Genomic DNA, 576,716 nt, shown 5'->3' on the forward strand with positions numbered 1-576,716 from the left:
TCATAGACCCCCTGGTGTAGAGGGAGCTTTACTCTATCTAAACCGTGTTGTGCCTGCTCTGGGAGTGTTCAATTAGACAATGTAGAGGGAGCTTTATCTAACTCATATTTAAGCTGCCCGGGAGGGTTTTGTGCTGATACTCTGTGCCTGAAATGGTTAATGTTCTGTATAACATCCTTCACTTTACTTACATATTTTCAAGATAGAATTACGATTGCCAGACTAATGTCTGTGTTGTGTTGAGCTGACAAGAGTTAATTTGCAGCCTTCTCTGGTTAAATTCCAATCGACTGTTATTCTTCTTTCGCATTGTGTTCCATTCTAGTGCTTGGGTTTGCTGTCCTCTAGTGGTCTCACTGTTAATGCCTTTACGTTTCTTTTAATTTAAATTATTTTGAAACCTTTCTACTTATTCAACAATGATTCCGTCTCCAACCTGCTTTTCTTTTCTAAGGTCCGAATCACATGGTCAGCACCCTGCTGAATGCTATCTTGGATGCCACCCATTGTCACCTAGCACTGCTATCAAAACTGCCTGTGCCCATGGGGTGATATCTCTTCCTGCTGCTTGATGTCTCCACAGCTTTCTACGTGATTGACATGGTGGTGTCACCATCACATGGTCCAAATTCTTCCTGTCCTCCTGTATAAAGCAACGGCTTTCCTTTCCCTGTCCTCTTCCACAGTCCGCCACCACTGCTACCCCAACCCCCCCCAACTCCTGGTGGCACATGGTTCCATCCTAGTGTTCCCATATTCCCTGATGATATGCAGCTTCTTGCCAATATTATCCATAAAAATGGGATCAGCTTTCATACTTTTTGTGACGATGCCCAGCTCGTGCCATTCCCTTTGTGACTAACCCAACACTCCAAACATCAAAAACATTGGTGAGCTACAATTTGTCCCAACTAAGTATTGAGAGGCTGTACGGCTAATTTCCCACCTGATACATCACAGCCTTGATCCAAATCCAACCCCTCCGCCCCCCCCACCCCACCCCACATCACATTCTCATTCCACATCCCTCCCTGACACACCTCCCCCACAAAAAACCCGTTCCCCAACACAGCCCCTCTCCCGCAGCTCCATCTTTCCCTGGCAGACCTCCAGGAGTAACTGAGTTGCTCTTGCCAAGAGCTGCTACAGACATGTTAGAACAAATGGCCTCCTTCTGTACTGTAACCGTTCTACCTAACTAGCTCCACCGAATTGCGAATGTCTGAGTCGCTGCATGCTAAGCCTCAGTTCTGTGACAGTGCACCCTTAGAAGGAATCAACTCCTTGGAAGATTGGTCATCAGTAAGGCCCGTGTTCTCCAAATGCACACACAAAGGCCCTGGTGAAGAGGAAAGATATGAATTAGTCCTGTTGCAAGTTATCATTATGAAGATGATCATATCTCACTCGCTGTTGAAATTAAATCAAACTGACGCATAGACTAGACTCATAGACATTTACAGCACTGAAGGAGGCCGTTCAGCCCATTGTGTCCGTGACGGTGAACAAAGATCTGACTACACTAATCCCATTTTCCAGCGCTTGGCCCATAGCCAAGCTATGGCAACACAAGTGAATATCTAAATACTTCTTAAATGTTACAACAGTTTCTGACTCAACCGCCCTTTCAGGCAGTGAGTTCCAGACTCCCACCACCCTCTGGGTGAAAACGTTTCTCCTCAACTCCGCTCTTAGCCTTCTACCTCTTATCTTAAATCTATGCCCTCTGGTTATTGACCCATCTACTAATGGAAAAAGTGCCTTCCTATCTTCCTATTCACCCTATCTATGCCCTCATAATCTTTTACATCTCTAGCAGGTCCCCTCTCAACCTTCGCTGCTCCAAGGAAAACAACCCCAGCCTATCCAATCTTTCCTCATAGTTCAGATCCTCCAGCCAGGCAGCATCCTGGTAATTCTGGAAAAACTCAGCAAGTCTGGCAGCATCGGCGGAGAAGAAATCAGTCAACGTTTCGAGCCCTCATGGCCCTTCAGCAGAACTGAAGCATAGTTTCAACAAGGGAGAAATATAAATTGGTTTAAGGTGGGTGGGGGGGAAGAGACACATTGAGGGTGTGGTGTGAGCAGATAATCAAAAGATGTCAGAGACAAAAGGGTCAAAGAGGTGTTGAAGGTGGTGGTCTTTGTCTGAGAAAAGTGCTAATTAAGAATGCAAGACAGGATATTCAAAGTACAGCTCTAGTGGGGGTGGGGTGGAAAGACTAAAGGTTTTAGTTTTAGATTTAAAAATAATGGAAATAGGTGGGGAAAGAAGAATCTATATAAATTATTGAAAAAAAAGGCGGGTGGGGGGGGGGAAAGAAACGGGGTGGGGATGGGGGGAGGGGGAGTTTAAGATCTAAAGTTGTTGAATTCAATATTCAGCCCAGAAGGCTGTAAAGTGCCTAGTCGGAAGATGAGGTGCTGTTCCTCCAGTTTGCGTTGGGCTTCACTGGAACAATGCAGCAAGCCAAGGACAGACATGTGGGCAAGAGAACAGGGTGGAGTGTCCGACATCTTTTGATTATCTGCTCACACCACACCCTCAATGTGTCTCTTCCCCCCCACCCACCTTAAACCAATTTATATTTCTCCCTTGTTGAAACTATGCTTCAGTTCTGCTGAAGGGCCATGAGGGCTCGAAACGTTGACTGATTTCTTCTCCGCCGATGCTGCCAGACTTGCTGAGTTTTTCCAGGTAATTCTGTTTTTATTTTGTTTTGGATTTCCAGCATCCGCAGTAGCTTTTAGCTTTTTGTTTTTATCTTTGTGTTTGATTGACTGCCACCTCTCTTCAAAAAAATGCCCTCTTGGAAGAAATATGGTTCTGTCCTCCGACAGGATTTCCGACTGTCTCTTCTGCCCTGCTCACCTTCATTGCTTTCCATTTCTCTCCTGGTGTTTGACAAGGTGTTTACTAAAACCCGCTTTCACAGCCATATCTCCTTTCTCAGTGACTGTCTCCGTCTCCGACTCACCCCACGTGGATTTCAACTGAAATTCCATCCCTCTTGTTTCGAACCCACCCAGGATTACAGGTATCTCCGGGACATAACACGTTTCTCGGACTGCTGTTCCCGTCGCATTCTGAGATCCACACTCAGTGCCATGCGCCGCCATATGAACACACTTGACCTCTCCCTCCAGCAGCACCGCCGCACCCTTTTTCAAAGCTGCGCGTGCCCCCAGTTTCATTTTATTCTTCGCCTCATCCGTCGCCTCAACAAGAAACTTTTTCTCTTTCTCTCAAGTGCTAAGGAACGCAAGCTCCAACAACTCATCGACTCCAACACCCATCGGGGACCCTCCACCCCTGCTTGTCCCTCCGTCCTCACCCCATCTTCCAATCCCAGCCCCAGCCGCGTATTCACTATACCCCCTGACCTTCCCCTCTCCGATGCTGAACGTTCAGTGCTCAGCAAAGGACTTAGTTTCATACCCTTACGCCCTCATCTCAATGAATTTCGGGCTCGGCATGATGCTGAACTCTTCTTCCGCCGTCTTCGTCTCCGTGCTCACTTCTTTGGGCAGGAGTCCTCTCCCCGTTCAACGGATCCTTTTACCCACCTCCAATATTCTCCCTCCACTTGGACCCCTCCCTCTGGATTCTTACCTTCTCTTGATCTTTTCATTGAGAACTGTCGGCGTGACATTAGCCGTCTCAATTTCTCTGCTCCTCTCACCCATTCTAATCTGTCTCTCTCTGAACTCACTGCACTCCGTTCTCTCAGGTCCAACCCCAACATTGTCATCAAACCCGCTGACAAGGGTGGTACTGTTGTTGTCTGGCGCATTGACCTCTACCTCGCGGAGGCTGAGCGTCAACTCGCAGACGTTTCCTCCTACCTCTCCCTGGACCATGACCCCACCACAGAACATCAAGCCATTGTTTCCAGGACTGTCACTGACCTCATCTCCTCTGGAGATCTTCCTCCCACAGCTTCCAACTTGATAGTCGCCCAACCTCGGACGGCCCGCTTCTACCTCCTACCCAAAATCCACAAACAGAACTGTCCTGGCAGACCGATCGTGTCAGCCTGTTCCTGCCCCACGGAACTCATTTCTCATTATCTTGACTCCCTTCTCTCTCCCCTTGTCCAGTCCCTTCCCACCTACATCCGTGATTCCTCTGACACCTTACGTCACATCAACAATTTCCAGTTCCCTGGCCCCAACCGCTTCCTCTTCACCATGGATGTCCAATCCCTCTACACCTCCATCCCCCACCAGGATGGTCTGAGGGCCCTTAGCTTCTTCCTTGAACAGAGGCCCCAACAATCCCCATCCACCACTACTCTCCTCCGTCTGGCTGAACTTGTTCTCACACTGAACAATTTCTCCTTTAACTCCTCTCACTTCCTCCAAATAAAAGGTGTGGCTATGGGTACCCGCATGGGCCCCAGCTATGCCTGTCTCTTTATGGGGTATGTGGAACATTCCTTGTTCCAGTCCTACTCCGGCCCCCTCCCACAACTCTTTCTCCGGTACATCGATGATTACTTCGGTGCTGCTTCATGCTCTCGTCGGGACCTGGAAAAATTTATTAATTTTGCTTCCAATCTCCACCCCTCCATCATCTTCACATGGTCCATCTCTGACACTTCTCTTCCCTTCCTTGACCTCTCTGTCTCAATTTCTGATGATAGACTGTCCACCAATATCCATTACAAGCCTACCGACTCCCACAGCTACCTCGACTACAGCTCCTCACACCCCGCTTCCTGTAAAGACTCCATCCCATTCTCTCAGTTCCTTCGCCTCCGTCGCATCTGTTCTGATGACGCTACCTTCAAAAACAGCTCCTCTGACATGTCCTCCTTCTTCCTTAACCGAGGTTTTCCATCCACGGTCGTTGACAGGGCCCTCAACCGTGTCCGGCCCATATCCCGCGCATCCTCCCTCACGCCTTCTCCTCCTTCCCAGAAACATGATAGGGTCCCCCTTGTCCTCACTTATCACCCCACCAGCCTCCGCATTCAAAGGATCATCCTCCGCCATTTCCGCCAACTCCAGCATGATGCCACCACCAAACACATCTTCCCTTCACCCCCCTTGACAGCATTCCGTAGGGATCGTTCCCTCCAGGACACCCTGGTCCACTCCTCCATCACCCCCTACTCCTCAACCCCCACTTATGGCACCTCCCCATGCCCACGCAGAAGATGCAACACCTGCCCCTTCACTTCCTCTCTCCTCACCGTCCAAGGGCCCAAACACTCCTTTCAAGTGAAGCAGCATTTCACTTGCATTTCCCCTAACTTAGTCTACTGCATTCGTTGCTCCCAATGCGGTCTCCTCTACATTGGAGAGACCAAACGCAAACTGGGCGACCGTTTTGCGGAACACCTGCGGTCTGTCCGCAAGAAAGACCCAAACCTCCCTGTCGCTTGCCATTTTAACACTCCACCCTGTTCTCTTGCCCACATGTCTGTCCTTGGCTTGCTGCATTGTTCCAGTGAAGCCCAACGCAAACTGGAGGAACAGCACCTCATCTTCCGACTAGGCACTTTACAGCCTTCTGGGCTGAATATTGAATTCAACAACTTTAGATCTTAAACTCCCCCTCCCCCCATCCCCACCCCGTTTCTTTCCCCCCCCCCACCCGCCTTTTTTTTCAATAATTTATATAGATTCTTCTTTCCCCACCTATTTCCATTATTTTTAAATCTAAAACTAAAACCTTTAGTCTTTCCACCCCACCCCCACTAGAGCTGTACTTTGAATATCCTGTCTTGCATTCTTAATTAGCACTTTTCTCAGACAAAGACCACCACCTTCAACACCTCTTTGACCCTTTTGTCTCTGACATCTTTTGATTATCTGCTCACACCACACCCTCAATGTGTCTCTTCCCCCCCACCCACCTTAAACCAATTTATATTTCTCCCTTGTTGAAACTATGCTTCAGTTCTGCTGAAGGGCCATGAGGGCTCGAAACGTTGACTGATTTCTTCTCCGCCGATGCTGCCAGACTTGCTGAGTTTTTCCAGGTAATTCTGTTTTTATTTTGTTTTGGATTTCCAGCATCCGCAGTAGCTTTTAGCTTTTTGTTTTTATCCTGGTAATTCTCCTCTGCACCCTCTCCAGTGCAATCACATCTTTCCTATAGTGTGGTGACCAGACTGCATGCAGTACTCCAGTTGTGGCCTAACCAGTGTTTTATACAGTTCCAGCATAACCTTCCTACTCTTGTATTCTATGCCTCAGCTAATAAAGGCAAGAATCCCATATGCCTTCTTACCCACCTTATCTACCTGCCCTGCTACCTTCAAGGATCTGTGGATATGCACACCAAGGTCTCTCTGATCTTCAGTACTTTCCAGGGTCCTACCATTCATAGTGTAATCCCTTGCCTTGTTTGCCCTCCCCAAGTGCATTACCTCACACTTTTCCGGGTTGAATTCCATTTGCCACTACTCTGCCCACCTGACCAGTCCATTAATATCCTCCTGCAGTTTATGGCTATCCTCCTCACTATTTATCACCCTACCAATTTTCATGTCATTCATGAACTTGTTGATCATACCCCCTACATTTAAGTCCAAATCATTTACATACACCACAAACAGCAAGTGCCCCAGCATCAAGCCCTGTGGAACCCCACTGGAAACAGACTTCCAGTCACAGAAACATCTCTCTACATCACCCTCTGCTTCCTGCCTCTCAGCCAATTTTAGATCCAACGTGCCACTTTGCCTTGGATCCCATGGGCTCTTGCTTTCTTGACCAGTCTGCTATGAGGGACCTTTTCAAAAGCCTTGCTAAAGTCCATGTAGACCACATCAAATGCATTACTCTCATCAATACTCCTGGTTACCTCCTCAAAATATTTGATCAAATTTGTCAAACACGACCTTCCCTTAACAAATCCATGCTGACTATCCCTGATTAATCCATATCTCTCCAGGTGCAGATGTATTCTGACCCTCAGAATTCTTTCTAGTAACTTCCCCACCACTGAGGTTAGACTGACTGGCCTGTAATTTCTTGGTCAATCCCTTCCTCCCTTTTTTAACAATGGGACAACATTAGCAGTCCTCCAGTCCTCTGGCACCTCACCTGTGGCCAGAGAGGATTTGAAAATTACTGCCAGGGCCCCCGATACCTCTTCCCTTGCCTCCCTCAACAGCCTGGGATACATCTCATCCAGGCCTGTGGATTTATCCACTTTTAAGGCCGCTAAACCCACTAGCACCTCCTGTCTCTCTATGTTAATTTCCTCTAATATTTCACATTCCTCCATCCTGATGTCTATACCCGCGTTGTCCTATTCTATTGTGAAGACCGACGCAAAGTATTCATTGAGGGCTGTACCCACATCTTCGGGGTCCACACACACATTATCTCTAATGGTCCCTAATTGGCCCTACTCCTTCCCTAGTTATTCTCTTTCTCTTTACATATTTAAAAAACCCCTTTGGGTTTTCCTTTATACTACCCACCAATGCTTTCTCATGTGCTCTCTTAGCTTTCCTAATTTCCTTTTTAAGTTCCCCCCTGCACTTTTTCTACTCCTCTAGAGACTCTTCCATATTGAGCCCTCGGTATGTGCCATTAGCTTCTCTTTTTTTCTTAATCCTAACCTTTATGTCCCTTGAAATCCAGGATTCTCCATACTTGGTCTCCTTCTTTGTATTCACGGGAAAATATTTGCCCTATACTCTTGCTATTTTCTCCTTGAATGCCTCCCAATGGCTCTGACACAGTTTTATCTGCAAGTAGCTGCTCCCAGTCCACTTGGGCCAAATCATATCTCATCTTAGTAAAATTAGCCTTTCCCCAGTTTAGAACTTTTATTCCCAGGCCAACCTTATCCTTTTCCATAACTATCCTAAATCTAACTGAGTTATGGTCACTCTCTCCAAAATGCTCCCCCACTGATACGCCTTCCACCTGCCTGGGCTCATTTCTGAATATTAGGTCCAGAACTGCCCCCTCCCTTGTTGGGCTTTCTACATACTGGCTAAAAAAGCTCTCCTGGATGCAACTTAAGAATTTTCCTCCTTCCCTACCTTACATACTAAAACTATCCCAGTTAATACAAAAACAAAAACAAAAATACCTGGAAAAACTCAGCAGGTCTGGCAGCATCGGTGAAGAGGAGCACAGTTGACGTTTTCCGTCCTCATGACCCTTCAACAGAACTAAGTAGAAATAGAAAAGGGGTGAAATATAAGTTGGTTTAAGAGAGGCGGTGGTGGTTGGGACAAAAAGAGCTAGGTAGAGGGCCAGTGATAGGTGGAGATAACCAAAAGATGTCACAGACAAAAGTACAAAGAGCTGTTGAAGGTGGTGATATTATCTAAGGAATGTGCTAATTAAGGGTAGAAAGCAGGACGAGCAAGGTACAGATAGCCCTAGTGGGGGTGGGGTGGGGTGAAGGAATCTAAAAAGGCTAAAAGGTAGAGATAAAACAATGGATGGAAATACATTTAAAAATAATGGAAATAGGTGAGAAAAGAAAAATCTATATAAATTATTGGAAGAAACAAAAAGGAGGGGGAAAAAATCGGAAAAGGGGTGGGGATAGAGGAGAGAGTTCATGATCTAAAATTGTTGAACTCAATATTCAGTCCGGAAGGCTGTAAAGTGCCTAGTCGGAAGTTGAGGTGCTGTTCCTCCAGTTTGCGTTGGGCTTCACTGGAACATTGCAGCAGGCCAAGGACGGACATGTGGGCATAAGAGCAGAGTGGAGTGTTGAAATGGCAAGCGACAGGGAGGTCTGGGTAATGCTTGCGGACAGACCGAAGGTGTTCTGCAAAGCGGTCACTCAGTCTGCGTTTGGTCTCTCCAATGTAGAGGAAACTGCATTGGGAGCAATGAATGCAGTAGACTAAATTGAGGGAAGTGCAAGTGAAATGCTGCTTCACTTGAAAGGAGTGTTTGGGCCCTTGGACAGTGAGGAGAGGGGAAGTGAAGGGGCAGGTGTTGTATCTTCTGCAGTTGCATGGGAAGGTGCCATGGGAGGGGGTTGAGGAGTAGGAGGTGATGGAGGAGTGGACCAGGGTGTTACAGAGGGAACGATCCCTACGGATGCCGCCGGGGGGGGTGAAGGGAAGATGTGTTTGGTGGTGGCATCATGCTGGAGTTGGCGGAAATGGCGGAGGATGATCCTTTGAATGCGGAGGCTGGTGGGGTGATAAGTGAGGACAAGGGGGACTCTATCATGTTTCTGAGAGGAAGGAGAAGGTGTGAGGGCGGATGCGCGGGAGATGGTCCGGACACGGTTGAGGGCCTTGTCAACCACCATGGGTGGAAAACCTCAGTTAAGGAAGAAGGAGGACATGTCAGAGGAACTGTTTTTGAAAGTGGCATCATCAGAACAGATGCGACGGAGGCGAAGGAACTGAGAGAATGGGATGGAATCCTTACAGGAAGTGGGCTGTGAGGAGCTGTAGTCGAAGTAGCTGTGGGAGTTGGTAGGCTTGTAATGAATATTGGTGGACAGTCTATCACCAGAAATTGAGACAGAGAGGTCAAGGAAGGGAAGGGAAGTGTCAGAGATGGACCATGTGAAAATGATGGAGGGATGGTGATTTGGAAGCAAAATTAATAAAAATTTTCCAGGTCCAGACGAGAGCATGAAGCAGCACCGAAGTAATCATCGATGTACCGGAGAAAGAGTTGTGGGAGGGGGCCGGAGTAGGACTGGAAGAAGGAATGTTCCACATAACCCATAAAGAGACAGGCATAACTGGAGTCCATGCGGGTACCCATAGCCACACCTTTTATTTGGAGGAAGTGAGAGGAGTTAAAGGAGAAATTGTTCAGTGTGAGAACAAGTTCAGCCAGACGGAGGAGAGTAGTGGTGGATGGGGATAGTTCAGGCCTCTGTTTGAGGGAGAAGCGGAGAGCCATCAGACCATCCTGGTGGGGGATGGAGGTGTAGAGGGATTGGACATCCATGGTGAAGAGGAAGCGGTTGGGTCCAGGGAACTGGAAATTGTTGATGTGACGTAAGGTGTCAAAGGAATCACGGATGTAGGTGGGAAGGGACTGGACAAGGGGAGAGAGAAGGGAATCAAGATAGCGAGAAATGAGTTCCGTGGGGCAGGAACAGGTTGACACGATTGGTCTGCCGGGACAGTCCTGTTTGTGGATTTTGGGTAGGAGGTAGAAGTGGGCCGTCCGAGGTTGGGCAACTATCAGGTTGGAAGCTGTGGAAGGAAGATCTCCAGAGGAGATGAGGTCAGTAACAGTCCTGGAAACAATGGCTTGATGTTCAGTGGTGGGGTCATGGTCCAGGGAAAGGTAGGAGGAAGTGTCTGCGAGTTGACGCTCAGCCTCTGCGAGGTAGACGTCAGTGCGCCAGACAACAACAGCACCACCCTTGTCAGCGGGTTTGATGACAATGTCAGGGTTGGACCTGAGAGAACGGAGTGCAGCAAGTTCAGAGAGAGACAGGTTAGAATGGGTGAGTGGAGCAGAGAAATTGAGACGACTAATGTCACGCCGACAGTTCTCAATGAAAAGATCAAGAGAAGGTAAGAATCCAGAGGGAGGGGTCCAGGTGGAGGGAGAATATTGGAGGTGGGTAAAAGGATCCATTGAACGGGGAGAGGACTCCTGCCCAAAGAAGTGAGCACGGAGATGAAAGCAGCGGAAGAAGAATTCAGCATCGTGCCGAGCCCGAAATTCATTGAGATGAGGGCGCAAGGGTATGAAACAAAGTCCTTTGCTGAGCACTGAACATTCAGTGTCGGAGAGGGGAAGGTTAGGGGGTATAGTGAATACCCGGCCGGGGCTGGGATGGGAAGACGGGATGGAGACAGAGGGACAGGCAGGGGTGGAGGGTCCTGGATGGGTGAAAAATTTATTAATTTTGCTTCCAATATCCACCCCTCCATCATTTTCACATGGTCCATCTCTGACACTTCCCTTCCCTTCCTTGACCTCTCAGTCTCAATTTCTGATTATAGACTGCCCACCAATATCCATTACAAGCCTACCGACTCCCACAGCTACCTCGACTACAGCTCCTCACACTCCGCTTCCTGTAAGGACTCCATCCCATTCTCTCAGTTCCTTCGCCTCCGTCCCATCTGTTCTGATGATGCCACTTTCAAAAACAGTTCATCTGACATGTCCTGCTTCTTCCTTAACCGAGGTTTTCCACTCACGGTGGTTGACAGGGGCCTCAACCGTGTCCGGCCCATCTCCCGCACATCTACCCTCACACCTTCTCCTCCCTTCCAGAAACATGATAGGGTTCCCCTTGTCCTCACTTATCACCCCACCAGCCTTCACATTCAAAAGATCATCCTTCGCCATTTCCTCCAACTCCAGCATGATACCACCACCAAACACATCTTCCCTTCACCCCTCCCCCCGGCGGCATCTGTAGGGATCGTTCCCTCCGTGACTCCCTGGTCCACTCCTCTATCACCCCCTACTCCTCAACCCCTTCCCACGGCACCTTCCCATGCAACCGAAGAAGATGCAACACCTGCCCCTTGACTTCCCCTCTCCTCACCGTCCAATGACTCAAACACTCCTTTCAAGTGAAGCAGCATTTCACTTACACTTCCCTCAATTTAGTCTACTGCATTTGTTGCTCCTAATGCGGTTTCCTCTGCATTGGAGAGACCAAACGCAGACTGGGTGACCGCTTTGCAGAACACCTTCGGTCTGTCCACAAGCATTACCCAGACCTACCTGTCGCTTGCCATTTCAACACTCCACCCTGCTCTCATGCCCACATGTCCGTCCTTGGCTTGCTGCATTGTTCCAGTGAAGCTCAACGCAAACTGGAGGAACAGCACCTCATCTTCCGACTAGGCACTTTACAGCCTTCCGGACTGAATATTGAATTCAACAATTTTAGATCATGAACTCTCTCCTCCATCCCCACCCTCTTTCTGTTTATTTCCCCCTCCTTTTTGTTTTTTTTCCAATAATTTATATAGATTTTTCTTTTCCCAGCTATTTGCATTATTTTTAAATGTATTTCCATCCATTGTTTTATCTCTACCTTTTAGCCTTTTTTAATTACTTCACTCCACCCCACCCCCACTAGGGCTATCTGTACCTTGCTCGTCCTGCTTTCTACCCTTAATTAGCACATTCCTTAGATAATATCACCACCTTCAACAGCTCTTTGTACTTTTGTCTGTGACATCTTTTGGTTATCTCCACCTATCACTGGCCCTCTACCTAGCTCTTCTTGTCCCAACACCGCCTTAAACCAGCTTATATTTCACCCCTTTTCTATTTTTACTTGTTGAAGGGTCATGAGGACTCAAAATGTCAACTGTGCTCCTCTTCACCGATGCTGCCAGACCTGCTGAGTTTTTCCAGGTATTTTTGTTTTTGTTTTTGTTTTGGATTTCCAGCAACCGCAGTTCTTTGCTTTTATCCCAGTTAATACTTGGGTAGTTAAAATCCCCTGCTATTACTGCCTTATTATTCTTACACTTCTATGAACTTTGATTACATATTTGACCCTCTATCGCCCCCTGACTGTTTGGGGGGCTTATAGTACCCACCCAACAGCGTGTTTGACCCTTTTGTGTTTTTGACTTTTTCCCATATGGCCTCATTTGATGATCCTTCCAAGATATCATCCCTCTTCACTGCTATAATTGATTCCTTAATCAATATTGCGACCCCCCCCCTCCTCTTCTACCCCCTCTCTATCTCATCTGAATACCCTATAACCAGGAATGTTGAGCTGCCAATCCTGCCCTTCTTTTAGCCAAGTCTCAGTCAGAGTTATGATATCATACTCCACATGCTTATCTGTGCCCTCAGTTCATCTGTCTTATTCCTCAGTCTCCTTGCATTAAAATATATTCGATTTAGCTTTGCTAAACTCACTTCTTTCTTATCTAGCCTATGTTTCCTCTACTTTCCAAACTCACTTACTAGCATTTTAACTTCTAACTCCATTTCAGCTTCTCTCCCCTCTGAACTAATTTTAAGGATCCCATACCCCTGACAATTTAGTTTAAATCAGCCCCAATGGCATTAGCAAACCTACCCGCGAGGATGTTGGTCCTGTTCCTGTTCAGATGTAACCTGTCCAACTTGTACAGATCCCACCTCCCCCAGAAATGGTCCCAATGCCCCAGGAATCTAAAGCCTTCCCTCCTGCACCATCTCTCCAGCCACACATTCTTCTGCTCTATCCTTCTGTTCCTTTACTCACTATTGCATGGCACCGGGAGTAATCCGGAGATTACTACCTTTGAAGTCCTGCTTTTCAATTTTCTACCTAACTCCTTAAAGTCTGCTTGCAGGACCTCATTTCTCTTTCTTCCTATGTCATTGGTCCCAACATGGACCACAACCCCTGGTTGTTCACCCTCCGCCTTCAGAATGTCCTGCAGTCCTTGACCCTGGCACCCGGGAGGCAACATACCATCCTGGAGTCACGTCTACAGCCGCAGAAGCACCTGTCTACTCCCCTCACTAACGATTCCCCTACCACTATTGCCCTTCCACACTTCTTCCTCACCCCCTGAGCAGATGGACCACCCACAGTGCCATGGCTCTGGTTGGCCTCCACAGAGGAACCGTCACTCTCACCATTTCCCAAAGCCGATAAATGGTTTGCGAGCGAGATGCACTCGGGGAATTCCCTCACTACCTGCCTGGTCCCCTTCTTCTATCTGGCGGTCACCCATTCCCTCTCTGCTTGCACTTCCTTAAGCTGCGGGGTGACCATGTCCTGAGATAGGCTATCCACGAAACTCTCAGCCTCGTGAATGTACTGTAGTGCCTCCAGCTGCCGCTCAAGCTCCAAAACCCGGAGCTCGAGTTGTTCCAGTCAGAGGCACCTCCTGCACACATGTTCACCCAGACCGCCAGGAGTGTCTACGATTTCCCACATAGCGCAGGATGTGCCAATCACAGGACTGAGCTCCCCAGACATATCTTAACTAAATAGAATATGGACTCTTGCTTTTATTTTACCCTTACTCCTACTTGAGTATTTTTTTTTGAAAAATATACTTTATTCATAAAATATCTGGACGTTGGTGGATCTGACTGCGAACGCATGGGACACAAACAGGAAGTCTATCCTGGAATGGATGGACCCGTCTGGCCGCGACCAGGTGTATCTACGCTGCGCTCCATCTGCAGGGTTGCTGAAGACATTGTGCAGCTTGGCATCCTTAACTGTTTCCATCAGGGATCTGGACGTAGCGTCCAATCTGCTGTCGGCCCTGCCGGATCGTCCAGCCACATCGATGATGCAGTTGAAGTCACCGCCCAGAATGACCATCCTGGAGGTCACCAGCAGCTGTGGGAGCTGCTGAAAAACCGCCAGTCGCTCGGCCTTTTGTGCCGGGGCGTACACGTTAATTAACTGGAGTGGAGCATTCTTGTACATTACGTCTGCTACAAGGAGGCACCCGCCCACCACCTCCTTAACCTGGGAGATGGTGAAGTTGCCTCCCCGCAGCAGATACCCAGGCCGGAGGAACAAGAGTCGTTTCCGCCCGACCAGATCGATGGCCCGTGGGACCACCATTGTGACCATTGCCTGTAGGAGCTGAGGTGCGGTATCGCACACTCCTGCAGAAACAACAGGTCAGCTTTGACCTTGGCAAGGTAGTCCAAGCTCGCAACACATTGCGTAGTAGATTTAATGCTCCGCACATTTATGGATACAATATTTACACCCATTTTAAAGCATTTAGTCTCTTACCAAACCTGTTGCCTCTGAGAGTCCCAGACCTTTGGTCTGCTCCTACATACCCATAGTGTTCACAAATTGCCTCACTTTGGATGGGCTGAGGAAACTGCCCTGAACCTCCCCATTGGCAATGTTCTGTTCAGGTGGCATCTGGGGGTTCGTGCAGAGAATGGGATTTGAAATGTCCTCTGTTAGAGAAGCTCCTCCAATCCTCTCCCCCTCTGGGGTGTTGCTGCTCCCAGATTCCTGGGGCTGGGGTGCACTGGCCTCTTCGGGTTGTGGGCAAAGTTGGGGGGCGCTGGTCTCCTCATTGTCTCCAATGGTCTGGAGCTCGGGTGTCTCGTCCTCCAACTCCCTAGAGCTTTGCCGCTTCTTCTGTCGGTGCCGCCCTGTCAATTCTTCGTCCGAAGAGCAGCTGCCCTTGTCATCCGTGTCGGATGGGAGACGCCTCTTGCCACTTGTCTGGGAAGTGGCTTGGTCCCTTCTTGGTCCCTTCTTCCTTTTGGCCCTCTTCAGCAGCTGCCACTCCCCCTGCTGATTTTCTGCTGCTTCCTCCTCCATTGATTCGCTCTCCTGAGGAGTGGGAGCTTCAGGGGGCAGTGCTGTTGATTGGCTGCCTGCTGCCTCAATCTTTTCCTCCACCTTGTCTCTCTCTGTGCCCTCCTTTGTCCCGTTGTTCTCACTGGGGGCCATGGTGGTTGGAGTGTTGCAAGTGTCCTTGGTAGTAGTGACACGAAGCATTTCCTCTGCTTCCCCCTCGTTGGCTTTGGCTGCCTGTGCATAAGTGAGGCAGCGTTTGCGGCAGGTCCTGTAGAGGTGACCTGCTTCGCCATACAGGTTGCAGCACTTAGTCTGTTTGCAGTCCTTTGTCTGGTGTCCTTCCTGTTTGCAGTTCTTGCAGAGGGCGGCGCTGCAGTTGGCCGCCACATGACCAGACTTGCCGCATGAGCGACAAAGTTTGGACTGCCCAGCGTAGACATGGTAGCCACGGCTTCCCCCGATAGCGAAGCTGGAAGGAGGGCGGAAGATGGCTCCCTTTACCGTCGGTCTTGAGCGTGACTTTAACCTGGCGTTTGCATGTCCAAATCTTGAAGGCGTCTCTAACCTCGGTGCAGTTTCCGACCTTGTCGACGTACCTGGCGAGGAAGGTGAACACGCTGGCGGCAGGGATGTGGGGGTTGTAGAGATGCACCATCATCACCCGGTCCCGTTGTGATGGCAGAGCAAAGAGCGGCTCCACCGTCAGGATCTTCATCTCCGGCTGGTCTCTCTTCTCCTCGAACACCTTCAGGAACTTGATGCAAGCTGCCACACGCTTGAAAGTCATGTTGAAAAATCCAGCGCTGGGGAAGTCTTGCAGGGAGTAGATCTCCTCCGCTTCAAATCCACACGCCTTCAACAGGATCCGCTTGATGAAGAAGGCTCGATCCATGGGTGCTCCTCCTTCGCTGTCCTTCACCGTGACCCAGACGGTGTTAGGTACCCCACGGTATGGGGCTCGACTGGTTATAGCCATCGCTTCATGACTACACTTGATCTTAGCCCTACTTGAGTATAGACTAGATGCTAGACCCTCTAGATAGACTAGATAGACTCGATCCTCTAGCTGCTGCTGACTGCCTATCCCAGGGTCCTCCTCCTGCACTCTCCTCTAGCTGCTGCTGACTGCCTGTCCCAGGATCCTCCTCTCACACTCTGCTCTTGTGTTTTATGATGTGTGGGTCTCTGATATTTACTTGTGTCAGCAGGTAGCTGGGAGTCCCCCTTCTTCCCCATCTCCAATGGCCAAGGATGTCGAAATGCCAAAAATATCCAGCGCCTTCTCCTCTGCCCTCGGAGCTGTGGGATCTGTGGAGAGCTAACTCCGGTTATTTCCCAATATCACACGTGTTCTTTGCTCTCTTCACTGAGAGAAAATAAAAGACCTATTAGTGAGCATGTATTCACCCAATGGATGGAGACAAGGGCAAAGGCATGACATTGCATAAACATCAGGGTAGGTGGCAGTGGTGAATGGATAGATGGGGATGTAAGGAAGTGTATGGACAGAGACAGGTGAGTGTGCTTGCAAGGTAAGTGGGTGTGAGGAATGATGTGATGGAATGAGCTTGACAAAGCAGATTGCCAATGTGCATAGCAGGATGTAAGTGAATGTGCAACTGTACTCACCTTCCCTGACCTGGCAAGGTCATTAAAGCATTTCCTGCACTGAATCCAGGAACATGGCACAATGCTCCTGCTACTAATGTCCTGGACAACCTCTAGTCACACTATCTAACCTTCAGGTTTCTTCCAGGTGAAGAATATCTCTCCCTGGCTCCACACTGAATCCAGCAGCACATCAAGGGAGGCTTCATTGAAGAGGAGTGCAGTTTTTACCCATCTCAAATCCATCAACAAATTTATATAGCACCGTTAACATGCTTTAAAGGAGGATTATAAAACAAAATTTGACACCTTGCCGTAAGAGATACTCAGGCAGATGACCAAAAGCTTGGTTAAAATGGTAGGTTCTAATTAGTACCTTAAAAGAGGAAAGAGAGATAGAGAGGCAGAGAGGTTCAGGGAGGGTGTTCCGAGCTTGGGGCCCTGAGAGCTGAAGACACAACCGCCAATGGTGCAATTAATTTAAAATCAGGGACGCTCATGAGGCCGGAATTGGAGGAGTGCAGATATCTTGGAGGGTTATGGGGCTGGAGGAGATTACAGAGATAGAGAGGGACAAGACCATGGAGGGATTCAAAAACAAGAATGAGAATTTTAAAATTGGAGTGTTGCTTAATCAGGAGCCCATTAGATCAGAGAGCACAAGGATGACGGGTGAACAGGATTGGTGTGAGTTAGATCGCAGGAGCAGAGTTTTAGATGGCCTAAGTTTGCAGTAGGAGGCCTGCCAGGATTGTGTTAGAATGGTCAAGTGAAAGTGTAACAAAGGCACAAATCAAGGCTTCAGCAGCAGATGAGCTAAGGCTCAGACAGAGTCCAGCCATGTTACAGAGGTTGAAATAGGCCGCCTTATTGATGGTGCAGATATGTGATCTGAAGTTCATCTTGGGGTCAAGGTTGCAAACAGTCTGAGTCACCTTCAGACTGGTGCCAGGGAGGAAAGGAGTCGATGTCATGGGGACCACAGACCACGGCTTTACTTAATTCCCTTTCATTAATTTAATTTCGTCACCCTTTGTGGCATACCGGAGTCGAGATTGTCTCATGTATGGGTCCTCATGGCTAATTGGGTGACAAACCCAGAGAGAGATAAAATGATGGCAGCGGTAAAGGCCTCTGACAGACGCATTGAACATTCGGGTTTCCCATATGGCATGGCCCGAACAGGTTCTGAAGAAGTCGTATTCGACTCAAAACCTTAATTAGCACTTAATTAGCACTTTTCTTAGATAATATCACCACCTTCAACACCTCTTTGATCCTTTTGTCTGTGACATCTTTTGATTATCTGCTCCTATCACTGCTTGCTTGTCTCTACAACCACCCCACCCTCAACTTCTCTCCCCCTCCTAACTATACTTCAGTTCTGTTGAAGGGTCATGTGGACTCGAAACGTCGACTCTTTTCTTCTCCACCGATGCTGCCAGGCCTGCTGAGTTTTTCCAGGTAATTCTGTTTTTGTTTCAAAACCTTAACTCCGTTTCTCTCTCCACAGACGCTGCCAGACCTGCTGAGTTTCCCCTCCCACTCCCCCCCACCCACCCACCCCCAGTACTTTCCGGTGTTTGTTTGAGATCCCCAGCACCCGCAGTGTTTTGCTGCTGTGACATTGGCGTGTGTGTGTGAGGTCTGTGCAGGGAGCCTGGGTGGGTGGGTGTAACTCTTTCAGAGTTAAAACAATAAACTAAATTAACACAATAAGGGATAAATCAAGCACAGCCCCTAAGTCAGGTCAGCTGTCAAAATCAAGAAAAAACTTTAAAGGAACCAAAATGTGATTAAAGGGGGGTCAACAAAACACCCCAGTGGTGGGTGTGTGTACAGTCACACTGTGGGTGCACAGTCAGATTGAGTGTGAGTGTGCACAGACACAGTGAGTGCACAGGTGTTACGTGTGCACCAGGTACAGTTTCAATTTCCGGACGGAGGTTTCGTGGACGGAGTTTTTGGGTCAGGCAAAATTATGAAACAGGGACTTGTTTTTGCAACCAGGAGGCGCGCGGGGCCAATGAGGAGCCGGGGAACCAGCACGTGGGGCCAATGAGGAGCCAGGGAACCGGCACGTGGGGCCAATGAGGAGCCAGGGAACCAGCACGTGGGGGGTGGGCTGTGCTCCCTGTCACTGTTTATGTAACGGGTGCTTTATATAAAAGAAAGGGGACCTGCAGCCCTGAGGGTGATTAAGCGGGAGACTGACCCGGCTGGAGCGCTGATGCCGGGGAGGATGGAGCGGGTGCTGACGTGCCCCCGGTGCCGCCGCCTGCTGCGGGAGCCGGTCACCGCCGCCTGCGGGCACTCGCTGTGCCGCCGCTGCTACTGCGGCGTCAGCCCCAGCCCCAGCCCGAGCCGCTGCCCGGTTTGCTGGGAGCCGCTGGAGGAGGAGCCGGAGCCGGCGGAGTCCCCGCCGCCGCCGGGCAGCCGGCTGAATGTGCTGGCCAGCGGGCTGCTGCAGAAGTGGTTCGCCCGGGAAGGGAGGCTGGACCCGGTGGTGGTGGGCGGTAAGCGAGAGACCTCCGGCTAAAGACCCTGGACGCGCCGCAGGGCGGGCGGGGAGGGAGTTTATGTAACAAGACATCGGGTCATAGTCCACATAGGAATAGAGACATCACCTCCAACACCAGCTTCCCTGGCTCTGTCCTACCGACCCAGGACAGCGTTTGCCCGGGGAACCTCATTCCGGTTTAATAGGGTCTCTCCTGAGTCACTGTAAATGCTCCAGGGAAGGCTATTCGGCCCTTTTGTGCCGTGCAAGCCCCTTTCGTGTGATGCTGAGGGGTTGGGGGGGAAACACTCACCTGCTCTTCCTCAAAATAAACGCTACCTGACACTTTTTTTTATGAAGCATGCACCCAAAAGGCAGGTTTAACATCTCATCCGGAAGATGGTACCTCCACTGCTGCACTGGAAGTGACAGCTGTGATATTTATTTTTTTGTGTGTGTGCTGGAGTGAGACTTGAAGCCACCCCTGTCTCAGAGAAAAGAGCTTAACCACTTGCCTGACGTCACTGCTGGTGCACAGAAAGCTCCCACAAAGATCAATCAGGTCAATGATCAGGCAGCTTGTTCTGGTGATTTTGATTGAAGGACACTGGGGGGAAATCCCCTGCTCCTCTTTTAAATCCGTTTGACTTTTCAGGCAGATGTTAAGCTGAGGCCCCACCTGCCTTAATTGGTGGACAGTGTGTGAGAGAGAGCGGGATGGGACAGTGTGAGAGAGAGTGGGATGGGACAGTGTGAGAGAGAGTGGGATGGGACAGTGTGAGAGAGAGCGGGATGGGAGAGTGTGAGAGAGAGCGGGATGGGACAGAGAGAGAGAGTGGGATGGGAGAGTGTGAGAGAGAGAGCGGGATGGGACAGTGAGAGAGAGAGCGGGATGGGACAGAGAGAGAGAGTGGGATGGGAGAGTGTGAGAGAGAGAGCAGGATGGGAGAGTGTGAGAGAGAGCGGGATGGGAGAGTGTGAGAGAGAGCGGGATGGGAGAGTGTGAGAGAGAGAGCAGGATGGGAGAGTGTGAGAGAGAGCGGGATGGGAGGGTGTGAGAGAGAGCGGGATGGGAGAGTGTGAGAGAGAGCGGGATGGGAGAGTGTGAGAGAGAGAGCAGGATGGGAGAGTGTGAGAGAGAGAGCAGGATGGGAGAGTGTGAGAGAGAGCGGGATGGGAGGGTGTGAGAGAGAGCGGGATGGGAGAGTGTGAGAGAGAGAGCAGGATGGGAGAGTGTGAGAGAGAGCGGGATGGGAGAGTGTGAGAGAGAGAGCGGGATGGGAGGGTGTGAGAGAGAGCGGGATGGGAGAGTGTGAGAGAGAGAGCAGGATGGGAGGGTGTGAGAGAGAGCGGGATGGGAGAGTGTGAGAGAGAGAGCGGGATGGGAGGGTGTGAGAGAGAGCAGGATGGGAGAGTGTGAGAGAGAGCGGGATGGGAGAGTGTGAGAGAGAGCGGGATGGGAGAGTGTGAGAGAGAGAGCGGGATGGGAGAGTGTGAGAGAGAGAGCGGGATGGGAGGGTGTGAGAGAGAGAGCAGGATGGGAGGGTGTGAGAGAGAGCGGGATGGGAGGGTGTGAGAGAGAGCGGGATGGGAGAGTGTGAGAGAGAGCGGGATGGGAGGGTGTGAGAGAGAGCGGGATGGGAGAGTGTGAGAGAGAGCGGGATGGGAGAGTGTGAGAGAGAGCGGGATGGGAGGGTGTGAGAGAGAGAGCAGGATGGGAGGGTGTGAGAGAGAGTGGGATGGGAGGGTGTGAGAGAGAGAGCAGGATGGGAGAGTGTGAGAGAGAGAGCGGGATGGGAGAGTGTGAGAGAGAGCGGGATGGGAGAGTGTGAGAGAGAGAGCAGGATGGGAGAGTGTGAGAGAGAGAGTGGGATGGGAGGGTGTGAGAGAGAGCGGGATGGGAGGGTGTGAGAGAGAGAGCAGGATGGGAGAGTGTGAGAGAGAGAGTGGGATGGGAGAGTGTGTGAGAGAGAGAGTGGGATGGGAGGGTGTGAGAGAGAGCGGGATGGGAGGGTGTGTGAGAGAGCGGGATGGGAGGGTGTGAGAGAGAGAGCGGGATGGGAGGGTGTGTGAGAGAGAGCGGGATGGGAGGGTGTGAGAGAGAGAGCGGGATGGGAGAGTGTGTGAGAGAGAGCGGGATGGGAGGGTGTGTGAGAGAGAGCGGGATGGGAGAGTGTGTGAGAGAGAGCGGGATGGGAGGGTGTGAGAGAGAGAGCGGGATGGGAGGGTGTGTGAGAGAGAGCGGGATGGGAGGGTGTGAGAGAGAGCGGGATGGGAGGGTGTGAGAGAGAGAGCAGGATGGGAGAGTGTGAGAGAGAGAGTGGGATGGGAGGGTGTGAGAGAGAGAGCAGGATGGGAGGGTGTGTGAGAGAGCGGGATGGGAGGGTGTGAGAGAGAGCGGGATGGGAGGGTGTGTGAGAGAGCGGGATGGGAGGGTGTGAGAGAGAGCGGGATGGGAGGGTGTGAGAGAGAGTGGGATGGGAGGGTGTGAGAGAGAGCGGGATGGGAGAGTGTGAGAGAGAGAGCGGGATGGGAGGGTGTGTGAGAGAGTGGGATGGGAGGGTGTGAGAGAGAGCGGGATGGGAGGGTGTGTGAGAGAGAGCGGGATGGGAGGGTGTGTGAGAGAGAGCGGGATGGGAGGGTGTGAGAGAGAGCGGGATGGGAGGGTGTGTGAGAGAGAGCGGGATGGGAGGGTGAGAGAGAGAGCGGGATGGGAGGGTGTGAGAGAGAGCGGGATGGGAGGGTGTGAGAGAGAGCGGGATGGGAGAGTGTGAGAGAGAGCGGGATGGGAGGGTGTGAGAGAGAGCGGGATGGGAGGGTGTGAGAGAGAGCGGGATGGGAGAGTGTGTGAGAGAGCGGGGTGGGGGGGGGTTGTGAGTGAGAGAGGGGGGTGGGGGGTGTGAGAGAGCAGGGTGGGGGGTGTGAGAGAGGGGGGTGGGGGGTGTGAGAGAGCAGGGTGGGGGGTGTGAGTGAGAGAGCAGGGTGGGGGGGGTGTGCGTGTTGGAGCGGCTTGGGGGGGAAGTGGGCTGGAGGGAAGTGGGGTGGGGGGGTGGGCGTGGGGTGGGGTGGGGTGGAGTGGGTTGAGGTGAGTGGGGTGGCAGGGAAGTGGGGGGACTGGGGTGGAGGGGTGGGGGGTGTGTGTGGGATGGGGTGAGGGGATTGGGGTGGGGGGATGGGGTGAGGTAAGCGGAGTGGGTTGTGTGTGTTGGAGTGGGGTGGGGGGTGTGTTTGTTGGAGTGGGGTGGGGGGGGTGTGTGTGTGTGTGTCGGGGTGGGGGTGTGTGTGTGTGTCGGGGTGGGGGTGTGTGTGTGTGTCGGGGTGGGGGTGTGTGTGTGTGTCGGGGTGGGGGTGTGTGTGTGTGTCGGGGTGGGGGTGTGTGTGTGTGTCGGGGTGTGTGTGTGTGTGTGTGTCGGGGTGGGGGTGTGTGTGTGTGTGTCGGGGTGGGGGTGTGTGTGTGTGTGTGTCGGGATGGGGGTGTGTGTGTGTGTCGGGGTGGGTGTGTGTGTGTCGGGGTGGGGGTGTGTGTGTGTGTCGGGGTGGGGGTGTGTGTGTGTGTCGGGGTGGGGGTGTGTGTGTGTGTCGGGGTGGGGGTGTGTGTGTGTGTGTCGGGATGGGGGTGTGTGTGTGTGTGTGTGTCGGGGTGGGGGTGTGTGTGTGTGTCGGGGTGGGGGTGTGTGTGTGTGTCGGGGTGGGGGTGTGTGTGTGTGTCGGGGTGGGGGTGTGTGTGTGTGTGTCGGGGTGGGGGTGTGTGTGTGTGTCGGGGTGGGGGTGTGTGTGTGTGTCGGGGTGGGGGTGTGTGTGTGTGTCGGGGTGGGGGTGTGTGTGTGTGTCGGGGTGTGTGTGTGTGTGTGTCGGGGTGGGGGTGTGTGTGTGTGTCGGGGTGGGTGTGTGTGTGTGTGTGTCGGGGTGGGGGTGTGTGTGTGTGTCGGGATGGGGGTGTGTGTGTGTGTCGGGATGGGGGTGTGTGTGTGTGTGTGTCGGGGTGGGGGTGTGTGTGTGTGTCGGGATGGGGGGGTGTGTGTGTGTCGGGATGGGGGGGTGTGTGTGTGTCGGGATGGGGGGGTGTGTGTGTGTCGGGATGGGGGGGTGTGTGTGTGTCGGGGTGGGGTGGGGGGGGGGTGTGTGTGTCGGGATGGGGGGGTGTGTGTGTGTCGGGATGGGGGGGTGTGTGTGTGTCGGGGTGGGGGGGGTGTGTGTGTGTCGGGGTGGGGTGTGTGTGTGTGTGTCGGGGTGGGGTGTGTGTGTGTCGGGGTGGGGGTGTGTGTGTGTGTGTGTGTCGGGGTGGAGGTGTGTGTGTGTGTGTCGGGGTGGGGGCGGGTGTGTGTGTGTCGGGGTGGGGGGGGGGGTGTGTGTGTGTCGGGGTGGGGGGGGGTGTGTGTGTGTCGGGGTGGAGGGGTGTGTGTGTGTCGGGGGTGGGGGGTGTGTGTGTGTCGGGGTGGGGTGGGGGGGGTGTGTGTGTCGGGGTGGGGTGGGTGTGTGTCGGGGTGGGGTGGGTGTGTGTCGGGGTGGGGTGGGGGGGAGTGTGTGTCGGGGTGGGGTGGGGGGGGGTGTGTGTGTCGGGGTGGGGTGGGGGGGGTGTGTGTGTCGGGGTGGGGTGGGGGGGTGTGTGTGTCGGGGTGGGGTGGGGGGGAGTGTGTGTCGGGGTGGGGTGGGGGGGATGTGTGTGGTGGGGTGGGGGGGGATGTGTGTCGGGGTGGGGTGGGGGGGGTGTGTGTGTCGGGGTGGGGTGGGGGGGGTGTGTGTGTCGGGGTGGGGTGGGGGGGTGTGTGTGTCGGGGTGGGGTGGGGGGGGTGTGTGTGTCGGGGTGGGGTGGGGGGGGTGTGTGTGTCGGGGTGGGGTGGGGGGGGTGTGTGTGTGTCGGGGTGGGGTGGGGGGGGGTGTGTGTGTGTCGGGGTGGGGTGGGGGGGGTGTGTGTGTGTCGGGGTGGGGTGGGGGGGGTGTGTGTGTGTCGGGATGGGGTGGGGGGGGTGTGTGTGTGTCGGGGTGGGGGGGGGGGGGTGTGTGTGTGTCGGGGTGGGGTGGGGGGGGTGTGTGTGTGTCGGGGTGGGGTGGGGGGGGTGTGTGTGTGTCGGGGTGGGGTGGGGGGGGTGTGTGTGTGTCGGGGTGGGGTGGGGGGGGTGTGTGTGTGTCGGGGTGGGGTGGGGGGGGTGTGTGTGTGTCGGGGTGGGGTGGGGGGGGTGTGTGTGTGTCGGGGTGGGGTGGGGGGGGTGTGTGTGTGTCGGGGTGGGGTGGGGGGGGTGTGTGTGTGTCGGGGTGGGGTGGGGGGGGGGTGTGTGTCGGGGTGGGGTGGGGGGCAGTCGCTGGACACTTGCCATTTTCACAAGGACAATCTTGTTTTGGGAAAGGAGAGTTTACAAAAGGGGCAGTGATAGGCTAATGGCACATGTCAGTGATTCCCGTGATGTTTAATCCCAATTAATGTTCCTCATGCCTCTAATAACAGCCTTGTATAACTGACATGACATTGCAAGGGTGGAGACTTAAAAGAAGGACATGACTGCCTTGCAATGCTAGAAGAATTATGTATATGGAACATCTTGTAGCAGTTGATCGGCGCTCGGTTTCATTCCTTGAATTGCGGTTTGCCAAATGACTTATGGCCTTTGAATTCCATGTGTCCCTTCAGTTGCATAATGCTCTGCCCAAACCCCAGCTGGAGTAACTGCTTAGTTCTGGGCACCCCACCTCAGGAAGGATATATTGATTGGGCTTTGAGGGAGAGCCAGTTCCATAGAATAGGCTAGTAATGACCTATGTTTAGAAGAAAAAGGGGGTGATATGACTGAGATGTTAAAAGGATTCAATAGGGTTGATAGAGAGGAACAATTCCCTCTGGTGGTGGAGGTGGGTGATGGTGTCATTTCAACAGCTCTGATTTCTGCTCTCACCACCTGTCCATAAACGAAAATGTGTTTTTGATTTCCCCCTTTATAAGCATTGGCGTATCTTTCACTAACCCTTCAGCTCGGGAGTGATCCAATCCTCTACGAGTAACTCCACAGCGAACTCAGGATAGGGTTAGTTTATTTCACATGCACTCGAAATGTGGGAAGGGCGTTTTTCAATGTCCGCCCCCTTTTTGCATTTATACAATAAGAGGGATAAGGGAAAGGAAGGGGTTCAGGGCAAAGACGGCAGACAAAATAAGAATTATTCACATGAGTCCAGAGTCCAGTAACTCAATGTCCATTGAAGGTTCTATCAGTTGGCTTTGACTGACAGAATGCCTAGTCTTGGTCCTAGGAACTCGATTGCAGGTTGAGTCCATTGAAGATGCAGCAAAGTATTCTTGAATCCTGGGAATTAGTTCATTTTTGTAGGTGAAACAGTGTTCTTTCTGGAGGTCGGACCTGGAGAGAGATGGTCTGAGCCGCAGTCCAGTTTTCTCCTGAGGTTAAACCGCAAAAGAAGATGGAATCTGAAAGCTGTGTAATTAAAACAATTCAAACAGCTTCAGTCTCGGTCACGTGACAGGGTGGTTTCAGGTCGAGCCATTCTGTTAATGAGGCCCCCTTGTTAAAACCCATTGTGTTTTGAGCAGGTAACTGTGGAGCCATGAGCACAACATTGGAGATGAGGAGTCATAAATAGCTCTGCCTTTGTCCAGAGCTGGCTGGCGTAGATGGCCCTTCTACTATCCTTGGTGTTGGCTTGTCTGGAACGTTTATACAATGCAAGGAGTGTTGCATTCCAGGGGTTTGCTAGGTTAGTCTTTGTCCATTTTTAAACAGCGCAGAAACTTCCAGAACTACTGTCATGTGGTCAGTGGTGGCCATTTTATTAGTGCGGCCATTTGTCCGTTTTAAAGAAAAACAGGATTTAAACAAGAGAATGCAGAAAAGAAACAGATTTCTTTGAGATTTTTTTTATTCGTGTGGACCAAAATTTTTCCAGTTCTGATGCAACTATTTTTTCACAGATGCTGCCAGACCTTTGTATTTACAGCATTCTCTGTTTATATTAACACTTTTTTGTGTGGTGTTTTTTTTAATTCATTCATTTGTGGGCATTGCTGGCTAGGTTAGCATTTATTGCCCATCCCTAATTGCCCTTGTTGACAGCACTTTTATGAGTGAACCATGTTGCTGTGGTTCTGGAGTCACATGTAGGCCAGGCCAGGTGAGCACAGCAAATTTCCTTCCCTAAAGGACACGAGTGAACCACATGGGTTTTTATGATAATTGTTTAATGGTCATCATTAGACTTTTAACTCCAAATATTTATTGAATTCAAATTCCACCACCTGCCATGGTGGGATTTGAACCCAGGTCCCCAGAGCATCACCCTGGGTCTCTGGTTTAACCAGTCCAGTGACAATACCGCTACGCCACCACCACCCACTTCTAACACCAGCTCAGTGAGATGGACCGGAATTAGTCGTAACACTGATCCGGTGCTCGGGCCTTGGAGGGAGGAACACGTGCTGCAAATCGTCAAAAAGGATTTCTTAAGTTTAATATCAAAAACCTTCATCTGAATCTCGATTTAATCCCCTGTTGTGGGAGGTGGTCAGGGATGCCAGTTAGCCTTGTTGGCTAATGTGTGGTTCAGAATAACACCAACAGTATGGGGTTTGATCGACTGTGGGCTTGCCCCCTGTCCCACAGGAAAATCATAGCATGAGCCATAGTTCAGCAGCCCTCAAACAATCGAGGATGTTATCTGGAGAAGAAGAAATCTCCTCTTGCCTTCTTTGTTCCAGTGGCTATGTACCCAGCATCTGAAAAGTCTCTTTTTATGACTACAGTTTCCCACTGCTGTATACCCTACATTTTACTTCAGCCTTATCCCTACTTACAACGAAACCGTTTAATTTTAATACATTACCCCATATCGTGTTGCTAAATAGTTTGCTGTATGAATATTATCCTCACCTATGTCTGCCTTTCACTCTCGGCTGCTTTTTTTTCTTTCCCAATCCTTCCTTGTTTGAACACCTTGTCACCTGCCTATTTCACCATTTTGCTCAGAAATTCACACCCTCCTTGTTCAGCGTAGCCAGCCTTACAGAATACCTCCCACTTGTCCTAGAACTAGTGTCAGTTCCCAGTAAGTTTCACTTCTGGATACCACTCGTTCTTCCTTATTGGAGCACATGATTGGTCCTGCACTTGCCTGGATGAATGCAGCTCCAACAACATTCGAAGCTTGAAACCATCCAGGATAAAGCAACGCGCTTGATTGGCACCCCATCCACAAACATTCGCTCCCTCCACCACCAATGAACAGTGGCAGCAGTGGCACTGCATGAACTCATCAAGCCTCCTTAGACAGCACTTTCCAAACTCTTGACTGCTACCACCTAGAAGGACATGGGCAGCAGACGCACAGGAACGCCACCACCTGCAAGTTCTTCTCCAAGCCACACACCATCCTGATTTGGAAATATATCGTTGTTCCTTCACTGTCGCTGGGTCAAAGTCGTGGAACTCCCTTACAGTACTGTGGGTGTACCTACACCACATGGACTGCAGCAGTGTAAGAAGACAGTTCACAACCACCTTCTGAAGGGCAATTAGGGATTGGCAATAAATGCTGGTCTAGCAAGCCACACCCACATCCCATGAATAAAAAAAGTAATCCTGAGAATCTGCCCCCTATGCAGACCTGTTCAAATCTAGTTTCCTGATCCCCTAAACTCATCCTGCTCGATTTCAGAACCTTATCCATCTCTCTGGCCCTCTCTGTGGCCCCTTCATGGACTGATTACTTCCCTTGTGTAACCTTTCCAGTTCATGTCCTTCAGAGAATACAAAGGATCTGTAATCGTCAGTCTGCATCACCGCGTAGTTCTCTGCCCAAACTATAAGCCAAGCTTTGTCCTCCTGAAGTCACTTTTGGTCCTCTTTGCCATTAACCATGCTCCCTATTTTTTGTGATTGCAAATGTTAATATTCAAGTCCTGACCTTTACTTACATATGAAAGGCATCTATTACCCATTACTCCTTTCTGTGCAGTAACCAAAACCCACCATGCTACTATATTCCCTTTAATACCACAAGATTGTGTACGTGCATGGGCTTTCACAAGTTCACAAAGTCTATCACATTTTTTTACCAATGCGTTGCTATTTTCCCAACAAACTATTAAACTTTTCAGACGTGACTTGCTGCAAAAAGTCTACATTAACTATTTAATTAACTTGTCTGTCTCTTGGAGAGTATGAATTTCATCTATTTTATGGCCTCTGGAGTCTCTTGCGCCTTCAACGTGTCTGATTATGGTTAGATCCTGCAAATCCATTGGCAGGATAAGCGCACCAACAACAGTGTTGTCGCTCAGGCCTGTGACAGAGGCTGTAGGTCGCGCATTGGACTCTTCAGTCACCTGAGAACTCATTTTCAGTGTGGAAGCAAGTCATCCTCGACCCCGAGGGACAGCCTAAGAAAGAAAGAAGAGGATTATAGTTACCTGGTTTTATTCTCCCTTTTATAACAATGACGCCCTCTAGTCCAGTTCTTTGGCATGATTGCAACACAAAATATTCTCCCTTCATCACACTTCCAAAAATATTATTTTGATGGCATAAAAAAATTCATAAAAAAGACACGCCATGTCATCAGTTGTGGATCACCAAGACACTGGATACTTAGGATAAACCAGGCTACTGTGTGTATTGGCAGTGTGGGGAGAGATTAAATGGGTGGGTAGAGTCCTTAATAGGGTAGAATGGGCTGTTGGAGGACAGTATTTCATGATTTGTTTTAAATTCACGCTGACAGAAGTTTTCCAAACTTACTGAAGTCAAACTAGTCAGAATTGCACAAATCAGGGTTCATTACTGGTCTGTGTCATTATTTATCCGATACCAGGCAAGAACGTAGCAGGGCATTTGAAAACAAGCAAGTAAATAAGTTCCCAAAATAGAGGTAATTGGGTGAAGAGCATCAACCAGGAATGCTAAGGCTGCTGCTCTCTCCAGATGTTGCCTGACATGCTGAATGTTTTCTTTTCCTGTGTTTATTCTGGATGCAATTAGATATGCTGGATAGGGAAATGTGATTGTGCAGCATTTTTTTTGCAACAAAACTCCCCCTTGCTGTTCCTGAAAGATCTTATGTTCTCTAAACCGAGGGAGATGGAGGAAGCTCTTAGTATTGATTCATTCCAGTGCACATTTCTTACAGAAAATAACACTTTTGGGATCCGGCGTGTTAGTAATTGGAGATGGTCTTCTTCATTTGTCTGGCTGGGTTTAGGGCAACAACTATAATTTTACCTGAAGGTGGTCAAGCCAGGATTTTACATCAGGAGGGGTGGTGCGTATCGCTGTAATACCGCCTTCGTGTTTATGAGTCGAGCATTGAGCCGTTATGTGTTCCATGGCCTGTTCCAGGTGACCACACTCACCGACAGGAGAGTTTTTAAGTTTCAATTTGTGCATCAGGTATCCACATCTGCCATGGTTCGTATGGATAAGGTTTAGGGACGTGCACGAGCTTCGTGGGAGGTCAAAACCAGGAACCTTCCCTGTCGGGTCTTTCACAAGGTGTATGTTCATGACTTCTTCTGAGGACCATTCATTTTCTCCCAGCTTATTGGAGACAGTGTCATGAGTGTAGGCTGTTTGGGAGGAACCAGGTAACTTTGGTCGTCTGGTCCCTATAGATCTCCACCATTGTGGAGGATTTTCTTCACCTCATGTCTGGGTCTATTGCAGACTAATTGATAGAGATTGATTGCTGTAATTAGACAATAACTCCATGACTGTATTACGTGATTACAAGGATGGCAGAAGGTGAATTAGATACACCTTGGTATTTCTTTGTCCAGCAATTCCTGTGTCCCATTAATGACAGAAGGTTGCAGAGGTAGTCAGCCTGACTTACCATTCATCTTGCACCAACAGCATCTGATGGACAGCCCAAACCCCCCCCCACTCCCCCCTGCCCCCGAGCTGAAACACAGGGAGGGAGCCCAGGCGGCGGGGGATGGACTGGATGATTTGGAAGTCGAGTGTAAAAGAAATAGAGGGTCTTGAGCAGGGCGCAAGTTTCAGCTCCCTGTAAGTGGACCAGGATTGGACCTGGAGCAGCAATACCGAAAATGTTCCCCTGTGGCTGCTCTTTCACTGTTCACTTGTTTGTTGAGCTTGGCCTGCTGCCTGGACAGCGTGTCTGAGTGTAAATTTTGGGGAATGTCCAGAACTTAAACTGGTGGCTGTGTTAAAGATGTAATGTATTGTACCTTCTCCTCCTTTTCCTCTACTGTAGAACCTGTCACTGGAAACGACAGGGCATCTGCAGGGCGCACGAGTGTTTTTAGCGCAGGGTGTCCACAGTGGGAAGTGTCTGATGGTCCTTCACCCAAGAGAGAAAGAGGCAACAACCAAACTTTCTGCAGAAAAGATGGTCACATCAACTAAAGTTAAAAGTAAATGTTACACTACCTGTCACACAGCAGGGCAGAAGGTGTAATGTGCAAATGTTGGGAGCGCTCCATCTTGTCTGCTTATAGCTTTGTCTATTATTAATATAAAAATGCTTATCTCCTCTCCAGGTTCTGATGAGGAGGATGTCCCAGACTCCTCCTTCTGCTCCCAGTCTGTGCCTCCTGATCTCCTTAGTATCTCGGATTTTGAGTGCTCAGTCTGTACAAGGTGAGTGGAATTATTTGCTGAATAATTAGTGAAGTGATCCACACCCAGCAGTCTCCCTGAGACTCTGTCAGAGGGAAGCTTGCGCTGCTGCCTTCTTTTATTGTAATGTGGTTGGTTGATTTGCTTTCAGTCATGCATTTGAGAGAAAACACAAGACAAACAGAACGGTAGGAGGCTATTCGGCTCCTGGAGGCTATTCTACCATTCAGTGAGACCGTGGCTGATCTGCATCCATCAACCCACCTTGGCTCCTTGTCTCTTATTACCCTCAACCAACAAAAATCTATTGATCTCAGATTTGAAATTATTAATTGAGTGGGCACTTTTTGTGTGAACAAAGTGTTTCCTAACCTTTCTCTTAATGACCTAGCTTTGATTTTAAATCTATTTCCTGTTGTCCTAGACTTCTCCCAACAGTGGAAAATGTTTCTCTCTACTCCATTCGTCCCTTCCAAAATCTTAGAAACCTTAATTGCCCTTAACCTTCTCTATTCCAGGGACACCCCAAGCCTAGCTTATCTAATCTCCTGTCTTAATTTAACCCTTAGAGTCCTGGTAACATTCTGGAAAACTGCACCGCACTCTTTTTCCAATGCTGGTGTGCTGTACGCAGTCCTTCAGATGTGCTCTGACCAGGGCTTTGTATAGCTTTAGAAAAACTTACCCCCCACCCCTCCCCCGATTTATATTCTAGCCGACTAGTTATAAAGGTTAATATTTCATTAGCTTTATTTTGGTTTTTTTTGTACGGGGTCCGCTCAATCTCTTTGGATCTCCGCTGTTCAGTTTTTCACCATTTCCAAAAATACTCAGATCTATCCCTTTCTTTTGTCCAAAATGGATAACCTCTTTCTTGCCTGCATTGAAATCTGTCTGCCACAAATTCATCCATGCACTTAATCTATCATAGTTTTATACTTTTATGTTCCCACCCTTACTTTTATTTTCTTTCATGGGAGGTGGGCGTCTTTGGTAAGACCAGCATTTGTTGCCCATCCCTAATTGCTCTTGAACTCAGTTGCTTGCTCGGCCATTTCAAAGGGCAGTTAAGAGTCAACAACATTGCTGTGGGCCTGGAGTCGCATGCAGGCCAGATCAGGTAAGGAACAGCAGATTTCCTTCCCCTGAAAGGACATTGGTTAACCAGATGTGTTTTCACAATAATCAATGATGGTTGTCACGGTCACCATTACTGAGACTAGCTTTATATTTCATTAATTTCATTATTTGAATTTAAATTCCTCCAGTTACTGCAGTTGGATTTGAGCCTGTGTCCCCAGAGCATTTGCCTGGTCCTCTGTCACCATCTCCCCATCTTTCCATCAATCCTTTGTGTCATCAGCAAACTTGGATATGTTATCTGAGTCATTAAAAGATATCATGAATAGTTGAGGCCCCAGCATAGATCGTGTGGGGCACCACTAGCCATTTTCTTCCAGTTATGCCCATTGTCCCTAATCTAGAGCTCTACTGCCTAGTCAATCTCCTAACCTGGTCAATAATTTGGTTTCAATTTCAGGAACCTTAAGTTTAGCGAAACATTATCAAATGCCTCCTAGAAGTACATATACACTACACCCATTCCTTGTCTACTACTAGTTACTTCCTCAACAAATTAAATTGTGTTCATCAGGCATGACTTACCTTTTACAAATGCATGTTGGCTCCCTGTACTATGCTCAGTTGTCTATTGAGTGCCCAGTGGGCCTGTCCTTAATTACAGATTCCAGTTTACTTCCCTATGACCAACGTTGGACTAACAGGCCTGTAATTATAGGAATTGACTAGACTGAATGAGGGCAGCCCTAGAAGGGCTGTACCATTATTCAAGGAGGGTATACTGGATAACGAAAGAAAGAAAAAGCTTTTTAATTATTGGAATGTGTGAAACGGGGAAGCCAAATTGCGTGCAGCAGGATCCCACAAAAGAAGTGAGATAAATGATCACATCATCAGTTTTTGGAGGCATTGTTTGTGAGAGCAATTTCAGTTAGATCACTGGGACAACTTGCTGCTCTGTGTGATAGGGCTGGGAACAGATTTGCAAGGGGCATGGAGTGGCAGTGGGGACTGTTGTGTGGGGCTGGTGGGGCCTGCAATGGGTGTGCTGGGTGGAGTCAGGTGTGTAACTGGTCTCGCATCAGCTCAGCAGTGGTTCATTGTCTGACGTGTGAATTGTTGCTTTCCAGGTTACTGTTCGAACCAGTCACCACCCCCTGTGGCCATACCTTCTGTAAGAAATGTGTCGAGCGATGTTTGGATTACAGACCCTGCTGCCCCCTGTGCAAGGAGGATCTGAGAAAGGCAAGTTTAGGAGAGTGGGTTCATATCCATGTATGAGGTAACGGGCATATGCACAGGGCCCATATGTGCACATGGAGGCGTGGGCAAACACAGTACATAGACAGACACGGTCATGGGGGCATAGGCTCACAACACATGGACAAATACAGTACATGGAAGCACAAACTCATGGTACATGGGAAGCTGGGACTGTCTGAAGTTCTTCCCTCTGTTGTCCTCAGTTCCTGCAGCAGAGACAGTACCGGGTCACCCAGCTCCTTGACAGCCTCATCACCATTTATTTCTCCACGGAATTCGCAGAGAGGAAACGGCTGAATGAAATGGAAATGGCCGAACTGTCCAAGTACGTTACAACAGCTGGAGGGGGAGGAAAAGAGAGTGGGAAGGGGACAGTTAAGTGTGGCAAAAGGGGAGGGTTTTGCTGAGAGAGGGAGGTGGGGTGGTCATGAGAGAGTGCAAAGGGTAGGGATGAGGGAGGGAGCAGGTGGGTGGGGGGTGCTGGGGAGGGTCGCGTGGTGAAGAAGGGAACCCAGGCCAGCTGTTTATAAAGTGGTGTTGGGGAGTGGTGGGAGCTGGCAAAGAGTGGAGGTAGTTGGAGGCTGATGTGAGGCATGGGGATTATGGAGGGTGAGGAAGGAGAGTGGGGTTGAGATGTGGAGGTGGTGTATTAGGTTTGAGATGGGAGAAGGGATATTGGGAGGAGTATGAGACTGAGGGACAGGGAGAGCTTCATGGGAGAGGACAATGGGGAGAGAGGCAGAGGTGAGGTGGTCTCCTTATTTAAGGAAGAATGTAAATGCATTGGAGGCAGTTCAGAGGAGGTTTACTAGATTGATACCTGGAATGAGGAAAGGTCACACAGACTGGGCTTGTTTCCACTGGAGTTTAGAAGAATGAGGGGTGATTTGAAGTAAGTGAGATCCTGAATGGTATTGACAAGGTGGATGTGGAAAAGATGTTTCCTCTGGAGGGTGAGTCCAGAACAAGGGGGTACTGTTTTAAAATTAAGGGTTACCCTTTTTGGGCAGAGAGGAGGAGAAAATTTTTTTGAGGGTTGTGCAACTTGGGAATTCTCTGCCTCAGAAGGTGGTGAAGGTGGGGTCATTGAATATTTTTAAGGTAGAGGTGGATAGATTCTTGTTAGGCGAGCGAATCAAAAGGTTATCGGGAGTAGATGGGAATACGGAAATCAAAACGCAAACAGATCAGCCGCGATCTTATTGAATTGCGGAGCAGACTCAAGGGGCCGAAAGGCCTAATCCTGCTCCTATTTCGTATATTTGTATGTATTGTGTTGAGGTCAGGGGGATGTTTGAGTTGGATTCTGCTGCCAGTAATCAGAAAAACATGAACTGAGTCAATTTTCTTCTCCTAGTTTGACGAACAACATTCCAATCTTTGTCTGCACAATGGCATTCCCAGGAATCCCCTGCCCACTGCACATCTTTGAGCCCCGTTACAGACTGATGTTGCGACGCTGCCTGGAGACGGGAACTAAAACATTCGGGATGTGTTTAAGCGATCGTGGAAAAATGTACGTGCACATGTTTGGAGCTGACACCATTACTGTTGCTGTAGAAACTGCCTCATGGGGCAATTGTACACCACCTAAGACACCATGTCAAAATTACTTCATCCCAACGCAGGCTTCACAGAGTATGAATGAGCCGGTCTCTTTGGATTGTTAATGCAGTATTTAGATGATTGAATGGAGCTATGTGACTAAATTCAGTCTGTTGTATATTGGTAGGCTTAGTCTGATGTGATGCAGATGTTCTATGTAAGGTAGATTATAGAACGTTACAGCATGGAAAGAAGTCATTTGGGCCCATCTGAGTCTGCACCGACTCTTTCAAAGAACAATCCTGTTAGTTCCGTTCCCAGTTCTTTTTCCATAACCCTGAATTTTTTTTTCCTCCAAATATTTATCCAATTCTCTCTTTGAACGCTGCCATTGAACTAATTCCATCACCTGATCAAGGCAGTGCATTCCAAATCCTAACCACTCATTGCATTTAAAGAAAAAGCTTTTCTCCGTGTCTTTGGTTCTTTTGCCAATCGCCTTAAATCTGTGCCCTCGGTGCATCGACCTTTCAGCCATCGCAAACTGTTTTTCCTTACTTATAGCCGTTTGGTAGTGTAGAACTTGAGTATTGCTGAAAAAGGAAATGTATCAAAACTTTTCGTCTTGCACTTATCAGGACACTATGCAAGAATACCAATATAAGGGGAAAAGAACAATTTATACTATGTGAAGAGAGTGCTGATTAGTTGGCAAGTGGCATTGCCAAGGAGAATGCACTGCTGATGATGACTGACAGTTAACTGCCAAGCATTGTTTGAAACATAAAACAGGCAGCTCTTTGAAAGAGCTGGTGCAGACTCAAATGGGCCAAATGACTTCTTTCCGTGCTGTAACACTCTATAAACCTACCCTACACAGAACTTCGTGATTTTCAAACATCCATATCAAAACTCCCGTCTGCCTTCTCTGCTCTAAGGAGAACAGCCCAAGTTTCTCCAGTCTCTTCACATAACTGCGCAAATAGAGATGAATTGTTTAGATCTAATCACCATTACAGACACGTGGCGACCAAGGTTTGGAAATAAATATTCCAGGGTACACAAGATTTTGGGGGGGGGAGGGGAAATGCACACACAATGGCAAAGGAGGAGGGGTAGTCCTGACAGTAAAGGATGACATAAGGACATTAGTGAGAAAGGATCTTGGCTCAGAAGACCATGAAGTAGAATCAGTATGGGTGAAGATTAGGAATAGTCAAGAGTCAGAAAACAGTGGTGGGTGTAGTTTATAGGCCCCCTATTTATTTATCATTGGACGGAGTATTAAACAAATTATTGGTGTATGTAATAATAGTGGGGGAATTTAATCATCTTATAGACCGGACCTATCAAATTGACAAGCGTGGCTTGGAAGGTGAGTTTTTAGAATGTTTTCATGATAGTTTCCTGGAGCAATAAGTGTGGAGCCAACTAGGGCTAAAGCTATTTTGTATCTAGTATTATGCAAGGAGGCGGGGTCAATTAATAATGAGGTTATTTTATTTGTTCATGGGATGTGGGTGTCATTGGCTAGGCCAGCATTTATTGCCCACCCCTCATTGCCCTTGAGAAGGTGGTGGTGAGCTGCCTTCTTGAACCAGCTGCAGTCCATGTGGTGTAGATACACCCACAGTGCTATTAGGGAGAGAGTTCCAGGATTTTGACCCAGCGACAGTCAAGGATTTTGACCCAGTGATATAGTTCCAAGTCAGGATGGTGAATGGATTGGAGGGGAACTTCCATAGGAACATAAGAACATAAGAAATAGGAGCAGGAAGAGGCCATTCGGCCCTTCAAACCTGCCCCGCCATTCAATAAGATCATGGCTGATCTGCCCCAGGCCTCAAATCCTCTTTTGTGCCAGCTCCTCATAGCCCTCAACTCCCCGATATTTCAAAAATCTATCTACCGCTTCCTTAAATACTTTCAGTGATCTAGCCTGCACAGCTCCCTGGGGTATGGAATTCAAGACATTAACTACTCTCTCAGAGAAGAAATTCCTTCGCCATCTCAGATTTAAATGAGTGTCCCCTTATTCTGAAACTATGTCTTCTAGTTCGAGATTCCCCCACTAGTGAAAACATCTTTTCAACATCTGCCCTGTCAAGCTCCCTCAGAATCTTGTATGTTTTAATAAGATCACCCCTCGTTCTTCTAAACTCAACTGAATAAATGCCTAACCTGTTTAGCTGTTCTTGATAAGTCAACCCCTTCATCCCAGGAATCAGCCTAGTGCATCTCTATTGAACTGCCTCCAATGCCAGTAAATGCTTTCTCAAATACGGGGACCAAAACTGTACACAGTACTCCAGATGCGGCCTCACCAACATCTTGTACAGTTGTAACAAGACTTTCTTATTTTTAAACTCCAACCCCCTAGCAATGCAGGCCAAAATTCCATTTGCCTCCTTAATTACTTGCTGCACTTGCATGCTAATCTTTTGTGCTTCATGCACAAGAACACCCAGATCCCTCCGTGCTGCACTTTTTTGGAGCCTCTCTCCATTTAAATAATAGTCTTCTTTTTGATTCTTCCTACCAAAGTGCATGACCTCACACTTCCTACATCAAACTCCATCTACCAAGTTTTTGCCCTCTCAACTTATCTATATCCCCTTGCAGATCCCTTATGTCCTCATCACAATATGCCTTCCCACCTATTTTTTGTATCTCAGCAAATTTGGATACATTACACTCTGCCCATTCCTCCAAGTCATTAATATAGATAGTAAATAATTGAGGCCCTAGGACTGATCCTTGTGGCACTCCACTGGTTACATCTTTCCTACCTGAAAAAGACCCATTAATCGCACTGTCTTCTGCGTGTTAACCAATCTTCTATCTATGCTAATACATTGCCCCCAATACCGTGAGCTCCTATCTTGTGCAATAACCTTTTCTGTGGCACCTTATCAAATGCCTCTTGGAAATCCAAATACACTACATCTACCGGTTCTTTATAAACTCTGCTTGTTATATCCTCAAAGAGCTCTAGCAAATTTGTCAAACATGATTTCCCTTTCACAAAACCATGTTGACTCTGTTTGATTGCCTTAAGCTTTTCTAAATGTTCTGCTATTTCTTCCTTAATAATGGACTCTAGCATTTTCCCAACGACAGATTTTGGGTTGACAGGCCTATAGTTTCCTGCTTTTTTGTCTCCCTTCCTTCTTGAACAGGGGCACCACATGAGCGGTTTTCCAATCCGCTGGGACCCTCCCAGAATCCAGAGAGTTCTGGAATATTTTGACCAATACCTCCACTATCCCTGCAACTACTTCCTTCAAAACCCTTGGAAGCAGGCCTATTTCCTTTTAAAACCCTTGGATGCAAGCCATCAAGTCCTGGTGACTTGCCTGCCTTTAGTCCCATTAGTTTGTCAAATACTTTGTCCCTCATGATAGCGACTGTCAGAAGATTGTTCCTCCCATTAGCTTCTTGCTTATCTAATATCCTTGGGATGTTTATAGTGTCCTCCACCATGAAGACTGATGCAAAATATTTATTTTAAATTATCTGCCATTTCCCTGTTCCCCGTTGTCAATTCTCCAGTCACATCCTCCGATTCCCACGCTCACTTTAGCCACTCTTTTTATACACCCATAGAACCTCTTGCTGTTTGTTTTTATATTTCTTTCCAATTTACTCTCATAATCAATTTTCTCCCTCTTTATTTGCTTTTTAGTCATCCGCTGCTGGTTCCTAAAAAATTCCCAATCCTCTGGCCTACCACTAGTTTTCGCCACTTTGTATTCCTTAGCTTTTGATTGGATACTCTCCTTGACCTTTGTTAACCACCGGTGGTTCATCCTTCTCATCGAGTCCTTCTTTTTGACTGGGATAAATTTTTGCTGAGTGTTATGAATTATCTGCTTAAATGTCTGCCACTGCTCATCCACTGACCTTCCCCTTAGTCTATTTTCCCAGCCCGCTTTAGACAACTCTTTCTTCATACCTCTAATTGCCCTTATTTAAGTTGAGGACAATGAAATTCAAGCAATTTGAACAATTCAAACTGAATTTGAAATTCTACCATGTTGCGATCGCTACCCCCTAAAGGACCCTTAATTACAATATCTCTTATTAATCCCACCTCATTACACATTACTAGATGTGGTGGTATTCCCATGTGTCTGCTGCCCTTGACCTCCTAGATGGTAGTGGCTGTGGCTTTTGAAGGTGCTGTCTAAGGTGTCTTGGTGAGTTGCTGCAGTGCATCTTGTAGATGGTACACACTGCTGCCATTGTACACTGGTGACGGAGGGAGTGAATGTTTGTGGATGGGGTGCCAGACAAGCAAGCTGCTTTGTCCTGGATGGTGTCAAGCTTCTTGAGTGTTGTTGGAACTGCACCCATCCAGGCAAGTGGAGAGTATCCTACCACACTCCTGACTCCTGCCTTGTAGATCATGTACAGGCTTTGGGGAGTCAGGAGGTGACTTACTCACTGCAAGATTCCCAGCCTCTGACCTGCTCTTATTAGCCACAGTATTTATATGACTAGTCCAGTTCAGTTTCTGATCAATGGTAATCCCCAGGATTTCATAGTGGGGGATTCAGCGATGGTGATGTCATTGAATGTCAAGGGACGATGGCTAGATTCTCTTGTTGGAGATAGTCATTGCCTGGCATTTGTTACTTGCCACTTGCTGCCCAAGCCTGGATATTGTCCAGGTCTTGCTGCATTTGGGCATGGACTGCTTCAGTATCTGAGGAGCCGCGAGTGATGCTGAACATTGTGCAATCATCAGCGAACGTCCCCACTTCTGACCTTATGATGGAAGGAAGGTCATTGATGAAGCAACTATAGAAGGTTGGGCCTAGGACACTACCCTGAGGAACTCCTGCAGTGATGTCTGGGAACTGAGATGATTGATCTCCAACAACTACAACCATCTTCCTTTGAGCTAGATATGACTCCAACCAGCAGAGATTTTCCCCCCTGATTCTCATGGACCCCAATTTTGTTGGGGTTCCTTGATGCCACACTCGGTCAAATGCTGCTTTGATGTCAAGGGCAGTCACTCTCGCCTCACTTCTGGAATTGAGCTCTATTGTCCATGTTTGAACCAAGTCTGTTATGAGGTCAGAAGCCGAGTGGCCCTGGCAGAATCCAAACTGAGCGTCAGTGAGCAGGCTATTGCTAAGCAAGTGCCGCTTGATAGCACTATTGATGACCCCTTCCATTACTGATGATTGAGAGTAGACTGATGGGATGATAATTGGCCGGGTTGGATTTATCCCGCTTTTTGTGTGCAGGTCATACCTGGGCAATTTTCCATATTGCTGGGTAGATGCCGGCGTTGTAGCAATGTTGTCATGGTTCAAGATCTGCTGGGAGCTGATGATCATAATAGAATTGAATTTCATGTTAAGTTTGCAAGGAAATACAGTGGCTTAGTGGTAATGTCACTGGACTAGTAATTCAGAGACCCAGGCTAATGCACTGGAGACGTGGGCACAAATTCCACCATGGCAGCTGGTGGAATTTAAATTCAATTAATGAAATCTGGAATTAAAAGCTAGTCTCAGTAATGATGACCGTGAAACCATTGTTGATTGTTGTTTTAAAAACCCAACTGGTTCATTTAAGGATGGCAGTTTCTCTTCCCTACCTGGTCAGGCCTGCGTGTGACTCCAGACCCACAGCAACGCAGTTGACTCCTCACTGCCCTCTGAAATGGCCTAGCAAGTCACTCTGCTGAAGGGCAATGAGGGATGGGCAACAAATGCTGGTCTTTCCAGCGACACCCCCATCCCATGAAAGAATAAAGAACAAAGTGACACACTTCATTTACAAACAAGAATCTTAAAAGCCAATTGAAGGGAGAATGAAACCAAAAGGTATGGCGGTAAATAAACAGTGCGAAAAAGTTAAAGAAACAATCCAAAATATTCAATAAAAATACACTCCATTGAAAAACAAACACTCAGCAAGAAAGATCCACCTGTGGCGTACTCAGGAAGTTAAGAATAGCATTTGATTAAAAGAAGAGGCTATAAGGGGATAAAGAATAGTAGGTCTGAGGAATGGGCGTGTTTTAGAAACCAGCGCAGGGTGACCGAAAATTTGATGAGGGGAGAAATGGAATGCAAGAGTAAACTAGCCAGGAATATAGAAACAGAGTTCCAAGCATATGAAAAGGAAGAGACTGACTATAGTAAACATTGTCCCTTACATTCAGAGACAGGAGAAATTATTATGGGGAATGAGGAAATGGCGGAGACTTTGAACAAATATTTTGTGTCTGCCTTTTTGTTTGTTGAACAGCTATGGGTTTGCTCCGCTGCTAATGAATTTAACCGGTCTGATTCTGTGTTCCAGTGAGTTCAGACCTTAGGCTGATTGCTGGACCCTCAGTTTTGCAGATTATGGCTGTATGCTGAAGATTGAAGGAAGTCAGGCCCTCCCAGATGGTCGGTCTCTGGTCAACACTGTTGGCGGACGTCGCTTTAAGGTGTTAAGAAGAAACCAGAGAGATGGCTATAACACAGCCGATGTTGAATACTTGGAGGACAAAACAGTAAGTGTGCGCAGAGCTCACAGTGAGGAACACCATGTCCTGGCCAGCAGCAGGGTCAACCCTCACTGTATGAAAGGCTGCATAGGTGTCACAGAAGAGAGAACAGCACACGAGTTTCAGCTCTGGGAGCTGCTGGCAAATGCTTAATGTGAGACATCATCAAAGGAAACTGGCCATGCAATGGTGCATCAACCCTCCCCTCCAACATATCAATACTTCCTGCTTCAACCACTCCTTGTGGTAACACGTTATCGCTCTGTGTTTTTTTTTTAAATTCCTTCTTAATTCTTTTTTACATGTTAATGATCTTGTATTTATGTCCTAAAATAGAAATAAAATACTGCAGTTGCTGCAAATCTGACATTGAAAACAGAAAGTGCTAGGAAATACTCAGTAAGTCTGGCACCATCAGACCTGCTGAGTATTTCCAACACTTTCTGCTTTTATCTTGTATTTATGTCCTCTTGTTCAGGACTCCCCAACTAGTGGAAACAATTTCTGCAGATCCACCCTGTCAAACCCCTTTGTCATTTTTAAAGACCTGAATCAAGTCTCCTCCAACCTTCCCTTTTTCATGAGGAAAGAGTCCCAGTCTGTTCAAACTTTCCTGATGGTTGCAGCCTCTTGATTCTGGTGACGACCTTGTAAATCTTTTTTTGTATTTTCTCCACTGCCTCCATATTATTTTTAAGGTATGGATACCAGAGCTGTTCAGAATGTTGTCTAACCAAAGTTCGATACAAATTTATTGCCCCTGTTCCAGAATACTTTGCAGTTTTTTAGTGGTCTTATTGGCTCACGGTGCTGCTTTTTGTGATTTACGTCTTGGTGTTCCTCAACCCCTTTGCACCTCTATCCCATGTAATTTTTCATTATCCACGGAATAAGTGACCCTCCATTTGCCTCTCCCCAAAACAAGTCTCGCGCATTGTGTGAAATCAGCCCTGAACAATTGTGATAAAACCCTACCATTGTCATCAGAGCAACATTTATTTACCATAGAATCATTAGAATGGTTACAGCACAGAAGGTGGTTATTCAGCCTGTCGTGTCTGTGCCAACTCCCTGTACCTAATGCCACTCCCTTGCCTTTTCCTTGTAGCCCTTCGAATATTTCCCCTTCAGGTAATGATCCAAGTCTCTTTTGAAAGCTGCGATTGGTCTGCCACCACTACACTCTCAGGCTGTGCATTCCAGATCCTAACAACTTCTTGCATAAAGACACTTTTCCTCCATTGCTTCTTTTGCTTATACCTTAAATCAGTGACCTCTGGTTCTCGATCCTCACACCAATGAGAATTTCCTTATCTACTCTGTCCAGATTCCTCATGATGTTCAATACCTTTGTCAAATCACCTCTCAACCTTTTCTCCAAGGAGAATAGCCCCAGCTTCTCCAATCTATCAATAACTGAAGTTCCTGATCCCTGGAACAATTTTCGTGAATGTGTTCTCCAATGCCCCTCTGTAATGCCTTCACATCCTTCCTAAAGTGTGATGGCCAGAACTGGATGCAATACTCCAGTTGAGGCTGAACAGTGTTTTATACACGTTTAACACAACTTGCTTGCTTTTATACACTCTCTACCCCAAGTTACAAAGCCCAGGATCCTGTATGCTTTATTCACCACTTTCTCAACCTACTCTGCCACCTTTAATGACTCAGGCAGATATGCCTCCAGGTCTCTCTGCTTCTGCATCCCCTTAGAATTGTTATATTGCCCCTTCCTGTCCTTCCCACCAAAATGAATCACTTCACACTTCTCTGTATTAAATTTCATTTGCCATCTTCTACTTGTCTGCCCATTCTATCAACCTGTGCCTGTCCTTTTGAAGTTCTACACTATCCTCCTCATAGTTCCCAATACTTCCAAGTTTAGTGTGTCAACAAATTTTGAAATTGTGCCCTGTAAGTCAAAGTCTAGGTCATTAATGTATATCAGGAAGAGCAGGGGTTGTAACACCAACATCTGGGGAGCCCACTATAAACCTTCCTCAAGTCCGAAAAACAAAACAATTGTGCACCATGGCTCTGTCACTTGGCCAATTTCTTATCTATGTTGCTACTGTCTCTTTTGTTCCGTGAGCTCTAACTTTGCTGACAAATCTGTTGAGCTGCACTTTATCAAATGCCTTTTGGAAGTCCATGTAAATTACATCAACAACATTTCTCTCAACAACCGTCTCTGTTGCCTCATGAAAAACCTCTAGGAAGTTAGTTAAACACAATTTGCCCTTAACAAATCCATGCTGGTTTTCCCTAATTGACCCGCGTTTTCCCAAATGATTAATTTTGTCCCGAGAAAGCTTCGACATCGCTGAGGTGAAACTGACTGGCCTGTAGTTGCTGGGCTTATCCTTCCACCTTTTTCTGAACAAGGGTGCAACATTTCCAGTTCTCCCGCCCCCTGGCACCACCCCTGTATGTAAGGAGGATTGGAAAATTACAGCCAGTGCCTCTGCAATTTCCACCCTTGCTTCCCTTAGTCCCCTTGAATGTATCTCATTTAGCCCTGGTGACCTATCAACAAGTGCAACCAACCTATCTATGCCTCCTTATCAATTTTGCTTTTGTCTCGACTAATGTCTTAACTACCTGCAGTTTCACCATGACTTTGACAGCATCATCTTTTTGGTAAAGACCGGTACAAAGTATTCATTTAATACCTCAGTGATTTATTTTTGTTTGTCTTTTTTTGCCCCAGTCCCACCTCCATACATAAATTCTCCATTTCATCCCTATTCATCCCGACTCCTAACCAGCCTTTTACCCTCTTACCAGCCTTTTACTACTTGTGTGCCTGCAGAAGACTTTTGGATTCCCTTTTATGTTAGCTGCCAGTCTCTTATCATACTTTCTCTTGTTTTCAATTCTCCTCTGAACCTTATATATTAAGTCTGATTCTCAATTTTATTATCCACCTGACATCTGTCATAAGCACACTTCACGCTTCATCTTATTCTGTCTCTTTCCTCATCCAACAAGCTCTGGGTTTGTTTACCCTGCCTTTCCCCCTCATGGCAATGTACTTTGACTGTAACTGAACTATCTCCTTTGTAAAAGCCACCCAGTGTTCAATTATAGTTTTGCTAGCGCATCTTTGATTCCAATTTGTCTTAACTCTAACCAAATAGATTCTGTCCTTGACCCCTCTGGAACATCTTTCTCCAGCACTGCAATGTTCTCCTTAATACCCCCAACCCTCCTCCTTTCTTTTCCTTTCCTGTCTTCCCTGAATGCCTGTACCCAGGAATATTTAATAAGACATAGGAGCAGAAGTAGGCCAGTTGGCCCATCGAGTCTGCTCCGCCATTCAATGAGATCATGGCTGATCTGATAATCCTCAATTCCACTTTCCTGCCTTTTCCCCATAACCTTTGATTCCCTTACTGAAAAACCTGTCTATACCTGGCCTTGCCCTACCATACCTCTTGATATCACCACAACATCATATTTCTATGTGGCTATCTTCACCTGCAACTCAGGGACCACTTTTACCACACTGCATGCATTCACATGAAGCATGAAAAGGAGAGAGGGAGGGAATTCTGGAGATTGGGACCAAAGCAGCTAATGGCATGCCTGCCAATGGTGGAGTAGTTAAAATCAGGGATGCTCAAGAGGCCAGACAACTCTGAGGGTTGTGGGGCTAGAGGATATTACAAAGATATGAAGGGATTTGAAAACAAGGATGGGATTTGAAAACAAGGATGAGAATTTAATCATGGAGTTGTTGCCAGACTGGGAGCCATTGTAGGGAGGCGAGTACAGGTGTAATGGCTAAACCAAAGTTGGTGCATGTTAGGACATGGGCAGAAGAGTATTGGATGAGTTCAAGTTTAGAGGGTAGATCATAGGAGTGTGTTGGGCGAGTCAAGTCTCGAGGTAACGAAAGTCATGGATGAGGGTTTCAGCAGCAGATGAGCTGAGGCAGGGGTGGAGTTGGGTGATGTTGTTGGGGTGGAAAATGTTGGTCTTATGTGGGAAATTCATCTTGGGGTCAAAAACGACAAAGCCTGGTTCAGCATCAGATAGTTGTCAGGGAAGGGAATGAAGTCTGAGGTTGGGGATTGGAGTATGTCCCAGGCACCGAAGACATTGGCTTCAGTCTTCTGAATATGAAATTGGAGGAAATTTCTGCTCATCCTGTACTGAATGTCGGACAGCAGCCTGCCCATTTTGAGAGAGTGGAGGGGTTCCGAGAGGTGGTGGTGAGGTAAAGCTGAGGGTCCAAAGCATACATGTGAAAACTGATGTGTTTCAAATGATATCGCCAAGGGACAGCATGTAGATGAGAAAAAGGGAGCCAAGGATAGATACTTGGGGAACAGTAAAGGCAATGGTGTGGAAAGAGAAAACTCTCTGACTACCCTTAAATAGATAACATCACAATCCCAGTCCATTTTAAATTACTTACAATTTTAACCCTATACTTTATTATGAGAGGAATTAACATAAAAGTCCATAAAAGGATGTTATGCTTCAGTTATGCAGGACATTGGTGAGATCACATCTCGAATACTGTGTGCAGTTCTGGAGTGCTTATTTAAAGAAGGATGTAAATGCATTGGAGGCGGTTCAGCGGAGGTTTACCAGATTGATACCTGGAATGAGTGGGTTGTCTTATGGGGAAAGGTTAGACAGACTGGGCTTGTTTCCACTGGAGCTTAGAAGAGTGAGGGGTGACTTGAATGAAGCATGTAAGATCCTGAATGGCCTTCTCAAGGTAAATGTGGAAAGGATGTTTCCTCTTGTGGGTGAGTCCAGAACTAGGGGGCACTGTTTTAACAGTAGGGGTCATCCTTAAAGGACAGAAATGAGGAGAATTTTTGAGTTGTGCGACTTTGGAACTTTCTGCCTCAGAAGGTGGTGGAGGTGGGGCCATTGAATGTTTTTAAGGCAGAGGTAGAAACGTTCTTGTTAGGCAAGAGAATCAGAGGTTATCAGGGGTAGATGGGAATGTGGAACTCAACACAAACGGATCAGCCATGACCTTATTGTCTGGCAGAGCAGGCTTGAGGGGCCGAATGATCTACTTCTGCTCCTATTTCATATGTTCGTATTAAAACATAATTGTAGAATGACACAGTGCAGAATGAGGCCATTTGGCATTTCATACCTGTGCCTCTACCTCTTGAATGTTGTTTACAAATTCTGTCTTGCATTCTATTTTCATTTACTCGCAGGACTGTCATCACTTCATTACAACAACTGAACTTTGTCCAAAGCGACTCTGACTGACTGAACCACTTCTAAGTGTAAATCCTGAGGTTCTTGCTGGTTAGATCTGCTTCCCCACCAACATTTTTCCCTTCACAGTCCCTCCTGAAAGAGCCGAGTTCAGGAATTCAGAGGGAATTTGAGCAGTGAGTGGGGGAACTGAGAGAATGTTCCAGCAGGGCTGGTGGGGGACACTCGTTCCCTGTGAGAGTTCCTGGACTGGCCCTTGTCAGGTGAATGATTTTCTATTAATGCGCAGCGGGCTGGACTATTCAGAATAGGAATTGGTGGAAGAGTGATGGGGTGGGGGAAAAGCGCAGGAGATTTCTTCATTTGTTCATGGGATGTGAGCTTCGCGGGCAAGGCCACAAGGCCAGCATTTATTGCCCACTCCTAATTGCCCTTGAGGTGGTGATGAACAGCCTTCTTGAACTGCTGCAATCTGTGTGGTGTATGTTCAATGCTGTTAACGATTGAGAATTGGAGTCAGTGGCCGTTCCTGAGTTTTGCCCTCTCTCTCTCTCTTTCTCTCTCTCTTTATGTAGGTTGAAGGAGAAGAGCTCACTGAGCTCCGCCATTTTCAAAGGCGTGTGTATGAACAGGCCCGGACCTGGTTTGACCATCTGCCGAGCGCGCTCCAGGGACAGATCCGCAACCAGCACGGGCCACTTCCGGACCAGGAAGAGGATGTACAGGTGAGGGGAGAGCTGGTGTTTCCCAGTTTATATCAGACACTTAATCTGCCCTGTATAAAACTATTGCTGACAGGGCGGATCAACTTAACCCAGTCATGGTGTGGTTCACGGAGGGAGGGTTGGGGTGGGGGGGGGCCTTCCCAATTTTAAAATAGCAGTGGTTTGTTCCTCGGGCTGGGGGGGGATGTCATTGCAAGCAACAGAACACTTCCCGTTTTAGATATCTAGATTGACATCAAGTGTTGGCAGATCATGGATGCTACGGTAAGATGTGGAGTAATGCTCTTTCCACACCGTTCTATTAAATAGATATAGCATAGCAAATCTACTTCTGTTCCAGGAGGGTGGGTTTAGACAGGGTGTGTATTTTTTTTTTCCTCTTTCATGGGATGTGGGCAACACTGGCAAGGCCAGCGTTTGTTGCCCGTCTGTAATTGCCTTTGAACTGGGTGCCTTGCTAGGCTATTTCAGGGGGCATTTAAGAGTCAACCACGTTGCTGTGGGTCTGGAGTCACATGTAGGCCAGACCGGGTAAGGATGGCAGATTTCCTTTCCTAAAGGATATTAGTGAACCAGATGGGTTTTTAATAACACCGATGATCATTTCAATTTAAATCCCAGCAGCTGCCATGGTGGGACTTGAACCCATGTCCCCAGAGCATTAGCCTGGGCCTCTGGATTACTAGTCCAGTGACATTACCACTATGCCACCATTTCCCCATTAAACAGCGTGGGGAGGGAGGGAGAAGACCTGTGAGCAACCAGTAACTGCTCACAAAGTCGTGATGGCCTCTCATTGCTCCAGTTTACAAACTAGGTTTTGCCTTGCCCCCATATTTGCTGCCACCCTATGCGGCAGAGTTTCTGTACCCCATTGCTAGTCACAGAGCAATGTGGAGTCGAGCAGGACGATCAGCGGAATCACAAGACAACAGGTTGTAGCCCCCTCCCCCTGCTCGCTGCAGTTTGATCATGGAGAACTGGTGGTGGATAACCTATGTCAAAAAGTTGATGCGTTGCTCTGTTTGTTGGATTTCAGGCTTCCCCAGATGGTCCTCGTTGGTGCTGGTGGCTCCTCGCTGTTCTACCGATGGACCCAGCTCTTCAGACAATGGTGTTTTCATCCATGTCGTTGCATGACCGATTGATTCACCTCCAGAGGGTCCTGGATTATTTAGCACAGAATCCAATCCAGTAACCGACCCTGGGCTTTCACTGTGAAGTACAAGGGGGATGGTAGCAACTCTTTACTATCATCCCAACTCGAACTACTAGGGGATTTGGAGAGGGCAGGTGGAAGATATCTGTCTTTTGAACTCCAGGAGGCTGCAGTCTCCACTTGTCCTGTAATGGCTTATTGAAAACTGGGGGAACTGGAATCGCTAAAATCCTCTGATTTCATAAAAGAAATGAGTAGGGCAGGAAGAGAGCAAATGACAGCAGAATTGGGTTTAAAAGTTCTTCAGTCACTAGCTGAGACAACTGAGGAGTTGGGAGGTTCTGGGATGATGTGATGGGATAGGACAGGGTGTGATTTGACCCCAACACGGGGAAGATGCAGAGATTCCTGTCGTCCCCCATTGCATCACTGAGCTGAATGCCACCCCCAACATCTTTCACTGAGCAACAGGCTAGTTTTTGAGAACTCCCCATCTCCAGTGGACAATGGCCACAAAATGGTGGCACCTGTGAAACCCTGACCTCTGCCATGGTGACGGGGGGGATTGGCGGGGTGGGGGGGAAGGCACAAAACACTTTTAACAATGTGACGCAAGCATTTGTATTTCTCAGGTGAATGACTTGACGCTGATGCGAAGTAGTGAGCATTTCCACACTTTACCCATTTCACCAGCAAATTGTTATCATCATCCTTATCTCAAAATTTTTACAGCATAGAAGGCCAATCTGCCCATCATGTCTGCACTGGCTCTCTGAATGAGCAATTCACTTGGTGCCGTTCTCCCGTCTCTTACAGTGTCTTATGCAACACTTTTCTCTTTCCTCCCCACCCCCCCAACATGTAGCAGCCTTTGTTTAAGAACTCATGAATCTCAATAATTAACGTGCAATTTTACAAACTCTCAATAGACTATGGGAATTACAAAAGGGATCAATAAAGTAATTGGTCTCATGTGTATTTGCTTGCTGAGATTCTAAATTTGGCTTCAGCTCTTAGAATTGTGCAATTCTTCAATATCTTTGAATGTTTAAGTTGCTGAGAATATGTTAAATGTTCACCACTCTGAATCCCATGCACAAATGACTGTCTTTATACAAAGTGACCACATAGGAACTTAGGAGCAAGTGTAGGACATTCAGCCCTTCAAGCCCACTCCGCCATTCAATAAGATCATGACTGATCTGGTTGTGGTCTCAATTCCACTTTTCCGTCTGCCCCCATAACGCTTGTCTATCAAAAACCTGTCTAACTCTGCCTTGAATAAATTCAGTGACCCGGCTGCACTGCTCCCTGGGGAAGCGAATTGCACCTCCTAATGACCCTTTGACAGAGAAAAGTTATCCTCACCTTTGTCTTAAATGGTATGCCTCTTATTCTTAAACTGTGCTCCCTGGTTCTAGTCTCCCCCACAAGAGGAAACATCCACCTTATCAATTCCCCTCAGGATCTAATGTATTTCAGTAAGATCACCTCTCATTCCTCTAAACTCCAGTGGGTGTAAGCCCAACCTGTTCAATCTTTACTCATAAGATAAGCCCCTTATCCCAGAAATGAGTCAAGTGAGCCTTCTTTGAACTGCTTCTAATGCAATTATCTCTCTCCTCAAATAAGGAGACCAAAACACTTCACAGTACTCCAGATGTGGTCTCACCAAGGCCCTGTACAGCTGCAGTAAAACTTCCCTACTTTTATATTCCATTCCCTTTGCAATAAATGCTAAAGTTCCATTTGCCACCTTAACCACTTGCTGTACCTGCATACTAACTTTTTGTGATTCATGTACCAGGGTGCCCAGATCCCTCTGTACCTCAGAGTTCTGCAATCTCTCTCCATTTAATTAGTATGCTGCTTTTCTATCCTGCCAAAGTGGACAAGCTCACATGTAATTTGAGGAAAATATGTTATAGAACCATAGAACACTACAGCACAGAAAGCAGGCCTTTCAGCCCTTCTAGTCTGTGCCGAAATATTATTCCGCTAGTCCCATTGACCTGCACCTAGTCCATAACCCTCCAGACCTCTCCCATCCATGTATCTATCCAATTTCTTCTTAAAACTTGAGTGAGCCCGCATTTACCACACTCTCACCACTCTGAGTGAAGAAGTTCCCCCTAATGTTCCCCCTAAACCTTTCCCGTTTCATCCTAAAGCCATGTCCTCTCGTGTTTATCTCTCCTAATCTAAGTGGAAAGAGCCTACTCGCATTTACTCTGTCTATACCCCTCATAATTTTGTAAACTTCTATCAAATCTCCCCTCATTCTTCTACGCTCCAAGGAATAAAGTCCTAACCTGTTTAATCTTTCCCTGTAACTCAACTCCTTAAGACCCGGCAACATCCTAGTAAATCTTCTCTGCACTCTATCAATCTTACTGATATCCTTCCTGTAGTTAGGTGACCAGAACTGCACACAATACTCCAAAGTTGGCCTCACCAATGTCTTATACAACCTCACCATAACATCCCAACTCCTATACTCAATACTTTGATTTATGAAGGCCAGTATGCCAAAAGCTTTCTTTACAACCCTGTCTACCTGTGACGCCACTTTCAGGGAATTATGTATCTGAACTCCCAGATCCCTTTGTTCCTCTGCTCTCCTCAGTGCCCTACCATTTACTGTGTATGTCCTACCTTGGTTTGTCCTTCCAAAATGCAACACCTCACACTTTTCCGCATTAAATTCCATCTGCCATTTTCTGGCCCATTTTTCCAGTTGGTCCAGATCCCTCTGCAAGCTTTGAAAGCCTTCCTCGCTGTCCACAACACCTCCAATCTTATTGTCATCAGCAAACTTGCTGATCCACTTTACCACATTATCATCCAAATCATTGATATAGACAACAAACAACAATGGTTCCAGCACAGATCCCTGAGGCACACCACTAGTCACAGACCTCCAATCTGAGAAGCAATCATCCACTACCACTCTCTGTCTTCTCCCACAAAGCCAATTTCGAATCCAGTTTACAACCTCTCCATGGATACCAAGTGTCTGAACCTTCTGAACTAACCTCCCATGTGGGACCTTTTCAAAGGCCTGACTAAAGTCCATGTAGACAACATCCACAGTCTTTCCTTCATCTACTTTCTTGGTAACCTCCTCGAAAAACTCTACAAGGTTCGTTAAACAAGACCTACCACGCACAAAGCCATGCTGACTATCCTTAATCAGCCCTTGGCTGTCCAAATAATTGTATATCCGATCTCTCAGAACACCTTCCAATAATTTACCTACTACTGACGTCAGGCTCACTGGCCTGTAATTACCTGGTTTACTTTTGGAGCCTTTTTTAAACAACGGAACAACATGAGCTACCCTCCAATCCTCCGGCACCTCACCCGTGGCTAAGGACATTTTAATTGCAGGGCCCCTGCAATTTCTACACTAGTCTCCCTCAAGGTCCGAGGGAATATCATGTCAGGCCCGGGGGATTTATCTACCTTTATTCGCTGTAAGGCAGCAAGCACCTCCTCCTCCTTAATCTCTATATGTTCCATGACACTACTGCTTGTTTCCCTTCCTTCCTTATACACTATGCCAGTTTCCTGAGTAAATACTGATGCAAAAAAACTGTTTAAGATCTCCCCCATCTCGTGAGGCTCCACACATAGACGACCACTCTGATCTTCAAGGGGACCAATTGTGTCCCTTACTATCCTTTTGCTCTTAATATACTTGTAGAAACCCTTCGGGTTTACCTTCACATTATCTACCAAAGCAACCTCATGTCTTTTTGCCTTCCTGATTTCCTTTTTTAGTATTTTCTTACATTTTCTATACTCTACAAGTACCTCATTTGCTCCTTGTTGCCTATACCTGCTATACACCTCTCTCTTCTTCTTAACTAGATCGCCAATATCCCTTGAAAACCAAGGTTCCCTATGCCTGTTAACTTTGCCTTTAATCCTGACAGGAACATGCAAACTCTGCACTCTTAAAATTTTGCCTTTGAATGCCTTCCACTTATTGAGCACATCCTTGCCAGAAAACAGCTTATCCCAATCTACTCTTCCCTAGATCCTTTCTCCAATTTAGAATCTCAACTCGAGGACCAGATCTATCCTTATCCATAATTAACTTAAAACTAATGACATTGTGGTCACTGGACCCAAAATGTTCGCCTACACATACTTCTGTCACCTGACCTGTCTGGTTCCCTAATAGGAGATCAAGTATTGCATCCTCTCTCGTTGGTACCTCTATATATTGATTTAGAAAACTTTCCTGAACACATTTGACAAACTCCAAGCCATCCAGCCCTTTTACAGTATGGGAGTCCCAGTCAATATGTGGAAAGTTAAAATCTCCTACTATCACAACTTTCTGTTTCTCACATCGGTCTGCTATCTCTCTACAGATTTGCTCCTCCAATTCTCTCTGACTATTGGGTGGTCTATAAAACAACCCTATTAGTGTGGTCACACCTTTCCCATTCCTCAGCTCCACCCATATGGCCTCTGTAGACGAGCCCTCCGGGCTGTCCTGCTTATGCACAGCTGTGATATTTTCCCTGACTAGTAATGCCACTCCTCCCCCTTTCATCCCTCCCCCTCTTCATGTCTGAAACAACGGAACCCCGGAACATTGAGCTGCCAGTCTTGTCCCACCTGCAACCAAGTCTCACTAATAGCAATAATGTCGTAATCCCACGTGCCAATCCACGCCCTAAGCTCATCTGCCTTTCCGACAATATTCCTTGCATTGAAATAGATGCACCTGAGAACATTTCTATCACGTACAAACCTTTGATTTCTGTCTATACATGCATTCCTCGCTTGACCTTTATTCTCCTCCACCTCACTATCTTCTCTAACACTCTGGTTCCCCTCCCCCTGCAAATCTAGTTTAAACGCCCCGGAGCAGCACTAGCAAACCTACCCACAAGGATGTTAGTCCCCCTCCAGTTCAAGTGCAAACCGTCCCGTCGGAACAGGTCCCACCTTCCCTGGAACAGAGCCCAATTGTCCAGAAACATGAAGCCCTCCCTCCTGCACCATCTCCTTAGCCACGTATTTAGCTGCATTATCCTCCTATTTCTAGCCTCACTAGCACGTGGCACGGGTAGCACTCCTGAGATCGCAACCCTGGAGGTCCTGTCCTTCAACTTTTGCACCTAACTCCCTAAACTCTCTTTGCAGGACTTCCTCCTCCTTCCTATCCACGTCATCGGACCTTACATGGACCACGACATCTGGCTGCTCACCCTCCCTCCTGAGAATACTGAGAACTCGATCCGAGATATCGCGGACCCTGGCACCAGGGAGGCAACAGACCATCCGGGATTCTCGATCTCTCCCACAGAACCTCCTCTCTGTCCCCCTAACTATCGAATCCCCTATCACTACTGCTCTCCTCTTTTCCCTCCCTCCTTTCTGAGCTGCGGGTCCAGCCTCAGTGCCAGAGACGCGACCACTGCTACTTGTTCCTGGTAGGTCGTCCCCACCAACAGTATCCAAAACGGTATACCTATTGTTGATGGGAACGGCCACAGGGGTGCTCTGCTCTTTCTGTCTATTCCCCTTCCCTCTCCTGACATTCACCCAGCTGCCTGCCTCCTGACTTTTAGGGGTGACTGTCTCCCTGAAACTCCTGTCTATTACTGCCTCTGCCTCCCGAATGATCCAAAGTTCATCCAGCTCCAGCTCCAGTTCCCTAACTCGGCTTCTCAGGAGCTGCAGCTGGATGCACCTTTTGCAGGTGTAGTCATCAGGGACAATTGTGCTGTCCCAGACTTCCCACATGCTTCATTCAGAGCACTCGACTGCCCTAACTGCTGCCTCCTTTACCTACTCCCAATTTAATTAAAGGACTTTACCCGGCCCTACCCCACTGGGAGCAAGCTCGTCTTCAGCCTCTGCTCGCCGAAGCCTCTCGAGCCAAAGCCTCAAGCTCCACTCCTTCACTGGGCCACTCACACACTGGCCGCTCCTCTTCAGCTTCCCCTCCTTTTATCTTCAAGCTCCGCGCTCTTTTTCAAATGACCTCCCCCATGTTATGCTCCATCTGCCAAATTTTTGCCTACTCACTTAACCTGTCCATCCACATCCCTTTGCAGACTCTACCTCCTCCTGACAACTTACTTTCCTGCCCATCCTTGTGTGTCATTGTTTCTGCATTCACCACCCTCAAATTTAGCTACCATTCTGTCCCTTCACCTAAATCATTGATGTAGATTGTAAACAGTTGAGGCCCCAGCACTGATCCCTGTGGCACTCTGGTTACAGCTTGATCACCCGAACTGCGCTCACTGGCACAGTGCAGCTCACTAGAGCCGAGAGACATCATACATTCAATAACTGACCATTTCCTTTGAGAACGTTCGGTGGGACAGTGTTCAAAGAGGAGCTGCACCAACTCCTGCTGAGCTGACAGGTTGTGGTGAGCTGGAGTATGGGAAAAGGACAGGAAGTGAGAGAAAGCAGAGCTGGCAAAGAGGGAGCGATCTAGCCTACATGTTTCCTTAGAGCAGAGAAGGCTGAGCGGGGCGGGGGGACCTGATAGAGGTATACACAATTATCAGGAGCATAGATAGGAAGAAACTTTTCCCCTTAGCGGAGGTGTCAATAAACAGGGGGGGCATGGATTTAAGGTAAGGGGCAGGAGGTTTAGAGGGGATTTGAGGAAAACATTTTTTCACCCAGAGGGTGGTTGGAATCTGGAAAACACTGCCTGAGGGGGTGGTAGAGGCAGGAACCCTCAGAGCATTTATGAAGTATTTAGATGAGCACTTGAAATGCCATAGCATACAGGGCTACTGACCAAGTGCTTGAAAATGGGATTAGAATCGATAGGTGCTAGATGGCTGGCATGGACACAATGGGCTAATGGGCCTGTTTCTGTGCTGTGACACTCTGTCTCTGTGCTCATGGGCAGAGAGAAGGAATGACTTTTTGAACACCTTCAGATATGAAGAGAGAAGTTGAAAGTAAAGGTTTTGGATTTGATTTTATCCTTGAACATTTTTAGAATTGCTGACCTCCCTAGAGCCAGACCTGGTCGAATTGTGCCTTGATACTGCAGGCAACTTGTCTGTTAGCTCCTTGTGTCCTTTCAACTCGCTCCCTACGAGGGTGGTGAATGCAGAAACAATCTCTGATTTCACAAGGAAATTGGATGGGCACTTGAAGGAAATAAACTTTCAGGAATTAACAAGGAGCAAGGTGATGGGGGACGGAGTGCGATTGACTGGATTCCTCTGTGGGGAGCCAGCATAGGCTCAATGGGATGAATGGCCTCCTTCTGTACTGTGAATGACTGACTCTGTCTGTATGGTGTCGGGAGCTGAAAGTTCTGATTAAAGCCTAGTCTAACTTCTGGGTTACGATACAACTCACCTCCGATGCTGATGATTGCTGTTTTACAGAGGATCCAGGCCATTATATTTGTGACCTTGCTGTTCTATACAAGTTTAATTTAACTTCTGCTTTTCAGTTCTATTTCTCTAGAAATAAAAGTGCTTAGTTTGCTTTTATTATGGCCTTATTAACCTGCATCGTTACTTGTAGTGATTTGCCTATCAATCTCCAGGCCCCTTGCTCTGCTACCCTGCTTAGACTCTTGTTATTCAAGCAATATGTGGCCTCTATCCATTTTTCCATTAATGTACCACCTCACACTTGTTTATTAAAATTCATTTGTGCACTAAACGTTCATTCTTCAAATTTATTACATTTTTTCTCTGTTTCATTGCAGTCCTCCTCGCTATCGACTATATCCCTCTAATTTGGCGTTGTCTGTAGACTGTAGCAGGTTCCGGCTCCTGAACCCAGGAGCCGTCTCCCTCTGCTGCTGCTCAGCTTCACCGATTCCTTCCTAAGCAGAAAGTTTTTCACTGCCGCTCTCGGCCCCTACTCTAGCCAGAATGCACCTCCCTTTTTACGAAGTGCAAGCCAGCTTTAATTGATACTAGCCTCACGTGAACTCGGCCCCCTGTTCAGCAGGCTGCCATTGGGCACTGCGTTTAGTGCTGGCCTGCATTTTGCAATGATGGTGAACAGCCAACATGAGGTGTGATGCAGGTAGGATGCACTGTCGTCGGCAATGGGATAATTGAGCAGCATGACCCCCCCGCCGCCCCCTCACCCACTAGTGAGCCTTATCCAATTTTTTAGCCTTTTATGTCTTCAACCTTCTACTGTTGTCGTCTGATTCAAATTGATTGATTAGACAGAGAAGGCATGAGCAGCCTCTTGTGATTAATAATTACTGCTCAAAACAAATAATTGAATATTGCTGAAAAGGGCGATGAACTTATGGTCTCGCACTCATCAGGATGAATGCAAGAATTCCAAATTTCAAACCATCACAACAATTTATACTACAGGAGAAAAGGGTGCTGATTGGTTAGCGAGTCGACTATGATTGGCTGAAGCATTGTCACGGAGAAAGCAGTGGGGAAAGAATCTTATAGGGGGAAAGGAGTGAGGGGGCTAAGAAGCAAGGATTGAGGATGAGGAGTGGGGGAGAATGAAGATGAGTGAGGTGGGTAAAGGTGAGGATCAAAGGGAATAAGGATTGGGGATGAGAATGAAGATAAGGAGTGAGGTGGATGAGGGTGAGGAACAAAGGGAGTAAGGATAAGGATTCGGGATGAGGAGTGAGGGAATGAAGATGAGAGAGGGGATGAGGATAAGGAATGGTTATGCCGTACACCAGCCCCTGGTTCTTCAGGAAGAGATGTTGCTGGGAGCTCAAGCCTAAAACTAGTCTCACTGAAGCTTTAACTCTGGGGAGTTGCAGCTCTTCAAGCTCCATTTAGCAGTGATTGTGCAGCTGTATGCGTGATGTGACAGAGTGGGTGAGAAGTTGGTCACTCGGAACCCTAGGGAACGATACTGTATGCTTTCCTGCAGCCTGAGAAACAACCATGCGTTATGACACTCTGCCTTCTGTCCCTTAACCAGTTTTGCATCCATGTTGCCACTGCCCCCTTTAATCCCCCGGGCTTTCACTCAGTCTGACTCCTTCCCTTTCTCTCCGTCACACAGTACAGAATTAACAATGCCCCTTCCTAAATAATCGGCATGGAATTGACATTGCCCCTCTCTACATTTGAACATTAGTTCTGGGGAAGTTGGTAGAATCCACCCAGGACATGTTTCCCGTAGAAAAAAAAGTGTGAGCTGATTAGAGAACCAATGTGGTGATGTTAAATGCTGGCTGTGTAATTAGAATTTTTTGAGGATGTCATCATTAGGGTTGGTAAGTGACCGCCTATATGGACTTGTAGAGGTTATTCAGTAAGGGTCTACACAAAATTACCGGCAACAATGAGAATCCATGGATTTGGAGGACTCCTTCTCAGATCGAAAGACCTTTGCTTGGTAAGGAAATTGAGGGATATGTGGAAAAACAGGTAAATGGAGTCGATTCAATGCAGTACTGGCTCATGGGAGTGAATGGACAACCGTTCCAATGTTGTTCAGCTGTAGTTATGTCTCTTAAGTAAGGTACGAGAAAAGTCAGTCTCAGCAACATCGTATTCGCTATTTATAAAGAGGTAACAGCTTGCAAACTAATGTACTGAGATTAAACAGAGGGCAAGGTGGGAGTGGGTTACACAGAGTTCCATCCCCTATCCCCACCTGCCAGGAGTTCTGCTGGCAATGGGTCAGGTTATTATTTAATGGAACCATAGAATGGTTATAGCACAGGAGAAGACCATTCGGCCTGCTGTGTCCATGGCAGCTCTTTGCAAGAGCAACTCAGCTAGCCTCACTCCCTCGCCCTTTCCCCATTTTCAGATAATTCCCTTTCGTAAGCCAAATGCAAAAAATGAGGTGGATATGTCACGAGCGACGACAGTAAGAGGGAAGCGGGTATCTGAGTGGCCTACAGTTGCTGTGGAGGGGGAGCGGGAGTCACACTGGCGATGAGCTCAATGAGGCCTGGAGCGAGAGCACCAAATTACAGAGCATGAAGGATCCAGGCCTAATGTGGATTTGGGGCTACGAGATCTGGGCAGTGAAGGAGGTGACAGGAAGAAGCTAATATGAAAACCAGAACTAATTATGGAAATATAGCTCATTGACAACAGATCACCTGGAGTAAACTGACATTTACCTTGTTCACCATGCAATACTAGTGTATCCCTCAGGGTGGCAGCCTCAGTCCGCAAATCAGTTGTAACTTTGGTCTTCCAGTCTGGCTGTTTTCTGGCCAGCTTGTTGAGTAGTTACAAAGGGGATCTTTATCGCACCAGTATTTAATGGGAGGCATGAGGGTTGGCTTCTGGGAGCAAGAGGGATCAGTCGGGTTAGTGGAGCATAAAGTGAGAAAGGACACCATTTAGGAATGAGATGGGGAGAAATTTTTTTTAAAATGAAATGGTGCAGGAAAAGCTCAGCAAGTCAGGCAGCATCTGGGGAGAGAAACAGGATTAATATTTCAGGATCTGGGACGTTAACGCTTGTTTCTTGCTCCATAGTTGCTGCCTGACCTGCTGAGTATTTCCAGCACTTTGGCCAGAATTTTCGGGTCGGCGAGTGGGGGTGGGGTCCGCTCACCGCCGTGTAAAATGACGCGCGGTGACGTCGGGCGTGCGTCATTCAGATCTTCAGTTCGGCGGGCGCGCACCGGAGTCATCTGCGCGCCCGCCAAACTGTCAAAGGCCTAATAAGGACGTTTAAACATCAATTAAAATAATTAACAGAGCTGCCCGTCCAACCTTAATGTTGGCGGGGGTGCAGGCGAAGAGCCCAGGCGGCCTTCGCATTTATCATGAAACCTCATCCACGGGTGGGATGAGGCTTCATGAAGTGTTTATAAATTGAATGAAAGTTTTTATTAAAGTCCATTGACATGTCCCAGCACATGTGACGCTGTCAGAAGATAGACAGGGGAGAGGCCCCGGTAAGATTTAAATATGCATTTAGGTGGCAGGGGAAGGGCCCGGTCAGACAGGGCAGGACATTTCTGCTCTTATTTTGAAATTAAAATCCACATAAACTCTCTGAAGCAAAAACTTGGTGAGGAAGGGGACACACAAGTATCAGGCAATGACCATCTCCAACAAGAGAGGATCCAACCATTGCCCCTTGATGTTCAATGGCATTACCATCACTGAATCCCCCACTATCAACATCCTGGGGGTTACCATTGACCAGAAACTGAACTGGACTAGCCATATAAATATTGTGCCTACAAGAGCAGGTCAGAGGCTGGGAATCCTGCAGGGTGTAACTCAACTCCTGACTCCCCAAAGCCTGTCCAACATCTACAAGGCACAAGTCAGGAGTGTGATGGAATACTCTCCACTTGCCTAGATGAATGCAGCTCCCACAACACTCAAGAAGCTCCACACCATCCAGGACAAAGCAGCCCGCTTGATTGGCACCACATCAGCAAACATTCACTCTCTCCACCACCGATGCACAGTGGCAGCAGTGTGTACCATCTACAAGATGCACTGCAGGAATCCACCAAGGCTCCTTAGGCAGCACCTTCCAAACCCATGACCACAACCATCTAGAAGGACAAGGGCATCAGATGGATGGGAAAACCACCACCTAGAAGTTCCCCTCCAAATCACTCACCATCCTGACTTGGAAATATATCGCCGTTCCTTCACTGTGGCTGGGTCAAAATCCTGGAACTCCCTTCCTAACAGCACTGTGGGTGTACCTACACCACATGGGACTGCAGCGGTTCAAGAAGGCAGCTCACCACCACCTTGTCAAGGGCAACTAGGGATGGGCAATAAATGCTGGCCCAGCCAGTAAAGCCCACATCCCATGAATGAATTAAAAAAAAACAAATAATGGTGATAATTGTTGGTTTCATCCAGTTTACGAAGCCACTCTCCTGAGTCAGGTTAGTAAGAGTTGACGATTTGGACACAACCGCTGCCCCCTTTAATTGGTAACACTTACCAAAGCAGATTGCTTTTCAAATTCATTTCCCTTTGGCGTGTTCTGTTGCCCTTGCCGGAATAGGATGATATTTTTCTGATTTCGCTCCAATTTCAGCTACTGACTTTCCTCGATAAGATTGAATTTTGCAAATCCTCTGGGGGAATTTATTCGCTACAGTTCAATCCCTCGAGAGCCCAGCGGAGAGGATTTGAAGTCCTGAGCTCACGGAGTTCTGCGAGTTGCATGTTCGGCTGGAGTTCATGGGTCGGTGAGATTCCTGAACTGGTTTGAGTTCATTGATGAGGTGCTTAAGCAGGTATAGGGGATGGCTTCCTTTATTAGCCAAGGTGTAGAATGTTAAGAGATATACTTTATACTGTGTAAAACAGTAGTTAGGTCAGAGATAAGAGTACTGTGTACCGCTCTGATCACTACATCGCAGGGTCGCACTAGAGAGGGGACAGAAGAGATTTACGAGGATGTTGTCAGGAATGGTGAATTTTAGTTATGAGGAAAGATTTTCTTTGGAACAGTGGTGGCCGAGAGGAGATTTAATTGAGATCAAATGGGAGGATGGGAAGGACCCATTCCCCTTAGTCAATAATCAGGAGACATAAATTTAATGTAATTAGCAGAAGGATTAGCGAGGAGAAAGTATTTTCTCCCAGAGGCTGATTGGGGTCTGGAACTCACTGCCTGAAAGGGTGATAAAGGCAGGAACCCTCACTGCATTTTAAAAACATACCTGGATATGTGCTTGAAGCACAGGGCTATGAACCAAGGGCAGGAATGTAGGATAAGGCTGGATCACTCTTTTTCAGCTGTCACAAAGACAATGGGCTGAATGGCTTCCTCCTATGTTTCCAGCCAGGTGTGCCGCTGGGGTTCCTCTGTCTATATATAGCAGATTGCCAGCGTGTCTTCAGTTGGGCTTAAAGCAAGTCATTCTTTTCATATTTCAAAACTTTGAGAACAAGTATGAGTGAATGACTGGATATATTAACAAACCGCATTGTCTCAAACAGATATGGCTCGCGAGAAACAAGATGCTCCCAGGCACCATCTGGTCCCACCTGCTGAGTTCCCAGATAGCTTGTTTGTTGTGTGGATTTAACCCCTTGTGTACTCAATGTAGCAGCAACATCTTGATGTCCATCAAACCATAATGCTTACGAGGCCAAATAGCCAAAGGATCTCAAATTGGGATGAGAATTAAAGGTAAATTTGTACAAAGCTTCAGTTACCTCACAGTTCGGAGACTGAGCGCAGTATTTTCTACCAAATTATAGAATCATAGAATGGTTACAACACAGCCCATCATGTCTGTCTTAGCCCTCTGAAGGAGCAACTCATTTAGTGCCTATAGAAGGGATGTTAAACCCATGAACAGTGTTCAGTGTAGATTCACTGGATGATACCTGGGATGAGAAACTGCAGTTATGAGGAGATTCTGCAGTACTGGAAGTAATGCCATTGGAGTGGAGAATTGGCCATGAGAAGATTTTATTGAACTTTTTAAATTATGAGTAACACTGACAGAATGAATGGGGGAAAACAACTTCCACTGTCTAGGGAGTCAGTGACAGGTTAACACTTTAAGACTGCCGTTGGGAGACTGAGTAGAGAAAGAGTTGGAGTGAGAATGAGCGGTTAGTAGAGAGTTAATTACCCGTTTGGAAATATTTCTCCCCAGAGAGCTGGGTCCTATTCATTAAACACCCCTCCTGGGTTAATAACTAGTCTTGAGATCGGTTGGAACCTTCTCTCTGCAAACACTCCCCGAGTCCCTTGCTGAGCTCCAGGTTCATTGTAGGAAGGTCTCAGAAGTGGACGACAAGAGGCTATTTTAAACCTCTCACTATAATTTATCCTTCAATCATTTGTCATTTGCAGCTTTCTGATTAGATAATTATCAGGGAACAGCTGCAAAACAATTGCTGTGAGACATCTTAACATTGGTGCTGAATTAAGTTGGATTACTTTACAGAGGCGCAAGCTTCACAAAAGGACAAACCATATAAGGGATGGAGTGGGTCTGATGATCTGAATCAGTAATAGTTGTCTATTATTTACAGCACAGAAATGGGCCATCCAGGCGTCCATGCTAGTGTTTACACAGCTCTATAAATTCCTCACACCCCTCCTTCATCTAACTTCCTCGTTCATATTCCACCATTCAACTCGATCAAGGCTGACCCTTATCTTAAATTCATTCATCAGCATTTCCTGATATTCTGTTCCCTCCCATACGATTACCTCGCTTGCACCTATACCATTCACCACAACTACTCCTGTGGTAGTGAGTTCCACATGCTCACCACTGTCTTAGGTTAAGAAGCTTCAAGGCCCCTACGTCTGGTCTCTACCCCAAGTGGAAACATTTCCCTGCATCTACCCTATCAAGCCCCTGCATAATCAGGTCACACCTCTCAGCTTTCTGGTGTACAGAGAAAAAAGCCTCAGCCTGGTCAATATTTCTTGACAGTTATAACTGTTAAATGGACCTAAGCCAGATGATGAAGTGTGAAACTGGACACAATCCTTTACTTGATAGTAGGTTTATCACATATCTCTGCCTTCTACCTGCCAACACCCCAGTGTTCCAGCAGTCCCTTTTTATATGTGCACAAGATACTCAATCAATACCCTCCACCTGTGTATCCTTAACCATAATAGTACAGTTAACATAACATTAACAATACCTCAGTTCTAATATAATCCTAGTAACTCTTTTTTTGCACCTTCTCCAGTGTCTCTACATCCTTTTTATAATCTGGGGACAGGAAGTGCACACAGTAATTTCCCATTAATCAGACAATTTCGGAATATTGGTCATTTTACAAGATTGAAGGGAAATGAACGACAGGATCTCGCCCTATCTTTTCCAGCCTACAACCTTCCTGTGCTGACTGTAAGAATTCGCTGCAAGCGACAGCAGGCAGAATCTTCACTCCCTGTTCCAACTCCTCTCACTTGCCCCTCCACGCCCAGCGATGGAATTAAATCAGACAAATACTTGCCTGTTGAATCAATTTAGTTGGTTTGAGTCTGTGTCACATAAAAATGAAAATGACTTTGCTGAAGGCTACAAGATGTTAACATTCTCCGGTTTTCACTCTGGGAATGTCATCCAGCTATTTTGACAGCTAGTGAATTTCCACACTCACTCCATCACTTCCAACTTATTTGTTGCTGTGATGATGGGTTTTTGTCGGCCACGGGGATTAAAGGTTACAGAACCAAGGTGCGTAACTGGAGTTAAGATACAGGTCAGCCCTGATCTAATTTATTGACAGAACAGGCTTGAGAAGGTTGAATGGCTGTGTCCTTTTCCTATGTAACGGGTTCAAGCAGGTCAATGGTCTCCTCCTGTTCCTATTCTACTGTAAGAATACAGGGAAGTTCGTTAGTAACATACCACGCAGTGGATTTGGACTTGGGTCAGGGGTAGGAGGGGAGGGGGAAGGACAGGCAGGAGGGCAGAAGGATGGAAAGGGGGGGTGGTTGGCGGCCGAGGGGAGACATTGGAAGGAGGAGGGGAGGGTGGATATCTGATGCAGCAATGTGAAAGATCTAGTTAATCCAATCCCCCTCCCCCTCCCCCTGAACCCCATTCTCCTCCCTCTGTGTGAATTGAGGCATGGTACGCATTGAGGTCTGATTTTCACAGTGGAGGTGGGGAGGGGGAGGCGTTTGAAGGACTGAGCTGCCTCCTGCCTGCTCAGTTGTTTAGCCGCCAGCCAGCTCATGCCCCAGTTTGAGTTTTTGATGCCAATTTGGCCTCTTTGCTTCTCTGCTATTTCCTGACCAGCCTCTAGCTGATTAGTGAAGTTTACTGATTAGTGAGTCAGCCTCAGTGTTTCTCAGTTGAATATAACGGTTTGTAATGATGGCGGGCTCAGCGGTCGAAATAAAATCATATCGCTCAGCTTGTGAAAGGAGAATAGAGGTGTTACGATGTTTGGTGTGTCCTCTTCGATGGAACAGTTGACACATGACATACAACACACATTATGCGACATGCGATGCTGAATAGATGACATCCCATCCATCCCCTTAAACATTCACTCCCTCCACCATTGAGCAGCAGTGTGTACCATCTACAAGATGCACTGCAGCAACTCACGAAGGCTCCTTAGACAGCACCTTCCAAAGATGCAACCTCTACTACCCAGAAGGACAAGAGCAGCAGACACGTGGGAACACCACCACCTGCAAGTTTCCCTCCCGAGCCATACACTATCCTGACTTGGAAATATATCAGCCGTTCCTTCGCTGTCGCTGGATCAAAATCCTGGAACTCCCTCCCTGACAGCTCTGTGGGTGTACCTACGCCATATGGACTGCAGCGGTTCAAGGAGATGGCTCACCACCACCTTCTCAAATGGCAATTAAGGATGGACAATAAACACTGGCCCAGCCAGCGATGCCCACATCCCATAACGGACAAAAGAAAAATGACACACAGTGGCACACATTGGGTGGAATTTAATCCAGCCTGTCACAGCAGGCAACAATGCAGCCATACCCACTTAGTTGCATGAGAGACTGGGCATCAGTCTGCCAGCAGTGGGAAACCCTCCCCGCAATTAAGTCGGAAGTGAGTGGGAAGGGGGTCCGTGTGGAAAACTGGGCTGCTTGTGGCTGGATGCCTTTTAGGCTCATTAACGAATCCATTGGCAGCAATTTATCCCTGGTCAAGTTTCTGCAGCATCACTGGGGCAGCAGTCACCGGTAATGGTGAGCTGCCTGCCTTCTCGCAGGCGGGGGTGTGCTGGGGCAAAATTTCCTAGGGGCGGGGTCCTAAAATCATGATGAAGGCCTGACGCTGGCCGGTTAAGTGCCTGAGGGGCACTTAAGGCTTTCGGACCCCCACCCCACCCCACCCACCCACCCACCCCATGGAATTGATGCCGGTTTTCCAACTGGTGGGGCTGGACCCACACCGGGAACATTAAATTCTGCCCATTGGCTCAGTCCTTGTAGGAAAGCAGAGAATGAATCCATTAGGTCCACAGCCAACAACCTGAATTAATGGATGCTCCTCTCAGACTTTTCAGGCACCATGGCTGTGACCATACCCAGGCTACACATCTCTCTTACAGTCATTGTTTTAAACTGTATCTCAGACGAGTCTGTTTGCTATTGCACTGTCAGTGAACTCTCAATTCACTCAGAGACTAATTTCATGGCAACTGACCTCAGAGATTCTATGTGTAATGAAGTGTGAAATAGTGTCAATGGGAAACTGAAAGAAATGTCATTGGAAAGTTGAATGATATATTCCAGTGCACAGTGACCTAATGGATAAATAGTCAGTGGGTCATGCAATCCCAATACAAAACAATTGGCATGTGGAAACCAAGTCACAGCTGACAACATTCAAACATGTGCTTTATAAATATTTAATTCTTTGATTAAATTTGTCTGGGATGATTGAGCAATTAGGGTGCAGTGAAGAGCATTGCTTCCTGCAATTCCCTCATGACATCTTTTAGGCGATGGTAAGTTCCTAATGTTCTGTCATGATGTGTTAAACTCAGACGTGTGACCATCAGCGTTCTTTGCAAGTTTACAATAGCGTCTGAAATTGCGAATGTAATTACTGATGGTAAATTAGCAAGTACAGCATGTACTCCCCTGGGTGATAGGTAAACCAGTCCTCTACATAAACGTTGATCTGGGGTTTGCTAACTTGTTAATCATTGAATACGCTCTTCAACAAGGAAGAAACTCATTAGGCGCCACATTCCATCCACTTTTTATGTCTCAGGAACCTGGACAATAAGTGAAGATCTGTGGAAGAAAATAGAAGCCTTTGAGATGTGGATGCAAAGACATATGCTTAAAATTCCATACACAGACCATGGAGAGGTGCTTGAAATTGCAGGAACAAAAATAACTCTTAAAAAGTGACATCCAGAAAAGAAAATGTCAGCATTTTGGGCGTTTGATCAGGGATGAAAAGCCACAGAGATCTCTTCCAGAGGGCAAAGTGGACGGCAGCAGAGAGAGGGGTCAACCTAGGCTGAGTTGGATGACAGGCATTCACAGAGCGGGTGGAGTCGAGCGACAGTGGATGTGTGAGGATGGTACAAGACAGACGTGGGTGACATACCATGATAGCAGATCTCCTGGTAAGAGTAGCTACAAACAGCAGCAGAAACTCTCTTCATACTATGGTGACGCAGAAGTTAGTACACGAATGGCCTAAAGTTACCACATAAAGAATTAGAGATTACAAAATTTTGTTTACAATCTACCATAAACTGTTGCTGAGGGAGAATCTGAAAATCCTTCAAAGAGGATTAGATCATTGCTAGAAAACGTGAGATTTGATAATATGCTAACGGCAGAATATTTGATATTCTTGTGGAGAAATTTTGGTTTTGAGCTGTAGAATCAAAAAAAGACATTTTGGCTGGAATATTCCAGGAGCTTTGATTACATGACCTACCACTCCTGACTGCCCAATCCCCTCACCATCCCACCATTGGTCACCCAACATGTCCGTCCTCTAGTGCCCCACCCCCACGCCAATTGGAAAGTAAACAGACTGTTTGGACAATGGGACAATTCTTTTCTTTTTAACCGAGTGGTCGAAACTGCACACGGCAGCTGGTGTTCAATGCGGCGAAGGGAGGTGAGAGATCATCCACCTTGGACCCAAGAAAGATGGATCAGAGAGTTTTCTAAATGGTCAGAGACCAGAATCTGTGGAGTAACAGAGATTTAGCGAAAAGCGACTCAGTGGACAGGTACAAAAAGCAACCAAAGGCATTAATGGAGTGTTGGCCTTTTTTTCCAAGGGGACTGGAATACATACAAGGGGAAAGATGCTTCCATTGTCTAACCCCTTGTTCAGGCCCCAGTTAAACTACATTCAGTTCCAGGCACTGCACCTCGGGAAGGAAGTATTGGCCTTGGAGGAGGGAGCAACGTAGATTCACCGGAATGATACTGGGCCTAAAAGGGTTAAATTATGAAGATAGGTTGCTCAGACCATGCTTGTATTCCCTTGAGTATAGAAGATTAAAAGTGTTTGAGATATTTAATTCAGATTTTTTAGATGCTTAAAGAATCAGATAGAGTTGTTGGATCAGGAACCAGAGGACAACGATTTGAGGTGAATGGCAAAAGCACCAAAAATGATATGAGGAAAATCATTTTTACGCAGTGAGTGGTTAGGATCTGGAATGCGCTGTAGATTGTGTGGTGGAGGCAGATTCGATCCTGACTTTAAAAAGGAATTGGATGATTATCTGAAGAGAAAAAATTGTCAGCACTATGGGGAAAAGGACTACCTCAAAGAGTCAGCATGGGCATGATGGGCTGAATGACCTCCTCTGTGCTGTAACTATTCTAGGATTCTATGATAGAGAGAAACTACTTCCTCTGGTGGGGCAGTCCAGAACAGGAGGACATAACCTTTAAATCAGAGCTAAGCCATTCAAGGGTGATGTCAGAAAGCAACTTCTTTACACAAAGGGTAGTGATAATCTGAAACTCTCTCCGCCCCAAAAAACTGTTGCAGCTAAGAGGGGGGCGGGTGGCCAGTTGAAAAATTCAAGACTGAGATTGATGGAATTTTGTTGGCTAAGGCTACTGAGGGTTACAGAACCAAGGTGGGTAGATCCAGACAGATCAGCCATGGTCTAATTGAATGGCAGAACGCTTTTGATGGGCTGAAGGGTCTCCTCACGTTCTTATGCTGCTGCTCCTGTGAGCACACTGTGTGGATATGTTGTCATAGGGATGGCAAGGGTAACATCTTATTGTACCATCCGTTTCAAATTACCGATGAAAGTAAACATCGAGAGCAGCTGACGTTCCTCAGCGTATCTAACAGCTGACGAGAGCACCCAAGCAGAAAATAAGGGAACAGTCGATCATCTGGTAATTATGTGGGTGATAGTGATGAATAAATAATTGGTATTAAGAAGGCAGCAGCTGTGAGTGGGCTGTGATTTCTGTTACCCAGGCCCAGCAGACCAGAGTTTCAGAGACACCGTGTAACAGATTCAGAAGTAACAGCTTGAGTCTCTGACTCTCCGTCTACTAATTCTTGGTTGTTTTAGGTGGTAGTTCAACTCCCACTGCCTCCACGACCTATTTATTTGGGGACACCGTCTCTTAATTTTCCCTTACATGCTCCTCCCACCTTCCCCGTGCCAACTGTATGACTGGGCATTGTCCTCAGGTGTCCCACACTTCCAAAAAGCCAGCTCGTTCTCCATTATCAGGCAGGTTTGTACTCTCCCACCTGTCCTAGGGACAAGCTGGTGCCCCAAAATTTGATCAACCCTGGCTTATTCGCCAATAAAGGACATCAATGCTGGTACAACAGTCCTTTGTTTTCTACAACAAGTCCTAACGCATCTCAATATTTAAGCAGTAATTTACAGAGAAACAAAGCAATATTACCCTGTTCCTCCTATGGGTGGATGGGCGTAAACAAGGAAATTGCAATTATATAGCGTCTTTCACAACCACCGTGCTTTGCTGCCAGATGAAGTAGTTTTGAAGTGCAGTCACTGTTGTAATGTGGGCAGGGCAGCAGAAAACCCTTCACACAGTGAATTTGAATTCGCACCAACTGCGACGTGATAACGTGTGTTTTTTTTAATGTTGATCGAGGTATAAATATTGGCCAAGACGCCGGGGACAACTCCGCAGCTCTTCTTCAAAACAGTGGCATGGGATCCTTTGCATCCACCAGAGCAAGCAGGTGGGTCTCGGCTTAGCATCCCATCTAAAGGGCAGCACCCCGTCAGTACTGCCCTGGAGTGTCAGCCTTGAACTTTGTGCTCAAACCCTGTAGGGGACTTAAACCTAGAAGCTTGTAACTCAGAGGTAAGAGTGCTACCAACAAGAGCCACAGCTGACACAAAGTAATCTTGACTTTGGTTATGATCCCCCTAGAGACCAATAACTTATAAACGACAGAGTTGAATTCCCAGTGACTGACTCCACGGATCACACAAGATTTCACGTCTTTAGACCTTTACTGTGACAAACAAGCTAAAATCAGCAGCAATTAAACATTAAAATAAAAGCAAAATACTGCAGGTGCTGAAAATCTGAAACAAAAACAAAAATTGCTGGAAAACTCAGCAGGTCTGACAGCACCCTTTCCACCTTTTGTCTACGACATCTTTTGCAATCTGTCCTTTGCCTCCACCTATTGCTGGCCTTCTTTCCAGCTTCGCCTGTCCCACATTTTTCACCACATTTTTACTTATCTTTAGTTCTGAAGAAGCATCATATGGACTCGAAACGTTAGCTCTGCATCCCTCTCCACAGATGCTGTCAGAGCTGCTGAGTTTTTCCAGCATTTTTTGTTTTTGTAGCAATACTTAGTAGGCAATTAACGCACTAACCTACAGAAAAGACATCCCTTATTAATGTTTTAATACACTTGAAAGCCCCACACCACCTTTAGACATTGCAGCATTCTCTGCATAGAATTGCAAGTCTTTACAGGATCCAACCCAAAGTTACTCCCAGCCTCCAATAGGTTCGCTTCTCTCCATTTTGCTGAGTTGTAACATCCAGTGACCGTCAAATGCCCCTTTGCTCAGTCTCCCGAGAAAACTCAAACCAACCTCCAGCAGCGTGGCTCACTCCGGTGATTCCTTCCCCCGGCAACGCCAGGACAAATCTTCCAGTGCCCTTAAATTTCCATGGGTACCATTTCTTCGACAGGAGAATGTCTTCTCACCCACCTTCGGTCTGGTGGCTAAAACAGAAACGGCCTTTTTCCCCTCTGCTAACCACAGCAGCTGCTGTCCCTCTCTCTCTCTTTCTGTCCAGGCTTTTTAAATCAGATTGCCTAAGAGTCTGTAAGTCTACCCAAGGGCAAAGTCACTTGACCTGGGCCGCCGGTCCCCATGGTAACCAGGTCACCAGGCAGAACTATCAGGAGGCCACATGCTCCCTTCATACCTTGAATTAAAAGAGAGAGTTTAAAATATAACCACATTATAAAACCTGTATTCTTAACATAGTCTTCCTACTTTTCCTTCTGATCAGTCTACCACTCATTACTGCACAGTGTCTCTCTTTTGTGTATTGTTTGTATCTTAGCAAATAGGACTGATTTATTATTGTGGGACAGGAACACTGAACTCTGAAAATTCTTGGGCTTCTTGGCGCCCACTTTCCGATCTCAACCTCATTCGCTTCAGCAGTGGGGAGTTCAGGTGCCATCTTATGGGAAGTGGAAAAGTAAGAGCCTGCCTCTGCGATCGACATCCAGTTAGGGATGGCAGGTTGGCCAAAGGAGACGGGAAGGCGAGTCAGGAACTGAGATGTGAGCGAGGCCAGCAGCCTGCACTGCATCTGCAGTGGAAGTGCAGCTATAGTGACTGAAACACAAGAGGGAGGAACCACATTACAGGAGGAAAGGGAGACTGAGACTGAAGACACCGCAAGGCTTGCCTCGATCACTCTTGGTGGCAGTAGTCTACAAGGGCAGGCCTGTGTGTGGGGATGATCACTATCTTTCTGTTTTCAGCAGTTAAGGGCTAGATTACATGTAAACAGCTGGGGACTCCTGTGAGCTGTCAACTTCTGCACACTGCAGGGAGCTTGCCCAAATCTTCCTTTTGCCATTTTCCTGGCTCCCTCATCTCCAAGGTAATGGGAAAACTCCCCCAAGACTCCCAGAAATGGGATAGATCTTCACAGAACTCTACATGCTGAGCCCGTTTCATGTTAAGCTCATAGTTAATCACTACCTTAGGCCCATTGTTCTCTCACAAGGCTGTCTTGTCTCACAAGGTGGTAATTATGTCTAGTGAGAAGTCACACCTTAGCACATTTTTCTTTTCAATTGAACGAGCACGTTAATGCTGAGGCATTAAGCACATCATACACTCTTTATACCCTGCTTCCTCATTAGCACCCTTTACAATTGACATTCACAACTCGAGGAATATGGAAATATAAACAGGAAATGCCTAATGGGTCAATGAGATGGTGAAATGGAAATGGAGTTGGTGTTTGAGGATGTGAGTTTACATTTACAGGCTGAATTTTACTCTCCTGACTGTCATCCTGTCTGTCCCCAGTAGCCCATGTTCCTGCTTCTAAAGCGACCTGCGGTTAGTTCTTTGCTGTCTGGTTTCATAACCCAGTCTGATCAACATTCAGGTATTGTGCTGCTCTTTCTGCCTAGGATTCCCTCTTGAGTTCAATGACATCAGCCACTCCAGCAAAGCCTAATTTTAATGGGGTGGACCTACACTGCCTCATACCAATGGACACAATTTAATGTCCTTCCTCAGGTAGGAGGGTGGCACATAGGGACCCCGTCACTTTCCAGCCTCTGTCCCAATTAAGTGCTGGACAGGAATGCAGGACAGGTGTATGGTCTTCCCGCCTCACTGCCAATTGAGGCCCTTAAGTGGGCAATTAAAAAAAACACTTATGAGCCTTAAACCACCAATGCTGGTATTCATCCTGCAGCGGGCGGGAAACTGGCCAAGGAAACCCTGTCTGGGTTGCTTGCAGGCTTTCAGTGGGGCTGTCTCATTAAAAAGACACTGGATTGAGGGACTCGGCATCGGGAATGGGAAGGACCATCTGAGAGCCATTTACCCCCGACCTTGCTGCCTACCCTCTCCACCGCAACCCCCTCCTCCTTCCCCGCCATCACTCACCTGTGCCTGGGTCTCTCGGCGACCCTGGGCCTCTGGTGGGTGTAGCACTGGCAGCAGTGTCACCTCCCCGGTGGCGCTGCTGAGCAATGAAGAACTGCAGGCCTCTCTGATTGGCTGGCAGCCCTCGGTGGGTGGGACTTCGATCCCGGGGTCCTTTATCCCAGGGTAGACCTGCCGCTACCCAGTGAAGTGACTGATTGACACTTAAGTCAGCGGGCTCTCCCAAAAAAAGGCAATGCAGGCCTCTTGGCGGATCTGTAGCCAGAGGGCGAGACCCCCAACACCTCCATTACATACTGCCCTACATGGATGGCAATGGGATACAAGGCATGCAAAGTAACATCCTTATGAACTGTACGGAGTCATTCCAATTACGAACCAAGTTCAGACAGGATGAGGCAAAGTTTGGTTCAAGTTGCGAACTGTTTTATTCTACGGTTATGGTAAATTGTCCAGAACAATGTGTGTGACTTATATCCATAAGTGAAATCGGTACAAATTATGATTGCTTACTGTTAGGGCCACAGGGGGATGGGTAAAAAATGACCCTCCTATCATACAACTCCAAGTTTGACCGTAACACGTTTTAGTTGTGAATTTAGAGAGGATGAAGGCATTTACTCACTGTCTGTGCTTAACCATTTACATGCTGGTTGTAAAAAAAAAACTAGCCTGACTGGCTTTCTTGAATTTAAAACAAAAAGGGCTTAGTCTTTATTGAGTTAAAAACCCACCCAGATAAAGATATAAAAATATTTAAAAAGGTAAACCCCCGTCTCGACCTTCGCAACCCACATATACACACAAATGCTTGCAAAATTTACAAGTTATACTGTTGGTAGTTACTTTCTTACCCAATTTAAAGTTCAATGCTGAAAGGTAAAAAAAAAGGAGATTTCACAGTTTGTGAGTCCTTGCCTGCGGCAGAGTTTTCTCCACTGTGGTCTTGAGGTTTCAGGAGTTGAAGCCCATGTAAAGCTACAATTTCCAGAGATAATTTCTCTTTAAAATGTAATCTGTCTTCTCCAGAGGTCAATGATTTTTGCACCTAAGATTCCTTCTGATGGAAATTCACTATCTCTGTGCTGGACTTTTAAATTAGGATAGAGATAGGGTCTTAACTTGGAAGAGAAGAGGAGGGGGTTTGTTACTGCTTCATTTGCGGCTTTTCCAGACTACTGTTTTAGCAGCTTGTGTGCTGTAATCAAAGAGATTTCAAACATGATTACTTCAGTTATATGACCTCTCGCCCCATAATTGTTTCAAAAGATGTTTGCTTAGCTGATATCTGGACAGACTGTGGCTTTTGTTTCATGGCTGAGTTGATGAGATTCTGTAATGTCCCAGTCATTCACTCCTGAATATGCATTATCCATCTTCCCATGTAGCTGTTGTCCTAGTTTGTCTCCGTTTGAGAGGTAGCCTCATAGAAATGCAAATGTGAGGTCCAGTGCATTTTCCAAGTAAATCCTTTTGAAGTAGGCATGAAATCCCATGAGGGTGTCCTGGAATGTCTGAATTGTAATTCACATTGGAACTTTCCAGAAACTGGTTAACTTGCAGTACCAGATGCCAGGTGACTTGTGGCAGTCATCTTAAATCAGTGTTTTTTTTCTTGTTTTTAAAAAGTCCTTTTAAAACAGTTCAATATATGTTTGATCAGCTGATGAAATTACAGATTGATATCACTCATGCACAAGTCACATAATCATGACATTACTGATATAAAATAAGTACTCCACTTTGAATGCTATTCTTACTTAAACAGAATGATGTATCAGCATGTCCTAATGCCCAGGACAGCTGCCATGGTAGTGTGTGTTCCAATTTTTAGAAGTTTCTCTCACAGCTTTCTGAAATCAAATCATTGACAAATGCTAGGTTCAGACTCTATTCTTTTACACCCTGAGACTGGGCATAGTAGGCCAAAAAAATCATAGAATCTTACAGCACAGAAGGAGGCCATTTGGCCCTTCATGGCTGTGCCAACTCTTTGAAGGAGCATGCCAAATAATCGCATTGCCCCGCTCCTAAATTCCTTCTCCAACTCAAGTACTTATCCAATTCCCTTTTGAAAGTTACTATTGAAACTGCTTCTACATATCTTATCACAACTCACTGCTTAAAACATTCCCCTAACCCTCCCTCTGATTCTTCTGTAATAATATTAAATTTGTGTCCTCTGGTTACCGACATCCTGTCCCCAGTGGAGGAAACTCCTGCTGCAGGTAAGAATGTAAAATACCTAAATCCTGAGAGGAATAAATGGCTCCCTGTTAATGCATATTGCAGGAATGAAATTGAGCTGGATTTTACAGGCCCCTGCCGACATGTTTGAAGGTGGGGGGGGTTGCTCAAAAAATGTAGCACGTGGTCTGTCTGCCTTCCTGCCCCCCCTGACCTGTCTCCCATTTTATGGAGGGGTGGGGTGGGGGGAGGGGGATGCCGGTGGAATTTTATGGTTGACTTACCCGCTGTCTACCCGCTCGCCCTTGACCTTGCCACAATTTTAAGGGCGTTGGACGAGATCTAGAGCTGTCCGCCTGCCCTCACCCAGTTGAGGCCCTTAAAGGGCACTTTTTGCTCCAGCCACAATTTTTTGGCCGACGGGAGGAGATAGGAGACGGGTTGGGGGACGGGGTGCCCAGCAGGTTAGCCTCCTCGGACTTTGACAGGGAAGGGGCCTCCCCACCAAGGTCTGTCCCCCTGAGTGTGCCCTCCCTCTCGGCACCCCATCCCTCACTCCCCTTGACCACCTCTGCCCCAACCCCACCCCTCTCAGCTAGGGCTAGGTGGCACTGCTGGAACCAGAGACAAGCTAGCCAATCAGATGGCTGGCAGCTCTCGGAGGCGGGGCTTCTTCCCCAGGTAGGGGCAGAGCAGGGATGAACTCCCTGATGACTTTCTCCGGGGCAGGTCAGGAAACCCTGCCACCCATTAAATTCTGCCCGTTAACTCTATTTCCCTCCCCTCAGCTGCTGACACACCAGCTGAGCATTTCCAGCATTTTCTGTTTTAATCCCTTTTGACATTATTTATGCATTAAGCTTTTGCTCCCTTTCAAGGCGTTGAGTGTTCCAGATCCTGACAACTCTTTGAGTGAAACAAAATTCTCTTTGTCTTTCACTAGATCTTTTGCCATTAGTTTTAAATCTCTGACCTATGATTAGTGACCCACTTGCCAGAGGGAATAGTTTTTCTTTATCAAAGCCTCTCATCATCTTGACACCCTTTATTAGGTAACCTCTTAACTTTTTCCATTCCAAGGGAAACAGGCCTAACTCTTTCGATCTCACCTCATGAATGAAGTTTCCCATCCCTGGCAACATCCTTGCAAACCTCCTCTGTACCCTTTCTAAGGTCTTTACATCTTTGCTGAAGGATAATGCCCAGAAATGTCCTCAATGCTTCAGCTGTGGTCTAATCAGTGATTTCTAAAGCTCTGATCTCTCTTTTTATATTCTATTCTTCTATACCTAAACCCATACATACTCTATAATGATGCTCCTTACACCTGTGTCTAGACTGTTTATAAAAATTGAACAGAGTAATGGACACAAAGATGACCCTTGGGGAACCATTGTAAAAACATTCATTCACTACCACCCTCACTACCATCCTCTGTTTCCTGTCACTGAATCAATACTGTATCCTTACCATCACTTTTCCTTTACTTCTACGGACATCCATCTGCTTAATAAGGCTCCTGTGTGGCATTTTGTCAAATGCCTTTAGAAAGTCCAGAAATACCACGTCTCCCGCACTACCTTGATCAACCTCCTCTGTTACTTCATCAAATAATTCAACCCAGTTAGTCAGATGCATTTTGCCTTCAAATTTGCCTCTCTCCTCGATTAACCGATGTCTTTCCAGATGAAAGTTTATTTTGTTCCCGATAATGGTTTCCCCTAATTTCCCCACCTGGAATGTTAGGTTGACTGGCCTGTAGCTTGCTGGTTGATCCTTTCCCTTTTTTTAAATGGTGGTATAATATTAACAATCCTTCAGTCTTCCAACACTAGGTGAGGATTGAAAGATTGTGACAAATGCCTCTGCTATTTCCATTCCAAAGAAAATTCCAAAGCTTCAAAATCTTTGGAATTCTCTACTCCAGAGGGTTGTGGATGCTCCATCATTGAGTATACTTAAGGTTGAAACAGACAGATTTTCTTTTGCCTGCTATGGAATCATGGAGATATGGGGAGTGGATGGGAAAGTGGTGTTGAGGCCAAAAGTCAGCCATGATCATATTGAATGGAGTGTTATTGTGCACAGTTATGATTTTAGAAATTTTTAGAAAAACTCTTCTGAAGGTCACATTGTTGAAAAAAAATAACTTGAACTGAGTTTAAGGGCTATTCTCAAAATGGCTCCAGGCTACCAGACAGAAGTGTGGATTTCAATCATCTTTCTCTTAACTCCCAAGGAGATAAGGATGCATTCCTCAGACATATAGATTTAAAATTCAATGAGTGTTCCAAAAGAGTAAACAGACTTATTAACTTGATGGCTTTTCCTCCAAACATAAAGACTGATAAACCACTGCAAGTTGTAAACAACCTTGACCCTTTTGACCACTACAGGGGTCAAGGAGACTTCGGATAACTGTAATGGAATTACTACTTGCCTTATGTGGAAAGTGAATCGGCAGTGTCATACACTTCATATGATATTGGTGGCCAACTTGCCTTACCTGCAATAAGCATTGAAAAGGGCAGGAGAAAGGTAGATTCACAGAGAACCATTGAAGAGAAAAGGCTTCAACCCAGGGGGAGAGAGAGAGAGAGAGAGAAAAGCATCTAAAAACAGCTAATGGTCTGCTGTCAAGTAACTAGGCAGCTAAAAGTACCATGCTGCAGAACTTAAGTACCTTCTCTCCTCCCTGTAAATCTGATTCAACCTATTAAGCTCACTTGCCAAAGTAACTTCTGGCAATTTGACAGTGAAAGCCATCACAGCTGCAGTGACAACTCTACAACCTTAAGACCTTTGCTTCAGACAACGCAACCTCTCCACTTCAAAACATATCAGATCTGCACCTAATTTGGACTTATTTTGATTTATGTTTATAAGTATCATTTTATCTTCCCTTTTAACTAATCTTTGTGTGTGTGTGTGTTAGTAACTTTATCTTTTCTTTGGTAATTTAGGAACAGGCTTGGTCTATGCCTGCTCCTATTTCTTATGTTCTTATGTTCTTATTTCTACCTTCACTTCTTTCAGCAATATAGGATACACTGCGGGTGTACCTACATCACATGGTTCAAGAAGGCGGCTCACCACCACCTTCTCATGAGTAGTTAGGGATGGGCAATAAATGCTGGCCTAGCTGGTGATGCCCACATCCCGTGAGAGAATTTTTAAAAATGTTACATTCCATCTGAACCAGGTGACCTACCAACCTTCAGTAATGACAATCCGCTTAGTAATTCTTTATGTATTGCTATCCTGTCCATATCTTCCTTCCCTTCCATATAGTGTAGCCTTCCCTACATCAGCTTGCTTTGCACAGAGAGATGTAAAATATTTATTTAATGCTTTAGCCAGGTTCACTGCCTTTATATGAAAATTTCCCTTTGGGTCTTTAATAGGTCCAAATTTTTTTGAGCAATCCGTTTATATTTTATATGTATATGAGCTGTCTTAGTGTGCAATTTAATGTTGCCTGCTAATCTTTTCTTGTCGCCTCTCTTTGCCTCCCATATTAATTTTTAAAATTCTCTTCTGTAGTTTCCATAATCTTGCTGGTTATTAACTGAATCTTGCTCCTGACATTTGTCACAAGCCTCCTTTTTCTGATTCATTTTTTTTAAAGTTCCTTTGTTGTCCAGGGTGCATCAGCTTTGGCATGGTCTTCAAAGGCATCAGACTAGTTTGTGCCCCAGCTATCCTCTCCCTGAGTGCTCCATTATTCTGTGACTGCTTTACCTTGCAATCGCCTTTTCCAATCGACCCGTGCTAGGCCCTGTAGTGAGTTCACACTGCAGTTCTTGGAAGCATTGCTGACTCCAGTTAACAGGAATAGTTAATAAAATTTAAAAATGTTTAAGAAATGCTCCCAATAACTTTAAACAAAATGACAAACTGCAAAAGGTCAGTGCAGAGCCTTCTCCTCACCCAGCCTTCCCAGCCCCGAATTCGGAGCATAATTAAACCTTGGGTTCTGGTAACACCTTTTCATAATTATCTGGTGACTCACTCTCTTTCAGTTCACCCACTTCAATTCTTTACACTTCAGCTTACTCTTTAGATAATAATTGTGACCTACAGCTGGTAAATACTGCAGAGTTTAATGAACACTTTAATCCCCGAGAAGAAAAGAATCGTGGAATCATGGAATGGTTACAGCAGAGGAGGCCATTCGGCCCATTGTACCCATTCCAGCTCTCAGCAAGAGGAACTCCAGGACAAAAGGCACCCCTTCTACCACCTTCAGCATTCACTTCCCCCACCATCGGCACGCAGTGGCAGAGTGTGTGGTGGTAAACTCCTCGTTATTCGAGTATGTCCAAGCTATAAGTGACTTAATCATCTTTTGTCCATCCTCTCATGACTGAAGAGTTCGATGTGGATGTCCACAGAACTGGCAGTTTATGTTGGCGTTGTTGACGCTTGGGGGAACTCCTACAGCTGCGGCACCTCTGGCCTTCCTCTGGGCAGGTAGGATGTTTCGAGTTTGGTGTAGATGATCCTGGAATCAAATTTCAGCGCTCGCCCCCATATGGTCCAGTTGGCTGTAGTGTCTTCCCACGAGAGGTGGCCTGCAATGCAGAAGTTTGTAAGGCTTTTTTTTTAGGGTGTCCTTGTATCACTTGTACTGGCCAGCTTGACGTTGTCTGCCCTGAGACAATCCCCCATAGAAGATCTGCTTGGGCATTCTGTAGTCACCCGTGCTGGAGACATGGGCTGTCCATCTAAGTTGAATTTTTCGGAGCGTGATCTCCATGCTGTTGAGACCTGCATGCTGAAGGACCTCATTGTTTGTGATTTTGTCCTGCCATCGAATTCTCATGATGGAGCTTAGGTGTCTTCGATGGAAGCATTGCAGAGTGCGTGGCACCTATAGCAGGCCCAGGTTTCTGTGCCTTACAACAGGGTGATAAGGAGAATGGCCTGGTGGAGTTTGATTTTAATCTTCAGCTTAATGCCATGCTGCTTCCTGACATAACTGAGGAGTCGACCATAGGCTGAACTTGCATTCCGGATGCATACTCTGATATCTCCATCAATAGTGGCACCCTGGAGACACAGTGCCAAGCTATGGGAATTTTTCTACAACCTTAAGACTGTTTCCATCAACATGCCTGGTGCTTCATGGTGTGTGCCTGGTGCTGGCTGAAACATAGCCTTTGCCTTGAAGATACTGACCAAAGTTCTGGCAACGCTCGAGAATTTGTTTGCCTCAGTCTGCATGTCTTCCTTGTTGTGGTCAGCTAGGCACAGTCATCTGGTGGCATCTTCCCGTCTTGTAAGAGGATGGTTTGTGTTTTGGTGGTCAACTCTTGTGTTAAGAATCGACTGATGTGGTTCAGGAGCCCCAATCTAACATGGTGGTCTCTGCCACGTTTACTGCAGGGAAAGACATTGGGCTGAGAAGGTGCACAATTCGTTGGCCTCAGTTTTCTCCGGACCCTCTTTTCAGCCAGCCGAGTTTTCCGTTTCTGCTCACCTCTTTCAATGTCCCTCCAAACAGTCAGCCTCTAGAGGTCACGGCCGTCAGCAATTGTCTCCCAGTTTTCAATGTCAATGTCCGGCACCTTCATACCTCACTGGCAGCGGAGGCATGGGCACCCAGGAGGTTGTGTCCTCAGTCAGGCTGCTGTCACCCCACACTCTGTTACTCAGCTTGGACATAACAGCTGCAGCTTTTGCGATGTGTGTGTTGATTTCAGCATCAAATGACAGATTGTTGGTGAATGTGGAGCTTAGATATGTGAAGCTATCATAACCTCCAGTGTCACATTGTCAATGCTGATAGACGGCGGTATGGCAACATCCTGGACTATGATATTCTTCTTCCTGATGCTGATGGTCAAACCAAACTCTTTACAGGTGTGAGAGAGTCTGTCCATTTGCTGCTAAAGATGTTCCTCAGTGTGGAGTGCTAGCACGGCATCGTCAGCATAGAGCAACTCTCTGATGTGGACCTGGCACAACTTTGTCTTGGAACTCAGGCGAGCAAGGCTGAAGAGCTTTTGGTCAGTTCTGGGATGTAAGTAGACCCCCTCCCATCCCCTGCTGTAGATGACCTGTATGTGACAGCAGCAAGGAGAAGAATATGCCAGAGTGTTGGTGTCAGAATACAACTCTTTTTGACCCAAGTACAGACCTGAAAGGGTCCTGCTGTTGCCCCATCATAGCTGACCTTGCCCATCATGTTATCATGGAGAGAGGAGATCACACTGAGCAGCTTCAGAAGGCAGCCAATTTTCTCCAGCAGCTTAAATAGACCACCTCTGTTCACATGGTTGAATGCCTTGCTGAGTTCAATGAAGGCGATATATAGTGGTCTCCTTTGTTCATGGCATTTCTCTTGCAGCTGCCGGACTGAGAAGACCAGCCTGCGCTTGTAGATCTTCTAGTTCTGAAACTACCGTGGGATAGATCTGTTCAGCCAAGACCTGCAGCCTGACAAGGGCAACACAGGCAAATAATTTTCCCATGATGCTCAATATGGAGGCACCTCGACCGTCGTTGCAATCACTGCGATTGCCCTTGTTCTGGTACAGGGTCACATGTTTGCATCACACGTATCCTGAGGCACTGCCTCCTCTCTTCCAGCAGAGACAGAGAAGTTTGTGCAGATGTTGCAGGAGTGCTGGTTTCCCATGCTTGATCAGTTCAGGCTGTGTAGCAATTAGAACCTGGAGTTTTGCCCATGGCACTGAAAGATGCCCAAAGTGACATTCTGCCTATCACATAATTGGACAACATCGTGCATGAATTTCAGTGCCAAGCCGTGGCCCCAGTGATTGGCTGATCGAATCAAACAGCAAGTTCCTTTGTTTGTTCATAATAGGCAGAGTATAGACCAGCCTGCGCTTGCAAAACCCAAAACAAAACATCTACTGTTAGGTGTGATCCCATGATTGGGCAGAACATGCTGAACAATCCTGAGTGCGCTAATAGCTACACTAGCAACCAATTTAAGATAACCAGTCAAACTCATAACATGGCTCATTTACATTTGCTGGAAGTGACACGCATTCATACGCAGGGACCTGTTCTCTGCAAACAAAAGGAATGTGATCAGCTTTGCACCTTTTTTGAATTACCCGGGAGCTTGGGGAGCCTATGGTTTCCTGCTGATTTCTCCATGGCAACATCTTGGCCAATCAGATTTGACTTGCCAACCAATCAGAGCCTCTTCTCCTGTCATATAAATTGTTGTGATTATTTGAAATTTGGCATTCTTGCATTTGTCCTGATGAGTTCAAGATGAAAGACTTCAGCAACATGTCTCTCTTTTCAGGAATATTCAAATTAACCAGTTATGAAAAGGTTACTTACATGGTTAAATTCAAGCCCAACTTTCTGTGATTGGTTTAACAGGTGCAAATGTGCAAATTCAGCAAATTATTTAAATTACGGGCAGGCTTATGTTGAGATGCGGAATGATGGGGAGGTGGTGGAAGAGTGGTATTGTCACTGGACTAGTAATCTAGAGACCAGCGTAATGTTCTGGGGGCCTTGGTTCAAATCCCACCGCTGTTGGTGGATTTGAATTCAATAAAAATCTGGAATTAAAAGGCTGGTGATGATCATGAAACCATTGCTGATTGTCATAAAATCCCGTCTGGTTCACTAATGCCCTTTTGGGAAGGAAATCTGCCATCCTTACCTGGTCTGGCCTACATGTGACTCCAGACACACAGCAATGTGGTTGACTCTTAAATGCCCTCTCAACAAGGGCAACTAGGGATGGGCAATAAATGCTGGTCCAGCCAGTGACATCTACATCCCATGAATGAATTAAAAAAAATGTAAATCAGCCAGCAAGTTCCAGAGATTTGCTGTCTACAAGAGTGGGTGAAGTAGAGGCAATCAATGATTTTGAAAGGAAATTGAAGGGCACTTGTGGGAACTAGACTTGCATGGATATTGGAATAGAGTGGGGTAATGGGACTGATATGATTGCTCTACAGAGAGCTGGCAGAGGCCTCATTCAATACTCCCCAGATCGTGTGTCACTGATAGTGGTTGTATGTTGCGCTCTCCACAATCTGGTGTGGAAAGGAGGGCGCAGTGGAGGAAGCAGATCTTGATGCAGCTGCACAGCCAACAGGCGATGAGTTCAGTAGTGAGTCCGAGAGTGAGCACGGTCAGGAGAACGCTGAGGGTGCAGATGCTGATCTGGGCAACCACCAGGGAGGCAGGGACACCCGGGACCCTTTGATCCAACGCTCCTCAGCTAGCCTACCAAATAAGAACCATCACCACATGCCAGGGCTGCAGGTTCCATACTTGATTCCTGACAGGAACATTTGCTTGGTCAACATTATGCACTATGTGCCATTTCAATAAAAATTAATGAGAAACAAGTCAGTCATAACATCATTGCTTACCTTACACCTGCAGAATAAATGAAGCACCCGGAGGCTTGTTGTACAAAAACATATTTAAAGAAATGGTGCCTGGCAGACATTCTACAAACTAACATTGACAGTGTTATCCATCACACCAATGAACCATGAACGTAAAAGTGGGGGAAACAAATATCACCCATGATCAGACCATGTTGTGCCTAAGGTGCTTTAAGTTTGCGCTTGTGGTGCTACGTCTAGGTGCTCCCCCCTCACTGGCACCGACTTTGGAGACACCCTGCTCACTCTGCCATCCTGTTGGCCTTGATGACTTTGGCAGGCGTCTTCTGGCCCATGGACCGTGTGCTGGCCCCGCCTGGGAGGGAGCAGCCAGTGCCACAGCTGGCATCTCCCCAGTCGCTGTGGTCCCACCGGATGCCATGGTCACTGGCAGAGGGGTGGAGGAGTCACTCTGTCCATGGAGGAGGCATTGCACTCGGCCATGAGGGTCAATGCATTGCTCACGCTCTGCAAGGACTCCTCCACAACGGAGAGCATAGCACGCATTCCCTCCTGTATCTCCGCCAGATCCTCCCACACACCCTGCTGGACTTCCAGCATCTGCTGCCTCATGAACGACTCCAAAGGCACATCATCAGCCACCGACTGAGCATGTTCCTGGTCCCCAGCAATCCTCCGGCTGCTGGCACCCTGGGCACACTCTGCCTCCGCCTGCACCTCAAGCGAGTGTGAAGTGCCCTCACTGATGTGCACCAAGATACTAGCCGGCAATCTAATGCCCACCCATCTGCGCTGGTGTCTGTTTGAGAGAGCGGATGTGATGGAGGTGCGTTGCGATGGGTGTTGTCCTCAGGGGTCAGGGGTGGGCCTTCAGTCTCCTCATCCCGATGGGCTGCTGGTGAGCCCGAAAGGAAGAACAAGGGCAAGACATTAGTTGAAGTCATTACCCTGTTACTGTGCATGCCTGGCACCCGGATGAGACAGAGATATGCATCAGGGTGCCCTTGTCTTTCCATCAACAATGGGGATTCCAGGTTCAAGGCTCACATCAATATAGAGACTATAGTGGAATGGCTGCGATTACCGACATTCTCACCTCAGTGCACTGCACTCTTGCCTCCCTGTGGCACCCCAACCTCACCGCAGCCAGTTGACCGAGGCACACGGCACCTCTCCAGCTCCACTGAGTGAGGATGGGTAGGTGGGGCAGTCCCCTGCCAGTCCACGGCCTCTCTGCCACCTCCCCCAGGATGGCAGCGAGGCACTCATCAGTGAAACGCGGGGCCGAATGCCCTGCCGAGCCGCCCACCTGCCTGCCATGTCCGCCCGCAACCCTGTCCGTCCCGAGTTCAACGTCCTTCACCGGCAGCCTTCCAAGGGCTGCCACGGCCGCATTTGAATCAGCTGCCGGGTGGCCATTGGTGCCGGTGGACATTGAGCACCCACCCCCCGCCCGCCCCTTCACGCTCATTCCGCAGCCACGCCTTATGCTGGGTGGGCCTTAATTGGCCAGCTCATGTAAAATCGCGGTGCGGAGCCCATCGCGGTAGGCGGTCAGGTTCTAGGCCTCCCCCGCCTGCCCCTGCCAAGCACCCCTGGCCAAAGGAAAAATCCTGCCCTATGACTCACAACTCACAGTGAATCTCTTAACTGCATTAACTTTCCACCCTGTATTTATCATTGATAACAGCACTGTTACTACTCCAGGCAGATTTGCCCTGATTTGTCGAGGTGGTGGATCAGGAGCAATGCGGACAATATCAGCACTGGAGGCCCAACACTCAGCATGCTGCCTCGCAATTCCACAATGTTAAAAAGAACTCAGCATCTCCTGCAGGATACACACTTGCATAATTTAAAAATTAGTCAGATTATATGTGTTGATCTTCAAACAACTTTTCTTAGTGGAAACATTTGGTTTTATTTACAAGACAGCAACAGCAGTTACACGCTTCCATCAAACTCCATAACTAAAGAAAGACTCTCTTCTAGAGGCCGCCAAGCTGCTAACACATTGGTTTGCACAGATCGTGTGATCTTACAGCACAGGATTATTCTTAAAGCTACAGTCCAACATTTCCCAAAACTATAATGACTACATTCCTCCCCTTTTAACTTTTCTGTACATTTTGTATTTACAAGGATATTTATCACATGACATTACAATATTTACACAGGTCATGAAATTACAAGTTCAGTCTTTCAGGAGGAACGTTGCAGCTCCACAACTCCACGACTTCAGATCCTTTGGTAGGAAAGACATTCTCTGGAACCACATTAACATCAGATACCTCATTAGGCACATGCAGTTCAGTGTCTTCCACTCTGACAGAGACATTAGGCATGTCTGTCCTTGGTTGAGCAACTTCAACAGGAACCATTAGTTCAGTAATTGTTACAGGTGGAACAATATCTTGTTGGGGTATCTCTCTTTTTCTTAAATGATCTACACGCTTACGGGCGATCTGGCCCTCCATTTCCACGTGGTACGACAATGGCCTGGTCATTGAACTTACTTTACCAGGTAACCACTTTGGTCCTCCACCGAAATTCTTTACATATACTTCTTCTCCAACAGTAAATTGCCACTCACGACTATGCAGATCATGAGTCGCTTTTTGGCTGCCTTGACTTTTCTCCACCTTCCCCTCCAAATTGGGAAGTGTTAGGCACAATCGCTGGGTGAGGTACAGCACCAAACCTGATTTATGCTCATCACCAGTTTGTTATAGAGTTGATCTTCAGACGACTTTTCTTAGCGGAAGCATTTGGCTTTATTTTCAAGATAGCAGCAGCAACTACATGAATCCATCAAACTCCACAACGAAAGAAAGACTCTCCTCTAGAGGTTCCACATGCTGTTAACACAGTGGTGTACACAGATCATGTGATCTTACAGCGCAGGATTATTCTTAAAGCTACAGTCCAACATTTCCCAGAACTAAAATTACTACAATATGGAATTGGTCGCTTCCTTATTTTGCAAGAATCCTGGTTGCTTATAATCAGGCTGGTATGATGGGAAAAACGGTTCACGCCAAAACAGGGGCTACTCAGTGTTGATGCAAGTCCTGTGGATCTGCTTATTTTTCCATCCGATGCTGTCTCTGCTCAGCAAGCAGACGGCTGCATTATTGTGGACATTAAAGTAAGGTTGAAACAAAAACAGAAAACGCTGCAAAAATTCAGAAGGTCTAACAGCATCTGTAGAGAGGAAAACAGGGTTTGTTCAACTTTGTTTTTCCCTCCCCTCAGATGTTGTTAGACCTGCTGAGTTTTTCCGGCATTTTCTGCTTTTGTTTCAGATTTCCAGCATCCACAACATTTTGCTTATATCTTAAAGTTAAGGTGGGTTTGATTGATGAAGATGGAAGCCACTGACCTCGAAGTCAGTTTTGTGCCTGTTGGGCTCAGTGCAAGCCAAATTCTGAAAGACAACTTCAAACAGGCGTTAGCATCTTATTTGCATATTTAAAGGGCCTGACTCAGAGTCAAGGAACCTGGCTGTGTCCTTTGACGCCCAGACTCATACGGTGGTCGGCACACTTCTGGCATAGACTGTGTGCCTGCCGCTTGCCATACTGGTCACCTTAGCGCCTGTTTAACACCTTCAGAACACAAGAACCTTTATCCCATCCCAAGGGCCCTTACCTCCTTGAATGACCTCCTTTTATTCTGTGATTCTACGATTCTTCAATCGAGAACGAAACCTAAGCAGAAGGGAGGAGACGGGGAAGTAAGGATCTGACTGTGAGCCTCAGCGACATGTGTCACTAAGCCTGCCCCCTGTCACAGAAATGTAAACACGAGCATCTTCCCTCCCTGCAGGGGCAGGTCGGGCAGCGAGTGAGCCCTTCACTAAAAATAGACTGTCATGTCAGTAGCTGTCAATCAAATAGCATATGGCCATCCGTGTAAAACCTGCTGTCAGGTTCTAAGCTCCAGCTCATTCCTTTTTTTAAATGCAATTCAGTTACAGGTTGGCAAACGATCCCAAAGCGAATTCCGCTGTTTACCGGACGATGGGTTCACTGAGGTAAAGGGCAGTGAGCTCCAATAAAATCAAACTGTTTTTTTCTTACGAGATGCAAATGTCACTGGCAAGGCCAGCATTTGTTGCCCATCCCTAATTGCCCTTGAGCTGAGTAGCTCGCTAGGCCATTTCAGAATCAACCACTTTGCTCTCTGGGGGTCACACGTAGGCCAGGCCAGGTAAGGACAGCAGGTTTCCTTTCCTAAAGGATGTTAGTGAACCAGATGTGATTTTTAACAACGCTCAGTGATCGCTTTAATGGTCGCTATTACTAAACTAGCTTCCAATCCCAGATTTATTAATCAGCTGAATTTAAATTCACCGGCTGTCAAGGTGGGATTTGAACCTGTGGGCAAAATTTTGCAGTCGCTTTCTGAATGGCTTGCAGCATTTTACAGCCCCGTGCCCGCAAAATTCCACGCCATGTCCCAAAGCATTAGCCTGGGTGGGATGTGAACCCATATCCCCAGAGCATCAGCTGTGAAAGTACTGGGGCAGTGACATTATCACTCCAGCACCATCACCCCAGCCTATTTGCTTGACTATTTATTTAAGATATTATGACTTTAGCTAATAAACGCAGTCAGCCATCACAGTCATCAATTCAACAAATAATATTGTTGATAAACAATGAAATTAGTGGCAGCAATTCTACATAATTAATGAAACTGCTGATAAATTGATGGCGATGGTTTATTAATTAGAACTAAATGGCTGAAATGAAACTTGAAAAGCGGTGGATTCATGAATTAAAAAAATCAAAGTGACTGCATTTCCCTTCACTGAATGATAGGATTTTTAATTTCCCTTTTGTATTGGTGTTACTCCTAGTCTGCACTGTGACATAATCATATGTATAGAACGTAGGAAAGCAAGCAGGGCCCTGATTAATGAATTGATGCTTCTCTGTCATTGCATAAATACTATGGTTGTGTTTGATTGGCCAATCTTCCCGTGCCCTTGCGTTTATCCTACCGCCAGCCCATATGAGTTTTTCTATTTTTACAATAAGCTCTGGCATTGGTTTGAGAAAAATTGTAAAGGAATGGTAAGAATTTCAGTTTAAGTTTGAGGGCGAGCAACTCAGATCTCAACCCAGAGAGGAGGCTTAATAGAAGTTTTCAAAATCATGAGGGGGCTGGACAGAGTAGATAGGGAGAAGCTGTTCCCACTCATGAAAGGATCAAGAATGAAAGGGCACAGATTTAAAGTGATTTTCAAAAGAAGCAAATGCGACGTGAGAAAAAAAACCTTTTCACACAATGGGTGGTTCGGGTCTGGAATGCACTGCCTGGGAGTGTGGTGGAGGCAGGTTCAATCGAGGCATTCAAGAGGGCATTAGATGATTATTTGAATAGAAACAATGTGCAGGGGTACGGGGAAAAGGCAGGGCAATGGCTCTAGGTCATAATGTTCATTTGGAGAGCCGGTACAGACACAATGGGCCAAATGGCCTCCTTCTGTGCTGTTAAGATTCTGTAATTCTGTGATTCAGTGCCCTCAACTTAAATAAGGGCAATTACAGAGGTATGAAGAAGGAATTGTCTAAAGAGGGCTGGGAAAATAGACTAAGGGAAAGGTCAGTGGTTGAGCAATGGCAGACATTTAAGCCGATATTTTATAATGCTCAACAAAAGTTTATCCTGGTCAAAAAGAAGGACTCGATGAGAATGATGAACCACCTGTGGTTAACAAAGGTGATCAAGGAGAATATCCAATCAAAAACTAAGGCATACATAGCGACGAAAACTAGTGGTAGGCCAGAGGATTGGGAATTTTTTAGGAACCAGCAGCGGATGACTAAACAGCTAATAAAGAGGGAGAAAATTGGATTATGAAAGTAAATTGGAAAGAAATATAAAAACAAACAGCAAGAGCTTCTATGGGTATATAAAAAGAAAGAGTAACCAAAGTGAACGTGGGACTCCTGGAGGATGCAACTGAGGGAAATGGCAGATAGTTTAAACCAATATTTTGCATCGGTCTTCACGGTGGAGGACAAGCTAAACATCCCAAAGATATCAGGTAAGCAAGGAACTAATGAGGGGAACGATCTTGTAACAGTCATAAGGGACAAAGTATTTGACAAGCTAATGGGACTACAGGCAGACAAGTCACCAGGACCTGATGGCCTGCATCCAAGGGGTTTAAAGGAAGTAGCTGCAGAGATAGTGGAGACATCGGTCAAAATATTTCAGAACTCACTGGATTCCAGGAGGGTCCCAGCAGATTGGAAAACTGTTAATGTGACGCTCCTGCTCAAGAAGTGAGGGATACAAAAAGCAGGAAACTATAGGCCAGTCAGCCTAACATCTATCATTGGGAAAATGCTAGAATCCATTATTAAGGAAGAAATAGCAGGACATTTATAAAAGCTTAACACAATCAAACAGAGTCAACATGGTTTTGTGAAAGGGAAATCAATGTTTGACAACTTTGCTAGGGTTCTTTGAGGATATAACAAGCAGGGTTAATAAAGGGGAACTGGTAGATGTAGTGTATTTGGATTTCCAGAAGGCATTCGGTAAGGTGCCACCTAAAAGGTTATTGAACAATACAAGAGCTCACGGTATTGGGGGTAATGTATTAGCATGGATATAGGATTGGTTAACGCACAGAAGACAGAGTCAGGATTAATGAGTCTTCTCCAGATTGGAAAGACATAACTATTGGAGTGCACAAGGATCAGTCCTAGGGCCTCAATTATTTACTATCTATAATTAATGACTTGGAGGCGGGGTGGGGGTGGGGTGGGGGTGGGGGGGTTGCGGTGCAGGTAGAGTGTTATGTATCCAAATTTGCTGATGATACAAAAATAGGTGGGAGGGCAGATTGTGATGAGGACATAAGGAATCTGCAAGGGGATGTAGACAGGTTGAGTGAGTGGGCAAAACCTTGGCAGATGGAGTTTAATGTAGGAAAGTGTGAGGTCATGCACTTTGGTAGGAAAAATCAAAAGGCAGACTATTATTTAAATAGAGAGAGACTCCAAAAAAGTGCAGCACAGAAGGACCTGGGTGTTCTTGTGCATGAAACACAAAAAGTTAGTGCAGGCGCAGCTAGTAATTAAGAAGGCAAATGGAATTTTGGCCTGTACTGCTAGGGGGTTGGAGTTTAAAAATAGGGAAGTCTTGTTACAACTGTACAGGGTATTGGTGAGGCTGCACTGGGAGTAGTGTGTAAAATTTTGGTCCCCATATTTAAGAAAGGATATACTGGCATTGGAGGCAGTTCAAAAGAGATTCACTAGGCTGTTTCCTGGGTTGAAGGGGTTGACTTATCAAGAACGGCTAAACAGGTTAGGCCTTTATTCATTAGAGTTTAGAAGAATGAGGGGTGGTCTTTTTGAAACGTACAATATTCTGAGGGGGCTTGACAGGGCAGATGTTGAGAAGATGTTTCCACTAGTGGGGGAATCTCGAACTAGGGGACATAATTACAGAATAAGGGGACACTCATTTAAAACTCAGATGCGAAGGAATTTCTTCTCTCAGAGGGTAGTGAATGTCTGGAATTCTCTACTTCAGGGAGTTGTGGAGGCTAGATCACTGAAAGTATTTAAAGAGGAGGTAGATAGATTTTTGAAATATCGGGGAGTTGAGGGCTATGAGGAGCTGGAACGAAAGAGGATTTCAGGCCTCGGGCGGAACAGCCATGATCTTATTGAATGGTGGAGCAGATTTGAGGGGCCGAATGGCCTCCTCCTGCTCCTATTTCTTATGTTCTTATAACCCCTAACTAATTCTCTAAAACCTGTTGCTGTAATGTTGTGGTCATGCTGAAGGAATTGATTGAAATTACAACAAAAAGTAAGTCCATTGCACAAATACTGCCAGCGCCAACTCTTCAACTGAACCTTTCTACTCTAATCTTACCCTTGCTTTTCCCCTGTATCCCTCCAGATTCGAGATACCAAATTCCCTTTTACACTAATGTTGCAGTCTCTGTCCCGATAACCCCATCTCTTACAGCACCCCTTCATACAATAACCTGTTGTGTGTAGATGGGAGTGGTAATATGTTACAGATCCCTCCGGAAGTCACATGCATTTTTCCACGCATATCATAGTCCAGAGCTATAGACAGAGATAGTATAGGTAGAGGCTCCAAATTCCTTTCCATCGGATGCCTGGCCAAGAATCTCTCAAACTGTTACCACCTGCCTTAGGCTTGTGTTGGAAGGATTTACAGGTTGATACTCAACCTGTTTGGCTGCATTATGAATGTACCTTGTAGTTGGGAGTAGGAATTATAAAGGGACATTGATAGACTAAATGAGTGGATAAAGCTATAGTAGATGGAGCTCAATGTGAACAAGTGTTGAGGTCATCCACTCTGGACCTAAGAAAAACAAGTCAGAGTATTTTCTTAATGGTAAGAGACTAGGATCTGTGGAGCAGCGGTGGGGTTTAGGAGTCCAAGTGCTCACCCCACTAAAAGTTAGTCAACAGGTTCAAATAGTTATCAAAATTTCTAATGGAATTGCGTCCTCTAATTCAAGGGTTCTGTAATTTAAAGAGGAGGAAGAGGTTCCTTGACCAGACCACAACTGGAGAAACTACATTCAGTCCTGGGCACCACAGCTTGGATCTCCCGGCCTTGGAGTGGGGCGGGGCAGGGGGGTGGGGTAGCATGGGTGGGCGCAGCGCCATTTCACCAGCATGATACTCAGGCTCCAAGAGTTAAATTACGAGGACAGGTTGCATGGGCTTGTGTTCTTTTGAGTTTAAAACTTTAAAGGGTGGTCTTATCGAGATGTTTAAAATGATAAAAGAATTTGTTGGTGCAGATCGAGAGAAGCTGTTTCCTCTTTTGAGGAGTCCAAAGCAAGGGGACAAATCTTAAAATTAGAGCCAGGCAGTTCAGGGGTGATGTCAGGAAGCAGTTTTTTGATGGGGGTGGGGTTTCAAGCATTCTGGTGAGTACCTACCAGAGGTTCTGAACAGTAGGTGTGGTGATCATCTCCCTCTGGGGCCCCTGCAGGGTCTGTGGGCATCTATGGGGATATATTGGGGATGTATGTCTGTGAGTGTCTGTGGGGGTTCTTTGAGAGTCTGTGGGGATCTGTGAGGGTTTGTGGTGTTCTGTGGGTGTATGGGGTTATACAGGGGGTATGTGAGGTTATGTGGGGATATGTGGGAGGTTATGCGGGGATATGTGGGGGTCTGCGGCGTATGGGGTGTATGAGGGGTTGTGGGGTTAATTGAGGGTACATGTGGGGGTCTGTGGGGCCTGTTTGGCAGTCAGAGGGAAAACTACCTTCTACTTTACCCTAAAGAAAGAAGACAGAGAGAAAGAGAGAGAAAAAGACAGGAGTGAGAAGCATGAGAGTGAGAGGGAAATGAGTGCAAAATGAGATAGAGAGGAAAAGTATGATATAAAAAGAAAAATGATGAAGAGAGCAATAAAGAGAAACAAACCTGGTGAACAGTGTCATGAACATTCCTTCTATGGCCATCAAGTCACGCAGGCCTGGAGGCCACTTTAATCAGAGCTTCTCGATCAGAGACAAGGGCGATACCAACTGAGCCACATGGCCTCTTCAAAGAGCAAGTGAGAGGCAGAAAGAGAGGAATTGGGAGGGAAAGAAAGAGAGAGAGAGAGGGAGGGAGAGACACAGGGATGGATTGTTCTTCTCATTATTCTTGACCTGTCTGCGGCCATCCTCCTCTAACAGTTGCCCAACTGGGTGGGCATGCACATACCTGGTTTCATTCTTATCTATCCAATCAAAGCCAGAGTATCACTTGCAATGGCTTCTCTTCCTGCTCCTGTACGCCTCTGGTGTCTCCAAAGGATCTATCCTGGGCCCCTCCTATTTCCCATTTACATGTTGCCCCTCCACAACATCATCTGAAGGCACAGCATTAGTTTTCACATGTACGCTGACAACACCGAGTTCCACCTCAGCGCCTCTCAAAAACTGTCTCTCAGTAATCAGGCTGCTTATCTGACAGACATTACTGGATGAACAGAAATTTCCTCCATTCAGTTATAGGGAAGACTGAAGCCATTGTCTTCAGGGAGTGACACAGTGAGAGAGTAAGAGACTGGGGAGAAAGGGAGAGAGTGAGAGAGCAAGTGAGAGAGATGGAGAGGAAGAGGCGTGAGAGAGAGAAAGAGACAGACAGAGAGGGAGGAGGGGATAAGTTTATACAATAATAAAGACTGGGTTAAAAAAGAACCAATGCGGTTGTTGGAAATGAATGAATTTCTGTTAAACAGGTCCAAAGGGAAATGAATTTCTGTCACAACAGTGACCTGGACTTGTGTCAACTTAGTCATTTAGGATTAATTGCCTGAGCTTAACCTGAATTATTCAAGATCCATACTGATCACATTTGCTCAGTTTATTGTGATTGAGAACACGGGGATGTCAGAGGTTTCATTACACTAATGAAACACAGCTACACAATTCAGACTAAAATAGCAATATTTATGCAAAGTGAACACAATCACATTCTCAATTGCAGTCACGCTGCTCCCAGCATTGTGACAGGAAGGGAAAATCTGAGCAAATTATTTATAAAGAAATAATGTCAAAGCAAAGTTATCACATGATCCATCAGCAACTGTGGAACTCGTACCCCAGTGAGAGTCAGTATCTGTGGAACCCGTATCCCAGTGAGAGTCAGTGTGTGTGGACCCCGTACCCCAGTGAGAGTCAGTGTGTGTGGAAGCCGTACCCCAGTGAGAGTCAGTGCCTGTGGAACCCGTACCCCAGTGAGAGTCAGTGTGTGTGGAACCCGTACCCCAGTGAGAGTCAGTGTGTGTGGAACCCGTACCCCAGTGAGAGTCAGTGTGTGTGGAACCCGTACCCCAGAGAGAGTCAGTATGTGTGGAACCCGTACCCCAGTGAGAGTCAGTGTGTGTGGAACCCGTACCCCAGAGAGAGTCAGTATGTGTGGAACCCGTACCCCAGTGAGAGTCAGTGTGTGTGGAACCCGTACCCCAGTGAGAGTCAGTGTGTGTGGAACCCGTACCCCAGTGAGAGTCAGTGTGTGTGGAACCCGTACCCCAGTGAGAGTCAGTGTGTGTGGAACCCGTACCCCAGAGAGAGTCAGTGTGTGTGGAACCCGTACCCCAGAGAGAGTCAGTATGTGTGGAACCCGTACCCCAGTGAGAGTCAGTGTGTGTGGAACCCGTACCCCAGTGAGAGTCAGTGTGTGTGGAACCCGTACCCCAGTGAGAGTCAGTGTGTGTAGAACCCGTACCCTAGTGAGAGACAGTGTGTGTGGAACCCATACCCCAGTGAGAGTCAGTGTGTGTGGAACCCATACCCCAATGACAGTCAGTGTGTGTGGAACCCATACCCCAGTGAGAGTCAGTGCGTGTGGAACCCATACCCCAGTGAGTGTCAGTGGAAGGAGTTTTCTGCTCCCGTCAGTGGTGGGACTCATGACGGGCGGGGGCTCAAAATTTGGAGACTTGGCAAAAGTCAGTTTCCTGAAATTAGTTTAGAATTTTGTTCTGACTTTCTTAGTGGGTCCATGTCAGGAACTATATTTGCAGTGCCTTTGCAACTCATGAATGCTCATTAATAATGCAATGCGCCGGAATCACGTTCTCCCTCTAAATTTGAAAGCCCCGCCAGCGGGTAATTAGAATGGCCTGTTTCGCGACCATATTTAAGTGGCGTGCACCTGGCATCCTTCACTTCACTAGCAACCTGGAGGTACATCGGCACTCCTTTAGGGTGCTTTCAGGTGGGTCTATGAAACTGCACCAGAGCTGCTGGGCAGGAGGCAAAATCGGGCTCCGAGTGAGGAGGGAGAAGGCAGAGGCGTGATTGCAGGGGAGTGAGTGGAACACAGGAGGCAAGGCGGGAAGGTACAGGCATGACGGGGGGAAAAGTGAATGAAGCACGGGAGGCAAGGGGAGGACACGGGCACATGACTGGGGGTGGGATGGGATGGGATGGTGGGGGTGAGGGTGGGGTGGCATTGTCTACTTCGTTGTCTCACGCTACTACCCAAGGTACAGAGGGTAGTTGTGTGAGATAGTCCTGGGGCTGAGGCCACACTGACGAGGTCAGATTCAGAAGGACCGTCCTGAGGCTGAGCGGGCCACACTAGAGGGCTCTGCATGACACACATGTCGAGGTCCTGGTGCTGGGAGGGGAAAGGACTACCTGGGCAGGGCACAGCATGCTGTGCAGAGCATGGTCAGTGCGCTGCAGAGGTTGGTCCTGGGGGTTTGAGGAGCCAGACGGCACAGTCACGGTCAGGCGTGGCATCAGCACCCAGTAAAGTGAGGGCTGGGAAGTCATGGATGGGTATTGGGAGGTCTCTTGGGGTGTGGCTGGGAGGCAGGATTCCCTGAAAGTCACGATGCATGTGGCCTCAAGAAGAGGAGGGGTCAGGCCGACAGAGGGCATGGGGACATCTACATTAAATCGTGCTGGTGCAGATACGATGGGCTGAATGGCCTACTCCTGTGCCGTTAAGTTCCGTGATTCTGTTACCACTGCCTACTCTTGCTCACCTACAAAGTGTGAGTAACCAGATGAAAACACATCTGCTAAACTGATCCCACTGAAATGTAAGTATCTGAGCTAGTGCATGGTAAACCTGAGTCCTGTGGCAGTGCACTCTCAGAGGGAATCAGCTCCTCAGGGGACTGGCATCTGTAAGACCCATGTAGTCCCTGGTAAAGAACAAAGACATGAATTTGTCCTGTTGCAAGTTATCATTATGAAGATGATCATATATCAACTGCTGTTGAAATTAAATCAGACTGTGTTATATGATGTGTGGTCACTGATATTTGATTATGTCAGCAGGTAGCTGGGAGTTCCCCTTCTCCCCATCGCCAATAGCCAGGAATGTCAAAACACCAATGATCTCCAGCACCTTCTCCTCTGCCTTCTGTCCTGTGAGATCTGTGGAGGACCAACTCCCGTTCCCTCCCACTCTCACACGTGTTCTTTGTTCTATTTTCCTGCAACGAGGGTAATCGACCTATGAGTGAATATAATGGCATGTGTTCAACCAATGGATGGGATGCATTCGAAGAGGGTGTCTATCAGGGAGAGGCAGCAAATGGCACGAGGATGAGGGTGAGTGGCAGTGGTGAATGGATAGACAGAGATGTGAGGAAGCGCATGGACAGAGAAGGGTGAGTGTGCTCACAAGGTAAGTAGTGGATGTGAGGAATGAAGTGATGGATTTGGCTTGACAAAGCAGATGGGGAATGTGCATAACAGGATGCAAGTGAATGTGCAACTGTACGCACCTTCCCTGACCTGGTAAGGTCATTAAAGCACTTCCTGCACTGAATCCAGGAATGTGACACAATGCTCCTCCAACTGACCTCCTGAGCCACCTCCAGCCCTGCCACCCTGGCTTTATCATCAGGTTCTTTCCTCCCACCTGCTGGGCAAGAGTATCTTTCTCCTGCGCCTCACTGACTCGAGCAACACATCAAGGGAGGTATCACTGAAAAGGGGCTTCCCGAATCCATTATCATACCTTACCTTCTCTTGTTTTCAATTCCAACTTCCATTTTTGGATTGACTCTTATCAGCACTCTGGTTGCATTATGCGAGTCCTCAACATGTTCACTGCTGCTGATTGGATGGCCAACCCAGAAGTAAAATGATAATGAGCCGACTGCGTTAAAAAGCCACTGACAAGGTGCTGAAATTAACTACTAGATTTCCCATGTGATGTCAGACACCACTATTCTATAGCAGGTAATTCAATCCTGCAAGCAGGGAAAGTGAAAACATAAAACAAAAACAGAATTACCTGGAAAAACTCAGCAGGTCTGGCAGCATCGGCGGAGAAGAAAAGAGTTGACGTTTCGAGTCCTCATGACCCTTCAGCAGAACTGAGTAAAGTTAGGAGAGGGGTGAAATATAAGCTGGTTTAAGGTGGGGGGGGTGGGGGGAGAGAAGTTGAGGGGTGGGGGGAGAGAAGTTGAGGGGGGGGGAGGTGGTGGTAGTAGGGACAAGCAAGCAGTGATAGGAGCAGATAATCAAAAGATGTCACAGACAAAGGAACAAAGACGTGTTAAAGGTGGTGATATTATCTAAGAGAATGTGCTAATTAAGAATGGATGGCAGGACACTCAAGGTACAGCTCTAGTGAGGGTGGGGCGGAAAGACTGACAGGGCATTACAAGTATAGATTTAAAAATAATGGAAATAGGTGGGAAAAGAAAAATCTATATAAATTATTGGAAAAAACAAAAGAGAGGGGGAAGAAACGGAAAGGGGGTGGGGATGGGAGAGGGAGTGCAAGATCTAAAGTTGTTGAATTCAATATTCAGTCTGGAAGGCTGTAAAGTGCCTAGTCGGAAGATGAGGTGCTGTTCCCCCAGTTTGCGTTGGGCTTCACTGGAACAATGCAGTAAGCCAAGGACAGACATGTGGGCAAGAGAGCAGGGTGGAGTGTTAAAGTGGCAAGCGACAGGGAGGTTTGGGTCTTTCTTGCGGACAGACCGCAGGTGTTCTGCAAAGCGGTCGCCCAGTTTGCGTTTGGTCTCTCCAATGTAGAGGAGACCGCATTGGGAGCAATGAATGCAGTAGACTAAGTTAGGGGAAATGCAAGTGAAATGCTGCTTCACTTGAAAGGAATGTTTGGGCCCTTGGACGGTGAGGAGAAAGGAAGTGAAGGGGCAGGTGTTGCATCTTCTGCGTGGGCATGGGGAGGTGCCATAGGTGGGGGTTGAGGAGTAGGGGGTGATGGAGGAGTGGACCAGGGTGTCCTGGAGAGAATGATCCCTACGGAATGCCGCCAGCGGGGGTGAAGGGAAGATGTGTTTGGTGGTGGCATCATGCTGGAGTTGGCGGAAATGGCGGAGGATGATCCTTTAAATGTGGAGGCTGGTGGGGTGATAAGTGAGGACAAGGGGGACCCTATCATGTTTCTGGGAGGGAGGAGAAGGTGTGAGGGTGGATGCACGGGAGATGGGCCGGACACGGTTGAAGGCCCTGTCAATGACCGTGGGTGGAAAACCTCAGTTAAGGAAGAAGGAGGACATGTCAGAGGAACTGTTTTTGAAGGTAGCATCATCAGAACAGATGCGACGGAGGCGAAGGAACTGAGAGAATGGGATGGAGTCCTTACTGGAAGCGGGGTGTGAGGAGCTGTAGTCGAGGTAGCTGTGGGAGTCGGTAGGCTTGTAATGGATATTGGTGGACAGTCTATCACCAGAAATTGAGACAGAGAGGTCAAGGAAGGGAAGGGAAGTGTCAGAGATGGACCATGTGAAAATGATGGAGGGGTGGAGATTGGAAGCAAAATTAATAAATTTTTCCAGGTCCCGACGAGAGCATGAAGCAGCGCCGAAGTAATCATCGATGTACCGGAGAAAGAGTTGTGGGAGGAGGCCAGAGTAGGACTGGAACAAGGAATGTTCCACATACCCCATAAAGAGACAGGCATAACTGGGGCCCATGCGGGTACCCATAGCCACACCTTTTATTTGGAGGAAGTGAGAGGAGTTAAAGGAGAAATTGTTCAGTGTGAGAACAAGTTCGGCCAGATGGAGGAGAGTAGTGGTGGATGGGGATTGTTCGGGCCTCTGTTCAAGGAAGAAGCTAAGGGCCCTCAGACCATCCCGGTGGGGGATGGAGGTGTAGAGGGATTGGACGTCCATGGTGAAGAGGAAGCGGTTGGGGCCAGGGAACTGGAAATTGTTGATGTGACGTAAGGTGAAGTGAAAACATACTCCAACAGGAAGCCGAGTAATCAAGTCTGGGAATTCAACAGTGGTATATTGTAGGAGGGAGAGGATATCAAGGGTGGGCTCAAGGCTCAAGGCTCAAGGGAGGAGAGACTGAAGAGGGGACTGACGGAGGGGAGGCCAAGGGAGGAGAAGCCAAGGGAGTAGAGGCTGAGGAAGGGAGTGCAGGAGGGGAGACCAGGGGAGTCTCCAAGAGAGGGGAGGCTCGGAAAGGGATCTAGGGAGGGGAGGCTGAGGCAAGAATTGAGGGAGGGGTGATTGAAGGAGTGGAGATTGAGAGGATATTGAGGGAAGAGAAACTGAGGGAGGCAAGACGGAGAAGAGACTGAGGGAAGAGAAACTGAGGGAGGGGAAAGGCCGGTGGGTGGCGGGGGTGATGGACCGAGAGAGGAGACAATCACAGTCTCCCACTGTATGGACATTCTGTACATCACTTGTGCATCTGAGTGAATTGGTGGTTATCAGCGTAATGACCCTGCAGGATGACTGTTCACCTTGCCCTCTCCAGATAACAATGATTAAAATTAAACCATTTATTGGGTGTCAGTTTCAAATGTCCGAGCTTATGAATTATTCAAGAGTTTAACATTCATTAGAGTCATGATTTGCGCATATTAATGAGACTGGGAATGAACTCAGGGCGACTGCAATATTCAGAGTCAAGCAACATTAAGATTAAAGAGTCTTAATTCAACTATTAATCCATTTCCTGTGATATCCTTCACGGACAGAGAAGATAAATGAGGTGTTCAGCTGAAGTGGGTGATATGACAGAGGAGTTCTATTGCTATTCAGTCTCCATTTTAGAGTCATGTATTCCTTTTTAATAATATTTTGATGTTACTTATTAATATTTGTAGATTAACAACAAAAATGATATAAGTTTGGGAAGAGGAGCTGGTAGGTTGGAGAGATGCAACACTAAGGCACTACAGTGCCACCACTGGCGGGCAGGAGGTAATTGCCATATGACATGTTTACAGAGGACAGGATTTTCGGGTTGGCGAGCGGGGGGGCAGGGCCCGCTTGCCGATATGTAAAATGATGCGCGATGACATTGGGCGTGCGTCCCAACATCATTCCAATATTTCGTTTGGCAGGCGTGCGTCAGAGTCAGCTATGCGCCTGCCGAAATGTCAACGGCCAATAAAGGCCATTAAGGAGTCAATTAAAGCAGCTTAGAATGCTGCCCGTCCAACCTTAAGGTTGGCGAGGGGGCGAAGAGCCCAGGCGGCCTTCGCATTTTTCATGGAACCTCATCCACGGGCGGGATGAGGTTTCATGAAGTGTTTAAAAATTGAATAAAATTTTTTTTAAAAATTCATTGACATGTCCCAGCCCATGTGATGCTGTCACATGAGGGGACATGTTTTAAAATTTTTAAATGTCTTTATTTAAGCATTTTAAACTTAAACTAATCTCCCTGAGGCACAGAGGCATGTGTGAAAGAGCACAGGCCTCGACTCAGGGATTCACCCCCCCCACTGCCCGCAATGGGAGCGCTCAGCTTGTCCCGCTTAATTGGCCCACCCATGTAAAATGGCGGTGCGGACCTGATCGGGGGTGCCAATCAGGTTCGCGCCCGCCCTCGCACAACTCCCCCAACGGGGAGGACAATTCCCTCCCCACAGACTATCTCCATTATTAAGAGAAAAAGAACGTTATAATGCAAAAGCTTCCCTTAAAGTCTGACAAGAGCTTTATAAATAGAGGCATGCAGTGCAAAAGCAAGAGAATTATACAAATTTAAATCTTTGTAACTCACTGGTTAGGCGTCAGCTGGAGTTTGTGGCCAATTCTGGGCAGCACACTTTAGGAAGGATGTCCAGGGTTTGGAGAGGCCACAAGTGAGAAGTACTGTGGTACCAGGGATGAGAAACTTCGGACATGTGGAGGGACTGGGGAAACTGAGGTTGTTCTCCTTAGAGCAAGACAGTTAAGGAGAGATATAATAGTGTTTAAAATCATGAAGGATTTTGGTAGACGAAATAAGCAGAAAGTATTTCCAGTGGCAAGAGGTGGGTAACCAGAGGGCACAAAGTTAAAGTGATTGGCAAAAGAACCAGAGGGGAGATGAATATTTGTTAAGCAGCGAGTTGTTATGACATGGTATGGGGGATTGTGGTAAAAGATTCAACAGTAGCTTTCAAAAGAGAATTGGATAAGTTCTTGAAGGGGAAAGAAACATTTGCAGGGCACTGGGGAAAGAGAAGGTGGAGGGAAACTAATTGGATAGCTTTACCAAAAAGCTGGCACAGGCATGATGGTTTAAATGTCTTCCTTCTGTGCTTATCATTCTATAATGCAGTGTTTCTATGAATTGCATGCAAATATATATAATATATTGGTAACATAAAATATAAAAATATTAATACATTATAAATGTGTGTGAGAGAGACATTAATGATGAACTCACATACATTACTGCCTTACGATATCCCAACCCTGTTAGATGAAGCATTCGTTCAGTTTTCAGACATCAAAAGAGGCAGTTATAATGTATATTTAGTTTAATGTCCTTGTACAAACAATTATATAAAACTGTTTTAAACCACTCCAAAGTGCAACTGAGACGATAGAGTGTTCTGAATGACATCTGTTGTTAGACTGTTGTCCATCTCTTGGTCCTGTGCCTGCTAACAGATGGTTAACTGTTAAATGAGTCTCTAGAAACACAGAAACAAACATCACCACCAATGACAAGCTGTAAAAGCCGATGCACAATTCACAGCATGTAACAGCAAATAGCAACTACTAACAGGAGAATCCTACACAGAGACAGAAATACTGCTTCATTAGGCAAGGTTGTTAAAAACTTAACACTTTTTGTCTCTTTAAGGTGATTTGAAATAATATTTAGCAAAGTCACTTGAAGTAAACAATGGCCTTAAGAAGCTGTGTTTAATATTTCAAAGGCAGGACATTCATTTTCTTGGCATTTTGTAATTATCTGATAGCTTTAATAAAAGCAAAACCTCAATCAGCACAACATCACTAACATCCCTCCCCCTCTCAGCACCAGCATTTCATTTCTTTATTTTACTTCATTCTTCCCTTCGCTTTCCTATTTTTTTTCCCCAGCATTTTATTCTGATTTGTTTTATTGACTCATTAACTCCCTGCCCTTTGCTTCTCTGCACTGATTTATCCTAAAACTGGGGCGAATGCAGTTGGAAATATTTATGAATTGTGCGAGAGCCTGGAAGTTGCACTGGAAGCAGATTAGTGATCAGTAGGAATGAGCTTCTCTGTGACTAACTCCGCCAGGCACAGCAGTTAATGCAAGACTGTGATTCCTGTCAGAAATACTAAACACCAACTAGAAAGAAATGGTCCACCGAAGATGAACAGACACAGTTCTGTTCCCACGCGGAATAGTTTGATATAGATCTTACTCTCAGAGTCCTCCTTCCAATTATTGCAGCTTTACAATATTTCGCAACAATTTTTAATATTTCCTTTATTGAAGATTGTTATTAAAAAGTCCCCGTAACCTTGTTTGTTCAGTTCACTGAGCCATTCCTGGGTTTGTTTGTGTTGCTTTGTGATGTTATGAGATCCCAGTCGCGCCGAGGCTCATTCCACTTGTGTGGCTCATGCGAGGTAACGTTTGCATGGATTTGCTGTAATCATGAGTTACAAGTCGCCCGTTCTCCCCGGTGCCTCCCTGTGCCGATGCCCTCTCCGTGGCCCTCATCGCTTCACTTATCGAAAGCTGCTGAGAGAGGGAAGCAAATACCAGATAAGATAATGGAATCCATAGCCAGGAGTTGAAGGTTACTGGTAGGATATGAACCCACTGACACGCAGGTAACAGAACCGACTTAACCACAATATCTTCGCTGACATCTCAAGGTCTAGAGTGTTTGGACTCCAGAGTTCCTGCAGCAGGACACTCCAGGATCTTGGGACTTGGAATAAAACCTGGGGCAGAATTTTCACCTGGACGGGTGGGCGCGTGCCCGACCCGCTCGAGCATGAAATGACGTGCGATGACACCGGACGAGCGTCCCGACACCAACACGCAGCCGCGCGATATATTGGTCGGTGGGCGGGCGCGGGGATCAGTAGTGCACCCGCCGACAATTAAAAGGCCTATTAAAGTACCGACTAACTTAAATTGTTCGCTGCCCATCTAACCGTAGGGTCGGCGGGCAGGCGAAAAGGCCAAACGGCCCTTTGCATTTTTTTTTTTTGGAAACCTCGTCCACGGGCGGGATGAGGTTCCCTACATCAAATAAAAATAAAATAAAATTTAAAAAATTTCATTTATAATATGTTTCCTATTCACGTGGCAGAGTCACACGTTTTATAACGTTCTTTAAATCTTTTATTTCTAATTTTTACAACTGTTCGTCTTCCTGAGGCAGCTCTGTGCCTCAGGGAGATTTTCAAGCGTTCGCTCGTGCACATGTGCGAAGTTCCCCGCTTGGCCCGCTCGCTTCTTTGGCCCACTAGCGTGACATCACGGCCCAGCCCCGATTGCTTCCTGACCGCCCCTGTCAAGCTGCCCCAAGAATGGAAAATAAACCAGCAGGAAGGCAGCATTAATATCAGGGTGGGGAATGGGTGATGTCATGGTGGGCAGAAGATAATTGGGCTCCTGGGGATGGGTGGTTGAGCCATGGGGATGGGTGGTTGAGCCATGGGGATGGGTGGTTGAGCTATGGGGATGGGTGGTTGGACTCCTGGGGATGAGGAGCTTGTTTTTTTATCCGAATATGGCGTTGGGATCCTGGGGATGGGGAATGGGGTTCCAATTTATGTGCTGCCGAATTCCTGGGAATGGGTCATTAGGTTTGGGGATGGGGAAGCGGGTTCCGGTGAAGGTGGAGTTGGGGTGCCTGGGGATGTGCAGTGACTCTCAATTCAGAGAGGACATGAGAAACAACTGGAAAGAATTGGCCGAATGCTTGCTCAGCGAAATCCAAGCCACAGGTAGTGAACGTGAGGCCTTTGTGAGTTTTCGCCACAGTATCTGGGATGCCTTTGAGTGAGAGACAGGGCTCCAATTCGCCCATGCATCAGACAGATTAAAATCAGATTTAATGAAATCTCAGGGAAATATAATTAGAGGTAATTGGAATGAGTACCCGGGGAGAAGATTAGGCTCTATCTGTGACAGAAGGAGACAGCTGTCTGGTAAACGAGGATCAATTATAAATGAAAGGTGGAGAATCAGAACCACAGGAGCTCTGGGGGCTGCTGAGTGTTGCACTCCGGGTGACATGATTGAGCTTTCCTAATTGTTATTGAGCTCCAGGAGGAAATGGAGCAGGTTTTTCTGCAATTTGTTTTTTGCATAAGCTTTTGTAAAGAGTATATTTAAACTCAAAGTGAATTGAGTGTTTTTCTGAGGGAGGGATCACCTGTGCACCTCAGCTGTGTGTCTGGGTCTATTATCCATCTCTTACACCCAGCGTCATTTTAAAAAATTCATTCATGGGATGTTGGCTTTGCTGGCTAGGCCAGCATTTATCGCCTATCCCTAGTTGCCCTTGAGAAAGTGGTGGTGAGCTGCCTTCTTGGATCGCTGCAGTCCGTGTGCTGCAGGTACACCCACAGTGCTGTTAGGAAGGGAATTCCAGGATTTTGACTCAGTGATAGTGAAGGAACGATGATGTATTTCCAAGTCAGGATAGTGAGTTCTTTGGAGGGGAACTTCCAGGTGATGGTATTCCCGTCTATCTGCTGCCCTTGTCCTTCTAGATGGTAGTGGTCATGGGTTTGGAAGGTGCTGTCAAAGGAGCCTTGGTGAATTCCTGCAGTGCATCTTGTAGATAGTATGCACGGCTGTTACAGTGCATCGGTGGTGGAGGGAGTGAATGTTTGTGGATGGGGTGCCAATCAAGCAGGCTGCTTTATCCTGAACTAGAACAGCTTGGCTAGGGGTGCGGCAAGTTTGAGAACACAAGTCTTCAGCACTATTGGCGGAATATTGTCAGGGCCCATAGCCTTTGCATTATTCTACCGATACTGTCATGGACAGATGCATCTGCGGCAGGCAGGTTGGTGAGGATGAGATCAAGTATGATTTTTCCCTCTTGTTGGTTCCCTCACCACTGGCCACAGACCCAGTCTAGCAGCGATGTCATTTAGGACTAGGCCAGCTCGGTCTGTACTGGTGTTGCCGAGCCACTCTTGGTGAAGTCGCCCACCCAGAGTACATTCTGTGCCCTTGCCACCCTCAGTGCCCTTGCCACCCTCAGTGCTTCCTCCAAGAGGTGATCAACATGGAGGAGCACTGATTCATCAGCTGCGGCAGGGCGCGGTGGGCAGGCTACATGGTAATCAGCAGGAGGGTTCCTTGCCCATGTTTGACCCGATGCCATGAGACTTCATAGGGTTCAGAGTTGATGTTGAGGACTCCCAGGGCAACTCCCTCCCGACTTTATACAACTGTGCTGCCACCTCTAGTGGGTCTGTCCTGCCAGTGGCACAGGACGTACCCAGCGATGGTGATGGTGGTGTCTGAGACATTATCTGTAAGGTATGATTCCGTGAGGATGACTATGTCAGGCTGTTGCTTGACTAGCCTGTGAGACAGCTCTCCCAATTTTTGCACTAGCCCCCAGATGTTAGTAAGTGGGACTTTGCTGGGTCGACAGGGCTGAGTTTGCCATGGCTGTTTCTGGTGTCTAAGTCAATGCCAGAAGATCTGCCGGTTTCATTCCTTTTAGACCTTTTAGCGGTTTGTTACAACTGAGTGACTTGCTAGTCCATTTCAGAGGGCAGTTAAGAGTCAACCACTTTGCTGTGGGTCTGGAGTCACATGTAGGCCAGACCGGGTAAGGACGGCAGATTTCCTTCCCTGAAAGGCATTGGTTTGGGTTTTAACAACTATCAATAATAGTTCCATGATCACCATTACTGAGTCGAGCTTTCATTCAGATTTTTTTTGATTCATTAATTGAATTTAAATTCCATCAGTTGCTATGGTGGGATTTGAACCTGTGACCCTAGAGCATTAGCCTGGGCTAATTTCTAGTCCATTGACAGTACCAATATGTCACTATCTCCTCATCTCCTTAAACCTCTTCTGTCCAAAAATCTGCCCATCCCATATCCCTCGCTCAAACTTCCCAACCGACTCTTGTCTCTTCCCCATTCCTGCATCCCATCTCTGTGCCCAGATTCCCCTTTCCCACCCTCCTATTTAAAACACCCTCCATCCCACCAGCATCCCACCATTCCTCCCTCCGACCACGAGGTCCAACCCCGCTCTCCCAAACCCCCTCTGTCCCACCCTCCTGTCCCCACATCTGTCCTGCACCCTCCTTCCAACCCGTTCCAAACCCCATCCCAAACACCTCTCCACCCCACCCGGCCCATCCCTCCATCAGTCCCGGCACCCCCATCTCAAAGCCCCCCCCCCCCCACCTCACCACCCACTCCCTGTCGCACCCTTAGATCTCTTCACCATGTCCCACACCCATTTCACACCCCCCACTTCAACATGGGAACAACATTAGCTAAATTAAGCATCAAGAACTTGGGTTCCTTCAGCTTATTTGTTTTCCATCCCAAACGCTTCGCAACTTTGATAGATTTGCACTCGCCCCCGAATTGGGTCAGGAGGTCGTGTAAACAGCTCTTGAATGATTTGTCACCTTCATTCGTGTCGCTTCAGTCCTTGACTTGTAACAAAACTCCACCAGCGCCACGAGCATCGCCAGTCCGAGGCCACCGATCAGGATGTAGAAAACCCCTGCTACATTACTCAGACTCAATGCACTCGTCTTGTCCTGAATGAGGTGAAGGAAAAGGTAAATTCACTCAGAGTAAATTCAAAACAAAACAAACTTAGAAGAATAACCTGAGTGATGGGCTGAACTTGGCTTTGAATCATGATGTGAACGAGGTGACAGTGGGTTGGCTGTCGGGTAAGAGCGGGGGAAAGAATTGGAAATAAAGCTGGGGAGAGATGTCAAATGGGATGACCTATTTTACTTGAATGCAGAAAGCCAAGATCGAGCCCACACTGCCCCGTTCGCAAATTCCATACATTTAATCTCAATCACTAACTTGCTTTCTGAATCCAAAGGTCACACTGCCTTTACTCTTGTCACATTCTGATATTTCGGGGGATTTAAAAGTGACATAAATGTTCCCATGGAACGTCGTTTTGGATTGAGTGTGGGGACTGTAAAGGGGCTGAGTGTGGGGTCTTTAGGGGACTGAGTGTGGAGGACTGCTGGGGAGTGGGTGTGGGGACTGCAGGGGATTGATTGTGGTGATTCAGTGTGAGGGACTGTCTGTGGGAGACTATAGGGGAGACTGTGTGCAGGGACTGTGTGTGGGGACTGTGTCTGGGAGACTGTGTGCAGGAGACTGTGTGGGGGAGACTGTGTGCAGGAGACTGTGTGTAGGGACTGTGCAGGAGACTGTGTGTAGGGACTGTGCGGGAGACTGTGTGTGGGGACTATGTCTGGGAGACTGTGTGGGAGACTGTAGGGGAGACTGTGTAGGGGAGACTGTGTAGGGGAGACTGTGTAGGGGAGGCTGTGTAGGGCAGACTGTGTGCGGGGATTGTGTGCGGGAGACTGTGTAGGGGAAACTGTGTGTGGGAGGCTGTATAGGGAGACTGTGTGCGGGAACTGGGTGCGGGGACTAAGGTGCAGGATTGAGTGCGGGGAATGTGTAGGAGACTGCTCAGTTTGTAAAATATGATTCATTCTAAAGAATAAAGCACCAGTGAACGCAAACAGACCATGCTTCACTTATTGATGAGGCCCCCTGAAACTGCAATGAGCACTGCCTGGCACCCACTCGAGGGGTAAAACATATCAGACAAACAGCTCAGTCTCTCAGACGCTCACGTACTTTGTGTCCCCAAACCGTTGGTTTTGTTCAAAATATAACTGTTTGTTTCCTTTAATTATTAACACCAATTAATGACTGAGCTATTGATCTGATACCTGACCACCTGTAGATGGGACATCCTGGTGCAGAGGTCCAAGTGAGCTCGAAAGATCAGCCTGAATTGGCCACCAAACCACTGGACACACATGAAACCCCAGCCAGGGCCACTCTGGGACACCGCACCTCCCACTAAGTTATTTTAAATTCAAAAGATCACTTATCCCTGGCAACGTGTCGACTCCTCAATGTGTCTGTGGGGACGGAGGATTATCAGTGTCTGGGACCCCTGGGGTTTGTGAAAGCACAAGGGCAGATGAAGGGTTAAGAAACATCCGCCCGTCGCTCGTCACTGCTAATGGTCCACGTTAGTGGGTAGATGCTAATTTCCCAAACACCCTACCCTGTTATCACAGTCTAAACTGGCTGCAATCTTCAAAAATGCCCAGGTATGCACACGATATGCAACTGGCTGCAAAGATGTTAGATTGCAGGGGGTCCTAACAGGAAGGATGTATGAGATACATCTGGGTGCGGATATTCCTTCCCAGAGATTGTGCAAGGAATGGGTGCATAGTGAGTGTTGAACAGTTACACTGAAGCTGGCTAATGTACACAAACAGCTTTTGAGTAATAGATCGAAACAGGCCTGGGGGACCAAAGTGAGAGAATGAGAAGCCAGTGGAGACACAGCAGCTTCACTGTGACCGGCAGAAATCGGGTAATGTGTGATTCTGGAGATAATAAAACCCATTACAGGGAACTCAAACAGTGACAGTGCCACAGTAAATAGGAAACTATGTTACCCTAACTATCAGGAAAGGTTGAACAGGCTAGGGCTCTTTTCTCTAGAACAGTGAAGACTGAGGGCTGACTTGGTAGAGGTCTTTAAGATTATGAAAGGGTAGGCGTAGAGAAGATGTGAGGAGACTGGAGGTGAGATTGGAGGAGACCAAAGCTAGGGACCAAGAATATAAGGCCCAAAAGGGAATTCAGGAGAAGCCTTTTTATCCAGAGAGTGGTGAGAATGTGGAATAGCCCGGAAGCACTTAGGGGGAAAGCTAGATACGAACATGAGGGGAAAAAAAGGAATAGAAAGATGCATTACAAAAATAGAAAATGTTGCAATCACTCAGCAGGTTGGGCAGCATTGTGGAGAAAAACAGGTTTAACATTTCAGGCCAATGATGCTTCATCAGAGTTCTGATAAGAGTCATTGATCTGAAACGTTAACTCTGTTTCTCTCCCTACAGCTGCTGCCTGGCCTGCTGAGGGTTTCCAACATGTCCTGCTTTCTTTTTCAGATCTCCAGCATTTGCAGCATTTATAGCATTCGTGGAAGGATATGTTGATGGGGTTCGACGAAGGAAGTTGGACGAGGCTCTTGTGGAGCAGAAGGAAGGGCTCAGACCCGTTGGGCTGAATGGCCTGTTTCTGCACTGTAGATTCAGTATAATTCTACGTTGAACCCTACAGAGGGATGGTGATCATTCTCTACCAATGTTGCGGTGCCAGGTCTGTGAGTTTTCCCTTTCAGCCTTTCCGAGACATTCTCCCAGTTGGCTCCTTCACTGACCGATTCAGAGCCATGTGAGTGCGTGTTCTGTGCTTTATTAGCGGGTTCCCCTCCAGTTAGCATGCGTTAAGTGCGCTACGGTGCGGCGACTAACCTTACTGCTGGAGTCCTTGCTTCCACATTCACCTTTATCGTACCACCATTTGTTTTTCAGCTTGTCTAAGATGCCTTGCTCACTGAGTTTCAATACTGCAAGGTTTACTCGATTTCTTCACGTGAAACATAACATAAATAACATTATCAATGTTATTTTATGTTATCCATTACAAAATACATTACTGATTCACAATTCCAAGTGATAGGTACTCAGTGCTCCATCTGGCTGGGTGGCTGAGTTCCTCCCACCTGACCCACTTTGCCCAGCGAGATGTGCAAAACTCTATCACTATGCGTAACCAGCAGCCTGCAGCCAGCACTTGGTGAAGCTTGGGAGCTAAAAGCAGATACATGTCCTCGGCTGGGACACAGCAGGCCACATGAACACAATAGACATTGAGAAACAACACCAGGGACTCTCAGGGTCCGGGGCGGGGGTGGGGGGGGTAAAGGCACTTACGCTCCACTTAAGCTCCACTTACACTCCACTTGGCTTATAAGAATTCGAAGCTGCCAATTAGCTCTTTCACACGATGCAGGTTGAGACAGAATGAAGGGTTCGGAGCCCCGGAAACAAACTAAGAGCAGCCCTGTGATTGGGACATCGATTAGTGCAGCGCCTGATGATTAAGTGTCCCCGCCACATCTGCTTGGATCAAGTCCTCTCCGGCGCTTTCACTGTTGAGTGCAGGTGGGTTGAGGCTGCCTCACGAGTCTGTCGCAAATTGGTTTTCAAACTGCAGCCCTGGCTCAACAAACAATTCTGACAGTGCGTCCCCGAGTTTATCTTCGGGTGGTTTTGAGTGATGAGGTTATCAATTAGAAATTCACAGACTGTCTCCAGAAAGGAGGATCAGGGTATGCTAAGTCCTGAGCTGCCGCGATTAAATCTCATATGCCGGACTCACCGCCAATTCCGGACAGAAATTTTGGAACATCGCACAGCTTGGAGGATTTCCCAAAGAGTGGGGATTGGTACCTGGCCGGGTGGCCGGGGGGTGGGCAGGGACTGGGGGGAGGAGGTGGGGGCCTCTTCAGAACCTGGTCAGCTCCCAGTCATTTCCCATTCAGCTCCCAGTCATTTCCCACTCAGCTCCCTGTCATTTTCTGGTCAATCTTCAGTGAGATCGCGGTCAGTTTCCATTCAGTTCCCAGTCAAGTTCCTGTCAGTTCCCATTCGGCTCATGTTCAGTTCCTGGCCAGGTTCCGGTCAGCTCCTGGTCAGGTTCTGGTCAGTCCCGGTTGTGGTTCTGGTCAGTCCCGGTTAGGTTCTGGTCAGTTCCCGATCAGCTAATGGTCAGTTCCCAGTCAGGTTCCGGTCAGTACCCGATCAGGTTCCGGTCACTTCCTGGTCAGGTTCCAGTCAGGTTCTGGTCAGGTTTCGGTCAGTTCCTGGTCAGGTTCTGGTCATTTCCAGCTCAGGTTCAGTTCAGTTTGTGGTCAGGTTCTGGTCAGTTCATGGTCAGGTTCCAGTCAGTTCCTGGTCATGTTCTGATCAGATCCGGGTCCGGTTCAGGTCAGTTCCCGGCCAGATTCAGGTTCATTCCTGGTCAGGTTCCGGTCAAGTCCTGGTCAGGGTTCGGTCATTTCATGGCCTGGTTCCGGTCAGTTTCCGGTCGGGTTCCAGTCAGTTCGTGATCAGGTTCCGGTCAGTTAGTGATCAATTTCCAGTCAGGTTCTGGCCAGGTCCTCGTCAGGTTTTGGTCATTTCCTGGTCAGGTTCCGGTCATTACCTGCTCAGGTTCTGGTCAGTTGCCGATCTGTTTCAGGTCAGGTCCTGGTCAGGTTCCGGTCGGTTTCTGGTTCGGTTCAGGTCAGTTCCCGGTCAGGTTCGGGTTCGTTTCTGGTCAGGTTCCGGTCAAGTTCTGGTCAGGTTCCGGTCATTTCTTGTTCCGGTTCCAGTCAGTTCCCGGTCGGGTTCCGGTCAGTTCGTCATTAGGTTCTGGTCAGTTCCTGGTCAGGCTCAGGTCAGTTCCTGGTCAGATTCTGGTCAGTTCCCGTTCAGATTCTGGTCCGTTCCTGGTCAGTTCGTGGTCTGGTTCCAGTCAGTTCCTAGTCAGGTTCCGGTCAGGTTCTGGTCATTTCCTGGCCAGGTTCCGGTCAGTTCCTGGTCTGGTTCAGGTCAGTTCCTGGTCAGATTCCAGTCATTTCCTGGTCCGGTCCGGTCAGTTCCTGGTCAGATTCCGGCCGGTTCCTGGTCAGGTTCAGGTGATGTCCCGGTCAGTTCCTGGTCAGGATCCAGCCAGTTCCTGGTCAGGTTCCAGTCAGTTCGTGATCAGGTTCTGGTCAGTTCGTGACCAGGTTCAGGTCAGTTCCTGGTCAGATTCCAGTCATTTCTTGGTCCGGTTCGGTCAGTTCCTGGTCAGATTCCGGCCGGTTCCTGGTCAGGTTCAGGTGATGTCCCGGTCAGTTCCCTGTCAGGTTTAGGTCAGTTCTCGGTCAGGTTCCCGTCATTTCTTGGTCAGGTTCTGGTCAGTTCGTGACCAGGTTCTGGTCATTTCCTGGTCAGGTTATGGTCAGTTCCCGGTTAGGTTCATGTTAGTTCCTGGTCATGTTCAGGTCAGTTCGTGATCATATTCCGGTTATTTCCTGGTCCGGTTCCGGTCAGTTCGTGATCAGATTCTGTCACTTCCTGTTCCGGGCAGTTCCTGGTCCAGTTCAGGTCAGTTCCTGGTCAGATTCCAGTCGGATCCTGGTCCGGTTCAGGTCAGTTCTGGTCAGATTCTGCTCGGTTTCTGTTCAGGTTCAGATCAGTTGCTAGTTAGGTTCTGGTCAGTTCCTGGTCAGGTTTCAGACAGGTTATGGTCAGGTTCTGGTCAGTTCGTGATCAGGTTCTGGTCAGTTCCTTGTCAGGTTCTTGTCGTTTCCTGGTCAGGTTCTGGTCAGTTCCTGGTCAGGTTTCAGACAGGTTATGGTCAGGTTCTGGTCAGTCATTATCAGGTTCTGGTCAGTTCCTTGTCAGGTTCTGGTCATTTCCTGGTAAGTTTGCGGTCAGTTCCCGGTCAGGTTCATGTTAGTTCCTGGTCTGGTTTTGGTCAAGGTCTGGTTAGGCTCTGGTTGTTTCTTGGTCTGGTTCCGGTAAGTTCCCGGTCAGGTTCTGGTCAGTTCCTGGTCAGGTTCAGGTCCGTTCCTGGTCAGATTCTGGTCCGTTCCTGGTCTGGTTCCGGTCTGTTCCTGGTCAGATTCCGGTCAGTTCCTGGTCAGGTTCAGGTCAGTTCCAGGTTCGTTCCTGGTCAGGTTCCAGTCAAGTTCTGGGCAGGTTACAGTCATTTCTTATTCCAGTTCCACTCAGTTCCGTCGGGTTCCGGTCAGTTCCTGCTCAGGTTCAGGTCAGTTCCTGGTCAGGTTCTGGTCATTTCCAGGTCAGGATCCGGTCAGTTCTTGGTCAGGTTCTGGTCAGTTCCCGGTTGTGTTCCGGTCAGTTCGTGATCAGGTTCTGGTCAGTTCCTGGTCAGGTTCTGGTCATTTCCAGGTCAGGTTCTGGTCAGTTCTTGGTCAGGTTCTGGTCAGTTCCCGGTCGGATTCCGGTCAGTTCCTTGTCAGGTTCCAGTCACTTCTTGGTCAGGTTCAGGTCAGTTCCTGGTCAGATTCTGGTCAGTTCCAGGTCAGGTTCAAGTCAGTTCCTGGTCAGGTTGTGGTAAGTCCCTGGTCAGCTCCCGGTCAGTTCGTGGTCAGGTTCCGGTCAGTTCCTGGTCAGGTTCTGGTCAGTTCGTGATTAGATTCCAGTCAATTCCTGGTCAGGTTCAGGTCAGTTCCTGGTCAGGTTCCGGTCATTTCGTATTCCAGTTCCAGTCAGTTCCTTGTCAGATTTCAGTCAGTTCCTGGTCAGGTTGCGGTCAGTTCCCAGTCAGGTTCAGGTTCGTTCCTGGTTAGGTTCTGGTCAAGTTCTGGTCAGGTTTTGGTCATTTCCTGGTCAGGTTGCGGTCAGTTCCCAGTCAGGTTCATGTTAATTCCTGGTCATGTTCAGGTCAGTTTGTGATCAGATTCCGGTCATTTCCTGGTGCGGTTCCGGTCAGTTCCTGGTCAGGTTCTGATCAGTTTCTGATTCTGTTTAGGTCAGTTCCCGGTCAGATTCCAGTTGGTTCCTGGTCCGGTTCGAGTCAGTTCCCGGTCAGGTTCAGGTTTGTTCCTGGTTAGGTTCTGGTCATGTTCTGGTCAGATTCTGGTCATTTATTGTTCCGGTACCGGTCAGTTCCCGGTCGGGTTCCGGTCAGTTCGTGGTCAGGTTCCGGTCAGTTCCTGGTCAGGTTCTGGTCAGTTCCCACTCTGTTTCAGGTCAGTTTCCGGTCAGGTTCATGTCAGTGCCCAGTCAGGCTCAGGTTAGTTCCAGGTCAGGTTTCAGTCATTTCTTGGCCAGGTTCCGGTCAGTTCCTGGTCAGCTCCCAGTCCCTTCCTGGTCAGGTTCAGGTCAGTTTCTGGTCAGTTCCCGGTCAGTTCATGGTCAGGTTCTGGTCAGTTCCTGGTCAGGTTCAGGTTAGTTCCTGGTCAGGTTCCGGTCATATTATGGCCAGGTTCCGGGCAGTTCCTGCACAGGCTCAGTTTAGTTCCTGGTCAGGTTCTGGTTATTTCTTGGTCCAGTTCCGGTCAGTTTGTGATCAGGTTCTGGTCAGTTCCTGGTCAGGTTCTGGTCATTTCCTGGTCAAGTTCCGGCCAGTTCTTGGTCAGGTTCTGGTCAGTTACCGGTTAGGTTCAGGTCAGCTCGTGAACAGATTCTGGTCATTTCCTGGTATGGTTCCGGTCAGTTCCCTGTCAGTTTCAGGTCAGTTCCTGGTCTGGTTCAGGTCCATTCCTGGTCAGATTCCGGTGGGTTCCTGGTCCAGTTCTGGTCCGGTTCCGGTGAGTTCCTAGTCCATCTCATTTCAGTTCCTGGTCAGATTTTGGTCAGTTTCTGGTCGGGTTCCGGCAGTTCCTTGTCAGGTTCCAGTCAGTTCCCGGTCAGGTTCTGGTCAGTTGCTGGCCACTTCCCAGTCAGCTCCCAGTCAGGTTCTGGTCCGTCCCTGGTCCGGGTCAGTTCAGTTCCCTGTCAGATTCAGGTCAGTTTTCAGTCAGGTTCCCGTCATTTCTTGGTCAGGTTCTGGTCAGTTGCTGGTCATGTTCAGGTCAGTTCGTGATCAGATTCCAGTCATTTCCTGGTCCGGTTCCGGCCAGTTCCTGATCCGGCTGATTTCAGTTCCTGGTCAGATTCTGGTCGGTTCCCAGTCTGGTTCCGGTCAGTTCCTGGTCAGGTTTTGGTCATTTCCTGGTCAGGTCCAGGTCTGTTTCAGGTCAGTTCCCGGTCAGGTTCAGGTCAGTGTCTGGTCCGGTTCAGGTCTGATCCCGGTCAGGTTCAGGCTCGTTCCTCGTCAGGTTCTGGTCATTTCTTGTTCCGGTTCCGGTCAGTCCGTGATCAGGTCCCGGTCAGTTCCTGGTTAGGTTCAGGTCAGTTCCCATTAAGCTCCCAGTTAGGTTCTGGTTAGTTTCTGGTCAGGTTCTGGTGCGGTTCTGGTCAGTTCGTGATCAGGTTCCGGTCAGTTTCTGGTCAGATTCAGGTCAGTTCCCGGACAGGTTCGGGTAATTTCCTGGTCGGGTACCGGTCAAGCGGTCAAGTTTTGGTCAAGTTCCAGTCATTTCTTGTTGCGGTTCCAGTCTGTTGCTGGTCAGGTTCTGGTCCGTTCCCGGTCAGATTCTGGTCAATTTCTGGTCAGGCTCAGGTCAGTTTCTGGTCAGATTCTGTTGGTTCCTGGTCAGGGTGTGGTCTGGTCCAAGTCAGGTTCTGACCAGTTCTCGGTCAGATTCAGGTCGGTATCTGGTCTGGTTCAGGACTGTTCCTGGTCAGATTCCGGTCAGTTCCTGGTCAGATTCCGGTCAGTTTCCTGTCAGTTTCAGGTCAGTTCCTGGTCAGGTTCAAGTCAGTTTGTGATCAGGTTTCGGTCATTTCCTGGTCCAGTTCCGGTCCGGTTCTGATGAGTTCCTGGTCCGCTTCGGGTCAGTTCCTGGTCAGTTCCCAGTCAGTTGCTGGTTAGATTCTGGTCTGTTCCTGATCAGGTTCCAGTCAGTTCCTAGTCAGGTTCAGGTCAGTTCCCAGTCAGGTTCTGGTCAGTCCCTGGTCCGGGTCAGGTCAGTTCCCTGTCGGGTTACGGTCAGTTCCCGGTCAGGTTCTGGTCAATTTCTGGTCAGGCTCAGGTCAGTTTCTGGTCAGATTCTGTTGGTTCCTGGTCAGGGTGTGGTCTGGTCCAAGTCAGGTTCTGACCAGTTCTCGGTCAGATTCAGGTCGGTATCTGGTCTGGTTCAGGACTGTTCCTGGTCAGATTCCGGTCAGTTCCTGGTCAGATTCCGGTCAGTTTCCTGTCAGTTTCAGGTCAGTTCCTTGTCAGGTTCAAGTCAGTTTGTGATCAGGTTCCCGTCATTTCTTGGCCAGTTCCTGGTCATGTTGAGGTCAGTTCGTGGTCAGATTCCCGTCATTTCTTGTTATGGTTCCGGTCAGCTCTCTGTCGGGCTCCGGTCAGTTCATGATCAGGTTCCGGTCAGTTCCTTCTCAGGTTCCAGTCAGTTCCTGGTCAGGTTTTGGTCAATTTCTGGTCAGGCTCAGGTCAGTTCCTGATCAGATTCTGTTGGTTCCTGGTCAGGGTGTGGTCTGGTCCCAGTCAGGTTCTGGTCAGTTCTCGGTCAGTTTCAGGTCCGTTTCTGGTCTGCTTCAGGTCCGTTCCTGGTCAGATTCCGGTCAGTTTCTTATCAGGTTCAGGTCAGTTCCTGGTCAGATTCAAGTCAGTTTGTGATCTGGTTCCAGTCATTTCCTGGTCAGGTTCCTGGTCAGTTCCTAGTCAGTTTCCGGTCAGGTTCCGGTCAGTTCCTGGTCAGGTTCATGTCACATCCCGGTCTGTTCATGGTCTTGTTCCGGTCAGTCCCCGGTCAGGTTCCGGTCAGTTCCTGGTCAGTTCCCAGTCAGTTTCTGGTCAGGTTCAGGTCAGTTCCTGGTCAGGTTCCTGGTCAGGTTCAGGTCAGTTCCTGGTCAGGTTCCGGTCATTTCGTATTCCAGTTCCAGTCAGTTCCTTGTCAGATTCCAGTCAGTTCCTGGTCAGGTTGCGGTCAGTTCCCAGTCAGGTTCAGGTTCGTTCCTGGTTAGGTTCTGGTCAAGTTCTGGTCAGGTTTTGGTCATTTCCTGGTCAGGTTGCGGTCAGTTCCCAGTCAGGTTCATGTTAATTCCTGGTCATGTTCAGGTCAGTTTGTGATCAGATTCCGGTCATTTCCTGGTGCGGTTCCGGTCAGTTCCTGGTCAGGTTCTGATCAGTTTCTGATTCTGTTTAGGTCAGTTCCCGGTCAGATTCCAGTTGGTTCCTGGTCCGGTTCAGGTCAGTTCCCGGTCAGGTTCAGGTTTGTTCCTGGTTAGGTTCTGGTCAAGTTCTGGTCAGATTCTGGTCATTTATTGTTCCGGTACCGGTCAGTTCCCGGTCGGGTTCCGGTCAGTTTGTGATCAGGTTCCGGTCAGTTCGTGATTAGATTTCAGTCAATTCCTGGTCAGGTTCCAGTCAGTTCCTGGTCAGTTCCCTGTCAGTTTCAGGTCAGTTCCTGGTCTGGTTCAGGTCCATTCCTGGTTAGATTCCAGTTGGTTCCTGCTCCAGTTCTGGTCCGGTTCCGGTGAGTTCCCAGTTCGGTTAATGTCAGTTCCTGGTCAGTTCCCGGTCGGGTTCTGGTCAGTTCCTGGTCAGGTTCCAGTCAGTTCCTGGTCAGGCTCAGGTCAGTTCTTGGTCAGGTTCCCGTCATTTCTTAGTCAGGTTTTGGTCAGTTGCTGGTCATGTTCAGGTCAGTTTGTGGTCAGATTCCAGTCATTTCCTGGTCTGGTTCCGGCCAGTTCCTGATCCGGCTGATTTCAGTTCCTGGTCAGATTCTGGTCGGTTCCCGGTCCGGTTCCGGTCAGTTCCTGGTCAGGTTTTGGTCATTTCCTGGTCAGGTCCCGGTCTGTTTCAGGTCAGTTCCCGGTCAGGTGCAGGTCAGTGTCTGGTCTGGTTCAGGTCTGATCCCGATCAGGTTCAGGTCAGTGTCTGGTCCGGTTCAGGTCTGATCCCAGTCAGGTTCAGGCTCGTTCCTCGCCAGGCTCTGGTCATTTCTTGTTCCAGCTCCGGTCAGTCCGTTGATTAGGTCCTGGTCAGTTCCTGGTTAGGTTCAAGTCAGTTCCCAGTCAGCTCCCGGTTAGGTTCTGGTCCGTTTCTGGTCCGGTTCTGGTGCAGTTCTGGTCAGTTCGTGATCAGGTTCCGGTCAGTTTCTGGTCAGATTCAGGTCAGTTCCCGGTCAGGTTCAGGTAAGTTCCTGGATGGGTTCCGGTCAGGTTTTGGAAAGTTCCGGTCATTTCTTGTTGCGGTTCCAGTCAGTTCCCGGTCAGGTTCTGGTCCGTTCCCGGTCAGGTTCTGGTCAATTTCTGGTCAGGCTCAGGTCAGTTCCTGGTTAGATTCTGTTGGTTCCTGGTCAGGGTGTGGTCTGGTCCCAGTCAGGTTCTGGCCAGTTCTCGGTCAGTTTCAGGTCGGTATCTGGTCTGGTTCAGGTCCGTTCCTGGTCAGATTCCGGTCAGTTCCTGGTCAGATTCCAGTCTGTTTCCTGTCAGGTTCAGGTCAGTTCCTTGTCAGGTTCAAGTTAGTTTGTGATCAGGTTTCGGTCATTTCCTGGTCCAGTTCTGGTCCGGTTCTGATGAGTTCCTGCTCCGCTTCGGGTCAGTTCCTGGTCAGTTCCCAGTCAGTTGCTGGTCAGATTCTGGTCTGTTCCTGATCAGGTTCCAGTCAGTTCCTGGTCAGGTTCAGGTCAGTTCCCAGTCAGGTTCTGGTCAGTCCCTGGTCCGGGTCAGGTCAGTTCCCTGTCAGGTTACGGCCAGTTCCCTGTCAGGTTCTGGTCAATTCCTGGTCAGGTTCCTGTCATTTCTTGGTCAGGTTCTGGTCAGTTCCTGGTCATGTTCAGGTCAGTTCGTGGTCAGATTCCCGTCATTTCTTGTTCTGGTTCCGGTCAGTTCTCTGTCGGGCTCCGGTCAGTTTGTGATCAGGTTCCGGTCAGTTCCTTCTCAGGTTCCAGTCAGTTCCCGGTCAGGTTTTGGTCAATTTCTGGTCAGGCTCAGGTCAGTTCCTGATCAGATTCTGTTGGTTCCTGGTCAGGGCGTGGTCTGTTCCCAGTCAGGATCTGGTCAGTTCCCGGTCAGTTTCAGGTCCGTTTCTGGTCTGCTTCAGGTCCGTTCCTGGTCAGATTCCGGTCAGTTTCCTATCAGATTCAGATCAGTTCCTGGTCAGGTTGCTGGTCAGTTCCCAGTCAGTTCCCGGTCAGGTTCCGGTCAGTTCCTGGTCTGGTTCAGGTCACATCCCAGTCTGTTCATGGTCTTGTTCCGGTCAGTTCTTGGTCAGGTTCCGGTCAGTTCCTGGTCGGATTCATGTCACATCCCGGTCTGTTCGTGGTCTTGTTCCGGTCAGTTCCCAGTCAGGTTACGGTCAGTTCCTGGTCAGGTTCTGGTCAATTTCTGGTCAGGTTCCCGTCATTTCTTGGTCAGGTTCAGGTCAGTTCCTGGTCATGTTCAGGTCAGTTCATGATCAGATTCTGGTCATTTCCTGGTTTGGTTCCGGCCAGTTCCTGATCCGGCTTATTTTAATTTCAGGTCAGATTCTGGTCAGTTCCTGGTCCGGTTCCGGTGATTTCCTGGTCAGGTTTTGGTCAGTTCCCGGTCAGGTTCAGGTCTGTTCTCGGTCAGATTCAGGTTCATTCCTGGTCAGGTTTTGGTCATTTCCTGGTCAGGTCCCAGCCTGTTGCAGGTCAGTTCCAGGTCAAGTTCAGGTCATTGTCTGGTCCGGTTCAGGTCAGATCCCAGTCAGGATCGTTCCTGGTCAGGTTCCAGTCAAGTTCTGGTCAGGCTCCGTTCATTTCTTTTTCCGGTTCGGGTCAGTTCCTGGTTGGGTTCCGGTCAGTTCTTGGCTGTGTTCCGGTCAGTTCATGACCAGATTCCTGTCAGTACCTGGTCAGGTTCTGGTTGGTTTCTGGTCAGGTTCAGGTCAATTTCTGGTCAGATTTCTGTCGGTTCCTGATCAGTTTCCAGTCATTTCCCGGTAAGGTTCTGGTCAGTTTCTGGTCGGTTTCCGGTCAGGTTTAGGGCATGTCCCGGTCAGTTCATGGTATGGTTCCGGTTATTTCTTGGACCGGTTCCAGTAAGTTCCTGGTCAGGTTCCGGTCAGTTCCTGGTCAGGTTCAGGTTAGTTCCTGGTCAGGTTCAGGTCAGTTTGTGATCAAATTCCGGTCATTTCCTGGTCCGGTTCCGGTCAGTTTCTGGTCTGTTTCAGGCTAGTTCCTGGTCAGGTTCAGGTCAGTTCATGATCAGATTCCGGTCAGTTCCTGTTCTGGTTCTGGTAAGTTTCTGGTCAGGTTCCGGTCAGTTCCTGGTCAGTTCCTGGTCAATTCCCGTTCAGGTACCGGTCAGTTCCTGGTCAGATTTCGATCAGTTCCTGGTCAGGTTCAGGTCAGGTCCCCGTCAGTTCCGGGTCAGTTCCTGGTCAGGTTCAGGTCAGGTCCCGGTCAGTTCCTGGTCAGTTCCTAGTAAGGTTCTGGTCAGTTCCTGGTCAGTTTCAGGTCAGTGCCCAATCAGGTTCCGGTCAGTTCAAGGTCAGGTTCAGGCCAGCTCTTGGTCAAGTTCTGGTCAGCTCCTGGTCAGGTTCAGGTCAGTTCCAGGTCAGGTTCAGGCCAGTTCCTGGTCAGGTTCCGGTCAGGTCCCCGAGGCAGTTAGATAATGAGAAATTCTTTGCTGCCCACCAGTTTATTTTGCATTGGCCAATTCAGTTAAAACCTGTTCAAGTATTAATTTGAACGTCTTGGTGAACCTGTTTATTGAATATCAGGATAAACTGGGTAGGTCCTTTACAGCATTCCTGGTCGGAATGTTGGGGGTTGAGGGAAACCAGAAAATGCCATGAACAAATTGGAACAGCATTCAATTTCTGTTCAGCCAGTCCCTGACAGGGACTGTACCCCCTGAGTATGGACTGTGACCCTGCCCGCCCCCATCTCGAATATGGACTGTGCAGCGCCCCCATCCCGGATCCAGGCTGTACCCCCACCCAAGTTCTGGATAGAGATTATACCCACTCCCCTGTCCCAGATACAAACTGCATCCCCCACCTCTCCTGGATACGGACTGTACGCCCTCCCCTGTCCTGGATGGGGTCTGTACCCCCTGCCCCATCCTGACAAAGACTGTACCCTTTCCCCCTGTCCTGGATGGTTACTGTACACCCTCCCCATCCTGTATATGGACTGTACCCCCTCTCCTGTCCCGGAGTGGGACTGTACCCGCTCCCTGTCCTGGACAGGGACTGCACCCACTCCCTTGCCCCTGTGAATGACTGTACACCCTCCCCTATCCTGGACAGGGACTGTACCCCCTCCCCTCTCCTGTGTCTGACAGGGACTGTACCTCCTCCCCTGTTCTGGATAGAGATTATACCTCCCCAGGGCCTCATACTGTTCACCCTCACCAAACCTGCAGCAACAAAGAGCGTTGGACCCCCAGCAGTCACGGAGACAGAGACACACACAAAAAACACCTGAACAGCATGTGGAATGAGTGTTGACAATATCACTGCATTTGTGTAAATGGCTGCACCTCTAAAGATGCCTTAATAACGAGCATGGAGATGACTGAAATGGGGTAAATTTCCTTCCCATTGCTGAGGCCCAGGTGTTTGGTTGAATTTGCTGGTTACGCAGTTATGTTCATTCTTTACCCACTAGTTTTCCACACTGAATCTGACCTTGGAGTCACTGCCTCCACTGCCGCACTCCCCCTTGTCGTACCACCATTTGTTTTTCAATTTGTCCAAGAGGCCCTGCTCGTTCAGTTTAAGAACTGCCAGGTTTACGGGATTTCTTGAAATGATAAAACATACTCATCAGTCGTGAGCAAGAAAAAAAAAAACCAGCAGTCAGAATCGGAGTCATTCAGTTGCACAGAGCTAAAGTGGGTTAAAAGGTCAAAACATTCACAGGAAGACAAGGAGGAGTGACACAAGATGTTGAGGTGAAGTTAATTGTGTAACCCTGGAGGCGCAAAGTCAAAATCACTGGCTGGAGGGAACTTTCCGCACTGCCAAACTAGTAAACTCCCCGTGTCCTGGATCACAGCCCCTTACAACAGGGAAGCAGAGACTTTATCCGGTATTACTTTCACCTTGTGTACAACCCCCTGCTGCAGTGACCCCATAGTGAGTTAACCATTAAACGCTCAGGAGCATTTGCTTATCACACTGGGCTCCAGTCTCCTGGGCCACAAGCTAGCACATGGCCCGAGTTTGCTGCTGTCTGTACCGGTTACACCTTTATGCTGCACTCTGTACACGGCAGCAAGCTTCTCCACCTGTCCAGTGACCTCCTGGGCTCTTCCCTACAGTAAGTGAGCGTGGCTCCAGCAACCGTCCCCACCCTGACATGGCTGTGGACTTCTGATCTTCATGGCAAAGTGGAGGAAGTCAGAGAGAGAGGAGTAGGGATGGAGCTGGAAGTGTCTCTGATGAAAGATAGAAGTGGCAGGAGGTGATGGGGGTGGGGGTGTTGGCAGGCTGGGGAGGGGGTGATCCTAATGTGGGATGTGAAAAAGAAAAAGAGAGTGTCCTCGTGTCAACTTGCATGACCCAATTGGCCTTGACAAAGAGACAAGTGGTGGGCGCAATCCACAAAAGGAACACCTTGGGTTCAGTGCAGTGGACAGAGATGCCAACTCTCCCGTGTTGAGTATCAGAGTGGCCCAAAGATGGACACGACAGCTGTGTCATATGGTAGAAAGGTCAGAACCTTTAGAAAGCTAAGGGGATAGGTGTTTTTTCTATATTTGTTCATGGGATATGGGCATCTGGTGGCTAGGCTAGCATCCCTAATTGCCCTTATTCAGAGGGTATTTCAGAGTCATCCACATTGCTGTGGGGCTGGAGTTACATATAGGCCAGGCCGGGACAGCAGATTTCCTTCCCTAAAGGACATTAGTGAGCCAGATGGGTTTTCACAACAGTCAACAATAGCTTCATAGTCATCATCAGACCTTTAATTCCAGGTTTTTTTTACCATCTGCCATAGCAGGATTTGAACCCAGGTCCCCAGATCATTACCCTGGGTTGCTGGAACACTAGCCCATGACAGTACCACTATACAACCACCTCATAATTAAAGAAAGAAAGACTTGCATTTTTATAGCACCTTTCATGACCTCAGGGCGTCCCAAAATGATTTCCACTAATGAAGTGCTTTTATTTTTGAGTGTTGTCACCTTTGTAATTTAGGAGAAACAGTGGACCATTTGCGCACAGCAAACTCCCCAAAACAGCCATGTGATATTAGCTGGATCATTTGTTTTCAGTGATGTTGGTTGAAGAATAAATATTGGTCAGATTACCAGGGAGAACACCTCTACTCTTCTTCAAAATAGTGCCATGGGATTCTTGCATCCAGCAAGAGAGGGCAGATGGGGCCTTGGTTTAGCGTTTCATCTGAAAGATGGTACCTCTGACAGTGAAGCATGTCCTCATTCATGGGCATCGCTGGAAAAGCCAGGAATTATTACCTATCCCTAATTGCCCTTGAGCGGACTAGAGTGACAGCTTTAATTTACGTGCTCAAGTCTTTGGAGTGGGTAGGGTTGCCAAGAACTCCAGGATTGGCCTGGAGTTTCCAGGAATTGAAGATCAATCTCCAGGACGCTACTGTGTGCAACCCTGGAGAAAAACCATCAGGATATTAAAAAAAAGATTTGGTTTTGTCATTTTCTTTGAACATTTCTCTTTACCAGATATAAAAATATTGAAAATGTTGGAGGGGGGGAAGAAAGGCTGTTTGGCTTACGGTCAAGCAACATCCAATTGGGTAATGAGTCTTTTTGCTTTCCAATTGATGTAGGAAGACAGTGTGTCACAAGGGTGGATGTGTTGGCCGACTAATAGCTGGAAAGTGGAGGCAAGGCATGTGTGAAAAAAAACTGTAGGAGTGGGACTTGAACCCATGACTGTCTGGATCACAGGCAAAAGTGCTACCTGCTGAGTTATGGCTGAGGAAAGCTTTAGTCTGTTTAATGAGCCTTGAAATGTTCTCTCCACAGACGGCTCAGATCTCAGCGTCCAATCAATGGCTGCCTCTCGGCAACACATCCCAGCCTTGAACCAACTGCCTTTAAACTCATGAGAATTCTCTCCCCTGCTCACAGCCTCAAGCAAAATAAAACTGACAAGCAGCTGAAAAAACAAACTGAGGAAGAATCCAGCCCCAGGAGCCTGCGTATTTATCGCCATCAGTAATTGGAGCTGGAGCAGGGGCAGTGGAGGAAGGGGTTTGCTGGGAGGGGTGTGCCACACGGCATGGATGGGAGGAACCAGCTAGCAGTGGGCTGAGGGGGTTGCAGAGGGGTTGGAATGGAGAAGAGACACTGGGATGGGAGAGGGGAGAGTGTGGGGATGGGGATGGGAATGGGGGCGACAGCGCAGTTCCCTGGAACCAGCGCAGTTCCTTGGACAGGATTCAGTCCCCAAATGCTGTAACCCGGGATTTCAGGCCCTGATGAACTGCCGTCACTGTGAGGTGAAGCGGACAAGGCTCGGTGAGGTCCCTGAGCAACACTGAGAGGGAGAAGTCATTGTTTTTTTAGTGGCAGAAATAAAACGAGGCTTAAGTAGCACCAGGAAATTCTGGGAATACTCAGCAGGCCAGGCATCATCTGTGGAGAGAGAAACGTTTTGGCTGATGACCTTTTGTCAGGACTGAGCATTAACTTGGTTTCTCTCCACGGAAGCTGCCTGACCTGCTCAGCATTTCCAGCATTTTCTGTCTTGATTTCAGATTTCTAGTGTCTGAAGTATTTTGCTTAACTATAAGGTTTGATTTTTCCTAACATATGAACATGCGAATTAGGAGCAGGAGTAGGCCACTACAACACTCAAGCCTGCTCCGCCATTCAATAAGATCATGGCTGATCTGAATGTAACCTCAACCCAACATTCCTACCTACCCCCGATAACCTTTCACCCCCTTGTTAATCAAGAATTTATCTAGCTCTGCCTTTAAAATATTCAGACTCTGCTTCTACCGCCTTTTGAGGCAGAGAGTTCCAAAGACTCACACCTCTGAGAGAAAAAAAATTCTCCTCATCTCTGTCTTAAATGAGTGGCCCCTTATTTTTAACCAGTGACCCCCTAGTTCTAGATTCTCCCGCAAGAGGAAGCATCCTCTCCACATCCGCCGTGTCAAGACCCCTCAGGATATTAAAGGTTTCAATTAAGTCGCCTCTTACTCTTCTAAATTCCAGTGGATTTGTCTTCTGTGCTGGTCTGTAGTCAACCTTGAGCAGCAGATGGTGCAGCAGAACCTCTATGATTCCAGTTGTGGGAATGACTGATGAGGTGAAGTCACTGAGCACCTAACTCCAACCCAAACATCTAGAGCCTGTCCCATCTGGGCTCCAGGCAATGTGGGAGAGGCAAGTATGCTTGGTCCAATAGCACAAAGAAACTACGTGGAGGAAAAGGAAGGGTCTGTGTAGGAATCACAAAGGAGAGGCACAATGGGCTGAATGATCCCCTTCAGTGCTGTATGATTTCATGAACAGACTGATGGCCAATAGAGTATATTCAGAATTTGAAGCTTTCACAGTGTCATTTGGAATGAGCTCAGTGGATAAGGGGATGCTGAATGTCGATTGAAGTTGATTCATGCTATAAAGTTCCCCTCCAAGCCACTCACCACCCTGACTTGGAAATATATCGGCCGTTCCTTCACTGTCGCTGGGTCAAGATCCTGGAACTCCCTTCCTAACTGCACTGTGGGCGTACCTACACCACATGGACTGCAGCGGTTCAAGAAGGCAGCTCACCACCACCTTCTCCAGGGTAACTAGGAATGGGCAACAAATGCTGGCCCAGCCAGCGAAGCCCACATCCCGTGAATGAATAAAAAAAATGAACAGTGAGCATCTAGCACATCAATAGTATGTCCCAGTAGCTTGTCACGGAACAAAAGAGTTGAAACTTCCTGGTCTTGGTCTCCATTCAAGGGAATGGATTCAGGGCACGGAGATGGCTCACACAGCTATCAGAATAAGAGCTCAGATCGGGGCAGGGTAGAGCTGGGCAAGCAGGGCTGGTGGCTTAGGTCAGGGCAGTGGGGGGCTGGCAGGATAGGGCAGGGCGGGGCAGGTATGATACGGAAGGGCCGGGCAGAACGGGGCTGGTACAATATGGCCAGCAGGGCAGAGCAGGTCTGACAGGATAGGGCCAGGGCAGGTGAGGTTTGGTTTTTCATGCCTGTCTTTACATTCAGAACATTGAAGCATATCTCAAAAAACAAATTGCATTATTACCCAACATTTCTAAACCAATTGACTTCTTCCAAACAAGGGGATTGTCCCGGTTACAAGATGCACTGCGGATTTACTCAGACAAAAAGCTGAGAGAGATTAAGTACAAAGGTCAATAAAACTCATCGACTTTCAAAATGTTCAGAAGGAAGCAATCCAATCTCATTAACAAATCGGTCAGCGGAATATTACAGACATTAGCTAGCTGTATTATACTGTTACTGTGTTAGCACTATTCTATAACTGGTTGAGTTAACAATAACGTTAATTAATTTTATTGTATTGTAATGCTGTCAGTTACTTTTCTAGCTAATACTGTCACACTATCAGAGTGTTAGTTACAATCATTACACTATCAGAGTTAGTTCCAAGTGTTACACTATTAGTGTGTTTGTTCCCAGTGTTATCCTAGTCCACCCACCTTAAGGGAGATCCTTTTGGTGTAGCCACTCCGTATCCTTTGGAGTCGAGATTACCTCCAACCTTCATGGTATCGCAGGGTTTCCTCTGTTCAATGTACTCATTCATGGTCGACTCCAGGAGATAGGCATACTTCCCTTTGGACTTTCTCACCCGGGTTACACCTTCCTCAGTGGTTTTAACAAAGACTGAAGGTTCAGCAGACTTCATATAAGCCCACATCTTCTCAAAGACGGCAATCTTTGATCGCTGTGCAAGATGAAGAGAAAGTGAATAGGATGAGTCTACCTCAGCACCAAGTGCGGAGCTTCTTTCTGGGAACATGGGCTTTCTGCTCCTGCCAATTGTTCATTGGTCGATCACTATTATCCAGCTCAGCAACACTAACTCATGACCTTCATTCAGGAGGTGATTAACTTCAGCAGCTCCCAGTCTAACACCTTGACCTCCTTTAGGTGAATATAAATCACCTTTCAAGGATTTGTATTTGCTCCAATCTCAGGAGGCCCCTAAGTCACCTGCAATGCCCAGAGCCCCGATCACAGGAGGACTCCTATGCCTGTGTTGTATTTCCATCCCCCGTTCCAACGGTCCTGAAAGCCTAAGCCAGAACATTGATACGATGTCCAATTATTAACCTTCAATGCTGTAATCCCAGCCCCCTCAATGAGCCCAAACCATAGGATCTTTATAGCAAGCGAGGTGATTGTCTCTTCAACCTGGGATAGATTCAAGTTTAGGGGGAAGACAAGAACACAATATAGGAGCAGGAGTAGACCTTAACGCTGGTCGATCCTGCTCCGCTATTCAATACGATCATGACTGATCTTGGGCTACAACTCCACTTTCCCACCTACTCCCCATATCCCTTGATTCCCTGTGAGACCAAAAGTCTGTTTATCCCAGACTTAAATGTATTCAACGATGGAGCATCCATAACCCTCTAGGGTAGGGAATCCCAAAGATTCACAACCCTTTGAATGAAGTAATGTCTCCTCATCTCAGTCTTAAATGGTCGGCCCCTTCTCCTGAGACTGTACCCTGCAGACATTCACCCCAAGAATGAGGGCTCATGTTAAATCCAGGGGGAGGAGCTGCATTGATGGGGAATGACTGGGACAGATTAGTATAAAATAATAATCCCCTGGATTCTTCGGTGGGTGCAGTGGGTTAAACAGCACCCACCAATGTGCTCTTTAATACAAATATTTCCTTGAAACTTCCTACCCCACATAGCCATTGTGATCGCCCCTTCCCCAAAACATCTTCCAGCTCCCGGTACTCACATTTCAATGGGGACTAGTCAAAGGGCAACTTTGAGATCCATTGCCCTTCAGACGGGTGGGTTATCCATGGGGCCGTGACATGGACAACTCACATCTACAATGTTGCTAAAACCCAGGGATTCATTTCGGGATGGCCTTGTAGCTCCTGGTTGGGGTGCAGGCTGCCTACTGGCCATGGGATCTTGCTGTGTCCAAAGTTACAACATGTGACGACACCTCAAATGTCCTTCATTGGCCATTACTTTGGGAAGTCCTGAGGTGTTTAACGGCACTAGAGAAATGTAAATCTTTTAAACGTGTTGAACGCCGTAGTTCTACAACTTAGAACCATAGAACACTACAGCACAGAAAAACAGGCCATTCGGCCCTTCTAGTCTGTGCCGAAATATTATTCCACTAGTCCCATTGACCTGCACCCAGTCCATAACCCTCCAGACCTCCCCCATCCATGTATCTATCCAATTTATTCTTAAAACTTAAGAGTGAGCCTGCATTTACCACGTCAGATGGCAGCTCGTTCCACACTCCCACCACTCTCTGAGTGAAGAAGTTCCCCCTAATGTTCCCCCTAAACCTTTCCCCTTTCACCCTAAAGCCATGTCCTCTCGTGTTTATCTCTCCTAATCTAAGTGGAAAGAGCCTACTCGAGTCACATGTAGATCAGACCAGGTAAATGTCTTTTTTAATATTCTGCAGGAGGGTGCAGTACTGATCTTCACCCATTTTGTTTTAATAGCTGTCCCACAGTTAGGGCAACAAGCAGAAAGGCATCGTACTCACCCTGAAGAACTCTTTTGTCGATCCAGCGTCGAGTGTTCCATAGGCAATCTCTGTCTGCTTTGCGAGGTCCTCTGCGCTCTCAATGGGTGACACCATTCGTTCGACTGTCAGGAAGGCAGCCAGGTTGGCAGTGTAGGATGAGATGATGATCAAGGTGAAGAACCACCAAACTCCACCGACAATTCGACCTGATAGAGATCTGGTGGGGCGGGGGGGGGGAGGGTGGGGAAGGAGGGGGGTGGGGGGTGGTTGGAGGAATGACATGAAATGAAATGCATTAAAAAAATGACAGCAGATTACTAGTCTTGCGTCCGTGTGTGTGGTCTAAGGATGTTCATAACCGTGAAAACACAATGGCTTACATAGAACCATATCCTGCTCCTGAGACCCTACCGCCCCCAGGCACATACTATAAGAGTTGAGTGTTGGCGAATCACCGGGATTTCAATTGTTCCATCCTGATCATCAGCAGAAATATGGCGATGACACCCAACAATTCATTTCTTTAAACATGAGCTGGCAAGTCAGAAGCTAATCATGTGAGGAGTCGTGACTCCACCAGCACCTTCGCGGGGGCAATTAGGAATGGGCAACAAATGCTGGCCTTGCCAGTGATGCTCACACCCCAGGAAAGAATACAAAAAAATTGCAGGCACTTCTCAATCCTGTAGTTTGAAGGTGGGCACTTCCATGCCTCACCTCTCTTCCTGCTAAAATAATTGGAATGTGCCTAATCTTCTGTCTTTGCCATTGGTGTTCTGGAGGTATGGGACACTGTCTCTGATCTCCTTCCCATGACAGCTGGGGCCTGGTTATAACTCCATGCATGTGGATGGGTTTTGAGTTAAAATCGCACCCCAGTCTCTGCTGGCTGATCCCTCCCTTCCCTGGCTCAGAGAAGCAACCCCATCCAAAGTGCCTTTCATCCCTTCACTGCATGGAGTCTGCTGCAGCACTAGTAATCCCTCACCCAATCTGTACACTCGGTTTTAGCACCAACCCTCTTTTGCCTGCTGCTGCAGGACTGCCATGAGTCACAAAACACACCTTAGTCGATCAGCCACATTAAATGCTGCTGTCCAAACAACCAACCTGCTCCCCAGCTAACAGCCTGCAGCTGGAACCCCTCCTCAACCTTGTGAACCATAAAATGGGCTCTTGACCAATAAAGAAACAGATAACCTCAACAACCCATTGTATCAGCCAATCAAGTCGCAGCCCCCTCTGGCTCAGTCATCTCCCTACCCATGGTGTACACTTATTCAATGAGTATAATTGACACGTTATGGACTCAGAGCTCAGACTCTTCATTCACACTGGATTTCAGTCTCTGGAACTCTCTCCTCTAAACAGCTGTGGATGCTGAAGGTCAGTTGGAGCTTTCAGTAGATTTTTATTGAATACGCGTTTTGAGGGATTGTGGAGCAAAGGTGGGTGAATAGAGTTGAGGTGCAGGTCAACTACCATATGACTGAATGGCGGACCAGGGACTGAATGGCCTCCTACCATTCATACCTAGTCTGTTCGCAATGAGTGACACTTCCAAACTGCGTTAGATAGGAGCAGCATCTTGATGGAGCTAAAGCATGGACAGAATGGTTCACTGATGTCCTTTAGGGAAGAAAATCTGCCATCCTTACCTGGTCTGATCTACATGTGACTCCAGACCCACAGTAATGTGTTTAACTCTTAACTACCCTCTGAAATCGCCTAGCAAGCCGCTCAGTTCAGGGGCAGTTGGTGCTGGGCAACAAATGCTGGCCTTTTCAGCGACGCCCAGGAAAAACTGAAGAAAAACAAGAATGATCGCCGTGCTCGGTATGAAGCCCTGACGCCTGTTGCAGCTGGACTCCTCCGTCCTCTGAACCGCTGTGTGCAAGCTCGCTGGCAGGCTGCCCAGTCACTCAAGCAATTCCTCGTAGATGCCCACCAGCCTCCTTCAGTAGACCGGGCCCTTGGAGCCAACATCTGAGATCCCCCCGAAGCAGAGGCAGTATTTGGACTCACACCTTGTGGTATCCTCGCCCTCTGCCCTGGCTCTTGCACACCTGTGCCCAGTGACTTACCGCGTGAAGACCTCTGCCCTAGACCAGCCTCAAAGACATGTACAGTGCCAGTTTCTGAGCGAGTGCTTGCGAGGGTGAAATTCAGTGAATATCTTCAGGAAGGCTGACCTCCTTTTCCTCCATTGGCTGACGAGTTTCCATACCTTCAGCAGCTGAAATGAAAAAATGGAAGAAGAATTAGGTTTCAACGTTAAGGGAGGGCAGAAGACAGAAAGAGAAATGTATGGTAGACTATATAAAGTTCGTTAAGCAAAGAGTGCGGTGCGAGATAGAAGTGAAAAGAGAAAAAGAGGATGAGGTGTGAAGCAGTCCTTCTTGATGTCTCCTCCAATGTTGTCACTTGCTAGGGCCATGACTCTCCTACGGTCCGATTGACCAGAGTGCTTTTTCTGTGGGGAAAAAGGGAGTGCAGATGGGTTCAGGCATCTCCTGTGGAAGCCTCCTGTCTCAGGAGTATGTTAGCGATTGGCTGGTGAGGTGCTTCAGGAATGTCCCGATAATGGATGAATAGCAGAGGTGCAGTGTGCCAGATTTGAGGTGTGGGGAAGAAAGGGTTGCAATAGTGGTGAGTGCGAGATTATGCTGTGAAGGAAGTGTAGTGATAATAGGAAGTAAAGGGGAGTGGGGAAGTGAGTATTGAGGCTGGAGGTGGTGGTAATCGAGCAGAGAGCACAAGAACAGGCTTCTTACCTTGACAACACTGCTCAGGTCATTGAACCTCTTTCACTCCCATGTCCTGGGAGCTAACCTGCTGCGTTAGCCACCTCAGCAACCTCTTCATCCTGGAGGTGGAGAAGTTGCCTGGAGGGATTTCTGCCCCTTGGGGAGGAAACAAGCATCTCACCGTTCATCCATTGTCTTGACCAGACCATCCAAGGCTGCATTGGAGACACGTTGCATCGGTGCCCACTCAGTCCTTGCTCCAGATGTTTCTCTAGTCATGTGTTTCCCTGTTACCTAGAGCTAGAATGCAGCTCCCCATTTAACAAGCTGGCTGCGTGAAGTGGCATCAGAGAGGCACAATTTCAGGCCCCGTATCAAGCATCCAGCCAACAAATGGCAGGGATGGGGCTTGATACATACCTGCGTCTTTATAGCTGACAGGAATCTTACGAATGCAGAGGGACAAAGGGACATCCAGTATCTTCTTCAGTTCTCGGCCCGAAGGCAGGTCTGACCCACAGCACCATGACCTCCACCACAGGTAGGGCAAGGACGGAGGTCCCGAATCCACCCCAGGCAGATAGGGGATCGAACCCTGTACTGTCGGCACCAATCAGACCCCCGCCAGCTGTCCAACGAACTGAGCCAACTGTCCCCCAAGGAGTCTAAGTTGCTGTGGCAACAGATTCTTTTTCATGCATGTTGTCATATGGAGCTATGGATAGTGATGGTAGAGGCTACAATTTCTTTCCATCACATAGCTGACCAGGAATCACTCCCACTCTTACCACCTGCCATTGGCGTGTGTTGGAAGGATTCACAAGTTGATAACCAATCTGTTTGGCTATGAGAGAGAGAGAGAGAGACACCCAGTAGATACAGTATAAACATGGAGAGAGACACTCAGTGTATAATATATATATATATACATATATATAAATTATATATAGTGTAAACAGACAGAGACATCCAACAGAATGGTTAGCATAATAGAATGCTTACAGCACAGAAGAGACCATTTGGCCCATTGAGCCCATGCCAGCTCTCTGCATGTGCAATTTACTTGTCCTACTCCCCAACCTTTTCCCCGTAGCTTTGCAAATGTTTTCTTTTCAAGTGTTTATCCAATTCTCTTTTGAAAGCCATGATTGAATCTGCCTCCACCACACTCTCGGGCAGTACATTCCAGGCCCTAACCATTCACTGTGTAAACATGCTTTTCCTCTTGTCACCCCTGTTTCTTTTGCCATTCATTTTATGTGTCCTCTGGTTCTCAATCCTTCCGCCAACGGAAACAGTTTCTCTCTATCTGATCTGTCAAGACGCCCCATGGCTTTGAACACCTCTATCAAATCTCCTCTCAATCTTCCCTTCTCCAGGGAGAGCAATCGCAGCTCCTCTAATCTATCCATGTAACTGAAGTCTCTCAGCCCTGGAACTATTCTCAGAAATCTGTTCTGCATCCTCCCTAAAGACTTCACATCCTTCCTAAAGTGCGGTGCCAAGAATTGGACACGAGATTCAAGTTGAGACGGCACTAAGTATTTTGTAAAGGTTCTTGCCTTTATACTCTATGCCTCTATTTATAAAGCCCAAGATCCAATGTGCCTTTTTCATCATTTTTTCCAGCCACCACCTTCAACAATTTGTACACATATACCCCACTTCTCTCTGCTCCTGTTCCGGCTTTCGAATTGGACAATGTATTTCATGTTGCCCCTTCTCGTTCTTCCTACCAAAAATGTATCTCTTCACGCTCTTCTGGATTAATTTTCATCTGCCATGTGTTCATCCATTCCACCAGCCTCTTGAAGGTTATTACTCTCCTCCCCACATTATATTTCCAAGTTTTGTGCCACTAGCAAGTTTTGAAATTGTGCCCTGCACACCCAAATCTAGGAAAGCATTGTTCCTTGTACCACCCCTCGGGAAGCCCACTGTATACCTTCCTCCAGTCTGAGAAACAGCTGTTCACCAATACTCTGTTTCCTGTCACCCAGTCATGTGCCTATTGTCCCTTTTATTCCATAGATTTAAATCGGCAATGCTATTGTGTAGCATTGTATCAAATGTGTTTGTACATGTAACCGCATTACCCTCATCAACCATTTCTGTTACCTCATCCATAGCTCAATTAAGTTAGTTAAATGCAATTTTACCTTTAACAAATCCATGCTGTTTTTCCTCAATGAATCCATATTTGTACAAGTGACTGTTAGCTTTGTCCTGGATTAGTATTTTGAAAACCTTCCCCATCACGGAGGTTAAACTGACTGGCCGAAAGTTGCTAGGTTTATCCTTATACACTTTTTTAAAGAAGGATATAACATTTTCAATTCTACAGCCCTCTGGCACCACCCCAGTATCAAAGGATGGGTGGCAGATTATGGCCAGTAATAGGCATGTGCCTAAGGGCAGGTCCTCCCCTCATTGCTCCATGCCTCGTGGACTTTCACTTTCTTCTTCAGTGGCTACTAGAGACCTCCCATTTTCAATTTCAAGTTGTCTAGCAATCTTTTTCTCCCTCTGGTTTACGTTCCTCTGATCTTTCTTCAGTCACCTCCTTCAGCAAGTTTTCATGCCATAGAATGTGATTAATTTAAACCTGTTTGCCTTTCTTGATGATGCGCACGCGTGATCTTTCCTCCTCCACTTCATTGCTCTTGTGTTCTCTCCTCCTGAACCACTCCCTCCTTCTCCAGAACTACATTTCACAACGTTATATAATTTAGATGCATCATTGGATGCATCTGATCCAGTCCTGGTGACTTATCAGCTCTAAGTACAGCCAGCCTTTCTAAGATCTCCTTTTTATCAATTTTTTAACCCATCTAATGTCTCAGGTTTCTCCTCTTTCACTATAACTTTGGCAACTTCTTCCCTGATAAAAACAGATCCATCTGTAGGTCCCCATTTAGGTGTCTAATTGGCCCCAGCTCTCCTTTTACTAACCTTTCACTATTTATATATCTATAGAAGACTTTGAGATTCCCTTTTATGTTAGCTGCCAGTCACTTCTCATGCTCTCTCTTTGTAACCCTTATATTCTTTTGCAATTACCCTCTGAATTTTTTATATTCAGCCTGGTTCTCACTTGTACTATCAACCTGATGTCTGCAATACACTCCTTTTTTCCTGCTTCATCTTATTCCCTATCTCTTTCATCGGTCAGGAAGCTCGGCTTGTGTCACCCGACCTTTCCCCCTCATGGGAATGTATTTTGACTATATCCAAACCGTCTTTAAAGACAGCCCATTGTTTGATCATAGATTTGCTTGCCAATCTTTGACTCCAATTTACTTGGGATAGATCTGTTCTCAACCCACTGAAATTGTTTCTCTCCCAATTAAGTATTTTACTCTAGATTGCTCCTTGTCCTTTCTCATGGCTAAGCTACACTCTGCTGTTCTATTCCAGGAAGCTATTTGATGAAGGATAGAACTGGAGCCAATCTTTACACATTTTTGTATTTATTTACAGAGTTGTATATTATAAACATATACCTCTTAACTGCAAAAAATACAATTTTAGTCTGTGCCTATTTATGGGGGCTCAACTAATTCCCCAGTTAGTGCCCACCAGCTATGTGCAATAATTACAATTAATGAACAATTAACACCTCGGGCACTAAGATCACTGTTCCTTAAATGTTCCTTTCCTGGCACTTGATTGACACACCTGATTCCCCAGAACCAGATCCTGCACTGCCTTCTTCCTTGCTGGGCCAGAAATGTACTGATCAAGAAAATTTTCCTGAATACACTTCAGAAACTTTTACCCTTCTCTGCCCTTCTATTACTTTCCCAGTCTATACTAGGATAATCAAAGTCCCCCATTATTACTAGTCTATAGACCTTGCAAATCAACCAATTTCCTTGCAAGTTCTTTCCCCTTAGTTGGTAGCTGAGAGAACACACCCCTTAGTCTAAAGGTAGTTCAATTGTTTCTTAATTCTAACCAAATAGATTCTGCCCTTGACCCCTTTGGGACATCCTATCGCTCTCCAGTACGGCAATGTTCTCCTTAATCAATAGTGCTACCCTTCCTTTCTTTCCTTCCCTATCTTTTCTGATCACCTTGTATCCAGGAATATTTAATATCCAGTCCTGCCCTTCTTTTGAGCCAGGTATTGAACCACAACACCATATTCCCATGTAGCTATTTGCACCTGCAACTCACCAACTTTATATACCCCACTTTGTGCATTTACAGTCTGTAAACCTAATTTAGACCTATTGTATTCACTCTTATTTTGATCCCACTATTTCTGAGTCTAGTTCTATCTGTCTCTCCCAATTCCTTGTGGGCCTTGTCTCTTCTTTTGAATGCTATATCTTAGTACCCATGCCTTTGCCAAATTAGTTTAAACCATCTCCAACAACACTGGCAAACCACGCTACAAAGACATTGTCCTGACATTATTGAGCAATCGATCCAGCCCGTATAGGTCCCACCTCACCAAGCACAGACCACAATCTTCCAAGAGTTTGCTGTATTTTCTCTCCAGCCACACATTCATCTGCTTTATTCTCCTACTCCTGTAACAACTAGTGCGTGGCACCGGGAGCAATCAAGATTGCTACCATTGAGGTCCTGTTTAGTAGCCTCTTTTCGAACTCCATAAAACCTGCCTGCAGGACCTCACTCCCATTTCTATGTCACTGGTACCAATATGGCTCACAATCTCTAGATGTTCAAAGAAACTCTGGATGTTCACCCGCAGGCACCCCCCTCCTCAGAATGGCCTGCAGCCGCTCAGTGACATTCTGCACCCTGGCACCACTATCCTGGAATCTTGTTTGTAGACACAGAAGCACCAGCCTGTGTGCTAAATTAATCAGAATCGCTGATCACTATTGATATCCTGATCTTCCTTCCCTCCACCTCCTGTACCACTGTGACGCTGGGCTCTGGCTGCACCCCTCCAAAGGAATGATCACCCTCAATAGTATTCAGAACTGAATATAATGAGCATATACAATATAAACAAACAGAAAGAGATAGTTGATATATATATAGCATAAACACAGTAAAAGACGTCTGGTGGATAGAGTATTAACACACAGTGACATGCAGTATTTACAGTATAAGGACACAATAAAAGCCAGTATGTACAGCATAAACACACAGCGTGACACCCAGTATATACAGCACTTTTAAAAAATGTATTTGATCTTGGGATGTGGCAAGGCCAGCATTTGTTATTCATCCCTAACTGCCTTTGAAAAGGTGGTGCTGAGCTGCCTTCTTGAACCACTGTAGTACATTTGGTATAGGTACACACACAGTGCTTTTTGGAGGAAGTTCCAGGATTTTGATCCAGCGACAGTGAAGAAATGGCAATATAGTTCCAAGTGAGGATCTTGTGTGAATTGGAGGGGAACTTGCAGGTGGCGGTGTTTCCATGCAGGTGGTAGAGCTCACGGCTTTGGAAGGTGCCCATCGAAAGTGACTTGGCGAGTTAGTGCAGTGCATCTTGTAGGTGGTACACACTGTTGCCACTGCGCATTGGTGGTGCAGGGAGCGAATGTTTAAGTTGACGGATGGGGTGTCAGTCAAATAAGCTGCTTTGTCTTGGATGTTGTCAAGTTTCTTGTGTGTTGTTGAAACTTCACATGTCCAGGCAAGTGGAGAGTATTCCATCACATTCCTGACTTGTGCCTTGTAGATGGTGGACAGGCTTTGGGGAGTCAGGTGAGTTACTAGGTGCATCTTATGCCCTGCTCTCATAGTCACAGTATGTATAAGGCAGGTACGGTTAAGATTTTTTTTCCTTTATTCTTTCATGGGATGTGGGCATCACTGGCAAGGCCAGCATTTGTTGCCCATCCCTAATTGCCCTTAAACTGAGTAGCTGGCTAGGCCATTTCAGAGGGCAGTTAAGAGTCAACCACATTACTGTGGGTCTGGAGTTACATGTAGGCCAGACCGGGTAAGGATGGCAGATTTACCTCCCCAAAAGGGGCATTAGTGAACCTGATGAGTTTTTATGACAATCGATGATAGTTTCATGGTCACCATCACTGAGACTGGCTTTACATTCCAGATTTATTAACTGAATTCAAGTTCTACAAGCTGCCGCGTTGGGATTTGAACCCATGCCCTAGAGCATTAGCTTAGGTTTCTGGATTGTTAGTTCAGCAAAATTACCAACACACGACCAGTCCAATGAAATAGTGGCTGGTCTTGATCTGGAGGGTGTTGTGTTCGTGGGCTTTCAAAAAAAAGTTTGATAAACCGTCACAAAGTAGACTTGTTAGCAAAATTAAAGCCCATGAGATTAAAGGGGGGAGTGGCCGCATGAATACAACATTGGCAAAGAGACAGAAAGCAGAGAGCAGTGGCGAATGGTTGTTTTTCACACTGAGGGAAATATATAATGGAGTTCCCCAGGGGTCAGTATTCGGAGGATTGTTCTAATTTTTGCGATATATTAATGACCTTGGGAGTGCATGGCATAATGTCAGAAGATGCAAAACATAGGCCAGAATTTTTCGTTCGTCAGGCGGGCGCATGCTCAACCCGAGCGAGTATAAAATGACGCGCGATAACATCGGGCGAGTGTCCTGACGTCATCGCGCAATTTTTTTTTGAAAGCCCATGAACAAAACACCAACCACACTCTCCAGATTAAAACCAGCCATTATTTAATTAAACTGGTGGCGTCGTGGTAATTTTGCTGGACCAGCAATCCAGAAACTCAAGCTAATGCTCTGGGATATGGGTTCAAATCCCACCATGGCAGCTCGTGGAATTTGAATTCAGTTAATAAATCTGGAATATAAAGCCAGTCTCAGTGGTGGTGGCCATGAAACGATCATCGATTGTCGTAAAATCCCATCTGATTCACTAATGCCCTTTAGGGAAGGAAACCTGCCATCCTTACCTGGCAGAGAAGGTTGAAGGGAGATTTAATCGAGGTGTTCAAAATGTTGAAGGGATCTCGTAGCTTAAATAAGGAAAAACTGTTTCCATTGGCGGGAGGGTCAGTAAGCAGAGAACAGAGATTTAAGATGACAAGTTATAAAAACCAGAGGTGAGATGGGGAGGATTTTTACGCAGCAAATTGTTATGATCTGGAACGCACTGTCTGAAAGTGTGTGAGCTCGAGCAGACTCAATCGTAAAGATCAAAAGGGAGTTGGACAAACACTTGAAACTGAAATGAAAGCAGGAAAATATAATTAGTTGGATAGCTCTTTCGAAGAGCTCGCACAGGATGATGGGTCGATTGGTCTCCTTCTGTGCTGCATCATTCTGTGAGTTTTTGGGGTGGGATTTTCCTGTGCCTGGGCTTGGAGGTGGGGGTCGGGGGGTGGGTTGCTGGGGGTCACCCGTAACATAGGAGGGAACCATGTCAGAATGGCTTGCCAAAGTATCCCTGCTACTGTGGTGCTTTTCCTTGGGAACAGGATTGGCTCCACACTCCACCAAGGTGGGCAGCCAATTGAAATGGTTAAGGCCACAATTTGGGGTGATTTTGCGGCCTGGTCAGTATTTTGTCACTGGTGAGGTAGCCTCCTGCCAGGTGCAGAGACTGTCAGCTCAATGGGGGCAGCCAGGGGGAATCAACAGAGTCAGAGACTTAATGCCCCAATGATGGGGCGCAGGCAGGAATAGCCATACCTATGGCCCAAACAATTCCTTCAGAGGGATTACCCTCCACCCTAAGGAGCCTCCCGGCTTAGGCCTTCACAACCTTTGATCGGTATCACACCTCCAAGTTTGGGCACCCTCATGGTCTTGACCTGCCTCAGCAGCACTCACCATTCCCGGAGGGACTGCCAAGGCTTCAGAGCTGCCAGCCCTCTCATTGGACTGGCAACATCCTTAATAGGATACCCAGTTTGGAGAGCTCCAATTAGGAGGCAGCCTCCCCCGAGATTGCGTTGTCGGTCTCATTGCCGGCAAATGCAGGTTAGGCCCCCCAATTTGGTCCTGATGTTGGGGTCCCAAAGCCAGGTCCTAACTTCAGCCCATTGAGTCTATGATTCAGTCAGTTCCTTGGAGCATGGCTGCAGACACAACTCAGCCTTCACGATGCATTGAATAGAAATAAATAGAGAAAAGATTTCTTGAGGAAGTTAATCTGACAGGCAATTAGCCAGCTCCTACCTTATCTTTGAAGAGAATCTCTGTCTCTCTCCCTCTCCCTCTCTCTCTCTCTCTCCATTGATCTCTCATTCCCTTCCAAACCTGCGGACAATTGCCCTTCAGTAGGAATTTTCTAATTGCTTCCCAAGCCACGACGATTCTTTTTTTAAAACATTAATAAGGAAATTCATACATCAAAAAAGAAGCCTGACTTGTAAAAAAATACAGATACAACTCAATAGTGTCATCATAATATAAGTGGTCCTGCAGGGCCTATGGGTTTCACTGTGCAATGTGAACAAGGAGGAACCCCTACACAACATCCTGCCTTCCTGGTACTATAATCAATTCATGAAGAATGGGGTGTTCATGGGCAGCTAATCATCATTTTCTGATTGATTTGTGATGCCCAGTAAAAGGCATGTTAAATTTATAATTTTTCATATACGAACTTTACTCAGCGCGGAATCTTTTGAAACTCACTCTTCTTCTAAAATCGACAAAACGCGCTGCAAAGTTGGCAGCTGAGGGTCAGCTGACCTGAATCTGTGAATTCAAAACTGCCGCACTGTCTCGCAAGGACAAAATGATACATTCCACTAACTTAAGAGGTGTCAACTACCCATCTCCTGAGACCATCCAGAAGATACTTCCCGACTTGAATGGGTCTCTCTGAAACAAGGATGGTGTTTGTCACAGCCCCCAGTAACCACCACCACCCCCCCCCACCCCACCACCACCTCCCCCCGGCCCCCCACTCCCCATCTTGTGGCTAATCAACCTCAGACTGACACCATATTTAGAAAAGAGAACTGTGAGAAGCCACACGATGGGGCAACCGTGTTGGTCTCCCCTTAATGTTAAGCGCTGCCTGCGGAAAGACACAGCAGCAGCAGAAAGAGCAATGTGCCTTAAGTACTGGAGATAATAGCATCGTAAGCTCTCAAAGCCTGTTCCTTTTGAGTCCACCAACACTGACAACTGAACCTCCTGGCTACGAGACTACAAGTACCCAACTTTGTGACCTGCAGGAAGACCACCTCTTCAAGGGAATCCTGAAACAAAATTTATATAAGACCTCGGTTGTTGAATTCACCATAAACCACCCTTCGGGAGTGAAGACATCTTCTTCACCAGGCCTGCAACATGTGGTGGCGCAGAATTCTATGTTCCGGGGGGCGGGCGCCGCCTGACCCACACCGGCATAAAGTTGCGCTAAATGCTGTCGGACGAGCGTCCCGACATCGTCGTGCACTTCCGTGATATTTCGCTCGCGGGCGTGCGTGGCAGTCAGAAGAGTGACCGCCAACAATTAAGCAGGTAATTAAGCCCATTAATGGAACAATTGTCAGCAATTTTTCATGGCCCGTCCAACCTCACCGTTGCCGGGCGGGCCAATCGGCCGGGCGGCCTTTACATTTTTGATGAAACTTCACCCAAGGGCGGGGATGAAATCTCCGTTAGGAAATAAAATAAAAAATAAATACCTGGGGTCAGCATTTTTATGAGGTGTGCTTCCCGGCGCTTGATTGTACTGCACGGACATTTTTTGCAGTTTTTTTTTGTGTATCTATTTTATTATTTGGAGGTCTGCAGCTCCCTGAGGCAGAGGTCTGCCTTTAGGGAGCTCAGTGGAATTAAGTGACATCATTGCCCACCCTCTTCCCGCCCCCACCCCGGCAGCGCTGAGCTTTTCAGTGCACATTTCACGCTGGCCGGCTGCTAATTGGGCAGTCAGTGTGAAATCATGGTCAGGGGCCTGTTTCCTGATCGCTCCTGGGCCCACTAGTCACGTGGCCCAACTTGGGAAAAATTCATGCCGTGTTTTTCCAGGTTGAGCCAACCACATGAATTATGAGCTATTCCTTCTGTTTATAACTTGTAAAAATGCTCTATTCTCTTTAACTGTACTTTCCTCGAGTGTGTTTCTTTGTGTGATTGTGTGAGTGAGTGCTGTAGTGTTAAGCTTCAGGGTGAGCGCGTGAATGAACAATGCTCTTTATTTAAACCCATGGAAACCTTGCTGCTGCTTATTCAAATTCTCTGAAATGTGTTCAGGAGCTAAAAGACACACACACAAACACACATACACACAAATACACGCACACACACAAACACACGCACACACACAAACACACGCACACACGCACACACACACACACACAAACAAACACACACACACACACAAACACACGCACACACACACGCACACACACACACAAACACACACACACACAAACACACGCACACACACAAACACACGCACACACACGCACACACACACACACAAACACACACACACACAAACACACGCACACACACAAACACACACTCACAAGCACACACACACACAAACACACGCACACACAAAAACACACACTCACAAATACACGCACACACAAACACACAAGCACACACACACAAACACACGCACACACAAGCACACGCACACACAAATACATGCACACACAAATACACGCACACACAAATACACACATACACACAAACGCATGCACACACAAACACACACACAAACACACAAGCACACACACACAAACACATGCACACACAAACACACGCACACACAAGCACACACACAAGCACACACACGCACACACACGCACACACACAAACACGCACACACACAAACACGCACACACAAATACACGCACACACAAATACACGCACACACACACAAAAACACACAAACACACGCACACACACAAACACACACACGCACACACACAAACACACACACGCCAACACACACAAACATTCCTCTCAAAAGCTTACTGATTATGGACAGTAGCGAAGGAAGCAGGGATTGCAATAGTTCTCTCTTACCTTGTCTGTAAGAGATGATATCTTCCTTTCTACTCCTAACTTTGCCAGTGTTTCTTTATAAAGCCACTGGTAGGGGAGGGTGGGTGTGGGCAGAGACATAAACCACAGGGTTGGTTTTATCCACCGCTCGATATCTCTCTTCAGCAACTTCAGTAGAGAGTAAAGTCAGGCAGGTTGCAAAACCAGTGTTTCTCCCGGTCCTGATGGGGTCATTAGGTTAGAATTGGTCCCGTTACCATTCCCAACTGCAACTGCAGTGAAAGGTCCTCACTGGGTTTAACAGATAATTAATCATCCTTCCAGAACAGGTCAGAGATAGAGTAAGACGGCAGAGAGATGGAGCTGGGATTCAGCGAGAAAATGCAGACTCGGGGTTGCATCATAGGTTTCTTTCTGTTTCTAAAGCTCTTATTGATTCTTCACTCCATTTATTCCTATTGTGGAAGCGCTGTACTGTCAGAGGGCCAGTACTGAGGAAGCATTGTGTTCTCAGAGCTGAAGTACTGAGGGATCATGTACTGAGGGAGTGCTGCACTCTCGGAGCTGGAGTACTGAGGGAGTGCTGCACTCTCGGAGTCGGAGTACTGAGGGAGTGCTGCACTCTCGGAGTCGGAGTACTGAGGGAGTGCTGCACTCTCGGAGTCGGAGTACTGAGGGAGTGCTGCACTCTCCGAGTCGGAGTACTGAGGCAGTGCCGCACTCTCGGAGTCGGAGTACTGAGGGAGTGCTGCACTCTCGGAGCCGGAGTACTGAGGGAGTGCTGCACTCTCGGAGTCGGAGTACTGAGGGAGTGCCGCACTCTTGGAGCCGGAGTACTGAGGGAGTGCTGCACTCTCCGAGTCGGAGTACTGAGGGAGTGCCGCACTCTCGGAGTCGGAGTACTGAGGGGGTGCTGCACTCTCGGATACGGAGTACTGAGGGATTGCTGCATTCTCGGAACCGGAGTACTGAGGGAATGCTGCACTCTCGGATCCGGAGTACTGAGGGAGTGCTGCACTCTCGGAGCCGGAGTACTGAGGGAGTGCTGCACTCTCGGATCCGGAGTACTGAGGGAGTGCTGCACTCTCGGAGCCGGAGTACTGAGGGAGTGCTGCACTCTCGGATCCGGAGTACTGAGGGAGTGCTGCACTCTCGGAGCCGGAGTACTGAGGGAGTGCTGCACTCTCGGATCCGGAGTACTGAGGGAGTGCTGCACTCTCGGATCCGGAGTACTGAGGGAGTGCTGCACTCTCGGATCCGGAGTACTGAGGGAGCGCTGCACTCTCGGAGCCGGAGTCCTGAGGGAGTGCTGCACTCTCGGATCCGGAGTACTGAGGGAGTGCTGCACTCTCGGAGCTGGAGTACTGAGGGAGTGCTGCACTCTCGGATCCGGAGTACTGAGGGAGTGCTGCACTCTCGGAGCCGGAGTACTGAGGGAGTGCTGCACTCTCGGATCCGGAGTACTGAGGGAGTGCTGCACTCTTGGAGTCGGAGTACTGAGGGAATGCTGCACTCTCGGAGTCGGAGTACTGAGGGAGTGCTGCACTCTCGGATCCGGAGTACTGAGGGAGTGCTGCAATGTGATATGTTGACTTTGCAATATGAAGCTAATAAAAATTCCACCACAGAAGTAGATTCAATAGTAAATTTCAAAAGGAAATTGGATAAATACTTGAGAAGGAATAATTTGCAGAACTATGGGGCAAGATCAGGGACAGTGGGTCTAAATGGGTGGATCTTTCAAAGAGCTGGCATAGGCAGGATGGGCCAAATGTTGGAAAGAGAGAATGTCCTCAATGAAACAAGGACAGAATCTATTTGCTTATAGTTGAGAAGCAACAAAGGTATGATCATGTCACAGGGGGTATTTTACGTGCCTCCATAGAGTGTGAGAAAGAAAGAAATTTACAGAAATATGCAAGAATTGTGGAGTGGCGATATTGGGGAACTTTAAATACCCAAATATTGATTGGGATAATGTAAAGGGAAAGGGTGGGGGAGAGGAATTTTTGAAATGTGTTCACGAGAACCTCCTTGCCCAGTATGTGCTTGATCCAAACAGGAAGGAGGCATTGCTGGATCTGGTGCTGGGGAATCAGGTGAGCCAACTGGACCAAGTATCTGTTGGGGAGCCCTTGGGTAAGAGTGATCATCATATCATAAGCTTTAGATTCGTAATAGAGAAGAGCAGGGAACAATCTGGAGAAATTCTAAATTTGAAGGGGGCTAACTTCAATGGGGTGAAAGGGGATCTATCTAGGGTAAAATGGAACCAAACACTAAAAGGAGAAACTGTAACAGAACAATGGGTGATCTCTGAGGAGGAGATGTTTCAGGTCCAGGATAGGTACATTCTAACAATGGTGAAAGGGGAGGCAAATCCAGGGCTCCTAGGATGATGAGGGAGATAGAGATTAGGATGAAACAAAAAAGGAGGGTGTATGATGCATGTCAGGTGAATTCTTCAAGCAAGGGCCATGTCAAATACAAAATGTTGAGAGGGGAAGTGAAGAGGAAAATAAGACTGACAAAGAGAGAATATGAGAATAGAATGGCAGTCAATATAAAAGGAAACCCAAAAGCCTTTGACCAACATATAAATAGTAAGCGGGTAGTAAGAGGTGGAATGGGTCCTACTCAGTACAAAGAGGGTGATATATGCTTAGAGGCGCAGGGCAAGGCTAGAATACTTAAAAAGTACTTTGTATCAGTGTTTACTAAGGAAGAGGAGCCTGACAAAATATTGGTAGAAGGGGAAATAGTAGAGGTAATGGATGGGGTGAAAATTGAGAGGCGGGAGGAACTGGAAAGGCTGGCTATGTTTAGAGTGTGTAAGTCACCCGGTCCAGATGGCTTGCATCCCAGGTTGCTAAAGAAAGTGGGAGTCGAGATAGCAGAAGGGCTGGCCACAATCTTTCAATCTCCCCTAGTTATGGGGGAGGTGCCAGAGGATTGGAGATTGGTAAATGTGACACTCTTATTTAAGAGAGAATGCAAGGACAGTCCTAGCAACTACAGGCTGGTTGGTCTAACATCAGTGGTTGGTAAGATTTTAGAAACAATAATCAGGGAAAACAATAACAGGCACTTGGAGAGGCTTTAGTTAATTAAGGAGAGCCAGCGCAGATTTGTAAAAGGCAGATCGTGCTTGAGTAATCTAATTGAATTTTTTGGTGCAATAATGGGGAAGATTAATGAAGGGAATGCAGTGGATGCATATGGAATTAAAGAAAGTGTTTGACACATAAAAGGCTGGTTAACAAAATTGTGGCTCAAAATATGAGGATCAGTATCAGCTTGGATAAAAATTTGGCTTAAGGGCAGAAAACAGTGAGTTGTGGTAAATGGTTATATTTTAGACTGGGGGATGGTAGATAATGGTGTTCCCCAAGGTTAGTGCTGCTTTTTTGATATAAATAAATGACTTGGATATTGGAATACAAAGTTAAATTTCAAAATGTGTTACTGATACCATACTTTGTGTGGCAGACAGTGAGGATAATTCCAGTCAATTGCAATCGGACGCAGATAGGCTAGCAGCATAAGCAGACCAGTGGCAGATGGAATTTAATAGCGAGAAGTGTGAGGTGATGCATTTTGGCAGAAGGGACAGGGAGAGGCCGTATGGATTTAATGGCACAGTTCTAAAGAGTGCATAGGAACAGAGGGACCTTGGGGTTTGTGTGCATTGATCTTTGAAGGTGGCATGACATATTGGGAGAGTGGTTAACAAAGTATATGGGATCTTGGGCTTCATAAGTAGGGGGATTGAGTACAAAAGCAGCAAAGCTGTGCAGAATCTTTATAACTGGTGAGGCCACAATGAGAGTATTACGTCCAATTTTGATCACCACACTTTAAGAAGGATCTGAGAGAGTCCTCGAGAGGGTACAGAGGGGATTTACCAGAAAGGGGGTGTTTATTACAAGGTTAGGCTTGGAAAGGTAGGGGTTGTCCTTCTTGGAACAAAGGAAGTTGAAGGGAGATTTTATAGAGAGGGGGATAAGATTATGACAGGTTTAGATAAGGCAGACATAGTAAAGCTATTCCCAATAGCTGATGGTACATGAACTAGGGCAAGGTTTTGGGCAGGAGCTATGGTGGGGATATGAAGAGAATTTTTTTATGCAGTGAGTGGTAATGAGCTAGAACTTGCTGGCTAGGAGGGTGGTGAAAGCGGAGACACTGAAGGATTGACGTTCACATCAAAAGAAAATTGGATGGGTGCATGAGGGAATTAACCTTGCAGGGGTATGTGATAGAATGGAGGAATGGAACTGACTGGGTTGCTCCACAGAGAACCAGCATGGTCTCCAACTAAACTGCCTCCAACAATCAAAAAAAAAGATTAGTTAGTCATTCTTTTATTTAAGAGTGCGATTTTATGAAGAAGCTTGAAGCAGTTTGATTAATATACTCAACTTAGTTCTCCCAAACTTGTATGCTACCCGAATCAAAAACCTGAGATTTCCTATTAGAAAACTGGCATCTAATTGGCTTATATGTTGAATAGTTTTGTTGCCATCGACGCTTACCAATCACTCCCATTACTGGACTGCATGCCACTTGTAGTCTAGAGTACGTCTTCGTTAGATAAATGATAATGCAACCAAGTGAACCATTTACTATATGTTAACCTTTTTGGAACTTATCCTATGCTGCCACATGAATCCATTTCAATAAACGGGTTTTATATACAAACCAAGTCAGGTCCAAAATTAAAAGAGAACCCATTTTGCACAAATAGTCTTTAGTATACTCCTCAGTACATAACTGAAAAGTAGGGAAGTTATGCTAAACCGGTGCTGAACTTTGGTTAGACCACACTTAGAAAGCAGGCTTGAGGGACTGAATGGCCTACTCCAGATCCTGTTTCTTCTATAATATTCTTCTCAGTATTGCATGCAGCTCTGGTTGCCATATTACAAAAAGGACAAAGAGGCACTGGAGAGGGGTATGTTTAGAAAATACTTTTGCAGTCCTTTTTACGTTAGCTGCTAGTTTATTCTCATAATCTCTCTTTGCCTCTCATTATTTCCTTTTCTGTTCTCCTCTGTATTTTTGGTATTCAACTTGGCTCTCTACTAAATAATAACCCTAATATTTATATTGAGCATGCTTTCTCTGTTTCATTTTAATCTTCGACATCCAGGGGGTTATAGCTTTGGTTGCCCATCCTGTCCCCCTTGTGTGACTGGGTCTGCTCTACATTCTTTTTTTCACGTTTCCTGGTTCTATTTCCAATGCTCATAACATACGCCTCAGTTTAGTTTTCTAACTACTCCTAGCTCTTATGTTTGGATATTTTTGTACCCTTTTTAATTACAGGTCACTTTGATAAAATGATGTTTCATTTCAAACCAAGGATAGTTTTAATCAGTAAAAGTATGATTTCATTGCAGTGAAAGCCTCTGGTTAAAGTATGTTTTAATATTTTCAACTTGAGATTGTCCCTTTGTTGCATGATAAACTCCCCTTCATGTTTTAACGTACATACTTGCATTCAGAGGGGAAAAATAAGCAGTCATAAACTGTTTTAAGCATAATACGATGGGCAGCTTTCCATTTGACCCTTAATGTGAATTAACAAATCCCTTAACATTAGATAAAGAGTTAATACACAAGGCAAAATAGGCAGAGTTTTAAAAACGCGATAATAGGTTACCACAGGCAGAGTGCAGAGCAGGAACAACAAACTGTTGATCTCTACAAAATTGGTCAACAATCACAAGCGCTTTTTTGGAAATATAAAAAAGCCAACATTTCTAAAGTGATCCCTCACACCAAGACAAGTTTATTTAGCTGTCTGCAAAAACCCAAAAGGCTAGTTTTCATTTGCTATACCAAGTAGGTTCAACCATGGCAAGTGGACATTGAAATGAACACTGCACAGTTTAACTAATCTCCTTCATCATAGGCCACTGCAAATGTGTACTGGCAGAAGAGTCTCAATTCTAATGAAGCAATCAGTAGCAGCAATGATACTGAAAATATTTAATCTGCATCTCCTAGGAACCTTTGGCAAAGATCGTCCCTGTGAAACACAAGTTTGAGTTAAACCATAGTTTCTGTATACTTCTTGCTACATAAAACGCTGGATGTTTGTATTTATTTTGATAATATTCCTTGGTATATAATGGGAGCCTGCAGTGCACAACTCATAACACATTAAATGGAAAAGAAAGGCTTAATTTTCTGTAGCCTCTTTTATGACTTCAGTGTGTCACAAAGTGCTTTAAAGCTAATGAGGTACATTTGAAGTGTATACACTGTGGTAATGTAGGAAACACAGCAGTCAACTTGCGCATAGCAAGCACCCACAAACAGCAAAGATGTAATGAACTGATAACCTGATTTTTTTTTTAGAGATGAGCTTTAGTATCTTCATCGAGATACTAAACAGTGAATGATTGGTTCTAGTATATTTCTTCTGGTGTACTCCTCAATACATAAAACAGAATGATAGGCTTTAATATACCACTCTGTATGCAAACTGTTGATATAATTTTTAGTACAAAATTTTGGTACAAAAGTCAAAAATTAGCTTTAGTATATACCTCCATACATGAAACAATGGATAATAGACTATAGTATACCACTCAGCTGATAAAATAGTGAATGAAAGGAAACAGTGTATCTCTTGGTACATAAAATAGTGAACAAGAGACATTAGTATACACCTCGGTACATATAACAGTGAATTATATACGTCAGTCTACTCCATGTATATAAAGCAGTGAATGATAGGTTTTGGTGTACTCCTCAGTACGTAAGGTAGTGAATGTTAGGCTTTAGTGTACCACTCAGTTGATAAAACATTGAATACTATTGTTTAATATAGTACTTGGTGTATAATTCAAGTGAATGACAGGCTCTATCATTCTCCACGGTTCATAAGACTGTGAATGATGCACGTTAGTATAGCACTGAGCTGACAACACATTGAATGGTGGTATTATCCTAGTTCTTGGTATATAAGACCATGAAGGGAAGGATTTAGTAAATCCTCATTATGTAAAACAGAGAATAACATGGTTTAATATACACCTGTGTGCACAAAACAGTGGATAATTGGCAAACCACAGGAAAATGCGAATGATGATGCATACAGAGATGTTTATTACATTGGCAGGCCTGCTAGACAGCCTCCACCAGCTGCACACAGCATGAAGGGAGTCCGGCTCCAATGTGGCAGATGGCATCCTGCAGAGCTTGGTGCCTAATCTTCTCACCATAGAAATGGTTGGCAAATCCATGGCAGCACTCCTAGACTGACCCATGAGTCCACAAGCCACTGTCTCAGCTTCCTTTGCAGCACAGGTGGAGGATCCCAACATCACGCTGCTGCCGGGAAAGCTCAGATGGAGGTCATGAGATCCATGGTGGCTGCCATCATGGCTTCATTCTCAGTGCTTACCAGGCAGGCACGGTGCGGGGTGGGGGCATGCAGTCCAGCAATCTGTGATCCAGTAGATTACTAGGATTGCTGAGGTCCCAGCCTATGGCAGTGGCAATGGCTTTGTGGAACACAAACCTGTTGTCTTCTCATAGGATGGTTTCCCACCACTGGCACTCAGTTTATATGCATTAGTCAGACAGTCCAGGCTGCTGCCACCAACATTGGAGTCTGAAGCCAGGCCCTCTCATTGCAAGTTCTCTACCTGGAAGGAGGTCAATAGCCACATGTTGAAGGTCCTTGTGGCTGAGCATCCATCCTCCAGTGCATCTTGGGAGGCCTGAAAGCGATGGTCAGTGTGGACTGGCACAGGATAAATACATCACCAACGCTGTGAGGGTAGCGGCTGTTCACTGATATGGACTTCTTGGTGTGGTCACACACCAGCTGCAAGTCAAAGAGACGTAGCACTTGTGGTTCATGTTTCACTCCCACTGACACGGGGGGCCCCGCAGAACCACATGCTATGGTCCAGGGAAGCCCATTATCCTGGCGAAACCATGGGCTCTTACAGTTTGCTCTTCTCTTCTCATGGAAAAGTGGATGAAGACCCCCTCTCCTCACATGCAGTGCCTCTGCGATCACCCCGTGGGATCTATGAATGTCGAGCTGAGAGATGTTACTGACGTCTTGCCTGCTCCCGTCTGGAAGGATCCACTTGTATAAAAAGTTAGGGCAATGGTGACTTCCACAGCCACTGGGAGGACCATCCTCACCTGGCTTTCGGGTTCCAGTTTGGTGTTAAGGAGGTGGCAAAACTCCCTAGTGATCTTCTTGTTGAGGTGTTGCCTCCTAGGCACTGCCCCTGGCTCATTGATAAGTAGGAGTGGTGCTCCTGGAATAGTGTTTGTGGGTAAAGCCTTTCTTCCTTTCCCTCATCACAAAGCTTCCCCTCTCTGCCTCCTCTTCTCTCTGTCAGGACCGTGTTACAGACCAAGAGCTACTGCAACAACTGCCACCATACCTGGGTAAGGTACTGGTCTTTCCTCCCTTACTGTGTGCAGAACACATCTCAAATTAGCTCCAGCACAGCAACACTATACTTCCACAAACCCCACCTTAGCAAAAATAAGTCATAAGTACCTCAGCTGCAATTTGCTGAGTGCCCCTTTAATAGCTCCAGTACAGGGCCCATCTTGTTTCAGAATGCTAGTTGCTAACGAGTGACTAATGAAGATGTTGCCTGTATATACATTGACCAAATGTGGGATTGCGGCTTTGCATCAATCAGTTCAGCTGGTTGATGTGAAGATATTGCACTCTTATGGTGCCCACTACAAATGGAAATCCTAATTTGTGTCCATGATTTTTAGCATATTCCTCATAAAGGAGTGAATGATCAGCTTTAATATACACCTGTGTATCTCATGCTGTGAATATTAGTCTTTTTCCATCATCCACAGTACATATAACATTAATTGAAAAGCTTTCGTTTCCCACTCGGTAAATTTTTGAATGATTATTTTAGTATATGCCAAGGTACATAACCCTATGAATGACATGCTTTAACATGTTTTCTTTTTGCATATATATATACCCTTCTGCAAATCAATTGTTAATTATAGGCTTTAATATATCCCTTGGTGAAAGAATCAGTAGATGCTAGGCTTCAGTTCATTTCTCTGTATATGAAAACAACGAATGATCGGCTATAGTATACCAGTCAGCTTACAACACAGTTAATGACAGGCAGCAGTGTACCCCTCGGTACATAGAGCAGTGAATAATAGACATCAGTAACCTCCTTGATACATTACACAATTAGGCTTCAGTATACACAGGTAGAAAACGCAGTGAACGATAGATTTTAGTATACTCCTCAATACGTAAGGCAGTGAATGATAAGTTTTAGTGTACCATTTCATTGGTAAAATATTGAATATCAGGGTTGAATATAATTGTTGGTGCATAATTCAGCAAGTGTCAGGCTCTATTACTGTCTGCGGTTCATAAGACTGTGAATGATGTACATTAGTATAGCATTCAGCTGACAACACATTGAATGGTGGCACTATCTTATCCCTTGGTATACAAAACCATGAATGAAAGGCTTTGGTATATCCTTATTATGTAGAACAACAGGTACTAAAGTTTAATACATCTGTGTACACAAAAAGTGAACAAACGGCTTTAATATACCACTCGGCAAATTAAACGCTGAACGGTTGAGCTAGAAATTGGTTTATCTCTTGTTTCTGAGTGAAGGGTCCGCAATTTGCGACATGCCCGCACCGCTTCTGATGGAGGATAATTTTGGTGCTTCCACCTCCCCTCCGCAATTGTAATGCAGCTCTGAGTGGATCCCGTGCTGCACTCATCACTACAGCGCTGCCGATACCTGCTGTGCACTTTGACAGCAAAACACACCCTCCAGAGAGATTTCCCCTTTTTAAAGACACAGTCCTTGTGAAAGGGAAGCTGCGTTAGTGGAGAGAAGGCTGTTGGATAATGACTGTGGAAGACTCAAGCTGAAGGGGGATGTCACAAAGCCTTAGAGAGAGGGCTTTCTCATACAGTCACACCGTCCTGAAGGCATTGGCTACAGAAGTGGAGGTCAAGAGAGACACCCCATATTTCCACTGGGCGGCAGGTAGTCTATGAAGCACACTGTCAGACGGGAATGAGAGCAGGTGGTAGGGGGTGATTAATTCTCAGTGTGAAACATGGTGTAACCATGGATCTCCTGCTTTCCTTGTTTCCCTCACACCAACTCTCCCTTTCCCTGTGAATGGCACTGTGCTTCCTGCCTTACTGTGTGTAGAAAATGTCTCAAGTTAGCTCTAGCAAAGCAACACTGCTTCCACAAAACCCTACTTTTGCAAAAGTAAGTCATAGTTACCTCAGCTGTAACTTGCTGAGTGTCCCCTTCAATAGCCCCAGTACAGAGCCCATCTTGTTTCAGAATGCTAAATGTTTCAGGAATGACTAATTTGCCTGTACATATGTTGACCAAACTTGGGATCCTGGCTTTGCATCAGTTGGTACGGCTGATTGACCATAAGACCATAAGACATAGGAGCAGAAATTAGGCCATTCGGCCCATCGAGTCTGCTCCGCCATTCAATCATGGCTGATAAATGATTGACGTGAAGATATCATTGATTCATACCCTTCTGACGCATGATACAAATGGCGCTACACAACTCAATTTACACTACAGTCTTTAGTATACTCATTATACGAAGCAGTGAATGATAAGCTTTAATGTACACCATTGTACATAATGCAGTGAATATGGGTCTTTTTCCATAATCCACAATATATACAAGCTTTAGTATCCCAATCCATTGATATGATTTTGTATGATTATTCTAGCATATGCTTTGGTACAAATACTGTGAATGATCGGCAGCATTATGCTGTTCTTTACATAAAACAGGTATACTAGGCTTTAGTATACCCCTCTGCATATAAACTGTTAATTATAGGGTTTAATAAATTCTTTGGTAGAAAAATCAGTCAACGTTAGAGTTTAGTATATTCCTCTGTATATGTAACAATGAATCACAGGTTATAGTATGCCATTCAGCTTATAAAACAGTGAATGACAGGCACCAGTGTGTCCCTCAGTATTAATCAGTGAAAAATAGGATTCAGTATACCCCTTGGTATATAAGGTAGTGAATGTCTGGCTTCAGTGTACTCCACTGTTCATAAACAATGAATGGTTGTCTTTAGTATATCCCCCGGTACATAAAGCAATGAATGATAGGCTTCAGTTCACCCTTTGGTACATAAAAATGATAATGTCAGGCTTTGGTATATCCCTCAGAATACAAAACAATGAATGATAGGCTTCAGTATATTCTTCAGTACATAATACAGATAATGTTAGGCTTCATTATATCCCCCGTACACCGAACAATTGATTGTAGGCTTCAGTATATTCCTTGGTAAATAGAACAATAAATTGTAGGCTTCAGTATTTCCCTCATTATATAAGACATTGAATAACAGACCATAGTATATCCTTGGTACATAATACCAATTCATAGGCTTTAGTATACACCATGTGAGTTAACGTAATGCAAGGTATTGTATGCAAACGATGTGACTTGTGTACCACTCTGTTTATAGATCAAGCCAAATAATATGCTTCAATACACCACTAAGTTTAGGAAGCACTGAATGATACGCTGTAATGTACGGCTCGGAGTTAAGATTCATCTATTCATAGAGTCACCGGGGTTTTCTCCCGCGGAGAATGGGGCGGCCCAGCCAAAAGTCCAATGACTTTCGACAGGACTGGACAATCCCGGTGGCGGGCGGGGGACTGGACAATCCCGGTGGCGGGCGGGCGGGGGACTGGACAATCCCGGTGGCGGGCGGGGGACTGGACAATCCCGGTGGCGGGCGGGCGGGGCTGGACAATCCCGGTGGCGGGCGGGCGGGCGGGGCTGGACAATCCCGGTGGCGGGCGGGCGGGCGGGACTGGACAATCCCGGTGGCGGGCGGGCGGGCGGGACTGGACAATCCCGGTGGCGGGCGGGCGGGCGGGACTGGACAATCCCGGTGGCGGGCGGGCGGGCGGGACTGGACAATCCCGGTGGCGGGCGGGCGGGCGGGACTGGACAATCCCGGTGGCGGGCGGGCGGGACTGGACAATCCCGGTGGCGGGCGGGCGGGCGGGACTGGACAATCCCGGTGGCGGGCGGGCGGGCGGGCGGGACTGGACAATCCCGGTGGCGGGCGGGCGGGCGGGCGGGACTGGACAATCCCGGTGGCGGGCGGGCGGGCGGGACTGGACAATCCCGGTGGCGGGCGGGCGGGCGGGACTGGACAATCCCGGTGGCGGGCGGGCGGGCGGGACTGGACAATCCCGGTGGCGGGCGGGCGGGCGGGCGGGCGGGACTGGACAATCCCGGTGGCGGGCGGGCGGGCGGGACTGGACAATCCCGGTGGCGGGCGGGCGGGACTGGACAATCCCGGTGGCGGGCGGGCGGGCGGGACTGGACAATCCCGCCCATAGAATCATAGCGCCAATACGGCACTGAAGGAGGCCGTTTAACTCACGGGACGGGATTTTCCGGCCCCCTCCCGCCTGCAGGATCTTCCGGTCCTGCCGAAGCCAGCGGGGATTTGAATGACTCGCTACATCCGCGGGAGGGGAACCCGCCGCGGCGGGGCCGTAAAATCCCGGCCATTGAGTCCCATGCCAGAGTCTGCAGAGCAATCCAGTCAGCCCACTCTCCTGCTCTATCTTCATAATCCCCCAAGTTTATTAAATATAATCCAGACTCAAGCGTTTCTATTATGTCTAGAAATAAGTTACTGACAACTAATAAATAAATGTAGATTAGAAATATATAGTATTTTGGGACTACAGTATGTGTGAGTACTTGAAATGTGAGACTGTCCCGGGCAGCCACGTCTGCAGAGATATCTCTGCCTTGAATCACTCGGCCTCAGTGTTCTGGAGCTGAAATGTGAGTGAGAGACACTCTGACAGACAGAGAGAGAGAGAGAGGAATTTCTGGATCGTTTTCTCTGGAGTACAGACACACCTCAAGATGCAGGGAGAGGACAGTGTGACTGCCAGCAGGGTAACAGGAAGCAAAGAGGGGGGGAGGGGGTCAGAGCAGACGGTTCAGGCACTGGTTCTGTCCAACACATACAATGTAATTTGTACCTGTGAGGATGAGGAGGAAGATTGCAGGAAGGACAGCCAGAATGCTGACTGAAACACCAGGGAGCATGAGGTTGTCCAGAGGAAAGAGCAGAATAGAATGGTTGTAATTATAGGGTATTCAATAATTATCAGGGTAGAGGGTGTCCTCTGCAGCCACAATCGAGAGTCTTGAAGGGTGGCATTGCCTACCCGCTACCAGGGTAAAGGATATTGCAGAGCAAATGGAGACGAACTTGGAAAAGAATGAAGGAGCATCCTGTTGTGATAGTCCATGTTAGGAGCAACCAGATTAATAAGGTGAACATGTAGCTGAAGGAATGGTATGGGATGGAGGTGGTCCAGTTGGTGGGACACAAGCACCAGTATTGAGGCAAGAAGGAATTGTACCATTGGGATGGACTCCACCTGAAACAGGCCAGTGACCTAGTGGAAAGGATAAATAGGGCTGTAGAAAGAATTTTAAACCAATAAGGATGGCATTCAGGCAAAAATAAAAATAAAAATGAAAACAGCCTAAAGGTATGAAAAAGGGATGCGAGTGAAGTCCAGATAGTAAATAGTTTTCAAGGTAATACAAATTCTTCAGGTAGGAATCATAAATTCTTACATAAGGGAAGGAGGCCATTTGGCCTGTCACACCTGTGCTGACTCTATGAAAGAACTTTCCAATTAGTCTCATCCCTGTTTTTTCCATACAGCCCTGTAAATTACAAATTGTTCTTTAAATATTCTTGTGGAATCTAATTCCACCGCCCTTTCAGATAATGTGTTCCAGATCGTAACAATTCTGTAGGTGAAAAAAATTTGCATTTTCCCTCTATTCTTTGGCCAATAATTTTAAATCTATATCCTCTGGTTATCAACCCATTTACCAGAGGAAACAGTTTCTCTCTATTTGCTCTATCAAAACCCCTCATAATTTTGAATACCTCTATTAGGTCTCCCCTTAACCTTCTCTGCTCTAAGGGGAACACCAATCTCTCCACATAACTGAACTCCCTCAATTGTGGCACTATCATGGTAAACCTCATCTGTCCTTCCTCTGGGGAACTCCAAGCCTCTCCAATCTTTCCTCATAGCTTAAGATCTCCATTCCTGGCAACATCCATGTAAATCTCCTCTGTTCTCTTTTGGATGAGGGACGTCTTGTGGTGCAGTGGGTAATGTCCCTGCATGTGAGCCAGAAGCACTAGGTTTGTGTCCCAACCAAGGACTTGATGGCCAAGGAGAGCAAGGCATGGGCAGCAGATAGATCGGAACACCACCACCTGGAAGTTCCCCTCCAAGTCACTCACTATCCTGACTTGGAAATGTATCGCTGTTCCTTCACTGTTGCTGGGTCAAAATCCTGGAATTCCCTTCCTAACAGTACCGTGAGTGTACCTCCAGCACGTGGACTGCAGTGGTTCAAGAAGGCAGCTCACCGCCACCTTCTCAAGGGCAATTAGGGATGGGCAATAAATGCTGGCCCAGCCAGCGAAGCCCACATCCTGTGAATGAATAAAAGAAAAGGAGGGCATGTGGCCAAACAGGTTAAGTATCAACCTGCAAATCCTTCCCACAGATGCCTATGCAAGGTGGTAAGAGTGGGAGAGATTCCTGGTCAGCCATGTGATGGAAAGAAATTGGGGCCTCTACCATCACTGTCCATAGCTCCAGCTCCAGACTACAATGTGCATGTAAAAGTGCATGTTGCCACAGCAACCCAGACTCCCCGTGTGAACTGTAATGCACCACACGATTTCTATTGTGATCACATCCTTCTTCTAATGCAGTGAACAGTACTCTAGCTGTTACCTAACTAATGTTTTATATATTTCTAGCATAACCTCCCTGCTCTTATATTCTAATTAATGTAAATATCTTGCATTCTTTCTCTACCACCTTATCTATCTACCCTGGGATCTATGGACATGCACTTAAAGTTCTTCTGTTCTTCTATACTTCTCAGTATCCTACCATTTGTTGTGTATTCCCTTGCCTAGTTTGCCCTCTCCAAATGCAATACCTCACACGTCTCTGGATTGAATTCCATTTGCCAATTTTCTGTCCACCTGACCAGCCCATTGATATCTGAGATCAAAAGGGTTAAATTTTGGGAACAGGTTCCATGGACTCTGCTTGTATTTCCTTGAGCATACAAGATCAAGGGATGATTAACTTGAGGTGTTTAAGATGATTGAAGCAGTAAATAGAATTGGTATAGAGAAAATATATTGGGAGTCCAGAATAAGGGGGAATAACCTTCAAATAAGAGCCAAGCCGTTCAGGGGCGATGTTAGGAAGCACTTCACACAAAGGGTAGTGGAAATCGGAACTCTTATGCCCAATATGTTATTGAAGCTGGGTTTCAATTGAAGGGCTCAAAATTGAGATTGATTGCTTTATGTGTAAGTACATATGAGTTATAGAGCCAAGGTGGGTAGATGGAGACAAGACACAGAGCAGTCACCATCTAATTGAATGACAGAACAGGGTGAATGGCCTGCTCCTTTTCCGATGCTCATTGTCATGCGTTTAGTATACCACTCTGTACATAAAACAGTGAATAAGAAATAGAAAAACTTGCACCTATATTGTGCTTTTTAGAATGTCCAAAAGCACTTTACAGCTATTTACCATTTAGTTTAGAAAACAGCAACACATAAGCTTTAGTGCAATCCTTGGCATAAAAACAATGAATGTTTGAATTTTGTGTAATCCTTACGACATAAAATGGTGAATGATGTAATGCTTTAATATACCCCACAGTACATTAAACAGTTAATGATAGGCTACAGTATACCTCCTGGTATATAAAAATGTGCAAGGTAGGCTTTAGTATATGTCTCAGTAAATAAACATCAAAATTGGCAGTAGGGTATTCCTCAGTGCATAAAACGGTAACTGGTAGCCTTTAGTGTCCCTCTCATTACATAAAACATTGAATAATGGGATTAGTATTCCCTGATACAGAAAAAAAATGCATAATATGCTTTAAAATGTTTCTCTGTACATAAAACGTTGAACGATAGGCTTTGAATACCCCTCAGTACATAAAATATTGAGTGAAAGACTTTAGTTCACATATCGATACAACATTCAATGCCATTCTTTACTGTTTTCCTTGGTGCATGGAATATTGAAACAGGCTTTAACACATTTGTTGGTAATTACAAATTTGACTTACAGGTGATAGTATATTCCTCAGTACATAAAGCCCTAATGATAGGCCCTAATGTACCCCTCAGTACATAAAATAGGGCATAATATATTTTGTACACTCCTTTGCACATCAAGTACTAAATGATAAACTGTAATATACACCCTGATATTTCGAACACCGCATGGTGGGCTTTACTATACCCCTCCATATATAAAAAATTGACTGACTGGTTTTGGTATACCCCTCAGTAAATTACACAGTGAGCAATAGACTTTAGTATACCCTTTGGCACATATTGAATAATACCTTATTTGTAAAGCAAACAGTGAATGATGGAAGAGGGGTATCTGATTCGTGCAGGGATGGGAGAAGATGCTGAACATAGTAACAGTGGGGAATTTGCTGAGATTGGGAATTTGGTGCATAAGGGGAAGGTGTTGATAAATATTTGAAGCTAAGGGTCAATATATATAAATACTCAGAGTAATGAATTAGATTTCAAGGGATTTGCTGTTTAGGAGCAAACCGCTGAGAGTTCAGGTTCTTTGCTTGCTATTCTCGTACCATGTGAGAACTCCAGGAAGCTTCATGAGTGCAGGATGTGTCTCCAGTCATTCAAACTCAAGCTCAGCATTGCCGAACTTGAGGAGGGTTTGGGGTCACTTTGGGAGGTTGACAATGTCCTGGAATGCATGTTCCAGGCGTTGGGCCCCCGCAGCTACTGAGATTTCAGCAGAAAAGTAAATGTGTGGCCATCCAGCAGCGTAGGAAGAAGCAGGCAGTGCAGGAACCTCACTTTCAAACCAGTTTTCTGTGCTGAATGCCAGAGAGGGTGAAGACATAGAATCACAAATGGTTACACCACAGAAAGAACTATTTGGCCCATTGAGTCCATGCAGGCTTCTCTCTGTGACAGCAGTTTAGCTAGTCTTACTCCCCTGCCCTTTCCCTGTAGCCCTGCACTTTTATTCCCTTCAGGGTATATTCAATTTTGTTTTGAAAGTCACAATTGAATCTGCCTCCACCACACTCTCAGGCACCACATTCCAAACCCTATTCACTGGCTGCTTGAAAAGGTTCTTCCTCACTGATGCCATCGCTTCTTTTGCCATTTGCCTTAAATCGTGTCCCCTGGCTCTCAACCCTTCCCCGCAGTGGGAACAGTTCCTCCCTGTATACTTCTATCAACTCTTCTCTTAATCTTCGCTCAGGAGAACATCCCCAGCTTCTTCAACCCATTCATCTAACTGAAATCCCTCATTCCTGGAGCCATTCTCATAAATCGTTTCCCGCACACTCGCAAAGTCTTCACATCCTTCCTGTAGTGTGGTGCCCAGAATTGAAATTAGTCTTTCAAAAATGCTTATCATAACTTTCTTGCCTTTATACTCCATGCCTCTGTTTATAAAGCCCAGGATCCCGCCCAACTTTTTAAACACTTTCACAACCTGGTCTGACACCTTCAATGATTTGTGTGCATATAGCCCCTGGTCTCTTTGTTCTGCACCCACTTTGGAATTGAACCTTCTATTTTATATTGCCTCTCCTCGTTCTTCCTACAAATGTATCACTTCACACTTGACTGCCTTTTCAAGGACATAAGGTCGATGCAACCATTCACGATAAGCTAATCAATATCCAAGAGCGAGTGGATATCCTGGAGGGAGATGTGGAGAGAGGGTGGTGAGCATTGATCTGCTGGCACAGTCCACAGGGTCAGCAATGGGAAGGGTGAGGAGTTTGGCAAGTTCAGTCCTCAGCCAGCCCACTGAAAGAACTGAGTTACTCCAGTTCTGTTGAAAGGTCGTCCACTGGCCATGTTAACTCTGTTCCTCTCTCCAGGCCAGGAGGTGGCATAATGGCATTGTCACTGGACCATTGTCACCTATTACTCCAGGTACCCAGGGTAGTGCCCTGGGAACCTGGGTTTGAATCCTACCAATGCAGATGGTGCAATTTGAATTCAATTTAAAAAAGATTAATGATGACAATGAAGCCATTGTTGTCAAAGCCCACCTGGTTCACTAATACCCTTTAGGGAAGGAAATCTGCTGTTCTTACTTGGCCTGGCCTACATGTGACTCCGGACCCACAGCAATGTGGTTGACTCTTAAATGGCCTAGCAAGCCAGTCAATTTTCAAGGGCAATTATGGATGGATAATAAATGCTGGCCCAGCCAGCGACGCCCACATCCCATGAATGGATAATAAAAAGCTGAGTATTTCCAGCACTTTCTGTTTTTATTTGAGATTTCCAGGATCCACAGTAAAAGCTTTTGCTTTTCTAACAGCCTTCTGAACTTAACTTGACATCTTCAAAAATTTATGCACGTGCACCCCCAGGTCTCAAAGTTCCCTTTAAAGATGCACTATTTAGTTTCTATTGCCTCTTCTCATTCTTTCCACTAAAACGTATCATAGCATCATAAAATCATAGAATCATTTGCAGCACAGGAGGAGGCCATTTGGCCTAAGAAAATATCACTTCAAAGCTATCTGTATAAAGCACCTCACAAGAGACTGTTAGCTAAATTTGAAGCTCATGGAATTGAAAGCCTGTTTTAGAAATTGGCTGAGCTTTTTTTATTCTTCCACAGGACGTGGGCGCCGCTGGCCAGGCCAGCTTTTATTGCCCATCCCTAATTGCCCTTGAGAAATTGGTGGTGAGCTGCCTTCTGAACACTGCAGTCCATGTGGTGTAGGTACACCCACAGTGCTGTTAGGGAGGGAGTTCCAGGACTTTGACCCAGCGATAGTGAAGGAACGGTGATATATTTCCAAGTCAGAGAGTGGCTTGGAGGGGAATCTGCAGTTGGTGGTGGCCCTATGGATCTGCTGCCCTTGTCCTTCTAGATACTAGCGGTCATGAGTTTGGCAGGTGCTGTCGAAAGAGCCTTGGTGATTTGCTGCAGTGCATCTTGTAGATGGCACACGCTGCTGCTGCTGTGTGTCGATGGTGGATGGAGTGGATGATAAAGGTGGTGGATGGGGTACCAATCAAGTGGGCTACTTTGTCCTGGATGGTGTCAAGCTTCTTGAGTATTGTTGGAGCTGCACTCATCAAGGCAAGTGGAAAGTATTCCATCGCACTCCTGACTTGTGCCTTGTAGATGGTGGACAGGCTCTGGGGAATCAGGAAGTGAGTTACTAGCCACAGAATTCCCAGCCTCTGACCAGCTGTTGTAGCCAAACTATTTATATGGGTGGTCTAGTTCAGTTTCTGGTCAATGATAACTCCAGGTTGTTGATAGTGGGGGATTCAGTGGTGGTAATGCCATTGAATGTCAAACGGAGATGGTTGGATTCTCTCTTGATGGACATAGTCATTGCCTGGCACTTGTATGGTGAAAATGTGACTAATCACATGTCAACCCAATCCTAAATGTTGTCCAGGAGTGGCAGGAGACAGACACTAGCAATAATGGACACGTGTTCTAATTGCCAGGGTGTGACTAGTGGTGTCCCAAAGGGATCTGTGCTGGATCCTCAAATGATCACAACATTTATTAACAAATTGGAGAATGGGATATAGAGCCAGAGATCCAAGTTTGCTGAGCACACATGTAGGCTGCAGCCAGGCTAGGTGGAAAGGGTAATGCATGTTCCAGCTCCCCAGCGGATGAAATCGCAGACAAGTTCTGCTGTGGAGTACCCAGGGGACCTAAATGGGGCGGTGTACAAGAAAAGACTGATGGACATGCACACTGAAATGCGCAGTATTGGTAGCACGGACAGCAGCCGGCCAATGCCTGGGTGCCCTTCATGTGCACAAGTGTTTCCTAATTTCAATCCTGAAAGGTTGGTTCTAAATTTTAGACTATAACACCCCCACCCCAGTCCGAGACTCCCCAACCACTTTCTCTATTTTAATTCTATCTATTGAATTCACACGCTGGAGACCAATCGTGCAGGATTCGTTCTTTACAAGGCCAAAGCCTGCAACAACTGGTAGGTTTATTGAGAGAGGGAGAGATATTGTCCTGATCATGGTGGGATTGTCCAGGTTGTGGTGGGAGTTCCAAATGTGGGTAGGGGGTCCCAATCAAAGGGGGTAGCTGAGGGGTTTGGTGTCCAGTTGTCAGAATTGTTAGACCAGAATAGAATCAGTCCTCACGAAAGGTCAGTGACCTGACACATTAGCCGGAATTTTCCAGCCCCTCATGCTCATGGTATCTTCCATTCCCACCGATGGGAAAGGAGATTTCAATGGCTCACCAGCCCAGCCACGAGGGAACCTACCATGGCGCGGGGAGGGGGGGTGGAGGGGGGGCGGTGGGGGAGGTTGGGGGGCGCTGGAAAATTCCGACCATTAACTCTGTTTCATTCTCCACAGATGCTGTAAACCTGCTGAGTATTTTCAGCAGTTTCCCTTTCGCTCCAGGGAACTCTAGGCCAGTTAACTTAACGTTTGTGAGAACGGAATCCAAAGATGTAATAGAAAACATTTAGAAACTGAATATAATAAAGAGTGGTCACCACAGGAGTGGTCAAACAGGAAGGTCATGATTATTTAACTTATCTTGTTGAATTCTTTGAAGAGCAACAGAAAGGGTAAATAAGGTTAATTCAGTAACGCTGACAAGGGGGACTTGTTGCTGAAGCTTTTCATTTTGCACCGATCAGGACAAATGCAAGAATGCCAAATTTCAAAGGATCACAATAATTTATACCTCAGGAGAAAAGGGTACTGATTGGTTGAAGAGCTTTGGCAACAGCAACATTCAAGCTCTGTGCAACCAAGAAGAGATTGTTCCTTCTTCTTTCATAGGGTGCGGGTGCCAATGGTAAGACCAGCATTTGTTGCCCATCCATAACCACCCTTGAACTGAATGGCCTGCCATTTCAGAGGGCAGTCAAGAGCCAGCCACATTGTTCTGGATCTAGAGTTACACCAGTAAGGACAGCAGATTTCCTTTCCTAAAGGGCATTTTAAAATTTTTTTTATAGTGGATCCCCAGTGAGTGTGTGAGTATTTATAGTGGATCTCCAGTGAATGTGTCAGTGTTTATTGGTGTCTCCGGTGAGTGTGTCAGTATATATAGTGGATCTCCAGTGAGTGTTCTCAGTATTCATAGTGGATCTCCAGTGAGTGCGTCAGTATTAATAGTGGATCTCCAGTGAGTGCGTCAGGATCTCCAGTGAATGTGTCAGTGTTTATTGGCGTCTCCAGTGACTGTGTCAGTATTTATAGTGGATCTCCAGTGAGTGTTCTCAGTATTTATAGTGGATCTCCAGTGAATGTGTCAGTGTTTATTGGCGTCTCCAGTGACTGTGTCAGTATTTATAGTGGATCTCCAGTGAGTGTTCTCAGTATTTATAGTGGATCTCCAGTGAGTGTGTCAGTGTTTATAGTGGATCTCCAGTGAATGTGTCAGTATTTATAATGGATCTCCAGTGAGTGTGTCAGTTTTTATTGAGGTCTCCGGTGATTGTGTTAGTATTGACTGTTGAAAACATGGGAGTGTGTCAGTATTTATACATGCGCTTTGGTTAATGAGTCAGTATTTAAAGGGGGCCTCCCGGCAGAGTGTCAGTTTTTATAGGGGCCCTCCAGGCAGGGTGTCAATATTTATTGTGGATCAGCGGTCACTAAAGGGCATTGGTGAACCAGATGCGTGTTTACAACAATCAATGATAGCTTCACAGGTACTATTATGGAGACTGGCTTTCAATGCCAGATTTTATTAATTAATTGAATTTAAATTCCACCACCTGCCAGGGTGGGGTTTGAACCTATGTCCCTAAAGCAGCAGCCTGAGTCTCTAGATTACTAATCCAATGACATTACCATTACGCCACTGTGGGCCCTAAATTGTGGTGATTAGAATGATTTCCAGGATGAGGGACTTCAGTTATGTGGCAATACTGGAGAAGCTGGGGTTGTCCTCCTTAAGAGCAGATAAAAGTTAAGGGGAGCTCTGATAGAGGTGTTCAAATATTATAAATGGTTTTGATAGAGTAAATTAGGAGAAACTATTGCCAGTGCCAGAGGGGTTGGTAACCAGGGGACACGGATTTAAGGTGATTGCCAAAACAAACAGGAGGCAACATAAAGAAACATTTTTGACACAGTGAGTTGTTGTGATCTGCAATACAGGGCCTGAAAGGGTGGAGGAAGCTGATTTAATAGTAGCTTCCAAAAGAGAATTCGATAAAACACTTAAAGGGAAAAATTGTACAGTGAAACAACAGGGACTAGACAGTTCGACCAATGAGCCAGTGCATGGATGATGGGTCGAATGGCCCCCTCCTGTGCTGTATGATTCTAGATTCTATAGTAAGCCCATTGATGAAAGGTCATCAGCCTGAAATGTTATATCTGTTTCTCTCTCCACCACTGCTGACAGATCTGTTAGGTATTTCAGGCATTGTCTTTTCTCATTTCAGATGTCTACTACTAGCTTAAATACACTTCCATTGATACCGCTTTCTGTTAAGAGTTTATCTTCCAGTTGCTTCATCTGTCGCACTTGTTATGATGATGCCACCATTCATAACAGTACCTCTGATATTTGGCTTCTCCTTAACTGAGGAATCTCCTCCCACTGTGGATGACAGGACTCAACAGTGCCCATCCCATTTCTCACACATCTGCTCTCACCCTCCCTCCCAGAAACACGATTGGGCACAATCCCAGCACCCCCCACCCCCAACATCTCACCACCCACCCCCCCCCCCCCCCCCCGCCCCCCACTCCCCACCGCCTCCACTTTCTCCTCATCTTCCATCCCATTCCATTGGCGACACCCTGATCTGCTCTTTTAACACCCCTGCCCCCTCCCCTTCCAATGACACCTTCCTATGCAAGAACAGGAGGAGCTATACCTCCCCTTTCATCTCCTCCCATCTCACTATCTAGAGCCCATGATTTATATGTCTTTCTTTCACGTTAGTAAACTTTATTAGTGTGGCCTCCTCAGCTTTGGGGAAATCAAACACAGCTTGGGTGGTGGTTTTGCTGAATGCCTGTGTTGAAAACGTGGGAGTGCGTCAGTATTTATACATGCGCTTCGGTTAATGAGTCAGTATTTAAAGGGGGCCTCCCGGCAGCGTGTCAGTTTTTATAGGGGCCCTCCAGGCAGGGTGTCAATATTTATTGTGGATCAGCGGTCACTAAAGGGCATTGGTGAACCAGATGCGTTTTTACAACAATCAATGATAGCTTCACAGGCACTATTATGGAGACTGGCTTTCAATGCCAGATTTTATTAATTAATTGGGGATCCAGCATAAAAACTGACACACTCACTGGAGATCCACTATAAATACTGACACATTCACTGGAGAGCCACTATAAACACTGACCCAGATCTCCCAGTAACTTTTCATTTCAATTCTCCATCCCACTTCCACTCCGGCATCTCGGACTTCAGCCTCCTACACTGTTTCAGTGAAGCCCAAGGGACAGCATCTCATTGTTCGATTAGGGACTTTACACCTTTCAGGACTCAACACCGAATTCAATAATCTTAGGTCATAACCACAGAGCAAGTGCCAGTAATGGTTCTGCTGCTGCCGTCTACACCTCTTCTAGACCCATCTCTTGTTTCTGAATTTGGTCCACTACCATCTTCCTCTGACTTGATCATTATTCCTTTTGTCATTTAACCCCTCCTGCCTTCCACCCTTCCCGATTGTTTGTTCCTCCCTTCGTCCTTCCCTTGCCTAATAATGGCTAAATCTCCAACTTTTCCCCATTCTGACAGTAACTCATTGGCCTGAAACGATAACTCTGTTCCTCTCTCCACAGATGCAGCCTGAACCAGCTGAATATTTCCAGCATTTTCTGGTTCTACCCTACGCCTCATTCTAATAAATTATTGAATGATTAAAGAAAAGACTTGCATTTACATGGCGCCCTTCATGACCTCAGGAAGTTCCAATGCTCTTTACAGCCAAGGAAGTCCTTTTGAATTGTAGTCTCACTGTAATGTAGGAATGATAAGCTTTAGTACACCATCCAATTTATAAAACATTGGCTTTAATATCTTCCGCCAAATGCAAAACATTGAGTCATAGACTTTAGTATATACCTTAATAATAAAACAATGACTGATGAGGTTTAGTATACCCCTCAGTACATATGAAGTCACTGACGGTGTTTAGCATACTCCTCTATACAACAAACTGAATAATAGGCACAGTATACCCTTTAGTATACAAAACATTGAATGCATGGCTTGAATATACTCCTCGGTACATAAGACATTGAATGATAGGTTTTACTATATGCCTTGGTACATTAGACAACAAATTTCATTTATGCAGCATGTTTAATGGTGTCCCTAGGTGATTCATAGGAAAAATTATCAGGTAAAATTTGACAATGAAAGAATTAGATAGCAGGACAGGTGACCAGATACTGGTCAAGAGGTAGGTTTAAAGAAGCATCTTAAAGGAGGAGAGAGAGATAGAGAGGCAGAGATGTTTAGTGAAGGAATTCCAGAGGTTAGGGTCTTGGCAACTGAAGGCACAGCCACCAATGGTGGAGTGATAGAAATCGGGGGGATGCTCAAGAGGCCCGAATTGGTAGATGTGTCAGGGAATTATAGGGTTGAAGGTAGCTACAGCGGAGTGCTGAGGCCATGGAGGGATTTGAAAACAAGGATGGGGATTTTAAAATCAACACAATACTGGACTGGAAAACAATGAAGGTCAGTGAGCACAGGGGTGATGGATGAACAGGATTTGGTATGCGTTAGGATATGGGCAGTCGTGTTTTGGATGAGTTCGAGTTTACAGTGGGGGGCAGATGGAAGGCCACCCAGGAGAACATTGGAATAATCAAGGGTAGAGGTGACAAAGGCATGGATGGGGGTTTCAGCAGCAGAAGAGCTGATACATGAGGGGCACAGATGGGTGATGCTGGTGGTCTTGTTGATGGAACAGATATGTGATCAGAAGCTCATCTCAGGCTCAAATAGGATGCCAAGGTTGTGAATAGGACATAAACCAGGGAATGAAAAACTTTGGGACACTCTTCACAACAGCATTAGGCTCAGTATGAGTTAGGATGCGGGTAGCAGAGTTTTGGATGAGCTCAAACTTATGGAAGGTACAAGATTGATGCTGGGGTTGTGGGGGGGTTGGGCAGATGCAGTTGGAGGTGGGGACAACCATTGGAATAGTTGAGTCTGGAAGTAACAAAGGCATGGATGAGGGTTCCACCAGCCGATGAGTTGAGGCAGGGACAGAAACAAGAGATATTGCTGAGGTGTCAAAGGGCATTCTTGGTAATGATGAGGTTATGAATTTGAAATATCCACTCAAGGTCGAATATGACACCAAGGTTGCAATCAGTCTTGTTCAGTGTCAGGACAGCTGGCAGGTAAAGGGAATAGGTGGCTAAAGTGCGATGGAGCGTGGTGGGGACCAAAGATAATGGCTCCTGTCTATCCACTATTTAATTGAAGGAAGTTTCCACTCATTAAGTACTGGATGTCAGACAAGCAGTCTGACAATTGAGAGATAGTGGAGCAATTGAGAGAGGCGATGGTGGGGTAGAGCTGGGTTATCTGTGTACATGTGGAAGCAAATGCATTTGAAGATGACGTCAGTAGGCAGCAACATGAGAAATAGGAGGTAACCAAGGATAGATCCTTGGGGTATTTCAAAGGGAATGGTGTGGGAATGGTAAGGAAAAGCATTGCAGGTGATTCTCTGACTAAGACTGGATAAATGAGAAGGGAATGAGGCAAGTGCAGCCCAATCCAACTGGACGACGGTGAAGAGGTGTTGGAGAAGGATGGTGTTGTCAATTGTGTCAAAGGCTGCAGACAGTTTGAGAAGGACAAAAAGAGATAATCTACCTTTGTCACAGTCACATAGGATGTCAATTGTAACTTTGACAGCTGGTTGGGTGCCATGCCAGGGCAGAACCCTGATTGGAGGGATTCCAACCTGGAGTACGAAAAGTGAGCACAGATTTATGAGGCGACAACATGTTCAAGAACATCGGAGAGGAAAGGGAGTTTGGTGATTGGGTGGTATCCTGAAAAGAAAAGATGGGTCAAGGGTTGTTTCTTGAGGAGAGGGATATTGTTGATAGGTTTGGAACATGGTGACAGTACCTGAGGAGTGAGAACAGTTAACAATATGAGCTAACATGGAAGCCAGAGGGGAAGTTGGATAGTCAACAGTTTGGTGAAAATAAGGTTGATGGAGTAAGAAAACCACTCGTAACCTAGTGGAGAAGAGAAGCTGGGATTATCTTTGGATTCTCGGATGATCCTAGAATAATGAACAGTTTTGGCCAGATGAGAACAGAACTCAGTGTTGCTTTATGTGGGCCCGTTAGATCTAGTGATGAATGAGTATACCAGTCGTCTGTTATATTTGTTCAAGTCTGTTCCCCTTGAAATTATGGGAGTGAAGATGAGGGCCGTTCTGAAGAAATGACTATGACGAGGGGGAGTGATGGTTTTAATGTGGATCTTGGCATCAAAGATGGAAGTGAGGATTCTGGTTGAACAGATCAGTAGCTGCAGAAATTTTGTGATGAATGGATGGCCAAAGGCTAGACAGCTGGGGTTTTGAAAGTTCAGCTGTAAATGAATTGGAGTAGGGTTTTTTCCAGAGGTGGATACAGAAGGAGGTATAATTGGACCCTGCCTGGAAGGGGGATATAGGTGTAGAGTGACAGAAGCAATTGATCAGAGATGACCACCTCACCTGTGATTGATACAATGGGAATAACAATGGGAGGAACAAGGCCACGTGAGATGAAAAGGTTGAAGGGTCACCTGTAAAAATGGGTAGGGGAGTTTACATGGAGAGAGAGAGTAAGAGGAGAGAACAGCAATAAAAGCTAAGAGAGGAAAGCAGTGAAGCTATTTTAGTGAGGAAGTTAGTATGGTACAGCTGACTGGGCAGTAGAAAACAAAGATTTTAATGGATAGGCGAGAGGAGTAGAACAAGGTGAAATGCTCAAACGAGAGAGGCAGTTTTTGAGGAGTAAAGAGAAAATAAGATAAAAGTGGAATAAAAGTGATGGGCTTAGGTTCGGAGTGGTTCCAGACACCCAGGGTAATGCTCTGGGGACCTGGGTTCGAATCCCACCACGGAAGATGGTGAAATTTGAATTCAGTTAAAATCTGGAGTTAAACATCTGATGATGACCATGAAACCATTGCCGATTGTTGTAAAAACCCAACTGGTTCACTAATGTCCTTTAGGGAAAGAAATCTGCCATCCTTACCTGGTCTGGCCTACATGTGACTCCAGACTCCAGGTTGACTGTGAACAAGGGCAATTAGGGATGGGCAATAAATGCTGGCCTGGCCTGGCCAGTGACGCTCTCGTCCAATGAATAAAAAAAACAGATGTAGTGAGATTAAGTGGGTGGGGAGTGTAATGTGGAGATTATTCCATTTGGTAGTATGAATAGAAAAGCAGAATGTTTTTTTAAAAGGTGTGAAACTTGTAAATGTTGGTGTTCTGGGGAATGTGGGTCTACTCGCAGAGGGAGCACAGGAAGTTAGTATTCAGGTACAGCAAGCAAATAGGAATTCAAATGGCATGTTGGCCTTTATTGCATGGGGGTGGAATACAGGAATAAGGAATCGTGCTACAATTGTGCAGGGTCTGTTGAGACCACACCCAGAATACTGTGCGCAGTTGTGGCCTTCATATTTAAGGGAAAAATCAACAACAACTTATATTTATATAGTGCCTTTAAGGTAATGAAACGTCCCAAGGTACTTCACAGGAGCATTATAAAACAAAGTGTGGACGCTGACCAAGTTTTTGGCCATCGGACCTTCTGTGGCTCAAAGAGGTTTTAAGGAGTGTCTTAAAGAAGGAGAGTGAGACAGAGAGGTGTAGAGAGAGAACTATAGAGCTTGGGACCTAGTTAATTGAAGGCACAGCCGCCAATAGTGGAACAATTAAAATTGGTGATGTGCAAGAGGCCAGAATTAGTTAGGCCCTGGAGGGATTTGAATGAAAGGAATGGAATTTTAAAATCAAGATGTTGCTTTTCTGGGAGCCAATGTAGTCAGCAAGCACAAGGGGAACAGGGGAATGGGTCTTGCTGTGAATTAAGATACAGGAAGCAGATGACCTCAAGTTTACAGAGAGTGGAATGTAGGAGACCAGCCAGGAGTGCGTTGGAATGGTGGAGTCTAGAGGTAATGGAGGCATTAATGTCGGTGAAGTCAGGCAATGTTACAGAGATGAAAGTAGGCAATCTGAGTGATTGCACGAATGTGAGATCGGAAGCTCACCTCAGGGTCAAACATCACACCAAGGTTGCGAACAGACTGGCTTATCTCTAACTGTTGCCAAGGAGAGGGATGGAGTCGGTCGCTCGGGAGTAGAGGTTGGAACAGGGACTGAAAATGAATGGCTTCAGCCTTCCCAATATTTACTTGGAAGAAAGTCCTATTCAGCCAGTACTGGGTGTCAGATAAACAGTCTGATCATTTATCAACAGTGGAGGAGTCGAGCGATGCGGTGGTGAGGTCGAGATGTGTGTTGTCAGCGTACATGTGAAAACTAACACTGTCTTCAGATGGTATCCCTAAGGAGCAGTATGTAGATGAAAAATAGAAATGGGATGGGGAGGATCAAGCATGGATCCTTCAATCCTAGGATACATCCAAGGATATACGCGCATTGGAGTGGGTACAGCAAAGGTTCACTAGATTGGTTCCTGGACATGAGAGTGTTGTCCAATGATGTGGGGCTGAGTAAATTGGACCTGTAAACTCTGGAGTTTAGAAGAATGAGAGGTGATCTCATTGGAACATACAAGATTCTGAAGGGGCTTGACAGGGTAGACACTGAGAGGTTGTTTCCTTGGACTGGGGAATCCAGAATACGGGACCACAGACTGAGGATAAGGGGCCAAGCATTTAGGACTGGGATGAGGAGAAATTTCTTCACTCAAATGGTTGTGAATCTTTGGAATTCTCTATCCCAATTGTTGAATATATTTAAGGCTGAGATAGGCAGACTTTCAGCCTCTCAGTGAATAAAGGGAAATGGGGAGCGGACAGGAAAATGGAATTGAACTCGATCATACTGAATGGAGGTTAAGGTTCGAGGGGCCGTATGGCCTACTCCTGCTCCTATTTCTTATATTCTTATGTCCTTAAACAGAGTTAACATTGCAGGCTGATAACCTTTCACTAGAACTGGCAATCAGCCTGAAATATGAACTTTGTGTCTCTCTCCGCAGATGCTGTCTGACCTGCTGAATATTTCCAACATTTTCAGTTTTTATTTCAGATTTCCAACATCTGCAGTATTTTGCTTTTGTATTACAGGGAAAGTTATATAGCAATATTTGGATAGACTTATGCTGGTAGTTAGCAAGGAATAGGGAGGAGACAATAGAAGGGAGTCCAGAGATAAAGTCAGAGACAATGTGGTGGAATAAAGTTGATGTAGGTGGGATGGAGTCAGCATGGAGCATTAATTGAACTGATGCCTAGATCTGGAGACAGATGCAGAGGACAAACAAGCTATAAACTATGTTAACACCTAGACTAGTGCGTACAGTGTTGGTCTCCTTACTTAAGGAGTGATATATTTGCATTGGAGGCAGTTCAGAGAAGGTTCACTAGTTTAATTCCTGAGATGAAGGGGTTGTCTTATAAGGAAAGGTTGATGTGGGCCTATACTCATTGGAGTTTAGAAGAATGAGAGGTGATCTTAATGAAACATAATAAGGGCTTGACAGGGTAGATGCTGAAAGGATGTTTCTTCTCTTGGGAGAATCTAGAGCTAGGGGCATAGTTTCAAGAGAAGGAGTCTTCCATTTGAGATGGAGATGAGAAGGAATTTCTTTTTTTTATTTTTTCATGGGTTCGCTGGCTGGGCCAGCGTTTGTTGCCCTTCCTTAATTGCCCTTGAGAAGGTGGTGGTGAGCAGCCTTCTTGAATTGCTGCATGTAGTACAGAAACAGCTTCAGTGCTTTTCTGAGTGGGTCTTTAATCTTTGGAATTCTCTACCCCAGTGGAGGTAGATGCTATTCAATATATTTGAAGCTGAGTTAGACAGATTTTTGATCAACAAAGGAGTCAAAGGTTATGGAGGCAGGCAGGGAGGTGGAATTAATGCCACAATCAGGTCAGCCATGATCTTATTGAATTGCGGAGCAGGGACCAGGGGCCAAATAGAATATAGCTGCTCTTATTCCTTATGTTCTAAGGGTTGAGTATTGAAGTATCCATTCCTGTGGGAATGAAGATCGAGGAGGTGTACAGGACTGATGGGAGTGTAGGGACAGAAGGAAGAAGCGGAAACGAGTGGAAAGATAGTGGCGAGGTTGGAGGTCACCATAAGATCCAAAGGCGACAGAAAAAAATGGACTTCAACCCAGGAGAGTGAGTCTCTAGTCAGGAACCATACTGTAGCAAAATAAAGCTGAGAAACCAGTAGGAGCTGCAGGACCAATAGGACAGCCATGGGTACAGCAGACAACAGCAATGGAGGGACACAATCTGTACGTTAGTCAAAGTTATCTTAAAAACTTAAGCAACTGAATAACAGATCAAATACACAGTAGCTGCTTCTTACAGTGTAGCCTAGTGTAGTCCAGTGTATTCCAGAGATGTCTAGTGTAGTCCAGTGAATCCCAGTGTGATCCAGTGTATTCCAGAGATGTCCAGTGGATTGCAGTGCATTCCGGTGCAGTCTGGTCGAGAAACGGTCCTGATGGTGGAGATGTCCCGGAATTGGGAAGCTAAATTTGAGCAAAGTATATAAAACAGTGAATGACCGGCTTTGGTATATCCCTCAGTAGATAAAACAGTGAATGACAGAATTTAGCATATGCTTCAGTACTTAAAACAGTTAATGATAAAAAGAAAGACTTGCATTTATATAGTGCCTCTCACGACCTCAGCAAGTTCCAAAGTGTTTTTCAACCAATGATGTTATTTTGAAGTGTAATCAATGTTGTCACGTAGGAATGATTGGCTATAAAATACCACTCAATTTATAATACAGCGGATGATTGACTTTAGTGCACATCCCGGTACATAAAAATGTTAATGATGGGCTTTAGTATACTCTTCAGTACATAAAATAGTGAAAGATACACTTCAGTAAATTCTTTGTTAAATAAATGATGAATGGTGGTCTTCAATACATGCCTCAGTACATGGAACTGTAAATCACAGTCATCATAATATTCTTTAGTTAATAATCATTCCTTGATAGGTTTTAATATACTCTTCAGTTTATAAAACACTGGATGTTACAAACTTGTATATTTCTCATTAGATTGCAGGATGATAGACTGAAGAATACTCCTCAATATGTAAAATAGTAATTGCAGGCTTTAGCATACTCCTCAATGCTGAAAACAGTAGCTGGTAAAAGTTTAGTATATTTCTTGGTACGTACAAGAGTGAATGATGCACTCAAGGATTTTCCTCCACATAGAAAGCATTAAGTTTAATTTATATTCATTTATACATGAAATAGTGACATACATTTGAGTAAATTCCTTGTTGAATAAAACAGTGACTGATGGTCTTTAATGTACACCTTGTTACATAAAGCAGTGAATGATAGACTTCAGATATTCTTTAGTCCACAACCATTCAACAGTATATCAAACAGTGAATGATAGAATTTAGACTACTCCTTGGTAGATAAAATAGTGATTAATAAAACTTTAGTATATGCCCTGGTATATAAAACAACGAATGATAGGCGTTAGTTTTTTTTATATTGATTCATGACATGTGGGCATCGCTGACAAGGTCAGCATTCATTGCCCATTCCTAATTGCCCTTGAGAAGGTGTTGGTCAGCTGCCTTCTTGAACTGCTGCAGTCCATGTGGTGTAGATACACCCACAGTGCTGTTAGGAAGGGAGTTCCAGGATTTTGACCCAGCGACAATGAAGGAACAGCAGTGTAGTTTGAAGTCAGGATGGTGTGTGGCTTGGAAGGGAAATTGGATATGGTGATGTTCCCATGAGCCTTCTGCTCTTGTCCTTCTAGGTGGTAGAAGTTGTGGGTTTGGATGGTGCTGTCAAAGGAGACTTGACAAGTCGTTGCGGTGCACCTTGTAAATGGTGTGCATGCTGCCACTGTTTGGTGGTGGTGGAGGAGGGGATGAATGTTTAAGAGGTGGACTTGGTGCCAATTAGGCTGGCCAACTTGTTCTGAATGTTGTTGAGCCTCTTCAGTGTTGTTGGAACTGTGCCCATCTGGGCAAGAGTAAAGTATTGCATTACACTCCTGACTTGTGCCATGTAGATAGAGGAAGGTTTGGGGGAGTTAGCAGTGAGTTACTCACTGCACAATTCCCAGCTGATGACTTGCTGTTGTGGGCACAGAATTTATATTGCTGGTCCAGGTAAGTTTATGGTCAATGGTAACCCCCACGATGTTGAGGGGGTTTTTTGCGGGGGGTGGGGGATACAGCTATTGTAATGTTGTTGAAAGTCAAGGGGAGTTGATTAGATTCTCAATTGTTGGTGATGGTCATTGCCTGGCACTTATGTGGTGTGAATATCCCTCTGTACATAAAACAGTGAATAGGCTTGCAAAAATGCCTTGACATATAAAACAGCGAATAGTAGATTGCAATATATTCCTCAGTTAACAGCCAGTCAATGGTTGACTTTAGAAGATTCCTTGCTGTTAGATTGTGTTAAACAGGTTTACATGGTCCACATATCCCAGCTTCCTTTGCTCCAGATTTTTACCCAGGGGATGGGTTGGTGCTTGAAGGAAGCTTTTTGTTTTGTGTGAATCAGGCATTGAGGTAAGGGCTGAAGTTGCTCTGATAACAATATGCCACAGTAACCGATTGAGATCTTGTCAAAGTGGTCAGTACTATGAAGCTCGGCAAAGATTTGCATAGATGAAGATTGGCTGGCGCATTACTGTGAAGGCCAGACGGAAAAACTAGCACATTGTGTAAGCGCCTCAAGAGTTGTGGTGGGACACTCGTACTATGCATACATGCAACATAATGTGGTCAAATAATATGAGGGCAGTAGGTGGCCCCTCCATGAGTTTAGAGTGCTCCTGTGGACAATTGAAAATTCTTTCGGTTTAGCGGTAAATCCTGAAGATGCATGTTTGAACAGCTTGGAAATTTAATATAATACCACAACAACTTCGATTTATAGAGCATCTTTAAGGTGATAAAACACTTCAAAACTCTTCACAGGGCATTATAAGACAAAATATGACACCAAACCACATAAGCAATTATAAGGGTGGATGACTAAGGCTTGGTCAAAGAGGTAAGTTTTAAGCATTGTCTTAAAGGCAGAAAGAGAGGTAGAGAGATGAAGAGGTTTAGGGAGGTAGTTTCAGAGCTTAGGGCCCAGGCAGCTGAAGGGACTGATGGTGGAACAATTAAAAGCAGGACGCTCATGAGGCCAAAATGAAAGGAACACAAGATATCTCGAAAGGTTGGAGGCTGGAGAAGATCACAGAGAAAGAGAGGTGCATGGCTGTGGGGGATTTGAAAACAATTATGAGAATTTTATAATTGAGACAATGCTTAATCAGAAGCCAGTGTAGATCAGTGAGCACAGGGGTGATGGGTGAACTGGATTTGGTGCAATTTAGGACATGTGCAGCAGTGTTTTGGATGATTTCAAGTAAATGGAGGGTAGTATGTGGGAGGCCAGCCAAGAGTTGTAAAAGAACCATATTGATACTCATCAATGTACACTAACACTTCATATTTAAAACCACTGGATCACGGATAGGTTATTGTCACAGAGCTAACAGCCCTTTGTTGCTGTCTCAACCACAGGGAATCTCTAACACTTGGTACACAAAACAGTGAGTGATAGCTCTTATTACACTGTTTGTAATGCAAAACAGATAATGATAGACTTTAGTAGACTTCTAACAATATAAAATGCGTATTTAGTATATATCTTTGTAATCACCACAGTAAATGATGCACACTAGTTTATCCCTAAATACAAAACATTGTGACTAAATAAGCTTTGTGCTGCTGATCTACGTTGGCTTCTGGTCTGGCCACACCTCAATTTTAAAATTCTCATCCTTGTATTAAAATTGTTTCATGGCCTCACCTCTATCTCTCTTACCTCATGTACCCCTACAACTCTCTGCGTTCTCCGAATTCTGGCATCACTGATATCCATCACTCTACAATTTGTGGCCATGCCTTCAGCTGCTTGGGCTCAAAGCTCAGGAATTTTCCCTCCCTAAACCTTTGTGCCTCTCTACCTCTCCTTCTTCTCCTTTAAGATGCACTTTCAAACCTACCTCTTTCACCAAACTTTTGTTCACCTGTCCTAAAATTCCCTTATGTGTCAACGTTTGTATGGAATGCTCCTGTGAAATACCTCAGGAATATTAATACGTTAAAGGCACTATATAAATGTAAGTTGTTGTTGTTAGAATAGTCCTTAATAGGACCATGAATGATAGTTTTAATATATTCCTCAGTAGAAAACAAAGGAATTCAATATTTGCTATATTTATTGCAACATAAAACAATAAATAATGGACTTTAGTACATTCCGTGGTACATAAAACATTTGGTATATTCCACAGTACAGCAAACAGTGAATAACAGACTTAATAATTCTGCGGTATATAAACAGTGAATAATAAGCTTTGGTATATTCCAGGATTTTTAAAACAGTGAAAAACACACTTTAATATATTATCCGGTACATAAAATAGTAAATAATAGATTTTGGTATATTCCACATACATAAAACAATGAAATATTCCATGGTGTGTAAAACAGCAAATAATGGATTTTGGTATATTCTGCGGTACATAAAACAATTAATAATAGGGTTTGGTATATTCTGAGGTACATACAACAGTAAATAATAGATCTTGCTTTCTTCGAGGGGACATAAAACAGTAAATAACAGACTTTAGTATATCCTACGGTACATACAATTGTAAATAATAGATTTTCATCTATTCCAGGGTAGAGAAAACAGTGAATAATGGACTTTAGTATATTCCATTGTAAATAAAACAGTAAATGATAGAATTTAGTACATTCTGCCACAAAAAAACCAGCAAGCAACAGAGTTTAGTATATTCCATGGTACATCAATCAGTGAATAACAGACTTTAGTACATTCTGCAGTACATAAAACAGTGAATAAAAAAGTTAGTACATTGCGCAGCAAATAAAAAGTGAATGATAGACTTTAGTATATTTCAAAGTACATAAGACAATGAATAATAGACATTATTGTCCTCTGCGGTACATAAAACAGTAAATAGTAGACTTTAGTAAACACATTGGTACCTAAACAATGAGTAGAATGCTTTGGTATTCAGCTTGGTGCATTAAACAGTAATAAATAGGCTTTAGTATATTCCTCGGTGCCTTAAGGAGTAAATGATAGGATTTAGTGTATTCTTTGGTAAATTAAGCAGTGTAAAATTGGCTTTAGTATATCCATTGATGCATAAAGCATGCAGAATAGCCTTTCATGTATACAGATGTACATAAAACAGTGAAAAGATAATGTATACCTGAATTCATAAAGGATTGAATTAAAATCTTTAATATTTTACTTAGTACATAATATGGTAAAACAGAGAGCAGGATTTTTAGGTTGGCATCTCGGCGCAATCGGTGGGCCCAGCAGGAGCTGGGGAACGGACTACCCCCCACCATCGGCCCCCGACCGGTGATTTCACACTGGCTGGCCAATTAACGGCCAGCCAGCAGGAAACACGCGCTGAGATGCTCAGCGCTGCTGGGGTGCGGGCAGGAGGAGGGCGGGCGCTGACGTAAGCGCGGATGCGGGGAAGCGCAGAATGAAAGCTCCCTGAAGGCAGTGAGCCGCCTCAGGCAGCTGAAGAATTTAAAGCCAATAAATAAAGATTTTAAAATCTGGGAAAAAAAAAATGCCCACGCATCAGAATCAGTCACCTGAACATATACATGAAGAAAATTCTGTCCGTATGTTTTTATTTTTAAAAATTTAATAACGGAAACTGCATCCCACCCCTGGGATAAGGTTTAATCAAAAATGCAAAAGTCCGCCTGACAGATTCACCCGCCCCCGCCAACCGTAAGGTTGGACGGAGCACGAAAAATCGGGGGCAATTTGAACTTTAATGGGCTTAGTTGCCCTCTTAATTGTCGACGGGGGCAATCCGACTTATGCGCGCACCCACTGACCGAAATATCGCAGGAGCGCGGGATGACATCGGGACACTCGCCTGATGACATCATGCACTATTTTACACCCAAGCCTGCACGCCGACCTTAAATTTCTGTCCATAGACTTGGTACGTGAAGTAATGAATGATAAGTTGTAGTATACTTACTGGTGCACAAAACTGAATAACAGACTTTGGTATACTCTTTGGCAAACCAAACAGTGAATGGTAGGCCTTAGTATGTTCAATGCTACACAAATAGTGAAAAATAGGATTTATTCTATTAAATTAAGAATAATGTACTAATTGGGTACGTTATTAATGTATTAATTGGTATATTAAAGGGTGAATGATAGACTCAGAATGGACCCCGACGCTTAAAGCAGTGAATGGTATGCTTTAGTATACACCATCGTGCACAAAAATGTGAATAATCAGCATTCGTATATACCTCAGCACGTACAGTCAATAATATGATTTAGCATATTCCTCAGTACATGGCAGAGAAAATTCAGCTTTAGCATACTGGTATATAAAATAGTTGATATACAAACATAAAATGTTGGTGTATATATATATATATAAAACAGCAGAGATAAATCTTCCAAGCAGACAGCATGGACCCCACCCATTTATCTCTTAACAGTCTCAAGCCCTCTTGAACTCTCTTCAGAGTTTCTACAATTTTCCCTTACTGACTATTGGTCTCAAGCTGTTACTTAGCGTTAGAGTTTACCACCCACTTTTGGAATGCATTTACAAGGGACCCAGTTTATACCAAAGTACATGAAAAAGTGTAAGGCAGATATTCCTGAATTCATAAAACATTGAATTAAAATACGTAATATATTCCTTAGTATGTAATATGGTAAAAGAGAAACATTATTGTCCTCCTTGTTGCATGGAATGATGAAAGATTGGCTTTAATATACCGCTTGCTACATAAATAATGAAAAATAAACTTTAATATACACCTTGGTACATTAATTTGTGAATGGCTGGCTATAGTATACATTAAACAATGAATAATAAGCTTTAGTATACTCCTTGGTACACAAAAGAGTGAATAATGGGTAGCAGCATACTCCTCAAAATATTTTAAAAGTCATTAATAGGATTTGGTATATTCTCCGGTAATGAAAACAGCGAATGATAGATTGGTATATTCCCTGGTATATAAAATATTTCATGATAGGCTTTGGTATATTCCTTTGTGCACAGAACAATGAATTATCAGCTCCATTTTACACCTTGATGCATTTAACATTGAATTAAAATCTTTGATATATTCTTTAATATTTAATGCAGTGAAAAAATAGGCTTTTGTATATTTATTGATATATGTCACTGAATAAAAGACTTTCCATCACTCCTCAGGACGTAAACGGTGGAAGATAAGTGTTATTATTTCCTTGAATTCATAAAACAGTGAATTAAGAATCTATCCCTTAGTACATAATATGGGGAAAAATTATCCCCCTGTCAGGGGCAAGTGCGGGAGTGGGCGGGCGCACCTCCGATCGGCACCCCCGATTGGGGGCGCGCCACCATTTTACTTGGGCGTCTGTAATGTCTGCCAGGAAGTGCAATGCGCTCCCTGTGTGGGCGGGATTCCCTCAGCCAGGAGTGCGCTCTTTCACGCATGCACGCGAAAGAACGCACTGAGCTCCCTGAGGCTAAGTGCTGTCTCAGGGAGATTGGCTTGGAATTAAAATTTTTTATTAGAAATGATAAAAAAATTTCCCTGACATGTCCCCTCATGTGACACTGTCACTTGAGTTTGGACATGTCCATAACTTTTATTGAAAGATTTGATAAAAGATTAAATACCCTCATGAAACCTCATCCTGCCCGTGGATGAGGCTTCATGCTTTTTTCTGAAGCCCACCAGGGCTCCCGGCCTGACCGCCAACCCTTAAGTTTGGACAGGCAGGTCCATTAATGACCTTAATTAGTTTTTCAATGGCCTCAATAGGCCGTTGACAGGTCGGCGGGCGCACAGCTGACTCGGCTGCGCCCCTGCCAACCTGAAAATGGAAATGACGTGGGGTGACGTCGGGAGTTCCAGCCGACATCATCCCGCATCATTTTATGCGTCGGTGAGCGGGCCCCGCCCCCGCTCGTCGACCGGAAGATCCTGCCCATAGTGAAAGATAGGCTTTAATATACTCCTTTGTATGTGAGATAGTGGTTGGTAAGCTTTGTACACTTACTGGTGAACAAAACCATGAATAATAGACTTCAGTATACCCCTTGGTAAATCAAATAGTGAACAATAGGCTTCAGTACATTCATTGTTAGATATTAATGAATAAATAGGCTCTAGTGTACTAATTTGCACATAAAGCAGTGAATAACAGGTTCTGCGCACTTCTTGGTACATAAAGGAATAAATGATATGCTTTAGAATAAGCCTCAGTATATACGAAGGTGAATAATTGGCTTAGTCTATTCCTCAATATATAGCAATAATAATTGATTTCAATACACTTCTCAGTTTATAATAGTCAATAATCAGCTTTAGTATACTCATTGGTACAGGTACCTAAAATAGTACATAATCGTCATTCATTGACATATAAAAAAACTAAGATGAATCCACCAGGCAGACTGCAGGGACCTCAGTCTGTTTACAACTTAATAGTTTCATGCCCTCTTGAACTCTCTCTTCAAAGTTTTAAAAACTTTCCCTTACAGTTCTTGCTATCGGTCTCATGTAGGTATTTAGTGTTAGATGTAGTTTGCCACCCACTTTGGACTGGATTCACAAGTGACCCAGCAGTATACACTAAGGTACATGAAATAGTGAAAGAGAGGCAGGACTATATTCCAAATTTCATAAAACATTGAATGAAAATAATTCATATATTCCTTAGTCCACAATACAGTAAAAGGTAGGCATTAGTCCACTCCTTAGGATGTGAACCATGATATAAGAATTTGGTATACTCCTCGTTACAAAAATGCTAAAAAGCATATTTTAATATACAGCTCAGTATATAAAACTACAACCAACAGACTTCAGGATACCCCTTGCTGCACGAAGCAGTAAATAGTTAGCTCTTGTATACTCTTTGGTACACCAAACAATGAATAACTAGACTTTAGCATACTGTTGCTGCTGCTGTTGCCACTCGGTACATTAAGCAGTAAATAATCCGGTTTAGTATTCTCCTTATTACATTAAACAGTGAATAATAGGCTTAAGAATACTCCTCAGTACATCTAACAGTGAATAATATGCTTTAGAATACTCCTTGGTACATAAAATTGTTGGCTCATAAACATCAAACAGGTGTATATAATAGTTGAGTTGAACTTTCTGGGCAGACAGACTGGCACCATACACCCCAAAATCCCTCCCACCCCTTCACCATTTTCACCTTAATGGTTTCGTGCCCTCTCGAACTTTCTCTTCAAAGACTTTACAAATTTCCCTTACAGCTCTCATTGACTATCGGGTCTCAGTATTAAGTATTAGATGAAGTTTTCCAACAGCTTTGGGTTGCATTCACACGTGACCAACAGTATGCACCAAGGTAACATGAAATAGTGAAAGATAAACTACGTGTTCCTGAATTCATAATACAGTGAATTAAAATCTGTAATATATTCTTTGGTATGTAATTTGTAAAAGGATAGACATTAGAGTACTCCTTGGCACATGAGATGCAGAAAGTTAGGCTTTGGTATGCTCCTTGCTACATAAATGATAGAATATAGGCTTTGTATGCTCCTCAGTATGTTAAACAATGAATAATAGCTTCAGCATACTCCTCAGTAGATAAACTTACAAATAATAGACTTTAGTATACTGCTCATTACATGAAGCAATGAAAAAAAAGGCTTTAGTATACTTGGTACATTGAGCAGTGAATAGTAGGCTTTGATATGATCCTGGATTCATTAAGTAGCAAATAATTGGTTTTTGAGTACTCCCCAGTACATTAAACAATGGATAATACATTTTAGTGTACACCTTATATTAAGCACTCCTTGGTACATTCAGCAATGAATAACAGACTTCAGTATACTCCTCTGTACATAAACCTATGAATAATAAGCTTTAGTACATTCCTCAGTACATTATGTTATAAATGAAAGACTTTAGTACACTCCTTAGTACATTAAGCAGAGAATAATTGGCTTTAGTATACTCCTCAGTATGTTAAAAAGTGAACTCCTCAATAAGTTAAGCAATCAAAAATAGGCTTTGGTATACTCCTTGGTATTCTGGTCCAGAAAACCAGTTGGAAGGACAGAACTGGAACCAATATTTACACAGTTTTAGATTTATTTATAGAATTGCATGTTACAAACATGTACCTCCTAACCCAACATCCACAGCTTCAGCCTGCATCTATTTATAGGGGCACAAGTGAATACCCAGTTCATGCCTATCATCTGTATACACTTAAGCACATATAGTAAGCACTTAACACTTATTACATTAAGCGATGTAAGTTTAGGTTTGTAGATTTAGTATACACCTTTGTACATAAAACAGTAAATAATAATCTTTAATATACTCCTTGGTACATTAAGTTGTGAATAATTATTTTAGTATAACCCATGGTAAACCACATAGCAAATAATAGTTTTAGTATACCTCTCATACACTAAGCAATGAATAATTGGTATTGTATACACTTCGGTAAAGTAAGCAGTGTATAATAAACTTTACTGTACGCCTCAGTAAACTAAGCAGTGAAAATAAGCATTAGTATACTCCTCAGTACATAAAAACTATGAACATGCTTTAGTGTGCTGCTCAGAATATTAAGCAGTGAATAATAGGCTTTAGTTTTCTCCTTGGTATATAACAGTGAATAATCAGTTGCTGTATAGTGCATATGACAGTGAAAATTGACTTTATATACTTCTTAGCACATTAAGCTATAATATAGTAGACTTCAGTATACTCATAATTGTATACAACTCGAAGTTTATGACGGTGAACAATACGTTTTGTTGTATATTAAGCAATGAATTAGGCTTTAATTTTCTCCCCGGTATATAACAGTGAATAATCAGTTGTTATATACTCCTTGGTGTAAAAAAATAGACTTTAGTATACTCCTCAGTATCAATAATAGAGCATAATCAGTTTTAGTACACTCATTGGTCAATAAAACATGTTGAATATCATCAGCATCCACCAAGACACATTAAATGGTGAAAAATAGATAGTAATATATTTATGAATTCATGAAACATTGAATTAAAAACCTTAATATATTCTTGGTACGTAATATGTTCAAGAAATACATTAGTATATTTCTTGATATGTGAAACAATGAATGATAGGCTTTAGTAAACTCCTCAGCACATTAAACAGCAAATAATAAACTTTAGTGTACTCAGCACATCACACCGAAAAATCAGCTTTAGGAGACTCATTGGTACATGACACGGTCGGCTTATAAACGTAAAACATTGATATATATATGACAGCTGAGTCATCCTCTTGGCAGACAGCCAGCACCATACACCCCAAAACCCCTCACGCCCCTTCCCAACCCACCAACAACCTTTCACCATTTACATCTTAACAGTTTCATACCTTATTGAACTCTCTCTTCAAAGTTTTTACAATTTTCCCTTACAGTTCTTGTTGACTATCAGTCTTAGTGTTTAGCCTTAGATGGGGTTTACCACGGTCTATGGGCTACATTCACAAGCAACCCAATGGTATATACCAAGGTAAATGAAACAGTGAAAGCTAGGTTTTAATATGTTCCTGCATTCATAATACAATGAATTAAATTGTTAATATATCCTTTTGTACATAATACAGAAAAATATAGATATTGGTGTACTCTTTAGTACATGGAATGGTGAAAGTTAAGCTTTAGTATGTTCCTTGGTATGTTAAACAATGAATAATAGACTTTAGTATACTCCTCAGTAAATAAAACTATGAATAGTAGACTTTAACATACTCCTTAGTACATTAAGCTATATATAATAGGCTTTAGTATAGCATCGGTATATAACAGTGAATAATCAGTTGTTGTATGCTCCTTGATATATGTGATAGTGAATAATAGGTTTTAGTGTACTCATTGGTATATTAAGCAATGAATAATAGGCTTTGTTTTTTTCCTTGGAACATTATGCAGTGAAAACATACTTTAGTATACTCCTTTGTACTCCTTGGTATATAACAGTGAATAATCAGCAGTTGTTATGTACTCCTCAGTGTGCATGACAATGCATAATCGGCTTTAGTACACTCGTTACATTAAGCAGCGAATAATAGGCTTTATATTAGTCATTGGGGTATTAAGCAATGAAAACACGCTTTAATATACTCCTTGGTACATGAAGTAGTGAACAATAGGCTTTAGTATACAATGATGTACAAGCTGGATTTTACACCTTGGCACATAAGACATGGAACTGAAGTCTTTGGTACACTACTTCATAACTAGTACAACGAAAGATAGGCTTTAGCATATCAATTGGCACATGTAACTGAATAAAAGGTTTAAGAACATTTCTTAAGCCATGAAACAGTGAAAAATAAACTTAAATAGATTCCTAAATTCATAAAAATGTGAATTACGATTCTATCCCTTAGTAATAATATGGTGAAAGTTAGCCATTAGTGTACTCCTTGGTACGCAAAACAGTGAAAGATAGGCTTTTACTCTTGCTACATATATGGTGAAAAACATACTTCAGTATACTTCTTGGTACATTAAGCAGTAAATAACAAGTTTTAGTATGCTCCTTGTGACATCAAGCAGTGAATAACAAGCGTTAGTATACTCCCGGCATATTAAGCAGTGAATAGTGGGATTTAGTATACCCCTCGGTACACAAATCTGTGGATAATACTTTTTAGTATACTCCACGGTACATTACGCAGCGAATAATAGGCTTTAGTATACACCCTGGTACATCAAGAAATTAATAATACTTTTTAGTATACTCCTCATTGTGTAAAGTATGCTTTTTACCAAGGTACCTAAAACTGAGAAATATAAACAGCAAATAATAGGCTTTTGTGTACTACTCAGTAAATTAAACAGTGACTAATACATTTTAGTACACCGTTTGGTACATTAAATAATGATTAATGGGCGTTAGGATACTTCTTCATACATCAAACAGTGAATAATAGGCTTCAGTGTACTCCTTGACGCATGAAGCACTGAATAATAAACTTTAGTATACTCCTCACTATGTTTAAAAAGTCACTAATTGGCTTTAGTATATTTGCCAGTTATTAAGCTGTTGATGATAGACATTTTTACATCTCTATGCATTGAACAATGAATCATCAACTTCATTTCACATCTTGATGCATAAAACATTTAAATATAATCTTTAATATATTGCTTCATATTAAATACAGTGAAACATATACTTTAGTATACTTAGTGGTACACGTTACTGAACAAAGGCTTTAGAACACTCCTCAAGAAATAACACAGTGAAACAGTGACTTTAATATATTTCTGAGTTCAGAGAACAGTGGACTAAGATTCTATTCTTTAGTACGTTTCATATGGAAAGATAGGTATATATGGACACTGTGAGACCAAAACAATGATTGGTAAGTTTTAGCAAAGTTACTGATGCATAAATTAGTGAATGATAGTTTTCGGAATACCCATTTTTAAACCAAACAGTTAAAGCTAGACTTTAATATGCTCCTTGGTACGTTAAGTAGTGAATAAAAGGTTTCAGTATACCCCTCGTTCCATTAAACATCGAATGCAATACTTTAGTATACTGGTCAGTAGGTTAAGCAACGAGCGAGAAGCATTAATGTGCCCCTCAGTATATTACACAGGGAATAACAGCTCTAGTATACCCCTTGGTACATTAAGTCGTCAATAATAGGCTTTAGTATACTCCATGGTGCATAAAACAATGAATGATAGGCTTTAGTATACTCTTTGGTACATTAAGCAAGTAAATAATAGGCTTTAGTATATTCATTGCTACATAAAACTTGCAGATTGGCCTTCAGCATATACCAAGATACTTAAAACAGTAAAAAATAAATTTTAATATATTCCTGAATTCATAAAACATTGAATTATGGATTTTAATATATTCCTTAGCCATGTAATAGGGTGAACCTACTAGTGCACCCCTTGCTAAAGAAAACAGTGAATAGTAGGCTTTAGTATATTAAGCAGTAAATTATAAGCTAAGTATACTCATTTGTCCATAAAGCAGTAAATAATAGGCATTAGTATACTCCTTGGCACATTAAATAGTGAATAATAGGTATTAATATACTCCTTGATACATTAAGCAGTGAATAATAGTCTTCAGTATACCCACAAATACATTAAGCATTGAATGAAAGGCTCTGTATGCCGCTCAACAGATTAAGCGGTGAACAATAAGCATTAGTATGCCCTCAGTATGCTATGCAGTGAATAATAGGCTTTTCAATATTCATTGGTATATAAAACATGAAGAATGGCCTTTGAGATATACCAAGGTACTTAAACAGTTAAAGATAGATTTTAATATACTCCTGAATTCATAAAATATTGAATTAAAACTTTTAATATATTTCTTAGCATGAAACACAATAATATAGTATGTAGTATATTAAGGATATATGGGTTATATCATTAATACAGGCACTGCAACTGCGCATGGGTAGGAAGTGTGCCCTCTGCAGTTGTGGCATTACCAAATACAGCCATATTTATTGGTATCTGAATGATATGCTTCAGTACACTCTATGGTACATTAAATAGTTAAAGACATGATTTGGTATACTCAAATATTCATAGACAGTGAATGGCAGACTTGAACATATCCCCTATTATGTTAAACAGTGAATGATAGCTTCAATATGCTCAACATATCTTAAAACTGGGAATAATAAATGTTATACTCCTCATTGCATAAACAGTGTGTAAAATGCTTTAGTATACTCCTCAGTACACTATGCAATGAATAATTGGCTCTAGTACTCCATGATATATACACATAAAAGTGAATAAAAGGCTTCAGCATATTCATTGCGACATAAAATATGTAGAATGATCTTCAGTATACAATAAGTTACATAATACATATACTCCTGAATGATTGAATTAAAATCTTTAATATATTCTTTAGTAACTTTTACAGCAAAAGACAGGCATTAGTGCACTCCTTGCTACCTGAAGCAATGGTATACAATGGTATACCCCTCACAACATAAAGCTGAGTAATAGGCGTTATTATATTCTCACCACATTATGTAGTGATAAATAAGCTTTAGTATCACCTTTGATAAATAAAAAATTGAAGACAAGCTTTAGTATATCTATTGGTACCTGAATCTCTAAATGATATGTTTCAATATACTCATGGTTCATTAAAAAGTTAATGAGACGATTTAGTATACTCCAACGTACTAAGACAGTGAATGATAAGCTTCAAATATACTCAGTAGAATGTACAACTGGGAATACTAAGCTTTGTTATACTCCCCAATGCACAAACAGTGAAGAAAATGCTTTAGTATACTGCTCAGTACATTAAACAATGAATAATAGTATACTCCCGGTATATATAACTGTTAACATGCAGAATGACCTTCAGTATACACAAGATGCATAAAATAGTGAAACATAGATTTCAACCTATTACTCAATTAATAAAACATTGAATTAAAATCTTTACTATCTTCTTTATATATCCTTATATGGTAAAGGATAGACATTAGTATAATCCTAAATACTTGAATTGAAGGCTTTATTATACCTCTTGTTACATTAAACTGTGAATAATTGTCTTTAGTATATCCTTTGGTATATTAAACAGTACATAATAGGTTTTAGTATACCAAGGTACATTAAGCAGTATGTGGTAGGCTTTAATATACTCAACGGACGTTAAGCAGTAAATATTAAGCTTCAATATATGCTTCAGCACTTCAAATATGAATACTTCACCAAGCATATAACAGAGACTAATAGGCTTTAGGATACTCCTTAGTAGATAGACAGTGAATGATAGGCTTCAATATACTCAACAGAACTTGAAACTAGGAATGATAAACTTGGTTAACTTCCTTGGTGCACAGCAGTGTATAAAATACTTTACTATATGCCTTGGTACATTATGCAGTGAACAGCATGCTTCAGTATATCCCTCAGTACATTAAGCATTGATAAAAAGCTTTAGTATACAACTCAGTAAGTTAAGCAGTGAGCAAGAAGTGTTAGTATGCCCCTAAATACATTACACAGTGAATAATGGGATTTGGTAACTCCTCGTTACATAAAACAAGCAGTATTGCCTTCAGTATACACCGAGGTACATAAAGCAGTGAAAGATAGATTTTATAATTCATAAAATATTGAATTAAAATCTTCAATATATTTTTAGCATGGAATACGGTAAAAGATAGGTATCAGTATACTCTTTGCTACCTGAAACGGTGAAAGGCTTTACTGTATCTCTCACTACAGAAAACTGAGTAACACACTTTAGTATACTCTCAGTACATTAAGCAGTGATAAGCTTTGGTATCACCCTCAGTACATAAAATGTTGTAGATAAGCTTTAGTATATTTATTCGTACCTTAAATACTGAATGAAATGCTTCAGTATACTCCATGGAACATTAAGCAATCAATGATAAGCCTTAGCATACTCAAAGGTACAAAGGTAGTGAATCACAGGCTTGAGTATATTCCTTATTATGTTAAACAGTGAATGATACGCAACAATATACACAACAGAATGTAAAACTGAGGATAATAAGCTTTGTTATATTCCTCAATATATAAACTGTATAAAATGCTTTTGTATACTTTATGCAGTGAATAACAGACTCCAGTATACTCTTTGGTATGTTTAACAGTGAATAAAAAGCTTTAGTATACTCATTACTACACAAAGCATTTAGAATGGCCTTCAGTATACACCAAGATATATAAAACAGTGAAACATAGATGTTAATATATTTCTGAATTTATGAAACATTGACCAGAAACGTACCTGAACCAGCCAAATAAAATATATGCAAAATACTGCGGGTGCTGGAAATCTGAAATAAAATCAGCCATATAAGGAGCTGGTCAGAGGCTGGGTAGCTGCAGAGATTATTTCACCTCCTGACGCTCAAAGCCTGTCTGTCATCTACAGGCAGAAATCAGGAATGCGATGGAATACTCTCCACTTGTCTAAATGAATGCAGTTCCAACAGCACTCTAAAAGTTCGAGATCATTGAGGACAAAGCTGTCCCCTTGACTGTTGCCCCATTCACCACCTTAAACATTCATTCCCTCTACCACCGGCACACCGTGGCTGCAGTGTGCACCATCTATAAGATGGACTGCAGCATCGCACCAAAGTTCCTTCAACAGTGCCTTGCAAAGCCGCAACTTCCACCGCTTAGAAAGTAGACAGCGGCAGATGCATGGGAACATCAGCACTTGCAAGTTCCTCTCCAAGCCACACACCATCCCAGCTTGGAGCTTTATCGCCATTCCTTCACTGTCATTGGATCAAACTCTTGCGCCGCCCTTTCTAAAAGCTCTGTAGGTGTACTTACAGCACACGGACAACAGCGGTTCAAGAAGAAGACCTTCTCAAATGGGCAATAAATACTGGTCTTGCCCAGCGATGCCTACATCCTATCAATGAATTTTAAAATGCTGAGAGCAGCGTTCTCAGGGTCGGTATTAGGATCACTGCTCCTTTTGATATAGATTAATTATCTGGACTTGGGTATACAGGGCATAATGTCAAAGTTTGCAAATGATACAAAGCTCAGGAATTTAATGAGGAGGGTAGTGACAGACTTCAAGCAGCTATATATGTCATCTGTGGCTCAGTTGGAAGCATTATTACCTCTGAGCTAGAAGGTTGTGGGTTTAAGTCCCTCTCCAGGACTTGAGCACAGCAAGCAGTACTGAAGGAATGCTGCACAGTTGGAAGTGCTGTCCTTTGAATGAGATGTCAACTTGAGACCTGTCTACCCTATTAGATGAATGTGAAAGGTCCCATGGCACAACTTAAGAGAAGTGCAGAGGAGTTATCCCTCAATCAACTTCAAAAGGATAGATTATCCGATCACATTACTCTTTGTGGGAGCATGTTGTGTGCAAATTGGCTGCCATGTTTCATATATTACAACAGTGGCTACACTTCAAAAGTGCTTAACTGGTTGCAAAATGCTCTGGGACCTCCGGAGGCTGTGAAAGACGCTCTATTAATGCAAGTATTAGTTATAGAACAGTGAAATGGGCAGATGATATTTAATGCAGAGAATTGTGAAGTGATGCATTTTGGAAGGAAGAATGAGGAGGGGCAATATAAAATAAATAGCACAATTTTTAAAGGGGGTGCAGGAATAGAGAGACATGGGTAGTATGCACACAAATCTTCGAAAAAACCTTTGAAACAGGGCAAGCTGAGAAGGCTTTTGAAGAAAAATCCAGGATCTTTGGTTTTATAAATCGAGGAACTAAAGTACAAAAGAAGGAAGGCACTGGTTAGGTCTAAGCTGGAGTATTCAGTACAACTAGCAAGGATGTCTAGGCCTTGGAGAGGGCGCAGAAGAGATTTACCAGAACGGCACTAGGATGAGAACCTTCTTATATAGAAATTGGAGAAGCTGGGGCTGTTCTCCTAAGAGCAGAGAAGGCTAAGGGGAGATTTTACAAAGGTGTTTAGCTAGAGCAAATGAGGAAATACGATTTCCATTGGCAAAAGAATCGATAACCAGGGGACACAGATTTAAGGTGACAGACAGAACCAGAGGCAACATGAGGAAACATTGTCTTACGCAGCAGTTTGTTATGCTCAGCAAATCGTGGCCCGAAAGTGTGGCGGAAGCAGAGTCAATAGGCGTATTCATAACAATATTGAAGGGAAAAATATACAGGGCTATGGTTAATGAGCAGAGAAGTGAGAATATTTGGATAGTTGTACTAAACAGTCGACACAGGCCGGATAGATCGAGGGGCCTACATTAGTGAATAAGAACATAAGAAACAGGAATAGGCTAGTTGGCTCAGGTCCAACCCACAGCATCTCAAATTCCAGAACAGGCAGGGCAAGGAGGCAGGTCCTGAATACACCTCAGCCAGAATGGGAATCAAACCCTGTGCTCTGCCACCCATCTGACCCACGTTGGCCATCTAGCTAACTTAGATAACCGTGTTCCAAGGAGTTTGAGCTGATGTGGCAACATATATTTTTACATGCAGGTTGTAGTTCAGAGCTATGAATAGTAATAGTAGAGGCTCCGATTTTCTTTCCATTATATGGCTGACCAGGAATCTCTTCTGCTTTTACTGCCTGCCATTGGTGTACATATTGGAAGAAATTACAGGTTGACACTCACCTATTTGACCCCGTTATGAATGCACCTTCCTTGGCCATAAGTCCCGGAGTGAAACTTGAACACAGAGCTTCTGACTCAGAGGCAGGATGATACCCACTGCACCACATGACCTCCCCTCCCTAAATAGGGAGACCAAAACTGTACACGGTAGTCTAGGTGTGGTCTCAGCAAAGCCCTATACAATTGTTACAAGACTTGACTACATTTATACTCCATCCCCCTTGCAACAAAAACCAACGTTCTATTTGTCTTACTAATTACTTTCCATGCCTGCAGATTGGCCTTGGCAGTCACCTATGTACCCACCAGAATCCTACCGAACACCCCAGATGATGAATATGGTCATCTTCATCTCGAAGGATGAACAAGACATGCATACCAACATTTGTGATTCATACATGAGGATATACAGATCCCTCTGTCCCACAGCATTCTACAGTCTCTCTCCATTTAAACAGTATTTGGCTTTTCTATTCTTCTCACCAAAATGGGCAACGTCACATTTTCCCACATTAAGCTCCATTTGCCAAATTTTTGCCCACTCCCTTCACCTATCTATATCCCTTTGCATACTCTTTGGGCTGAATTATCATGGAGTTGGGAAGATGCTGAGGACCTTTAAAAATGGTAGACGAGCCCTAGATGTGAACATCAAGCCCCCATTTCCAGCAGATCTAATCTTTGCTGACAGGGGGAAGGGGACGGATTGTGTGATCCACACAGGAGGGAAACCTGAACTCATAGGTCCATTTGAACTCGGTGCTGGTTCAAAGAATGTCAATTTTGGCTGTTGTAAGGGTCTTAACCCACAGTGTGAGAGCCACAAGCTGGTGGCATAGGCGCACACGTTCTTGAAGGTTAGTAAAGTCTGTTTAAGTGTCATTATCTTAAGTTTTTTAAATACCATGCTCTTCAAACATGAAAATCAATAGGCTTAAGCTGTCAGTGAGGGTCCAAAAAATCCTCTGCTGGACCGCTTTTGTTGACTGGTCATCTGGTGTAGGTTAGAAGAAAAATACCATCTGGTCATTCAGTTTCAATAGAGGTCTTTGCTGACATTTATTTTTATGTCATTATGAATGTTTGGCTGAAATTCAAAGGCTACAATTATCTCAGCATGGTGTTGTAAGTTTACACTTTAATTGACAGTTTAAAGAGGATATTAAAGGATTAACTGCCTTTGATATTTTATGAGGGATTAACTATTTGAGGAGATGTAAAAGCTTTGAATGGGCTTCTTGAATGGGAGTTCATTTTACTATCAAGTGTGTATAAATGAGAGGTGTATTAGACTGTTAAAGGTCTTTTTCATCTCCACATGGCTCCATGGTGGACACTGAGTAAGTGGTTAATGAGGTGGCATGGGGGTTTGAGTGGGCATGGGAGCAGTAGGGGGCAATGGGACTTGGGAATATGAGTTGGCATGGAGTTGGCATTGTGGGTGGGGGGGACTAGAGGGCCTACCAACATGGAAAAAAAGAGGGACAAAATCGCAGAGAAACGAGTTTGGCATTCTAACCAATCTGTCTTGGCACTTGCCTACCCCATGACGGCCTAGTATCTGCTTCTGTGGTCGGCATACCTGACTTGACACTGGCCCTGCCTCCCCGGAGTGAAAATTGGGTCTAACAGGACCCTTTAAACCAAGACGAGTCTGCCAATTTGGAAAATATCCCCACTCGAGCTACCCACCTTGGTAGCCAAAATCTGGCCTTTTGTGGCCTCCTCACAACTTGCTTTCCTATCTTGTATTGTCAGCAGATTTGGCCACAATACACTCTGTCTCTTCATCATGAATTTGGATTGTAAATAGTTGAGGCCCTGGCACTGATTCCTTTGGCACACCACTGGTTACAGTTTGCCATCCTAAAAATGACTCACTTACCCCAATTCTCTGTACCCTGTTAGTTTGCCAATCCTCTATCCTTGCTAATATATTACGCCCAAAACCATGAGCTCATATCTATGTAATAACCTTTTATGTTGCACCTTATTGAATGCCTTTTGGAAATCCAAATACATTACATCTACTGGTTCCTCTTTAACCATCCTGCTGGTCACATCCTGAAAGAAGTCTAATAAGTTTGTCAAACATGATTTATCTTTCATAAAACTGAGTTGACTCTGCCTGATTGCATTATGATTTTCCATATGTCCTGCTACTACTTCTTTAATAATGGATTCCATAAGATGTTCGGCTAACTGGCTTTTGGTTTCTTGCTTTCTGTCTCCTTCCTTTCTTGAATAGTGGTGTTACATTTGTTACATTCCCAATCCACAAGGATCTTTCCAGAATCTAGAGAATTTTGGAAGATTACAACTAATGCATCCACTATCGCTGCCGGCACTTCGCTTAAGACACTAGGATGCAGGCCACAGGTCCGGGGATCTTGTCAGCCTTTAGTCCTGTTAGTTTACTATCTACCTTTTCTCTAGTGATCATGATTGTTTTAAGTTTCTCCTTCCTTTTCTCCCTTGATTTTCTGCTATTCTTGGGATGCTTTTTGTATCATTTATAAGACACTTTTATATAAGACACTGGTTAGGCCTCAGCTTTTTTTAAATTCATTCACGGGATGTGGGCTTCGCTGGCTGGGCCAGCATTTATTGCCCACCCCTAGTTGCCCTTGAGACGGTGGTGGTGAGCTGCTTTCTTGGACTGCTGCAGTCCATGTGGTGTAGGTACACCCACAGTGCTGTTAGGAAGGGAGTTCCAGGGTTTTGACCCAAGTGAAGGAATAGCGAAATATTTCCAAGTCAGGATGGTGAGTGACTTGGAGGGGAACCTCCAGGTGGTGGTGTTCCCATCTATCTGCTTCCCTTGCCCTTCTAGGTGGTAGTGGTCGTGGGTTTGGAAGGTGGTGTCTAAGGAGCCTTGGTGAATTCCTGCAGCGTATCTTGTAGATGGTACACACTGCTGCTACTGTGTATCGGTGGTGGAGGGAGTGAATGTTTGTGGATGTGGTGCCAATCAAGCAGACTGCTTTGTCCTGGATGGCGTCCAGCTTCTTCAGTGTTGTGTGAGCAGCACTCATCCAGGCAAGTGGGGAGTATTCCATCACACTCCTGACTTGTGCCTTGTAGATGGTGGACAGGCTTTGGGGAGTCAGGAGGTGAGTTACTCATCGCACGATTCCTAGCCTCTAACTTGCTCTTGTAGTCACAGTATTTATATGGTTACTCCAGTTCAGTTTCTGGTCAATGGTAACCCCCAGTATGTTGACAGTGATTGTAATGCCATTGAACATCAAGGGGCGATGATTGGATTCTCTCCTGTTGGAGATGGTCATTGCCTGACACTTGTGTGGCACGAATGTTACTTCCCACTTGTCAGCTCAAGCCTGGATATTCAAGCCCAACCAGTGGAGAGTTTTCCCTCTGATTCCCATTGACTCCAGTTTTGCTAGGGCTCCTTGATGCCACACTTGGTCAAATGCTGCCTTGATGTCATGGGCAGTTACTCTCACCTCACTTCGGGAGTTCAGCTCTTTTGTCCATGTTTGAACCAAGGCTGTAATGAGGTCAGGTGTGGCGTGACCCTGGCAGAACCCAAACTGGGCATCCGCTGGATTATTGTTTACTGTTCTGGGCACCACACTATAGAAAGGAAGGATGTGAATGCATTGGAGAATGTGCAGAAGAGGTTTATGAGAATGGTTCCAGGGATGAGACACTTCAGTTATGAGGAAAGATTGGAGAAGTTGGGACTGTTTTCCTTGGAGAGGAGAAGACTGAGAGGAGACTTGATAGAAGTTTTCAAAATCATGGGGGGTCTGGACAGAGTAGATCGGGAGAAACTGTTCCCGCTCGTAAACGGATCGAGAACCAGAGGGCACAGTTTTAAAGTGCTTCGCAAAAGAAGCAAATGTGAGGTGAGAAAAAACTTAGCGAGTATATACAGCATGATACAGCAAGTAGTTAGGGTTCGGAATGCACTGCCTGGAAGTGTGGTGGAAGCAGGTTCGATTGAGGCAATCAAGAGGGCATTGGATGATTATTTAATTAGAGACAATGTGCGGGGGTACGGGGAAAAGGCAGGAGATTGGCACTAAGTTAAAATGCTCAGACACAATGGGCCGAATGGCCTCCTTCTGCACTGTAACAATTCTGTGAATCTGTGATTTTACCATGAGGACAGATATGAAGTACTTGTTCAAAGTCCCTACCATTTCCTTGTTTCCCATTATCAATTCCCCACTCTCATTCTCTAAGGGGCAACATTTACTTTAGCTACCCCTGTCCTTTTTATATACACCATCTGTTTTTATATTTCATGTTCATTTATTCTCAAATTTTAATTTCTCCCTCTTTATAGTTTAATCAAACTTTGCTGGTTTCTAAAATTCTCCCAATCTTCTGGCCTATCACTAACCTTTGCAGCATTGTACAGCCTTTCTTTCAATTTGATACAACCCTTAACTTCCTCAGTAAACCACATCTTCTCGTAGCGTCTTTCCTTCCCAATGGAATATATCTTTGTTGAGAGTTATGAAATATCTTTTTAACTGTCTGCCATTGGTCATCGACCTCACTCTGTCTCAATGAAAGTGGCATTGGGTTCTGCCAATAATTTTCATTCAGGAGTGTCAATTTGTGAGAATTAGTATCGAGAAGGTAAGCAGATTGATATGACTCTGTCTTATTCAGATAGAGTGTTAACCTGCATCATAAACAGGTTAACCCTTCTGTTGAACTGGGAGGTGAAGTAACATCACACCAAACACAACAGTGAAGATACTCAACTGGAAGATGGCTAATTGCAATGAGTTGAAAAGGATCCAGTCCTGGTAGGTTGAAATCAAAAATTGGCAGGCAAATAAGTAAAGCAATTATATAGAATATTGCTGCACAGAAACAGGCCATTTGATCCAACTGGCCAACTGGTTATATTTCACCCCTTTCCTATTTTTACTTAGTTGTGTTGAAGGGTAATGAGGACTCGAAATGTCAACTTTGCTCTTCTCCGCCGATGCTGCCAGACCTGCTGAGTTTTTCCAGGTATTTCTGTTTTTGTTTTGGATTTCCAGCATCCACAGTTTTTTGTTTTTATCTCTGTGTTTAATTGACTGCCACTTCTCTTCAAGAAATGCCTACCGTGAAGAAGTTTTGTTCTACTCTCCGTCAGGATTTTCGAATCTCTCTTTTGCCTTGTTCACCTTCATTGATTTCCATTTCTCTCCTCTTATATTTCACCCCTTTCCTATTTTTACTTAGTTCTGTTGAAGGGTCATGAGGACTCGAAACATCAACTTTGCTCTTCTCCGCCGATGCTGCCAGACCTGCTGAGTTTTTCCAGGTATTTCTGTTTTTGTCTTGGATCCAACTGGCCTATGCTGCCAGTTATTCTTCACATGAGCATCACCCTACTTCTCTTTGTCTAATCCTATCAACATTTCTTTCTATTTCTTTCTCCCTCATGCATTTATCTAGCCTTCCTTTAAATGTATCCATGCTATTCACTTCAACTGTTCCTTATAGAGATTTCCACAGTCTCACTACTCTCTGGGTAATGGCATTTCTCCTGAATTACATATTGGATTTATTTGTGACTATTTTATCTTTAAGACCTCCAGTTTGGGACTAGCCCACATGTGGAAACATTTCTTTACGACTAACCTATCAAACCTTTTCATAATTTTAAAGACTTCACTTAAGTCGCCCTTCAGCTTTCGCTTTTCTAGAGATAAAGAGCCCCAGTCTGTTCAGCTTTTCTGATCTTATGGAATCTTAAGGCGGATTTTGGCCGGTGCCGGTTCTTCGAAAGAGTTGTTCAATTTACTCCCACAACCCCTGCTGTTTCCTCCATAATCCTGTAAATTAGTCTCTTCGTGTACGTGTTCAATTGTCCTTTGAGGGATTCCTATGAGATCTGATTCCGTCAACCTTTCGGGTAATGAATCCCACACCTTAACAACCATCTGTGTGATCAAATTTCTAGCAAAAAGGTTTAGTGGTGACCCAATAGTTTCCTTTAAAAGGGTAGATGTAGAAATATTTTAGATTTTAAAAAGTATTTTAAATCTATCACCCTATTGACCCACTTGTCTGAGGAATCAGCTTCTTCCCACTTGCCGTATCAAAACCCCATAACTTTAAATACCTCGACTAGGTCTCATCTTAACCTACTCCAAGGACAGAAACCTCCACTTCTGTGGTCTCCCAACATACCTGAAGTCCTTCATCGCTAGTACTATTCCAGTAAATCTCTTCTGCACCCTTGCCAACGTCTTGACATCCTTGCTTAAGTGTGCTGCCCACTGAACATAATGCTCCAGCTGAGGTCTAATTGGTGATTTGTTTAGGTTTAGCATAATTTCCCTGCTTTTATAGATGGTGGCACAGTGGTAAGGTCACTGGGCTAGGAACGTAAACTCAATTAAGAAATCTGGAATATAAAGCTAGTCTGGGTAACCATGAAACTATCAATTGTTGTTAAAAATCCATCTGGTTCACTAATGTCCTTTAGGGAAAGAAATCTGTCAACCTTACCTGGTCTGGCCTACATGTGACTCCAGACCCAGAGCAATGTGGTTGACTCTTAACTGCTCTATCAAATGGCTTAACAAGCCACTCAGTTGAAGGGCAATTAGGAATGAGCAACAAATGCTGGCCTTGCTAATGATGCCTACATCCTATGAAAGAATAAAAAAACAAGTATTCCACATGCTTCCTTAACCAACTTATCAATGTGCACTGCCACTTTCAAAGATTTGTGAATATCCACCACCGGATTCCTCTGCCCCTATCAAATTAGTACCATTTAGATTAGACTGGCTATCCATGTTGTTCTTCCCAAAATGCATCAGTTTCACATTTATCTGCAACAAATTTTACACATATCTGCAATAAATTTCATCTGCCATGTGTTTTCCCATTTCACCAGTCTCTTATGTCCTCCTGAAGTCTGATACCAACTTGCTCACTATTTACTACATTGTCAAGTTTTGTGTCATCCCCAAACTTCCTTTAAAGTTATCCATACTCTCATACTCTCTTTGACTATCTTAGATCCTTTCTCAATTTCCCATGGGTTTTCTTTATTTGCCCTATTTTCTGTTGTATTCTGTACCCGACATTTGTCATAATTCCCATTTTCTGTTTTAATTGAATCCTTATTTATTTTGCCGTGCAGGGAGCTTGAGTTTTGGATGCTCCATCTTTCTTCCTTATGTGAATATGTTTGTTTTTTACAGAAACTCTCTCCGCCTTCAAGGTCTGCTATTGTTCATTTACTGATTTCCTAGCCAATCATTGTGTATAGTCCAACAATGTTAGATTCTTTCTCAAATCACTGAAATGGACTCTCTTCCACTTTTTTGATTTTTGTTTGTTCCTTTCTGTAACTTCTTTAAACCTAATTAAATTATGACCACTATTGCCAGATGCTCCCCACTGCAATACACTTCACTTGTCCTCTTCAATCCCCAGAAGTAGATTTAGTACTGCTTCCTCATTGGGCTAGGGATATTTTGATTAAATTCTCCTATGCACATTTTAGGAATTCTTCACCCTTCTTGTCCTTTACTTTGTTTTTCTTCCTCAGTTTATATTAGTTTAATTGAGGTTTCTTACTATTTTTTTATATTTCTTTGAAATTTGATTTCAGATTTTCTCCCCTAACTTCCTCTCTCTATTTGAGAAAAGTGACAGCTCCCTCTTTCTTAACTCTGACCAAATAGATTCAGCCTTTGAACATGCTAATATTTCATTCCTCTGTGGAACTGTAATAGTTGATCAATGCTGCCATTCCCACCTTTTCCCTATTCCTGCTGAAGACATTGTAGCAAGGAATGTTTGGTTCCCATTCCTACACATTGTGTGTACAAACCTTGAATCTCCTCTCTACTGCTGCATTCTGCTGTCCTTCCCCCTGCTAATTTAGTTTAAACCCGCCCTCACAACTTCCCCACAAGGACATTGGTCCCAGTCCTATTGAGGTGCAAAATCTACAGCAGGTTCAAATCCTTCCTGCCCAAGAGCCAATTCCAATGTCCTGGAAATCTGAAGCCCTTCCTCCTGCACCTCAGCTCGAGCCACCTGCTTTATCTTTCTGCTAATATACTCACTAGCGTGGCCCTAAGAGTAATCCAGCAATTTCCCACCACTGAGGTCCTGTTCTTTAATTGAGTAGTGTGATGTACTGGCAACACATACTGGATAGTGTAGTATGATGCCTCATTAAAGACCTGATTCTCTGGTTGCCACAGCTGATGTGTCTAAACTGATCAAATGAATTACATCAAAAAAAGCAGGGACAACATCTTAGTGCCCAATGTGCTATTTCACAATTCTTTAAGTTGAAGCTGGAGTTTTCCAAAATTTAATGGGGGCAACCTAAAAACCTCCGAATTTTCTAAAGTCAGAGTTAGTTTGTGGAAGTTTTCACAGTTTGAGGTGTGAGTACTTCCTTAGTGACCGAAAGCAATCTCTAGCTTATTATGAGAGGATTAAGAGACATTCTGGATGGGATCTGCTCATTTCTTAATAAATGAAATGAATATAAGTGGGGCCCTAAGGAGACAGGACAATGTCAGGAGGATGGAGAGAGAGACTCACAGTCCTCAGTGGAGAAGAGATATCAGTGTTACAATGTCAGGTGCTGGGGATTGAGAAGTCAGGAGAAAAGGCTGAGGCTGGGGATAACAATGGTGCAGAACCTACAGAGCAGCCGGTGGCAGCCAGGAATGGAGCAAAGAGCTGGTGAATCCAGGAGCTAGCAGCAGCCTGCTTGCTGAATTAGCATCTTGCGGATGAACAGAACTCGAATGGTGATTTCAAAAAAGGAATACCTAAATTACAGAATGTGAAGCTGGCACTCCACCACCCAGGCATCGTGGTTAGAGGGGCCCTTACCACCTTGCATCACGTGAAGGTGGAGGTGTTAGCTTGGCCAGCAGAGACAGAAAATGATGAAGCCTGGTGGTGTTTAGAGGATGCCCTTGTCCAAAAGCTGAAAATGACATCAGCCAGGGGAGGCGGTGACATAGTGGTATTGTCACTGGACTAGTGGCGAGACAGAGACCCCAGGGTAATGCTTCACAGCAGATGGTGGAATTTTAATTCAATAAAAAATCTGGAATTAAAAGTCTGATGATGACCATGAAACCATTGCTAACTGTCATCAAAACCCATCTGGTTCACTAATGTCCTTTAGGGAAGGAAATCTTCCATCCTTACCTGGTCTGGCCCACATGTGACCCCAGACCCACAGCAATGTGGCTGACTCTAAAATGCCCTCTGAGCAAGGCCAATTAGGGATGGACAATAAATGCTGGCCTAGCCAGCAACGCCCACGTCCCATGAACGTATATTTAAAAAAAAACTCCCTTTACCCTCTCTGACTTGGGAGCCCCGAACCCACATGGTTTGAGTGACGATGTTGGGAACAGGGGAGGAGCAGTTAGATGCCTTACACTTATGACTCTACCTGATCTCTAGTAATGTGGAAGGAGATTCTTGGATGCCTAAGGCAAGAGCCTGACTTTGTATCTTTTATTGTGAAGTTAACACTACCTTTAGTAGATTATGGATTTCTGATAGGAGAGAGGAGGGGTAAGGTTACTGGGCAGGACAGGAGGACAAGGGATTGGGCAGGAGGATGTGGAGTCATACCCTACAAATGTTGTAAAAGAGCTTCATTAAAAAATCCCTGCATTAGGGAAAAGAGTTGGGAAGAAAAAAGTTTTAAAAAGCCCACAGTGAAAATTAAAATTACTGTGAGAATGAAATAGGCAATGTATTCTATTTTTATTTCAAAGAGGAAAAGATACTGCATATGGCTCTCAGTTTCTGAATGTATGAGTGTGGGGATGCTTCCTGAACTGCAAATGGAAATCTGCCTTAAAAGAGTCTGGGCAGAATTTTGCCCTTGGTGGGCGTGAGGGCCCCACCGGCTCGGCGGCGGGCAGACACCCAACCCCCGCCACCGAAATGGGGCCTGCCGCCATTTTGAGTGGGCAAGTCAATTAAGGCCCGTCCAGTGGCCTGCCCGACGGGAAGCGCTATGTGCTTCCTGTGCGGGGGAGGGGGAGGGAATCCCCAGTTGTCAAAATGCGCTCTTAGACTAAGTGCTGTCTCAGGGAGATTAATGACAGTGTACAAAACGTAAAAATTAGAAAAGTAAAAATATTATTAACATGTCCCCCTTATGTGACAATGTCACACGAGATGGGACATGTTAATAAATATCACATTACGTTTATTAAAGTTTTTAAAAAGGAACATGAAACCTCATCCCGCCAGTGGGTGAGTTTTCATGTATAATCAGAAGTCCGCTGGGGCTCCTGGCCTGCCTGCCAGCCTTAAGGCTGGACGGCCAGGGCCTTTAATTACTTTAATTACCTTGTCAATGGCCTCAATTGGCCATTGACAGGTCGGCGGGCAGACAGCTGATTTCACGGTCTGCCCGCCTTCCTGAAAATTTAAATGGACCGGGATGACGTCGGGGATTCCTCCCGATGTCGTCCCGCGTCATTTTCCCCTCGGCGAGCGGGCCCCGCCCCCAAATCGCCGACGGGAAAATTCTGGCCTCTGTGTTTGTTTTTGTATCACCCACCTTGTCCTGTTTAACCCATTGTAGCTGTTCGTGTTGTGCTATTTTAATATTGTTAATTGCCTGTCCTGTCTTATCATTTTTGAGAAACCTGAGTCATGTTTTTGGTTTGGAATTGGTTGAAACTCGTGTTGCTTGGCCCTGAGATCTGGGAATATCATGTAAAATTTGGAAATTTAAGTTTGTAACTCATCACGAGGATTAATATTTTCTAAGGTGCATGGAAGTATGGAGGTGTAAATGCGAACGTTAAATGTGATTGGTTTCGGTTTAAGATTGTGAACCCAGGATTTCAAAAGTGTTGGGTTACATTTTAAATGAAAGAAGTTGGTGTGGATGTTTCAGACCCCACGAGGTGTAAATGTTGACTTTTATATTGCAGTGAAAACGACCTTTTCAGTTTCGTTTGGTCATTCTGAACCGATAATTTGGGAAGCAGCCACTTGATGCCCTGTTGTGGGCAGGACCCGCCGTGGGTGAGGTGGCACACACCAGCTGGACGTCCATGGACTTGTAGCGGGGCCGGGAGATCCCGCGGATGTAATTTGTGTTTCTTGTAAGCATGTGCAACTGTGGCTGTGTCACTGACCGTGGCTTTACTTTCCTTTTCAAGATGTACTGTGTTTGGTGAATGGAATGATCTTCTGAATTAAATTGAAAGTACTGAGGTTGGTTGACCCGCTAAATTTAATCCCACCGCAGCCACAATAAAACCCTGGCTGTTGCAAATTTTGCGAAAGTCTCTAGCTCCAGGCGTGATAGATAAGTCACATAAATAATTGACGTTCTTGAATTTCTGACCACGTTCTCGGAGTCAGTGATTTCAGGTGGCTCTGATTATTTTATCACCTTAGAATGGAATGTGTGAGCAGAAAAGAAAAAGTGGGGAAATCTGAAGTCATCCTGCAGTTAGGTTTGTATTACAGAATTGTGCGCTTAAAGTTTTTAAGTTCACGTGGAAAGCTGAGAGAAGCTGGGTGACACAAGCTGACAATGATTTATGATGTCCGGGTTTGTCATCTTGTGAAACGCAATGTTCCACAAGCAATTCGTGTGGTTTTTGTGCTTTCCGATATCAGGTTAACTCTCTTTAATTGACCAAGCCACAACTTTAGTACTGAAAATTTATCTGAAGGTTAAGGGATCGTTCAACACTAGCTTGAGATAGGGTTTCAACATAAGAACATAAGAAGTAGGAGCAGGAGTAGGCCATTCGGCCCCTCAGGCCTGTCCCGCCATTCAATAAGATCATGGCTGATCCTCCCCAGGCCTCAACTCCTCTTTCGTGCCATGGGGTTACTGAATGCAATGGAAATTAATCCGAGGTTCTGTAGGAAGTTTGATGAAAAGTATGTGAGTGATAACATCCATCAGGGTAATGGTAATTTAACACCCTGGATGGAACGATATTGCTCATGTAATGCTGAAGTATAAAGATGAAATGAATCTGTAATTATGGGTACTGGATTCGGGAGATGGCATGTACATAATTTGCATCCTTCTTGCTGTTTTGATGTTATGAGTGATCAGATACAACTATATGTACATCTGGAAGTCAGATCTTATTCTTTTTATCAAATGGTTCTAATTGTGGAGGGTGCTAATTTGCAATTCTATTCACGTTAAATGCTGATCCAACAATGGACTTTAAAATGGCATCCTGAGAATTCAAGCTTGCAGCAACCCTATGTCAAGCCTAATCATGTTGCTATTTAGAAAGGAGATGGGGAAATGAAGAACAGTTTCAACGGCTTTTATATTTGAATCAAATGATTGTCATGGACCATCACAAGGCTGAAATTGAGAAAAACACATGTGAGCTAATGGGATTTTTTGCTTGGATGGGAAGCCTGATGAACATAATGACACTCCCAGCACTTATGTTGGTGCAGTTTTGGTTAATTGTCTGGTAATTTTGATTTACTATGGATGACTTATTCAAAAACAAGGACCGCTACTGGGCAATGCTTTTCAATGGGCTAAAACAACTGTACAAATGTTACCCCGATAAGTCCAGTTGGAAAGGTCAGGGAGAAAAAGTGGCGGGGTGTGCAAGGAGGATTCACATTATCTGTGTACCTTAATGTCCAGCGCTATTTGTGGGATTAGCTCAAAATGAGTCAAAACAGCTTTTTAATGGACATGCAATGCATTGTGTAAGGCAAGGGTTTCTTGTTAAGATTAAAGAATTATGGAATGTGGGAACGCCACTCATCCATGCTTTTGTTCTGTTAGATGTCCGTTTGAACACTGATGTTAATAGTAATGAAGCAAGGTGGACCATATAACTACAGTAACAGAAAGATCGGGAGAGATTGTGAGGACCTAAGTGCATCTTGCTATCTCCACATTGTTATTTTGATGTCACTTTTATGTACCTTTCATTTACTGTGATTTAGTGGTAGTATGCATAGATTGTAGAGATCAAAGGTACAGTTAGTACAAGAGTTGTGTGAACTATCGTATGTTGCACTTGAGTTGGATTATGCAGCATGATGTACCAGCGTACTCATGTTAGATCATGTAAATGAGCTCATTAAAGACTCATGTACACATATTGGAACCGTGTATTGTGATGCACCTAACAGTGCATACTAAATTATGTAGCATGATTTCAAATTAGAGACCTAAATCTGCAATTGTTGCAATCGATGTATGCATATTCCAGTGTTTAAAATAACAAGAAGAATTAGAACAAGAAAGCAGTTCAACAATAATGATCAGATCATTTGTTGGAGTGATATTGATTGAGAGATAAATATTGGCCAGGACACTGGGGATAACTTCCTGCTCTTCTTCAAAATATTGTCATCATTTACATCCACCATAGAGGTTACGGGGCCTAAATTGAACACCTCATCCAAAAAGAGACACCTCTACCAGTGTAGTACTCCCTCAGTAATGCACTGGAGTGTCAGCCTAAAATTTCATGCTCAGGTCTCTAGAGTGCAACGTGAACCCACAACCTTCTGATTTGGAGGTACAAGTGCTATCTACTAAGCCACAGCTGGCACTTTGCTGCTATCAGTCAGGCAGTCAACCCATACTGCTGCTGGTGATGAGGCAGTCCACAGTGAGTCTTCTAGTCCCAGAGCTGCTTGAGGTTGTCACCTAAGGCCATCCACCGTCTGCCCCAGTAAAAGTAATTGTTCGCCAGGCATGCTGCAGTTACTGGGGTAGCACTACGTAGGAGCACTAGCCCAGGCAAAGGCATCTGCAGAACAGGCACTAGGGGAATGCTCAGGGTTGACAGTTCACGTTTCTATGCAATGTGGCATGATGTAATATATTTCATTTGGATTGTTTATTCTGTGGTCACTTTTATTTTTGCATTGTGGTCAAGCAAACACTGTGATGGTCAGTGACACAGGGAAGGTAAGGTACAGAACTGTTATTGAATGGGGAATTGGTTGGAGTTACTTGTATCGTATCTGAGTTAGCTTGAGCAGAAAGGGCTGTCTAGGTTACTGCCTCCCTTCCTCCTCCCCCCGCTCCTCAGCTACTCGCTGTATAACTGGTGGCAATGGTTGTCCGATCATGTTGGTGAGGCTATACAGCGTGCAGCAGACCATCGTGAATCTTGACACCTGCTCTGGTGAGTACTGAAGGGCTCCTCCAGAAAGGCCCAGGCTGCAGAAGTGTTGTTTCAGCATGCCATGTGTCTGCTCTGTCACAATTGTGTGGAAGTATGGCTTTCTTTGTATGTGTGGGTTACACACTGCAGTCAAAAACCATGTTGTCAATGGATAGCACTGGTCATCCAATAGCCACCCCTTAGTTGCCATGCTGGTTCAAGTAGAGCAGACTGCCACAGAACAAAGACTGCTGTCAGGACACTAAGCATTGACCTACATGATTCATTGTCTACGGTTGCACACCATCTGGACATTGAAGAGCTCTGGCACATGGTAGAGTTGACATATGGCACCTGAAATGCAATGAGTGTCCAGTTGCCTCTCCTGCTCCCTATAACCTCCTCCAAACCAGAACCCTCAAGATCCACAGCCCTCCAATTCCAGCCTCTTGAGCATCCTCAATTTTAATCACTCCACAGTGGTGGCCATGCCTTCAGCTGCTAAGAACCTGAGCTCAGGAATTCCCTGCATAAACCTTTCCACATCTCTAACTCTCTCCTACTTTAAATGCTCCTTAAAACCTACCTCTGTGACCAATCATCTGCCCTAATATCTCCTTGTATGGTTCGGTGCCACATTTTGTTTGATGATGCTCCTGTGAAGTACCTTGGGATGTTTTACTACATTAAAAGGGCTTTATGAATACAGGTTGCTGTCAATTACACCCTGCAACATATGGAAACCTGTTCTGTAACCCCCGCTGATTCTCCCAGTCATGCCGAATTCTAAGCATAATGTCAACTACTTCACCCATATCCAGGAGTAACATTTTGTGCAAGAGTCTTCAGCACCAATCATCGCAAACTTTTGCAACTCAATAGAACCATGGAAGGCACCAAACAGTTGTACAGTCATAGTGTTATGAGTACAAAGTTTAGAAGGTTGTGATGTTTTGGGACTGTGTCTTTAATCTAAGGTAAAGTGGAGTAGTGAAGGTCATGTGACCTGTTCCAAATTCTGCTCGACAACAGGCCTGGGCTGGCTTGGTTGTTAAACGTTAAATGGGGGCCCAGGCTGACTTACTGAGAAGATGCAAGATGTTCACAGCCGTAAACAATAACAAGAGCAGTTGTGCTGACTCTGGGTAGACTATTAATCTCCAAGTATCACTGGGAGGTGTTAGGAATGTCATGTTTTATGATGGCTTATACTTTAAATTTCCTGTTTAATCCCAAGATAGAATGGAGTTGAGGATCTATAGGATAGATAATTAGCATTCCTGCCTGGATACAAGGCCCATGTGATTCATGCGGTCATGGAGATGACCTTTAGGAAGGAAATAGTCCATAAAAAGCCATTGTAGTATCGATTTTTTAAAAATTTATTTACGGGATTGGGTGTCACTGGCTAGGCCAACATTTATTGCCCATCCCTAAGTGCCCTTGGGAAGGCGGTAGTGACCTGCCTTCTTGAACTGCTGCAGTTCTTGTGGCGTAGGTGCACCCACGGTGCTGTTAGGGAGGGAGTTCCAGGATTTTGACCCAGTGACAGTAAAGGAACGGCGATATATTTCCAAATCAGGATGTTGAGTGCCTTGAAGGGGAACTTCCAGGCGGTGATGTTCCCATGTATCTGCTGCCCTTGTCCTTCTAGATAGTAGTGGTTGTGGGTTTGGAAGACACTGTCTAAGGAGCCTTCATGAGTTCTTGCAGTGCATCTTGTAGATGGTACACACTGCTGCCACTGTTCGTCGGTGGTGGAGGGAATGAATGTTTGTGGATGGGCTACCAATTAAGCAGGCTGCTTTGTCCTGGATGGTGTCAAGTTTCTTGAGTGTTGTTAGAGTTATACTCATCCAGGCAAGTGGAGAGTATTCCATCACACTCCTGACTTGTGCCTTGTAGATGGCGGACAGGCTTTGGGGAGTCAGGAGCTGGGTTACTCGCCACAGGATTCCTCACCTCTGACCTGCTCTTGTAGCCACAGTATTCATATGGCTAGTCCAGTTCAGTTTCTGTTCGATGGTAACCCCCAGGATGTTGATAGGGGTTTACCACTGACCAGTTACACTGTTTCCAAGATACCCAGAAACTCAGACACAAGTCAGTCGGCAGCCACTTGAGAGACAGAGAGCAGGAGATAGAGGTAGTCATTCCTGCATGTGAAGCAGAGAAATTGTTGATTGTATTGGTCACCATGCAGAATGCAAGTGGAAGTTGTTACACAGATTGAAGAGCCCGAGTTCATGAGGATTTAAGGGAGGTTGGAAGATTCGCCTAGCTTGGGTTAGAGGGAAGAATTGTTCAGTGTAACCACCATTGTGAAAATCAATTCTGGGATTAGAAATTGCCTGATTGGGAAAGGAAAAAGAAAGCAAGCCATCGGAAGTTAAGGGCAGCTTTTGACTGGTTTCTGGAGAATAAATTGTCCACTTAAAGGACAGCATAAAGTATAGCCATGGCGTGGGATTGTCAGTTATGTTAAAAGTCACATGGGGGATCTTTTCTGTCATTTAAACTATAAGTTACCTACTAACGAGTGGTTAGTCAATGTTGCTTTTAATATGTTTGTTGCAGTAAAAGTCTTTAAACTTGAAATCTTGTAATGTTACCCCATCAGTCAGTCATTGGAAATTCAAGTATCTTTTTTAAAAGTTATCACTGTCTTCGGGGATCGTAACAATAGCAACCGCTAAAAAAAGCCATGGAACAGTAGCATAGTGGTTATATCTCCATAATGGTGGTGCAAAGGGCAGGTTGAATGGTTTAGAAACATGAGACTGGATTATGTGCTGAGGGTGGGCTCCTCCCACCCCAGCATAAATGTCAGGTGCAATCCTACCTCTGTTTAGCCAGTTCCCCCTGCTTTCACTTTTTCAGGCGATGGCCCTTTAATTAGTGTGAGGTGAGATTTCCACCCAGCTTCAGGAGCAAGCCCTGCCGGCCAATCGGAGGCTGGTAGCTCTGCACACCGGCAGCACCAACAGGGGTGGTGGCCACTGCTTGTACTGCAGGCGGGCCAAGGAGCTGATGTTTACCGATGGTGCCAGACATCCAGGTAAATCTGAGATCTCACTTGGGACAGGCAGACAGACCTCAGTGAGTGGGGGTGGTGGTGGGGCATGTTGCACAGGGCAGAGGAGCAGGGGATGTGGCCGGGGTTAGGCGGGGGGGCGGGTGGAGGAACTATGCAAAGGGACCTTGATTTGCACTGGGGGGCCCAGCAAGAGGTACCACCTTCCCCACATCAACCCTTTTAATCAGCAGCCTACAGGGTTAAAACCCACTGGTCTGCATGTTGGGTGCTGGCATCTCATGCCACCTGTTACCCATTAAATCATGTTGGGGCGGACAGGCAGGTGATGAGCATACCACTCACCTGCTTTCCCACCCGCGGGTGTTAATATGGCAATCACCTTGTTAAAACCAATAGTTAGTTAAACAGGTGATGGGCATTGATTACCCCATCTAAATAGAATAAAAAGATAACAGCTGGAACACTTTGTGTGGAAGCTACTTGGAAGTCAGCAGCGCTGAGGAGTTATCTTGAAAATCAGCCAGCTTAAAACAAAAGACCAGCCTGAATTCTTCCACCACAACCTCTTATTGTGAATAACAGCGGGTGGCCTGTAAAATTCAGCCTATGATTTCACAATCTAAATTTAGCTACTAATTAAATCTGGAATAAAAAGGCTGATATCAGTAATGGTGACCACGTTACTACCAGATTGTCATGAAAGTCTATTTGGTTCACTAGTATCATTAAGGGAAGGACATCTGCTGTCTTTACCTGGTAAGGCCTATTTGTGACTCCCTGGTCCACAGCAATGTTCTTACCTCTTAACTTCCCTCTGAAACAGCCTAGTGAGACACTTAGTTAAGGGCAACTGGTATGAGAAATAAATGCTGCCCTTGCTAGCCATACCACATAGTGTGAATAAATTAAAAGAAAACTAATCAAACAGTAAATTATCTATCAGGAGTTGACGATCCCTTTAAATCACACTGGTGGGGGAATCCTTTCTGTGGCTTAACGCGCGTTCAGCTGTATGGGGTTAAGAGATGACATTGGCCTGAATATTTCAGATGGCGGGGTTTCCCTCCTCGATCCTCACCCACTCTGACTGCCCCGCAGCCATTTCACACTTGAATGAGTGTCAATTGGCTGCAGACGGGACTTGCTCCTCTCACTCAGGAGGATGTCCCGCCTTAGATTGCTGCCGGCCAATCAGATAGGCTGGCAACTCTCTAGTCCCTGCAGCGACAGGAGCTGCAGTAGGCAGGTGAGGAAGTGCTTCAACATGCCAGAGCCTAATTCCCGGGACCGGACAGCAGGGTAGGTTTTTGGGGGCTCCCAGGACAGGAAGGGTGGGATGGCCTGGAGGGCGAGTGGAAACTGGGCGATTGGGGTATCGGGGGAGAGGCCAGGGATGGGGAGCAAGGTCCAGCGGCCACTGGATCTTAAGGAGGGGGGAGGGGTGTTGCCCGAAGTCAGAAGGGGACTAAAATTGCTGCGAGGTTGAGTCAGACGATTACCCAGAGTCAATCCCGTTCTTTCAATTTCATACTCCCCCCCACCTAATAATCTGCTGGCGGGGGAGCGTGAAATTCAGGCCATTGAGCTCCAAATTACCATTGGTGGCCACAAATCAGTTTTGCATACTGGTCGGCACATAACCCGTCTGCTTTGCTTTCCAGTAGATGTTAACTACAAGCAGCTAACACCCTCACCAAGATGGCCATAGCAGAAGTTTGTGCACACACATTGGGTGCTATTTTGGTCCCTGAACAGCACCCATAGCACGTAAGCCAGAGGTGAGCTGGCAAGATGGATACAGAATTGGCTTGGTCATAGGAGACAGAGGGTAGCAGTGGAAGGGTGCTTTTCTGAATGGAGAGCTGTGACTAGTGGAGTTCCGCAGGGATCAGTACTGGGACCTTTGCTGTTTGTAGTATACATGAATGATTTGGAGGAAAATGTAACCGGGCTAATTAGTAAGTTTGCAGACGACGCTAAGGTTGGAGGAGTTGCAGATAGTGAAGAGGATTGTCAAAGGATACAACGAGATATAGATCGGTTGGAGACTTGGGCGGAGAAATGGCAGATAGAGTTTAATCCAGACAAATGCGAGGTAATGCATTTTGGAAGGTCTAATACAGGCAGGAATTATACAGTAAATGGCAGAACCCTTAAGTGTACTGACGGGCAAAGGGATCTGGGTGTACAGGTCCACAGGTCACTGAAAGTGGCAACGCAGGTGGATAAGGTAGTCAGGAAGGCATATGGCATGCTTGCCTTCATTGGCAGGGGTATTGAGTATAAATGCTGGGAAGTCATGCTGCAGCTGTATAGAACCTTGGTTAGGCCACACTTGGAATATTGCGTGCAATTCTGGTCACCACATTACCAGAAGGATATGGAGGCGTTGGAGAGGGTGCAGAGGAGGTTTACCAGGATGCTGCCTGGTCTGGAGGTTATTAGCTATGAGGAGAGGTTGGAGAAACTCGGATTGTTCTCACTAGAGCGACAGAGATTGAGGGGCGACTTGATAGAAGTTTACAAAATTGAATGGCATGGACAGAGTGGATAGTCAGAAGCTTTCTCCCAGGGTGGAAGAGTCAATTACTAGGGGACATAGATTTAAGGTGAGAGGAGAAAACTATAGAGGAGATGTGCAGGGCAAGTTTTTTACGCAGAGGGTAGTGAGTGTCTGGAATTCGCTGCCAGAGGAGGTGGTGGAAGCAGGTACGATAGTGGTGTTTAAGAGGCAGCTTGATAAGTACATGAATAGGATGGGAATAGAGGGATACGGACCCCGGAAGTGCAAAATGTTTTAGTTGATGGGCAATATGATCGGTGCAGGCTTGGAGGACCGAAGGGCCTGTTCCTGTGCTGTACTTTTCTTGGTTCTTTGTTCTTTGTTAAATGATGGGTGCTACCAAGCCCAATTTCACATCCTAAATTTCTAACCAAGAGTTCTTTGCAAACCTGGGATCTCTACCACCTGGAAGGACAAAGGCAGCAGATACATGGGAACATCACCACCTGTAGGCTCCCCTCCAAGTCACGTACCATCCTGACTTGGGAAATATATTGCTGTTCCCTCACTGTCGCTGGATCAAAATCCTGGAATTCCCTCCCTAACAGCACTGTGGGTGTACCTACATCACATGGATTGCAGCGGTTCAAGAAGGCAGCTCATCATCACCTTCTCAAGGGCAGTTAGAGATGGGCAATAAATGCTGGGCTAGCCAGAGATGTGCATGTACCATGAAAGAATAAAGTAATAGATTTAATACTTTCACTATCTTATCTAGGCCGCTCTGCCTGGACCTGTCAAGTTACTTGTTTCAGAGTTGCTGTTCCTGATCCTCAGCCATTGATCTGCTATCATCTTTTTTTGAATCTTTCTTCACCTTTCCAAATGTCTCTATTTTTGGTCTTATTAACTTGCATTGCTACTTTTAGTGATGGAAGGTCTTTAACTCCCATTCCAGCTTAAAGACATTCCGAATGCTGTGATCCTGCTCATCAACACACTTTTTTAAACCATTGGGAGGCCTTCAAAGAGGAGACAGTTTATGGACATAGTAGACACATTCCTCTTCAGGGCAAAGAAGAGCATTCAAAGGCACAGCTTCCTGGATAACTAAGGATATAGAGGTTGAAAAGAAACAGAGTAAGGAGGATGACAATAAATGTAAAGTCCACCAACTAGTAGGGACCAAGTTGAAAATAGAAAGTACAGAGGAGGTCTAAAAAATCTAAATAACAGAGGCAAAGGAACTTGTCCAGACAATATATACTGTGGCAACAAGAGCCAATAAGGAGCTGGGGATTTTGCCATGAGTAACACGACTCCTAACTCCCCAAAGCCTGTCCACCATCTAGAAGGCACAGATTAAGAGTATGATGGAATGCTTTCCATTTGCCTGGATGAGTGCAGTGCCAACAACACTCAAGAAGCTCAATATCATCCAGGGCAAAGCAGTCCTCTTGGTTGGCACCCCATCCACCATCTTCAACATTCACTCCCTCGACTACTGACACACAGTGGCAGCAGTATGTACCATCTACAAGATGCACTACAGCAAGCAAGCCTTCTTCGACAGCACCTTCCAAACCCTCTACCACCTAGAAGGAGAAGGGTGGCAAATGTATGGGAGCACCGCCATCTGCAAGTTCCCCCCCAAACCACACATCATGACTTGGAGCTATATCTCCTTCACTGTCGCTGGGTCAAAATCCTGGAACTCCCCCTACCACCCTCCCCCAACAGCACTGTGGGTGTACTAACACCATGCAGACTACAGCAGTTCAAGGAAGCAGCTCACCACCACCTTCTCAAGGGCAATTTGGGGTGGGCAATAAATGCTGGCTTTGCCAGCAAAACCCACATCCTATGGAAGAACCAAAAAAAGAATGAATATGGGAATAGATTAGTATCTAACACAAAAACGAATCCAAAAGTGTTTTATAAACATGTAAATAGTAGAGGGGTGGTCAAAGAAAGGGTAGGATAGATTAGTGACCAAAATGGATGCAGAAGGCATGGCTGAGGTGCTGAATGAGTACTTCATATCAGTCTTCACTAAAGAAGAAGACACTGCCAATGTAGCAGTATAGGAGGAGGTAGTAGAAAAAAAAAAGGATGAAAATAGATGAAGAGGAACAATAAAAGTAGAAAAATTACCAGGTCTTATTGGGGTGCATCCTATCTTACTGCGAGAAGTAAGGGTGGAAATAGTGGAGGCTCTTCCAATCCTCCTTAGATATGGAGGTGGTGCCAGAGGACTGGATGATTGCAAATGTTACATCCCTGTTCAAAAAGGGAAGAGAGTTAAACATAGCAACTACAGGCCAAGAGCTTAACATTAGTGGTAGGGAAACTTTTGGAGACATTACCCAAGACACAATTAATTGGCATTTGGAAAATCATACATTAATAAATGAAACTCAGCATGGCTTTGTTAAAGGTAAATCATGTTTGACTAACTTGGTTGCGTTCTTTGATGAAGTATTGGAGATGGTTGATGAGGGCAGTGTGATTCATGTGTATACGAGCTTTCAAAAGGCGTTTTACAAAGTACCACCTAACAGACTTGTTAACAATATTGAAACCCATAGGATAATAGGGACAGTGGAAAGATAAAAACAAAAAGCTAAAAGCTACTGCGGATGCTGGAAATCCAAAACAAAATAAAAACAGAATTACCTGGAAAAACTCAGCAAGTCTGGCAGCATCGGTGGAGAAGAAATCAGTCAACGTTTCGAGCCCTCATGGCCCTTCAGCAGACAGTGGAAAGCTTGATACAAAATTTGTTAAGGTACAGAGGGCAGAGAGTGGTGGTCAATGGGCGTTTTTCAGACTGGAAGGAATTATACAGCGGTATCTCCAGGGGTCGGTATTAGGACCACTACTCGTTTTGACATAAACGGACTTGGGTATAAAGGGCTTATTTTCAAAGTTTGCAGATGCACAACTCTTGGAAATGCAGTAAACACGGGGGAGGATATTAACAGGCTTCAGGAGGGCATACACAGGAAGGTGAAATGGGCAAACACATGGCAAGTGAAACTTAATGCAGAGAAATGATACATTTTGGAAGGAAAAATGAGGAGAGACAATTTCACCTAAATGGTATAATTTTAAAGGGATGCAGGAACAGAGAGTCCTAGGGCGAAGAGTATGTGCACAAATCTTTGTAAGTGGCAAGCAAGTTGAGGAAGCTGTAAAAAAGCATATGGAATCTGTGACTTCATTAATAGAGGAATTGAGTACAAAAGCGAGTTAGTGAAACTGAGGTTTTATAAAACAGTGGTTAGGCCTGATCTGGAATACTGTGTTTAATTCTAGGAGCCACACTTTAATATGGGCATCAAGGTGCTGAAGCGAAGAGTTATTAGAATGATAACAGGGATGAAGAACTTCAGTATGTGGAGAGACAGGCAAAGCTGTCCTTGTTCTCCTTAGAGCAAAGAAGGTTAAGGGCAGATTTAATAGACATGTCCAAAATCACAAATGGTTTTGACAGAGCAAATAAGGAGAAACTGTTTGCCGTGACAGGAGCTTTGGTAAGCTGAGGACACAAATTTAAAGTAATTGGCAGATGGACCAGAGGCAAAATGAGGAGAAACTTATTTATGCAGCGAGTTATTCTGATCTGGATTTCACTGCCTGAAAGTAGATTCAGCAATAACTTTCAAAAGGAAATTGAATAAACTCTTGAGCAAGAAATATTCGCAGGGTACAGGGAAAGAGAGGGGAAGTGCTTCTAATTCGACACCTCTTTCTAAGAGCCAATCCAGGCACAAAGGGTCAAAAGATCTCCTCCTGTGCTGTATGATTCTGATTCCATGATCCTATGCGTGTACGATACTCTGAAGTTCGCAGACAACGCTAGGCAGAGTGATATTAGAAAGTGCTGGTGCCAACCAGTCAAGAAATGTCAAAAGACAGTTTGGAATTGCTTATAGTTGCGTTATTCATCAGTAATGCTTCTTCCAGGCTAATGAACAAAGCAGCAGCCTTGTTAGACCCACTGAAATCAATGGCAGGAGACTGGGCGCAGTGCAAAACAGGCAGTACATTCTCTCTCTTTCCCATTTCACGTTCCCGACTGAGACCACTTTTCTCCTCATAACTCGGGAGTTGATTTTAACCCTGACTTAGCCCATGGGGGAGGGTGCCGGGAAAGGATCATCCCTCAACCCGATTCACTCTTCGCTTGGAGTTACGGAAAGTCAGATCAGATGCTTGGCCCAATTCCCTGCTGAGGCTAGAATTAACCGCCCCCACCCCCACTCCTTACTACACACACACACACATACACTATTGCAAGATCAGCCACCAATCATCAAAGGCCATGCACAAGATGATTGCTTTACAATCTGAGCCACTCACATGCCTTGCAACGACATAGTAACCTGCTCTCACTTTGACTCAAATTCAAGACTGCCAATAATGATAATTGTTTTGTTTTGAAATGCTTAGTTATTTATATACACGTTAACCGTGGACCGTAAAATGGGTATATGCAGCAAAAACACGGTAGCCCTCCAAGCGGACTGTGTGCCCTACACTAACTCTATGCATTTTACGGTCTCGGAATGGTGTATATAATGTTTTCTGGAAATAGATCAGCGATCGTACAAGTACATCGCTCTTCCATTTCCACTCCTGATAGAAAAACAGGGTCTTTTTTTAATTGAAATCCTTTATCTCCTTTTGGACCAGAGATTTTTTTTTTTTTGGAATAAAAAGAGAATAAAAAGGGTCTATTAAAAAAAAGCGAATAGAGATATATGCACCATGGCATCAGATTGGGACCGAAAATGCACAAAGGTGAAGGTTTAAAAGACCAACCTTGGCGAAATATCGCATCCTTGCTGCATAAAGGCGCCCAGAGAGAACCAGAGACTGTTAAATATTCCAAACTCGTTGGTCTGGTCGAGACTTTGGGTATCGGGTCCGTCTTCGTACTCCTCCGTTTGCCACTCATAGGGGCTGAATCTGCTAACCAGGAACAGGACCACACTCACGCCAATGTAGGCAAACACAATGCACATCCAGATCTCATACGCCAAGGGGTCCAGGAAGGAGAAGACCCCCGGCTTGGACTTCTGGGGTTTTTTAATCATGATGGAGATCCCCAAACTCATGAAAGGTTTGGAAAAGTCAATGACCTCCTCCCGCACCAAGGTGATGGTCAATGGGGCCACTGCGATATCGGCTTTCTGAAAGACAAAATGTGTCAGAATTAACAGTCATTTCACTGCCCGTATACTCATTCACTTACACCCTCTGATACCATGTGAAAGCTCTCCGGTATCCTGGCCAACATCCGTTCTTCAATAAACAAGGTCAAGCAAACCAAATGATCCGGCTGTTTATTGCATTGCCTTTTGTTGGATCTTGCTGTGCACGCATTGGCTACATTAATGAATACACTTGAAAAGTACTTAATTGGCTGTGGTGCAATTTGGGATGATGTGAGGCTGTGAAAGGCACCACAGAAATGCAAGTTCTTCTTTCTATTTGATCTGAGATTTTCCCTGTAGGTAGAGAGAAAGATTCCAGGGAAAACTCCTCTGCTCTTCTTCAGATAGTGTCATGGGACCCTTTACGTCTACCTGAGAAGGCAGATGAGGTTTTGGTTTAAAGTGAAAGGTGACATCTTCAACAATGCGGCACTCCCTCAGTCCTGCTCCCTTACAGTGCAGTGCTCCCCCAGTCCTGCCCCCTGATAGTACAGCACTCCATCAGTTCTGTCCTTTTGAGAAAGCAGCACTCCCTCGGTACTGTCACTTCAACAATACAACATTCCTTCAGTCCTGCCACTTCGACAATGCAGCACTCCCTCAGTACTGTCACTTCGACAATGCAGCACTCCCTCAGTACTGTCACTTCAACAATGCAGCACTCCCTCAGTACTGTCACTTCAACAATACAGCACTCCCTCAGTACTGTCACTTCGACAATGCAGCACTCCCTCAGTACTGTCACTTCAACAATGCAGCACTCCCTCAGTACTGTCACTTCAACAATGCAGCACTCCCTCAGTACTGTCACTTCAACAATGCAGCACTCCCTCAGTACTGTCACTTCAACAATGCAGCACTCCCTCAGTACTGCCACTTTGACAATGCAGCACTCCCTCAGTACTGTCACTTCAACAATGCAGCACTCCCTCAGTACTGTCACTTCAACAATGCAGCACTCCCTCAGTACTGTCACTTCAACAATGCAGCACTCCCTCAGTACTGTCACTTCAACAATGCAGCACTCCCTCAGTACTGTCACTTCAACAATGCAGCACTCCCTCAGTACTGTCACTTCGACAATGCAGCACTCCCTCAGTACTGCCACTTTGACAATGCAGCACTCCCTCAGTACTGCCACTTCAACAATGCAGCACTCCCTCAGTACTGCCACTTCAACAATGCAGCACTCCCTCAGTACTGTCACTTCAACAATGCAGCATTCCCTCAGTACTGTCACTTCGACAATACAGCACTCCCTCAGTACTGTCACTTCGACAATGCAGCACTCCCTCAGTACTGCCACTTTGACAATGCAGCACTCCCTCAGTACTGCCACTTCAACAATGCAGCACTCCCTCAGTACTGCCACTTCAACAATGCAGCACTCCCTCAGTACTGTCACTTCAACAATGCAGCATTCCCTCAGTACTGTCACTTCGACAATCCAGCACTCCCTCAGTACTGTCACTTCGACAATGCAGCACTCCCTCAGTACTGTCACTTCAACAATGCAGCACTCCCTCAGTACTGTCACTTCAACAATACAGCACTCCCTCAGTACTGTCACTTCAACAATACAGCACTCCCTCAGTACTGTCACTTCAACAATGCAGCACTCCCTCAGTACTGTCACTTCGACAATACAGCACTCCCTCAGTACTGCCACTTCAACAATGCAGCACTCCCTCAGTACTGCCACTTCGACAATACAGCACTCCCTCAGTACTGTCACTTCAACAATGCAGCACTCCCTCAGTACTGTCACTTCAACAATGCAGCACTCCCTCAGTACTGTCACTTCAACAATGCAGCACTCCCTCAGTACTGTCACTTCGACAATACAGCACTCCCTCAGTACTGTCACTTAGACAATACAGCACTCCCTCAGTACTGTCACTTCAACAATGCAGCACTCCCTCAGTACTGCCACTTCGACAATGCAGCACTCCCTCAGTACTGTCACTTCGACAATGCAGCACTCCCTCAGTACTGTCACTTCGACAATACAGCACTCCCTCAGTACTGTCACTTCAACAATGCAGCACTCCCTCAGTACTGTCACTTCAACAATGCAGCACTCCCTCAGTAATGTCACTTCAACAATGCAGCACTCCCTCAGTACTGTCACTTCAACAATGCAGCACTCCCTCAGTACTGTCACTTCAACAATGCAGCACTCCCTCAGTACTGTCACTTCAACAATGCAGCACTCCCTCAGTACTGTCACTTCAACAATGCAGCACTCCCTCAGTACTGCCACTTCGACAATGCAGCACTCCCTCAAGTCTCAAGTGCTAATATTGCCCCACGTGTGCATAGACTGGTATTAGACAAGGGGGCAAATTTCATACATTTCTGGGATGGTGGCACCCCTGGATAGGCTGGCACTTACCATCCATCCCTTGTATAACTGAGTGATTCACTCAACCACTTCGGAGGGAAGTAAAGAGCCAATCACTACAGTACCAATGTTAAATGGTGGTTGGAATGTAGCCTTAGAACTCAAGACAGATGGAGAGAAAATTGGTAGCCAAAGGTTGTTGCTTTTGTTAGTGATGGACTAAATAGTGTCAACACATTAGAATAAAGGTTGTTGAGTTTATTAGTAATACAATAAATAACGTCACAACATTGTGACTGGGTCTTTTTGCTTGAAGTTACATTTCGTGTGAGGCATGTTAAATGGCTGTACGCTCACCCTGCCTAAACATCCAGAAATCACTGCTTTACACTGAGCTTCCTCTGTATAATGGGCTCCCTCTGTATACAGGGCTGTGTGTACACTGGGCTCTTTCTGCACATGTGATGTCAGCTGTGGCTCAGCTGGTACTCACCTCTGAGTCAATGATTCAGGTCCCACTCCAGAGCTCCAGCACAAAAATTAATGATGTAAAGGAACCCATGGCAGTATTGTGAAGAAGAGCAGGGGAGGTCTCCCTCATGTCCTGGCCAATATTTATCTTGCAATCAGCATCATGATAAGAGATTATCTGGTCATTATTACATTGCTGTTTGTGTGAGTATGCTGTGTGCAAATTGGCTGCCACGTTTCCTACACTTCAAAAGTATTTCAATGGCTGTAAAGTGCTTTGAGACATCTGGCAGTCATGAAAAAAGTTATATAAGCTGCACACTGGGCTCCCTCTGTACACTGGGCTCTCTCTGTACACTGGGGCTCCCTCTGTACACTGGGCTCTCTTTCAGTATACTGGGCTCTCTTTCAGTACACAGGGCTGTCTTGCTGCACACACTGGGGTCCTAATCCTGCACCTGGTCTTCTCAATAAAAATGAAAGTGCACTTCTACACCTGAAACAAAGCAAACCCAGACGAGAAGGAATAAAAACTGGAAATGCTGGAAGAACGCAGCAGGCCTGGCAGTACCTCCGGAGAGAGAAACAGGATTAACGTTTCAAGTCTGTATGACTCTTCTTTAGAGCTCCTGCCTCTTTCTGAACTTGCTGCACTCTGTTCTCTTGGATCCAACCCTGACTTTGTTATTGTGGTAAAGTGGAGCACCATATACCTTTAAGAGAATGCAAGTGGACTAACCATGTGACAGCACTGACCAATCACTGTACAGCACAGGCTACTGGTTAACGGTAAGTCTAGAGCTGGAGGCGGTTGTGGGAGCCCATGCAAGGTTTTTGTGCTCTGCCTTCTGTTGCATTAAACAATCACAGTTTGTTCTTATGTCAGTCTCCATTATTGATGGCAAGCATCAACTAACAAGTGTATATGAAGGTGTGTAATTTGAGTTTACTTGACTAGTGAACTCATAGAATCAAGACATAAGTTATCAAACCTGCTGACAAGGGTGGTGCTATTGTTGTCTGGTGTACTGACCTCTACCTCGCAGAGGCTGAGTGCCAACTCTCAAACACTTCCTCCTACCTCCCCCTGGACTATGACCCCACCACTGTATATCAAGCCATTGTTGCCAGGACTATCACTGACCTAACCTCCTCTGGAGGTCTACCCTCCACAGCCTCTAACCTCACAGTCCCCCAACCCCATACAGCCCTCTTCTACCTCCTTCCCAAAATCTACATACAGGACTGCCCTGGTAGACCCATTGTTTCAACCAGTCCTTGTCCCACTGGACTTATTTCTTCTCATCTTGACTCTATTTTCTCTCCCTTTGTCCAGGCTAGAAGAAAGCTACCTTTTTTGTCAGTGATATTTTATCATTCATCCCAAAACTGAAGTCAGCCCCACAGAGATTTCCCAGGGACTGTGCTCAGCACTACTGTAAATGTATTTCTGTAGACCGTCTCTGTTTTTAGAGGCCATTGAATGTTTCACTAAAAGCCAACCATATACCACACAGGACCTTGCACGACTAGCCCGAGTATGGTACACAACGCAGACCCACACCAATCAATGAAACAGGCACGAGACTCACTGAATACACGAGCTCTCCGACCATGCCATTCCACACTTTAGAGTCTGGATCCCTTGCTCCGTATTTTCCGTCTGCCACGATTGCAAGCTTGTACTTGAAGCCGACGTGTTTGGCGATCTCTGCTGCCAGCTCCACACAGTAACCCTCGTATTTATCATTGCCCTCTAGCTGATCGTGATTCTTCTTCAGCATCACATAAGGGGGTTCCTGCGGACACAAACCATGCGGTCAACAGGGCATCACCTTGGCCTTTCAACCATTCCCAGTTCATCCAACACCGTCTTTAGGGAAGGAAATCTGCCATCCTTACCCGGTTTGGTCTGCATGTGATTCCAGACCCACAGCACTGTGGTTGACTCTTAATTGCCCTCTGAAATGGCCTAGCAAGCCACTCAGCTCAAGGGCAATTAGGGGTGGGCAATAAATGCTGGCCTTGCCAGTGACGCCCACATCCCGTGAAAAAAAATAAAGGAAAAAACACTCCCACTTCCCCAGTTTGCTCTCATATATGTAGAGCTGTTGACCCAAATGGTGTATTTTATTTTTAGTCGTTCATGGGATGTGGGCGTCGGTGGCTAGACCTGCATTTATTGCCCCTCCCTAATTGCCCTTGACAAGGTGGTGGTGAGCCGCCTTCTTGAACCACTGCAGTCCATGTGATGTAAACATACCCACAGCACTGTTAGGGAAGAAGCTCCAGGATTTTGATCCAGCGACAGTGAAGGAACGGTGATATAGTTCCAATATGTATAGTGTGGAGCCTAGACTGTGAGCCATCACTGGGGGCTTTACAGCTATGCCCCAAGCTGTCATATGCAGGATCCAGCAGGAGTCCTGGGGTGGAGTGTCCCAACTCAGAATAATGAAATCCAGGATTTCAATGTTCAGGGCTACATGAAAAAGGAAGGAGATTGGCACTAAGTTAAAATGCTCAGAGGGCTGGTGCAGACTTGATGGGCCAAATGGCCTCCTTCTACACTGTAACAATTCTGTGATTCTGTGGGATCAAATCTGCTGTGTGTGGAATGGGCGTCCACATTCACCCAGCCACAGACTGCTACAAACCAATCAATTATTTTAAGATCAATGGGAAAGTAAGCTGTGCGGAGGATATAAAGAGGTTGCACAGAGATTATAGACCAGTTAAGCAATTGGGTAAGAAGGGGACTGATGGAGCATAATGTGAGAAAGTGTGAAATGATCTACTTTGGTCAGAAGAATGAAAAAAAGAACATTTTTTAAAATGGTGAGCAACTGGGAAATATTGATATTTTGGAAGGATTTGGGAGTTTTTGTGTATAAATCACTGAAAGTTAATATGCAGGTAAAGCAAAAAATTAGGAAGGCAAATGGTATGTTGGTCTTAATTGCAAGGAAGTTAAAGCATAAGCGCAAGGAAGTATTTCTGTAATTATATAGGGCTTTGGTTTGACCACACCTGGGGTACTGTGTACAGTTTTGGTCCCCTTACCTAAGAAATGAAGGAAGAAAGTTCACTAGATTGATTCCTGGGATGAGGGGACTGTCCTTTTAGGAGAGTTTGAGTAGAATGGGCCTATTCACTCTGGAGTTTAGAAGAATGGGAGACGATTTCAATATAGCACAAAAAATTCTCAGAGGATGTAGATCCTCAAAAATTGTTTTTCCTGCAGAGCCTAAAACTAGGAGATACAGCCTCACGATAAGAGGTTGGCCATTCAGGACTGAGGTGAGAAATTTCTTCACTAAGAGGGTTGTAAATCCTTGGAATTCTCGGCTCGGAGGGCAATGGACACCCAGTTCTTGTCTGTGCAAGGCTTAGATGGCTAGAGTTTTGGACACCAAGGAAATCAAGGGACAGAGGGATAAAATGGGAAAGTGGAGTTGAAGTAGAAGTTCAACCAAGATCTTATTGAATGGTAGAGCAGGCTGAAGGGGCCATCTGATCGATTCCTGCTCCTATCTATTTTGTTCCTGTGATTGAATTATTTGCTATCATGTTCTCCAGTCTCCACTAACACTGAAAGTGAAACCTTTAACCTAATCCCTCAGTAGACATTTCTTGTTATTTATCAAGTGTCTTTACTTTTCACAGCTTAACCTGTTTCTTTCATTGATATCTCCCATTGATGGAACTCATGCTACGGGGCACAGATCCTGAATGGTTTCATTCACATCAGTGGCTACAAGCAAACAGTGACTAGGCTGTGCTATCCTTGCTCCCAGGGTAGGTGAGGCTGGGTGTGAGGTCATGACTCCCAGGACTTGCTACAATACACCTGAGATTCCCACACCATAAACTATTTGTGTTGGTCTCAGACCTTTGTGAGGTCAGCAGATCTGAGTTATATCGCCAGGTGCTTAATTGTATTTTGTTAGAGACAGTGTTAGTCTCCCATGGAAATAAAAAGCTTGACTCTCCGCTTCTAAAACCTGTGCTTCAATTTTGATGTTGCCTGAAAGGGTTGTTAGTTCTATCTTAACCTGAGAGCAATGAATTGAAACTGGAGATTTTCTGATTATTTGTTGATGTGATCTGTTCAAATGGATTTCATGCTAGACTTCAGTTATTCAGCAACAGCTTAACCTGTTTCTTTCGTTGATATCTCCCGTTGACGGAACTCATGCTACGGGGCACAGATCCTGAATGGTTTCATTCACATCAGTGGCTACAAGCAAACAGTGACTAGGCTGTGCTATCCTTGCTCCCAGGGTAGGTGAGGCTGGGTGTGAGGTCATGACTCCCAGGACTTGCTACAATACACCTGAGATTCCCACACCATAAACTATTTGTGTTGGTCTCAGACCTTTGTGAGGTCAGCAGATCTGAGTTATACCGCCAGGTGCTTAATTGTATTTTGTTAGAGACAGTGTTAGTCTCCCATGGAAATAAAGAGCTTGACTCTCCGCTTCTAAAACCTGTGCTTCAATTTTGATGTTGCCTGAAAGGGTTGTTAGTTCTATCCTAACCTGAGAGCAATGAATTGAAACTGGAGATTTTCTGATTATTTGTTGATGTGATCTGTTCAAATGGATTTCATGCTAGACTTCAGTTATTCAGCAACAGATGTGCATCTCAACCATAACAATAGTCTGCATTTATTTGGCATCTTTACACCAGTAAAACGTCCTAAGCTTCTTGTCAGGAGTATTATCAAACAAAATTTGATACCAAGCCATATAAGAAGATATTGGGACAGGTGATCATAATCTTGGCCAAAGAGGTAGGTTTTTTAAAATTCATTCACTGGATGTGGGCTTCGCTGATTGGGCCAGTGTTTATTGCCTATCCCTAGTTGCCCTTGAGAAGGTGGTGGTGAGCTGCCTTTTTGAACCGCTGCAGTCCACGTGGTGTAGGTACACCCACAGTGCTGTTAGGAAGGGAGTTCCAGGATTTTGACCCAGTGACAGTGAAGGAACGGCGATATGTTTCCAAGTCAGGATGGTGAGTGACTTGAAGGGGAACTTCCAGGTGGTGGTGTTCCCATCTATCTGCTGCCCTTGTTCTTCTAGATGGCAGTGGTCATGTGTTTGGAAGGTGCTGTCTAAGGAGCCTTGGTGAATTCCTGCAATGCATCTTGTAGATGGTACACACTGCTGCTGCTATGCATCAGTGGTGGAGGGAGTGAATGTTTGTGGATGTGGAGCCAATCAAGCAGGCTGCTTTATCCTGGACTGTGTGAAGCTTCTTGAGTGTTGTGGGAGTTGCACTCATCCAGGCAAGTAGAGAGTATTCCATCACACTCCTGAATTGTGCCTTGCGGATGGTGGACAGGCTTTGGGGAGTCAGGAGGTGAGTTATTCACACAGGGTTCCTAGCCTCTGACCTGCTCTTGTAGCCACAGTATTTATATAGCTAGTCCAGTTCTGTTTCTGGTCAATGGTAACCCCCAGGATGTTGATAGTGGGGGATTCAGTGATGGTAATGCCATTGAACGTCAAGGGGTGATGTTAGATTCTCTTTTCTTGGAGGTGGTCATTGCCTGGCACTTGTGTGGCGCAAATGTTACTTGTCGCTTGTCAAACCAAGCCTGGATATCGTCCAGGTCTTGCTGCATTTGGACATGGACTGATTCAGGATCTGAGGATTGCAAATGGTGCTGAACATTGTGCAAGCATCAGTGAACATCCCACTTCTGACCTTGCGATGGAAGGAAGGTCATTGATGAAGCAGCTGAAGATGGTTGGGCTGAGGATACCACCCTGAGGAACTCCTGCAGTGATGTCCTGGAGCTGAGATGACTGACATCCAACAACCACAACCATCTTCGTTTTTTCCTAGGTATGACTTCAACCAGTGGAGAGCTTGACCCCTGATTCCCATTGACTCCAGTTTTGCTAGGGCCCCTTGATGCCTCACTTGGTCAAATGATGCAGCCTTGATGTCAAGGGCAGTCACTCTCACCTCACATCGGGAGTTCAGCTCTTTTGTCCATGTTTGAACCAAGGCTGTAATGAGGTTAGGATCTGAGTGGCCTTGGTGGATCCCAAACTGGGGGTCGTCAATGAGCAGGTTATTGCTAAGCAAGTGCCACTTGATAGCACTGTTGATGACCCCTTCCATTACTTTACTGATGATGGAGAGTAGGCTGATGGGGCGGTAATTGGCCAGGTTGGATTTATCCTGCTTTTTGTGTACAGGACATACCTGGGCAATTTTCCACATTGCCGAGTAGATGCCTGTGTTGTAGCTGTATTCAAACAGCTTGACTAGTTCTGAAGCACAAGTCTTCAGTGCTATTGCTGGAATATTGTCAGGGCCCATAGCCTTTGCAGTATCCAGTACCTTCAGCTGTTTCTTGACATCACGTAGAGTGAAACGAATTGGCTGAAGGCTGGCATCTGTGATACTGGGGACCTCCGGAGGAGGCCGAGATGGACTCTGCACTTCTGGCTGCAGATTGTTGCAAATGCTTCAACCTTATCTTTTGCACTGATGCACTGGGCTCCTCCATCATTGAGGATGGGGATATTTGTGGAGCCTCCTCCTCCAGTGCGTTGTTTAATTGTCCACCACCATTCACGACTGGATGTAGCAGGACTGCAGAGGAGCATCTTAAATGTGGAGTGAGAGGTAGAGAGGTAGAGGGCCAATGGTGGTGTGACGAAAATGGGAAACGTGGAAGAGGCCAGAATTGGAGAAGCGCCAAAGTTTACAGAGATATGGAGGGGTAAGGTCATGGAGGGATTTTAAAACAAGGACGAGAATATTAAAATCCTGCAAGGCATTGTCGGACAAGAACCAATATACGTCAGCAAGTTGTAAGGCTGTTAGGTGTCTCACTAAGAGGTTTGGAGGCTTGTCTGATTGAAAATAAACCATTTATTGTTAACACACAGATATATACATATCTCCAAGGTACAGCTCTGTCTAGCTGCTATGTTAATGCCTACTTCTCACAGACTCTCGCTACACACAGTCTACCCCCATGTAACTCTCTACATTATAATCTGGGCAGTACTGTTTCCCCAGTCCCACATTAACCCTTACCGAACACACATACTACAGCGAGGAGTTCAGTTTTCATTAAACTGGGTGCAAACAGCAGCTTCTAACAACTCTCACTAGAGGAACAGTCCAAAATGCTAACAACATTCATTGCACCCTTTGGCCAGTACTGCTTCAACTGCCGACCAAATGGGGTTGCTTCTGCACCCGAGACCTTTCAACATACTATGACTGGCACTTTGGAAGGGCTGGATGGAATCATCTGCCATATATATAGTGTGATGCTGAATATAATCATATGTCAATGAGTGATGTAGGTCATGATGTAACAGTGAGATCAGCAGTCATGTGCTAGACATTCAGGAGAGAGGAAGGAACACTGTACGAATGAGACACGTGCCTACTCTGTAACCTGTCTCACATATAGGGCAGAATTTTCTGCCTGTCGGGTGGGCGGGCACGACCCAATCTCCGGCGGGCGGGGAGCTGATCCCCGCCGGAGAAGCGGGCCCTGCCGCCATTTTAAGTGGGCGGGCCAATTAAGGACCGCCCAGCGTGATGCCTGGCAGGAAGTGCTATGCGCTTCCTGTGCGGGCGCGGGGGGGCGGGGGAATTCCCCAAAAGCGACAGTGCGCTCTTTCACGCATGCACACAAAAGAGCGTACATCTCCCTGAGGCTAAGTGCAGTCTCAGGGAGATCGCTGACAGTTCTAAAAACATTAAAAATAGAAGAAAGCAAAATTCCTTAACATGTCCCCCTCATGTGACAATGAGATGGGACACGTTCATAATTAACACTAAAACTTTATTAAACTTTTTAAATCCCTTCATGAAACGTCATCCCGCGTCATTTTATGTGTCGGCGAGGGGGCCCCGCTCCCTGCTCGCCGATGGCAAAATTCAGCCCATAGTGTTAATAAACCAGTCCAAGCAAGGGGGCAATGGGTGAATGGGTCTTGGTGTGTGTTAGGATACAGGAAGCAGAGTTTTGGATGAGCTGAATGTTACAGAGGGTGTAAGGCGGCAGGGGTTCAATGGTTGGCAGAAACCTCATGGGATAACACTTCCATCTGAGATCTATCTCACGAATACTGTCTGATCCTCTGTCACTCCTCTCACCTGTCGCATAGCCTGTAGTCAGGTGGCCCACCTCAGTGCTGTGCTAGTGGTGCTAACTTTATGCACAGGTGGCTCATGTTTTAGGACTGAAACATGTGTCAGAGTCAAGTGCTCTTAAACGGAGAATTTTAAATGATAAAAGGAGTTGATAGGGTCAATACAGAGAAACTACTTCCTCTGGTGTGGAGAATCCAGGACAAGGGGAGGAAATCTTAAAATTAGAGTCAGGACATGCAGCAATGATGGCAGGAAGCAGTTCTTCACACAAAGGACAGAGGAAAACTGGAGATCTCTCCCTCAAAAAGCTGTGGATGCTGGGGATCAATTGAAAACGTTAAATCCGAGATTTATAGATGTTTGAAATGAAAACATTAAATGCTGGAAATACTTAGCAAGTCTGACAGTATCTATGGAGAGAGAGAGAGAGAGACAGAGAGAGTGAGAGAGTTAATATTTCAGGTCAATGACTTTTCAGAAGATCCCATCTGAAACCTTAACTGTTTTTCTCTCTCCACAGACGCTGCCTGACCTGTTGAGTATTTCCAGCATTTTCAGTTTTTACCTTCAGATTTGCAGTATCTGCAGTATTTTGCTATTGTTGTGATAGATTTTTGTTGGGTAAGGGTATTGAGGGTTATAGAACCAAGGCAGGTAAATGGAGTTAGGATACAGATCAGCCATGGGCTCCATGAATGGCAGAACAGACTCAAGTGGCTGAACGGTCTCCTCCTGTTACTATGATCCTCAAAACCTTTGAGAGCTCCCTGCCCTACAGAGAGCTTGTAACGTGTATTGAGGGTACCATAGGAATGAAGGGAGGACATTCAGCCCCTTGAGTCTGTTCTGTTATTGAACGAGATCATGGCTGGTCTCCATCTTATTTCCATCCACCTGCCTTGGCTCCATTTTTGGAAATGTGTGAAGTTGTTTTCATTCCAGTGTTCAGGTCACTCAGGAAGCCAGTGATGAATAACACTCAGAGCTGTAACACTTACTAAGATTGTTGTCACAAAATATGTCCGATTCTGGATGCCACTGGTGTCGTTGCCAATGTGATGGTCCCCTGTTGTTGCGACAAACTTGTCATCTTCATTCCAATAACCAATCTGTAAAATGCAGTATTAATAGAAAGGGTAATGTGACCGGGAGGTAATGTGATTTGAGATTGGCTCATCATTATTCTGTGACGCAAAGCACTAAACTAACATTGCCACAAAACAGGAATAGGGACAGTCAACAAACCTATCACCTTATACCCACCTTCTCAGAATATCCATCAGACCAGCTGCTCACCTCACCTTATCCTCACAAACCTACTCACTTTCACCCCATATCCCTCAACCTAACTTTCTCCACATGTTCCTCAGCCTCATCTACCCACCTCACATATCCCACAAAGCCACCTACCCATCTCACCACATCACTCAACCCCACCTACTCACCTTCACCCAATATCCCACAACCAAACTTGCTCCACAAAAACCTCAACCCCATCTATCCACTTCACCATATCCCTCCAACCCACCTACCCATCTTTCAGCAGATCTTCCAACCCAAACTATATACTTTTGGGGAACTTGTGGACACTTGAATAATGTTTGTGGGGGTTAAGGTGGTTTGGGCTTTACGGGTAGTTGGGGGGGTTACGTATGGTTGGCGGGATAGGCGTGGTTGGGGGGTATGCTTGGTTAGGGGGTACATATGGTTGTTGGGTACACATGATTGCGGGGTATGCATGGGAAAGTACGCATGGTTGTGAGGGAGTACGCGTGGTTGGCGGAATATGCGTGGTTGGGGGGGTAGGCATGGTTGGGGGATATGCATGGTTGGGGGAGTACGTGTGGTGGGGGGAATATGCGTGGTTGGGGGTAGGCGTGGTTGGGGAGGTACACGTGGTTGAGGGGTACGCATAGTTGGGGATATGCGTGGTTGGGGGGTACGCGTGGTTGGGGGAGCACGTGTGGTTGAGGGGTACGCATAGTTGGGGGATATGTGTGGTTGGGGGAAGTACTCGTAGTTGGGGAGGGTAGGCGTGGTTGGGGAGGTATGCGTGGTTGGGAGGGTAGGAGTGGTTGGGGGTATGCCTGGTTGAGGAGTACACATTGCTGGGGGTTAGATGTGGTTGGGGGGTACACAGGGCTGGGGAGAATGCATGGTTGGGGGAGTGCGCGTGATTGAGGAGTACGCGTGGTTGGGGGAATACTCGTAGTTGGGGGAGTACGCTTTGTTGGGGGAGTACTCGTGGTTGGGGGAGTATGTGTGGTTGGGCGGGGTAGTTTGTGAAGTTTGAGGGGCTACTGTGCACTAGGAATTTACCTTTCTAATTCCATCACTTTTCAGCTCCAACACGTTGACCGTGTAGTTGGTCCGATGTCCATATTCATTAAATTGAATGTTTCCAGTCAGCCCGTCACTACGAACCTGCAGTGCAGTCAAACACAAAACAAATTTTATCATGAACAGGGAGCTTTACTCTGTATCTAACCCTGTGCTCTCTCCTGGGTCCGTTTGATGGGTCAGTGTAGAGGGAGCTTTACTCTGTATCTAACCCCGTGCTGTACCTGTTCTGGGAGTGTTTGATGGGACAATGTACAGGGAGTTTTATTCTGTATCTAATCTCATGTTGTATCTACCGTGGGAGTGTTTGATGGGACAGTATAGAGGGAGCTTTAGTTTGTGTCTAACCCCGTGCTGTACCTGTCCTGGGAGTGTTTGATGGGGACAGTGTAGAGGGAGCTTTAGTTTGTGTCTAACCCCGTGTTGTTCCTGCCCTGGGAGTGTTTGATGGGGACAGTGTAGAGAGAGCTTTACTCTGTGTCTAACCCCGTGCTGTACCTGCCCTGGGAGTGTTTGATGGGGACAGTGTAGAGAGAGCTTTACTCTGTGTCTAACCCCGTGCTGTTCCTGCCCTGGGAGTGTTTGATGGGGACAGTGTAGAGGGAGCTTTACTCTGTATCTAACCCCGTGCTATACCTGCCCTGGGAGTGTTTGATGGGAGAATATAGAGGGAGCTTTACTTTGTGTCTAACCCTATGCTGTACCTGCTCTGGGAGTATTTGATGCGACAGTGTCGAGGGATCCCCAGAAGTGCCCAGTTGCAGTGCAGTACCTGCTGTAAAGCTCGTTGAATGTCTATCCCTTGACCCCAAGGTACGGCCGGGTTTGCCAAACAGTCTCCTGCGTTGCCTCTCCGTGAGATGTCGATCCGTGTCTTGCGTAGATATTTGAAGGCTTCCGACAGCACGAGTACTCCATCAAAGGTCATGGCTGATGTGTACTGCAGGAAGGGAAAGGGACATGGAGTGAGAGTTAGCTCCTGTCTGAGAACTGGGACTCGAGAATCTGGACAGTGCTCTGCTGAGGTGTCACAGTGCAAGCGAGAGGCTGACAGGGCGAGAACAGTGAGCTGTTGAAATCTTCAATTGCCTGAAAGGCTCACTCTATCGTCAGGAGTTTATTCTGACAGTGCTACGTGGTGCCAGAGGTGTCAGGCTCTCTCTGCACACCATGGTTCTGGGCAGCAGCTGTCAGTGGGCAGGACGCACTGAGCTACGAATTTACACACAATTACACACAATTAGGAATCACTGCGGGACCCAGAAATGATTAAACTTAAGAGGCATCCTCCACCCACTCCCCTGTCCAATTAAAAACCCACCCGGAGACACTGGCCAGCGATTGGAATTGTCCCCAGAAGGGGAGCCACACTCTATATCTAGTTCTGGGTTTTCCATCTCATCCCTGACTCCGAGGCCCTCCTCCTCCCATCCTTCAGTTCACATTCCTTCACTGGGAACAGTGTTTCCCCATCCCCTTTCCAATAACACTGACAGTGGATTGTGGGCCCGGCACACCTTGCACTGAGAATGCCGCGGAAATACTCAGCCAGGATCTACCCCAGAGCCCTGTGAACGCTCAGTCATTGAGCATGTTCAAGACTGAGACTGACAGGTGTTTACACTGTCGAGTAGGGGATCAAGAGGTGTGGGGTTTGGGCAACAAGTGAAGGAAGAAGTTTGGTTGTATGGCTGGGTACTGCACAAATGCATTTTCCTTTCTAATTCCATCACTTATCAGCTCCAACACATTGACAGTGGAATTGGATCGATGTTCGATATTCGTTAAATTTCCTCTGTCTCCTCTCTAGAGCGAACACATCCTTCCCAGAATGCAGTGGCCAGGACTGTGCGCTGTGGACTAATCAGTGTTTTATATATTGTATTCCCATAACCTGTCTGCTCTTATGCCTTATATGCCTTAGTTAATAAAGGAAAATATCCCATATGCCCTGTAAACCACCTTATCACCTGTCCTGCTACCTTCATCTTAGTGAATCGTGCACTAGGCTGGAGGGGCCAAATGGCCTATGCCTGCTCCTGTTTCCCATGTTCTTATTATCAGTCACTCTGAGTCTCGACCACATTATTCTCACTGAGTAGGGGTGACTCAGAGACTTCATGTTCATGAGGAAAGAAGAATGAATATTGGATGAGAGAGTGAGCAGTAGCGCGCTAAAACCTCCTACCTTCAGTTTATGTCCCTCAACTCCCTGATACTCTTTGCCATCCAGTTTCTTCCAACGCTGCAGGAATTTAGATACTTGAGCACTGTCAGGCCGCACAATCTGAAAGCCAGTCACATTCGCCCCTGCGTACTGGAACTTATCCAGATCCATGTCCAAGAGACCCTTCATACAAATCAAACATAAAGAAGCATATTACCTGCATGTGCCACAGGCAGCCTGGGTCTGTTCAATACTTAAAGGCAACTGAGCTGGGATTCAGGGCTGGTCTCTCGCTGACTGAGCTGGGATTCAGGGCTGGTCTCTCGCTGACTGAGCTGGGATTCAGGGCTGGTCTCTCGCTGACTGAGCTGGGATTCAGGGCTGGTCTCTCGCTGACTGAGCTGGGATTCAGGGCTGGTCTCTCGCTGACTGAGCTGGGATTCAGGGCTGGTCTCTCGCTGACTGAGCTGGGATTCAGGGCTGGTCTCTCGCTGACTGAGCTGGGATTCAGGGCTGGTCTCTCGCTGACTGAGCTGGGATTCAGGGCTGGTCTCTCGCTGACTGAGTTGGGATTCAGGGCTGGTCTCTTGCTGACTGAGCTGGGATTCAGGGCTGGTCTCTCGCTGACTGAGCTGGGATTCAGGGCTGGTCTCTCACTGACTGAGCTGGGATTCATGGCTGGTCTCTCGCTGACTGAGCTGGGATTCAGGGCTGGTCTCTCGCTGACTGAGCTGGGATTACTGAATTTCCCTCTAACCCTTCTGCCAATTACTTTAAATCTCTGCCTTTTGGTTATTCACCTCTCTGCTAAGAGAAATTGGTCCTTCCTATCCACTGTATCTCGGTTTCTCATAATTTTGTACACTTCAATGAATTCTCCCCCCAGAATCCTTTGTTCCAAAGAAAATAACCTCAACCTATACAATCTTTCCTTCGGTATGATACTGTATTCCTGGCAACATCATCTTAAATTTCCTCTGTTCCCTCTCTCGTGCGATCACGGCCTTCCCATAATGCAGTGACCGGAACTGTGTGCAGCACACCAGCTGTGGTCTAAACAGTATTTTATATTTTACTCCCATAACCTGCCTGCACTTATGTCTACGCCTCAGTTAATAAAGGAAAATATCCAGAATGTCTTGTTAACCACCTTATCACCTGTCCTGCTACCTTCAGGGATTTGTGGACATACACTCCGACGTCCCTCTGTTCCTCTACACTTCTCAGTATCCTACCATTTATCGGCATTCCCTTGCCTTGTTTGCCCTCTCTGAATGCATTATTTCATGCTTCTCCAGATTGAATTCCATTTGTCTTTTTCTGCCCACTTGACCAGTCCATTGATATCTTCCTGCAGTCAACAGCTCTCTTCCTCACCATCAACCACATGGCCAATTTCTGCATCACCTGCAAACTTCTTAATCACTCCCCCTACATTTCAGTCTAAACCATTGACATGAAGATCAAGGGGCCCAGTACTGAGTTCTCCTAAACTCCAGTGGAAACAGCCTTCCTGTCAGAAAAACACTTGTTAACCATTACCCCTTTGCTTCATACCACTGAACCAATTTTGGTTCCAGCTTGTTACTTGCCCTTGAATCCCATGGACTCTTTTCTTTCCTGACCAGGCTGCCAGGTGGGACTTCGTCAAAAGCCTTGCTAAAATCCCCGTGGACTCCATCAAATGCGCTACCCTCGTTACCTCCTCAAAAAATTCAATCAGATTAGTCAGGCACAACCATCCCTTAACAAATCAATGCTGGTTAATCCCTGCCTTTCTAAATGGCGATTTATACCGTCTTTCAGACATTTTCCAATAAGTTGCCTACTACTGATGGTAGGCTGACTACTCTGTGATTACTCCTATCGTCCCTTTCTCCCTCTTTGAACAACGATGCAACATTAGCATTTCTGCGGTAAGGCTGTGTTGTAAACCTACCAGGCTTGCGAAGATGTACTGATATCCTCGGATGTGCTTTCCGATGTTTATGATCTGTAAAATACAGAAAGTGCAACACATTCTGTTACTAGTGTAGCAGCCAGCTCAAGGCTTGCCCTATGTGATGGGTGCAAAAATATTAACCATCACAGCAGGAGAGTGACCCAGATGGCAAGCTCCTTAATCCCAGAACCCTGATCTCAGAACTCTCTCCATCCCGGAAGAATGTGTACCTTTCGAGAAGCGGTGGTGATTCTGAGGAAATCTTCCACAGAATTAGACAGCTTCAAGAATGGAGGCTGGATGAAATGAGCTGAAATAATTCTTTCTTTCTTTTAATTCATTTATGGAATGTGGCATCGCTGACTAGACCAGCATTTATTGCCGATTCCTAATTGCCCTTGCTCAGAGGACATTTTTAAAGAGTCAACCACATTGCTGTGGGTCTGGAGTCACATGTAGGCCAGACCAGGTAAGGACGGCAGGTTTCCTTCCCTAAAGGACACAATGAGCCAGGTGGGTTTTTACAACAATTGATGATAGCTTCATGGTCATCATTACTGAGACTAGCTTTCAATTCCAGGTTTAGTTAATTGAAATTAAATTCCACCAGCTACCATGTTGGAATTTGAACCCATGTCTCCAGTGCATTAACTTAAGTCTCTGGATTACTAGTCCAGCGACATTACCACTGCACCACCATCTCCCCCTGTCTACCCGAAGAGAGCTTCTGAAAGTGAATACTTCACAACTGGTAGGATTCTTCCATATATTTGCTGCTCCAGGCTCCACATTCCAACCATGGGCCACTGCTGGCCACTGTTTTATACCCACCCCTCCCATTGCCACCTCCATCCCCTCACCCGGTTGATCTCCCCTCTCTTTCCACCAATCACCCCTCCCCATCGCTTAATCATTCCTCCTCTGATTGCCCTCTTTTCCGATTGCCCCCCCCCCCCCCCCCCCCACCCTCTCTCAGTTGCCCGGTGTCTGTCCCATGCCTGCCCAGTGCCTATGCCCAGTGTCACCTGATTCATGATGGTGCTGAGTTTATCGGCCTCGCAGTCAATGATGACGTGCCGATCCTTTCTCTTGTCCAGATCTTTGAAGAGCATCCGGTAACCTTCTTCGGTGGTGGTCTCAACACTGACTGCCGTCACCTGCCAGTTCTTCTCTGCAGCCGTGTCCAGCACTTTCTGTAGGACGGACAATCCTGAATAGGAACAAAAAGACATCAATGTTCAACAAAGACTCTGCCGTCAAGCACAAGAACATTCGTCTGAGCCTTTTAACACTCTCCTCTCCACCAGGTCTCTGGTACTGAGAGATTTTTGTTAAACTTCAAAGCCTTTCTTTTTTTGAGTCACTTGTGTTCTCCCCTGAGTACAGGTGAGAAAAATTAATTCATTGTCACTTGGAAGTACATGGGATAATAAAGATGTTAAAGGAAAATTGTGTTTGACGAACTTGATTGAGTTCTTTGATAAAGTAATGGAGAGAGTTGATGAGGGCAGTGCAGTTGGTATTGTGCACGTGGACTTTTAAAATGTGCTTGATAAAGTACCGCATAATTGACTTTCTAAAAAAGCTCTGAGGATTAAAGGGACAGTGAAAGCTGGGACATGAAATTGGCTAAGAGACAGGAAACAGAGGGTAGCAGTGAACAGTTGTTTTTCGGACTGGAGGGAAGGATGCAATGGTGTTCCCCAGGGGTCAGTATTGGGACTTCTGCTCTTTTTAATATATATATTTATTGACAGAATGGGGATACAGGAAATAATATTAAGTTTGCAGATGAAATGTAAACTCAGAAGTGTAGTAAACATTCAGGAGGAAAGTAACAGACTTCAGTGGGACATAGGCCGGTGAAATGGACAGACACAAGGTAGATAAAACCTATCGCAGAGAAGTGTGAAGTGATAGGTTTGGATCAGAAGAATGAGGAGAGGCAATATAAATTAAATGGTGCAACTTTAAAGGGGGTGCAGGAACAGAGAGACTTGGGGATGTACGTAAACCAATCTCTGGAAGTGTCAGGACAAGCTGAGAGGGCTGTTAAAAAATTTCTACTCGGTTAATCATAAAAATATTCAATCATAGGATGACACAGCATGGCAGAAGGACATTGTGTCTGGAGAAGAAGAAGAGTCATATTAGACTCGAAATGTTAACTCTGTTTCTCTCTCCACAGATGCTATCAGACCTGCTTAAATTTTCCAGCATTTTCTGTTTTATTTCAGATTTCCAGCATCCACAGTATTTTTCTTTTATCTCTGTGTCTGTAACATCTCTTTGAGAGCTGTCCAATTACTCCCACTCCCCTGCAATTTCCTCATCACCCTGCAAACGTCTCCTTTGTAGTCAGACACGATGACGTACCTTTAACAAATCCATGCTGACTCTCTATGATTAGCTGATATTTATTCAAGCTCTCGGTCATTGAATCCATAATGACAGACTCTAGTAACTTCCCCAGAACCAACATTGAACTGACAGTGGAATACAGTTAACGTTTCGAGTCCGTATGACTCTTCAACAGAACTAAGGAAAAATAGGTGAAATATAAGCCGGTTTAAGGGTGGGGGGGTGGGACAGGTAGAACTGGATAGAGGGCCAGGGATAGGTGGAGATTCTCCTCTATCTAGCTAGCCCTCTATCCAGCTCTACCTGTCCCACCCCCCCCTTAAACCAGCTTATATTTCACCTCTCTTCTATTTTTCCTTAGTTCTGTTGAAGAGTCATACGGACTTGAAACGTTAACTGTATTCCTCTCCTCATGTCAGATGCTGTCAGACCTGCTGAGTTTTCCCAGGTATTTTTATTTTTGTTTTCGTTTTGGATTTCCAGCATCCACAGTTTTTTTTTTTGCTTTTATTGAACTGACAGTAGTTCCCGGTTTCTCCCTCGCACCGTTTCCCCGACGTCTGAAAATTTCCAATCTCATGCACAATTCCCGAAATCCGGAAAGCCTCAAGATCTTAATGAGTGAACAGTAAAATTTACAGAGAGGCTGCAGTGCTCACCGTGGTTACAACATATAGTCACCGCACATGGGTTGCAAAATGATTCTATGTAGGATGGGATGAAAGTTTATTTACCGCGATCAGCATCGTAAATATACACAAACTTCTGCCATTTGTAATGTTCGATGAGGCTGAGCAGAGCATTCTGTAGGTCAGGTCTCATCTGAATGACAAACTGGTTGGAGGTGTCGACGGGGAAGCTGGGAGTGATGAACGAAAGGTGCAGAGCTCCACAAAACGATGTGAGTGTGTTTACCGTCTTCCGGTCGTAAAATCCGAAGATCGCGTAGACTCCGCGAGCAAACAGCGAGCAGACTGGGGGGGTGGGGGGGAGGAGGGGGGAGAAAAAGAAGCAACACCAAATTACATTCTGTTGGTCACAAGAACTTCATTTGATAAAAGTGCGAATTTATTTGGAAGTAGCAAAAAAAGGTGTTAAAAAATCAACAATGGAAACATGGGCCAGGATTTTGCCCTCGTCTGGCGGGCTCAGCTTGGGGGGGGTGGGGGTCGAACCATGACTGCGGTTTCACGCTGGTAGGCCAACTAAGGCCCGCCCCGCATGAAACCCACGCTGCAGTGTTCAGCGCTGCCTGTGTTGGTGGGGGGGCGAGGGCGAGCGCGCAGGAAAAGCTCCCTGAGGCACAGAGCTACCTCAGGATAGCTGAAGGTTTAAAAATTAAAAATAAAGAATTTTTTGAAATGGCGAGAAACATGTCCCCTCACGGGACTCTGACACATGAGCAGGAACGTGTCATTAATGAGCTGTTAAAACTTTTATCTTATTTTTTTTTAATCGCTGTTGGAAACCCCATCCCGCCCGTGCATGAGGTTCCCTAAAAAACGCAAAGGCCGCTTGGTCTTTTCACCTGCCCGCCCACCGTAAGGGTGGACGGGCAGCGAAAAATTTCACTTAATTGGTACTTTAACGGCCTTAATAGGCCTGTTAATTGTTGGCGGGCGTGCTGCTGAGTCCCTCACCTGCCTGGTGACTGAAATATCGAGCGGCATTTCACACTTGTTTGGGTTGAACGCACACCCGCCCGACGAGTGAAAAATTCTGGCCATGAAGTCAGTCAGCGTCTGAGGGATAAATATTTCCGCTGGGGTCCTGTCCGAACAACTTAGGTCCAACAATCGAAACCTAACGACTGAGTGAAACTTTGAATTGCATTTCTCTGTGGTTGCTAAACTTTCAGACTGCTTGTTTGATAATGATCAGATAATTGGTTTTTGGTTGGCTGGTGGGAGAGCCGGTCAGAAAACTGGGAGAAATCCCTGCTCTTCTTTGAATACTGCCACGGGATTTTTTTTTTAACCTAAGAGTGCTGGCGCATTGATCAGTGCAGCGCTGAAGTGTCAGCCCAGGTTATACACTCAGATCCTTCAGAGGAGCTTCAAGTCATAATCTTGAAGTGAGGATTGTTACAACTGAACTCTTAAGGTATCAATGGATGCTGCAATGGGGCGGGTGAAAGAGGGTGAGGGTCTGTAGGACCTCTAGGTATGAACTCAACTTTTTTTTCATTATTCACTCATGCGATATGGGCATTGCTGGACAGGCCAGCATTTATTGCCCATCCCTAATTGCCCTTGTTCAGGAGGCATTTAAGAGTCAACCACATTGCTGTGGGTCTGGAGTTACATGTAGGCCAGACCAGGTAAGGACAGCAGATTTCCTTCCCTAAAGGACATTAGTGAACCACATGGGTTTTTACAGCAATCGGCAATGGTTTCATGGTCATCATCAGACTTTTAATTGCAGATTTTTACTGAATTCAAATTCCACTATCAGCCACAGTGGGATTTGAATCCAGGTCTCCAGAGCATTACCCTGGGTCTCTGGTCTAGTGACAAATACCAATGTGCCACCACCTCCTCAGAAATAGGCTGAACGTTTCATCCATATCTACCCATATCATCCATTTCTATCTCGTGATGAAGTTCATGAACAACAAACTGGGTGAAGCTTCCAGTTAAAGGATATATCCTTTTCTTTTTTCATTGTTGGGGGTGGGGGAAAGACTGCTTGGCTGGCATCCAGTACTGCAGTAGGAGAAAATTCCTCCAATTAAATATCGTGAAGATTGAAGCCATTGTCTTCAGTCCCTGCTACAAATTCCGCTCCCTAACTACCTACTCCATCCCTCTTCTCTGGCAACTACCCAGACCGTTCACAACCTTGGCGTCATATTTGACCCAAAGATGAGCTTCTGACCACATATCCATGCCATCACTAAGACTGTCAATCATCACCTCCATAATATTGCTGCATTCCATCCCTGCCTTAGCACATCTGCTGCTGAAATCCTCATCCATGCCTTTGTTATCTCTGGGATTGGCTATTCTAAAGCACTCCCATATTCTACCCTCTGTAAACTTGGGGCAAGGCAATGGCGTAGTGGTAGGGTAATGCTCTGCTGACCTGGGTTTGAATCCCACCATGGCAGATGGTGTAATTTGAATTTAATAAAAATCCACGAAACCATTGCCGATTGTCGTAAAAACCCATCCGGTTCACTAATGCCCTTTAGGGAAGGAAATCTGCTGTCCTTGCCTGGTCTGGCCTACATGTGACTCCAGACCCACAGCAATGCGGCTGACTCTTAAATGCCCTCTGAATAAGGGCAATTAGGGATGGGCAATAAGTGCTGGCCTAGTCAGTGGCGCCCACATCCCATGAACGAATAATAAATCTGGAATATAAATCTAGTCTCAGTGATGGTGACCGTGAAGCCATTGCTGATTGTCACAAAAACCCATCTGGTTCACTAATATCCTTTAGGGAAGGGATATCTGCCATCCTTACCTGGTCTGGCTTACATGTGGCTCCTGACCAACAGCAATGTGGTTGACTCTTAACTGCCCTTTGAAATGGCCTAGCAAGTGCCTCAGTTCAAGGGCAATTAGGGATGGGCAACAAATGCTGACTTTGCCAGAGATGCCCACATCCCATGAAAGAATAAAGAAAAAAAAACTTGAGGTCGCCCAAAACTTTGCTGTCCCTTACTCTCCTTACTTGCAGCAAGTCCTGTTCCCACATTACCGCTGTGCCCACATTACCGCTGTGCCCACATTACCCCTGTGCCCACATTACCCCTGTGCCCACATTACCCCTGTGCTCCCTGACCCACATTTGTAGCCATTTAAACGACATTTCAATTTAAAATTGTCATCCTTGTTTTCAAATCCCTTCATGGCCTCATCTTGCCCTATTTCTGTGATCCCTCCAGCCCATAACCCTCCAAGATATCTTTGCTCATCTAATTCCGGCCTCTTGAGTATTCCCCAGTTTTAGGTGTCATGCCTTTAGTTGCCTCGGCTCAAAGCTCCGGAATTTCCTCCCAAAACCTCTTGACCTCTCTACCTCATTTTCCTCCTTTAATGCACTTGTTGAAACCTCGCTTTTTTGACCAAGCTTTAGGCCGTCCGACCTAATATCTCCTTACCTGGCTTGGTGTCAAGTTTTGCTTATAATGCTCTTGTGAAGTGCCTTGGGATGTTTTATTACATTAAAAGTGCTATATAAATGTAAGTTAGTGTTGCAATTCATTCTGAGGATGTGGGCATCATTGACAAGTCTGGCATTTAAGAAATTGGAGGAGGAGTAGGCTATTTGGCCCCCTGAACCTGATCTGCCATTTTATAAGATCATGGCTAATCCTCAAAACGCAACTTCACTTTCCCACCCAATCTCTAGATCCTTTGAGCCTCTTATTGTCCAAAATCTATCAACTCAGCCTTTAATACACTCAATGACTGCTCTCTAGGGTAGAGAATTCCAAAGATTCACAACCTTGTTCACAAAGAAATTTCTCCTCAGCTAAGCCCTAACTGGCCTCAGCATCCAGCCTGCCAAGACCCCTTTGAATCTTACAGGGGAGAAACTTATTTGCATACTGCCACTTTTGACGTTGATTCCTTGGGGGCAGACAGCACTGTGAGTTGCTACTTGCTTGATTCATGCAATGTTCTTTAATGATAGCAATGAGGAATAGTGTGTCATTGTGCAGGTAGCAGTTCGCAGTGCTCCCTAGGCCCTCGGAGTTAACATAAAGCTGTGTAGTGCTTCTGCAAATGAATCTCCCACTCTTTCAATGAAATCACCTCTCATTCCTCCAAACTCCAGAGTGCATTGGCCCATTTTACTCAGATCTCCTCAGAGGGCAACTCTCTCATCCCAGGAATCAATCTGGTGAACGCTCGCTGCACCCCGTCTGCTGGTGCAGACATAGTGGGCCGAATGGCCTAATTCTACACCATAACAATTCTGTTATTCTGTGATCTAAGGCAAGTATAACCTTCCTTAGGTAGGGAGACCAGAACTGTATATAATACTTCCAGGTATGTTTCATCAAATTCTCTTGCATCCACCTAACTTGATCTGAGCTTGCCTGTATTTCTCAGCTCAGCTCATGGTTCTTTAAGGTACGATGTTATACTGAGGCCCTCACAAAAAATCCCATGGGCATTATTTGGAAGAAAAGCAGGGGAGCTCTCTCCAGTGTCTTGGGGCCATTATTCACCCTGCAACCAACACCACTAAATCAAATAGCTTTTCATTTGTCTCGTTGTTTGTGGGATCTCCCTGTGGGCAAATTGACTACTGTGATCCCTACATTATGATACTTCAAAAATACTTCATTGGCTGTAAAGCACCTTGGAATCGTGAAAGTTGAGAGATAAACACAAGTTCTTTCTTTTTATTTCATGAGGACTCCCCTCGCCACCCCACCCACACAGGAACAGAACACCCTAGGGTGAGGTTATGCTCACTTGTCCTGGGCTCCCCCCCAACTCCTGCCCCAACTACAGGAAATAGTTTTCCTCTGTCTAACCTTTCAACTCCTTCAATGATCTTAAACATCTCATTAGATTGCCTGTTAATCTTCTAAACTTGAGGGAATACAAACCTAGTTTATGTAATCACAATTTAACCCTTTTAGCCTGTGTATCATTCTGGTAAATCTATGCTGAACCCCCTGCAGGGCCAATGTACCCTCCCTGAGAATCAGTGCCCAGAACCGAATACTATGACTTCAGATGCAACATAACCAAAGCTTCATAAATGACTATCACCACTTTGTTAATCCTCAAGATTATATAAAAGCAAGGCTGGGATGGATTAAAACCGATGTGGTCCACCTTCAAGGTGACACTGAGATTTCCTCCCAAATACAGCTTTTGAGCCTTTGCTCCAACACCAGATACTTACACACATATCATCTGACCCACTCCTCTTAACTGGACCAGCTTCTAGTGCATACCTAATAACTGAGTGATGAACAGGGATTGTCGTACATTGAGAATTACGTTGAACGGACAGGACAGAAACAGGCCACTCGGCCCAACTAGTCCATACTGGTGTTTATATTCCACTAGCGTCTCCTCCCGCCTTTCCTCATCTAACTCCATCATCGTAGCCCTCTATTCTATTCCCCCTCAAAGGCTTGTCTTGTCTCCCCATAAATCCTTTTCAAGGTAAATTAGGGATGGGCAATAAATGCTGTCCTAGCCAGTAACACCCACATCCCGTGAAAGAGTAACTTTTAAAAATTGCTTCCAAACCATTCGCTTCAACCACTCCGTTAGTGTGTTCCATATTCTCACCATTCCCTCAGCTAACAAGTTTCCTCTGAATTCCCTATTTCATTTCTTGGCGAATACCTCACACTGACAGCCTCTAGTTTTCTTCTTCCCCCACAAGTGGAAACATTCTCTCTATGTCTACTCTATCAAAACCTTTCATCATTTTAAAGCCTTTATTAGGTCACCCCTCAGCTTTCTCTTTTCAAGAGAAAAGAGACCCAGCCTATCCATCCTCTCCTGAAAAGGTTCCATCACATTTCTGGCATCATCTTTGTAATTATCTTTGGCACCCCCTCCAGTGCCTCTATATCTTTTTTATAATATGATGACCAGGATTATAGGCACTACTCCAGGTGTGGTCTGACCAAGGTACACGTTTAACACAACTTCTTTACTGAATCCCTGAGCCCAGCTGAGACTGAAGCATGTCCCATCAAGTAGAAACCAGCTGCTATATTGTCACAAACTTGTTTGTGTCCTATTAACTATTCTGAGTTTATTCATGTGTGAAATGAATGTAAAAAGCAGTGCTAGTGATTCGAGTGTTATTGTAGACTTGAACTCTGTTCCAGTCAAGTGCTAAATGGTTTTCAACCAATATCTCACTCTGAATTATGAGCATAACATCCTCCGAATTGATCTTATTCAGGCTGGTTTGATGTTGGACACCTCAACTTTAACCACGGAAGGGCGAATGCTATATTACTCCCTCTACTGGTAGTTGGCACAGATTCCAACTAATCACCCCGCGCTTTTGTGATGCTTGGGACCGAGACAAGGATTTGACAGAGGTTCAGGTCAAAGGCACATAAATCATTCTTACCAATCCACAGCAAGTTAGACTGTCTATTCATATCTCAGTTCCCTTAAAATGTCAACGTTGTCATTATATCACAAAACTGACCCTCGGCATTTCCCAAGCATGGATTACAGGATTGCTTTGCTGAACACCTCCACTCAGTCTGCAGGCATGACCCTGAGCTTTAACACTAATTCCTAATCCCATTCCCGTGCTGCCCTATCTGTTCTCAGCCTCCTCCACTCTTCTATTTAAGCTCAACAGAAGCTTGAGGGAAAAGATCTCACCTTTCGACTGGACACTTTTCAGCCTTCCGGATTTAACATCACGTTCAATAATCTCAGATCCCTTCTCCTCAGACTACAGGGACTGGCAATGATTCTATTCTTCATTTAATCTCTCCCGCCTCCCAATTTATCACAGACCTACCCGTGTGCTGTTTCCTCCCCTCACCCTTGGGGCTTGCTTAAAGCCAAGCACATCTCTAATAGTTCTGATGAAACGTCATCTACCTGAAACAGTGGCCAGGATTTTATGCCCCGCACCCCTGGGGAGTGGTCTGGCTGGTGGGCAGGGTATAAAATCGGGTGGCATGGCAGAGGTACGTGCCCCTTGCCTACCAGCCTCCACTGGAATTTTACCGGGGTAGCCTTCCCACCTTTAGGCCAAAGCCCTTAAGTGGAGAATTTAAGGGCCCCCTCCTTCCGCCCTGGTATTTTACCAGTGGCAGGGAGCGATGAGGTGAGGCCACCAGGTAAACTCTGGTCAGTCTGGCTGTGGACTCGTGGAGGGTTCCTCCTGTTTGGGCACCCTGTGCCCAACAGAGGCATCCACCAATGGTGACCCCTGCCCACGCTTGATCCTGCCTGCCTCTAATACCTGCCTGACTGACTGGCCCTGGCAAAAACCGGACACCCCCCCTGATGTGTTGGAAGCCATGACCTTAGACACTTGACAATCAGACAGTCAGGGACACAGGGCCACCACCTCTGTGGAAAATTTCAGGCATTAACTGTTTCTATCGCCACTGGCAGTGCCTGACCTGTTGAGTATTGATAGCATTTCCTGTTTATATTTTTGATAGAAATTTTATTGGTCCACAAGGATTGGAAAAAGACTCACACACTCAGGATAAAAGCAAAGTACTGCGGATGCTGGAAATCGGAATTAAAAACAGAAAATGCTGGAAAAACTCAGCACGTCTGACAGTATCTGTGGAGAGAAAGACAGAGTTGACGTTTCGAGTCCGTATGACTCTTCATTTGAAACGTTAACTCTGTCTTCCTCTCCGCAGATGCTCTCAGACCTGCTGAGTTTTTCCAGCATTTTCTGTTTTTGTTTCACTCAATCAGAAGCTTGTGTTCAGTCTGATCACTTCAGCTCCTTTTAAACACTGATCACTTCAACTCCTTTCAAACGAAGAGGAACTTGTATATCTACAGTGACATTCACAACCTCAAGATGGCCCAAAGTGCATTACAGCCAATGGAGTACTTTTTGAAGTGTAGTCCCAGTTGTAATGTAAGAAACTTGGCAGCCAATTTGTGCACAGCAGGGTCACATACACAGCAATGTCATAATGCCAAGATAATCTGTTCTTATGAGAACACCTCTGTTCTTCTTCAGGATAGTTGGATCTTTTAGGGTAGACAGGACATCGGTTTAATATCTCATTCAAAAGACAGTAGCTTCAACAATACAGCACTCTCTCAATATTGCCCATTCATCAGTGCAGCACTCCACCAGTGCTGCCCCACTGATTGTGCAGCACTTCCACAGCACTGTCCCTCCAATGATGTAGCATTTCCTTCATATGCCCCTCCGACAGTGCAGCAGACCCTCAGTATTGCCCATCAACAGTGTAGCACTCCCTGAGTATTGTCCCTGCAACACTGCAGCACTCATTCATTACTTCCCCACTGACAATGTGGCACTCTCTCAGAACAGCTATTCTGACAGTGTAGCACTCCCTCGGTACTGTCCCTCCAACAGTGCAGCACTCACTCAGTTCTGCCCCTCAGACAATGCAGCACTCACTCAATACTGCTTCTCTGACAGTGCAGCACCCCCTCAGTACTGCCCCTCTGATAGTGCAGCACTCTCTCAGTACAGCTGTTCTGACAGTGCAGAACTCCCTTAGTAATGCACTGGGAGTTTCAGCCTGGATTATGAGCTCAAGTCTCTGGAGTGTGGGGACTCGAATCCATCAGCTTCTGACTCGGAGATGAAAGTATGTTACCCATTGAGCCATACAGCCGACACCAAGTGAGAAAGCGTCCTGATAAAAACAAGTGGAAGCAGAGATAAATAACTCTGCTACAGGATGCTCTGTTGCATTTAGTGTCATGACAGCACATCCTCACCAAATTGAGTCCTGTGTTCTGTGTCTTGCCCCTGACCAGTTAGATTTGCCTTGTGACCTCGTACCCAGCGAGCAACGCTGTGTTTACCATTTGTCTCTTGCTTGCATTCCTGATGCATCATTTGAAGCTCTGTTCCTGTGTCCAGATCCCTGACAGCTGGGAATGTGATCTTGGGTTTCACTTTCTGCCATTTAATATGCAGCATGCACCACCTTGTCACTAAATGGCTTCAACAATCACTGGCCAGTTCAACACCGGGGTTGATCAAAATTTATCTAAATCGGGTCGAAACCTGATTTGGGTCTGGATTCAGTTGCTGGGGTCTGGTTCTTCAACAATGCAATCAAATCAGCAGCAGAGACAGTAGCAATCCTACCGAACAACACCAGCGTTTCAAGTGCATCAAGGGTGATAACTGGGCTGTGGCTCACCTCTTTTAAGTCAGAAGTTTGAGAGTTCAAGCTCCCTCTCCGGAGACTTAAGCACTAAAATCTAGGCTGACTCTCCCTATATAATGTTGGAGATTCGAGAGCGGACGAATATACTGAGGTTTTGCTTTGTGGATCAGGAACATTTTATGCAGGACTTTTCCCTCATCAGATTGGAGCGTATGAGAATGCAGAGAAGCCCTTCCTGGTGTCCTGGCCAATATCCATCTCTCAACCAACATCACTAAAAAAGCAAATTATCTGGCCATTACCACATTGCGGTTTGTGGGATCAAGCTGTGTGTAAAGTGGCAGCTGTGGTTGCTGTTACAACAGTGACCACATTTCAAAAGCACCTCTGAGGTGCAGTACTGAGGGAGCTGTGAAAGGTGCTGTATTTTCTATTGTTTTTGGGATTGGACTACATAATTGGAAAGGGATTACATTACTGGGATGGATTGTATCATTGGAATGGGATAATGTTATGTTAAGTGTTTATTAATTGTGTTAATTGTACACTGGTATTGGACATTAATTGGTGATTCACTTGAATCCCTATAAATAGTTGCAAACTGAAACTGGCTGTCGGGTTAGGCGGTGTAGGCTTGTAATGTGTAACTCTGTAAACCAGTGTAAAAGTATGTAAAGATTGGCTCCAATTCTATGCTGTACCAACTGGCTTTCTGGAATGTATTATTGGGATAGGATTATATTTTTGTTCTGTTGAAGGGTCGTTTGGACTCGAAACGTGAACTGTGCTCCTCTCCGCAGATGCTGCCAGACCTGCTGAGTTTTTCCAGGTATTTTTGTTTTTGTTTTGGATTTCCAGCACCCGCAGTTTTTTGCTTTTATATTTTTGGGGTGGGTTTGCAATTTTTGGGATAGGATAATATTTTTGGATGCGATTGCATTATTGGACTGCGGTTGTGCTTTTGGGATGGGATTGCATTGATGGGATCATATATTATTGGGATGGGATTGTTTCTTTTGAATTGGATTATATATTTGGGAGGATATTATATTATTAGGATAGGATTGTGTTTTTGGAATTGGATTATACTTTTGGGATGGGTTTGTGTTTTTGAGTATATTATTAGAATGGGATTATATTCTTGGTATTGCGTTAGTTGCTATCTGAGGAGGCAGGAGAATATGGTTAGCTTCATATGGATTTCCCACTGAGCAATTTACCCTAACTTGTTACAGCTGAGCTACGCCAAACAAAACATGGCAGAGGCAAATGTCACAGGTTTCATACCTGGCCTGTCCTCCAAATGGGAATGATGGTCTATGGATTTACATGAATAAGGGTATTTGAAGAAGTCTAGAATGGCGAGGGAGAACATAAACCCGACTATATGTAAGGAGGACAATGGGCTAGGTGCTGACGGGAAGCCACAGCCCAACAGGAAAGCTGAGCACCAGTTAGCCCTGGGTCCTCTCAGCACTGAGAGTCATAGTCATTACAGCAGAGAAAGAGGCCATTCAGCCAATCGAGTCTACGCCAGCTCTCTGCAGAGCAATCTAATCAGTTCCATTCGCCACTCTATCTCTATAACCCTGCAAGTTTATTTCCCTCAATTTCCCCATCCAATTTACTTTTGAAAACATTCATTGTCTCCACTTACACCACTCCCGTGGGCAAGTTCTACATCACTTTTAAGGCAAATTCAATTTTTAGGTTTGCGCAATGCAATTTTCAAACTGGATGATGCTCACCAACACATGACAGGCAATGATTCTCCTGATGGCTTCTCCATCAGCAAAGATGATTTGATAGGACAATTGGAGCTAACATAAAAGGGAATCTCAAGGTCTTCTATAAGCATATTAATAATAAAAAGATGGTTAAAAAAAAAAGAGTAGAGCTGATTAGGGATAAAAAAGGGGACTTGCACATGGAGGATAGAGAAACAGTGGAGGTATTAAACAAGTACTTTGCATCTGTCTTTACAAAGGAAGAAGATGTTACCCAGGCCGAGGTGAGAGAGGAGGTAACTGGTGCACTAGAAGAATTTACAAGTGAGAAGAAGGAGGTGTTAGAAAGGCTATCTTTGCTTAAAATAGATAAGGTACGAGGACTCGAATGAGATGCATCCAAGGGTACTGAGGGAAGTGAGAGTGGAAATTGCGGAGGCATTAGTGATAATTTTCCGGTCTTCCTTAGACACAGGGGTGGTGGTTGCTGCGGGATGAGGTTTATGTTATTAGATAAAATAAAAATAGAAATCTGTGGACAGCATTTTTATAATCTATATGTTCAGGTGCCTGATTGTGATGCTTGGACATTTTTTTGATGATTTTTTAAAGATTATTTCTTGTGTTTCAGGTCTTCAGTTACCTGAGGCAGCTCTGCACCTTCAGGGAGCTTTCTGTCAGTGCTCGTCTATGCCCACGTTGATGTCACCGCCTTCCTTCCACCCGCGCCCCCCTCCCTCCCCCACCCGTTAACTGGCCAGCCAGCGTGAAATCGCGGTCAGGGGCCGATCGCTGTCAGCGGTCCATTTCCCAACCGTTCGCAGGCCCGCCAATCACTCTCGCACACCAAACTGAAAATTCAACCCGCAGAGTAGTGATAAATGGTTGTTTTTCAGATTGGAGGAAGGTTTGTCGTGGAGTTCCCCAGGGGTCAGCGTTGGCGCCCTTGCTCTTCCTGATTTATGTTAATGACCTAGACTGTGGTGTTCAGGGCATAATTTCAAAATTTGCAGATGATATGAAGATTGAAAATGTTGTCAACTGTGATGAGGATAGTGGTGAACTTCAAAAAGACATAGACATGTTGGTGGATTGGGCAGACAAGTGGCAGATAAAGTTCGATGCAGAGAAGTGCGAGGTGATTCATTTTGGCAGGAAGAATGTGGAGAGACAGTATAAAATAAAGGGAGGAACTCTAAAGGAGGTGCAGGAACAGATGGACCTCGGTGTATATGTACATAAGTCATTGAAGATGGCAGGGCATGTTGAGAGAGCAGTTAATAAAGCATATAGTATCTTAAACTTTATTAATAGGAGCATTGAGCACAAAAGCAAGGAGGTCATTTTGAATTTGTATAAGACACTGGGCCTCATCTGGAGTACTGCGTCCAGTTCTGGGCACCATATTTAAGGAAGGATGTGAAGGCACTGGAGAGAGTACAGAGGAGATTCACAGCAATGATTCCTGGGATGAAGAACTATAGCTATGAGGATAGATCGGAGAGGCTGGGACTGTTTTCCTTGGAGAAAAGAAGGCTGAGAGGGGACTTGATAGAGGTATTCAAGATCCTGAGGGGTATGGACAGGGTAAATAGTGAGAAGCTGTTCCCACTCAAGAGAGCATCAAGAACTAGAGGGCACAGATTCAAAATCATTGGCAAAAGGAGTAAATGTAATGAGGAAAAATCTTTTCACCCAGAGGGTGGTTGGAGTCTGGAACAAACTTCAATTGAGATATTCAAAAGGCAATTAGTTTGCTGCTTGAAAAGAGAGAATGTGCAAGGTTACAGGGATAAGGCAGGAGAGTGAGACTAGGTAGAATGCTTTTGCAGAGAGCCAGTGCAGACTCGATGGGCTGAATGGCCTCCTTCTGCACTGCAAAGATTCCGAATTCTGTGGGAAGGAAATAAAACTTTCAAAAAGTATTAGAAAAATAAAAAGATATATTATTCTATTTGGTGGGAAAAAAATGAAGAAATGCAAAACTAAAAAGATCAAGGGCTGGGAAGATTTGCTTCAACTCCCCAGGCGATTGGATCGCCAGAGGCCAATTTACAACAATCCTCAGCCTAATATTCACATGACATCCATCATTAGGCAGAGAGGCAGCAACTACCACATTCCGCAGTACATTCTGGGTATGAGCTAGAGAGATTCCCCACTGTGTGCGCGGCCCAGTGTTTCACACAGTGGGAGATATCAACAACCGAGATTTCCCGCTGACAGCACTAATGAGGGTCAGATTCTGTGAAGCCGCTGTCAATATAAGGTAGTACTTCAATTAAATGAAATACCATGTATAAATTATTAAATAAATCTAACAGCGGCCAAAAGAGAAACAACACTGGTGGGTGGGCCGGGGGTTGGGGGGGTGGGGGGGGAGGTGGTGGTGTGCATGGGGTAGCAGAGCACACATAAATAAAAATAGTGATGATCCTGCTAGATGGACTGCTGGGCGATCAAGCTGAGACTAACTGCAGTTCCAGAAAACCCAGTCTAGTCTCCTATTACTTTCTACCATGTATTTCCCGAATGCTTCTTGCATTATTTCTGTCTTTGGATATGATTTTCTTATCAATGTTGGTCTCCCACTTGACTCGATTTTAATCCTTCATCTGACCTTTGCTGTTCTCCCTTCACTCCCTCTCTCACAATTCTGAGCCGTGGCTCCGTGGGGTAGCACTCCCATATTAATATACCCGTTACCAATTGTAATACTCTTGGCAGAGATGGTGGTGTCGTGGTAATGTTACTGGATTGCTAATCTTGAGGCCCAGGCTAATGCGCTGGGGACATGTGTTGAAATCCCATTGTGGCTGCTGGTGGAATTTAGATTCAATTAATAAGCCTGAAACATAAAGTCAGTTAACCTTGACAACTATCGTCAATTTTTGTCAAAACCCATTTTGTTGAAGAAAGGGAAGGAAATCTGCCATCCTTACCTGGTCTGGCTTACAAATTACTCCAGACTCATAGCAATGTGGTTGACTCTTAACTTCCCTCTGAAATCACCTAGCAAGCCACACGGGTCCAGGGTAATGAAGATTGCAGGAGCAGCACCAGGCATACCTAAAAATGAGGTGTCAGCCTATAACACAGGACTGCTTTCATGCCAAACAACACCAGCAGCAAGTGATAGACAGAGCTAAGCGATCCCACAACCAACAGATCAGATCTAAGCTCTGCAGTCCTGCCACATCCAGTCGTGAATGGTGGTGGACAATTAAGCAACGCACTGGAGGAGGAGGCTCCACAAATATCCCCATTCTCAATGATGAGGGAGCCCAGCACATCAGTGCAAAAGATAAAGCTGAAGTATTTGCTACAATTTTCAGCCAGAAGTGCCGAGTGGATGATCCATCTCGGCCTCTTCCGGAGGTCCCCAGCATCACAGATGCCAGTCTTCAACCAATTCGATTCACTCCACCTGATATCAAGAAACAGCTGAAGGCACTGGATACTGCAAAGGCTATGGGCCCTGACAATATTCCAGCAATAGTACCGAAGGCTTGTGTTCCAGAACTTGCCACGCCCCTAGCCAAGCTGTTCCAGTACACCTATAACACAGGCATCTACCCGGCTATCTGGAAAATTGCCCAGGTATGTCCTGTACACAAAAAGCAGGACAAATCCAACTCAGCCAATTAGCTCCCCATAGCCTACTCTCGATTATCAGTAAAATAATGGAAGGGGTCATCAACAAAGCTATCAAGCGGCACTTGCTTAGCAATAACCTGCTCACTGATGCCCAGTTTGGGTTCCACCAGGACCACTCAGCTCCTGACCTCATTACAGCCTTGGTTCAAACGTGGACAAAAGAGCTGAACTCCAGAGGTGAGATGAGAGTGACTGCACTTGACGTCAAGGCTGCATTTGACCGAGTGTCGCATCAAGGGGCCCTAGCAAAATTGGAGTCAATTTGAAACAGGGGGAAAACTCTCCATTGGCTGGAGTCATACCTAGCACAAAGGAAGATGGTTATGGCTGACCCTGAGGTCAGGACATCATTGCAGGAGTTCCTCAGGGTAGTGTCCTAGGCCCAAACATCTTTAGCTACTTCATCAATGACCTTCCTTCCATCATAAGATCAGAAGTGGGGATGTTCACTGATGATTGCACAATGTTCAGCACCATTCGCGACTCCTCAGATATTGAAGCAGTCCATGTCCAAATGCAACAAGTTCTGGATGATATCCAGGCTTGGGCTGACAATGGCAAGTAACATTCGTACCACACAAGAGCCAGGCAATGACCATCTACAACAAGACAGAATCTAATCATGGCCCCTTGATGTTCAATGGCATTACCATCACATAATCCCCCACTATCAATGTCCTGGGGCCTTACCATTGACCAGAAACTGAACTGGACTAGCCATATAAATACTGTGGCTACAATAGCAGGTCAGAGGCTAGGGATTCTGCGACGAGTAACTCACCTACTGACTCCCTAAAGCCTGTCCACCATCCACAAGGCACAAGTCAGGAGTGTGATGGAATATGCCCCACTTTCCTGGATGAGTGTAGCTCCAACAACACTCAAGAAGCTTGAGACCGTCCAGGACAAAGCAGCCCACTCAATTGGCACCACATCCACAAACATTCACCCCCTCCACCACCGACGCACAGTATCAGCAGTGTGTACCACCTATAAGATGCACTGCAGGATTCACCAAGACTCCTTAGACAGCACCTTCCAAACCCACGACCACTACCATCTAGAAGGACAAGGGCAGCAGACAGATGGGAACACCATCATCTGGAAGCTCCCCTCCAAGTCACTCACCATCCTGACTTGGAAATACATCGCTGTTTCTTCACTGTTGCTGGGTCAAAATCCTTGAACTCCCTCCCTAACAGCATTGTGGGCATACCTACACCACATGGCAGCAGTTCAAGAAGGCAGCTCACCACCACCTTCTCAAGGGCAACTAGGGATGGACAATAAATGCTGGCCCAGCCAGTGACGCCCACATCCCATGAAAGAACTAAATAAATAAAAATACACCTTTTTGTTTTTTTCTAACCCCATGAGTAAGTTTGATTATTGAATCACAAGGTTGTGTGATTAAGTCCCACTCCAGAGACTTGAAATGATAAGTTAGGCTGACAACCCCAGTGCTGTTTTGAAGAAATGCTGCACTGTTGGAGATGTTGTCTTTCGGATGAGATGCTAAAACTGTCCCTGTATGTCCTTTTACATCCGCTTGATGTGAAAGATCTCACAGCCACTATTTCAGGGAAGAGCAGGGGAATTTTCCCCAGCGGCTAATCAATATTTATCCTACAACCAACATCAGTATTAACAGATGATCTGCATGGTCACATATCTCATTTCTGCTTTTGGAATCTTGCTGTGCACAAAGTGGCTGTTGCGTTTCCTACATTACAACAGCGACTAGGCCTCAAAAGTGTCAAAAACGTTAGGATATCCAGAGGTCGTGAAAGGTGTTGTATTCATTTTTTTTATTCATTCATGGGATGTGGGTGTCGCATGTTAGGCCAGCGTTTATTGTCCATCTCTAATTGCCCTTGAGAAGGTGCAATTAAGGATAGGCAATAACATAAAAACATAAGAAATAGGAACAGGAGTAGACCATTCGGCCCCTCGAGCCTGCTCTGCCATTCAATGGGATCATGGCTGATCTTCTTGTGTTTCGAATTCCACATCCCCATCTACCCATGATAACCTATGATTCCCTTGACTAACAAGAATCTTCATTAAAAATATTCAATGATCATCCACTGCCTCCTGAGGCAGAGAATTCCAAAGTCACACAAACCTCTGAGAGAATTTTTTTTCCTCATCTTTGTCCTAAAATGGCGACCCCTAACTTTAAAACAGTGCCCCCTAGTTCTGGACTCACCCACAAGAGGAAACATCTTTTCCGGGTCCACCTTGTCAAGGTCGTTCAGGATTTTGTATACTTCAGCCAAGTGACCCCTCACTCTTCTAAACTCCAGTGGAAACAAGCCCAGTCTGTTCAACCTTTCCTCATAAGACAACCCAATTATTCCAGGTATCAATCTAGTAAACCTTATCTGAACCACCTCCAATGCATTTACTTCCTTCCTTAAATAAGGAGACCAAAACTGCACACAGTATTCGAGATGCGGTCTCACCAATTCCTTGTACAACTGAAGCATAACATTCCTACTTTTATGTTCAATCCCCTTCATAATAAAGGATAGCATTCCATTAGCCTTCTTAATTACTTGCGGTACCTACATACTAACTTTTTGATACACATGTACGAGAACACCTGGATCCCACTGCACCTCAGGATTATGCAGCCGCTCTCCATTTCAGTAATACTCTGCTTTTTCGTTCTTCCTGCCAAAGTGAACAACTTCACATTTTCCCACATTAAATTCCATTTGCCGGATCTTTGTCCACTCACTGAACCTATCTATATCCATCTGCAACCTCCTCAGGTTCTCGTTGTGTCATCTGCAAATTTATCTACCATGCCTTAACTCCCCTCATCGAAGTCATTGATGTAAATCATAAAAAGTTGAGAGACCAGCACAGACCCATTGGGACTTCACTCATCACATCCTGCCAATCTGAAAAAGACCCATTTATGCAAATTCTCTGCTTTCTGCCAGCCAGCCAATCTTCTATCCGTGCTAATATGTTACCCCCTACACCAGGCACTTTTATTTTCCATAATAACCTTTGATGTAGCACCTTATCAAATGCCTCCTGGAAATCCAAGTACAGTACGGCTACAGGCTCCCCTTTATTCACAGCGCATGTTAGTCCTTCATATAACTCCAATAAATTGCTGAAACATGATTTTCCTTTGACAAAACCATACTGATTCTTTCCAATTGCCTTGAGCTTTTCTAAGTGCCCAGCTATAACCTTCTCAGAGATTGATTCTAACAACTTCCCCATGACAGATGTCAAGCCAACTGGCCTATAGTTTCCTGTTTTCTGTCTCCCTCCTTTCTTGAATAGAGGGGTTATATTTGCTACTTTCCAGTCTGATGGAAACTTTCCAGAATCTAGCGAATTTTGCAAAATTACCACCTGCGCATTGACTACCTCATTAGCCACCTCTTTTAAGACCCTAGGATGTAGTCCATCGGGACCTGGAGACTTGCCAGCCTGCAGCTCCATCAATTTGCTCAGTACCTCTTCCCTAGTGATTTCAATTTCACCAAGTCCCTCTCTCCCTTTCACCTCCTGATTTGCAGCTGTTACTGGAATGTTTTTTGTATCCTCTATAGTGAACACAGAAGCATTTCTTTCACCATTTCCTTATTATCTACTATTAACTCCCCACTGTCACTCTCTAGAGGACCAACATCACTTTACTTACACTTTTTCTTTTTAAGTACCTGTAAAGACTCTTGCTAGACATTTTTACATTTCTAGCTAGCTTCCTCTCATAGTCTAATTCCTTTCTCCTGGTTAACCTTTTAGTCATTCTCCGCCATTCTTTATATTCCGACCAATCATCTGTCCTGCCACTAATCTTTGCGGAGTTGTATGCTTTTTCCTTAAGTTTGATGCTTTCCTTAACTTATTTAGTTAACCATGGATGGTGGGATATCCCCTTAGAATTTTTCTTTATAGCAGAAATGTACTTATTCTGAATACCCTGAAATATCACCTTAAATGTCTGCCACTGCTTCTCTATTGAGTTATCCTCTAGCCTAGTTTCCCAGTTCATTTCAGCTAGCTCAGCTTTCATCCCCACATTGTGGCCCTTATTTAAGTTTAAGGTACTAGCCTTAGACCCACTCTTCTCCTTTTCAAACTGGATGTAAAATTCAATCATATTGTGGTTGTTGCTACTTAGGGGTGCCTTTACTCTGAGGTTGTTAATTAATCCTGTCACATTACACAATACCTGCTCTCTGATTGGTTCCAGGAAATGCTGCTCTAACAAACTATGTCAAAAGAATTCTAAGAACTCCTGATCCAAACTACCACTGCCAATCTGATTTTTCCAGTTTATGTGTCGATTAAAATCACCCATGATTTTTGATGTCCTTTTATCACAAGCACACAATATTCTCCCTTGAATACTTTGTCCTACACCTTGGCTACTGTTAGGGAGTCTGTAGACCACTCCCACTAGTGACTTTTTTCCCCTACTATTCCTCATCTCCAACCAAACCGATTCTACATCCTAACCTCTTGAACCAAGGTCCTCTCTAACTATTGCACCATTTCCTTCTTCGATTAACAGTGCTACCCCTCCATCTTTATCTAGCTTCCAATTCCTCTTGAATGTCATATACCCCTCATATTAAGGACCCAATCTTTGTCGTCCTGCAGCCATGTCTCTGTAATTGCTATCTGATCATATTTATTTACTTCAATGTGGGCCATCAATTCATTTACTTTGTTATGAATGCTACGCGCATTCAGATACAGAGCCTCCAGTTCTGTCTTTTTGAGACCTTTGTAGCATCTAATCTTGACTGTATTGTTGACGTATTCCTGGGTTTTATCTCCCTGTCCCTTCCAGCCACTCTCGGACCCTCATTTCTCATATTACTATTTTGCTCTCCTGTCTTGACTCTACAGTGAAATCAGAGACTTGGGACAGTTTTGTGAGACTTACCTGACTAGTGACGGAGGAAATGTTGGACAGAAAAATTCTAGTCTAGCTCTTGGATAACTACAGAACTGTTCAACACCCCATCACTCACCCCCACCCACAAATCACCCCCCTGACCCCTCTGAACCCTTGACCAACACCCCAAACCGAACCACCTATCCTTCGAGCCCATGATAACACCTGACCGCTCAACTACCCCACTACTGACCTCCTAACTACCCCTTCCCCAATCCCCTCATCTCCTAAGCCAACTGGACTATCCCTCTGGACCATGATAACCCCAGATCACCTGACAACACCCACCCCCCCCACCCCACCCCCCACCCCAACCAGACCTGACTATCCCCCGCCACCTGACTACCCCTTCCAACCCAACTATCCCCTGGCCCATCTACCACTCACCCACCTAGTCACCCTCGCCCACCTTCCACCTCACGCACCTGCCACCTCACCCACCTGCCACTCTACTTACCTACTACCCTACCCAGTTACCACCCTACTCACCTGCCACCCTACCCAACTACCACTCTACTCATCTACCATTCTTCCCACCTATGACCTTACCCACCTCATCCACCTTCTATCCTACCCATTTATCCACTTACCTCACCCACCTACCCACCCGACTATCCTGTCCATTCACTCATTCATCCATTCACTTACTCACTAGCATTCATCCTGCGCTTTAAACTTACCACACGGCAACTCGTGTTGTAAAAGGTGGGCGTGTATTGCCTTCTCTCTCGACACTACAGTGCTGCAATGGAGCTCTTTGTGGGCTCTACGCTCTGCATTTCCGAAGAAGACAGGCTCGGAAGATTCAGCCAGAAATGTGGAGCAGAGTGGGGACACAGAAAAGTACGAGCAGAGTGGCAATCCTACGATAACGGCCGTTATGTGGAAGATCCGAGCCAATGAAATGTCCCAAGGTACTTTCTTCTTCTTTTTCTTCAGTTTTCTGCCTGAAGGCAGGTTCCACCCACAACACTACAATCACCACCATGGTTAGGGCAAGGAGGGCAGGACCCAAATCCACCCTATGGAACAGGGAATCAAGCCTCCTGCTGTTGGCACCAATCTGGTCCACACTGGCTGTCCTGCCATCTGAGCCAACTGGCCACCTGCAGGCAAACCCCACTAACCCCCCCTCACCCCCCTCACCCCCCTGCCCCACCCCAATAAGCCCAATAAATGCTGGCCTAGCCAGCATCGCCCATATTCCAGGAACGAATAAAAAAATTGCAAGCACTTTCTTCCTTTCCTCATGTCCCTAACACTCTGATTTAAGAACCTTTGTTTTCTACAGTCTCTTTGTGGCCTCTGGCAATTTCCCCTCCAGCCCTACCTCTCACCTCTCACCCTTTACTGATTTACTGTAGAACCCATCATCCTGCTCCAAACTCAAACCTCCCACACTCTGTTAATCTTTTTTCAAACCTTGTTTCCTTCCTCCCCACTATCAGAATCCATCCCTCACCATGACTTCAATCATACCTGTTGCTGGGGTAATTGCCATGAGACATGTTAGAGCTCTGATATACAATCATATCCATTGTTGATCAAAGTCTTGAATCATTTTTACTCCCAGTGACTTAAACAAAAGCAAATTTGCTAGTATTTCTTGCACCGAATAAGGTATTTGTGAAATCACGGTGGGAATGAGTTCTTCGGGGATGCAAACAAAACCTTTAATACTTGTTTAACATTAGCAAAGAGGAAAAAAACACAACAAATGACATAAGATTGCACTGTGCTTGGATAATGTAACAGCTGGAAACTGTGTGAAAGAATCTCCGGAGGACAACGGCAAGTTCAGCTTCATATAAATTGTAGGTGACTTGTGTTATCAGAGAAAACCCCAGTTATCAGAACATACACCAGCATGAAGCCAGTTCCCAGAGTGAACCCCAATGATCAGAATGTACCTCTGCTGTCTGGTTGAACCCAATTATCAGGGTGAAGTCCAGTTATCAGAATAAACCCCAGTTACCAGAATGTTTCACAATAACCCAAGAGATAGGAGCAGGGGTTGACCATACAGCCGGTTGAGCCTATTACACTGTTCAATACGGTCATGGCTAATCTTGGGCTTCCCTGCCCGCTCCCCATATTCCTTGATTCTCTGAGGGACTAAAGATCTGTCTATCTCAGCCTTAAATATAATCAGCAATGGGGCATCCACAACCCTCTGGAGTAGAGAATTCCAAAGATTCACAACTCTTTGAGTGAAGTCATTTCTCCTCATCTCAGTCCAAAATGATCGTCCCCTTATCCTGAAGGTGTGCCCTGTATGTTCTAGATTCCCCAGCCAGTGGAAACAACCTCTCAATGTCTACCTTCTAAAGCCCTTTCACAATCTTGCATGTTTCAATGAGATCGCCTCTCATTCTCCTGAACTCCAGAGAATATAAGACCAATTTATACAGCCTCTCATCATACAACAACCCAGGGAGCAATGTAGTGACTCTTCAATGTACTGCCTCCAATGCAAGTATATCCTTCCTTAAATATGGAGACCAAAACTAGACAAGGTATTCTAGATGTGGTCTCACCAAAGCCCTGCACAACTGTAGCAAGACTTCTTTATTCCTAAACGCCAATCCCCTTGCAATAAAGGCCAACATGCCATTTGCCTTTCTAATTGCTTGATGCAATTGTGTGCTAACTTTCTGAGCTCCTCTCGGAACATTAACATTTACAAGTTTCACGCCTTTTAAAAAATATTCTGCTTTTCCATTCTTGTGACCAAAGTGAATAACCTCACAATTCCCCACATTACACTCCATCTGCCATCTTGTCCCCCACTAACCTGATCTATTTAGAAACCCAGGTATACTACTTTTCCAGTTTTTACAGCAAAATCCGGTAATCAGTGTGAACCCTAGTTCGAGCGAATTCCATTTTTCAGATGTGCTCCAGTTATCATGCTGTAATCCCATTATCATGCTGTAATGCGTTTAACTCAATCTTCTCTTAACTGTCTGTTTGAAGGAGAACAATACCAGCTTCCCACATCCCTCCACATAACTGAACATTGGTTCCTGTCTTTTAATACTCCTGGGAAACAGACTGTTGGCGCAGCTCATGTCACGATCACGCCAATAACACATGGGAACCTGCCTCAGCTCCACCACCCGCCAACACAGAAGCTCACACCCAGCAGGAGGGAATGAGCTGCAGGAGATGGCACCGGGTGAGTCACATTTCACAGTTAAGAGAGAACAAGCGATAACAGCCTCTGATGTGTCTCAAAACTGAACTCCTCTCAACCCTTCACCTGGCACTTAAGGACATGAAAAAATAGGAGCAGAAGTAGGCCATCCGGCCCCTCAAGCTTGCTCTGCCATTCAGCGAGATCATGGCTGATCTTTGACCTCAACTCCAGCTTCCCACACTATCCCCATATTTTAATTCCCTTAATACCCAAAAATCTATCAATCTCTGCCTTGTATATACTCAACAACTGAGCATTCACTGCCCTCTGGGGTACAGAATTCCAAAGATTCACAACTCTTTGAGTGAAGAAATTTCTCCTCATCACCATGACCCCTGGTTCTACACTCTCCAGCCATGGGAAACATCCTTCCAGTAACAATCTATCAAGCTCCTTGACTTTATGTTTCAGAAGACCACCTCTCAATTTAAACTCCAGGGATTACAGGCCTAGTCTGCTCAATCTCTCCTCATGGTACAATCCCCTCATCCCAAGAATTAGTCTGGTGAACCTTTGTTGCACTCCCCCTTAAGGCAAATATGTCCTTCCTTAGGTAAGGAAGCCAAAACTGTACACGATACTTCAGATGTGGTCTCACCAAGGCATTATATAATCGTGCTAAATTCTTTATTCTTATACTCCATTCCCTTTGCAATTAAAGTCTAACGTACAATTTGCTTTCCTAAATGCTTGCTGCACCTGTATGGCCAGGATTTTTAGGATGGCGGGGTTTCCTGTCCCATCCGAAGATTGGACATGGAACAAATCCCCATGAACACTGTCTTCTCCGCAGCAATTTCACGCCCCAATGAGTGTTCATTGGCTGCAGGCGGGACTTCTGCCCCCTCACTCGGGAGAATGTTCCGCCTGAGAGGGCTGCCGATCAATCTGATTGGCCGGCAGCTCCCTAGTCCCTGCAGCACCAGAAGCTGCAGTGGACAGGGGTGGGACTGCATGTCATGCCCGGAGCCTAAGTCCCAGGATTCCAGGAAGAGGTCATTCTTGGGAGTCTCAGGGCGGGGAGGGTAGGGGAGGCCTGGGGAGATGGACAGTAGGGGATTGGGGTGTAGGAGGACAGGCCAGTGGGGTGGGGTAGGAAGGTCCAACGGTTACTGGACTTTAAGGAGGGGGTGGGGGCGCCCGAAGTTAAAAGGGGGCTTCTGATGGAGAAGCCCATCCACCAATTTCCAGCCTGAGGCTTGGACCCGATTATTTTTGGGCTTACCCCATACCAGGAAACTCCTCCCGCAAGGCTAAAAATTAAGACTGGGTGGAAACGGCCCTATGTAGTCAATGATTTATCACTTAAGGGCCTCAATGGGGCAAGGGTGGGCGGCCTGTCCGTGACCTTATCTGCCCCAGTGTAAAATTACAGAGAGGCCAAGGTGGGCGGGAACCCAGTGGGAAGCCCATCCGAGGAATTTTACACTCCCCCCTCCACCGCCTTCAAACCTACCGGCGAGGGAGCGTAAAATTCAGGCCTGTGTTAATTTTCTGTGAATCATGCACAAGGAAACCCAGGTTCCTCTGAATAGCAACATTTCCCAGTCTTTCGGTGTTTAAAAAATATTCTGCTTTTCTATTCTTCCTAACAAAGCGGATAACTTCACACTTACTCCCTCTGCCACGCTCTAGCCCAATCACCTAATTGTCCAAAACCTTTTACATCCTCTTTATGTCCTCCTCACAGCTTAATTTCCCACCTAACTTTGTATCATCAGCAAACTGATCCCCCCCCCGCCCCCCCATCTAAGTCATTAATATAGATTGTAAAGTGAGGGGCAGGCACTGAACTCTGTGGTACCCTGCTAGTTACAGCCTGCCAACAAGAAAATGAACCATTTATTCCTACTTTTTGTTTTCAGTCCATTAACCAATCCTCAATCCATGGTAATATATCATAGAATCACAGGATGGCTACAACACAGAAGGAGGCCAAACAGCCCATCGTGTCTGTGCTGGCCCTCTGAAGGAGCAATTCACCTAATGCCACACCCCTGCCTTTTCTCCAAAGCTCTGCAAATTTTTCATTTTCAGATAATGATCCAATTCCCTATTGAAAGCCTCAGTTGACCCTGCCTCTGGCTCACTGTCAGGCAGTGCATTCCAGATCCGTGTGGGAAAAGATTTTCCTCATGTCCCCATTGCTTCTTCTACCAATTAATTTAACCTGTGCCCTTTGGTTCTCCATACTTTCTCCAGTGGGAACAGCTTCTTCTGACTCTGTCCCGACCCTTCAAGACTTTGGACAGCTCTATCAAATCTCCTCTCAACCTTCTCTTCTCCGAGGGGGATAGTTCCAACTTCTCCAATCTTTCTACGTAACTGAAGTTCCTCATCCCTAGAACCATCATCGTGAATCATTTCTGCACCCTCTCTAGTGCCTTCACATTCTAAAGTGCAGTGCGCCGCACTGGATGTAATACTTCAGTCCAGGCTAAACCAGTGTTTTCTAGGTTGAACATAACTTCCTTGCTTTTGCTCCTACTGATAAAGTCCAGGATGCCATATGCTTTATTAACTGCTCTCTCAACCTGCCCTGCCACCTTCAATGACTCATGCACATATAGACACAGGTCCCTCTGCTCCTGCGCCCCCTTTAGAGTTTTACCCTTTATTTTATATTGTCCCTCTGCGTTCTTCCTATCAAAATGAATCACTTCACACTTCTCTGCATTCACTTTCATCTGTAACTTGTCTGCGCATTCCACCAGCCTGTCAAGGTCCTTTGAAGTTCTACGCTATCCTCCTCATGGTTCACAATAATGCCAAGTTTCGTATCATCCACAAATTTTGAAACTGTGCCCTGTACACCAAGATCTGGGTCATTAACATATATCAGGAAGAGCAGGGATCCTAACACTGATCCTGGGCAACTCCAATATAAATCTTCCTCCAATCTGGAAAACAACCATTTACCACTACTCTCTGTTTCCTATCACTCAGCCAGCTTTGTATCCATGTTGCTACTCTTCCTTCTATTCCATGAGGTCTAACTTTTTCTCACAAGTTCCACAATCCCACAAGCCTTAACATAGTGTCATGACCTCTCGTGTGGCACCCGATTGGATGCTTTTTGAAAATCCAAATATATTACTTTCACCGGTTCCCCCTTATCCATCTTACTAGTTACAAACTCAAAGAACTCTAACATGAATTCCCTTACATAAATCCCCATGAATTTCTAAGTGCCCTGTTGCCACATCCCTCTAATAAATAATGGCATTTTCCCTACTACCAATGTCAGGCTATATAGCCCAGGCCTATAGTTCTCCATTTTCTCTATTCCTCTTTTCATGAACAGCAGGGTTATATTTTGCTAGCTTCCAATCCATGGGGACTGTTCGAAAATCTCAGGAATTCTGGAATATCAAAACCAATGCATCCACCATCTCTGTAACAACCTTTAAAACCCTGGGATGCAGATCATCAGATGCAGGGGATTCGTTGGCTTTTAGTCCAATTTATTTCTCTGGTGCTATTTCTTTAAGCTCCTGATTCTCATCAGACGTTTGGTACCCCACTGTTTTTGAAATGTCTTGTGTGCCTTCTACCATAATTACAGATAAAAAATTTGTTTCATATCTCTGCTATTTCCTTATTTCCCAGTATAATTTCTCCTTTCCTCTGTATGTTTACTTTTGTTAATCTCTTCTTTTGCACGTACCTCTAGAAACTTCTACAGCCTATTTTTATGTCTCTGGCTAGTTCCCTCTGATATTCTATGTTCTCTTTCTTTATCACTTTTCCCTCTGTTGAACTCTAAAATCCTTCCAGTGCTCCAGGTTACTCCTCTTGCTGGTCGCATTATAAACCTCTCCCTTCAATCTTACACTGTCTTGAACTTCTAGTTAGCCACAGTGGCACCGCTTTCCCTATGGGGTTTCTTTCTATCCCTTAAGAGAACCATTGTGTACTACTGAATTGAATCATTAAGTGTTTGTCATTGTTTATCTACTGACACACCTTTTAATTTAGATTTCTAATCAACCACAGTCAGCTCGCCCCTTTGCTCTGTTCAGACTTAAGACTGTGGTTTCAGGCTTAACAAAATCGCTCTCGGACTGAAGTTCTGCAGTGAGTCAAATTTCCAGGCTTGCTCTGGAAGCAGTCCCCGGTCATAGAATTTTACAGCACAGAGGAAGGCCATTCGGCCCATCATCAGGCTCGCCAGTTTGGACCCACACCCCCCTCCCCTTTCCCCAGAGCCGGGCAAATTTTTCTGCTTCAGGTATTTGTCCAATTCGCTTTTAAAAATGGACAAAACTGCAGTCACCTTCTGAATCCCACCACGACCCGGCCCTGAGGACTCCCGGATTACCTCTGCCTTCTACTTTACGTGCGTTTGCGATGTGAGCATATTGGAATTCGGGCAGTTTTCCCTTATTCGTCGGTCACATTTCTGTAAAGGCTGCTGGAGTTGGGGGGACAACATCACCTCAGGTTCCTGCAGCAACTTCAGGACACAGGAACCCAACCTTTACAACGAGACCATCAGGTTCACTGGGGCATTGACCTGGGAACGTTCCCAACAGCAAACTTTACACCAAAACCAAGTTCAGGGCTACAGATATCAAGGTTAAAACACGGTCAAAGAAATTAACATAGAGACACCGAACAAACTGCGGAAACCAACCCATTCCAAACCAGATAAACCAACCGATCGCAACCTAGGCAGTCCCAATCCTACAAATCAGGCAAACTGCATGAACGAGAACAAAAGCAAAATAATTAGGATGTCGGAAAACTGAATTAAACACGGAAAATTTTGTAAATACTCAGCAGGTCAGGCAGCATCTCCGCAGAGAGAGGGATGATCACCCATCGACCTGAAACGTTAACTGCTTCTCTCTCCACTGATGCAGCCAGACCTGCTGAGCATTTTGAGCATTTTCTGCTTTTAATTCCATAAACTAGAAAATGGTAGAAACCAGACTGTAACGTTGTTTCATTTTACATTTAAATTCGAAATTCTATTCTGTTCCGTGTCCTCCAAGCCCCAAGTCCCCTTTGGTTTGGAGTGGGCCCTGTCCTGCTCTGTATCTGGGCAAACAATAGAAAAACCAAGGGACTGAACTGATAACCAGATACACCGATCTCCTGGAGTTACCAAGCGATTTCTCTCTCTCTCCGATAAATGGATTACATAAATATTCCATCAGAGTAAAGCAAAAGCTTATTTAGATCCCATGTCAATGAAAGATTATAAAATTTATTATCCTACTTGGCATCTCAAAACAATACTTCACCATAAAGAACCTTGCAAACAGTTATTTAGTTTTTATACAATGCTCCCCACCCACCCCACCACCAAGTGAGACCAGCTCACATGTGCCTGGGGGAGGAAGGTCAACTTCTGAGGTCAGCTTCAGAGTTATTACAAATCAGTTTACTGAAACAAAGCCCATTCATGAAGGGTTTCACTTGCAGTGAATGATCAGTGAAGGCCACTAGACACGGGCAGCTCTGGGCCTGCCTACGATGGAGACCCTGGCCTGACCTACACTGGAGGCTTTAGCCCTAAACTGGGAGTGCTGGTCCCATGCCTACATTACCCTGGTTGGAGGGCATAGCAGTCCTGTGCAGAAGAGAATCTTCTTTGAACTCTCTATTACCAACTCAAGATCAATACTGAACAGATTCAGAAAACAGATTCTCTGCGTATCACCTGGAAATGCAGGATTAGGGCAGGAAATACAACCTAAGGCAGGAGCATGACCTCTGTCCAATCACAGAGTTTGCTATGTGAAACCAGTCTGCTTTCTAATTTTACAATGATCAAATGGTAGATGACAGGAATGATTAAAAAACAACACAACACTGGAGTAAAGGGAATATTATAACCATAAAAAGTGATTGAAACATCACACTGAGGGATTCGCACCACATGGTGGTGCTGTTAAAGCAGGAAAAAGCTTACACTATGCAGAAGTTAACCCACATCAGCTCCCTGTCACTCTGTAGAATACTCATCAAAAGGATCATACACACTGAGGTTGAGATAGAGAAAGAGGCAATTTGAGAGACAGAGAGCCAGTGTGATACAGTATGATGCATTATGAGTGAGTATGTGAGACTGAGAGAGTGTGAGAAGATTGTGAGAAAAATATGAGTCACTGAAAGCAAAAGTGTGAGAGAGTGTAAGAGACAGGTGTGAGAGAGACAGTGTGAGCGAGAGCGTGAGACAGAGAGAGTGTGAGATGTTGTGAGAGACAGTGAGAGCGAGACAGTGTGAAACAGTGTGATAGACAGTGTGAGCAAGAGAGTGCGAGAGTGAGAGACAGTGGGCAGAATTTTCCGTGCCCACTGGCATCGGGTGTGCTTAGCAGCATGAGCGGACAATACAGTGAGAAGGCCAATAATCAGTTTCACAACGTCGTGACACCAGTTTGCGATTGTTCAGTCAGCCCGTCGATGGCGGGCCACATTTCCCACCATTGGATGTTGGGAGCCTCATAATACATCAGAATATCATTATAAGACCAGCCCGCTTGACTCATTCCCCCTGTTAGGGGGAAATTAAAAATGCTAGAAGAGAATACAGTAAGAATTTATTGAAAAACTCCTAAAATCTCCAGGCATACATGGCTGCTAAACATATTAAGAGTTGAAGATTACCAGATGGACATTGCACAGCCTTGAGAGTCAGACTGGAGGCAAAAGTATGACATAAATTAGATTAAGTGTACTCCCCTCTCAGATAGGGAAGGGGCAGATGGTTTTAGCTTAGATATGGGAAGATGAACAATGGACAAAGAGGGGGCTTTGAAGAAACACAAACAGTCTTGAGTTGTAAGAACCAAGATCTTTGTATACGTGTTTTAATTTTGATTGGATAATATAATTATGTATATATCCTTTAGAATAATTGGTTAGCAAAATCACATGTTTATGTACTCAATAGGATAGAGATAATAGAACCGGTGTGTCGGTTATCGATTGGATGTATTCAAATGTACTCAAATGTGTTATGATAAGAAAAAGTACAAAAGTAATGAAATGTAATCAACCTGGGAGCTGCGACTTCATTCTTAGGGATGATTGCGGCTCCCTTGCATATGCTTGAATAAAACCGGTTAAAGGAAACCTGAGTCTCTGTGGTCGTTGCGGGATTGGAGAGTGTAACCTCTCCTCTTCACCACCCCCACGCTGGATTGTCCACCCACATCGGTGTGATTGCACACTGAGGTGTTTCACAACTGCACATAAGTGACATGCACCTGACGAGCTGCACGCCGCTCGGGACTTTGCCTACCTTGCTTCGGACAGTACTTGCAGTCATCAGCGCCAGGCTTCACAGACAGCACCACATCACTTTTAGGGGGACTCACGGGTAGGTCTCTACCTACCAGACCAGCCATAAGGCGGGGGTGGCTTTGTACAGCTGCAGGGCTAGGGCTTGCTTGGGGATGGAGGATAAGTGGCCTCAGGCAGGGGAAGAGGCTGCAGGGTGAGGGCTGTATTTGGGAAAGGGGTTTGTGTGGGGACACAAGTTGATTTGTGCAAGTGGCCTCAAGATGGTGAGGGCTGAGGAGGCAGTCTCCAGAGGAGATGAGGTTAGATGCAGACGTGAGGGTCTGTGAGAGAGAGTGAGTGGTGATGTCCCTTGAGCTGGCAGTGAGATGCCAGTGAACGTGTGATGGGCTTGTGAGTGTGTGAGTTTAGAGTGATGAGATGGTGCCTTACCCTGACGGCACAGATGAGATCATTCATCCTCTTTTTCCATTGGCTGGCCAACCTCTTCTGTGCATCATTGGCAGTGATCACCACTGCCATCGCCTATCAAGTCGGAGTGGTAATGTTGCTGCCCCTCCTGCAGCCAGAGCAGAGGTAGAGGACATCATGGCGAGCCTCCATGGCATCCAAAAGGTGCTCGAGGGACGTGTCACCAAACCTGGGGGCTGCAGTCTGCTTGCCTTTCGGGGCCTTGTCACATTGCAGCAAACCTGGGCTGGAAGCACTGAGAGGTGTGTGTGTGGCTGTACTTTAAATATGGCGCCCGGTGTGAGGAAGTGGTGAGGTGATGGTGTGGCAGGTGAATTGGAGCCCGCCATTGAAACAACGTTGTTTTACCCGCCCGCTACCACACTTAGGGTGGAATCATCCCAGATTTGCCCTTGTGTCAGCAAGACAGTGAGAGACAGAATGTGAGACAATGAGAGTGAGGCAGTGCAAAACTGTGTGATAGACAGTGTGAGCAGGACAGTGTGAGAGTGCGAGACAGTGTCAGTGAGACAGTGTGAGAGAGACTGGCTGGGATTCTCCGTGCCTGCTGGCGTCGGGCGTGTTCGATGGCGTGAGCCGATAATATGGTGAGAAGGCCACAAATCAAGTTTGCGATCACCTGCTCCGCCCACCCAGAGCTTTTCACCCCTCAAGCACAGACTGCAAAGTAATGAGTGTTTTAGTGGACTGCAGGACAGTTGGGTGACTGGGCACATTGTACAATCTCCTTGCTAAAGCAGGGCATGGAGCAGTCACTAGTGGAGGCGCTCACAGCCCCTGGCAATGTCATCATCCCGGTTTGGACCCCAGCTAACAGTGGTTCAAGCTAACAGTGCAGCCCTGCAGTGCGGGTTAGGAGAATGCCTGCGGCTGAGATGAGCATGCAGTCCATTGGGCAAAGCTGCTGCCAATCGGTCAGGTGGAGTGGGGCAGAGGTGGTGGGGTTTCGGGCAGCCATGCAGCGCACTAAACTCTGGCCATCCAAGTGGTGGCCAACATTCTCCGGGGTGCGTTAAGAGGCCTTCAGACTCAACCAAGCCAGGTTCTTCGTACACCCATGCTCACCCACGCATCTCTCTTTTGCATCCTGCAGGAGGACATCAGGATCATGGAGCCTGCTGACCTAGCTGTATGCATCACAGCTTATAGAGAGCAAAGACGACGGAGAAGAGAGCGACTGAGGCTGCTGGCTTTGCGGAGGGAGGGGCAGCACCCTCTGGAAGAAGGGGCGGCTGGTGCTCCTGCACACCCTGCCAAAAAGCCACAGTGAGCCATCGCTGGTCGGCGCCGAGCTAGACCCAGGGCCTATAGATAGTGCCTTTCATTCCTGCAGATGACTAAGAACCAGTGTCGCTGAAGACTGCGGATGTTTAGGGAACTGGTTGGTCACATCTGCCAGCGACTGCAGAATCTGACACCACGGGGACATGCAGGGCATCCACTGCCAGTGGCTGTGACAGTGACTGCGATGCTCAATTTCTATGCCAGTGGCTCCTTTCAGAGCTCCACAGGTGACCTCTGTGGGATCCCACAAGCCTCCACCCACAAATGCATCCATGAGGTCACAGATGCCATCTTCGTGAGGGCACACAACTTTGTGTATTTTGCCCGGGACCAGGAGAGCCAGGATGCAAGAGCGATTGGATTCGCCCAGATCTCGGGTTTCCCACAGGTGCAGGGTGCCATCGACTGCGCTCATGTGGTGCTCAGATCTCCATCGCAACTCGCGGTCAACTATATCAACTGCAAGGGACTCCATTCGCTGAATGTGCAGCTGGTGTGTGACCACCTCAAATGCATCCTGCAGGTCTGTGCATGGTTTCCAGGGAGTGCCCACGATTCCCACATTCTCAGTCGGTCTCAGATCCCTGACATCTTCCAGGGTCCACAGAAGCTGCAGGGTTGGCTCCTCGGGGGCAAGGGCTACCCACAGAGGATGTGGCTGATGACGCCTGTGAGGCGGCCTCAGAATACAGCAGAGCGACGGTATAATGAGGCTCATGCTGCAACTCGCACCTTGGTGGAGCAGACCATCAGGATGTTGAAAGTGAAATTCTGGTCCCTGAACCCTGCAATATAATCCCCAAAAGATGTCACGCATCATCGTCACTGCTGCGCCCTTCACAACCTGGTGCTGCAACCTGGGGAGGAGCTGCCTGAGGAGGAGATGGAGGAGCTGGAGGTCTCCTCCGATGAGGAGGACACCGATGGGGATTAGGGTGAGGGGATCCTCGGAGGCGATGATGATGGGGATGAGGCCCTCACACAGGCCATTCAAGGCAGGCACACTCGGGAGGCCCTCATGGCTGCTAGATTTGTGGAGGATGATGATGACCTACAGTGAGGAGGCACCATAGATCCTCACATTGCATCTATGAACGTTTGACTCCAGTCTGGGTTATGGCAACTCACATACCCTCTGTGACAATGCTCCTGTCATGGAGATGCAGTGGAGGCCCTAATAGTCACTCGAGTGCAGGAGGATGATGATGACATGCAGTGAGGACACTCCATAGATCTTCACATAGCCTCTCAGAATGTCTGACTCCTGTCTGGCTGAGGGCAGCTCACTTTCATTCTGTGATTAGGGTCATATCATAGAAACAGAGTCATGAAACTTCAAAAGCATCTGATCCTTTGTCAGCCTTCAGCACAGGCTGACTCCTTGAGAAGAAAGGGTAACTGGAGTGAGATCGAGCTGCCTGACACCCGTCTCACGTACACGCTCTTGGAGGCTAACTGTGGTGTCAGCGATGGAGTTCAGCCCGTGCAGCAGTGCAGGAGTGACGTCCTGGACCAAGGTCTCCATGACGGTTGCCATCCTATCAGTGTTGACATCGGTGTGTTGGCATACTGGTGCTAACACTTCAGCCTGAAGACGGACGGACTCCTCCATCATGCCTCGCAATCTGAGGAGTGCAGTGGACATACCTTCCTGATGTTCCCGAGCTTGCCTTTGCAGCTCCAGCAACCGTGACATGACCGAGTCCAGAGGCTCATCATCTGACTCGGACTCAGTAAATCTCTGGCCTCCAGCAGCCCTCCAAGTGCCGGACACCTGGGAGGTCCCAAGGTTCGTGAGGACCTTGATTTCAGGCATTCCTCCGCCGGTCTGTGACCTCTCTCTCTTGTTGTGTGCCAGCTTGTGCTGCATGGATAGAGATGGAGAGAGTGGAAGCAGGATGTCTGCCAGGCCAGATGTTAAGTATGCCTGGCCCCTGTGGGTGGTGAGTGACCCCATGGATGGGATGAGGACAATGATGGTGTGTGTGAGAGAGTGAATGGTGATGTCCCTTGAACTGGCAGTGAGTGCGGGCCCTGTGGATGTGTGATGGGTTTGTGAGTGTGTGAGTTGAGAGTGATGAGAAGAGTGAATTACCCTGGCAGAACGGAGGAGATCATTCATCCTTTAGCGGCACTGGGTGGCTGTCCTCTTTTGAAGGGCGTTGGCACTGACCACCGCTGCCACCACTTCTCAAGCCTGGTTAGTCATGCCCATGCCCATCCTGTGGCCAGAGCGGGTTAGAGGACATTAGGACGGGCCTCCACGGTGTCCAAACGACGTTCCAGTGACGTATCACAAAACCTGGGGACTATAGTCTTTTTGCCTTTCATGGACAACTTCCCTGCAATAGTCGTGGGCTGGAAGCACTGAGATGTGTGCAGGCTGCTGGGTTTTAAATATGGCACCCGGCATGATGAAGCGGCGAGGTGATGGCGTGGTGGGTGAATGAGAGTCTGCCTGCTGTCGAACTGGCGTGTTTCCCGGGAATGGATAATTAATGCGGTGGGTTTGTGACGATACGGCATGAAAAGCCGCCATTGCAGCCAATAGGTAAAACAATGTTTTACCCGCCTTCTACCGCACTTAGTGCAAATCTGGGATGATGCCGCCCTGTGAGACAGTGAGAGAAAGTGTGAGGCAATGTGAGAGAGACAGCGTGGGAGAGAGACAGGTGTGAGAGAGACAGGTGTGAGAGAGACAGGTGTGAGAGAGACAGGTGTGAGAGAGACAGGTGTGAGAGAGACAGGTGTGAGAGAGACAGCGTGGGAGAGAGACAGCGAGGGAGAGAGACAGGTGTGAGAGAGACAGGTGTGAGAGAGACAGGTGTGAGAGAGACAGGTGTGAGAGAGACAGGTGGGAGAGAGACAGTGTGGGAGAGAGACAGGTGTGAGAGAGACAGGTGTGAGAGAGACAGGTGTGAGAGAGACAGCGTGGGAGAGAGACAGCGAGGGAGAGAGACAGGTGTGAGAGAGACAGGTGTGAGAGAGACAGGTGTGAGAGAGACAGCGTGGGAGAGAGACAGGTGGGAGAGAGACAGTGTGGGAGAGAGACAGCGAGGGAGAGAGACAGGTGTGAGAGAGACAGGTGTGAGAGAGACAGGTGTGAGAGAGACAGCGTGGGAGAGAGACAGCGAGGGAGAGAGACAGGCGTGAGAGAGACAGGTGTGAGAGAGACAGGTGTGAGAGAGACAGGTGTGAGAGAGACAGCGTGGGAGAGAGACAGGTGTGAGAGAGACAGGTGGGAGAGAGACAGCGTGGGAGAGAGACAGGTGTGAGAGAGACAGGTGTGAGAGAGACAGCGAGGGAGAGAGACAGGTGTGAGAGACAGGTGTGAGAGAGACAGGTGTGAGAGAGACAGGTGTGAGAGAGACAGCGTGTGAGAGAGACAGATGTGAGAGAGGCAGGTGTGAGAGAGACAGGTGTGAGAGAGACAGGTGTGAGAGAGACAGGTGTGAGAGAGACAGCGTGTGAGAGGGACAGCGTGGGAGAGGGACAGCGAGGGAGAGGGACAGCGAGGGAGAGGGACAGGTGTGAGAGAAAGTGAGACACAGATAGAGAGAGTGAGGTGGTGTAAGAGAGAGTGTGAGGCAGTGTGAGAGACAGTGAGAGTGAGACAGTGTGAAACAGTGTGAATAAGACAGTGCAAGAGTGTGAGAAAGTGAGAGAGAGAATGAGACGGGAGAGAGTGTGAGGCAATGTGAGAGCGAGTGGAGAGACAGGTGTGAGAGAGACAGTATGTGAGGGAGTGTGAGAGAGAGAGTGAGGCAATGTGAGAGCGAGTGTAGAGACAGGTGTCAGAGAAACAGTATGTGAGGGAGTGTGAGAGAGAGAGTGTGAGGCAATGTGAGAGAGAGTGGAGAGACAGATGTGAGAGAGACAGTGTGTGAGGGAGTGTGAGAGAGAGTGTGAGGCAATGTGAGAGAGAGTGGAGAGACAGATGTGAGAGAGACAGTGTGTGAGGGAGTGTGAGAGAGAGAGTGTGAGGCAATGTGAGAGAGAGTGTGAGAGAGACAGTGTGAAAGAGAGTGAGACTGAAAGAGTGTAAGGCAGTGTGAGTGAGACGGAGTGAAACAGTGTGACACAGTGTGAGAGAGAATGTGGGACAGTGTGAGCAAGACTGTGGGAGAGAGAATGAGACAAGGTGAGAGACAATATGAAAGAGACAGTGTGAGACACTATGTCATTGTGCATGTGTGCCTGCACCTGTTTCTGTGTGCATGTGTAAACATCTGTACATGCATGTGTTATGTGTTCATGCATGAGTGTGTGTTTGTGCATCTTTGCATGTGTGAATTTGTGTGTGCATGTGTGTGTACACCAGTGCACCTTCAAGTATGTGTGTACATGTGGCTGTGTGTATGTATGTGTGCACATGTGTACCCATGCATGTGTGTGCAGTGCACATGCTTGTGTGCATATGTGTGCATGTGCAGCCATGTGTGTGTGCATGTGTATATCTGCGTGCCCACGTGTGTCTGTGTGCTTAAGCATGTGTGTGTTAATGTGTGTTTGTGCATGTGTGCATGAATGCACGTGTGTCTGCTGTATGTATGCGTGCAAGTATCACACGAGCATGTGTGTATGCGCATGCAGATGAGTGCGTGAGCATGTGTCTGTTTGTGTGTGCCTGGCTTGTGTGTGCACACAAGTTGCATGTGTGTGTGCATGTGCGTGTGTGCGTGTGCGCACATGTGTGTGTGTGCCTGTGCCTATCACTGAAAAAGAAGCATACATGAGAACTGAACATAAATCACATCAAACTCCTTGTCTGCTATTTTACCAGAGGTGTTCATTTGTTTATTCAAATTAGGAAATGTCATAGGGATATTAAATTATAGTTCTATATTCACACTGACATCCAGCAATTTCCATGACTGTTCACCCTGACAGAAAGTGATTGGGTTTTGATAGAGTAAATAAGGAGAAACTGATTCAGCTGACAGAACGGTCAGTAACCAGGGGACAGAGATTTAAAATAATTGGCAAAAGAGTCAGAGGTGAAATGAGGAGAATTTTTTTAATGCTGCAAGTTATGATCTGAAATGCATTGACTGAAAGTGTGGTGGAAGCAGATTCAACAGCAGCTTTTAAAAGGGAATTGGATAAGTACTTGAAAGGAGAGAATTTCAGCACTTTGGGGAAAGAGCTGGGGGAATGGGGCCAATTAGATAGTTCCACCAAAGTGCTGGCACAGGCACAATGGGCCAAATGGCCTGCCCCTGTGCTCTAAGATTCTTTGATTCTAGACATGATTCACAGCTCCCTGTGGAATTCAGCCAGGTATAGAACACAAGCAGATGTATTTAGCTGTGTGGCCTCTGATGATTGCTGATTATTTGTAGATAACACCAAAAGTTAGAAACATCTTTGTTAAGTGGCAGGCAAAGGACTAGGACATTAACATGTTCACCCACAAATAAGATTGGGAATTTTATTTCCAAGGCCCAAAGCTCATGGTGTCAGGTCGTGATTCAGGCTGTACATGCTGTGCCTTCAGATAACATCAATCTCAGAAGTTCATCGATCACTCATCGTTGATATTTTTAGAGCTTAACCATTGAGCCATGTTCTATACACTAAGAATGTGATAGCGATACTAACACATAGCCAGGCATCCACTTGTTTACGTGGCTTCCAATTAGAATAGTCCTGCTTAGGAGGGGCTCCACGCATCAACTTTCAAGCTCAGCAGCAATTTTTTGAGGAAGTCACTAACATAGGGAGTGTCTCTGGATGTCATCTATACAGACTTCCAGAAGGCATTTAATACAGATGCACACAAGGGATTGGCCTAAAACTTCTGATGTATGGATACAGGTTGCTGTTGCACAATGGGACCCCGCAAAACTCCTGACACACAAACTGCGCTAAAAATGCCTGGATGAGTGCAGCTCCCACAACACTCAAGAAGCTCGACACCATCCAGGACAAAGCAGCCCCACTTGATTGGCACCCCATCCACAAATATTCACTCCCTCCACCACCAATGCACAATAGCAGCAGTGTGTACCATCTACAAGATGCACTGCAGGAACTCACCGAGCCTCCTTAGACAGCACCTTCTAAACCCATGACCGCTGCCATCTAGAAGGACAAGGGCAGCAGACGCTTGGGAACACCACCACCTGGAAGTTCCCCTCCAAGTCACTCACCATCCTGACTTGGAAATATATCGCTGTTCCTTCACTGTTGCTGGGTCAAAATCCAGGAATTCCCTCCCTAACAGCACTCTGGGTGTACCTACATTACAGGAACTGCAGAGGTTCAAGAAGGCAGCTCACCACCATCTTCTCAAGGGCAACTAGGGATAAGCAATAAATGCTGGCCTGGCCAGCAACGCCCACATGCCATGAATGAAGAAAAAAAGATTGCCCGGGAAGTTTAAACTTCCGATGGATTAATTTGCACTGCCCTGGATCCCCCGCAGATGTCTCCAACACAGAGCTCAGTGCCTGAGACTTGGCCAGATATGTGGGACTTACCTGGAAACTTACCTGGGCTATGTTACACAGGTTAATATCTGGTCTAACTCAGTGATTAACTGAGCACCACTGCTGACACCCTCAATCAACCTCCCGACCCGACCCAACTGGTCCCTGAAACAACCTCCCAACCCAACTACCCTCCCAACCCAACTACCCTCCCAACCCAACTACCATTCCAACCCAACTACCCTCCCAACCCAACTACCTTCCCAACCTGACTACCCTCCCAACTCAACTACCCTCCCAAGCAACTACTCTCCCAACCCAACTACCATTCCAACTCAACTACCCTCCCAAGCAACTACCCTCCCAACCCAACTACCATTCCAACTCAACTACCCTCCCAACCCGACTACCCACCCAATCCAACTATCTTCCCGACCCAACTACCCTCCCAACCCAACTACCATTCCAACTCAACTGCCCTCCCAACCTGACTACCCACCCAACCCAACTATCTTCCTGACCCAACTACCCTCCCAACCCAACTACCATTCCAACTCAACTGCCCTCCCAACCCGACTACCCTCCCAACCCGACTACCCACCCAACCCAACTATCTTCCTGACCCAACTACCCTCCCAACCCAACTACCATTCCAACTCAACTGCCCTCCCAACCTGACTACCCTCCCAACCCGACTACCCACCCGACCCGACTATCTTCCCGACCCAACTACACTCCCAACCCAACTACGCTCTCGATCCAGCTACCCCCCCCCGACCCACCTGACACGTCTATCCACCTGACCTGACTACCCACCCAACCCTATTACTCACTCACCCATTCACCGCCCACCCACCCACTCACTGAAAGACTTGAGCTCTTTAAAAACTTACATGATTACAGCAGCTAACGTAATGAAAAGGGGGAGTGTGCTCTCTTCCCGCATCTTCTCACGGTCTCCGGATTTGTCCTGGAGAGTCTACGCTGACCCAGTTCAGCTGCAGTCAGGATATGACATCCTGGCTGAAAATGATTAATTTGTTGGGGTGCAGAATACTTTGTGTGCAGGGGCAATGCGCTTGGCATTGGCACGGATGGAAGATTTGGTCCATGATTATCAGCTATCAGAGACCATGGAATTTGATGTAACTTTGTCACGAGTTGGAGATAGTAGACAAAGAGAACTGCATTTAACTAACCCGCTGGAGACAGGCTGTGAAGCGGGAGAACTCATAAAAATGCAGTAGAAGGAGTTGGGCGGGGAGCCCAATGTTAGCCCCACATCAAGGTACATTCTCAGGGGCAGAAACATCAGCAGAATAGCCGTCTGCTGACTGGAGGTGGGTGGCCAATTAAACCAATTAAATGGCCAATTAATGGCCACTTACCACCCCTGCCAGCATTTTACCGGCATCGAGTCGGACTGCCGCCATGTGGGTAGATGCCAGGTAAAGCTTGGTGGCCTCCCATCAGCTTCCCAGGAGAGGTGAGGGGCTTCTTTATGGCCGTTCCATGGCCCACAGAGTGGCTCCTCAGCGGCAATAGCTGCCCTTGTGTCTATGGCGCTGCCACTGGAGGGTACATTCTCACCCACACCGCCATCCCTGATAGGCAGGGTTTGCCTGCCTGGCCTTTGCACGGTAAATAAAAGATTTTACCTTGTCTTCCAGGGTGTCTCAGCATGCAGGAGTTCTCTCCTTATTCCTGCAGCCTCTATTGGTGGCACTGCCAAGTCTGCTGAGCTGCCAACCCTTTGATTGGGCTGACAGCATCTCTGAGGTGGGCCACAGCCCTCCATTGAACAGCGGCCCCACCAGCGGCCTCTTAATCGGCCACCATTGGTAAAATGCCACCTAGGATCCTGCCGTCTGTCTGCACAGGCTCAAGTCCCGCTTTCAGTCCCAGCGGCCGGACTACCTACCCTTCGTTAAAGGTCCGTTCCCAGTACTCTGATTGGCAAGATAAGATAAAAGATGTTCGGAGCTGGGGCCTCAGCTTTTCACCAGACTTATCAATGACTTGGATGGAGGGATGTTTCCAAACTTTTTTTTTATTCATTCACGGGATGTGGGCTTCGCTGGCTGGGCCAGCATTTATTGCCCATCCCTAGTTGCCCTTGAGCAGGTGGTGGTGAGCTGTTTTCTTGAACCGCTGCAGTCCATGTGGTGTAGGTACATCCACAGTGCTGTTAGAAAGGGAGTTCCAGGATTTTGACCCAGCGACAGTGAAGGAACAGCGATATATTTCCAAGTCAGGATGGTGAGTGATGTAGGGGAACTTCCACGTGGTGGTGCTCCCATCTACCTGCTGACCTTGTCCTCCTAGATGGTAGTGGTCGTGGGTTTGGAAGGTGCTGTCTAAGGATCCTTGGTGAGTTCCTGCAATGCATCTTGTAGATGGTACACACTGCAGATGACACAAAGTTAGGAGACACAGTAAGTTGTGTAGGTGAGAACCACAAGTTACAAATATAAATAGGCAGATTAAGTGAATTGTCTGTGGCAGACAGTGCTCAATATAGGGAAGTGTACCTTCATCCACTTTGGATGCAGGATGGGTAAATTGAAATAATTTAATTTTGACCGATAGTGGAGGAGCAGCAAGACTAATAGGTCCAAGTATGCATTTTCCGAAATGCTCGTGGGCAGGTACAAAAAGTAATAAAATAGGCCACTGGTATGTTAGCGTTTACCTCATTAACAACTTGGATTTGTTTAGCATTTTTAATATTGTAAATGTCCCAATGTGCTTCACTGGAACTTTATCAAACAAAGTTTCACACCAAACCACACAAGGAGATCTTAAGACTGGTCAAAGCTTGGTTAAAGAGGCAGATTTTAAAGTATGGCTTAAAGGAGGAGAGAGATGGAGAGAGACGGAGAGAGATGGAGAGATTTAGGGAGGGAATTCCAGAGTTTAGGGCCAAGGCAGCCATCAATAGTGGAGTGAAGATGATAGGGGATGTGCAAGAGGCCAGAAATGGACAAGTGCAGAGATCTCAGAGAGTTGTAAGGATGGAGGAGGTTACCAATACAGGAATTGGTGAGGCAATTGAGGGATTTGAACACAAAGATGAGAATTTTAAAACTGAGGCATTGTTGGACCAGGAGTCAATGTTAGTCAGCGAGCACAGGGGTGATGGGTGAATGGTGCCAATTGGTCCATGGCAGCAGAGTTTTAGCTGAGCTCAAGTTTGCAAAGGCTAGAAGATGGGGGGGGCCAGCCAGTCAAGCACTGGAATAGTCAAATCCAGGGGGTGGCAAAGTCATGAATGAGGGAGTCAGCAGTAGACAAGCTCAGTTCGTGTCAGCATTGAGCGATGATATAGAGGTGGAAGTAGGTGGTCTTGATGATGGAGCAGATACGTGTTCGAAGCTCATCTCAGAGTCAAATACAGCCCCAAGGCTGTGAATGGTCTGGTTCAACCTTAGACAGTTAGAGGAATGGAGTTTGTGGCAGGAATTGGAGATAATGACTTCGGTCTTCTGAATATTTAATTGTAGGAAATTTCTCCTCTTTCCAGTATTGAATGTTGGACAAGCAGTCTGACGACTTGGAGACAGTGAAGAGGGTAGAGAGAGGTGATGCTGAGGTGGAGCTGGGTGCCATCAGTGACATTGTATTTTCAGATTATGTCACTGAGGAGCAGTATAAATAGATGAGAAATGAGGCGGCCGGGGAGGAAGTGATGTTTCGGGTTCTGAGCCTTGGTCAGACACCTTCCCGAGTAATTGCATTCAGTTGTGGGCAGTGTTTAAAATGATTTGGCATTGTAGATAGAGAGAATCTGTTTCCTCTAGTGAGGGAGTTCAGAACAAGGCCACACTCTTAGAATTAAAGCAAGGTAGCTTAGGAGTGAAATTAGGAAGCAGTCCTTCAAATAAAGTGTAGAGAAAATCTTGAATCCCCTGTGAATGTTTTTTTCATGGGATGTGGGTGCTGCTGGCTAGGCCAGCATTTATTGCCCATCCCTAGTTGCCCTTGAGAAGGCGCTGATGAGCTGCCTTCTTGAACCACTGCAGTCCATGTGGTGTAGGTACACCCGCAGTGTTGTTAGGAAGGGAGTTACAGGGTTTTGACCCAGTGACAGTGCAGGAACAGCGATATATTTCCAAGTCAGGATGGTGAAAGGCTTGGAGGGGAACTTCCAGGTGGTGGTGTTCCCATGTGTCTGCTGCCCTTGTCCTTCTAGATGGTAGTGGTCATGGGGTTGGAAGGTGCTATCAAAGGAGGATAGGGGCCATTTGGAGATTTCAATTCTGACTGCTAGATTTTTGTTGACTAAGGGTATTAAAGGATTTGAGGCAAAAGTGGATAGATGGAGTTGAGGTACATGACAACCATGATCTCATTGAATGATGGAACAGACTTGAGGGGTTGATTGGCCTCCTTTTTTAATTCTCTGATGGGAAGCAAGGCCAGCATTTGTTGCCCATTCATAATTGCTCTTGAACTGAGTCTTTTGGTCATTTCAGAGGACAGCTAAGAGTCAACCACAATACCCTGGAGCCACATGTCGGCAGACGAGGTAAGGAAGGCAGATTTCTTTCCCTGAAGGGCCATTAGTGAACCAGATGGGGTTTTACAACAATCAATGATATTTGTTATGGTCACCATTTCTGACTAGCTTTATATCCCAGATTTATTAATTTAATTTAATGGAATTTGAACCCATGTCCCCTGAGCATTAGCCTGGGCCTTGGGATTACTAATCCAGTGACACCACCATCTCCCCTGTTCATAAACCCCTTACCCCAGTGTATTGCATTATCTGGTGGAATAGTAATGGATGAAGAATTGGGCTTTTATAAGAGTCTGTTCATATTCAACTCATTTAACAATGGCCAAGCTTGTGATTAGCTTCAACGCTTTTTTGTAGGTCATCCCAAGCACAACTTCCATATCTACATCTGCCCCTAAAGGATTATCTCCAGGTAGTGCTGCCATTCCTCAAGAATTGCCTATGAATCTCCAGGAATTAAAATCTAATTTCCAGGACTCTGCTGGAAGCAAAACTCACGAGAATAATGATAGCAACATAAAAACTGTTTTGTTTTAATTGTCTTGGAATATTTAATTAAATATTGTGAATGGGGAAAATGCTAGTTTTGTGATGGAATTCAAATAGGTAGCAAAGATTCTGCTCGCTTTCCAATTGTCTGTGTGGTGACAGAGTGGATTTGGGGGGGTATGATGAGGTTGGACGTGTAAACCAACCAATGGCAAGAGAGTGGGGGAATGGGGTACTTTGTGGATGGGTGTGTCAGACAACCAATGGCAAGAGAGTGTTGGGGGAGGTTGGGTGGGGGGGAGCGCTGTGGGGGTGGAAATTTCAGGTGGTCAATGGTGGAAGTGTGCTGCCATGAGGATGGTGACCAATGGCAGGAGTGCAGGGGCGGGGCATTGAGTGGTTGGATGTGTCAGGAGGCCAATGGTGAGACTACAGAGTCAGGAAGATTGCAGGTGGGATGTTACATGACAAAACCTCCAGGAATATCCCCAACCAGACTTGGCAACCCCACCTGCAGCTGGAATCAGTCACACTTCCTGAAGATTAGAAGTGACTCTGAGCATTTTGAACTCCCAATAGCCATGAATGCATTTTAAAATCAGCTTTGCTACTGCAGTAGAGTTAATTTCCATAGTATTTCTAACCCAAACCCTTCCTAGCAATGTGATCACTGCAGAATAATGGCCCTAGTTGATTCCTGCATTGTAACAGGATAAGCTGTCAATCAAATCACCTTGCCAATAAACTTCCTGTGGCTGTCAATCAAACCTCCTCAGATGACATAACCCGCCATAAATTGGCCCCAGCTTTGTTCATCTTCAAACTACACAATCTCATTATTTGCAGTTTGTGTGTTTCATGAAAATAATGAAGCTGTAAAAATTGATGAAGATAAAATTGGTTTGCTTCAAACACATGAAAGAAAATGAAATCACACCATCATGTATTATTTATAGGGAAAATGCAACTGACGTTCCTCTTAAACGCAATTATATTTTTCAATTTACAATTTGCTCTTATGATTTCCAGTTCTGTAACATTCCATTTTACTTTTCCCCTTCTGAAGACATTGACACTTGTGTGTGTATTGGCCCCTTGATTTTTCAGTCTCGCAGTCACTGACACCCCCCTCTCCTGTCCTGACTCTCAGTGGGGTTCAATGCTATAGGCACACCCCCCACTCCTGTCCTAACTCTCATTGGGATTCTGTCCATCAGGCACTAATCCATCCTTCATTCTTCTGCTAAGTAACAATGAGTGAGTCACATTTGAATTCAACCATTTGATTCAAACCATTTGATTCGCATCAAAGCCCAAGCACTAGAAGAAAGAAAGCCTGCCTCTCTACAGCGCCTTTCATGATCTCAGCACAACACAAAGCACTTCACAGCCAGTGAAGTACTGGTGTGAGTGAGGAGCGGAGAAAAATCAGTGCTTCTTCATGTTGGTTTGAAGGTGAGTTTGGAGCATACGGAGAGGTTAATGTTTCCAAGGTGGATGGCAGGGCGGAGTGGTTACAGTGAGGTCAATGTTGGTTTGGGATGGAGTTACACAGGGAGGGAGCTATAGTGAGGATGATGTTGGTTTGAGGGTGAGTGGCAGAGGTGGGGAGGTGGTGGTGGGTACAGAGAGGCCATGTTGGTTTCTGTGTGCATGGAGCAAGACCATAAGGCCATAAGACATAGGGGCAGAAATTAGGCCATTCGGCCCATCGAGTCTGCTCCGCCATTCAATCATGGCTGATAAGTTTCTCAACCCCATTCTCCCGCCTTCTCCCCGTAACCTTTGATCCCCTTAACAATCAAGAACCTATCTATCTCGGCCTTAAATACACTCAATGACCTGGCCTCCACAGCCTTCTGTGGCAATGAATTCCATAGATTCACCACTCTCTGGCTAAAGAAGTTTCTCCTCATCTCTGTTCTAAAAGGTCTTCCCTTTACTCTGAGGTTGCGCCCTCGGGTCCTAGTCTCTCCTACTAATGGAAACATCTTCCCCACATCCACTCTATCCAGGCCTTTCAGTATTCTGTAAATTTCAATCAGATCCCCCCCCTCATCCTTCTAAACTCCATCGAGTATAGACCCAGAGTCCTCAAACGTTCCTCATATGTTAAGCCTTTCATTCCTGGGATTGTTCTCGTGAACCTCCTCTGGACCCCCTCCAGGGCCAGAACATCCTTCCTGAGGTACGGGGCCCAAAATTGCTCACAATATTCTAAATGTGGTCTGACCAGAGCCTTAGAAAGCCTCAGCAGCACATCCCTGCTTTTATATTCTAGTCCTCTCGAAATAAATGCCAACATTGCATTTGCCCTCCTAACTACCGACTCAACCTGCAAGTTAACCTTAAGAGAATCCTGGACTAGGACTCTCAAGTCCCTTTGCACTCCAGATTTCTGAATTCTCTCCCCATTTAGAAAATAGTCTATACCTCTATTCTTCCTACCAAAGTGCATGACCTCACATTTCCCCACGTTGTATTCCATCTGCCACTTCTTTGCCCATTCTCCTAACCTGTCCAAATCTTTCTGCAGCCTCCCCGCCTCCTCAATACTACCTGTCCCTCCACCTATCTTTGTATCATCTGCAAACTTAGCCAGAATGCCCTCAGTTCCTTCATCTAGATCATTAATGTATAAAGTGAAAAGTTGTGGTCCCAACACTGACCCCTGCGGAACTCCATTAGTCACCGGCCGCCATCCTGAGAAGGACCCCCTTATCCCTACTCTCTGCCTCCTGCCAGACAGCCAATCTTCTATCCATGCTAGTACCTTGCCTCTAACACCATGGGCTCTTATCTTACTGAGCAGCCTCCTGTGCGGCACCTTGTCAAAGGCCTTCTGGAAGTCCAAGTAGATAACATCCATTGGCTCTCCTTTGTCTAACCTACTCATTACCTCCTCAAAGAATTCTAACAGATTTGTCAGGCATGACCTCCCCTTGATGAAACCATGCTGACTTACACTTTCCTATTACTCCCTATGCTGCTGGTTTGACTGTAACAGTATCATTGGAATCTCTTGTAGTGACCCTGGACCCATGCAATAATTCTCAAAGTTTTCTCCAAGCCTTTTTGTATTGTGAGCACCACAGGGAGAAGCGAACTTGAGCCCATCACTGAGTGACAGCTCAAATTACTTAGCAATTTAATTGAAGGAAATTGGAGCATTGCAAAGCTTTTAATCTATCAGATTCCAGATGTCATACCCCGCTCATAAAATTTGCATTAAAATTCTTTCTATACTATCTGTGCTTTTCTTCTGCTGTAAAATTGTTGAATCTAATTATTGAACAGAAGTGCCCAAGGTGATACCATGTCAAACAATCTGTTACTGAACCAGAGTCAATGAAACTGTTGCCAGTGTGGGGACTGGTCAATCTGCCACCCATTTCACAGCTGGTGAATTGATTGCCAGTGTTTAAAGTCGGTGAATTTGGCACCAGTAATTATCAACATCCTGGGGGTTACCATTGGCCAGAAACTGAACTGGACAAACCATATAAATACTGTGGCTACAAGAGCAGGTCAGAGGCTGGGAATTCTGTGGCAAGTAGCTCACCTCCTGACTCCCTAAAGCCTGTCCACCATCTACAAGGCACAAGTCAGGAGTGCGATGGAATACTCTCCACTTGCCTGGATGAGTGCAGCTCCAACAACACTCAAGAAGCTGAACACCATCCAGGACAAAGCAGCCCACTTAATTGGCACCCCATTCACATTCACTCCCCCACCGCTGACACACAGTGGCAGCAGTGTGTACCATCTACAAGATGCACAGCAGCAACTCACCAAGGCTGCTTCAACAGCACCTTCCAAACCCGCGACACTTAACAGCTGGAAGGACAAGGGCAGCAGATGCATGGGAACACCACCACCTGCAAGTTCCCTCCAAGCCACTCACCATCTTGACTTGGAAATATATTGCCTTCACTGTCACTGGGTCAAAATCCTGGAACTCCCTCCCTAACAGCACTGTGGGTGTATCAACACCACATGGACTGCTGAGGTTCAAGAAGGCAGCTCACCACCTTCTCAAGGGCAATTAGGGGTGGGCAGTTAATGCTGGGCTAGCCAGCGATGCCCACATCCCATGAAAGAATTAAAAGAAAAGTAAGGGAGTCGCAGAATCTGGAGCAGCCATGGAGATGATTGTCAACAGCGAAAGCCGTTTCAACTGTCTTCTGTGACTTGCTAATAGCAGACTGGTCCTGTGCCTACTAATTCAAGTTGTCACATTAATAACCACACCTGTGTCCACTTGAATGTAGGTGACAGAAGCGTGAGAAATATATAGCAGTGACAGTCTGCTATTCCCTGCTTGTCCATGCTAATCCCAGTCCTAGTGCTGGTTCCAGCTCTTCTCCAGATCCAGCTCCTTCAGACATGACCGACTCTGTTGTATCCTTCCCCCTTCAGACTTCGTTGTCTGCTATTTCTCATAGACCAAGAGTCAATCTGATATTAAACCAATTGGATCGAGTTCAAATGGGAAGATTTCATGGTCCCGATGTGAAGGGCTTTCAGTCCAGATGTGAAGGCATACCAATTTTGAAAGTCTCACGGTTCAGATGTAAAGGTTTTGGGGTCAAGGTGTGAAGGATCATTTGCAGATATGAAAATCATAATCCAGGTGTGAGGTTCTTGCAGTCCTGAAGTGATCTCATTGTGCAGTTGCATGAGAGTTTCATAGATCAGATATGAAAGTGGCATGGTCCTCAGGACTCAGACCTGGTCTCAGTCCGACAACAACCTCTTGGTCCAGATGTATAGAACTCATAGGCTGGATCTGGTCTCTTAGTCCAGATGTACAGCTCTCAGATGTGAAGGTCAAAGGGTCCAGATACAGAAAGTTGCATCCTCTGACTGTATCTGTAGCCTAGTGCTTTCTGATTCTGGTCTTATAATCCAAAGGTTGTGAGTTTAAGTCCCACCACAACAAATGTGGAAGTGAGTGAAATGACAATGAAAAGTTATGAGCGTGTACTGGATACAGACTGCAACCTGTCACTGAGCGCTATGTCAATCAAAGAATAGATTCACCTTGATTGGCTTACCTTGGATTTTTAGTGGTGTTTCTGTTCTTTTTTTTGCAATGCAACAACTGGCCGCAGAATTCCAACCATGGGTTTACCAAGCATCCATATCATTTATGTAACAAAGCAAGTCTCTTTGCTGAATTAGTTGACCGTTGCTTTGGGTATTGCAGCAGGAACTGGGAGGCCCAGAACCTCAAAGGATGCAAGCATGAGCCCGAAATGCCCACCCCTATACAGTAACCTGATGGTTACAGAGCTGGGCTATGAACACAGAGATAATAGGATAATAATTTGTTATGGCCCGTTTATGTGTGCAGGGGTTAGGATGCACAATTAGCCCTCCCTAGGTCCCGTTGAGGCAGGCAGTACGCAAACTTCAGGCTGCCCACTCATCAATATGATCGAAGCATACAGAACAGCATGAAATGTGCAGCTGGCCGGCTGCATGCTCAACAGGGGGCCCAGTAGCATGCTTGGCTAGCACAATGTTCAGCTAGCCTGCACCTCTTAAAGGCAGGCCTTCCCTCTCTGAGGGGAGGTGATGGCGTAGCGGTAACGTCACTGGACCGGTAATCCGGAACCCCAGGGGCAATGCTCTGGGGACCTGGGTTCGAATCCCACTGTGGCAGATGGTGGAATTTGAATCCAATAAAAATCTGGAATTAAAAACCATTGCCAATTGTCATAAAAAGCCCATCTGGTTCACTAACGTGAAACCTGCTGTCCTTATCTGGTCTGGCCCTACATATGACTTCAGACCCACAGCAATGCAGTTGACTCTTAAATGCCCTCTGGACAAGGGCATTTGAGGGGGTGGGCAATAAATGCTGGCTGAGCCAGTGAAGTCCACATACATTGAACAAATAACAGCAGTTGATGAGACAGTGTCAGGAAAGCTCGTAAAGAAAAAGGACTGTTAATGGGACAGATAGTGACCTCCTATGGCTGAGTATCTGACAAGGTCTGAAGGGAAAGAGTACAAGAGAGCCCTGTCTGAAGGAGCTGGAACTGGGACTTGGCTTGGCCAAGCTGGGAATGGCAGACCATCACTGCCACATACATCCCAAGCTTCTGTTGCCGACGTTCAAGTGGACACAGATGTGATTATTAATGTGACCCAGTCTGTTATTAGCAAGTCACTGAAGTCAGTTGAAACTAAGGTCGCTACTGGCAACTGCCTTCATGGCTGCTGCTCCAGATTCTACAACTCCCTTACTTTCCTTTTAGTTCTTTCATGGGATGTGGGTGTCGCTGGCTAGCCCAGAATTTACTACCCATCCTGAAGGCACAGAAGGCCTTAGTGTTGGGGGTGGAAAGGAGGGAAGAGATGATGTTTCCACAGGTTGCCAGGAATCATTCACGGCATTCCCTCTGAAGGGAACTGAAGCAGGGGGCCAGAGAGGTCAATTCCCAGAGTCTGGTCCCAGGGAGCTGGCTGCATTGCCGTAAAAAGTGCAGTGACCTCACAGGTAGTCAAGGTCAGTGAATGCATTTTCAAACGATATCTCTTACCCACCACACCACCAACCTCTCACGCTACTCAATGCACTGCAGGGCCACCAGCAATGAGGATCCACACTTGACATTCAGATTCTCCGCCTCTCACGCTGACCAATGCTATTAGCCTTATACCTGCCTCTCATGTCTTTTACACAGTTCCAGTTATTCAGCTATGGCAGGCACATTTCAGCACACTCACTGACATCATTCCCACTCTCTCTTACAGGACAAGGTCAGACATAACTGCAGCAAGCAGCAGAGAACCAGCGCCTGTGTCACCTGAGTCCTTGGGAGGAAGCAGTGTTTTCCATTGTGGGGCTGACTGAGGCTGTTGCATCTGGTAACATTGAGAATATTCACGATGATAGTGGGCAGGATTTTCCGGCCCTGGCACTGACGGGCATCGTCAGGGCAGGATGGGAAACGCCACCCAGTACCTTTCTGTCTTATGCACTTTCTCAAACCTCACTTCACCCGAATCCTGCTCTCTGACCTGAAGTGCAAGCTGCAGATGGCGTGACCATGGACCTCTTGCTCTCCACCCTTTCCTTCTTCCTTCACCTCCAACCTCCCGTTCTGCATTTTCACTACCAGATATCCAACATTTGCTGTGAAACCAACCATTGCAGCCGCACGTGAAGGGATAAGCAACTGCAGGTGTCTGATGAAGCAGTAGTGTCACTTGATCTGACTCTCGCAGTCACCAGCTCAGATATTGGCTCTGCAGGTATGTTATTGGGTGGTATAGATGCAGGATCAGCGTGCGGCAAATCACTGAGTATGGATGCATTGCAGCCAAGACAGGGGAGAAAGGTACCACATGCGCCAGCTTACCAGGGGGGCGAGGTCGCAGGCAATTTCTGCTGCCGAGCACCCAGATGAGGACTTCAGTGGTGCAACGTTGATGTGCATGCACCCAGAGATGCTAGGTGCTTTGGCAGGCTTGCCACAGAGCTTGTTGTCACTGTCAAGGAGTATGGAGGAATCCGGGTCCAATTCTGCACAGGGTTTCGGGCAGATTTTGCAGCCCATTCTTTCTAGTGTGGGGGCGGTGGCCAACTCCACGGTAGCACTTTTAGGCACAGGCACAGGCATGATGCAGTATCTGGAGGCTGATGCCTCAGCTTCCATGTAGCAAAGGCAGAAACTGCCTAACGCCTGGGTGTTGCAGTTGAAGCTTAGACTGAAGTTTTTTTCAATCTCAGCCTGCTCTCAGTGCTAGAGGTTTGAATGCTTGCACAGCAGTGCAGCAATCTGTGCTCCATCAGATTGTGAGGATTGCTGAAGTGCCACCCTGGGAGAATGACAGCGGCTCCGTGGAGCATGAACCTGCTGTTCTCTCTAAGGATGAGAAGCATTTGTGTTCCCACCATTATCACTCTGCCAGTGCTCTTGCTGTTGCCTGTCAGCCAGCCAGCCCAGACTGCTGTCGCCCAAGCCTAGGTGGTGCAGTCCGAGCTGCTCAAGGACATCCTGTAAGGCCATTTGCAATCTCCCCCCATCAACTGAAAGTTAGCAGCCTTCCACCTGACATGCTGCAGCCACTGGGGTGGCATTGGACAGACAAAGGAGCCCACATTACAGGCACTAAGGGAATGCACAAGTGAATAGATCAGTTTTGTATTTATTATTGGAAGTGTTAGCTGCAGTTGCTTAGAATGGGATTTTTTTTGGCGTCTTTTATTTCAAGATTTTGACCAAGAAGATGGAGGGATGGTCTGCAGCAGAGGGATAGAAAGGTGTGGAATTGTAATTCGGGAATGAGCTTTCTGGGGAACTGGAGTCTGAATGACTGGCCACAGACACTTGCCTAAAACGAAAGGATCCTGGATGCTCCCTCCCTTCCTCCTCCTTCTCCTCCTCCTCCCCCTCCTCTACCGCTTCCTTTTTCCCTCTACACATCGTTTCCCCTCTCTGCTGCCTCAGCTGCATCTACAGGTCATGGCTGCGGCTCAAGAGGAACTGCAACTTCGATCCCCATTGCTAGAAGCAAGTTTTCTCTTGACAGGGTTCCCAGTTCCTCCAGCACCAAGTTAAATTCCAGCGCCACACCCACGTGAACCCCAAAGCTTTTTCCACATTCCTCCATTAACACTTAACACAGTCCGTCCACTTGCTCAAGCAGCAATAGAAAGCCAAAAGCACCTCACCATGAAGCCCTATTTTGGGCCATTTTTAAAAAATCATTCACGGGATGTGGGCTTCGCTGGCTGGGCCCAGCATTTATTGCCCATCCCTAATTGCCCTTGAGAAGGTGGTGGTGAGCTGCCTTCTTCCAGTGCATGCAGGCCACATCTAAGCTAGCACCCTTCCAGTCAGGGTGTGTCACAGCAGCTGAAGTGGAAGTGGTGAGGCAATCTCAATGAAACATACAAGATTCTTAGAGGGCTTGACAGGATAGATGCTGAGAAGATATTTCCCCTAGCTGGGCATTCTAGAACTAGGGGGCCCAGTACAGGATGATATTTTCCAAGAAGACCTTGAGAACCCCACGAGTTTCCTGGTAAATGACGCCGGAGATGCGGTTAATGCCTCCATGTCGAGCAAGGTGGCGAGTGGCGGGTTCAGAGATTCCCTGGATATTATCCCAGAGGACTTTCCGGTGCCACTTAGCACCCCTTTACCAAGCCCTTTACTGCCTTTGCCTCTACCGGACATCACACCTGGAGACAAAGCCTTGTAATAAGGAGCCGATAATTTAAGATTGAGATGAGGAGGAATTTCTTCACTCAGAGGGTTGTGAATCTTTGGAATTGTCTACCCTAGAGGGTTGTGGATACTCAATCATTGAGTGTATTTATAACAATGCCAATAGGTGTGGAGGAATCAATGGATAGGGGGATTGGGTGGGAACGTGGAGTTGAAGTCCAGAATCAGCTACCCTCCTGTTCCTATTTCTTATGCTCTTCAGTGGCCGGTAGCAATCCAGCTGCAGTTTTTGAAGTTTCAAGCTTCTGCAGGACTGGCATCAGCAGTGTAACAGAGCTGAATTCCGCAGCCAGTGAATGCATGCCCAGCTGGCAAGTAAAGACACTGGATTCAAGGCCAGTTTGTGAGCTGGAGGCCTTGCAAGTGACCAGGAAAGCTACCGCATTGTCATAAGGAGCCAACTGCTTCAAGGCAGGAAACCTGCCATCCTTAATCAGTCTGATCTGCGTATGACTCAGAATAGTCAGAGTAACTAGGGATGGAACTGCCTCATCTCCCAACCCATCCAACACCATATTAGTGTCAAGTAAGGTTAGCAGTGACAGATTTCCCCTATGAAAAGGGGAAAAAATGAAGGTCAAAAAGGCCTCGGATGTCCAGGCAAATGAATCATTAAAATGTCGTGAATGGTGTCACGATGATGCAACTTGTGCATGAGTGAGATCAATCTGTAATTTTACCAGCTGACCAAATACATACGGAACTATTTAAAAGAGACTTTATTATAAGCAGAAAAGAACAATTTCTAATGCCTTTTTCTTTCTGGCCGGATTTTAAGAAACTGTAATCCCATTATGACAATGAAAATACTGCCAGTCAGCAGGAAACAGAACTTGCATTCCACCCAAATGGGATGAAAAGGTACAGACGCTCAAAGCCCCCTGGGGAGTGTGAAATACCCCATCTCCTGTTGGCTTTTACACTATTATTTTTCAAAAGTTTCTGAGAAGTGACATTGAAATGCAAAGTGCTGGCTATTGAAACAATGGCTGCCACAGACAGACCCACCCAAAACCCCGTGGAAATACACAATGGGTGAAGTATTTCAAGGCGAGGCTGCAGCCAACACAGAGAGATTGCAAGTGACACTGGTAGTGTCAAGAAAGTTTTCAGAGGAATCCAGGTGAAATCCGCACTCTCTCCTCTCTCTCTCTTTTGGGAAAAGCGTGTGCCACCAATTCAAGACGTCAACTATCAGAAACCTACCAGCAAACCGAGATCTCATAATAATTGCAACATCTTCTACCTCTGACCGCATCCAAGAAACCAGCTAACCTAAATCGGCCGCAACATTTAAAATCTACGCCTCAAGGACAATCAAAGGACATTTAACCATATATTCTTTTCCTTTTTTTTAATTGGACTCCAATTCCCCTTATCTCTAATAACTCTGTGTATGTGAATGCTTGTGTGTGTGTGTGTGTCTGCTCATGTGTGTATGTGCACGTGTGCATGTGCCGATGCATGCACATGCATGTGTGTATCTGTGTGTGTATGTGTGTGTGTATGTGTGTATGCATGTGCATGCATGCATGTGTGTGTATGTGCATGTGTGTGTGTGCATATGTGTATGTGTGTGTGTCTGCACACGTGCATGTGTGTGTGTGTGTGTGTATGTGTGTGTGTCTGCACACGTGCATGTGTGTGTGTGTGTGTCTGCACATGTGCATGTGTGTGTGTGTGTGTGTGTGTGTGTGTGTTTTTGGACCCGAAGGCTGCATGAGGGCTGAACGCTTGATGTGTTTTTATTATTTTTTCCTCGGATTGATGGTTAATAAATTTGCTTTCTTTAACTCAGGAAAACCTTGTTTGATTGGCTCTTTAGTGTTCACAACCTAAATAGTTAAATACATTCCAATTTGGAAAAGGTATATCCTTGTGAAAAGGAAATTTAAAGCCTTTGTTCTGACCAACTGAGGGGGTTGGATAGAGGGGAGCAAGTTCATCCCTTTCCACCCAGTCATAACAAAATTGGGGGCTCGTCTGGGATTGTTCCCATAGACTGACAAAAGAATTGGGGTAGGGAAAGTAAATTGTTCCTTCAAAAGCAATTTAAAACTGCAAAAGGTTTTCTTGGGTCTGTAATACTAAACTGTAAAGTTGTCCACATTTGATGTCAATGCCTTCATAGAGCAGGATGAGATAACTGGCGAGAAGTTAAGAGCACAGCCCTTGGAAGAATTAAAAGGTGTAGCTAGGCACTTAGAGGTGGAGTTCCACCTGAAAGCCACTTAAATAGAAATTTTACAATGGGTGGAGAAACATCTAGCAGTGGAAATTGGGGACACTGAAACAGATAAATTAGCAGCAGAAGAATTAAGATTCAAGCAATGGAAGTTGGAACTGGAATTTGAGGAAAAAGAGAGAGAGGGGTAGGAACAGAATGAGGAGAGAGAATTCTGGGGAAGAGAAAAGGAAAGGAAGTTTAAATTAAAAAAGCTCAGGCTAAGAAGGAAGGGTCTCACTGTCCATTGAAGTCCCCCCCACCCCCACCCACACCCAACCCCGGTGAGGGAACCATCTCTAGTTCAGATTTAGGGGCTGAGGTTTCAAGTTTTCCCATTTCATCCCTAAGTTTGATGAAGAGATGGGTGCCTTCTCATCTCTTTCCAATGGTTGGCACAACAGTTAAGGTGGGCAATGCTGGTCTCTGCTGTTGCAAAGTAAGCTGACAGGAAAAGTTTATGAGCTTTATCTGAGGAAAACGTAACAAGCTATGAGGCAGCAAAAAGGGCGATTTTAAGTGTGTACCATTTAGTGGTGGAGGCGTACTGTTAGAAATTTCATACCTTCAGGAAATGGCCTGACAAGATGTACCTGAAATTTGATGGCTTAAGCTGCTCGCTTTTGACCAGCGGGTACGGGCGCTTAAAATTGAGGCCACCTATGAAAACTTTGGGAAATAATTCTCCTTGAAGAGTTCAAAACCTCCATACCCTTCCTGATGAGAACTCACATAGCGGAACAGAGAGTAACAGGGGCCAGACAGGCAGCAACCCTGGTCGACGATTATGAGCTTATCCACAGACCCCCATCACAAAGGAAACCCTTCCCTAGTCACCCCCAACTAACTGAGGAGGATAGACAGTGATGGGGAACTGAGCACCCATGAGAGAGAAGGGTCAGCTGGAAACACAGGGAGTCCTCCTCAGGCCAGAAAGGATGGCGCTGAGAAGAGGAGTGAGGCCAAGATGCCTGTGTGTTTTTTAACTGTAGGACACTTCCATGTCTATGGCTGGAGGTTACAGGAAAAACCCATGAGATTTGTTGGGGCATACAAACCCTACACAGAAAATGGAAGTCAGACAGAAAACATGGCAGAGCAGGCTAGACTCTGACTGTGGTAGCATAGCAAGGAAGAGTGGCTACATTTCCCAGGAGCAAGGCAAATAAGCCTACCGTGATACTGAGGGCTATAGGGGCTAGCCAAACTTTACTACTGAGAAAAGGCATGTCCTTTCTAGCAGAGTACAGTAAGTGCCAATGAGTTGGTAAAGGGTATTAAAGGAGGGTACATGCTCATCTTTTTATACTCGTGCACCTGGAGTGCAGCCTCGTGTCAGGACCTGTGACCATGGGAGTCGTCCCCAGTTTGCCTGCAGACAAGGTCGACCTGCTCCTTGGCAATAACCTGGCAGGGTTAAAAGTGACAGCACCCACAATAGTCTCAGAGAAAAGTTGACTGAGGTCAGGGAGACGGAACAGCTGCAGGAGAAAGTGCCCGGCATTTTCCCTGACTGTGCGGTAACCCAGCCTCCGAGGAGGCTGAAGTGGCAGTGCAGACAGATGGCCGCACTATCTGGTTAGCTGAGACCTTTCTCGTGAATCTTGAGGCTAGCTGGAGAATAATACTCCCCCAAGGTCAGGGTCAGTCCAGAGAGGCTGAACTGGCTGGAGGAAGTCAGCAAGAATCTTTAAGGGTACAGGGAACTGAGAGAGGTACGGACATCCTACCCGGGGGCGATAGAACCCACGAGGGTTGGAGTGGCTAAGGAAGAACTACTCGGACTTAAAAAGGCCGAAACTAGACCAGTAGAAGCAAAACGGGTCAGGGTAGAATCTGTGGGAGTTACGGCAGCTAAGGGATAGCCATTTGATTTTAAAAGGGCTGAAGCCAGGCCAGCAGATGTAAAAGAGGTCCGTGAAGGGGCCTGTAAAGGTTAAAAAGGAGGAAGAAAAAGAGCCAGTGATCACTTTAGCATGCACTTTCTTGGCAGGTGTAAATAGCGGTCAGGGAAGTTCCCAAATAGGCCAAGAAAGAGTGAGGGTAATGCCCCATTCAGTTATAGAGCCACAGAGGTGGAGAGCAGGAGCTGAACATCCATGTGGGGGCAGTAGTGTTCCGGGGACAGGGAACAGGTTAGGGGAATGCCCATTCCCAAAACAAAAGAGGAAGAGAGGAGAACCTACCTCAAAGCGGGCAATACTTGTGGAGTTCACAAGGGGAATAGCGGTAATACTCATGCAGGGTTAAACACTGATAAGCAAGATGAAACAGACCAAGTTTTAAACGTCAACCAGAACAGTATTGATGGAAAATTTACTAAAAGTGAAGTGCTGGACGCAAAACCAGAATTCCTACAGGAGAGAAAAATCCAATTACAGCTCATTAACCTTCTCGAAATCAGATTTGTAAAAGTGCCTGGATTTGAGCTAATGAATTTGCAGGTAATAGAGGTGGACAGTGAGGGGTTGAAACTGATCTGGGCAGACCAGGCTAGCAATCTGAAAAAACTGCAGATTAAAAGCCTCTGTGAAAAACAGCATGAAGATAGGGCCAGGGAGCAGCACAGGATACCCCAATGGTATCCAATAGCAGTTTGGCTGTTGCCAGCAATCTGGGAGCTAACAGCCAGGTAATCCCATCAAACCCCTTAGACAATACTTAATCCAGAGTTACAGCAAGGAGCAGGTACAGGATTACTGACAAAATTATCTGTCATGTCCACCACCAGAAACGAAAAACCAATGTAAGAACGTGTTATCCAGGGCCTAACACAGTTTAGGGTCATCTGGGTATCACAGGTACCAGTTTGTAGTAGAGCAGAATGGATGCAATTCGATTAAGAGTGTGAATGGGCGTGCAAGTGTTATTTTTAATTCTCTTAATATTTGGATGGCTGTAATCCCTTGTGATAGGGATGGTCAATAAATGCTGGCCCAGCCAGCAAAGCACACATCCCATGAATGAACTAAAAAATAAAGGGGAGGTGTCACATTGAGAGATATCAATCTGCAATTTAACCAAACACATATGGAACTGTTTAAAAAGGACTTTTTTAAAAGCAAAAAAACGATACAACTTCCAATGCCTTTTTCTTTCTGGCACAATTTTAAGAGATTGTAATCCCATTAAGACAATGGAAAGATTGCCAGCTGGTAGAAAATACAGTTTGCATTCCACCCAATTGGGAAGCAAAGCAACAGACTCTCAATTCCCTGGGGAGCGTGAAAGACCCTGTTGACTTTTATACTAGTACTTTGCAAAAGTTTCTGAGAAAATACATTAAAATGCAAAGTGCTGGATACTGAAATTATGGCTGCCTCAGACAGACCCACCCAAAACCCCTTGGAAATACACAATGGGTGAAATATTTCAAGGTGAGGCTGCAGCCAACACAGACAGATTGCAAGTGACACAGGTAGTGTCAAGAAAGTTGTCAGTAGAGGAAACAGGTTGAAAGTTGCGCTCTCTCCCTCTCTCTCTTTTAGAAAAAGTATGTGTCAAGCAGTTGGAGAAGCCAGCTATCAGAACCCTACCAGCAAACCGAAGTCTCAGATTAATTGCAACATCTGTATTTATTAATTAGTATTTTTTCTTGAGTCTAGTGGTTAATAAATTTGCTCTTTTCTTTAACTCAAGAAAACCTTTTTGATTGGCCCTTTATTGCTCACAGCCTAAATAGTTAAATACATTCCGATTTGGAAAAGGTATATCCTCGTGAAAAGGAAATTTAAAACCCTTGTTGCAACCAACCAAGGGGTTTTAATACAGAGGAGCTAGTTCATCCCTTCTCCCCAGATCATGACAACAGGTACTGAAAATAGTACAAAAGGGCTAGGGAATGCTGGCCTTTATAGCTAGTGAAATAGAATACAAAGGTGGGTAGATGTCATGTTTCAGCTACACAAAGCTCTGGTTAGGCCACACCTGGAGTACTGTGAGCGGTTCACCACACCTTAGAAAAGGGTGAATTGTTCTTGAAGGGAGTGCAGCATCAATTTCCCAGAATGATACTTGGGTTCTGAGGGTTAAATTACACAAAGAGATTACACAAACTAGGGTTACATTCCCTGGTTTTCAGAAAGAATTGATCAAAGTTTTCAAGATATTAAGGGATAGGGTAGATAGAGGGAAATGATTTCTGCTGGTTGAGGAGTCAGGTGCTTTGAGGTATAATCTAAAAATTAGAGCCTTGCACTAGTGAAATTAGGAAACATTTTGTAAACAGCAACTGATTCTAGATCAACTGTTGATGTTACTTCTGAGACTGATAGATTTTTGTTATTCAAAGATTGCGATATGGGGTAAAGGTGGGCATATGAAGTTAGATTGCAGATCAATGGTGTTTTCACTGAATGGTAGAACAGGCTTGAAGGGCTAAGTGGTCTATTCCTATTGCTATGTTCCCATAGAATCTTCGAACTGAATCACCTGGTGTACAGATACAGGTATATTCATATGTATGCAGCACTAGTTAGCACGGACATTGGAACATCCAGTACTGGATGAGCAGAAATTTCCTTTAAATATTGAGAAAGTCAAAGTTATTTGCTTCGGTCCTCAACAAAAACCCCATTCCCTAGTCAATGCTCTAACCCTTTCCCTGGCAATTGTCTGAAGCTGAATCTTGGTGTTGTACTTGACCCCAACCAAGGTGAACTTTTGACCACATACCCACGCCATTACTAAGACACATGTTTCCGCCTCTGTAGCATTGCCTGACTCCACCCATGCCTCAGCGCTTCTGCTGCTGAAACCCTCATTCATGCCTTTCTCACCTCTCGGCTCTGCTATTCCAATGAGCACCTGGCTTACCTCCCACATTCTACCCTCTGTAACCTGGAGGCCATCCAAAACTCTGCTCCCCATGCCCTAACTCGCACCAAGTCTCGTTCATCCTTCATCGCCGTGTTCAATGACCTACATTGGCTCCAGTTAATCAAGACATCGATTTTAAATTTCTCACCTGTGCATTAAAATTTCTCCATGGCTTTAGTCACATTTAATCTCCTCCAGTCGTAAACACCCCCAAGACATCAGGATTCCTCCAATTCTGGCTCATTGAACAGCCCTGGTTTTAATTGATCCACCAGTGACAACCGTTTCTTTTGCTGCCAAGACCTGGAACTCCCTCACGAAATCTCTGCCTCTCTAATTCTCTTTTCTTCTTAGGATAATTGTTACAATCAACCGCTTTAACCAAACTTTGGTCGTCTGCCCTAAAGTACTCTTATCTTGCTCAGTGTCACATTTTGTTTGATGATGTTCGTGTGAAGGGCCTTGGGATGCTTTAGTATATTAAAAGGTGCTGTATAGATGCAAGTTATTGTCGATCCACCATTCCCCTGGTCTCCATGGGCTATAAAGAACTAGAGAGTTCAAAAGAATGCCTGAGCTTGCCTTCACTTCAGTTTCTTCCTCCATCCATCTTAACATCACTCTATGTTATCCACTCAGAACTTTCCTCTTCTTCCTCCAAATCTCCTTGTCCTCCTCCTCCTTGCAACAGCAGCTCAACACTACGTGGCCACATTCAATTCATTTTCACCTATTAATTCCAAATCCTTTGTACAAACTCAGAAACAGGTGGGGGCCATTCTGCACCTTGAGCCTAATCCACAATTAAATCAAATTATGAATGATCCGTACCTGTCATTTTCCATAGCCCTTAATACTCTTAGCTAATAAAAAATTTAGTGATCTAAGACTTGATGTTGCAATCATATTTTGCTGCACTAATCCCAAAGGCTCCTGAGGCAGCACCTTCCAAACCCACAACCATCACCATCTAGCAGGACAAGGGCAGCAGACACATGAGAATGTCACCACCTGGGAGTTCCCCTCCAAGACTCTCACCATCCAGCTTGGAAATATATCGCCGTTCCTTCACTGTCGCTGGGTCAAAATCTTAGAACTCCCTCCCTAACAGCACTGTGGGTGTACCTACACCACACGGACTAAAGCGGTTCAAGATTGCAGCTCACCTTCTCAAGGGCAATTAGGGGTGGGTAATAAATACTCGCCCAACCAGCGATGTTCACATCCCATGAATGAATTTAAAAATATGGATTAACTTATATTTTGCGATACTGAATTTAGTTTATTTTCTATAAATTGTGTTGCCATTTTCAGCGAATTTGCTTCAGGGATTGATATCATCTGAACACTAACAGAGAGAAAGAGATTGTGCCTTATCACAAATGTTCACAGTCAATGAATTATACCTGAAGCTCCATCACTATTGTAATCTAGGAAGCATGGCAGCAAAACTGAACACAGCAAGATTCCACAAACAGCAATGTGATAATGGCCAAATTTTTCAGTGATGTTGGTTAAGGGATCAATATTGGGCCAGGACATTGGGGCAACTCCACCGACCATCTTCAGAATAATGACATGGAATCTTTTACATCCACCTGAGGGGACCTAGTAGGCCTCAGGTTAAAGTCTTATCAAAATACAGCACCTTCAACAGTTCAGCACTCCTCCAGTACTGCCCCTCCAACAGTATGGCACTCCCTCAGTACTGTCCCTCTGACAGTGCGGCACTCCCTCAGTACTGTCCCTCCAACAGGGCGGCGCTCCCTCAGTGCTGCCCCTCTGACAGTGCAGCACTCCCTCAGTACTGCCTCTGACAGTGTGAGCTCCCTCAGTACTGCCTCTCCAACAGTGCAGTGCTCCCTCAGTGCTGCCCCTCTGACAGTGCAGCACTCCTCCAGTACTGCCCCTCTGACAGTGCAACATTCCTTCAGTACTCCCTTTCCACAGAGCAACACCCTCTCAGCATTGTACGAAGGGAAACTGCACTGTCAGAGGGCAGTACTGAGGGAGTGATGTCCTGCCACAGAGTCAGTCTTATGCACAGGACATTGATAACAGCTGCTTGATCAGATGAATGTAAAGATCTTCTAACACTCTTTGGACAAGAACAAGGGATGCCTCCATGCCTTGGCCAACAATTATTCTTCACACAGTGCTATCTAAAACAAATTTTCTGCTCATTTAGCTCATTACTGTTTGTGGGATCTTGCTGTGCATAAATTAGTAGCTGTGTTTGCTAATGTCACAACAGTTTAAAACTATTTAATTGTTAAATCCCAAAGTGTGCCACAGCCAAGGTTATGATATGAATACAGGTTTCTTCCTCTTTGCTATTTCGACGTTCAGAATAGAGCAAAAATTGTCCCCGTGAAGGCAAGCAGACAGCGAGCTAGGCAGATGGGCGAATAGTTAGAAAGGTAGTCAAGTGGCCAGACGGAGAGAGGGGTAGGCAGACAGACAGGCAGAGAGATAGATAGGTAGATGAGTAGACACTGAGAGAGACAGACAGTATGTCTGTCCACCTGCCTGTCTACCTCTCTCTCTCTTTTTGCAGTTCTAACTACAAAGCACCATTTACAAGTTTCTGAAGTCGAACAGTAAGACCTGGGAAAGTACTTCAGAAAGCTTCACACTGTTCCTCTATGCCATATTCTGACAAACCGATTACTCCAAGAGACAAGCATTCCAACAGAGCACCAGCTGTAATACATGGGCACATCTGCACACACTACAAAATATAATTAACGACTTGGAAGCTCCACATTTCATTACTTTTAAATTGGGAAAACACTGCTGCGATTGGAAGGACTAGGACAGAAAGCAAATTAAATTGAAAATGCATCAGGTGAGTCAAGCTGTAGGAAGAAGAGAAGAATAAGGGAGGAGAAGACTTCCACAGATTGTAGATCCCAGGGAAAGACGGAGTTAGAGCGGGAGATGTTGAGGCGAGTCTGGATTTCAACACTGTTAAAATACCTGGTGGGGAAAATGTGAGTAGTGATGGAACACTAAGGGAGGCGGAGAGGGAGTGGAGATTGCTGTATAAGTTTAGCAGCATTTTGCAATTGAGGGTTAATCATAGAAAGTTAAAACACTGAATATTATAAATATGATTATGAGAAGGACCCTTAGCAACGCAGTATAAAAACAATCACTCAAGGAGCAGAAATGAAGGAGGCCTTGAGGTTCGGAGAAATATTTCTCATTTCTGCCTGGTGAACAGCTACGGATTCGAACCATTCAACAATATATATATATATATACACACACACATATATATATATATATGGTATATGTTCACTTTTTATAATTAGAAAAAATAGAAGCCTGCCTTGTTATTAATACATATAAAGAATTGTTCCAGTATCATTATCATTCTAATAAGAAAGGAAGGAAAAAAGGATATGGAGAAAGAGAGAGGGAAAGAGAGAAACAAGGGATCATGGAAAGATAGAGAGCCACCCATTTAGCCCCACTGTTTTCCCCCATTGCTGTTCAAGTTTTCACCCTTCAAATATCGATCCAATTCCCTTTTGGAGGTTACTATTGAACCTCTTCATGCAGTGCATTCTAGAGCACAATGACACAGCAACAAAACAGAAAAAGAAAGAGGGAAGGATACAAGATGCATTTATAGAGCGCCTTGAACATCCTCAACATAACGGAGCAGGCTTACCATCCAATGAGGAACGTTAGATGTGTAATCACTATTGTAATGTCGGAAACCCAGCTGCAAATTTAAACACAGCAAACTCCCACACATGCCAATGTGATAATGAGCAGATAATCTTACTTTTTATGATGTTGTTTGAGGGATTTAGGCTGGCCAGAAAACTTGGAAGTACTCCACTGCTGCAGAGTTAGGGTTGCTGAAGTGTTTTGCAACATGTGGAGATCAAGCATTGACTGCAGCTGTCACAAGCATCAGTAACATTCCCCAAATTTACTTGGATTGTTGTTTGGTCTATCAACAACTGATATAAATCAGTAATGTACAGAAACATGCTTTCAATCCACTATTTTAATTGGCTAATGTTTGTAAAACATTGTGTCGTCTATTAATTTGGCAGAACTAATGAAGTAACATTCACAAAGTTGGTTCCAAATGGAGGAAATTATTTTCTGAAAAAATTTGCCTTTCGGCTTGTGCTAACCTAGGCTTGCACAATAATACTATGAGGACAATACCCAATGACCTTGTGAGTACAATGTCAAATAACATGGTAAGTAGAATATCCAATAGCTCTATATGTCAAATATCCAATAATGTTGAGTAGAATGTGAGTTCAATGTCCAAAAACACTGAGAATGCAATGTCCAATAACCCTGTCAGTACAATTTTCCACAACCTTCCAAGTACAGTGTCCAAGAAACTTGTGAAGGAATGTCACATAACACCGTGACTACAATGTCCAATAATCCTGTGAGCAAAATGTCCAACAACACCTAGACTGCAACATCCAATCATTCTGGGTGTACAATGTCCAAAAACATTTGAGTACAGTGCCCAATACTTCTGTAAGTAGAATGTCCAATAGCCCTATCAGTTCAATCTTCGATAATCCAGTAGGTGCCATTTCTGATAATCCTGTGAGTAGAATTTCCAATGACCCAGTGATTAAAATGAACAGTAACACTGAGCTTTTCTCTACTCTTTCATGGGATGTGGGCGGCACTGGCTAGGTCAGCATTCGTTGCCCATCCCTAATTGCCCTTGAGAAGCTGGTGGTGAGCGGCCTTCTTGAACTGCTGCGGTCGATCTGGTGTATGTACGCCAACAGTGCCATTAGGTAGGGAGTTCCAGGATTTTAATTCAGCAACAATTAAGGAATGGCAATATAGTTCCAAAGCAGGATGGAGTGTAGCTTGATGGGGAACTTGCAGGTCATGGTATTCCCAAGTTCTTCTGCCCTTGTCCCTCTAGGTGACAGAGGTCGTTGGTTCGGAATGTGCTGTTGAAGGAGCCTTGTTGAGTTGCTGCAGTGCACCTTGCGTATAGTATATACTCCTGCCACTGTGCATCGGTGGTGGAGGGACTGAATGTTTAAGTTGGTGGATGGGATGTCGACCAAATGGACTGCTTTGTCCTGGAAGGTGTCAATCTTCTTGAATTTTGTTGAAGCCACACTCATCTAGGCAAGTGGAGAGTATTCCATTACACTCCTTACTTGTGTTTTGTGATGGTGGACAGGCTCTGGGGAGTCAGAAGATGAATTGCACGCCACAGAATTTCCAGCATCTGACTTGCTCTTTTAGCCACAGTGTTTCTATGGCTCACCCAGTTCAGCTTTTGGTCAATGGTGACATCCAGGATGTCGATAGTGGCAGATTCAGCGATGGTAATGCCATTTAATGTCAAGGGGAGGTGATTAGGTTCTTTCTTGTTGGAGATGGTCCCTGCCTGGCACTTCTGTGGAATGAACGTTATCTTCCACTTATCAGCCTAAGTCTGAATGCTGGTCAGGTATTGTTGCGTATGGACAGAGACTGCTTCAGTAGCTTGAGGAGTTGTGCAATCATCAGTGAACATCTACACTTCTGTTATAATAATGAAGGGAAGGTAAATGATGAAGCATCTGAAGATGGTTGGGCCTAGGACACCACCCTGAGGAATTCCTCCAGCAATGTCCTGGGTCTGAGATGATTGGCTCCCAACAACCACAACCATTTTCCTTTGTGCTAGGTATGACTCCAGCTAGTCAAGAGTTTTCTTCCTGATTCCCATTGACCTCAATTTTACCAGGACTGTTTGATGCCACACTCGCTCAAATGCTGCCTTGACTACTAGGGTAGTTATTCTCACCTCACCTCTTGAGTTCCGCTCTTTTATCCATGTTTTGACCAAGGCTGTATTGAGGCCAGGAGCAGAGTTGCCCTGGCAGAGCCCAAACTGAGCATCAGTGGGCAGGTTATTGCTGTTTCAGTGCCGCTTGATAACACTGCCAACAATACCCGGTCTCCAACACTTTGCTGATGATTGAGAGTAGGCTAATGGGGAGACAATTGGCCTGGTTGGATTTGTCTTGTTCTTTGCGGACAGGACATATCTGGGCAATTTTCCACATTGCCGGGTATTTGCCGGTGTTGTAGCTGTACTGGAACAGCTTGGCTAGGGGTGCAGCTAGCTCTGGAGCACACTCTTCAGTACTATTGCTGAAATATTGCCTTTGCAGTATCCAGTGCCTTCAGCTGTTTCTTGATATCAAGTGGGCTGAATTAAATTGGCTGAAGACTGACACCTGTGATGCTGGGGACCTCTGGAGGAGGGCGAGAAGGATGATCCACTTGGCACTTCTGGCTGAAAATGGTTGCAAATGCTTCAGCCTTATTTTTTGCACTGATGTGCTGGGCTTCCCCAACAGAGGATGGGGATATTTGTGGAGCCTCAACCTCCTGTTAGTTATTTAATAGTCCACCATCATTCGCAATTGGCTGTGGGAGAACTACAGAGCTTTGATCTGGTCCATTGGCTGTGGGATTGCTCAGCTATGTTTATCGAAAGCTGTATTCGCTGTCTGGCATGCATGTAATTTTGTGTTGTAGCTTCACCGGGTTCAGGGATATCCCAGGCCATAAGGTAACAGATTGTGGTTGAATATAATTCTGCTGTTGCTGATGGCCCACAGCAGCTCATGGATGCAAAGCTTTGAATTGCTAGATGAAGGAATGGAAGGGAGGGAGGAACTCAAGAAAAATACAGTCACCACAGAAGTGCTACCCAGCAAATTGTTGGAGCTGCGAGCTGACAAGTCTCCTGATGGACTTCATCCCAGAGTCTTAAAAGAAGTGGCTAGTGAGATAGTTGATGTGTTGGTTTTAATTTTGCAAAATTCCCTGGATTTGGGGAAGGTTCCATCAGATTGGGAAATAGCAAGTGTAACTTGTTTATTCAAAAAGGGAGCTGGAAAGCAGAAAGCTACAGGCCAGTTAGCTTAACATCTGCCATAGGAAAATGTTGGAAGCTATTATTAAAGATGTTATTGCAGGGCACTTAGAAAAATTCAAGGAAATCAGGCAGAGTCAACATGGTTCAGTGAGAGGGAAATCATGTTTAACTAATTTATTGGAGTTCTTTGAAGAAGTAACATGTGCTGTGGATAAAGGGGAACCGGTGGATGTAGTGTACTTAGATTTCCAGGAGGCATTTGATAAGGTCTCACATCAAAAGGCTTTTGCAGGAAATAAGAGCTCATAGTGTAAGGGGTAACATATTGGCATGGATAGAAGACTGGGTAGCTAACAGGAAATTGACAGTAAGCATAATTGGGTCATTTTCTGGTTGGCAAGATGTAACAAGTGAGGTACAGCTAGTAATTAGGAAAGCTAATGGAATGTTATCATTTATTGCAAGAGGCATTGAATACAAAATTAGGGAGTTTATGCTTCAGTTATACAGGGCATTGGTGAGTGGAGTACTGTGTACAGTATTGGTCTCCTTATTTAAGGAAGGATGTAAATGTGTTGGAAGCAGTTCGGAGAAGGTTTACTAAACCAGTGCCTGGAAGGGCTGGACAGGCTAGCTTTGCATCTGCTGGAGTTTAGAAGAGTAAGAGGCAATTTGATTGAAACACCTAAGATCCTGAGTGAATTTGACAAGGTGGATGTGGGAAGGATGTTTCTTCTTGTGGGGGAATCTAGAGCTAGGGGTTAACTATTTAAAAATAAGGGGTCACCCATTTAAGACAGAGATGAGGAGAATTGTTTTCTCTCAGAGGGTCATGACTCTTTGGAGATCTCTTCCTCAAAAAGATGGTGGAAACAGGGTCTTTGAATAGTTTTAAGGCAGAGGTAGATAGATTCTTGAGAAGCAAGGGGGTGAAAGGTTATCAGGGGCAGGCGGGAATGTGGAGTTGAGTTTACTCTCAGGTCAGCCATGATCTTATTGAATGGTGGAGCAGGCTCGAGGGGCCGAGTGGCCTACTCCTGCTCCTAATTGATATGTTTGTATGTTTGCATGTAGAGCTGTTTGAAATTTATCCCATTTATCACAGTGGCAATGAAAAACAACACACTGGAGGGTATCCTCAATGAAATGACGGGACTTTGTCTTCACAGGGACTGTGGTCACTCCTGCATTTACTGTCATGAAGAGATGCATCTGCGACAGGTAGCCTGGTGATGATAATGTCTAGTAGGTTTTTCCCTCTTGTTGGTTCCCTCACCATCTGCCGCAGGCCCAGTCTGACAGATATATCCTTGAGGACTCAGCCAGCTCGGTCAGCAGTGGTATTAGCTAGTCACTCTTTATGATGGGCATTGATGTCACCCACCCAGAGAACATTCTGTGTGGTGCCACCCTCAGGGCTTCCTCCAAATGGTGTAAATATGGCAGAGTACTGACTCATCGGCTAAGGAAGGGTGGTGGGTGGTAATCAGTTGGATGTATCCTTGCCCATGTTTGACCTGATGCTCTGAGACTTCATAGGGTCTGGCATCAATGTTGAAAACTTCCAGGGCAACTCTCTCCCTATGGTATACCACTGTGCCACTGCTTCTGCCAGTATACTACTGTGCCACTCCCTCTGCTGGGACTGTCCTGCCTGTGGGACAGAACATACCCAGGGATGGTGGTGTCTGGGGCATTGACTGTAAGGTATAGTTCTGTGAGTATGGCTATGTCAGACTGTTGCTTGACTAGTCTGTGAGACAGCTCTCCCAATTTTGGCACAAACCCTCAGGTGTTGGTAAGTAGGGTCGACAGGACTGGGTGTGCCATTGTGGTTTCCGGTGCCTAAATCGATGCCAGGTGGTCCATCTAATTTTATTCCTTTTTGACTATTCTATTATGGTTTGGTACCATTGAGTAGCTTGCTAGGCCATTTCAGAGGGCAGTTAAGAATCAGTCACATTGCTGTGGGTCTGGAGTCACAAGAAAGCCAGACCAGATAAGGACAGCAGATTTCCTTCCCTAATGGGCATTAGTGAACCAGATGGGTTTATACGACAATTGATGATAGCTTCATGGCATCATTACCAAGTCTAGCTTTCAACTGAAAGTTTTTTAGTTAATTGAATTTATTAATTAATTGAATTTACATTCCACTAGCTGCTGTGGCGGGAATTGAACCCATGCCCTCAGGACATTAGCCTGAGTTTCTGGATTACTAGTTCACTGTCTAATAGCACTGATTAAAAAGTGGCATACTCCTCTGAGTACAATGTCCAATAACACTGAGGGTGTAACCTCTAATCATTCTGGGTAGCGCTATGAGTACAATATCCAATAAAATTAACAGCACATTCTCCAATGACCCTGTGAGTACACTGTCCAATAATCCAATGAGGACAATGCCCAATAGTCCTCTGGGGACAATAAGAAAAAATCCTGGGAGTACAATCAATGTCCATTAAACCTGTGAGTACAGTGTCCAAGAACCCTATAAGGGTTCTGATTAAGAGTCATACGGACTCAAAACGTTAACTGTATTCCTCTCCACAGATGCTGTCAGACCTGCTGAGGTTTTCCCCGCTATCTTTGTTTTTGAACCCTATAAGTACCGTCTCCAATAAACCGGTGAATGCAATGTCCAGTTATTCTGTGTGAGCAATATTCAATAATGCTGAGCAGAATGTGGAAGTATCTTGAGTCCAATGTCTCTAAACACAGAGAGTGCAATTTCCAATTGCACTGCATGTGTCATGTCCAGTAAGCCTGTGAGTATAATTTCCCACAATGTTCTCAGCGCAATGCCCAAGAAACCTGTGAAAAAATGCCACATAACACTGTGAATATGATTTCCACTAATCCTGTCCAGCGAACCTTTGAGTACATAACATTTTGAGGGCAATGACCTCACAGGGTTAATGAACAATATCCAATAGCCCAGTGAGTAAAATGTCATTAACCCTGTAAGTGCAATGATCAATAATCTTGTGAGCAGAACCTTGTGAGATTAGTGTCCATTGAACCTTGAATACAATGTCCAATAACTCAGTGAGTACAATATTCAATAATCCATGATTATGATGACTAATTTCTCTGAATACAATGTCCAATGACCCAGGAGAAGAGTTTATAATCACTATGTAAGTACAGTGTCCAATAACCTATGCTTATATGGCCCTGAGCCAACAAGTAATAACCTTGTGAGGATAGTTTGCAATGTGAGCAAGATTTTCATTAATCTGGTGAGTTTAATCTCTAACAAATCACTGAGTACAATATCCACATCCCTGTCAGTTCAATATCCAATAATATTTTGAATATGATATCCAATATTCTTATGAGTGCAATGGCCCATAATCTTCTGAGTACAATGTCCAGTAAGCCAGTGAGAAGAACTACAAATAATACTGTGAGTACAATTTCTGTTCATCCTTTGAATGCCACGTCCAATAACCCAGTGAGTAAAACATCCAATACTGGTGAGGCCAAAATGGCACAAGGTCTGTGCACACAAGGTGCAATAATTCTGTGTACAAAATGTGAAATAACTCAGTGTACTCAAAGTGCAATAACCCTGTGAGTACCATGCCCAATAAGCCATGTACACAATGTGAAATACACTTGAATACTATTTCCAATAGCCCGGTGTACATGATGTGCAATAACCATGTATACAATATCCAACAATCACGAGTACAAGGTCCAGGAGCACAGTAAGTACAATGTGAATTACCGAGTGAGTACCATACAATGTCTAATAACCCAGTGAGTACAATGTGAAATAACCCAGTCAGTGCAATATCAATATCCCAGTGTGTACAACGTGCTATAACTGAGTGAGTACAATGTCCAATAGCCTAGTGAGGCAATATCCATTACCCAGTGAGTACAATGTCCAATAACCCAGTGAGTACAATGTCCAATAACCCAGTGAGTACAATGTCCATTAACCCAGTGAGTACTATGCCCAATGACCCAGTGAGTACAATGTCCAATAACCCAGTGAGTACAATGTCCATTAACCCAGTGAGTACAATGTCCAAAAAACCAGTGAGGACAATGTCCATTAACCCAGTGAGTACAATGTCCAATAAACCAGTGAGGACAATGTCCAATGACCTAGTGACTACAATGTCCAATGACCCAGTGAGTACAATGTCCAATAACCCAGTGAGGACAATGTCCAATGACCTAGTGAGTACAATGTCCAATAAACCAGTGAGGACAATGTCCAATGACCTAGTGACTACAATGTCCAATGACCCAGTGAGTACAATGTCCAATAACCCAGTGAGTACAATGTCCAATAACGCAGTGAGTACAATGTCCATTAACCCAGTGAGTACAATGTCCAATAAACCAGTGAGGACAATGTCCATTAACCCAGTGAGTACAATGTCCATTAACCCAGTGAGTACAATGTCCATTAACCCAGTGAGTACAATGTCCAATAAATCAGTGAGGACAATGTCCATTAACCCAGTGAGTACAATGTCCAATAACCCAGTGAGTACAATGTCCAATAACTCAGTGAGTACAATGTCCAACAAACCAGTGAGTACAATGTCCAATAACCCAGGGAGTAGAATGCCCAATAACCGGTCAGGACAGTGTTCAATGACCCAGTGAGTACAATGTGCAATAACCCAGTGAGTACAGTGTCCAATAACCCAGTGAGTATTGTCATGAAACTATTAATGTATATAATTTTATTGGAGAATATTTTTCTTTTAAAATAGCGATTTAGTCTGTGGCTGTGTCTTACTTGGTTTAAAGCCAGCTAGTCTGGGTGCTTGGAAGAGTAATAGTTTTGTGATATAAGAGAATTTGCATTTTTTGAAGGCAAGTGAAATCGGGCATGTAGCTAGCAGAGACCAAGCAATATGTTTATATTACTAATAAAATTGCTATTACGTCCAGGGGAAGGTGATGGCATAGTGGTTTGTCGCTGGCCTAGTAATCCAGAGACTCAGGATAATATTCTGGGGACCCTGGTTTGAATCTCACCATGGCAGATGGTGGAATTTGAATTCAATCGAAATCAGGAATTAAAAGCCTGATGTTGACCATGAAATGATTGTTGTAAAAACCCATCTTGTTCACTAATGTCCTTTAGGGGAGGAAATCTGCCATCCTTATCTGGTCTAGCTGACATGTGACTTCTGACCCACAGCAATGTGGTTGACTGTTAAATGCCCTCTGAGCTAGGGCAACTAGGGATGGGTAATAAATGCCGGCCTGGCCAGTAACACCCACATGCCATGAATGAATAAAATGAAAGGGGCTCTTTTGTTATAAGAGGCTGACGATACAGTGAGAATTTACATTCAGTGAGCTGTGCTAGATATAACTTCAGCAGTTTTGTGTCTGCAGAGCAGAGGCAACATAAGATCAAAGCAGCTGTAAGCCTACAACTGTCTCCACAGGAAGCAAAGTGAAAGGATCCTCATTTTTAATTTGTAAGGTGAAAATGCTTTGCTGGTGCCTGCTGAAAGTCTATGAATGTCCTTAATGTAGATTAGTCTGGGAGTTTGTTAAAAGTTATGATAGTAGTAATTTGTAGCCATGTTTATATATTTAACTTGCGAACAATGTCCAATAGCCCAGTGAGTATAATGTTCAATAAACAGTGAGTACAATGTGCAATAACCCAGTGAGTATAATGTTCAATAACCCAATGAGTATAATATCCAAGAATCCAGTGAGTACAATGTCCAATTACCCAGTGAATTTAATATCCAATAACGCAGGGAGTACAATGTCCAATAACCTAGTGAGCACAATGTCAATAACCCACTGAGTACAATGTTCAATAACCCAGCGGGTGAATTTTTCCTCTGGTGTGCAGGCTGTTCGGGGGTGGGCGTAGAGCCTCCCGCGATTGGCTCCGTGCTGCCATTTTACGCGGGTGGGCCAATTAAGGCCCACCCTGCGTGAATCGCGGCTCCCGAGAACAGCGGGAAGGGATGGGCAGCGGCTGGAGTCCAATGACCGCTGGGTCCAATGGCGACCCGGCGGCCTATTTAAAAATGGCGCAGGCAGCCTTCCAAAGGCTTCCACTAATGTCGCACAGGAGGATGTCCGAGAGCGTTCTCAGAGAGCAGGTCAGGCTGGAGGGCATGTCGGCGGGACAGTGCGCCCCAAGATTTTCGGGTGAGTGCCTCGCTGCCCACCTCGAGGAGGTGGCAACGCGCTGTGACATTATAGTGCCGAGGGAAGGGAGGAGACCCCCCCCCACCACATAACAAAACGCTCCTGGGAGGAGGTGGCAGAAAGGGTCAGCTCCTACGATGTGGTGAGATGCACTTGGGTGCAGTGCCACAAGTGGCTCAATGACCTCTTGCGATCGGGAAGGGTAAGTGCCGAATTGGCATGGGTCACTTAGCACAGCAGTTAGGTTGGCCCCCCAGCCCCCTCACCCCCTCCCCCGCATCCACCGGCCACACACCGCCCCCCCCCCACCCCCCACCCCCCAACCCCCAACTGGTAATTTTGTTATTGCATTCACTCGTTCACAGCATGTGGCCTTCGCTGGGTGGGTCAGCATTTATTGGCTGTGCCTAGTTGCCTCTGAGATGGTGGGTGGTGTTGAGCTGCCTTCCTGTGCATCCTGATCCAGGTGCCGGGCAGCACATTAACAGCGCAACGACTTCAACTAATCAAAGTCCTTGTCCTTCCTTTCAGCCTCCCCGGAGCTCACTCACACTCAGGAGGCTGAGGGACCGCCACTGACCCCTGAGGGCCCAGAAAATATAAACGCACCAGCGTCACACCCTCTCAGCCAGGCAGGCACCAGCGCAGATACCAGCACCTCGGTGGGGATAAGATCATTGGCTAGTGTCTCGGTGCACAGCGGTGAGGGCATTTCACACTCGCTTGAGATGCAGGCGGAGGCAGAGAGTGCCCAGGGTGCCGGCAGTCAGGGGACTGCTGGGGGCTAGGAACATGCTCAGTCGGTGGCTGATAATGTGCCTCTGGAGTCATCTCTGAGGCAGCAGATGCTGGAAGTCCAGCAGGGTGTGCGGGAGGATCTGGCGGAGATACATGAGGGAATGTGTGACATGGTCTCCATGATGGAGGAGTCCATGCAGAGCATGAGCAATGCAATGACCCTCATGGCCGAGCACAATACCTCCTCCATGGAGAGAGTGGTGACTCTCATGGAGAGGCTCCTCCAGGAGAACAATCAGGGCTTCCTGGGGATGCATTCGGACATGCAAGCCCTGACAGCGGCATTGACCACAGGTGGTCAGTGCCAGTGTGTGAGTTGGATTGGGCACCCAGTATCCCAGCTAGGTGTCCATCCATCAATGGTGAGCTGGGAGGTCCGAAGTGACTTCATGTTGGCGCACGAGCTGCCTGTCATCTCTGTGGGGTCCTCTCAGGGCGCTCCAGATGAGGGCAGCAGCTCCTCTGCTCCTGTGTCAGTGACCATGGCATCCGATGACGCTGCGGCGACTGGGGAGATCCCAGCCATGCCATTGGCCGGACCCTCCCAGTCAGGGCCAGCACAGGCTCCACGGGCCAGAGGTCGCCCGCCGAGGTCAACAAGGCCAACAGGACAGCAGAGTGAGCAGGCTGTCTCCAATGCCGGTGCCAGTGAGGGGGAGCACCTAGACCTAGCACCCGCAAACGTAAACATAAATCACCTTAGGCACAACACAGGGTTATCGCAAGTGGTTTTCTTTTTCTCCCCGTATCAGTTGTTTTTCAGTAGGTGTGCTGCTCAATGCCATTTGATGCACTTTCATTTCTATTTGCAAGCATGCAATCATTAAATGTTTTAGTTCTCAACAAGCCTCTGGGTGCTTCATTAGTTCTGCAGATGAAGGGGAACACATGATGTTATGAGTGACTTGTTTGTCATTGAGCTTTATTGACAAGGCACATAGTTGATATTCCAAACCAGATATTGCTCTCAGGTAGCAAGTATGGAACCTTCAGCCCTGGCAGGTGTTGGAGGTCCATCTGAGGTGGGCTAGCTTGAAGGATCGTTGGATCAAAGCCTCCCAGGTGTCCTTGCCTCCCTGGAGGTTGTCCGGGTCAGCATCTATCCCCTCAGTATGCTCCGGAGCGTGCTCATCCTCGGACTCACTACTGGACTCATTGTCTGCAGCCAGAGCATCTGCGTCTATATCTTCTTCCTCCACTGTGACCCCCCTTTCCAGCACCAGAATGTGGAGAGCGCAACCACTATCAGTGACACATGATCTAGGGGGTATTGGAGTGTGCCTCCTGAACGGCCCAAGCATTGGAAGCGCATCTTGAGAAAACCAATGGTTCTCTCTACCACAGTGGCATGGCGCCTATTGTACCACTGCTCGGCCTCTGTTCTTACACGGCGGAGAGGTGTCATGAGCCACTTTTTGAGGGGATAGCCCTTGTCACCCAACAGCCATCCATCCAGCCGGGCTGGAGCACTGAAGAGCTTCGGCAACTGGGAGTGTCTCAGGATGTAAGCATCATAGGAGCTGCCTGGGTACCTTGCACAGACTTGCAGATTCTGCATCCTATGGTCACACACTATCTGCACGTTCATGGGGTGGAATCCCTTCCTGTTGATGAAGGTACTCAGCTCACCCGCTGGCACCTTGATGGCCACATGTGTGCAATCGATGGCACCAAGCACCCGGGGAACCCAGCAATTGTTGCAAAGCCTCTGGCTCGCTCTGCCTGGCTGGCCTCGTCCGTGTGGTAATGAGTGAAAGCCAATGCACGCCTGAACAGAGCGTCTGTCACCAGCTTGACACAACTGTGGACAGCTGATTGGGCGACTCCACAAAGATCACCCAGTGACCCCTGGAAAGAGCCGGAGAAGGTGAGGGCAGCCATGACCTTCAACGCCACTGGCATGGGGTGTCCACCCACACAGTTGGAGCTGATCTCAGGGCCTATCATCTGACAGATGGAGAACACTATCTCCTTTGAAAGCCGGAGCCTCCTTCGGCACTGAACCTCAGACATACTGAGGTAGCTGCCTGTAAACCCTGAAAGCAGGATAGTGGCGTCTTCTGCGACCCCTTCCGCCTTGCACTTCCTGATGGCCCTGCACTCCTTGTACCTGCGCCTGTCCTCCCACAGGTCGGTCCCCTGGAGGATGAATACGAACTCCTGGCCTCCTCCCCCTTCTGGCCCTCTCTTCCTCCTCAGAGGAGGTGCCACCAGTGGAGAGCACAACTCCCAATCCCAGGGTAAGGGAAGGCTGCTGGAAACCTCAAGTCCCCAAGAATTATGTTTCCTCCAGAGTCCTGAACAGAAACCTGTTTTTAAAGCAGCTCTGAAGAGATTTGAAGTTCTGTTCACACAAGCCAGAACCAGTAAGCTTATAAAGTAAATTACCAACAACTCGCGTTCGTGAGCAAACTCACCCCTCTTATCCCGCCTGTGGATGAGGTTTTTAAAAATGTGGCACACCCGCCTGCCCATTGCACCTGTGTGACGCACTGAAAATCATATGGGCTGTGAAAAATCACTGTGTATTACTGCCTCAAGGGCCTTAAGTGGCCCGTTAATTAATGACGGGCGTGCCTTGGAAGTCATAGCACGCGCGCATGCGCCCTCCGAAATATCGCGAAGGCACACGATGATGTCGGGATGCACGCCCAACGTCATCGCGCATCATTTCACGCATCGGAGTGTCGGGCCCGACCCCACACGCTGAAAGCAAAATCCTGCCCAGTGAGTACAAATCCCAATAACCCAGTGAGTACAATGACCAATAATGCAGTTATCACGATCGCCAATATGGGTTAGTGGCCAATAAACCAGTGAGTACAACATTCAATAACCCTGTGAGTAGAATGTCCAATAACCCAGTGAGTATAATGTTCAATAACCGAGTGAGTATAATGTCCAATACCCCATGAGTGAAAGATCCAATAACCCAGTGAGTGCCATGTTCCATAGCCCAGTGAGTTCAATGTCCAATAAGCGAGTGAGTAAAATGTCCAGTAAGACAGTGAGTAACATGTTCAATAGCCCAGTGAGTGCAATGTCCAATATCCCAATGAGTACAATGTCCAATACCCCAGTGAGTATAAAGTCCAATAACCCCGTGAGTACAATGTCCAATTACCCAGCGAGTGCAATGTCCAGTAACCCAGTGAGTACAATTTCCAATAACACAATGAGTATAATGTTCCATACCTCAGGGAGTATAATATCCAATAACCCAGTGAGTACAATGTCCAATGACCCAGTGAGTATAATGTCCAATAACACAGTATGAATCATGTCCAATAAACTAGCGAGTACAATGTTCAATAGCCCAATGAGTACAATGTCAACAGCCAAGTGAGTAAAATGTCCAATAGCCCAGTGAGTAAAACGTTCAATAAACAAGTGAGTAGAATGTCCAATATCCCAGTGAGTAAAATGTCCACAAACCAATGAGTACAAAGACCAGTAATCCAGTGAGTACAGTGGCCAATAACCTAGTGAGTGTAATAACGAAGAACCTGGGACGGAGAGGGGGTGAGGGGGTGGTAAAATGTCCAATAACCCCATGAGGACAATGTCCAATAACCCAGTGAATACTATTTCCATAAACCAGTGAGTATACTGTCAAAGAGCCCAGTGAGTAGAATGTCCAATAGCCAAGTGAGCAAAATGCCCAACAACCTAATGAGTACCATGTTAAATAACCCAGTGAGTACAATTCAATAACCGAGTGACTGCAATGTCCAATATCCCAATGGGTACAATGTCCAATAACCCAGGGAGTACAATATCCAACAACGCAGTATGTATAATGTCCAATAAAACAGCCAGTACAATGTACAGTAACCTAGTGAGTACTATATCCAACAGCACTGAGCATTATACCCAATAACTCAATAACAATGCAATGTCCAATAACCCAGTGAGTACAATTTCCAGAAACCCAGTGAGTACAATGTCCAGTAACCCAGCCAGTGCAATATCCAATAACGCTGCGAGTTACCCAGGGAGCATAATATCCAATAAGCCAGTGAGTACAGTGTCCAATAACCGAGTGAGTATAATGTCCACTACCCGGTGAGTACAATGTCCAATAACCCATTGAGTACATTGTCCAGTAAGACAGTGAGTACAATGTCCAGTAACTCAGTGAGTACAATCTCCGGTAACCCAGTGAGTACAATGTCCAATAACCCAGTGAGAAAAGTGTCCAATATCCCAGCGAGTGCAATGTCCAGTAACCCAGTGAGTACAATTTCAATTAACCAAGGAAGTATAATACCCAATAACACAATGAGTATAATGTCCCATACCCCAAGGAGTATAATATCCAAGAGTCCATTGAGTAAAATGTCCAATAATTCAGTGAGCACAATGTCCAATGACCCAATGAGTATAATGTCCAATAACACAGTATGTATAATGTCCAATAAACGAGTCAGTACAATGTCCAATAACCCAGTGGGTACAATGTCCAACAACTCAGTGAGTACAACGTCCAATAAACAAGTGAATACAATATCCAATAACCCTGTGATACAATGTCCAATAACCAAGTGAGCACAGGGTCAAATAACCAAGTGAGAACACTGTCCAATAACCCAGTGAATACAATGTTCAATAACCCATTGAATACAAACACCAAAAACACAGTGCGTACAAAGTCCAATAACCCAATGACCATAATATTCAATACCCCAGTGAGGATAATGCCCATTAAGCCAGTGAGTACAAAATCTAATAATCCAGTATGTACCTCGTCAGTACGATGTCCAATAAACCAGTGAGTCCAATGCCCAATAAACCAGTGCGTATAATGGCCAATGATCCAGTGGGTATAATGTCCAAAAATGCAGTGTGTAAAATGATCAATAACCCAGTGACTATAAAGTCAATAACACAGTGAGTATCTTGACCAATAACCCAGTGAGAATAATATCCAATAACGCAGTGAGAAAAATCTCAAAGACTCAGTGTGTACAATCCCCAACAACCCACTGAGTAAAATCTCAATAACCCAATGAGTACCATGTTCAATGACGCAGTGAGTACAACATCCAATAACCTCATGAGTACAATGTGCAATAACCCAGTAAATACCATGTTCAATAACCCAGTGAGTACCATGCTCAATAACTCAGTGAGTGCCATGTCCAATTACACAGTGAGTACAATGACCAATAACCGAGTGAGTCCTATGTTCAATAACCCAATGAATACAATGTCCAATAACCTGGAGTACAATATCCACTAACCCAATGAGTAGCATGATAAAAGCAAAAAAACTGCAGATGCTGAAAATCCAAAACAAAAACAAAAATACCTGGAAGAACTCAGCAGGTCTGACAGCATCTGCGAAGAGGAACACAGTTAACGTTTCGAGTCCATATGACTCTTCAACAGAACTAAGGAAAAATGGAAAAGAGGTGAAATATAAGCTGGTTTAAGGGGGTGGGACAGATAGAGCTGGATAGACGGCCAGTGATAGGTGGAGATATCCAAAAGATGTCATAGACAAAAGGACAAAGAGGTGTTGAAGCTGGTGATATTATCTAAGGAATGTGATAATAAAGGTACAGATAGTCCTAGTGGGGGTGGGGGGAAGGGATCGAAATAGGCTAAAAGGCAGAGATAAAACAATGGATGGAAATACATTTTAAAATAATGGAAATAAGCGGGAAAATAAAAAATTATATAAATTATTGGAAAAAAAGGGCGATCGGAAAGGGAGTGGGGATGGAGGAGAGAGTTCATGATCTAAAATTGTTGAACTCAATAGTCAGTCCGGAAGGCTGTAAAGTGCCTAGTCGGAAGATGAGGTGCTGTTCCTCCAGTTTGCATTGAGCCTCACTGGAACAATGCAGCAGGCCAAGGACGGACATGTGGGCATGAGAGCAGGGTGGAGTGTTGAAATGGCAAGCATACCAAAAATCCACAAACAGGACTGTCCCGGCAGACTGATTGTGTCAGCCTTTTCCTGCCCCATGGAACTCATTTCTTGCTATCTTGACTCCATTCTCTCTCCACTTGTCCAGTCTCTTCCCACCTACATCCGCGATTCCTCTCACGCCCTATATCATATCAACAATTTCCAGTTCCCTGGCCCCAGCCGCCTCCTCTTCACCATGGACGTCCAATCCCTCTACACCTCCATCCCCCACCGGGATGGCCTGAGGGCTCTCCGCTTCTTCCTCGAACAGAGGCCCGAACAATCCCCATCCACCACTACTCTCCTCCGTCTGGGTGAACTTGTTCTCTCACTGAACAATTTCTCCTTAAACTCATCTCACTTCCTCCAAATAAAAGGTGTGGCTATGGGTACCCGCATGGGCCCCAGCTATGCCTGTCTCTTTATGGGGTGTGCGGAACATTCCGTGTTCCAGTCCTACTCCGGCCCCCTCCCACAACTCTTTCTCCGGTACATCGATGCTGCTTCATGATCTCAACTGGACCTGGAAAAATTTATTAATTTTATTTCCAATTTCCACCCCTCTATCATTTTCACATGGTCCATCTCTGACACTTCCCTTCCCTTCCTTGACCTCTCTGTCTCAATTTCTGGTGATAGACTGTCCACCAATATTCATTACAAGCCTACCAACTCCCACAGCTACCTGGACTACAGCTCCTCACACCCCGCTTCCTGTAAGGACTCCATCCCATTCTCTCAGTTTCTTCACCTCCGTCGCATCTGTTCTGATGATGCCACTTTCAAAAACAGTTCCTCTAACATGTCTTCCTTCTTCCTTAACCGAGGTTTTCCACCCACGGTGGTTGACAGGGCCCTCAACCGTGTCCGGCACATCTCCCGCGCATCCGCCCTCACACCTTCCTCTCCCTCCCAGAACCATGATAGGATCCCCCTTGACCTCACTTATCACCCCACCAGCCTCCGCATTCAAAGGATCATCCTCCGCCATTTTCGCCAACTCTAGTATGATGCCACCACCAAACACATCTTCCCTTCACCCCCCCAGCAGCATTCTGCAGGGATCGTTCCCTCCGGGACACCCTGGTCCACTCCTCCATCACCCCCTACACCTCAACCCCCTCCCTTGGCACCTTCCCATGCAACCACAGAGGGTGCAACACCTGCCCCTTTACTTCCCCTCTCCTCACCGTCCAAGGGCCCAAACACTCCTTTCAAGTGAGGCAGCATTTCACTTGCACTTCCCTCAATTTAGTCTACTGCATTTGCTGCTCCCAATGCGGTTTCCTCTACATTGGAGAGACCAAACGCAGACTGGTGACCGCTTTGCGGAACACCTTCGGTCTGTCCACAAGCATGACTCAGACCTCCCTGCCGCTTGCCATTTCAACACTCCATCCTGCTCTCATGCCCACATGTCCATCCTTGGCCTGCTGCATTGTTCCAGTGAAGCTCAACGCAAACTGGAGGAACAGCACCTCATCTTCCGACTAGGCACTTTACAGCCTTCCAGACTGAATATTGAGTTCAACAATTTTAGATCATGAACTCTCTCCTCCATCCCCACTCCCTTTCCGATCGCCCTTTTTTCCAATAATTTATATAGATTTTTCTTTTCCCACTTATTTCCATTATTTTTAAATGTATATCCATCCATTGTTTTATCTCTGCCTTTTAGCCTATTTCGATCCCTTCCTCCCACCCCACCCCCACTAGGACTATCTATACCTTTATTATCGCATTCCTTAAATAATATCACCAGCTTCAACACCTCTTTGTCCTTTTGTCTATGACATCTTTTGGTTATCTCCACCTATCACTGGCCCTCTATCCAGCTCTACCTGTCCCACCCCCCCTTAAACCAGCTTATATTTCACCTCTTTTCTATTTTTCCTTAGTTCTGTTGAAGAGTCATACGGACTCGAAACGTTAACTGTGTTCCTCTCCGCAGATGTTGTCAGACCTGCTGAGTTTTTCCAGGTATTTTTGTTTTTGTTTCCAATGAGTATCATGTTCAATAAACCAGTGGCTAACATATCCAATGACCCAGTGAGTACAATGTCCAATAAACCAGTGACATTGTACTCACTGGTTTTGAACATGACACTCACTGTGTTATTGGACATTGTACACACTGGGTTATTGGACAAGGTGCTCATTGGGTTATTGGATTTTGTACTCACTGGGTTGTCGGATATTTTTCTCAGTGTGTTACTTGACTTTGTACCCACTATGTCATTGGACATTGTACACAATGGGTTATTGACATTGTACTCACTGTGTTATTGTACATTGTACTCACTGGGTTATTGGGCATTATACTCAATGCTTATTGGATATTGTACTCACTGGGTTATTGAACATGGTACTATCGAATGACCCAGTGAGCACATTGTCCAATAACCCAGTGACTATAAAGTCCAAGAACCCAGTTAGTGCCATGACCAATAACCCAGTGAGTAAAATGTCCAGTAACCTAGTGAGTACAATATGCAATAACACAGTGAGTACAAAGTCCAATAAGCCAGTGAGTACAGTGTCCAAAAACCCAGTGGGTATAATGTCCAATAACATAATGCATGAAATGAACAATAAACAAGTTAATATAAAGTCAATAAGCCAGTAAGTACAATCTCCAATAACCCAGTGACTGTAAAGTCAATAACACAATGATTACAATATCCAAATTCCTACTGAGTACCATAATCAATAACCCAGTGATATTATGTCCAATAACCCAGGGAGCAATATGTCTAATGACCCAGTGAGTACAATGTCTAATAACCCAGTAAATATAATTTCCAATAATGCAGTGAGAAAAATCTCAAAAACCCAGTGAATACAATGTACAATAACCCAGTGAGTATAATGCCCAATAACCCAGTGAGTATAATGCCCAATAACCCAGTGAAAACAATGTCCAATAGCGCAGCGAGTAAAAGGTCCAATAACCGAGTGTGTACCGGTTTAATAACCCAGTGAGTAAAATATCCAATAACAAAGTCGATACGATATCCAATAATCCAGTGAGTATAATGTCCAATAATCCAGTGAGTATAATGTCCAATACCCAGTCAGTATAAAGCCAATATCCCAGAGAGTACAATGTCCAGGACCCCAGTGAATACAATGTCCAATAACCCAGTGACATTGTACTCACTGGTTTTTGAACAAGATACTCACTGCATTGTTGGACATTGCATTCACTGGGCTTTTGGACATGGTACTCACTGGGTCATTGGAGTTTACACTGACTGGTTTACTGGACGTTGGACTCACTGGGTTACTGGATATCGTACTCACTGTGTTTCTGGACTTTGTGCCCATCGCGTTTTTGGACATTGTACACAATGGGTTATTGAACATGGCATTCACTGTGTTATTGTACATTGTACTCACTGGGCGATTGGACATTATACTGTAAATGGTTATTGGATAGTGTACTCACTGGGTTACTGGACAATGTACTCACTGGGTTATTGAACATTGTACTCACTGGGTTACTGGACAACATACTCACTGGGTTATTGAACATTGCACTCACTGGGTTACTGGACAATGTACTCACTGGGTTATTGGACATTATACGCAATGGTTATTGGATAGTGTGCTCACTGGGTTATTGAACATGTACTGTCCAATAACCTCATGAGTACAATGTGCAATAACACAATAAATACCATGCTCAATAATCCAGTGAGTACCATGCTCAGTAACCCAGTGAGTATAATGTCCAATAGCCCAATGAGTACAACGTCAATAAACTAGTGAGTATAATGTCCAATAACCCAGTGAGTACAATGACGAATAACCGAGTGAGTACCATGTTCAATACCCCAATGAGTGCAATGTCCAATAACCCAGTGTACAATGTCCACTAACCCAATGAGTACCATGTTCAATAAACCAGTGAGTAACATGTCCAATAGCCCAGTGAGTACAATGTCCAATAAACCAGTGACATTATACTCACTGGTTTTTGAACATGATACTCACTGTATTATTGGATATTGTACTCACTGGGTTATTAGACATTGTACTCACTGGGTTATTGGACATTATACTCAATGGTTATTGGATATTGTACTCACTGGATTATTGAACATGGTACAATGCAATGACCCAGTGACTACTTTGTCTAATAGCCCAGAGAGTAAAATGTCCTATAACTCAGTGAATACAATGTCCAAAAACCCAGTGAGTACAATGACCAATAACTTCATGAGTAAAATGTCCAATGACCCAGTAAATACCATGTTCAATAACCCAGTGAGCACAATGGCCAATTAGCCAGTGAGTACAATGTCATTAACCCAGTGTGTGCCATGTTCAATAACCCAGTAAATGCAATGTACAATAACCCAGTGAGTACAATGTACAATAACTCAGTGAGTACAATGTCTAATAAACCAATGCACACATTGTCCAATGACCCAGTGAGTACAATGTCCACTAACCCAATGAGTATCATCTTCAATAACCTGGTGAGTGCAATGTCCACAAACTCAGTCAGTACAATGTCCAATTACCCGGTGAGTACAATGTCCTATAACCCAGAGAGTCCCATGTTCAATAACCCAGTGAGTAAAACGTACAATAAACCAGTGAGTACAATATCCAATAACCCAGTGAGGATAATGTCCAGTAACTTAGTGAATATAATGTCCAATAAGCCAGTGAGCACAAATGCCAATAACTCAGACAGTACGATGTCCAATAACCCAGAGAGTACCATGCTCAATTACCCAGTGAGTACAACGTCCAATAACACAGTGATTACAATGTCCAATAACCCAGTGGGTACAATGTCCAATAACCCAGAGCACAATGTCCACTAACCCAATGAGCACCATGTCCAATAACTCAGTGAGTACAAAGTCCAATAACCCTGGATATTGTACTCACTGGTTTTGAACATGACACTCACTGGGTTATTGTACATTTAACTCACTGGGATGTTGGACATTGTACTCACTGGGTTATTGAACATTATACTCAATGGTTATTGGATATTGTGCTCACTGGGTTATTGAACATGGTACTGTCCATTGACCCAGTGAGTACAATGTCCCATAACTCAGGGAGTACAATGTCTGAAAAACCAGTGAGTGCAATGTCCAATAACCTCATGAGTACAATGACCAATAACCCAGTAAATAACATGTTCAATAACCCAGTGAATAAAATGTCCAATAACCTAGCGAATACAATGTGCAGTATCACAGTGAGTACAAAGTCCAATAACCCAGTAAGTACAATGTCCAATAACCCAGTGAGTATAATGTTCAATAACGCAATGAGTAAAATGACCTATAACCCAGTTAGTATAAAGCCAATAACCCAGTGAGTACACTCTCCAATAACCCAATGATTATAAAGTCAACAACAGAGTGATTAAAGTGTCCAATGTCCCAGCCAGTACAATGTCCAATGTCCAAATGAGTACAATGTGCTATAACCAATTGGGTGTAATGTCCAATAAGCAAGTGAGTATAATGCCCAATAAGCAAGTGAGTATAATGCCCAATAAGCAGTGAGTTTAAAGTCAATAACCCAGAGAGTGCAAGGTCCAATAACCCATGAGCATAATGTCCAATAACCCAGTGAGTATAAAGGCAATAATCCAGTGAGTACAATGTCCAGTAACCCATTTAGTACAATGTCCAATTAGCCAGTGAGCACAATGGCCAAAAACCCAGTGAGTACAATGTCCAATAACTCATTGAAAACAATGTCTAATAAACCAGTGCATAGAGTGTCCAATGACCCAGTGAGTACAATGTCCACTAACCTAATGAGTATCATCTGCAATAACCTGGTGAGTACAATGTCCACAAACCCAGTCAGTACAATGTCCAATAATCCAGTGGGTACAATGTGCAACAACACAGTCAGTACATCATCCAATAACCCAGTGAGTATAGTGTCCAATTACCCATTGAGTAGAATGTCCAATAACCCAGCAAGTCCCATGTTCAATAATCCAGTGAATAAAATGTACAATAAACGAGTGAGTACGATGTTCAATAACCCATTGAGTACAATGACCAAAAACGCAGTGGGGGCAATTTCAAATAACCCCATGAGTACAATATCCAATACCCCAGTGAGGATAATGTCTAGTAACCTAGTCAATACAATGTCCAATAAGCCACTGAGTACAAAATGTAATAATCCAGAGAGTACCATGTCCAATAACCCAGTCAGCACAATGTCATATAACCCAGTGAGTACAATGTCCATTAGCTCAGTGAGTAAAAGGTCCAATAACCCAGTGAGCACAATGTCAGATAACCCAGTGAGTACAATGTCCATTAGCTCAGTGAGTAAAAGGTCCTATAACCCAGTGAGCACAATGTCATATAACCCAGTGAGTACAATGTCCATGAGCTCAGTGAGTAAAAGGTCCAATAACCCAGTGAGCACAATGTCATATAACCCAGTGAGTACAATGTCCATTAGCTCAGTGAGTAAAAGGTCCAATAACCCAGTGAGCACAATGTCATATAACCCAGTGAGTACAATGTCCATTAGCTCAGTGAGTAAAAGGTCCAATAACCCAGTGAGAACAATGTGCAATAACGCAGTGAGTGCACTGTCCAATAACCAAGTGAGCGCAATGCAAACTAACACAGTGAGTACAATGTCCAATAACTCATTGAGTAAAATGTCCATTAATGCAATGAGTACAATGTGCACTAGCCCAGAGAGTACAAGGACCAATAACTCAGTAAGCATAATGTCCAATAACCCCATGGGTACAATGTCCAATTACCCAGTGCGTACCATTTTCAATAAACCAGTGAGGACAATGTCAAATAACTCAGTGAGTACAATGTCAAATGACCCAGTGAGTACAATATTCAATAGCCCAGTGAGTATAATTTCCAATAACCCCGTGAATACAATGTCCATTAACCCAATGAGTACAATGTCCAATAGCCCCGTGAATACAATGTCCAATAACCCAGTGAATACAATGTCCAATAGCCCAGTGAGTACCATTGTCAATAACTTAGCGAGTACAATGTCCAATAACCCAATGAGTACAATGTCCAAAACCCCAGTGAATACAATATTCAATAACCCAATGAGTATATTGTCCAATAACCCAGTGAGCAAACTTCCAAAAAGCGAGTGAGCACAATGTCCAATGACCCAGTGAGCACAATGAGTAATACACCAATGAGTACCATGCTCAATAACCCAGTGAATACAATGCTCAATAACCCAGTGGGTACAATGTCCAATAACCCAGCGAATACAACGTCAAATAACTCAGTGAGTAAAAATTCCAATAGCACCATGAGTACAATGTCCAAAACCCCATAAGTGCAATCTCAAATAAGTCAGTGACAGTGATGTCTAATAACCCAGTGAATATAAAATCCAATAACCCATTGAGTACAATATCCTGTAACCCAGTAAGTAAAATGCCCAATAACCCCATGAGTACAATTTCCAATAACCCCTGAGTACAATGTCCAATAACCCAGTGAGTGTCATGTACAATAACCCAGTGAGTTCAATATGCAATAGGCCAGTGAATATTCAATAACCCAGTGAGAATAATGTCCAATACCTCAATGAGTACACTGTCCAATAATCCAGTGAGCACAAGGTCAGTTGCCCAGTGAGGACAATGTCCAATAAACCAGTGAGCACAATGTCCAATAACCCAGTGAGTACTATGTACAAGAACCCAGTGAGCATTGCGTCCAATAACCCAGTGTGCACAATGAGCAATAAATAAGTGAGTATAATCTCCAATAACACAGTGAGTGAGTTTCCACTAACCCAGTGAGTAAAATGTCCAATAACCCAGTGAGTACAATGTCCGATAACCTTGTGAGTACAATGTGAAAAACCCAGTGAGTAAAATGCCCAATAACCCAGTGAGTAGAATTTCCAATAACCGAGTGAATTAAAGTCCAATCTCCCAGTGAGTACAATCTCCAAAAACCCAAGCAGTACCATGTTCAATCACACCATGAGTATAATTTCCATTAACTCAGTGAACACAGTGTCCAAAATCTGAGTACGTACAATGTTCAATAACCCAGTGAGTATAATGTCTATTTTTCCAGTGAGTACAATGTCCAATAAGCACACGGGTATAATGTCCAATAAACCCATGCGTACAATGCCAATAACCCAGTGAGTACAATGTGAAATAACCCAGTCAGTACAGTATCCACTAACCCAGTGAGTACAATGACCAATAACCCAGTGAATAGAATACCCAGTAAGCAAGTGAGTAAAATGTCGAATAACCAGTGAGTACAATGACCAATAACCCAGTGAGTATAATGTCCAAAAACCCAGTGAATAGAATACCCAGTAAGCAAGTGAGTAAAATGTCGAATAACCAGTGAGTACAATGCCCAGTAACCCAATGTATTAAACTCCAATATCCCAGTGAGTACAACCTCAAAAAACACAGTGAATACTATATTCAATCAGGCTGGGAGTATAATGTCCAATAACCCAGTGAGTACAATCTGAATATCCCAGCGATTACAATATTCAAGAATCCAGTGAGCACAATGTCCAAAATCTGAGTGAATACCATGGTCAGTAACCCAGTGTGTGCCATGTTCAATAACCTAGTGAATACAAGGTCCAATAACCCAGTGAACACAATGTCCAATAACCCAGTGAGTACAATGTCCAATAACACAGTGAACACAATGTCCAATAACCCAGTGAGTACAATGTCCAATAAACCAGTGAGTACAATGTCCAATAGCCCAGTGAACACATTGTCCAATAACCCAGTGAGCACAATGTCCAATAACCCAGTGAACACAATGTCCAATAACCCAGTGAACACAATGTTCAATGACCCAGTGAGTACAATGTCCAATAACACAGTGAACACAATGTCCAATAACACAGTGAGTACAATGTCCAATAACACAGTGAACACAATGTCCAATAACACGGTGAGCACAATGTCTAATAACCCAGTGAGTACAATGTCCAATAACACAGTGAACACAATGTCTAATAACCCAGTGAGAACAATGTTGAATAACCCAGTGAACACAATGTCCAATAACCCAGTGAGTACAATGTCCAAGAACCAGTGAACACAATGTCCAATAACCCAGTGAGCACAATGTCCAATAACCCAGTGAGTACAATATCCAATAACCCAGTGAACACAATATCCAATAACACAGTGAACACAATGTCCAATAACCCAGTGAGTACAAAGTCCGATAAACCAGTGAGTACAATGTCCAATAACCCAGTGAACACAATGTCCAATAACCCAATGAGTACGATGTCCAATAACCCAGTGAAAACAATGTCCAATAACACAGTGAACACAATGAGCAATAACCCAGTGAGTACAATGTCCAATAAATCAGTGAGTACAATGCCAATAACCCAGTGAACACAATGTCCAATAACCCAGTGAGTACAATGTCCAATAAACCAATGAGTACAATGTCCAATAACCCAGGGAGTACAATGTCCACTAAACCAGTGAGTACCATGTCCAATAACCCAATGACCACAATGTCCAATAACCCAGTGAGTACAATGTCCAATAACCCAGTGAGTACAATGTCCAATAAACCAGTGAGTACCATGTCCAATAACCCAATGAACACAATGTCCAATAACCCAGTGAGCACAATGTCCAGTAACCCAGTGAGTACAATGTCCAATAACACAGTGAACACAATGTCCAATAGCACAGTGAGCACAATGAGCAATAAACCAGTGAGTACAACGTCCAATAACCCCAAGAGTACAATGTCCAATAACCCAGTGAATACAATGTCCAATAACCCAGTGAACACAATGTCCAATAACTCAGTGAGTACAATCTCCATTAGCGCAGTGTGCACAATGTACAATTACTCAGTGAGTAATATGTCCTATAGTCCAGTGAGTGCAATGTCCAATAACTCAGTGAATACAATGTCCAATAACCAAGTGAGTATAATGAGCAAAAAACCAGTGAGTACCATGCTCAATAACTCATGAAGTACAATGTCCAATAACTCAGTGAGTAAATTGTCCAATAACCCAGTGAGCATAATGTTTAATAACTGAATGGATAAAATCTCAATAACTCAGTGAGTATAATGTCCAATACCCAGTGAGCACGATGTCCAATAGCCCATTGAGTATAATGTGCAATAGCCGAATGAGTATAATGCTCAATAACCCATTGAATACAATGTCCAATAACCCAATGGCCACAATGTCCAATAACCCAGTGAGCACAATGTCCAGTAACCCAGTGAGCACAATGTCCAATAACCCAGTGAGGTCAATGTCCAATAACCCAGTGAACACAATGTCCAATAACCCAGTGAGTACAATGATCACTAACCCAGTGAGTACAATGTCCAATAAACCAGTGAGTACAATGTCCAATAACACAGTGAACACAATGTCCAATAACCCAGTGAGGTCAATGTCCAATAACCCAGTGAACACAATGTCCAATAACCCAGTGAGTACAATGTCCAATGAACCAGTGAGTACAATGTCCAATAACACAGTGAACACAATGTCCAATAACACAGTGAACACAATGTCCAATAACACAGTGAGTACAACGTCCAATAACCCCAAGAGTACAATGTCCAATAACCCAGTGAATACAATGTCTAATAACCCAGTGAATACAATGAGCAAGAAACCAGTGAGTACCATGCTCAATAACTCAGTGAGTACAATCTCCATTAGCGCAGTGTGCACAATGTTCAATTACTCAGTGAGTAATATGTCCAATAGTCCAGTGAGTGCAATTTCCAATAACTCAGTGAATACAATGTCCAATAACCCAGTGAGTATAATGAGCAAAAAACCAGTGAGTCCCATGCTCAATAACTCATGAAGTACAATGTCCAATAACTCAGAGAGTAAATTGTCCAATAACCCTGTGAGCATAATGTTTAATAACTGAATGGATAAAATCTCAGTAACTCAGTGAGTATAATGTCCAATAACCCAGTGAGCACAATGTCCAATTGCCCATTGACTATAATGTGCAATAGCCGAATGAGTATAATGCTCAATAACCCATTGAATACAATGTCCAATAACCCAGTGAACACAATGTCTAATAGGCCATTGAGCACAATGTCCAATAACACAGTGAGTACAATGAGAAATAAACCAGTGAGTACAATGTGCAATAACCCAGTGAGCATAATCTCCAATGACCCAGTGAGTGAGTGTCCAATAATCCAGTGAGTACAACATCCAATAACCAAGTGAGTACAGTATCAATAACTCAGTGAGTACAATCTCCAAAAGCGCAGTGAGCACAATGTCCAATCACTCAGTGAGTAATATGTCCAATAGTCCAGTGAGTGCAATGTCCAATAACTCAGTGAGTATAATGTCCAATAATCCAGTGAGCACAACGTCCAATAACCAAGTAAGTACAGTATCCACTAACCCAGTGAGTACAATGTCCAATAACCCAGTGAGTATAATGTCCAATAACCCAGTGAGTATAATGTCCGATAACCTAGTGAGTGCAATGTGAAAAACCCAGTGAGTACAACGCCCAATAACCCAGCGAATTAAAGTCCAATATACCAGTGAGTACAACATCCAAATAACCAGGGAGAACCATGTTCAATCACGCCGGGAGTATAATGTCCAATAACCCAGTGAGTACCATCTTCAAAAACCTAATGAGTACAATGTCCAATAAGCTAGTGAGTTCAATGTCCAATAACCCAGTGAGAACAATATTCAATAACCCAGTGAGAATAATGTCCAATACCCCAATGGGTACACTGTCCAATAATCCAGTGAGTACAAAGTCAGTTGCCCAGTGAGGACAATGTCCAATAACCCAGTGAGTACAATATCCAATAAACCAGTGAGTACAATGTCTAATAACCCAGTGAGTACAATGTCCAATAACCCCACGGGTACAATGTCCAATAACCCCATGTGTACAATGCCAATAACCCAGTGAGTGCAATGTCCAATGACCCAGTGAGCATAATGTCCAATAACACAGTGAATGCAATGAGCAAGAAACCAGTGAGTACCATGCTCAATAACTCAGTGAGTACAATGTCCAATATGCAGTGAGCAAAATGCCCAATAACTCAGAGGGTAAAATGTCCAATAACCCAGTGAGCATAATGTTCAATAACTGAGTGAATAAAATCTCAATAGTCCAGTGAGTATAATGTCCAATAAAACCACTCAGAAAAATCTCAATAAACCAGTGAGTACAATGTCAAATAACCCCGTGAGTACAATGTCCAATAACCCAGTGACTACAATATCTAATAACCCAGTGAGTATCAAGTTCAATAAACCAGTGAGCACAATGTCCAATAACCCAGTGATAACAATGTCCATTACCCAGTGAGTACATTGTGCAATAACCCAGTGAGCATAATGTCCAATAACACAGTGAGAACAATATCCAATAGCCCAATGAATATAATTTCTAATAACCCCGTGAGTTCAATGTCCAAAAACCCAGTGACTACAATGTCCGATAACGCAGTGAGAATAATGTTCAATAACCCAGTGAATAAAATCGCAATAGGTCAGCAAGTATAATGTCCAATACCTCACTGAGAAAATTCTCAAAAACCCAGTGAGTACAATGTGCAATAACACAGTGAGTATAATCTCCAATAGCACAATGAGTTAATGTCCAATAAACCAGTGAGTACATTGTCCAATAATCCCGTGAGTACAAGGTCAATTGCCCAGTGAGGACAATGTCAATAACCCAGTGATTACAATGTCCAATAATCCAATGAGCACAATGTTCAAAATCCGAGTGAGTACCATGTTCAATAACCCAGTGAGCACAATATCCAATAACCCATTGAGTACAATATCCAATTGCCCGGTGACTACAATGTCCAAAAACCCAGTGAGTATAATGTCCAATAACCCAGTGAGAACAATGTTCAGTAACCCAGTAAGTACAATGCTCAAATACCCCGCAGGTACAATTTCCAATAACCCCTGAGTACAATGTCCAATAGCCCAGTGTGTACAATATCCTATAACCCAGGGAGTACCATGCTCAATAACCTAGTGATTACAATGTCCAATAACCCAGTGAGCACAATGTTCAATAACTGAGTGAATAAAATCTCAATAACTCAGTGAGTATAATGTCCAATAAGCCCAATCAGAAAAATCTCAATAACCCAGTGAGTACGATGTTCATTAACCCAGTGAGCACAATGTCCAATAGCCCTGTGAGCACTACGTCCAATAGCCCAGTGAGTATAACGTGCAATAACCAAGTGAGTATAATGCCCAATAACCCAATGAATACAATGTTCAATAACCCAGTGAGCACAACACGTAATACCTCAGTGAGTAAAATGTCTAATAACCCAGCGAGTGCACTATGCAATAACCAAGTGAGTGCAATGTAAAATAATGCAATGAGTACAATGTCCAATAACTCATTGAGTAAAATGTCCATGAACGCATTGAGTACAATGTACAATAACCCAGAGAGTACAATGTCCAATAACCCAGTGATAACAATGTCCATTAACCCAGTGAGTACATTGTGCAATAACCCAGTGAGTATAATGTCCGATAACACAGTGAGAACAATATCCAATAACCCAATGAATATAATTTCTAATAACCCCGTGAGTTCAATGTCCATTAACCCAGTGAGTACAATGTCCAATAACGCGTTGAGTAAATGTCCATTAGCGCAATGAGTACAATGTGCAATAACCCAGTGAGTAACATGTTCAATAACCCAGTGAGTATAACATCCAATAACACAGTGAGAACAATATCCAATAGCTCATGAATATAATTTCCAATAACCCCGTGAGTTCAATGTCCAAAACCCAGTGAATACAACGTCCAATAACCCAATGAGTGCATGTCCAAAAACCCTGTCAGTACAAAAGCAATAACCCAGACAGTACAATGTCCAATAACTCAGTGAGCAAAATGACCAATAACTCCATGAGTACAATGCCTAATAACCAAGTGAGTATCAAGTTCATTAAACCAGTGAGTACAATGTCCATTAGACCAGTGAGTACCATGTTCAATTACGCCATGAGTATAATGTCCAATAGCCCAGTGAGTACCATTTTCAATAACGTAGTGAGTACAATGTCCAATAACCCAGTGAGTACAATGTCCAATAACCCATTGAGTTCAATATCCAATAGCCCAATGAATAAAATATTCAATAACCCAGTGGGTTTAATGTCCAATAACCCAGTGAGTACAGTGTCCAGTAACCCAGTTAGTACAAGGTCAATAGCCCAGTGATTACAATGTCCAAAAACAAAGTGAGTACCATGGTCAATAACCCAGTGAGTACGATGCCAGTATCCCAGTGAGTACAATGTCCAATAACCCAGTGAGTAGAATGTCAATAACCCAGTGATTACAATGTCCCATAACCCAGTGAGCACAATGTCCAAAAACAGAGTGATTACAATGTCCAAAAACAAAGTGAGTACCATGGTCAATAACCCAGTGAGTACGATGCCAGTATCCCAGTGAGTACAATGTCCAATAACCCAGTGAGTAGAATGTCAATAACCCAGTGATTACAATGTCCCATAACCCAGTGAGCACAATGTCCAAAAACAGAGTGATTACAATGGTCAATAACTCAGTAAGTACATTGCCCACTGTCGCAGTGAGTACAATGTCCAAAAACTGAGTGAGTACCATGTTTAATAACCCAGGGAGTACAATGTCCAATAACCCAGTGAGTACAATGCCCAATATCCCAGTGAGTACAACGTCCAATATCCCAGTGAGTACAATGTCCAAAAGCTGAGTGAGTACCATGTTTAATAACCCAGTGAATGCAATGTCCAATAACCCAGTGAGTAGGATGAGCAATAAACCAGTGAGTACATGCTCAATAACCCTGTGGATACAACGTCCAATAACCAAGGGGTTACAATGTCCAATAGCTCAGTGAGTAAAATGTCCAATAACTCCATGAGTGCAATCTCCAATAAGCCAGTGACTGCAATGTCTAATAACCAAGTGAATATAATATCCAATAACCCAGTGAGTAAAATGTCCTGTAACCCAGTAAGTAAAATGCCCAATAACTCCATGAGTACAATTACCAATAATCCCGGAGTACAATGTCCAATAACCCAGGTAGTGCAATGTGAAAAAAACCAGTGAGTACCATGCTCAATAACTCAGTGAGTACAATGTCCAATAATCCAGTGAGCACAAGGTCCAATAAACCAGTGAGTATAATGAGCATTAAGCGAGTGAGTATCATGCTCAATAGCCTAGTGAGTACAATATCCAATAACCCAGCAAATACCATGTTCAATAACCCAGTGAGTAAAAATGTCCAATAACTCAGTGAGTATAATGTCCAATAACCCCACTCAGAAAAAACTCAACAACCCAGTGAGCACAATGTCCAATAGCCCAGTGAGTATAATGTGCAATAACCCAGTGAGTGCACGATGCAATAACCAAGTGAGTGCAATGCAAAATAAAGCAGTGAGTACAATGTCCAATAACACATTGAGTAAAATGTCCATTAACGCAATGAGTACAACGTGCAGTAACCCAGAGAGTACAATGTCCAATAGCTCAGTGAGTATAATGTCAAATAACCCAGTGAGTATCATGTTCAATAACGCAGTGAGCCCAATGTCCATTAACCCAGTGAGTACATTGTGCAATAACCCAGTGAGCACAATGTCCATTAACCCAGTGAGTACATTGTGCAATAACCCAGTGAGCACAATGTCCATTAACCCAGTGAGTACATTGTGTAATAACCCAGTGAGCACAATGTCCATTAACCCAGTGAGTACAATGTGCAATAACCCAGTGGGTACAATGTCCATTAACCCAGTGAGTACAATGTCCAATAACACAGTGAGAACAATATCCAATAGCCCAATGAGTGTAATTTCCAATAACCCCGTGAGTTCAATGTCCAAAATCTCAGTGAGTGAAATGTTAAAAAACCAGTGACTACAATCTCCGATAACCCAGTGTGTACATGTCCAAAACCCCTCTCAATATAATAACCAATAACCCAGGGAGCACAATGTCCAATAACCCAGTGAGTACCATGTTCAATAACCCAGTGAACACAATGTCTAATAACCCAGTGAGCATAATGTTCAATAACCGAGTGAATAAAATCTCAATAACTCTGTGAGTATAATATCCAATAACCCCACTCAGAAAAATCTCAATAACCAAGTGAGTACAATGTCCAATAACCCAGTGAGCACAATTCGCAATACCTCAGTGAATAAAATGTCCAATTACCCAGTGAGTGCACTAAGCAATAACCAAGTGAGTGCAATGTAAAATAAAGCAGTGAGCACCATGTCCAATAACTCATTGAGTAAAATGTCCATTAATGCAATGAGTACAACATGCACTAACCCGGAGAGTACAATGTCCAATAGCTCAGTAAGTACGATGTCCAATAACCCCATGACTACAATAATAACCCAGTGAGTATAATGTCAATAACCCAGTGAGCACAATGTCCTAAAACTGAGTGAGTACCATGTTTAATAACCCAGTAAGTACAATGTCCAATAACCCAGTGTGCACAATGTCCAATGACCCAGTGAGTACGATGAGCAATAAACCAGTGAGTACATTCTCAATAACCCAGTGGGTACAATGTCGAATAACCGAGTGAGCACAATGTCCAATAGCCCAGTGAGTAAAATATGCAATAACCCAGTGAGCACAATGTCCAATAGCCCAGTGAGTATAATGTGCAATAACCCAGTGAGTGCACGATGCAATAACCAAGTGAGTGCAATGTAAAATAAAGCAGTGAGTACATTGTCCAATAACACATTGAGTAAAATGTCCATTAACGCAATGAGTACAATGTGCAGTAACCCAGAGAGTACAATGTCCAATAGCTCAGTGAGTATAATGTCAAATAACCCAGTGAGTTTCATGTTCAATAACCCAGTGAGCCCAATGTCCATTAACCCAGTGAGTACATTGTGCAATAACCCAGTGAGTACAATGTCCAATAACACAGTGAGAACAATATCCAATAGCCCAATGAGTGTAATTTCCAATAACCCCGTGAGTTCAATGTCCAAAATCCCAGTGAGTGCAATGTCAAAAAACCAGTGACTACAATATCCGATAACCCAGTGAGTACATGTCCAAAACCCCTCTCAATATAATAACCAATAACCCAGGGAGCACAATGTCCAATAACCCAGTGAGTACCATGTTCAATAACCCAGTGAACACAATGTCTAATAACCCAGTGAGCATAATGTTCAATAACCGAGTGAATAAAATCTCAATAACTCTGTGAGTATAATGTCCAATAACCCCACTCAGAAAAATCTCAATAACCAAGTGAGTACAATGTCCAATAACCCAGTGAGCACAATTCGCAATACCTCAGTGAATAAAATGTCCAATAACCCAGTGAGTGCACTAAGCAATAACCAAGTGAGTGCAATGTAAAATAAAGCAGTGAGCACCATGTCCAATAACTCATTGAGTAAAATGTCCATTAATGCAATGAGTACAACATGCACTAACCCGGAGAGTACAATGTCCAATAGCTCAGTGAGTACGATGTCCAATAACCCCATGACTACAATAATAACCCAGTGAGTATAATGTCAATAACCCAGTGAGCACAATGTCCTAAAACTGAGTGAGTACCATGTTTAATAACCCAGTAAGTACAATGTCCAATAACCCAGTGTGCACAATGTCCAATGACCCAGTGAGTACGATGAGCAATAAACCAGTGAGTACATTCTCAATAACCCAGTGGGTACAATGTCGAATAACCGAGTGAGCACAATGTCCAATAGCCCAGTGAGTAAAATATGCAATAACCCAGTGAGCACAATGTCCAATAGCCCAGTGAGTATAATGTGCAATAACCCAGTGAGTGCACGATGCAATAACCAAGTGAGTGCAATGTAAAATACAGCAGTGAGTACATTGTCCAATAACACATTGAGTAAAATGTCCATTAATGCAATGAGTACAATGTGCAGTAACCCAGAGAGTACAATGTCCAATAGCTCAGTGAGTATAATGTCAAATAACCCAGTGAGTTTCATGTTCAATAACCCAGTGAGCCCAATGTCCATTAACCCAGTGAGTACATTGTGCAATAACCCAGTGAGCACAATGTCCATTAACCCAGTGAATACAATGTGCAATAACCCAGTGAGTACAATGTCCATTAACCCAGTGAGTACATTGTGCAATAACCCAGTGAGTACAATGTCCAATAACACAGTGAGAACAATATCCAATAGCCCAATGAGTGTAATTTCCAATAACCCCGTGAGTTCAATGTCCAAAATCTCAGTGAGTGAAATGTCAAAAAACCAGTGACTACAATCTCCGATAACCCAGTGTGTACATGTCCAAAACCCCTCTCAATATAATAACCAATAACCCAGGGAGCACAATGTCCAATAACCCAGTGAGTACCATGTTCAATAACCCAGTGAACACAATGTCTAATAACCCAGTGAGCATAATGTTCAATAACCGAGTGAATAAAATCTCAATAACTCTGTGAGTATAATGTCCAATAACCCCACTCAGAAAAATCTCAATAACCAAGTGAGTACAATGTCCAATAACCCAGTGAACAATTTGCAATAACTCAGTGAATAAAATGTCCAATAACCCAGTGAGTGCACTAAGCAATAACCAAGTGAGTGCAATGTAAAATAAAGCAGTGAGCACAATGTCCAATAACTCATTGAGTAAAATGTCCATTAATGCAATGAGTACAACATGCACTAACCCGGAGAGTACAATGTCCAATAGCTCAGTGAGTACGATGTCCAATGACCCCATGACTACAATGTCTAATAACCCAGTGAGTATAATGTCAATAACCCAGTGAGCACAATGTCCTAAAGCTGAGTGAGTACCATGTTTAATAACCCAGTAAGTACAATGTCCAATAACCCAGTGTGCACAATGTCCAATGACCCAGTGAGTACGATGAGCAATACACCAGTGAGTACATGCTCAATAACCCAGTGGGTACAACGTCCAATAACCAAGTGAGTACAATGTCTAATAGCTCAGTGAATAAAATGTCCAATAACTCCATGAGCGCAATGTCCAGTATCCCATGAGTGCAATCTCCAATAAGCCAGTGACTGCAATGTCTAATAACCAAGTGAGTGTAATATCCAATAACCCAATGAGTAAAATGTCCTGTAACCCAGTAAGTAAAATGCCCAATAACTCCATGAGTATAATTACCAATAACCCCGGAGTACAACGTCCAATAACCCAGTGAGTGCAATGTGAAAAAAGCCAGTGAGTACCATGCTCAATAACTCAGTGAGTACAACGTCCAATAACCCAGTGAGCACAATGTCCAATAAACCAGTGTGTACAATGTCCAATAACCTAGTGAATTCAATGTCCAATAATCCCACGAGTACAATGTCCAATAACCCTACGCGTACAATGCCAATAACACAGTGCGTACCATGTTCAGTAACCCAGTCAGTACAATGTCCCACAGCGCAGGTACTACAATGTCCAAATAGCCAGTGAGTACAATGGCCAAACACCCAGTGAGTACAATGTCCAGTAACCCAGTGAGTACAATGTCCATAACCCAGCGAGTACAATGTCCGATAAGCCAGTAAGTATAATGCCCAATAACCATGTGAGTACAATTTCGAAGAACCCCAGAGCAGACTGTCCTATAATCCAGTGAGCACCATCTTCAATAGCCCACTGAGTAGTATGTCCAATACCCAGTGTATACAATATCCTATAAGCCAGCGAATGCCATGTTCAATAACCCAGTGAGTCAGTGTCCAATAACCCAGTGAATACAATATCCAACAACCAAGTGAGTACAGTATCCAATAACCCATTGCATATAATGTCCAATAATCTTGTGAGTACAATGTGAAAATCCCATTGAATATAATGTCCAATAAGCCAGTGAGCAGAATGTCCAATAAACCATTGAGTAAAATATCCAATAACCCAGTGAGTACAATGAGCAATAACCCAGTGAGTACAGTGTCCAATGACCCAGTGAGTATACTGTCCAGTAACCTAGTGAGTAAAATGTCCAATGAATCATTCAGTACAATGTCCAATAAACCATTGAATATTGTGTCCAATGAGCCAGTGAATATAACGTCCAATAACTCAGTGAGTACCATCTTCAATGAACCAGTAGTAGAATCTCTAATAACCCATTGATTGCCATGTTCAATAACCCAGTGAGAATAATGTCTAATATCCCAGTTAGTACAATCTCCAAAAATCGGGTGAGTACCATGTTCAATCACGCCGCGAGTATAATGTCCAACAACCCAGTGAGTACCATCTTCAGGAACACAGTGAATACACTGTCCAATAACCCAGTGGGTACGATGAGCAATAAACGAGTGAGTACCTTGCTCAATAGCTTAGTGAGAACAATATCCAGTAACCCAGTGATTACACTGTCCATTAACCCAATGAGTACATTGTGCAATAACCTAGTGAGTAAAATGTCCAATAACACAGTGAGAACAATATCCAATAGCCCAATGAGTGTAATTTCCAATAACCCCGTGAGTTCAATGTCCAAAATTCCAGTGAGTGCAATATCAAAAAACCAGTGACCATGATGTCCAACATCCCAGTGAGTACAATGTCCAATAACCCAGTGAGTATAATGTTCAATAACACAGTGAATGAAATCTCAATAGCTCAGTGAGCACAATGTCCATTAACCGAGTAAGCACAATGTCCAATAACCCAATAAGTACAATGTACAACAACCCAGTGAGAATAATGTCCAATAACCCAGTCAGTACAATTTCCAAATACCCAGTGAGTGCATGTCCAAAAACCCAGTCAGTCCAATGTCCAATAACCCAGTGAGTACCATGGTTAATAATCTAGTGAGTGCAATCTCCATATCCCAGTGAGTATAATGTCCAATAACCCAGTGAGTACAATGTCCAATAACCCAGTGAGTACAATGTGCAATAACCCAGTCAATGCAATGTCAATAGCCCAGTGAGTGCAATGCCCAATAACCCAGTGACTGCAATGTGCAATAAGCCAGTGAGTATAATGTCCAATACACCATTGAGTAACATGTCCAATAACTCAGTGACTACAATGCCCAATAAACCAGTGAATACAGTGTCCAATGACCCAGTGCATATACTGTCCAATAACCCAGAGTGTAAAATATCCAATAACCAAATGAGTGCCATCTTCAATAAACCAGAAGTAGAATGTCCAATAACACATTTATTACCATGTTCAATAGCCCAGTGAGAATAATGTCCAATAACCCAGTGAGTGCCATGTTCAATAACCTAGCGAGTACAGTGTCCAATAACCCAGTGAGTCCAATGTCCAATAACTCATTCAGTAAAATGTCCATTAGCGCAATGAGTACAATGTGCAATAACCCAGAGAGTGCAATGTCCAATAACCCAGTGAGTACAGTGTCCAATAACTCAGTGAGCATAATGTCCAATAACCCCATGAGTACAATGTCCAATAACCCAGTGAGTACATTGTCCAATAACCAAGTGAACGTTATGTCCAATAAGGCTGTGAGTACAATGTCCAATAGCCCAGTGGTAGTGGTGTCCAATAGCCTAGTGACTAAAATGTCCGATAACCCAGCGAGAATAATATCCTACGACTCAGTGAGTACAATATCCAATAGCCCAGTGAGTATAATGCCCCATAGCCCAGTGAGTACATTGTTGAATAACCCAGTGAGTATAACGTCCAATAAACCATTGAGTAAAATGTCCAATGATTCATTGACTACAATGCCCAATAAACCAGTAAATACAGTGTCCAATGACCCAGTGAGAATACTGTCCAATAACCCGGTGAGTACAATGTCCAATAACCCAGTGAGTACAATGTCCAATAACCAATTGAGATTAATGTCCAATAACCCAGTGAGTACAATCTCCAATAAACCAGTGAGTACACTGTCCAAAAGACCAGTGAGTGAAATATCCAATAACCCAGTGAGTACAAGATCCAATAACTGAATTAGGATAATGTCCCATAACATAATGAGTACAGTGTCCATTAACCTAGTGGGTATAATGTCCAATAAACTAGAGCATAATGTCCAATAATCCAGTGAGTAAAATGTCGAATATCCCAGTGAGTGGAATGTCAATAATCCAGTGATACAGTTTCCATTAACCCACTGAGTATAATGTCTCATAACCCAGTGAGTACACCGTACAGTAATCCAGTGAGTATAATATCCAATAGTCCAGTGAGTACAATGTCCAGTAAACCAGTGAATATAGAGTCCAATAACCCAATGAGTACAACGTCCAAAAACCCAGTGAGTACAATATCAAATAACTCAGTAAATACAATGTCCAATAACCCTGTGAGAATAGCATGTAATAGCCCAGTGTGTATGATGTCCGATAATCCTGCGATTACAATTTCCAATAACCCACTGAATATAATATCCCATAACCCAGTGAGTACAGTGTCCAATCGCACAGTGATGACAATGTCCAATATCCCACTGAGTACCTTGTCCAATAACCCAGTGAGTACAATGTCCAATAACCCAACGAGAATAATGTCCAAGAACCCAGAGAGTACAATGTCCAATTACACAGTGAGCACACTGTCCAATAACCCAGTGAGTACAATATCCAATGACCCAATGAGCATAATGTCCCATAACCTATTGAGCACACTGTTCAATAACCAAGTGACTACAATGTCCAATAACCCAATGAGTACAATGTCCAAAAACCTAGAAAGTACATTGTCCAATAGCCCAGTGAGTATAATGTTCAATAAACCAGTGAGTACAATGTCCAATAACCCAGTGAGTAAATTAGTCAATAACCCAGTAGTATAATGTCCCATAACCTAGTGATCAAAGGGTCAAATAGCCCAGTGAGTACAATGTCCAATGACCCAATGAACACACTGTCAAATAACAGAGTAAAATGTTCAATAACCCGGTGAGTGCAATGTCAATAACCCAGTGAGTAGAATGTCCAATAGCCCAGTGAGTCCCACCTTCAATAACCTAATCAAATCAAAGTCCAATTAACCAGTGAGTACAATATTCAATAACCCAGTGATTTCAATGTCCAGTAACCCTGTGAGCACAGTGTTCAATAACAAAGTGAGTATAATGTCCAAGACCGCAGTGTGTACAATGTCCAATAACACAGTGAGTGCAGTGTCCAATAACCAAGTGAGTACAATATCCAACGACCCAGTGATTATGGTGTCCTATAACCCAGTGTGTACAGTATCCAATGATTCAGTGAGTATAATATCCAATAACTCAATGAGAAGAATGTCCAATAACCCATGAGTACAATGTACAATAACCCATTGAGTAGATTGTCCAATAACCCTGTGCGCACAATATCAATAACTCAATGAGAACAATGTCCAATAGTCCAGTGAGCAAAGTGTCCATTATCCCAGTGAGTACAATATCCAATAGCCCAGTGAGTATAATGTCCCATAACATAGTGAGTATAAGGGCCAATGACCCAGTGAGTACAATATCCAATAACCCACTGAGTAAAATGTCCCAGAACCTTTTGTGTAGTGTCCAATAACCCATGCGTACAATGCCCGATAACCCAGTGAATACAGTGTCCAATAACACAATGAGTACAATGTCCAATAACGCAGTGAGTTCAATGTCCAATAACGCAGTGAGTTCAATGTCCAATAACACAGCGAGTATAATAAACAACAGCCCAGTGAGTATAATGTCCAGTAACCCCTTGAGTACAGTGTTCAATAACCCACTGAGTATAATGTCCCATAACCCAGTGAGTACAGCATCCAATAATCCAGTGAGTACAATGTCCAATAACCCAATGAATACCATGTGCAATACCCCAGTGAGTACATTGTCCAATAACCCTGTCCGCATAATGTGAAATAACTCAACAAGAATAATGTCCAATAACCCAATGAGCACACTGTCCAGAAGCCCAGTGAGTACAATGTCTAATAACCCAGTGAGCATAGTGTCCAATATCCCAGTGAGTACAATATCCAATAACCCAGTGAGTACCGTGTCTAATAGCTCAGTGTGTATAATATCCAATAATCCTGTAATTACAATATCCAATAACCCAATGAGAATAATATCCCTTAACTTAATGAGTACAGTGTCCAATAACCCAGTGAGCATAATTTCCAATAAACAAGGTTAAACTACAGAGGCATGAGGGAGGAGCTGCCAGAATTGACTGGGAGATGAGCCTAGCAGGAAAGACAGTGGAACAGCAATGGCAAGAGTTTCTGGGAGTAATTTGGGAGACACAGCAAAAATTCATCCCTAGGAAGAAGAAGCATACTAAAGGGAGGATGAGGCAACCATGGCTGACAAGAGAAGTCAGGGACAGCATAAAAGCTAAAGAGAAAGCATACAATGCGGCGAAGAGCAGTGGGATACTAGGGGATTGGGAAGCCTACAAAGACCAACAGAGGACAACTAAAAAAGAAATAAGGAGGGAGAAGATTAAATATGAGGGTAAACTAGCCAGTAATATAAGATTGCAAGAGTTTTTTTTAGATATATGAAGGGTAAGAGAGAGGCGAAAGTGGACATTGGGCTGCTGGAAAATGACATTGGAGAAGTAGTAGTGGGGGACAAAGAAATGGCGGAGGAACTCAATAGGTACTTTGCGTCAGTCTTCACAGTGAAAGACACGAGTGACATCCCCAAAGTTCAAGAGAGTTGGGGGGCAGAGGTGAGTATGGTGGCCATTACCAAGGAGAAGGTGCTAGGAAAACTGAAAGGTCTGAAGGTGGATAAATCACCTGGACCAGATGGATTACACCCCAGAGTTCTGAAGGAGATAGCTGAAGAGATAGTGGAGGCGTTAGTGGTGATCTTTCAGGAATCACTGGAGTCAGGGAGGGTCCCAGAGGACTGGAAAATCGCTAATGTAACCCCCCTGTTTAAGAAGGGAGTGAGGCAAAAGACAGGAAATTACAGGCCGATTAGCCTGACCTCGGTCATTGGTAAAATTTTAGAGTCCATTATTAAGAATGAGATTTCAGAATACTTGGAAGTGCATGGTAAAATCGGGCAAAGTCAGCATGCTTTCATCAAGGGGAGGTCATGCCTGACAAATCTGTTAGAATTCTTTGAGGAGGTAACGAGTAGGTTAGACAAAGGAGAGCCAATGGATGTTATCTACTTGGACTTCCAGAAGGCCTTTGACAAGGTGCCGCACAGGAGGCTGCTCAGTAAGATAAGAGCCCATGGTGTTAGAGGCAAGGTACTAGCATGGATAGAAGATTGGCTGTCTGACAGGAGGCAGAGAGGGGGATAAGGGGGTCCTTCTCAGGATGGTGGCCGGTGACTAGTGGAGTTCCGCAGGGGTCAGTGTTGGGACCACAACTTTTCACTTTATACATTAATGATCTAGATGAAGGAACTGAGGGCATCCTGGCTAAGTTTGCAGATGATACAAAGATAGGTGGAGGGACAGGTACTATTGAGGAGGCGGGGAGGCTGCAGAAGGATTTGGACAGGTTAGGAGAATAGGCAAAGAAGTGGCAGATGGAATACAACGTGGGCAAGTGTGAGGTCATGCACTTTGGTAGGAAGAATAGAGGCATAGACTATTTTCTAAATGGGGAGAGAATTCAGAAATCTGGAGTGCAAAGGGACTTGGGAGTCCTAGTCCAGGATTCTCTTAATGTTAACTTGCAGGTTGAGTCGGTAGTTAGGAAGGCAAATGCAATGTTGGCATTTATTTCAAGAGGACTAGAATATAAAAGCAGGGATGTGCTGCTGAGGCTTTCTAAGGCTCTGGTCAGACCACATTTAGAACATTGTGAGCAATTTTGGGCCCCGTATCTCAGGAAGGATGTTCTGGCCCTGGAGAGGGTCCAGAGGAGGTTCACGAGAACAATCCCAGGAATGAAAGGCTTAACATATGGTGAACGTTTGAGGACTCTGGGTCTATACTCAATGGAGTTTAGAAGGATGAGGGGGGATCTGATTGAAACTTACAGAATACTGAAAGGCCTGGATAGAGTGGACGTGGGGAAGATGTTTCCATTAGTAGGAGAGACTAGGACCCGAGGGCACAGCCTCAGAATAAAGGGAAGACCTTTTAGAACAGAGATGAGGAGAAACTTCTTTAGCCAGAGAGTGGTGAATCTATGGAATTCATTGCCACAGAAGGCTGTGAAGGCCAGGTCATTGAGTGTGTTTAAGACCGAGATGGATAGGTTCTTGATTGGTAAGAGGATCAAAGGTTACGGGGAGAAGGCGGGAGAATGGGGTTGAGAAACTTATCAGCCATCATTGAATGGCGGAGCAGACTCGATGGGCTGAATGGCCTAATTTCAGGTCCTATGTCTTATGGTCTTATGTCCAATAACCCAATGAGTAAAATGTCCAATACCCCACTGAATACAGTGTCCAATAACCCAGTGTGTATATTGTCCAATAACCCAGTGAGTAAAATGTCGAATATCCCAATGAGTGCAATGTCATTAACCCAGTGAATACCGTGTCCAACAGCCCAGTGAGTCCCATCTTCAATAACCTCATGAGTACAATATTCAATAACCCAGTGAGTATAATGTCCAGTAACCTCATGAGTACAGTGTTTAATAACCCAATGAGTATAATGTCCAATGCCTCTGTGTGTACAATGTCTAATAACCCAGTGAGTACAGTATCGAATAATCCAGTGAGTATATTGTCCAACAAACCTGCGAGTAAAATTTTCAATAATGCAGTGAGTACAACGTCCAATAGCCCAATGAATACCATGTCCAAAAACCCAGTGAGTACAATATCAAATAACTCAGTCAGTACATTGTCCAATAACCCAGTGAGTGCAGTGCCTAATAGCTCAGTGCGTATTATATCCAATACCCCAGTGAGTACAGTGTCCAGTAACCCTGCACGCACAACGTCCAATAACTCAACAAGAATAATGTCCAATAACGCTGTGTGTACAATGTCCAAAAACCCAATGAGCACACTGTCCAGAAGCTCAGTGAGTACATTATCTAATAACCCAGTGATCACAGTGTCCAATATCCCAGTGAGTACAATGTCCCATTACATAGTGAGTCCAATAACCCTTTGAGTGCAATGTCAATAACCCAGTGAGTACAATGTCCAATAACCCAGTGAGCACACTGTCCAATAGCCCAGCGAGTACAATATCTAATAAATCAGTGAGCAATGTCCAATAACCCAACGAGAATTATGTCCAATAACCCAGTGAACCCAGTGAGTACAATGTCCAACATCCCTGTGAGTACAATATCTAATAACCCAGTGAGTATAATGCCCCATAACCTAGTGAGTACAGTGTCCAATAACCCAGTGAGCACCATGTCCAATATCCGAGTGAGTACCGTGTCCAATAACCCAGTGAGTACAATGTCCAAAAGCCCAGTGAGCACAGTGTCCAATAACCCAGTGAGTACAATATCAAATAACTCAGCCAGTGCAATGTCCAATCACCCAGTGAGTACATTGTCCAATAACCCACCAGGTACAATGTCCAGTAATCCAATGAGAATAATGTCCAATAACCCATTGAGTAGAATGTCCAATAGCCCAGTGAGTACAATAGCCAATAACCCAGTGAGTACCATGTCCGATAACCCTGTGAGTACAATATCCAATAACTCAGTGAGTATAATGTCCCATAACCTAGTGAGTACAGTGTTCAATAACCCAGTCAGTAAAACGTCCAATAACCCAGTGAGTACAATATTCACTAACCCAGTGAGTATAATGTCCAAATAACGTAGTGAGTACAATGTCCATCAACCCAGTGAGTATAATGTACAATAGCCCAGTGAGTACAATTTCCAATTATTGGTGCACATAACCATTCTTCGCGGAGGAAGATCTCCACTCGTAGCAACCAGAAAATGTCCTCAGTCTTCAGATGGATAGGTAATGATAATATTGCTCACAATCTTTTTGGAGATAAAAGAACCATCGGTCCTGGATTGGAGTCAATTGTGCGTAAACAGTCATCTCCACAGCTGGTGCCGACTCATGAGGCAGATATTCTGACTTGGATCAGAATTAAAAAGATACCAGTAGGAGCTAGCAGCGTTATTATTATGTAGAGTCTGAATAAAGTCCCAGGATATTTAAACTAACTGCAGATATCCACAGGATCCAATGAATAATCTCAGTGTGTGCTAGATTTCAGATATTCGCAGCACATTTTGTCGTCAGATTAATCACCAATGGGGAAAATGGGAATTTATCAGCCGGAGCCACACAGAATGGGGCTCTGTCGCTCCCTCGGCAAATTATTGTATGGAAATTTGCCGCATTTGGGGATATCAGACAGTCTGGTACTATTTCCCTTAATTATCTTATCCAGCATTGAGCCCTGTATAACTCCAATAGGCAGAACTGATGGGTCTAATTCTACACGCTGGTAGAAACTACAAGCGATCTAGAATTCATTTCCCATGAACCTCGAAGAATTGTCAGTAATATTTCTCAAATGTCCTCGTTAGCCTGTGACAGCTAGTATAGTGACCCAGTGATCACAATGCACCGTTCAGGTTGTATCTCCCCGAGAATGACATAATTGAATCTCGTCTGTCTTCTGACAGCGCTGTGTGTGTGTGTGTGTAAATCTGAGAAAGGTCTCTTTGTGTACTTTGTGCGTATTCGTCTGTATGTTTGTGCGTACACGTTCATTGGGTGTACGAATGAGTGTGTTTGCGTGTATTTGTATGTTGTGTCTTTTGTGTGGAGGTTAGTGTGCGTATTTGTGTGCGTGTAATCTCCTAAAACACTGGTGATGTACCATGAGGGAAGCCGCAGCTCTGGTCACAGCCGTGAGCGAAACAGGAATTGCATGAGAGGCGACGTGGAGGAGAGTGAGATTCTAGGCTAAACTCAACGGGTTGCGCACGGAACTAACCGGGAATATGGGGAGAGGGTGGATAGTTAGCAGATGCAGACAATTGTGTTCAGTACATGACTGATTCAACAGCGGACAGAATCACACAAGATTCTTGCTGGGGGCAGGAATAACGGGGGCAAATATTTGACAAGGAAGAAAATGAAAAATAAATATTTGAATACAGCAATTGATTGAAAAAGGACCAATACAATGGGAGCAGGCTGGAGTAGAATTGCTTCAGATTATTAGATCTTATTAGCTGTTAGGTAGCTGGCGAGAGAGGTTTTATCAAGAATCTTAGCTTAGAAACTCAGATCTTAATTTTCACTCAGTAGGGACTGGAGCTGGGGGCGAGAGTCGGCTACAAATATCTCCTCACCGCATTGTAGTCTATACTCCAACTCCCCCACCACCTCCATTCACAACACGGCGTGTCACTCACACCGAACCTGGGCATCTAATATGGTTTTAACACTGAGAATGACAGCGAACAAACGCTCGGACCAGAGGTGGCTCCAGCAGCTGCTTTCTGCTGTCTCCAAATCGCTCCCAATGGATCTTCAAAACCTTCAGTCTCCCCACCCCCCCACCACCCCCCACCACCCATCCGCATTTTTACAGAAGTCTCTTGCCTTGAGCACCTTTCCCTTAACAAAGAATTCTAAATAAGCCCAAACCCACAGACGGTTTATGCGGGAGCGGTGAGTTGCTGCAACTATGCGATGTCGGCTGGTTTGTTGGGTCAACTGAGATCCTCCCGAGAATAACAGCAGCATGTACACGGCCGCTGGGTATGGGGGGTGGGGGGGGGGTGTCCGAAGCCCCCCACCCCCCCCATTGTCACACAGCTCCCAGCGTGTAACACAAACCCCAGTGTGTCACGCCGCCCTGTATCAGAATGATCAGCTCTTGCAATACCCTCACACTTGACTCCATTTCAATGATAAACAGTCACCCTTGCGAAAACTCCCTTCAATGCCCAGAACTGGAAACTACAGTTGGATTTTATCTTTGTGAACGAAACTGCAAAAACAAAACAGCTCAACTCCCCAGCCCTAACTTTAATAAATAGTAGGCAGCAATTTCCTTTTTTAAAAAAAAAATTGCCAACAGTCTTGCCAATAATGAAATCCTCAAAACTGTCGGAAGGATTTTGTTTTAAACAAATTTGGTCTGAATCTCAGGATAGAGCCAGTACTAGACTGTGCACAGGATCCCTCTGTATTTCTCTCTCTCCCTCTATACCCTCATCACCCGTCTGTAAGAGGCCCCGAGCCCTCGAATGTAATCTCTCCCGTGTTAAGGGACCCAATTATTCCTCCCAACCCTCCAACTCCCCCCCAACCCCCCCCCCCACGCCTGTCCCTTTAAGACCCGTCGCCATCCAGTCCCGGGATCGATCCCCCCCTTTTGTTTTACTCACAGGCGTTAGTGACGGCGAAACTATTGCTAATGTCCACGTTCTCCGTCTGGGTGATGAGTTTGTACAGAGTGTCCGTGTTGTAGAACGATAATCCGAATCGGAAGGCGGAATATTCCTGGGATTGTTGCTTGGGGAAGAGAGCACCTTGAAGGAGGAAGAGATTGTTAAATGGGAATTAATTGAGAGCGGGAGAATTCCAATTTCAACCCATTGACCCAACGGGCACCAAACCAAACAAAATAATGCACATTTAGGGCAGAATGCCGGAGTTGGCCGAGAGCAAAAATAAAAGCAACTTTTTTTTTCCGCCCAAGAGGTGAATGTGATGATGGATGAAAAGTGTTGAAGATGCGGACAGTGTCTGTAACTCCTTACCGATCTGCAAGCTGCTGGGGAAAGCTCCCGAAACACATCCCAACAATCCCGAGCACAGGACGGTGAGGATGGATGGCTGCATTCTGCCTTTTGCATCGGCGAGCTGGGCTGACTCGTCCTCCCCGCCGACTGGGCACTTACTCGCTGCTTAACGCCGCTTTGGATTGGGGAGGAGAATCAGCTTCCAGCTGCCAGCGCGTCCCCAGCGCGGAGCTGCGGCTCTCTCACACACACACACTCACTCAAACACACACACACACACACAGGCACAACGTCCCCAGCGCGGAGCTGCGGCTCTCTCACACACACACACTCACTCAAACACACACACACACACACAGGCACAACGTCCCCAGCGCGGAGCTGCGGCTCTCTCACACACACACACTCACTCAAACACACACACACACACACACAGGCACAACGTCCCCAGCGCGGAGCTGCGGCTCTCTCACACACACACACACACACTCAAACACACACACACACACACACACAGGCACAACGTCCCCAGCGCGGAGCTGCCGCTCTCTCACACACACACACACACACTCAAACACAACGTCCCCAGCGCGGAGCTGCCGCTCTCACACACACACACACACTCAAACACAACGTCCCCAGCGCGGAGCTGCCGCTCTCACTCACACACACACACTCACTCAAACACACACACACACACACAGGCACAACGTCCCCAGCGCGGAGCTGCCCCCAACAATGTCCCCAGCGCGGAGCTGCTGCTCTCACACACACACACACACACAAACACACTCACTCAAACACACACAAACACACAGGCACAGGCACAACGTCCCCAGCGCGGAGCTGCCCCCCAACAACATCCCCAGCACGGAGCTGCTGCTCTCTCTCACACACACACAGACACAGGCACAACGTCCCCAGCTCGGAGCAGGTCCCAGCTCGGAGCGGGTCCCAGCTCGGAGCAGGTCCCAGCTCGGAGCGGGTCCTGTTTACTGTTGCAGCTTTTAACAGGCAAATCGCGATCAGGCGCTCCCGGCTGTGAGACATGTGCAACATGACTTGATTATCAATTTACTCAGAGAAGGACCATTTCCCCCAAGCGACTGGAAGAGGTTGGGTGGTGGGGTGGGGTTGGGGGAGGGTATGAAGGATTCAAGGCAGTCGCTTTATTATACATTAAAAAAGAAATCCCATTGCAGGCATTTGCCATGAGGGAGTGTGTGTGGTGAGTTCAGGACTGTAAAAGCAGTGAAGACTCGAATCCTGTGCCTGTGAGACAATGAACCTCCCCACAACGGGACTGAATGATGTAACTGGGTGGCAGGGTTTGAAGATAGGTTAATGTAACCATGGTAACAGTTTAGATCACCCCCACCCCCCCCCACCAACTCCCCCAGCCCCCAACGCCCTACTTATGTAGAGATCTGGTTAGCGAATGAGGCTGAGAGCCCATTGTGTTAAAATGCTCGGCATTCCATCAGTCAATTCAGCAAAACAGTGAGGGGGAGAGAGTGTTGGGGGGGGTGGGGGGTGGTGCTGGGTTGGTGGGTGGTGGGTGGTGGTGGCGGGGGAAGAGAGACTCACACAATGAAGGAGGCATGAATGCTGTGGGCACTGACATTCAGTGTGTACCAGGGATCAAACAACTTCCTCATTTCGGCCACCTCGATTCACATCCTGATCTGCTTTAACAACCGTCCTCACCCCCACCCCCCACACCCCACACCCCACCCAAAAAAAGACCCACTGAGCAATCTGCATTCACAATGACCGCATCATTCATTTAAGAATTGGCAATAATGAGCTTGAAGTGTTGGCATTAAAGGCAGGAAGCAGCTTTGAATGAGGGAAATGGTGGAAATCAGGAGAATGAGAACATGTTAGATCTAATAGAGAGTTGTTTACGGCAAGGGAGGAGGCCATTCGGACCATTGAGTCTGTGCCGGCACTCTGTGGAGCAACCCAGTCAGTCCCGTTCCCTCGCTCTATCCCTGTAGCCCCACAAGTTTATTCCCCTCAAATGCCCATCCAATCCTTTTGAAATATTCACCATCTCCGCTTCCATCACCCTCGTGGGCAATGAGCTCCAGGTCATTATAATTCGCTGTGTATAAAGGTTCTTCCTCACCTTCACCCTGCATCTCTTGCCCCAAACCTTAAATCTGTGCCCTTTATTCCTTGTGCCATATCAGTTAATGGGAACTACTTTTCCTTGTCTACCTTATCCAAACTTGCCGCAATCTTGTACACCACCGTTAAATCTCCCATCAATCTGCTCCAAGAGGAGCAATCCCTGCTTCATCAACCCAGGAGTTCAAAATTACCAGGTGTTTAGACAGAGGAGATAGGGAAAAACTATTTCAGTAGCAGGACGATCAGGAGCCAAAGGACTCAGATTTAAAGTAAGGTTAGTGCTAATGTCACTGGATTAGTAATCCAGAGGCCCAGGCTAATGATCTGGAGGCAAGAATTTGAATCCCATTATGGGGGCTGGTGGAATTTAAACTCAATGAATTAATCTGGAATATAAAGTTGTCTCACTGGTGGTGACCATGAAATCATCATTGAATGTTGCACGAACCCATTTGGTTCACTAATGTCCTTTAGGGAAGGAAATCTGTTATCCTTACCCGGCCTGGTCTGCATGTGGCTCCAGACCCACAGCAATGTGATTGACTCTTAACTGCCCTCTTAAATAGCCTAGCAAGCCACTCAGTTCAAGGGTAATTAGGGATAGGCGACAAATGTTGACCTTGCCAGTGACGCCCACATCCCGTGAAATTTTTTTTTAAAGTGCCAAAAGAAGGGGAGATGATTTTTTTTTTTTAACACTGAGTTGTGATCTGGAACATGCTGCCTGAAAGGGCGATGGAAGCAGATTCAATAGCAACTTTCAAAAGGGAACTGTGTAAATACTTGAAAAAGAAAAATATGCCGGAGTATGGGAAAAGAGGTTGTAGTGTGGGATTAATTGGGTAGTTTGAACTAGGGAGACATGGGAACAATTTCAAAACTTGCAGATGATAAAAAACTTGGAAGCATAGTCAACAGTGAGACAAGGAAGTAATAAACTTCAAAACTCCAGCAGAGGTCAGACCCCCCAGCAAGGGATCACAGAACAATGCTTCACAGAGGTAGATTAATTTAGTTTCATGTGTTTCAGTCCAGGTTTGACCTATGGTTATGTGGAGTTATCTGGTCGAGTCAAGGTACAGAGAGCCAATTCCTTTTGTCAATTCCTTTTGTCTACTGGCTCTTTCTGACCCAGTTTTATCAGTGTTGGAACTCTGCTACTCGTTCAACTATCCATTTTTCCTTTGTGAGCCTCAACAGACTTACAGGCTATTTAACCATGTGAGGGACACTCCAACCAAAACCAATCCTGTCAGGTGTTGATATTCACAAATGGAAACTTGTGACCAGGAGTAACTGGACATTGATCAGATGGTGAGGGCACTGTAGGAGTCTAGCAAGACTGCAAAGGAGCTTGTCTGAGTCTCCTTTCACTGTTTCGTGGGATCATAGAATGTTCTAGCATTGAATCATGCCATTCAGACTATCAAATCCGAGCCCCGGTTTTTCTCCACCCGCCTGTTCCCACTCTCCTGTTCACTCCTCATAATCTTTAATACCCCACATAGTCTAATCCCACTCTCCTGTTCACTCCCCATAACCTTTAATACCCCATATAGTCTTATCCCACTCTCCTGCTCACTCCCCATACCTTTTACTATCCCATATAGTCTAATCCCATTCTTCTGTTCACTCCCTGTGCCCTTTAATATCTCACATAGTCTAATCCCATGCTCCCATTCTATACCTTTAAACATTCACCTCACTCCCATTCTAATCCCGCTCTCCAGCTTGCTGCCCAAAACCTTTAATATTCATTTCTTGAAGCAACTGTCTAATTACTTTTGAAATGGTTATTGGGACTCTGCTTCAACACCAGTCTGTGACAGATAATTCCACCTTCTAATCACCTCTGTCTGAGATACACCTCCCCTTTTATTCTTTTTGTGATTACTATAAATGTGTGTCCTTTCATTACTGTCCAGTAGAAACAATCCCTAATTATTTATTCTATCGCAACCCTTCATTATCTTCAAGACCTCTGTCAGGTGACCACTTAATATTCTCATCTTCAACGAAGAAAGCTCCTAATATAAAGTTTCTTTTCATAACTGCAGCCCCTATCCTCATCACTGCTAATAATCCAGTGAGGCTACACTGTACCATTCCTATTGCATCGATCTCCATTTTGCACGAGGCTGCCCCAATGCATACAATATAATCCTACTGCAGGTGAAACAGGGTCCAATAACGTTAGATGTTGAGCTCGCAGTAGGCAATCATTTCCTTTTTTCATTGCTTTACCTCCCTTCTTTGTCACTTTAGTGACCTATTTATTGTCATGCCAAGGTGTCTGAGTTCCATTTTTCAATTTTCCCAAATAAGGTGTATTTTTACCTCCAAAACGCAATACTTTATTTTTAATTGTCACTCCAATGGTAGTCACTCTGGGCTGTAGACCACTATACACAGAATGGTATCAGTGGGCTGTAGTGACACTCCAGTAATAGTTAATCTGGACTATACAGCACCATGGAAAACTGGGCACTTCAGAGACCTCTGCAGCCAAGTTACCATCAGCAGAGTTACTTAGTCTGGGATTAGCAACAATGGCAAATGTTCTGATCCTGGGCTCCAGTCCATAACAATCAGTCCAGCTTGTACTCTCCAGTGCTTGACTATTAGATTCAAGCAACCAGCTTGTAGGCTTTCAACAGCTATCAGCTCCCTGCCGCTGCTGAGGGAGCCTGCATCAGCTGATGAATGGCAGAAAAGGTGGAAAAGTCTGTCAGGGCAACATTGCATCTATCACGTCTAGCATTTGTTATGTTCCCATTGAGACTGATAACTTTTAAAAGAGTTGTGAATTTCCCAATGATCAACAGAAAGAATCGCACAAGATTTCACGTTTTAAAACTTTTACCATAAGACCAAGCTAAAATCAACAAAGATTAAACATTATTTAGTAGGCAACTAATACACTACAGAAAAGGTATTTTTCCCATTAACTAATTAATGCAGCTGAAAACCCCACTCCACGTTTATACAATACGTTGCAGCAGTCTTTGCTTTAAGTTCCAAGCTACTCCAAGCTTTAACAGGATCTCTCCTCCCTGACCCACCAGGGACTTCCAGTGTCCTCAAACAAAGTCTCCTTCACTCAATCTTCTGACCATGAATGGGTTTCCAGTAGCAGGGCACCGTCTGGTGACTCCTTGGTCTTTAACTATTCATAAGCCTAATTTTTTTGAACTGGGAATCCATCCTTACTATTATCCTGCTCAATGGGTATGTCAAAACAGTCCTTTTCTTCTGATTGGCATAGTGACATTTGGTGTGGGTATTCTTCCCCAAATCTCTCTAACAGACTCTGAGAGTCTGTGAGCCTAAGTATGAGTGAGGCCAGCTGCCTCCCCCTCTGTGTCCAGTCATTAAAACTTGCACCTGACCTTCAATAAGTTCTGACCTGAGTTTCTGTCTCCATAACAAGCAGGTCACATGGGCTTGTCCCCAGGCAGACTTCATATGAGGTCACATGCCCCATCTCCTAACTATTCCATTTTGCCTTGAATTAAAGGAGGCAGTTTAAAGAATAACTGACTTATAAAGTCCATTGTTTGTGACACATTCACTCAGATGACATCAGACCATCTCCATCTACACTTTGCTGGGAGGGCCTTCATTTGTAAACTGTTCCCAATTTCTAGCAAAAATTCTCTGGGGCCCTTCACTACTCTAACCGATCACATGTGCATGCTCAGTAGTGGTCAGTGTGTAAGGATTTTCTGTCCATTGTGTGCCATGTGGCTGTCTCTGGGGAATTACCATGGCACTCACCCTTTGCGCCACTGATTGGTTTGTGTCTCACCCAATAAATGACCAGAAAGGAAAGAAAAAGTTACATCTGTTTTCAAAAAGGGAGAAGAGAAACATCAGACAGCTTCCAACCAGTCAGACTTGCAATAAAACAATTCGGGGGAAAAAAATTAATTAATTTGGAGAAGGAGATGGACTTATCAAAAAGAGTCAACGTGGAAAAATTGGTTACGTCTAGAATTCTATTGGAATTTATCATGGGATTAGGAGATCTTGAGGCATAGTGGGTAGCATCCCTGCCTCTGAATCAGAAACTCCAGGTTCAAGTCCAATGCCAGGACTTGATGGCCAAAGAAGGTGCGTTCATAATGTGGCCAAGCAGGTTGGGCATCAACTTGCAAATCCTTCCAATGTACACCAATGACAGGTGGTAAGAGTGGGAGAGAGTCCTGGTCAGCCATGTGATGGAAAGAACGTTGGAACCTCTACCATCACTATCCATAGCTCCAGACTACAGCTTGCATGTAAAAAGTGCATGTATCCACAACAACTCAGAGTCACTGACTGAACTGTAACACACCACCACCATCATGGGATTAAGAAAAGTTTAGACAGGAGGAACCAGTCAGTGTCATTGACATGGATGGTTAAAAAAAATGTTGTTTGTGTAATCTTGAGAGGCCATGAGCCTTCTTACTGTTCAGGGAATGGACTGGTAACAAATTTTAGTCATAAGACTGCTTTAGTGAGATAAACAAGTTCATTAAATTCATGAAAACTACAACAATAAACTCAGGCAATGATTTACAGTCTAACTGTGACCATATACTTCCCATATTATTCTGGACAGAAGATGCACAACCTATCATGCAGCTTTTGGTCCTCAGCCTTGACCTTATCTCTCTTGGTGTCTCTCTCTACTCTTCTTGAATATTAGGTTCCACCTATTATAGAGAAGTTTATCTAAAAGAAACTAGAATAATATCGAGGCACTGAGAATTAATGGCCAAATGAAATGTCAGTGACTTCCACAGCTTGTAACCTTGCTGAATTGAACAGCCTGCTAGGTTAATTTAAAAGCTTCCTTTGTCTGAATTCCTTTTTCAGAACTGTGGCTGTGTTTTTTTTTCTTTCTTCCAGTGAAGACTGTACCAGGTTTCACATCTGCCTGAAAGGGATAGGTTTGCTGTGTCCAAGGATCTGAAAGCAAAAAAGGAAGTCTTAGATCTCAGTAATGCTTCTCAGCCCCTGAGGACATCCCCAAACAATCTACAGCCAATGAAGTATGAAATGCAGTCACTGTTGGAACATATGAAATTGCAGAGGCTTGTTTTGTGTGTTTGTAGGTTTGTTGTTGTGTGCACAGATTGGAGTACATACTTAAACATTCCATCTCCCCCATGCATAAACCCTGCTTCATGCAAAGTATTCGTCCCTCTGGCTCTCTTGTGCAATTACTGTATTGGGTAAAATCCTCTTCCTGGTTTGATTTGGAAGCAGGTAAGATGAGAAATTCTGAATTTCTTGCATGAACTTGGAGTTGCTTATTTTGGACTTCTCAGTTTTGTCAGGTTGGGAGATGCGCTGTCGTAATCCTGAAATCGATTCTGATTTGTGTCTCACCCAGTAAATGGCCAGAAGGGAAAGAAAAAGTTACATCTCTTTTCAAAAAGGGAGAAGAGGAACATCAGACAGCTGCCAACCAGTCAGACTTACAATAAAACAATTCGGGGAAAAAAAAATTAATTAATTTGTAAAAGGGGATGGACTTATCAAAAAGAGTCAACGTGGAAAAATTGGTTACGCCTGGAATTCTATTGGAATTTATCATGGGATTAGGAGATCTTGAGGCATAGTGGGTAGTGACCCTGCCTCTGAATCAGAAACTCCAGGTTCAAGTCCCACGCCAGGACTTGATGGCCAAGGAAGGTGCGTTCATAATGCGGCCAAGCAGGTTGGGTATCAACTTGCAAATCCTTCCAATGTACACCAATGACAGGTGGTAAGAGTGGGAGAGATTCCTGGTCAGCCATGTGATGGTTGATCAGTAATCTTCCCATACCTCACTTCCAGTGAGGTGGGATTGAGTCATGGAATTATAGGGGGAGACTTGAACACAGCCTGCCAGGTGTGAATGGAATAGTAGATCATTAAAATGGTGGGCTGGTGGTTGGGGGGTGGTGGGGGGGCAGTGCGGTGACAGGGAAGAGGTGCTTACACCATGTTCCTGTACATTCCCATTCCAGCATTGTAATTCACCTCAAAATAACACTGCAGGATGCAAGAGGGAGAAAACTTAATTTAGTTAAACAAGGCCTGGGAGTTAAAACAGAGATTAGGAACAAGGAGTGAGAAATGTTTAGTGGAGACAAGAACATTGAGGTTATTCAAAATATGCTTACGTTTTACATTGGGAGTGCTGGGTACCAAAGAGATAGGGCATTGGAAGGGTGGGCTTCAATGGGAGTGTTATGGTCCCGAAAGGATGGGGGTTTGATGGCCGCATTATGGTACCAGAGGGCTGGGCTTTGATGGGAGTTTTGGGAGACTTGAGGGGTGCCTTTCAATAAGAAAGTTAGGACACTAGAAGGATAAGCTTTGATAGGACAGTTAAGGCACTAGAAGGATGGGTTTTGCTGGGGGATTTAGGGTAACACAGGGCTGTGCTTTGATTTTTGAGTTTGGGCGCTAGAAGAATGATCTTCAATTGGACAACTGGGAAACTTGAATCACGGGTTTCAATGGGAGAGTCAGTGCGTTGATAGACGGGATAGAGAGTGATAAACTATGATGGGACTTTACAAATATCTAACTATTTATTAATTGTTTTCTACCAGTAAGAAAGTCTTTGCCTTGTTTTATTACATCTTTATTTAATTAGTTTCCAGTCAGGAGCCAGTTTCCAGCTCATTTAACCTATCCAGCTAATTAATGACACCGACTACAGCTTCATGTTAGTGCAGAGCAGGCGATTGAGGAAATTATGTCGGTTCTGAATTCTTTTCCCTGGTGACCTTCTGTCAACAGCAGCGAAAGCGGTTTCGCAGCATGCTTGTACTGAGTGTGGTGACCATGGTACACTTTGGCGCCTAAGGTGGTTCAATAGAAAATGGTGCAGCTGACATCTTTGCAAATCTCAAATCAGACAAGGACAAGACGATGGGATGGACAGGGTAGAGTGGAGTGGGGTGAAATGGACTGGTTGGTTTCATGTGAAGCCAGTGAGGAAGGAAAGATTGGGGTGGAAAACATGAGGTGGGGGTCTGTTTGGCAGAAATGGGTTGGGGTTGGTGGTTAGGTTCAGGTGGGGTATATTGGGTGGGCTGGGATGGGAAGGGACTGGTCTGGGGTGAGCTGCAGTGGAGTGGGGGTGGACTGGGGTAAAGTGGGGCAGGGTGGACTGGAGAGGGGTTAATTTGGAGTGATTTGGGTGGTGGTGGGATGGGGTTGAGTGGAGTGGGGGTGGGATGGGTTGGAGTGGGATTGGGGTGGGATGGGTTGGACTGGGGTGGTGCTGGAATGAGGTTGGAGTGAGGCGGTGGTGGAATGATGTTGAGTGGGGTGGGGATGGGATGATGTTGAGTGGGGTGAGGGTGGGATGGGTTAGAGTGAGGGGGTGGAATGGCATTGAGTGGGGTGTTGGTGGAATGGGTTTGAGTGTGGTGGGAGTGAGATGAGGTTGAGTGGGGTGGGGCGGGGATGGGTTGGAGTGGGGTGGGGGGTAGAATGAAATTAAGTGGGGTGAGAGTGTGATGGCTTGGAGTGAGGTGTTGGGGGGATGGGGTGGAGTGCAGTGGGGCTGGGATGAGGTTGAGTTGGGTGGGACTGGGATGGGTTGGAGTGGGGTGGAGGTGGAATGGGGTTGAGTGGGGTGGGGGTGGGATGGGTTACAGTGGGGTGGGTGTGGGATGGGTTAGAGTGGGATGGGAGTAGGATGGGTTAGAGTGGGGTGGGGTGGATTGGGGAGAATGGAATACAGTTGGAGTAGGTGGGGTGGGGATGGATTGGGGTTGAACGGGGTGAGACAGGGAAGTGGACCAACAATCAGGGAGCATTTTAATAAAGGAAAAGGGGTGGGTGGATGAGAGGAAAATTGGTGGTGAAGGGGGCAAGAGGTGGAGGCTAAGGTGCGAGAGATGGAGTAATGGGTATTGTGTCTTTAATAATCTTATCTAACTTTTCCAGCCCTTATTTCCTTTAGTTATAAAATAAAGTTTAGTAATATTTTCTTGGCTCTGACAAGTTTTCCCTCTGATCTATTTTTTATGGGTGTAAACAGGAAGGAGATGCCAACAGACAAGTATATTTGTGGCAGTGCCTACGACTGATTGAGTCTGTTTCAGCAAATCCGTCTGTTCTCTCTTTCACATTGGAATCAGGCAGAACAGAAATAAACAATTTGGCCCTTTATACCTGTGCTGCCTCTGTGCTAGAGCTGTCCAATTAGTCCCACTTCCTGCTCTCTTTCCCCTTAGCCCTATAAATTCATCCTCTCCAAGCACACGCCCAATTGCCTTTTGGAGGCTCGAATGGAATCTGAAATAAAAACTGAATGTGCTGGAAATACTTGGCAGATCTGGCAGCATCTGTGGAGACAGAAACAAAGTTAAGTTCCAGGCTGATGGCTCTTCAACAGAATTGGAGGTGCTTAGAGATGGAACGAATTTCCAGCAAGGCATAGAAAGGAAAGGGAGAGAGGAGGAAAAAACCAAAAAAGGCAGGTCTGATATGTTGGAAGACAGGGGAGGTTAAATTGAGAGTGATGATGGTGCAAGGCAAAAGGAGGTGCTAATGGGACAAGTAAAATAGGTCACCCAGTCTAAGTTTAGTGCTCAATGTACAGGAGACCACATCATTAGCAGTGAGTACAGTGTAATAAGTGAAACGAAGGACAAGTAAATTGTTGTTTCAACTGGAAGGAGTATTCGGGGCCTTGGATGGTGAGAAAGGAGGAGATTACATGGAAATGTGCTGTGCGAAGGGTGTGGGATGATTGAGGAGTGAATCAGGGTAACACAGAGGGAAAAGCCCCTTTGGAACACTAAAAGGAGAGGGTAGGGGAAGATATGCTTGGTGCCAGTGTCACACCGGTGACGGAAACGACAGAGAATGATCCGTTAACTGTGAAGGCTGGAACGTTTTTTTATTCATGGAGTTTTTTTGTTCACGGGGTGTGGGAGTTGTTGGCAAGGCCATTGGTTTTTGCCCATTTCTTGGGGATAGTTAAGAGTCAACCGCATTGCTGGTCTGTAGGCCAGTCCAGGTAAGGATGGCATCTTTCCAACATTAATGAACCAGATGCTTTTTTCATGACAATCGATGATAGTTTTGTGGTCACCGTTACGGAGACTGGTTTTCAATTCCAGATGTTTTTAACATTGAACCTAAATTCTATCAGCTGCCATGGTGGGATTTGACCCATGTCCCCGGAGGATTAGACTGAGCTGCTGGACTACAAACCTAGCGATATCACCACGATGCCATGCTCCCCCCACAGTGGAAAGGTTCCAAGGGGTGGAGGGGATGGGATGAGAACAAAAGTATGGGAAGTATCACAGACTATGGAGTTTAATTTCACCACATATTCAGATAGTACATTCCAGATCCTAACAATCCAATGTGTGAAGAAATTTCTCCTCACGCCCCTTGTAGTTTTTTTGCCAATTATTTTAAATCCATGACATCTGGGTATTGACTCACTTGCCAGAGAAAACTGTCCCTCCCCACTTGTTCCATCAAAATCCCTCGACTGAGTATTTCCTTGACCTTCCCTGATCTAAGGAGAATGATCCCAGCTTCTCCAGTTTCTCCACATAACTGAACCCTTTATCTCTGGTATCATGGTGAACCTCTTCTCACCCTTTGACTCCAAGGCCTTGAAATTCTCCCTCAAATGTGGTGCCCAGGATTGTACACAATACTCCAGTTGCGGCCTAACGAGTGCTTTGTAAAGTTTGATCATGAGTTCCTTGTGTTTTTATTCAGTGTCCTTATCTACAAAGTCAGGTATCCCGTCCACATTCTTAATTGTCTTATCAACCACCTTCAAGGAATATGCACCCCAAGTCCCTCAGCACTTGCAGCCCCATCAAAATAAATGATGCTGCCTCTCCTTGTTGATCCAGCTGAAGTGAAATGTGACATCACATTGTCTCTGCTCATTTCACCAGTCTGTCTATATCATCCTTAAGTCTGTTACTATCTTGTTCACTATTTATTAAATTGCCCAATCTTGTATCACTGGCAAACTTCAAAACTATAGTCTCTATACATTAATAATATGCCTTTGGAACTATGCAGGAGAGCCGTGTGTTGTGTGAGAGAGGGAGAAGATTAAACTTTTAGAGAGTGAAACAGGCATTCTGGATTCATATCTGGATCTTGGGGAAATTCACTGGTTTCTAATCAAATTTTATCCATGTGTCTTAGTAAACTCTGGAGAAAGATAAAAGGTTAAGTTCATTCCTTTGTATTTATCTGATGTTAAAATGCTGCCCCTCACCCCTATAATCCTGCACTAAGAAGCTCTTTAGGTTACATTCCCCTGCCAGGAGTCACAATGATCCAAGCTTGCAGCAAAGACAGCTCAGACGAGGCTGCATCGCATTTGTTGCCTGCTGTTTGTGTCAGTGAGGCAGTCACTGTTCCATGTTACAATGTACTGAATTTCAAACAGCACTCGGGAAAGGCAATGAACAGCATCTTCAGACAAATCATTTCCTCATCACACTACCAGTGACAGATTAAACACCAAGAGATATCTGGGATTGATCCAAGCTCATCTTCCTTCACTTCACTTGGCTGCATCAACTAAATCATCCATTGGGTTTTTCTTGGCAGATAACAACTAAATGCAGTGCAGAGGTTAGGGATAAGAGTGCAGCTGCAACCCTGTGCTGGATGCCATCATTTTCAGTTTCTTTTCAATCCACCAGCATCTGCTTCACGCCAAAGGTAGAGGCCGAAACTATTCAGCCTCTCGAGCCTGCTCCTCCATTCAATAAGATTACGGCTGATCTGCATGTCTAAATCTAGTTATCCCCATCTCTTCATACCCTTAACCCCACATAAATCTAGCAATCTCAGCTCTGACAGCCCCAACCAAACCCCAGCACTCATAGTTGTTATGACCAGGTGAGAAAGGGTGAACTGGTTCCCCTCTATTCAGCCTCCTCGGTTGGTCACAACAAAGGTTTAAGTTTCTTTTTCACAAGGATATGCCTTTTCCAAATCAGAGTGTGGTTAACTATTTAAGCTGTGAGCAATAAGGAGTCAATTAAACAAGGGTTCCTTGAACCAAAGAGCAAATTTATTAATCGCTAAACCCAAGAAAAACAATTAACATGGGACATCAAGCATGTGGCCCTTGTGTAGTCATTAGGCCCCACCCATCACATATACACACAGACACATAGGTATCAGAGATAAGGGGGGGTCAGAGGTCAATAAAAAAGGGTAAAAGAATATCCGGTTAAGTGTCCTTTGATTCTCCTTGAGGCATAGATTTTAAATGCTGTGGCCAATTTAGGTTAGCTGATTTCATGGATGTGGTCAGATATAGAAGATGCTGTAATTATTACGAGATCTCGGTTCTCTGGTCAGTTTCTGGTAGAGTTGGCTTCTCGAACCAGGTAACACGCTTATTCCAAAGGAGAGAGAGGGAGAGAGCGCAGCCCTCACTTGTTTCCTCTGCTTGACACCATCAGTATCACTTGCAATCTCTCTCTAGTGTCTAAGCAGCCTTGCCTTGAAATACTTCACCCATTGTGTATTTCCAAGAGGTTTTGAGTGTACCTCTCTGTGGCAGCCATTGTTTCAACATCCAGTACTTTGCATTTTTAATGTCACTGCTTTAGACAGTTAAGAGTTTCCATGGGTGTCTGGATTATAAGGAATTGTCTCTCTCTTCGCACTTCCCTGAGGGTAATTTGTTTGTTTCTCACCTTCACTTTGGAATGTGGCCTTGCACTTTAAACAGTTTGCTCTGTCTCAGTTCACATTGTGTAATTTCCAGTCAGTTGAAAGTTGAAAAATCATATTTTCAAAAATTAAAGGGGCATAGCCTCGTGACATAGTCCTTTTGGAGGAGAGAGAGTTCTAGATTTCTATTACTCTTTGTGCGAAGCAGTTCCTACAGAGTTCATTCTGAACGGCCCAGTAATCTCACTCGACTGGTTAAGGATTAATTCCTGTTAAGAGTCATAAAAAATGTACAATGATACAGCACGGAAGGAAGCCATTTGGCTCATCGTGTCTGTGCCAGTTCTTTGAAAAGACTATCCAATTAGTCCCGCTCCCATGCTCTCTCCCCATAGCACTGCAAAGTTTTTCTCTTTTTTAGTTGTTAGAATCATATCTCTCAAGACTGAAGCTGTACATTTCGATGCTAACCTGGGATTTTTTTTTAAAAAAGGTTATAAGTTCACCTTGGAACTGTCAGCAAGCAGACCTCTTCCAAAAAAAATCACCTGACCTTTATGGTACTTGTGGAAGTTCTGGTTGTTGTTTTGAACTGCTCATCACTTTAATTGACGGGGAAAAAAACTGAAAATGCAAAGGTTGGTAACTTGCTGGAAATCACATGGGAGAGAGAAAAGAGCTAAAGTTGTGAGCCTGTTGGTTTTGAAGATAGTCTTGTTGGGGAACAAGCTGAGGAAGGAAAACTACTCTAACTGGTTTTCTCTCTCTCTCTCTCTCTCTCTCCCTCTCTCCACCTTGTCTGCAATTGTGTTTGGCTATCAACCTGTAGCCAGAGAACTCTCATCTGAGAGTAACTGGTCTACATTTGGACCTACAAAGCTGAGACCAGTTGGTGAGAACTTCCAGATGTCCACTGGGACCCAGGAGGGAACTCCAGGTTGACAGCGTCAAGAACCTGTAAACTTTATCCTTTATTTTATAATACCCACCCTCTAAAGCCCATCTCTGCAGAGAGACTCTTTCTGTTTGTCCTTTGTTTGTCTGTGTGTCTCTCTACGCGTGTGCTGTCTTTAGGAAGAGAGAGATATTTATACTTCCCGATTACAATTGTGTGTTAACCAGTACTTGCAACTTGTTAAAAGAAGTTTTGTTTTATAATTAACAATCGTTCTGAGTTTATTGAAAGAGGCCTGGTTAAAGTCTCTCTTTTATTCTTGGCATCAGTAGGGGAAGAAGAATATTGGCTATTTTGGTGAGAAAATTAAACTTTTAAATTAATGGTATGGCCTGCAGAGTAGTGGGGTGGGATGATACGTGCACTCCTCCCATCCCGATCAAAACATAAATTAGGGGCTCTTGTGGGATTTGAAATGCGGACGACGGGTGATTGGACGCAGAATAACAATTGGATTGACAGGGTTAGCAGTGCCACATTCCATACTAAGAGAAATTTGTTGAAAGGATACTGACAAGTACCTTTAACACTGTGAGCTAAGGAGGTATCGGCTTTTGTCATGTCAAGTGGGGTTTACCAATGCCAAGTGATGCCATTCAGACTAAAAAATGCTCCAGCCACTTTCCAAAGGCTAATGAATCAAGTAGTCACTAATGTTTCTGACTGTGGTTGACTCTTAACTGCCCTCTGAACAAAGGCAATTAGGGGATGGGCAATAAAGGCTGGCTGAGCCAGCGATGCCCACATCCCATGAACAGATAAAAAAAAACTTTAATTTTGCTAAACCCTTCAAGGTGGCAACTGACACTAGTGACGTGGGGGTGGGTGCGGTCTTATTGCAAGAAGATGAATAAGGAATTGAGAAGCTAGTGGGGTACTTTCCTAAAAAATTAAATCAGCATCAAAAGAGACACTCTACAGTGGAAAAGGAAGCCCTGGGATTGTTACTGGCCCTTAAGCATTTTGAGGTATATATCCCATCATGGCTGTAACACAATATTAGTAAATACTGACCATAATCTCTTGCCCCTTGTGGAAATATTTGAGATTCAGAACAACAGACTGTTCTGACGGAGTTTGCTCGTACAGCCTTACAACTTAAAAATTGTCCATATTGCTGGGAAGAATAATGTAATTCCTAATGCATTATCAAGAATATAACATCTGCAAAAAATATCTGGAAAGGAAAAATGTCAGAAAACTACAGATTCTGTATCAGGAGCGAATGGCTGAGCAAGCATGTTTGAAATTTCTTATATATGTCATACATATCTTTTTCTGTATACTTTGCGATGGAACACATTTGAAAATGGGGTGTCACCTCAATTGCGGGAGCATATTAGAATCATATCTCTCAAGACTGAATTTTTCTTTTATCAAATGGAAGGGCACAGCATTGTTTTTGTAGAATTCATTCATGGGATGTGGGCATCACTGGCCAGGCCAGCATTTATAACCCATCCCCAGTTCAGAGAGCATTTAAGAGTCCAACTACATTGCTGTGGGCCTGGAATCACCAGGTAAGGACTGCTGGTTTCCTTCCTTAATAAAGGACATTAGTGAACCAGGTGGGTTTTTACAACAATCAACAATGGTTTCACAGTTATCATTTGACACTTAATTTCAGATTTTTATTGAATTCAAATTCCACCATCTGCTGTGGCAGAACTTGAACCCAGGTCCTCAGAGAATTACCCTAAGTCTCTGAATTACTAGTCCAGCAACAATACCATGACACCACCACCTCCCCTGCTGAACATTAGGATGCTAACCTGGGATTATTTTTGAAAAGGCCACAACTTGACCTTGGAACTGTCAGCTAGCAGGCCTCTTCCAAGAAATCACCCGACCTTTACGGTAGAGGAAGGTCTCGTTATTTGTCTTCAACAGAAATCACTTTAACTGACGGGGAAAAAACTGAAAAGGCAAAGGGTGGTAACTTGCTGGAAATCACATGGGGGAGAGAAAAAAACTTAAAGTTGTGAACCTGCTGGTTTTGAAGACAGTCTTGTTGGGGAACAAGCTGAGGAAGGAAGGCTACTCTAACTGGTTCTCTCTCTCTCTCTCTCTCTCTCTCCACCTTGTCTGCAATTGTGTTTGGTTATCAATCTGTAGCCAGCGAACTCTCATGGGAGTGTAACTGGTCTACATTTGGACCTGCAAATCTGAGGTCAGTTGGTGAGAACTTCCAGACATCCACTGGGATCATGAAGGAACTACAGGTTGACAACGACCAGACCCTATGAAATTTATCCTTTATTTTATAACACCCATCCTTTAAAGCCCATTCCTGCAGAGAGACTCTATGGCTAGGATTTTGAGTTGGGCAGGTGGGTGTGGTCTGCGGGCCTGGGAGTGGGCTGGAAATGGTCCGTTGCCCGCGATTGGCCCCTGACAATGATTTCACACTGGCAGGCCAGTTAAGACCTGCTGAGCGTGAAGGTTAGCTCCGTAATGGTCGGGAAGGGGTGGGCGGGTCAGGGGGCCTGTTGGCCGTCGGGTCCAATGGCGGCCTGGCAGCCAGTTTAAAACTGGCACAGTCAGACCCTGGAGGGCTGCCGGCGAGGAAGACATCTTCGGTGTTGTCAGCAGGAGCTTAAAAATGATGGGTTCCAATGCGGCAGCAGACGCCAGGCGGCAGGACAGGTTGGTGGGCACTCACTGCCCGGTTTTCTGATGAGTGCCTCGCGGTCCTCCTGGAGGAGGGGTCTGCCAGGAGGGACGCCCTTGTCCCCAGGGATGGTAGGAGAGGCCACCGCACCTTCAAAAGGAGCTTGGGAGGAGGTGGCAGTGCTGGTCAGCAACCATGATGTTGTGTGGCGCGGCTGAGTCCAGAGCCACAAGAGATTTAACGACCTGCTGCACTCAGGAAGGGTGAGTAGTGTGTTGGCATGGATCAGTGTGGTGAAGTGTTAAGGGCTGGCCATCTCCCCACTGTGGAGCTCAGGGGTGTTAAAGCCTGAGTGACAACTGTCAATGACGCCGGAGCTGGCCAAGGGGGTGAGCCCTGGCTGCTTGGGCTGAGTGCCTTGCGGCTTGAGGGCCACGACTCGGATGTGCCCTGCCAGGTGCTCCTCAGGTGGGGTTGGCCTAGCTGCAATGGTGCTGCAGGTAGAGAGTGGACTAATCAATGCTCCTCTGTCCTTTCAGGAGAAGACAGCCCATAATAACATTGTAAAGGCCGCAGACAGGCGGAGGCCCCGCTAACCTCCTAATCCTAACCAGATACGAGCAGGACGCCTTGGAGCTGGGGAGGCGCAACACACCTCAGTCAACCAGCCGCGGAGAGGCTGAAGTGTCAGACGAAGGTAAGAGTGCAGTGCACAGAGATGAGAGTTTCAGATGGTGAAACATTCTTGTGAGGTCTCATCATTGATGGGAGCCTCAAAACTGGAATCCCCATTGATCACTGAAAGATGATGGCACCATGATGCAGATCTCCATTGTCTCAACAGGGTGTCTGGCATGCACAGTGACAGTGTGATGACTTAAACTAATGACATGTCGGTGTTCTCCCTTAGGTTTGCCACAACACACCCAATTGCAGGACGCCGAAGACCCACTCCTGATGCCAGAGGACTGCCAGGCTCCAGATGCACCTGCATCACACCTGGTCTCTGAACCAGGCACCAGCGCAGATATCAGCACCTCGGTGGACATTAGATCTTTGGCTAGAATGGTGGTGCACAGCGGTGAGGGCGCTTCACACTCGCTTGAGGTGCAGGCAGAGGCAGAGAGTGTCCAGGGCACCAGCAGTCAGAGGGCTACTGGAGACTAGGACGATGCTCAGTTGAAGGCAGATGATGAGTCTCTGGAGTCGTTGATTAGTCGGCAGAGGCTGGATGTCCAGCGAGATGTGCGGGAGGATATGGCGGAGATCCATGAGGTTATGCGTGCCATGGTCTCCATTTGGAGGAGTCCATGCGGAGCGTGAGCACTGCGTTGACCCCCATTGCCCAATGCACTGCCTCCTCCATTGAGAGATTGGTGACTCTTATGGAGAGGCAGCTCCAGGAACAGAATCAGGGGTTCCTGGGGTTGTGCTCGGACCTGCAAACCCTCACACAGGCACTGACCTCAGATGGCCAGTATCCGTGTGGGAGATGGATGAGGCATCCAGTATCTTAGCTAGGTGCCCGTCCATCAATGGTGAGCAGGATGGTCCAAAGTGACCTCACGTTGGCGCACAAGCTTCTTGTCATTTCTGCGGGCTCCTCTCAGGGCGCTCTGGGTGACGGCAGCAACTCCTCCGCCCCTCTGCCAGTGACCGTGGCATCTGATGAGGCTGCGGCGACTGGGAAGATGCCAGCTGTGGCACTGGCCATTTTCTCCCAGGCGGGTCAAGCACAGACTCTACTGGCCAGAGGATGACCACTAAGGTCATCAAGGCCAACTGGACAGCATGAGTCAGCAAGCTGCCTCCAGTGCTGGTGCCAGTGAGGGGTGAGCACCAAGACACAGCACCCGCAAATGTAAGTTTAAGGCACTATGAGCACAAGAGGGACTGCTCATGGGTGATCCTCTGTTGTGCAATGTTTTGTTTAATTTAATTGGTCTGGAGATGAAGACCAGAGAAGGTTCTGTTAATTTGTTTTGACTGTCAACATGGGATAAATTTTCTTTTGTCATAATGGCCTGAGTTTGCTTCACCTTTTTTATTTAATGTGGTGCAGGTACGCCAGTCTGTAACGCTGGACATGGGTGGCTCGAAACTTTATTGCACAGGTGGTGAGTGGGCTTTGGGGTCAAAGGAAAGGGCCATTTCAGACATTCGGGATGGAGCCGGCAGCCCTGACGTGAGGTGGTTCAAGGTGTAGTTGGAGACGCACAATTCACTGACCACCTCCTTGTGAAATGTATCTGCCTAAGACACTGTCTGTAGCTAAGGTGAAGGTGAGAGAAGTGTTCTCTGAAAGCCCAGGGTGAGTACTATCTATTGAGAGCTCCCTACCTCCTCCCTCAGTGTAGATCTTCTCCTTGCTGCTGCCTGTGCTCCATCTCCCTGTTATGCTGCAGCCCAAGAGGGTCTGCAGTTTAGCAGTCATGGGCAAGTCTTCTGTTTAGAGGCCTTTAGAATTGGCACCACTACTTCCCAGAGATCCAGCGCTTACTCCCTCCTGACTGAAAGAACTTGTGTGAGCTCCTCCATCAGCCAAGTACGCAGTATTCCACTCACCCTGCAGCAGGAAGAGTAAATCAAAAGCAGACCTCACCTGAAAATTCCATAAATAGCACGAGTGACAGGATGGGGCTCCAGCTGAGCTGCGAGTGTCTAAGAGAAGCCATTAATAGGACCTGTGAGGCCCCATGATGCCAAACCGGGCACCAAATCAGTGTTCAATGCTGAATGGCACCACAATCTTCTAGCTCTGCATCCTTCCAGTGCATGGATGGCACATCTGGGTTCACACCTTTCCAAACCAGGCAATCGGCAAAGGCTGCACCAGAAGCGGTCAGATACACTGCCTGTTTTAGGAGTTCTGGCTCCTGAAGCTTCCCACGACCTTACAGAGCCCAATTTTGCAGCCCAAGCTTAAATTGCAAAATGTTCCATTCGCTCCGCAATTAGTCCCTTCAACTGGTTTAGGGAAATTCACATAGCAAACACGTGATGTCCAGAGACATTGTGTGAAGTCTTACACTTAAACATTTGAATAGAACAATTTCCAGATAAAGTGCAGGTTTCATACTGGCCGTTTGCAGTCAGCTAGCTGGTGATTTCACTTCCTGCTAGATGAATTCAGTGAGGTGGGCAGTGAGTCTTGTTGCGTGGGAGTGAGTGGGTTAGCACAGCAGTAACTGTGGGATGGGAGTAGAGAGAGTTTAACGTTGCTACGTGGGATTACAATCAATCAGATTCATTCTCAGATCTTTTATTTACTTGAATCTGTAAAAGGTTGTGAAGAGGGCAATAACTAGCCAGAAATCAGCCTTACTGTAAAAATGATTCTGAATAATTAACACAGCATCAAAAATTGGCAAGCAACCCCAATCAGACTGCTCAATTTCTCCTGCTCTCCCCTCGTCACCCCCTACTTCTCCCTCACCACTCCCTCCCCCTCCCCTCAATATCCCTCCACCCTTCACCACTTGCTCCCTCTCCACTCATCACACACTCCATCTCCCCACCACTCCTTCCCTCTCCCCTCACCATTCCCTCTCCCTCCATTCAACATTCCCTCCCTCTCCCCTCACCACTCCCTCCCTCTCACCTCACTACTCCCTTCTATTACCATTCTCTCTCCCGTTCTCTCTCTCTCACACCAGCCTCTCTGTTCTCTCTTTCCTCTCCCTATCCAATATCCTCTCCCATCTTTCCTCTCTCCTCTTCTCTCTCCCTTTCTGCTTCCTTCTCTTTTCCTCCTGAGACCCTCTCCCCTGAAATGTCTATCTCTACAACATTGCTCACCTTACTACCTGTACCTATCCAAGACATGCCATCTCTAAGAAAATGATAGACCTGCCACTGATGCTGGGACTGTTACAAGTTCAGGACCTGTTAATGAGTCTGGGACTATGTGAGATCTATGATTGTTGTTTTATTCATGCTGTTTTGGATGTAATATAGCTATTGAACTGTAGCTACTAAATTGCAGGATGCTGTCTATCGTCTCTTTGCTTGACAGACTGACAGATTGGATTGGGCACTGTCACCATGGGCTGCTCTTGGCTTGTGTGAAATGTCACTCACTCAGTCATTGAGCTCTCTGTGTGAGGAGTGTGTCCATATCCTGTCACTTCTTCACTGCTTTTCGAGCTGGTAAAGGTCAGTTTGGAAGGAAGTGTTTGAAGCTCTTTGAGTAAAAGATCATAGTCAGATGAACTCCAATAGTTAAACCAACCGCTGTTTATGGATTGAAACAAAGCAGCAAATTCTAGAGATATCCAGCAGGTCAGTCACTGTTTGAAAGAAAAGCGTTTATAAAGTGTTTATATTTTTTGTTTGAAGCCACACCCAGCTTGGTACCTTCCTCCTGAGGTCCATAGTGTCCAGCTGTGGCTCAAATAGGCAGCTCTCTCACCTCTGTGCCAGAAGGTCATAGGCTCAAGACCCACTCCAGAAACATTGAGCCTGTAATCCGGCTGACACTTCCAGTGCGGTAACTGAGGGAGTGCTGCACTGTACGAGGGGCAGTAACTGAGGGAGTGCTGCACTGTACGAGGGGCAGTAACTGAGAGAGTGCTGCACTGTACGAGGGGCAGTAACTGAGGGAGTGCTGCACTGTATGAGGGGCAGTAACTGAGGGAGTGCTGCACTGTACGAGGGGCAGTAACTGAGGGAGTGCTGCACTGTACGAGGGGCAGTAACTGAGGGAGTGCTGCACTGTACGAGGGGCAGTAACTGAGGGAGTGCTGCACTGTACGAGGGGCAGTAACTGAGGGAGTGCTGCACTGTACGAGGGGCAGTAACTGAGGGAGTGCTGCACTGTACGAGGGGCAGTAACTGAGGGAGTGCTGCACTGTACGAGGGGCAGTAACTGAGGGAGTGCTGCACTGTACGAGGGGCAGTAACTGAGGGAGTGCTGCACTGTACGAGGGGCAGTACTGAGGGAGTGCTGCACTGTACGAGGGGCAGTGCTAAGAGAGTGCTGCACTGTACGAGGGGCAGTGCTAAGAGAGTGCTGCACTGTACGAGGGGCAGTGCTAAGGGAGTGCTGCACTGCATGAGGGGCAGTAACTGAGGGAGTGCTGCACTGTACAAAAGGCAGTACTGAGGGAGTACTGCACTGTCCGAGAGGCAGTAACTGAGGGAGTGCTGCACTGTCCAAGAGGCAGTACTGAGGGAGTGCTGCACTGTCCGAGAGGCAGTAACTGAGAGAGTGCTGCACTGCATGAGGAGCAGTAGCTGAGGGAGTGCCACACTGTACGGGGGGGCAGAAACTGAGGGAGTGCTGCACTATACGTGGAGCAGTTACTGAAGGAGTGCCGCACAGTACGAGAGGCAGTAACTAAGAGAGTGCTGCACTGTATGAGGGGCAGAAACTGGGGGAGTGCCGCACTGTACAAGGGACACTACTGAGGGGATGCTGCACTGTTGGTGCGGCAGTACTGAGGGAGTGCTGCAGTGTTCGAGGTGCCATCTTTTGGATGAGATGTTAAACCAAGGCCTCAACTGCTCTCTCAGGTGGATGTAAAAGATCCCACATCCACTATTTTAAAGAAGCGGAGGAGAGTTCTCCTAGTGTTCTGAGATCGATATTTACCCCTCAGCCAATTCACTGAAACAGATCATCTGGTCATTATCATTTTGTTGATGTGGGATATTGTTTTGTGCAAATTAGCTGCTGCCAATAACAACAGTGGCTGCAACTTCAAAAGCACGTCATTGGCCGTGAAGTAATTTGGGACATCCTGAGGTCATGAAGAAATGCAAGTTTTTTTCTTTTCTCTGCTACGTCATTGTTATTCAAGCACACTATCCCTTCCCCTTTGCCCCACACTCTGCTTTCTATTGTGCTTGATGCACCTGCCTCCTAACAATAGGTATAGCCAAGCCTGTAAGCTGAAGCTACTTGATCTCGATTCTAGTGCCCATCCAGACTTGTGCCTCACCAACCACCCCCCAAACCCTCTGGACCCCTGCCAACACCCTCTTTGCAGGACCTTATACCCACTCTCTGCTGGTGCATGAAGAACCACTCTGATGGAACTCTACTCCCAGTAACCAGCTCTCCGTGTTGTATTCATGGTCATTTATTCTGGACCAGCTCACAAATTTATGGGATGATTTATTGCATTCATTTTCATAATTGTGAGATTTGAACTCAGAATCTCGGGGTTGCTGTTCCTGCAGTGTAACCTGTTGGGTGATGGATTTGCAGTATCCTTATTTTGATAATGTTTCTCTTTTCTCCGTCTATTAAGATTGATCTGAAGGGATAATACTGGGGCTGCGATCTGGCTCATCCATCACACTGTCACTGATAAACAAAGTTGCCTACGACCATCAGCAGATTGTTGGGTGGGGAGTAATCCTCAGCTGAAATCCTCATCATCCTCCACTCGGGTCATATGTTTTCGAGCGTGCGAATCAGGAGCAGGAGTAGGCCTCTCGGTCCTGCAAGCCTGCTCCACCATTCAATGGCTGATCTGACTGAAACCTCAGCTCCACATTCCCGCTTCCCCCTGATAACCTTTCACCCCGCTGCATATGAAGAATCTCTCCACCCCTGCCCTAAAAGTATTCAAAGACTCTGCTTCCACCCACCGCCTTTTGAGGAAGACAGTTCCAAAAACTCACTACCCTCTGAGAGAAAAAAGTTTCTCTTGATCTCTGTCCTAAATGGGTGACCCCTTATTTTTAAGCAGTGGCTTTCATACGACACAATCAGCGTGGAGTCTAGGAAAAATTCCACCGATAAAGTACCCGGTCATTTTTGTAATATTAGAGAAAGGATGAACTTGCATTTCTATAGCGCCTTTCAACGCATGAGGACAATTTTCACAGCCAATAAAGTACATTTGAAGTGTACTCACTCTTGCAATGTAGGAAAACTTCATGTGGGAGCTGTTTTCTTTCTCCGTCCCACCTTGTGATTCCTTGCCCCTCATGACCTTCACAGCAACTTGTGAAATCTTTCCTTCTGCAGCCTGGAAGAAAAGTACTCCCAGTTCAGGAAAAATCAGTATTTTGGCTTGTGTCTGTGGACATGATGAAATGGTCTCATCGCTCGTGCCTCTGAAACCCACCAGTTGAACACTATCATCATCTGTAATAAGCTGACCAGCTTTGGGACACAGGAACAGAGCGGGGAAGATCACTTCGTCCCTCGATCCTCTTCCACCATTAAAATGAAATCATAGCTGATTTTCCACCCAGCTCCATCTTATCCACCTTTACCCCTTATCAGTTTGGGTAACAAATTTGGGTAACAAATGCTTATCAATCTTAGAACTGAAATTTTCATTTCACCTGGCATCAATTGCCATTTGCCAAAAGAGTTCCAAATTTCTATCACCCTCTGCGTTTAGAAGTGACTTCTGATTTCACTCTTAAATGGTCGAACTCTAATTTTTAGACTACGGTCCCTTGTCCTAAGTGCCCCAACAGCAGGCATAGTTTCCCTCTGTCTACCCTATCCCCCTTAATATCTTGAAAAATTGCATCAAATCGCCCCTCTTTCTGAATTCCAGGGAATACAGCCCTGGCTTGTTTAACCTCTTCCCCACACATAGCCCTTAGAGCCCAGGCATCATTCTGGCATCACTCCCCCCAGAATCAATATGTCTTTTCAAAGGTGTGGTGCCTCAGGACCGCTCGCAGTACTCCAGATGTGGTCTAATTAGGGCTTTCTGCAGCTGAAGCATGACTTCTACTCCTGTGGATCCTAGTCCACTAGATATAAAGGCCTGTATTCTATTAGTCTCTTTGATTATTTCCTGTGTTTCTTCATGGCATTTTAAAAATATTTGCAAACCCCCCAGTCTCTCTGAGCCTCCACTGTTTCTAGCTTTGCACATTTCAGATTCTGTTCTATCCTTTTTAGGTTCAAAGTGGATGATCTCACATTTGCTGACAATGAAATCGATTTACCATAATTTTACCCATTCAGTTAATTTATCAATATCACTCATAAGTTTATGCTTCCATCTACACTGCTCCCAATGCTGCCTATCATTGTGGCAAACTTGGATATTTGACTTTTTATCCCATCGCCTAAGTGGTTAATAAATACGGCAAGTAGTTGCGATCCCACCTAAACATATTCTGTCAGTTAGACTACCTGCCCATTATCCCTACTCTCATCACCTGTCACTCTGCCAATTCCTTAACCAGTACAATAATTCGCCTTCAATTCCTTCAGCTTCAACTTTAACTAATGGTCTTTTATGAGGAACTACATCAAATACATTCTGAATGTCGCCTGACTACTACTTTAGTCAATACTTCAAAAAAAAAACAATCAGATTCATCAAGTAGAACTTACCCTTTACAAATCCATGCGGGCTCTCTCTGATCAGCTGAAAACGTTGAAGGAATTCAGTCGATCAATCCTTAAATGTAGGCTCCAGTAATTCCTTAACAACAGATGTTAGGCTAACTGATCTATAAATCCCTGGTTCCCCCTCTCTCATCTTTCTTAAACAGTGGAGCGAAATGCACAATTTTCAAAACTAAAATCTCAAGAGAACATTGGAAGATCACAGCGTGTCCAGTGAGTGTTTCAGTGAGAGCAAATTGGACTCCCGTGGCTCCTGTTATCAAAGCTATACTTACCTTGTTGAACTCGAAGGTTGGGAGCTTCAAGTCCCGACAGACCCCAGACTCTCTGCGCACGCGCAGGCCGGGAGTGGACTGTACCTGACAGTCCTGCAACTTGTAAATTCTTCGGGCCCAGGACAGACCTAGAATGCCAGCCCATCGGGAGAGAGGAAAAGAAAATGGCCCAAAAACCCGAGTGCAAAGCACCATAGCCAGCAAGTGTCCCAGTCAGGGGGCAAGGGAGAGGGGACATGGAGAGGTCCCAAAAGGAAATCCCAGGTAAGGGACAGAGACGGAGGACAGAAAGAGGTCCCAGTTAAGTTAAAGATAAAGAGCGGAGCAAAGAAAGAGGCTCCAATTAGAGAAATGGCTGCAGGAAGCAGACTTTAAGTGAAGTGGGCTTGGGAGACGAGATTGAAACCCTGCAAGGTGGGCCCTTGTTGATGCCATCCGCATTTGGTAACTGAAGAGGGGTCAAGAGAAGCCCTGAAAATTCGAGAAGGTTGGTGACTCCATGCTGCGGGGCCACCGGGGTAAAGGTACCCCTTTGGAGCAGTGGTGTTCTGCTCCACACGGCCGAAGATCTGAAGTTGTGCTTGTGAGTTGGTGCTTGAGTGCAGACTCGGGAATCCAGGGGAATGGAGTCTCGTGAGACGAGATTTAAACCCTGTGAGGAGGGCCACTGTTGAAGCCGTCCAAGTTAGACCAGCTTTTGGAAAGGATTCAAGATGAGATCTTTGAAGGTGAAGAGTGGAATCCTTCATGAGGGAGACAGAGGGTTTCAGTGAGATTGGTTGACTCACAGTGTTACTGACATCTTGACGGGTTATTGGGAGACCTGGGGAACCTGCTTTGGTCACATTTGGCATTTATTATGTCGGGTAATGTGTTTGACCACAGCTTGCCCGTAAATTCACATGTACCTCATATTAACCCTGAATGTTAGAGTATAAGTAGGTATTAGAATTTTTTTTATTTTTCTGACCTTGTATAGTAAAGTTTATTTTTTGTTTGTTCAAAACCCATGAAATCTTGTGGCTTTCTTCACTAAGTAAGTGACTTTATCTACTTTATCATTGGCCCCTAATCAGTTATTGCCAACAACTTGGGAGTCTGACCACGGATCATAATACACCTTCCGTCAAATCAAGACATCCCAAAGTGTTTCTTAGTTATTGACGTACTTTTGAAGTGCAGTCATTGTTGTGATGTAGGATGCTCCTTAATACTTATGTTTTTAACCAAACTTTTAGTCATTTGTTTTAGTATCTCTTTACGTGACTTAGGGCGGAATCATCCCAGATTTGTGCCAAGTGCGGTAGCGGGTGTGAAAAAAGATGTTTTACCCGCTGGCCACAATGGCGGGTCTGCGCGCCGTATTGTCCCCCTCCCGCCTCATAAATTACGCAGTCATGGGAAATACGCCGGATCACTAGCAGGCGGCCTCCGACTTACCCACCATGCCGTGACCTTGCTGCTTCCTCACGCTAGGCACCGTGTTTAAAGTGCAGCCTTGCACAGTTCTCAATGATTGCAGGCCAGGACTGTTCCAGTGAAGACATGGCCCCAGAAGCCAAGAAGGGTGCAGCCCCCTGATTCAGTGACACGTCTCTGGGACGTCCTCGAGATGCCATGGAGGCTCGCTGCCATGTTCTTTACGCCCGCTCTGGCTGCAGGAGGCCCATCAATCTCACCACGCAGGCTTGGGAGGCAGTGGCAGAAGTAGTCAGTGCCAAATGCTGCACACAGGAGGCTGACCATCCAATGCAGGAAACCGATGAATGATCACATCCAGTGCCGCAAGGGTAAGTTAGCCATCTGATCAATCTCAACTCATCCACTCACAAGCCCATCACACATTCATTGGCATCTCACCCACTATCAGCTCAAGGGACTCACTGTCTCACATACACCCTCACACCTCCATCCGGCCTCATCTCCTCTAGAGATCACCTCCTCATTCCTCATGGCTCCACTCAGCACACACGCATGCCTGGCATCTTTCTCATTTGGCCTGGTATGCGCACACATGTTCACACTCTCGCCATCTGTCTTTATGCAGGACAAGATCGCGCACAATCAACAGGAGAGGTCTCAGACGGGGGGTGAGTTGTCGGACATCAAAGCCCTCACTCCGTTAGAGAGTCATGCATTGGAGCTGGCCAGAGAGGGCATGGACCATTCCTGTGGTGACGATGAGGGAGGTGGCGAACACCCACCTATGGAGGATACTGGATCACATCATCCTTCTCTCAATGTTACGCTGAGTCCACTGTCCTGCGTTCAACACAGCTGCCAAGCACTAGTAATCTCCACTTCCTGTCCTAGGTACATCTGACACTCAGGCAACCTTGACCCCAACCCCAGCGCTGAAAGCACCTCAGATGAGGACCGTGAGGGCAGCACCATTGAAGACCCGTCACGGCGCTCACCCATGCCCTCCAACAGCACAATGGCACACACTTCGGTGGGACCTAGATGTAGAGAAGCCTCTGGATCACCATACGGTGAGCATAGCACACAAACTGTCCCACAGGAGGCAGGTGCAGGGATATCCTTGGGCGCCGGCACTCGGAGGACTGCTGGAGGCAAGGAATCTGCTGAGTCCGAGTCAGATGATGAGACTCTGAACTCGGCCCTCAACCAGTTGTTGGAGCTGCAACGACAATCACGGGAACATCAGGAAGGGATGTCTGGTGCACTCCTCTGATTGCAAGGCACGATGGAGGAGCCCGTCAGCCTACAGTCCAAGGTGATAGCACCGGCATGCCAATGCACCGAGATCAACACTGGCAGGATGGCGGCTGCCATGGAGACCTTGGTCCAGGACATTGGTCCTGCACTGCTGCACGGGCTACACTCCATCGCTGATGCAATCGTTGGCATCCAACAGTGTCAACGTGAGAGGAATGAGGAAATCTCACTCCAGCTTCCCCCTCTCCTCAAGGAGTCAGCCAGGTGACGTCGGGCAGCCACTGGGAGGAGGACCAGCAGCTCGACACCCGGGGCCATCCACACAGGTGACTCTGGGGATGTCCAGCCGATCTAAATCCCCTCTTTCTGTGACCCCCACCACTCCAGCTCCACAGGCTGAGGAGGGTGCAGCTGGCCCACAGCAGGACATCCAATGCAGGCCAGAGCCCTCCAGGCCTCGGCCCTCCAGAGGACACCCACCAAGGTCATCACAGACAGGACGTAGAGTCAGCAGGCTGCCTCCACCTCCGCTGTGGATGTTGGTGGAGCACCAAGACACAGCGGCAGGGTTAGGAAGGTTAAGAAGACGTAGCTGCACAGCCTGGGCATGGGTGTTAATCACCTGTACATAATGTTCATGATCGTAAATAACCTCCCAAGAATGTCTCCCTGCCTATGGCTCCTTGTTCTGATGAGCAATGTTTATGTCACTCAGATGTGAAACCTTGGTTCCTGCACAAGATAAAGGCAGTTGTCTCAGTCCAGAGCCCCCTCCCTGTGCCGTGGGTAACCTTCAGAGCAAAGTGATAGTCCGGCTTCACACTCACTGGGCACATTACTGATGCCTGCACCTTGATGGTGCTTGTCATTGCCACCAGAATGTTGTGGGCAGGTGTCACAGAATTCTCTCTTTCTCTCTGTGTGCTCTCAGCACCTTTAAGGTGGGGCTGGCCTCCCATCTCTTCAGCATCTGTGTCTGGTGACGGTGTACTCCTGAAGGGGACAGGTGCTGAAGGCTGACAAAGGATCAGGTGCATTTAAAGTTTCATGGCTGCGTCTCCATAATATGACCCTGCTCACAGAGCGCAAGTGAAATATCCTCAGTCAGACAGGAGTCAGACATTTCCAGAGGCAATGTGAAGATCTATGGATTGACCTCACTGCATGTCGTCATCATCCTCCACGATTCTTCCAGCTACGAGGGCCTCATCAGCATGCCTGCCTCATCTAGCCAGTGCAATGGCATCATCACCAGCATCCTCTCCTTCCAGGACCCCATCACTATCATCGCCTTCGAGGTCCTCCTCACCAGAGGAGACGTACAGCTCCTTCATCTCCTCCTCAGGTAGATCTTCCCCCGTTGCAGCACTAGGTTGTGTGCACTCACCTCCAAGTTCCCCTCAAAGCTTAGCTCACCCTCACCTCAGCTCAGCCTTTTAAATGCAGTCGTGAAGCACGTCGATCTGAAGTCACGCCGACATGGGCGGTAAGTTTGACATGGAGCGTTGATTCCGGCGTGAGGGCACAATAATGAGATCCAAATGCATTAAAATTAAGTTCCCGATATTTGATGATGGGGAAATGCGGCTTTCCATTGACGGGCAGAGCAGATGATTGCATACATTGCGCCTGTTTCAGCTAAACAAAATAAGCAACAGCCATTTGCTGACTTATTCTTCAGGGCATTGCATTGACCAATTTGGGTCAATCTGCCTGGTTTATATTTCAAACAATGCTTGGCAGTTAATTGTTAGCCACCCTCAGTGACGCATTCTCCATGGCAATGCCGCTTGCCAACCAATCAGCGCTCTCTTCACATACAGTTTAAGTTGTTGTTTTCACCTTATATTAGTATTTTTGCAAGTGTCCTGATGAGTGCAAGACAAAACGCTTTGCACGTCTCTTTTCTCAGCACTACTCAAGAAACATCTTCCGAGTATCCATCCTGTCAGGTTCCCTCAGGATCTTATATGTTTCAATAAAATAACCTCTCATTCTTCTCAACTCCAATGGGTAGAGGCCTAACCTCTTCAACCTTTCTTCATAAGACAAACCCTTCATCCTAGGAGTGAGTCTAGTGAACCTTATCTGAACTGTTTCTATAGCAATTATATATTTTTAAATAAGGAGACCAAAACTGCATACTTTACTCCAGATGTGGTCTCACCAAGTCCCTGTATTAAAACTTTCCTACTTTTATATTCCATTACTCTTGCAAAAAACACCAACATTCCATTTGCCATCATAATCACTTGCTAACCTGCATATGCCCTTTTGAGATTCATGTACCAGGGCACCTAGATCTTAGAGGGAACTTTGTCTCCACAAGGACTGTGCGCTGGTCACTCCCACCGATACTGTCGAGGGCAGATGCATCTGTGGCAGGCAGGTTGGTGAGAATGAGGTCAAAAATGTTTTTCCCTCACCACCTGCCACAGACCCAGTCTATCCAGCTATGTCCTTTAGGACTTGGCCAGATTGGTCTATAATGGTACTACTGAGCCACCCTTGGTGGTGGACATTGAAGTCTCCCATCCAGAGATTATTCTAGGCCCTTGCCACCCTCAGTGCTTCCTCTAAGAGGTGTTCAACATGGAGGAGCACTGATTCACCTGTTTAATGTGGTTGGAGGGGGTAGCAGTAGGTGGTTTCCTGGCCCATGTTTGATCTGATGCCATGAGTCAATGTTGAGGACTCCCAGGGCAACTCCCTCCTGACTGTACACAACTGTGCCACCACCTCTGCTGGGTCTGTCCTGCCAATGGGACAGGACATACCCAGGGATGGTGATGGTGGAATCTGGGACATTATCTGTAAGGTATGATTCCGTGAGTATGACAATGTCAGGCTGTTGTCTGACTCTTCTGTGAGACAGCACTCCCAATTTTGGCACAAAGTCCCCAGATGTTAATCAGAAGGACTTTTCAGGGTTGACAGGGCTGAGTTTGCCATTGTCGTTTCTGGTTTTCTGGCATCTAGGTCAATGCCGGGTGGTCCATTTAGTTCCATTCATTTTAGGCTTTGTAGCAGATTACACAACTGGGTGGCTTGCTAGGCATTTCAGAGGTCATTTAAGAGTCAACCAAGTCACATGTAAGCCAGACTGGGTAATGACAGCAGGTTTCCCTCCCTAAAGAGTATTAGTGAACCAGATCAACAATGGTCATCATTAGACTTTTAATTCCAGATTTTTATTGAATTCAAGGTGGGATTTGAACCTGGGTCCCCAGAGCATTACCCTGGTCTCTGTATTACTAGCTCAACAATAATATCATTACACCACTGCCACCCCTCTCATTCAAGGGATCAAACAAGTGAACCTTCATTACACCTCCTTTAATGCAAACATAGCCTTCCTTAGATGCAGAGACCAAAATTGTACACAGTACTCCAGATGTCGTCTCAGCAAAGCACTATTCACTTGTAGCAAGAATTCCTTATTCTCGGACTCTAATCTCCTTGTAATAAAGGCTAGCATACAATTTGCCTACCTAATTGCTTGCTGTATCTGCATATTAACTTTCATGTACAAGGATACCCAAATCCCTCTGAACGATAACATATCTACCTTAATATGTTTCCCTTAATATCTTGAAAATGTCGATTCAATCACCCTTTAACCTTTTCAAATCGAGGGAACACCACTCTAATTGTAATCTCAGTTTGTAATTTAATTCATGGAGGCCAAGATATCATTCTGGTAAATCTAAACTGCACTCCCTCCAAGGCTAATATATCATCTCTGAGGTTTGGTGTCAAGAGCTGCTCACAATAGCCTCTTCTTTCAACATGGGATTACATTGAATTACAGAGGAAATGCAGCAGAGTACAGACCATTCGACTCAATAAGTCCATGCCACTGTTTATATTTACTTGAGCCTCCTCAGGTCTTTCCTCATCTAAACCTACCATCATAACCATATATGCCCTCTCCCTCCTAAGCTTGTCTAACTTTCCCATAAGTGCACCTATACTATTATATTCAACTACTGCTTGTGTTAGCGAGTTCCACCGACCATTCTTTGGTTAAAGAAGTTTCTTCTGAATTCCCTGTTGGATTCCTTAGTGACTATCTTATATTGATGGTCTCTAGTTATGGTCTTCCCCACAAGAGGCAAAATTCTCTCGATCCACTCTATCAAAACCTTTCATAATTTGAAAAACCTCTATTCAGTCACCCCTTAGCTTCCTTTCTTCAAGAGGAAGAAGACTCAATTTGTCAATCCTTTCCTGATATATATTACCACACATTTCTAGGATCATCATTGTAAATCTTCTTTGCACTCTCCCCAGTGCCTCTATATCCTTTTTAAAATGTGGCACAGAGTACTCTAAGTGTGGCCTAACCAACGTCCCAAACAGGTTTAGTATAACTTCCCCATTTTTCAATTCCATCCTTCTAGAAATAAAACCTAGTGCTTTGCTTTTTTATGGCCTTGCTAACCTATGGTGCAACTTTTAGTGACTGATGTATTTGTACTCCAAGATCTCTTTGTTCCTGTACCCCAGCTAGACTTGCACCTTTCAAGTAACAAGTTATTTCCCTACTCTTTCCACCAAAATGTACTACCTCACATTTATTTCAGTGTAACTTCATTTGCTAATCATTTACCCACTCTGCAAGTTTATTAATGTCCTCCTGTAATCTGTTGCAGTCCTCCTCAGCATTGACTATCCCTATAATTTAGTGTTATCTGCGAATTTAGAAATTGTGTTTTGATTCCAATGCCCAAATAATTATTTTAAATTGTGAACAGCTGTGGTTCCAGCACTGACCCTTGTGGAAGACCACTTCCACTTCTACAACTTTGAATAACTACTCTTTATTCCCACCCTCTGCTTTCTGTCTACCACTTTCCCCCTGATTCCGCATTCTCTGACCCTATTTTTTAGTTCATTATGCAGCATCTTACTGAAGGCCTTTTGAAAATCCAGATAAATTACATCTATTACATTACCTTTGTCCACTCTCTCTGTTACTTGCTCATTAAATTCAATAACATTGGTGAAGCAAGATTTTCCCTTTTGAAATCCATGCTATTTATTATAATATTTTTTGTTTCTAGATTTTCTAAACCTCTTCTACACTTTTCTTATCCTCTTTAGTTACCTACTTCCCCTCACCCTGTGTAATTTTTATTTCTCAATAGCATGTATACTCAATGAGAATTATGAAACTTTTTAAAAAATGTGTCCCATTGATTTTCTACTGTCATACCTTTCAATCTGATTTACCAATCTGCTTTAGTCAACATGCCCTCTCACTCTTTGTCTTTCCCCCTTATCTCTCTCCCCTTCTCTTCCCTCTCTCCCATTCCTCCATTTCTCTCTCCCTCTCTTTGCTCTCTTTCCCCTTCTCTTTCTCTCTTCCCTCTCTTCCATTCTTCCATTTCTCTCTCCCTCTCTTTGCTCTCTTTCCCCTTCTCTTTCTCCCCACCTCTTCTCTCTCTCTCTCCCCCCCTTATCTCTCCCTCTCTCCCCTCAAATTCCATTCTCTTCATCGCTTATCTTTCTCTGCCTCTTATTTTTCTCTCTCTCTCCCTTCTCTCATCACTCTACCTTTAACATGCCTACGGTGAATTCTCACGTTTGACTATTTTGACAATGTTAGATGTTGAGTTAATTGGTTGATTATATAAATTGTGTTAAGCCATTGGGTTGCTATTAAGATGTTGGGTTCAGTGTTTGTTTTATCATTAACACTTTGTGTTAAACTGTTGGGCTCTTAGTCACCCTTTGAGTTAAAAGTATTAATGGCTTTGTTTAAACAACACATCTCTGAACTCAGTATCGACACTAACCTTCGCAAAGCTAATGATGGAACTGGGAGAAGTAATTTCTCTATCGCCACCATTTGCTTTCAGTCCCATTGCAGATATAAGTGGTGTTAGAGTGTATTTATTGATGCAAGTGTGTTCGTTGGCACAAGAGTGTACCTCTGCACACTCTGGCCACAGCATCAAATTGGAATGGCCTGCATATGTTTTTCTTTTATTTTGTGAGACTGTGGGTTGCCATGGCATTTCTAAAGCTGCACTGTGTTGCCATGGCATTTATTTTAATCGGTGTTCATTTGTTGCTGACACGGATGGCTCTGGAACTCCCTGACAAAAGCTGGAGATCGAGGCTCCTGCTGCGTTTGCTGTTACTATGCTGAGTGAATTAAAGCTGTATCCAGAGGTTTATTCAAGTTAACCAGTTCAGGAACAGGATGAGGAAAGGTTTCCTACTTTGGAATGAGCACTTTTTAGTCAGATTCATTTAAAACCAAGGGATTCAGGCATTCGTTGTACAATATGTACAACTTGAGCACCAAAGTAAGGCTGACACTCTAGTCCAGTGCTGAGGGAGTGCTGCACTGTCAGAGGTGCCATCTTTCAGATTAGTCATTAAACCGAGGCCCCTCCTGCCTACTCAAGTGGACGTAAAAGATCCCATGGCCACTATTTCGAAGAAGAGCAAGGGTGTTCTCCCCGGTGCCCTGGGGGAATATTTATCCCTCAATTAACATCACAAAAAACAGATTATCTGGGCATTATCAGACTGCTGTATGTGGCGGTTTTCTGTGTGCAAATTGGCTGTCATATCCCTTACATTACACTTCAAAAGTACTTCATTGGCTGTAAAGTGCTTTGAGTTGTCTGGTGCGTCTATAAGGGCACTATATAAATGCAAGTCTTTCTTTTTTTCAATATTGAGAATATCAGGAGACTGCTGTTAAAACCAGGAAAGATGAGGAACGCTGTCTAGCAGAATGGCATTTCCAGTTGGGTTGAATCAATGAATTTTCATTTCACTGTGTGGTAATCTGAGGTGTAATACACCTTTAAGAGAATGTGAGCAGATTGACCACGTGACTGTATTACCCAATTGCTGTGTAGCGCGGGTCACAATGTAAATCAGTAGTTTAGAATAGTGTCTGGTTTGAGAACACACATTGTGTTAGTGCTCTGTTACTTGTATTAATAAACAGCATGTGCTTCATCTTACATTGGTCTCTGCGTCTGCAGTATCTCGTTTACCAACTCACTCACCAGTAGATAGGCGTGTAACCCTGTTCACTGAGCAAAATGACCCGACAGAGAAGGAACGTAACAACTGGCAATGAGGCAAAACACGACCAGTCGACGGTACCAAAGAAAGCCGCGATAATGAAACAGAAGTAAATCAGCCGGACCTTGCAAGGTGATTGTAAGTGTAGCCTTCACCATAGTCATCGAAGTTATCTCTCTCCAGTATGTCACAGTTTGGCCATTTCAAACCATTTAATCAGACCACCAACGATTGGTCACATGATATTGAATGCCTCACATTCTTCTTTTTGGCCAATGATATATCGGGGGAGGAGAAGAGGTGAGCGATCCTCTTATCGACATGTGGCAGTATAACATACGGCCTAATTCGTAGTCTAAAGGCACCTAACGCCCCAGATTCCAAGAGCTTTGATGAGTTGGTAAATCTTGTGAAAAGCCACTTTCAGCTGAAACCCTCGGTAACAACGCGGTGTTTTAAATTTAATTCAAGGTGTCGCGCTCCTGGAGAGACAGTCACTTGCTATGTAGCAGCCTTAAAATAACTGACAGAGCACTGTGAGTTCAGGATGTCGATTAACGACATGTTAAGAGATCAAATAGTATGTGGGATTAATAAAGACGCCGTTCAAAAATGTTGTTGTCAGAAACGAATTTAGACTTCACCATAGTGCTGGAGTTGGTGCTCACAATGAAGAGCACAGTCAGGGATTAAGAAGCAATGAAGGGAGCAGAAAATGGCGCCGTCCTTCACACTGGGAGGGAAGCACCGGTTAGAAAATGCACAGATGCGCTGGGCTGTGCGGAAAGGTGGGAAACAGCCACCATTAACAGACCAGCAAAAAGCAATAGTTTAACAGAGAAAACCTACAATAACAATGGCAGAAATGGAACCAGACAGCCTGCAAGCGAATGACAATTTAAAAGAATCAAGTGTTTCTACTGTCATCGTAATGGACACATTATGCGATATTGTAAAGACAGATTAAGACAAAACTTTAAGCAAAAAGGTAGAAATCGTGAAATCCACATAATAGAGGAACCAGACGAAACTGAGTTAGATAGTTACTCACTACACAACTTAAAAATGGGTAAAACAGAGCCAATCTACGTGACAATGGAAGTCAATGGGAAACCCATCCGAATGGAGGTGGATACAGGGGCATCCACAACAGTTATAGGGGAACACACGTCCAAATATCTGAATGGAGGAGACCACTCACTAAATCTGGAAAATTCAGATGCTAAATTAAAGATGTATACTGGTGAAGACAAATGAGGAAGAGGTATATGTAAAGTTCCAGTACAGTTTAGAAATCAGTCTGTTCATCTACCCCTGATAGTGATAGCAGGCAGAGGACCGAATCTCCTCGGAAGAAACTGGGTAAGAGAGATTAATCTTGAGAGACTACTGAGATCTCAATCAGAAGCAGGAAATGTTACTGTTTGGAAAAAGGAGTGTGTAAAGACTGAACAAAAGGAGCTCATGGAGGTGATGCTTCAGGACAGAGCTCGAGTTGAAGTCAGTAACCTCCAAAAAGAAAAAGAAAACTTGCTGAAGGACTTTTGCATATTGCAAGATTCCCTCAGATCCCAATTTGTACCACTAAAAAGGTACGAGGAAGAACAGAAAGAATTCTCTGGCCAAGATGAAGAATAATTAGCTGTGAAAACACAACAATGCTTAATTCTCCAGGAAACAACTAACAACTATAAAAAAGAACCAGAAGAGCTGAAGAACCAGCTAAGTGAAAGCCAAGAAGCTTTAAAAACAGAGATCCCTGAGTTTTTAGAGGAGCTGACAGATGAGGAAATGCTGGAAGGCCTAACCACTCAGTTCAGTCAAGTTGAGCTTATACTTGAGCCTAGTCTGGCCAATAGGGAAATTGAAAAGAAGGCCGAGATTAAAGTCAGCGCTGCTAAGAAGAAAACCCATCAAAAGAAGACACGTAGGAAGAAAAAGCGGAATTACTGACAAGGCCCCGAAAAATTTTGAGAATTTGATTTTGAGAACCTTCCTGACAGTTGACCTTCATATTGTCGAACTAGGAGAGGAGGAGCAGCAGGAGTGCATGTGACTGGGCCCGAAAGAGGGTGAAAACATTCCTGTTGGAGTCTACACCACATGTGGAAGGAACTCCACTTGGTTTGGAGGTGCCTGTAGGATCCATTGAGCCTGACAGAGTTGAAGAAACAAACTTACAGGTCCCTACTGGAGAGCCTAGTGGACAGATAACTTCTGAGAGGAGGCCTCGGATAAACCATCCGAAGTCGTAGATCTACGACGTTCGACACGTTTGAAGAAGCCTCGAGAGAGACCGAATTTGTAAATAGTTGATATATTGTAAAGGTTGTAAATTGTACTTTCGTGTAAAGGGGGAGGAATGCGGTAATCTGAGGTGCAATATACCTTTAAAAGAATGTGAGCAGATTGACCACATGACTGTATTACCCAATTGCTGTATAGCTCAGGCTACAATGTGAATCAATAGTTTAGAATAGGGTCTGGTTAGAGAAGCACACATGTGTTACTGGGCTCGACTGGGCTCGAAACGTTGACTGATTTCTTCTCCACCGATGCTGCCAGACTTGCTGAGTTTTTCCAGGTAATTCTGTTTTTATTTTGTTTTGGATTTCCAGCATCCGCAGTAGCTTTTAGCTTTTTGTTTTTATCTTTGTGTTACTGTTCTGTTACTTGTGTAAATAAACAGTATGTGCTTCATCTTATATTGGTCTCTGCGCCTGCAGTAGCTTGTTTACCAACTCACTCACCAGTGGATAGGCGTGTAACCGTGTTCACTGAGCAAAGCGACCCGACAGAGAAGGAACATAACACACTGGGTCCTCCGCTTCCATGATAAGTTTCATGAGGTGCAACATTGGGCTCCCTAGCACCAGTAGCTACTGCGCAGTTGGAGCCGATTACTTCCGGCATGGTCTGCGCCAATCGGATTGTTTTGCATGTCCCAGAAGTATGCAGAGTCGGCAGATTCTGATGTCTGTTCTGACACTGATTTGACACATATTTTGTCCGTGGCATGCGGGCTCGACAGGCGTGGGCGGGGGCGATTGGGAGGCTGACCACTGCCTGCGATCGGGCCCGGAAGGCAATTTCATGCTGGGCCAACTAAGGCTCAGCGCTGCCTGTGTGGGCGGGGGGAGGAATGCAAGCGGGGCTGATCGCAAACTCCCTGTATGCGCGTGGATGCATAATCCCCCTCAGACACAGAGCTGCCTCAGATGGATGAAGATATATGAAAAGACATGTATAAAAATGTAATGAAACATGTCCCCTCTTGTGACTCTGTCACACGAGCAGGGACATGTTATCAATGCAAAATGAAAGTTTTTATATTATTTTTATCTGCTTTTGGAAACCTCATCCTGCCCGTGGATAATGTTTCCAAAAAAAGTGCAACATTAGCGTTTTTGCCCCTGCCCGCCAATCGTAAAGTTGGATGGGTAGCGAAAAATTTATTTCAATTAACTTTTTAATGGCCTTAATAGGCCTTTTAATTGTGGGCGGGCGCGAGTGCACGATGATGTCAGGACGCATGCTCGATGTCATCGTGCGCCATTTTACGCTCGGTCGGGTATGACGCGTGCTAAAACCTTTACCCGTAAGCTTTCATTTTCAGCTTCACTGCTCCTGTTAACAAGCTCTCATATACAAGCCCAGCTGAACATGCGTCCAACTGCCAAGGGGCACCAAGTGGACGTGGTGGCATTGTGGTATTGTCACTGGACTGGTGTTTCAGACGCCCGGGTGTGAATCCCGCCACAGCAGATGGTGAAATTTGAGTTCAATAAAAAAAAACACCTGGAATTAAAAGTCTGATGATGGTGACCATGAAACCATTGTCGATTGTTGTAAAAAACCCATCTGGTTTCCCTGAAGGAAATCTGCTGTCCTTACCTAGTCTGGCCTACATGTGACTCCAGACCCACAGCAATGTGGTTGACTTTTAAAATGCTCTCAGGGCAAGGGCAATTCGGGATGGGCAATAAATGCTGGCCTAGCCAGCAATACCCACATCCCATAAACAAATACATAAACAAACAACATCCAGGTGAGGTGCTTTGACTTTTGCTGCTGCAGGTAGTGGACGCACTGTGCATTGTGTTGTGGGGGAAGTTGACACAAGTTACAAATACAAGTTCCAAAATATCCAAAAGGCATTTGATACAGTGCTGCTCAACAGTCTTGTGGGTAAAGTTATAGCTCATGGAATAAAAGGGGCAGTAGCAACATGGGTACGCAATTCATCGAGTGACAGGAAACAGCGATCCAGGCAAGGCACCTTCACCTCACAAATTCAAAATGGGGTTTCTTTCACTTTGGTTCATTTGCAGATGGTTGTAGACTTACAGCAGCTTTGATGTTACTCAGGGGCCTCTGGCCCTGCACACACAAAACTGCTTTCTGTTATACCCAGCACTTCTCTTTGAATGTAAATTCTCATTTTTACCATCAGGCCCTTTGAACTCCACCTCTTCCAACAGTAAAGCCCCTTTCAAAGTACCAATTTTATTAGTAACGTAAGCATTGTTTTGTCTCTCCTAGATAGGTGCAAGATTTCACTCCCCTTCTTGAGATAATGGATGTTTTCTGGGCTGGAGGAAGGCTTGTAGTAGAGTTCCCCGGGGTCAGTGCTTTTCCTGATATGTATTAATGACCTAGACCTTAGTGTATAGGACACAATTTCAAAATTTGTGGATGATAGAAAACTTGGAAGCATTGTGAACTGTGAGGAGGTTAATGTAGAACTTCAAAAGGACATAGACAAATTGGTGGAATGGGTGGCAGATGAAGTTCAATGTGGAGAAAAGTGAAGTGATTCATATTGGTAAGAAGAATATGGAGAGACAAAATAAAATAAAGGGTACAACTCTAAAGGGGGTGCAGGAGCAGAGGGACCTGGGTGTGTATGTGCATAAATCATTGAAGGTGGCAGGACAGGTTGAGAGAGTGGTTAGTAAAGCATATAATATCCTAGGTTTTATTAACAGGGGCATAGAGTACAAGAGCAAGAAGGTTATGGTGACCTTATATAAGACACTAGTTTGGCCTCAGCTGGACTATTGCATCCAGTTCTGGGTGCTGCACTTTAGGAAAGGTGTGAAGGCATTGGAGAGAGTGCAGAAAAGATTCATGAGAATGATTCCAGGGAAGAGGAACTTCAGTTATGAAGATAGACTGGAGAAGTTGAGACTGTTTTCCTTGGAGAGAAGAAGGCTGAGAGGAGATTTGCAGGAGATAGGGAAAAACTGTTCCCATTCATAAAAGGATCAAGAACAGGAGGGCACAGACTTAGAATAAATGGCAAAAACGGCTAAAGCGACATGAGGAAAACTTTTTCATGCAGCGAGTTGTTAGGGCCTGGAATGAACTGCCTGAGAGTGTGGTGAGGGCAGGGTCAATCAAGGAATTTGACAGAGAATGAGACTGTTATTTGAACAGGAAGAATGTGCAGGGTTACGCGGAGAAGGCTAGGAGAGTGGCACCAGCTGAATTGCTCATTTAGAAAGCCAGTGCAGACATGATGGGCCAAGTGGTCATCTTCTGCGCTGTAACAATTCAGTGACTCTGTGAAGTTATTTCAATCAGATAGGAGTGGTCCTGGGCCATTGGTAAGGGTGGTGTGGATTTGAAAAGCCTTTAAGCAGAAAATTTGCTCCCAGTCCTGTGAGTTATATAATTTTGGCTCCTCTTTGGCTACAGTTTCTCAGCAAAATGGAGCAGAGACAGAAGAGAGGAGGAGCTACTTATAGAGGGAGGAGAAGGAGGAAAGCTCTCAGCAGGAGGCCTTACCCACCTTGACTCTTAACAGAGCACTTCTCCTGTCTCCACCTCAGTCATGAACAGTGATTGAGGCAGCTGTGATTCAGCAAGAAAGTTGCCACAGAAGTTGTCGGCCACCTCCTGGAAGTGGCCTTCAGTCTCAGTGTAAAGTGAGAACTGCACTGCCAGTGGCCATCATGGTCACCGAGGCCCTCAATTTCTACACAGCGACATTGCCAACATATCACAGTTTGCTGTCCAAAGCTGCATCCAGAAGTCACCAAGTTCCTGGGTACAAAGAGACAGGAATTCATTGTCTTGTCTTAGGTTAGAGACATGCAGGGGGGAGTGGACACGTGGTTTTGCCAGTTTAACGGGCTCCCCAGTGTTGCAGGAACCCATTGACTGCACACCCATGATTCTATGGATGCCACATCTTGATGAGGAGATGTATGGCAGCCTCAAGAGACACCACTCACTGAATGTGCAATTGGTGTGTGACCATGCCCAATCACGCCAGTGAATGCCTGCTATCTTGGAATCAGTCATGATTCTTTCATCCTGTACCAATGCATAATCCCAGCCATCTCACCAGGCCACCACATCAAACCAGGGGGTGGCTGCTAGGTGTGTCATGAAGCTATTAATGTATATAATGTTATTGGAATTTTTTTTTAAAATAGAGATTTAGTCTGTGGATGTGTGTGTGTCTTGATTGGGTTAAAGCCAGCTAGTCTGGGTACTTTGATGTATAGAAGTTTTGAGAAGTAAACAGTAAGGTAGCGTATATTTGCATTTTATTGAATAGAGCATTCAAGAAGGGGAGTGAAATCTTGCACCTATCTAGGAGAGACCAAACAATGTTTTACGTTACTAGTAAAATTGGTACTATGAAAGGGGCTTTACTGTTGGAAGAGGTGGAGTTCAAAGGGCCTGATGATAAAAATGAGAATTTACATTCAAAGAGAAGTGCTGGGTATAACAGAAAGCAGTTCTGTGTGTGCAGGGCCAGAGGCATGTAACATCAAAGCTGCTGTAAGCCTACAACAGTCTGCAAATGAACCAAAGCGAAAGAAACCCCATTTTGAATTTGTGAGGTGAAGATGCTTTGCCTGGTGTCTGCTTAAAGTCTATGGGCTGATATTGTCCTAGTGGAGATTAGATTGGGAATTTGTTAAAAGGTTATGATAGTAGTAATTTGTAGCCATGTGTATATGTTTAACTTGTGTAAATTAATAAATGTCTCATGTAGTTTGATCTCTCGAGAACTGATGGTCTGATTCCTGAATTTAGAGCTGCAACTCAAACCATACCAATTGAAAATATAGGTTATGACAGCTGTTTAAAGTTTCCCTCTGAAATTTTAAATAACAGCCTTTACCCACCGCTGTGTCATAACAGGTGACAAGGGCTACTTGTTCTACTCATAGCCCCTGACTCTCCTTTGCCACCTGACCAGACGTGGACAATTTTCCTATAGTGACAGCCACACTGCAAGTGGAAACCTCAAGGAGCAATCCTGCAGAAACAGTTCTGTTGCCTTGGACCACACGGTACTCAGCAGAGCATATCTCTCCCAGTTACCTACTGCATCCTCCACAACCTGACCATCATGAGGGCAGAGCCAGGGTTTGAGTGACCATTTCAGGAGGAGGAGGAATGGGGGAGAAAAAGGAAGAGGAAGGGAGGAGGCAGCCTGCATTTCAGCAATCAGGGTGCACTGTCTGTGATTATTTCCTCTGGGTCCCCTGACCCCAGATCCCCACTGCTGAACACTTCCCCATTTTACCATATCTCTAGTATGGACCAGCACATCACCCTCACGGCCAAAATGCTGAAATAAAGAACCCCAAAAACTCATTCCATCCCAACTAAATCCAACAACATTTCCAATATTACATTAGGAACTCTACTATTCATCCTTGTACATTCAATTAGTGCCTGTCTTTTGGGTGCCTTTGTCTGGCCTAGTTCTCATAATCAGTGTTACCCCAGTGGCTGCAGTTTGGCTGGTGGAAGGCTGGTGACCTTCAGTGGGGGAATCTTTGCACAATGTTCTCAAGTAGTTCTTTGCTCTGAAGGCCTGAATTCAGATTGTGTCACCTTGACATAGGTGGCAACAGTGTGGGCTGGCTCATTGACAGGCAACAGCAGAGGCTCTGGCAAAGTGGCTATGATGGGAGAACAAATGCTGTCCTCCCGAGAGAGGGTAACAGGATTGCGCAATATGGCCACTCCTCCTGGCTAGCGCCTCAGCAATCCTAGTAATCTGCTGAAGCACAGATTGCTGGGCTGTCGCAAGAGTCTGCAAGCCCCTTTGCCCTTTGAGCACTGGCACCCACAGCCATGGCGCCAGCAGTCTGAGCCTGCATGGCACCAAGCTGGGCTTGCGTGGTAACAAGCTGAAGTTGCTTGACCCCGGTGTGAGATGATGGATGGCGTCTGTTTGTGCTGCAGTAGAAGCTGAGACATCGGCCATCAGATGTTGCATCGCGGCTGGGTTTGCAAATGTTCTCATGGAGTTGGCCACCACTTCCATGCGCTGTATCTAATTGGAGCCAGACTCCTCCATGCTCCTTGACAGTGACAATGGGCTCTGTGGTAGTCCTGCCAGTGCACCAAGCATCTTCATGTACAGGTTCAACAGTCTTTTCCTGTACACCACTTCATTAAAGTCTTTGTCTGAGTCCTGTCCAGCAGGAGAGCTGCCTGTACATGCATGACCTTTTCTCCCTGCCCTGCTGCATTGCCACTCATGCCTGGTGTCTGACCAGCTGTTGATCCCGCCTCTATACAACCCTCTGAAGTACATGCAGTGCCGGTATCTGAGCTGGTGCCTGCAAGAGCCAGGTCGAGTGACAGTGTTTCTTCTTCAGGGGCCTGTTCTCGTTCATGTTCCTTCGTCCTCAGGCACCTGGCTGGCTTGGCAAAAGCTCTTGTGCATCTGAATGCATAACTGCACATTGGGAGGGGGAATAGATGGAAAGCTAAACATGTATGGGTACACCACCCGCAGCTGGTGCATCATGCCAGATTGTGGGATGGGATGGCAGGCTGGTCAGGAAAGTGAGATCTCATGGGATATAGGGGAAGGTGACAGGTTGGATCCAAAATTGACTCAGTGGCAGGAAACAAAGGGTAATGGCCAATGGATGTTTGTTGCGAATGGAAAACAGTTTCCAGTGGTGTTCCACAGGGCTCAGTGCTGGGGCCCTTGCTCTTTGTTGTATATATTAATGATTTAGACTTAAATGTGGGAGGCATAATTGGGGAAATTTGCAGATGACACAAAAATTGGCCATGTAGTTGATAGTGAAGAGGATAGCTGTTGACTCCAGAATGATATCAATGGTTTGGTTGAGTAGGCAGGGAAGTGGAAAATGGAATTAAACCAAGAAAAGTGTGAGGGAATGCATTTGGGGAGGGCAAACAAAGCAAGGGAATACTCAGTAAATGGACAGTTATTGAGAGGAATTGAGGAAGTGAGAGACCTTGGAGTGCATGTCCACAGGTCCTTGAAGGTGGCAGGACAGGTGAACAGGGTGGCCAAGAAATCACATGGATTGCTTTCCTTTATTGGGCGAGATATTGAATACAAAAGCAGGGATATAATGATGGAACTTGCTTGCACATGAACATGGGAGAGAGTTCATCTTGAGTGAAACACAGCCAGAGTGAGTGTGGGTTTTGGCAATTTGGTACACAATGGGAATTCGGTGCACAGGGGAAGAGTTGCTCTTTGCATTTTTTCCTTGCTATCCAACTTCTTAAATCTTCAGAGCTTGGTCTTGCCCTGCTGCAGCAGTAGAGGCTACAAGGGAAAGGAATGATTGGTAAGTAGTGGGTAATGTATTTACTACTTTAATCGCTTATAGTTAAAGGTCTTTTTGTGGTTTATAGTTTGTATATTCTACAGTAACGAGGATCAGGAAAGAAGGGCCCAAGAGTAATTGATTTAAAGGTTTAATTTAAAGGGATAAGTCATGGCAGGAGCACTCAAAGCCATGGTGTGCTCCTCGTGCTCCATGTGGAAAACCAGGGACATTTCCAGTGCCCGGGACCAGCATGTGTGCAGGAAGTGTGTCCAGCTGCAGCTCCTGGAAGCTCGGGTTTCAGAGCTGGAACGGCGGCTGGGGACACTGTGGAGCATCCACGAGCCTGAGAGCATCGTGGATAGCACGTTTAGAGAGGTGGTCACACCGCAGATGAAGGGACTTGAGGAAGGAAGGAAATGGGTGACCATCAGGCAGTCCAAGAGAAACAGGCAGGCAGTTCAGGAGTCCCCTGGAGTCCTGCTCGCAAATCGGTATTCCATTTTGGAGCTGATGAGGGTGCTGATTCCTCCAGGGAATGCAGACAGAGCCAAGCTTCTGGCACCACAAGCAGCCTGTCTGTACAGGAGGGAGGAAGGGAGGAAGAGCAATAGTAATAGGGGATTCTATAGTCAGGGGAACAGATAGGCGCTACTGTGGCTGTCAACGTGACTCCAGGATGGTATGTTGCCTCCCCGGTGCCAGGGTCTGGGATGTCACTGAGCGGCTGCAGGGCATCCTGAAGGGGGAGGGTGATAAGGCAGAGGTCATGGTACATGTCGGTACCAATGACATTGGTAGAAAGGGGGATGAGGTCTTGCATCAAGAATTCAGGGAGTTAGGCAGCAGAATGAAAAGCAAGACCTCTCGGGTTGTAATCTCTGGATTACTCCCAGTGCCATGTGCTAGTGAGCTCAGAAATAGGAGAATAGCGCAGATGAATACGTGGCTTAAGAGTTGGTGCAGGAGGGAGGGTTTTAGATTCCTGGATCACTGGAACCGTTTCTGGGGAAGGCGGGACCTGTACAAGCGGGAACCTAAACCAGAGCAGGACTAACATCCTTGCGGGCGGGTTTGCTAGTGCTGTTGGGAGGAGTTTAAATTAATTTGGCAGGGGGAGGGGACACAGAATGTTAGCAGAATAGGGACACATCATAATACAGTAAAACAATCAAGTCAGAGGGAGTACGGCTGCATTAAGTTTCAAGGGAGTTAGGCAAGGCTGGATGGCCTCTACTTTAATCCCAGGAGTATTACAGGTAAAATGGATGAGTTAAGGGTGAGGATTGACACATAGAATTGTGATATAATAGCCATCACTGAGATGTGGTTGAGGGAGGGGCAGGATTGGCAGCTCAACATTCTGCGATATAGAATCTTCAGGCGAGACAGGGGAGGGGGTAAAAGAGGAAGAGGCATTGCATTATTAGTTAAGGAGTCAGTTACTGCAGTAAGGAGAGATGATATCTTGGAGGGGGCATCGAATGAAACTTTGTGGGTAGAGTTTAGGAATGAAAAAGGGGCAGCCACATTGTTAGGTGTTTATTATAGACCCCCAGATAGTCAGCGGGAAATTGAGGAGCAGTTATGTGCACAATTTGTGGAGGTGTGTAAAAACAATAACAATAGGGTAATTATATTAGGTGATTTCAACTTTCTCAACATTAATTGGGATAGACATAGTGTTAAGGGCTTGGATGGAGTGGATTTCTTGAAATGTGTACAGGAGAACTTTTTAGGTCAATATGTAGAGGGTCCAACAAGGGACGGCACAGTGCTGGACCTAATTCTGGGGAATGAAGCCAGACAGGTGGCTGAGGTGGTGGTGGGGGAGCATTTTAGTGATAGTGACCACAACATGGTACAGTTTAAGTTTGTTATGGACAAAGAAATAGACAAGTTGCAAAAAAATGTTTTGGAATTGGGGGAGAGTGGATTTTAATAAAATAAGGCAGGATCTGGCCAAGGTAGACTGGGAACAGCTACTTGTGGGGAAATCTACAGAGGAGCAGTGAGGGGCATTCAAAAAGGAAATGGGTAGGGTACAGGCTCAACATGTTCCCTCTAGGGTGATAGGAAGGAGTAACAAGCCCAGAGAACCATGGATGACCAGAGATATTCAGGATATGATGAGAAGGAAAAGAGAGGCTTTTAGCAAGTACAAGGGAAGCAAAACAACAGAGGCATTAGTGGAGTACGAAAAGTGCAGGGTAGAGCTTAAGAAAGCAATTAGGAGAGCAAAGAGGGAATATGAGAAAGCTCTGGCTGGTAAAAGTAGGGAAATGCCCAAGATATTCTACAAGTATATCAATGGGAAGAGGATAACCAGGGAAAGAGTAGAGCCCTTTAGACACCAATGGGGGCAATCTATGGGTGGAGCCAGAGGATATCGCTAGAGTGTTGAATGAATACTTCACATCTGTCTTCACCCAAGAGAATGAGGATGAAGGTATCGAACTCGGGGAGAGAGACTGCGAGGTTCTTGAGCAAATTGATATAGGGAATGACAAGGTATTGGAGGTGTTGGCAGGCTTAAAAGTGGACAAATCCCCAGGTCTGGATGATTTGTGTCCCAGACTGCGGAGGGAGACAAGGGAGGAGATCGCAGGAGCTCTGACCCAAATTTTTAATTCCTCTCTGGGGGAGATGCCTGAGGATTGGAGAACAGCTAATGTGATTCCACTATTTAAAAAGGGTTGTATAGATAAGCCAGGGAACTACAGGCCAATGAGTCTCACGTCAGTGGTAGGGAAACTATTGGAGAAAATTCTGAAGGAAACAATCAATCTCCACTTGGAGAGGCAAGGTTTGATCAGGGATAGTCAGCATGGCTTTGTCAGAGGAAGGTCATGCCTAACAAATTTGATTGAATTTTTTGAGGAGGTGACCAGGTGTGTAGATGAGGGTAGTGCAGTTGATATAGTTTATATGGATTTCAGCAAAGCCTTTGACAAGGTCCCACATGGGAGGCTTATAATGAAGGCAAATGCACATGGGATACAGGGTAATTTGATAAGGTGGATTCAAAATTGGCTTAGTTGTAGGAGACAGAGGGTGATGACAGAAGGATGCTTTAGTGACTGGAAGCCAGTGTCCAGTGGCGTACCACAGGAACTTTGTTGGGTCCCCTATTATTTGTCATTTATATAAATGACATAGATGGCTATGTGGGGTGTAGGGTTAGTAAATTTGCGGATGACACAAAGATTGGCCGAGTGGTTAACAGTGACGTTGAGTGTCTTGGGTTACAGGAAGATATAGACGGGATGGTCAAACGGGCAGATAAGTGGCAGATGGAATTTAACCCTGAAAAGTGTGAGGTGATACATTTTTGAAGGAGTAATTTGACAAGGAAGTATTCAATGAACAGCATGCCACTAGGAAGTTCTGAGGAACAAAGGGTCATTGGCGTGTGTGTCCATAGATCTCTGAAGGCAGAGGGGCATGTTAGTGGGGTGGTGAAAAAGGCATATGGGACACTTGCCTTTATCAATCGAGGCATAGATTACAAAAGTAGGGAGGTCATGGTGGAGTTGTATAGAACCTTGGTGAGGCCACAGCTGGAGTACTATGTGCAGTTCTGGTCACCACATTATAGGAAGGATGTGATTGCACTGGTGGGGGTGCAGAGGAGATTCACCAGGATGTTGCCTGGGATGAAACATTTAAGTTATGAAGAGAGGTTGGATAGACTTGGGTTGTTTTCGTTGGAGCAGAGAAGACTGAGGGGGCGACCTGATCGAGGTGTACAAGATTATGAGGGACATGGACAGGGTGGATAGGGAGCAGCTGTTCCCCTTAGTTGAAGGGTCAGTCACGAGGGGGCACAAGTTCAAGGTGAGGGGCAGGAGGCTTAGGGGGGGATGTGAGGAAAAACTTTTTTACCCAGAGGGCGGTGACGGTCTGGAATGCACTGCCTGGGAGGGTGGTGGAGGCGGGTTGCCTCACATCCTTTAAAAAGTACCTGGATGAGCACTTGGCACGTCATAACATTCAAGGCTATGGGCCAAGTGCTGGTAAATGGGATTAGGTAGGTAGGTCAGGTGTTTCTCACGTGTCAGTGCAGACTCGATGGGCCGAAGGGCCTCTTCTGCACTGTGTGATTCTGTGATTCTGTGAAATGTTGTCATACCTGCCTCCGAAGTTCATTGCTGCTCCCTCCTGTTATGTGCCAACTTGTCCTGCAAGAGAGAGGGAAGGGTGTCAGTGTGTGTGTGTCCCAATGTGTTTGGCTGATGTGCCTGTCATTGCTGAGTAGCTGGTAGCATGTGGAAGCTGTGAGATGTGGCTGTGAGGCTTGCAGCAGTGGTTAATTGCGTGCGGGTGAGGTGTAGCCTATGAATGTTAGGCTCGAGTCCTGGGTGCTAGAGATTGTTGATTTGTGAGTGATGGGCACACGATGCAATGAGGGGTTTGTACATCACTGGGATATGGTATTTGAAGATGCACTCGCTGACCTTGGCCATTTGTCATTGAATTTCTTCCGTCACTCCATCCTCATGGCCAGACTCCTTCCATTGACCTCCATGGCTATCTGATTCTGCTGTCAATGAAGTGAGGTCCCTCTGGCCGCTGCTGATTGAGCACTTCTCCTGTCCTTTGAATCTCCTGCACCAAGCCTTCCAATGCTGCGTTGGAGAAGATAGCAGCCCTCTCTCTGGCCCATTGCCCTGTTGCTCAAGTTTGTTCTGTTCCACAAGTGTTTCCCAGCCAATTAAATGAGCTGCTGCAGACAGAATGCAACTCCCCTTTAAGAGGTTCAGGACAGCTGTAAGAATGACAGGCTAGCTTTAATTGGTGCTAGCCTACGTGAACTTGGGGCCTCTCCTGAGCTTGGCTACACATGGCTATCATGGATACAAGCAGTCTGAGTGCCGTCTGCAATGCTTTCAACAGTCTAATCACAGTGTGAGATCCCTGTGCCTATTAATGGGCCTTGTTTAATTATTAGCCATTGAATCTTACAAGGCAGGAAGCCATTTGTCGTTATGCGGGCTCTTTGCAAGCGCTAACTAGTTATCTAGTTAGCTGCTCCTTCTAGCTCTCACTACATTTACAATTTATTACATTTCCAAGTGTCCCATGCTAACCCAGCTACCCGTGGACTTCACTCTAAGCCGCCTCAGATCTCCCTGTGAATTATTTTCATTGATGAATTATAAAGGTGCAGAGTTTTTTGTTTCAGCTGAAGTTTAATTAAAGCCAACTGATGCGAGGGTGGAGGAGAGCTTCCCTCAGGAGACAGTGAAAGCTTGTAAGAGGTCGATGTGGAGTAAAGCTCAGCCAATGCAGAACCAATAATTTGCCAGTCTTCCTGTGAACTGGTATTTATAGCAAAGAGAAAACCGCATTTACAGGAAAGAGCAGCTTGTAATTTTTTTTTGACAACTCTAAGCTTGCCAGTTGATGTTAAAGAATTCTCCAAAGCTTTTAGTTGTTTAAGGGAGAGAGATTATTGTGAGAGCAATCACTCTGCTGTATGGTTCTAAACTGCGTACCTGCCAGTTGCCAGAGCAAATATCCAGCACTGGCACCAAATGGGCAACAGGACAGAAAGCAGAGAGTAAGGGTAAAGGGTAACTATTCAGAATGGTAGAAGGTGGAAGGGGGAGATTCCAAAACGATCAGTGCTGGGACCACTGTTGTTCACAATTTAAATGAATGATATTGACTCTGGAATCAAAAACACAACTTCTAAGTTTGAAGCTGATGCCAAAATGGGCTGGGGGCTGGAGAGATTGCGGGGGGCGGATGTGGATAGTTAACATTGGAGGGCTGCGATGAATTACAAGAAGACGTTAATAAACATGCAGAAAGGACATATGATTGGCAAATGAATTTCAACATAGAAAAGTGTTGGGTATTCCATTTTGGCCAGAAAAGCATGAATTACTTGGAAGCTGAGAATTTAAGTGGGATAGAGGAACAAGGGGATCTGGGAGCAACTATGCACAAGTCACTGAGAGTAGCAACACAGGCCATAAGGCCATAAAAAAGCAAACCATGCACCAGGGTTAAATTCTAGGAGGATAGAATTGAAAAGTAGAGAAGCTAAACATGTATTGAACCTTGGTTAGAATCACAGAATCATTCCGCCCATAAGGTCTGTGCAGATGGATGAACTGGCATCCGGCCTATTCCCACTTTCCATCTCTTGGTCCATTGCCCTGAAGGCGTTTCACATGCATATCCAAGTACTTTTTAAATGCGAAGAGGGTTTCTGCTTCTTCCATCCTTTCAGACAGAGTGCCAGACCCGACCACCCTCTGGGTGAAAACATTTCTCCGCAAATCCTCTTTAACCCTTAAGGCAATCACTTTAACTCTATTCTCTCTGGTTATTGAATTCCCTGCTAAAGGAAAGTCGGTCCTTCCTACCCGCTCTATTCAGCCCTTCATAATTTTATATACTTCAGCCAGTTCTTCCTTCAGCCTCCTCTGTTCCAAGCAAAACAACCCCAGTCTATCTAATCTTTCCTTATAGCTAAAATTCTCCAGTCTTGGCAAATATATTATCTTATAAATTTCCCCTGTACCCTATCGAGTGTGACCACATCCATCCTCAAATACGTTGATCACAACTGTATGTGATACTCTAGCTGTGGCCTGACCAGTGTTTTGTACAGTTCTCGTGTAATTTCCCTGCTCTTACATTCTATGTCTCAGCTAATGGAGGGAAGTATTCTGTATGTCTGATTTCGAAATTGCTCAATTGCGTGGTAGGCAGACACCTTTATGTATGAATTTCAGTGCCAGTGCAATGCCGGGTACATAGGCCATCCATCCCTATGATTAGTTGATCGAATCAAACAGCATGTTCCTTCGTTATTCATAATTGGCAGAGTATAAACTGTACTTAACCAGCCCATGCTAGCAAAAGCCAAAACAAAACATCAACTGTTAGATGTGATTCCGTGATTGGGCAGAACTTTCTGAACAATTTCAAGTGCGCTAATAGCTACACTAACACAATCAATTTAAGATAATCAGTCGGGCTCACAATGTGGCTCATTTATGCTTGCTGAAGGCAACATGCGTTCGTATGCAGGGACCTGTACTCTGCGAACAAAAGGGATACGTTCAAGCCTTGCGCCTTTTTTGAATTACCCAGGAGATTGGGGACCCTATAGTTTCCATTTGCTTTCTCCGTGGCAGTGCCTCGGCCAATCAGAGTCAACTTGCCAACCAATCAGCACCCTTTTCTCCTGTAATATAAATTGGTGTGATCTTTTGAAATTTGGAATTCTTCTGTTTGTCTTGAGGAGTGCAAGATGAAAAGCTTCAGCAACATACCTCTCTTTGCAGCAGTATTCGCGTTCTGTACCGCCAAACGACTGTTTGCATACAGGATGGTTGTCTTTATAAATAGGGACATGGATAACAAAATCAAGGAAGTTATCCTGAACCTTTGTAAAGCACCTCTTAGGCTTCAGCTGCAGTTTTGTGTCCAATTCTCTACACCACATTTTAGGAAGGATATCGAGGCGTAGCAGAGGCTGCAGGGGAGATTTATTAGAATGGTGCTTCATTTACCTGGAGAGACTGGAGAAGCTGGGATTGTTCTCTTTAGAGTAGAGACAGTTAAAGGGATAGATTTAATAGAGATTTGCAAATCATGAAGAATTTTGATAGAGTAAATAAGGAGAAGTTGTTTCCACCAGCAGTATGTTCAGTAATCAGAGGACACAGATTTATTAATTGACAGAAGAGCCAGAAGTGACACGAGAATCGTTCTACTACACAGGAAGCTGTTATGATCTGGAACCCACTTCCTGAAGGCATTGGAAGCAGATTCAAAAATAACATTCAAAAGGGAATTGAATCAATACTTGAAGGGAACAATTTCGGGACTTTGGGGATAGGACACAGAAGTGGGAGCTACCTGGGTAGCTCTACCAAAGAGTTGGCACAGTCATTGATGAGCCAAATTGCCTCCTCCTATGCTGTAAGATTCTACGATCATGGAGCAGCACCTAAAGCAAGCTGGTTCAGGGAGGGAGAGAGAGAGAGAGAGAGAGAACCTGATGTCTTGCTCTGTCAAATTCTGTGCCGTGACCCATATATTAACGGCTGCTCTGATGGAGACTCCCATGATGGAGAAACTGCAATCGATCCACTCCGGATTTCTTCGTTTTGTACTTTCCTTTTTGAGTGACCCTGGAAAAGTTTCATCGCATTTTGGGGCTTTTGCATTAGATATTTTCCCATCTTCTGTGCTGGTCTCCACCTCGGTAAGCATACCCTGTGCCCCTTACTGCCTGGAGTGCGCCATTTCCTGTCCAATGACTGGGTGAGTGATTGGAGAAAGATATCTTACCCTGTATCCTTATTGGAGTAGATTGAGCTGACAACACCTCTATGAAATGTGGACTGAGTGTACGTTCCATCAGGTCAATGCTCAGGCTGCAAACCCATAGATTTAATGGTTAAAAGGGTATGTTAAAAGGTATTTGAAGTGAAAAGCAGGTAAATGAGCAGCATACCGTAAAAACAGTAACTCAGACACTCCTCAGTGTGTAAAATAATGTGGATGCCAACTCAAGCATTCTTTTAAACCAGCCATACTGGTCAACACAAGAATGTTAGTACGCTAAAAACCTGTGAACTTGAACCTATTGAAGTTATACTAAGGCAGAAGGTGACAGGGAACTGCATCTCTCATGATCAATAGGCTATCAATTACCTGGAATGTTTGTTCATCCACATCCGATTGCCATTTCCATAAACTACAGAGGCACCTTGTAGTCTAACTACTTGTGACCTAATTGTCAATCCAAATAAATCAACTGGAACAGGACCTAAGCAGCAAGGCTTCTGTGGGGCAGTCTATTTATAGTCATCCTTTTGCATGCTTGACTGTATACAGATTACTTTAATCATTTTAGCACAGATCTTATCCTTGCAAACCACTTTTTAATCCTCCACATTGCTGTTTCCAGTAATAAGAAATACACGTTAAAAATTCAAACAAGGCACAAAGTATAATTACATCACGCTCAGTTTTCTTATTGATGTTGACGTTTCCCTTTGGATACAATGCTGCCCCTTGTGGAAACGAATGGTAAAGTTATCAGTCACCGTTCTGGTGAAATGGGGCGAATTTTAAGGGGGTGGGGGCAGAGGGGTGCGTATTCGTCATCCCTCCCCAACCCCAGTCAAAAAGTCAGTTGGCAACTCGCCAACTTTAAAATGGGCTGCCCTGTAGTGATAATAGGCTGGGGGTGAACGTAACAAGGCGAGAGTGTGACCTCAGGGATAGGAAGTCCCACCCTCGAGAGCTGCTGGCCAATCAGATTGTGGTGCAAGTGGTGGCCACTGCTGGGACTACAAGGAGTCCAGGGAAGATGGATACCAGACATCATGAGGGGGTGGGGGGGATGTGGGGGGGGGGGGGGGGGAGGGGGGAGGGTTTGGAGGGAGTTCGGGTTTCCGAGGCTGGGGGTGGGAGGCACAAAGGAGGTTCCACATTGTAGGGGGAGTGCCCGATGGGCACCCTCCTTTCCACATTTTAGCCCGAGCTGTTAAAATTGTGAGCTGGTCTCCTTCCTTCTGCATTTCCCTGCCCAATGTATTAAAGCAACAGAGGTGGAATGCGGTCCTTAAGTCGCCTTTAATTGGCAACTTAACGGCCTCAATACAGGACCAAGGGCAGGTGGGCTGGCTGACTCCTTACCCTCCACCTGTAATAGTGGGGAACAGCTTGGGGGTGGGTGGGAAGGCAGTGGCCTGGCCACCTGTTTAATTTTACAGGCACCCCCACCCCCACACCCCCCCCTCCCTCCACCGCCCGGCCTTCAAATACGTCAGTGGGGAGGCTGTAACATTCTCCCCAACATGTGCGACTGACATGGTGTGACATGAGCAACTAACAGTGAAACACCCACCCCCACCGCCATGCTGAAGCAGACATGTCGGCATTGGCACATGTGTGATTACTGACATGGTGAAACGCACACAATTACCCAACGTGGTAAAACATGCACAATTGGCTGTATGTAGTGAGGTGCTCACAATGTAACCACGCAGCAATAACACCAACACAGTAAAACGCGTTCAATTTACCAGAATGCTTACGTCCACATGATTAGGACGAAAAACATGAAGTTCAGGGAACATTAAAATGCGTGTAATCCACTGGGATGGTGAACAGTGCCAGTCACTTACACAAAATGTACAAATCACATGCGGTGAAATATGCAAATCACAACTTAAACAGCGTAAACCACTGGCAGAAGGGGTGGAATATCACCGACTTAAAAATTATTCATAAAGCTAATTCACTGCTATGCAAAAGAGGCACAACTGACTGGCACAGTGGAGATTGCACCAAAGACTTGGCTCTAACCCGGGTTTGTTAGTGCGGATGGTGATTACTGTCTCCAGTCACGAGCTCTCCCAGTCCTTGGAGAGAAAATAAATACTCTTTTAGAGGAATGTGCTGGCAAGGAGCACTTAGAAGAAACAGTGCTGAGACCCATTAAACTGTAGTCACCATAATTTACTCATTAGCAGCAAACAAGAAAAGGCTTGTTTTTAAATATTTTATAATAAGAATTTGCAAAGTGTAATTATTATCCCACATTAATGATAGATACAAGCACTACATCCCTGGATGATGCTCTCAGTCCTGTATCCTGTTTGGATCCTGTTCGGCAAGTCTCCGCTGGGAGATCATCCATTGAATTACAGTCCCTTCACTCTGTTTTATTAAGGAGTAGGTACAGGAGGAAACATTGTGGTCTGTGCTGAAAGCAGGGGTAAGGTTGAGAGGCCCAGTTAACCTTGCCCTCCTTGTGTTAGGGAGAGTGATGACTACACACTGGCCAGCGTGTGCGGACATGATTGTGCTGAGCAGTGAAGCATTCTGTGGCTGAAAAGCTTGCAAGCACTCAATATTTAGGCTCAGACATAAAGAATGGTTCCTTTGGCTTGTACTTGGGTCCATTAGTGCAGCGAGTTACTAGTTCTGTGGATGTCCTTGCTGATCCTCACATTGAATCTTTAGTCATGAGAGATGAGAGGGCCCACAGAAGATGATGAAATAATTTACAGCTTGGGCATACTTGAACCACAAGGAGTCTACCACGAGTGTGCTGGTTGTTACCGGGTTAGTAATCCGGAGAACACAAGTTAAAATCCTACCAATGGTGAACATGTTGTTGATTGCCAAGTCTATGGGTGGGATTTTCTGGTCCTGCCTGCCACCAGGATTGTCTGGTCTCACCAAAAGTCAATGGATTTTTGGCCAGACCACCGAATCTCCCACAGTGGGTCCTGCCATGACGGGGCCGGAAAATCCCGGCCTACCTTTTTGTTTCTTGCAATTCCATTTGAATCGCTCCAACCAACTTTCCACTCCTCACAATACATCTTTAACCAAACTGCCAGACAAAGTTCTTAGTAATTGTGACCATGGTTCCCTATTCCTCCTTTCTCTCCCCTTGAATTGGTTGACCACACTGTGCTCCTCCAGTGCCTCTCCTCCATTATGGGACTGTCCTGGACTGGTTCCATTCTCACCTGTCCAGTTATAGTCGGATCATCTCCTGCAATGGCCTCTCTCTTTCCTTGGCACCGTTCATCCTGATGCCCCCACAACGATCCATTGTTGACCTCCCCCTCTTCGTCATTTACTCGCAGCTACCTTGCGAACAGCATCTATGCTCATGACATCCAGCTCCAGCTCACCATCACCTCTCTTGGCCCCTGCGCAGCTTCAGCATTGTCAGCCTGCTTGCCTGACATCCAGCTCTGTGATTACCTGCAATTATCTCCAGCAACGTTTTGAGAAGAACAAAGCCATTGTCTTTTATAACATGCCTTTCAGGGATATCAGCATGACATCACTTGAAGAGAAAAGTGTCATGTTTCACTTTTGCTTTGAGCAGAGCACACACACACACACACAACTCTGATGCCTTCAATCTTGATACCTATGTATAATTGTTCTCATATGCCTGGTCTAAATAAATGAACCCACAATGTGTTTACCCAATCCCTTATGAGCAATTGGTGCTTTGTGTCTTGTACAGTAAATAAGCCCAAGGTATTATCATTGCAATAACACAGCATTGTCTTCAGCCAATAGCCTCATCACAAACTCTATTTCCCTCTGTTCTCTGTCTCAGGTTGAACCAGCAGATCACATCCTACTTGATCCTATTCCAAATTCAGATGTCATATAATCTCCATCACAAAGACTTCTAGTTGCATAAAATCATCCACCTCAATCCTCAACCGTGCCTTTGTCCCCTCAACTATATCGATACTCTTCTGACCTGCTTCCAATCCTCATCCTTCCTAACCTCATCCAAAGCTCTGCTGCCCACATCCTAAACTGCACTAGGTCCATTCACCCATGTGCTTGCTGATCTATCTTGGCTCCTGGTTCCCAAGTGCCTACAACTATAAAATTCTTGTGCTTATGTTTAATATCAGCCATGGCCTCATCCCTCCACATCTCTGTTACCTCCTCATGACCTAACTCCCCTCTCCCCAAATTCCCCTCTCTGAAATTGTCTTGTCCTTCCTTCACTGGCTCTAACCATTGGCAGCTGTGACCTTTGTTGCCTGAGGCCAAAGCATGTTCAATGACATTACCATCACTGAATCCCCCACTATCAACATCCTGGGAGTTACCATTGACCAGAAGCTGAGCTGGACTAGCCATATAAATACTATGTCTACAAGAGTAGGTCAAGGGCTAGGAATCATGTGATGAGTAACTCACCTCCTGACTCCCCAAAGCCTCTCCACCACCTACAAGGCACAAGTCAGGAGTGTGATGGAATACTCCCCACTTGCCTGGATGAGTGCAGCTCCCACAACACTGAAGAAGCTGGACACCATCCAGGACAAAGCAGACCGCTTGATTGGTACCACATCCACAAACATTCACTCCCTTCACCTCCGACGCACAGTAGCGGCAGTGTGTACCATCTACAAGATGCACTGCAGAAATTCACCAAGCCTTCTTAGGCTGCACCTTCCAAACCCACAGACCACTACCACCTAGAAGGACAAGGGCAGCAGATAGATGGGAACACTACCACCTGGAAGTCACTCACCATCCTAACCTGGAAATATATCGCCGTTCCTTCATTGTTGCTGGGTCAAAATCCTGGAACTCCCTCCCTAACAGCACTGTGGGTGTACCTACACCACAGGGACTGCAGCGGTTCAAGAAGGCAGCTCACCACCACCTCCTCAAGGGCAACTAGGGATGGGCCATAAATGCTGGCCCAGCCAGTGAAGCCCACATCCCGTGAATGAATTTGTAAAAAAATCTCTCCCTGAACCTCTCTACTTCTATCCCTTCCTTTAAGATGCTTCTTAAAACCTATTTTGTTGAGCAAGGGGAACATTTGCAAGGCTATGAGAAAAGGGCAGGGAAGTTGGACTAAAAAAAACACGATTCTTTTTATGTAAATGCAGCCTCCAAGGAGCCAGGTGAACTAATGGGTATTTGCTAATTCTACATTGATTGAGCCGGACTTAACATTGACCTCTTACAAGCTTTCCTCATCTCTCGGGAAACTCTCCTCCACCCCAACATCAATTGGCTTTAATTAAATTGCAGCTTAAACTAAAACCTCTGTGCTTTTATAATTCAACAATGAAAATAATTCAAAATGAGATCTGAGGCGGCTTAGAGTGGGGTCCATGGACAGGTGGGTCAACATGGGATACTTGGAAATGTAAAAAACTTGCATATGTGGCATCTATGGGGAAGGAACAGGGGAGTGGAACTAGTCAGATAGATCTTTCAAAGAGGCGGCACATTCACAATGGGCCAAATGGCCTCCTTCTGTACTGCATCATTTTATGATTCTAAAGTTCATAGCTTTTGGTTACCAGCCCTAATGTCTCCTTATGTGACTTGATGTCAATTATTTTTTGATAATCATCCCTGTGAATAGGATGTTTTACTATACTAAAGGCGCTATATAAAGGCGAGTATTTATTTCCCCTGTTTGGGGAGGGATGTTCTCCAAACTACTCTGATCCCTGGTGATGCCTTTGACTCTACCTTGCCAGTTGTAACAATCCTGTTCTGCGGATTATAAACTGGCCACAGATCAATGGCCTCGATTCTACTGCATTTTGAAACTGAGGAGACACGAGGCGAATAAACACAGACAAGAGCTTGTATCCAACCTCTGGACTCCACTTATTTTCTTTAGGGGGGACACTGAAAATATAAACCGTTCAGGAAGTCTAAGTTTTAATGTGAATCTTCAAATAATCAGTAAACACTACCGGATTTAAAAACGCTATGGCCACATCCATAGGATGGGGGATAAATGGTGGCCTTCTCAGCTTCGCCTACTTATCCGAGAATGGGTTAAAAAAGCAACTTCACACGGGTCGAGTTTGACTCCTGGTACGGAAACCAAATTGACGGTTTCGTGCAGCCCTGTGTCATCTATTCATCCCCAAGAATCCACTAGCGCTAGGCGCAGGCATGATGGTTCAAATGGCCTCCTGCTATGCTGTACTGATCCCATGACAATGCCCAATGTTAAGGAGTGAATCCTTGATGCTTCCCCTCAGAGGAATCTGTGTGTTGGGTAGTTTAGTTACACAGAGACTGACTGTCATCGTTGGCGAATAGAGGGAAGAACATTGGTTTCCATGGCAACGATACAAGTCATTTGCATTTTGTTTGCTCTGAGGACTCTGAAAATTCCAATTTAAGCAAATAAAAAGTTGGATTTTTGTTGAAATGAACATAAGGCATGGTGAAAGGATTTCATCCTTCTATCAACATGACCAGGATCTTCCTCTGAATGGAATGCTCTACTATACTAAAGATGCTATAGAAAGGTAAGTGTTTTATGGAAGGATGTTGTCCAAACTACTCTGATCTGTTGTGGTGCCTTTGATTCTACCTTGTCAGTTGTAACAATCCTGTTCCGTGGATTATAGACTGACCATAGATCAATGGCCTCAATTCTACTGCATTTTGAAACCGAGGAGAATAAATTCAGACAAGAGCTTGTATTCAACCTCTGGATCTAAACGATTGGATCTGTCTATTTTCTTCAGAAGATGCTGAATAAATCAAGTGTGCCAAACCATTCTGGAAGTTTTAATGTGAATCTTCAAAAGATCAGTAAACACTAAAGGATTTAAGAGGAATTAAACAGGAGGTACTTGACTATGGGCACAGTGCCCAGCTGCTCATCTGACTTTGTAAAACTGGATCAACAATGGCACACTCTGCTTTGCAAAGATTTACTACTGAAATAGTCTTCAGGACTGAGTAAGGGCAAAACTTGAGCCTGGGACTCAAGACCATAGCTACTTCTGGACTGTACCCAACAAGAATCAATGCTTTAGAAAGATAAAGCTTTTCCCATTAAACACTTGCATTTTTACAGCCCGTCCCAGAACATTGGTGAAGGTTTTCAGCAGAAGCAGCAGCAAGATGCCTGGTCGCAGTAAAACCGGAGGCAAAGAGCACTCCAAGGCCAAGACTTGCTCCTCCAGAGCTGGTTTCCAGTTTCCCATCAGCCGTATCCACGGGCTGCTGTGCAAGGTCATTATGCTGAGGGTGTTGGGGCCGGAGGCCCCCTCTACCAGGCTGCCCGTCCTCGAGTACCTGACAGCAGAAATCCTCGAACTGGCCGGTAACGCGGCCCGGGACAGCAAGAAGACTTTAGGACATCCTAAAGCTCCTTTCAGCCAATGTAGTATTGTTTTGAAGTGTAGTCACGGTTGTAATGTAGGAAACACAGCAGCCAATTTGCACACAGTCAACTCCATGAAACAGTAATGTGATCGTGGCACACATTCTGGTTTAGGGGAACTGGGTGAGGGACAAACATTATCGACAACTATTCCCTGATTCCATCGGTGGGCTTCATTCTCAGGGCTTTCTGAAATCAGATAAACAGCTCTATACTGCGCCTGTAACTGCAAGACCTCTGTTTAATTCCTATTAAATCCTTTGACGGTGTTCACTGATTACTTGAATATTTACATCACAACTATGCCTTCCAGAGTCGTTTGGAACCCTCAATATATTCAAAATGTTCTAAAGAAATCGGATAGCAAAATTGAAGGATTTTGTTCATTATTAATACGGTTTACTACTGATAGTTGAGCATCACTTTTTGGTATTGAAAACAATTGATTAAATTCCTTTTTTAATTAAGAGTGGACTACGTTACCGGAAAGATTTTCTATCCCATATCTCCCTTGTGAGTTCAAGATCTTGGTCATGTTGTTAGAAGGATGAAACCCTTTCACTGGCACCATGTCCTATGTTCATTTCAACAAAAGCCAATGGTTTTTTGCTTAAATTGGAATTTTCAAAGTCGTCAGGGCAAATATAATGCAAATTACTTATATTGTTGCCATGGAAACCAATACTCTTCCCTCTATTTGCCAATGATGATAAGCATTGTCTGTCTACCCAACACACTGCTTCTTCTGAGGGAAGCATCAAGGATTCGCTCCCTAATGTTGGTGTCGTCATAGAATCAATACAGCACAGCGGGATGCCATTGAACCATTGTGTTTTTGCTTGGTGCTAGTGGATTATTGGGGGTGAGTGGATAACGCAGAGCTGCACCAAACCATCAATTTGGTTTCCGTGCTAGGAATCAAAATCGGCCCATGTGAAGTTTCTTTTTCAACTCGTTCTCGGTTCTGTAGGTGTCACTGAGAAGGCCGTCATTCATCGTCCACCCCAGCTGCTCTGAGAATGTGGTCATCGACTCGTGTAGAGATGTTTATGGCACAGAAGGAGGCCATTCATCCCGTTTTGTCCATGCCAGCCTTCCATGGAGCAATCCAGTCAGTCCATTAACTTGCTCTACCCCCATAGCCCTGCAAATGTATTTCCTTCAAGTGCCCATCCAACTTCCTGTTGAAATCCTTGATCATTTCCACTTCCAATATCCTCGTGGGCAGTGAATTCCAGGTTATTACCACTCGCTGAGTAAAAAAACTTCTCCCTTACATTCCCTCCACATCTCACGCCAAAATCCTTAAATCTGTGTCCCTTAGTCCTTGCACCATCGGCTAATTGGAACAGTTTTCCCTTGTCTACCTTATCCAAGCCTGTCATAATTTTGTGCACCTCTGTCAAACATCCCCCCCCACCCCCCCAGCCTCCTTTGCTGCAAGGAGAACAACTCCGCCTTTCACCAGCCTTCTCTGCTTCTCAAAAAATTCAATGAGACTGGGCAAGCACGATCTGCCTTTCACAAATCTGTGCTGGCTCTCCTTAATTATCTCAAACTTTTGATTATTTCCCCTGATTATTGTCCCTAGAAGGACATCAATGAATTAGTTGGGATTTATGACAATCCAATACTTTCATGGTAACTTTTACAAAGCCCACCTATTTATTTCCAGATAAATTGAACAAAATTCAAATTTTCAAGCTGTCCACAATGGGTTCTGAACTCTTGTTCATTGGATTATTAAGGCAGTAGCAGAATCCCTTCACCACTATAACCAAGTGGGCCTACTGTTACAAGTCTCAGGGCCAGGCTTATTGTGTGGATCAAGAAAGTCACCAACCCTCTCCTGAACCCACAGAATTTAATGGATACTAGATTTTTATTCCCGGATTATTTTTGAAGTGAATTCACGGCCTGGATTTTCGCCAAGTCAGGAAAACCTGGCAGCCCTTTAAATATGTCGGATGGGGCTGGATTCCAGGACTCACGACTCCATTCCTGGGCATCCCGATTTTCGCTAGGGCCTTTTAAGACTGCTTTGGGTCAAAAGCCCACATCCTGCACTCCTGCCCTGGCTGGCTCTGTTGTGGAGGCAGGCATGTCTACTCCTCTGCAATCTTCATGGAGTCGGGCCAGGTTTTTAAAGAGTCGTGGTTCACGGCATCATAAAGGTGCCATGAACTATCATCTGCATGAGGAAATTTTTTGAAAGGTAAGTTCAAAAGGTCTCCTCGTGCCTGCTACCCCAAGCTATGCCCCTCCACCCATCCCCCATGGCCCCCCTTGCTCCCGTGCCTTGCTATGTCCCTACATACAGACCCCATGGCCCCTTATTCCCCTATGCCATGCTGTGGCACTTTCATGCCCAGTGACCCACTATACACTGTATAGAATCAATGAACCCTATAGTGGCAAAAGAATGTGTTAAAAACAAACTTTATAAAAAAATAATTCATTCATTACTTTCCACTATGCTAAAAAAATGTCCTTTTACTACAGGGCAATTAATGTGTCAATCGCTCAGATCATCTAATGTATTATACCAGAAATTGCAAGCACTTCAATCCTCTTAACTTGATGTAAATAAACATTGTGTAATTGACAGCCAGGGACACAATGAGAGAGCCAGAGCTGTCAATCAAGCAATGTCTTCCTGGGTGCTCAGGTGTTTCAACAGACTAATGGATTTCTGGACTCTCAACCAAGCTTCATCATTCATTCTTGACTGAGAGCCCAGACATACATTAGACTTTGAAATACTTGAGCCCCAGGAAAAAACATTACTTGATTGACAGCTCTGGATTTCTAATCTCTGTTTTCAATTGTACAATGTTTATTTGCACACATTTTAGAGGTTTCAAGTGCTTGCAGTTCCTGCTATTGACACTTTAAAGGGTCTGGGTGATTGACACTTTTATTTCCCCGTAGTAAAATGACTTTTTTAACATAGTGGAAAGTTATGAATAAATGAATGACTTTTTAAAAGTTTCTTTTACACATCCTATTGCCACTATAGGATTAATTGGTTCTATACAGTATATAGTGCTACAGTTTGGCATAGAGGGCATGAGGGGCCATGGGGGTGGCTGCAAGGGCATAACTTGGCATAAGCGGCATGAGGGATCATGGGGGGTGGGTGTAGGGCATAAGGTGCATGAATTGGGTATGGGGAGTGTGTGGAGGGGGTATGAGGGGCTGTTAGAGGGCCTTACTTTTATCATTATAACTGGGACCAAGCCTCAAAGTACCGAGGTGAGCCTATTAAAAAACCATTGGCATTGGTAGAGCCTGTGGCTGCCTCTGACCTCTTTCCCGGGTTGGCTGGCCCGACTTCAGCCCATTCCCATCCCCCTGGCAATGGGAATTCTGTCCTTGCGGGCATATTTTCCCGAGGTGGCTGCATGAAGCCAGGAAATTTCCCAACTCCCACTATCCACCTCAAAGATGAAAATCCAGGCCCACATGTTCAAATTCAAACTGTCTTGGTGGGATTTGAATTCATGGCCTCTGGATAATTAGCTCTTGTTCTTGGATTACTGGCTCCTGGCTCTGCATCACTAATCCTGGATTTTGGATTACTAATCATGGTTCCTGGATTACTATTCCTGGATTATGAATTACTAGCTGTTGTTTCTGGATTGCTGATTCTCAACACTGGATTACTAGTCTTGGTCTTTGGATTACTAGTCCTTGTTTTTGGATTTATCATGGCTACTTGATTATTAACCCTATTTTTTGGATTACTAGTCCTGGCCTCTGGATTGCTAGTCATGGTTTCTGGATTATTCTTCCTATTTTTGGATTACTGGTTCTGGTTTCTGGATTACTAGTCCTGGTTTTTGGATTACCAATCTAGTAATATAACCAGTACTGCACTGTGGCCTTGTTGCTACTTCACACTGGAGAATGTAAAGGGAGACTGTGCAGAAGCCATGTTTACTCACTCTGCCCACTCACTGCCCAGAAAATGCTTCACTTACTGAATGTAATTAGATTCATTACTGGCCAGTAATCACAGCCTATGGACATCGCTATAGGAGAGGCCCCTGACCAAAACATCTTCGCTTGTTTCTTCAATGATCTTCCCTCTGTGCCCAGACCAAGAATGGGGCTGGTCACTGATGGTTCTACAATGTTCAGCTCATTCATAGCTCCTCTGACGTTGACTGATCCATGACAATCTGAAACAAGAGCTGGCCAAGTGGCAGGTGACAGTCACACCCCATCAATGTGAGACAATGGCAATCCTCAAAAAGAGAAAACCCAACCATCCTTTACTGACCTTGAAGCAACGCAATTATTTCTAAAACCCTTACCATCAGCATCATGGCTTTGAGACCAGGGCAGACGAATGACTCACCTTCGCACTCTGCTAATCCTTCCAACAAAGCTCTAATTAGGAAGAAGGTGCGCCTGGATGGGTGCAGTTAATACCACTTTCTGATATCTGCATTATGCTTCCATTCTCTGCAACAAATCTTCGCTCTCTATAAAGCATAAGATCATCCAAGAGTGGAAACTCGTTCCCATTTTCGTGAAGGCTTTTTTTGAATGACTCACTCACCACAGGGTAGGCATCCCTTCTCTCCCTTCCCCCATTGAAACATATTTTTATCTATTTTGCTGCCACCACCACTGTCAGGCTTTCTTCACTCTCCTGATCTTTCAATGCTCCATTCTGCACATTGTCTCTGTTGAAATAAAGGCAAGGAATTTCCTTGGAGCTGCTGCTGTTCCTCCGTAAGTGTGTCAGAGAACCTCTTCATGTGGCACAGTTCTGGTCAAGGTAAAGCAGTTGCATGACAGCAGCTCTGAAGAACTTTTGGGTAGCGCAATCTCCCTCTTCCTCCCACTGAAGTGAGGACACTATGGTGAACCCTTATAAAACTCTGATTCAGTCTCAACTGAAGCATTGTGTCCAATTCTGGGCCCCATGCTTTAGGATGTGAAGCCTTCAGAGGCGGTGCAGAAAAGATTTACAAGAGGGGTTCCAGGGATGAGGGACTTCAGTTACATATATGGATTGGTGAAGCTGGGGCTGCTCTCATAGAGAAGAGAGGGTTGTGAGGAAATTTGATCAAAATCATGAGGGGTTAGGGCAGAGTAAATAGGGCGAATGTATGGAGAAATAGAGGACATCAATTTAAGATGAATGACAAAAGTACTAAAGGTGGCAGGAGGAAAAGCTTTTTTTTGTGTGCAGGAAGTGGCTAGGATCTGAAAAGCACTGCCTGAGAGTGTTGGGGAGGCAGGTTCAATGGTAGCTTTCATCAGGGAATTAGATAATTAGCTGCAGAGAAAATATTTGCAGGGCTACAGGGGAAGGCATAGGAGTGGGACCAGCTGATTTGCTCCTGCAGAGAGCTGGCATGGACACGGCTGGGCGAATGGCCTCTTTCTGTGCTGTAAATATTCTATGATAAGCCTCAAGCTTCCAAAACTGAAAATTGCTGTTCCCGAATCCCTGCCTCTTAATTTTGATTTCCAAAAGTACATTTTATTTATACAATGTACATTCCATAGCATTTCAAATTGGACATTACAGGAAAGCAATAGAGTTCATTTTTTTTCCATACAGCATGTTTCACTCTGAGGTGCCGCAATACAATTGCAATTAGACATGGGCTGGGATTTTCTGGCCTTGTTGTGGGTTGGACCCACCGCAGGCGAGGCAATGCCCCAGCCAGAAGTCCATTGACTTGCGGCGGGACCAGAAGATCACGGGGCGACGGGCGGGTACAGAAAATCCCACCCAAGATATTTACAATATGCATTCCATGTCAAACTGGGGTTCTGCCCAGTTTCCAGCCCCTCGCTATTTTATGGCAAGCAGGCCTTAGATTGTGACTTTCCCCATTCTGCTGTTCCCTAATCCCTGCCTCTTGACCTACCTCACCTTCACGCTGACCCATTTTAAGCTTTGTTCCATCCTGCACTCTAACCCTTGGCCCTTCACCTTGTCACACTAACCCAGTTTTGCGCTGGTGAGCTGGTTAGCACTCATTTAACTAAGTAGAATTAGCAGTAGTTAATTCCCAAAGAGCCAACTAATGGCTTTGTGCTAATTAACTGATGAATATCTCAGCCGCTGTTAGCTAATGGATGAATTCTCGAGGGTTTGTCGCTCTTTTCCCACTCTTCAGTTATAATGTTGATCTTTTTAATGCTAACAATGAAAGAAACCCATTTCTTAACCTTTGTCATTTTGGTCAAGACAAAGAGATGGATTAATATGCAAATCAGAGGCAAATTATGTCATTATATCAGAATCTTGTCTCACACATAATTAGAGGAGAAATTCCATTTAAATTGTTGATCTCCACAAACAATGAAGATTTTTCTGCTGTGTTACTGTGTTCTAGGAGAGTGTTATTGCAATAAGCAGTAAGTGAGAGACTGAAAGCATGGAGCACCAGAGTGATGGAACATAAAAGTACAGGAACAGGAGTAGGCCATTTAGCCCTCTAGCTTGTCCCATCATTCAATGGCTTATATCCATATGCCGGCCTTTGTACCATATCCCTTAAAGATAGTTAGGGCTGGATTTTTTGGATGGCAGGGTCAAGGTAGCACAGTGGAGTGTGTCCTCAAGTTGAAGACAGGACTTCTTCACCACAAGGGCTGTGCGGTGGTCACTCTTTTACTATCAAGGGCAGATATATCTGCAAAATGTGGTACCCAAAGAGTCAGCATGGAATGCATCCCTGTCTGTACCAGCTTTCCTGCAGCCTTTTAATGTTCAGTAGGGTGTTAACTGGCTAAGGGCAAGACTTCTGTCCCCACCTGGAGAGGAAGAGGGTTGCCGGCCACTTGGTTGGGGTCCCGGCCTAGGACTTGGTTGGCAGGCCTCAGGGAGGGGATTGAGGGGTTTGATGGGCCAGTTTTGAGAGGCCCGCGGTGGGGAGCGTGCCTCCAATAGGCACAGGAGAACCCCAATGAAGGAAAGGGCACAGAATGTACTCTGGGTTGGGGACTTCAATATCTATCATCAAGGCTGGCTCGGTAGCACCACTACTGACTGAGCTGGCTGAGTTCTGAAGGAAATACCTGTCAGACTGGGCCTGCGGCAGGTATTGCGAGAACCAACAAAAGTGAGAAACCTACTTGGCCTCATCCTTACAAAGCCACCTATTACAGATATATCTGCCCTTGATAGCATGAGAGTGACCACTGCACAGTCCTTGTGGAGAAGAAGTCCTGTCTTCAACTTGAGGACACACTCCATCGTGTTGTGTGAAACTACCACAGTGCCAGATTCAGAATAGATCTAGCAGCTCAAAACTGGGCATCCATGAGGCGCTGTGGACCATCAGCAGCAGCGTTGTATTTCAGTACCTTCTGTAACCTCATGGTTCGGTATATCTTTCACTCTACCATTACCATCAAACCAAAGAACCAAATCTGGATAAGAAGCGTAGGGCAGAGTGCCAGGAGCAAAACCAGCCACAGCTAAAAACGAGGTGCCAACCTGGCGAAGGCATAAAATGCAGGCTAAACAGTGGAAGCAGCATACTACAGACAGAGCTAAATGACCCCACAACCAATGGATCAGATTTTTAAAAAAAAATTCTTTCGAGTTATCAACAGTCACAGATTGCAACTCTTTTAAGTACAATCACAGTTCTTGGTTTCCGGGAGTGGGACATGAACCCACAACCTTCTGATTCAAAGGCGAGGGTGCTATGGACTGAGCCACAGCTGACACCTCTTGGATCAGATTAAAGGTGTACAGAACAGCCACATCCAAAGGTAGTAGACAATTAAGCAACTAACCCAAGGAGGAGAGTCCAAAAACACCCCCATCCTGAATGATGATGAAGCCCAGCACAAGTGCAAAAGACAAGGCCAAAATACATGCAAACACCTTCAGCCAGAAGTGTCAAGTGGATGATCTATCTCGGCCTCTTCTTGAGGTCCCATCATCATAGATGTAGATTTTCTGTTAATTCCATTTATCCCATGTGATATCAAGAAATTGCTGAAGGCACTGGATGCAGCAAAGGCTATTGGCCCTGACTTCATCTCAGCCATAGTACTAAAGACTTGTGCTCCAGAACTAGCTGCACCCTTAGCCAAGCTGTTCCATGCAGCTATAAGACTGGCAGGGGAGACAGTAGTGATATTGTCACTGGACTAGTATTCCAGAGGCCCAGGATAATGCTCTGGGGACCCAGGTTTGAATCCCACCATGGCAGATGATGACATTTTAATTCAAATAAATAAAATCTGGGATTAAAAATTCTGATGATGTTGGAAAAATCCATCTGGTTCACGAACATCCTTTAGGAAAAGGAATCTGCCATTCTTGCCTGGCCTGGCCTACGTGTGACTCCAGACTCTTAAACGCCCTCTGAACAAGATGGGCAATAAATGCTGGCCTAGTCAGCGACACCTGCATCCCATGAACAATTTAAAAACAATCTACCTGACAAAAGTGAAAAATTGTCCACAAAAAACAGGACAAATCAAATCCAGCCAATTGCTGCCCCATCAATCTACTCACAATTATTAAGTGTTGGAATGTGTCATTGACAGTGCTGTCAAGTGGCACTTACTCACCAATAACCTACTCACTGATGCTCAGCTTGGGTTCCGTCAGGGCCTCTCTGCTCTCAACTTCATCACAGCCTTGATCCTAACAGGGACAAAAGAGCTGAATTCCAGAGGTGAGAATAGCATGATTGCTCTTGATTTCAAGGCAGCCTTTGATCTAGTATGGTGTCAAGAGATATAATAATGTCTATAATGTGATTGGATATTATTTTATAATAGAGCTCTAGTGGTGTCTGTGTCTATGTGTGTGTGTGTCTTAATTGGGTTAAAGCCATCTGGTCTGGAGGCTTTGATGTATAGAAGAGAAGTAGGTTTGAAATGTTAATTAGGTAAACATAGGGAAGTTAGAAGGTGAAGTGTAAAGAGGGCAATTTGCATTTTTAAATAAATCGTTCAAAAGAATGGGTGAAATATTACACTTAGCCAGAAGAAGCCAAACAATGTTTTTTATTTTTTCCCAAAGCTTACTAATAAAATTGGTGCTATGAAAGGGTTTTATTTTAAGAAGAGGTAAAGTTCAAAAAACCTAGTGATACAATGATAATTTGCATTCAAAGAGGAAAACATGTATAAAGGAAGAGAAGGCTGTTGGTAAAAGAGGAGGGATGCTAAGATCTAAAGCCTCCAGCCTGTAAACCTCAAGCCGCTGTCTGCAAGGACCCAGAGCTGAAAGAAATCCAATTGAAATGCGACTGCCCAGGGTGTGTGATTGGTCAGGGGTCTGTTTAAAGCTATGTGTTTTACTGTTGCCTTAACGGAGGTTTAACTGGGAGTCAGATTAGTTAGGGGATTTTTAGAAGTTGTTATGGTAGTAATTTGTAGACATATGTATGTGCTTACCATATTTTAATTCATGTTTAATTTAGTTTTATAAAAACCTCATGTGACTCGGTGGTCTTATTATAAATGAATCTCGAAACATACAAATCGAAACATACAAATTACAAAAATTGGTTATGACAGTTGTTTCAAATTTCCCTTTGGGATTTGAACAGCTCAGCATTTACCATCGGCTGTGTCATAATATATGGTGAAATAGAAGACAATGGGAATTGGGAGGCAAACTCTCCTCTGGTTGGAGTCTTACCTAGCACAGAAGTGGTTGGTGACCAATCGTCTCAGCCTTATTTCATTGCAGGAGTTTTGCAGGGTAGTGTCCTAGACCTGACCATCTTCAGCCGCTTCATCAATGGTGTTCTCTCCACCCTGAGATCGGAAGTAGGGAAGATAACTGATGATTGCACAATGTTCAGTACCATGAGTGACTCACCTCCTATCTCCCCAAAGCCATCTACAAGTGTGATGGAATACTCTCCACTTGCCTGGATGAGTGCACGCCCAACAACATGCAAGAAGCTTGACACAATCCAAACAAAGCAGACCACTTGAGCGGCACTCCATTCGCCAACTAAAAAAAAATCACTGCTGTACCATCGACACACAGTGGCAGCCCTGTGTACGATGTACAGAATGAGGCATGGGAACACACCAACACCTGCAAGTTCTCCTCAAGCCACAAACCACCCTGACTTGGAAATATATCGCCATTCCTTCATTGTCGCTGGGCTAAAATCCTGGAACCCCCTCCCTAACAGCACTGTGGATGTACCCACACCACATGGACTGCAGCGGTTCAACAAGGCTGCTCACAACCACCTTCGCAAGGGCATTAGGGATGAGTAACAAATTCTGGCTTTGCCGAGGATGTTCACATCCCATGAAAGAATCAAATTAAAATTTGCAACTCTGCCAATACTGAAGCAATCTGTGCTCACATGCAGCAAGACCTGGGCAACATTCAGGCTTGGGTTGATAAGTGGTAAGTGACATTTGCATCATGCAAGCACCAGGCAATGACCATCTCAAACAAAAGAGAATCTAACCATCTCCAAATGACATTGAGTGGTATTTCCATCGCTGAATCCTCCACTATCTACACCCTGGGAGTTAGCAGCAACTAGAAACTGAACTGGACCAGCCATATAAATATTGTGGTTATAGGTCAGAGACTGTGGCTCATCAAAGACTGTCTATCATTCACAAGGCACAAGTCAGGAGTGTGATGGGTTACACTTAACTTGCTCTCAACTCCTTTGATCAGCACCCCAGACACCATCTTAAAATGTAAAATGGTTCATGTACATAATTTCCCAAAATATAATATGACTGAACCAGCATCAGCAATACCTGAAAGTTAACAGGTTGGGTTGCATATTGGTTTGTGCTGTAAACGCAACCAAAATATATATGACCAAAATTACCAGAGTAATTTACAAGTAAATTAAAAAAATGTTTTTCCTTAACGCCAGAATGTGTTTAAAAATATCATAATTTTTTTGTTATTCATTTTTATGTTATGTGGGCTTAGCTGGCTAGGCCAACATTTATTTCCCATCCTTAATTGACAAGGTTATTGCTGAGAAAAGAGACACATCAAAGCTTTTCATCTTGCACTCATCAGGGCACTTGGCAAGAATACCAATATAAGGGGGAAACAACAATTTGTACTGTATGAGAAGAGAGCTCTGCTATGGAGAATGCACTAATTGATGGTGATTAATGGTTAAACCAGGCAGCTTGACCCTGATTGGTCAAGGCATTGCCGTGAGGAATGAGTCAGCGAATGGCTGTCACTTATTCTGTTTAGCTGAAACGGGTGCAATATGTGTACGTGTTCTTTCTGTCTGCAAAGAAGAGGGCCCTGTGTATTAATATATGTAACTTCCAGTACACACAAATGTGCCACATTTCAAGCCTAATTGACAATCTTAAATTGGTTGTCAGCGTAATTCTTAGCACACGGAGGATATTTAGCAAATGTTGTCCAATCGCAGAATCACATCTAATGTTGGACACTGTGTTTTGAGTTTTGTAAGCGCGGGGACGGGTATGGCCTGTGCCTTGCCCGCTGCGAACAGCGGCTGAGACATGCTGTTTGATACAATCCGCCAGTCTTTGAGATGTACGGCCTACATACCTAGCAACACGCTTGCACTAAAATTCATATACCACATTACTCATTTATGTGATAGGCAAACGTCTTTTTGGCTTGATGGCAACATCCTGTTAGTGGCAAAAACCACTTGTGTTGCTACTGCATGGTAGAAGCATGAAACAGCTAACTTCACCTGTTGCTCAAATTTTTGAGATATCTTGCCCTTCCAGGGAATCTGAGGTAGACTGGGCACTTTTCAGGGCTGAGAGTGATGGCCTTAAGCCCGTTCATGAGTTCGCATCATATACAGCGCAAAATGATCTGATCAGGGTAGCCATTATCCTGTGGGATGCCTTTGATGTGCCCTATTTCAGCATCAAGCTTATATGGTGAACAAATGGATCGGGCTTTATTTACAAGGTTGCTGATAAGACAAATCTTATAGTGTGTGGAACTGTAAGAGTCCCAACGTGCATATTGACTAGTGAAGGTAGGCTTGCAGTAGAGCATGGCAGAGATGCCCTGGCAGATTTCTCAACTAGTACGTCAAAGAAAGGGAGTTCATTTGACTGCTCCATTTCAAACGTAAATTTGAGCGCTGCATGGAGCCATTAAGACATGTACGGAAATTATTACATGCAGCTGCAGATTTAAATATAGCGGACGTATCATCCACATATCGGAGGTTAGGTGTCATTCCACGAAGACACGTTTCTCATGGAACCCAACAAAGATGTTTGTGAGAGAAGGGCCTAGGAGGGGTCCCATGGCAACACCATCTATTTGGGCATACATGGTGTCATTAAAACTGAACACAACTGCGTGAGTTACTGAGTTCATAAGTTTACTGAATACTGATTCACGCAATGGTAGCAGGTCTAATCTCCCTGATTTAGTGCTGCAGTGTACATATCTATGGTTTCCTTAAGTGGGACATTGGTGAATAGGCTAACAATGTTAAATGAGCACATGGACGCAGCATTGCTATTGATATGCAAGTCCTGTATGGCCTGCACAAACGTGAAGGAGTCCTTCACCGTGTGTGTGTGGAAAACTTGTTGTAACAATTCGCCCAACCATTCGCCTTCCTTGACATATTAGTTGAGAAATCTGCCAAGCGGTTTTTCTCCCACAGTCTACCGCAAACCTACTTTCATTGGTCAATATGCGCATTGGGATGCTTTCAGTTCGACACGCTATAAGATTGGCCTTATCGGCAACCTTGTAAATAGGGCCCGAGCCATTTGCTCACCATGCCAGCTTGAAGCTGAAATAGGGCGCATCACAGTCACCCTTTGGGATAATGGCTACCCTGATCAGATCATTTAGTGCTGTATTTCACACAAACTCAGGAACAGGCCGAAGGGCATCGCTTTTGGGCCCTGAAGAGTGCCCAGTCTACTTCAGATTACCCTGGAAAAGAAAAGTATCTCAAAGATTTGAGCAACAGGTGAAGCTAGCTGTTTCACGCTGCTACTATTAGGGAGCAACACGTGTGGTATCCACCACTAACAGGATGCTGCCATCAAGCCAAAAAGACGTACTGCCTACCATACAAATGAGTAATGTGATATATGAATTTCAGTGCCAGTGTGATGCTAGGTATGTAAGCCGTACATCCTAAAAACTGGTGGATCGTATCAAACAGCATGTCCCAGCCACAGTTCACAATGGGCATTGTGCCATACCCAACCAGTCTGTGCTTGCAAAACTCAAAACACAGTGTCCAACATTAGATGTGGTTCTGCGATTGGATAACATTTGCTAAATAATCCTCAGTGTGCTAAGAATTACATTGACAACTAACTTAAGGTTGTCATTCGGGCCCGCAGTGTGGTGCATTTGCGTGTGCTGGAAGCTACAGATATTAATACACAGGGCCCAGTTCTTTGCAGACAGAAAGAACATGTACACACATTGCACCAGTTTTAGCTAAACAAAATAAGTGACAGCCATTCGCTGACTTATTCCTCAGGGCAATGCTTGACCAATCAGGGTCAAGCTGCCTGGTTAAAATTTCAAACAATGCTTGTCAGTTAGCTGTCAGTCACCATCAATTGGTGCATTCTCCATGACAACGTCTCTACCAATCAGAGTCCACTTGCCAACCAATCAGCACTTTCTTCTCATATAGTATAAATTGTTGTTTTCCCCTTCACACTGGTATTCTTGAGAAGTGTCCTTGTGAGTGCAAGACAAAAAGCTTCGACATGTCTCTTTTTCAGCAATACTCAAGTTCTATATGACCAAAAGACAGTTTGATGACAGGTAATAAACAGAACAACTTTTTTTCTTCTTCTTCCTATATACATTCAATTATCCTACCTGGCTTCTGTCTGTCTAGACACCTCCTTCCATTAGCTTGACTCTGATCTGTGAGCATCTCTGACTGTGTCAAACCTGAACCATGACTTTGACTACCAGCTCATTTTAAAGGTTAGGACAGTGACATTGATTGACTTGTCTTAATCAAAGACCCTCTTTGCTCCACTGGTGGATTCTGTAATACCAACAAACATACAGTTTCTTTTGACCTTCACTTTCTTTTTGACTTTCACTTTGGGCTGTAGGAGGAATTTTGATATTTGGAAGTCCTTCATACTCTCCCTTTGTCAGATTCTCTCTTTCAAGCAAAAGATCTACATGATATTGATGCAGTCCCTCTCCAGTCTTCACTAGATTTGTGAATGCACCTAGTCTCTTTAGAAGAACTCTAATCAAATACTTCTGCTTATCACCTTGGTGGTTCTGTACCATGGCCTTCTGACTGAACCCTCCAAGTTTCATGTCTGGTGTACCATAACGCATCTTCACTTTGTCATTAATATAAAAACAAAATACTGCGGATGCTGGAAATCTGGAACAAAAACAAAAATACCTGGAAAAACTCAGCAGGTCTGTCAGCATCTGCCAAGAGGGATACAGTTGACGTTTCGAGTCCGTATGACCCTTCATCAGAACTAAGACATATAGAAATGAGATGAAATATAAGCTGGTAGAAGGGCCAGGAGAGCTCGATAGGGGGCCAGTGATAGTACTTGTTTCCATGGTTTTCTTGTCTTTGACCATGGAATGAAAGGAGCCATTGTCGGATCATTTCTCACTCTGAGACACAGCACAAATTTCCGCCAACTCTTCAATATCTCAATAGTAAGTCCCTGTTTCAAGTTGCCCCACTTTAAGTTGTTTCATTTTAAAGTCACGCAGCTTTTCAGGCCGGTATTGTGTCTTCAATTTCGAATTAACTCATTTTGCATTGTTACGCGTCATTTCACCTCGTTGCACATCATGTTGTGTTTTATCACTTCATTTTGCATTGATGTGACGTCGGCTCCCATGGCCCAATTGGTGCCATTCTGAAGCGACTGTGACAGGAGGTGGTGGTTTACAAACAACAGAAACGCAATTTCTTTTCAAAAACCTCTCTCAGAATCGCAGAATCACACAGTGCAGAAGAGGCCCTTCGGCCCATCAAGTCTGCACTGACACGTGAGAGACATCTGACCTACCTATCTAATCCTATTTACCAGCACAAAATTTTCACTGAAGAATATCCAGACCAGCAGGTTCTATTTTGCAGGGAAGAAGTTGAAACCTGGACTTCTCACTTCTGTGCGGAGAAGCCTGATTTCTTGGTTCTGCAAACTGATTTTTATTGTGGAGCCCCAGGTGTACCTGCAGTGGAGCTGCACATTGGGTGAGGCAGAGAGACCATTTTAAAGCCTGGAAGAGAGAGGCATTTGCTACTCTACACAGGTAAAATGTCTTTCCTTGGAGGCAATGACATTGATGAAGAAACTGAAGATGGTTGGGCCTAGGATACTACCCTGAGGAACTCCTGCAGCAGTGTCCTGGGACTGAGATGATTGATCTCCAGCAACAACCATCTAGCTGTGTGCTAGGTATGCCTCCAACCAGTGGAGAGTCTTCCCCAGGTTCCATTGACTTCAATTTTGCTAGGCCTCCTTGATGCCACACCTGGACAAACACTGCCTTGACATTAAGGGCTGCTGACTCTCACCTCACCTCTGGGGTTCAGATCCTTTGTCCAAGTTTGAATAAAATGAGGTCAGGAGCCTATTGGCCTTGGCGGAGCCCAAACTGAGTGTCAGTGAGCAGGTTATTGCTGTGTAAATGCTGCTTGATAGCACTGTTGACGACACCTTTCATTACTTAGCTGATGATCGAGAGCAGACTGATGGGCGGTAATTGGCCGGATTGGTTTCCTATATACCTGGGCAACTTTCCACATTTTTGGGTAGGTGCCAGTGTTGTAGCTGTACAGGAACAGCTTGGCTAGGGGTGTGGGTAGTTCTGGAGCACAAGCCCACAATATTACTGCCGGAATGTTGTCAGGGCCCATAGCCTTTGCAGATCTGCTGAATTACAATGTTTACTAGCGTGCTGATGGCTAATTTTATCATTTGGTCCTTTTGGTTCAAAGACCACTTTGTGCTCTCTTAGCACTTCCTCAATGTCAGATGTTCCCTTATTGACCCCTACTGTACATAACTTGGCCCAGTTTACGCCAATTTCTTCCCATCAGGGAGGCTTTGTCCTGCCTATGATGACCAATGGCAAGTAGTAGGATGCGTCATCTTATTCCACTCTAACACAAACTTTACCCAACAATGGAATACAGTTATTGGAATAACTAATCAGTTTCACGCCAGTTCTGTGCAAGGGAATGTGACTTAGGGACTTCTGGCACTCTTTCTTCCCAGGTAACAGGCACTGCTGAAGATGTATCAGTGATGAAAGTAAGTTGTAAGTCTCTGATTTTCATTTCTACAGTGAGTGCTGGAATTTTATCTTTACCTCTTTTTCTCTCCTCTATCATGTGTTGTTTTACTTGCTCTATGACAGAGTACATTTATTGATCTCCCTGCTTGAATTCTGTTTCCAAGTCTATCATATACACATTTGAGGGTTTCCAGACTCCTGAACTAGCTTTAAATCTACTATGGCTTCTACCAGGTGCATGGTTGTGACCTGGAGCTTTACCACAATCTGAAGCATTTCTGTTTCTGCTATGCCTGCATGTTGTCTGGAAATGACTGACTTTCCCACAGGCATAGCACTTTGACTGGGAATAGAAGCACTTAAGTGTTTTTTTTTTGGCTACCATGGCAACGGCAGCATCTAAATTTCTGACTCTGAGACTGTAAACTTGGCTGTCATGGCCTGAATCCCGCTGATAACCAGTGGACCTCCCTGGCTGACACAGGAAGAAAACTCCCTTTCAATGTGCAACCATCTCTTTCTGTCATTCCCATGTCTGTGACCTCACCACAGGCCCCCTCTCACGTCAGCTTATTGCCTTTGCTCAAAAGTTTGGCCTGGGTTTTATTGTTCTTGAGGCCTCCTACAAACATGTCTCTAAGGCTGATTTCCAAGTTATCGCCATAACAACAGTGGCAAGAGAGTTTCTTTAATTCGAGAATGTAATCTGCTACAGTCTCACTTGGGAACTGCTTCCTTTCATGGAGTGCAACTTTCAGTGCAATCTCATTCTTAACTTGTGCCTTAATATGAGTCCAGAATCTGACTGATTTCAGAAGAGTCCATGGTACTGGAGTCTCGCGGAGAACATTGCTTAGACACCACCCCAAAAGCATCTGGCCCCGTCAAGGTGAGGAAAACATTTATTTTATCCCCATCTCCTATTTTGTTTGCTTTTAGCCAAATGAGTAGCCTTCATTCATAATTACACCAGTCCTCTTTGTTAGGGTTGAATTCCCCCATTGTTCCCAAATATCAGTGCCAATTTTCAATTATGTACCGTACTGACTCACTTGAATATGATGTGCACACAGAGAAACCTTTCAAATTGCCCAAACTTCCCCAGCATCAACTTGAGAAGTTCCAAAAATATGTCACAATGTCCTTCAGTCTTTAATTTCTCAACCGAAATGTAGAAGAAAATTCCAACCCAGGTTCGTCATCAGCTTTCTGTTGGGCATTGCACTGAGAAAAACTTACTGGGACAATTTTATGGCCCCACCCGCCAACTTATTTGAAGGTCGGGGGGCGGTGGGGTGGCGACATTTAAAATAAAATGGGCTGCCAACCGTCCACTTTCCCGCACACCCCTGATCTGTCCTCCATATTACAGGGAAGGGAGGGGGGTGGAGGTGTAAGGAGTCCAGCAGCTCACCCGCCCAAAAGCCTACTGAGGCCCTTAAGGCCAATTAACTGCTACTTAAGGGCCTCATTCCACCTCCACTGCAAATTTTCAGTCTGCGAGGGGAGACAGAAGGAAGGCGACCAGTCTGGCAGCTTTCACTACATGGGCTAAAAGCGGGCAGGAAAGGGGGTTCCTCCTTTGGGTGGGGGGGGGATTCCCTGTGCCCATCGGGGGAAGTCCGCGCAAGAGTATGCCCTCCACCCTTTTTCCCTCCCTGGCCTCTCTAACCTGACCCCCTGTGACACCCCACACCTCCCCCCCTCCCTTGCTGGAGTGTCCCAGCTATCCTGCCCAAAATCTCTGGACTTACCTAAGTCCATTGTCCATCTTCTCTTCTTCGTGGGGGCTGGTTGTAATCCCAGCAGTGGCCACTATTCTCTTCTGGCACTAGTGGGACTACAGAGCTGCCGGCCAATCAGACTGGCCAGCCGCTCCCTGGGCCGGGACTTCCTGTCCCAGTCTCACTCTATTGAGGCCGCCCCAGTATATTATCACTATGGGATTTCTTGTTGGCAATGCGCTGATTGACTTTTAACTCGAGGTGGAGGGCAAGTACCCCGTCCCCCCTGTAATATCCACCCACCATGTGGTTCACAAGCAGCCATTATAGAACTAGCTGTATTTACACCTCACCACCAGAGAGGGCAGCAGAGAGGCCATTATAACCGAATGCTCAGATCTTGCAATAAACTACAAGAGGTGCCTACATCCCAAGAATGATAAAAAAAAGAATTGGTTCAGCAGAGTAGACATAGAGAAAATGTTTCCACTTGTGGGGAAGACTAGAACTATGGGTATAAATTTAAGATAGTCTAAAATAAATCTACTAGGAAATTCAGAGTAACTTCTTTACGCGAGGGTGGTAAGAAGGTGAAGATGGATAGCAGCTTCGGTAAGTCCTGAGATTTTGGGCAGGCACAGCTGAGACACTCCAGCGAGGGGGGTGGGGGCGGGATGGGGGGTGTGTGTTGGTAGTGTGGAGAGTCAGGTTAAAAAAGTCAGGGAGGGACAAAGGTATAGCAAGAACATCCTTCCTCAGATAAGGAGACCAAAACTGCACACAATATTCCAGGTGTGGTCTCACCAAGGCCCTGTACAATTGCAGCAAGACATCCCTGCTCCTGTACTCGAATCCTTTTGCTATGAAGGCCAACATACCATTTGCCTTCTTTACCGCCTGCTGCACCTGCATGCTTACCTTCAGCGACTGGTGTACAAGGACACCCAGGTCTCGTTGCACATTCCCCTCTCTCAATTTATAGCCATTCAGATAATAATTTGCCTTCCTGTTTTTGCTACCAAAGTGGATAACCTCACATTTATTCACATTATATTGCATCTGCCATGCATTTGCCCACTCGCTCAGCTTGTCCAAATCACCCTGAAGCACCTCTGCATCCTCCTCACAGCTCATCCTCCCACCCAGCTTTGTGTCATCAGCTCAGCAGACACGGGGGCACAGGGGAAGCCGATCGCTCCCTGTGACAGTAACAAAAATCTTCAAAACACAGGCAGGTTATGTATCTCTCTATCAAGAAATACTGCCCGAGCCAGAGGCCAGGCTGGGATAATGGGGCAGCATCCCTTCCTCACCAACATGCTTAATTGCAAAACCATTCTGAGAGTGAGCAAGACTTTGCATTTCCCATGGACTTAAATATAATTCCAATATGATTGCTCTGCTCCTCCTGAATATCCTTAAGAGAATTTCCAGTCTGCTGCTGAGATCATTAGTATCACTGTTAATAACTTTCATATTTCTTTGCATGAAGTTTTTATTATGCCAAGTGACAATTGCAAATATGCAGATGTTTGAAGACATAGAAACATAGAAACCAGGAACAGGAGTAGGCCATTCGGCCCTTCGAGCCTGCTCCGCCATTCATTATGATCATGGCTGATCCTCTATTTCAACACCATATTCCCGCCTTCTCTCCATACCCCTTGATGCCCCTAATATCCAAAAAATGATCAATTTCTTTCTTGAATATACTCAGTGACCCGGCCTCCATAACCTTCTGTGGTAGAGAATTCCACAAGTTGGCCACCCTCTGTGTGAAGAAATCTTTCCTCATCTCAGTCCTGAATGACCTGCCCCATATCCTGAGGCTGTGGCCCCTGGTTCTAGACTCCCCAACCAGGGGAAACATCCTCCCTGCATCTAGTCTGTCTAGCCCTGTTAGAATTTTATACATTTCAATCAGATCCCCTCTCATTCTTCTAAATTCTAGTGAATACAGGCCCAGTCGAACCAATCTCACCTCATATGACAGTCCTGCCGTCCCCAGTATCAGCTTAGCGAACCTTTGCTGCACACCGCTATGGCAAGTATATCCTTTCTTAGGTAGGGAGACCAAAACTGCATGCAATACTCCAGGTGTGGTCTCACCAAGGCCTTGTATTACTGCAGTAAGACATCCTTACTTCTGAACTCAAATCCTCTTGCAATGAAGGCCAACATACCATTTGACTTCCTAACTGCTTGCTGCACCTACCTGTTTGCTTTCATTGACTGGTCTACAAGGACACCCAGATCCCTTTGTACATCCACATTTCCCAATATATCGCCATTTAAATAATACTCTGCCTTTCTGTTTTTCACACCGAAGCATATAACTTCACATTTATCCACGTTATACTGCATCTGTCATGTGTTTGCCCACACGCACAACTTGTCTAAACCGCCCTGAAGCCTCCTTGCATCCTCCTCACAACTCACAACCCCCGCCCAGTTTTGTGTCGTCAGCAAACTTGGAAATATTACATTTCGTTCCCTCATCCAAGTCATTTATATATATCACGAATAGCTGGGGCCCAAACACTGATCCCTGCGGTACACCACTAGTCACTGCCTGTCATCCGGAAAAAGACCCATTTATTCCCACTCTCTGTTTCCGGTCTGTCAACCAATTCTCAATCCATGCCAGTATATTACCCCTAACCCCATGTGCTTTAATTTTTCCCTCTAGCCTCTTATGTGGGACCTTATCAAAAGCCGCCTTGAAATCCAAATACACCACATCCACTGGTTCTCCCTTTTCTATTCTACTAGTTACATCTTCAAGCAGGATTTCCCTTCCATAAACCCATGCTGACTTTGTCTAATCCCATTAATGCTTTCCAAGTATTCTGTTACCACGTCTTTTTTAATAGACTCTAGCATTTTCACCACTACTGATGTTAGGTTAATTGGTCTGTAATTCTCTGTTTTCTCTCCCTCCTTTTTTAAATAGTGGGATTACATTTGCCACCCTCCAATCAATAGGAACTGCACCAGAGTCTTTATAATTTTGGAAGATGACCACCAATGTATCCAATATTTCCAGGGCCACTTCCTTTCGTGCTCTGGGATGTAGGTCATCAGGCCCTGGGGATTTTTCAGCCTTTAACCCCATTAATTTCTTTAGCACCATTTTTTTTTTTTACTAATACTGATTTTCTTCAATTCCTCGCTCTCACTAGTTCCCTAACATTTCTGGGAAATTATTTGTGTCCTCTTTTGTGAAGACAGAACCAAAATATGTGTTCAATTCTTCTGCCATTTCTTTGTTCCCCGTTATAATTTCCTCCGTTTCTGACTGTAAGAGACCTACATTTGTCTTTGTCAATCTTTTTCTCTTCACGTATTTATAGAAGCTTTTTAGACAACTATTCCAATGGCAATTATTCTTATTTTTGGCCTTATTAATGGGCCTGATGTTCATTCCTGTACAGATTATGGTGTGAGATTCATTAGCTCCCCTCACACCGCCGCCCAACCCTCACCCCCCACCCCCAGACCCAATCTAGTGCTTTGTTTTCACAACACAAAAGTAATCAGCATTTTTAAACGAAGTTGATCACATTATACACTGAAAGATGGTTATGGGAGCGTGCCATCAGCAAGCTGTGCAATTATCCAGCTGTTCTTGGAAAGAGTTGCTAGTATAAACACATAACTGGACAGGTGTGCAGACCTCTGCATTAACTGGGCAACTATGCTATAAACCAAGGTGCCCACTGGTGTTCAACACAAATCAGGAAACAGTGTCCGCCACATAAGCTACTTATTTGTTGATCACCGGGGGAGGAGTTCCGCAATTGTTGCATATGTAAAATCACTTTAAGAGTCTATGCCAAGTGGCTAACAGCTCCCTGCATCAGTATATGATGGTGGTGGGCACTGTTCATTTTTTAAATTAATTTATAGGATGTGAGCTTTGCTGGCTGGGCCAGCATTTATTGCCCATCGCTAGTTGCCCTTGAGAAGGTGGTGGTGAGCTGCCTTCTTGAACCGCTGCAGTCCATGTGGTGTAGGTTTCACCCAGAGTGCTGTTAGGAAGGGAGTTCCAGGATTTTAACCCAGCGACAGTGAAGAAACGGTGATATATTTCCAATTCAGGATGGTGAGTGACTTGTAGGGGAACTTCCAGATGGTGGTGTTTGTGGGGCTCTGCTCTTTGTGTCTGAAGGAGCTGGTTGTGTATTACTTCTTTGGTGCTTAATAAACTGTCTTTGAAGGCGCCTACAATCTGTGTCCTGTGTATCAAGTCTCAGGTGAATATCTAATTAAATATGGACAAAGTTGAGGGCACCTCACAGCCATTTGTGGAATTCACACATCTCATTGTTTAAGGATGGATCAATACCTAAAGGCTGCCTGCCTCTACACTTCATACTGGACAAAAGGGAAGATCAAAACTCAATGGCCACTGTCAACTTCCCATTGCCTTATGCTGACCTCCCCCCTCCAAACAAGACTGGGTGGGCCTCAGATGTATTAACCCACTGATGGTTCTGCTGAGTCCTGGGGTAATAAGGGTGCGGTCTTTGAAAATCAGCTTCGATTATATGAGTCACTTTCAAAAGAGCCATATAGACTTGAAATGTTAACCCTGTTTCTCTCTCCACAGATGCTGCCAGGCCTGCTGAGTTTTTCCAGCTTCTTCTGTTTTTATTTCGATTACATGACCACTGGGTTAATACTTATGAGGCCCACCCAGTCTAGTTTGGAGGGGGTAGGTCATCGTAAGATGATAGAAAGTTGATAGTGGCCATTGAGTTTTGATCTTCCCTTTTGTCCAGCATGAAATGTAGAGGCAGGCAGTCTTTAGGTATTGATCCATCCTTAAACAAGGATGTGTGAATTCCACAAATGGCTGTGACGTGCCTTTACCTATGTCCAGATTTAATTAGGTATTCGCCTGAGACTTGATACTGTCTAGTCCAAATGCTAAAAGTCACATGATTTGTGGCAGCCATTTTAACAGCTTGTCCAACTTTTAAAAGCATTCGCTGAAAGTTCATGATATGATATGCCTGTACTGGACGTGTCAATATCTTGGATGGATGGCCAAACAGGCTCTCAGAAGAAGAAGGGAATGTGAAGCCATCCTGTAAGCAAGATTGAGCGCGGAATTCTCATGTGGGGAATGAGGATTATCATTCCGCTCAAACTATGCATTGCTGTTCTAACTGAGCTACTTGAAGGTCATCTGGAAGTCGTGAAGATGACCAGGTTGAACTGTGTTCTAAAGCATGTAGATCATGCCAAGTCATACAGAACAATCCCACAGAGGAATCCTTACACCCTTAGGTACCTGTTTCCAAAACTTGGGAATGGGTCCAAGTTGATTTTGCAGATCCATTTGAAGGTGTCACTTACATGGTGCTATTGGATGCTATTTTGAAGTGGCCAGGAGTGGTTACCATTGAAGAGTTTGACATCAGAACTTTTGTTGTGTAGCCTCTTTGGTAGATATGGATTTCCTCAGAATTTAGTGTCTAACAATGATAGTCAAATCATGTCAGAAGAATTTCAGCAGCTCATGCACATGAAGTGTATAAAGCACAAGTTCAGCACACCATATCATCCAAGTAGTATCTAATGGGACTGGGTTTTACCCTCCCCCATGAAGTTGGAGGTGTTACCTAAAATACAGCACATGGCCTTCCCGCTGCCTAAACCCCACCCCTGACCTATACGAACTATTATTAGGGTGGTGGAGGCATTGGAACCTTGGGTCTATTGAGACCTTTAAGTGAAAAATTAATGACCACTTATTGGCTTCATCCCACCCTGTGGTGGCGAAATGCCCGCAGCGAGTAGGTAGCCTGGCAACTTTAGCTGGTGTTGGGCAAGGGGAGGTGAACTTCTTTTGCGTGTTCCCTGTGCCCATTAGAGGCAACACCCCTCTCAAATATCACACTTCCCACTTAGCCCTCCCCCCAAGCCTTTCAAACTTGGTCCCCCCCACCTCCCACACCCACCTCACTGGGGCCTTCCAGCCTGACCCCTGTGAAGTCCTCGCCCCCCTCCCCCCACCCCACCCCCTGCCCCACTTACCTGGTGTCTGGCTCCAGCGACGATCTCCTTTGGGGACTGCCTGTTGCCCCAGCAATGGCCACGGCTCCCACCTGGCACCGCTGGGGGTACAGAGCTGCCGGTCACCCAATTGGCCAACAGCTTTGTGAGACGGGCCTTCCTGTCCCTGAAGGGCAGAAATCCCACCTCCAGGCTACTGACAGCCTATTGGCCGTTAAATGACAGCAGGGCAGTGGTACTTCCCCTGCCTGGGCTTCCTACTGACTTTTTTTAGTCGGGGGATGGGGGGGAAACAGGACATCCTGTAAAACCCAGCCCCTGGACAAGTAGAGCAAGCATTGTGTTCAAGCATTGAAGCAGGTGTTACAAGCAGCTACTCTAGACAGAGGTTCAATCCAGACTATTCTCAACAATTCCTTGTTTGCGTACAGAAATGCTACTCGTACTTTTACAAGGGAGTCTCCGTCCACCTTGTTAATGGGCAGATCCCTACACAAACACCTGGACAACATGCACCCAAGCATTGACATTTGATATAAAGGGCAATTGCACAAACATGCGATTGAGATAAGCATTAGCATGGTTGGAAAACTGAGAGTGTTCTCAGGAGGAGAGTTGACGCTTGTTAGAAATTACATAGGCAAACAGAAGTGGATCCCAGGAATCATATTAGGCAGGGAAGGTTCACTTAATTATAAGGTTCAAGTGCAAACTGCAATCTGGAAACTGCATATGAAGCAACTCTTGTCTAGGATATCTGGAATGTCAAAAGAATCAGAAAGGTCAGAGGAATCAGAACTCATACCAACAAGTGAAGCTGAATTTGTCTTTCTCAAGCTAATGACACACCCATCAATAGTCTAAGAGAGACACGGATTATCCCTACACACACTTCCATTTTTCATAAGAGCTCAGCGGCTGATATTAGTGATTCAACTCAAGGGCTGGGTGAGGTAGGACTATTAAGAAATCTAGAGGGAAAGGATAGGTCAGGGTTGAGACAGGATTCACCTATCACTGCATCTCCTAGGAGGGTGAGAAGATCTAATAGGAAAAGAAAACCTCCTGCTAGACTTTCTTGGTAAACAAAATTTGAGATGCATGAACAATTTTGTTATATAGTTACATGTATCAGTTCACTCTGTTAATGGAGACTGGTGGAATTATTTCTATCTTGTTTTCTGTAAAGTTTTGCGTAGCTTTGGTTTTAATAATAGAATGCAAATGATGTATTATACACCCAGATTTATTGTGAAGGTAACTTTAGATTTGATAGGGGAGAATTATGTATAGAGCCTTTGAGGGTCTATACCATGTGGTTAACTGTTGCCAATATTGCAACAGCAAATGAAGGTGGTGGGCACTGTTTGTTCTGCTAGGGTGGTTCAGGTGTACGTGTCTGTTGGACCTGGTTGTGTGGGCTTTTTTTTGGCTCTTAATAAACTGCCTTTGAAGCCACCTACAACCTGTGCCCCCTGTGTCCTTCTTGGAAAGGTATGAACCCAGCAGCAATCGTGGTGCTGGTGTTATATGACCCGTGTGGGATCACATGACCTGTGTGGGGGAAGTCACATAATCCGTGTGGGGGTCATGTGATCCACAGGGCAGTATCACATGATTTTCATGTGGGAGGGGATCACGTGATCCGTGTGGATGGTTACGTCAACCACGGGGCAAAAACAAGCAGCATTAATGTTGCACTATCTTCTTCCCCCTTCCTCCATCACCTTTTTGCTGGGATCCTGATTACTTTCCTATTCCTGGAGACCGCAGATCGGACTGCCCCACCATCACCACCAAACCCATTCCTGTCCCTTATCTCACCTCGATAAGCGTGTGCTCTCCGGGAAGAATCATTGGACGGTGACCTGGTGGACTAGCTGACCTTTCCCCTTTAGTCCAGGGTGCTCAGGATAACTCTAACTCTCAAGGGATTTGGTGGGAATTATTGTTCCGCTGGCGGGGGAGTCAAGGACAAGGGGATGTAATAGTAAACTCAAAGTCAGGGCATTTAAGAGAGAAGCGAGTTAACACTTTGTCACTCAAAAAGGGTGTTGGAAATGTGGAACTCTCTCTCACAATAAGCTGTAATTGTGAGCTCAATTAATACTTTTAAACCTTAAATCGATGGATTTTTACGAGCCAAGTTTAAAGGAGGTGAAGTTAAAGTGGGCGCATGGAGTTAGCGTACTGGTCAGCCATGATCTCACTGAATGATGGAACATGCTCGAGGAGTGTTACAATAATTTGGACAACTGCCAGATGGCACCAATCTTGTCCCCTACTGCAGAGGTCGAAGGTTGCTTTTGCACTGGGCCGTTGGATTTTTCAGGACTGGTCCCATTCTGTACAGTACGTTGCTACTAAGCACGGCTCTCTGCAAACGTGGCTTTGAGCTGCAAGTTTTTCACACATTAGGACTTTATAAAGCATCAATAATCCTCTGGATTGTGCTTTTAGGACAACGTTTCCCAGCAGTAGCTGATTTTAAATCCTCTTACAAATCGGTGATGATAGGTGACAAATGATTGTGAGAAAGGATCAAGCTCCTGACATCTGCTACAGATTGGACTTCCAGACTCATTGCTCCCCTGGGCGAGATTATGCACAGAGTGTCTCACACTGCAGCATACTTCAAACTGTGTCAGGAGGCTGCCTTTCATAATCCAGTCAAGATAGAGGCACAGATGCACCATTCAAATGTCCCACTTGGGGAATGCACCTGTTCAGGATGGATTTTAAATATTGTTGTCACTTTACATCAGCCTCCAAACACGAGATCAAGGTGCATATCGCACCTCACGCCGTCTCTCAGACATCTGTCAAGGCTTCCCCCATATATTATGGCAGCGAAGCACAGCAGCCATTTTGCACACAGCAAGATCCCATAAAGCAGGTCTGCAGGAATGGTTGCACTGGGGCATTCGCCCACAGATCAGGGGAGTGATCATATCAGCCTGCATGTCACCATTATCCCACCTTGGTCGCACTTGACCAGGGCAGTGTTAAAACCAGTGACAATGCTCAGGTTTCCAAAACACTCGTCTGAAGATTAATGCTTGCAATTGAAAAGCCTTTAAATTTAGTATATATTTAAAAAAAAAAACACCCTTTTAACTTTGGCTTAGTTCCAGAGCTTTCTATTCAGTGATTTTCCTTGAGTATGAAACAGTCGGCACCATGGCAACACGATTTGAAGTATCGGTCGGCACTGTTACATAAGGAGCCTGTTGTAAGAATCTCTGTCCTTTGTTACCTAACATTTGCTGCTTTCCTTTGGAATGAAACAACGTGGTTGGTTTATGGCCCCTGATTTTATACTGCCGTTTGTTTGAATTGGTTTGTTTCCCCTGGTACATAACTACTTGACCTCTGTACAATTCCCAAGTGTCAAAGACTTCTGGGTATGACTGCTGATTCAGCCTTTAGATCTCCTACTGTGGAGCCAATTAGTTCCACCCCAATATCACATTATTGTTTCACCAACATTGAAAAAGAATTTGCAGCCGCTCTTTGTAGCTGCCTGCCCAGCACTGGGGGGGTATCTTACTAAAATGTAGCCAAAAAGTTAGAAGATCAAAAATCCCTTGGTCACCAATTGTAAACATATAGGCTGTCTTCAATCTCTGTTGTTTGACCCTCTACCACTAGGAATCTTGCTCCCAAAATCCTTACAATTACCTACAGCCGTGAGGGAAGTTCTACCCACAATTCCCGCTGAAAATATATCACCAAGAAATAAATCCCATAGGTACATTAAGTAAATTAGTAGTTCCTTGTGGGTTGGTTCACCTGTTGTACAGACCAGGGCGCTCAGATCAAACCTTCATTAGGGTCACATCACAAGTAACTTCACCTCTGTACGAGCCAGACTGGTCAGGTGGGTAGAAAGGTGGCAAATGGAATTCAACCCGGAGAAGTGTGAGGTGATGCATTTGGGGAGGTCAAAAAAGGCAAAGAATTACACAATGGATGGGAGGATACTGAGAGGTTTAGAGGAAGTGAGAGACAATGGAGTGATTGTCCACAGATCCCTGAAGGTAGCAGGACAGATTGATAAGGTGGTTAAGAAGGCACATGGAATTTTTTCACTTATTAGCTGAGGCATAGAATATAAGAGCAGGGAGGTTATGCTGGAACTATACAAAACATTAGTTCAGCCACAACCTGAGTATTGTGTGCAGTTCTGTTCACCTCATTACAGAAAAGATGTAATTGCACTACAGAGTGTACAGAGGAGATTTACGAGGATGTTTCCAGGACTGGAAAATTGCAACCATGAGGAAAGATTGGATAGACTGGGGTTGTTCTCCTTGGAACAGAGGAGATTTGATTGAGGTGTGCAAAACTGTGAGAGGCCTGGATAGATTGGATGGGAAGGGCCTGTTTACTTTAGCAGAGAGGTCAGTGATTAGGGGGCATAGTAGCAGTGTGAAACAACTAGTTTTACTTGTTGCTTGAGCTTTTGAGATACCTTGCCCTGAGGTAGACTGGGCACTTTTCAGGGCCGAAAGTGATGGGCCTTAGACCCGTTTCTGAGTTTGCGTGATATACAGCGCAAAATGATCTGATCAGGGTGGCCATTATCCTGCAGGATGCCTTTGATGTGCCTTAGTTCAGCATCAAGCTTGAATGGCGAGCAAATGCCTCAGGCCCTATTTACAAGGCTGCTGTTATGGCCATACCTTATGGCATGTGGAATGGTAAGAATCCCAACGACTGTATTGACCAGTGAAGGTAGGCTTGTGGTAGACCGTCGTAGAGAACCTCTTGGCAGATTTCTCAACTAGTAAGTAAAGGAAGGGAGTTCATTTGACTGCTCCATTTCATAGGTGAACTTAAGCGCAGGATGGAGCTCATCAAGACATGTAAAGAAATTGTTACATGCAGCTGCAGATTTAAGTGTAGCAAATGTATCATCCACTCATGAATGAGCCTAAGGCCATCACTTTCGGTCCTGAAAAGTGCCCAGTCTACCTCAGAGTACCCTGGAAGGGAAATTTGAGCAACAGGTGAAGCTAGCTGTTTCACGCTGCTGCTATGCAGTAGCAACATGAGTGACATTCGCCACTAACAGGATGCTGCCATCAAGACAAAAAGACGTTCTGCCTATCACACAAATGAGTAATGTGGCATATGAATCTCAGTCCTGTGTGATGCTAGGTATCTAGGCCATATGTCCCAAAGACTGACGGATCATATCAAACAGCATGTCCCAGTAGCTGTTTGCAACGGGCAGGGTACAGGCTGTACCCACAGCCCATACTTGCAAATTTTAAAACACAGTGTCCAACATTAGATGTGATATCGCGATTGGAAAAACATTTGCTAAATAATCCTCAATGTGCTAAGAACTACGCTGACAACCAATTTAAGATTGTCAGCCAGGCTCACAATGTGGCACATTTGCATGTACTGGAAGCTACATATGTTAATACACAGGGCCCTGTTCTTTGCAGACAGGAAGAACATATACATACATTGCACCTGTTTCAGCTAAACAAAATAAGTGACAGCCATTCGCTAGTTCATTCCTCAAGGCAATATTTTGGTCAATCAGAGTCAACTGCCTGGTTTAAATTTCAAACAATACTTGACAGTTAACTGTCAATAACCATAAATTGGTGCATTATCCATGGCAACACCTCTACCAATCAGAGTCCACTCCCAATCAATCAGCACTCTCTTATCATACAGTATAAATAGTTGTTTTCCCCCTCATATTGGTATTCTTGTGAGTGTCCCAATGAGTGCAAGGCAAAAGCTTAAACATGTCTCTTTTCTCAGCAATAATTAAAGTAATTCGAGCAGATCAAGTCTCTTTCAGGTGACAGGGTGGTTTCAGGTTGAGCCATTCGGCTAATGATGTACTTTAAGGACCCTTGGTAAAACCCATTGTATTTAGAGCATTAAACTGTAGAACCATTTGCACAACACTGGAGGTGAGGGCCTGAATCTTTGGCTCGGCGAGCAGGGGCGGGGCCCACTTGTCGAGGCGTAAAATGATGCGCGGTGATGTCGGGCGGGCGACCCGACGTCACTACATGCCATTTAGATTTTCAGTCCGGCGGGCACACAGCTGACTTGGCTGCACACCCGCCGAACTGTCAAAGGCCTATTAAGGCCATTTAAATATCAATTAAACTAATAAACTGAGCTGTCCGTCCAACCTTAAGGTTGGCGGGGGGGTAGGCAAAGAGCCCAGGCGGCTTTCACATTTTTCATGGAACCTCATCCACAGGTAGGATGAGGTTTCATGAATTGTTTATAAATTGAATAAAAATTTTTATAAAAATTCATTGACATGTCCCTGCTCATGTGACACTGCTCCGTGCCTCAGGGAGATTTCTACACTCTTTCATGCGCATGCGCGAAAGATCGCAGGCCCCAGCTCAGGGAATGCTTCCCCCGCCCGCGTAAGGAGCGTTCAGTGCTTCCAGGCGCACGTTACGCTGGGCAGGCCTTAATTGGCCCGCCCATGCAAAATGGCGGCGTGGAGTCGATCGGATCCGTGCCCGCCCCTTGCACAACCACCCCCGACGGCGGGGGGGGGGAAAAATTCTCCCCGAGGAATCGCAAATACCTTTGCCTATGTCCAGTGCTGGCTGGGGCAGACGTTTCTTCTACTAGTCCTTTGTGTTGGCTTGGCTAGAATGTTCATACAATGCAAAAGCTTGTCATATTTCAGGAGGATGATGGGTTTGCCTTTGACCATCGGAACTGCTTAGAATTTTCCAGAACTACCAGCGTGTGACTAGCTGTGGCCAATTTATCAGTCCAGCAATTTGTCCTTTTAAAAAAAAAACAGAAGTGAAACAAGACAATTCGGAAGCGAAACAAATTTCTTTTAGCTATTTTCCTTCAAGCCTTCTCGGCTTAACACACCTCCACCATCGGAGAAAAGAATGAATTCTATTTCATTTTTTTTTTTAACATGTTCAAGTAGAAGAGAAAAAGGCAAGGAGGTATTCATTAATTCTCTCGCTCACTCCTGAAGAAAAGACACACAGCTAGCAAGGGGAAATGTCAGTCCCCTGCTACATTTTCAAGGTTTACACAAATGACAGGGTGTCAGCCAATGTGAGTGCTTTCTTTTGTTGGTTAAAAGGCTGCAAGATCCAACTCGAGGGTATTGGGGGAGCTCCAGCCATATCGGGGTCTAGCAGGTGCTGGGTTTCCTGCCTGCCCTGGTCTAGCTGGTTGGGCTTTTGATTTATTGGTGGGGGTTCTCTCACATCCACGTCATGGGGTATCTTCCAGCAGATCCCTATGAATTCCTTTAAATTTCCCCGAGCACATCTTCCCACGGCTCTAGGGTCAGGGTGGCTGACTGGGGGTTTGAGATTCCGGGGTCAGCCAGGGGGTCCAACTGGGGAGTCTCCAGTCCCTCTTTCTCATTTCAACCCCCACCTGGCTGCCCTCGGATGTGTCCGCCCCCTGGCAGACACTCACTGGTTGACTGGGCTCTGGGTTCAATTTGGCTCTATCTGCACTTGAACTCCCCCTGTGGTAATCCCCAAGTGGAGTTTTGGGGTTACTTTCTTACCCTGGGGGGGGTGATGTTGGTTCCCAACCGGCCCCATTTTGTTTGGGACACTACTGCGCTCAGGTCCAGCTCTTGCTACACTGCCCTGTAGCTCATCAACTAGGTGAGGCATCTCCCTCACCATCTGCATGTCTACTTGGGACTTTCCCTGTTCTCCCTCTAAGTTTGGAAAGATGGTGTTGGGTAGCCAGACATCCCGCAGGGGTACAGGCTTCTTTCCCTTTTAATCGTCCTGCCTGGTTTGGGATCTTGCTGCGTCCCTGTTCTGCCTGTATCATTGGGGTAGGCCTCACTCACAGGGGTTGGGCTAGCTTCGCTGCTGAGCCCTGCGGCTCTTCAACTGGGTGAGGCAGTTTCCTCACCAGCTCGGGGGGTATTTGGGAACCTCTCAGGCCTGCCTCCAGATTTGTAAGGGTGGGCTTGGGTAGCCAGTCCTCCTGCTCACCCAGCAGGAGTACGGGCTCCCTAGTTTTTAAATTTGCTGGCCGGGTCTGAGGACTTTCTGTGCCCCTATTTATCCCTGGGGAGAAGGATTCCGCTAGCCCCTCTTTGGGCTGCACCTCCTCCAACCCTCGCTACTCCCATCCCAGCCTTTTTTTGCTTCCCCCTGTCTCCTGGACTGAGTACTTCCCAAATGTTTTGGATGCTGGGCAGTTAACTGCAGCACTTGCTGTGCCTTTTGGGCGGTGACCAGCGTGGACTTGCTCACGGGATACTGACTTCCCTACTTTAGTTACTGTGGGATGGGCCGGTCGCGATTCAATCCCATGTCCTCTGGGATACCCTGGCTCACATGGGTCTGGCTAGCTTCTACTGCTCTGCCATGTGCCTCTTTGACTATGTGAGGCAGCCTCCTCACTTCTGGTTTTGCTGCCTGGGAATGACCCTGTTCCCTGTTTGGTGTTGGCCAATTTGGTCTCTGGTTCAATCCCTTCATCTCTTCTGAAGCCCATTTTCCCAACCCCATTGAATTGTGCTGGCCTAATCTCAGCCTCTTTAAATCCAGGTAGCTTTACCTGAGCCACCTTAACCCTGATTGGGTTCTTTCGCCCCCTGCAGGGTCTCTGAACATTCTTCAGCCTCCTGCCATACAGCAGAGTTTTGCTGAACTCGTTTGATTTGCCCAGCCTCTCTAGACTGTTCTGGCTTCTCGGGGCACAGTGCCTGGGATCTCACCGAGTAATTTCCCCGTAAACTGGCCAATTTCCTCTGTCTCCTTTGGAATTGCCCCTCTGCTTCTTGAGCTTTTAATTTAATCTCTAGCGTCATTTGCTGGTGAGCCCGTCCTCTTTCTTGGTACAGGAGTTCAGACATTCCAGTAGAAAACAGCGCAATATGGGGGCCAGGCAATTTAAACCTGGAAAATTCTGGTTCTGCTGCTGCTTGGCTAATGGAAGATGGCAGACAGAGGCTGGCTGCTAACCTGGGGTCCTGTTTCTCTTCTGAGGTTAAACTGCGACTAAAAACAGTGTCCAAAAGCTGTATAATTAAAGTAATTCAAAGAGCTCAAGCCTCAGTTATGTGACAGGGTGGTTTCGGGCCCAGCCCTATGGCTAACGATGTATTTTAAGGACCCTTGTTAAAACCCATTGTATTTTGAGCAGGTAACTGTAGAACCATGAGCACAACATTGGAGATGAGGAGTCACAAATAGCTCTGTCTTTGTCCAGAGCTGGCTGGGGCAGACGTCTCATCCACTAAAACTTTGTGTTGGCTTGGCTGGAATGTTCATACAATGCAAAGGGTTGTCATATTTCAGGAGGATGATGAGTTTGCCTTTGTCCATTGGAACTGCAATCTAACCATCGCTCCTTGACACTCAATGGCATTACCACCACTGAAATCTCCATCATCAACATCCTGGGGGTTCCCATTGACCAGAAACTGAACTGGGCTAGCCATATAAATACTGTGGCTACAAGAGTAGGTCAGAGGTTGGGAATTCTGCATTGAGTAACTTACCTCCTGACTCCACAAAGCCTGTCCACCATCTACAAGGCGCAAACCATGATTGTAATGGAAAATTTCACTTGCCTCTGGATAAGTGCAGCTCCAACAACACTCAAGAAGCCTGGAACCATTCAGGACAAAAGAGCACCGCCTTAAACATGAACTCCCCCCATCATTGGTACACAGTGGCAACAGTATGTACACTTCTACCTATAAGTTCCCCTGAAAGCCACACTCTACCCTATATTGTCAGTAACTTAGAATCCAGTTTCATTTTATTCTTCGTCTCATCTGACGCCTCAACAAGAAATTTTGTCTCTTTCTTCCAGGTGCAAAGGAATGCAAGCTCCAACAACTGATCGACACCAACACCCATCCAGGACCCTCCACCCCTGCCTGTCCCTCTGTCCCCATCCCGTCTTCCAATCACAGCCCCCGCCGTGTATTCACCATACCCCCTGACCTTCCCCTCTCCGACGCTGAACGTTCAGTGCTCAGCAAAGGACTTAGTTTCATACCCTTACGCCCTCATCTCAATGAATTTCGGGCTCGGCACGATGCTGAACTCTTCTTCCGCCGCCTTCGTCTCAGTGCTTACTTCTTTGGGCAGGAGTCCTCTCCCTGTTCAACGGATCCTTTTACCCACCTCCAATATTCTCCCTCCACCTGGACCCCTCCCTCTGGATTCTTACCTTCTCTTGATCTTTTCATTGAGAACTGTCGGCATGACATCAGCCGTCTCAATTTCTCTGCTCCTCTCACCCATTCTAACCTGTCTCTCTATGAACTTACTGCACTCCGTTCTCTCAGGTCCAACCCTGACATTGTCATCAAACCTGCTGACAAAGGTGGTGCTGTTGTTGTCTGGTACACTGACCTCTACCTCGCAGAGGTTGAGCGTCAACTCACAGACACTTCTTCCTACCTCCCCCTGGACCATGAACCCACTGCTGAAAGTCAAGCCATTGTTTCCAGGACTGTTACTGACCTCATCTCCTCTGGAGATCTTCCTTCCACAGCTTCCAACCTGATAGTCTCCCAACCTCGGACGGCCCGCTTCTACCTCCTACCCAAAATCCACAAACAGGACTGTACCGGCAGACCGATCATGTCAGCCTGTTCCTGCCCCCTGGAACTCATTTCTTGCTATCTTGACTCCATTCTCTCTCCACTTGTCCAGTCCCTTCCCACCTACATCCGTGATTCCTCTGACAACCTACATCATATCAACAATTTCCAGTTCCCTGGCCCCAACCGCCTCCTGTTCACCATGGACGTCCAATCCCTCTACACCTCCATCCCCCACTGGGATGGTCTGAAGGCCCTTAGCTTCTTCCTTGAACAGAGGCCCGAACAATCCCCATCCACCACTACTCTCCTCCGTCTGGCTGAACTTGTTCTCACACTGAACAATTTCTCCTTAAACTCGTCTCACTTCCTCCAAATAAAAGGTGTGGCTATGGGTACCCGCATGGGCTCCAGTTGTGCCTGTCTCTTTATGGGGTATGTGGAACATTCCTTGTTCCAGTCCTACTCCGGCCCCCTCCCACAACTCTTTCTCCGGTACATCGATGATTGCTTCGTTGCTGCTTCATGCTCTCGTCTGGACCTGGAAAAATTTATTAATTTTGCTTCCAATTTTCACCCCTCCATCATTTTCACATGGTCCATCTCTGACACTTCCCTTCCCTTCCTTGACCTCTCTGTCTCAATTTCTGGTGATAGACTGTCCACCAATATCCATTACAAGCCTACCGACTCCCACAGCTACCTCGACCACAGCTCCTCACAAGCTATTTCCTGTAAGGACTCCATCCCATTCTCTCAGTTCCTTCACCTCCGTCGCATCTGTTCTGATGATGCCACTTTCAAAAACAGTTCCTCTGACATGTCTTCCTTCTTCCTTAACCAAGGTTTTCCACCCAGGGTGGTTGACAGGACCCTCAACTGTGTCCGGCCCATCTCCCGCGCATCCGCCCTCACACCTTCCTCTCCTTCCCGGAACCATGATAGGGTCCCTCTTGTCCTCACTTATCACCCCACCAGCCTCCGCATTCAAAGGATCATCCTCCGCCATTTCCGTCAACTCCAGAATGATACCACCACCAAACACATCTTCCCTTCACCCCCCACTGGCGGCATTCTGCAGGGATCGTTCCCTCCAGGACACCCTGGTCCACTCCTCCATCACCCCCTACTCATCAACCCCCACCTACGCACCTCCCCATGCAACCGCAGAAGATGCAACACCTGCCCCTTCACTTCCTCTCTCCTCACCGTCCAAGGGCCCAAACACTCCTTTCAAGTGAGGCAGCATTTCACTTGCACTTCCCTCAATTTAGTCTACTGCATTCGTTGCTCCCAATGCGGTTTCCTCTACATTAGAGAGACCAAATGCAGACTGGGTGACCTCTTTGCAGAACACCTTTGGTCTGTCTGCAAGCATTATCAAGACCTCCCTATCGCTTGCCATTTCAACACTCCACCCTGCTCTCATGCCCACATGTCTGTCCTTGGCCTGCTGCATTGTTCCAGTGAAGCCCAACGCAAACTGGAGGAACAGCACCTCATCTTCCAACTAGGCACTTTACAGCCTTCCGGACTGAATATTGAGTTCAACAATTTTAGATCATGAACTCTCTCCTCCATCCCCACCCCCTTTCCGATCCCCCCTCCTTTTTTTCCAATAATTTATATAGATTTTTCTTTTCCCACCTATTTCCATTATTTTTAAATGTGTTTCCATCCATTGTTTTATCTCTGCCTTTTAGCCTATTTCGATCCCTTCCCTTCACCCCACCCCCACTAGGGCTATCTGTACCTTGCTTGTCCTGCTTTCTACCCTTAATTATCACATTCCTTAGATAATATCACCACCTTCAACACCTCTTTGACCTTTTGTCTATGACATATTTTGGCTATCTCCACCTATCACTGGCCCTCTATCCAGCTCTACATGTCCCACCCCCCCCCTTAAACCAGCTTATATTTCACATCTTTTCTATTTTTCCTTAGTTCTGTTGAAGAGTCATACAGACTCGAAACGTTAACTGTGTTTCTCTCCGCAGATGCTGCCAGACCTGCTGAGTTTTTCCAGGTAATTTTATTTTTGTTTTGGATTTCCAGCATCCGCAGTTTTTTTGCTTTTATCTTAGAATCCAGAGGCCCAGGCTGTGCTCTTGGGACATGGGTTCAAAGCCCACCGTGACAGCTGGTGGAATTTCAAGTCAGTTAATAAAATCTGGAATATAAAGCTAGGCTTAGCGATGGTGACCTCGACAACCATCGTCGGTTTTTGTTCACTAATGCCCTTTAGGGAAAGAAATCTGCCATCCTTACCTGGTCTGGCCTACATGTGATTCCAGACCCACAGCAAAGTGGTTGAATCTCAACTGCCCTCTGAAAAGGCCTAGCAAGCCACTCAGCTCAAGGGCAGTTAGGGATTGCCTAATTCTGGCAATTCTGATCTTGCCAGTGCTGCCCACATCTCAGGAAGGAATAAAGAATAACAGAATACTTGAAAAGGGTTATGAATTAAGGAAGATTGAATGATGGAAGGAGAAGGGGTCGGGGTTGGAATTGAACTAATTGGAAAGCGCTTTCAAAGTATGTTGGGTTGAATGGTCTACTTCTGTGCTGTAAAATTCTATGCTCCCTAATGGTTAAATCTAAAGTTTGGGCTGGATGTGCTGCAGTCACCAATGGATGTTAATGGCCACCACATGGAAAGGTCAAGTTCAACGGCTACAACAGTCAACCTACTTGGAGCAAGGAATAACCTGAAGCACAACTTAGTGAGCTTTGCTGAAACGTGGAGGCTTGTATAACAGAGCTCGATAAGTCAGTTCACATCCAAGGGACAGGAATCAGATCCATTGATAAAATGAAGTAATCCTTTTGTCTTTTGATGGATATGTTCAACCCCAAATATCTTTTCTGTTAATTTCAATTACAGGGCACAGAATGAATGGGAAATTGGACAGTTTGAAGGAAAGAGGCAGATCTCTGCATCACTGTGCACAAATCTCAATTAGAGCTTGGGAAACTGTGCTGTGATGATAATCACTCAGATTCTCTATGGAACTTTGCACTTTTGGCTGGTCTGATCCATTTTGAAAATGTTATATGATAATTACTGAACACAATCCTTCATTCAAGTAGCAGGTTACAGAATCTACCAGTAATGGACAGTATGTATCCCCATTATTTAAAATATCATTAATTTCTATATCCCTATAGATTAATAATATTTTAAATAACATCTTTATCTCCTTCCCCCCTTTTCCAGTCATAAAGTCATTATAACGCATGGACCCCATTGGGTCTATGTCGACTCTCTGTAGAGCGATCCAGTCAGTCCCATCCCCACTCTATCCTGGTAATCCAACAAATTTATTCCCTTCAAGCCCCAAACAATTTCTTTTTGAAATCATTGATCATCTCGACTTCCACCAAACTTAGGCAGTGACTTCCTGCATCTCTTTCCTAAAACCTTAAATCTGTGTTCTTTAGTCCTTGTATCAACAGCTAATGAGAACAGCTTTTCTTTGTCTACCTTATCCGATCTTGTCATAATCTTGTACGCCTCTAATCTCCACTCAATTTCCTTTGCTTCAAGGGGAACAACCTCAGTTTCTCCAACCTAGTTTTGTAGCTAAAGATTCATGAAAGTGGCTCCAGGGTTGAGGAACTTCAGTTACGTAGATAGATTGGAAAAGTTGGGATTGTTCTCCTTGGAGCAGAGAAGGTTGAGAGGAGGTTTGATAGAGGTATTGAAAATCTTGAGGGGTCTGGACAGAGTAGATAGAGAGGAGCTGTCGCTATTGGTGGAAGGGCCAAGAACCAGAGGGCAAAGATTTGAGGTAATTGGCAAAAGCAGCAATGGCAATGTGAGGAAAATTGTTTTCACAGAGTGAGTGAATCTGGAGGCAGATTCAATCGTGGCATTCTTAAGGGAATTGGATCATTATCTGAAAAGAAAAAAATGTGCTAGGCTATGCAGGCAAGGTTGAAGAGTGCCATGAGGTAAATTGTTCCTTCAATGGGCCAGCAAAGACACAATGGGCCAAATGGCTTCCTGTGCTGTAACCATTCTATGATTCTTAAATGCCTTGAACCATTTTGGTAGCTCTGCTCTGCACTCTTTCGGGTACATTGACACCCTTCCTGAGTAGGGGTGGCCAACAATATTTTACTTGTGGCCTAATAAGAGCTTTATAAAAGGTTAAGTATTTCTTCCCTACTTTTTTGGCAAGATCTGGAAAGAGAAACAGAGTTAATATTTAAGATATGCAAATAGATATTACATAGAATACATAGCACAGAAACAGGCTATTTGGCTCAACTGTTTTTTTTAAATTTATTCTTTCATGGGATGTGGGCATCACTGGCAGGGCCAGCATTTGTTGCCCATCCCTAACTGCCCTTGAATTGAGTGCTTGCCATTTCAGAGGGCAGTTAAGAGTTGCTGTGGGTCTGGAGTCACATATAGGCCAGACCAGGTAAAGATGGCAGATTTCCTTCCCTAAAGGGGCATTAATGAACCAGAGAGGTTTTTTACAACAATTGACAATAGTTTCATGGTCATTTTACTTAGGTATTCCAGATTATTAATTGGATTTAAATTCCACCAGCTGCTGTGGCATGATTTGAGCCCCTATCCACAGGACATTAGCCTGGGCCTTGAGATTACTGGCCCAGGAACAACACCACTACACCGCCATCTCCCTCCTAAAATCCATAAAAATCTCCTCCCATCCCAGCTAATCCAAACCTATCAGCATAATCTTCTTTTCTTTGCTGGTTAATTAATGAAGTAAATAACAGACATTACAAAGTCAATTCATTTCCATCAGGCTACTCCAGTTGTAACTCCTCGGTATTAATGAATTTACAATTGACACCAGCGTCTGAAGATTGATATAAATTGGTGAGATTAATTTAGAATTAGGCTCTTTAGTATCTGACATGCTAACAACATCAGATAACCAGTCTATTGAATAGGTTAATGTCTATAGGCTTGTAGTTAATAACGTTTCCAGTGCTTGCACAACCTTGGCTTTATCAGTTCATGTGGATGAAGCTGTTGTCTCACCTCTCCCTGAGGTGGGGACAGTGTTGGCCTCTTTAAATAATAGAGTGGTGGACCTCCTCCTCTGCTCATGAGTAAATTCTCCTGCTGCACTGGCATCCAGACTAGATGACTTACATTTTGCCTCCTTCACTCTCAGAGGCACTTCTATATTTAAGTAACCCACTTTCTGCCTAGTATGTCTCAACCCATCTGCTGCTGAAGCCCTCACCTTTGTTACCTCTAGACTCAAACCTTTTGCAATTTACCTAAATGACTTGGATGAAAGGACCAAAGGTAAAGTTGCTAAATTTGCTGATGACGCGAAGGTAGGTAAGATAGTAAGATGTGAAGAGGGCACAAAGAGGCTACAAAGGGATATAGATAGGTTATAAGTGAGTGGGCAAAGACCTGACAAACAGAGTATAATGTGGAAAAGTGCAAAATTGTCCATTTTAGCAAGAAAGCTAAAAAGAAACATGTTATCTAAATGGTGAGAGATTGCAGAGCTCTGAGATGCAGAGGGATCTGGGTGTCCTAGTACATGAATCGTATAAGGTTAGAATGCAGGCACAGCAAGTAATAAGGAAAGCTAATAGAATGTTATTGTCTGTTGCGAGAGGAATTGAATGCAAAAGTAGGGAGCTTATGTTCCAGTTATACAAGGTATTGGTGAGACCATATCTGGAGTACTGTGTACAGTATTGGTCTCCTGATTTAAGGGAGGATGTAAATGCGTTGGAAGCATTTCAGAGAAAGTTTACTCATGAGGAAGGATGAGACAGGCTAGGCTTGTATCTGCTGCAGTTTAGAAGGGTAAAAGGAGGCTTGATTAAAACATAAATGATCCTGAAGAGTCTTGACAGGGTGGATGTGGAGAGGCTGTTTCCTCTTGTGGGAGAATCTAGTACTGGGACCACCGTTTAAAAATAAGGGGGTTGCTCATTTAAGAGGAGGAGAATTTTTCTCTCTCAGAGAGTTGTGAGTCTTTGGAACTCTCTTCCTGAAAAGTGGTGGAAGCAGGCTCTTTGAAAACTTTTAAGGCAGAGGTAGATAGTTTCTTGATAAGCAAGGGGGTGAAAGGTTATTGAGGGTAGGCAGGAATGTAGAGTTGAGGTTACAATCAGGCCAGCCATGATCTCATTGAATGTCGGAGCAGGTTTGAAGGGTCAAGTGGCCTACTCCTGCTCCTAATTTGTATGTTTGTGTGTTCAAATATTGCAATGCACTCCCACCTTCCACCCTCCATCCTCCATAAACTTGAACTCATCCAAAACTGTGCTGCTCATATTCTAACATGGACCAAGTCCCATTCAGCCATTACCCTTATGATCTCTGATTTACAATGGCTCACAGTTTGGCAATGACTCAATTTAAAATGTCATACATGTATTCAAACCCCTCCATGGTGTTGTCCCTCCTTACCTCCGCAATCTCCTCCAGCACTACAACTGTCTTGAGACCTCTGTGTCCCTCCAATCCTGGCCTCTGGTGAATCCCTGATTTTAATCCATGACTGTTGAGGGAGGTGGTAACGTACTGGTAATGTCACTGGGCTAGTAATCCAGAGGCTTACGCTAATGTTCTGGCATCATGGCTTCAAATGGCAGCTGATGGAATTTAAATTCAATCAATTAATAAAAACACAATTATTTTAATAAAATCTAGAATTGAAAGCTGACCTCCAGAATGTTAACCATGAAACTATCATCAATCGTCTGCAAAAAGCCACCAAGTTCACTAATGTCCTTTAAGGAAATCAGCTGTCCTTACCTGGGTGTGGCCTAAATGGGACTCCAGATCCACAGCAATGTAGTCGACTCTTAACTGCTCATAAGGTCAATTAGAGAAGGGCAACAAATACTGGCCTTGTCAATGATACCCACATCCCCTGAAAGAATAAAAAAAGAAACCAGCTGCTGTATTTCCTTGTATTTCAACAGTGACTACACTTTAAGAGTGCTTCAGAGTATCCTGAGCTCTCGAAAGACTCTAGGGAAAGTCAAGTTCTCCTGAAACTCCATCGACACACTAAACTGACACCGAGCTGGGATCAGGATCAGAGAATGGAGTTTCAAACTCTGAAGTCATCCAGTGGCAGTCAGGAGGTGGAATGGCGGAACTGCAGCTTTCTATGGAAGGGTAAATTAGATGGGCTGAATGGCTTCCCTCATCTGTCTTGGGGCAAGGTCTGAAAACTAAGTGTCAGCTGCGGCTCAGTTGGTAGTACACTCACCTGTAGGTTAGAAGATTGTGGGCTCAAGTCCCACTCCAGGACCTGAGCACAGCAGCCATGGCTGACAGCCCAGTGAAATACTGAGGGAGTGCTGCACTGTTGGAGGTGCCATTCTTTCGGATGAGATGTTAACTTGTGGCTCCTCAGGTGGATGGGAAAACTCCCATGGCTCTATCTTGAGAAGAGTGGGGGAGTTGTCTGCAGTTACCTGGCTAATGTTTGTCCCTCATCCAACATAACAAAAACAGGTTATCTGATCACATCGGAGAAAATTGACAGCAATTTGCAACCATGGCTACACTTTAAATGTATTTCATTGCCTGTAAAAGGCCATGAGATGCCCTGTGGTCGTAATAAATGCAAGTCTTTATTTTCTTTTTAGAGGCTGTTCCTTCAGGGAGAATCATTATGCAAATGTCTGGGGTAAGGGACGATGGAATTTATTCTGCTTAATTACGCTGCATTGATATGTCACAAAGGCTGGTTTACAAAGATCTTGATGATTCTTCATGTAAGAATGCCACAGGCTTAAATTTACTGACACATCAACCACCCTCACCCCTGCCCACCCACCATCAGGGTATTGGAAGCTGACTGTACTGAGCACAGCACTGCGAGAAAGAAGAAATGCTGCCAGGTTTCTTCAATCAGAGACTGGGGGGCACATTATGCTGCATATGTAAAATAGGCTTTCTAAAGAGTAGGTATTGTTCAAGAACTGAAGGAGCGAATTGAGAGGAACGCAGCTCCGTATCTTAAATATTTAATGAGTCTTCTCTGAACAAAAACTAACAGAAATGAACCCACTTTCAATAGGAATCAGAGGGAAAGCTCTCCACTGGTTGGAGTCATACCTAGCACAAAGGAAGATGGTTGCGGTTGTTTGAGGTCAATCGTCTCAGCTCCAGGACGTCACTGCAGGAGTTCCTCAGGGTAGTGTCCTTGGCTCAACCATGTTCAGCTGCTTCATCAGTGACCTTCCTTCCATCATAAGATTAGAAGTGGGGATGTTCACTGATGATTGCACAATGCTCAGCACCATTCGCTACTGCTCAGATACTGAAGCAGTCCATGTCCAAATGCAGCAAGACCTGGACAATATCCAGGCTTGGGCTGACAAGTGGCAACTAACATTCACGCCACACAAGTGCCAGGCAATTACCATCTCCAACAAAGGAGAATCCAACCATGGCCCCTTGACGTTCAATGGCATTACTATCACTGAATCCTCCATTATCAACATCCTGGGCATTACCATTGACCAGCAACTGAACTGGACTAAGTCATATAAATACTGTGGCTACAAGAGCAGGTCAGAGGCTAGGAATCCTGCGACGAGTAACTCACCCCCTAATTCCCCAAAGCCTCTCCACCATCTACAAGGCACAAGTCAGGAGTGTGATGGAATACTCCCCACTTGCCTGGATGAGTGCAGCACCCGCAACACTCAAGAAGCTTGACACCATCCAGGACAAAGCAGCCCACTCGATTGGCACCACACCCACAAACATTCATTCCCTCCACCACTGACGCACAGTAGCAGCAGTGTGTACCATCTACAAGATGCACTGCAGGAATTCACCAAAGGTCCTTGGACAGCACCTTCCAAACTCATGACCACTACCATCTAGAAAGAAAAAGGCAGCAGACACATGGGAACACCACCACCTGGAAGTCCCCCTCCAAGTCAGTCACCATCCTGACTTGGAAATATATCACTGTTCCTTCACTGTCACTGGATCAAAATCCTAACAGCACTGTGGGTGTACCTGAAGCACATGGACTGCAGCGGTTAAAGAAGGCAGCTCACCACCACCTGCTCAAGGGCAACTAGGGATGGGCAATAAATGCTGGCCCAGTCAGCGAAGCCCACATCCCGTGAATGAATAAAAAAAACCTTTCAATTGAAAATCATATAAACATACGAACAAGGAGCAGGAGTAGGCCATTCAGCCCCTCAGGCCTGCTCCGCCATTTAATAAGATCATGGTTAATCTGATAGTAACCTGAAATCTGCATCCCACCTACTGCCGATAACCTATCACCCCCTTGCTGCACCCCCAAGAATCTATCCAGCCCTGCCTTAAAAATATTCAAGGACTCTGCTTCCACCACCTTTTCAGGAAGAGAGCTCCGCAGACTCACGACCCTCTGACAGGAAACTAATTCACCTCATCTCTGTTTTAAATAGGCGACCCCTTATTTTTAAACAGTGGCCCCTAGTTCTAGATTCCCCCACAAGAGGGAACATCCTCTCCACATCCACCCTGTCAAGACCCCTCAGAATCTTATGTGTTTCAATCAAATCACCTCTTACTCTCCTAAACTCCAGTGGATACAAGCCTCACCTGTCCAACCTTTCCTCCTAAAACAACCCACCCACCCCAGGTATTAGTCTGGTAAACCTTCTCTGAACTGTTTCCAACGCATTTACATCATCTACTTACAATCATAAGGTATTCAGGAATTCCAAACTAGTCAATAATGAATCAAAGCAATTACAATTAGTTACCAGGCTCCAGAAAAAGCCAAAGATGACTTATGGACAGAGGCAGATACCCTCTCCTGGTATAGCTTGGGGGTCCACAAAATGCGAATTAACCTTTCCAATTTCTTATCTATTGTTAATGATTTCTTTCAAAGTTCTCCATCATTGCGGAAATCCCGGAAATGACTGAAAATTCCAAGCTCCGTCCCCGAACCCGACATTTCCCATCTTCACAGGGACAGTACTGGAGTCGGGCCGGGGTTTGTGCATGTGCGATTTGAGAAGGCAGCTGGCCATTTAAATCATCAGCTGCCTCCACTGAAGGGGCAGTTTGGAAGAATGGGAACGTGGAGTCCGGAGTGTGCAGATTAGGACAGGTAAGAGGAGGTCTGAACTTGATAGATTCTTATGAATAGCCAGGGTACCCCTTTGGAGAGGTAAGGTGCCCCATTGGTCGTGCCCTGGGACACCTTTGGGAGAGGTATGGCACCCTTTGGGGGAGGTAAGGCACCCTTTGGAAGAGTCAAGGCACATTTTGAGAGAGGTAATGCACCCTTTGGGATTGTTTAAAGTGAACATGATTATGCACTTTTAACACACAAACTCATTGGAACTGTCAAGCTGTAAAAGAGCTGTCCAGCTGTCAAGGAGCTGTCCAGCTGTCAAGGAACTGTCCAGCTGTCAAGGGAATATTAAGGAGCTGTCCAGCTGTCATGGTCTTTGGAGGTGCAGTTAAAGGTGCTGTTAAGCACCATGGCCCCAATGCACCGGTGGAGGGAGTGAGAAGCTTGTGTAATTGGGCCAATCAAATGGGCTCATTTGCCCTGGATGGTGTCAAGAACATTGAGTGTTGTTGGAACTCCACTCATCCTAGCAAGTGGAGAGTAATCCATCACAGTCCTGACTTCTGCCTTATAAATGGTGGACAGGCTTTGAGGAGTCAGGAGCTGAGGCTCTCACTGCAGAATACCTAGATTCTGACCTGCTCTGCCGGCTAGTCCAATTAAGTTTCTTGCCAAAGGTAACCCGCAAGATGTTGATAGTGGGGGTTTTGATGATGTAATGCCATTGAATGTCAATGGGAGGTAATTAAAATCTCTCTTGTTAGAGACAGTCGTTACCCGGCCTGAATATCATCCAGGCCTTGTTGCATTTGGGCACAAACTGCTTCGCTATCAGGGGAGTTGTGAATGGTACTGAACACAGTGAATACCCCTACTTCTACCTTATGATGGAGGGAGGGTCTTTGATGAAGCAGCTGAAGATGGTGGGCCTAGCATACCACCCTGAGGAACTCCTGCAGCGATGTCCTGGGGCTGAGATGATTGACCTCCAACAACACAAGAACAGAATGGATAGGATCAGGAGTAGACCCATATGGCCCACTGTGCCTGCTCCACCATTCAATATGATTATGGCTGACCTAGGGCTTCAACTCCACTTTCCTGCCTACTCCCCATATCCCTTGATTCATGAGAGACCAAAAACTGTCTATCCAAGCCTGAAATATAGCCAACAATGGGGCAACCACAGCCCGCTGGGATAGAGATTCACAACCCTTCGAGAGAAGAAATTTCTCATTCCAGTCCTAAATGATCAATCCCTTACCCTGAGACTATGCCCCAGTGTTCGAGATTCCCCAACCACAAACACAACCACAGCCATTTTCCTTTGCATCTGATGTGATTCCAATCAGTGGAGTGTTTTCTCCCTGATTCTCAATGACTTCAGTTTTACTATGGTTCCTTGATATCACACTTGGTCTCAAGCTGCCTTGATATCAAGGGCAGCCACTATCAGGTCGCCTCTATAATTCAGCTTTTTTTCATGTTTGAACAAGGCTGTCTGGAGCAAAGCGGTCCTGGCAGAACAAAAACTGAGCAGCAGTCAGCACGTTATTGCTGAGTAAGTGCCACTTGATTGCACTGTTGATGAGACCTTGCATCATTTTGTTGATGATAGAGAGAGACGACTGATGGGGCAAGGTAATTGCCAGTTTGGATTTGTCCTGCTTCTTGTGGACATGACATAACTGAGCAATTTTCCACTTCGTTGCATTAATGTCAGTATTGTTACTGTGCTGGAACAGCTTATCTGGAGGAGCAGCTAGTTCTGGAGCACAAGTCTTTAGCACTACCATCGGGATGTTGTCAGGACCCATAGCCTTTACTGTATTCAGTGTGCTCAGCCATTTTTTAACATCACGTGAACTGAATTGAATTGGCTGAAGATTGACTTCTCTGATGGTGCGGAGCTCAGTAGGAAGCTGAGTTGGGGTCATCCACTCAGCACTTCTGACTGAAGATTGGTACAAATGTTGGCAATGCCCCATCATTGAGGATGAGGATGTGTGTGAAGCCTCCTCCTTCGGTTAGTTGTTTAATTGTCCACCAACATTCACAACTGAATGGATAGGGGCTGCAGAGCTTTGATTTGATCTATTGGTTGGGGGATTGTTTAGTTCTGTCCACAGCATGATGCTTCCGATGTTTAACATGCTTTTGGTCCTGTGTTGTAGCATCAACAGGTTGACACCTCATTTTATGTGTGCCTGGTGCTGCTCCTGGCATGCTCTCCTGTATTCCTCATTGAACCAGGGTTGATCCAGTGGCTTGATGGTAATGGTAGAGTGGGGAAATATGCCAGACCATGAAGTTACAGATTGTGGTTCAATGCAATTCTGCTGCTGCTGATGGCTCACAATGCCTCGTGGATGCCTGGTTTTGAGCTGCTAGATCTGTTCCGAATCTACCCCATTCAGCACAATGGTCGTGTCACATAATGAGGAGTCATGAGGTTCAATGATTCATCACTGAAGCAGTCCATGTCATTATGCAGCAAGACCTGGACCACATTCAGGCTTGGGCTGATAAGTGGCAAGTGATATTTGCACCACACAAGTGCCAGGCAATGACCATCTCCAACCATCTCCCCATGACATTCAATGGCATTACTATCGCAGAATCCCCAACTATCAACATCCTGGGGGTTACCATTGACTGGAAACTGAACTGGACCAGCCATAGAAATACTGTGGCTACAAGAGCAGGTTAGAGCTGGGAATTCTGCAGTGAGTAACTCACCCCCTGACTCCCCAAAGCCTGTCCACCATCTACAAGGTACATGTCAGGAGTGCGACAGAATACTCTCCACTTGCCTGAATGAGTGTAACTCCAACAATGTTCGAGAAGCTCAACACCATCCAGGACAAAGCGACCTGCTTGATCAACACACCAGCCACCACTTTAAATATTCACTCCCTCCACCACTAACGCACAGTGGCAGCAATGTGTACCATCTACAAAATGCACTGAAGTTACTCACTAAAGGTCCTCCCACAGCACCTTCCAAAACCATGAACTCTCCCACCTAGAAAGACAAGGGCAGCAGACACATGGGAGAACCATCACTTGCAAGTCCCCCTCCAAGCCACTCACCACCCTGACTTGGAAATATATTGCCGTTTCTTCACTGTTGCTGGGTCAAAACCCTGGAACTCTCTTCCTAACAACACTGTAGGTGTATCTACAACAGAGGAACTGCAGCAGTTCAAGAATACGGCTCACCATCATCTTCTCAAGGGCAATTCAGATGAGCAATAAATCTTGGCCTAGCCAGTGACACCCCCTTCCCATGAAAAAGAATAATAAAAAAAATGATGGGTGGTATCCTTAGTTTGAAGACGGGACTTCACCTCTATAAGGACTATGTGATGGTTACTCTTGCCAATATTGTCATGGACAAATGTGACAGGTAGATTGGTGAAAACAAGGTCAAATGGGTTTTTCACTCATGCTGATTCTCTCACCACCTGCCGCAGGACTTGTCTGGCAGCCACGTGCTTCAGGATTTGGCCAGCTCAGTTAACAGCGCTGCCAGTCAGCCAGGTTTAGTGCTTGACAATGAAGTCCCACACCCAGGATACATTCTGTGTCCATGCTACTGTTCCTCAAAGTGGTGTTCAGAATTGGGTAGCGCCGATTCATCACCTGAGGGAGGGTGGTAGGTGGCAATCAGGAGACAGTCTCTTTGCCCATGTTTGACCTGATGCCATGAGACTTTATGGAATTCAGAACCAATTTCGAGGACTCCTAGGGCCATGCCCGGGGATGGTGATGGAGGAATCTTGGACATTGGTTGTAAGGTATAATTCTGTGAGTACAACTCTGTCACTCTATTAAATGAAAAATACTGTGGATGCTGGAAATCAGAAATAGAAACAGAAGATGCTGGAAAAGCTCAGCAGGTCTGATAGCATCTGTGCAGAGAGAAACAGAGTTAACGTTCCAAGTCCATATGACTCTCCTTCAAAACTCCTGCTGAGTTTTTCCAGTGTTTTCTGTTTTTATTTGTCACTCTGTTACTCGACTAGTTTGTGGGACAGCTCTTCCAATTTTGGCACAATTTCCCAGATATTAGAGAAGAGGATTGTGCAGGGTTGATTGGGTTGCATGTGGCTCGTTTTGCTTGAATCTGGTCCCTAGGTCGATGGCAGTACAGGATCCAGGAGAGGGGGGATTTGGAAGGAGGACAGGACAGAACTGGATCTGAGAGCTGATGGGTCTTGGAATGGGAGCAGATGAGTATTGGATCCATGTTGGTGCAGCAGAGGCTATTAGCAGGTCGGTCCAGGCTAACACCAGGGGTGGAGGAGTGTGATGAGACTGACTCCAGGATTGGGAAGGGATAGTGGGACAGAACTGACTCCAGGTGTGCGGATGAGGACTGGACTGACTCCAGGATTAAGGATGGATTAGACTGAACCCAGGAATGGGAACTAGACTGATCAAGGTCAAAATCCGATGTCTCCAGTAAGCAAACATTGTGCAATAAAAACCTAACCAAGGTATGCATTGTATATCTCTGTTAAAATTGTATCTCTGTATAAACACCACACCACATTCCCAGAACTGATCAGGGCATGCGCAGGCTGCCTTCCCTTTAAATATGGATCTTAAGATCCACCTGAGGGGGCAGATTGGGCTTACCTTTGGGATGCAATTGAGACATAGGAACAGGGGGGATGGGGATAGTGTGGGGAAAAAGGCATTGAAGTGGATGATCAGCCATGATCGTATTGAATGGCGGAGGAGGCTTGACATCTAAATGGCCTACTCTGGCTCCTATGTTCCTACCATGTCATTCAAGCCTGTACCATTGTGTTGATCTTCATCTTAATTCCATTTACCCATCTTGGCTCCATAACCCTTAGGGCAGAATTTTCCATTCGGTGCGGATGAGTTTTCCATGCCCGCTTGGGCGTCGTGGTGGACATGAGCGGACAATATGGTGGCAAGGCCAAAAATAAGTTTCACGATGTTGTGAAACCAGTGTGCAATCGTCTGCTCTGCCCGTCAATGGCGGGCTGAGTTTCCTGCTGCCGTGCGTCAGGAACTGCATTTTAATAAGCTCGCTAGAAATGTAAAAACGGATAGTAAGAGCTTCTACAGGTATTGTAAAAAGGAAAAGAGTAAGTAAAGTGAGTGTTGGGCCTCTAGAGAGTGACAGTGGGGAGTTAATAGTAGATAATAAGGAAATGGCAGAAGAAATGAACAAACATTTTGCTTCTGTGTTCACTATAGAGGATACAAAAAACATTCCAGTAATAGCTGCAAATCAGGAGAGGAAAGGGAGAGAGGGACTTGGTGAAGTTGAAATCACTAGGGAAACGGTACTGAGCAACTTGATGGAGCTGCAGGCTGGCAAGTCTCCGGGTCCCAATGGACTACATCCTAGGGTCTTAAAAGAGGTGGCTAATGAGGTAGCTGATGCGCTGGTGTTAATTTTCCAAAATTCGCTAAATTCTGGAAAGGTTCCATCAAACTGGGAAGTAGCACATATAACCCCTCTATTCAACAGGAAACTAGGCCAGTTAGCTTGACATCTGTCGTGGGGAAGTTATTAGAATCGATCATTAAGGAGGTTATAGCTGGGCACTTAGAAGAGCTCAAGGCAATCAGAAAGAGTCAGCATGGTTTTGTCAAAGGAAAATCACATTTAACCAATTTATTGGAGGTTTTTGAAGGAGTAACATGCACAGTGGATAAAGGGGAGCCTGTAGATGTACTGTACTTGGATTTCCAGAAGGCATTTGATAAGGTGCCACATCAAAGGTTATCATGGAAAATAAAACCACATGGTGTAGGGGGTAACATGTCAGCACAGACAGAAGATTGGCTGGCTGGCAGAAAGCAGAGAGTATACATAAATGGGTCTTTTTCTGATTGGCAGGATGTGACGAGTGGAATCCCACAGGGGTCTGTACTGGGCCTCAACCTTTTACAATTTACTTCTACAATTACAATTTAGATGAGGGGAGTGAAGACATGGTAGGTAAATTTGCAGATGACACAAAGATAAGTAGGAAAGTATGTTGTGAAGAGGACATGAGGAGGTTGCAGATAGGTTGAGTGAGTGGGCAAAGATCTGGCAAATGGAGTTTAATGTGGGAAAATGTGAAGTTGTTCACTTTGGTAGGAAGAACAGAAAAAGCAGAGTATTACTTAAATGGAGAACGGCTGCATAATTCTGGGGTGTAGAGGGATCTAGGTGTTCTAGTACATGAGTCACAAAAAGTTAGTATGCAAATACAGCAAGTAATTAAGAAGGCTAATGGAATGCTATCCTTTATTACGAGGGGAATTGAACATAAAATTAAGGATGTTCTGGTTCAGTTATACAGGGCATTGGTGAGACCACACCTCGAATACTGTGTGCAGTTTTGGTCTCCTTATTTAAGGAAGGATGTAAATACATTGGAGGCGGTTCAAAGGAGGTTTATTAGATTGATACCTGGAATGAGTGGGTTGTCATATGAGGAAAGGTTGGACAGACTGGGCTTGTTTCCACTGGAGTTTAGAAGAGTGAGGGGTGATTTGATTGAAGTATACAAGATCCTGAACAGCCTCGACAAGGTGGATGTTGAAAGGATGTTTCCTCTTGCGGTGGAGTCCACAACTAGGGAGCACTGTTTTAAAATTAGGGGTCGCCCTTTTGGGACAGAGATGAGGGGAAATTTTTTTCTCTCAGAGGGTTGTGCGATTTTGGAACTCTCTGCCTCAGAAGGTGGTGGAGGCGGGATCACTGAATATTTTTAAGGCAGAGGTAGATAGATCCTTGTTAGGCGAGGGAATCAAAGGTTATCGGGGTTAGATGGGAATGTGGAAATCGAAACACAAGATCAGCCATGATCTTATTGAATGGTGCAGCAGGCTCGAGGGGCTGAATGGCCTACTCCTGCTCCTAATTCTTATGTTGTTACATTCTAATACATCTGCACATCATTATAAGCCCAGCTCACCGGAGTCACCACCCACATTAGATCGCGTCAACGTGTTTCAAAGCTGAACTAAAGCGACGTGCACTTGGCGAGCTGCCCTTCACTCAGGAATTTGAGGCTTGTTTGCCTACCTTGCTTCGGGCAGCACTCGCAGTCATCAGCGCCAGGCTTCGCAGGCAGCACCACATCACTTTTAGGGGGCATGCGGGTAGGTCTCTACTTACCAGCCCAGCCATAAGGTGGGGGTGGCTTTTCAATGACTGTAAGGCTCTGGCTTGCTTGGGGAAGGGAGAGAAGTGGCCTCAGGCAAGGGAAGAGGCTGTAGGGATAGGGTGTTACTGGGGAAGGGGGGTATCGCAGGGTGTGTGTGGGGACACATGTTGATCTGTGCAAGTGGCCTCAAGAGGGCGAGGGCTGAGGAGGCAGTCTCCAGAGGAGATGAGGCCAGATGGAGATGTGAGGGTCTGTGTGTGAGAATGGGTGATGATGTCCCTTATGCTGGCAGTGAGTGAGATGCCAGTGAATGTGTGATGGGCTTGTGAGTGCATGAGTTTAGAGTGATGAGATGGTTACCTTACCCTGGCAGCTCGGATGAGATCATTCATCCTCTTTCTGCACTGGATGGCCAACCTCTTCTGTGCAGCATTGGCACGGACCGACAATGCATGATTAATGAGGCGGGATTGGGATGATACGGTGTGAAAAGCCACCCTTGCGGCCAGCAGGGGATGATTCTGCCTTATGAGTTGATCTCTTAAACTGCTGCTAAGCGACACTTTGTGCATTTTTAAAGACGTGAGCCCTTTCTCTCTCCTGTCTCAAGGTCTTCGCCCTTGATGAGCTCATTTCCAGACACACTCGCTCTCACCTCATCACGTAATGTTTTCCCTAACAGTGCCTCCTTCAGGCTCCACAGTTGTATTACAACTTGCTTTTGCCGCAAAACCTGTATTTTCTTCCTCTGCTCTGAATGCTGGCCTGCTCTGCTTTCCGTGCTTATTTCTCAAGGACACTCTTCAAAAAATAATTAAATTAAATTGGGAATTCAGTGAATTCAACTTCAGAAAAAGTCCTGTTTTAATTTAAACATTTCCCTCCAGTGAACTATATGCCTAAACCCAAGCTGCCTGCAGTGTGGAGCCAATTTTCACTTCCATGGGAAACTGGCCATCCATTATACAATCTGCCGAATCTTCCTTTCCACTTAAGTCGATAGGAAGGAAATTCGCACTGAGTCTAAACAAAGGCTGATCTGCATAGATTCTGTGGTCTGACTTACCCATGCTAACCCAACAATAGCACTGAAGACTTGTGCTCCAGAACTTGCTGCGCCCCTAGCCAAGCTGTTCCAGTACAGCTACAACACTGGCATCCACCCAGCAATGTGGAAAATTGCCCAGGTCTGTCCTGTACACAAAAAGCAGGACAAATCCAACCCAGCCAACCACTGCCCCATTAGTCTACTCTCAATCAACAGTAAAGTAATGGAAGGGGCCATTAACAGTGCTGTCAAGTGGCACTTGTTTAGCAATAACCTGCTCACTGACAGTCAGTTTGGCTTCTGCCAGGGTCACTCAGCGTCTGACCTCATTACAGCCTTGGTTCAAACATGGACAAAAGAGCTAAACTCCCAAGGTGAGGTGAGAGTGACTACCCTTGACATCAAGGCAGCATTTGACCGAGTGTGGCATCAAGGAGCCCTAGCAAAACTGGAATCAATGGGAATCAGGGATAAAACTCCTCACTGGTTGGAGTCATACCTAGCACAAATGAAGACGGTTGTGGTTGTTGGAGGTCAATCATCTCAGTTCCAGGACATCACTGCAGGAGTTCCTCAGGGCAGTGCCCCAGGCCCAACCATCTTCAGCTGCTTCATCAATGACCTTCCTTCCATCATAAAGTCAGAAGTGGGGATGTTCGCTGATGATTGCACAATGTTTAGCACCATTCGCGACTCCTCAGATACTGAAGCAGTCCATGTCCAAATGCAGCAAGGCTTGGGCAATATACAGGCTTGGGCTGACAAATGGCAAGTAACATTCATGCCACACAAGTGCTAGGCAATGACCATCTCCGAGAAGAGAGAATCTAACCAAAGCCCCTTGACATTCAATACATTATCATCGCTGAATCCCCCACTATCAACATTCTGGGAGTTACCATTGACCAGAAACTGAACTGGACTAGCCATATAAATACTTAGGCTACAAGAGCAGGTCAGAGGCTCTGAATGCTGCGGTGAGTAACTCACCTCCTAACTCTGCAAAGCCTGCCCACCATCTACAAGGCACAAGTCAGAAGTGTGATGGAATACTCCCCACTTGCCTGGTTGAGTGCAGCTCCAACAACACTCAAGAAGCTTAACACCATCCAGGTCAAAACAGCCCGCTTGATTGGCACCTCTTCCACGAACATTCAGTTCCTCCAGCACCGACGCACAGTAGCAGCAGTGTGTACCATCTGTACAAGATGCACTCCAGAAATTCACCAAGGCTCCACAGACAACACCTTCCAAACCCACGACCACTACCATCTAAAACGACAAGGGCACCAGATACATGGAACACCGCCATTTGCAAGTTGCCCTCCAAGCCACTCAACATCCTAACTTGGAAATATATCACCCTTCCTTCACTGTCGCTGGGCCAAAATCCCTCCCTAAAAGCACTGTGGGTGTACCCACACCATGTGGACCGCAGCTCTTCAAGAAGGAAGCTCACCACCACTTCTCAAGGGAATTATAGATGGGCAATAAATGCTGACGTAGCCAGTGATGCACACATCCTGTAAATTAATTTTTACAAAGTGCATGGTGAGCACAGACCAACCAGCATCGGAAAGAGATGCTTCACTCAGATATCTGGGGGCAGAAACATCAGATAGTTACAAATGAATCTACCAAGGGATTCAGGAGAAACTTCTTTACTCAGAACGTGGTGAGAATGTGGAACTCGCTATCACATGGAGTAACTGAGGTGAAAAGCATTGGCGTGTTTAAGAGGGAGCTAGATACATACATGGGAGGGAAAGGAATAGAAGGAAATGCCAAGGGGGTTAGCTGAAGAGGTGTTGAGGATGATCATGTGGAGCATAAAAACCAGAATAGACCAGTTAGACTGACTGGCCTGCTTCTGTGCTGTATATTCGATGTAATATCTACGTAATCACGGTAACGTATCCTTCCTGAGGTGAGAACAGAACTCTAGCTACTCCAGATGGAGTCTGAACAGAGTTCCGTACAACTGAAGCATCACTTGCCTCTCCTTTGTATTCCAAATTGTCCGCCTGCATCTCCTAACTCCGACTAACACACTGATTGCCAATGTTTTGATTCTTTGATGTCAGTGTCAGCTCCTGGGAGATATGCTCTGCCGACCTGCTACATGCTCACTCACTGTGCCACCTAATTACATTTATTGCAACTCACACATCCTATTTATTCATATTGTCAACAGTGGACAATTTAACTACACTGTCGGGAGAAAATAATTGCAAAAACCAGTGAGAACCCAAGGGATTCGTAGATTCATTAGCAAAGGAAAAGGTTAGTTCTTTAACAGATTATGCTGGATTATTTACCACCCTTTTTCCTGTAAGTACATTGTGTGTGAGACTGTGTCTGAATTATAAAGTAGGAAGTCTTGATGCCCTCTGATTCCCGCACTCAAACAGGAGTTAAAAGCCATCAAAGGAACAATCATTCTGCACACTCAGCTGTCTACCTGGGTATCAGCAGAATAGTCTGAATTAAGATTTCACTAACATGATTCACTGAAACATAGAAACATAAAAAGATTAATGGCTCAGAAGGAGGTCATTCGATCTAGTGTGTCCACACTGCAGTTCTGCTTCTCCTCAGAAGGTTAATGTTGATTCAGGACAAGTATTTGAGGAAGATACTCCTGATAGGACAGATATCTGAAGGAGAGGGACACCGGATACAGAACAGGTATTTGAGGGAGAGAGAGAGAGAGATAGAGAGACACCAGGAAGAGAACACATATCTGGGCGGTGACACCTGGTTAACAGGATAGATAACTGAGGGAAAGCAAGAGACAGGTAAAGGACAGTAGCAGCAGTGTGTACCATCTGTACAGGATGCACTCCAGAAATTCACCAAGGCTCCACAGACAACACCTTCCAAACCCACAACCACTACCATCTAAAACGATAAGAGAGACAGAGAGAGAGAGATCATCACCACCTTCTCAAGGGCAAGTAGGGATGGGCAACAAATGCTGGCCTTGCTAGCAACACCCACAGCTCATGAAAGAATCTATCAAATAAAACCTGGTGCAATGCTAATTTTACAATAGGTGGCCATTAGCGCTATTTTGATTAATTTTTCCTTTCTTTCTAGACTGTGTGACTTTGACAAAAGGGTAAATTCCCTTATCTTCACGATGCTGATGTTACGGCCCTTACAGAACCTAGTCGATTTTCACTGTATTGATTTCAGTAGATGAGGTTTTATAACGAGCATGAGTTTCAATCTGATCAGACAGATTAACTTCATGTGGCTACGGATGAATATTTACCCAAAGACCTGGAGTGGGACCGGAGAGGCTGGAGTGTTCTGGAGATTTAGCTCATTCCGTTCTATTCTATTTTAGGTTCAATGATCTGTTAAACCTCGGGAATGTAAACCATATGCTGCATTAAAAATCACAGCCAACATCACTCAGTCTCTCCGTCAGCCTCGGGCATTGTTTCCTTTTGCTGTTCTGAATAAAACATGACTTTGTTCTGGTCTCATCACAGGCAGCGAAAGGGAATGTCTTCAATTGCTTCACAGTAAATTCATCTGGCGTTGGCAGAGGATTCAATCCTGAACCTGTGAGAGAAAGTTCACCATTCACTTTTCCTCAGAGTAATTATTAGCCGTGACTCAACGTATACAACTCTTGTCTGTGAGTCAAAACGTTGTGAGTTCAAATCCTATTCCAGAGACTTGAGCACAAAATCTGGACTGACACTCCAGTGCAGGACTGAGGGAGTGTTGCATTGTCGGAGGCGCAGCACTGAGAGTGCTGCACTGTCAGAGGTGCAGTGCTGAGGGAGCAATGCACTGTCGGAGGGTCAGTACTGAGGGAGCAATGCACTGTCGGAGGGTCAGTACTGAGGGAGCACTGTACTGTCGGAGGCACAGTGCTAAGAGAGCGCTGCACTGTCGGAGGGTCAGTACCAAGGGAGCACTGCACTGTTAGAGGGGCAGTACTGAGGGAGCACTGCATTGTCAGAGGATCAATACTGAGGGAGCACTGCAATGTTGGAGGCGCAGTACCAAGGGAGCACTGCACTGTTAGAGGCGCAGTACTGATGGGGCACTGTACTGTCGGAGGGTCAGTACTGAAGGAGCACCGGACTATCCACAAGACAGTGCTGAGAGAGTTCTGCACTGTCAGGAGGGCAGTATTGAAGGAGTGCTGCACTGTAAGAGGGTTTATACTGAGGGAGTTCCACACCTTCAGAGGGGCTATAGTAAGGGGCTGCTGCTCTGTTGAAGGAGGAGTGTAGAATAGGGCAGAATTGGAGGAGTGCAGAAATCTAGGACTTATTTTTAGCTGGCACGGACATGATGGGCTGAATGACCTCTTTTTGTGCCGTAACATTTCTATGGTTCTATGGTTGTAGGGCTGGATGTTACAGAGATAGGGAGGGATGAAGTCATGGAGGAATTTGAAAACAAGAATGAGAATTTTAAAATCGAGGCATTGCATAACTGGAAGCCAACTTAGGTCAACAAGCACAAATGTGCTGGATGAACAGGACTTGATGTGAGTTAGGACATGGGCAGCAGAGTTTTGGATGACCCCAAGCTATAGATAATGGTGGCTGGCCAGGACGGCATTGGAATAGTCAAATCCAGAGGAAAAGGAGGCATAGATGAGGCTATCAGCAGGAAATGGGCTGCAGTGGGGGCAGAATCAGGAGATGTTCCAGAGGTGGAAATAGACGGTTTAGTGACGGCACGGACCTGTGGTTAGAAGCTCACCTTGAGTCAAATATGATACCGAGATCGCGAAAAGTCTGGTTCAGCCTCAGACAGGAAGAGGAATGGAGCCAGTGGTTAGGGAACTTAGTTTGTAGATTTAAGGTGATTGGCAAAAGGATCAGAGTTGATATCAGGTCAAACTTTATTAAGCAACTAGTAGTTAGGAATTGGATAAATTCTCGAAGGAGAAAAAAAATGCAGAGATCTGGGGAAGCAGAGGAGTGGATTGGCAGGGTTGTTTTTTGAAAGACCTATTACAGACACAATGGGAAGGTTGGTCTCTTTCTGTGCTTCAGTTATTCTATGATTCAATGATTCAGTGACTCCGAATGTAAAGAGATAATCATGGTATATGACATGAGACAATTTACCTCCACTACATGCAAAAAAAATTCTTTGTGATCATGTGGATGAGCAGCAAAGCACTCTCGGCGGAACAGAGGCGCACTCCAGCACTGAACAGAGGGTTCGACAAGAAACAAGAAGCCCGTATGGAGGCAGAGGGCAATCAGATGAAAGTGGACCATGACCATAACCCTGCTGCACTTGGCAGGCTGTGGGAAATTTACTCTTTACACAGACCGGCACAATGGAAATCACTAGGTGTGTGCAGTGATGTTCACAGACATTCACTTATGATAACCATCATTTTATTTTATATTTGCTTTTATGTAAGTTCTATATTATATATATATATATATGGACATATATGGACATATACAGGTATTAATTATTAAATTCTTTCATGGGTCGTGGGCATCACTGGCTAAACCAGCATTTATTGCGCATCCCTAATTGCCCCCAGAAGGTGTTGGTCAGCTGTCTTCTTGAACTGCTGCAGTCCATGTGGTGTAGGTACACCCACAGTGCTGTTAGGAAGGGAGCTCCAGGATTTTGATCCAGCGACAGCGGAGGAACAGTGATATAGTTCCAAGTCAGGATGGTGTGTGTCTTGGAGGGGAACTTGCAGGTGGTAGTGTTCCAATGCATCTGCTGCCCTTGTCCTTCTAAGTGGTAGAGATCACGTGTTTAGAAAGTTCTGTCGAAGGAGCCTTGGTGAGTTGCTGTAGTGCATCATGTAGATGGTACACACTGCTGCCACTGTGCATCGGTGGTAGAGGGGATGAATGTTGAAGGTAGTGGATGCGGTGCCAATCAAGCAGGTTGCTTTGTCCTGGATGATGTCAAGCTTCTAGCATTCATCCAAGCAAGTGGAGAGTATTCTATCACACTCATGACTTGTGCCTTGTAGATGGTGGACAGGCTTTGGGGAGTCAGGAGCTGAGTTACTCTCCGCAGAATTCCTAGCCTCTTCTCTGCTCTTGTAGCCACAGTATTTATATGGCTGGCCCAGTTAATGTTCTGGTCAATGGTAGCCCCCAGGGTGTTGATAGTGGGGGATTCAATGAAGTTAATGCCATTGAATGTCAAGGGGAGATGGTTAGATTCTCTCTTGTTGGAGATAGGCATTGCCTGGCACTTGTGTGGCACAAATATTACTTGCCATTTATCAGCACAATCCTGAATGATGTCCAGGTCTTGCTGCATATGGGCATGGACTGCTTCAGTATCTGAGGAGTTGTGAATAGTGCTGAACATTGTGCAATCATCAGAGAACATCCTCACTTCTGACCTTATGATCGAGTGAAGGCCATTAATGAAGCAGCTGAAGATGACTGGGCCTAGGACACTACCCTGAGGAACTCCTGCAGCAATATCCCGGGACTGAGATGATTGACCTCCAACAATCACAACATCTCCCTTTATGCTGGGTATGATTCCAACCAACGGAGAGTTTTCCCCCGATTCCCATTGACTCCAGTTTTGGTAGGGTTCCTCGATGCCACACTTGGTCAAATGCTGCCTTGATATGAAGGGCAATCACTCTCACCTTACCTCTGGAGTTTAGCTCTTTTGTCCATGTTTGGAGCAAGGCTCTAATGTGGTCAGGAGCTGAGTGGTCCTAGCGGGATCCAAACTGAGCATCAGTGAGCAGCTTTTTGCTGAATAAGTGCCAGTTACTAGAACTGTCGATAACACCTTCCATCACCTTGCTGAGGATCAAGAGTAGACTGATGGGGCAGTTACTGGCCCGACTGGATTTGTCTTGCTTTTTGAGGACAGGACATACCTGGGCAGTTTTCCACATTGCCAGTTAGATGCCAGTATTGTAGGTGTACAGGAATAGATTGGCTAGGTGCAAGGCTAGTTTTGGAGCAGAAGTATTCAGTACTATTGCTGGAATGTTGTCAGGGACTGTAGCCTTTGCAGTATCCAGTGCCTTCAGCCATTTCTCGACATCATGTGGAGTGAATTGAATTGGCTGAAGACAGGCATCTATGATGCTGGGGATCTCCGGAGGGGCCGAGACATATCGGCACTTCTGGCTGGATATTGTTGCGAATGCTTCAGCCTGATCTTTTGCACTGCTGTGCTGGGCTCTTCCATCATTGGGGATGGGGATATTTGTGGAGATTCCTCCTCCAGTGAGTTGTTTAATTGTCCACCACCACCCATGACTGGATATGGCAGGACTGCAGAGCTTAGATCTGATCCGTTGGTTGTGGGATCGCTTAGCCCTGTCTATCACTTGCTGCTTATGCTGGTTGGCACGCTAGATTTGTTTGAAATCGATCCTATTTACCACGGTGGTAGTGCCACACAACACGATGGAAGATATCCTCAATGTGAAGGCTGTCTTTGTCTCCACGAGGACTGTGCAGTGGTCACTCCTACCGATACTGTCACGGACAGATGCAGCTGTGACAGATAGATTGATGAACACGAGGTCAAGTATGTTTTTCCCTCTTGTTGGTTCCCTCGCCACCTGCTGCAGGCCCAGTCTAGCAGTTGTGTCCTTTAGGGCTCAGCCAGCTCAGTCTGTGGTGATGCTACCGAGCCAGTCTAGGTGATGGACATTAAAGTCCCTCACCCAGAGTACATTCTGGCCCTTGCCACCCCCAGTGCTATCTCAAAAGGCAGAGTTTTACAGGCATATTGTGGTTGGGGAGGGGCTGTAAAATGCGGTGAGCCTTTCAAAAGTCCATTGACTTCGACAGGACCAGAAAATCCCGCTGGCAGGAGGGGCTGTAAAATTGTACCCCAAGTGTTGTTCAACATGGAGGAGTACTGATTCACCAGTGGAAGGGGTGGGTAGGGAACCCGGTGGGATACAATGTGCTAAGTGGTAACCAACAGGAGGTTTCCTTACCCATGTTTGGATCTCATGGGGTCCGGAGTCGATGTTGAGGACCCCCAGGGCAACTTCTTCCCAACTGTACACCATTGTACTGCCACCTCTGCTGGATATGTCCTGTCCCACCAGCAGGGCCGATAGTGGGGTGGTGATTGTAGTGGCTGGGGCATTGTCTGTAAGGTATGATTCCGTGAGTATGACTAGGTCAGGCTGTTGGTTGACTAGTCTGTGAGACAGCTCTCCCAATTTTGGCACAAGCCCCTGGATGTTAGTGAGGAAGATTTTGCAGGGTCGACAGGGCTGGGTGTGCTGTTGTCATTTCCGGATAGTCTATCCAATTTCACTTCTTTTAGACTTTGTAGCAGTTTGATACAACTGAGTAGCTTGCTAGGCCATTTCAGAGGGCATTTAAGAGTCAACCGCATTGCTGTGGGTCTGGAGTCACACATAAGCCAGACCAGGTAAGGATGGCAGATTTCCTCCCCTAAAGGGCATTAGTGAACCAGATGGGTTGTTATGACAATCGATGGTCGTTTCACTGTAACCAGTCCTGAGATGAGCTTTATATTCCAGATTTATTTATTGAATTTAAAGTTCACCAGCTACCTTGGTGGGATTTGAATCTACATCCCCAGGGCACTAGCTTCGTTTCTGGAATACTATTCCAGTGACATTACCACTATGGTACCATTTCCCCCACTGGCAGTAATCTCAACATGGTCTCTCCCTGCTCCTCTTTGTTGGAATAAGTAGAGCTGGAAGGTACATTTCGCTCTTGCTTGTGTATTCATCAAAATAAACTCCAAGTTATCTTGTATCCTGGTCAGCCCTCCAACTCGAACAGCCCTTTACATCAGTTTGAATTGAGCAGTGTTAATGTGATGTGCAAATCAAACAACTTCTGATCTTGCTAATTGCTGCTTGACAAGTATTTAACAGGGAAAATCTCATTGCCGCCAAACCAGTGTGTTATTGCCCATTATGCGTGTTTACTCTGAGCAGCAGTTTCAGGTGTTTGGGAACAGAACACCATCCAGTCTGTTCACGCAAACAAACAGGATTTCAGCACCTCGAGGCACCATTAGTGTGAATACTGCGCTCACACTCACATTCATTGGAATCCCCTGATATCCAGGTGTTTATTTCTGGCAAGTTTTGCTGAACACTGACACAGTAATGAGGATTACGTATTTCTCAACCTCATCCTGAGGTGTTCAAACTGAATTCCCACCTCACCACTGTCCCAGTGAAATTGGCTGACCCTGATCAGCAATACAATATGGGATCTGGCTGCTCTGATTAGCTCAGGTACTTGCGGAATAAATGGAATGTGTTTTTGGGTCGGCGCTGAAGGAAGGTGGGAAAGAGCTGCACCGGAAAAGGGATACTGGAATTCTGCGCGGCTTAATGGGGGATTATGGCACCCAGCCGCAGCCACATTATAGAGATAGAGGCTGTGTTCCACCACCTTTTCCAGCTACCTTGTTGGCACAGGTGGAATTAAATCTTTAAAGAGAGCTCCCTAAGTAGAGTACAGTAGGCAATGAATCTCAGTTACTCATGGACCCAGCATGAAGGTAACACTTCAGGCTTCCCATATTGCAGTTCTGTAAACATCAGTTGACAGTGAGTCATGCTTTATCTTTCCAGGAACATAGGAAGGCGGCAATTCAGCCTCTTGGACGTGCTCCACCATTCAATTAGATCATGGCTGACCTATCCCTCAACACCATTTACCCACATTAGCTTTCAGCCTTGAGAGCTCCGATTATCCCCCAGCATCCACAAACTTTTGATTGAAAGACTTCAAGATTCCTTCTACCACTTGCATGAAAAAGTGCTCGCTGATTCTATTCCTGAATGGCTTAGCTTTAAGATTACCTCCCCTCTAGATGGTGTTGTTGCAATATCCTTCCCCTCCTTTCCATGGGTCAGGAGGGACCACAATAACCCTCCCTGCTACCCAGGGTGGGTGACCTCCCCAGATGCTGTATGGCGTCAATGAGTGAATAACCCACACTTTGGGTTATGGATTGAGGTACAGATTAACGTATGGACTGCAAGTCTCAGTACAGGCAGGGATCCCTCGTTGTTGTGTCAGAAAAGAAAATTGTCCACTCTAGTTTTCAAACTCCGTTGATAATTTTCTCCAATCCTTTCTGCACTGCAGGTTAGTTACAACAGCCTAAAGGGGTAAAACATTCCAATAACCCTTCAAGTTCCATCTCCCCCTCCTGCACTTCCCACAAACCCTCAATCAAATCCTATCGCCCTCTCTGCATTGTTCCAACTCTTGTGTATCTGCAATTTTAAATATTTCATCAGCTGCCTGGTGCCTAAACTCTGGAATTCCCTCCCTAAAACTCTCTGTCTCTCTCTACCCCTCTCTCTCCTCCAGTTTTCTTAAAACCTACCCTTTGATCAAGCTTTTAGCCAAATGTCCTCATATCTCCTTATGTGGTTTGCAGTCAGATTTTGATGACAATGTCCTGTGAAGCACCTTGGAGAGCTGTACAATGTTAAAAGGGCGACATAAATGTAAGTTGTTATTGACGGAACTATCTGAATGGGATAAAGGATTGACTGGTGCCTCAAGCATTTGGAAGAAATTGTTTCAATGAGCCAATTGTCATACCTGGCGTAACCAGATTCTCCAATTTACGATAAAAATGCCGAGAAATAGATTATTTTTGTTTAATGTTTTTCATCAGAACGGACAGTGCTGGCAAGGCTGGCATTTATTGTCCATTTCCAACTGGCCTTGAGAAAGTGGTGGTGAGGTGCCTTCTTAAACCATTGCAGTCCATGCGGCACATGTACATCCATGTAGGGATACCCAGGAGTTACTTCAATGCATCTTCTAAACGGTACACACTGCTGCCTTGGTGTAGAGGGAGTGAATGTTTAGGGTGTTGGATGGGGTGTCAATCAAGAGGGCTGCTTTGTCCTGGGTTGTGTTGCAATTCTTGAATATTACACATCCAGGCAAGTAGGCAGTATTCCATCACACTGTTAACTTGTGACTTAAAATAGTGAAAAGACTTTGGGGAGTCAGTAGGCGAATTACTTGCCACAGAATGCACAGCCTCTGACCTGTTCTAGCAGCCAAGGAATTTATATGGCTGGTCCAGTTAAATTTCTGATCAATGTTGATGCTGCGGGAGTTGACTCTGGTAATACTATTAAATATCCTGGAGAGGTGGTTCGACTCTGTCTTGTTCGAGATGGTCAATGGCACTTGTGCAGTGCCAATGTTGCTTGCCGCTTATCAAATCAAGCTGTTTCACCAATCTTCTGATTCATGAACATGTACACACATTGCGCCTGTTTCAACTGAACAAAGTAGGCGACAGCCATTCTCTAGTTTATTCCCCAGGGCAATGCCTTAACCAATCAGAGTCAACCTGCCTGGTTTGAATTTAAATAAAGCTTGGCAGTTAACTCTGAAGGACCCGAAACGTTAACTCTGTTTCTCTCTCCACAGATGCTGTCAGATCTGTTGAGTTTTTCCAGCATTTTCTGTTTTTATTTCAGATTTCCAGCATCCACAGTATTTTGCTTTTATCTCAGCAGTTAACTGTCAGTCACAAGTAACTGGTGCATTCTCCATGGCAACGCCTCTACTAATTAAAGCTCACTTGCCAACCAATCAGCACTCTCTTCTCATGAAGTATAAATTGTTGTTCCCTTTACATTTGGTGTCCTCGCGAAGGTCCTGATGAGTGCAAGACGAAAATCTTCGACATGTATCTTTTTTCAGCAATAATCTTTTGACTGTTTTTGAGATTGAGTTTTTGCATTTGTTCCAGTCCCAGATTGCTTTATCTTGGTAATGAGACTTAACCTGTGCTCTGCTTGTGATGCATTACTAAGTGTTGTTTGCCCTGTAGGATACAATATCAGTCCAATTTTGTTCCAATATCAGGTAAATTATATTCAGTGCCTTGTTAATTCAATCACTCACTTGGCAAATTTTCCTCAAATTGGATGACTATACTTATTTTTGCTCTATTTATCTTTAATTTTAAACAAGGATTGATCAGAATCCTGTAAGTAAATGACAGCACCTGAAAGCAATTAGCCACACCAGCTATTACTAAACTGGGAACAGGTAGCACTGCTCAAATTACTTCATATTGGGAACTGCAAATGTTTAATTTTAATTTGTGACTTGGGACAGGGGCAGACATTCAGAGTTCAGCAAGGAAAATAGGAGAGAAGATCAGGTAGAAAGAACACTTATATTAGTTATTTCACACCCCCCAGAATGTCCCAAGGTGTAGTCCACGTTAGGTGGGAAAATGAGGCAACCGACTTGGGCACAACAAGATACCAAACACAGCAATGAGATTAACGACCAGTTAACAGATTCAGTTTATAATGTAGTCTCTAGACATTTTAGTGGTGATGTAGATCAGCTGCCAGTTATAGAAACTACCCAATGTATTTCCATAGCTTTCACCGAATCCTAGAAATTTACAGAACAGAAGGAGACCATTTGGACCATCACTCCTGCACTGGTTCCCTGGAAAAAAACCGTCCAATTGGCCCTACTCCCCTACTCTTTCCTCATACTCTTTTAAAACAATCCTTATCATGTATTTATCCTCTTCCAAGGTTGAATTACGAGGACAGGTTGCATAGACTAGGCTTGTATTCTCTTGAGTTTAGAAGATTAAGGATGATCTAATTGAAGTGTTTAAGATGATAAATGGTAGAGAGAAACTATTTTCTCTGGTAGAAGAGTCCAAAACAAAGGACATAGCATTTAACTTAGAGCCATTCATGGGTATTATCAGGAAACATTTCTTCAAAGAAAGAATAGTGGAAATATTGAAGTCTCTCCACCAAAAAGATGTTGACGCTGGGAGTCAACTAAAAATTTCACAACTGAATTGATAGATTTTTGTAGGATAAGGATATGAAGTGTTATGGAATCAAGGTGGTTAGATGGAATTAAAGTGTAGATGAACCATGATCTCATTGAATGGCTTACCAGGCTCAAGAAGCTGAATGGCTTCCCCTTGTTTCTATGTCATCATGCTTCTCAAATCTTTTATAATTGTAAACAACTCAATACAATTTTCTCTTCACCTTTGCTGCTCTAAGCAAAACAAGCCCAGTTTCTCCAATCTCTTCACATAATGTAAGCCCCTCAAACCCGGTGTCATCTTGGTAAATCTCAGTGTTTTCTCCAAGGCTTTGATATCCTTGACAGGATAGAAGACGGTTGCATACCCAAGGTCTTTCAACATGGTGAGGTAACCAGAGCCAGATGACTGGTAGGATGCCCAAAGTTCCGCTTTAAGGATGCCTACTAGTGTGACATGAAAGGCCTAAACACCGATTATCGCACCTAGAAGTTCTTGACAGTGGAAAATGGTGACACCTCCTGTGGACTGGTGTGCTCCACCACGATGACTACATGGGCTTGGCAACAGATACCAATGCCAAAACCATCGACCCACCATGACACCTGGTAGTTTCACGTGCAGCACTTGTGGCAGAACCTGTTTCTTCAGCCACCAGCAAAGGCATGCCATCTGAAGACCCTCCATCTGAAATGGATTGTTTGCTGCATGTCCATCATTTTTTGTAGATAGGAGAATGCCAACCATTTCAGAAATCTCAAAGATAAAGTGCCCAAAACTCTGCCCCAACCACTGATTTTCAGAAGGTTTTGCATTACCTCTTTGGATTACCCCCTTTTTAAAATAAAACCACTTTTCTTAGGTGTATCTGAACCTCGCTGTCTTTGTCCTCGCCTTTGTGGGTTTGTTATAACGTGGCAGAAGATGTGTGTCAGGTGAACCAAATCCACATGGGAAACTTGGTCGCGCTAACACAATGGTTTTGCAATTTGTACTTATTACAAGATGTGTGCACTGAAGTCAGAAGTAATGAATCCACCAAGACCTTTAGAGATTTAAAAAATTAAATTAAAATAATTATTGACAAAATAAAAGATTCCAAAACACCTACATAAGATGACAAATTACTTCCTACTGTAACAGCTCCTAAAATTCCTAATTAACCTGACTCACAGTTACACATCCCCTTTAAGGCAAAGTCCAAAATAGTTTTTAGATTTAAAATAAAACCAGTAAGTTAACACAATACCCACTTGACAGTGGAATTCCAAATGGCTTCCCCAACTTCAGTTACTTTATATAGCAGACTTATGTACAAATGGCTGTTTCACACACTCCTGTTAGATCTTACATGGCCCTCTCCTCACATAGCCTTTCATTCATTCTCCTTTATATATGTTTCTCTCTCTTTAATATGTAAATTCTGTTGTTCCATATGTCTTTGAAACTGTTTATCCTCATAATATAAAAACTTTCATGTTGCCAATATTGTCAGTAACCTTTGGGAAAAATAAACACATTCTTTAGCCTTGCTTATCTGGCAAGTTGTAAACAGACTAGCATCCCATTGAAATCCAAACAATCCCTTCCTTTATCTAAAAAAAAATGCAAATTCTCTTCACACTTTATGCGCTAAGCCAGCATCCATGTTTACTCATTAGCATGTCAAGCACATTTCTATACCTAGCTTCTTTTGATGGTTTCAAGCTTGCAGTCTACTTGACTCCAAATGTAATTAAATCACACAGACAGGACCACCTATGCTTACACCCATAAGCCTACTTTACAACAAACCAGAAAGATATTCTGAAAATTATACTTGCGTAACAGGTGAATGTTGAAGCTTCTGCCAGATCCTGTTCCCCTTTGAAGCAAAGAGATTAGAAACAGATGGCCTGTCAAGCAACAAGCCTTAAATCTCTCTGGACACTCCAAAATGGTCCCTGTCTATTTTACCATATGGGAATAGGAGTCAACAGTAGGATCAGTGTGTAGCTCTCTTGTCTCTGAGCTCAAATTCCAGGCTGACACTTGTTGTGGAATATTGAGGAAGTGCTGCACAGCCATTGGGGAGTACTGAAGGAATGCTGCACTGTCAAAGGGGATGTACTGAGGGAAGACTGCACTGTTAGATGAACATTACTGAGGGATGTTGCACCTTTGGAAAAGGCAGTGCTGAGGGAGAGATGCAGTGTCGAGTTCCCATCTTTCAGGAAACATTAAACCAAAGCCCCCATCTTGGCTCTCAGGTGAACAGCACCACATCAAAGGCGAGCAGAGGGGGTCCCCCACTACCGGGGCCGATATTTATTCCTTACTCAACATCAGTAAAATGGGCCAATTGGTATTTTATCCCTATACAGTATGCGTGTGGGATCTTGCTGTGCAAAAATTGCCTGCTGCATTTCCCACATGACACAATGATCACACTTCGAAAGTGCTTATTGGCTGTGAAACACTTTGCGACTTTCTGAGATCGGTAAGTCATTTTATAAAGTCTTTCAATACTTATTTGACGGTTGCTTTCAAAAATATTCATTTGCATTTTCAACCCATTAAATTTTCATCTCACACTTAGTGTTGATATCCTTGAGCATATAGTTTGAATAACATTTAGCATTTGTTGATTTATGCAGCTGCAACCAGGGATCAGCTTGGCCTCTTTTGGATATTCTGAACATGTGTTTAATGATCTGTGCAGCGCAGACCATTAACATGGAGAATCTGATATAGACCCAATCATCTCTAACAGAGGGGAGTATGTGTGTGCGCGTGTTTGTGTGTGTGTGTGTATGTCTGTATGCATATGTGTGTATGTGTGTGTGTATGTGTGTGCGCTCGGCTGTTTGTGTATGTGTGTGTTTGCGTGTGTGTGTGTGTGTATACATTTGTGTGTGCGTGTCTGTTTGTGTATGCATTTGTGTTTGTGTGTACACCTGTGTGTGTTTATGTGTGTGTGCGTTTCTGTGTGTGCATGTCTGTTTGTGCCTGTGCGTTTGTGTGTGTGCCGCATGTGCCTGTCTGCGTTTTTCAGTGTGTGTGTGTATGCGTCCGTGTCGATGGGCAGAGTTTTCTGCGTGATAGGTGACGCGCGCGGAATATATGGTGCGACCTGCTTCACGATGGCGTGACCTGCTTCACGATGGCGTGAAGGCAGGTCGCGATTGTCCACTCAGCCCGCTCTTGGAACCCCGCCGTATCGCCCGTCCACGTTGGCGGGTAAGCACACTGACGTGTTTCACAATAGGCACGCAGAGGACGTGTACTTGGCAGCCTTCACTTTGGGGGAACTGAGGTGAGGGAGCAGCAGCGTTCTCCACAGCTCGCCCATTGCTTACAGGCCTCAGGGGCGCCGGGGTGGAGGTGGGGGGTTGCGGGGTGGTGGGTGTGTGCAGATGAGGGGTGGTGGGGGGCTGGAGGAAACTGATGCCTGGCTCCGGAAGAGACTGCTGAGGGGTGGAGGATGATGTCTGGGGGCAAGTGCTGACCAGCCTCAGAGAGGGGGAGGGGGTCAAGTGCTGCCCTGGCGCTGCATCCCGCGCACAGGCAATCGAGCTAGGGGACAGGGTAAGCGAGGGAAGTGGCCACGCATTAGGGACACCTGTATAAACTGACCATGTCTCTGCAACTGAGACAGGTCAGGCGCAGCCACAGTGATGTGATTGGGGTCAGGCTCCTAGCCTTCCCACCCATGCAAGCAAAGCGGAGGCACCAACGGGCCACCAAGCGCTCCACACCCTACCCACCCTCACACCCCCCACACCTCTGGCACAGACTTTGAGTCCGTCACCACTATTGGATGGCAGAGCAGTTGGGCTGTACATGTTGTACAATCTCCTCGTCAACACTGGCCATGTAGCAGTCACTGCTGGAGGTGCTCACAGCCCTTTGCAATCTCAGCATCCTGGTTAGGACCAGTGTCCCCCATGTCGCAGGTTGACAGGACAGCCCCATGCAGCGCACTCATCCCTGGCCATCCGAGGGGTGACCAGCACTCTCCGGGAAGCATTAAGGGGCGGTCACACAGGGCCAGGAAAGGTGCTAAGTACAGCCATGATAACCACATCTCTCTCCCTTTCATGCTGCAGGAGGACCACGTCAGGATCATGGGTCCTGGTGCCCTAGCTGTATGCCTCATGGCATACAGAGACTGTAGAAGACGGAGGAGAGAGTGACTGAGACACCTGGCTGTGCAAAGGCAGGAGCAGCAACCTCATGAAGAAGGGGAGCAGGGGCTCCCGCACATGCTGTCCAGGAGCGACAGCGAGCTGTGGCTGGTCGGCGCCTAGTGACACCCAGGATCTATAGACACCGCCTGCCATTCCTGCAGAGACTGAGAACCAGTGTCGCCGACGACTGCACATGTCTAGGCACCTGGTGGCTCACATCTGCCACTTACTTGGGGGACTTGGTGCCAAGTGGAGATGGAGGGTATCCACTGCCAGTGGCTGTGAAAGTGACGCGATGCTCAATTTCTATGCCAGTGGCTCCTTTCAAGGATGCACAGGTGATCTCTGTGGGATTTCACAATCCGTCACCCACAAATGCATTCATGAAGTCACGGATGCCATCTTCTCCGTGGCAACACCTCTTTGTACATTCCCCCCAGACCAGGACAGCCAGGATGCAAGGGCCATTGGATTTGTCCTGATCTTGGGATTCCCACAGGTGCAGGATGTGATTGACTGCCCTCATGTGGCGCTCAGGCCTCCATTGCTATACTCAGTCGACTTCATCAACGTGCAGCTGGTATGAGACCACCAGAAACGCATCCGGCAGGTATGCGCATGGTTTCCAGGGAGTGTGCATGATGCCTACATCCTGAGTCACTCGCAGATCCCTGCAGTCTTCCAGGGTCCACAGGGGCTGCAGGGTTGGCTCCTTGGGGACAAGGACTACCCACAGAGTCCATGGCTGATGACACCTGTGCGGTGGCCTCAGACTGCAGCAGAGCGACGCTATAATGAGGCTCATTCAGCAGCTCACAACTTGGCAGAGCAGACCATCGGGATGCTGAAGATGTGGTTCCAGTGCCTGGACCGGTCTGATGGAGCCCTGCAATACAGTCCACAGTGGGTATCACGTATCATTGTCGTCTGCTGCACACTTTACAAACTGGTGCTGCAATGGGGAGAGGAGCCGGCTGAGGAGGAGATGGAGAACCTGCATGTCTCCTCCGATGAGGAGGACGCCGGCGAGGATGAGGGTGAGGGGGTCCTCGGTGGTGACGACAACAAGGATGAGGCTCTCGCACTGGCTAGATGAGGAAGGCACACTCGGGAGGCCCTCATACCCACCAGATTTGTGGAGGATAATGATGGTGAGGGTGAGGATCTATGGGGACACCTCGTGCAGTGAGGTGTCCCTGTAGATCCTTACATCGCAGTTGTGAACGTTTGACTCCAGTCTGGCTTATCGCAGTGCCAATATCCTCTGTGACAATGCTCCTGTCATGGAGATGCAGTGGAGGCTCTAATAGTCGCTCGATCGCAGGAGGATAATGAAAACATGCAGTGATGACACTCCATAGATCTTCACATAGATTCTGAGAATGTCTGACTCCTGTCTGGCCGAGGGCAGCTCACTTGTGCTCCATGGTCAGGGCCATCTCAGAGACGCAGCCATGAAACTTTAGATGCATCTGATGCTGTGTCCGGCTTCAGCATCTCAGCCCTTCAGGAGCTGGTGCACAGCATCACTGGTCGCAGATGCTGGTGTGATGGGGGCCAGCCCCACGTTAAAGGTACAGAGAGTACACAGAGAGAATGAGAGAACTCTGTGGCGCCTGCCCACTACATTCTGGCAGCAATGACCAGCACCGCCAAGCTGCAGGCATCAGTAATGTCTCCAGGCAGTGTGAGGCCGGACCTGTCTGAAGGCCACACAGAGCACAGGGAAGAGGCCCCGGACTGAGGCACCTGCATTTTATCTTGTGCAGAAAGGTTTCACATCTGAGTGATAAGAACATTGCTCACTAAACAAAGAGCCACGGGCAGGGTGACATTCTTAGGGGTTTATTGACAATGGTGAACAGTATGTACAAGTGATAAACACCCATGGCCAGGCTGTGCAATTACTTTTACCTAACTTTCCTAACCCTGCTGCTATGTCATGTTGCACCCCCGGACCCTGGAGGCAGCCTGCTGACTGCGATGCTCTGTCTGTGATGACTTTGGCGGGCGTCCTCTGGAGAGCTGAGACTTGGAGGTCCCCAGCCTACTTTCGGGGTGCTGCTGTGTGGCAGTGGCACCCTCCTCGGCCTGTGGAGCCGGAGCTCCGGAGGTCACAGGAAGAGGGGAGTCAGTTGGGCCGGATACTCCCAGAGTCACCTGGGTGGATGGCCCCGGAGTGTGCACCTGCTGATCCTCCTCCCTATGGGTGCCCGAGGGCCCCTGGCTGACTCTGTGAGCAGAAGCGGGTAGCTGGAGTGAGATCGAGCTGCCCAGAACCCCTCTTGCATACACATTGTTGGAGGCCAACTATGGCATCAGCGATGGAGTTGAGCCTGCGCAGCAGTGTAGGAGTGATGTCCTGGACCAAGGGTCTCCATGGTGGCCGCCATACTGCCAGTGTTGACCTTGGTGTGTTGCAATGCCGATGGTCTCATCTCAGCCTGAAGACGGACGGACTCCTCCATCGTGCCTTGCAATCTGAGGAGTGCAGCGTACATCCCTTCCTGATGTTCCCAAGCTTGCCTTTGCAGCTCCAGCAACTGTGACACGACCATGTCTAGAGGCTCATCATCTGACTCGGACTCAGCAACATTCTGGCCTCCAGCAGTCCTCCGAGTGCCGGGGATCTGGGAAGTCCCTGCCTCCGCCTGCTGTGGATCAGAAAGTGTGATGTTGTCGGTAGATTGTGATCCCGAGGCTACTCTAAAGTTAGGTCCCACTGAGGTGTGTGTCTCTGCGCTGGTGGAAGGTGTGGGTGAGCGCTATGACAGGACTTCAGGGAGGGTGCCTTCAGATTCCTCTTCAGAGACTTCTTCGGAGCTTGATTGGAGGCTCTGGGTCATGGACTCTGTCGGCTGTTTGGCAGATGTGCCTGTAAAAGCAAGGGGAGATAATTAGTGCATGGCAATGGCCTGTGAAAGAGGACACATCACTCAAGGCATGGCTGTCTGATGGATGTTGCTCTGCTGGATCCTCACTTTTTAGAGCAGCGCCGACCTCACCGTCAGCACAGGACCGGTCCCGGTCATCGCCGGCCATGCTGGATGGCTCTGTTTTCGAATTCTGCCAATACTTTGATCTCCAGCATCCCTCCACCTGCCTGCAACCTTTCTCTCCTGTTGTGAGCCAGTTTGTCCTGCATGGATAGAGATGGGAAGAGTGTATCAGGACGCCTGCCGGGCCAGATGATAAGTATGCCTGGCCTGTGTGGGTGGTGAGTGGTCCCATGGATGGGATGAGGACAATGAGGGTGAGTGTGAGAGAGTGAATGGTGATGTCCCTTGCACTGGCAGTGACTGAGGGCCCTGTGGATGTGTGATGGGTTTGTGAGTGTGTGAGTTGGGAGTGATGAAAAGAGTGACTTACCCTGGCGGAGCGGAGGAGATCATTTATCCTTTTGCGGCACTGGGTGGCTGTCCTCCTCTGCAGGGCGTTCGCGCTGACCACCGCTGCCACCATCTCCCAAGCAGGGTTGGTGACATTGCTGCCCATCCTGCGGTCAGAGCGGGGGGTAGAGCACATCCTGGCGGGCCTCCACGGCATCCAGCAGTCGCTCGAGGGACCCGTCGCTGAAGTGGGGGGGCTGCAGTCTTTTTGCCTTTGCTGGCCATGTCTCCCGGGCAGCGGTGGTGAGCTGGTAGTGATGAGCACTTTGCTGGCGGCTGCCTTTTAAAGATGGCGGCTGGCGTGATGCAACAGCGGGGCGATGGTGAGCGGGCGAATGAGAGCCCGCCTGCCATGGAAACGGCGTGTTTCCTGGGAATGCATAAATAATGAGGCGGGCTCAGGAAGATGCGGCGTGAAAACCCCGCCCGCTACTGCACTTAGTGTGTGTGTGTGTGTGTGTGTGTGTGTGTGACTTTGTTCAGTCACCAAAGCGAATAGCTTCACAAGGGTCCAGTACATGAGTTGCCAAATGGGAGTCCTGTGATCAGAGTTGTGGATTAGGTTTTATAGAATTTTATGGATTAATGGATTAAGTCACGGATTTCACACAGGAACTTATTGAGCGCTGGTTTAGAGTGATCGTTAAACATAGTAATTGCTCTGAGATTATCTGGGCCTGTTGTTGCTGGGAGCGATATGAGTCAGGGGATAGGGCCACAGGCCTGTATTTCTGATGAGTTAACAATCCGGGGTTCGTAAATTCAAATTCCATCAGGGAAATTTGGGAAATTGGTATCATGAATTCATGAATTCACTCCATCTCCATAAGTTGCAGAACTCACTGCCACCAAGGGTATGGGGTGAATACTATATACGCATTGAAGCGAAAGGTAGATAAAAACAGAAAGGCATAAGGATTGGAGGATAAAATGATGGGATAAGATGAGGAAGTTGGGAGGAGTCTTGCGCGAAGCAAGAAATACTGGCACAGGCCAGCTGAGCTGAATGGACTGTTTCTGTGCTGTGGACTCAATATAATCTACCAAAGAGCAAAACTGGAAAATGACTCCTTTAGTGTGCTTGGAGAGGAAAGAAATTGCAATGGACCAGGGCCGGTGTCAGTGCCTCTTGTCCCACGCGGAACCAGATGAACTAAGTTTAAGAATGTAATGCGCATGTAACAAACTCTCAACCTTGCAATTTTAAGAGTGGTGAGACCAATTTAAAATAAATATCATCTGTTCATGAGGAGCGATAGCGTACAAGACATTAACCTCATCCATCAGTTGCAGCTAATTCCATATTCCTCCTCTCTTTTTGTTTTATTAATTAAATCAGTGGCACACATTTTGTTTTAAAGCCTGAAATCCATAACTAACCTCACACCATTAACAAAAAGAACAGATTGCATTCTTTCCTCGCAGTTAATTTTGCCAATTCAGTCGATTTTTAAAATTTTATGATTAATAGTTTGCCATCACTGTGATCTGAAAGCTACTCCTCTTGTTCCTGAAGGAGAGTCCAAGGCCTCTGTCAATTTAAGTATCTTTTCCTTGTACATTTGTTGCAATATTGGACTGTCACTGGTTTGTGGGATGGTCCATTGTTTCCTCGGGGGCGGGGAGCAGAGGGGTAGCAGGCAGTGACCATCAGCCATTGAGACCCCTCACATCAACCTCAATTTTATTCATTCTTGGGACGGTGGGGGGGTCGCTGGCAAGGCCAGAATTTATTACCCATCCCATTGGAATATAAGAACGGGAAGAGGGAGTTTAGCCCCATGAGCTTGTTCTGCCCCCATTCAACAGGATCACAGCCAATCTGTGACCTCACTTCATGTGACCATATATGTCCGATATCCCTTCATCCTTTTCATTAACAAATATCTATCAATCTGAGATTTAAAATTGACAATTGATCTTGCATCAATTGCCACTTGTGGAAGAGAGTTCTAAACTTCTATCACCCTGTGCATATAAAAATGCTTCCTAATTGCACTCCTGATAGTTCCGGATCTAATTTTTAGTCAATGCCCCCCAGTCCTAGCCTCCCCAATTAGAAGAAATAGTTTCTCATTGTTAATCTGTGTTCCCATTAATATCTTGGAAAATTTTGGTCAAATCATCTCTTAACCTCCTCTATTCCAGGGACTACAACCCTTGTGTAATCTCTCCTTGCAATTTAACCCTTGGAATCCAGGTATCATTCTGGTTAAATTATGCTCCGCACCATCCTATTTATCCTTCCTAAGCTGTGATGTCCAGAGCTGCTCACAGTGACTCCAAGTGTGGTCTAACCAGGGCTTTGTATAGCTGAAGCATGACTTCTGCCCACTTGTATTCCAGTCCTCTGGATATAAAGATCAGCATTCCATTCGCATTTTTGATTGTTTTCTGTATTTGTCCATGACATTTTAATAATCTATGTGCCTGGACCCCCAAGTGTCTTTGAATCTCCACTGTTTCTAGCTTTTTCACCGTTTAGAAAGTCCTGTTCTCTCCATTTTAGTTCCAAAGTGGGTGACCTCACATTTATCTGCAGTGAAATCCATTTGCCACAGTTTTGCCTATTTACTTGATCTATGATGCTTCCATCTACTTGGAGAATGTTTTTAATCAGTGTTTTCTTTCACCATTAGCAGTTTTGATTTATTGGTAGTTGATAAATATGGAATTTGAGCCAATGTAGTGCAGAGAATATACATAATTATGAGTGCGACCCCCAAAGCGTGATGCCTGAGGAGGGAACACCGACACATTCAAGACCCCCCCCCACCAACCACCACCCGCATAACACACAATCCTGTTTAATATCAAGACCTTGGGACTCTGTCATTGTCCACATGACCTTGATGTCTTGGTGATCTGATTGTGGTGATGTGTCAAACCCATAATGACTGGGACTGCCTTGCTGCTGCAGTCTTCTTCCACCTTCACAGCCAATGAGGCGTACAGTCCTCCTTTGCCTGTTCTACTGTTGAGGGCTTTTAGGACTGCACTTTGTCTGGCACCTCCCCCTGATCTTGTTGCCCTTGATGACCCTACCAGGAGCAAGGAGGTTCCAATGGCATCATACAAGGGATCATCAGAACACGCAACCTTCTCCACCACGTCAAGCTGGTGTTATGACAGCAGATCACAGCCCGAATTACTTACAGGCATATCGTACTTTTTTGAGGAAGACATGTGTTTTTTTAAAATTGGACGTACAAGCAAAAACGGGCTAATTCTGGAAAATTCCTATGTGGGTTATACCTGACCAATTAGTTCAGAGAGGGTCTGGAATGTCGCACCTACAAAGGTGTCAAGGTCTACTTCAGACAGACACACTTGAAAGGGAGAAACGCAATGTAAAAGACTGAACTGTAATCTCCTGTGGTTGCGGAGACAATGGAGACTGATTACCATCTCAGCAGACACCATCTCCTGTCTCAGGATGTGGACATGACCCGAGTTGAAAGGAAACAGATTCTGGGTGAAAGACATGTTTGTTTTTATCCTTTCCGGGGATACACAAGAGAAGAGATTAAAAAGCCAGCTGCAAACCTGATCTGTGTGCTCTAGTGTTCTAGTTCTGGTGTGTAAGTGTGTGCTGTGAAGGTCACAGCAGAAGAACAGCAACTAGGCACTTCTGCATCTTGCAGGTAAAAGTCTGTCCCTCTGGCTGGAGGCAAGCCAGCAAAACCACAGACAAAAAGGAAACAGGACAATCCTTCAGTAACCTGCAGAACCAAGTGTCTACAAACCAACTGCTCAACTGCCAAAGTCAGCACCGCCAGAATCACCCAACTTAACAGCTGCAATGATTTGCCACCTACTGCTCAAGGACAATCCAAAGACTAATTCGTATAGTTTTTTTAACTTTTGTTTTTGGACTCGATTTCTCATTTCTAATCTGTGTGTATGAGTGTTGCATTTTTGTTATTTTTTTCCTCGAGTTTTAGTAACTAATAAACTTACTCTTTCTTTGACTCATGAAAGCCTGATTAAATTAGCTCCTTCTAAAACATAAATACATATGGACTGGGAAAAGGTGTCCAAGAGGGAAGGGATCCTTTTTAAACTAACCTTGTTGCAAGCAACCAAGGGGGTTGAATAAAGAAGGGGAGCCAGTTCGACCTTCCTCACCTGGGAGCGTAACAATTTGGGGCATCTCGTCTGGGATCATAACAAATTGGGGGACATCGTCCGGGCACCGGTCGTAACAGTGGTGATCCATGGAAAAGCTCTGGAACATGTTGAGCACTTCCCATACCTTGGCAGGCTCCTCTCTCAAAAGACCACCATTGATGAGGAGACGCAACGCCGGATCAGCTGTGCCAGCTCAGCCTTCTACAAACTGCGGCTGCAAGTGTTTGACAACAAAGACGTCTGAAAGTCAACAAAAGTCCTTGTGTAAAGAGCAATTGCCGTCACCACACTCCTGTGCTGCAGTGAGACCTTGCTTGTGTATCAACGGCACATAAGAGCGCTGGAGAAATTCCATCAGCAATGCCTCCGTCATGTCCTCAGGATTCAATGGGAGGACCATCAAACAAACACTCGTGTGTTTCTTGAAGCCAGCTCCCGCAAGATTTAGGCAAAACTGCTGCGAAATCAACTGCAATGGGCTGGATACTGTTCCGGATGGCTAAAAACTGTCTTCCCCACCAGGACATGCTTTCTCAACTCTCAAATGGCCAACATCCCAGGAGGGGGAAGCAAAAACACTTCAAAGACACTCCGAAGCTCTCCTTGAAGCGTGGTAGCTTTAACGACTGGGCAGAGTTTGCCACCGACCATTCAAAATGACAACAACTTGTCCATCAAGCTTAATCGCGCTTTGAGTTGCAACATCTTAATGATGAAGCAGAGCGCCAGCAGAGAAGAAAAGAAAAGGAAGCAAATCCTGTACTCCAGGTCCCACTGCTTCATCAGATGTCCTGCCCCATGTGATCAAAGATGTGCAGGTTGAGAATCAGCCTATTCACTGACATGAAGACCCATCGCAGAAACTCGTGACCCTGAGTGGACATCATCCTTGAATCGAGGGGCAGACGCTGTCAATGACTATCTTATATGTATATTGCCCGTGGTTCTGGTATTTCTGCAGGTGGAAATATCATCCCCTCATCTACTCTATCAAAATTTTATCATAATCTTAAAGACCTCTACCAGGTCACCCCTCAATCTTCTCCTTTCTAGAGTAAAGAGCTCCAACCTGCTCAGTCTTTGCTGATAGGTGTAGCCTTTCCTTTCCGGTATCATTTTAGTCATTTTTTCCCCATCTTTCCCAGTAGCTCTGTATCTTTTAATTAGATAGAGACCAGAACTGTTCACAGTTCACAAAGTGTGGTCCAACAAAAGTCCTTTAAATAAGTTTAACATAACTTCTCTGCTTTTCAATTCTAATCCTCTAGAAATGACTCCCAGGGCTTTGTTTGTTTATTTTATAGCCCAATTAACATGTGCATTAGTGACTTAGGTATTTGTATCCCATATCCCTCTGCTCCTCTACCTCATTTGGACTCATTTACCAATGCAGTATGTGACCTCCTTATTCTTCATAACAAAAGGCTCCACCCCACTCTTCTCTACCACCAACCGCACATCCTTAATGGCCTCTTGTACTTTGTCGCGTTGCCACTTTGTGTTGAGTATATCTCCAATTTGGTATCATCTGCAAATTTTGAAATTGTACTTCCAATTCCTGAATCTAAGTTATTGTAAATTGTGAGCAATAATGGTCTCAGCGCCAATCTTTGTGGAATACCATTTCCCTTCTTTTGCCAACCTTGAGTAGTGACCTTTCAATCATACTATCCGTTTTTCTGTTTAGTAACTGGCGTGTCACCCATTCTGATATATGTCCTGTGACTCCATATGCTTAGTCATTGTAAGAGATACATAGAACAACGGATAGACAGAAGTAGATAAGATTGAGATTGAGATAGATTGATAGCCAAAGAAATAGACGATGGGCAGGGAAAGTTAGAAGTATCAATAGATGGAGAAATGTGGAGAGGGAGACAACAGCAACACTGAGGGATGAAGAAATAGAGAAAAATCAAAGTTTAAATTGAAATGTTCTCATGGTTTTTATATTCTTTCTGGTGATTAATTTATGTGCTAACATTTATTCAGTTATATTTTGACATATAATTTTCTATCTATGAATTTATTTGTGCTATTGTTACAGCCTAGGTACAGCTCTGTTCTGTTGCGATGATTTTTAGCAGCAGTTGAACAGTTTAAATCTACAGCATTCACTGGGGACTTCATTGGCTCATCTGATAAGACTCATTGAACAATTCATCACATGTACAGTCCCACTCATGAAATCTAACCAGAGTCTGAGCAAACACCCAGGACCCACCAGAGCATGGGATTTGGTAATGCTCTGTTTATGTTTTCTAGTCTGCAATCACGGTCCAGGTTTAATAGCTTACTTAAATCAATATTGTCCAAATTAAAGGGTTGGATTATGTTACCTCTCAGTCTTTCTCTCTTCAGTGAACACATGTTCCTCTTCTCTTACAGATTGCATCCATAATACAGAGATTTAACACACCTGAAATTCTCTTAAGTCTACCTAAAGCATAAACACTTTTGCACTTTGTCAGGTAGATGCTAGCTTGGCTACAGGCATGGCTAACTCTGGAGCACAAGTCTTCTGCTCTGCAACCAGGATGTTATCAGGCCCAGAACCTTTGTTGTATCCAGTGTGCTTGGCCATTTCTTAATAAATCATATTGGCTGAAGACTGGCAGCTGTGATGTTGTGATTTCAGGAGGAGACCGAGATGGGTTACCTCCCCTGCACTTCTGGTTGAAGGTGTTTATAAATGCCTCAGTCTTGACCTTTGCCCCGATGTACTGTATTATGGATGCAATCTGTAAGAGAAGAGGAACATGTGTTCACTGGAGAGAGAAAGATTGACAGGTAACATAATCCAGCCCTTTAAATTAGGCAATATTTGCTCAGACTCTGGTTGGATTTCATGAGGGGGACTGTATACGTGATGAATTGTTCAATCAGTCTTATCAGATGAGCCAATGAAGTCCCCAGTGAATGCTGTAGATTTAAACTGTTCAACTGCTGCTAAAAATCATCGCAACAGAACAGAGCTGTACCTAGGCTGTAACAACAGCACAAATAAATTCATAGATAGAGAATTATATGTCAAAATATAACTTAATATATGTCAGCAAATAAATTAATTCATTGAAAATGGGATTGTTTGTGGAGCATCCTCCTCTAGTTAGTTGTTTGATTGCCCACCACCATTCATGACTGGATGTGGCCTGACTGCACAGCTTTGATCTGATCCGTTGGTTGTGGGATCACTTAGTTCCGTCAATTGCACGCTTCTTCCGCTGTTTGGCACAGAAGTAGTCCTGTGTTGTAGCTTCACCAGGTTGACACCTCATTTTTAGGGCCTGGTGCTGCTCCTGGGATGCCTTCCAACACTCCTCATTGAAACAGGATTCACCCAGTGGCTGGATGATAATGGGATGGGGAGGGATATGTGAGCCATGGGATTACAGATTGTGGTTGAATACAATTAAACTGCTGCTGCTGCTGGTCTACAGTGCCTCATGGATGCCCAGTTTTGAACGGCTAGATCTGTCCTGAATCTATCCCATTTAACACAGTGGTAGTGCCAGACAACATGATGGAGATGGTTTTCAGTGTAAAGATCATTTCCACAAGGGCTGTGTGGTGGCCACTCCTACCGATGCTGTCATCGATATACGCATTCACAACAGATAGATTGATGAGGACAAGGTCAAGTAAGTTTTTTCCCTCTTGTTGTCATATACAATGCGAAGTCAATGTCAGGTGGTCCATCAGTTTTATTCTTATACGAATTTCCTCTGCAGCTTGGTACAACTGAGTGGCTTGATATGCCACCTCAGAGGGCATTTCAGGGTCAACAACAATAAATTATATATATGTAGCACCTCTAATATTATAAAATGTCCTATGGTGCTTGACAGGAGCATTATAAAACAAAATATGATACTGAGCCACAGAAGGAGATATTACGTCAGATGATCAAAAGCTTGGTCAAAGTGCTAGGCTTTAAGAAGTCTTTTAAAGGAGGAAAGTGAGGTAGAGAGGCGGAGAGGTGCAGGGAGGGAATTCCAGAGCTCATGTTCTATGCAACTGAAGGCATGGCCACAGATAGTGGAGAGATTAAAATTGGAGTTGCTCAAGGGGCAAGAATTATATAGCACAGAGATCTTGGAGGGTTGTGGGACCGGGGGAGATTACAGGGATAGGTAAGGGCAAAGCTATGGAGGGATTTGAAAACAAGGATGAGAATTTCAACACCAAGATGTTGCTTGACAAGGAGCCAATATAGACCAATGGGCACAGAGATGATAGCGGCATAGAACTTGGTGCGAGTTAAGACACAGGCAGCAGAGTTTTGGGTGACCACAAGTTTCCAGTGGGTAGAATGTGGGAGAACTGCCAGGAATGCATGGGAATAGTTGTGTCTAAAGGTAAAAAAGGCACAAAGGAAGGTCTCAGCCTCAGATGAGCTGAGACGGACAAAGTCAGACAATATGACGGAGGTGGAAACAGGCAGTGTGAATATGATGTCGGAAGCTCTTATTGGGATCAAATATGATACCGAGTTAGTGAACAGACTGGTTTAATCTCAGATTTTGCCAGGGAGAGGGATGGAGTTGGTAGCAAGGGAATAGAGTTTGGGGCGGGGTCTAAAAACAATAGCTTCAGTCTTCCCAATATTTAATTGGATGAAATTTCTGGCCATCCAGCACTGGGCGTCAGATAAGCAGTCTGATAATTTAGCAACGCTGGAGGAGTCAAGAGAGGTGGTGGTGAGGTAGAGCTGGGTGTTGTCTGCATATATGGAAACTAACACTGTGCTTTCAGATGATATTGCCCAGGGGCAGCATGTAGATGGGAAATAGGAGGGTGCCAAGGATAAATCCTTGGGTACACCAGGTGTAATGGTACAGGAAGAGAAGCCAATGCAGTTAATACACTGGTGATGATTAGATAGATAAGAATAGAACCAGGTGTGACAAGTCCCTCTCAGCTGCATGACAGTTGGAGCAAGAGGTGAACCTCATGGGCTAGATGAACTCGGAGAGGGGATGAGGGGAGATAGGAGAGAAACTAAAAGAAGACGCTAATCCATGGCAGGGTAGAAGGTCACTTTAAAAGAAGTGTGGCTCAGTGGGCTAGTGAAAAGAGGGGTGTGGCAAAGGCAACTGATTGGATGGCCTCAATTTTAGTGGCAAAAACTACTTGAGCTCCTCACACTTTTTATTGGAGATGAGCATGGAGGAGAGGGGAAGAAGGGAAAAAGAAGATAGCTTGCCAACCACATTGCTGTGGGTCTGGAGTCACATATAATCCAGAATGGGTAAGCACAGCAGACTTCGTCCCCTAAAGGACATTATTGAACCAGATGGATTTTAAAACAACCCAGTAGTTTCATGATTGCCACTAATGAGACTAGCATTTATTTCATATTTATTTAATTAGTTGAATTTAAATTCCCCGGTTTACCTTGGTAGGATTTGAACTCATGTCTCTGGGACATTAGTCTGGGCTTCTTGAGGAATATTATCACTATGCTCTTGTTCCTGAAAATATTGATGCTTCAAACAACATCGCTAAAACAGATGATGTGGTCATTATCACATTGTTCTTTGTGGGACCTTTCTGTCTGCAAATTGGCTGCCACTTTCCCTGCATTAGAACACTTCCAAAGTTTTTATTAGCTGTGAAGTGTTTTTGGGAAACCTTGAGGTTGTGAAAAATGTTCCAGAAATACAAGTTCTTTCTGACTAGGCTTTCATTAGTATGATTGCAAAATTATCTGATTAGAATTGGAAGAATATTAAGGTTAGAAACTTATTTAGCAGTGGTGCTACAATGATGTCAAATTACAACCTAACCCTCATCCTCGAAAACTTAGCCCTTCCCTTTAAGTAAAATAGAGCGGATATCAAACTTCGAAATTATCATTCCTGATGAGGAATATTGTTACTGGGTGGCATAATCCTTTAGTCGAAGCAGCTGAATGTTTCCGCTAGCGGAGGATGCTGCTGAGTCAGTGGAGTTGAGAGATTGATCTGATGTCAAAACTGAATCTGCTAAGTTAAGGTAAAATTATCCTTCGTGGGCACGGGAACTCTTAAGACAGATGGGTGTGCTGTGCCTAATGGAACTCATGCCAGAGTTCCTCAGGAAATGTGCATTGCCTTATGCCAGTCACTGGCTCACAGCTGGTGTAGCTCAAGAACAGAGACAGATCTGTGAGGTGCCAGCAGTTTTTAAAAAGGGAGCAAGTCAGGATGAGGAATTGCAGACCTGTTAGCTTAGCATTAGTTATTAGCAAGCTGCCAGAAGGTTTTATTGGCCAATGCACTCTGCAATCATTTGGAAAGAGCAGCATGTTTAAAGGACTCTCAACATGGCTTTTGGAAATGCAAGACCCTTTTATCCATACTCGTGTTCTGTACTCCCTTCCCTTTGTCCCTGAGAGTCCTCTTCCTCCCAGCTGGATCTTGCCAGCTTCATTAGATTGTTTGAACAGCCCACAGTGCCAATGAACGTCGATGAAGGTTGTAGAGCGGTAGATATTATGGAGGTGAAGTTCAACTTGGGCAGTAAATAACAATGGCTGTAGCGAATCAGCAGTCTGCTTTACTCCCTGCCCGGGAAGAACTTCACCTTCTGTGGATCTGGATTTTCAAAAGGCCTTCGATGTAATGTAGTACATAGAGTTGGTCAGTAAGGTCATGTCCTGCGGGATTACGGAGTGATTCCAGGGATGTGTGCCATGTTAACATGCAGAACAGGAGAGGGACATGAGTATGTCCAGTGTTGTGACAAGGTTGGCAACCGGGATAGAGGGATTTGACCAGGACATGTGGTCAGAGATGCATGGAACTGAGAGGTAGCACCACATTTGAAGATTTTCAAGAGAAAAGATGGCTACTGAGCATATGCATAAGACTGTCACTGTGTGACAGTGATGTCACTCACTGAGAGGAGGTGAGTGTGAAGCATCACAGAGAGTAGCTCTAGCTATGTCTTGGTCTTATTTAACCTTTGTAAATAGCGTATAAATAAATGTTTTTGAACAAAAGACCACTGCCTCCAGCAAGATCTCTCCTAGAGTAAGAAATCTAAGAATCCCGAGATGAACGCACAATAACTGATGGTGACGACGCCCACAGAGGAACAGTAGAAAACGTTGGGAAAACCTCAAGGGGAAGCCCAGCAACAGTGCAGTTCAGTGGGTGAAGGATTTCGAGACCAACCCAGAAACCATATTAAAGGCGATCAAATAACAAGGGCAACCCAGTGACTGGCAGGACAAGCAGCACAGGAAAAGACAACCTCGAACCAGGGTGAGAAATGGCTACTGTTTGCCCCTACCAGAATCCTTTCAAAATATAGAGGGCCCCAGACAGGCTGAGCAATAGCTAAACCAGGGAAGGTGTTTTACCCGGTACCACAATGTCTCAAGTCTTGTGAGTGCAGCAAGCAAAGATCAGGTTAGCACTTTGTTATATGCTGTTGGGAGCATAGCAGATGACATGCTGGCCACGCCAGGGGTGAACAAGGAGACAGCCTCCTCACAGAGAAGGTGAAGTTTAACTGGCTCAGTCAAAAATAGGGTGAAGGAATTGGCTCATTCATCAACAAATGGTGCTGCGTAGCTCAAAATTGTGAGTATGGAACACTAAAAGACAACCTGATCAGAGATAGAATAGATGTTGGCATTTAAGATGAAAATCTCTCTGACCGCTCACAATCTCGGGACGGTATAAATTTAAGCAAAGCTGCCCAGACAGACCAAAGAGCAGAGGCAGAATAAGTTTTTTTGTCGGAGATGTGAGGGAAATTTCCCAAGAGCAGCCCAATGATGTCATTCAATCTCAACGTTCACAGGTGGACAAGAGGAGAAAAAGCCGATTGTCCACGTGCTTTGTGAGTGGAGTAGAATCTTCCATCCTCAAAAGAGCTGCTGTTAAAGGCACCTTTTTACATTAGAAGAGAGAGCCCTACCCCAAACACACCGTTCTTTGAACATCAGTCTGAAAGGCAGTTGCAGACCACAACAATTTACATTTATGTAGCACCTTTAACATATGGAAACATCCTGTGAAATTGCACCAGAGGATTACTAAACAAAATTTGGCACTGTGCCACACAAGCAAATATGAGCACAGGCAACCAAACGCTTTGGTGGGTTTTTCAGGAACTTTAAGGAAAATTTTTCTCCCTCACAGGGTTGTGGGGGTCTGGAACTCGCTGTCTGAGAGGGTAGTAAGAGGCAGAAACCTTCAACTCTTTTAAAAGGTGTCTGGACATGCACCTCAAGTGCCATAACCCTGCGGAGTTAAGGACCAAATGCTGGAAAGCGGGATTAGGCTGGGTGGCTCGTTCTTTGCCCGGCGCAGACACGCTGGGACAAGCGGCCTCTTTCTGTGCCCTAAACTTTCTATGATTCTAATTTATGGATTGTAAAACCGAAAGTATAGCAAGGCAGCAGCCAGGGAAATGCCCTGGAAAGGCGCCAACCGTCATTTTCCAACGTCCCTGCTGTGGCGGGAAGAAGGTCCACAGACGGGAGGAACAGCCCGCCCGAATTGCGCAGAGCCATGGGCATGGCAAGTCAGGTCATTTTAAAGCTGTCTGCCGTTCCAGGAAATCTGTATTTACCAGACAGAAGCTGAAATCTGTTAAAGGAACATCCACTCAAGAAACTCAGGTTGATTCAGAATGCTGTGAATCAGTCTTCATAGACAAAACTCCATCCTTGTGACCACAGGTGGACATGGTAGGTCTTCCATTTCTCTTCAAGGTGACGCTAACGGCAATGGGAGACAGGTACCCCAAGGATGAAGGTGACCAGCCACATGACTTTCTAGTTTGCTCTTTTGGGAAACAGTGGAAGAGGATGATAACCAAGATGCCACTGATAGCAATGACTTGCCACAGGAGGAGATCCTGAAACTTGCTTTGCCTTTTGAAGACAGCATACATTCTGATGGAGTCCAGAGATGTTCAGGCCCATTGAGGAGCAAACTCACACTGAAGAGAATGTGCAAGCTGAACCATTGCCGACAGAAAAAGAATTTCCTACAGTATTAGCAGCCCAATCATCATTTTTTCTTGGATACATTCTTCGTTCTTCTCTTTGGCCATCTGATTGGTTTTTTGGATGGGGCATTACATCATACTTCATTCATTGCAGCAGTAGATGTTTGAAGACCCTCTACGGCTGTACCAATCTTCACAGGAGCTGAACGAGCTTCATTCTTTCAAGCAAGATCAGCCAACAGTTCAACCTTTCCCCAAAGCGCCAAGAGGAAGGGAAAGAAAAAAAAAGAAAAGGAAAATCTCTGTTCATCTCATTGACATTGTGGACCAGAAACAGAAATTTCTGTCTGAGGAGATTGGTGCCTTTCAAGGAGAAGATTCTGGAGACCATACATCCTGTACATCCTCAAAGAGAACCAAGAACACAGTCGGAGATGAACGTCACTGGAGCAAGAGCAAGTGAGGGGAAAGTGTAGGAGAATGTATGTATAATAGTATGGGGATAAAGACTTGGGGAGAGATGTGGAATAAAGGTTGATTCTAATGATATCTACTGAGCATGTGCATAAGGAGCTATGTCACAGTGAAATTACTCACTGAGAGGAGGTGGGTGCGAAGCATCTCAGAGAGTAGCTCCAGCTATGTCTTTGTTTTATTTAACCATTGTAAATAGTTAGCAGGTAAATAAATGTTTTTGAACAAAAGACCATTGCCTCCAGCAAGATCTCTTCTAGAGTAAGAAACCAATAAATCTCAAGATAAACCCACAATAACTGAGATGGTGGATGGAGAAGGCAGGCGAGTTGAAGGTTTACTGAGTAAGGGGTGTTGATGGCAATTTTCAGAGGGAGCAGGAATTGAGGAACAGGAACCATTGATGATGTCAACAAACTGGAATGAAAGTTGAGCTGTGAGGATAGACTGAAGGGTTAAGACACGGAAAGCAAAGATTCTGGGTAAACGGATCTATTTCATTTTAGCATGAAATGGAGAGCCATTGGATCTATGTTGGTGCCTCTTTTGTTTGCAATTTATATAAATGACTTGGACATTACCACAAAAGGAATGATATTGATGTTTGCTAATGGCACCAAATTGTGATGAAAATTCTAAATAGGGCACAAAAATTCATGGGACATTTGGAAAGGTTCCAAAAATATCACAGATCAATGGCTTCCTTTGTCAATGAAGGCACTAAACACTGCCAACTGTGAATAAAAGGAAAGGAATCCAGAGGTGCAGGAATTCTCATCCCCATATTTAAATCCTTTTGGACCTTGCATCTCATTCTGTTATCTCCTCTAGTCCAAAACATGCCACCCCCAAATATTAATTTCTCCCATGTTAGTGGCATCATCCAAAGGTACAGCATTGGTTTTGCATGTATGCTGATGACACCCAGCTTTACCTCACCACCATCTCTCTTGATTCCGCCACTGTTGCTAAATTATCAGACTGCTCATCTTACATCCAAAACTGGATGAGCAGGAGTTTCCTCCAATTAAATATTGGGAAGACTAAAGCCAAGAGCAGGTCAGAGGCTAGGAATCCTGCGGTGAGTAACTCAACTCCTGACTCTCCAAGTCCTGTCCACCATCTACAAGGCACAAGTCAGGAGTGTGATGGAATACTCCCCACTTGTCTGGATGAGTGCAGCTCCCACAACACTCAAGAAGCTTGACACCATCCAGGACTACTTGACTGGCACCACATCCACAAACATTCACTCCCTCCACCACCGATGCACAGTAGCAGCGGTGTGTACCATCTACAAGATGCACTGCAGGAATTCACCCAAGCTTCTTCAACAGCACCTTCCAAACCCATGACCACTACCATCTAGAAGGACAAGGGCAGCAGACCCATGGGAACACCACCACCTGGAAGTTCCCCTTCAAGCCACTCACCATCCTGACTTGGAAATATATCGCCATTCCTTCACTGTCGCTGGGTCAAAATCCTGGAACTCCCTTCCTAACAACACTGTGGGTGTACCTACACCAAATGGACTGCAGCGATTCAAGAAGACAGCTTACCACTACCTTCTCCAAGGGAAACTAGGGATGGGCAATAAATGCGGGCCCAGCCAGCGAAGCCCACATCCCGCGAATGAATTTTAAAAACGTACCAGCTCCAAACTCCGCTCCCGAGCTACTGACTCCATCCTTCTCCCTGTCAACATGCAGGCTCCACCGATTAAGTCAATCTATTTGCAACCTTTATGTGACTTTTGATCCTGAAATGAGATTTGGATCCCATATTTGTGCCATCATTAAGACCGCCTATCTTCATAGCATTGCCCAACTTCGTCCCTGAGCAGGATTTTTCAGGCCCCACCTGCCATAGGGATCGTCCATTCCTACCGAAAATCAGTGGTCTTTTGGCTGGGCCTCTGTAGTAATCTGATATGTAATATACCTTTAAGACAAGTGTTGTAATGTAAGGTCACATGAGCTTAATACCCAATAGCAGAGTAGCGCGGGCTACCTCTCTGTGAGAGAGTTGTGAGTTAGTGGCTGATGAGTGAAGACAGAGTTTTACGTTGTGAGCGCACAAGTGTAGCTGCAGAGTTTAGTTTGTAAATAAACAGCACGCATTTATTCTAACAGCGATCTCCGGATCTTCTCTGTCTCTGTACCAACTCGGTCACCCAGAAACAAGCGTATAACCCGAATCCTTTAGCCCCAACAAACCAAGGGCACTGGATCCAACGAACTGGCAACGAGAGTAAAAGCATGAAAAACCACTGAAAAAAGGAGGTAAAAAGCGTGAAAAAAAAACAAATGAACCCAGAAGAACAGAAATTGAGCTGTACCTCGCACGGTGGTTGTAAGTAAAAGAAAATTTCCTTCTGAGCGTCGAAGTAATCCCCTCACAGCATGCCGCAATTTGGAAGAGTGGGCCCTTTCGATTCAACCTAGGGCGAGTGGTCTCACTATGTTGAACACCTCACGTTCTTCTTCCACACCAGTGACGTTATGTGAGAGGAGAAGAGGCGTGCGATCCTTGCGCCTGTGTGCGGGAGTAAGATATACGGACTCATTCGGAATCTGTTGGCGCCCAGTGCCCCAGACCCTAAAAGTTTTGACGATTTACTGAACCTCGTAAAGGATCTTTACCAGCCCAAGCCGTCGGTGATGATGCAATGGTTTAAATTTAACTCAAGAAATAGAGCTGCGGGAGAGACAGTCGCTTGTTAGGTGGCAAGTCTGAAGCGATTATCTGAATATTGCGAGTTTGGTACTTCTGTTAATAATATGTTTAGAGATTGTTTGGTGTGCAGTAGAAACAAAAATGTGATTCAGAAGAGATTGTTGACGGAAACAAAGCTAGGTTTTCAGAGGGCATTGGGAATCGCTCTTGCAATGGAAGGTGCAGTGCGAGACTCCGAAGCCACTCGAGGAGTGCAAAGTGGCGCCGTCCTCCATGTTGGGCAGGGAGCTTCAACCAAAAAGAGCGCAAAAGTGCAGAGCTTTATTCCGAAGCGGGAAGCAGCCACCGCTAGCAGACAAATTAAAAGGGAAAACTTAGCCGCAAAAACATGGCATAATGGTATCAGAGGTGAATGTAGACAACTTCGTAATGAAAAACAGTTTGAAAAGATTGAATGTTTCTTTTGGCATTGAAGTGGACACCTCATGAGAGATTGTAAAAACAGGGTCAGGCAGACTTTCAGACAAAAGCAACAACTCAATGAGATAAACAGTGTTGAAAAGCCTGACGTAATAGATGCTGATATCTATTCGCTGTATAATTTCAAGGTAGGAAGTACGGAGCCTCTCCTTGTAACCTTGGGAGTGAATGAGAAGCCTCTCAGAATGAAGGTGGATACCAGAGCAGCCACTAAGGTGATTGGTAAGCGTGCTTTCAAATACTTGAATCCTGGAGAATGTAAGTTGAATTTAGAAGAAACTGATGAAAAATTGAAAACTTACACAGGAGAAGACTTACAAGTCAAGGACGTATGTAAAGTCATAGTACACTACGGAGGTCAAACAGTAAGATTAGCCTTGATGGTAGTAGCAGGCGAGGGACCTAATCTCGTCGGGTGATACTGGCTAAAAGAAATTAAATTGGAATGGACTGAAATCTTCCAACTGAGAACCAATGGGTTATCAGAGCGACTACAGAAATATGCCTCAGTTTTCAAGGAAGAACTTGGAAAAATTGAAGGGCTACAAGCAAAGATTCATGTAGATCCAGAGGCAACACCAAAATTCATGAAGGCAAGACCTGTACCTTATGCAATGAAGGATAAGGTAGATGCCGAACTGGACAGATTAGAAAAACTGGGAGTAATACAACCAGTACAATTTTCAGTGGGCAGCTCCAATTGTACCTGTTCTCAAACCTGACTGAAGTATCAGAATATGTGGGGACTACAAATTAACAGTTAATAAAGTGGTAAAATTGGATAGACACCCCATGCCTAAAATTGAAGATTTATTTGCTAAACTGGCAGGTGGAAAGGTCAGCACGAAGTTAGATATGCGTCATGCCTCCCAGCAATTGGAATGAGAGAAGGCATCCCAGAAGTTTGTCACCATAAATACACACAAGGGATTGTTTCAATACACCCATTTACCATTTGGTGTACCTTCTGCTTGCGCCATATTCCAAAGAACCATGGAAAGTTTATGACAGGGACTGCCCCATGTTGTAGTTTATTTGGATGACTTTCTCATGACTGGACTCACTGAAAAGGAACATCTGATGAATTTCGAAGAAGTCCTGAAACGTTTTTCGCAGGTTGGAGTGAGATTGAAAAAGGAGAAGTGCACATTCCAGGCAAAAGAGGTAACTTACCTCGGTCACAAGGTAGATTCACAAGGCCTACATCCAGTTGAAGAAAAAGCGAAAGCCATTAAAGAAGCCCCAGCGCCAAGGAATACGTCCGAGCTGAAATCATTCTTGGGGATGATCAATTACTATGGATGTTTCTTGCCACATTTGTCATCAGAACTGGCACCACTGTATTACTTGCTCAAGAAAAAACAGAGATGATCATGGCAAACACCACAAGAAGAAGCTTTCACAAAAGTGAAACAGTTGCTACAATCCTCTACACTTCTTGTACATTTTGATCCAAAGAAGGAGTTGATATTAACGCATGACGTATCACCTTATGGAGTGGGAGCAGTGCTTTCCCATTGAATGGATGATGGATCAGAACGACCGGTAGGATATGCGTCAAGAACACTCAGTACTGCAGAGAAAAAGTACTCACAAATTGAAAAACAAGGCCTGGCGATCATTTTCAGGGTTAAAAAGTTTCATCAATTTGTACAGGGTCATCATTTTACCATCATAACTGACCACAAGCCATTATTAGGACTATTCAGTGAAGATAAGACTATAACCCCAATAGCCTCAGCAAGAGTACAAAGATGGACATTGACCTTGGCAGCAAATGAGTATACTTTTATTCATCGACCTGGAAGTCAAATTGCAAATGCAGATGCACTCAGTTGTTTACACTTGGAAGTAAAAGATGAGGATGTTCCAATTTCTCAGGAATACATTTTGTTGTTGAACTTCCTGGACTCATCACCGATATGAGCTAAATAAATTAAAGATTGGACAATCTTATCCAAAGTGGGAAATCGAGTTCTTTATGGTTGGTCACAAACGCAAGAATCTGATTAAATGAAATTGTATTTCCTGAGAAAATACGAGATAACCAGCCAGGAAGGTATTTTACTATGGGGAGCACGAGTGACTGTTCCTCCAAAAGGACAAAAGCCATTGTTATCTGAACTTCACAGTGTACATCCTGGAATTTCCAAAATGAAGGCAATAGCACGTAGCTATATGTGGTAGCTAGGAATGGATGAGGAGATAGAAAACTTAGTGAGAAGTTGTATGCAGTGTCAACAAGTGCAAAAATTACCTGCAACAGCGTGATTACACTCCTGGGACTGGTCAGGAAGGCCATGGGTATGAGTACACATCAACTATGTGGGACCTTTTATGGGAACAATGTTTCTCCTCACCATAAACGCTCATTCAAAATGGATGGACATATACAAAGTGAGGTCACCCACATCTTCAGCGACAATAGACAAGTTACGAGAAAGCTTTGCTATAAATGGATTACCTGAAGTGCTAGTATCAGGTAATGGAACAGTATTCACAAGTGCTGAATTTAACTGATTTACAAGCCTCAATAATATTGTTCATGTGAAAACATCTCCATACCACCCTTCTTCAAAACGACTCACCGAGAGACCAGTTCAGATGTTCAAATCTGGTATGAAGAAATTATCTGGAGGTTCGGTTAGTGACTAAATTAGCATGTTTTCTTTCCCACTATAGAACCACCCCTCATTCGACAACAAGTGTCACACCTGCAAAATGATTGATGAAGCTCTGTCTCGGGTCGAGACTGAGCCTAATCATGCCAAGCCTGGGGGGAGGTTTGGGGAAGGTAGAAAGAAGGCAGGAAAGTCAGAAGATGGGACATAATTGTCCGAGCCAGGACAAAACATTTAATGTAGGAGAGAAGATATTTGTAAGAAATTTTAGAGAAGGACCAGCATGGGTTGTTTGGTGAAATAAGTGCCGTAATGGGACCTCTTTCCTTCCATCGAATAGTAAGGATCACATACGAAGGAGAGAAGCCAAATATCCAGAAGTGATTCCACCAGTGTTCGAGGCTGAATGAATATTTCTTGTTGAAAGAGCCCCGCCAAGTACAAATGTATTTGAAGGGCCGACTGTACCTGAACGAGCTGAAGAAGCACATTTACCGGTACCTGCTGTAGAACCAGGAGCTCAGACGTCTTCAGTAAAGGAGACTCCAAAACAAACTTCAGAAGCTGTAGAGCTGAAACGTTCTTCACGCATAAGGAAACCCCCAGAGACCATAAGACTATAAGACATAGGAGCAGAAATTAGGCCATTCGGCCCATTGAGTCTGCTCCACCATTCAATCATGGCTGATAAGTTTCTCAACCCCATTCTCCCGCCTTCTCCCCATAACCTTTGATCCCCTTACCAATCAAGAACCTATCTATCTCGGTCTTAAATACACTCAATAACCTGGCCTCCACAGCCTTCTGTGGCAATGAATTCCATAGATTCACCACTCTGGCTAAAGAAGTTTCTCCTTAACTCTGTTCTAAAAGGTCTTCCCTTTACTCTGAGGTTGTGCCCTCGGGTCCTAGTCTCTCCTACTAATGGAAACATCTTCCCTACGTCCACTCTATCCAGGCCTTTCAGTATTCTGTAAGTTTCAATCAGATCCCCCCTCATCCTTCTAAACTCCATTGAGTATAGACCCAGAGTCCTCAAACGTTCCTCATATGTTAAGCCTTTCATTCCTGGGATCGTTCTCATGAACCTCCTCTGGACCCTCTCCAGGGCCAGAACATCCTTCTTGAGATACGGGGCCCAAAATTGCTCACAATATTTTAAATGTGGTCTGACCAGAGCCTTATAAAGCCTCAGCAGCACATCCCTGCTTTTATATTCTAATTCTCTCGAAATAAATGCCAACATTGCATTTGCCTTCCTAACTACCGACTCAACCTGCAAGTTAACCTTAAGAGAATCCTGGACTAGGACTCCCAAGTCCCTTTGCACTCCAGATTTCTGAATTCTCTCCCCATTTAGAAAATAGTCTATGCCTCTATTCTTCCTACCAAAGTACATGACCTCACACTTGCCCACATTGTATTCCATCTGCCACTTCTTTGTCCATTCTCCTAACCTGTCCAAATCCTTCTGCAGCCTCCCCGCCTCCTCAATACTACCTGTCCCTCCACCTATCTTTGTATCATCTGCAAACTTAGCCAGGATGCCCTCAGTTCCTTCATCTAGATCATTAATGTATAAAGTGAAAAGTTGTGGTCCCAACACTGACCCCTGCGGAACTCCACTAGTCACCGGCCGCCATCCTGAGAAGGACCCCCTTATCCCCACTCTCTGCCTCCTGCCAGACAGCCAGTCTTCTATCCATGCTAGTACCTTGCCTCTTACACCATGGGCTCTTATCTTACTGAGCAGCCTCCTGTGCGGCACCTTGTCAAAGGCCTTCTGGAAATCCAGGTAGATAACATCCATTGGCTCTCCTTTGTCTAACCTACTCGTTACCTCCTCAAAGAATTCTAACAGATTTGTCAGGCATGACCTCCCCTTGATGAAACCATGCTGACTTTGCCCTATTTTACCATGCACTTCCAAGTATTCTGAAATCTCATCCTTAATAATGGACTCTAAAATCTTACCAACGACCGAGGTCAGGCTAATCGGCCTGTAATTTCCCGTCTTTTGCCTCACTCCCTTCTTAAACAGGGGGGTTACATTAGCGATTTTCCAGTCCTCTGGGACCCTCCCTGACTCGAGTGATTCCTGAAAGATCACCACTAAAGCCTCCACTATCTCTTCAGCTATCTCCTTCAGAACTTTGGGGTGTAATCCATCTGGTCCAGGTGATTTATCCACCTTCAGACCTTTCAGTTTTCCTAGCACCTTCTCCTTGATAATGGCCACCATACTCACCTGTGCCCCCCGACTCTTTTGAACTTTGGGGATATAACTCGTGTCTTCCACTGTGAAGACTGACGCAAAGTACCTATCCAATTCCTCCGCCATTTCTTTGTTCCCCGCTACTACTTCTCCAGCGTCATTTTCCAGTGGCCCAATGTCCACTTTTGCCTCTCTCTTACCCTTTATATATCTAAAAAAAACTCTTGCAATCTTTTTTTATATTACTGGCTAGTTTACCCTCATATTTAATCTTCTCCCTCCTTATTTCTTTTTTAGTTGTCCTCTGTTGGTCTTTGTAGGCTTCCCAATCCCCTGGTTTCCCATTGCTCTTCGCCGCATTGTATGCTTTCTCTTTAGCTTTTATGCTGTCCCTGACTTCCCTTGTCAGCCATGGTTGCCTCGTCCTCCCTTTAGTATGCTTCTTCTTTCTAGGGATGAATTTTTGCTGTGTCTCCCAAATTACTCCCAGAAACTCCTGCCATTGCTGTTCCACTGTCTTTCCTGTTAGGCTCATCTCCCAGTATATTCTGGCTAGCTCCTCCTTCATGCTTCTGCAGTTGCCTTTATTCAACTGTAATACCATTACATCTGATTCCAGCTTTTTCCTCTCAAATTGCAGGGTAAATTCTATCATATTATGGTCACTTCCTCCTAAGGGTTCCTTCACCTTAAGCTCCCTTATCAAATCTGCCTCATTACACATCACTAAATCTAGAATTGCCTGTTCCCTAGTGGGCTCCACCACAAGCTGCTCCAAAAAGCCATCTCGTGGACATTCCACAAATTCCTTTTCTTGGGATCCACTACCAACCTAATTTTCCCAATCCACCTGTATATTGAAATCCCCCATGATCACTGTAACCTTGCCTTTCTTACACACCTTTTCTATCTCCTGGTGTATCTTGTGCCCCACATCCGGACTACTGCTCGGAGGCCTGTACATAACTCGCATTATGGTTTTTTTTACCTTTGCGATTCCTCAACTCTACCCACACAGATTCTACATCAGCTGACCCTACATCATTTCTTGCTATCGATTTAATTTCATTTCTTACTAACAAAGCAACCCCACCCTCTCTGCCAACCTGCCTATCTTTTCAATAGGATGTATATCCTTGGATATTTAGCTCCCAGTCCTGATCCCCTTGCAGCCATGTCTCCGTAATGCCCACCACATCACACCTGCCAATTTCAATCTGCGCCACAAGCTCATTTACCTTATTTCGTATACTGCGTGCATGCAGATACAACACCTTCAGTCCTGTATTTCCCGTCCCCTTTCTCATTGTCGTCCCTTTATCTGATGTGCTTGAAGTTAGATTTCTAGCCCTTTCCAAACACTCTGTCCTATTTTGTGTTCTGGGGACTTTAATAGCTTCTCCTGGGCTCTCCTTTCTTTTCAGTTTTTTCATAATTTTCCATGAAGTTGACTCCGCCCCCCCACACACTAACCTGCTGCTTTGTATCCCATTGGTCACACTTCTTGGAGTTTTACCCTTCCCTCCCCCCCCACTTTCTAGTTTAAAGTACTGTTGACCACCCTATTTATCTTTTTCGCTAGAACATTGGTCCCAGATCGGTTCAGGTGGAGACCGTCCCAACGGTACAGATCCCTCCTGTTCCAATACTGATGTCAGTGCCCCACGAAATGGACCCCCTCTTTCCCGCACCACTCCTTTAGCCACGTGTTTACTTCCCTTATTCTCGCGTCCCTATGCCAATTTGCACGTGGCTCGAGTAGTAATCCGGAGATTATAACCCTTGAGGACCTGTTCTTTAATTTAGTTCCTAGTTCCTGATAATCCCCAAACAGATCCTCTTTCCTAGTCTTACCTATGTTATTTGTCCCAATGTGGACCACAACAACTGGACCCTCCCCCTCCCTCTCCAATATCCTTTCAAACCGGTCAGAGATGTCCCTCACCCTGGCACCGGGCAGGCAATATACCATGCGGGACTCTCGATCCTGCTTACAAAGGATGCTATCAATTCCCCTAATTATAGAATCCCCTACAACTACCACTTGTCTTTTTGCTCCCCCCTCTTGAATGGCCTCCTGTGCCACGGTGCCGTGGTCAGCTGGCTCATCCTCCCTACAGCCCTGTTCCTCATCCACACAGGGAGCAAGTACCTCGTACCTGTTAGACAAGGTCAAGAGCTGAGGCTCCTCTGCTCCTGAACACAGGATCCCTCTACCTGCCTCACTTGTAGTCACACCCTGCTGACCCTGACCACTGACCGGACTTTAGGTACTTAATCTACCAGGTGTGACTGCCTCCTGATACAAAGTGTCCGGGTAATTCTCCCCCTCCCGGATGTGCCGCAGTGTCCGGAGCTCGGACTCCAGCTCATCAATTCTGAGCCGGAGTTCCTCCAGCAATCAACACTTGCTGCAGATGTGGTCACTGCGGCTCGCAATGGGATCTGCCAGCTCCCACATCATACAGCTACAGCACATCACCTGCCCAGGCATCTCGACTTAGATAATTAATTTATTAATTATCTTTGCAGTGTTTCTTTTTCAAATTTGGTGCAGATTTCCTACCAACCAATCAGGTCACAGATTTCCTGTGATGTCACTTTTTCAGTTTTGGCTTCAGTTATTCTGTGCCCCGAGGTCACCGTTCCGGTGCTCCTCCCTCCGAGTCTGCACCCTGGAGACAAGACCGCGAATCCCCGAGGTAAGCTAGATTTATACTCACTGCTCCGGTGTTCCTCCCTCCGAGTCTGCTCCCTGGAGACAAGGCCGCGAATCCCCGTGGTAAGCTAGATTTATACTCACCGCTCCGGTGCTCCTCCCTCCGAGTCTGCTCCTAGGATTTACTCACCAATCAGCTGTTTTTTCTTTAAAATCCACTTTCAGAAGTGTGTCCCTCACAGGTCTGGTACACTCCTGAAGGCACTGCCTCTTCCTCTCCTTTTTTATTTAGGTTCGAGGAGGAGGGAGGGATGGAAAAACTAAAGCAATGTAATGTTTGGGGCTATTCCGTTCTTTGACAGCGGGTCCTCCTCAATTCCCTCCTGAGTCACGGTGTCTGCGGTGACTTCTCCCAGAATGCTTCAGTCACTTCTCACCAGTGCCCTCTGTTGGATGAGACTGACTTTGTAAATAATTGGTCTGTACAAGTAACTTGATATATTGAAAAATTGTAAATTGTATTTTTCAGTAAAGGAGGAGGGATGTAATAATCTGATACGTAATATACCTTTAAGACAGGTATTGTAATGTAATGTCACATGATCCAATAGCAGAGTAGCGCGGGCTATCTCTCTGTGAGAGAGTCATGAGTTATTCAAAGTTAGACAGAGTTTTATGTTGTGAACGCACAAGTGTAGCTGCAGAGTTTAGTTTGTAAATAAACAGCATGCGTTTATTCTAACAGCGATCTCCGGATGTTCTCTGTCCCTGTACCAACTTGGTCACCCAGAAACAAGTGTGTAACCCGGGTCCTTCAGCCCCAACAAACCGAGGGCACTGGATCCAACAGCCGCCAAATCTCCTGCGTCCACGACAGGTCCGGGAAATCCCGGCCTCTGCCTTGGCCCATCTTCTGCTGAAATATTCATTCACGCCTTCATTATGTCCAGACTCAAACTATTCCAATGCACCCCTGACTGATCTGACACATACTACCCTCCGTACACATGAGGTAATTCAAAATTCTGCTGCCTGTGTCTTAACTTGCACCAAACCCTGTTCCCCTGCCACCCCAGATTTGGCGGCTGTTGGATCCAGTGCCCTCGGTTTGTTGGGGCTGAAGGATCCGGGTTGCACACTTGTTTCTGGATGACCAAATTGGTACAGAGACAGAGAATATTCGGAGATCGCTGTTAGAATAAACGCATGCTGTTTATTTACAAACTAAACCCTGCAGCTACACTTGTGCTCACAACAGTACTTCAGGTGTGTTGTCACCAAGGTCCTAGATTAAATTAAGACTTCTTTACTCTTATCTGTTAATGCCTTTGTAATAAAAGCTAATGTATGATTGGGTTTCCTAATTGTTTGCTGTGCCACTGAATATCAATCATTTGAAAAATGCTCTGGGTGGAATCGTCCCAGATTTCCACTAAGTGCGGTAGTGGGTGGGAAAAAGAACATTTTATCCACAGGCCGCAATAGCGGCTTTTCACACCATATCATCCCAATCCCGCCTCATTCGTCATGCATTCACGGGTCACACGTTTCAATGGCGGGTGGCCAGCGATTCGCCCGCCACGCAGTTATCTCGCCACTTCCTCACGCTGGGCGCCATGTTTAAAGTGCAGCCATGAGCACACCTCTCAGCGCTTCCAGCCCAAGACTGCTGCACAGAAGACATGGCCCCGAAAGGCAAGAAGACTGCAGCCGCCTCTCCAGATTCAGCAATGCATCCCCCGAAGGCCTTTTGGACGCAGTGGAGGCCTGATGCGATGTCCTCTACCCCTGCTCTGGGCAAAGACCAGTAAGCAAGGTCACCGATCCATCAGGGGAGGCAGTGGCAGCGCCAGCAGCTTGTAAAAGAGGACAACCATCCAGTACCGCAAGAGGACAATTGATCTCACCCATTCTGCCAGGGTAAGTCACTCTTCTCAACACTCTCAACTCACACACTCTCAAACCCATCACACTTCCACAAGGATCTAACACCTCAAGGGACTACTAACACTAACCCTCACACACCCTCACATCTCCATCAGGCTCATATCCTCTGGAGCTCACATCCTCATTCCATCCATGGCTCTGCTCACTACAAACAATTCCACCCAGTGCCATGTGTCCTGCTCACACTCTCTTCATCTGTTTTCATGCAGGAGAAGCTGGCTCAAAGCAGCAGGGAGAGGTCCAAGCCCAGGAGGGTGGACTGGCCCACATTAGGCCCCTCACTCACTTTGAGGAGCGTGCCATCACACTGACTGGTGAGGATGTGGACTGTGCCTGCAGCAACAGTGAGGTTGGTGGCGAACACCCATGTGAGGATCCTGCACACCATCATCCCTCTCTCCATGCAAATGTGAGTACTCTCTCTCTCCTGCGTTTGACTCTGCTGCCATGCACTAATTATCTCTACTTTGGTTCACAAGGAGCTCTGCCAAGTGACCAACAACCTCAGCCAGCCAATCCCTTAGCTCCATCCAGGTCCGCACCTCCAGCCAACGGACATCACCACCATTGACGAGCTGGACATAAGCAGCCTGGAAGACCTGTCACAGTGCGTACCCACACCCTGCACCACCACAGAGACACACACCTCGGTGGGGTCAAGATCTAGAGCAGGCTCGGGTTCACAATTGGTGGTCACTGCACAGACACATGTCCACAGCAGGAGGAGGCAGGTTCATCCAAACTCCCAGCACTCGGAGGACTGCTGGGGAAGAGGCATCTGTGAGGTTCAAGTCAGATGATGAGCCTCTGGACTCGGCCTTCCAACTCATCCTGGAGAGGCAGCAGGGGGCGGGGGAACATCGCGCAGAGCTGTTGGAATCCCTCAATAGAGCAGCACATGAGTCAGAGAAGTGCTTCCACCCGCTCTCTGATGAAGTGGTGCCCACATGTGCGTGCATGGAGGTCTGCAAGGGAAGGATGATGGACACCATGGAGACCCTGGTCCAGCTGAATGCAGAGATATGTGCAGACTTACACTCCATTGTGTTAGCCATGAGTTCCTGCACTGGCAATGCGAGAGGGAAATTGAGCATCTCAATGCCCCTCCAGGTGATCCTTCCCCTAAAGGAATCAGGCCAGGGCCCTCGGGCACTTGAAGGGAGGAGGATTAGCAGCTGGACACCCTGGGTCATCCACTCAGGAATCCCAGAGGCTGAAAACTCCACTCGAGTCCGCTTTGCCTGTGAGTCCCTCAACCTCATCCTCTGTCACTGCAGAGGGAGCAGCTGGCCCACAGGAGGACAGCCAAACCAAGCCAGGGCCCCCTTGGCCTCGGCTCTCCAGAGGAAGTACGCCAAAGTCACCAGAAGCAACAGAGCCAATCATTGCACAGGCTGTGTCCACCTCTGCTGAGGAGATCCGGGCAGCACCTAGAAGTGTTAGGCCTAGAAAAATTAAGAAATCCTGATCACAGTTGATTGCACAGGTAAATACATTTTGTCACTTTATAATCTGAAAATACATTCACTGAATCATGCGTAAGGTTGTCTTTCAGCTGCATTTACAGGCTTTGTGAGTCCTCCCACTGTATCCACCCCCGCTGCACATAACCGGACCACGAGTGATTCTGGAGGGAGGTGTGTGTGTGTGGGGGGGGCAGGGCCTTTCAGAGCCTCGTGCAAACTCTCTCCCACGCACGCGGATCCTTCCTCCATCACACTCATCTCAGTGTTCCGAACATTTTCAATGCTGCCTGCTGGGATTCGCTTTCAGTTGTCCATCTGAGCTGACCTGCATCTCTGCCCACCCACTGATCTCACTCCCGTGCGGTACCTGTTCTCGCCCACCACCACTCGCCTTTCACTTTCAAGTTTAGATGCATGGTGAGTGCAACTTTCCTCTTTTGCTTCCCCATGCCTCCCCCTCCCCCAGTCACCCATGTCCTTTCCTCCCATCACTGTTGACCCCCCTGGCATCATCTTCCACCTCCCCACCGTCACCTACCAACCCAAACCCTTTTCTTCCCAGGATGTCCACGTGAACGTGCACGTATCCTACCTTCCTGAGAATCCCGTTCCCATCCGCATTAACCTCCCCGACCTCCTCCCTCCCACCCCCATGGTCCATGTCTGCCTCTGAGTCCCCACCAACCACTCTCGCCAACCCTTTTACCATTACCGTTGCACCCTCACCCTCCCACCCTACTGGCTTTCTCTGTCCTCTCTCATTCTCGCCATTCCCTCTGACCACATCCACCCTCATTTCACTTCCCAGGAGGCAGTTATCGACTCAACAGACTCCTCCCTTGCATGTTCTCCTGGACATCACCACCCCCACAGCCAGCCCTTACTTGCCCCCGCCCCCCTCCCCCGACCTCCATAGAACCATAGAACCATAGAAAAGTTACGGTGCAGAAAGAGGCCATTCAACCCATTGTGTCTGTGCCAGCCAAAAAGAGAAAAAAGAAGCTAGCTGCTCATTTTAATCCCACTTTCCAGCCCCTGGTCCATAGCCTTGCAGGTTACAGCACTTCAGATGCAGATCCAGGCATCTTTTAAATGAGTTGAGCGTCTCAGCCTCAACTGCCAACTTAGGCAGCAAAGTCCACATGCCCACCACCCTCTGGGTGAAAAAGCTTTTCCTCATTACCTCTCTCATCCTTCTTCCAATCACCTTAAATCTATGCTGCTGGTAATTAACCCCTCAACTAGGGGAAACAAGTCTTTCCTCTCTACCCTATCTAGGCCCCTCATAATTTTGTACACCTTAATTAGGTGACCCCTTAGCCTCCTCTGCTCTAAGGAAAACAACCAGCCTCCCTAATCTCTCCTCATAGCTGAAATTTTCAAACCCTGGCAACGCTCTTGTAAATCTCCTCTGCACTCTTTCCAGACCAATTATTTCCTTTCTGAAATGTGGTTACCAGAGCTGTACACAGAATTCCAACTGTGGCCTAACCAGCATTTTAGACAGCTCCATCACTACATCCCTGCATCTCTATTCAATACCTCACCCAATAAAGGAAAGTATTCCATATGCTTTCTTGACCATCTTATCCACCTGACTTGCCACCTTCAAGGACCTGCGGACATGGGCTCCAAGGTCTCTCACTTCCTCAGCCCCTTTCAATAATTTCCTGCTTATTGAGTATTCCCTTGCGTTGTTTGCCCCAAATGCATTCCCTCACACTTTTCCAGATTGAATTCCATTTGCCACTTCTCCGCCCACTCAGCCAAACCTTTGATATTATTCTGGAGTCAACAGCTATCCTCTTCACTGTCAGCTACACGGCCAATATTTGTGTCACCTGCAAATCTCCCAATCATGCCTCTCATATTTAAGTCTAAATCATTAATATATACAATAAACAGAAAGTGGAACACCACTGGAAACCATTTTCTGTTGGCTAAAACATTTATCAACCTTTGTTTCCTGTCACTGAGCCAATTTTGGATCCAACCTGCGACCTGTATCCCATGAGATCTCACTTTCCAGACCAGTCTGCCATGTGGGACCTTGTCAAATGCTTTGCTGAAATCCACGTAGACAACATCCATTGCACTACCCTCATCAATCCTCCTTGTTACTTTCTCAAAAAATTCTGTTAAGCTAGTAAGACATTATCTTCCTCGAACAAAACCATGGTGACTACCCCTGATCAACCCTTGCCTTTCTAAGTAACAGTTTATCCTGTCTCTTAGAATTGTTTCCAATAATTTGCCTACCACCGAAGTCAGACTGACCAGCCTATAACATCCTGGCCTATCACTCGCATCCTTTTTAAATAATGGTACAACGTTCACAGAACTCCAATTCCTTGGGACCTGTATCTAGTAAGGATTGGAAAATGTTCCTCAGAGCTTCCATTATTTCCTCCCTGGTTTCCTTCAACAGCCTGGGATACAACCCATCCGGCCCTGGTGATTTATCCACCTTCAAGGATGCCAGTCCCTCCAGTACTTCCTCTCTCACTATGTTTATTGTATCTAATATTTCATACTCCTCCTCTTTAACTAGAATGTCTGCATCATCCCTCTCCTTAGTGAAGACAGAGACAAAGTACCCATTGAGAACCCTGCCCACACCTTCTGCATCAACCCACAGGTTACCATGTACATCTCTGATAGGCCCTACCTTTTCCTTAGTTATTCTCTTACTCTTAATTTACTGATAAAAATATCTTAGGATTTTCTTTGATTTTACCTGCCAATATCTTTTGCTCTTTGCTTTCCTAATTTCCATTTTTACTTCACCCCTGTACTTTCTATACTCCTCTAGCCTTCCTACAGTATTAAGTCTTTTGTGACTGTCATAAGCTTTCTTTCTGTTTTATCCTGGCCTGTATGTTTCTGGATAACCAGGCAGCTCGAGATTTGGCAGTGCCACCCTTTTTCTTTATGGGGACACGTCTATGCTGTGCTCATAGAATCTTGTCTTTGAATGCCTCCCACTGATTTGACACAGTTTTTCCTTCTAATAGCTGTATCTAGTCTACTCTCGCCAGCTCACCTCTCAGCTTTGTAAAATTTGTCTTCCTCCAATTAAGAACTTTTACTCCAGTTCTACCTTAGTCCGTTTCCACAATGATGCTAAATCTAACTATATTATGGTCACTATCTCCAAGATGGTCCCCACTGCTACTTCATCCACTTGCCCAGCTTCATTTTCTAAGGCTAAATTTAGAATTGTGCCCCCTCGGTAAGTTCTGGCTAAAAAAGCTTTATTAATTGCAGGTCAAGAATTTTGCGCCCTCTGTGCCCTTCACACTGTTCATATCCCAACTGATATTAGGGTAATTGAAGTCTCCAACAATAACTGCCCTATTGTTTTTGGACTCAGGAATCTGTTTACATATTTGGGGGTCTACAGTACACTCCTAGTGGTGTGGCTGCCCCTTTCTTATTTCTGAGCTCAATCCATGTGGCCTCATTTGATGCTTCATTTAGTACATCATCCCTCCTCACAGCTGTAATTGATTCTTTAACCAATAATGCTACACCCCAACCTTTTTTATCCCCCTCCCTATTCTGCCTGAAAACTCTATAACCAGGGATCTTGATCTGCCATTTTTGCCCCTCCATCTGTGCCCTCAGCTCATTGGCTTAATCTACAATGCTCCTTGCATTTATATACATATCTTTTAACTGCCAAATTCCTGTGCTGTACACTTTTTGACCTGTGCTGCTTCTGTCTTTCAGGGTCACTCACTAATTCTCCATCTCCTGATCCCTGCTCTGAATTTGCCGTCAGGCTCCCATCCCCTTACTGATCTAGTTTAAACCCCTCCCCAACAGCATTGGCAAATCTCCCTGCGAGCATATTGGTCCCAGTTCTGTTCAGGTCCCACCTTCCCCAGAACTGGTCCCAGTGCCTCAGAAATCTGATGCCCTCCTTCCTGCACTAGCTTTCCAACCATGTGTTTATTCGCACAATTCTCCTATTTCTATACTCGCTTGCACATGGGACTGGAAGTAATCCTGAGGTTACTGCGGTGCGACCACCTCTCTGAATGTGCTATCGATGTAGCTCTCAGCCTCACAGATGCGCCGCAGTGACTCCAGCTGCTGATCGAGCCCCAAATCTCAGAGCTCAAGGTCCTGCAGCTGGTGACACTTCCTGCACATGTTGTCGTCAAGGGCACTGATAGTGTCCACAACTTCCCACATAATACAGGACTCGCATTCCACATGACTGAGCTGTCCTGCCACGGCTTCAATTTACTTCTCTTGTGTTAACTTTATTTTACTTTGGTTTAGTTATGCAACTTTATTTTACCTGGCCTCGACTTAACTTTATTTCCCAATACTTTTGTTTCTTACTTAAATGTAAGTAGCCCTTTCTTTTAATAGGAATTCTACTTGATGACACCCCCTAACAGCAGTTTCTCATTAACCAATGAACTTATGTTTCTCTTGTGGTGTTAAGTGCTAGGTGCTGCTGACTGCCTGGCTCAGGGTCCTCTTCTCGCACTCTCCTCTTCCCGCCCGGTAGGCTTCTTCGCCCCCCCCCTTACTCCTTCTCCCCTCCTTACTCCTTCCTCCACCCTTATTCCTTCCCTCTTCCTTACTCCTTCCCCCACCCTTTCTTCTCCCTCCACCCTTACCCCTTCCCTCCTCCAGACTCCTTCCTCCCCCTGGACTTGCTCCCCCCTTAGAATTCCTTCCTCCCTGCAAATTTCTGCTGCCCCATGGAGCTCCCTCATCCCTCGAAATCCTTCCCCCCTCCGAACTCTTTCCTCACTCAGAACGCCTTCCCTTACACCTTCCTCCGCCGCTTACACCTACCTCCCCAGTTGCCATATTCTCCCCGTTACCCCCTCCTCCCCTGTACTCCCTCCCCCCAACCTCATCCCCCTGAACCCTTCATTCCCCCCTCCAAACCTCATCCACCCAACACCTTTCTTCTCCCTCCCCCAACCTCACCTTCATTCCCACCCTCCCAAACTCACCCCCCACCCCCGACTGACAGCTGCATTCCCCGCACCCCACCTCCCAACCTCACTCCCTCCCCACCGACACACCTTCCTCTTCCAGTAAAACCTAAACCTTTCTCTCCCACAACACCACACCCCCCCACCCACCCCAGTACATCTTCTCCTCCCACTCACCGCTGGACATTCCTATCCACCTGCTCGACAGTCATCCGTAACAGACCATGACCAAGACACTGAAGTCCCAAAGCAGACCCTCAATGGTGATTTTCCATGTTCCATGAGCTGCTTCGCAGCGGACCCATGTCCATGAGGACCCACCCAGCATGCCATGGATGTTCCTCCAGTGTGCCATTGCTGTCAGGCTCCAGCATCTTCTGATCCTCGGATGTCCATGAAGTGAGCAAGGCCCTGACAGTAAACCCCAACTTCTGCACGTCACACTTGTCGAGACGTGTTCTGCACTGGCGTGGTATCCCACCAACGTGGGCGGTAAATTTGAATTGGAGGGGTAATTCTAGTGAACTGGGCTTATAATGAGATGCAAACGTATTGCAATGAAGTTCCCGACGTGCGGTGGTGGGAAATGCAGCCCGCCAGTGATGAGCAGAGCGGATGATTGCAAACGCCGTGAAACTGATTTTTGGCCTTCCCGCCATATTGTCTGCTCACGCCCGCCATGACACCCGACGCTAGCGGGCACAGAAAATTCCGCCCCCTTTTTCCATTTTTCCTTCCAAAGTGGATAACGTCACAATTTCCCACAATATGTAACACCTGCCATGTTTTTGCCCGGACACTCAACCTGTCTCTATATCCCATTGCAATCTCTTTCCTCTTACTTTCCCACTTAACTTTGTATCATCAGCAAATTTGGATGCATTACACCTGTTCCCCTCATCTAAGTCATTGACGTAGCTTGCAAATAGCTGGGACTCAAGTACTGATCCTTGTAGCTCCCTTACGACCTGCCAACCTGAAACTGATTCATTTATTCCTATTCTCTGTTTTCTGTGCATTGAGTCCGTTATTGTGGGTTTATCTTGGGATTTGTTGGCTTCTTACTTGAGAAGAGATCCTGCTGGAAGCAATGGTCTTTTGTTCAAAAACATATATTTACACGCTGACTATTTGCAAAGGTTAAATAAGACCAATACATAGCTGGATCGACTCCCTGAGATACTTCACACTCATCTCCTCTCAGTGAGTGGCATCACTGTGACATTATGCACCTTATGCACATTCTCAGCAGCTATAATTAGAATTAACCCTTTACTATTTATCAAACAATCCTCAAATCATGCATCTATGGTACCTTCAAATCCATGAACCCTGATTTTGTATATTGAACCTTTGTGTGTTACCTTCTCGAAAGATTTTTAGAAAATCCAAGCACAACACATCCACTAGTTCCCCCTTATCAATTCTGCTATTTATAACCCCAAAAAGCAGATTAGTTAAGCATGATTTCCCTTTTGTCAATTTGTGCTGATGTTGCCTAAACACATTATGATTTTCTAAGTGCCCTGTTATCATGTTCCCTATTTATGGCTTCTATCATTTCCCCTACCATACGAGTTAGGTTAAATAGCCTCCAGTTCTCCCTTTTGTCTCTTTCTCCTTTCTCATTAGCTGCCTTCCAATCCACGAGGACAGTCCCCAGAATGTCGGGAATTCTGACAGATCAAATTCAATGCATACACTACCTCTGTAGCTGTCTCTGCAGGTCATCAGGTCGAGGGGATTTGTCACTTTATGCTCCATCAATTTCTCCAATCAGCATTGAAGTTTCAAGTCATGCTTTCCAAAGCATTCTACATCCTGCAGGTTTTCCATAAACACAGCTTTCCACTGTTTTCTAGGAATAAATTGACTCGAAGGATGCCAATGTTCAAATAATTAAAAGCCAGCTGCATGTCAATGAGGAAGAACAGATCAGACTGAGCTCCACTCTCTCTTGCAGCTGCCTCACACTCTGCCAGAATTGCACATCCCAAATGACCCAAAGGTTTCAAATCTTGCTCACAATGGCCATTAGATGTGGTAAAAGAAAGAGAATTAGATATACAGGCTGGAAAGAGACATGGGAATAACTTTGTAGAGGCATGGCCCCAATTTTAAAGCTGAGGGTAGTGAGGCGAATTGGGCCTTGGCCTATTTTAAGCCCCAGGCTTTGTCAACACTCAGCCATCCCATCCCGGAGAAGAATTATGCCAACAAATTGGGATCAGGATCTGGGGCCATATTGCATTTGGGAAGAGGCTAGAGTCTGAGGCCGATGGAGAGCAGGGGTAGGCTTCCCTTCTGAGCCCTGGGCCAGCAATCCCACGCTGGGCCCACAAACGAAAGTAAAACACTCTCTCACATTTTCACACCCTCTTTACCTTCCAATTGTCCTCTGTCTGGCTTCAGTCCACAGAACAGAAGCAGCCATTCTCCCTATAATGCAGTCGTGATCTGTCGAGGAAGAGGTCCTCCACTCATTTCTCCACACCTCACGCTCTTGCGCTTTCCTCTTCAGTTGGCCCTCAGAGCTTCCTATTTTCGACTTCAATGAGCAATGACTAGGGAAAAAGAATACATGAAGTGGTTTTGCATGGTTTGAGCAAACACAGCTCCTCTTCCCAAAGGACCTGCCGCCTGTCAGCAGTCGTTTTCCCTTGAGGATCTAGCTCTTCTACCACTGTCACTAAAAATTTGCTGGGGCTGCCATTTGGCCATGGCTGGTGACCCTGAGTTTGGGACCCTTGCCTGGGCCCCTGCAATGGTGTTATGGCACAGCTAATAGTAAATGCTGAGTTGTTCAAATCTCAAACAGAAACTTGAAACTACTGCCACAACCTGTTTTGCAATTTGTATAAATTTTGAGATGCGCGCCTCCAATTCAGTAGTAATAAGACCACCAAGCCTTATAGGTTTTTACAAATCTAGGTTAAACATTTATTAATAAGAGAAATGATTTCAAAACACATACATAGATCTACAAATTACAACTATGATAACTTCTAAATCTCCTACTTAATCTGACTCCCAGTTACACTTTCTTTAAGGCAACAGTAAGACACACAGATTTTAAAAGACCCAGGCAAAGTGACACACATTCAATACCCTGAACCAGTCAAATTCAAAATGAGTTTGCTTAACTTCAGTTCTGTGAAGACAGCACCTCAAGGCATAGATGCTGAAGGCTTTTCGCACTTGTTACATCTTAAAAATACCTACCCTTACACACAGCCTTCACTCCTTTATACATATTTTCCCCTTTGAATGCAAATTCCCATTGTTTCACTATGTCTTTGGACTATGTCTTTGGAGTCTGGGAAGAGTGTCCCCTGCAGTCCCTGTTGCCGAGTGAAAAAAAAAACAAAGAGTGACATCGCAGGAAAACCGTAAATTCATTGGTTGGTAAGTAACTGCTAGTTTGAATGACATATTCTAAGTTGATTTCAGATTAAAAGTGACTACTGGGGCCCAGGATCGGAGGCTGAACGCTTCAGCTTCAACTCAGCAGAGAGAGCGAGTTCCAATTGATTTTAAAAAGTGTATTTTGAATCTCTATTCTAACTTGCTTTCAGATTAAAGGTAAATAGGAGAAATATCTTACAGATTGATAAAGTAAAGACCAGTAGGAAATTTAAAAACAAATTGAAAAAATAATTAAATAAAATAGAGACTCAGGGCCAGGGTGATGTGTTGTAGCTGCATGATGTGGGAGCTGGTGGACTCCATTGTGGTTCCTGGTGACCACATCTGTCGCAAATGTTAGTTGCTCGAGGAACTCCGGCTCAGAGTTGATGAGCTGGAGTCTGAGCTTTGGACACTGTGACACATCAGGGAGGGGGAGAGTTACCTGGACACTCTGTTTCAGGGGACAGTCACACCCCTTAGATTAACTATCTTAAATTCGACCAGTGGTCAAGGACAAGAGGATGTGACTATGAGCGAGGCAGGTAGAGGGATCCAGGAAGTAGCACTGCAGGAGCCTCAGCCCTTGCCCTTATCCAACAGATTTGAGATTCTTGCCCCCTGTGTGGACGAGTGTGGGGACTGTAGGGAGGATGAGCAAACCGACCATAGCACCATGGTACAGGGAGCCATTCAAGTGGGGGAAGAAAAGAGAAATGTAGTTGTAATCGGGGATAGTATAATTAGGGGAATAGATACTGTTCCCTGTAGCCAGGATCGAGAGTCCTGAAGACTGTGTTGCCTACCTGGTGCCAGGGTTAAGGATATCTCATCTGGGCTGCAGAGGAACTTGGAGTGGGAGGGGAACGGTCCAGTTGTCATGGTTCACGTAGGTACCAACGAATAGGTAGAATGAGGAAAGAGGTTCTGCTGAGGTAATACGAGCAGCTAGGGGCTAAATTAAAAAGCAGAACCAAAAAAGTAATAATCTCCAGATTACTACCTGAGCCAGTAGCTAATTGGCACAGGGTCAATAAGATTAAAGAGGTAAATGCGTGGCTCAGAGATTGGTGTGGGAGAAATGGGACATTGGCACCAGTACTGGGGAAAGAGGGAGCTATTCCGTTCGGACGGGCTCCACTTGAATCAGGCTGGGACCAGTGTCCTGGCGAATCACATAACTAGGGTTGTAGAGGGCTTTAAACTAAATAGTTTGCGGGGGGGTGGGGGGAGGGGTTCAGTTGCATGGAAATATAAAAAATCAAAGTTTAAGGAGAGGGTAAGAGTGCAGGTTCGTGACGAGGCTGATTGCTATCAAAAAGTGAAAGAGTGCGTTAACGCCATATTGTACCAAAGAATCATATAAGAGTAGGGGAAAATTGACAATGGGCAAATTTAAAGGCTTTGTATCTGAATGCGCATAGCATTCGGAATAAAACGAATGAGTTAACAACGCAAATAGAGATAACCAGGTATGATTTGGTGGCGATTACTGAGACGTGGTTACAGGGAGAAAAGGTTTGGGAGTTGAATATCCAAGGGTACTCAGTGTTTCGGAAGGATAGGCAGGAAGGAAAAGGAGGTGGTGTAGCTTTGCTAGTAAAGGAAGAGATCAGTGCTATAGTGAGGAATGATATAGGCACTGGAGAGCAAGATGTAGAGTCAGTCTGGGTAGGAATAAGAAATAGCAAGGGAAAGAAGTCCCTGGTGGGAGTAATCTATAGGTCCCCAAACAGTAGTTCAGCAGGACGGCACATTATAAACCAGAAAATACTGGGAGCATGTAAGAAAGGCACAGCAATAATCATGGGTGATTTTAATATGCATATAGACTGGACTAATCAAATTGACAAGGGTATCCTCAAGGGAGAGTTCATAGAGTGTATGAGATTGTTTCTTGGAGCAATATATTGTGGAACCAACCAGGGAGCAGGCTATTCTGGATTTGGTTTTGTGTAATGAGATGGGATTAATTAATGATCTCATAGTAAAGGATCCTCTAGGGAAGAGTGATCACAGCATGCTAGAATTTCAAGTTCAGTTTGAAAGCAAGAAATTTGAGTGTTCTGGAATTAAACAAAGGTAACTACATAGGCATGAGGGCAGATTTGGCCCTAGTGGACTGGGTGGGAAGACTACAAGGTAAGACAGTTGATGAACAGTGGCAAATATTTAAGGAGATATTCAATTCCTCCCAAGTAAAATATATTCCAAAGAGGAAGAGAGATGATAAGAGGGGGAAAAAGCATCCATGGCTAAGCAAGGAAATTAAAGATAACATAAAGGCAAAAACTAAGGCATACCAAATTGCAAAGGTCAGTGGCAGGCTGGAAGATTGGGAAACTTTTAAAGATCAACAAAGGGTTACAAAAAAAATAATAAAAAGAGCAAAGGTAAATTATGAAAGAAAACTGGTGCAAAATGTAAAAACCAATAGCAAAAGCTTCTACAAGTATATAAAAGGGAAGAGAGTAGCTAAAGTGAATGTTGGTCCTTTGGAGAATGAGACTGGGGAGTTAATAGTGGGGAACACAGAAATGGCAGAGACTCTTAATCAATATTTTGCCTCAGTTTTCACAGTGGAGGGCAGTAGTATCACCCCAATAGTAACAGGTAGTGCAGAGGGTATAGAGAAGGAGGAACTTAGAACAATCACCATCACTAGAGAAAAAGTACTGATCAAACTATTGGGATTAAAGGGTGACAAGTCCCCAGGACCTGATGACCTACATCCCAGGGTCTTAAAGGAAGTGGCAGTGGAGATAGTGGATGCATTGGCAATAATATTCCAAAATTCCCTGGATTCTGGAAAGGTTCCAATGGATTGGAAAATGCTAATATAACACCCTTATTCAAAAAGGGGGAGAGGAAGAAAGTCGGAAACTATAGGCCAGTTAGTTTAACATCTGTCGTTGGGAAATTGTTGGAATCCATTATTAAGGAAGTAGTAATAGGGCATTTGGAAAGTCAAAATGCAATCCATCAGAGTCAGCATGGTTTTAGGAAGAGTGAATCATGTTTGACTAATTTGCTAGAGTTCTTTGAAGATGTGATAAGCAAAGTGGATAATGGGGATCCTGTAGATTTAGTATATCTGGACTTCCAGGAGGCCTTTGATAAGGTGCCGCACAAAAGATTAATACACAGGATAAGATTACACGGAGTTAGGGGTAATATATTAGCTTGGATAGAGGATTGGCTAACCAACAAAAAGCAGAGAGTCGGGATAGATGGGTCTTTTTCTGGATGGTAAGCTGTAACTAGTGGTGTGCCACAGGGTTTGGTCCTTGGGCCCCAACTATTTTCAATCTATGTTAATGACTTGGATTCAGGGATAGAAGGTGCTATAGCTAAATTTGCAGATGACACCAAATTAGGTGGGAAAGTAAGTTGCAATGCAGAAATAAGAAATTCACAAATGGACATGGACAGGTTGGGTGAATGGGCCAAAATTTGGCAAATGGAGTTTAACATGGATAAATGTGAGGTTACCCATTTTGGTCAGAAGAATAAAAAGGCGACTTATTATTTAAATGGAGAGAAACTTCAGAATGCTTGAGTGCAGAGGGATCTGGGTGTCCTCGTGCATGAATCGCTGAAAGCTAGTTTGCAGGTACAGCAGATAATAAGGAAGGCAAATGGAATTTTGGCATTTATTGCAAAAGGAATAGAGTATAAAAATAGGGAAGTGTTGTTGCAACTGTACAAGGCATTGGTGAGACCGCACCTGGAGTACTGTGCACAGTTTTGGTCCTCTTACTTGAGGAAGGATGTAGCTGCATTGGGGGTGGTTCAGAGGAGATTCATTAGATTAATTCCAGAGATGCGGGGCTTGTCTTATGAGGAAAGATTGAGCAGTTTAGGCCTATACTCGCTAGAGTTTAGAAGGGTGAGAGGAGGTCTAATTGAGGTATATAAGATGCTAAAGGGGATAGACAAAGTAGACGTGGAGCAGATGTTTCCCCTTCTGGGGCATTCTAGAATGAGAGGCCATAGTTTTAGGCTAAGGGGTGGCAGATTTAAATCAGAGATGAGGAGGAATTACTTTTCTCAAAGGGTCGTGAATCTGTGGAATTCACTTCCTCAGAGTGCAGTGGATGTCGGGACGCTGAATAAATTTAAGGAGGAGATAGACAGATTTTTAATTAGTTTAATTAGCTTCCTGTACGGGTAGAGGGGGATTCCCCAAAAGCGAGGATGCGCTCTTTCACGCATGCGCACGAAAGGGCGCACATCTCCCTGAGGCTAAGTGCTGCCTCAGGGAGATCGCTGACAGTTTTAAAAATGTTAAAAATAGAAAAAAAAAATCCTTAATATGTACCCCTCATGTGACAATGTCACATGAGATGGGACATGTTCATAAATTACACTATAACTTTATTAAACATTTTAAATCCCTACATGAAACCTCATCCCGCCACTATTTGCCGCCGGGGCTCCTGGCCGACCCGTCAGCCTTAAGGTTGGACGGGCAGGTCCTTTAATTGTTTCAATGATCCATTGGCCATTGACAGGTCGGCGGGCGCACAGCTGATTTTGCTGCGGGCCCACCTTCCTGAAAATTTAAATGGGACGAGATGACATCGGGGGTCCCGCCAGACATCATCCCGCGTCATTATATGTGTTGGCGAGCAGGCCCCGCCCCCTGCTCGCCAATGGGAAAATTCTGCCCTCTGTTTCTAAACTTCACCTGGCTAGGTGACATATTTCACTCCTCCTTTGAAAACAACCTAGTTTGGTTTGTTTAAAAATACAAATGTCCTTTTACACCAATGCTTACCTACCTAACATTTCAAACCTAGATCATCTCCTAAAACATCAAAACCTTCAGGCCAGCTGCCTTTAATCCAATTAAGTCACACACACACACACCGACACACATAGACACAGAAACCACTATTTTATAATAAATTCCAATAACGTTATGAGAATTACTATTCCTGACAATGGTTTGAGTTATAAATCACAGTCGGGTCATGCTGACATCATTGGGACCTGCTGTGTAAAGAAGGACCCCGGCCTTTTAGAGCAGGTATCCCTCCTGCCTGGTTGGCACTGCAAGCGAAAGTCGCAATGGGTGGGATCCTGATGTATCAGGTTGAGTGAGTAACTCTGGGTATTTTAACTGCCTGCTTTGAGTTAAAATGCCCGCCTCCATTGTGATTTTGTTCAGATGGAGTAAAGGTGGACTTATTCTGCTTTCGGTTAGTAATTCTTGACTTTAAACTGCTTCTTGTGGGTATCAGTAATTCCCCAGCACCTCTTCTTCATGGAAAGAAACAATTTTTTAAAAGTTTATGAAGTTAGGGAGAAATTTAATGCCAAGAAGCAATTTCTTAAGTAGCATGATTGTGGGATACTAAACATGTTAAACAATATGCTAACACTGATACAAAAATGTAATTTTTATTGCTATTCACATGATCTCTGGTTTAAAATCCCCACCCTGATAATTCAGTACCATCTGTTGCATTCTGCTCATCACTGGGGATTATAACTGGGAGGCTCACACAGCAAGCAATTGCCTTCTAGAATCCAATCTCAGACAAACAGCCAGCACTTCACTGATAAGTAGCAGCTGGTTATTAGTTAGCACCAAAATTAATTAGCAGAAAGTTAAGAGTCATGTTGTAAATCTAGCCATACTGTAAATGCCCCTCACTAATGAGTGCAATACATAAGCCTCAGTTGAAAAATGGCTGCAGCTGTCTCCCAGGATGCTGCTGCAAGGAGCAGAGAACGTGACGACCGACCTGTTTCCCAATAACAAGTGAGAGCAGAATCGCCAGGCCAGGACAGCCTCTACAATCACATCACAAGATAACTCCACCTGCAGAGGTCATTTGGTTCATTCACCAGTGGGATCCTAACATCTCCCCATTGTAGTGTCCAGTTGCTTCCAGAGTAGTTGCCTCAACTCCCCCACCTGAGAATTTATTCCACAGATTGAACACATTGTGTGATGACGAATTTTCTGTTGGCCACCTTAAAATGGCTGCGTCCTCTTTCTCTACGCCCCCAGTTTCAAGTTCCTTTGTGGGTTAACTTTTCTTATTCCCAATCAATCTTGTGTCCATCTCTATGTACTCCTCTCACACCCTTCCCTTCTAGGCTTTGTATGCTCAAGTCTCTCTGGTCTTTCTTTATAACTGTGCCGCTGACCCTGCAGATTAATCCTAAGGTATTTCCCTGCTCTGCCTCAAGCCCCTGAATGTCTCTGACTGTTGGTGACCAGAGCTGGATTGGCTATTTAAGATGTGGTCTGACTGCAACAATATGCAGTTTGACTATTATGTTCCCTGACTGATAATCTACCTTTTTTTAAAACTCGTTCTGGGATGAGAGTGCCACTGGCAAGGCTGGAATTTATTGTCCATCCCTAATTGCCCTTGAGAAGGTGGTGGTGGTGAGCTGCCTTCTTGAACCGCTGCAGTCCATGCAGTGTAGGTACAGTCACAGTGCTGTTAGGGAGTTCCAGGATTTTGACCCAGTGACAATGAAGGAATGGTGATATAGTTCCAGTTAGGTCAGGATGGTGTGTGACTTGGAGGGGAACTTGCAGGTAATAGCATTTCCATTTTCCTGCTGCCCTTGTTCTTCTAGATGCCAGAGGCCATGCATTTGGAGGATGCTGTTACAGGAGACTTGGTGAGTTGCCTTCTTGAACTGCTGCAGTTCATGCGGTGTAGATACAGTCACAGTGCTGGTAGGGAGGGCTGCTTTGTCCTGGTTGATATCAAGAATCTTGAATGTTGTGGGCGCTGCACTCATCCAGGCAAGTGGAGAGTATTCCATCACACTACTGACTTGTGCCTTGTAGATAGTGGACAGCCTTGGGGAGTCAGGAAGTGAGTTACTTGCTGCAGAATTTCACGCCTCCAAGCCACAATATTTATATGGCTGTTCCAGTTAAGTTCCTGGTCAATAGTAGCCCCAGGATGTTGATTTTGATAATGTGGTTCAACATCCCATTGGCTTTGCTTACTGCCAAAGAGCATTAGTTTAATTTAATGTTGAATCCATTAAGATTTTCTTCAGATCTGTTTCAGCTTCATCCATAGTTATTTCAATACAGTCGTTAAATATATCTTGGCTTTTTGCCCCTTCTCTTGTACCTAGGGCTGCTGCCTCATCGATTTTAATACAAATTAAATCATTCTTTGGATTCAGTTTAAGGAATTCCATGTGCACTACATGGTAGAACAGTCTTTTTTAAAATTTGTTTATGGGGTGTGGGCATCGCTGGCTATGCCAGCATTTATTGCCCATCCCTAATTGCCCTTGAGAAGGCGGTGGTGAGCTGCCTTCTTGAACCGCTGCAGTCCATGTGGTGTAGGTACACCCACAGTGCTATTAGGGAAAGAGTTCCAAGATTTTGACCCAGTGACAGTGAAGGAACAGCAATATATTTCCAAGTCAGGATGGTGAGTGGCTTGGAGCGTGGTGGTGGTGGTGTTCCCATGTGTCTGCTGCCCTTGTCCTTCTAGATGATAGTGTTCGTGGGTTTGGAAGATGCTGCCTAAGGAGGCTTGGTGAGTTTATTGTGAGTACGTGTGATATGATGATGACCTCAAAATACCTCAAAGTGAAGAATATTCCTTCTGCATGTAATTCTGATGTTAAAAAAAATACAGCTGAATGTTGTCAGTATCTGAACACAAACTCCGATCAGGGGTTTGATGGATTACTTTCAATAGACATTGCTGGGTTGTGTTCTCTGGATATTGGTATTCCACTGTCATCACTGATCTGCTCCGTGTGCTGTCTGATTAAGTCACAGTTATGTTAAGCACATCTCAATAAGTTAATGAATTATTCTTTAAACTCCACAGCTTACTTATCAATTGAGCAAAGGACACAGTTACGTCTGCACTTAAGATGAGATGATATCACCCCTTTTATTCTAAGATTTACCTGCTCCTCATTTCCATTAATCCATTGAAAGCTGCCAGGAAATCATTTATCAGCAACAAATTGTTGGACAATGCCCAGTATAGACATCTGTGCTGGTTTTACCCTTGTCAATCCCTCCTGAACAATGATGAATGGCTTCCTTGATCCAAAAAAGAGATTCTTAAAATTATTGAAGATAAGATTAACACAGTGTATGTACTTGGAACCAGGCTCCAGTGAGAGGATAAAGACTGTCTTATCTCATATATTATGCACTGGCAAAGATGGCAGAAGATTAGCCAATACCTCTGATACATCAGGAGCTGCCAAGGTCATCTGTCAATCAGCCATGCCCCAAATATCAAAATTCATTATGCTTGCTGCAGATTAGGACATGAGCTAATTCAGCTTCAGAATTTCCTCACAGCATCAAAAGAGAAGCAAATAGATCATTTTAATCACTGCCACAGTTGTGCTGTGTTGGCTGTGCGGTGCTGTACTGGCATCCATGGATGCCAATGGGGGTAAATGTGCACAGAGCCTCCACATGCACCTGATACCCACATCCAGGAATGTCAGATAGCACTGCCAGGCAATGGAAGGAGAATTGGCTGGAATGTGATGCTATGTAAGGACTATAAATGAGGCAACTGACTACGCCATTATGTACATGACAAGGAGGAGGATGATGGAAGGGCTGATTGCCAATACTTTTCAAGGGGAATATATTTGGCAGATGATTGGAAGTATCCCTTGAGAAATGCCATCAGCTTTTACCCCCACCGAATGAGGAGAAAGAAGAAAGAGATGATCCGAGAAAATAGGCAAATGTTATTGAGAGGGGCATGCAAGGAAATGGCACAGGAGGAGTCCATTCAGCCCATTGTGGCTGTGCTGGGTCTTTGAAGGAATGATTCAACTTGTCTGTGACCACACCCTCAGGGATCTAGCTTACTATCTGTTCTCCTAGCTTTGCTGCAGCTCACTTCTGTCCATGGAATAACCAGATTCCTCCTCTATTCTATCCTCCAAAGTATGTGCAGTGCCCGTACCTGGTGCCTGCGAGACCAGAGCAAGTGATAGTGCTTTTCCCTCAAAGCTCTTCCACTGGGCCTTCATCCTCATCCACCACCGGCCAGCCTGGTGACTGTCCTTGGATATGTAAAAGCATAAATGCACAAGGGGAAGTTTGGAGTGAAGGGAAGGGCAAGGGTTGGTGGGTGGTGTGGAAAGTAAGAGGTGCATAACTGCACCATCTGCATCTTCCACTTAACGTCAGAGTTCAGGAGAATGAAGCTGGATTTAGGAAAGTAGATAAGGCAGGAATATCCTGTCATCCAGATGGCTTCAGCAACACTGGTTGCCATGGCTTAAGTGATGGCCTTGCCAATAATGCCAAACACCGTCTCCTCCATGGGGTGGAGGGCATGTAGCAATTCCTGTCCCCCACCAGTCCTTTGCTGCTCCCTCCTGTCATGTACGGAAAAGGGAAGAGTGTTAGTGAATGTGTTGCAATGTGTTAGGGTGATGTGCCTGTCATAGCTGAATAGCTAGAAGTATGTGGGAGTTGCAAGTTTTGGCTGTGGGGCTTGCAATGAAGGTAACTGTGTGAAGATAGGATGGGGTATTATAACATTAGGCAAGAGTCCTGTTCGATAGAGATTGTTGCTGGGTGAGCAATGGGGGGTGTGACGCATTGAGCAGTGTGTGCAGTGGGTAGAAGATGAAATTTGAAGATCCACTCACTGAACTTGACCATTTTTGTGAGGTCATTGAACTTCTTCTGGCACTGCGTCCAGGTCCTTTGGACATTACGCCCGGCACTGATCTCCATGGGTGGAATTTTTCGTTCCGCGGGCAGGTGTGTACCCGACCTGATCTGGAGTAAAATAGTGCGTGATAATGTTGGGTGAGCATCCGGCAGGCGCCCATGGGTGCCAGAGCGGCGCCCACCATTAATTTACAGGCCACTTAAGGCCCTTAACAGTTCAATTGACTGTGATTTTTCTTTGCCCATGCAATTTTCTGCTCGTCGCACGGGCAAAACAGGCAGGTGACTAGCCGACATTTTCACAAGCCTCGTCCAAAGGCAGGATATAAAGGGTCAGCAGCATTGTCAGTGTGAGTAGTGAGGAATTTTGGAGATAGTTTGCAGCTGGTTGCTTATTGGTACTTGGCAGCTTCAACTCTGTTTGGGGCTTCACCCTTAACATTCCCAGGCTTCACTTCAGGACTCATTGCTGCCTGCCAGGCCCCCGGAGGATTCAGACTGTGTGGACCCTTCCATTTATCAGACAGCCTTCCCTTACCCTGGTAACGGGGATTGTGGTCTCTGCTGGAGGCATCTCCTCTGAGGAGGAAGAGAGGGGCAGAAGGGAGAGGGGGCCAGGTGTCCCAAAGCAGCTTCCAGGGGAGGGACCTGTGGGAGGAGAGGCTCAGGCACAAGGGGTGCAGGGCCAGCAGGCAGTCCAAGGCGGAAGGGGCCACAGAAGACGCCACTATCCTGCTGCCAGGGTTTACAGGCACCGATGCAGCTACCTCAATATGTCCGAGGTGCAATGCTGAAGGAGGCTTTGCCTCTCCAGGGATACTGTGACCTCCATTTGTCATACGATTGGGCCTGAGATCAGCTCCGACTGTGTCGGTGGACGCCCCATGCCAGTGGCTCTGAAGGTCATGGTGGCCCTCAACGTCTATGCCTCCAGTCTTTCCAAAGCTCGGTGGGGGATCTTTGTGGAGTGTCCCAATCAGCTGTCCACAGTTGCATCAAGCTGGTGACAGAAGCTCTGTTCAGGCAGGTACTGACCTTTATTCTTTACCATATGGATGAGGCCAGCCAGGCTGAGCGAGCCAGAGGCTTTGCAGTGATTGCTGGATTCCCCCGTGTCAGGGTGCAATAGACTGTAAACATGTGGCCATCAAGGCACCAGCGGGTGAGCCCGGTGCCTTTGTCAACAGGAAGGGCTTCCACTCCATGAACGTGCAGATAGTGTGTGACCACAGGATGCTGATTCTACAAGTCTGTGCAAGGTATCCAGGCAGCTCCCACGATGCCTATATCCTCAGACACTCCCAGGTGCCGGGCTCTTCAGTGCTCCAGCCTGACTGGATGGATGGCTGCTGGGTGACAAGGGCTATCCGTTGAAGAGGTGGCTCATGACGCCTCTCCGCCACCCAAGAACAGAGGCAGAGGAGTGTTACAATAGGAGGCATGCCTCCACAAGGGCGATGGTAGACAGAACCATAGGTCTTCTCAAGATGCGCTTCCGATGCCTGGACCATTCAATACCCCCCAGAGCAGGTGACACTGCTCATGGTTGCATGCTGCACTCTCCACAATCGGGCACTGACAAGGGGGAACCCACTGGGGGAAGGGGATCTTGACGCAGCTGCACAGGCCCCAGATGATGAGTCCAGTAGTGAGTCTGAAGATGAGCGCAGTGGGGAGAACGCTGAGGGCGAGGGGCCAGACCTTGGTCACCTGCAGGGAGGCAGGGACACCAGGGCCACCTTGATCAAACGCTCCTTCAGCTAGTCTATCAAAGATCAGCCTCAACCGCAGGTCAGGGCTGCCTCCTCCATCCCGGATGTCTGAAAGGACCCTTTCGTTTGAATACAAAGAACACTTAGTGCCTGTGCAATAAGGTTCAGAGCCACTTGCGTTCAGCATTACATACTGGCACACCCTGCACCAATAAAATAAAAAAGTGAAGCATACAAAGGCCATGATGTCAAAAAGAAAATGTATCTCCTTGTGACATTTCAAAACTATTTACATAAACGTTCTGGTCTTCAATACCCAGATCAGTATAGATAAAGTAAACAGAAATGAACTTAAAATAACCAATGACCAGTCCCTCTCATGCTCATGGTGCCTTTAATTGCATCTGTGAGTGCTGTGTCTAGGTGCTCCCCCCTCACTGGCACCGGCATTGGAGACAGCCGGCTGACTCTGCTGTCTTGTTGGCCTTGATGACCTTGGCGGTCACCCTTTGGCCAGTGGAGCCTGTGCTAGCCCCGCTTGGGAGGGAGCGGCCAGTGCCACAGCTGCCTCATCAGATGCCATGGTCACTGGCGGAGGGGCAGGAGAGCTGCTGCCATCACCCAGAGTGCCCTGACAGGAGCCTGCAGAGAAGATAGGCAGCGTGAGGTCACTCTGGACCCTCCTGCACACCATTGATGGACGGGCACTTTGCTGGAATTCTGGGTGGTTCATCCATCTCCCACACTAACACTGACCATCGAGGTCAGTGCCTGCATGAGGGCTTGAAGGTCTGAGTGCAATGCCAAGAACCCCTCATTCTGTCCCTGGAGCTGCCTCTCCAAGAGTCACCACTCTCTGTCAATGATGGAGGCAGTGCGCTCGCCCATGCTGGTCAATGCAGTGCTTACGCACCACATGGACTCCTCCATCACGGAGACCATGGCACGCAGACCCTCATGGATCTCTGCCAGATCCTCCCACACATCCTGTTGGACATCTAGCATCTGCTGCCTAATAGACAACTCCAGAGACTCCTCATCAGCCTTTGGCTGATCATCGCCCTGATCACTGTGCAGTGCCCTCACCAATATGCACTGAGATAATAGCTGTTGATATAATGCCCACTGAGGTGCTGGTATCTGCTCTGGTGCCTGCTTCAGAAAGCGGGTGTGATGCGGTGAAAATGACGTCCAGTAGTCCTCCAGTGTCAAGGGTGGTCCTTCGAGGTCTGCAGATCGGACGCCTGCTGACAAACCTAAAGGGGAGAAGAAGGAAATGTCATTAGTTAAAATCATTGCACTGTCACTGCTCTTACCAGGCACCCTGACGGGACAATGGAAATCTGCAACAAGCTGCCCTCATCTTTCAATGGTCAATGGGGACTCCAGGTTCGAGGCTCACATCAATGAAGAAACTACACTAAAATGGTTGCTCAATCTGAAAGCCTCACCTCTTTGCACTACACTCTGGCACCCCCACCTCTCCATGCCCGGTAACACAGGGAGTCTGCTGGCTCTTGAGCTCGAGGGCATCCTGCTCAAACCAGGAGAGCAGCAGTAGGTTGGGCGGGCTTCCACCTGTCCAAGCTCTCTTGGCTTGGGTATGGCTCATCTTCTTCTGAAAGGACAGAGGAGCATTGATTTGTCCACTCCCTGGCTGCAGCGCCATTGCAGCCTGGCCAACCCCCAGCTGAGGAACACCTCACAGGGCACAACCAAGTCATGTCCCTCAAGTTGCAAGGCACTCAGTCCAAGCAGCCAGGGCTCACCCCCTTGGCCAGCTCCAGCATGACTGACAGTTGGCACTCAGGCTCTAGCACCCCTGAGGTCCACTAGGAGATGGCCAGACCATAACACTTCTGCACACTGACCTATGCCAACATGGTACTCACCCTTCCTGAGCACAGCAGGTCATTGAAGCACTTCCGGCACTGGACCCACATCATGGCTGCTCACTTGGGCTGCCACCTCCTCCCATGCCCCCTTGATGAGGCACGGTGGCCTCTTCCTCCCATCTCTGAAGACGAGAGTATCTCTCCTGTCGGCCATCTCCTCTATGAGACCAGCGAGGCACTCATCAGAAAAGCAGGGGGCTGAGTGCCCACCTGACCCGCCCTCCGGCCTGGCGTTTGCAGCTGCACTCGAGTCCATCGTTACAACAGCACACAGAAGCTCTTCCCTGGCGGCCTTTCTGGGGCTGCCTGGGCCACTTTTAAACCGGCTGCCGGGTCGCTATTGGACCCCGGTGACTGACAGACACCCTCCCCCCGTCTCCGCTCGGCCCTTCCCAGCGAGTGCGGATCCGCGTTTCACACTGGGCGGCCTTTAATTGGCCCGCCAGCGTGCAATCGCGTCCGCTCTCGGGCCAGCCCCCCGCGCCTGCCCGACGAGGGAAAAATCCTGCCCCATGGCTATCTGCTTCCACTGCCTTCACTGTGTCTGCCTGGCTCCCTGCCGAAACATCACCTCTCCCATCCTCTCAACCTCCTGCACTAAGGTCTTCAGGGCTGCAGCAGAGAATTCTGTCAGACCTGATGCTCCATGACTCAGGCTTCTTCCATAGAACCATAGAACCATAGAACACTACAGCACAGAAAACAGGCCATTCGGCCCTTCTAGTCTGTGCCGAAATATTATTCCACTTGTCCCATTGACCTGCACCTAGTCCATAACCCTCCAGACCTCTCCCATCCATGTATCTATCCAATTTATTCTTAAAACTTAAGAGTGAGCCTGCATTTACCACGTCAGATGGTAGCTTGTTCCACGCTCCCACCACTCTCTGAGTGAAGAAATTCCCCCTAATGTTCCCCCTAAACCTTTCCCCTTTCACCCTAAAGCCATGTCCTCTCGTGTTTATTTCTCCTAATCTAAGTGGAAAAAGCCTACTCACATTTACTCTGTCTATACCCCTCACAATTTTGTAAACTTCTATCAAATCTCCCCTCATTCTTCTGCACTCCAAGGAATAATGTCCTAACCTGTTTAATCTTTCCCTGTAACTCAACTCCTTAAGACCCGGCAACATCCTAGTAAATCTTCTCTGCACTCTCGCAATCTCACTGATATCCTTCCTGTAGTTAGGCGACCAGAACTGCACACGATACTCCAAAGTTGGCCTCACCAATGTCTAATGTCTTATTCCTGCTCCTTATATGTTTCCCAGCCAGCTGAATGAACAGCTACAGCCAACTCCCCTTAAGCCTGACCTTAAGAAGTGCAGGTCAGATTTAATTAATGCTAGCCTCACAGAAACTTGCAATCTGTCCTGAGCATTCAGCCACCCGGAAACTCTCAGCTACACACCACTACTTGTGTGTTGCCTGCATCACTCAGATCAGGGGCAGGGTAATCATGCATCATGATCCCTGCACTTGGTAATGAGCCATATCCAATTTTTAGCTGATAGAGAATGTCTGCAGCTCCCACGACGATCTTTCGGTTGGTTAATATAGGTCGTATAATAACTTCTGAAGTCAAATCCATCAGCAGCCTATTTGGACTGAATTGATGTTTGTCGGAACAAAACAAATAGCTACTTATGATAATAATTAACCTATCAGCATGCTTGAACATTGCTGAGAGACATGTTGCTGAAGTTTTCCCCTTGCACTCATTAGGACAAACACAAGAATGCCAAATTTCAAACAATCACAAGAATTTATACTACAGGAGAAAAGGGGGCTGATTTGTTGGAAAACAACTCTGATTGGCCGAGGTGTTGCCATGGAGAAAGCAATGGGGAACTGTAGGCTCCCAAGCTTCTGGATAATTGAAAAAAGGCACAAGGCTTGAACATATTCCTCTTGTTTGCAGAGAACGGGTCCCTGTGTATGAATGTGTGTTGCTTCTAACAAGTGTAAATGAGCCATGTTACGAGCTTGCCTGATTATCTTAAACAACCAATTGGATGTTTGTCCTGATGAGTGCAAGTTGAGCTGGATCAGGAGGTGTCAGCTGTGGCTCAGTTCATAGCACCCTCGCCTTTGAATCAGAGGGTTGTGGGTTCATGTCCCACTCCCGGAAACCAAGAACTGTGATTGTACTTGAAAGAGTTGCAATCTGTGACTGTTGATAACTCGAAAGAGTTGAGCTTGATCAGGAGGTGTCAGCTGTGGCTCAGTTCATAGCACCCTTGCCTTTGAATCCGAAGGTTGTGGGTTCATGTCCCACTCCTGGAAAAAACCAAGAACTGTGAATGTACTTGAAAGAGTTGAGCTTGATCAGGAGGTGTCAGCTGTGGCTCAGTTCATAGCACCCTTGCCTTTGAATCAGAGGGTTGTGGGTTCATGTCCCACTCCTGGAAACCAAGAACTGTGATTGTACTCGAAAGAGTTGCAATCTGTGACTGTTGATAACTCGAAAGAGTTGAAAAGCTTTAGCAACATGTCTCTCTTTTCAGTAATAGTTAAGTTCTGTACCACATAGTGACTGTCAGCATACTAATGTCCTACAGACTCACATAACATTGTTATCTCACTTGGCTGCTTTGTAACTCAAACAATTTCGGACAGGTCTTGGCATAGGACACATAGGAGAATCTCTGCAACATCCTCATCCAGCCCTGTACCGTCCCCGTCTCTATAACAATCAAATCATTCGAAATGTACACCTCAGAAGGAGGCCATTCAGCCCACTGTGTCTGTGCCAGCTGAAAAAGAGCTAACAAACCTATCCCAATATCCAGCTCTTGGTCCATAACTTTATAGGTTACAGCAACTTGAGTGCATATCCAAGTATTTTTTAAAATGCGATAAGGGTTCTGCCTCTATCACCCTTTTAGGCAGTGAGTTCCACAGCAGCCTCACCTACTGGGTGAAAAATTGTTCCTCAAGTCCCCTCTAGTCCTTCTGAAAATCATTTAAAATGTATCCCCCCCTGGTTATTGACTTCACTAAGGGAAATTGATCCTTCCTATTCATTCATCCTATCTTCATCCCCCAGAACTAAGTCCAGAATTGCCCTTTTTCTTTTGCATGAGCTTGCTGCACACTAGCAAAAAACGTTCTCCTGAATGCATTTTAGGAACTCTACATTCTCTGCAGGTATTGCACTTACTTTATTGCAGCTAATGTTAGGATAATTCAAATCCCCAGCTATTACTGCTCTATTGCTTTTGCACTTCTCAGCGATTTGCCTACATATTTGCTCTTCTACCTTCCTCTGAATGTTTCGTAGTCTATAGAATACTCCCAGCAGTGTGATTGCCCTTTTTCCCTTCCTCAGTTCAGTCCATATGGGCCTCATTTAATGATCCTTCTAGCTTATCACCCCAATTCACCCTGTGATTTTTTTAAACCAATATTGTGATCTCCCCCATCCTTTTTAATTGACCTCTCTGTTTTGTTCACAAACCTCGTAACCAGGGGTGTTGAGCAGTCACTCATGCCCTTCTCTAAGCCATGTTTTGATAATAGCTATGAAATCACTCTTTCAAGTGCCTATCTGTTCCCTCAGTCATCTGCCTTATTCACTAGTCTCCTTATATTGAAATATGTGCCATTGATCACTGTTCAACTTCTTCGCTGTCTATTTTGTAGCCTTTTCTTCACCTGCCTTCCATACTTACTCACTAATTTTCTGCCATCCAATTGCAGCTTTTCTTCACTCCCTTCTGAATCTACCCTCTGGTTTCCATTTCCCCAGCCAAGTGAGCTTAAACCCTGCCCAACAGCACGAGCTAACCTCCCTACCATGATATTGGTCCCAACCCTGTTGATTTGCTGCCCGTCCAGATTTTCCCACCTCCCCTAGAACTGGGCCCAAAGCCCCAGACTTCGAAAGCCCTCCCTCCTGCATCACCTCTCCATGCACACATTCATCTGCAATATCCTCAAATTTCTGTACTGGCTAGTGCGCGGCATTGGGATGAACCGGAGATTATATTTTGAGGTCAGACTTATTCATTTGTTTCCCAGTTGTGTAAAATATGTCTGCGATGCTTCATTCCTCTTTCTGCTTAAGTTATTAGTACCAATAAAGAACAAACCCCTGGCTGTTCACCCTCCCCCCTCAGGATTTTCCAGTGACACCCTTGACCCTGGCACCAGGGAGGCAACTTCTTCTTTAATTTCTCCATGGGATGTGCGTGTCGCTGGCAAGGCCACCATTTATTGCCCCAATTGCCAATGAGAAGGTGGTGGTGAGCCACCTTCTTGAACCACTGCAGTCCATGTGGTGTAGGTACACCCACAGTGTTATTAGGATGGGAGTTCCAGGATTTTGATCCAGCGACAGTGAAGGAACAGTGATATATTTCCAAGTCAGGATGATGTGTGACATGGGGGGGAGCTTGCAGGTGGTGGTGTTCCCATGCACTGGCTGCCCTTGTTCTTCTAGGTGGTAGAGGTCACGGGTTTAGAAGGAGCTGTCAAAGGACCCTTGTCAAATTGCTGCAGTGCATCCTACAAATAGCACACACTGCTGCCACTGTGCACAAGTGATGAAGAGAGCAAATGTTTTAAATGGGGAATGGGGTGCCTATCCAGCAGTCTGCATTGTCCTTGATTATGTCGACCTTCTTGAGTGCTGTTGAAGCTGCACTCATCCAGTCAAGTGGAGAATTTCCATCACAGCCCTAACTTGCGCCTTGTAGATAGTGGACAGGCTTTGGGGAGTCAGGAGATGATTTACCTGCCACAGAATTCCCAGCCTCTGACCTGCTGTTGTAGTCACAGTGTTTCAGTTCAGTTTCTGGTCAATGGTAACATCCAAAATGTTGATGGTGAGAGATTCAGCAGTAGTAATGCTGTTGATGTCAAGGTAAGATAGTTAGACTCCCTTGTGTTGAAGATGGACATTGCCTGGCACTTGTGTCACGAATGTTACTTGCCCTTATCAGCCCAAGCCTGAATGTTGCCTAGATCTTTCTGCATGTGGGCACAGGCTGCTTCAGTACTTGAGGAGTTTCTAATGCAGCTGAGCACTGTTCAAGCATCAGCAAACATCCCCACTTCCGATCTTAGGATACAGGGAAGGTCATTGACAAAGCAACTGAAGATGGTTGGGCCTCAGACACTACCCTGAGGAACTCCTGCAGCGATGTCATGGGGCTGAGATGATTGTACTCCAAACAACTTCCTCCAACCATCATCTGCCATCCTCAGTCAAAAGCTGCCTTGATGTCAGGGTCAGTCACTCTCCTCTCACCTCTGGAATTCAGCTGTTTTATCCTTGTTTGAACCAAGGCTGTAGTGAGGTTTGGAGCCAGGTGCCCCTGACAGTGCTTCAATGAGAAGGTTAGTGGTGAGTAAATGCCATTTGTTAGCACTGTAGACAACATTTCCAACACTTTGCTGATTATTGTAAGTAGACTGATGGGATGGTAATTGGTTGGATTTGATTTGCCCTGTTTTTATGTGGATAATTTGTCGGGTAGATGCCAATGTTGCAGCTGTACTGGAACAACTTGGCTAAGGGCATGGCTACTTCTGAAGCACAAGTCTTCATACGACAGCCGGCACATTGTCAGGGCCATTAGCCTTTGCTGTATCCAGCTACCCTCAGTTGCTCCTTGATATCATGTGGAGCGAATCAAATTGGCTGAAGACTGGCATCTGATGCGGGGCACCTCAGGAGAAGGCCGAGATGGGTCATCCGTGTGGCACTTTCAGCTGAAGATGATTGTGAACACTGCAGCCTTCTCTTTTCTACTGATATGCTCTGCTCTCCTTTCATTGAGGATGGGGTTATTCATGGAGCCTCCTCCCCTGGTCCCTGGTTAGTTGTTTAATAGTTCACCACGAACTGGATGTGGCAGAGGTTGCAGAGCTTTGATCTGATTCATTGGTTGTGTGATCATTTAGTTCTGACTATAACATGTTGCTTCTGCTGCTTTGCATGAACGTGCTGTAACTTCACCAAGTTGGCTGCTCATTTTTAGGTGCGTTTGGTGCTGCTCGTGGAATGCTCTTCTAAATGCCCCATTGAACCAGGGTGGTCCCCTGGCTTGATGGTAAAGGTGGAGTGAGGGATACGCTGGTCTATACAGTGCCTCATAGATGCCCAGTATTGAGTGTTGAACCTGTTTTGAATCTATCCCATTTTGTAAGGTGATGGTGCCACACAACACGATGAAGGGTGTCCTCACTGTGAAATTGGGAATTTGTTTCCATTAAGACTATGCAATGGTCACTTCTACCAACACTGTCATGGACAGAGGCATCTGCAACAGGTAGATTGGCGAGGACGCGGTGAGGTAGGTCTTTCCCTCATGTTGGTTCTCTCGCCACCTGATGCAGGCTCAGCCTAGCAGTTGTATCATTCAGGACTCGGCCAGCTCAGCCAATAGTGGTGCTACTGAGCCACTCTCAGAGATGGACATTGATGTTGCCCACCCAGAGTACACTCTGTGCCCTTGTCACCCTCAGTGCTTCTTCCAAGTAGTGTTAAACATGGAGAAATACCAATTCATCCGCTGGGTGTGGGGTGGGGAGGTGGCAGTAGGTGGTAATCAACAGGAAATTTCCTTGCCCATGTTTGACCTGATGATGAGACCTCACCGGTCCGGAGTCAATGTTGAGAACTCCCAGGGCTACTCCCCCCTCAACTGTATACCATTGAGTAGCCACCTCTGATGTGTCTGGCCTTCTGGCGGGGCAGGGCATACGCAGGGATGTTGATGGTGGTGTCTGGGACATTATCTGTAAGGTATGATTCGCTGATTATGACTATGTCAGGCTGTTGCTTGGCTAGTATGTGTGACAGCTCTCCCAATTTTGCAGGAGTTCCCAGATATTAGTGAGGAGGGCTTTGCCGGTCCGAGTTGGCACAGTGTGCTTTTGCCATATTTGTCACCTAAGTCAATGTTGGCTCGTCCTTCCGGTTTAATTCTTATTCAAGTTTTTGATAGCGGTTTGATACGACAGAATGGTCTGCTAGGCCATTTCAGAATGCTGTTGAGTCAACCACATTGCTGTGGGTCTGGAGCCCCATGTAGGCCAGACCAGGGAAGAATGGCAGATTTCCCTTCCCTATAGGGCATTAGTGAACCAGATGGGTTTTTACAACAATCGATGATAGTTTCATGTTCATCATCGCTGGGGCTAGCTTTATATTCCAGATTTATTAACTGAATTCAAATTTCTCCAGCTGGGTGGTGGGATTTGAATCCATGCCCTCTGGATTACTAGTCCAGCGACATTACCGCCTTGCCAGTATCTCCCCAAAACCACATGAGTCTATGTTTACCATGATCTTTTACGCTCATTCAAGATTCAGCTCTCCCAGGTTAAGGCACAGCGTCAAACTGGCAACTGTGGCAGGCCAACACAACAAGACACCGCCAATTGCATTGTTTCAGAAAGGATCCTCAGATTATATTCATTTGCTTCCAGGCATGTAGGTGCCAGGTGGCATATTTTTAAAAAATTTTTCTTCTACATCAAAAAATATTTAATTTGTTAAGAAAGCATCTTAGCCGTCTAAATACCGTTACTTCTCTGAGGGCCCTCCAAGGACTCTGTGGGCTGTGTGTTTGGAGGAGATTACAGAGATGGGCGGCGATATAGGGCTGAAGGAGGTTAGTTAATGTGGAGCACCAAGGGAGGAGGTGAACTGGTTTAAAACGGAGAAGCATTAGGTGAATTGCCAGTACAGAAAGAGGGACCACCTGTCGCAACGACCAAAGGGTGATTGAAATCCTGATAAAATGCCACCAACAATGATGTCACAGGGGGTATGGAGGAGGAGTTCTAAGGGTGGGTTAATCGTAAATAACCTCTTTCTTTAACAAAAGCAGCCTTCAACTGGAGAACCCAGAGGTAACAGAGAGCGGACCTGAGAGAATTCAGGTGTGGAGCAGAAGAGAGGCGGGAGATTAAGCAGTCTCTGAGAGTGTGCATCAATTGGAGACTCAGTAGGTAAGGAGTGCAACATCATTGTTGAGTAGCTGGTGAGTGCTTTTTTCCTCATCCAGATCAGGGACGAGTCTTAAATTTATTTCTGGTAAGTTTAGATGGTAGTCCAACTGCCCTCTGAAATGGCCTAGCTACCTACTCAGTTCAAGGGCAATTAGAGATGGGCAACAAATGCTGGCCTTGCCAGCAATGCCCACATCCCAGGAAAGAATGAGGAAAATAAACTTGCTTCCTGATCCTTTGTGTTGGTTTGGCCAGTGCTCCCTGGATGACACTCGTGTAGCTGCTGTAAATGAACGGAAACCTGTCATGTGGAATCTGTCGGTAAACATTGCTGTTGTGTGGAGCAAATGAGCTCTGTCACAGGCTGTAACTAGAGCACAGCTCCTCCATCCTCATCTAGAGCCAAACACACACAGCACCAGTTAGATAAAATGTGCAATCAAGGACACAAAGCTATCTGATCTCATATGGTTAGTCCAGACGTACATAAATTCACCATTCAGCCCAATACACAAACAGCTATTAAAACACATTAATTACTCATATTTAATCATAACTTTAATTGTAAAATTGTAAATTGTAAAAGTCAATCGTTTCCGAATGGAATGAGGAAATTGTCCTTTGAGGATACTGAGTGCACAACAGTTAGAAAGGCTGATGTGTATTTCTCTGCTTTTTGTTAGTACAGCATATGGTGGACACATGGATTTACCAGATGCCCCATAAAATGGAGATAAAAATATATTGAAGGTCTCTTATTGATTATTCCGAGGGGTTAATATCAATTTTCAAAATTAAAGGGACCTGGTAACATTTTAATCTTCTCACCAGTGACTAGAAAAGTACCTCATTGCTGGTCAGATGGTTCACTTATCCCGTCCCTCATTGATGCTTCATAAACTGTGTCAAGGCCTAAAACTATCTCTGTCTGTGACTAGTTACACTGGATGAGATTTAGCGCTATAGGATATTATTGCTATGAGATGTAAGTTAATGTGATAAGCTTAAACATTCACTCCCTCCAGCATCTGCACATTGTGGCTACAGTGTGATTCATCCACAAGTGCACTGCAGCAACTCACCAAGCCTCCTTTGACAGCATCTCTCAAAACCAGTGACCTCTACCAACTAGGACAAGGGCAGCGAGGGAGGAGTGGAGGCATGAGGGGTGAAGGGCGATGGTGGCATAGTGGTAGTGTCACTGGACTGGTGTTCCAGAGACCCAGGCTAATGCTCTGGGAATGTGGGTTCAAATTCCACCATGGTAGCTGGTGGAATTTAAATTCAGATAATAAATCTGGAATATAAAGCTAGTCTCAGTAATGGTGACCATGACAACTATCATTGGTTGTTGTAAAAACCCATCTGGTTCACTAATGTCCTTTAGGGAAGGAAATCTGCTGTCCTTACCTGGTCTGGCCGACGTGTGACCCCAGACCCACAACAATGTGTTTAGACTCTTAAGTGCCCTCTGAAATGGCCTAGCAAGCCACTCGGTTCAAGGGGAATTGGGGATGGGCAACAAATGCTGGCCTTGCCAGTGATGCCCGCATCCCATGAAAGAATTAGGAAAAAAAAACTTCCAAGCTCCCCTCCAAATCACATACAATCCTGACATGGATGTATATTGGCCGGTCCGACCTTGTTACTGGGTCAAAGTCCTGGAACCCCCTGGCTAACAGCACAGTGGCGATACCTTCATTACATCGACTGCAGTGGTTCTAGAAGGCAGCTCACCGGGGGAAATTAGGGATGGACAACAAACACTTGCCTTGCCAGTGGCGCCCACATCCAGTGGTTGAATAAATAAAAAAGGATGTGAATTAATGTTATGAGTTATGAGTTGCTTAGTGGATTTGAAGTTAAAGTTATTAGAATGGATTAATTTTATAGTAATGTGTGGGAGTTAATGTTCGGGTGTCTGAGATAAAAAATGCAGGATGTGAGTTAGCACCGTGGCCATGTGAGTTAAACAAGGGTTGAGAGTTGATATTATGGGATGTGGATTTATATAATACTTATATTTTGTGCAGGCTGTGGTTCTGCTAGAATTGTTATTGTCCCAGGTGCCCATCTAACATAGACACAAGGCCCTTTGAATAAAGTAACGAAGGGGTCTAATGCCTGATAGAGGACCTGTGTTAAAATAAGTTACCAATGAGTGAGCCAACCCTGCACAGGATAATTAAGCATCCCCTGTGGCCTGGAAGCAAAAGAGGAAATGAAAACCTTTCTGTGGAGCCAGGAGAAGAAAAAGAGACAAAGCTGCTAGATTGGGTCTGCAGCAGGTGGCGAGGGATCCAACAAGAGGGAAAAACATACTTAACCTCATCCTCACCAATCTGCTTGCCGTAGATGCATCTGTCCATTACAGTATCGGTAGGAGTGATCACTGTACAGTCGTTGTGGAGACAAAGTCCCGCCTTCACATTGAGGATGCCCTCCATCGTGTCGTGTGGCACTACCACCCTGCTAAATGGGATAGATTTCAAATAGATCTAGCAACTCAAAACTGGGCATCCATGAGGTGCTGTGGGCCGTCAGCAGCACCAGAATTGTACTCAACCACAATCTGTAACCTCATGGTCCGGCATATCCCCCACTCTACCATGGCCATCAAAGCAGGGGATCAACCCTGGTTCAATGAAGAATGCAAGAGGACATGCCAGAAGCAGCACCAGGCATATGTTAAAAAAATGAGGTGCCAACCTGGTGAAGCTATAAAGCAGGACTACTTGCGTACCAAACAGCATAAGCAGCAAGTGATAGAAAGAGCTAAGCGATTCCACAACAAATGGGTCAGATCTAAGCTCTGCAGTCCTACAACATCCAGTCATGAGTGGTGGTGGGCGATTAAACAACTCACTGGAGGAGAAGGCTGGACAAATATCCCCATCCTCAATGATGGAGGAGCCCAGCACATCAGTGCAAAGGATAAGGCTGAAGAATTTGCTATAATCTTCAGCCAGAAGTGCCGAGTGGATGATCCATCTCGGCCTCCACCGGAGGCCACAACACCACAGATGCTGGTCTTCAGCCAATTCGATTCACTCCACGTGATATCAAGAAACAGCTGATGGCACTGGATACTGCAAAGGCTATGGGCCCTGACAATATTCCAGCAATAGCAATGAAGTCTTGAGCTCCAGATCTTGCTGCGCCCCTAGTCAAGCTGTTCCAGTACAGCTACAACACTGGCATCTACCCGGCTATGTGGAAAATTGTCCAGGTCTGTCCTGTACACAAAGAGCAGGACAAATCCAACCCGGCCAATTACCGCCCCATCAGTCTACTCTCAATCATCAGTAAAGTAATGGAAGGGGTCATCAACAGTGCTATCAAGTGGCACTTTCTTACCAACAACTTGCTCGATGATGCCCAGTTTGGGTTCCGCCAGGGAACTCAGCTCCTGACCTCATTACAGCACTGGTTCAAACATGGGCAAAAGAGCTGAACTCCTGAGGTGAGGTGAGAGTGACTGCCCTTGACATCAAGGCCACATTTGACAACGTGTGGCATCAAGGAGCCCTAGCAAAACTGGAGTCAATTGGAATCAGAGGGAAAACTCTCCATTGGTTGGAGTCATACCTAGCACAAAGGAAGATGGTTGTGGTTGTTGGAGGTCACTCATCTCAGCTCCAGGGAATCACCGCAGGAGTTCCTCAGGGTAGTGCCCTTGGCCCAACCACCTTCAGCTGCTTCATCAATGACCTTCCGTCCATCATAAGGTCAGAAGTGGGGATGTTCGCTGATGATTGCACAATGTTTAGCACCATTCACGACTTCTCAGATACTGAAGCAGTCCATGTCCAAATGCAGCAAGACCTGGACAATATTCAGGCTTGGGCTGAGAAGTGACAAGTTACATTCTTGCCACACAAGTCAGGCATTGACCATCTCCAACAAGAGAGAATCCAACCATCGCCCCTTGATGTCCAACGGCATTACCATCACTGAATCCCCAATATCATCATCTTGGGGATTACCATTGACCAGAAATTGAACTGGACTAGCCATATAAATACCATGGCTACAAGAACAGGTCGAAGGCTAGGAATCCTGTGGCAAGTAACCCACCTCCTGACTCCGCAAAGCCTGTCCACCATCTACAAGGCACAAGTCAGGAGTGTGATGGAATAGTCCCCACTTGCCTGGATGAGTGCAGCCCCACAACACTCAAGAAGCTTGACACCATCCAGAACAAAGCAGCCCGCTTGATTGGTACCACATCCACAAACATTCACTCCCTCCACTGCCAACGCACAGTAACAGCAGCGTGTACCATCTACAAGATGCACTGCAGGAATTCACCAAGGCTCCTTGGACAACACCTTCCAAACCCACGACCTCTACCACCTAGAAGGACAAAGGCAGCAGACAGATGGGAACACCACCACCTGGAAGTTTGCCTCCAAGCCATTCACCATCCTGACTTGGAAATGTATCGCCATTCCTTCACTGTCGCTGGGTCAAAATCCTGGAACTCTCTTCCTAACAGCACTGTGGGTGTACCTCCACCACATGGACTGCAGCGGTTCAAGGAGGCAGCTCACCACCACTTTCTCAAGGGGCAATTAGGGAGGGGAAATAAATGCTGGCCCGGCCAGCGAAGCCCACATCCCATGAATAAATAAAAAAAGAGTCCCCACATCCCTAAACCCCACAGTCCTGCTGATCGGTTGTTCATTCTCCAACATCCTCCTGGAATGTGTTAGATGGCCGCTACTTGTGGGGCAGGTGCCTGAACTTAGCTCTCTTATGGCGTTAGTTGTCTGTGGAGGCCTATTGTTAGGCCCAGAACTAATTAACCCCCTCGCCTGCCCCAATCGCAAGTGAAGCAGGCACTTTAAATGCTGTTTTCTTGAAATGTTCTGATTAATACACCAGTCCAAGATCGTCCTGGAGACCAAAGATAACCCCCAGCTTCCATTTGCTACAATCTGCCATTCAGATTCTGGATAAAGATAATGTTTCTTTATAGTTGTTAAAGATCTTAAGTGACATTCCCTGGGCCGAGCTCTGCAACCTCTTCCTCTCCCAGGTTACAAGAGAGGGACAGAAAATAACAATTTCACACTGACACAGGAGCAAGCAATCATCAAAGGACTGAGCTAAGGTTGGGATTATGCCCTGGGAGCTCTGCGCATCTCTGACATGTGAGGGAGCTGGCAGGAGGACACCTAATCCTGTCAACTCTCAAACCCTTTGACAGTCGCGAAACTGAACAACGACACTGGTCTGCTGGCTGAGACTGGAAATAAGAGAGAAGCAGCAAATTCAATTTTATGTCCAGCTGACAGCTCATTTCCACAACAAGTCTGATTAATTCGAGTGATACTCTGTGGAGCCAGTGAAACAAACTCAGACATTTAATGCTTGTCTTTTAAATTCAATGTAAGCTTTTGAAACTTCTCAATATCTATGTTTTTCAGCCGTGACTTAAGAACAGTTAACCTCCTCCAGTAATGCAGTGTTTTGTAATACATATCTCTCACAGCAGGGTTGTTGGAACAAGCTGGGAGTTATATTGTGCAACCCTGATGGTGATGGGAGAAAGGATAAGGTACAAAATTCTATTTTGATTCACAAGGGACTCTACTTGTGGAGCTAGAGGACATGGCTGAGGTACTAAATGAGGATTTTGCATCTGTCTCCACTTGCAAAGAGGATGCTGCTAATGTAGCAGGAAAGGAGAATTAGCGGTATTTAGGATAAAAATAAAGGGACAAAATTAACTGTCACCTGGAAGAATGTGAGTCAATAAATGTGAGTCAATGCAGATTTGTGAAAGGAAAGTATTGCTCGTTGCATTTGATTAAATTTTTTGATGAAGGAACAGAGAGAGTTGATGATGGGAGTGCAGTTGATGAAAGTGGAAGACTTTCAAAAATACAATAGACTGGTTAGCAAAATTAACAAGCCAAATAGGGTTAGAATGTGAGAGCCTCTGTCACAGGTTCATATCTACTGACCGTGATCTCTGGTAAACCAGACTGCGCAGTTCACTAGCCTGGGGCACGCAAGTCATGCATTGGCCCTCCAGCATGGTTAAGCACATCAGTAAGTGGATAAGTCTAAATAATTGATTATATATTTGGCATTAGATTTCTCCACATTTGTACATCTTATTTTAGATGGGCTAGTTCAGGAAAAGGTGTATAACAACAGCTTCCTTACAAAACAGAAATATAGTCAGACATAAATCACCTCACCCACAATCAACAGATTGTTCAAGGAGCAGGCAGCTACAGTTCATTGGACAATGGTCATTGACCCTTAAAAATTCATCATTCCCAGGATGCCCCAGCCATTTGGTTTATGCCCTAGGCTGCATTTGCTGCCAACGCCGTGCATGCACAGTTGTACTGTTTTACTCTGAGCCGTCATTGTGAGTGACAGTGTAGGCAGTGACCTGAAGCAGAGATGTTTATTAAATAGTTATTGAAGGCAGTGATTAAAAAAAACCTCGCCTTCTCCGAGTCGGTGGGGCAGAGGGGAGGAATGGAACCGGGGATCGGGGTGCGAAGGGAGGGGAGGCTTCTGATCCACCCAGTGAGAGCCGCAGCTCCGGATTACAACCTCCATATCCCGTGTTTGCAGCCTGGGGACTTCTTCCAGTTGGACCTTATTCACCTCTCACCCAGTTTTGGAGACCTGCGCCAGGCGAGCAGTCGGGATGTGGCCTCCCTGCAGTTTCTGAATCTCCCTGTCTGGAGCATCTTCCCCTTAACCCGGGTCGGTCGCTGGTAAGAAGCCCCGGAGCTGCAAACACGGGGTATGGGGATTGTAATCCGGAATTGCAGTCGTCAACAGGTGGGTCAGAAGCCTCCCCTCCCGCCCCATCCCGATCCCTGGAAACTGCGGAGTGGCTGCCCATTGGTTTTCTGGCGCATGTGCGGAGAAATGCGCCTGCACTGACACCAGCTTGGGTGGCCATCTTGCATTGCCAGAAGACGCAGTATTATAGCCTCTACCAGTTCACAACCGTGTCCCATCAATTCCACCAGTACAACTTCATCATCAGATTCAACCAATCTGCCCTGAGTGAGCTGGAGTTTTTGTCCATTTCTCGTTACCTCTTATTTTCTTCCTGCCATTGTGGCTTTCTCCACCTGGCTAATTCTGAGTGGAGATAACATTGCGGGATCAAGAGTTTGTCAGTTCAAAGAGGAAAGGGCCCACCAAGAAGGAAGAGCCCTGTCCATTCACGACACTGTTACCACAGCCCGGACAGAACCCTGGAAGAGGGAACATCATTCAAACCTATTTCAACTTATGTGACCTGTCCATATTTATACACTTTCAACCTTCGTGGTAGCAGCTGTATTTAGTATCTAAAGTGGAAAAGTAAACATTTATTGAACATTTGTGCTAACAAGGCTTAATTTTCATCAGATTTAGGTTTCCATTAATTGTTGTCCAAATGTATCCAGCGTGTTACACAATGGTTCATATAGCAAGCTAAACTGTTATTAATGGAATGCCCAGTGATGAAAGAGGGCCCACTTCTGTTTGTTGTCTCTTAAACTGATTGCTTTAAGGCACAGTGAATAGAATAACATTTTGGAAGAGGATTCTGGCACTGCCTTCACTCACAACAACAAGGAATTTTGAGTAGAAAGAGGGAAACTTATGGTTTGTTATTCATTCCTGGGGCTGTGAACATCACTTGCTAAGCATTTGTCACCCATCCCTAATTGCCCTTGAGAAGGTGGTGGTGAACTACATTCTTGAACCGCTGTGCATGTGGTGTAGGAAGTGCCGTTAGGAAGGGATTTCCAGCATTTTGAGCAGCTATAGTGAAGGAACGGCGATGTAAGTTAAGATGGTGTCTGACTTAGAGGGTAACTTGCAGGTGGTGGTGTTCACATGTGCCTGTTGCCTCTGCCCATCGAGGTGGTAGAGGTCAGGGGTTTGGAAAGTGCTTTTGAAGGACACTTGTCGAGTTGCTGCATTTCCAGTGACTGGAGAGTCAGTAACTGGAGGGCACGGATTTAAAAGATAATTGGCAAAAAAATCCAGGGGAGAGATGAGGAGAAGTGTATTTATTTACACAGTGAGTTGAGATCTGGAATGCATTGTTTAAAAGGGTGCTGGAAGCAGATTTAATGTTACCTTTCAAAGGGAAATTGGATAAATACTCTGTGGAAAGATTTTAAGGGCTATGGGGAGAGAGCAGGAGGAGTGGAAATAATTGGACAGCTCTTTTAAAGAGCTGGAACAAAGTACAAATGCTCTCCCTCTGTGCTGTAACATTTCTGAGATTCGATGATGAACTGTATCATTAACTCACATCCCACAGCATTAAGCCACATCGTTTGACCTCTTCTAACCACTGACCCTTTATTGCACTCCTGGGCCTGCCCCGGCTCTTGTACTATCACTGACGGCAGCCTGGAATCAACCTGAGCTCTGAGCACTAATTTGCTCCATTCTCCTGCTGTTGTTCTTGTCCGACAGAAAAAAAAGCACTTCGGAAGTCACAGAGGATCTTGTCAAAATTCATGTGCTGGGCTACTGATCGATCACTTCACAGCTCAGTGCCCCTCGAAGCTCCTCATCACTCGGAAGAAGCAAATTCAATAGATTGAGGGCATGTTCCCGGCTGTGCTTTTCTCCTGTAGGTGAGAATTGGCCATTGCTGCGATGTCACTAAATCCATCGCTGGGCACAAGTAGCAATATGGCACACGAGGCGTGTTTCCAGTTTCCTCCCCCCCTCCCACTGAGGTTTAGAGGCTTTGAAGCAACAAATTGGCTGATTTATTTGCAAAAACAGGCGCAGTCAGTTTCACTTCTCCTGCCACAATAAATCCCCTGGCAGCGCATCAAAACTGCTTAGAATCATCCGCATTAACCAGCTCCTAACAAACTGCGGACGAGCCATTTGACCTCCTAAATAATAATCTGGTTGTTTATTTACCTGAGAGATCTTTGATGCCTGCACATACACGTTGCAAAAACACTAATTGAGGATCAACCCATCACCATCAGCGTTAACAACGGTAGCAACTCCACCTAAGCGCTCGCTCTGAGTTTCAACGGGTTTCGGATGGGCGGGCAGGCAGACAGGCAGGAGGGCGGAGGGTGGGCAGACAGGCGGGCAGGCGGAGGATGGAGTGGAGGGGGGACAGATGGACAAACAAACAGCCGGGCAGGTTTAGAAGAAAAGTCTGGCAGAGGTGAGCGAGAGTGATAGTCAGGCTGGGAGGGGTGGGGCGAGAGGTGGGGGGAGATGTGCAGAAGAGGGAATGTGGGCAGAGGGTAAGATAGTGCAAGCGGAGGGCAGCTGATGTCACCAGCAGGAAGTATAGCCTACCAGTGTTCTGTCAGCGAGCTACATATACCTACACAGAATCGACAGCACATATACAGGAACAGGTCATTTGCTCTTTGCCGGCAGTTATACTTCACACAAGCCTCCTCCAATGCTAATTCCCTCTGTCCCATACCCCTCTATTCCCTTCTCCCTAGTGGATGCATTAACTATCCCTTAAAACATAAAATCTAAGAGGACGAGTAGACCATACAGTCCTGGAGTCTGCTTCAACGTTCAATACAGTCGTAGCTAAACGTCCAAATCATTTTACCACCTGATCCCTTATCCCTTGATTCCTTTCCAGACCAAAGATCTATCAAACAAAAGCGAAATAGTGCAGATGCTGGAAATCTGAAATAAAAACAGAAAGCGCTGGAAAAACTCAGCTGGTCTGGCAGTGCCTGTGGAGAGAGAAACAGAGTTAAGGGTTCGAGTCCAATGTGGCTGTTCTTCGGAGTCATATTGGACTCGAAACGTTAACTCTGCTTCTCTCTCCACAGATGCTGCCAGACCTGCTGAGTTTTTCCGGCACTTTCTGTCTTTATGTCAAAGGATCTATCGAGCTCCGTATTGGATACATTTAACGAATCAGCATCTATCACCAGTCTCAGCCACTCCTTGTAGCAGTGAGTTTCACATTCTCGCCACTCTCTGCCAAAAGAAATTCTTTGATTGGAGGAGCGCAAAGCTCCAATTCCAGATAAGGAAGCGATGGGGCAGAAGTTAGGGAGAGATGCTGAGGGAGAGCTACCGAGAAACATCCTGACTTCCGATGGAACCAAAAGGACTATCATGAACTTTGGCCTGAATTTTTCAGTCGACGGGTTCGTGCGATCGGTGGGCCAAGGAGCGGCTGGGAAATGGGCCCCCCCGACTGCGATCAGCCCCAGACCACCATTTCACACTGGCTGACCAATTAACAGCCAGCCAGCGAGAAACAGGCGCTGAAAAGCTCAGCGTTGCCGGGATGGAGACGGGAAGAGGGCGGGCGATGGTGTCAATGCAAGCGCGGGCGAGCGCTTCGAGAGAGAGCTCCCTGAAGGCAGACAGCTGCCTCAGGGGGCTGCAGACCCCCAAATAATGAAATGAAGCACCAAAAAGCTGCCATCAAATGTCCCTGCATCACAATCTAGCACCTGAAAGCATACCTCATAAAAATGCTGTCCCCCAGACATTTCTTTTTATTTTATTTCCTAACGGAGATTTCATCACGCGCTTGGATGAGGTTTCATGAAAAATGTAAAGCTCACCTGGCTGATTCGCCCCCTCTGCCAACCGTAAGGTTGGGTGGGCGATGAGTAATCGCTGGCAATTGTGCCACTAATGCGCTTAATTGCCTGCTTAAGTGTCGTCGGGCGCGCTTCCGACTTTTACCCGTGCCCGCTGAGTGAAATATTGCCCGAGAGTGCGCGATGACGTCAGGATGCTCGCCCGCTGTCATCTCATGCGATTTTATGCCCGATGGAGTCAGGCACATGCCCACCCGCAGGACGTAAAATTCTGCCCTTGGTGTAATGGACAGGCTTCTTACTTGAGCTTTTTTTAAAAAAATGAGTTCATGGGATGTGGGTGTCACTGACTGGGCTAACAGTTATTGCCCACCTCTACTTGCCCAGAGGGCATTTGAGAGTCAACCACATTGCTGTGGGTCTGGAGTCACATGTAGGTCAGACCAGGTGAGGACAGTAGCATTAGTGAACAAGATGGGTTTTTTTATGACAATCAACAATGGTTTTATGATCACAATCAGACTTTTAATTCCGGATTTTTATTGAATTCACATTCCACCATCTGCCATGGCAGGATTTGAACTCAGGTCCCCAGAGCATTACCCTGGGTTTCCTGGTCTAGCTACGATACCACTATGCCGCCATCTCCCCTTCTTGGAGAAGCTTGAACCAGGTCCACGAGCAAGCTCCGCCCCTAAGATTACCCATGCTTAGGGTTGATTCGTCAGTACAATCACGTGACCCCCTAAAACAGTCGGAAAGATTTTACTTACAATCATGACAAGGAACTTTCATTTTCTTTCTGATGCCGCAATAATTGTTCGTGAGCCTTTTTCTGAAGTTTTCTGGAGTAAATAATGGGATTTCTTCCATTAAACCCCATCCTTCTAGTACCTTACATTGTTTAAATTCCTGATCAATTGCCCTATGTGAGGTTATGTAGCCTTTGAGGGAAGAATGTGTGGAACTGTGCAGGCTAGAGAGCCTTGCAAAATGGAAACACACATTCAGCCACCCAACCTGTTTGTGTATTTTATTCCTTCATGGCATGTGGCTGTTGTTAGCAGGGACAGCATTTGTTCCCCATTCCCAACTGCCCTTGAGAAAGTGGTGGTGAGCTGCCTTCTTGAGCCGCTGCAGTCCATGTGGTGTAGGTATGCCCACAGCGCTGTTTGGAAGGGAGTTCCAGGATTTTGACCCAGCGACAGTGAAGGAACGGCGATACAGTTCCAAGTCAGGATGGTGAGTGACCTCAAGATGGTGTTGTTCCCGTGTGTGTTCTACCTCTCTTCTAAGTGATCGAAGTCACGGGTTTCAGAGAATTGCCGATGGTGTGTACCTCACGCATGCTCCCTCATTCAATCCGGCCATGGTTAGTCTGAACCTTAACTCCATTTACCTGCTTTTGCTCCATATCCATTGATACACTCACCCATCAAAATTCTATCAATCTTGATCTTGAAAATTTCAGTTATGCCCCACCCCTCCCACCCCTCCCAGCCCCTTGAATCCACAGCCTTTTAAGGACAAGAGTTCCAGATTTCCATTCCCCTGTACACAGTTGGGCGATCCTATATTTGGTGATTGATGAATTCTAAACATAAGGATGGCCTCACTCTGATAATTGGACACCCCTCCAGATGCAGTGTATAAAGTTGACTATCTGCTGTTCCTTGACAGCTAAAATATTATTAAAAACCCTGGCCAGACACCACTTACTATTGACACAATTACATCGTAAACTCCTAGAATGCACAAGTTATTTGTTGCAGAACATTGAAATTCATTTTTATTTCGAGGCCTTATTCCCTGACTGCCTCCGTGGTCAATGTTGTGAAATTAATGGAAACATGTCAAGCACCAGAGAAATCCTAGCAACTGAAAACCCGTGTAAAGAATCATCAAGAATGAACTGACAGTCAGACGTGTCTCTCCGTGCAAACAAAAAAAAAACTGTTTTGTATCTGCGTGAAGCAAGAAAAGTATTAAATGTGCATTTAGTTAAGGTGTCAGCCATGACTCAGTGGTAGCAATTTGACTACAGAGTCAGGAAAGTAATGAAGAAAGGTCCTGCACCTCTTCAACACCTTTCAGGGTCTCAGAACATCACAAAGTGTTTTACAGCCATCTTGAGGTGTGGACACTGCTTTAATGTAGGAAACACAGACGCCAACTTATGCTCAGCAAATGCCCAGAAACAGTAACGTGATAATTGACCGGATAATCTGTATTCGTAGATGTTGGTCGAGGGATAAATACTGATGAGGACACCAGGCAGAACTCCCCTGCTCTTCTTCAAAGAGCGTCAAGGGAACTTTTATACTCATCAGAGAGGAGAGATGGTCGGCAGAATCATCCCAGATTTGCACCAAGTGTGGTAGCGGGCGGGAAATAGGACATTTTCCCCACTGGCCGCAATGGCGGGTTTTCGCGCCATGTTGTTCCATCCCCGCCTCGTTAATTATGCATTCCCGGGAAATGCGCTGGGTCGCTGCTGGGATGTCCTCTGATTCACCTGCACTCTTCAAGGGATAGGAAGCTGCTGGGGACTGATGGCTGCCAAAGGGAGGAAACATGCTGCCCCCAAATTTAGCAACGCCTCCATCGAACACCTACTGGGCGCAGTGGAGGCCCTGGCGCGATGTCCCCTACCCCTGTTCTGGGTGAAGGTCACCAATCCAGCACGGAGGCAGTGGCAACGCCGATCAGCACCAACACCCTGCAAAAGAGGACAGCCACCCAGTGCAGGAAGAGGATGAATGGTCTCATCCGTTCTGTCAGGGTATGTCATTTCTCATCACTCTCAACTCACGCAATCTCAAACCCATCACACATCCACAGGGATCTCACACCTCAAGGGACAACACCACTAACTCTCACACACACCCTGACAGCGCCATCAGGCTCATATCCCCTGGAACTCGTGTCCTCATCCCGTCCATGGCTCCGCTCACTGCACAAACATTCCACGCACCGCCATGTGTCCTGCTCACACTCTCGCCATCTGTTTTCATGCAGGAGAAGCTGGCTCAAAGCAGCTGGGAGAGGTCCCAAACCAGGGGTGGAGTGGCCCACCTTAGGCCCCTCACTCACTTTGAGGAGCGTGCCATCGCTCTGACTGGTGAGGATGTGGACTGTGCCTGCGGCGACAGTGAGGTCAGCAACGAACACCCACGTGAGGATCCTGCACCACATCATCCCTCTTTCAATGCAAACGTAAGTGCTCCCTCCCCAGCTTTTGACATTGCTGCCATGCACCGATTATCTCTACTTTGGTTCACAGGGAGCTCTGCCAAGCAACCGACACCTTCAGGCAGCCAGTCCCTCAGCTCCATCCAGGTCCACACCTCCAGCGAAGAGGACACCTCCTCCATTGAAGAGCTGGAAATAAACAGCCAGGAAGACCTGTCACAGCGCTTACCCAGACACACACCTCGGTGGGACCTAGATCTAGAAAAGGCTCGGATTCACAATCTGGTGGTCACCACACGGACATGTGTCTGCAGCAGGTAGGGACAGGTTCAGCCAAGCTCCCCAGTACTTGGAGGGCTTCTGGGGAAGAGGTATCTGTGAGGTCCGAGTCAGATGACGAGCCTCTGGATTCAGCCTTCCACCTCATCGTAAAGAGTCAGCAGAAGGCAGGGGAACATCACGCAGAGCTGTTGAAAGCCCTCAACAGAGTGGCATGTCCGTCTGCCCTCTGATGAAGTGACGCCCACATGGGCATGAATGAAGGTCTGCAAAGGAAGGATGCCGGATGCCATGGACACCCTGGTCCAACAGAACGCAGACCTGCACTGCACCGTGGTAGCCAAGGGTGAGTTCCTCCAGTGGCAACATGAGATGGAAATGGGGCACCTCGGTGTCCCTCCAGATAATCCTTCCCCTCAAGGAATCAGGCTGGGGCCCTCGGGCACCCGAAGGGAGGATGAGCGGCAGCTGGACACCCCTGGGTCATCCACTTAGGAATCCCAGAAGTTGTCCTCTCCCTCCAAGTCCCCTTTGCCTGTGACCCTCCTCAACGTCATTCTCTGTCACCACAGAGGGAGAAGCTGGACCACAGGAGGACAGCCAAAGCAAGCTGGGGGCCCCAAGACTTTGGCTTTCCTGAGGTCCCACACCAAAGTCATCAATGGCAACAGGGCCAACCATTGCACAGGGTGTCTCCACCCCCGCTGCCAATGTCAGGGCAATACTTGAAGAAGTGGTAGGCCTAGAAAAGTTAAGAATTTATTATCACAAATGGTTGCACTGGTGAACATGTTCTGTCACTTTATAATCGGAAAATATATTCACTTTCACTGAATACCACATAATGGTGTCTTCCAGCTTCATTTACAGGCTTCGCAAGCCCCCCCCTGCTTTCCGCACCCCCCCCCCAACACCCTCCTGCCCCCAACCACCCACTAACAGTTCTGATTCTGGAGGGAGAAGTGGTGTGGCGCTCTCTCACGCACCTGGATCCTCCCTCCATCACACTCATCTCACTGTCCTGAGCATTTTTCAATGCTGCCTGCTGGGTTCGCTTTCAGTTGTCCATCTGAGCTGACCTGCGTCTCCACCCGCCCACTGATCACACTCCCAGCAGCACCTAGGCCTGTCCAACATTCCTTTCAATTTTAATTTTACAAGAATCGCTGTTGTCGAGTATGTCTTCAGCTCCCCGATCCTTTCCCCTCCTCAGGTCACCCATGTCCTTTCCCCCATCACTGTCGACCCCTCAGCATCACCTTCCACCACCGCCCCCAGCCACCTGCCAGCCAGAACCCTATTCTTTCTGGGATGTCCAGGTGAACATGCATGTTCCCTTCTTTCCTGAAAATCCCACTCCCATCCGCATTGACCTCCTTGACGCCCCCCTTCCCATCCCCAGGGTCCTTGTCTGCCTCCGAGTCCCCACCAACCACCCGTCTACTGCTACCTTTGCACCCTTACCCTCCCACCCTACCCTCACTCTGCCCTCTGTCATTCTCACCGTTCCCTCCGACCATGTCCATCCTCATTTCACTCCCCAGGAGGCAGTCATTGACTCCACAGACCCCTCCCTTGCATGTTCACCTGGACATCACTCCCTTACTCCTTCCTCCCAACTGACTCCTTCCTCCCACCTAACCGCTTCCTCCCCTTGAACTTCTTCGTTCCTCCGCACTCCTTTCTCCCCCTGGATTCCTTCCCCCACTTTGAACTCCTTCCTCCCAGGGACTTCTTCCCAACCTCCGAACTCCTTCCTCCCCCCCAAGTCCTGCCCCACTCTGAATTCCTTCCCTTACACCTTCCTCCCCCCCTTACACCTACCAACTACCTCCTCAGTTGTCACATTCTCCCTTGTGGCACCACCCTCCCTCCCCCCGCACTCCCACTCCCCCTGCCAAACTCACCCAACCTGACACCATCATAGCCCCCCCCACCGTCCCAACCTCACCCCAGCCCCCCAGACACCTTCCTCTCCCAGCCAAACCTAGACCTTCCTCTCTATCTCCTCGACGATTATCTGTAACTTGGCCGACATGGCTAATGTCCTGAAGCAGACCCCAGACATCAATAGTGACCTTCCACCTTTCGTGAGCTGCTTCGTGGCAGAGCCATGTTCATGAGAATCCACCCAGCATGCCTTGCATGGTTTCTTCCAGTGTCCAGTTGCTGATGGCCTCCAGCATCTTCTGCTCCTCGGATGTCTGCGATGTAAGCAAGACCCTAACGGTAAGTCCCAACTTCAGTACATCACACTTGTCAAGGTGTGTTATAGGCCAGCGTGTTTTCCCATCAATATGGGTGGTAAATTTATCATGGGGGGATGATTCCGGTGAGCAGGGCTTATAATTAGATGCAGATGTATTAAAATGACATGCCTGGTGCCCGGTGTCGGGAAAGCCAGCCTGCCATTGACGGGCGGAGCCAATAACCGCAAACTGGTTTCCCGATGGCGTGGAAGCGATTTTTGGCCTTCCCGCCATATTGTCCGCTCACACCCGCCAGAATGCCCGACGCCAACGGGGACAGAAAATTCTGCCTGGTGTCTCAATTCAACGCCTCAAAGTCAAAAATATGGCACTCGGGAGACTTGAGCACAAAATCCAGTGTCAAAGGAGGTGCAGTGAAGGTATGCTGCCCTGTCGGAGGGATGATAATGTGGGATTGCTACACTGTTGGAGAGTCACTAGCGAGGGAGCACTGTACCCTCCATGGATCACCAGCTTGACAAGGTGGAGACTCTTGTGCACACTGATGACCCCATGAGTGATGCCTCTGGGACCTTCTTGCCCTTGGTAGGGCCACTCATGGCAGTAAGATTTAGGGGGAGGTGTCAGACAAAGTGCAGTCCAAAACCTCCTCAATGACAGACCAGGTGAAGGAAGATTGTTCATCCCAATGGCTGTGAAGGTGGAAGGAGCCTGCAGTGACAAGGTGGTCCGGTCATTGTGGCTTGACACATCACTGAAATCTGACCACCTACTGGTTAAGAATCATGTGGACAATGACGGCAGCTCAAGATGGCCACATTAAACAAAGTCACACACAGGCTTCTACCAAGGTCCATTTACCAAGTCCTGTGGTGATGGAGAGTTGGTAACAGGGACAGGGCTGTGAACCTGGGGGTTCCCGGTCAAGAACCTGCACACAAGCTACAGACGCATGAAGGCTGTGGGCGCCTGTGTTGGGACAGGGTTGTTTTTGGGCAGCACTATCTGTGACTGAGCAGGTCTCTTCAGGACACCCCCTGCTCAACTGAAATGGGGCAGGGGCGAGAAATGGTGCCCTAAAAAATGTCCCTAAAAGACTGTCCCACTTTCTCCTGGCCGGGGAACCACACCCCGTGGAATCACCATCTTTTTGGTCAAAGAAAGCAAACTTTAAATTTTGAAACTTGGGATGTTAGAGCACTCATGGGACAGAATTTTAGGAACGCCCACAATCAGGTCTGCAGCTGGTTGTGGGGGGGAAGGGGTCAGTGCGGGTGGGGGGAGCTGTGGTGGGGCCTTTAAAATTCCCAAGGTGGCTTTCTTGCCTCCCTGCCCTCCTACCCTTGACCAGTCCACACTTTTACAGGGGACGGGTGACAACTAAGGCCACCCTTGCCTCAGCTAGAACTCTTAAGTGGCCAATTATTGGCCATTTTGACAACAATTTTGAGGGAGTGCTACAGTGTTGAATTATCATAAATGAGAGAATGCTCCACCATTGGAGAGGCCGTGACATTGCACTAGTGACAATCCATGGAGTCAGTCAGACCTCATGTGGCAGATAAACCCCAGAAACCACTTCTGTTGCCTCAGTTCACGAACTAACTTCGAAATACCCAAAATATCCCGACAAACTTGGCAGTTTCAAGGAAGCTGCAATGTTACGCGTGCAGGAGAATGCAAGTCCGTCAATTGATCTGGTGCATTTTGCGCAAATGCAAATGCCAGAAGCAACAAGGAGAAATGGCGAAAGAATCCACATGACAGAAACTGTGGAAAACCATCACTGAAGGATGGCCTGATTCAATTCAGCATGTCCACGAACATGTGAGATTTTTTGTCTTTAGCAGGACGTGCTGCTCATGTCCCAGGGAGTCATTGTTAAAGGCAGCCAGCTCATCACACCAGAATCTTTGCGACCTGATATTCTTCAACAACTTTGTCACTCACACATGGACATAAATCAGATGAGAAGACTCACAAGAGAGTCAGTCTATTGGCTGGGTATGAACAGTAACATTAAAGTTGCCATCAAGAAGTACGAAGCATGTCAAGAGCATATGCCAAGTCAGTACAAAGCACCACTCGTTCCATGTGAAGTTCCTATCCAACATCCAACCTCCACATCCAATCACATCCAACCTCTTTCATGTCCATGGCACCGACTTCATCGTTATCGTTGACTACTTTACCAAGTCCTCCATTGTTCGAGAATTACACAATACATCAAGCACAATTGTTACGCACACTCTAACTGCTATTTCCAGTTTATCTGGTGTGCCTAGAGAGATCATTATGGATAATGGTCTGCAATCTATTGATAAGCCACTTCAGGATATGTGTGAGTAGTAGAATATCGATCACACTACTTCTCCCCATTACCCTTTATCTAATGGCTTGGCTGAACAAATGATCCACGCAGTGAAATCCCTAATTCGCAAATTTAGACAGGCCAAGCAAGAGCTACACATTGCAATGTTACATCTGAGAGCGACACCTTTAAGTGCAACTGTTCCATCACTGGCAGAGCTCATGTTTAGCAGACCAGTATGTACCAATTTACCTACTCCTACCCATTCTACTCTCACAGGAACTAGAGAGCAACTTTTTAAACTACAGGGGAAGATACCCAATATACATGATAAAAATGCAGAATCGCCAAGTTTACAGTTGGAACAATAAGCTTCACATCCAGGATCCCACAGAAGGTTTGTGGCAACCAACCGAGGTGACAAGGATTTGGTCAGAACCAAAGTGCTATGAAGTCATTCCACACGAATGGCGCAACAGTGAGGCATAACCAAGGACAAAGCAGACCCACTCCAGCTTCTCAACCACCGTTCAGTCCTCTTGCATCTAGGACAAGATCCTGAATGAAAACAGGAACAACATCTAAGAATGACAATTCCATAGATCACTGTGAGCAATTGATGAAACCTCCAGACAAGTTTACCATTACAAGACCTGGGCATACCAGCAGGTTATCTTTACACTTTAGAGACTCATAAATTCATCTGTTCTATATACGTATGCTATCATTCCTAAATATGAACATGCATTGTAAATAGATATATTTCTTTGGAAGGGGAAAGTATCTTTGAAAAGAAAGGGGGATGTTGTCATATGCTGTTAAGGGATTGCAGCATGACATCACTAGAAAGGAAGTGATCCAGTTTTAGTTTCGCTTTGGCTTTTAAGCAGAGCACAGCACAGACAGTTCTGCTGATGATGTCTTCAAGCTTTATACCCCTGTATATCGGTCCTCATGTACCTAGTCTCAATAAATGAATCCACAAGCCCAATCCATTATGAGCGCTTGGTGCCTTTATATCATTTTAAAAACAAAATATACTTCACTGTTGAAGGTGCTGCCTTTGTTGGTTGCAATGTTCCTATGAATGTCCTGAAGCATGAATGATGGTGTATAAATGAAATTCTTTCTCACCTAGCTTCCTGCCTACTTTTGTACCTCCTTAAATTCTGAGAATCGCTTCCTAACAGTGGATTTTGTTATCTTTGGTGTTGTCGCTTTTCCTCGATTTGAGGATGACGTCTACTCAGGACAGTGAGTTTCTGCCCCGTGTCTTCATGTGGCTGAAGAGGCCGATTCTCAACCCGCAGATCTTTGGGCACATGGGGCAGGAGGTGGTTGGATCTGGATTCAGGATGTGTTACAGTGCGGAACTCCCCGATGCCCAGGCAAACTCCTACGACAGGAAAGTGGCATTTCTCGGTGCAACAGCTTATCAGGAGCCCCTTTTCCACACCACCGTGCCCCTCACCTCCTGATTTTCTTGTCACCAATAGCAGACGGGCGAACATTTATAAAGCACCTTTCATGACGTCTTGACGTCCCAAAATGCCTGACAGCCAATGAGGTACTTTTGAAGTGTAGCCATCATTGTAATGTTGGAAGTGCAGCAGCCACTTTAGCATAGAAAGCCCCCACAAGCAACAATGAGATACTGCCCAGCCCAGAAGGAAAAAATCGTTCGGAGAAGTACTCTTATTTCCCAGTTTTTACTGGTGTTCTATTTTAAGGTATACAAGACCAAGTTCGGACCAGCATTCTTAATTCCCAATTTTTACTGTTTTTTCCTTCTGGGAGGCAATTTGTTTTAGTGTTGTTGATTGGGGGCCAGGACACCGTGGGTAACTTACTGAGCTGCTCTCCTTCAAAGTAGTGCCATGGGATCTTTACATCCACCTTATGAAAGGCGGTAGTGCTTCGGTTCAACTCCCTCACTCATACACTGGAAAGCCAGTCTAGATTTTTGTGCTCTGGTCTCTGGTGTTGGGTTTGTAAACACAACCTTCTGACTCAGAGACGGGAGCGCAACCCACTCTCAGATGCTCAAACTGGCCAGGCTGATCCAATGGAATTTGTGGGTTACTGCTTTGATTGGAGATATTGCTCAAAAGAGGAGGGTATTTCTAGATGGACAGGAATTTTTGGAATGTGCCTGGAATGGGGCCTGTTTCATAGATGCCAATGATATCTCACTGCCGATGGATTGATGCAGCTGCTCCATGAATAACCCTGCATGGAAATCATCTTCACACAGAATGAGTGTAACTAATGAGCTATCTGCAGCCTCTTTGATAAGTTGTAAGCGTTTCCAATGGAGACATCTTGGCTTTTACTGGTTCTTCCACATAAGTAGATGCCATAAATATTTCCTTTAGAATATTTGCTCTAAAGCCATTTTGAAGCACTGTGATTTGATATGAAACTTGTTAGATGAGCATTAATTTTCTTTGACACAACATAATTTCAGACTGCTGCAAAGTGAACAGTCTCCAGCTCAATCCTGCGGGCTCTGTCAGCTCAACACAGCACACCCTCAAAGCAATAAACCTGCCACAACACAGCAAATCCTCAAAATAATAAACCCACCACAACACAGCAAATCCTCAAAATAATAAACCCACCACAACACAGCAAATCCTCAAAGCAATAAACCCACCACAACACAGCATATCCTCAAAATAATAAACCCACCACAACACAGCAAATCCTCAAAATAATAAACCCACCACAACACAGCAAATCCCCAAAATAATAAACCCACCACAACACAGCACATCCTCAAAATAATAAACCCACCACAACACAGCAAATCCTCAAAGCAATAAACCCACCACAACACAGCACATCCTCAAAATAATAAACCCACCACAACACAGCAAATCCCCAAAATAATAAACCCACCACAACACAGCACACCCTCAAAATAATAAACCCACCACAACACAGCACATCCTCAAAATAATAAACCCACCACAACACAGCAAATCCTCAAAATAATAAACCCACCACAACACAGCAAATCCTCAAAATAATAAACCCACCACAACACAGCAAATCCTCAAAATAATAAACCCACCACAACACAGCAAATCCTCAAAATAATAAACCCACCACAACACAGCAAATCCTCAAAATAATAAACCCACCACAACACAGCACATCCTCAAAATAATAAACCCACCACAACACAGCACATCCTCAAAATAATAAACCCACCACAACACAGCAAATCCTCAAAATAATAAACCCACCACAACACAGCAAATCCTCAAAATAATAAACCCACCACAACACAGCACATCCTCAAAATAATAAACCCACCACAACACAGCACATCCCCAAAATAATAAACCCACCACAACACAGCAAATCCTCAAAATAATAAACCCACCACAACACAGCACACCCTCAAAATAATAAACCCACCACAACACAGCACATCCTCAAAATAATAAACCCACCACAACACAGCACACCCTCAAAATAATAAACCCACCACAACACAGCAAATCCCCAAAATAATAAACCCACCACAACACAGCAAACCCTCAAAATAATAAACCCACCACAACACAGCACACCCTCAAAATAATAAACCCACCACAACACAGCAAATCCTCAAAATAATAAACCCACCACAACACAGCACACCCTCAAAATAATAAACCCACCACAACACAGCACATCCTCAAAATAATAAACCCACCACAACACAGCACATCCCCAGGAACGATAAACCACAACATGGCGCACTCTTGGAAAAGATAAACCACAACACAGAACATCCTCAGAATAGATAATCCACAATGCATACCCATCTCCCTTCTTTACAGAAATATAACTTAGCCTGTAACTGACCAATGTAAACCCACCACATCGAATTTGAAAATGAATTTATCCTTTCACCTAAGAAAATGTTTGTACTTTACAACAAATAAGCTAGCGTTGGTGGTTCTTATATTGGCTAACAGGAGTCAGTTGTGTTTGAGTTCAATACTTGCCTCAGGGTCAGAAGGTTGTGGGTTCAAGTCTCACTCTGGAGAATCGGAATGAAATCTAGGCCAATTCTCCAAGCACAGCACTGAGCGAATGCTGTACTGTCAGAGGCGCAGTACTGAGGGACTGCTGCACTGTCAGAGGGGCAGTCCTGAGATAGCACTGCACTATTGGAGGCGCAGTACTGAAGCAGTGCTGCGCTGTCGGAGGGGCAATACTGAAGGAGTGCTGCACTGTCAGAGAGGCAGTCCTGAGGCAGTGCTGCACTTGCAGAGGCAGCACTGCACTGTTGGAGGGGCAGCACTGAGACAGCACTGCACTGTCAGAGGGACAGTGCTGACGGAGCACTGCACAGTTGTCTCCTCTGTTGTCAATCTGTACTGAAAGGCATGATGCCTTTTGGATAAGACATAAAACCAAGGGGTTGTCTACCCTCTCAGATGAATGTTAACGATACAAAAATACCTTCAAAGATGAGGAGAGGAATTTGCCCTGGGCCATATTTTTTTCTCCTCAGTATGGAAGGAAGCCATTTAGTCCATCATGACTCTCTGAAGGAGCAATTCACTAACAGTCACTCTCCTGCCTTTTCCCTGTAACCCTGAATATTCTTTCTTTTCAGATAATAATCCAAGTCCCTTTTGCAAGATTCGATTGACCCAGCCTCCACCACAGGCAGTGCATTCCAGATCCTAACCACTCGCTGCGTAAAAAAAGCTTTTCCTCATGTCACCAGCTCTTTTTTTGCCAATTGTCTTAAATTGTGCCCTCTCATTCTTGACCCTTCAACCAATAGGGACAGTTTCTCCCTATCTACTCTGTCTAGACCCCTCATAATTTTGAATACCTCTGTCAAATCTCTTCTCAACCTTCTCTTCTCCAAGGAAAACAGCCTCAACTTCTCCAATCTGTCTACATAACTGAAGTTCTTCATCCCTGGAACCATTCCCATGAATCTTATCTGCACCCATTCTAATGCCTTCACATCCTTCCAAAAATGTGGGTTCCCACAACTGGACGCAATACTCCAGTTGAGGCTAAACCAATGTTTTATACACATTTAACAGACCTGACATAACTGATATTGGACAGGGTAAATATAGATAAAGGAGGAGGTACTTTATAGTTTGGCAATCAATGCAAATATTCGCCTGATCTGGTTTGGGTACATCCTAGAATACCAAGGGGAGTAAGGATGTAAATTGTGAACATTGTGGCCACGATCTTCCACTCCTCTGGGGGTGGTGCCAGGGGACCGGCGGTGTGAAATACTACACCACTATTTAAAAAAAAGGCAGAGAGGTAAACTCAACAACCAGTCAGCTTAACATCGATAGTGGGTAAGCTTTTAGAGAATGATCCAGGGCAAAAATAAATTATGACCTAATAAATGAAAGCCAGCCCCGATTTGTAAAGGCAAAATGCGTTTGACTCATACAAAAGAAAAATCCTGCAGATGCTGCAAATTTGAAACAAGAACAGAAAACGCTGAAAACGCTCAGCAGGCCAGACAGCATCTGTGGAGGGAGAAACAGTTAAAATTTCAGATCTGTGACCTTCCGTCAGAACTAGAAATAGTATGCGATGTAAACTGAGTGAACGGAACGGAGTCCTTATGGGATGGGAGGAAGTGATTAACTTGGTTGAGGCCTTTGAAGTAATGGAAAGGGTTGATAAGGACAGAGAGGCTGTTGCTATATACATGAACTTTCAAAAGGCATTTTACAATGTACCCCAAATGGACTTGTGAGAAAACTTGATTCTCACAGGGTTAAGGGGTAACATGGATACTAAATTGCTTAAGGGACAGAAAGCAGAGAATGGTGAATGGTTAGTTTTTGATACTGGAGGGAAGTACTGTATGCAGTGATGTTCCCCAGGGTTCAGAATTGGGTCCACAGCTCTATATATTAATATATATTAACAACTTGGATTTAGATGTAAAAATTCAAATATGTAGATGACATAGAACTAGTAATGCAGTGAACGATGCGGATGATAGTGTCAGATTTCGGGAGAGCATATTGGTGAAATGGACATATGGCAAATGAAACTTAATGCAAAGAAGAGGGATGTGATGTATTCTGGAGAGAAGAAAGAGAGGGAATATATATTAATGAGGGCGTTAGGGCAGCTATAAATGGGCAGGAGGGCATGCCAGGATCAGCACCAGGCATACCTAAAAATGAGGTGTCAACCTGATGAAGCTACAACACAGGACTACTTGCGTGCCAAACAGCAAAAGCATAAGTGATAGACAGAGCTAAGCGATCCCACAACCAACGACTCAGATCTAAGCTCTGCAGTCTTGCCACATCCAGTCGTGAATGGTAGTGGACAATTAAACAACTCACTGGCTGAGGAGGCTCCACAAATATCCCCATCCTCAATGATGGGTGAGCTCCACACATCAGTGCTAAAGATAAGGCTGAAGCATTCGCAACAATCTTCAGCCAGAAGTGCCGAGTGGATGGTCCATCTCGGCCTCCTCCGGAGGTCCCAGCATCACAGGTGCCAGTCTTCAGCCAATTCGATTCACTCTACGTGATATCAAGAAATGGCTGAAGGCACTGGATACTGCAAAGGCTATAGGCCCTGACAATATTCCGGCAATAGTACTGAAGGCTTATGCTCCAGAACTTGCTGCACCCCTAGATAAGCTGTTCCAGTACAGCTACAACACTGGCATTTTTTAAACTCTTTCATGGGATGTGGGCGTCAGCATTTGTTACCCACCCGGCTATGTGGAAAATTGCCCTGGTTTGTCCTGTACACAAAAAGCAGGAAAAATCCAACCTGGCCAATTATCGCCCCATCAGTCTACTCTCGATCATCAGTAAAGCAGTGGAAAGGGTCATCAACAGTACTATCAAGTGGCATTTAGTTAGCAATAACCTGCTCACTGACACCCAATTTGGGTTCTGCCAGGGCCACTCAGCTCCTGCCCTCATTACAGCCTTGGTTCAAACATGGACAAAAGGGCTGAACTCTCGCGGTGAGGTGAGAGTGATTGCCCTTGACATCAAGGCAGCATTTGACCCAAAGTGGCATCAAGGAGCCTTAGCAAAACTGGAGCCAATAGGAATCAGCGGGAAAACTCTCCATTGGTTGGGGTCATACCCAGCACAAAGGAAAATCGTTGTGGTTGTTGGAGGTCAATTGTCTCAGTTCCAGGACATCACTGCAGGAGTTCCTCAGGGTAGCACCCTAGGCCCAACCATCTTCAGCTACTTCATTGCTATTGATTGCACAATGTTCAGCACCATTTGCGACTCCTCAGATACTGAAGCAGTCCATGTCGAAATACAGCGGAGAGAATCATCGTGGAAGCCACGACCCCTCTTTACAGCACTAGCTGCCGAATTCCAGTAAGTAGAGAGTTTTAAGGCCCCAAAGCCACTTTGAGATGCTACGGAGAGAAGGTAAGTGTGTAGGTTTAGTGGATGAGGGGATAGGGTGGCAAGTAAGTGGGTGAGGGAGTAAGGTGATAGGTAGGTGGGTGAGGGAGTATAGTGGCAGGTGGGTGGGTGAGGGGATAGGGTGGTAGGTAAGTGGGTGATGGGATAGGGTGGCAGGTGAGTGGGTGAGGGGGTAGGATGGCAAGTGGGTGGGTGAGGGGTTAGGGTGGCAGGTGGGTGGGTGAGAGGGTAGGGTAGTGAGTGGGTGGGTGAGGGGGTACGGTGGCAAGTGGGTGGGTGAGGTATAGGGCGGCAGGTGGGTGGGTGAGGGGATAGGGTGGTAGGTGGGTGGGTGAGGGGGTACGGTGACAGGTGGGTGGGTGAGGGGTAGGGTGGCAGGTGGGTGGGTGAGGGGGTAGGGTGGTAGGTGGGTGGGTGAAGGGGTAGGGTGGCAGGTGGGTGGGTGAGAGGGTAGGGTGGTAGGTGGGTGGGTGAGAGGGTAGGGTGGTAGGTGTGTGGGTGAGGGGGTAGGGTGACAGGTGGGTGGGTTAGGGGGTAGGGTGACAGGTGGGTGGATGAGGGGGTAGGGTGGCAGGTGGGTGGGTGAGGGTTTAGGGTGGCAGGTGGGTGGGTGAGAGGGTAGGGTGGCAGGTGGGTGGGTGAGAGGGTAGGGTGGTAAGTGGGTGGGTGAGGGGGTAGGGTGGTAGGTGGGTGGGTGAGGGGGTAGGGTGGCAGGTGAGTGGGTGAGGGGGTAGGGTGGCAGGTGGGTGGGTGAGAGGGTAGGGTGGTAGGTGGGTGGGTGAGGGGGTAGGGTGGTAGGTGGGTGGGTGAGGGGGTAGGGTGGCAGGTGGGTGGGTGAGAGGGTAGGGTGGTAGGTGGGTGGGTGAGGGGGTAGGGTGACAGGTGTGTGGGTGAGGGGGTAGGGTGACAGGTGGGTGGGTGAGGGGGTAGGGTGACAGGTGGGTGGGTGAGTGGTTAGGGTGGCAGGTGGGTGGGTGAGGGGGTAGGGTGGCAGGTGAGTGGGTAGGGTGACAGGTGGGTTGGTGAAGGAGTAGGGTGGCAGGTGGGTGGGTGAGAGGGTAGGGTGGCAGGTGGGTGGGTTAGGGGGTAGGGTGACAGGTGGGTGGATGAGGGTGTAGGGTGGCAGGTGGGTGGGTGAGAGGGTAGAGTGGCAGGTGGGTGGGTGAGAGGGTAGAGTGGCAGGTGGGTGGATGGGGGGTAGGGTGGCAGGTGGGTGGGTGGGGGGTAGGGTGGTTGGTGGGTGGGTGAGGGGGTAGGATGGCAGGTGGGTGGGTGAGGGGGTAGGGTGGCAGGTGGGTGAGTGGGGGGCAGGGTGGTAGGTTGGTGGGTGAGGGGGTAGGGTGGCAGGTGGGTGGGTGAGGGGGTAGAGTGGCAGGTGGGTGATTGGGAAGGGTAGGTTGGGGACTAAGGGATAGTCAGGGGAGTCAGGAAACCTGGGGTAACTGGATGGTCAGGAGGGTAGTCCAGGGGTTGGGGGAGTAGTAGGGGAGGTCAGGGGTATCAGGCCAGGGGATAGTTAGGGTTTCAAGGGGGTGGTTTGGTCGGGGGATAGTTGGGTCAGCGGGGTAGTTGGGGGTCAGGGTGTTAGTCAGAGGATTGGAGGCTAATCAGGGGCTCCAGTGGGGAGTATAATTGCCCAGGAATTGGAACTTGTTTCAATCCTTCCTGGATAATTATTCAGGTAAGTGAGTCAGAACCATCTGAAGTCTCCGACTCTAACTCAGAGTTGGAGACTTTCCCGGAGGGTTCCGGATGCAGTGGAATTGTTCATCAGAAGTCCAGACTTCCTAGTCAATTCCCACGTAGCCTTGTGTCAGGACTTCCAAAGGGCCCCCCAGCGCATCTTGAGGGGGGACCTCTGGGGTCTGACCATCCAGAGATCAGGAATTCTGGGCCAAAGTGTTTGGAAAAAGCACAAATACAAAAATCTGAAAAAATTGAAATCTTTATTGAAAACACATAGCAGAAAGTTTATTTGTTGCACAATTACTGTCAGGATTTAATAGTTTTCTCGTTGAGAGTGATAAAGAACAGTGCTCTCCCAGTTTGCCAAAAGACCATCAGAGGAAGAACACTGATCATTCCTATTACTCGTGGAAATATTTTATTCTGCAGAAAACCTTTTTCATTCTTTCATGGGATGTGTGGGCGTCACTGGCAAGGCCAACACTTGTTGCCCACCCCTAATTGCCCTTGAGCTGGGTGGCTTGTTAGGCCATGTCAGAGGGCAGTTAAGCGTCAGTCATATGATTGTGGATCTGAGTCACATGTAGTCCAGACTGGGTAAGGATGGGAGATTCCCTTCCCAAAAGGACACTAGTGAACCAGATGGGTTTTTACAACAATCGATGATACTGCTGAAAAAAAGAGAGACTTGTTAAAGCTTTTCATCTTGCACACATCAGGACCCTTCGCAAAAATACCAGTGCAAGGGGAAAACAACAATTTCTACCGTATTTGAAGAGAGTGCTGATTGGTTGGCAAGCAGACTCTGATTGGTAGAGGTGATGATCATTTCATGGCCACCATTACTGACACTAGCTTCCAATTCCATATTTAATTAATTGAATTTAAATGCCACCAGCTTTAGCATCCAGATTACTAATCCAGCAACATTACCACTTGGCCCCACCTACTCTTCCTCTCATCCCTCCTTAAAGGGGCACCATGCGCCGTAGATTAGTGTGTAAGTAGGGGTTCTGTTGAAGGGTCATTCAGACTCGAAACGTTAACTGTGCTCCTCTCCGCAGATGCTGCCAGACTTGCTGAGTTTTTCCAGGTATTTTTTTGTTTTTGTTGTAGGGATCCCATGGTGGCTATGGGTCAGTGACCATTTCCAGCTCCCATAACAATGGGTAAGTGTGACTGTGGTTATGCACCGAATCATTCAAACCAGAATGCGCACAGGCCTGTGACTTCTGTGAGATTTAATCCTCGATACACAGGGGCCAGGATTTTCCAATCTTCGGGCGGGCTCGGCGGGTGGGCCCGGGAGCGGTAAGGAAGCTGACCGCTGCCTGCGATCAGGCCCCCGATTGCAATTTCACACTTGCTGGCCAGTTAACGGCCAGCCAGCAGGAGTCACGCGCTGCAGCGCCGAGCGCTTCCTGGGCGGGGGGAGGGGGAGGAGGGCGAGTGTGCAAGTTCGCACACGTGCGCGGGTGTGCACAGTAAAAGCTCCCTGGAGGCACAGAGCTGCTTCAGGGAGCTGAAGGTTTTTAAAATAAAAAATAAAGATATTAAAAATAATGAAAACACATTCCCTCATGTGACTCTGTCACATGAACAGGGATAATATGTTCAATATGAGTGTTAAAATGTTTTTTTGTTTTAGTCGCTGGTCAAAACCTCGTCCCGCCTGTGGATGAGGTTTCGCCAAGAAGGCGAAGGCCGTTAGGCCTTTTCGCCCGCCCGGCAATTGAACGGTTGGACGGGCCAGTGAAAAACTCTAGTCAATTCAATTAATTGATTAAGGGCCTTAGTAGGCCGCTTAATTGTCAGCGGGCGCTCTCCCGACTCCCCCATGCGCCCAGCGATTGAAATATCACGTGAGTGCGCAATGACCTCGGGATGCTCGCCCCACGTCATCGTGCGGCATTTAATGCTCTTTCCGGCCGGGTGTGCGCCCGCCCGACGAGAGGAAATTTCTGCCCAGGGTGTGGGTTTTGATGGGGCGGGGGGTTCAGGTTGAGTGGGGAAGGAGCTTTGCAGAGTTGCTGGGAAGGGGATGATTAGAGGTGGTGTGGGTGAGGAGTGGGTGGGTTTAGGGGAACAGGCTGGATGGAACGGGGAGGGAAATGGTAATTGCAACGAACCAGTTAAAATCTTGAATTGCATCCTGATGAAAGGCATGTTGCTGGGTTCATACTGAGGGAACCTTTTAACCAAGAGCACCTTTAAAAGATATCATTGTGCTCATCACTGCAGGCTGTCCAGTTGTAATCACACTGAGCTGAAATATTGATCAGGGAGATTGTCTGACAAAGCTGTTTATCAAACGGTGAAGACCTGTTATTAGACATGATCACCACACCCTTTGCTACCGGTACATCTTGGCTGCGGAATGCAATGCGACAACTCGCCAAGGCTTCAACAGCAACTGCTAACACCTAAAAAGACGACAGCATCAACGGCGAAGAAACATCGCCATCTGCAAAGTCCCCCCTCTCCTTGGATAAACATCGCCTTTGCTTCATCCTAGCCTAACAGCGCTGTGGGCAGTACCTTCACCACATGGGCTGTAGGGACTTAGGGAGGCTGCTCGATCACTTCCAAACTCTCAAGGAAACACGGATCGTGTCAATCAGCTACTAAACCATTCCAAAACAGTAAAGGCGATGCCCTTGTCGCAGTCAGACTCTTTACGGAGAAAGGGTTGGTTGAGTTGTCCTGTTTTTATAATGATATAAAGGCACCAATCATTCATAACCCAGAAGGAAAAAAAACAGTTCAATCTGGGAAATAAGAATACTGGCCTTGTATGCCTTAAAATGGAACACCAGTAAAACTGGGAAATACGAGTTCTGATCCAAATTGTTTTTTTTTCCTCCTGGGAAGGGGATTGGGTAAACATGCCGTGGGTTCATTTATTGAGACTAGCCACATGGGAACATTTATGCAAAGGTTGAAAGCTTGAAGGCTTCAGTAGCAGAGTTGTGTGTGTGCAATGTTCTGCTCACAGGCCCATTGTTTCTGTACCAGCTGTATGAAGAATCCCTGAGTGCACTCAGGCGCCTGATGAATTTTTTTAAACATAACAATCAGGATACCAATATTCGCGGTCATCACGGAAACCGAGAAAATGAACGAAAAAATAACAACAAGACAGTGTGGCAAAGATTCGGCTTTAATTTCCCCCAACCACCACCTGTAAAAATTATATTTTAATAATCATACAGCGCAGTAGGAGGCCATTCGGCCCATTGTACCTGTGTCCACTCATTGAAGGGGCTATATTGTTATCACGACGGAGCTCTGGATGTCTTTGATGGAAGAGAGCTGGAAACCATGCTGCAAACTAGTGAATGTTATTGACTATTTAATTATTTACACAGACAGACTTGAGCAGGACTCCATTAGAACCCTCTTCTCTCAGGTTCCAGTTACATGTGATCTGACATCGCCTGATGTCACTGATGATGCACATAATAGTTATTAACCCTTTATACTACACCTCCCCCCCCCCCCAAGTCTTTCATTCTACTCATTAACATTAACTATTTACACATCCTACTGACCCCTCCTCAAGTGGCTGTTCCCCCTTACTGAGCCATAGGGGAAGACGTTGCAGGGGCCTGATTAATCTGCCAGATCATGTTCCTGTTTATTGTGGGAGAGGGTGAGGAGAACAATGTTCCCATGAATCATCTAGTAAATTGGCCAGGTTGTCTTCTTGGTCATCAGGGTGATCAGCCCACTCCTGTAGAGGCTGTCTACTGGTGGATACCAGAACAGATCTGTTCCTCCCGAGGACACCGTGGTCAGCGTGCGTCAAGTAGGAGCGTGAATGAATGGACTGATTCAAAACCTGGCCGGGTCAGTTCTGGTCTCGAACCTAGACGGACTATCCTGGTGAGAGTGTTGTTAAATCCTGTGCTTTGTGGCCACAGTTGTATGTGTCCGGTGATGGCCCTTTTTTACTCGCACCTTGTCAATCTCTGTCACCCTGAGGGTCAGAGGGTATGTGGGAGACTCGAGAGCTGTGTAAACGATCCCCTACCCATTAAGAGTTCCAGTGGGGGCCAGATGGTTCTGCAGTGGTATAGACCAGTAAATCAGTAAGACCAGGGTGACGTCATCATTTCCCTTCAACAATGATTTGACAGTACGGACACCTCTTTTAACTTCACCATTTGCCTGTGGATACCTTGGAGAGCTAGTGATGTGGACAAAGTCGTATGTTTGTGTGAAGCGTTTGAAGCAGTCATTGCCTCACCCTTTTGAGGGTGGGATACCTGGCTTTAGCATAACCCAGTAAACCATATAGAGCTTCCCCAGTCCTGTAAACAATTCCCTTTTGAGTTTTTCTGGTCTATCAGGGTTGTTCTACCTTGTTAGGAAGTTACAAATTTGGGCAGGCTTTCCGGCTCAATAATGAGTACTCCTGATTTGGAATAACAGAGAGAATTGCTATAATTTCTCTTCCCTTACAGTGAAGTGTGGCTGTTATCTGCCCTTGCACCTTGAGTCAAGTGTCCCCTGAACCATGCAGTTGAGTCATAGATGGCTGGGGAAATCCAAGCTTCAGCCACTGAACTGTATCAAACAGATTGGGCAGCCTCTGCACCCGTGTCCAACTTAAAATTGGTTTTGTAGCTGAGATGTCCACAGCCTAAGAGGTGTCAGAAGTTGGTTAGCTTAGTTGGCTGGATGGCTGATTTGTGATACAGAGAAATGCCAACAGTGTGGGTTCAATTCCCATACTGGCTGAGGATATCTGTGAACATCTTTCTCAGCCTCACCCCTTGCCTGAGGTGTGGTGACTCTCAGGTTAAACTTGCCACCAGTCATCTCTCTCTCTGGTGAGAGAGTGGACTATGGTGACTTTCATTTCATCCCAAAAGCGTCCTTCGATTTTGCAACTTCAACCAATAAAGGCACTCTGTGCTCCTATCCAACTTCTATTCCCTGGATACTGCTTGATCCATGTGGACTCCCTTTCAATGTTTGACCTGAAAATGGAAGTTTCCTGTTGCTGCAGCACAATAGTTTAAAATGCCTGCTCTTGTGGCAGGAGTGGCAGGAGTGGCACTTGGCATTAACGGCTGAGCAGGCCTCGTGCCACTGAGGATTTTCCTGCCACACTGTCACACTTCATACTGGCTCTGTTTTCTGGCAGGCGCACTGATAGTCCTATGATTCACAAGTTGGACCGAGTCGGTGGTCTGCCCCCAGGAAGGCCCCCTATCGTTCCGGATGAATAGCCTGCTTTGTTTGCAAAGTTCAACCCGCCTGGTTAACTGTATTACTTTGGACAAAGTGAGATCTTCTCTGAACTATAAGAAATCCAACAAAACTTCATCACCACCCCCAGCATGACGCAGTCTCTGATGCGCTCCTTTCTCAATGCCCAATACTCACAGCTATCTTCTAAGAAATACAGGTCGTTTATAAAAAAAAAAATCAATACTCTCTCCAGGTTCCTGGCTGCACTGGTTGAATTTTGACCAGTCTATTATAGTATTGCACTGTAGGCAGAAGTGAGAATGAAAGGCCTTGATGGCCTCTTCATATTCAGTGGTTTCTTCATCAACCCCCCCTGCCTTCTTAAAATATCATTGGCACAGCTGCTGATTGCCTAAAGGAGAACACTGCCCTGATCCTTATTGGGTTTCTGAGTGAGTCCAGGGACAGCGCAGTATTGGAAAATGCGAGTTTCTCTAGCGCGCTGCTTTGTCGAGGCCTTCCACCAGCTCCAGGGGCTCGGGCAGAGGTACGAATTTCCGAATAGCTCGGTGCACTTGTAGTCAGCTACCCCGGGACCCTGGCAGGTAATTAGTGGCCCCGATTACTGCTGCAGTCGTTTCTCAGCTTGTGCCCTGATTGTGCTCAGTCGGGCCTACAGCCTGCACTTTTGCCGCCTTTATCGGCATCGACTGGGATTCTTAGTCACTGGTTTGCAGACTGCTGTCATCATGTATTATTATCATGACTGGACCATGGGAGCCTTCAATAGAAGAGAGCTGGAAACTAGTTGGAAACTAGTGAAGATTTATTGACTAATTACATTGGTTACAGAGATGGAATTTAGCAGGGCTCCATTAGAATCTTCTTTTATTTATTCATTCACGGGATGTGGGCTTCGCTGGCTAGACCAGCATTTATTACCCATCCCTAATTACCATTGAGAAGGCGGTGGTGAGCTGCCTTCTTGAACCGCTGCAGTCCATGTGGTGTAGGTACAGCCACAGTGCTGTTAGGGAGGGAGTTCCAGGATTTTGACCCAGCGACAGTGAAGGAACGGCGATATATTTCCAAGTCAGGATGGTGAGTGGCTTGGAGGGTGGTGGTGGTGGTGTTCCCATGTGTCTGCTGCCCTTCTCCTTCTAGATGGTGGTGTTCGTGGGTTTGGAAGGTGCTGCCTAAGGAGGCTTGGTGAGTTTATTGTGAGTACGTGTGATATGATGATAACCTCAAAATACCTCAAAGTGAAGAATATTCCTTCTGCATGTAATTCTGATGTTAAAAAAATACAGCTGAATGATGTCAGTATCTGAACACAAACTCGATCCTTCTAGATGGTAGCGGTTGTGAGTTTGGAAGGTGCTGTCTAAGGAGCCTTGGTGAGTTCCTACAGTGCGTCTTGTAGATGGTACACACTGCTGCCACTGTGCATCAGTGGTGAAGGGAATGAATGTTTGTAGAATGGGTGCCAAGTGGGCTGCTTTCTCCTGGATGGTCTCAAGCTTCTTGAGTGCTGTTGGAGCTGCACTCATCCAGGCAAGTGGAGAGTATTCCACTACACCCCTGACTTGTGCCTTGTAAATGGTGGACAGGCTTTGGGGAGTCAGGAGGTGAACTACTCACCCCAGCATTCCGAGCCTCTGGCCTGTTCCTGCAGCCACAGTATTTATATTGCTAAACCTGTTCAGTTTCTGGACGATGGTAACCCCCCAGGATGCTGATAGTGGGTGATTCAGTGATTGTAATGCCATTGGATGTCAAGGGGCTATGGTTAGATTCTCTGTTATTGGAGATGGTCATTGCCTGGCATTTGTGTGGCATAAATGTTACTTGCCACTTCTCAGCCCAAGCCTGGATATTGCCCAGGTCTTGCTGCATTTGGACATGGATTGCTTCAGTATCTGAGGAGTCATGAATGGTGCTGAATATTGTGCAATCATCAGCGAACATCCCCACTTCTGATCTTATGATGGAAGGAAGATGATTGGTGAAGCAGCTGAAGATGATTGGGCTGAGAACACTACTCTGAGCTGAGATGACAGACCTCCAACAACCACAACCATCTTCCTTTGTGCTAGGTATGACTCCAACAAGCTGAGCATATTCCCCTGCTGAGGCCTCAATTATTTAAAATATATATTAATGACTTAGATGAGGGAAGTGAATGTACTATCATCAAGTTTGCGGATGACACAAAAATAGATAGGAAGGCAAGTGGTGAGGATGACACAAGGAGTCTACAGAGGGATATAGACAGGTTAAATGAGTGGGCAAAAACTTGGCAGATGAAATATAATGTGGGAAAATGTAAGGTTCTGCACTTTGGCGGGAAGGATAGAGGAGCTGAATATGATTTAACTGGAGAAAGACTGCAGAAAGCTGCAGCACAGAGGGATTTGGGAGTTCTTGTGCATGAATCCCAAAAAGCTACCATAGAGGTTCAACAGGTAATAGGGAAGGCAAATGGAATGTTGGTCTTTATTTCAAAGGGAATGGGGCATTGAAATAGGGAAGTCTTGCTAAAACTATACTTATTCCCATTGACTCCAGTTTTGCTAGGGCTCCTTGATGCCAGATTCAGTCAAATGCTGCCTTAGTGTCAAGAGCAGTCACTCTCACCTCACCTCAGGTTCCAGGTATATGTGGTCTGGCATTGTCTGACATCACTGATGATGCACCCTAGCTATTAGCATAATAACTATTAACCCTTTATACTTCAGGAACTATCCAATTAGCCTTACTGCCTCTACTCTTTCCCCATAACCTTGCAAAGATTTTTCTTCAACTAGTAAAGGCGGGGTGGGGGGTGCGTGCGTGGTGGGATCTATAAGAAATGTAAGCAAGCTAAATGTACATGAAACAGTAAGATAAAAGCAAAATACTGCGGATGCTGGAAATCTGAAACAAAAGCAGAAAATGCTGGAAAAACTCAGCAGGTCTAAAAGCATCTGTGGAGAGAAAGACAGAGTTAACGTTTCGAGTCCGTATGACTCGAATGAAGAGTCATACGGACTCGAAACGTTAACTCAGTCTTTCTCTCCACAGATGCTTTTAGACCTGCTGAGTTTTTCCAGCATTTTCTGCTTTGGTTGTAAATAAAACAGGATAGGGGAGCATAGGAAAGAATAAAGTAAGGGAGGATGTTGATGGAAAGGGAATAATTGGAGTTATCAAATGGAACCCTAAAAAGATGGCTAAACTAAAGTGAGCGGAAATCCTATTAAAAATGAGTTAAGATGTCCGTACAGAAATTCATGCAATGTCTGTAATAAAATAGGGGAGCTGGAGATAATCATTTGTTGGGAGGAGCAAGATATAATAAGGATTACTGAAACATGGCAACAAAAAAAATGAGGACCGAGAATTAAATATTGCAGGGTATAATATATTTTTAAAAATAGAGAGGGAAAAGGGGAGGGGGAGTAACTGTTCAGGATAACATAATGACAGCAGGAAAATGGCCATAGCTGTCAGTAAGACAAAAATAGAACTGTATGGATGGAGATAAAAGATCCATCACACTAATAGGTGTAGTATTCAGACCACCTCATAGTGGAAGGGAGATAGAGGAAGAAATAAGCACTGTGGGTGTACCTACACCACACGGAATGCAATAGTTCAAGAAGTTGGATCACCGCCCCCTTCTCAAGGGAAATTAAAGATGGGCAATAAATGCTGGCCTAGCCAGCCATGTCCATATGCCATAAAAGAATAAAAAATAGGCAAACTAGAGACTTGAGTAAAAAAATATAAAAGTTATCTTGAGGGATTTTAACTACACTGATATTAATTCACAGAAGAGGTAGGTAAGGGGGAATAAGGGAATGGAGTTCCTACAATGTGTACAGGGCTCCTTTCTAACCCAATATGTAAAAAAGCCCAAGAAGGGAAGATTTGCTATTGGATCTAGCAATAGGGAAGAAACAAGAGTAGATAAGAGAAGTAAGAGTAGGGGAACATCTAGCCAGTGGTGGCCATAACATTTATGCTTTAGGATGATGATGATAGCGAAGGAGATGAATATGACAAAGAACAGGTTAATAAATATGAGAAAAGCTTATTTTGGGGGGGCTGAGAATAGAACTTTGGAAAATAAAATCAGCAACAATATTGACAAACAGCAATGCAGAGTAGCAAAGAGAACAAAAATAACAGGGATCAACAGACTGTAGGAACAATATATTCTGCTAAAAATATTTTACATGCACATCAATACCAAAGGAAGGCTGTGATTAAATTAGGGCCATTAAAGCATGGACAGGATAAAACCACAGGTAATAATAGAAAGATGGTAGGAATATTAAATAATCATTTTGCTTCAGTATTTACCAGGGATATAGAACATGTAAGCATGACATTTAATGATGAGATAAGTAACGAGGTAAGTGCATTTAACATAAAAAAAGGGGATGTATTATGTTATGATCCCAGCTGAGGTTACCCCTGGACAAGCCTGATCTCAGAGTGGAACCAGGCTTGATGGATCCTAATTTTTATATGTTTGTTTAGATGCTTGGAGAGGGGCTGCTGAACTGTCAGCAGAGTCAACTAATGAACTTTTAACAAAAGCATAAAACATTTATTAAGCAAGAAAAGATGAACTATATTACAATAATCCTTCACCCACAACTATACCTTTACAGATAAATACAGATTTGTAAGAATAACGCAAGTTACAGAAGCTATTTTATACTTTAATGTCCACAGTAAGTATACAGTCCATGTACCAATAGGCACCTTGTGGTCAGACACGCCACACTCTGAAACCAAGGGCAGAATTTTCTGCCTGGCGGGCGGGCGGGCCTGACCCAATCTCCAGTGGGTGGGGAGCCGATCTCCGCCGGAGAAGTGGGCCCCGCCGCCATTTTACGTGAGTGGGCCAATTAAGACCCGCCCAGCGTGACGTCCTTCAGGAAGCGCCATGCGCTCCCTGTGCAGGCGGGGGGGATTCCCTAAAAGCGAGAGTGCGCTCTTTCACGCATGCGCACGAGAGAGCGCACATCTCCCTGAGGCTAAGTGCAGGCTCAGGGAGATTGCTTTCACTTTGAAAAATATTAAAATTAGAAAAAAAAAAATTCCCTAACATGTCCCCCTCACGTGAAAATGTCACATGAGATGGGACATGTTCATAATTTGCAGATTAATTTTATTAAAATGTTTAAAACCATGCATGAAACCTCATCCCGCCGCTGGATGAGGTTTCATATTTTCTCTATTTGCCGCCGGGGCTCCTGGCCTGCCCGCCAACCTTAAGGTTGGACGGGTAGGTCCTTTAATTGTTTAAGTGATCCTGTCAATGGCCTCAACTGGCCATTGACAGGTCGGCGGTCCCACAGCTGATTTTGCTGCACCCCCGCCTTCCTGAAAATTTAAATGGGCTGGGATGATGCCAGGGGTTCCGCCCGACGTCATCCCACGTCATTCTGCCCCAATTGACAGATACCACCTTAGCCAAATGCTATGGATCCCTCTTCAACTCCCCCAGACACTTGTCACATTGTGAGCCAACTGGTCTCACTGCACTCCATCTTTCACAAGAAAGTTTCCAATCTCCACACTCCAAGGACTCACCTTAGAATCTTCTCCCAAGCCGCTGCTTTCTCTCAGACGCCTTCCGCAATGGTTCACCTCCAGGGTTTCGAGCTCTCCTTTTGATGTTCCTCTTCCCTGGATCGCTACATGCGTTATGCATCGTGTCTTCCATGCACTATCCCTCACCGACTCAGCTGTCAATAGTGTACTGCTGTTTTACATGCCCATAGCAAAGAGTTACAGACCTTCAGTTGTCTCTTTGGGCCTTCTGGCTTCTTGCAAGCTGTTCTTGCTTTAAATCTGCTTTTTGCAGCTTGAAGCTTTAAACTTGAAGCCTTTTTCTGCCCCTCACTCTTAACTTCACTTAACAGGGCCTTTTCCAGGTTTCTGTCCTTCCTTCTTTGGACTGTCCCCTCTTCCGCTCCCCTGGATTTTGGGGTTTTTCTTTGGCTTGGGAGTGGCTCTCTGTCCCTTCTAGGTGGCTTCTGTTTGACAGCTGCCTTCCAAACCAGCTGAACTCCAACAGCTTCCAAATCAGACTGCTGCCTTTCTTTTCCTGTGTGTGCCTGTGGGAGGGACCTTCCTCTCTGGCCCCCTGTTGCTAGGCAACAGTCCAATTCTTCTACCCCGTGTTTGTTTACCTTTTCTTTGAGAGTTGTAAAACTCCTCATTAGAAATGCAAACACCTTTTAAAATGAAACTAAAACCCCATTTGCCCTTTCTTAACACACAGGTACAGAAATACAAATCAAACCCAAACACCATCCGTAACACTCAAAAAATACGAAAATAACTTATTTAAACTAACTCTATTTCCTAACAATTAAATAGACTGAGCAAACTCAAGGAGGATAAAGCCCCTGGTCCATCTGGATTGCATTCCATGCATTTTAAAAGAATCAAGGAAAGAGAGAACAAAGGCCTTACTCCACTGTTTTACTATTTAATAATTCATCAGAAACATGTGTAGTCCTGGAGCACTGACAGATAGCC

The 576,716-nt window shown here is 45.6% G+C and overlaps 3 protein-coding genes across 4 annotated transcripts in view; 1 reads left to right on the forward strand and 2 right to left on the reverse strand.

The window, feature by feature from the left end:
* The window catches only part of LOC144686007 (15-hydroxyprostaglandin dehydrogenase [NAD(+)]-like), a 121,827-nt gene extending 102,750 nt beyond the window's left edge, over positions 1-19,077 (reverse strand). Inside the window, exon 1 of the mRNA XM_078551124.1 lies at positions 19,074-19,077. The gene's annotated coding sequence lies outside the window, so the exon portion shown is untranslated. The remainder of the gene's footprint in view (positions 1-19,073) is intronic.
* A 5,950-nt stretch (positions 19,078-25,027) lies between these two features.
* Positions 25,028-50,409, forward strand: LOC144686006 (LON peptidase N-terminal domain and RING finger protein 1-like). Of its 2 annotated transcripts, XM_078551122.1 has the most exons (9): positions 25,028-25,994; positions 29,678-29,781; positions 30,790-30,889; positions 33,079-33,193; positions 33,415-33,536; positions 34,569-34,727; positions 41,117-41,279; positions 47,045-47,194; positions 48,234-50,409. In XM_078551122.1, the coding sequence occupies exons 1-9, from the start codon at positions 25,912-25,914 to the stop codon at positions 48,390-48,392; spliced, it is 1,155 nt and encodes a 384-aa protein (XP_078407248.1). In that variant the 5' UTR covers positions 25,028-25,911; the 3' UTR covers positions 48,393-50,409. The 2 variants fall into 2 exon arrangements, with proteins under 2 accessions (XP_078407248.1, XP_078407249.1); XM_078551123.1 differs by lacking the exons at positions 25,028-25,994; positions 29,678-29,781 and adding an exon at positions 29,821-30,663.
* Positions 50,410-100,683: 50,274 nt separating this feature from the next.
* LOC144686008 (glutamate receptor 1-like) lies at positions 100,684-346,092 on the reverse strand. Its single transcript, XM_078551125.1, has 17 exons — positions 345,976-346,092; positions 345,601-345,744; positions 236,180-236,419; positions 234,110-234,294; positions 233,082-233,135; positions 231,164-231,325; positions 229,748-229,915; positions 228,955-229,059; positions 227,634-227,744; positions 220,092-220,298; positions 215,290-215,660; positions 127,499-127,697; positions 125,434-125,681; positions 108,690-108,804; positions 105,771-105,905; positions 101,655-101,878; positions 100,684-100,826 (listed from the first exon to the last, which is right to left on the reverse strand). The coding sequence occupies exons 1-16, from the start codon at positions 346,055-346,057 to the stop codon at positions 101,711-101,713; spliced, it is 2,694 nt and encodes an 897-aa protein (XP_078407251.1). The 5' UTR covers positions 346,058-346,092; the 3' UTR covers positions 100,684-100,826; positions 101,655-101,710.
* Positions 346,093-576,716: the final 230,624 nt, after the last annotated feature.

The sequence above is a fragment of the Cetorhinus maximus genome, chromosome 10 (genome assembly GCF_964194155.1).
Source record: "Cetorhinus maximus chromosome 10, sCetMax3.hap1.1, whole genome shotgun sequence".
Classification (NCBI taxonomy): Eukaryota; Metazoa; Chordata; class Chondrichthyes; order Lamniformes; family Cetorhinidae; genus Cetorhinus; species Cetorhinus maximus.

Bases quoted from the DNA above. Each gene is read 5' to 3' on its own strand.
- LOC144686006 (XM_078551122.1), top strand. From the start codon at position 25,912: ATGGCCCTTCTACTATCCTTGGTGTTGGCTTGTCTGGAACGTTTATAC. The intron at 25,995-29,677 runs GTTAGTCTTTGT...TTTGTGCATCAG, and splicing joins GCATTCCAGGGGTTTGCTAG to GTATCCACATCTGCCATGGT. The intron at 33,194-33,414 runs GCAAGTTTAGGA...TGTTGTCCTCAG, and splicing joins GCAAGGAGGATCTGAGAAAG to TTCCTGCAGCAGAGACAGTA.
- LOC144686008 (XM_078551125.1), bottom strand. From the start codon at position 346,057: ATGCAGCCATCCATCCTCACCGTCCTGTGCTCGGGATTGTTGGGATGT. The intron at 231,326-233,081 runs GTAGGTTTACAA...ATTTGTATGAAG, and splicing joins AGTACATCTTCGCAAGCCTG to GGTCTCTTGGACATGGATCT. The intron at 101,879-105,770 runs GTGACAAATCAT...TCCCTCTCTCAG, and splicing joins CTGAAGCGACACGAATGAAG to CAGCTTTCGATAAGTGAAGC.